General features: G+C 41.7%; 8 protein-coding genes, 1 long non-coding RNA gene and 1 pseudogene across 17 annotated transcripts in view; 4 read left to right on the forward strand and 6 right to left on the reverse strand.

Annotated features, from left to right (window-relative positions):
- Positions 1-87386: 87386 nt before the first annotated feature.
- OC90 (otoconin 90) lies at positions 87387-115184 on the reverse strand. Its single transcript, XM_087959008.1, has 11 exons — positions 115040-115184; positions 111402-111576; positions 110089-110201; positions 105865-105993; positions 103624-103665; positions 100625-100729; positions 95244-95294; positions 93558-93650; positions 92722-92896; positions 91378-91484; positions 87387-88459 (listed from the first exon to the last, which is right to left on the reverse strand). The coding sequence occupies exons 1-11, from the start codon at positions 115182-115184 to the stop codon at positions 88143-88145; spliced, it is 1452 nt and encodes a 483-aa protein (XP_087815134.1). The 3' UTR covers positions 87387-88142.
- A 10690-nt stretch (positions 115185-125874) lies between these two features.
- On the reverse strand, positions 125875-150833 carry HHLA1 (HHLA1 neighbor of OC90). Its single transcript, XM_087959010.1, has 10 exons — positions 150728-150833; positions 149851-149907; positions 147918-148004; positions 145370-145618; positions 143452-143679; positions 141600-141677; positions 139811-139885; positions 129312-129462; positions 127431-127513; positions 125875-126254 (listed from the first exon to the last, which is right to left on the reverse strand). Exons 1-10 carry the CDS (start codon positions 150831-150833, stop codon positions 126211-126213), a joined length of 1158 nt encoding a protein of 385 aa, XP_087815136.1. The 3' UTR covers positions 125875-126210.
- A 1739-nt stretch (positions 150834-152572) lies between these two features.
- On the reverse strand, positions 152573-172862 carry LOC148131554 (uncharacterized). The gene is made up of 6 exons (XR_015748395.1): positions 172677-172862; positions 159653-159753; positions 158773-158832; positions 155478-155558; positions 153032-153115; positions 152573-152656 (listed from the first exon to the last, which is right to left on the reverse strand). It is a non-coding gene; the product is annotated as an uncharacterized LOC148131554 (long non-coding RNA).
- Positions 172863-187778: 14916 nt separating this feature from the next.
- On the reverse strand, positions 187779-361361 carry KCNQ3 (potassium voltage-gated channel subfamily Q member 3). 2 transcript variants are annotated; one of them, XM_087962201.1, is made up of 15 exons: positions 360560-361345; positions 228939-229029; positions 223055-223181; positions 220581-220753; positions 219329-219481; positions 217871-217981; positions 212970-213065; positions 211036-211130; positions 205393-205416; positions 201390-201577; positions 199148-199250; positions 193560-193691; positions 192292-192390; positions 190794-190878; positions 187779-189166 (listed from the first exon to the last, which is right to left on the reverse strand). In XM_087962201.1, exons 1-15 carry the CDS (start codon positions 361162-361164, stop codon positions 188447-188449), a joined length of 2802 nt encoding a protein of 933 aa, XP_087818327.1. In that variant the 5' UTR covers positions 361165-361345; the 3' UTR covers positions 187779-188446. The 2 variants fall into 2 exon arrangements, with proteins under 2 accessions (XP_087818327.1, XP_026534331.2); XM_026678546.2 differs by lacking the exon at positions 205393-205416 and having other exon boundaries at positions 360560-361361.
- LOC148131555 (uncharacterized) lies at positions 272840-273400 on the reverse strand. Its single transcript, XM_087962191.1, has one exon. It carries the CDS (start codon positions 273223-273225, stop codon positions 272851-272853), a length of 375 nt encoding a protein of 124 aa, XP_087818317.1. The 5' UTR covers positions 273226-273400; the 3' UTR covers positions 272840-272850.
- Positions 361362-383491: 22130 nt separating the features above from the next.
- On the reverse strand, positions 383492-419935 carry DNAAF11 (dynein axonemal assembly factor 11). 2 transcript variants are annotated; one of them, XM_026678542.2, is made up of 12 exons: positions 419842-419935; positions 417807-417974; positions 416425-416502; positions 414696-414868; positions 411138-411370; positions 409733-409918; positions 408343-408420; positions 404654-404719; positions 404104-404173; positions 402043-402138; positions 396920-397005; positions 383492-385067 (listed from the first exon to the last, which is right to left on the reverse strand). In XM_026678542.2, the coding sequence occupies exons 1-12, from the start codon at positions 419849-419851 to the stop codon at positions 384887-384889; spliced, it is 1425 nt and encodes a 474-aa protein (XP_026534327.2). In that variant the 5' UTR covers positions 419852-419935; the 3' UTR covers positions 383492-384886. The 2 variants fall into 2 exon arrangements, with proteins under 2 accessions (XP_026534327.2, XP_087818318.1); XM_087962192.1 differs by lacking the exon at positions 383492-385067 and adding an exon at positions 392593-392710 and having other exon boundaries at positions 419842-419925.
- A 3856-nt stretch (positions 419936-423791) lies between these two features.
- Positions 423792-426475, forward strand: LOC113419260 (phospholipid scramblase 1 pseudogene; annotated as a pseudogene).
- An 83-nt stretch (positions 426476-426558) lies between these two features.
- On the forward strand, positions 426559-427272 carry LOC113419259 (phospholipid scramblase 1-like). The gene has a single exon (XM_087960086.1). The coding sequence runs from the start codon at positions 426559-426561 to the stop codon at positions 427270-427272; it is 714 nt and encodes a 237-aa protein (XP_087816212.1).
- Positions 427273-431024: 3752 nt separating this feature from the next.
- PHF20L1 (PHD finger protein 20 like 1) lies at positions 431025-486778 on the forward strand. 7 transcript variants are annotated; one of them, XM_026678534.2, is made up of 20 exons: positions 431025-431190; positions 432889-433003; positions 442478-442646; positions 443336-443420; positions 447022-447110; positions 453181-453243; positions 456910-457117; positions 461230-461355; positions 462307-462389; positions 466090-466342; positions 469839-470045; positions 470770-470826; positions 471466-471564; positions 473007-473171; positions 474826-475007; positions 477395-477494; positions 478615-478810; positions 479618-479984; positions 484209-484374; positions 484727-486778. In XM_026678534.2, exons 2-20 carry the CDS (start codon positions 432921-432923, stop codon positions 484867-484869), a joined length of 2841 nt encoding a protein of 946 aa, XP_026534319.1. In that variant the 5' UTR covers positions 431025-431190; positions 432889-432920; the 3' UTR covers positions 484870-486778. The 7 variants fall into 7 exon arrangements, 6 of the variants coding, with proteins under 6 accessions (XP_026534319.1, XP_087818319.1, XP_026534320.1 ...); XM_087962193.1 differs by lacking the exon at positions 470770-470826; XM_026678535.2 differs by lacking the exon at positions 453181-453243.
- A 3173-nt stretch (positions 486779-489951) lies between these two features.
- Positions 489952-519343, forward strand: part of TG (thyroglobulin) — a 168892-nt gene continuing 139500 nt past the window's right edge. The window contains exons 1-14 of the mRNA XM_087960087.1: positions 489952-490015; positions 490571-490679; positions 491616-491713; positions 495534-495737; positions 499129-499288; positions 499535-499641; positions 500979-501122; positions 502281-502466; positions 503699-504745; positions 507954-508538; positions 512136-512372; positions 514788-514925; positions 515876-515953; positions 518712-518824. Of these exons, the coding sequence (XP_087816213.1) occupies positions 489952-490015; positions 490571-490679; positions 491616-491713; positions 495534-495737; positions 499129-499288; positions 499535-499641; positions 500979-501122; positions 502281-502466; positions 503699-504745; positions 507954-508538; positions 512136-512372; positions 514788-514925; positions 515876-515953; positions 518712-518824 (3270 nt within the window). The remainder of the gene's footprint in view (positions 490016-490570; positions 490680-491615; positions 491714-495533; positions 495738-499128; positions 499289-499534; positions 499642-500978; positions 501123-502280; positions 502467-503698; positions 504746-507953; positions 508539-512135; positions 512373-514787; positions 514926-515875; positions 515954-518711; positions 518825-519343) is intronic.

Genomic DNA, 519343 nt, shown 5'->3' on the forward strand with positions numbered 1-519343 from the left:
AATATTTTATAACATTTTAGGTTACATATTGTTTCTAATTTTCTATGTTTACTTCTAAATACAAGTATAAAAATGCAATCTTATGTACCTTTCTAGAATCCCTTTAACCATAAAGCTTAGCCATTATCTCTAAAAAAAATTTGCTTCTTAACATCTTGCTCCCCACCATTAGGACTTCTCATCCCTTCCTTTCTTTCTTGTTTCTTCTTCTCCTTATCCTCTTTAACCCCTTGTCTCTCCACCTCCCTTTTTTTCTGCTTTCCCCCTTTCTGTTGTTTCTTAACATAATGTCCCCTTTTCACCTTATTCTTCTCTTTTTGGGCTATTTTTCCAGATCTTAAAGACCTTTTCCCCTTTTTCTCTTGCTTTTTCTCTTCTCCAGTCAAAGTAATTTGTTCATCAAAGATGGCTTCTCCTTCTTCTTTATCCCCATCATCCTCATTCTGCTTCACATAAGTATAAACCGCCATTTCCAAGTATTGAAAAATAGTGTCAAGACCATCTTCCCCTCCTTGTTTTTCTCTTTCAAATTTTTGATATATAAGTTCCAATTCATCCATAGATGATGCCATTGTGTAGAGAAAAAGTTTTTCCAAACAACCACCCAGATGATTTAATCAGAAGTAATTTCCAAAGGTTCCAAAATCACCAAACAATCCAAACAGACTGTTTCTTTTAGATACCTTCTTCTTCTTGACTTTCTCTTTCTGGGGTTAAAGTAATCACAAATCCTTTTCAAATATATTTTTTGGAAGTTTTTAAACTCTTTGCAATTCTAGGCAATCTTCTCCTTATTTTCAAATTTTGCTCAGATTTTTTTTTTCACTCTCCCTTCCCACTCACAGCCAAAAAGATTTTTTTTTCCCGCTGTCACTTTAGGAAGGAGAGTCGAACAAAGAAAAAAAAAAACTTTTCCCTTTAAGGTATTCGCAGCTTGTAACTCTCGCAAGGAACAATAGATACTTAACAGCTTTCAAGGTTCCAAATCACTTTCTCCCGTCTTGTCCCAGTTAGAAGCAACTTTCACTTTTCTTTCAGCTTTCTCCCTCCTGCACTTGCTTACCTGGCTGCAGCTTTCTTCGTGGCGGCCATTGCTGACCGCCGTTCCTCCGCCTCGGGAAAAGGGAGTTTAGCCGGCTGGGGAGGGGGTTTGCGGCACCCCCAAACCCCTTGCCGGATCCCCCTATCTTCCGCTGCCTCTACAGGGCAGCTGTATCCCCCAGATCCAAATGGATCGGGGGAACCTTGGCGGTGAACGCAGCAGGGATTGCACAGTGGCAAATCCCTGCCGCCGCCGAAAGCTAGCAAACCGGAAACCCCCATTTACATGCATGATTTATGAAGATGATAATAAAAGCCCTCTAGAATTATTGCTTGTCCTACTCCTATCAGTTTGGATTATCTTGTCACCCATAAAGTAGGCACTTCCATAATTCTGAACAGGGTCCATCTGCCTTGAGGGACATCAACCAATACAAAAATAATCTGATATCACCTTAAATTAGGAAGCACAGCATCATACAAGCACTCCTCAACTTATGACCATAATTGAGCCCATTTTTTTGTTGCAAAGTGAGACACTTGTTAAGTGAATTTTGCTCCATTTAATGACCTGTCCTGATGTAGTTGTTATGCGAATCACTGCAGTTATTAAATTAGTGACACAGTTGTTAAGTGAATCTGGCTTCCCCCTGGACTTTGCTTGTCAGATATTTGTAAAAGCTGGCCACATGACCCCAGGATGCTGCAGCTGTCATAACTATGAGTTGCGAAGCATCTGAATTTTGACCACATGAATGTTGGAAGAAATATCCACCTGGGTTCAGTTCTAAATGGGAAGAAAAGACACTGGAAACATGGAGGCTGATTGGAAAGATGGTTTATTGATGGACAGGATCACATGGGTTTGAGGTCCTGGGCAGCTGACCACATGGAGTGGAGAGTGAGGGTTATTTATACCCTCTCTTGGGCCTTGCCCTTCAACTTCCTGTTTCGGTGCAAGAAATGGTTGTAGTCAGACTCCCATGAGTTTATCTGAGATATGTTTTGTTGAGGTAATTCCCCGTTAGGAGAATGAGCGCATACAGGGAGACGTATAGAGAGTAGTGTTGGAATAATACACACAGAGCACACAGATACACTGTACAGTAAATGTAGGTTTTTACTTCCAGAAAGGTTTAAGCAAAGTCCAAAATAAGCAGTCCAAAAGTCATTCACAGGTAAATCAGTCAGTTTTTCCATCCAGGGATAATCGAAATATCAAATCCCAGTGTCAAAAACAGTTCAGTATCAGACTTACATCAAATCCAGTAATATCAGTCAATTAGGAAAAATGGAGGAACGGCAATACTTTCCAACAGAAGGAAACAGAGATACTCACTCAGACACATTCTCTTCTGAGACTAAGACTAAACAACCCAGGTTTCTGGCTCCATCTTATGGCTGTTTGAGAAACCACACGCAATTGCATGCTCTTGCATTCCCTTAAAGATATAGTACTAAAATGTTTATCCTGGTTTATATATTTCTAACCCAAATACCTGTTAGGTGACTTATATTCCTAACATGTTTGGTTAAAGCTTGGGCTGATATAATGTCCTTAGGAGGTTTTGCAATGCAGTGAGCCCTGCTGCTGGGTGGGTTAATCCTATTATGTCCTGAAGTGTCATGTCTTAATCCCATCACCCTGGAGCTGAAGGCCTTTTGTGCTGTAGATAGGCTGGCCCAGTCTTTCTTAATGGGCACCAAGTATCTGCTGGGGGCAGGGAGCTGAAGGGGTGGGATTCTGCCAGTTCAGATCGATTCAGGCAAACCCCTAGCTGCGAAGATCAGCTGGGAGTGAACTGGTTCACTCCAACAATCATGTGGGCCTGCCCACCTACCCCTGCACTGTACTGGCCTTTATCGTCCCAGCTGATCAGCGTGGGAAAGCAGATTGCTGGTCCTCAGTTGTGTTACTCCCCTGAAGTAACATAGCAGGTGAGGAGTTTTGCATTGTTGTTCACGCGCACGCAGTGTGTGTCAGGCACGTGTGCATGCGATCACCGAACCGGTTGTTATACCAGCAGCATCCCACCCCTGGCTGAAGCTCTGAGTTTCTGCCTCCCTTAAAATTTCTATTTCTCTTTTAGGGAAAATATAATATTCTGCCTTTTTAATATTTCCTAAAATATTTCATTCTTCTAGGAGGGGGTGACTCCCCTCAACATAAACATGAGGATGCTGCGACAGTCATGAGTGTGAAAAATGATCATCCCTTTTCAGCCAGTGTATCTTTGAATAGTCACTAAATATACTGTTGTGAGTCAAGAGCTAACTGTACTAAGAAAAATAGCCTCATGAAACAGAGGTCACTCTTATTTCTGGCTTTCTGAGATACCAAAAATTCCTCTCAAATTTGGTTTTCATCTCTATTTGTCCAGGAACCTAAGATTAGAAAAACAGCTGTGAGTTCTTTAGGAATCATAGTCAGCACCCAGATGCTTAAACCAGGACTCGTCAGCCTTCTTAAACCTCTGGTTGCCACCGGACTGTTTGCTAAGACTTCATCTCTGGTCCTGAAATAATACTCCAGACAGTATTTCTGCTCCTCACTGAACACATTTAAAAATAAACACAAAGACATCATAAAACAATAAGGCATCAAAACAACTGCTATCTGCAGCAGAGGATAAAAATAGAACCATCGCATAGAATCAAAACTGATGAGAATGTTGGAAATGTAAAAGCAAAGGATGGATTTTTTTATCATCTATGATGGATGCGTGATAAAGCAAAGGAATTTTGGAGTAAGATTCATATTTTAATACAGAAAATTCTTAAAGTGAAGATAAACATGAAACCATAAATTTTTCTTCTGGGTTTAATGGAAAAAGATTTTTTTTAAAAAAATGTGGAACTCTGATCTTATATATGTTAACAGCAGCAAGACTACTGTAAACACAAAAATGGAAGGACATTTCAATTCCCACCATGGAAGAAGGGCTACAGAAGCTGGTGGAGTTGGCAGAGATGGATAAATTTACCATTTTGATAAAAAAAAAAAAAAGGAATGTAAGTTTTTTTGTTGCTACGTGGAGACCGCTTGACGTGGAAAAAAAATGAAACTCTGATTTGAGGTTTTACTATTTAATTTGTTGCTATAGAAATGGCTAGTTTATATCCAGTTTATGATTTAAAACCATACTGAAACCAGCAACTTGATGGTACATAATCAATGCTATGCATCTGGGGGGATTTAACATGTGTGTTGTGGTGCGCCAGCAGTTGGTGCACTTGGCAGTGGAATCGGACAGTGGGGAAGAAAGGGGACCAGTCATAGAGTCTGGATAGGACTTGGATGAGAGTCCTGCATCTGATGAAGGGATGGGGCCAGGACCATCTGGGAGTTATGTGCTGACTCCGGAGCCTCTGGAGTCTGGCAGCAGCGAGGCAGAGGACCCAGGGGAGCCTGTTCCCAGTGCGCATGTGTGCAGAGCTGCTAGAAGGCAAGAACAGCTGAGACAAAAGGGGCGACTCAGGAGTAAGGCTTGGAGGTGATTGCCCCTCCCATAAGGGATAAAAGTCAGGCCTAAATGATGAAACCTTTGCAGGAAGCAAAGTAGTTTGATCAGTTCCGAGTCATCCTTGAAGCTCTGTGTACTTTGGTTGGTTTTTTCTTGTACTTCGGTTGTTGTTTTTTATAATTAATTGGATACTTCTCTTTTTGGCAGCATTCCACAGCACTGAAAGGTGTGTGCTTATCTTGGGGGATTATTTAAGATTAGTTGTGGCTGGGAATGAAAATTCCCAGCGTTGCAATAAAATGGGGTTTTATTTTAAAACAAGTTTGTGATTCATTACGCTTAATGAAGCCTTGGTCAGAATAATGTGGGGCATTCCTTCAGATTCTTGAAAACTTTATTGAAAAGAATCAGCACTAGAAGGCAAGACAAGAAATAATGGGTGGAAGCTAGTCAAGGAGAGAAGCAACTTAGAACTAAAGAACTAACTGTTCTGGTCCAAACCTGATTTCAGGGAAGCAAACACGAGACAAAGGTAACAGCACAACCTTTTAATGTTTCTTTTCAAATCCTGTTCCTTCATGGGTAAAAGGCTGCTTCAAACCAATTAGCTCCAATAAGAAAGAGCCTTGCCAAGGTTTTGCAAGGCTGCCAAGAATACCAGATAATGTTACTAAGCAATGATTTCAATACAAAGAGTCTCCAAACACCAACTCAGATATTCCTAATGTCCACCAGGCTCGAGCGTAAAGCCTCTTTGCCTTTTACAAAGAACTGCGGTTTCTCAGCTGGCTTTTATCTCCTCAGGGAGGGCCCATTACCTTGCAGCCTTACTCCCGAGTTGCCTGTGCTGCTGCAGCTGCTCTTTCCGGGCACAGGCTCCTCGGGGACCTCTTCATCATTGCTGCCAGCCTCCACAATCTCCAAAGGCAGCATTCCACTCCCTGATGGTCCTGGCCCCATCCCTGCATCACACGCAGGCCCCTCATCTGAGTCCTCACTCTCCAAGACCTCAGCCATCCGCACCTGCTGCCGGCGAACCACAACACTAATCTAATGGTTAGAACAATTAACCAATGGAATGGCTTGCCTCCAGAAGTTGTTGATGCTCCATTACTGAAGGCTTTCAAAGAGACGGACAATCGTTTATCTGAAATGGTATAAGGTCTTCTGCTCGAGCAAGAAGTTGGTCTAGAAGACCTCCAAGGTCCCTTCCAACTCTGTTTTTCTATTATTCTATGATTTTGGAAAAGTAAAAAGTTGAGGTTCAATGTCAATGCTTTATTCTACGGCAACAGAGTCAGAAGTCAAGCTTTTTCTTTTCTTCCTCCCCTCCTCACTTTTCCTTCCTCTTTTCCTCCCCGCTGTGTCCTATTATTTGCTTTCATATTTTTGTATTTTTATTCTATGATCTAATAAAAATGCTTTTTTTAAAAAAAATGATGAGAATTAAAGACCCTGGGAGAAGAGACGGGATTCTTCTTGATGCCAAAGAAGGTAAGTGAGATGCTACTTTGCAGAAGACCCACTAAGAGTAAAGTCATAGGCAGATGCCTGGACCAAGAGGGGTACTTTTAGAATCTCAGACCGAAAGGTCAATACAGAGCATCCTTGACTTACAACCATTCATTTAGTGATCTTTCGAAGTGACAATGGCACTGAAAAAAGCGACTTACAACTCTTTTTCACATTTACAACCATTGCAGCATATTGATCACAGTTGCAGTGTCCCAACTCATGCAATGATCATTTACGATCTTCCCAACTGGCCTCCAACAAACAAAATCAATGAGAAGCCAGATGGGCTGAACAACTGCATGATTCACTCAACAACTGCCGTATTTCACTGAACAACCATGAGGGAGGGGGTAGTTCATAAAATTGAACATGACTCACCTAATAACCAATTTGCTCAGCCACAAAAATTCTGATCTCTGTTGTGGTCAAGGACTAACTGTACCATTTGCAAAAACAGTTTGTTTAGGAGAATTACGTACACCAGGGATCTAGCAATAGCAATATTACTTAGACTTATATACCACTTCACAGTGCTTATACAGCCCTCTCTAAGCAGTTTACAGAGTTGACATATTGCCCTCAACACTCTGGGTCCCTCATTTTGCCCACCTCGGAAGGATGGAAGGCTGAGTCAACCTTGAGCCTGGTGGGATTTGAACGGCCAAATTGCAGGCAGCCGGCAATCAGTAGAAGTAGCCTGCAGTACTGCACTCTAACCACTGCGCCACTGTGGCCCATTGTCTAAGTAATACATTTGCTCCCTTCTTCTAAACATCTGCATATTGGATCTGAAGCATAGTGGTAAGTTTTGGTTGCTTGGGTTTTAATGGATGGAAGTTAGTCCTCCCTTAAGGACCTGAAGAGATATGATAGCAGTGTTCCATTATTTGAGGGCCTTCCATAAAGATGAGGGGGTGAAAATGTTTTCCAAAAACACAAGAAGGCAAGACAAGAAGCAATGGATGGAAACTAATCCAGGAGAGAAGCAACCTGAAATTAAGGAAACACTTCCTAACAGTTAGAACAATTAATCAGTGGAACAACTCGCCTCCAGAAGTTGTGAACGCTCCAACACTTAAGGAGAGACTGGACAGCCGTTTGTCTGAAATGGTTTCCTGCCTGAGCAGGGGGTTGGATTAGAAGGTCTCTCCCAACTCTGTTTGTCTATGTAGATTCTCAGTCATCCAGGACATGGTTGTCTCAAAGGTGCTTTTTTTCAAGAGGTAACTGGAGTCTCTGGTTTTTCTTTGAAGATGTTTTGCTTCTTATCCAAGAAGCTTCTTCAGCTCTCACTGGAGAGTGAGATCCTTCCATTCCCCACCATTCAGCCAGAGTTGAAGAAGCTTCTTGGATGAGAAGTGAAACAACTTCAAAGAAAAACCAGAAATTCCAATTATTTTATTATTCAGATAACAGATAATCAGAGTTGGAAGGGACCTTGTAGGTCATCTAGTCCAACTCCCTGCCCAAGCAGGAGACCCTACACCATTTCTGAAAGATGGGAGTCCCATCTCTTCTTGAAAGCCTCCAGTGATGAAGTTCCCACAACTTCCGAGGGCAACGTCTGTTCCATTGTTTGATTGTTCTCACTGTCAGAAAATTTCTCCTTATTTCTAGGTTGAATCTCTCCTTGTTCAGTTTCCATCCATTATTCCTTGTTTGGCCTTCGGGTGCTTGAGAAAATACTTTGACCCCTCCCTCTCTGTGGCAGCCCCTCAAATATTGGAACACTGTTAATTCTGTTAATGCTTTTTTTTTTTTTTAATGATGCATTGGGTTTAATTATCTTTTTACAGCTTGGTTATGTGTGCTGGGCTAGGATAGCCATGAATAAAGATGCTAGTGTCAAAATGCTTTTGGATAATGTTCCTCTATATTTTATCAGGCTTGTCTTCTGTGAGGCTTTAGTGATAATATTTTATTGCCCTTAATTGTCTCCTTGTGCCATGAAAGCTATTGTACAATGTTTGTCCTTTTTTTCCCTCTCCATCTGTTTTCTTTGCTTACAGAATGCTATTTCAGAGCCCCTGAGTTTTTTTTCCTGGATCGGTCGTATTGCAATCTTTTCTAAAACACCTGATTTTTTTAAAATGAAAATCTTTGCATCGCTTTGGCTCGTGCCCCACCTCCCATTTATCTTGTGTCAACATGTGGCAGCCAGATCGTCTTAGACACAGCTGCCCATGAGCCATGTGCACAGATGGCTGGATGCAGCTCAACAATCTGCCAATTGGTGAGTCTGTTCCAGCATCCGTCAGCCAGCCAATCGACTTCTGCCTCTCAAGCCTTCTTTTTTGCAGCAATTTTGACTGGGTCTATTTTTAGACGGTGGTGTGATCTTAAATCAGATGTTCTCTGCTTTTAATTCCTGGTTGCTTACTTTGGGGAGAATTGTGATATAAATTTGAAAAAGATACGGCAAAGAGGGAAAGGAGAGAGAGAGGGAGCAAAAGATTTCATTGCAGTAGATGCAAGGATGGGATTCTACCGGTTTGGACCAGTTCGGGTGAACCGGTAGTTCCGTTGATCATTTGGCCCCTCCCACCCATCCCTGCTCTTTTCCTATGCTTTATTTCCTTGTTTTGGAGCACAGCTGATTCGCACGGCAGAGCAGTTTTGTGGCGCCTCAGCTGTTTTACTCACTGGGGCTGCAGCAGAAGTTAAGTATTATAGCTGAAAATGAGCTTTTTAAATTGATGTGCACACGCACAAAGCACTCGATCACCAAACAGACTGAATCGCACCACTTGCTAGACATGAGAAGCGGGTCTTAACAAGGGGCAGTCTCTGATCACCATGGTCTGCATTTCTTAGCAGGGCCAGAATGTGTTAAGTCCTTGGATAGGACACTAGGTATAGGAGATGATCGGGCTGAGACTGAGGGAGGCATCAAACACATCATTAGTTATGCATCCTTTCACATTCACGAGAGATCTAAGTCCAGCCCATCGTGAATTCCTGTGACTCTTATCTACTGAGGTGGCACAGTGGTTAGAATGCAGTACTGCAGGTTACTTCTGCTGGCTGCCAGCTGCCCTGCAATTTGGCAGTTTGAATCTCACCAGGCTCAAGGTTGAATCATCCTTCCATCCTTCAGAGGTCAGTAAAATGAGGGCCCAGATTGTTGGGGGCAAAATGCTGACTCTGTCAACTGCTTAGAGAAGGGTATAAAGCACTGTGAAGTGGTATATAAGTCCAAATGCTATTGCTATTGTTACCGCCAATTTGCTTGGACTGTTAGTAGCTCAGATTCTTGTAGAGAGCTTAAGCTTGCAATAAATCTTTATACTCATTTGAACTGCAATAACAATAATAGTAACAGTAACAACAATAACAACAATAACAATAACAACAGTAACAGTAACAACAACAACAACAATAACAATAACAATAATAACAATAACAACTGGAGCACCACTTGAACACCAAAGGCATTGACAAATTTGACATGAGTCAATTGCAGAAGGCAGTTTTACTTGGAACAGCTTCCATCCTGCGGCAATATCTGTAATACCATCAAACATTCAGGTTTGCCTATACCAGGTCCTTGGTAAGGACTGCCAAAGCCAGTCTGAACATCTGGCTGACTGTGTGATGAATAATAATAATGCAGGCAGTCCTCAACTTAATACTGCAACTGGGCCCCAAATATCTGTTTTTAAGTGAGACATTTGTTAAGTGAGTTTTGTCCCATTTTATGACCTTTCTTGCCATGGTTGTGAAGTGAATTAAGGACTCCTCCTTCCAAGAGCCAGATTTATAGAGGGATACTTTCACATGAAGTGTTAATACTCCTTTATGCTGTACTGGGGTGGACCAGTCTTGGAATAGTGCATCCAGTTCTGGTCCCTTCAATGCAAAAGAGATGTCAAGATTCTAGAAAGACTGCAGAGAAAAGCAAGAAAGAGATGGCGAACCTACGTCACGCGTGCCACAGGTTGCACGCACAGCCATTTGTGCAGGCATGCGAGCCCCAGCCAAACTTACCTGCACTGCGCACGCGCGTGCCTCCAAGCTGATTTTTGGGCCATTTGAGGCCGTTTTCGCCCTCTTGGAGGCTCGGGAGTCTGAATAACGGGACTTCCGGAAATACCAGAAGTGACAAAATGGGTCCGTTTTCAGGCTCCAAAGGCTTCCCTCGAGCCTTCAGGATGGCAAAAACGACCTTCCTCGGGCTCCAGAGGCCCTCCGGAGGCTGAAAGTGGGTACTTCCAGTATTTCTGGAAGGCCTGTTTTTCAGCCTCCCAAGGCTACAGAGGCTTTCCTCGAGCCTCCGGGAGGGCAAAAAGGGCCTCAAATGGCCCAAAAATGCAGTGCATTTAAGGGCACAGTGCAGGTAAGGGGGTGGGGCAGGGCGGGGTATTGCGTGCACATGCGCAGGGGGGCGGGACACATTGCATTGTGAGTGCCGGCGCACACACGTTTTCGGCACACCACAACAAAAAGGTTCGCCATCACTGAACTAAGTAGTCTAACCAAGAGAAGGTTTAGGGGTGATATGACAGCAGTCTTCTAATATTTGAGGGGTTCTCACAGAGAGGAGGTTGACCTGTTCTCTGAAAGCACCTGAGGGCAGGAGAAGAAGTAACAGATGGAAACTTATCAAAGAAAGATCCAACCTAGAAGTAAGGAGAAATTTCCTGACTGTGAAACCAATTAATCGGTGGGATGACTTGCCTCTGAAAGTTGTGGGTGCTCCATCATTGGTGGATTTTAAGTAGAAATTGGACAGCCCATTGTAAGGTCTCCTGATTGACCAGAGAGGTTGGACTAGAAGATCTACAAGGTCCCTTCCAACTCTGTTATTCTGTGTTCTCCACAGAAACTCCTTACTTGTTTGTTTCTTGCAGGCCACTAAGCATATTGCTTATCCACAAAAAGAAGATATGGGTATTTCTCTACTTCCCAATTAAAATTGGTTGATGATAGGAAAAACTTCAGATTGAAAATAGAATCAGCTCCTTAGGGAAAGAGACATCCCCCCCTTTGAAGGATATGCTGGAGAAAAAGATAGGTAGACATATGGGGTGGATGCTTTAATTTCAATTCCAGCTCTAAGCAGGAAATTGGATTCAAGTGCTGGGCTTCCAACACTAAAGACGATGCCAAAAGCACAACCAAAGAGAGCAGTGAAAATGATCTGCATTTACTTTCTTCTATTTTGGGTTGTCATCGTAGCAACATCAAGCTAACGCTTGAATGCTTGTTTCTGATTCAGATGGCAAACCTCTCCATCGAAGCAACTCTGATATATTTGAGAGGCAGGTGTGAGGTTAATGTTTCTACAATCCATTGATCTTGGCAAAGTGAATGGCAGGTTAATAGCTTGGCTTTCAGACCGTCACACGAGCTACTAAGGGGAACACTTAGAACAGTGGTGGCTAACCTTTTTCGGTTCCTGTGCCAAAAATTGTGCACGCACTTGCACGGGTGCGCTCGTGTGCCAGCACCCAGAAGGCAAAGTGCACACACACCCCCAAGCCCCCTGAGCATGCGTGCGCAATCCCCTCCCTGCCGCCCACCCCCTTACCTACACTGCACCCCCCCCCAGCTGATTTTCGGCCTCACAGAGGCTTGAGGGAAGCCTCTGCAGTCTCTGCAGGCCAAAAAAATGGGCCTGTTTCATCACTTTCGGTATTTCCAGAAATACAGGAAGTGACAAAATGGGACTATTTTTCGGCCTGGAAAGGCTAATAGAAGCAGTGATCCCCTAACCTTTTTATGCTGCGGCCCGGTACCGGCATCAGCTGGGCGCCGCCATCTTTGTTTTGATGAAAAAGTGCTTCCGGTGAGCTTTCTACCGGAAAAGCTCACCGGAAGCACTTTCATCGTAAAACAAGAATGGTAACACCAACAAACCAATGACCCGGTAGGATTTGTTCCACGGACCGGTGCCGGTCCAGCGGACGTGGTTGGGGACCCCTGCTGCCTTAGAGGCTTCCCTCAAGCCTCTGTGAGGCCGAAAAAGGCCTGAAAATCAGCTGGGAGGGGTGCGCATGCGCAGTGAGGTAAGTTTGCCTGGGGCTCGCATGCCCGCACAAATGGCTCTGCATGCCACCTGTGGCAGCTATGCCATAGGTTCGCCATTATGGACATAGAACATAGAATCATAGGGGCTGGAAGGGACCTTGGAGATCTTCTAATCCAACCCCCTATTTGAGCAATAGCCTGATACCATTCAGGACAAAAGGTTGTCCAATCTTTTCTTGAAAACTTCCAGTGATGGAATGCCAACAACTCCAGGAGGCAAGCTAGATCATTGATTAATTCTTCTCACTGTCAGGAAATTTCTCCTTAATTCTTGGTTGTATCTCTCCTCCATCCGTTACTTCTGTCCTGTTCTCTGATGCTTTGGAGAATAGGTCAATCCCCTCTTCTCTGTGACAGTCCCTCAAGTACTGAAGTACTACTGTAATGTGACCGCTGTCAGGGTTCCGACAGATGCCCTAATTAATTCATGAGCCTCGAGCCAAGTTTCAAAAGAAATCCAATTATTTATTAGCAGCAACATGTCGGCACTTTTCCCAAATGCAGTCGGCTCTGCCCTACGTAATTTACTTCTCACCTATGACTCTGTTTCCCCCCTCCTCCCAGAGTGTGTCATAAATCAGCAGTTGGCAACTGGTGGGCCATGACCCACTGGTGGGCCACGAAAAAATTTTGGTGGTCCGCAGAGAAATATCACCCACAGAGCACCCCCCCCACAAAGTAATTAATCGAGGCTGTGCAGGAACACACGCTTGTGCCGCCCACATGGCCCGCGGGAACCCTCCCTGCCCACTCACTCCTTACTTGGCAAACTTGCCTGCTAAGTTGCTATTTTTCCTTTTTCCGACCATCAGCTGTTCTGCTGTGCCAGGAGGTTTAGATTAGCTAGAAAGCAGGAAATCATTGGATTTCTTGCTTTCTAGCTAATCTTTAGATCTTCGGCTCTATTTTTAAGCAGAGACAAACCTTCCTTAGGATTGAAGTAGTGCAGACTCAGCTAGCCAATGGCAGAAACACAGATCTCTAAGTGAATCTGTGATTCTGTGAGCAACTCAATCTACCTGCCTGCTTTGCCTGATTTGGGGTAAAAGTTGCACTTTTTAAATAAAAAATTGAATATTTACATACATGGTGTGTTGTGAGTTAATTTTGTGAGTTTGCTTGCAAGCAAATTTTATGTGACAGACTGAAGTAGCCAATGGCAGAAAGATAGATCTCTGAATGAATCTGTGATTCTGTGAGCAACTCAATCTGCCCGTCTGCTCTGCCTCATTTTGGGTAAATGTTGCTCTTTTTTAAATAAAAAACAATCAATATTTATATAAATATTTATAATATTTACATACAAGCCATGCCCAGCCAGTCACATGACCACCAAGCCACACCCACATATTAGGCCACACCCACAGAACTGGTTGTTAAGAAATTTGAATCCCACTCCTGCCTCTGTGTATTTGTGTGTGTGTGTGAGAGAGAGAGAGAGAGAGAGAGAGGGAGAGGGAGGGAGGGAGAGAGAGAGAGAGAGGTTAGATCAAATCTCTCTCTCTCTCTCCCACCAACGTCAGCAAGCCACCATCAGTCAAAATTCATATTAGTGGTCCCCGGGATTTAAAATTATGAGTTTGGTGGTCCCTGAGCTCCAAAAGGTTGGCGACCCTGTCATAAATCACATTCTCCAATGAAGCACTTTCACGGGCTGTGGAAAACACACCTCTCTGGCTGGGCTTGGTAACTTGAGAGACACAAACTGAAGAAAGGTATGCATGGAATGTGCTTCTGCTCATAGCAATGAACTACTCCATCAGAACTCTCCCCTTTTTCTTATGGCAACTCTTGAGCAAGCCAGGAATGCTTTATGAGTTGACAACTGCCATTTTCAGATGAAGCTATCAATACAGCCTTTGCCAGGCTTCATACATTCTTTGGATATCTTCATCTTAATGGTTGCTTATGTTCACAAACCTAAGCCATGCTGATTGGGATTATGGATGCTTGACATATCCAGAAAATACCAGTTCAAGGATGGCTGTATAGAGCCATGATGGCGCAGCGGTTGGAATGAAGTACTGCAGGCTACTTTCGCTGGCTGCTGGCTGCCTGCAGTTCAGCAGTTCGAATCTCACCAGCTCAAGGTTGACTCAGCCTTCGACCCTTTTGAGGTCTATAAAATGAGGACTCAGATTGTTGGGGACAATATGCTGACTCTGTAAACCGCTTAGAGGGAAGTAAAGCACTATGAAGCGGTATATAAGTCTAAGTGCTAGTGTTAATACTACTATTAATATAATTCACTGCCAGGAGTTTGATCCTGACTGGCTCAAGGTGGACTCAGCCTTCTATCCTTCCAAGGTCGGTAAATGAGAACCCAGATTGTTGGGGCAATAGGCTAACTCTGTAAACTGCTGGGAAAGGGCTGTAAAAGCACTGTGAAGCGGTATATAAGTCTAGGTGCTATTGCTGTAGGATATATGATTGCAAAATACAGGTAGTCTTTGACTTACGCCCCACAAGAGTTACCTGGAGGTGAGATGGGCATTCTATAAATTTTTACTTCATATTTATATTTCATCAATAAATAGGAACCAGAATTTCTGTCGTGGGTCCAGCCCGCAGGCCTTGAGTTTGACACCCCTGCATTAAAAGGATGCTAAAACTTCTAAAGCAGTTTTTTGTTCTAAATAACCATTTTCTGCTTCCATCCATTGGGACATTTCATACCACTTATGTGGAGATTCTTTGGTGGTGGGGGAAAAAAACCCTCATGATATATATCTAAACTTGGGAATTATTAGTTCTAATTTGAAGTTGTTTCCTGACATTAATTCTTCCGATTTGAAAAAAAAATCACACCTTGGAGAATATTTCAAGATATTTCCAGCAAAAATGGCAGCATAAACTTTTTTTAAAAAAAAAGTCATGTTAATATCAGTTTGTCAACCTCTTACTAGCGATATGCCCACATGGCATTTTAGATCTCACTTTAGGGAATATCACCACTGATCTAAAATTATGAGTCAAGCTTCATGACTCAGATTTCTGTCAGGGCTGGGTGACTATTCTCTGAAGGTTAGGGCTTAATTGGGGAAAACAAGCAATCATTGTTTCATTTCCTGGGAAATCTCCTTAATCAGAGATTTAAAAGAATGGTTTTAGAACTAATAGAACAAAATGACCGAAAAAAACCACGAAAAACAGAATAGCAGACCTTGAAGGGACTTGGGAGGTCTCCTAATGCAGCCCCTACTCAAGCAGGGCACCCTAGACCAGGGGTGTCAAACTCAATTTCACTGAGGACCAACTCAGAACCAATTCAGTCCAGATATGATGTGTGACAGGAAAAGGGTGAAGCCAGTCCCTTCCTAATAGTCCCTAGAATATATGGTAGATGCAGAGAGTAAAGTGCTGATTCTGGCAAGATTATAAAGAACAAGAAAGAGCTCAGCTTGGAGTGGCCGGTCTGCAGCGCTTCGGGGCAGGCAGGAATCCGCGACTGTGCGCGGTTTCTGCCTGCGCTCGCTGCCGGAGTGCCCTGAGCCACCCAGCTTCAGGGCTAGCCACCTCTGTAGAAGATGGCAAAGATAGGGGGGATCTGGCAGGGTCGAGAGATATCGCACCTCTCTTCTCTAGCCGGCTAAATCCCCTTTTCTGAAGGCAGCTGAGCGGCGGTCAGAAATGGCCGCCACATAGAAGCGCTCAGCCGGAAAAAGAAAGTGCAGGAGGAGTTGAGAAGAAGTGAAAGGGTTTTTTTTGCTGACCGGGACAAAGTAACAATGAAAGTACTCTGGAACTTAAAATGTGCGAAAGACACATCGTTTCCAGAGATTTACAAGCGGCGAATGGAAGTTAAAAGGGAAAGTTTTTCTTTTTTTTCACTCTCCTTCCTAACATGACAGCGAATAGAAATGCAAGAGAAATCGGAAAAACCCGCATTGGCACTAATAGGTAATTAAATGCTAAAGGGATAAGGATTTCTGAATATTTTTTTAAATTTTTTTTGCTGTAAGTGGGAAGGGAGAGGAAAAGAATTGGAGCAAGATTTGGAAGTAAGGAGGAGATTGCCTAGAATCTTAAAGAACTATTAAATACTAACAAGACTTCTAAAAGATATATTTTAACTAGAACTTTGTAACTAAACAGTAACCCCAGAAAGAGAAAGTGAGGAAAGAAGAAAGTGCTAAAAGAAACAGCTTATTTGGATTGTTTGGTGACTTTGGGACTTTTGGGAATTATTTTTGACTAAAAACACTTGGGTGGTTGTCTTGGAAAAACTTTTTCTTTCTACAATGGCATCACTTGTGGATGAATTGAAAATTGAATACAAAAAATACAAAGAAGAAGAACAAGAAGGGAAAGACTCTCTTGGCACTCTTTTTCAATTTTTAGAAATGGCGATTTGCACTTATGAGAAACTGACTGTGCAACAAGATGATTGGGATAAAGAAGAAGCCATCTTTGATGAACAAGTAACTTTATTTGGGGAAGAAAGGGAGAAAGAGGAAAAGAAAAAGGGGACTTTAAGACTTGAAAAAAACAACCAAAAAAGAGAAAAATAAGGTGAAAAGTGGATATAATGTTAGAAAACAACAGAAAGGGGGAAAGCAGAAGAAGAAAAGGGAGGTGGCGAGACAAGGGGGTAAAAAGGGCAGGAAGAAGAACAAGCAAGGGAGGAAGGAAGGGATGAGAAGCCTTAATGGTGGGGAGCAAGATGTAAAGAAACAAGATTCATTTAGAAATAATGGGTAAATTTAATTGAAAAAGGGATTCTGCAAAGGTACATAAGATTGTATTTTTATATTTGTACTTAGAAATAATGTTAGAAAATTGGAAACAACATGTGATCAAAAAATGGGATAAAATATTTAGTGTAACTTAGTGAAATTTTTGTGAATAAAAAGAAGGCAATGAAATAAATGAGAGAATTGAAGTAGGAGGAAATGGGAACATTTCATGAATGTGAATGCGGGTTTCATGAACAGACGAGTACCTAACATGAAGAATGACACCAGACCCACACCCACGAGGGCCACACAAGATGCCACCACCACACTTCCACGTAGAAAGCAGACTCACACCCACACAGAAGATGAGACACGACCATGGACCAGAAGCCACACTGCAGCTGCATCACTACCCACTTCAAACCCCTCCGAGCCATACATGAAGCGAACTGACACCCACCATGAAGATGCGGCACGACCACGAACTCGAAGCCAAACAGCAGGATCACATCTCACCAGCTCAAATCCCCCAGCAACTAAGACTAATCTGAGCACAACCAAGCCCCCACCTGAACAGAACATACCTCCAGCCAATCTGAACATGGCCAACCCCCCAACCAATCAGAACACAGCCAAACCCACAACCAATGAAAACACACCCCCACCCAATCAGAACACAGCTAAGCTCCCACCCAATCAAGTCACACCCCCACTAGCAGTTAAAAGGAAGAAGCAGCTGCAAGCTCACATTACTCTGAGAAGCACAGAGCCGAAGACCCAAGCCTGAAGATGATGAATGAGACTTCATCAAAACGTTGCCTAGATACTTCCAATCTTACGCGGGAGAAAACCCGAATAACCAAAGATACACACACACACACACACACACACACACACACACACACACACACATATATATATATATATATATATATATATATATATATATATATATATATATATATTCTTAAGTTTTCGGGTACTTACATGTATGGGAATCTTGGTCTGTGTTTATTGGTCGTGGAGTTTGCTGTGCCTGGTTGGGGTGTGTTTGAGCTGGAGGTATCAGGGGGGATCTGTTTGTGCCCAGGTGTTTGTCTGGCTAGTGGTGTGGAGATTTTTTTGTTTGTGAGTGCAGGCTTCCAAATGATTGACAGTCTGGTGTGTATGTATGTATGTATGTATGTATGTATGTATGTATGTGTGTGTGTATATATATATATATATATATATATATATATATATATATATGTGTGTGTGTGTGTGTGTGTGTGTGTGTGTGTGTGTGTGTGTGTATAGTGTGTGTGTGTGTATAGATATAGATATAGATATAGATATAGATATAGATATATAAAAGCGAAATACCACTCACGCATCATCACAAAATCTCCAGAACCATAAAGCCTACAAACTTGAAATTTGACACATATGTTTCTCTTGGCTTCTAGATGCTCACTAAGGAAGGATTTTTTGAAATTACCATCAGAGCATTAGTTTTTTGTATATTATTATTAATACGCTCTGATGCTAAGGAGTTCTACTCCCACTCCCCAGCTGAAAAGAAATCTGTTCCAAATGCAAAACACAAGCAGAGGAGAGAAGTTTCAGTTTCAGTTTTAGTTTCACAGCACCAAGCAGCTTTAGTACTTTAGTACAGAACAGTTGAGCTAAGCCATGCCCAGGCTCCTTGCTGTCTCCTTCTTGCTCACACAGCAAATATTGCTTCAGTTTCCAAATAGCCCTCAATTCTCTCACACACTTTCAGGATGCTAGCCAGATGAATACCAATCAATGCTGGCAGGCAGTGGCAGAATTTTTCCCCTTATTTTCCTCCCAAAACACTAAGCCCGACCACATAGTTTCGTAGCAAAGCATAGGTACTGAGGTAGTATTAGAATATGTATAAGAACATATTTTTGTTTTTCAACGGATCACTGAAAAATATTTTAGCATGAGAAATATGGTTTATGGTGAACTTGGCATTTGATAAAGGGAATAGGCTTGAACTGTACTCTAGATAATATATACTGTTTTGCACAAATATGAAGAAAAGATGGAAACTCCTTAATTTTGCAACATTTGGACAGACTTAGCCATAATTTCAACTGGGAAACTAAGAGCACCCTAGACTCAGTCCAGCCCAATCTCGCTAAAGAAGTACAGTGTTTTCCCAAAAATAAGACCCAACTGGAAAATAAGTCCTAGCATGATTTTTCAGGATGCTTATAATATAAGCTCTACCCCCAAAATAAGACCCAGTTAAGCTCATCAGCCAGATGGACACATTTCTGTTTTTACTGTATTTTCCCCAAATTAAGACCTAACTGGAAAATAAGCACTAATGCGTCTTTTGGAGCAAAAATGAATATAAGACCCTGTCTTATCTTTTGGGAAACACGGTACCAGAAGCCTTGGATAAATCAGCCATCAACAGGCACATAGAGATAAACAACATCTACATACCATTTCAAAGAAGCAAATATATATATATATATGTATATGTATATGTATATGTATATGTATATGTATATGTATATGTATATGTATGTATGTATGGCATTCAGCTTCTGTATACAGAAGCCTGATGATGGCAGATGAGATTCTGCCGAAACGTTGCTACAACTTTAAAAGCACAACTACAATGACGTGGGAAAATACCCGAACAAAGCTGAATGCCATACATGTAAGTACCCGCGAAAACTTAAGAAAACAAATATATATATATATATATGAAACAAAAAGATCAAAACACCTCCTTAGCAGCAATCAATACCCAGATAATATGGGGTTACAGATATCGGAAATACAATTTCAACGGCACTGATTATTCAGTCTCTCACAACCTCCCAATCAAAGAAACAGCAAACTCCAGATGGAGAGCTAAGGTTTAGTTTGTGTCCTTACTTTGGATATCACTCTCCCTGTCTGTGAAATTGCTAACCTTGCTGTAACTTCCTGCAGCCACATTTTTGACTATCCGTAGAGCTTACCCTGTACTAGACGTTATCTTTCCCCACCCTGTATTTTTTTTAAAATAAATCTCTTTTCTGAAATAGTTATGAAACCTGCTTCAGTAATTACTTCCACTCTCTCAGGAGCATTCATATGTATGCACCAAGATTAGATGGATTGCTTAAAGCAGTGTGAGGAGTATCTGATGGAAATGAAACATGCATGAGACTAGATGTAGTGCTTACATTAATATTTACTTACAGAGATTACGGATACACATGTAAGAAATGCTCCTTGTGACAAATGTTAAAAGACAGCTATAAAAGGAAACCAATGTCAATGAAAGAAGATTCAGTGTGCCATAATCTGGAGCGAAAGGAACATATCCATCTCTTGTCAAATACCAAACTTCTGAGAACAGGAAAAGCCAGTTAATGGGATTAGAAAAATAGGTTCTGGAAGAATGCAGATGCTAATAGGAGAGAGGGACAGGTAAAGTTCCTTTCATGTAAAATGATTAATTGATTAACTCCATCAAATTAGTGCTGAGTCTTACCAACTCTGGAAAGAGTGCAGAGAAGAGCAACGAAGATGATTAGGGGGCTGGAGGCTGAAACATATGAAGAACGGTAGCAGGAATTGGACATATTTGAGGGGCTGCCACAAAGAAGAGGGGATCAACTTATTTTCTAAAGCACTATAAGGCAAGACAAGAAACAATGGATAGAAATTAATAAAGGAGAGAAGCAATTGGATAAGCTTTTAAGTCCCAAAGTCCCATTTCTTTAAATGAAAATCAAGAGTTCAGTCCAAGAGTCATGCCCTGTGACAATGTTTGTGCCATCCTTAACTTTACAAACTTTAGCATGTGAGATAAAGTCAGGATACCATATTTATCATCTCATATTGTTCTTTTCTCTTCCTCTTAATGTTGACATCCCCATTTCTGACTTTATTGCAAAATCATGTTGCTTATCCCAACCTAGAAATAAGAAGACCAATCTAGAACTATGAAAAACAGTGAGAACAATTAACCAGTGGAACAGCTTGCCTTCGTGAGTTGTGGGTGCTCCATATCTGAAGGCTTTTAAGGAGACACTGGACAGCCACTTGTCTGGAATGGTATAGGGTCTCCTGCTGGAGCAGGGGGTTGGACTAGAAGACCTCCAAGGTCCCTTCCAGCTCTCTTCTGACAGTACAGTATTTTCTGATGCTAAAGTCCCTGTCACTTATGAAGAATTGATGAAAGCCAGTGGGAGGAAGCTAATCGTGCATTCAAAGAGAAGTAAGAGAGAGTGCTTGGCTAGAAATAGAATAGAACTAATCAAAAATAGAACTAATCAAAATTCCAAAAGAAATTTACATAATGTGATAGTAGAAGTACATTGGCTGGAGAAGGAATGCGTGGGTCATCTTTTGTGCAAGTGATGCCCTGTTTCTGGCTGGGGACATAAGTGGATTTGCAGAGAATGTTAGGTAATTAAACAAGGAATATGGATATTAGATGTATGGAAAACCAAGCTGGTTTGTTATGTTTAACAGGAGAAATGGAATGACCAAACATGCAATTGTTATATTAACTAGAGCAAGGAAAGGAAGATGTGTTTCTCTGTAGAAGACTTACTAAAGATTGGGGAGGGAAAAAAATCAATGGAGAATTATAAAACATGCAAATGCTGTTGAAACATAAGTGAGTAAGATAGGATTTGTGGTGAGGAGTTAAAGTTTTTTTGAATGAACTGAAAACGGCTGCATATGAAGAGCTTCTACCCACTTTGATACATTAGAAGTCAGAGCTGAGTAATATCTATGCTGAGTGTAATGGGTTGGAGTGCTTATGAGGGCTCGCCATTAACATAAAGTCAAAACAAATAGTCAGGAATGAATGGATACTGAATGAACATGGATTGAATATAAAAGGGAATAACCCAGTGGTGGTATTCAGCAGGTTCTGACCAGTTCTGGAGAACCAGAAGCAGAAATTTTGAGTAGTTTGGAGAACTGGCAAATACCACCTCTGACTGGAGATTTTACAGTAACCTTCCCCTGCCACAGAACTGGTAGGAAAAAAAAATATGAATCCACCCCTGGAATAACCATTATTAACACATTAAAACAAACAAGTTATTGAGACTTTGAAAAAACTGCAACGAACTTACCTCACTGCGCATGCGCATGCCTCACAGCTGAATTTTTCGGTTGGTTTGAGGCCTTTTTCGGTCTCCCAGAGGCTTGGAAAGAGCCTCTGCAAGGCTTTTCAGGATATGAATTATAGGCCCGTTTCGTCACTTCCTGTAATACCGGAAGTGACAAAACGGGCCTATAATTTGTCCTGAAAAGCCTTGCAGAGACTTTTTCCAAGCCTCTGGGAGGCTGAAAAATCAGCTGTGAGGCACAGTGCAGGTAAGGGGATGGGGGTGGAGATTGCACACACATGCGCAGGGGACGTGGGGAGGACAGACTTGCATTCTGGGTGCTGGCAAGCAAGTGCATGCACTCTGGCGTGCATGCAGTTTTTGGCACAGGAGCCCAAAAAGGTTAGCCACCACTGAACTAGGATGATTAAAGGCCTGGAGACTAAAACATGTGAAGAATGATTGCAGGAATTGGGTATGGCTAGTCTAGAGAAAAGAAGGACTAGGATGACATGACAGCAGTGTTCCAGTATTTGAAGGGCTAGCACAAAGGGGAGGGGGTCAACTTATTTTTCCAAAGCACCTGAGGGCAGGACAAGTGCGGCTTTGCTCCGCATTAGGAAGGCTTCTCACTGGGTGGTCGAATGCATCAAGAAAGACACCAACGCAGGTTCTATCTTGGGTGAGCTGCCCCGATTATGAGCTCGGGAAGCTCTTTTATTAAAAACACATAGTGATACGTCATAAGCGGTGAATTCTATCCAATCATTCTGTTACATGAGCAGAAATATTAGTGGACACATAGTTACATCCAATTACAGTGCATAAGGTCAGTTTAGAGGGTACAAAGTAGCCAATTAGCGTTTGCAGTCCAGTTATTAGCCCATGGTGACGTGTTGTTGATTGATGTTCCTGGTACACGCTTTCAGCCTACGTGAGGCCTTGAGGCCTGGTATGTACCGAAGCTGATTTATTACTGCAGACAAGAAACAATGGATGAAAACCAATCAAGGAGAGAAGCAACCTGGAATTAAGGAGAAACTTCCTCACCATGAGAACAATTAACCAGTGAAACAACTTGCCTTCAGAAGTTGTGGGTGCTCCATCACTGGAGGTTTTTAAGAAGAGACTGGATAGTCACTTGTCTGAAATAGTATAGGGTCTCCTGCTTGAGCAGGGGGCTGGACTAGAAGACCTCCAAAGTCCCTTCCAACTCTATTCTGATTGATTGATTGACTGATTCTAATTCCAATAGCAATAACATTTAGACTTATATACTACCCCATAGCACTTTACATCACTCTCTGGACAGTTTACAATGTAGGAGCATTATTTGCATATGGCCTCCAACAACCTGGGTCCTCATTTTACCAACTTTGGAAGGATGGAAGGCCGAGTCAACCTTGAGGCTTGTCAGGATCAAACTCCAGGCTGTGGGCAAAGTTAACCTGCAATACTGCATTCTAATCATTGCACCAGGGCAGTAGGAGTTCCAAAACACCCAAAGCCCATTCAGTATTACTTGGGTTGAGCCAAAGTTTCTTGTTCCCCATCCAGATTCCCCCAGAGCCTCTAGGCAAAATGTCAGGACATCTATGGCGTTCCTGGAGTGAAGGTCTAAAGCTGGTTATCATCAGCATACCGGTGATACCTCACCTCAAACCTTCAAATGGCCTCCAGCCAGCAGCCTCAAGTAGATGTTGTCTATTCTTCAGATTATATACATGAACCTGATGATGAAGTCTAGACTCTAGCCCAAAGTTTACATGGTAACAGTTTGTGCTTGGTTGCTAAGATTTCACTTTATTATAAACTTGTTTGTGTATGATTTGATTTCTAGACTGTGTATTCTCAAAGTCTCTGTGCAGCATACAAAATTTAAACACACCAAAATAGCGGATCTGACAGTAAAATTACATTATGGAATTGCTATTTCAGACTCAAAAAAAATCATATTAAGGTTTTCACTCAGAATTAGACATACACTAAAGGTAAAGGTTCCCCTCGCACATACGTGCTAGTTGTTTCCGTCTCTAGGGGCCAGTGCTAATCTCTGTTACAAAGTCGATGAGCCAGCACTGTCCGAAGACGTCTTCATGGTCATCATGTGGCCAGCATAACTAAATGCCGAAGGTGCACAGAACGCTGTTACCTTCCCACCAAAGTGGTCCCTATTTTTCTACTTGCATTAGAACAGCTAAGCTGGCAGAAGCTGGGACAAGTAACAGGAGCTCACTCCATTACGCGGCGCTAGGGATTCGAACCGCCGAACTGCCAACCTTTTTGATCGACAAGCTCAGCATCTTAGCCGCTGAGCCACCACGTCCCTTCAAGATGTACGCTAGAGGCCATTTTTTTTTTAAAAAAAAAAAAAGGTGTTTTAAGGACTTCTTATGAATGGGCATGCCCAAATGATAAAGGAGTCTCACATATTGTATGCGGTCCTACTGTCAGTGACAGACCTTCTCACATGAACTAAATTTATTTATTTATTGGATTTCTTTATTCCACCCTTGTTACTTTATGAGTAACTCAGGGTGGTGAAACATACCTAATATGCCTTCCTCCTCCTATTTTCCCCACAACAACAATCCTGCGAGGTGGATTTGTAGAGAGAGAATGAATGGTCCAAAATCACACAAATGGTTTTCCAGCCTATGGAAGGACTAGCATTCACTGTCTCTTGGTGATTGGCCCAGGTCATTCAACCAAAGTTCATGCCTGAGGTGGGAGTAGAATTCAGGATTCAGTTTTAATGTATTATCCTTCGTTCCTCAGTTCACCCCCAGTCACATCTGTCAGAATGACTGAAGCAATTTCACTCCCTTAATCCATTCTCAAATGATCTTGAGACAGATCCAGATCATGTGTCATCTGCCTGTAGCTGAGATGGTACTCCATCCTCAATTACCTTAGGTTGGATTGTACCCAAGTATGAGTGATCTAGAGAAGGTTAGAAGTAGGTACCACTCATGGAACATTATTTGGCAAAGCAGTCAGTAGCAGGGAAAACAATGAGTAGGTGAGTAATCTGCTATCTGGGTGCAACTGCGGCACCCTCTCACCATGCTTACTCCTTTTCTTATGATTTATTGATCGATTCAAATGAAGGATGCCTTCAGACAAAGCAGCGTTTGTCAACCTCAGCAACTATAAGGAATATTGGGTTTCAATGTCTATGCTGGTTGGAGAATTCTTGGAATTATAATCCTCATATTTTAAAACTTCTGACATTGAGAAACACTGAGATAGAGAATGTCCTGTGATAGCCACGTAAATTGTTCTCCTCCTCCTCCTCCTCCTCCTCCTCCTCCTCCTCCTCCTCCTCCTCCTCCTCCTCCTCCTCCTCCTCCTCCTCCTCCTCCTCTTCTTTCAATTCTCCTCCTCTTTTCCTTCTCCTCCTTTTCCTCCTCCTCCTCTTCTTTTTCTCTTCCTCCTTCTTCTTCCTCTCCTCTTCCTCCTTTTTCTTCTCTCTCCTCCTCTTCTTCTCCTTCTCCTTCTTCTTTTATCAATTCTCCTCCTCTTCTGCTTCTGCTTCTTCTATCAATTCTCCTCCTCCTCTTCTTCTCCTTCTTCTTCTTCTTTTATCAATTCTCCTCCTCCTCCTCCTCCTCCTCCTCCTCCTCCTCCTCCTCTTCTATCAATTCTCCTCTTCTTCTGCTTCTGCTTCTTCTATCAATTCTCATCCTCCTCTTCTCCTCCTTCTCCTCCTTCTTCCTCTCCTCTTCCTCCTTTTTCTTCCCTCTCCTCCTCTTCTTCTCCTTCTCCTTCTTCTTCCTCTTCTCTTCCTCCTTTTTCTTCCCTCTCCTCCTCCGTCTTCTATCAATTCTCCTCCTTGCCTCCCCCTCCTCCTCTTCCTGCTGCTGCTTCTGCTATCAATTCTTCTCCTCCTCTTCTTCTGCTTCTGCTTCTATCAATTTTCCTCCTCCTCCTCTCCTTTTCCCACACCTGTGTGGTTGGGCTCTCCTGGTCGTCCTCTCTCTCCATGCCAACAAATGTCTTATTTTGTTATTTTTTGCTCATCTCGAAATCAAACAAGATAAAATGTGCACCTTCCAACATCACCAACTGTGTCGGACCATCTGTTTGGAAATTTAGAAGAGGAATGTTCTGTCTCTCTTAATGGGTTGAAATGACTCTGTTTTGCTTTGGGAATTCACTTTACAGGCATCGTTTTCCTCTCCGCCCTGCCAATGACTCTCACCATTTCTTTTTTTTCTTTTTTTAGTTAGTTTGCAGCACGGCCATTTAAATGCCATTTCAATTGGAGCCTTGTGGAGTACCTTCCACTGGCTGCTCCATCTTCTTTATGACTCTTCAGATACACTGAATATGTTGGTTTGCACTCGGGCTGCTTTTCAATTCAGACACCCTCCCAAATAAAGAGATGTCGGTCTTCCACATTTATTGTTCAGTGCTTTGTGCCAGATGAATGAAGGCAAAGGTTGGGTGGTTTTCACATCGACGCCCAGAGAATTGCAGCATTGGAGGAAGCCTGGCAAACAATGTAATCCAAGGACACAAAAGTTTTTTTTTCAAGGTTGTGCTACACGCCGAATGAAAGGTCAGACTCTGAAAAGCAAGGCACAAATAGGGCCAGGAGTGGGAGAGAGAAAAAGAAATTTGATTTAATGCTCATTCGGTTAAAACCATTCAACTGATGGCTCTGCACTGCTTATTTATTAAATGAGACCTGGGTGGCAGATTTTGTAAGGCAACACTCAAGAGACCTCCAGCTGCTCATCAATGGAGCAGTTCAAATTTTTTGCTCCGTGCAACAGCCTTGAGTCTGACTCTCTTCGAATGATGAGTTGTTTCTGGTAGAGAGACTAACAGAGTTGGAAGGGATCTTGTAGGTCATCTCATCCAACTCCCTGTCCAAGCAAGAGACCCTACATCATTTTTGACAGATGGCAGTCCAGTCTCTTCTTGAAAGCTTCCAGTGATGAAGCGCCCACAACTTCTGAAGGCAAATTCTGTTCCATTGCTTGATTGTTCTCACTGTCAGAAAATTTCTCCTTATTTCTAGATTGAATCTCTCCTTGATCAGCTTCCATCCATTATTCCTTGTCTGGCCTTCAGGTGCTTTGGAAAATAGCCTTGGAACCCACTGGATCAGTCAGTCACACCAGGATTCTGCAATTGTTCATTATATGTTTTAGCCTCCAGTCCCCTAATCATCCTGGTTGCTCTTCTCTGCACTCTTTCTAGAGCCTCAACATCTTTTTTATAGTGTGGTGACCAAATCTGGATGCAGTACTCTAGGTGTGGTCTTACTAAGCCTTTATAGAGTGGTCTTGATTGTATCCCTCTGTTAATGCAATTTAGGATTCCACTGGCTTTTTTGGCTGCTGCTACACACTGTTGGTTCGTATTTAATTCGTTGTCCACTAAGACTCCCAGATCCCTCTCACAGTTACTGCTATACATGAAGCTTTCCAGCAAGGAAAAAGGCTACATTTCTAACAGGTAGTCCTCGACTTACAGCTGCAATTGACCCTGAAATTTATGTTCCTAAGTGAGACATTTGTTATGTGAGTTTTACCCCATTTTACGACCTTTCTTGCCACCGTTGTTTAAGAGAATCACTGCTGTGGTTCAGTTAGTAACACGGTTGTTAATGGAATCTGGCTTCCACATTGACAGATTCACTGGAGAATCTGATTTATGATACACCCAGGGTGGAAGAGGCGAAACAGGGTCACAGGTGACTGTGAATTATGTATGCCATAATTGGCTTCATTTAGGTTAATGCTGGCATGTTGCTCCTAACAAATCTTTTGAATTTTTTTGAAGCTTGGCTTGAGGCTCATGATTTAGTTAGGGCAATCGCCGGAACCCTGACACTTTGCTTGTCAGAAGGTCACAAAAGGGGATCACATGACCCCGGGACATTGCAACTGTCATAAATATGAGCCAGTTGCCAAGCATCCTAATTTTGATCAGGTGACCATGGGGATGCTGCCACAGACATGTGAAAAACAGCCATCCGTTACTTTTCTCAGTGCTGTTGTAAGCTTGTACAGTCACTGTCATGCCCTTGTTAGAGTTGGACTCTGAGGGAGAGGAGGAACAGCCAACAGAGAGTGGAGGTGTGGCTCCAGAGGTTGTAGAGGAGGCTGGGGAAGGGCAGAGGCTGGCTGGGCAGTCAGAGGAAGAACCAGGCGCATCCCCTCTGCATCCTAGGACACGCAGGGAGGAACAGAAAAGGAAACAACTTGGCTTACGAGAGAGTAAGCAGCCATGATCCCCCTCATTAGTTGCAGCTGGAGAGAATAGTATATAAGAGAGACAGTTACAACACAGCATTGCCAGAAGCAAAGCGTGTTTTATTTTGGGCTGAAGTTATCTTGGTTGGCATCCTTCCAACAGACTGTGCCTTGTTATCTCCTTGAAGTTGGTAATTACTTATCTTGGTCCATTGTGGAATTTCCTTCTTTGTAGATTGTTTTGGGTTTTTTTAATTTCACCTCTATCTGCTCATTAAATTCGGACATTAAGTTTGGAGTATTGCTTTCTTTTAAAGACTATTTTTGAGTAAGTTTTATCTCCAACTGAGAATTATTGAGCAGTGGGGCCAAGTTGGAGGCATTAAAGGACATTTATTTACATTTTGGATTTTGTTACATTTGTGTTACACTCCGGGTCATCACGGTCACTAAAAGAACGATTGTAAATCAGAGTTGCTAAATGAACTGTTGTAATTCTGTACTATCAGAAAATTACTTCCATTGTCCAGTTATTCTTAGAGTGAAGAATGTCTGACCATCACCTCTTGCGATGAAATCTTCAGCTAAACTGGAAGGAGGTATTAAGAGAGGGACAAGCTTACAGTCCTTGTACCACAGAAAGCAGCACAGCCCTGAGCTCCCTGAATCCCTTAAAGCTTTATAGGGCCATTCCCAAAGGAATGTTGTCTGTTGTGATTCATGTGACACAGGTAACTGACAACAAAGGTTTTGCTTGAGACTCTTTAGAGAGGGATATTTTGTACCAGAGGTGGTATTCAGCAGGTTCTGACCAGTTCTGGAGAACTGGTAGTGGAAATTTTGAGTAGTTTGGAATATCACCTCTGACTGGCCCCACCCCCATCTCTGAGTCCCAGCTGTTTGGCTGGGTCTTCTTTTGTTGCCCTGCACAGGAGAACAGAGCTGGAAAGCAGGTTAGTGGGGTGGGGAGGGAATAGGGATTTTACAATATCCTTCCCCTGGAGTGGGGTGAGAATGGACATTTTACAGTATCCTTCCCCTGCCATGCCCACCAAGCTGCGCCCACCAAGCTATGCCCACAGAACTGGTAGTAAAAAAAATTGAATCCCACCACTGTTTTGTACTTATTAAGAAAATCTGGGCCAATCTATTCATAAAAAAAACACCTTCAACTCCAGCTGATGGGATTAAAAATTTATATTTCCCCAAAGACAGGACATAATCTTTGGGACATAATAGGATTTATCCACCACCATTAGACACAAAGCTCACTACATTGCAAAAACCCCTGGAGTATTAACCTTATAAAAATCCATCCATTCCTAAGTCAAGGAGTCAGCCAACCCAGTAACATGCTTCTGTCACAGAAGTTTCTGGAAACCAAATAAACAGAGACTTTCTTTCCAACCAGCCAGCCTCCATTTTATTTCCAGCATCTCTCTCCCAGCTTGGAACCAGGCTGGATTTTTCTGCCTACGGTGGCTTATATGGTTAGGATGTTGGATTGACAACTTCCAAGCCTACGTTTGAAGCCTGAGTCTTGCTGTGTGACAGAGTGAGCTCCTGTCATTGGCTCCAGCTCCTGCTTACCTAGCAATTTGAAAGTGTGCAAATGCGAGTAGATAAATAGGTAGCATATTTGGTGTGCTTATTAACAGGGACATGAAAGGACTCCTGTGGACAATGATGATGTCACTGGCTGAATCTTTCACCACAAAGCACTTCAGTGCTTCTGACACTGAAGTATAGTACATAACAGCATTTCAACACTCATTTAATATGATTATTGAGTTCATCCATTTTCCTTGTTGACACAAAGCACTGTAGCATAAGTTTCCCAAAGCCAGATTTGTGTAATAGACAAAGCTGTCAAACGCTAACCAAGTTTTGTATAAATGCAGCTCAGAATCTTTAACTAACCTTGTTAAATCTGCTATGCAAAAAAAGCAAATGATTCCCGCCACTCTGCGCATACTAAAATGCTGATACATATGACTTTTTTTATATTTCTTCCCTTCCACTATGAATTATACATGGTTGACATCAGCAAGGCATAAACTGGAGGTTATGAAACCCGCATTTTTAGTATTGGTTCTAAACCTTGTTAACAAAATTGCTTCATAGCCTTGGATGTAATGTATAACAAGCTCCCAATTTTAAAGGCAAATTAGCTGCTGCAATGCTTTAATAGCATGCCAAAAAGATCCCCATTAAACAACACATTCTTCTGGGTTCACAGTGCACACTGAACTACACTCCAGAATAGGGAAGTAATTTCAAACATAAATCATGAAGAACTGCAGAACAGAGCTGTGAGAAAGGAAGGAGGTTAATTCTTGGGGCTGTGTTTCAACAAGAGAATTGTAGGTCCACCAGAAATATCCTAACATGTAACCTGTCCCCAAACGTATCGGATGGCAGCCAAAAAAGCCAGTACAATCCTAAATTGCATTAACAGGGATACAATCAAGATCAAGTGAGGTACTAATGCCACTTTATAAAGCCTTAATAAGACCACACCTAGAGTACTGCATCCAGTTTTGTTCACCACATTATAAAAAAGATGTTGAGACTCTAGAAAGAGTGCAGAGAAGAGCAACCAGGATGATTAGGGGACTGGAGACTAAAACATATGAAGAACGGTTACAGGAACTGGGCATGTCTAGTCTACTGAAGAGAAGGACCAGAGGAGACATGATAGCAGTCTTCCAATATTTGAGGGGCTGCCATAGAGAGGTGGAAGGGGTCAAGCTATTTCCCAAGGAACCCAAAGGCCAGACAAAGAATAATGGATGGAAACTGAACAAGGAGAGATTCAATATGGAAATAAGGAGAAATTTCCTGACAGTGAGAATAATCAACTAATGGAACAGAAGTTGCTTTCAGAAATTGTGGGAGCTTCATCACTGGAGGCTTTCAAGAAGAGATTGGACTGCCATCTGTCAGAAACGGGGTAGGTTCTCCTGCTTGGATGGGATTTGGACTAATGACCTGCAAAGTCCCTTTCAACTCTGTTCATCTGAATAGGACTGATGCTGATGTTATCCATTCAGTCATGTCAAACTGTTGGCGATTCTATGGGGCAAATCTTTCTACACCTTCCAATCTTGCACTTCTTCTTCTTCTTTTTTTTTTTAATGCTATGGCTGGAGTCACCTTTGATGCTGTCCAGTCACTGTGTTCATTGGCAGCCTGGTTTCCTTTTACCATTAACTCTTCCAAACACAATGCTTTCTCCAGTGAATTCCCCCACATGTCATAGATAAAGTAATTGAGATGCAGTTTTGTGAGTCTTGCTTTTCAGGGACATGTCTGATGTTATGCTCTCCAGCACTTGCCTGTTAATTCCTTTGCTGTCCAAGGAATATACAGAAGCCTTCTCCAGCACCACAGCTCAAACAAATCCCACGTTTTATTTCTGGGTTGCATTCACCACTTGGAACAAACTGTGATCTTAGGAAAATGAATTTTCCCACTCGTTCTACCTCTTCACCATCAATTTCTATTTTGAAGTTTTCATTCCTTGCAGTGATCCTGCAGTGGATTTTTTGACGTTCGGTGTACAGGACTACAAGAGTTTATATTTAGGTACCTAATGAGCTTGTCGATCAGAAAGGTCGGCAATTCAGCAGTTTGAATCCCTAGCACTGTGTAACGGAGTGAGCTCCTGTTACTTGTCCCAGCTTCTGCCAACCTAGCAGTTTGAAAGCATGTAAAAATGCAAGTAAAAAAATAGGGACCACTTTGGTGGGAAGGTAACAGCGTTCCATGCGCCTTCAGCATTTAGTCATGCTGGCCACATGACCATGGAGACGTCTTCGGACAGCACTGGCTTTTCGGCCTTGTAACGGAGATGAGCACTGCCCCCTAGAGTTGGAAACAACTAGCACATATGTGTGGGGGGAACCCTAAAGAGGTGATCTTGCATGATCTAAAAAACTGGGACAGGTTGGTCATGGTTAGTACCTGGATGGGAAGCTGGTAGAAAAATATCATAGGCTGTAGGCTAGATTGAGAACTGAACAAAACATCCCAGAAAAAGCAAATCAGAATTGCATGAATGTCTGGGAAATCCACAGGTTCCAGTGGATCACAAGGCAATTTGATCAGTATAACAGAATAACAATATAATAGAGTTGGAAGGGACCTTGTAGGTCATCTAGTCCAACCCCATCACCCAAGCAGGAGATCCTACACCATTTCTGACAGATGGCAGTCCAGTCTCTTCTTGAAAGCTTCCAGTGATGATGCTCCCATAACTTCTGAAGGCAACTTCTGTTCCATAGGTTGATTGTTATCACTGTCAGAAAATTTCTTCTTATTTCCAGCTTGAATATCTCCTTGATCAGTTTCCATCCATTATTCCTTGTCTGGCCTTCAGGTGCTTTGGAAAATAGCTTGATCCCCTCCTCTTTGTAGCAGCCCCTCAAATATTGAAACACTGTTATCTTTTTCTCCCCTGGTCCTTCTCTTCACTAGACTAGACATGCCCAGTTCCTGTAACCATTCATCGTATGTTTTATCCTCCAGTCCCCTAATCAACTTGATTGTTCTTCTCTGATCTTTTTTATAGAGATATATCAGATACTATAATCCTGTAAAGAAATGTAGAAATGAACCTTAGGGGAGGAATAAATAAACTATTAAGAGAGAAGTATGTCATCCTTGAAAAAAAAATGAATAGCATGAGGAAGCTGCTCAGAATAATTCCACCTTGACTTCATTTGAGATAATATAGAGTAACTGTGACAACCTTTCACTATTCTGAACAATAAAGTAATTCTCCAGGAATTTCCCTGATGTCTATTGCTTGACCTGGTCTGCAGCAATATCAGCCAAAAACATTTGTTTTGAGTTTCTTCTCTGTAATTTCCATTTTTCAGGGCTGACTTTTTTCCTTCTTTAATGGTCTGTTCCTGCCTCCTTCAAGATCATCTCTACATACCTTTATATGTTCCTGACCATCTGAGCGAATTACTAGTTTGGTGGCAAAGTCTCTGCTGTACTCAGAAAAGATTTCAGATTCAGCCCTCAGCTTTTTCAAGTAAGACTGGAGAACATGTTTTGGAAACCTTTGAGAACTGTGCTGATCAATACAACAAAAAAAATGCCTGGCAGATTTCTGGATTGACTTGATTTAAGGAGGCTTCACTTTTGAAATTCCCTTCTACTAAAACAGTATTTTTCAAACTTGGCAAATATAACATTAGCGGACTTCAGCTCCCAGAATTCCTCAGCCAGCAAGTCGACAGTGGAATTCCGGGAGTTGAAGTCCACCTATCTTTTTTTTTTTTTTTAACAAAATTTTATTAATGAACAACAAACAGAAAAATATTCAAAAAACAATGAACGTGGTGCATACATAACAAAAAATACAAATTTACATATGTACATAAATATTAATCATCGTTAATACAATTACTCTTTTCTTTTTTTAAACCAGGGGTAAAACTTTGTAAATTTTGTAATAATCAGATTCAGTCTTATCTTTTAATTCTTGAGTTACTCTATCCATTTCAGCACACGACCAAATTTTTCTAATTATTTCCATCTCTTCTAGCATATCATTTCCTTTCCATCTTTGGGCAAAAGCTAGTATCGCGGCAGTGGTGACATGAACTATTAGGTATATTATCTCTTTATTGTATTTCCCCACATTTATTTGAAGTCCACCTATCTTGAAATTGCGAAGTTTGAAAAAAAAAAGTGTTCTACAATAGTGATGGAATTCAAATATTTTTACTACTGGTTCTGTGGGCATGGCTTGGTGGGTATGGCTTGGCTTGGTGTGTGTGGCTTGGTGGATGTGGCAGGGGATAGATACCGTAAAATCTCCATTCCCGCCCCACTCCAGGGGAAGGATACTGTAAAATCCCCATTCTCTCTCACCCCACTAACCTGCTTTCCAGCTCCATTCTCCTGTGCAGGGCAACAAAAGAAGACCCAGTCAATCAACTGGTACTCGGGAGGCAGAGAATAGTTGGAGGCGGGTCCAGTCAGAAGTTTTTCAGGTCTTGTCCAGGTCTTCTCCAAGATCAGAGATTACTGAACACTATACATACATACATATACATATACATACCTTCTTCTCCATAGAATCATATTTGAATGATCTAACTTTTAAATATTGATCTAATATATTGTTTCTTGTTTATGCACCTGTTAAAAAAATTTCACTGGAGATTTGTAATAATCCAACAAGTTTGTTCAGTTTAAAGTTCAGTAGAGATAATTATCTAAACTTCAAAATTTATTTTCATATGTGTATGTTAGTTCAATACCCGTGCTTCAGAGGTGGCATTCAGCAGGTTCTGACCAGTTCTGGAGTTCTAACAGAAATTTTGAGTTGTTCGGAGAACCGGCAAATACCACCTCTGACTGAAGATTTTGCAGTATCCTTCTCCAGTCATGCCCACCAAGTCCGCCCACAGAACCGGTAATAAAAAAATTTGAATCCCACCACTGCCATGCTTTGCTACAAAACTATGTGGTCAGGCTTAGTTTTTGGGAAGGAAAATAAGAGGGGAGGAATTCTGCTTCTGCCTACCAGCATCCATCGGTATTCATCTGGCTAGCATCCTGTCAGTGTGTGAGAGAGTTGAGGGCTGTTTGGAAACTGAAGCAGTATTTGCTGTGTGAGCAAGAAGGAAACAGCAAGGAGCCTGGGCGTGGCTTAGTACTAAAGGGGCATGTTTTGTACTGAAGCTGCTTGATGATGTGAAACTAAAACTGAATTTCCCCTCCTCTGCTTGTGTTTTGCATTTGGAACAGATTTCTTTTCAAGTGGGGAGGTAGAGTAGAACTCCTTAGCATCAGAGCGTGTTAATAATAATATACGAAATACTAATGTTCTGATGGTCATTTTGAAAAATCCTTTCTTAGCGAGCATCTAGAAGCCAAGAGGAACATATGTGTCAAATTTCAAGTTTGTAGGCTTTATGTTTCTGGAGATTTTGTGATGATACGAGAGTGGTATTTCGCTTTTATATATATAGACACACATACATACACATACATATTTATGTATATATACACACATATATATCCACTTACACACATACACATACAAAAATAAAATTTAAAGTACAGATAATTATTTCTACTGAACTTTAAATGGAACGAGTCTGTTCAATTATTGCAAATCTCTAGTGAAAAATCCCTAACAGGTGTATAAACAGGAAATGATATATTAAATCGGTATTAAAAAAATTAGATCGTTAAAATATGATTCTATGGAGAAGAGAACCCTAATCTCAGTGTGCTACAAACTTGTATATAACATAGTTATAATATAGCATAGTTTCCAAGTAGAATTAACTTAAATTCAGCATCTGATTTATTTTTTATATAAGTAGCAGTTCTTGACGTCAAAGTATAGTCTTACAATTTAATTTAATTAGCTTTTCTTTTGAAAAAATGAATCAAAGATGGAGCATATGCCTTGCGGCCATGAGCATATATAGTATTAGTTCTGTGAATTTTAAAAGAATGTACGGTTTGGTGAAAAGTATAAAAATATCAGTTGTAATATAGTTTCCCGTTTCTTTTTAAGTCAGATAGATAAACAGTAATGTGACTCACTTGGACTTTAGGTAGTAAAAAAGGCCAGAAAACTATTTTCAGGCTCTATAGGCTCCCATTTAGTACAAAGCAGCTCAGAATCTGGGGAAAGTGTTTTGTCCATGTCCACAATATTTTCACCTGAAGAATTTGTTAAAAAGCAACTATGTACAGTACATTTCCGTGTTTAACACTCAAAACAGTCAAAGGCCAGGGATGTTCTACGTTCTCAATTTTCACATTGCAGAAGGCCAGCTGCTGAAGGAAGGCTATTGTTAGATACAGACATAGATTTCTATCTATCTATCTATCTATCTATCTATCTATCTATCTGTCATCTATCTTTCTAAATATCTATCTATTTCTATCTATCTCTATCTATCTCTCATCTATATTTCTAAATATCTGTATCTATCTATCATCTAGCTATCATCTATCTATCATCTGTCCTTCTAAATATCTATCTCTATCTATCTATCTCTATCTATCTATCTCTAGCTATCTATCTATATATATCTATCTGTCTATCTATCTATCTATCTGTCTATCTATCTATCTATCTATCTATCTATATTTCTATCTATATTTCTATCTATCATCTATCTTTCTAAAAATATATATCTCTATTTCTATCATCTATCTATCTATCTATCTATCTATCTATCTATCTATCTATCTATCATCTATCATCTATCTTTCTAAATATCTATCTATTTCTATCTATCTATATCTATCTCTCATCTATATTTCTAAATATCTGTATCTATCTATCATCTAGCTATCATCTATCTCTATCTATCATCTGTCTTTCTAAATATCTATCTATTTATCACTATTTATCATCTATCTTTCTAAATTTCTATCTCTATCTATCTATCTCTATCTATCTATCTGTATCTATCTATCTATCTATCTATCTATCTTTCTATCTATCTATCTATCTTTCTTTCTATCTATATTTCTATCTATCATCTATATTTCTATCTATCATCTATCTTTCTAAAAATATCTATCTATCTATCTATCTATCTATCTATCTATCTATCTATCTATCTATCTATCTATCTATCTATCTAAGCTTCTTGGGTGAGAAGTGAAATGTCTTCAAAGGAAAACCAGAAAGTCCAGTTGCCTCCTGAAAAAAGCACCTTTGGGACAGCCATGACCTGGATGACTGAGAATCTCCATAAACAGTCACAAATCACATTTTTTTTCCATGCCATTGTAATTTCAAAGGGTCTACAGAGAAGTTCCCTGAAGATGGGCTCCAGCATGAATCCGAAAGCTCAGAAGACAAAACCGACCCAGATTGGATCCTGCAATATTATCCGGGGACATATTCATATATTCACCTTCATTCACTAAATGAACTGTTGTAAGAAGAGGACTATCCCTATGTAGGCAGGGTGAGGATTTTGTAACTTGTTTTCATTGGATTTGGAGGGGTCTTTGCGGGAACTTGTTAGGGAAGATTCAAAGCTGCAAACACACCAAGGGGGCTGCAGCTCACCCACGGCTTTCTAATCTAAGCTATATTGTTTTGACAATTCTTAACTTTAATATAAATGTTAACAGGAAGTTAAACATGGGAGAAAATCTTTTTAATGATCCAGCCCTGGCCCTGCCTGACATTTTCCGAGTTGGTGTGGCATTTAAATAAAGCATCAAGTAATCATCAGCCCAAGTGTTATGACAGTTGTTTTTATTAATCATTAAAGTATTCATTTGAGGAGAAGAAATCATCCTTCACGATAAAACTAATCTGGACTAATTTCAGAGAGAGCTTTATTCTGGTTTTGAGCAGCAACTTTTTTTAAAAAAAATGTCACTTAAGGCAATCTCTCTGAGAGGAAACAGTAATACCACAGCATGTTTAAGATATTAAATATAATAATATAGAGCTATCTAATTGCTCGGGGGTGGAGGGTGTGAAATACCAAGCCATTCCAGGCCTACGAATTTAGCCGCAATGCTGCAGTTTGTACAAACCATTATTGTGAAATTGCGCCTGGGGAATAAATGTATTGATTATAAGGTAGTTGGAGATTAAAGGAAAATTTTCGTGTTGATCATAGAGTCTGGAAGGCTCTCACTGACAAGGTAAAATATTAAGCCTACGGTACAACATTCTACATTCAGAATTTAAAGCAGAGGGTGAGAGAGATCTGTGATTCTCTACAGCAGTGTTTTTCAAAGTTGCCAATTTGAAGACCTGCGGACTTCATTTCCCAGAATTCCCGAGCCAGCATGCTGGAAGTTATGAAAAGTTATGAAAAGGAGGACTAAGGGTGACATGATAACAGTGTTCCAATATCTCAGGGGCTACCACAAAGAAGAAGGGGTCAATCTATTCTCCAAAGCACCAGAAGGCAGGACAAGAAGCATGAATGGAAACTACTAATCAAGGAGAGAACCAACTTAGATGTAAGGAAAAAAATCCTGATAGTGAGAATGAATGAATGAATTCTTTATTGGCCAAGTGTGATTAGACACACAAGGACACTCTCAATGTACATAAAAAGAAAAGATACATTCATCAGGAATCATAAGGTACAACACTTAATAATAGTCATAGGGTACAAATAAGCAATCAAATCATACTAGGAAACAGTCAATATAAATTGTAAGGATACAAGTGACAAAGTTACAGTCATACAGTCACAAATGGGAGGGGATGGGTGAAAGGAAGGATTAATAGTAATAGTAATGCAGACTTTGTAAATAGTTGGACAGTGTTGAGGGAATTATTTGTTTAGCAGAGTGATGGCTTTCGGGGAAAAACTGTCCTTGTGTCTAGTTGTTCTGGTGTGTAGTGGCTTTATAGTGTCATTTTGAGGGTAGGAGTTGAAACAGTTTATGTCCGGGATGTGAGGGGTCTGTAAATATTTTCACAGCCCTCTTTTTGACTCATGCAGTATACAGGTCCTCAAAGGAAGGCAGACGGGTAGTAATTATTTTTTCTGCAGTCCTAATTATCCTCTGAAGTCTGTGTCTGTCCCGTTGGGTTGCAGAACCAAACCAGACAGTTATAGAGGTGCAGATGACAGACTCAATAATTCCTCTGTAGAACTGGATCAGCAGCTCCGTGGGCAGTTTTAGCTTTCTTAATTGACGCAGAAAGAACATTTTTTGTTGTACTTTTTTGACGACGTTTTTGATGTTAGGTGTCCGTTTTAGGTCTTGAAATAAGAACAATTAACCAGAGGAATGGCTTGCCTTCAGAAGCTGTGTGGGTGCTCCAACACTGGAAACTTTGAAGAAGAGATTGTGTGAGCCCTTTGTCTGAAATGGTCTAGTGTTTCCTGTTTGAGCAGGGGGTTGGACTAGAAGACCTCCAAGGTCCCTGTTATTTTGTTAAGTTGAAGTCCTGGAGTATGACAATAGGACAGCAGACAGTGAGAGAGATCCATGACTCTCTACAGCAGTGTTTTTCAAATTTTCAAATGAAAAATGTGCCACCTGACGATAATTTCAAAATTGCCACAGTTTTAATTTTCACCATTGACTTGTCTGTGGGTTATTCCTACAGATTATCTATATTCATGGCATTTTGGTTTAAAATGTGAGGGTGAGCTTCTGCTTTCAGCATATAGAGTATTCTTGTGTTTGGGGAAAAAATAATTACCATATATACTTGTGAATAAACTCATCTGTATAGAACAGGATAATAGAGTTGGAAGGACCTTGGGGTTCTAGTACGACCCCCTGCTCAAGCTTGATAAAGGGGTTGGACTAAAACAAGGGTCACTAATCTTTTGGACCTCAAGGACCAGCAAACTCATAATTTTAAATCCCGTGGACCACTAATATGAATTTTGACTGACGATGGCTTGTTGACGTTGGTGGGAAAGTCGGTCCCATATTCCAGAGCTGCAGTAGTCACAGGACTGGCCCTTTGGTTATCCTGGAGCAGCTGCTTCTCCACCTGGGTGCACCGGCCTGCCATGGAGTGGAGGAGCAGCTGCTCCGGGATGACCAAAGGGCCAGTCCTGTGACTACTGCAGCTCTGGAATATGGGACCGACTTTCCCACCCATGTGAGCAAGCCACCCGGGGCGGATTTCCCTCCCCACCAATTCCAGCTCGCATGGCTCTACTCAAGGTAAGGTTTGCGCTCAGCCGAAGGGTGGAGGCCAGTGGATGGGCAGGTCATGTGGGCGGCTCAGTCTTGTGTTCCCATGCAACCTGGATTAATTGCTTTGGGGGGGGGACATTTCTCTGCGGACCACCAAAATGTTCTCGCGGACCATCAGTGGTCCCCGGCCCACTGGCTGGCGACCACTGGACTAGAAGACCTCAATTCATCTTGCATTTAATGGTGTGTCATCTGGGTACAAATATCCTGTGCAATAACAATTAAAATTTCCATCCCTGTTCATTACTTTTGTGTTAATTCTCTATTCTTATCTTATTAATATACATAATATTTCTATTACTATAACACTCCTCTTCTTAGCATGCTTAATCCTATAAACCTATTTTCTATATTTCACTAATCTATTAGCTATTTCTAGCATATTTTTTCCCTAGCCATCGATAAAACAGTTCCCATATCTTACAATATTCAGTTTGCTCCTTCTCTTTAATCGCAAGTGCTAATCTATTCATTTCTGCACATTCTAATATTCTTCTAATCACATTTCCATCCGTAGGAATCTCTTCGCTTTTCCAATTTTGAGCAAATACCATTCTAGCTGCAGTTAACCCATGAACAATCAAATATACTTTCACTTTATTGTAAGTTTCATGGCACCTAAAATTCTTATCTTATTGTTAAATATATGCAGTTCTTGTTAAATGTAGGGGAATTTGTCAGCTTGACACTAGCTTGAACACCTGATAAGAGGTGGTCTGTGAGGTTTGAATGCTTTTAGACGAGGCAAAACTAGGGTCCCCCCCCCCAATGATAAACTGTTATGAATTTTCTTAATAACAGTGCAATTATCCTCTGGGATTTTCTTCAGCTGCCCAGTCTAGCCTACATCTCTGGGCTTTCTTGGTGGTCTCCTCTCCACTAAGATACTAACCAGGCTGGATGCTGCTTTCCTCTTTTGCGCTCTACCAAAGTGAAGCAGTGCTGCCATCTGCTGGGTGTTCGATTGAATTTGGCAGGTCCAAATTCATTAATTCTGTGCCCACACAGAGACATTTGCTAACGATTGTGCCCAAATGAAGCAGTTGCTGTTTGCTGAATGCAGTGGGTGGTTTTGAACTTGACATTTTCTCTATGGGTATAAATATCAGAGGATAAAATAAACAGACTCTCTCTTTCTCTCCATTATGAAGGCAGATATAAATAGTCGCATTTGTTGATGAAGTACGCAGAAGTGAGCGGTTGATATTACGAGCTCTTGGCCCAAGGGATGTGGCCAAGGCCTCTATGTATCCACATGTCCCTCTAGTCCAGAGGTCTCCAAACTTGGCAACTTTAAGACTTGTGGACTTCAAGTCCCAGAATTCCTCAGCCAGCTATGCTGGCTGGAGAATTCTGGGAGTTGAAGCCCACAAGTCTTAAAGTTGCCAAATTTGGGGACCCCCGGCTTAAGCAAAGAGCTGAGGGATGCAACTCAGGTTTTTCAACATCTAAAAATCCAGAGAGGCTGGTGTTTTGAAGGAAAGTCATGGCTGATTCATTCTCCTGCCTCTTTTGGTTTTCTTCCCTCTCAAGGATTAAATTGCCAGAGTGCAGAATTTCAGCAACATATTTGGTATCCATTGCCCCTCAAGTCAGCTTCTTCTTGTCATCATGTTTTCATTGTCTGAGGCTGGAAAACAAGACAGACTCCCAAGAATTTCTCCTCCTCTGCTGGGTGCTTAGATTGCATAAAAACCCATCCTTGAACTAATTTAAATGTTTTGACAGATTGCTTTAAAAACTATATTGTATTTTAAACGTTGAATTTGAATTCAGTGTAGGTTGTAAAAGCTGGTGGGTGACAGCTGTTTAATGCAATCTTTCCCGAGTCCAATAATACATTTTTTGGAGAAGAAATAGAAGAAGGGAGGGAAGAGGGAAAAATCTTTGTATTTCCTTCCCCAAAGCTCATGTCAGTTTTATGTAACTGAGGAAAATATTGAGTCCGGCCTATTGACAATATGTCGGTTGTTGCAGGCAATTGATTTTGGGCTTTTTTTTATGCTGGCCTCTGCTGAAGCCTGTTTATTAACAGATTATGCTGAGGTATGACAAATAGTTGTTGGGCGGGAAAGAATGAAAATGAGAAAATAATTGTCATGGTAATTATTGGCTGGATGGAGACAGGGGATGCACAAGGCAGTAGGATAACCAAAAAAATCATCATACAGTTAGGGCCAAGGCTGAAGATTTGGTACAGTGGGGGTATGCTACTGGTTCGGCCTGGTTAAACCGAACTGGTAGTAAAAAAAATAATCCTCCGAGGATCAGCTGAGAGAGGGAAAAAAGCCTCCAAAGATCAGCTGAGGGGAGAAAGAATAGAAAAGTGCAGGATCCGCTCTCCCTCCCACCCTCTTCCTTATCCTCTCAGGTGATTGGTGCTGCAGGCCTCAGCTGGTGTGTGGAAAGCTGTGCGCACACATTAGGTACGTATGCACACGCATGATCACCAAACCGGTAGTGGAACAGGTAGGATCCCACCGCTGGTTTGGTAGTTTTGGACATCTAATAAGTTTTATCTAGTAAGGCCTATCACCACTCCACAGCATCGCAGGACAACCAGTGACATCTGGATCTCCTTGCCCATGTCTGTTTTTGTAGTCACTTCCTCCTTCTCTGTCCCCTTCAGGTGAGAAGAAAAAGAAAGAGCACAGCAAGAGAAGTGTTAAGTTCGGTCGGTGGGTCCCAAGGATAGGCGAGGCATAGGTAGTGAACAACAGCTCTTTATTTAGTAGATAGAATCTGAGACAAAACTCTTATAGAGCTGGCCGCGGCTTGGCAGCCAATGACAACTCTTTGAGTTTGCCACGCTTGGTTTTAGCCAATCGCGGCAAACCCTGTATGAGCCAATCAGGAACGTTCAAGCCGTCCAATCACGATCCGGCTTGTCTGGACCAATAGGAACACAGGGTTTCAAGCCTGCTAATATGGAACAAGAAGCAAGATCAGCCTTAACATTGGGTGAAATGAAGCTATTTCTTCAAGGGATGGACCACTGACCAACCTGAGATCATATGTTCACCCATAGCACCCTACCTTCTCTTAGAAGGCTATACCACTGGCTTATTTCCTCGAAGCTTCCCTGTGAGTGGGCCCACAAGTGAATTTATTAGGGACTGTCCACCCCTAGGGCCCAAACCCTGAGGGATTTTCTTGGTGGTGGTGGCCCTTTTTCTATAAAACATTATTCCCCCCTGAGGTATGATTAGGTCCCACCTTGTTGCTTTTCCAAAAGGTCGTGAAGATCTAATTTTGGCAGCAGGCCTGGGGACCACAGATAGAAATGGAGCTGATCAAGGGATTCAATCAAGATCATGTGACGTACTAATACCACTCTATAAACCTTTAGCAAGGCCACTCCTAGAATACTGCATCCGGTTTTGGTCAGCACACTGTAAAAAAGATGTTGAGACTCTAGAAAAAGTACATGGAAGAGCAACCTGGATGATTAGGGGACTGGAGACTAAAACATATGAAGAACAGTTACAGGAATTGGGCATGGCTAGTCTAGTGAAGAGAAGGACCAGAGGAGACATGATAGCAGTCTTCCAATATTTGAGGGGCTGCCACAGAGAGGAAGGGGTCAAGCTATTTTCTAAAGTGCCTGTAGGCCAGACAAGGAATAATAGATGGAAACTGAACAAGGAGAGATTTAACCTGGAAATAAGGAGAAATTTTCTGACAGTGAGAACAATCAGCCCATGGAACAGCTTGCCTTTGGAAGTTGTGGGAGCTTCATCACTGGAGGCTTTCAAGAAGAGATTGGACAGCCATCTGTCAGAAATGATATAGGGTCTTCTGCTTGGGAGGGGGTGTGGACTAGATGCTCTACAAGGTCCCTTCCAACTCTGTTATTCTACTTTGTGAGTTAAGTGGTTGATTTGATTGTGTTGTCTCTGCCATCATGGTGAAGTGAGGTTTTACAGGGTTTTATCTTGTGGATTTTTAATGCTGTAAGCTGCCCGGAGTCATCTGTGTGTGTGTGTGTTGGGTGGCCACAAAAATTTCTTTAATAAATAAATAAGTAATAAATGAATTGTTGGGTAACCACTGTAGCTATCAGTCATGGTGGCCACTTTGAATGATTGCTCTAAATATGTGTTCATGGTAGTGTATGTAGTTAGAAGGTAAATGCACGAGGGAAGGAACTCATGGGGAGTGGGAAAGGAGGAAGAATTGTCTCATCTCCGGCCCCGAACCGGACCCCGCCCCGGGGGGGGACAAGGAAAAAAAAAAAAAAAAAAAAAAAAAAAAAAAAAAAAAAAAAAAAAAAAAAAAAAAAAAAAAAAAAAAAAAAAAAAAAAAAAAAAAAAAAAAAAAAAAAAAAAAAAAAAAAAAAAAAAAAAAAAAAAAAAAAAAAAAAAAAAAAAAAAAAAAAAAAAAAAAAAAAAAAAAAAAAAAAAAAAAAAAAAAAAAAAAAAAAAAAAAAAAAAAAAAAGAAGAAAAAGAAAAAAAAAAAAAAAAAAAAAAAAAAAAAAAAAAAAAAAAAAAGGAGGGGAAAAGGAAAAAAAAAAAAAAAAAAAAAAAAAAAAAAAAAAAAAAAAAAAAAAAAAAAAAAAAAAAAAAAAAAAAGAAAAAAAAAAAAAAACCACCCCCAAAAGAAAAAAAAAAAAAAAAAAAAAAAAAAAAAAAAGAAAGGGGAAACAACCCAAAAACCCCCCCAAAAAAACAAAAAAAGGAAAAAACACACACCCAACCCCAAAAAAAAAAAAAAAAAAAACCACCACCCCCCCCCCAACCCCCCCCCCCCCCCCCCCCCCCCCCCCCCCCCCCCCCCCCCCCCCCCCCCCCACCCCCCCCCCCCCCCCCTAAGATAAGAGATACTTAAGCACTGTGTTGAAATTCCAGAAGTTATTGGAAATAGTGCAAAATAGCCATTTTGTTACCACGACTTTGATCAGACTCACAGTCTCATTACTTTTCTCTCTCTCTTTAGATGTCACATTATTCATTTTTTGGCTGTTAATTACAATACCTGTAAAGGTTCTCTTATTTCTAGGAGAAATTATTTTTTATGAGAAATATCTTTTCATAAAAAGGGAGAAAGGCCTCTCAGAAACAGGCTGGCAGGGGATAACGGGGATTGATGAGGAGCCTTTTCACTTGTCTATGAAATCATCAATTTGGGCAGACAAGATTCCATAAGAGACAGTTTCCCGCTGTCCCTAGATTTTTCCAATAATGTCTATCCATGGAAAAATGCCCAGCCCTTAATCCATTTCATAGGTTCATATTGTCATGAGAAGCTTCAAGCCAAGCATTTCTGATTATGTCTGTTAAGGTATAAGATAATAATAATATTAGCTGCCAGCTGCTGTAAGGCTGATGCAATGTAAGGCTGATACAATTGAAGATGAATCAGCATTGGTATTGCCTCTTTAAGACTAAGAAGGGATTCACATAAGTCTTTACCCCTTTAAGAGGTGTGTTTATAGAAGGCTGATATTATAGAGAGCGTGTTCTCTCTCCTTGTGTCTGGTATCCATTGCAGAGTTCTCCGTGTAGAGTTAAGAAGATTGATTGCTTGTCAGGTATTTGCCTACCACGTAGATTTCTGTATATGTCTTGTATATAAACCACTGTTAAATGTCTGAGTCTCTGTGTGCTGTGTTTGGCTCCTGGGTTGACTCATAATAGTAGTCAAACTGCAAACACTCTGACAATGTCTAGAAAGGTTTTCCAGGGAGGGAGGGAGGGAGGGAGGGCAAGAAGAAAGGGAAGGGAAGATAGGAATAAACCATTAATAGTAGATGAACAAGCAACCAAAAAATAGACTACAGACTAGGACTTAGTAGAGCAACCACAAAGACCTTGGAAAAGATGTTCAAATGATGTGTGATGTGTCTTTACCTACAAAAACCAGAATCATACCAGCCATAGAATTCCACCAGCCAGATGTTCTGCAGATCTTCCTTTCTACTCCAACTGGGATCTTATTGGCAGAGTCCTTATTTCTTGCCTGCAACATCCCTGTCAGCATTCCCACCCTACTAACACACCAGTGTAATATTTTTACAGCATTTTGTTTGATATATTTCTCTTATTGTTATTTTGTTCCCCAGAGGCACAATAAAATAACCTATACTCAGATTCCAGATTTTATTTTAACGGAGGGTCTTCCATTTGCACAGCCTGGTTAAATAATGTACAGTTTTTGCAGCTCAGAGTTTTGAAAGGCGAGCATTACGGATTTGATGCACTTCATGGAGAATGTTAAAAATAAGCCTATTACATAAAATATATCTGCATATTTGTAGAGCCTTCAGTGGATGGAAGTATTTTTGATTGATTAAGCACCCACTTCCTGGCAATTAAGTGATTAATTGGCTGTTTGTACATAGCATGAATATTATTACAGTCATAGTGATGGTGCCAGTTTTGAGCTCCTGAAAGCAGTGTAAAACTACAGCAGAAACCATAACATCCAACTCTCTTCTCTTTTTTAAACCTGCCATTAATATTTCATCTCATTTTCAAGTGCAGCCATGCATTGCAAACTTTGGAGACCAAACAATCTTTGAAACAGTGAAATGTTTCCCCATTTCCCTTCAGCCCCGAATACATTTCTTTTTTTAAACAAAATGGTTGCTGCTAGTTTGTTTAATCGTACCATACCATGATTAAATCAATTAAAATTCATGAGCCCAATATTTCATATTTGCATTTGGTTGTGCAGAAGACACACAGGTCTGCCCTGAGTCATTAGCAGTAATTAGCTGGCTATTCGCTTAATAAGATGGTAGATTGAGGAAGAGTGGACCGGGTCTGTCTGTCTGTCTGCCTGCCTGCCTGCCTGCCTGTCTGTCTGTCTGTCTGCCTGCCTGCCTGCCTGCCTGTCTGTCTGTCTGTCTGTCTGTCTCTCTCTCTCTCCAGTGGTGGGATTCAAACATTTTTACTACAGGTTCTGTGGGCGTGGCTTGGTGGGCATGGTGTGGCTTGGTGGGCATGGCTTGGTGGGTGTGGCAGGGGAAGGTTATTGCAAAATCCCATTCCCTCCCCCACTCCACTAATTTGCTTTCCAGCTCTGTTCTCCTGTGCAGGGCAACAAAAGAAGACCCAGCTAATCAGCTGGGACTTGGGAGGCAGAGAATAGATGGGATGGGGCCAGTCAGAGGTGGTATTTTCCAGTTCTCCAAACTACTCAAATTTTGGCTACCAGTTCTCCAGAACTGGTCAGAACCTGCTGAATACCACCTCTGTATCTGTCTGTCTGTCTGTCTGTCTGTCTGTCTGTCTGTCTGTCTGTCTGTCTATCTATCTATCTATCTATCTTATCTATCTATCTATCTATCTATCTATCTATCTATCTATCTATCTATCTAGTGGTGGGATTCAAAATCTTTTACTACTGGTTCTGTGGTCATGGCTTGGTGGGTGTGACAGGGGAAGGACAATGTAAAATCTCCAGTCAGAGGTAGTATTTGCTGGTTCTCTGAGCTACTCAAAATTTCCGCTATCGGTTCTTCAGAACTGGTCAGAACCTGCTGAATACCACATCTGTATCTATCTATCTAACTCTCTCTATCTGGCTTCCTGGCCCAACACTGCATCAGTTTTTAGATACTTCGTTTAAAGAGTAATAATATAAATGAAGATTGTGAGACTATGATGGCTAACTGTTAAGTTTGGAGAGTCATGGAGACCAGACATCTGACAAGTGACTTCAACTCTTTATTAACAGTAAATAGAACAGAACAGAGCAAGGCTATGGGCAACAGCAACCCTTTTATAGGGTTAGCTGCTACCTTATTAACCAATGACATGTGCAACAAGTTCAAACTTATAACCAATGAGAAGTGTCAAAATAGTGGCCAATCAGGGACTAGTTATGGACCAATCCCTAGTTGTTGTATAAGGACCAATCAGGTGTGCAGGTTTCCAAACCCTGATTTGCATTTATGCCAATAACTTTTATTGATTCACAACACCCCTCCCCTTGGGTTCCGTTTGAGGGAGCTGTAATAAAATCTCAAGATAGACAGGCCGCTTGGTCTGTCTGGATGATTTCCGTGGCTCCACCGGTTTTGGTCCAAGGTCCGGTTCTGGTGGAGCGTTTGTACGATCTTTATTAAAGTCTGTTTCACTGCACGGTGATTCTGTGCTGTTTTCACTGTGGTCGCTCCGCTACTCCGTGTTTCTTTGGAGTTTTGCAGTTCGGTTTCCCGTATTAAAGTTCCCTGAAAAAGTCAATTCCCTCCCCACTTCAAGTTCCGGTGTTTCGCTGGGCCGTAGGGTTTCCGTTGGCCTGTTATTTGTCATATCAAAGTCAATTTCCTCGATATTTCCTCCTCTTGAGTTTGTGAACCCGGGAGTTATGGGCGCTGGGTGGTAATCTCGATCGGAGTTGGTCTATGTGGCGTTTCCACACCCTCCCATCGTCTGTTAGCAGGCGGTACGATCTAGGCCCGGTAAGGTGGGTAATGGTTATGGTATCCATAACGGGTTGCCGGAAAAGTTTTTGGCAAGATTAAATCGCCGACCTTAAATTCCCGGCATTTGCTGCTGGAGCCGAAGGGCTTTTCCGGTGCGAATGCGGGTGGAGCCGGTCAAGGTGCGATCGCAGTTTCCGCCCCATAAGAAGTTCAGCGGGTGTTTTGTTGGTCACGCTGTGGGCGTGATGTGCTGCAACAAGAGAATTCGATTGATTTTCTCGTCGATGTTGCCAAATTCCATTTTGTGAAGGGTCTTTTTACAAATTGTACCATGCGTTCTGCACGTCCATTCGCCGCAGGGTGCACGGGCGAGGTTAGCGCATGGCGGATGCCCCGATCAGCAAGATATTGTTCAAAGGGTAATGCAGTAAACTGTGGGCCATTGTCCGAGACCAACACGTCCGAAACCCGTGTGTGGCAAATAGTCTGTTTAATTTATTGATAACTGAGTCCGTTGTAGTTGTGTTCATTCGATGGATCTCGAGCCAATTTGAATAGGCGTCGACAGTAATAAGGAAGGTGTATCCTTTGGTAGGTCCCGCAAAGTCAATATGAATACGGGACCAAGGTCCCCTCGGAGTTTCCCATTCGGTTGGGCTTGCTTTAGGCGGGCGTTGCTGACGCCCTGGCAACGTTGACAAGTAGCGACCCAGGCCTCGATTCTTTTGTCGATTCCCGCCACCAAGTGTAGCTGCGTGCGAGTGCTTTCATCCGCACGATCCCGGATGTCCTTCATGCAATACCGCCAAAACAGTTTGTTGCAATTTGCCAGGATTACGACTGATCGCCCCACAAGATACAGCCTTTTGGGGAAAACAACTCGGTTTGGCGGGCTTTGAAGGCGCCCATTCCGGTGCTATTTGGTCTGTTGGCCACCCCGTTCAACCCAGCGTAGGATGTGTTGCAGAACTGGGTCACGTTTTGTTTCAAAGGCAATGTCTCTAGCCGTCAATGGTGGTACATGTAGGGCTTCGATCTGTAGTGTTGAGATGGTTGGGGCTGGATCTACAACAGAGTCTGGGAGCGGCGTTCTGCTCAATGCATCAGCGTGGAGAATTGATTTCCCGGGCGATGTTGCAAGGTGTAGTTGTAGGCCGCCAAGAATTCAGACCAACGGGTCATTCTGGGGACAATATATACGGGGTTGGTTTATTACCCTAATGATCCCCAGTAGTGGTTTATGATCAGTAATTATCGTAAATGCACGGCCATAAACATATTCATGAAATCTTTTAACTGCGGCCACAATAGCTAAAGCTTCTTTGTCCAGCTGACTATAATTTCTTTCAGCTTTAGCTAAGGTTCGCAAAAAACGCGATGGGGCTTCCGCTCCATTTGGTAATACGTGGGCCAGAATTGCTCCAACCCCAAAGGTGATGCGTCACACGTGATAGTGAGCGGAAGAGTCTCGTTGTACTGCATAAGTACAAAATCAGAAGTTAGCAATTTCTTCACTTGTTGGAAAGCATATTGTTCCCGTTGTCCCCAAACCCACGTTGCTTTTTTGTCTATGGTCTATGCAACGGTTCAGCTACCGTTGCTTTGTGGGGTAAAAAGACATTATAGAAATTGATAAGTCCAAGGAACGCCTGTAGGTCTGCCTTGTTCCTTGGAGTGGGGCCTTTTAATCGCCCTTAATTTGTCTTCGGTGGGATGGATTCCTTGGCTGTCCAGGAGGTATCCCAAAATTTTACTTTTTCGGTACATAACTGGCATTTATCTTTTTAACTCTGAGGCCTGCGCTTTGGAATCTTCGTAAAACCTCTCTGAGTCGCTTTTTCTAGAATGTCTTTGTTAGGGCGGCGATGAGTACATCGTCGAAATATGGTACGACCCTCTTATCCCTTGTAACAACCTTTCCATTAAGCTCTGAAAGATTCCGGGGCAACGCTTACCGAACTGGAGCCGGTTGCATTTAAATGCGCCCTATGCGTTACGATAGTTTGCGCCTCTGCCGTGGTCGGATCTACAGGCAATTGTTGATACGCCTGGGCTAGATCTAGTTTAGCGAAAACTTTCCCGCCACCCAGGGAATGGAGTAAGTGTTGCACTACCGGCACTGGATATGCACTTTGTTGCAGTGCGTGGTTTAAGGTGGCCCGGTAGTCTCCGCGAAATTCTTAGTGACCCATCAGGCTTGATAGGTGTCACTATAGGGGTTTCAGCGGGCGTGGTTGGTGGGCTCCAGCACGCCCTGCGCTATTAGCTTATCGAGTTGTTCGTCGATTTTAGGCTTCAAGGTGAACGGCACCCGACGTGGCTTAAGGCAGATGGGTGCTACCCGGGGTTCAAGTTAAATGAGATCGGGGTCCCCTTGTACTTGCCTAGTCCGCTTGCGAAAACGTCTTGGAATTCTTGTCACGAGTGCCTCCTCCCAATCGCTGCTCTCGGCCCGGTGGACTCAGGCTACAGTGATTCCGAGCGGTCTGAACCATTGAAGGCCTAAAGACTAGGCCTGTCGCGGTCCACGACAGTCAGTGGTAGTGCGACGGTGCGGTCCTTGAAAGAAACCTGAATCTGCGGGACCCGACGACGGGAATTGGTTACCCTGATAGTCTTTGAGTATAACCCTTTGAGGGTTAAGGTCTTGGCGGCGAATCGTTGGAATGAGCTGTTGGAGCGTTTTCCACAACATCATCGAGAGGGATGATCCTGAGTCCACCTCCATCACACAAGGTTTGTTTTCGATGGCGACCTCTACTCGGATTTTTCCGGCATCAAGGGATGTAGCGTGGCCTATGGTGATTGTTTGGTGGGTCTCTTCCCGCCTGGTTTCTTCACGCCTGGTGGAAGTGGTGGACGGTTTGTTTCTGTAGGAGTGGCTTCCCCATTGGTGATTCAGTTTGTCTCGGGGTGTGCCGAAGAATCCTGAAGACTGGTATTCAGCCTGTCGGGTTTGGAGTTTTGTTTACTTCTGCAGACCTTTGTGATGTGACCTCTTTTCCCGCAAATGCGGCAGAGTGCGCCGAGGAATTTGCAGCTGGATCGTGGGTGATTCGCCCCACATCCTGCACACGGTCGGGATGAGGGTGTGTGAACTGGTCTCGTTCCGCTCGAGTCGGTTGACCTCTTCCTCATCGCTTTCTGATGGGGATTCTAGGTCTTTGTGGTGAGTCGATACCGGGTGTCTCTCTGGGCGAGGCGAGGTATCCTTGGCGAGTTGACGTAGTGGTGCGTTGGTGCGGCACATTCGGGCTGCCGACTTCTTTGTCGCCTCCGCAGCCGTGGCTTCTTTAAGGGCATCGGTGAGGCTGATGTCCCCCTTAGCCATAATTTTGCTCTGGATCGTGCCATCTTCTAGGCCCAGAACCAGGCGGTCCTGGAGGGCTTCTTCTAAGTCGGAGAATCCGCAGAGGCCTCCCAGGTTTCGGAGGTCCGCGATGTAATTGGCAAGGCTTTCGCCCTTCCATTGGTCCCTCTGGTAATATTCGTGTCTTCTGACTAAGGTTGGCACGGTGGGCGCGTAGTGAGCCCGTAGTAAAGGCTCGAGGACGTCCCAGTCCATCTCTTTTACTTTGGCTGGCTTGGCAAGTGATTTTGCCATTTTAAACACGGTAGGCCCGCAGTGAGTTAGAAAGATAGCTCTTTTTTGCCGGTTGTTGCATCTTTCAAATTGTTGGTCTCCAGAAACATCTGGAACCTATCCATGTACGATTCCCAGTCTTTGGTTTCTGGGTTGAATGGAGCGGGTGGTACGGCACCGCTGGGCATGTTGCCGTTGATGATGCGTGTTCGACCACGTGCTCTGTGTGTTGCTCTGTAGATCAGTCAGCTCTTCGGTCTCCGGATCCCATCCTCGTCGCCAGTGTTAAGTTTGGATAGTCATGGAGACCAGACATCTGACAAGTGACTTCAACTCTTTATTAACAGTAAATAGAACAGAACAGAGCAAGGCTATGGGCAACAGCAACCCTTTATAGGGTTAGCTGCTACCTTATTAACCAATGACATGTGCAACAAGTTCAAACTTATAACCAATGAGAAGTGTCAAAATAGTGGCCAATCAGGAACTAGTTATGGACCAATCCCTAGTTGTTGTATAAGGACCAATCAGGTGTGCAGGTTTCCAAACCCTGATTTGCATTTATGCCAATAACTTTTATTGATTCACAACACTAACCATCAATCCCAACTGAACAATGATAACTAGAAATATGCTTTTCATCCCTTCTTTAGATCTTTATAGAATTAGATTTTTAATTCCAGTTAGAGAATTGCTCATAGCCTCATCAATCTTACCTACCTTTAAATGAGCTTTTAAACCTTCCTTCCTCCCTCCATCTCTCTCCCTCTCTCTCTCTCTCTCTCTCTCTCTTATTTAGCCTATTGTAGTTCATTGCTCTATATATTTGTTTTACATTATTCCTGGTTACCAAAAGAATCCATTGCTTTTAAAGTTCAAGGTTAAATTAGTAGTGCTTGTAATTTAACCTTCCTCTCTATTTAGGGACTTTTTTCTTTTTTAACTTATGTAAAAAGCAACTTTGCGTTGTTTTCATGACTTCATTAAGAAATGGGTATATTTTGGCATTGAGGCATCTGCAAGGAGAGTTCAAAAGACTCAAGATGGCAGCAGCCACTGTATGCAACCTCAGTTAACAGATTAACAGAGTTGGAAAGAACCTTGTAGGTCATCTAGTCCAACCCCCTGCCAAAACAGGAAACACCATTTCTGACAAATCTCTTCAAAAAGTCCAATCTCTTCTTGAAAGCCTCCAGTGATGAAACTATCACAACTTCCAAAGGCACCTTCTGTTTCATTGGTTGATTGTTCTCACTGCCAGAAAATGTATCCTTATTTCTATGTTGAATCTCTCCTTGATCAATTTCCACCAATTTTTTATTGTCTGGCCTTCTGGTGCTTTGGAAAATAGCTTCACTGCTTCCTCTCTGTGGCAGCCCCTCAAATATTGGAAGACTGCTATCATGTCTCCACTGGTCCTTGTCTTAATTAGACTAGCCATGCCCAGTTGCTGCAACCATTCATTGTGTGTTTTAGCCTCCAGTCCCCTAATCATCCTGGTTGCTCTTCTCTGCATTCTTTCTAGAGTCTCAACATCTTTTTTATAGTGTGCTGATCAAAACTGGATGCAGTACTCTAGGTGTGGTCTTACTAAGGCTTTATAGAGTGGTATTAGTACCTCCCTTGATCTTGATTTTATCCCTCTGTTAATGCAGTGTGAGACACCACATAATAAAAGCAGTAGGCTGCATACAATTCACACAATCACACAGTTGCGGATGCCATCTTGGCTTTTTGACACATACGTTTTGAAGTCAATTGGGAGCCTTTTTTTTTTTTTTCATTTTAAGAAAGGTTGATGTAAACCCAAGGTCAGACATTCCAGGGAAGATTCCATCTTTGGCCTCTGGCAAACTTCAACAGGAGTTCCCACTCTTTTTCAGCTGCAGCTTTCTCTTGTTTCAGAGAAGTGTCAATAGAGAACGGGATGGACATTAGCAAACATGACCTAGATTTTATAGCTCTCTAGAGGAAAGATTGAATTCTTGCTAAATATATATTCCTTAATAAAAATGGATGCATAAGTCGGTATAAGGCCAAGAACATCTGCCATATTCAGAGGTTTTGAAGCGTGAATTCATCTCCAGAAAAATAAACACAGGTGGCTGATGCTTCATTTAACGTCTTTATAAACATCATAAGTAAATTTTACAAACCAGTTGTAGATTTCTCCAACATGGAGCAAACTCAGACAACAGCAAACATGTTATAAATTCAGAGCTTCAGCAGCAGCTTCAGCAGCAACTTCAGCAGCTCAGAAACAGACGTCAGTTTCACTTTAGTTCAGCAAGCAAGCATTACACACAACAAAAGAGAGAAGCAGTTTCATCTTCAATAGACAGACTCAGAGCTCAACATAGCTGCGGAGCTCAGAGGTTAACACAGAGCTACGCCTAGGCTACTTCTAGTTTCAGTTTCCTAGACTACTTCTAGCTTCAGTTTCCAAACAGTCCTCATTCACTGACTTTTATTTATTTATTTATTTTATTTATTTGATTTGCCAATTGTTTACAAGATAATAAGTATAAGTGTATACATAGTTGTGAATACATGAAATGGGTACATATAAGAAAAATAAAAGAAGAATAAAAGAAACAATAGGACAGGGACGGAAGGCACGTTGGTGCGCTTATGCACCCCTTACAGACCTCTTAGGAAAGGGGTGAGGTCAATAGTAGACAGTCTAAGGTTAAAGTTTTTGGGGTTTGGGAAGAAACTACAGAGTCGGGTAGAGTATTCCAGACATTGACCACTCTATTGCTGAAGTCGTATTTCCTGCAATCAAGTTTGGTGCGGTTAACTTTGAGTTTGTATCTATTGTGTGCTCTTGTGTTGTTATGGTTGAAGCTGAAGTATTCATTGACAGGTAGGACATTGCAATGTATGATTTTATATACCATGCTTAAATCAGACCGAAGACGGCGTAATTCAAGGTTTTCTAGTTCTAGAATTTCAAGTCTGGTGGCATAAGGTATTCTTCAACGAGTAGAGGAGTGGAGAACTCTTCTTGTGAAATATTTCTGGACTTTCTCAATTGTGCTAATATCAGATACGTAATGTGGGTTCCAGACTGATGAACTGTATTCGAGTATTGGTCTAGCAAATGTTTTGTATGCTCTGGTTAGTAGTGTGATATTACCAGAGAAAAAGCTACGTAGGATTAGGTTAACAACTCTTAATGCCTTTTTGGCTATGTAGTTGCAGTGGGCTCTAGCACTTAGATCATTAGAGGTGAGTATTCCAAGGTCCTTTACAGAGCTTGGGTCATCAACAAGATCTTGACTATTCAGCTTGTATTTTATTTTCTGATTTTTTTTGCCAATATGTAAGACAGAGCATTTATTTGTTGAGATTTGAAGTTGCCATTTGTTTGACCATTCTGATACATAGTCAAGATCTTTTGTAGGGTAGCAGTATTGTCTGTGGTATATTGAACAGCTTTACATCATCAGCGAAAAGAACGCAATTGCTCTTAATATGATCACAGAGGTCATTTATGTAGAGTATGAAGAGAGTTGGTCCTAGAACACTGCCTTGGGGGACACCACTATTGACAGGTACAGAATTTGATAGGGCAGCTCCCAATTTTGCCCCTGTGTTGTCTGTTTGCCAGGAATGCTTCTATCCAGTTATTCAGTTGTCCAGAGATACCATAGGATTTTATTTTTAGGAGTAGTTTGTCGTGTACCACTGAATCAAAGGCTTTACAGAAGTCTATGTAGATTGCGTCTATTGCTTTGCCCTGGTCGAGTTGTGTCGTCCATATGTTTTTGCAGTGTAAGAATTGCAGATTACAGGATAGTTTTTTTCTGAAACCAAATTGTTTATTGGAGAGTAGGTTGTTTGTCTCTAAGTGGAGGATGATGGATTGGTTAATAATTGATTCCATGACGTTACAGGTGACGCAGCATAAGGAGATTGGTCTGTAATTTTCAACTAGGCTTGGGTCTCCCTTTTTGAGTTGCTTAGTTGCTATGCCTATTCATTGGGTGACCTTGTTACCAAGCTCTATTCCAGTTCATGAATATACTCTGACAAGCCATGCCCCAGGACTGCCCTTATCAAATCATCTGCCATACAGGATGATTTAACACAGGACAATCCCAAAGGTGCTTTTTTTTTTTTTTTTCCAAAAGGCAGCTGGACTTTCTTGTTTTTTTTACTTTGAAAATGTTTCATGCCTCATCCAAGAAGCTTCTACAGTTCTCTGAAGAGGCTCAGATGTTCTCAGAAAATCCAGTTGCCTCTTCGGAAAAAAGAAAAAAAGAAAAAGCACCTTTGGGATAACTACGACCTGGATGACTGAGAATCTCCATAGTCCATAGTCTAAACCAGGAGTGGGCTGCCAAGGGTTTGGGAGAATCCCTAGCTAAGATTCTGTGCAGTTCAGAGAAACTCCAAATCCCACGCCTGTCTGGCCCTGCCCAGGAGAACCCACGTGGCTCGTTTTGGATGCAGGTAAGTGCAGGGCATGCACAGAGGCTCAGGGAGGGTGAAAAATGGGCCTCCCGGAAGGCCAGAAATAGGCCAGAAATAGGCCCGTTTCTAGGGAAGGCCAGAAATAGGCCCGTTTCTGGCTTCCAGAGAGCCTCTGGAGCCTGAGGAGGCCATTTTTGTCCTCCCTGAGGCTCGAGGAAAGCCTCCGGAGCCCGGGGAGGGCAAAAATCCCCCCCCACTGTGGTGCAGGAGGCCGACTAGGCCAGGGGTCCCCAAACCCGGCCCCTTTAAGACTGGCTGGAGAATTCTGGGAGTTGAAGTCCACAAGTCTTAAAGGGGCCGGGTTTGGAGACCTCTGAACTAGGCCACACCCACCCAGCAACCGGGCAGAGAACCCTTTGCTAAAATGTTTGAAGTTTAGTCTTCTAATGTTCTTATAATACAGATGGAGATATTTACATTTATGCTATAGGAGGGAGGGAGGGAAAAGAGAAAAAGGAAGGAGAAGAGGAAATGAGGGAGGGAAGAGAGGGAAGAGAGGGAGGGAGGAAGGAAGGAAGGGAAGGAGGGAGGGAGAGAGAAGGGAGGGAGGAGGAAAAAATAGGGAGGAGGGAAAGTTAGGAGCGGAGGAAGGAAGGAAGGAGGAAAGAAGGGAGGGAGGGAGGGAATGAGGAAGGGAGGAAGGGAGAAAGAAGAAAGGGAGAGAATGAGGAAAGGTTGACTGAGCGCTTTTGAAAGTGGGATTTCCAAATCTAATTCATAAGTTCATCATTATGTCTTACACCTTTAGTTCCTTCTCCTTTAATTCAACATTTTTGGTTATGTGCCCAAGTCGTTTTTGACTACTAACGCTCATGTAGATAGATTTTTCTCCCTAACTTGGTCTTTGAAGCCTTTCAACAGTGCAATGATTGCCACTGCCACTCAGTCCATCCATATTTCTGGTGGTTGCCCTCTTCTTCTCTTACCTTTCATCTTAGAGACTTCTCCAGAGAGCTGGGTCTTCGCATAATGTATTCAAAGTAGGATACGTTGAGCCTGGTCGTTTGAACCTTGAGTGAGAACTTGGGGTTTTTTTTTTGGATCATCCATCATTTGTTTCTTTGCTGTCCAGGGTGTTCTCAGGAATCTTCCCCAATGCTAAAGTTCATCCCAGTGGTCCATCAGTCAATCAGTGTTGAATTGTCCCATGGCAAGTTGGTCATGATGAGTTGACTGGGGCAAGTTGTCCTAGATCCTCTCCAGAGAACAAGGTCTTCACACAATGTATTCAGAATAGGATAAGATGACCCTAGCCATTTGTGTCTCAAGTGAGAACTTTGGGTTGATTTATTAGATGACCCATCATGTGGGGGCACCATGGTGGTGCAGTGGTTAGCAGGCAGTACTGCAGGCTACTTCTGCTGATTGCCAGCTGCCTGCAATTCAGCAATTCAAGTCTCACCAGGCTCAAGGTTGACTCAGCTTTTCATCCTTCCAAGATCAGTAAAATGAGGACCCAGATTGTTGGGGGGGAAATGCTGACTTTGGAAACTGTGTTGAGAGGGCTGTAAAGCACTGTGAAGCGGTATATGTCTAAGTGCGAGTGCTATGTTTTTCTTGCCTGTCCATGGTAGTCAATGTTGATTGGCCAATGGTCCTCTGGGAACTCCACTCTCTGGCTTACCCCCGCCTTGAGGACTTCTAACTTGAGAAGGTTCAAATCTAAGGCAAGACAAGGCCCACTGCAATTCACTTGTCCCTTTCTTGAGTTATCTCACTGCAGTGAGTTGTCCCATGACAAGTTGGCCATGGAGAATTGTCCCACAGAGAGTTGGCCACTGTCAATCAGATAGGGGAGTCAGCCACGGTGAGTTGTACCATTCCATTGTCAATGCTCTTCCTATCCTGCTTCCATCATAAGGCCATCATAATTAGGTATTTTTTAAAGGTCATGATAAGAGCTATGGTGGTGAAGTGGTTAGACTGCAGTACTGCAGGCTACTTCTACTGACTGCTGGCTGCCGGCAATTTGACAGTTCAAATCTCTCTGGCTCAAGGTTGACTCAGCCTTTCATCCTTCCGTGGTGGGTAAAATGAGGACCCAGAGTGTTGGAGGCAATAGGCTGACTCTGTAAACCACTTAGAGAGGTCTGTAAACCACTGTGAAACAGTATATAAGTCTAGGTGCTATTGCTATAATTGCATGTCACATAATTATGGACTTCCTTGTTATTTCTTCCATCCTATACTATCACTTCATGTGGCACAGTATTCACCAGAATATAAAATCTTACACTTCCTTTTTCTTTTGTTTGGACCTAGTCTAGTGCCAGCTGTAGGTCAGGATATTTCTTACTAAGCTGTGGGAAATTGGAATATTTGAAATACTGCATCCAGTTTTGGTCACCACAATGTAAAAAAGATGTTGAGACTCTAGAAAGAGAAGAGCAACAAAGATGATTAGGGGATTGGAGGCTAAAACATAAAGAACGGTTGCAGGAATTGGGTATATCTAAGTTTGATGAAAAGAAGGGCTAGGTGTGATATGATAGCAGCATTTTGATATCTCAGGGGCTGCCACAAAGAAGAGGGAGTCAAGCTATTCTCCAGAGCACCTAAGGGCAGGACAAGAAGCAATGGGTGGAAACAAATCAAGGAGAGAAGCAACCTAGAATTAAGGAGAAATTTCCTGACAGAACAATTAGCCAGTGGAATGAATTGCCTCCAGAAGTTGTAAATGCTCCAATACTGTTTTAAGAAGAGATTGGATAACCATTAGTCTGAAATGCTATAGGGTTTCCTGCCTAAGCAGGGGGTTGGACTAGAAGACCTCCAAGGTCCCTCCCAACTCTGTTATTCTATTTTATTCTAAATATTTTTAAGTGAAGGTTGCACACCTTATAAATATGCATGTATTTTTGGGTGGCCCAGGGAAATGCTGAAATTCTCATTTTGTTTCCTTTGCCTTCCTAATGACTCATTCAGGTTTTCAGAAAATTGCACCTAAAGGTGGTTTTCAGTTGTGATAATATTCCTACATCTTTTTACAATTTAACTTTGCCCTCTGGGAACAGCTTTGTTGTTATGGGGGGTTTTAATTAGAACTTCATTTGACTAGAGTGTTTAATTCTATCAGAAATCTTCAACACAGTATATAGCAATTGTATTTCATTTCTCCATAATAATGTATTTTATAGGAAAAAATACTCATAAAGTATTTATATCCGCCTTTTCTGCAAGCTGATCAAGATGGCATATGGTACGCGTATAGTTTCCTACACTCCTCCTGCCCAAAGAAAGCCCTGTCTGATATCAGCTATATCAAAATAATCTATTGAGTTTCAAAACTTAGAAACCTGAGTAAATTTGAATATTCCTTAACTTGTCTGGAAGTCTAAATCAGAGCAAGACAAAGTTAGCATTTGGGGGGGGGGGGGGGCAAAGAGAAATCCACAAATAAGTGGGATCACGTCACATTGTGACTTGGTTTGGAAATGAATTTTGGTGGGTTCCCTTAATTTTACATCCCTAAGATGTAAATAACTAAAGAAAGAGACAGTTTGGTATAGTGGTTAAGGTGCTGGCTTAGAAATCCGGAGACTGTGAGTTCTAGTCCTGCCTTAAGCAGGAAAGCTGGCTGGGTGTGATTGGCCAATCACCAGGAGATGGTGAGTTCTAGTCCTGCCTTAGGCATGAAGCCAGTTGTGTGACTTTGGTCCAGTCACTCTCTCCCATTCTCATCCCAACCCAACTCACTGAGTTGTTACTGTGGGGAAAGCAGGAGGAGGAAGGAGCATTGTGTGTTGTTCACCAACTTGAGTTATCTGTCATGCCCCTGTCGGAGTCTGAATCTAAGGAGGAAGATGAACAGTTGACAGAGAGTGGGAGTGTGACTCCATTGGCTATGGAGGAAACTGGGGAAGGGCAAAGTCCAGCTGGGCAGAGCAGGGAAGAGGTAGAACAAGGGAGAGGGAGTTCAGAGGAAGATCCAGGCCCACTCCCTCTTCATCCTAGGGCACACAGGGAGGAACGAAGAAGAGAACAACGTGGATCGTGTGGCTTACGGGGGAAGAAAGGGCCCTGATTCCCTTCATTAGTCACACCTGAGAAGAGAGTTTAAAAGAGAGTGCATGCTGAGTGCGGCGTCTTCTGGGAACAAATGTGAGTTTATCTTGTGTTGACTTTGGTTATCTGCATTCCTGGCACCCTCTCAACCATGTTAAATTACTATCGTTCCTTCACATCTGGAATTCCTTCTCTTGCCCTGCCGGACTAATTACCTCATCTTGCCTTGATTGGACTTACAGTTTTTGTTGACTACGTTTTGGACTTATTTCTCTACAGCCAAAAGCTGTTCCTGGGAGAGTTTTTCTCCAGCCCAGAAGGTAACCAGGACATTGGAGGCAAAGTTGGAGCTAATAAAGTGACTCCCATTGATTATCTGACTGTGTTGCCACGCCCTGGGTCATCACATTACCAATAAAGTAATAAATCATACAGAAAGGATAAAAATCTAATAATGTAATGGAGTTGGATGTACTGTTGGAAGACCTGAAGGATCAAATTGAAGGACCTATCAACCTCTGTCTGAGTAGTCTCTAAGAATTAATACCAACTTGATGGCCCATGATCAAAATCCATAGGCCTATTTTAGGCTTCTATCATAAAAAGTTAGGAAGTTATGGCATCATTTTCTTCAATCATAGTGAGCATTCGGAGGGCTATTAAGATAGGAAGGGATTCTAGACTAATTTCTCCCAGCCTGATGCCTCCATGTATATTGAGATTAGAATTCCCATTTTCCATACAAGAAATATTTCTTCTTATGTTATAGGAAACTGTGCTAAACTTCCCCCATAAGCCACACAACCCACATTGCTCTCTTCTCCGTTCCTCCCTGTGTGCCCTAGGATGAACAAATATTCAATTAAAAAAAGAAAGAAAACTCCTATCTTTAGGAGAGAAACTCCACCCCATATTTTTATATTTTTGAATCGTTTCTATAGTTGCCCATCTTTCAACCAATTTTTGCAGTGCACTGAATAAATGGATTTATATACTGAATCAAAATCTTGGCTCACCATGGTCAACATGGCCATTCAGCTACTTTGAGGTAATGGTAGAGATTCAACCAACAAGTTTTTCTCACTCAACCTCGAGAAACTAGAACGGAATCTCTGACTTCTCATATGCAAAGCAGGTGCTCCTTTGTGGTCTCCCCCATATCTTTTGCCAAATGATGGGCATTTTAACTGAGCAATTCATGGGCCACTATGCTGGAGGCTGTGGGGCCCAAAGTTGCAACTTTGGGGGGGGGGTGTATTTAGGAATTGAGAAATAGAGCATAGAACACAAAATCATAGGGATGGAAAAGACCTAGAAGGTCTTAGTGTAGGAGACCTTATGTCATCCAGGTCAAATGGTTGTCCAATCTATTTTTGAAAACCTCCAGTAATGGAGGACCACAACTCTGCAAGGTAAGCTATTCCACTGATTAATTATTCTCACTGTCAGGAAATTTGTTCTTATTCTAGATTGATTCCCTCTTTAACAAACTTCTATCCATTACTTCTTCTTCTGCCTTCAGGTACTTTGAAGAATAAGTCAGTGCCCTCATCTCTGTGACTGCCCTCAAGGACTGGAAGACAGTTATCATGTCCCCTTTAATATTACTTTTTGATAGGCTAGACATAACTAGCTCCCTCAACTGTTCATCTAACCCAGAGGCCTTCAAACTTGGCAAGTTTAAGACTTGTGGACTTCAACTCCCAGAATTCCTCCTCCGGTCATGTTAGCTCAGAAATTCTGGGAGCTGAAGTCCACAAGTCTTAAACTTGCCAAGTTTGAAGAACCTTGATCTAACCATTCATCTTATGGTTCACCTAACCATAAATCTAAGAGGAGATATGGAGTCCATATCACCTCTTACACCTTCCAAGAGCTACTCAGAAGAGTCGGAAGGTAGGATCCAAAAGGCATCCAAAGAAGGTCGGATCAAAAAAAGGTAAGATGGCATCCATGTTTACATGATCAATGCCCTTCTGCCATCTTGAATTTTATGGACCCCAATTCCACACAAACATACACATCACACAACCCTGGAGTCATTTGGAGGGAATGGACTGCCTGAAGCTTCTGGATCTCTTAAGACACTCTAATTGTCCCTACCCCATCCAAGCCAAAGTTGTAATATTTAACCCAAAGACAACTTGTTCACCCGTTGTCAGTTCCTGGCAGGAGACAACAGTACAAACAGTTCCCTGCTATCTCAGGGAAATGACCACAAGAATGTACCATTGAGGTCAAGTACCCTGTGGGTCACCATGGCAAAGGGCCAATTGCTTTCAATTACAGCAGAGGCTTTCAATTCCATTCAATTTAAATGGTCAATTTGAGAAAAGGAGAGCAATAAAATAAACCAAAGACGAAAGCACCAAGAAATCAACCCAAATCGAGTATTATTCACGGTTCATGAGAAATCTTTAGAAATAGTTTGATTGCAGGACACCTTAATACACAACAGAGCATGTTGTGTGTGTGTACGTCTTCTTTCTCTAACAAATTGATCCACAGAGACTTGGGGTCAAACAGAACTTTCTGGAGATCACAGCAAATTCATGATTAAGCCATGTGGAAGTTTTCTTCAAGAAAACTGGCATTTGGAGATGTCTGTAAAACTGCCCTTGAGTTTTCTACTAGCTGAAAGGAATTATGGGTGAACAGATTCCCCCCACCCCCCTCTCTCTTTTCATTCTTGTGCTGTGCCAATGCTTTATTTTGTCATCAGCTCTTTTGGGGACATTCTGTCAGCAAGTGGGTGGATTATTTGCAGCCCATTAAATTTGCATCAAGAGTTGGCAGCCTGTGGCCTGCATGATGCCTCAAGGATCCCACTAGCACTCCTTAGAGCTCACTTCAATTAAGACCAAAGTAGGATAGTGCAAGACCTTTTCCTAGTACAGTTTTGGCCAAGTGTGCTGGAGTAGATGGTGATTAATAGTGAGGTCAGAGTCAGAGAAACTAGGAGAGAGTGGAGAATGGAAAAAGTAGCCAAGACTGGTATAGGCTCAGGGGTGGGATGCTACCAGTTTGGCCTGGTTCTCTAGAACTGGTAGCTCTGAAGAGCAGCAGACACCACACTGGTTCAGTGGGACAACCTTTTTCGTCTGTTTCGCCTGCCTGTCCGCCCGCCCGGGCTCTTGGCTGTGCTTTATTTCCTGCTTTTTCAACCTCAGCTGCTTTGCGTGGCACAGTTGAGGTTGAAAAAGCAGGAAAGAAGAGGATTTTCAAACACTGTGCACCTGCACGCAGCACTTGTCAGCCGTCCGGGTGGCACAACTGTTGTTTTTTTGCAATTGTTTGACATGCGCGTGCAGCAAAATGCACTCTGGCCGAACCGGTAGTAACACTGGTTGAATCTCACCCCTGTATAGGCTGCTACCAGTGTGGCTGTATCTTACAGATCATCAGCTGAAACAGGATCAAGCTTCTAAAAAAGAGGTAACTCATTTATCCAAGTCTTGTGTCAGCTTTCCAATAAACAAACTCCAACCCAATAAGCTCCGAAATGAGCATTTTTTCAGTTACATTTTATTAGAGTTGTCATATTGGCACACCTGGGAAAACCCGAATCTGAGAGTTCTGGGTTTTCCCTTGGTGATTGAACTTTCAAAACCCCCATCCCTCTGCACCCATCAGTCCATCACATGGCCCAATCACCATCTGTCCCACCTGGAGACCTTCCTTGAACCACTCCTCTTCCAGGTGCAGGATGACATGTCCTTGACTGAGAATAAGAAAGTTGTTTTGACTAACTACCTCCACTCTATGAAATCCCCCCTCCCAATTTCCCATACACTGGAATGTGGCAGCGTGGAAGCTTCTGAGGCTAATATGCCTTCCAAAGCTGACATCTTGTGACTACTATGGCTGGAAGTGTCTGCTGGACCTACCACCGTTGGATTTCCAGCAGCCTGCAGATAAGGCTGGACGTGGCCATTTTGTTCCCAGCAGTGGTCTTGGAAGACAGAACAATGAGACTTGGTCTTCTGGCAAGACGTTGCTACTTTTAACTGATGAAAAAGGAGGGAGGGAGGGAAGAAGAAGAAGAGGAGGAGAAGGAGAAAAGGAGGTGATTTAAAGAGTGAACATACAAGACTGAAAGAGCAGAGTTGTTAGGTGCTAGTCGAGAAGAGAGAAGAAGGGTCCATTTTTGATTAGAGTTCTGTAATGAGAAACCAGGAAGTTAGTGGTAGTTAAGAGTCAATGGAATTCAAGGTAGGCTCTCTCTCTCTCTCTCTCTCTCTCTCTCTCTCTCTATCTATCTATCTATCTATCTATCTATCTATCTATCTATCTATCTCTATCTCTATCTCTATCTCATCTAACATCTCTCTCTCTGTGTGTGTGTGTGTGTGTGTATTTATATATGTGTTACCTATCTGTCTATCTATCCATCATCTAACATCATCTATCATCTATCATTTATCTATTCATATCTATCTATTCATATCTATCTATGCATCCATCCATCATCTATCTATCATCATCTATCATCTATTTATTCATATCTATCTGTGCATGCATCCATCTATCATCTATCTATCATCTAACTATTCATATCTATCTATTCATATCCATCCATCCATCTATCATCATCTTTCTATCTTCATCTATCATCTACCTATCATCTATCTATCTATTCATATCTATCTATCTATCTATCTATCTATCTATCTATCTATCTATCTATCTATCTATTATCTATCAATGTTAGTAAGGAGGCAGTAATAGTAGTGTCTCGGAGGGATTGATTTTCCATATGTGTGGCCTCCAGCTTCATCACTGTTGGCTACCCACAATATCTAAAATAGTATTTTTCACTTTCCTGTCTCTTCCAATTTTTTTAACCACTTGATTCTTCAGCAGAGGTACGCCATACTTTAAACGTTAGGAGGATGTCTGTGTATGTATGGCTGAGTCCCATAAACATATTTCCATACATATGTCAGTCCTCAAGCTGGTGTGCTCCAAAGATGCCTTACATTCAATTGTCCAGAATTCCAGCTACCTTCTCCAAAGGCCTTTTGGTAGGGAAGACAATGTTTTAAACCCAGCATCTTCGAAGAGAGTCAGCTCGGTGACCTTGGGCCAGTCAGTCTCACCCAGCCCTCGGAAGGAAGCCATGGCAAAACCCTCCTTGTCAAGAAAACTACAAGGAACTAGGAATTGGATACAATTATACGGAAGGAGGGGGAATCATTAAAAGGACCCCCAATTGAGGAAGTCTCGACTACATTACATTCAAGCTTAGTCCGGCTTTTAATCAATCAACCATTGATGCTTTTAATCAAACATCAATCAATTCCCTTTCAAACTGAGAGAAAATATCTTTGAACCCAGCTGGAAAAAAAACACCTTTGTTCTACAGATTTAATGCAGAAATTCTTCAAAAGGAAATCGTTATTAAACTCATCGTGTGGGACCAGGCAGCCTTGCTGTATTTGTGATCCCAAATTAAAAGAAGTGTATCTGGAATCTTCTAGAAAGTTCTAGAAAGGCAGGTTAGGGATGCTCAGCATTCCTGACTCTTCAGCCATAGCTTCACAGATGGCATAGAAATAGTTACTAATGAAGTTTGGTTTGCTTCTAAACTGTTTCATTCCTAATTGTTCCAATTTATGACCAATTTTCCTCTCTCCTAAAATAAACTCTTGAAGGTCAAACATCTCTGTTTTAAACTCTGGGGTCTGAATCATGAGTCTGCCTCCAGAATTCAGTCAGTGCTAACAATAAAAGCAAAAATATTAACTATCTTCAATTGCTGTGCTGGCTGTTTTTTCTGCGTGAGAAAAAAAACAAATAAGGTAGCATTAAATCTGTATGTTTTATTCTGGAAAGTCTTAACTATGAAGGCACCCTTTTAAATTCTCAGTTCCTAGAGGTACTGGTACTTGTGTGTTTCAACACAATATCACCAGAGTCACAGAATCTGAATTTTGCATCGGGCCATCTCTCTTTCCATTTTGGATGTATTTCAATGAATTATTTTTGTTTTACAAGTTGATTGGTCATAGATAAACCTTTCATTTTTTAGCCCATGAAACAAATACTGCATGATGCACTGATCTGAAATTAAATAGCTGCAAACAAATATTTGATGGGGGGGGAAAAATGTCCAGACTACTTTTATATGCATCTGATTCTAATAATATGTATTCTGGTCTTTAGCACCCTCTAGTGAACAGAAAAACTTGAATAAAACCATACAGAGAATTCAAAAGAATGGCTGCACTGAGCTCATTTCAATCAGAATAGAGCTGGAAAGTACCCTCAAGATCTTCTAGTCCAGCCCCACATGCTCAAGCAGGAAACCCTATACCATTTCAGACAAGTAACTGCTCAGTCTCTTCTTTAAAAATCCTAATGATGAAGCACCCATACCTTCTGAAGGCAAGCTATTCCATTAGTTAATTGTTCTCATATTAGGAAGTTTCTCCTTAATTCCAGGTTGTTTCTCCTCTGGATTATTTTATTTATTTATTTATTCATTTATTCACTTGATTTGCCAATTGTTTACAAGATAATAAGTATAAATGTATACATAGTTGTGAACACATGAAATGGTCACACACAAGAAAAATAAAAGAATAAGAGAAACAATAGGACAGGGACGGCAGGCACGCTGGTGCGCCCATGCACGCCCCTACAGACCTCTTAGGAAAGGGGTGAGGTCAATAGTAGACAGTCTAAGGTTAAAGTTTTTGGGGTTTGGGAAGAAACTACAGAGTCGGGTAGAGTATTCCAGACATTGACCACTCTATTGCTGAAGTCGTATTTCCTGCAATCAAGTTTGGTGTGGTTTACTTTGAGTTTGTATCTATTGTGTGCTCTTGTGTTGTTATGGTTGAAGCTGAAGTATTCATTGACAGGTAGGACATTGCAATGTATGATTTTGTATACCATGCTTAAGTCAGACCGAAGACGGCGTAATTCAAGGTTTTCTAGTTCTAGAATTTCAAGTCTGGTGGCATAAGGTATTCTACAGCGAGTAGAGGAGTGGAGAACTCTTCTTGTGAAATATTTCTGGACTTTCTCAATTGTGCTAATATCAGATACGTAGTGTGGATTCCAGACTGATGAACTGTATTCGAGTATTGGTCTAGCAATGTTTTGTATGCTCTGGTTAGTAGTGTGATATTACCAGAGAAAAAGCTACGTAGGATTAGGTTAACAACTCTTAATGCCTTTTTGGCTATGTAGTTGCAGTGTGCTCTAGCACTTAGATCATTAGAGATGAGTATTCCAAGGTCCTTTACAGAGCTTGGGTCATCAACAAGATCTTGACTATTCAGCTTGTATTTTATTTTCTGATTCTTTTGCCAATATGTAAGACAGAGCATTTATTTGTTGAGATTTGAAGTTGCCATTTGTTTGACCATTCGGATACATAGTCAAGATCTTTTTGTAGGGTAGCAGTATTGTCTGTGGTATTGAACAGCTTTACATCATCAGCGAAGAGAACGCAATTGCTCTTAATATGATCACAGAGGTCGTTTATGTAGAGTATGAAGAGAGTTGGTCCTAGAACACTGCCTTGGGGAACACCACTATTGACAGGTACTGGATTTGATAGGACGCTCCCGATTTTGACCATTTGTTGTCTGTTTGACAGGAATGCTTCTATCCAGTTATTCAGTTGTCCAGAGATACCATAAGATTTTATTTTTAGGAGTAGTTTGTCGTGTACCACTGAATCAAAGGCTTTACAGAAGTCTATGTAGATTGCGTCTATTGTTTTGCCCTGGTCGAGTTGTGTCGTCCATATGTTTTTGCAGTGTAAGAGTTGCAGATTACAGGATAGTTTTTTCCTGAAACCAAATTGTTTATTGGAGAGTAGGTTATTTGTCTCTAAGTGAAGGATGATGGATTGGTTAATAATTGATTCCATGACTTTACAGGTGACGCAGCATAAGGAGATTGGCCTGTAGTTTTCAACTAGGCTTGGGTCTCCCTTTTTGAAGATGGGGATGACTGTGGCTTGTGACCATAGGTTAGGCAAGGAGCTGGTTCTGAAAGATTTTTCAAAGATTATGCTTAGAGGTTTGGCTATGGCAGTGGATAGCTTTCTTAAGAAGTAGGCACATATTCCATCCGGTCCAATAGATAGAGATGGTTTTAGGTTGCGTATTGCTTTTTCAACATTGTCTTCTGTGAAATCGATATGTATTAGGTCATTGTTGTTATCTGTGGTACGGTTAGGAAATACTGGGCAAGATCCATTGCTGTTTACAAATACTGAGCCGAAGAATGTGTTAAAGATGTTGGCTTTAATGGTGTCGTCGTTGCAGTCTTTACCATCAGGTCCTATCAAGGGAGGGATGGACCTTGAGTCTTTTAGTTTGTTGTTTACAAAATTGTAAAAAGCGCGGTGGAATTGGTGCTTAGAAGGTTTTCCTCTTGTTTAATGTGATAATTGGTGCATTCGGTCTTTATCTGGTGGCATAGATTTTTGTATCGGTTTTTGAAATTGGCAACGTGACCAGATTTGTTTTTCCGCCAGAGTGATCTCTTTTGGATTGAAGTTTCCTTATTGATATGGGTAATCTGCTTTTTTGTTTTGTTTTGGGAGTTGTTGTTGGTACATATAGTTTGATGACTCTTTTGACTTCAAGTAAAAATATGTTATAATGGTCTTCAACGGTATTGCATCCAGTGAATAGAGATTGCCAATCAAGGGATGAGAGATCGTTGTCTATAAGATCATAGTTGCCTTTTTTGAAGTTACAATAGGGGATTACATCATTGTGGTGATTTTTGTGTGGATGTATGTTGAGACAAAAGTCGATCATATTGTGGTCACTACTGGAAAAGGGTTCTTTAGATTGTATTCCGTAGATTAGGTTCAATCAATTCCATCCATTCAATCAATTCCATCCATCCATTCAATTCCATCCATTGTTTCTTGTCCTGTTCTCTGGTGCTTTGGAAAATAAGCTGACCCCCTCCACTTTGTGGCATCCCTTCAAATACTGGTATATTGCTATCATGTCCCTCTGAGTCCTTCTTTCCTCTACACTAGCCAAACTCAAATCCTGCAACAGTTCTTCATTTGTATGTATTTATATGATTTTGTCTCAATTCAGTTGTTTCTGTAAACGCTAAACGAGGATATGCAATACAGTATTGGTTAATAAATGTTAGTAAACAATACTGGTTAATAAATTGATATCCTGTACTCATCAGCACGAATAGCAAAATAAAAAGATAAATCTCCATTTTAAAATGGAGTCCAGAAAGATAATAGAGATATTCCTCAACTTACAATTGGCCACGTAGCAAATGTTTGAAGTTATGACGGACACCCCCCCACCCCAAAACAGGTCCAAAGTTCCAATGGATGTCCCTCCCTCCAGTCACCTGATCACATTCTGGGTTTGGCAACCAGCCCGTATTTATGGCTATAACCTCCTACGATCACATGACCACAACTTACGTTTTTGCTGAAAACCAGCATTTACTGATGATTTTTGGCAAAATGCTCCATAGAAAACAATAAGTCCACTTAACAACTGTGGCATTCATTTACCAACCATTGCAGAAAGATCATAAAATTACATTGGTCCCTTTCCAATTGTAACAACTTATGACTATAATGGGCAGGCTCCATTGTGGTGGTAAGTTTACGGACTACCTGTACTTGGAAATGACCCAGGTACGGTCCTCCGCAAATTATTGGGGTGTAAAAAGGAAGTAAAATCATATTGCAGAAGAGATAAAGCACATTCAGGTTTGCAAGATTCTTTTATTATGTCCATCTCAATAGTTCTCGTTTTCTTGTGGACTTGACTTTTCTGGTCAGGTCTACCTATAGGACTAACATTAATCTTGCAAGTCTGATTGTGCTTTATCTCTTTATATCCTTTTCTTCTATCCCAGTGAAATAGGGAACGGTGTTCCAAAACTTGAGGGTTGCCACAAAGAAGAGAGGTTCAACTGATTCTCCAAAGTACCAGAAGACAGGACAAGAAACTATGGCTGGAAACTAATCAAGGAAAGAACTAGCCTAGGACTAAGGAGAAATTTCCTGACAGTGAAAACAATGAATCAGTGGAATGGCTTGCCTCTAGAAGTTGTGGGCGCTCCATCACTGGAGGTTTTTAAGAAGAGTTGGACAGCCATTTGTCTGGAATGGTATAGAACAGGGGTCTTCAGACTTGACAGCTTTAAGACTTGTGGACGTCAACTCCCAGAATCCCTCCTCCAGTCATGCTAGCTCAGGAATTCTGGGAGTTGACATCCACAAGTCTTAAACTTGCCAAGTTTGAAGACCCTTAGTATAGGATCTCTTGCTTGAGCAGTGAGGTTGGACTAGAAGACCTCCAAGGCCCCTTCCAACTGTATTATTCTGTTAGGGAGGAGCCTGCCAGGGTCACTTCTGAGTACTATCTAGGTTCCCAGGACTTAAAAGATGTTTCACTCCTCTTTGCTTCAGCAATTTATGTATTCCTATCGAGATCACCTCTCTTCCTCTCTTGATTGTTTTTGTATTGTTACAATACTTGTTCTTTATTGATATGTTGCGTGTTTATTTTTTTTACATTGTGGAATTTTTTATACCATAGGCAAATTATATGATACATGATAAACTGCTAGGTAAGAATTAGTGAGTAATAACAATAACAATAGCAAAATATGGCGGCTAAAATGAAATTGCTCTGTTAAAAGAAGTCCACATTATTGTAGCTGAGAAGGATCCTACAAAACCAGAAATCTTATGGTTTCATCTAATACAGGGGTCCCCAAACTTGGCAACTTGAAGACTTGTGGACTTCAGCTTCTAGAATTCCTCAAGGAGTTGAAGTCCACAAGTCTTCAAGTTGCCAAGTTTGGAGACTTCCAGTCTAAGATTAAAAAAAAAAAGGTCTTAAAAACTCTGTGACTTCATAAATGCTCTATAGATTTCAAGACTTGAGCAATAGTCATAATGCTAATCCTCCCTTGTGGCTCTTTATATGAAAGGGACCCTTCTCCAAAAGAAATTCAGCTGATGACCTCTCTGCTTTGGTAGGCTCCATAAATTAATTGTAAGTGAGGTGACATGGGCAGGGGTGGAATTCTATCAGTTAGCACCTATTCTCTAGAACTGGTTGTTAACATTCTAAGCAGTTCAGAGAACCAGTTGTTAGAAGAAATCACTGGCCTAATCCTGTAAGGAAGGCAGGAAGGAAACATTCTGGTGTTGCTTACAGAAACTGCCTCTCCGTTAACCCTTATAACATTCTTGGCAGGACTATACTTCCTGTCTCAGGAATTTCTCTGGAGTTTTTTTCCCCTCCTTTGCTGGTACTTTGCTTGTGTGGAGTGACCATTCAAAGTTACAATTGCACTGAAAAAGGTGAGTTATGACCATTTTTTACACTTACGCCTATTGCAGCATCCCCACAGTCATGAGAGGCCAGGCGAGGAGATGCGTGCCTCGACGTGAGTGATATTAAGTTGGCCATGCCCTGCTTATAACATGACCACCAAGCCATGTCCACCCAGTCACATGTCCACCAAGCCACACTCACCACCTAAGCCACACCCACAGAACCGGTTGTTAAAAAAATTGAATCCCACCCCTGGACATGGGTGTCAATTACATAACCCTCCAAATGAAAGAGATTAGAGCTTGTTCTCCTCTTGGATTGCTGGTTTTGGTGATAGAAGTCTCCCAAGATGTAGGAAATTAAATAGTGCAGGTTCTAGTGGCACTCAAGTGGAGCAAAGTATTCATAAATGGCAGCTCAGGCTTTTCTCCTTCATTAAAGTAACGCCAGCTAGAAGTCATCTAAATATTTTTCAGGGAATTTGTGGTTCTCTGATGGTCATTGAACTACAACTCCCAGAAGTCTTTTTTTTTAATTGGTTTAAAGTGCTGGGTGTTATAAGTCAGTAACTTCTGCAACCCAAATTTTCCCCATAGCTCACCTAAATATGAAAAGATGCACACTTCTTGTTTCTTCGGAACTGATATTTTAGTCCCACCACATAAAGCTTCTGGTGAAATGATGATTCTATTTTAAAAAAAAATACAGGCAGCTAATACTTTTTTATCTGAGTACCAGTCCCATTACAATTAAGCATCTGGGAGATACTAGAAATTGCTTTTAAATAAAATTCAGATTGAAAGAGGAGACTGTTTACTCCCAGAGACAAACATTTATACCCTCTGGATACACCAGATGAAGTTGAGCTTGGAGACGTGATTTATGAGCTGTTGATCCGTTGATCTCACAGAGTTCAGGCAATAAGTTTCTCATCTTATTTTCCTTTTGGTTATTGTGACTCTTCTCATATGGACTTAGTGCTGAGGAGTGGGCGGAAGACACATATGGTTCAGACAGATGGCTGCAGCGCGTAGGAGAAAACATTGAAGATAGATAGGAACCCGCCCAACTGAAGCGAGAAGGACACTGTTTCTCTGCCAATAGCAATAAGTTGCTCCATGTCTTCTTAACCACTTACAGTTCTGAGTAGCCTGTTTTGAGTCAATGCCTTAGTCATAATTAGGGCCGTGCAGAGAAATGCCGCAATTGCTTCCTACCACTTCTCCTTCAATTTGTTGAAAAAAAATTGACTTTAGACCTTCTTTCAGAGGCAACGATAATTTCAGCTCATGCTGTTCCTGAATTTATTGCTTTAAAAAGCAGCCAATGGCTGTGCATGAAATCCTTGTCTCACTTTAACAGAAGAACAGAGTTGGCAAGGGACTTTGGAGGTCTTCTAGTCCAACCCCTGCTCAAACAGGAGACCCTTCACCAGTTCAGACAAAAGGCTGTCCAAACTCTTCTTAAAAACCTCCAGTGTCGGAGCACCCACAACTTCTGAAGGCAAGGTGTTCCACTGATTAATGGTTCTCACTGTCAGGAAAATTAAGCTGGCCACACCCACCCAGTCGGCCACGCCTGGCCAGCCCTCAAAGATCAACCACAGCCCTGATGCAGCCCTCAATGAAATTAAGTTTGACGCACCCGGAACTAAAGGCTAAAACCCAGAGATCCTACCAAACTTTTTAAAATCGTGCATGAGCACAAAGTGGTTCATGTGCTCTCTTGTTATATAAAATGGAATCACTTGGACTGCCAAGTGACTGGACTGGAATCAGATGGACTGCCTGCCTAGTTTTTAAATGATGTGACCTTGCGTGGAGACACATAGATTCAAAATTGTAATTTTGGGAAATAGCTAGCTGTTAAAAGCTTCTCTAGGCGCTGGGAAGGCACGACGTTGTCATTTTATTTCATTTCATTTCATTCTTTGACATTTGACATTATAATTATTGTTTGTTCAGAAAAGTCTTAAGACTCAGAAATATGTTAGGCATTCTGACCTCAGTCATGGCAAAATGAAAATGTAAATCAATATTTTTAGAGTATGGGAGAAAGTGAAAAGCAGATGATGTTTTTTATTGTCCCCCATCCTACCTAATTGAATTTGTTTTTGTTGCAGAAGCATGTACTTTCCTTTATTGAACGTATGTGGGCCACACAGTTGCACAACAGCATATTTGTAACTGTAGTGCTGAATAGATTTTCTTGAGAGTAAATCAGACTGGATGGTCACTAAATTCAGTGGGATATATGCAGAATAACAGAGTTGGCAAGGGACTTTGGAGGTCTTCTAGCGCAGGGGTCCCCAACCACCGGTCCGCGGACCGGTACCGGGTCAGCGGAACAAGCCTTACCGGGCCGCTGGTTGCTGGCGCCGCCATCTTTTTGGTAAAAAAAGCAATTTTTCGTCAAAAAGATGGCGGCGCGGCTTCAGCTCCGTGAGCTTTTCCGGGTAGAAAGCCATTTCTACCCAAAAAAGCTCATCGAGCGCTGGCGCCGCCATTTTTTAAAAAAAAATCGCTTCCGTGACGCCACCGGAAGTGATTTTTCGTAAAAAAATGGCGGCGCCCAGCTGACGCCGGAACCGGGCCGCGGCGCCGAAAAGGTTGGGGATCCCTGTTCTAGCGCAACCCCTGAATTGACCCTGTAGCAGTTCAGACCAATGGCTGTCCCATCTCTTCTAAAACCTCCAGTGTTGGAGCATCCACAACTTCTGGAGGCAAGTTGTTCCACTGATTAATTGTTCTCACTTTCAAGAAAATTTTCCTTAGTTCTAGGTTGGATCTCTCCTTGATTAGTGAGTAGTTGATCTTCTATGGAGAGCAGCTTCTCCACCACCCAGAGTCATTGGATACAACAAAGATAGCAAATAAATTTAACAAAACAGGTAAATAAATATTCCCAATGCTTCTATTCAATTCCAAGGGAAGACATCAAGAAAAGTTTTCCCATGGGTCTTCTTCAATCAGGGTGCTAGCATGAATATGGAATCCTGTTCTCAAGAAATCATTGAAGAATTTCTCCTCCCTCTGGACACCTCCAGAGACTTGTCATTTGGTCCTTTGCCCATCAGATTTGGTAGAGAATTTTGAGAACCTCTTGAGTCCAGTTTAGGTTGCTTCTCTCCTTGATTGGTTTCCATCCATTGCTTCTTGTTCTACCTTCAGGTGCTTTGGAGAATAGCTTGACTCCCTCTTCTTTGGGGCAGCCCCTGAGATATTGGAAGACTACTAACATGTTACCCCTAGACAGAGGTGAAATGCTGCCGGTTCGGCCCGGTTCATCCAAACCGGTAGTAAAAAATGCTACCAGTTTGGGTGAACCAATAGTAAAAAAATAGTAATAAAAGAACCGGTACTTCTGACGATTAGTTCGGCAATGATCAGCTGTGCCGCACATTTTTGATTAGCTAGAAACCAGGAAATCATCGGATTTCTTGCTTTCTAGCTAATCTAAATTATACGGCACAGCTGATACCGCCCTGGCTGTTGTACTTACCTCAGAAGGCTTCAAAATGCTTCTTTTTTCAGCACCCAAGAGGCTTCCCTGAGACCAAGTAGGCCAAAAAGGGGTTCCGGGGGTGGGTACTGTGAAAGAAAAAAAGAAAAAAGACTTTCGACCTCCCAGTCACATGACCACATAGCTACGCCCACCCAGTCACATGACCACCTGGGCATGCCCACCTAGCCATACCCAAAGAACTGGTAGTAAAAAAAAATTGAATCCCACCACTGCCCTAGTCCTTCTTTTCATTTAACTAGACAAAGAGGGTTCTCCGCTGTGAAAGCCATCTGGCACAATGGAACAGCTTGCCCCAGAGCAGAGGTCTCCAAACTCAGCCATTTTAAGACTTGTGGACTTCAACTCCAAGAATTCTTCAACCAGCCACAACTCTTAAAGTTGCTGACTTTGGCGATCTCTGCCTCGGAGGTAAGGTAGACCCCCAATCTCCCTGGCCTTCGGGTAGAGCATTAAGCCTGAGAGTCCATGACCCTGATGGTGGTTGGTGGGTTGAAGGTGCTCTCTCTGCCTTTTTAACTTTGTCATTGTCCCTTTTAAAACTGTGTTTTTGTCAGGATTCTGAGTAATATGCCCATAGCAAGCAGAACTCCAAGGCAAGCAGGTTCCTCAAAAAACAGGTTTATTGGGCATATCATATTGGCACGGACTGGTGACACCCGACCCTAAAGGTTATCACGGTTTTCACCTAATTAAAAATAAAAATTATTCTCCCTTTCCCAAACAGTCACATGGTCCAATCAAGGAGCTGGCTGGTTGCTTGGAAACCTCACTCCTCCTCTTTTCAGCCACCTGTGGGAATGTCCTTGGTTGTAAGGGAAGATATTTTGCTTTGGCTAGAAGTCCCCAGCTATTTCTATTCCCCCTCCCTCTCCCTCAGCACCATAGTGGCAACATGGAAGCCTCCAAGATGGACTCAATCGGGCCAGCTTCAGAGTTGACAGTTTTGATCTGGTTTTTTTTTACTTGTTTTCATCTCCAGCTTTTATTTCATTTTACCGCTGTTGTTTTTTTACCTTCCAGAGGCAAGCAGGTATAATGGACAGTATAGAAATCTGATAAATAAATAAAATACAAGCCTCTCCTGTATCAAAATAGATATGTAAATAGTTATTTCTCACTGCTACCATGATTGGTGTGTGTATGTATGTGTGTGTGCACGCACACACGCACACACACATATATACATATACACATACATACATACATACATACATACATACATATCCTCTTCTTGTGTGATGGGCATTTTAGATATGGACAGAAAGGCTATTAAAAAGATTCATAGCGTATTTTAAATTAGAGTAGGCAGGCAATTAAAGGAAATCACAGCCTATTAACTTTTGCAAACTTATTTGAAAGACAGCAAGCACAAACAGTTATTTTTCCAGAAGTGTCATTTAACATCTAACCTGTCTAACTGGTCTTTTCATTTGGCTGGAAATAAATGTTTGAGAATATCCATGGAGGATGCTTTAATTATAGAATAATAGCCTATTTTTACATCAGGGTAAAAAACATTATTTTTATGGGTCAACTGGGTGATATGTTGGGGCTCTTTTAGCCCTTCTTAGATTAGGCCTTAGCTTAATTAATTTCCTCTCACTGCCATTTGTGAAGAAATGTAGAAAAAGGTTGTGCAACCTTTTCTAGTTGACTGGAAAAGCCTCAACTTTTCTGTAAAGATTTAACCCTCCAGCTGCCTCAGCAGATAACAAACTGTTTTGGTCTCGACCACAGCAAAATGCATCATTCCTCAAAAAGAACCACACAAATGTATGTGTTGTGGCCTGTTGGCCCCTCCAGCATCCGAATCAGATGAGGAGAAGGCGTGGGAGTCAGGATCAGCATCAAGGCAACCTGAGGGGGAAGAGGGAATGGAGCTGTCAGAGAGAGAGGGGAGGTGGAGCCTGAGCTGTCCATCAGCCCTAAGATGGAGAGTCAATAGCCCCCAGGTCTGGAGATGGCTGATGAGGAAGAGGAGGAACAGCTGGGTTCAGTGCCTGACATGTGGATATGCAGAAGGCTGAGGAGAGGAGAGCAGTGGAAATCTATGGGCCAGTCCTTGGGACAGAAGAGCCACCACTGCTAAAGAAGCCCCGCCCTAGCTCTGGGGATAAAAGGCAGGGGGTAGAGATGAATAGATGAGGTAGACAACTATTCATCTCCTTGCCAGGCAGACTTGTTAGCCTGAGGTGAGAAAGAAACTTTTTGCCAAGGCTGCTGGCGCTCCTAATAAAGGAATCTTTGAGTTAACTTCAGAGGGTTTGTTTGGGGAGCTGAGTAAGAACAGTATGTTAGATATTTGCGATCAAGCAAATGAATAATTCAGAACTGGTTAGCTTTGGGCTGGGAAAATCAATTTTCAGATCAAGTGATAAAGGAAGTTTACAGCAAACCTCCATGGGTGTGACTTTGTTTAAAACTAAGTCAGCCAGGCAAACTTACAGGGCAAGTAAAGCTTCCTCACAAATGAAGGCAAATATACAAGTCCCAGGATAACGTTGCAGGATCCAATCTGGGTCAGTCACTGGGACCAGAGGTTTAGTCTTCTGACTGCTGGAGTCCATCCTCAGGGAACATCTGTCTAGAGGAATGTGTGCTTTGAACTATTCTATGTGTAGTATTTATGTAGTGCCTGGTTGGGTGTGATTTTTTTTAGTTGTTGATTTGGCTGTTAATGGCCTGCAATTACATTGTTGGGTTGTTACTTTCTTGTGCTGTCAAACCCTCAGTCCTAAATACTTGATAAGCTGATGGTAAATCAGCACTCCTGTTGACTGACAAGAGGCCCATTTTCCAGACTTCAATAATTTCCCTGGCTATTTTTATCCCTGCTCGACCAACAATCTTAGTAGCTGCAAAATTCAATGCATGTCCTTGTTCATTGCAATGTGAGGCTGCTGAATAAGCTTGGATTTCCTCGTCTGACTGTTGGTTCCTTTATATTCAAATGATTGATCTGAATATTGTATTTACTGCTTTTCTAAAGCAGATGCTAGGTCAACAGTATTATAAGCCATGATTCAGATTCTGACTCTAACCTGGAAACTTGGCCACAGTCCAATCTACATTGTTTACTCTTTCCGCTGTTCTTTTTAAGCTCTTTTTAAATTGGTTAGTGAAGAAAATAGTTACAAGAATGTAACCATTTGAAAATGCTGGATGAATTTGTTTTCCATCTCAATTGCCTTGGATGTTAAATAGTTCTTCCAAATCATTCCTGGTTTAATTGCACTTATAATTATATTTTTGTTTTGTACAAAAAGGTTTATGAAAAACATAAAATGGAATATTCCTAGTCCTAACTCCTAATTACATTTGATTTCCTCCAGAAAATTGATTGTCATCGTTAAACGTGGGTGCAATTAAAATGGAAATGGTTTCATAGATGTCTGCATTGTTTAAATATATTTCATAGTGTGCTTTCCAGTCCCAACCCAGGAGGCTGTGGACAAATTTTATTTCTTCTTGCTGTTTCAACCCAGTGACAGCCTGATTTCTCTTTTCATAGAATAATACTTAATGTGTCAAATCTAAAGATAAAACAAGATGAGCTTCCTCCAAAATTGAAACAAGGAAGAAGTAATTAATCGTTCATTTTATTTAAAATAATTTCAGAGTACACTGCAGGATGTTCCATTTATTTCTGGATGCATAAAGCAAAAATGCATTTGATTGCAATAAAATGCATTAATGTTAAAACATACACAGGTAGTCCTTGACTTATGATCATAACTGGGCCCCAAATTTCTGTTGCTGAATGAAATTGTTATGAAATCAGTTTTGCCCCATTTTAGATCTTTCTCGATATGATTGTTAAGTTAGCAACATGGTTGCTGGCATGCATCTGGCTTCCCCACTGACTTTGCTTGCTTTGCAAACAGTAATCACATGACCCTGGGACACTGCAACTGTCATAAATAGATGCCAGTTGCCATGCATCCAAATTTTGATGTTGCAATGTTTGTAATTGTGAAAAATGATCATAAGTCACCATTTTCAGTCGCCGTTGTAATGTCGAATGGCCACTAAAAACACTGAGGGCTACCTGTAGTTTAATATTATTTAGTTTGGAGTAGACTTTTTATTTTTGTGTCGGCAAAATCATTCAAGATTAGTTTCTGACATCTGCAATTTGTCGGTTCTTGAATAACAGTGCTGGTAAAAGATAAAGGTTTCCCTGTCCAGTGATGTCCATCTTTAGGGCTCGGTGCTGATCTTAGTGTCAACTAAAAAATACTTATTTGGTTTTTTTAGTTGTCAGCAGAAAGGTAGTGGGAGAAAGCAGTGCATTCCTTAAATGCTTCAGATAATCACTTTGGCAGCCGAAGCTGTTGGTGTGCAAGATTATTACTGGAGAACATGATTGATGACTCTTGGCTATGGATGTGTCTCATTGGAGAATATACAACCAAGGGGTGGGGGGAAGACCAGGGTCAAGGGTGAGAAGAATGATGTGTCTCAGTATTGGCTGCACCCAGGTTATGCCAACATGTCAACTTTTAATAAATCAATCTTTTTTACTGTGAGAGATGTGGCTAGAGACTTATGATTTGAATGGGGGTGCATGTCAGAGCCTTGACACTTAGCCAAAGAAGCCAGCATTGCCCAAAGATGAAGCTCACGCACATAGAACCTCACATAGAACCAGTACAAAAAAAATTGGAAACCCACCACAGGAAGGAAGGAAGGAAGGAAGGAAGGAAGGAAGGAAGGAAGGAAGGAAGGAAGGAAGGAAGGAAGGAAGGAAGGAAGGAAGGAAGGAAGGAAGGAAGGAAGGAAGGAAGGAAGGATGATTATAATGAGAGGGAGAGAGGAACTGTGGGAAGTGCTACCTTAGCACTTGGCCACCACAGGTGCCCCTGACACAAATGACATCGATCTGGCCACACTCATCCCAGCCATGCCCTTCCACCCTGAGGTCAAACACAACCCTGATGCGGCCCTCAATGAAATTGAGTTTGACACCCCTGATCTACAAGGACCTTCTCTCTGTCAGGATTCCAGTAGTTACCCCCATTTAAATCATGAGTCTCGAGCCAAACTTCCAAAACTTAAAAAGGATTTATTGGGAGTTAAACTGTCTGGCACTGCCTGGGTGTAGCCAACTCTGAAACACATAATTCATTGTCACCCTTGACCCTGGTTTTCCCCCCCACCCCACCCCCTGGGTGTATCGTAATTCATATTCTCCAATGGGACACATCCATAGCCAAGAGTCATGCTCTCCAGTTAGAATTTTGTGTGGCAGAAATTTCAGTCACCTAGTTACTATCTTTGAAAACATTTATGGGATGTAGTTTCAGTTTGCAAGCTGCTGCACTGCTCCCCCTCCCTTTCTGTTGGCAAGTCTTAAAAAAAAACATAGAAATATTTTATGAGTTGACACTCTCCTTCAGCTGGTGATTCCCCAGTGCTTGGGTCTCGAACCTGAGCTGTCAGTCTTTAACAGCTGAGCCATCACACACCCCCTGTGACACTCCAATGGTGCTGGATCCAACTATTAAAACTGAGGCCGTAAAAGAAAACTGCTCCAATTAGTCTTGGTAACAAGGAAAGCAATTATTTATCTTATGACAGGACACTATCCTATGTTTATCATCATCATAATAAAAAAAAACCTCCAGTTATAGCTCCCACAGTGTCTTCTTCTTCTTTCAGAAGCCTTTTCTTCTTTCAGAAGCCTTTTATTTTACCGCTGTTGCCCGTTCTGATTGAATCACTTTCCATTGATCCTGGAGGCCTCATGGAACGAATGAAGGCCTATGTCGTAGGAATGGTTTACAATTACTTTCATCGTTGGAGAATTGAAAAGGCTCCCAGCGGCCCGAGGTTCCGCCTTCGGTACTTTGATTCTCCTTTTCCAAAACCTTTCTTTTCTTTCATCCTTCACCCTTGCCCCTTTTCGCAAGACACCCAGCATTTCAAATGCATGTCCGAACAAACCAAAGTCCAAAGTTTCTCTCAGAACTTTTCATCCTCATTAAAATATTGGTGCTGGGGATACGGATTATTTTCCTGCTCTTTCTGCTTTCCTTTCTTTTCTTTTTTTAATTGCTAGCTGGTACGTAATCCTAAACTTAGCTAAATAGTAATAAGTAACCTGTGTTATCTTGGCTGATTTTAGGAAGCTAAAACAGGATGGGCCAAATTTAGTATTTTGGGAATGGCAGGAAGCAGCCATCTAGAGTCGCCCAGTGGTGGTATTCTACCGGTTTGGCCTGGTTCAGCCAAGCTGGTAGTGCCGATGAGCAGCGGAGACCTAACCGGTTCTCTCTGCGGCTCTGCTGTTGGGTCCACCGCCCCGCCTAGGCTCCCGTACTCACCTTTATTCCCTGCTTTTGAAGCGCAGCTGCTTTCCGCGGCACAGCAATTGCCAGGCGGCAGCTGCTGAAGTGACAGGGGAGAGTGCAGGCTTGCAGGAGGTGAGTCAGCAAGCGCAAAGCCTGTGCAAAGTGCGTGTTTGGTGCGCACGCGGATGCACAAAGTATGTGTGTGTGTGCACGCAAAGCGCACCCATCAAACTACACCCACCGAACCGGTGGTTAAAAAAAAATTAGAAACGCACCACTGGAGTCACCCCTTGACGAGATGAGCAGCACACGGTGTAAATTTAGCCAATAAATTGCAGGTAGTCCTTGACTTATGACCACAACCGAGCCCAACATTTCCATGGCTAAATAAAATGTTAAGTGAGTTTTGCCCCGTTTTAAGACCATTTTAATAAGCAACAAGAAAACACAACCTTTCTTGCCACAGTTATTAAGTGAATCACGGCAGTTGTCAATTTGCTAAGTAAACCTCAGCCCTCATTTTCCCCCCAATTTAGAATAGAATAACAGAGTTGGAAGGGACCTTGGAGGTCTTCTAGTCCAATCCTCTGCTTAGGCAGGAAACCCTACACCACTTCAGACAAATGGTTATCCAACATCTTTTTAAAATCTTCCAGTGTTGGAGCATTCACAACTTCTGGAGGCAAGTTGTTCCATTGATTAATTGTTCTGTCAGAAAATTCTCCTTAGTTCTAAGTTGCTTCTCTCTCACTGATTAGTCTCCACTTACTGCTTCTTATCCTGCCCTCAGTTGCTTTGGAAAATAGTTTGACTCCCCTGTTGTTGTTTATTAACAAGAGACTAGAAAGTCACTTATCTGAAATGGCATAGGTTCTCCTGCTTGAGCAGGGGGCTGGACTAGAAGACCTCCAAGGTCCCTTCCAGCTCATTTTATTCTATGCTATATGGTGCCCACTGTCTGAGCAGATTGCTTACTTTTTGGTGGTAGAGATGGTGGGAATTGTAGTCCAATTCCTCTAGAGCAGTGGCCCCCAACCTTTTTTGTGCCACGGCCCGGTACCGGCATCACAAAATGATCCACGGCCCGGTACCGGCATCAGCACGCATGGCAAGGTGAGCCGAGCAACCGGCCAGCCAGCCGTCCCCCGCTTCTCCCGCCACCTTCAACTCCTCCTTTGTACCTTTGTCAATGGGCTTCAGGATGGCTTGGGACGGTCGCTCGGCTTGCCTTGCCTTGGGTGCTGAAAGAATCCTCGCGCCTTAGTTTTGTTTGAAGCCGCGCCCCCTTCGATGAAACTAAGGCGCGAGGATTCCTTCAGGACAAACGCCCGCTTTCCAACCGGAAAAGCTCACCCGGAAGCACTTTCTCATCAAAACAAGATGGCGGCGCCCAGCAAACCGGCGGCCCAGTAGAAAATGTTCCACAGACGGTACCGGTCCGAGGCCCGTGGTTGGGGACCCCTGCTCTAGAGAGTGCCAATTTGAATAAAACCAATTTGAACATCAACGTGCCTGATGTCTCTGACCTTCAAAAGAGAACCATTGCTTGAACCCCTTTGTTTTCTGAATTTATGCTAGTGGCAATCCGAAAGAAAGATTGGAGGGAGAGTTTTCTTCATAGCACCCAAATTATGAAGTACTTGATATCAATCAGAATAGAGTTGGAAGGGACCTTGGAGGTCTTCTAGTCCAACCCCTAACCCCTCAAGCAAAAGACTCTATACCATTTCAAACATGACTGTCCGGTCTCCTCTTAAAAACCTCTCAGGATAAAGCACCCACAATGTCTGAAGGCAAGCTGTTCCACTGGTTGATTGCCCTCACTGTTAGAAAGCTCCTCCTTAATCCCAGGTTGCTTCTCTCCTTGATTGGTTTCCATCCATTGTTTCTTGTCCTGTGAACAGGTGATTTGGTAAATAAGTTGACCCCCTCCTCTTTGTGGCAGCCTTTCAAATACTGGGATACTACTACAAAGTCCCTATTAGTCCTTCTTTTCTCTTGACTAGCCAAACCCTGCAACCATTCTTGAAATTCTAGACCTAGAAAACCTTGAATTACTCCGTCTTCGGTCTGATCTAAGTATGGTATATAAAATCATACATTGCAATGTCCTACCTGTCAATGAACACTTCAGATTCAACCATAACAACACAAGAGCACACAATAGATACAAACTCAAGGTTAACCGCACCAAACTTGATTTCAGGAAATACGACTTCAGCAACAGAGTGGTCAATGTCTGGAATACTCGACCTGACTCTGTGGTTTCTTCCCCAAACCCCAAAAATTTAGGTTAGACTGTCTACTATTGACCTCACCCCTTTCCTAAGAGGTCTGTAGGGGGCGTGCATAAGCGCACCAACGTGCCTACCATCCCTGTCCTATTGTTTCTTTTATTTTTCTTATATGTACCCATTTCATGTATTCATAACTATGTATATACTTATACCTATTATCTTGTAAGCAATTGACAAATCAAATCAAATCAAATCAATAAATAAATAAAATATGTTTTAGTCACCAGGCCAGACCTTTAATCATCTTAGTTCCTCTTCTTTGCATTTTTTCCAAAGTCTCAACATTTTTTTTTTATAATGTGGTGACCAAAACTGGAGGCAGTATTCTAGCTTACTAAGGCTTTATAAAGTGGTAACAAATACTTCATGTGATTTTGATTCTATGCCTCTGTTTCAGTATTGGAGTTTAAAAATGTTTTACTACCGGTTCTGTAGGCATGGCTTGGTGGGCATGGCTTGGCTTGGTGGGTGTGGCAGGGGAAGGTTACTGCAAAATCCTATTCCCTCCCCACTCCGCTAACCTGCTTTCCAGCTCTGTTCTCCTGTGCAGGGCAACAAAAGAAGACCCAGCCAATCAGCTGGGACCCGGGAGGCAGAGAATAGATGGGAGTGGGGCCAGTCAGAGGCGGTATTTGCCAGTTCTCCAAACTATTCAAAATTTCCGCTACCAGTTCTCCAGAACTGGTCAGAACCTGCTGAATACCACCTCTGCTCTGTTTATACAAACAAGGATTGTATTATCTATTTTGGCTATGTTAAAAACTGTCCATCCTAGGAACTATTCATTCCAGTTTAAACAGCTTAACCGACTCCGCACATTATAAATATGGTTACCCATAAAACTGGAGGAATCAAACTGGAGAACATTTTAGCAGCATGCCTTGTGCTGATACAATCGAAAACAAAACTACAGGCAGGTACTGAAATATGCATTTAACTCAATTCACTTAATAAGGTATAAAAGGAATTGCAATTAAATTACTATTGTTCTTATTGTACAAATGAAAATAAACTGTTCAAGAGGAAGAATATTAGGGTTGACTGGTTAATATTTATCAGACTGCAAACTGAGATAAATGTACTTGACCTCAAATAAAAATGAAGGAAACTTACATTGTTCTTCAGAACTTCCCAACCTTCTTTCCCTGTTCAACTGTTTAATTATATTTTCTGGATATGGCACCATACAGGCATATTTTTGCAATATCTAAGTATTTTTATGACCACGAAGTAACACAGTTCTTAAGTGAATCTGACTTCCTCGTTGACTTTGCTTATCAGAAGGGCACAAATGTGCTTTTTCAAGAGGCAACTGGACTTGGTTTTCTTTTCCTTTGAAAACATTTCCCTTCTCATCCAAGAAGCTTCTTCAGCTCTGACCACTGAATGGTGGGGAAGAGAAAGATTTATACTCCTTGGTCATTTGCATTCTTTTAGAGAGTTGTTGAAGCCACCTGGAGGTTTATCTGTGTCCTCAGGGTCACCTGAGTGGTGCAAATGGACATGGAGCCTACTTGGAGCTGCTGATTATGATCATGATCATAAGGGTGAAAAACAGTCATAAATCATGATCCCAGTCATAAGTGTGAAAAAATGGTCATTTGTAGCTTTGAATAGCCACTAAATAAATGGCTGTATGTTGAGGTCTTGTTGTTGTTGTTAGTTGCGAAGTTGTGCCAACCCATCGCAATCCCATGGACAACGTTCTTCCAGGCCTTCCTGTCCTCCATCTTCTGGAGTCCATTTAAGCTCATGCCGACTGCTTCAATGGCTCCATCCAACCACCTCATTCTCTGCCGTCCCCTTCTTCTTTTGCCCTCAATCTGTTCCCAGTATGAGGCTCTTCTCCAGTGAGTCCTTCCTTCTCATGAGGTGGCGAAAGTATTTGAGTTTCATCTTCAGGATCTGGTCTTCTAAAGAGCAGTCAGGGTTGATCTCCTCCAGGACTGACCGGTTGGATCGCCTTGCAGTCCAAGGGACTCGCAGAAGTCTTCTCCAGAACCATAGTTCAAAGGCCTCCATTCTTTGGTGCTCAGCCTTATGGTTCAACTTTCACAGCCATACATTGCAACTGAGAAAACCATAGCCTTGACTATACACACTTTTGCTAGCAGGGTGATGTCTCTGCTTTTTAGTGTGCTGTCTAGATTTGCCATAGCTTTCCTCCCCAGGAGAAAGCATCTATTTAATTTCTTGGCTGCAGTCCCCATCTGTGGTGATCTTGGAGCCCAGGGAAATAAAATCTGTCACTACCTCAATTTCTTCCCCATCTATTTGCCAGGAATTGACAGGGCTGGATGCCATGATCTTAGTGTTCTTAATGTTGAGTTTCAAGCCAACTTTTGCACTCTCCTTCTTCACCCGCATCAAGAGGCTCTTTAGGTGAGTTGAGGTCTATCTATACATAAAAAGCTTTGAGCGGTTTCTGCTAGAGGACAAGGCCTCGAAAATCGTTAAAATCTCTCTCCCTGCCTGCCTCTTTCAGTCTCTTTCTCAAATTTATTTGAAAGATAGCTCGCTGGGTGATGACACAGCAGTTGAACATCTAGGGCAAGTGGAAAGCAACTGAAGGGATCCCAGGAGCTTGCAGGTGGAACAACGAGAGAGTTTCTGCCAATTGGAAATCATCCACAACTATAAGCTTCCCAGAGCCTTTAGAGTTTCAAAAAGAAGATTTGCATTAATTCTCCTTTGGATCAGTAAATCTGTTCAGGATGAGAACCTGGGAACCCAAAGGTGCAGTATGCATTTTGAAGAAGCACAAAATGGGTAGAAATGTCCTAAAACACAATTCTCAACTAGGATTAGGATCCATGGGGGTCATAGCCATTTTTTTCTACCCATTGTAAATAGCCCCAGAGAAGCAGCCTTTTAATTCTCTCCCCCTAGAAAAACAAAATTAGCCCAGTTCACATCCAGATCTGTGCTATCACAAATTCCATTGAGTATATGAGCACATTAAACAAACTCTTGTATTAACTCTTTTTTGTATTAGCAGGAATTAGCAGAACAACAAAGTTGGAAAGGACCTTGGAGGTCTTCTAGTCCAGCCCACTGCTCATGCAGAAGATTGGTTTGTACTCTTGGCAATTAGATCTCCATTTAAATTTGTTGTAAAGATTCTGAGACAATCCAAACATCTAAAACTACAAACACATGATTGGCAATACAACAAATTAAGTCAAGGAAAATTCATGTGTGATTACTTTGTTATTCCCTTTAAAAATGGGCTTCATTCCATGGGCTCACCCTTCCAGCATTAAAGCAAATCCTGAAGAATCATCTCAGATCTTGCTAACATACTTAACTTGTTTCATAATGTAAATTTGCTCTTAAAAATAAGGACAAAGGAAGAAGTAGTGTCAAGCTTTTAATAGGAACTTTCATTGACGTGGTATGATAAGCCATGATATCAAGTAGGCACTGTCTGTTTGGGTTTAGTGTTGTGCACAGAGTTATTTATTAGGATTAGGTTCGAGAACCGAGTCATGATGGCTTGTTCTGGAAATAGATTTAGAAAACCTTTGGTGGTATTAAAAGCAGCTTAGAACCTTTCATCTCTGCTCCTCCTGATCTTTGTACAACCTTCATCCTACCCATAAGAGATTAAAATTGAAATAGGTATTATGGCTGTAAAATCAGGAGGTGTGTTGAGGTTTCTCACCATAGATAGATAGATAGATAGATAGATAGATAGATAGATAGATAGATAGATAGATAGATAGATAGATAGATAGATTAGATAGATTAGTGATATAGATAGATCGGTAGGTAGGTAGATAGGTAGATAGATATAGATAGATCATCCTATAAATAGAAGATCTCCCACATTTACATCCTGTTGTTCTTCTAAGATAACACAGAGTTGGAAGAGACCTTGGAGGTCTTCTAGTCCAACCCCCTGCTCAAGCAGGAGACCCTATACTAGGCTAGTGGTTGTCCAGTCTCTTCTTAAAAGCCTCCATTGATGGATGATCCACAGTGTTGCTAGGATTAAGGAGAAATTCCCTAACTCTGAGAACAAATTAATCTGTCAGCTTTGGAAATCATATTTTACTTAGAAGCTTCCACACTGCCACATCCAGTGCCTAGGAATTTGGGAGGAGGGATTTCATAAGGGGGTAGAAGATTAGACACAACAACATTCTTTCTCACAGAGTCAAGGACATGTTGCCCTGTACCTGGAGGGGAGTGACTGGAGGGATGTCTCCAGTTGGGATGAAGATTGCTTGGACCATGTGATAGACTGATGGGCGAAGGGGATGGACCTTTGATTTCTCTTTTGGGTGAGAAAGCCCAGAACTCTCAGATTCAGGTTTTCCCAGATGTGCCAATATGACAACTCTAATACAATGGAACTTTACAAAAATGCTTGTCTTGGAGTTTACTGGGTTGGAGTTTGTTACTTGAAACGCTGACATAATCACTTATGTTTTCAGAAGTTGTGGGCGCTTCATCCCTGGAGGCTTTTAAGAAAAGACTGGCCAGCTATATAGGATACACTACTGGCTGCCTCTTGAGCAACGCTGCCAGTAGTAGATCTGTAGCTGGACAGAGAAGTGGAGATTATCTTGTTTGCAATGGGACTATTCTGGACCTTCGTCTGCCATTCCGTATTGCTCTTTTTCCACGTCTCAAGAGGGGCCGAGCTGCATTTGTCTCCTCGCTGCTACTTTCTTCTTCTTCACTTGACGTTCTGGCACCTCTTGGAGGGCTACTTGGAGGCCTCACACGCCCTGCCCAGCGGCAAGCCAGTTTGTCCTCTTGGCAAGCCTGTCTGCTGGACAACCTCCAGCTTTCGTTGAACGGGGCTGCCGCCATGCATTCGGCTGCAGCTTTATCGCAGGAACACAGGAGATTTTCACACAGGGTCCATCCAACACCTAAGAGAAAGGAAGATGGTGGAGAGTAGCTTCTGTATCAAATCTCAACACACCTTCAATAAGGCCCTCACTGTGAGAATTATCAGATTAACAGAGTTGGGAGGGTCCTTGTAAGTCTTCTAGTCTAACCCCGCCCAAGAAGGACACCCTACACCATTTCTGACAAAGGGCACTCCAATTTCTTCTTGAAAGCTTCCAGGGATGAAGCTCCCACAACTTCCGAAGGCAACTTCTGTTCCATTTGGTTGATTGCTCTCACTGTCAGAAAGTATTTGCCATCCTAGCAACATTGTCCATGGGGTAGAGAGCCAATGATGTCAGACAGGAGGTCAAGCAATCAAATAAGAGATCCTGGGTGCTCTCTGAGCTTCACTGTTTTCTTACAGACGTTTCATCATCCAACTAGGTGATGTTATCACTGCTAGCAACACTAACATTATCACTATCTCGTGGGGTAATGGAGCATCTGCAAGGAAACCACCAAGCCCAGAGAGCACCAAGGACCCCTGATTTTCAACCCTGACCCAGGGGTGGGCTTCTGGGGGTTCGCAGGGGTTTGGGGGAGCCCCTAGATAAGATTCTGTCTTTTATTCACAAGGATAAACCAAAAATCAAACGTAATTAGTCTCAACAAACCTGGGTTTAGCCAAGGAATCTGAATTGCTTGCTGTATACTAGAAAACAAATGGATGTCTAGGATAACCAGCCACTCTCAAACCACTCCTATTTATTTTCTTGCCAGAGAGGGGCTACCTATTGTCTGCATCTGCTTCTCCCTGAGAGCCGGCTTATTGCTTTCTTTTGCTCTCCTCTCCTTTTTTCTCTGTGCATATGCACATCTGGGATGGACCCCATCTGTTCCTCCCCTTCACTCAGCTCAGACCCTGAAGAAAGCTGCCCCTCTCCAACTGGGGGAGGATGGAAAGCCCCATCTCTGTCTCTTTCTCTGATGCTGTTTCCTTATCAGAGCCTTCCGAAGCTGGCCTGGGGTTCTTTCTCAACACCCTCCTCACCAGATTCTGCAACCAACGGTACACAACAACCAGCCCAAGTTTAACTCAGCCTTCCATCCAGGGGTGGGATGATGGGCATTCCTCCCCCTCACTCAGCTCAGGCCTCAAAGAGAGCTGCCTGTCCACAGATAACAGATAATCAGAGTTGGAAGGGACCTTATAGGTCATCTAGTCCAACCCCCCCGCCCCAAGCGGGAGACCCTACACCATTTCTGACAAATGGCAGTCCAATCTCTTTTTGAAGTTCTCAAGTGATGGCAAGCTGTTCCATTGGTTGATTGACATACAACTATCTGTATCTGATGGTTCTCATTGTCAGAAAGTTTCTCCTTATTTCCAGGTTAAATCTCTCCTTGTTCAGTTTCCATCCAATATTCCTTGTCTGTCCTACAGGCGCTTTAGAAAATAGCTTGACCCCTTCCTCCTCTCTGTGGCAGCCCCTCAAATATTGGAAGACTGCTATCATGTCTCCCCTGATCCTTCTCTTCACTAGACTAGCCATGCCCAGTTCCTGCAACCGTTCTTCATATGCCTTAGTCTCCAGTCCCCTAATCATCCTGGTTGCTCTTCTCTGCACTTTTTCTAGAGTCTCAACATCTTTTTTATAACGTAGTGACCAAAATTGGATGCAGTACTGTAGGTGTGGTCTTCCTAAGGCTTGATAGAGTGGTATTAGTACCTCCCTTGATCTTGATTGTATCCCTCTGTTAATGCAACTTAGGAGGGAGGATGGAAGGCCCCATCTCTGTCTTTGTCTCCGATGCTGGTTCCTTATCAGAGCATTCCAAAGGCTCTGAAGCTGGCCCAGGTTCTCCCTCAACATCCTCCTCATCAGAGTCTGCTGCTACCTCTGCTGGCAACTGACGGGCCACAACAACCAGCTCAAGTTTAACTCAGCCTTCCATCCAGGGGTGGGCTGCTGGGGGTTCGCAGGGGTTCAGGAGATCCTCTAGCTAAGATTCTGTGCAGTTGGGACAACCCCCCCCCAAATCCCACTCCTGGCTGGCCCCACCCACCCCAACCTGCCCCTCCCAGAAGTCCCCACGCAGCCCGTTTTTGATACAGGTAAGTGCAGGGCACACATGGATGCTCAGGAAAGGTGAAATACAGGCCTCCCAGAAGTTCGAGAAGGCCGGAAATGGGCCCATTTACAGCTTCCAGAGACCCTCCGGAGCCCGGGGAGGCTGTTTTCACCCTTTCGGAGGCTCAAGAAAAGACTCCGAAGCCCAGGGAAGGCAAAAACTCCCCCCCCCACACCATGGTGAAGGAGGCCGACTAGGCCATGCCCATCCAGCAACTGGGCAGAGAACCCTTTGCTAAAAAAAATTGAAGCCCACCCCTGCCCTGACCTACCAATATTGTCTGCTGTTGGCTACTGGCAATCAAAGTCCCACCTCTTCTTAAGGGTATGCAGTGCATGTTATAGAGACAAGAGTTGATTATTCCAAGAGCTGCTAAGAACCAAGGAGTGAAGAAAAGCAGATTCCCACAAACACTAACAAGGCAAGTATAATAAACATCCAGCAATCCCCAACTAACATCTCAGTTCTAGAAAGGAGCACTAGCATGTTACCTAGTTGGGTAATGAATCATCTGCAAGAAAACAACTAAACTCAGAGAGCACCAAGGATTCAAATTGATTATTTGGTCATGTTGATCATTTTGACACATTTGACATACAAACACACACACACACACACACACACACACACCCCAAGTGTATCTTCCTTGGGGATTGGGGAGGTGAATTTCTAAAGATCTGATGAAATTCTAACCCTGTTGAAATCCTTTCCTTGAAGACTTTCCTATATTTACCGGAGACAATTGATGGGGTTTTTTTTTCCTTTTAAAAATGTGTCATTTAAGAAAGAGGTGATTCTTGGACACCGCGATCTCAAAACTTACATGTTGGGGTGTGATCAAAACACACAACTTCAGATCTTGATTTTTTTTCTGGCTGACATCCCAATCTTTTAACTTGTTCCAGGCAGCATTGATGGGAGAAACAACATCTGTTAGATGGAAAGGATAAGAGAACTAAGGCTTCAAAACCATTTTCTACCTACGCGTACTGCAGCGTTCTTTACATTGGTATAAACCTAGCAGGTATCATATTCTGAAAAATATTTTCTCTCTTGCTTTATCATATCATCTGGTTCAGGTCAATGATGGGACATGGGCAGGAAGCAAGCCAGCCACAAGCGGAGGTGAGGAACAAAGAGGATCATCTTGCTCTATGATTTCTGCCCATCCTTTGAGATTTGACAAGAGTGGTATGATATGGGTCCTGTTACTTCAGCAATGCAGCTAGTAGAACCCAGAAAGCAGTATTTATTTATTTAACAGAGGGAGGGAGGGAGGGAGGGAGGGAGGGGGGAGGAGGGAGGGAAGGAAGGAAGGAAGGAAGGAAGGAAGGAAGGAAGGAAGGAAGGAAGGAAGGAAGGAAGAGAAAGGAAGGAGGGAGGAAAGAAGGGAAGAAGGAAGGATAGGAGGGAGGGAGGGGAAAAAGGTAGGAAGGAGAGGAAATGAAGGAAGGAAGGAAGGAAGGAAGGAAGGAAGGAAGGAAGGAAGGAAGGAAGGAAGGAAGGAAGGAAGGAAGGAAGGAAGGTTGACTGAGCACTTTTGAAAGTGGCATTTCCAAATCATTCTATCATGTACCTTTACTTCCTTCTCCTTTAATTAGACATCTTTGGTTATGTGCCCTAGTCATTTTTGACTACTAATGCTTAGGAAGGGAGGGAGGGAGGAAGGAAGGAAGGAAGGAGAGAAAGAAGGGAGGGAGGGAGGAAGGAAGTAGAGAAAGAAGGGAGGGAGGGAGGAGATAGAGGGAAGGGAGGGAGGGAGGGAGGAAGGGAGAAAAAGAGAGAAGGGAGGGAGAAAGGAAGGAAGGAAAGAAGGAAGGACAAAACAGAATAATAATAATAATAATAATAATAATAATAATAATAATAATAATAATAATAATAATAATAATAATAACAACAACAGTGAAAAAGAACACAATGGAAATACATTAATGTAACACATTGAATACATGCTACATATTGATAACTTTGAATGCATCAATGCGGTACATAATATCTAATATCCTGTCCAATACCTCTGGCTGAGTAGAAATGGGGGAAGATTTTTTTTTCTCTGTTTATTTTATTGTTAACTGCAATTATTTATTTATCTAGCTAGTTAACAAAATGCATGCTGCTCTAGGAGCATAGGCAATTCCTTTGTTTTGCTTTTAATCTTAGCTACCTGTCCAGTTCATCGGTGGGATGTCCTCTTCCCTCTTGTCCACAAAAACAGCCATAAAATTCGAACTCCTCTGGACACCGGTTAGTCAAGCAGTAGAGCATCTCACCCAACTGTGGAAACTCTTGTTTGAGTTTTCCATTATCACCCCGTTGTAGAAAGGAGAAACGATCACACGCTGTGGAGAGGAGATACACATTTCACAGTTTTATTCTGTTGAGGACATATTCAGAGGACTACGGAATTCTCTTTTCTGCTGTGTCTCTAATATTCTTCAGGTTTTCTACCCTTTATCTTCCAACCTTCTAGAGAAGATCTGGGCATCAGAAAAATAAGGCTGAATTAGGATAAAGAACCCATTTTTTCTGGAACTGTCTATTCCACTAGCAAATGGCAGTTGTTGATATAACTTCTGTGTGCTATTAAAAAAACAATTAAACCCAAGGTATCTCCTAAATGGTGGCCTAGTAGTAAAGGTGCTCGCCTCCCACTCAGAAAGTTGAGAGTTCAATCCTGGATTGTGGCAGATGTTTCTCTGTTAGGGCACAAGGAGAAAATATCTGCTATGAACTCCACATGGTGTCAGGGAGGGCATCCAGCCAGTAAATGCTCAGCTCCATCCAGTCACTGCAATTCTACCCTGAATTAAGGGATTCCAGAGTCACGAAATGGAGGGGTGTTTTTTTTTAATATCTCCTAAAGAATTAATACACTAGTGAATCACGTTTTTTCTATTTACATTTTTCTTTAATGTACAACACTACTTTCTCAAAGTATCTTATAGGTCTCCTCTCTTTTCTTCCAGTTAAATTATTGGGTTGAGTGAAAGCATTTCATACCTTCTCTGAAAGATTCTTCAGGAGATGGTGACTCTTCTGGAATCGTTGTAGAAAATGTCACAGGTTCCTCCCCAACTATCTTGAAGAGATGTCCTGGATTTGGGGTTAAAAAGATGCCTTTTTAGTGGACATAAGATCTATTAAAGAAGTAACAAAAACAAAGCAGAATCCTGTAGCGTTCTTGATTTAAAAAACAAACAAACTGTGCCATCCTTCCATGAATTTCACTTTAAATAAGTCGTCTTATATATAAAAAGTATTGGTGCGGATGTTTGTGGATGTGGTGGCTTAGTTGCTAAGATGCTGAGCTTGTCGATCAGAAAGGTTGGCAGTTCGGCCATTCGAATCCCTAACGCCATGTAACGGAGTGAGCTCCCGTTACTTGTCCCAGCTTCGGCCAACCTAGCAGTTCGAAAGCACGTAAAAAATGCAAGTAGGAAAATAGGGACCCCTTTGGTGGGAAGGTAACAGTGTTCTGTGCATCTTGGGCATTTAGTCATGCCAGCCACATGACCACGGAGACGTCTTCGGACAGCACTGGTTCTTCGGCTTTGTAATGGAGATGAGCACTGCCCCCTAGAGCCGGAAATGACTAGAGCTGCCCCCTAGAGCCGGAAATGTGCGAGGGGAACCTTTACCTTTTACCTTGTATTGGTGCAGAAGAGCCGTGGATTAATCCTGCCATGGATAGACAAAGACTAGAATGATAATGATGATTAAAAAAGAGTAGAGGTGCACTTTAAACCTACAAGCACAGATGTGCTTGCATTGCCCTTTTTTCCTAACGAATCCTATGGCAACAGGAATTTTCACTTGCCGCTGTTTGCTGGTCTTGGAAATTCTGAAGCTGGCGTGAAGTCTGCTTCTGGTGTGCTAATCCCAGGTGAAGGAGTTGTGGTTCTTATGGTAGCCAAATAGCTCTCTGACAATCCTGAGAAAAGATGCAGGTGTCAGCCTTGGAAACCATTTTTTTTTTACTTGGAAGCTTCCAGGCTGCCACATTTAGTGCCTGGGAATTTGGGAGGGGGGATTTCATAGTAGGGTAGAAGATTAGACGCAACAACATTCTTTCTCAGAGAGTCAAGGACATGTTGCCCTGCACCTGGAAGGGAGTGACTGGGAGGATGTCTCCAGTTGGGACAATGATTTGATTGGGCCATGTGATGGACTGATGGGTGCTGGGGATGGATCTTTGATTTCTCTTTTGGGAAGGGAAAACCTGGAACTCTCAGATTTGGGTTTTCCCAGATGTGCCAATGTGAAAATTCTGTTGAGGAATTGTTTATCTCGGAGTTTATTGGTTTGGAGTTGGTTAGTTGGAACAATGACAGCAGGATTAACTCCTTTACTTCTTAATAGGATTAGACTCTATATTAATTTAAGTCAAGTATAAATATGTTTTCTCCCACCCAATCTCCCAAGTCTTGCTATATTGCCTTAACACACGGGGAAAGATACACTTGGTAGGAAGGAATGTTGGCTGTAAGATGTGTATATACTCTTAGCAAAGTCACTTAAGGCATAAAAGTTTTTGCAAGCCAGGTTACTTTCAGTTGCACCCTTTTTAAAGGCCAGCATAAAAGGAAGACACATGATGTTTCCAATAACTGTAAATTAAGCAAACACTTTTCACAGCAGGATTGAGGATTTGTTTACCCTGGGAACAAACTGCAAGTACCAACTTACCTCTTAGTTCAGAATTATCAAAAGCAATAGTTGCATCCTTCTGGGTTACAGCTATAAAGCAACATACAGAAGAAAAGTTTGTGTTACCATATCAGATAATGTTTGTGGTTTTTGTAATTTCCTTGATCAGGAATATTTTAAAACATGACTCTCTAAGCAATCAAATGCCTTTTCTATTTCAGTGAGCTGCAGTGGTGCAGTGGTTAGAGTGTGGTGCTGCAGGCGACTTCTGCTGACCGCTGGCTGACTGCAGTTTGGCAGTTCAAATCTCACCAGGCTCAAAGTTGACTTTGAGTTACCCACCTCAGAAGGGTAAAATGAGGACCCGGATTGTTGGAGGCAATATGTTGATTCTGTAAACCATTTAGAGAGGGCTGTAAAGCCCTGTAAAGTGGTATATAAGTCTAATTATATTCCTTTTTACAGATGATGAAAACTGAAGTTCGATGCTTAACTGAATGAGCTGAAGTAAACTTCTATCACTTCCAGAAATGACCAAGAAAACTACAGGAGAGAAAGAAAGGGGAAGGAAGGAAGGAAGGAAGGAAGGAAGGAAGGAAGGAAGGAAGGAAGGAAATCCCCAATGAGCTCTTGCTAAATACAAGAATTTATTATATTTGAATTAGATAAGGTTTGAACCACATTTGTCTCTTAGGCAATGCTTGGACCATCTGGATGTTGAAAAAAAAAGTGCTTCCTGAAATGGCTTATGGTTCAGCCCATGTTGAAGTATGTTGAAATACATTTTCTACATGTTTTCATAATGAAACATGAAAACCTATACAGTACCCCCTCCTCTGAAGATTTCAAGGACTCCACTGCTCTCAGCATCTGAAGAAACTGAAAGAAAAACAGATATATCGGGTATAAAAAATGTGCATGGATTTAACCTAGTAACAAGCATCAAATCATCAAATAATTTATAACAAAAATCTGTTCGTTTGAAGGAATCCGTATGAGGAATGAAATCTACCTCAAGATGAAATTTCTTACAGCAGTGATTCTCAACCTTTTCTTTACCATTTACCTTTAAATACCTTGTGTGGCCATGGACCATCAAGGCTTAACTAAAGATTTAAATCAGAACTTTTCTTCAAGCCTTTGTTGACCCCCTGTGATGACGTTGGGGGCTGCCCAGGGGTCTGCAAATCAAAGGTGGATAACCACTGTCTTAGAAAAAAAATTTCTTTCAGAGCAGATGGTGAAAGATTGGCACTTCTGTGTACTGCTAACATAGACCAAAGGCTATCACAAGCCTTTCAGGAATCAAGTGATGAAAAGGTTACTTTGGTATGAATCTCAATCACTGACCAAGGTGCATCAGTTTTTTATTTATTTATTTATTTATTTGATTTGCCAATTGTTTACAAGATAATAAGTATAAGCGTATACATAATTGTGAATACATGAAATGGGTACATATAAGAAAAATAAAAGAAGAATAAGAGAAACGGTAGAGCACGTTGGTGAAATGCGCTTTATGCACGCCCCTACAGACCTCTTAGGAAAGGGGTGAGGTCAATAGTAGACAGTCTAAGGTTAAAGTTTTGGGGTTTGGGGAAGAAACTACAGAGTCGGGTAGAGTATTCCAGACATTGACCACTCTATTGCTGAAGTCATATTTCCTGCAATCAAGTTTGGTGCGGTTAACATTGAGTTTTGTATCTATTGTGTGCTCTTGTGTTGTTATGGTTGAAGCTGAAGTATTCATTGACAGGTAGGACATTGCAATGTATGATTTTATATACCATGCTTAAATCAGACCGAAGACAGCGTAGTTTTAGCTATGGATTAAAAGATCTACCTTGAACGGGATCCTTCACCAGCCTTTCCACTTTGTCTCCTGTGTATTCACATATTTGATCGATATGATATGATATCAGGGCATCAATGATTATAAAAGCAAAGGGCAAGAAGTCACATTTGTACATAGTTAGATGCTCCACTTTTTTTTTTCTATCTGCCCAGTTAGATGTTTCACTTTCCCTTTTTCCTGATAAGCAATGATAACAGAATAAGAGAGTTGGAAGGGACCTTGGAGGTCTTCTAGTCAAACTCCCTGCTTAGGCAGGAAACCCTATAGTATTACAGACAAATAGTTATCCAACCTCTTCTTAAAAACTTCCAGTGTTGGAGCATTCACAACTTCTGGAGGTGTTCTACTGATTTCCTTCATTCTAAGTTGCCTTCTCTCCTTGATTAGTTTCCATCCATTGCTTCTTGTCCTGCCCTCAAGGTGCCTTGGAGAATAGTTTGACTCCCTCTTCTTTGTGGCAACCCCTGATGTTTGTGGTAGCCCCTGAGTTTTCATTTAGTTTCCATCCATGGTTTCTTGTCCTGTCTTCAGATGTTTTGGAGACTAGCTTGACTCCCCCTTCTTTGTGGTAACCCCGGAGATATTAGAACACTGCTATCATGCCATCCCTAGTTCTTCTTTTCATTAAACTAGGCATACACAATTCCTGCAACCATTCCTCATATGTTTTAGCCTCCAGTCCCCTAATCATCATTGTTGCTCTTCTCTGTACTCTTTCTAGAGTCTGATGTAGAATTTATTTATTTATTTATTTAATTTGTCAATCGCTTACAAGATAATAGGTATAATTATAAACATGAGTAAGAATACAGGAAATAGGTATGAATAAATGGGGACAATAGGACAGGGATGGGAAGCTCGATGGTGCACAGGGGTGGGATATGCCAGGATTAACTACCGGTTCGGGATTTACAAGGTTTGGTGATTTATGATGTGCTTCCCTGCACGCTGCGAGTGGGCGCCTGTAAATCGTCACCTGTAAATCGTCATCAGCACGCTGCGTGCAGAGAAGCAGCCTCTGAAACAGCCCTCTTTTCCTGCTTTTTTAACTGCAGCTGTGCCTCGTTCGGCGGCTGAAGTTGAAAAATCAGGAAATAAAGATCAGGTAAGAGTCTGGGTGGGTGGGTGAGCAAAAACATCCGCAGACATAGAACCGGTTCTATGTCTGCTGCTCTTCAGAGCTACCGGTTCTACAGAGGTGGACAGAACTGGTAGAAACCCACCCTTGCTTATGCACGCCCCTTAGAGACCTCTTAGGAATGGGGTGAGGTCCATAGTGGATCATTTGAGGTTAAAGGAGTGGGGGGTTTGAGGATGTAACTGCAGAGTCAGATAGTGCATTCCAGACATTGACCACTCTGTTATTGAAGTTGTACTTTCTGCAATCAAGTTTGAAGCGGTTAACATTGAGTTTGTATCTGTTGTGTACTTGTGTATTGTTGTGGTTGAAGCTGAAGTAGTCATGAATTCTTCATGAATTCTTCATGCTGACTGAAGAATTCTGAGAGTTGAACTCCACAAGTCTTAATGTTGCCAAGTTTGGGAACTCTTGATATAGAAGATACTATTAGTATCTTCTATTAGTATCTACTGCAAAAGGTACGGTCATTGAGATGTCCTGGTCTAATGAGCGAAGGATTAAGTGTGGAAAAATCTACATTCAAATGCTGTTCAGCCATCTGCATCTCACTGTACTAATATAAAAAAGAAAAAGCTAATAAAAAGATTCATTATCCATCATGTCTGGTTATTCTGGAAAACTAAGAATTTCAAGGAATTTCAGTTGCACCAGTCCAGAAGAATGTATTAACTTACATCTTTCATGGTTGTTCAGAGGCAAATCACTGGAATATTGAGGAACATCTGTCAAAGGAAAAAAATTAAAACCAGATTCTGTGACAAATCCTACTTTGTAATTTATTCCAAGAATCATCACAAGTGGGTTTTTTTTAAATAAAGAATTGTCTTACTTAAGTATTCAGAAAAAACACACATATTTTTTCCTCTGTAAATTATGACTTTGGATGACATGAAAAATAGATAGGGGAGATTTGTTGGGTAGGGGGGGGAAATCAATATGGCAATGATAATCAATATTTATTTATTAGATTTTTATTCTGCCTTTACTAGTATTTTGATAACTCAAAGCAGTAAACTACTAATACCCCTTTCTTCTGTTTTTCCTACAACAACAACTTTGTGAAGTGGGCTGGACTGAGAAAAAGTGACTGGTTCAGAGCCAACTAGTCAGCTTTTCATGTCTAAGGCAGGACTAGAACTCACCATCTCCTGGTAATCACCCCAAAGTCACCAAGCTGGCTTTCATGCCCAAGGCAGGACTAGAACTCACTGTTACCTGGTGTTTGGCTCAAAGTCACCTGGATGACTTTCCTGACTAAGATGGGACTAGAACTCAGAGTTTCCTGGCAAATGGCCCAAAGTCAGTCAGCTTTCATGCCTAAATCAGGACTAGAACTCATGGTCTCCTGGATTCTAGGCTAGTATCTTAACCACTATATCAAACTAGCAATGGATGCCCCTGAATTATCATTATACTTTTTTTGGTATTGAAAGTCTTTATTTAAGTTACAGGATATACTGTGTTTCCCCAAAACTAAGACCCTGTCATGTATGTATGTATGTATGTACGTATGTATGTATGTATGTATGTATTGTATTGTGCTTTGTTTGGGTATTTCCCCACGTCATTATAGTTGTGCTTTTAAAGTTGTAGCAACATTTCGGCAGAATCTCATCTGCCATCATCAGGCTTCTGTATTGTGTTTGTCTGTGAGTCAGACTTTCTCAGCCGTTTCTGTTTTAAATTTGGTGCTAGCCTACTGCTGTGCCAGAATATATATCCACCCAAAAAGGCACCAGGTCTTATTTTCAGGGGGAAATCATCCACTGACTAATCTTACTAGCGTGCATCGCCCCCAGCCTCTTTTTGCTGTCAGAGGCCTTCAGAAACTTCTTGTTCTGTGGCCAGCAAGGCTTTCCTGAAGGCCTCTGCAATGGATAACAGAGCTCTGGATCAATCTGGAGCTCTGTTATCAGCTACAGAGGCCTTCAGGAAAGCCTTGCCAGCCTTGCCGGCTGCAGAAGAAATGGGCCAGCAAGATCCGACTACAACTGTCCAAAAGTAAGTAGTAGGGCAGCTCCACTCCCCCATTCCCACCCTAGCTTAATTTTTACCCATCCACTCTGAAGTGAGCGGGATCTTAATTAGGGCTTATTTTGGCCGTAGGGCTTATATTGGGCACAACATGTGTAAAAATCAAGCTAGGGCTTACTTTCTGGTCATATTTTCAGGGAAACAGGGTATTACCAAGTTCATATTTTCATGCAAATGCAATCATCTGAACTTTTACAAATATCAAAAATGTACCTCCTCCTTCCCCTTCTTTTCTTCCTCTCTGGAAATCGGTATTACTGTTGCTTTCCAATTCTGCAGTAACTATTTAGAATAAAAGGCTATCAATACAGGAATGTAGACTTGATCACAAAACAACCCATCATTCTGCTTGTCCCAAATAACGGTTCAAATGAATTGGTTTTATTAAACAAGTTATAAATAAGTCAGATAAAATAATAATAATTGTAGTACTGATGGACTTACGCTCAGCTCCCGGAATCATTACAGGTGCGCCAGTGGTGGGCTGGGGAGTAACTATTAGATAGGTAATAAAACAAAATATCCTTGTGAGATTGTGTGAGCTAAACACACCTTAATGACATTTGAATGAAAATGTCAGCCATGACAATTATAGCTTTTGCCCAGATAGAAGCATCTTACTTTACAGTATAATCAGATTAGCCACCTACAGAAATATTTCAAAACTTTGACCTCACTACTCTTTCTGCCTGAATCCTCACCAACTATAATCCCATTTTAAAAAAAAATTCTCCAGGCAACAAGCTATTTTTGTTCTCATACTAGATGAAAAGCTGTATGGTGTCTGAAAATTTACAGCGTATTTTGACTAAACTCACTCCATCATTTTTAGCAAGGTATCAGAAGCCCAAAAGGAACTGAATAAAATTATTTGAGGGAATAAATGATCTGAATGTTCTGAAACTTCATGTGATGTGTCAGTTCAAAAAAACAATTGTCTTCCTAGTTTGTAACAAGTTGCATCACAATTTGCTGCATGTGATTGTAACATGTTGCATTAACAAATGCTGGCTGTACTTGATCAATCCCTTTCATGCCTTAGATAAGACTAGAACTCACGGTCTCTTGGTGATTGACCCAAAGTTGTCTAGTTGGCTTCCAGGCATAAAAGGAACTAGAACTCACAGCCTCCTGGTGACTGGCCTAAAGTCAGCCACAGCCTCCTGATGACTGACTAAAGTCAACCAGCTGGCAGGCCTAAGGTGGAATTAGAACTCACAGTCTTTTGGTGATTGGCCCAAAGACAACCAGCTGGCTTTCATGCCTAAAATGGGACTAGAATTTACAGTCTCCTGGTTTTTAGGCCAGCACCTTCACCACTTTCCTAAACTGGGTCGCAATATATCCCCCTGTGAATTCATGTCACCTTGTGATCTAAGAATTTTTCACACGTATTATTAATAACCCGCATGCAGTATTCCCCACACTATACCTATGCATTTGACTTCTCTGTATATTTATGTGTTTCTGTAAAATATGCAAAGGAGTTGACAATCAGGTTTGGGGTGGAAAAAAAGCAATAAAACAACTTTAAAACATCTATGTAAATTGTTGCCATTAAGTTGAATAGGGAATGAAAAAGAAATATATTAAAATCTATCTACCATTAATGCATAATTCCTCATTTCTTGGAAAATAAAGAACTTTGTATCAGTCCCTGTTAGGTTTTATTCTGTTCTTTTTGATTAATTTTGAGTCAAAATGTTAAGCTGCAGCGATCATCTGTCCATTCAAAATAGAATTTTATATCTGTTCATAAGGTCTTGGTTGTCTCGCCCACTTGGCAGCCAAAAATTTGTAAACCTGATCTACATTTATTCCACCTCTTCATCCTGAATTTTAGGAGCTTCATTGCTTCTACAAAAGAGGACATCAAGACACCAAGTCTTTTGAAAAAGGAATTTTGGAAGAAATGTCCATCTGGTTTCAGTGGGGAGAAAGACACTGGAAACATGGAGGCTGATTGGAAAGATGGTTTATTGATGGACAGGACCACATGGGTTTTAGGTCCTGGGCAGCTGAACACATGAAGTGGAGAGAGAGGGATATTTATACCCTCTCTTGGGCCTTGCCCTTGAGCTTCCTGTTCCTGTGCAAGAAGTGTATTCTATTGGTTGTCAGACTCCCAGGGGACTATGCAGGGGTCATAGCTGAAGTTGTCTGAGATACATTTGGTTGAATCTTGCTGGGTGTTGTAATGTCCCCAGGTGATTTCGCAATGCAGTGAGCCCTACTACTAGATGGATAGAGGGCTAATCCTATTATGTCCTGAGGGTCATGTCTTAATCCCATCACCCTGGAGCTGAAGTTCTAATTGTCTTGTAGATAAACTGGCCCAGTCTTAATGTGCGGCAAATATCTGCTGGTGGAAGGGAGCTGCAGGTAGCTGCTCTTTGTCTTTAAAAACATGTTTCTCCTTTTCTCATCCAGAGAAATATTCTTCCTTTTTAATATTTCCTAGAATATTTCATTCTTCTAGGAGAGGGGTGGGTGCTCACTTTCTACAGGAACGATATACAATCTACGTGCATTTTCTTAATTGATAGTATTATAGATCCCTTTTGTTTTCCTGACTAAACAATCTCTTCACTTGGAGAAAAAAGCATCCAGAAAGAGAAATATGAAACAAGGAGAGGAGAAGGACAGGCACCAACCATCTGCCAGAATCCTATCTGTTAACTGAGTTTCTTTGGGCCTCAGGTGTTGAAGCTCTGCAGAAAAAAAATTAAAAGAGCAGTATTCTTTAAGTTTGGGGTTTTGTTTGCTTTTTTCTGCAGCCCAGAAATCAATACTGCTCTGCTAAAATAGACTTGGCAAAGAGACACGTTATTCTTTCTTTAAAAAAAAAACAGGCCTTCAAAATTCTTAACCATATCAGCCATTCTCTAAACATCTAAGGCAAGGATCTTCAAACTTGCCAAGATTAAGACTTGTGGACTTATAACTCCCAGAATTCCTGAGCTAACATGACTGGAAGAAGAATTCTGGGAGTTAAAATCCCCAAGTCTTAAAAAGTTGTCAAGTTTGAAGACCCCTAATCTAAGGGATGCAAACCTGTGTATTGACAAGTAAACTAGTTTTCAGGAAAGTTATCAATGCCAATGCCACTTGATGGGATCCAAGAAGAACACATTTTCCATCATGGTGGCCAACTAATCTTTTTAAAAAGACTGAAGACTTCAAGGGCACTAGACCTGCTGAGAGAGGTTTCAAGAGTTTTATGGAGTGATGGTGCACAACTGCCAATTGCTTTGTTTTTGTGGGTTTTACCAGATTTTAAATTTGTCCCAAGATCCCCCAGTTTCATTTTGAATCAAGTGGTCCTATAAATTGGAGGGAAAAATCCAAATAGGTTTATTAAATTAATATTCTGTAGATATGAACCATACCTGAAGCAGGAACTGTGGTGTGGATTTTCACACTAGATGTTTCTGAAAAGAGAGGGAACATGTGTTATATAAATGCATCATATAATTGGGCATATAATATCACAGGAAGTTATTGCATGTATATAAAGCATGTGTAGCATATTGTGATTACAACACATATCATATTCCTTTCCGACATGCTCTATTTCCTGATCCATGCCTTAAAAAGCCTAGCAGGTGCTCCCTTCTTCTGGGCTGGCAAGTTGCAATGAAAAAAAAAAAAAGTGCCTGAGATTTTTAGCTTAGCATTTAATTTATCCAGATCTTTGGCTTGCTAGCTTTTGAGGGATATGCAAACTTTTAGGGCAAGTTGACAAGAAAAAGTTGGTGCCAGTTCAAAAGTCCATCATATCCTACCTCTATTTGATGATAGGTCTTGAATAGCCAATTCTATAGAGGGGGAACAGGGTCAGAAAAGTCCATCTGAAGCAATCATGATGCCAGGAAAGGTGTTGTCAGCTAAAAAGATATTCCTTTGGTCTTTTTAGCTGCCAGAAAAAGGGAGTGTGGGAAAACAAGGCATTCTTGAAATGCCTAGATATCAACTCAGCAGCCCAAAGTTGTCCAAGCATAAGAAGGTTATTGGAGAGCATAATGAATGGATGACTCTTGGAGACTGATGTGTCCTATTGGAGAAGTCACATCCATGGGGTGGGGGAAAGACCAGGGTCAAGGGGGAAATGTATGGTGTGATTTAGTACTGGCTGCACCCAGCCACGCACCAACATGGCAATTTCTATTAAACCAATTTACTTTTTCTGAGATGCGGCTAGAGACTTTTTATCTGGATGAGTGGGATTTGTGGGAGTCCTGATAGGTGTTTCCATATAGAAATGGGGCAGGTCATGTCCACCATCTTGAGAACTCCTCCTCCTCCCTCCCCCAGATGACCTTCATGGCTAGGAATGGTTTCAATTGTTTGAATATTTGCCATTTGCTTCCAAAAATACATATGTAAGCCCTCGACTTACAACTAAACCCAAAATTTCTGTTGCTAAGTGAGACAATTAAGTAGAGTTTTGCTCCCATTTTACCATTTTCCTTGCCATACTTGTTAAGTGAATCACTGCCATTGTTCAGTTAGTAACACAGTTGTTAAGTAAAACTGGCTTCCCCATTGACTTGGCTTGTCAGAAGGTCACAAAAGGGGATCACATGACCCCAGGACATTGCAACCATCATAAATATGAGTCAGTGGCTGAATTTTGTTCACATGACGGTGGGGAATCCCGCAATGGTCATAAGTGTGAAAAACAGACATGCGTCCCTTTCTATTACTTCAAACGGTCACTAAATGAACTGTTGTAACATAAAAGTCAATAAACCGCCATCTCCCTAGTGAGAACAATCAAACCAACCATGGGATGGGCCCTAAATCACTCTGGAATCCCCAGGTCCATTGGCCAAACCATGTTTTCAGGGCCTGTTGAAGTAGTATCGAAGTGGGGTCAATCTTATTTCTGCAGGGATAATTTTCCATGTAATAGATAAATAAAACCAATAAATTATTTACACCTGAAGTGATCAATGTTGGATATTTAAGGAATGGTCCATCAAGGAGCAAAGAGAAATGTCATTATGCCATGGAAGGAAGGGGTGGTATGGGGCCTATGCTGGACATTAATCAGCCAAATTGTTTACTACTTTGGGAACCAAAATTTATTATAACCAAGCACCATGTATTATATAAGGAGTGTCAAAATCTCTCCTTAACAGGGATGGGATTCCAAAATCCCAGCAACCGGTTTGCTGCCCAGTTGCTGGATGGGAGTGGCCATGGTGGTGCGGCCTACCGGAAGAGTAGGCCAGCCGGTCGGTCGGTTCAAATACTGGTTCGGTGAACCAGATGCAAATTTAACATCCGGTTCACCCGAACCGGTCCGAATCGGTAGAATCCCACCCCTGCCCCTTAGGCAAGGGTTTCCCAATCTTGACAAATTTAAGATGTGTGGACTTCAACTCCCAGAATTCTCCAGTCAACGTGGCTGGGGAATTCTGGGAGTTGAAGTCCACACCTCTTGAAGTCGCCAAGATTGGCAGACCCTGCCTTAGGATAACTCTTGCATGAGGTAAAATCAGGCGACCTTAATTCGTTTCAACCCGTGGCACCTTCAAAGGAATAAGATGAATTTACCGAGCAAGGAAATGAAGGACCTCAACGGGAAGGAAGAACTGAGAGATCATTTCCCCCAAGTTTCTCACCTGTCACCAGAGAGGAGCAGAGAGTAGCGTCAAAATTATTCAAGGAAGAGTTAACGGGAGAATGCAAGAAACATTCAATAGCTTCTTTGTCACAGTTGCAGAGCAGATGCTCACAGGAATCCTCAGATCCTGGGAGGGAAAATAAGAAAAAAACAGCATGTAAAAAAAGAAAGAGAGAGAAAAGCCCATTTACAAAGAGATGGTTTTTTTTTTTTTTTTGCTATAATCTGCTGACTCTCTGTAAGGTTTTGACCCAGAGGGAAACATTTTATATCCTGGACCCAGACACAATTCATCACCGCAGGAGGAAAGCAAGATTGAGTTCACCTCACAGCAAGAAGTCATTTGAACACAATAGAAAATTCATCTTTTTGTTAAAATGCTTTTGTTTCCCCCAAGAATTAAACTGTTGGGAAGAATGTTCATTCTAGAATGGCATGAATAAAATTCAGTAGCTTCTCTGAAAATACAATCTGCCATGCTGGTTAAATTATTGGGATGAGCAATAACAGAATAACAGAGTTGGAAGGTACCTTGGAGGTCTTCTAGTCCAACCCCCTGTTCAAGCAGGATACCATTCGAGACAAATTGTTGTCCAATCTCTCCTTATAAAGCTCCAGTGATGGACAACCCACAGCTTCCAAAAGCAAGCTGTTCCTTCTATTAATTGTTCTGTCAGGAAATGACTCCTTAGTTCTAGGTTGGCCTTATTATTTCTAGGTTGGGATAAGCAACATGATTTTGCAATAGAGTCAGAAATGGGGGATGTCAACAGTAAGAGGAAGAGAAAAGAACAATGTGAGATGATAAATTGTATCCTGATTTTATCTCACATGCTAAAGTTTGTAAAGTTAGGGATGGCGCGAACTTTGTCATCAGTGGTGGGGTTCAAAAAAAAATTACTACCAGTTGTGTGGGCGTGGCTTGGTGGGCATGGCAGGAGAAGGATACTGCAAAATCTCCATTCCCTCTCCACTCCTGGGGGAAGGTTAGTGCGAAATCCCATTCCCTCCTCACCCCACTAACCTGCTTTCCAGCTCCATTCTCCTGTGCAGGGCAACCAAAGAAAACCCAGCCGATCAGCTGGGACTCGGGAGGCAGAGAATAGATGGGGATGGGGCCAGTCAGAGGTGGTATTTGCCAGTTCTCTGAACTACTCAAAAATTTCAGTTCTTCAGAACTGGTCAGAACCTGCTGAATACCACCTCTGATTGTCATCCTTTCACAGTGCGTGATTCTTGAACTAAAGTCTTAGTTTTAATTTTAAAAATTGAGACTTTGGGACTTAAAGCTTATCCAATTTCTAAAGTTTCCAAATGTTTGGGATCTGGGCAACATGATAAAGTTGAGATGGCATCAAAGAAATACAGGATATGCATAGGAGGATATGCTGTGAGGCATATAATTGGTTTTCTGCATGAACTGCTGTGTGTTTTCCTGGAGATTAATAAAAAGACTTCTGAAGTCCTTCCTCACAACAAAACTGTCCACTATCCAAAAAAAAAAAAAAAAAAACCCACAAGGATGTAATTGAAGCTCTCGACACACATCAAAAAAAAAAATATTGCTTCAGTCACATCATCATGCGTGCCGATTTTGTTGAGCCCTCCTTTTCAGAACAATAAGTATTTGAATTACAATCAGAGGTGGTATTCAGCAGGTCCTGACCAGTTCTGGAGAACCAGTAGCAGAAATTTTGAGTAGTTTGGAGAACCGGCCGATACCACCTCTGACTGGCCCTGCCCCCATCTATTCTCTGCCTCCCGAGTCCCAGCTGATCGGCTGGGTCTTCTTTGGTTGCCCTGCACAGGAGAACGGAGCTGGAAAGCAGGTTAGTGGGGTAGGGAGGGAATGGGATTTTGCAGTAACCTTCCCCCAGGATTGGGGTGGGAATGGAGATTTTACAGTGTCCTTCCCCTGCCATGCCCACCAAGCCACGCCCACAGAACCAGTAGTAAAAGATTTTGAATCCCACCACTGATTACAATCAGGTGTATCCTCAGCGAGAAGTCAAAATAACTCAAGAGGGCAGCTTCAGCTGCACCATGTAAGCTCGGCCCTTTGCAATCTGCAAGCATAATGTACATTTAAAAGGGGGTGAGGCTTTAATTGGGCAGTGGCCATCTTGACTTCTTTGACCCTGCCCCCTTGTAGATGCCCCTGATTGCAATATTCTTTGTATAGGATTGCGCAACAATATTTTTGCTACAGGTAGTCCTGGACCTATGACAACAATTGAGACCAGCATTTTCATTGCTTTTCATTAAATGAGTTGGGCCCAATCGATCAATCAATCAGAATAGAGCTGGAAGGGACCTTGGAGGTCACCTAGTCCAACCCCTTGCTCAAGCAGGAGACCCTATACCCATTTCAGACAAGTGACTGTCTAGTCTAGGGTGTCAACCGTTGGCCTTTAGCCTGAGACTCAACTCCCAGAATTCCCAGCCAGCTTTGCTGGCTGGGGAATTCTGGGAGTTGGAAGTCCTCCAGGCTTAAAGTTGCCAAGGTTGGACACCCCTGGTCTAGTCTCTTCTTTTAAAAAAAAAAATCCCAGTGATAAAGCACCTACACCTTCTGATGGCAAGCTGTCCCACTGGTTAATTTTACAATCTTTTTTTCTCTGCCATGGTTATTAAGTGAATTACTTCAGTTGTTAAGTGAATCACAACAGCTATTAAGCAAATCCATCTTCCCCTTTTGACTTTCCTTGTTGGAAGCTGGCTGTGGAAGGACACAAAATGGTGATCATGTGACCTTAAGATGCTGCAACCAAACATGTCAAATGACCAGCACCCAAATTTTGATCCTGTGAAGATGGGAGGCTGTGATAGTTATAAGTTCTAGAACCGGTCATAAGTCACTTTTTTTCCAGTGTTGTTGTAACTTGAAATGGTCACTAAATGAATGGTTGTAAATCAAGGGTTACCTGAACTTGTTTTTACAGCACATGACTGTATTAATAATAGAATGTGAGTCTGTGTGTTGACCCAGGGTGGGATACAAAAGGAACAAAGTCACAAAAACAGGTGAAGTCCCTTTAATTCCTTCTTGGCTTCAAAGGTCCAATTATCATTGACTGGAGAGAAAAACTCCCCCACAAACAGTTGCGAAAAGGAAGAACTTCTATTCAAACTCAAAATACATATAAATTATAAATAGGAAAAAAAAATTAATTAATGAGACAAGGCAGGATAAGGGCTTGAAGATGTCTACAGATATCGAAATACACACACTGGGAAGGATGCCAGAACTCAGATAAGAACTGACAGACTAGAAATATTTTCACGCTTTGCTTCCAGCACTGGCCCATGTGCAATTTGTCCTTTAAAACAGTCCTCACAGCTGCAGCCCATGAAGGAGATCAAGGCCCTTTCCTCCCCCATAGACCATGCCATTCATGTTTCTCCCTTATCTGCTCTTCTCTGCATGCCCTAGGATGAAGAGGGGATGAGCTTGGGTCTTCCTCTGAATGCCCAGCCAGCCTGTGCCTGTCCCCAGTTTCCTTCACAACCTCTGAAGCCACACTCCCACTCCCTGTCAGCTGTTCCTCCTCTCCCTCGGAGTCAGATTCTAACAGGGGCATGACAATCTGGGTAATTCCTGAACCACTTTATACATCTATACAGGTTGACTTATGACCACAATCGAGCTCAACCTTTTTGTTGCTAAGCGAGTCAGTTGTTAAGTTAACTTTGCCCCATTTTATGATCTTTGTCACAGTTGTTGAGTGAATTACAGCAGTTGTTACATTAATAACATGTCAGCTTCTCCATTGATTTTGCTTGACAGAAGGACCCAAAAGCTGATCACATGACCCCAGGACTTTGCAACCATCATAAATACATACCAGTTGCCAAGCATCCAAATTTTTTTCATGTGACTATGATGATGCTGCAATGGTCATAAGTGTAAAAAAAACGGTCATAAGACACTTTTTTCAGAACTTTGAACAGTCACTAAATGAACGGTTGTAAGCAGTGGTGGGATTCAAATAATTTAACAACTGGTTCTCTGTACTAATGAGTTCTTCCAACAACCAGTTCATCAAAGTGCTCAGAAAGTTAACAACCAGTTCTCCTGAACTGATGCGAACTGGCTGAATCCCACTACTGGTTGTAAGCCTACTCAGCTACCTCTACAAGTCAGGAGATGACTTCTTTCACTAACAAGAGAAAACAGGAGACTAAAAATTTGTTTTGTACTGCTTTACTACTTCAACCTCACCACAAGTGATGTTTTTGGTTAGACAACTGATGTTCATGGTGATTTTGGTAGGATCCCAGGTGCATTCTTCTTCCGTTGCCTCTTCATAGCATTTCCGATGTTGAAAACAGCAGCTGATTCCAGAAGAGAAAGAGAAAACCAAAATATCACTAGGAGGGACAGTTTGTGAACCTACTGGCGGCTTGAAAGTTCGGCCTTGGCTGACTCAACCGCTTTAAGCATTAATTTAAGCAATTAATTCACCGAGCGTTTCTGAACAACCACAAAACTAAAAAAAATGGAAAGACTTATCAGGAGTCAAACTGGTCTGGTTTCCATCTCACGACTGATTGGCTCAAGGATTAGCTTTGTTTTTTCAAACTTAGCTTCTCCTTGGAATACATAAGGTATCTGTCAGGATTTCCGGCAGTTGCCCTAATTAAATCATGAACCTGAGGCCAAGCTTCAAAAATGTCAAAGTATTTATTAGGAGCGAATATATTGGCATGGCCCGTATGAAGCCAATTTAGAGACACGTAATTCACTATCACCGTTTATCCTGTTTTCCTCCCACCCCTCTGGATGTTTCGTAATTCATATTCTTCAACAAAACATGTTCACAGCTGAGAGTCATCAATCACGTTCTCCAATTAGGGGTTTTCTCAGCAGAAATTCCGGTGGCTTAGTTACAATCTTTGCAAGATAAGAATGGAATGCACTTTTGGTTTTAAACTGCCTCCGGTGCAGGGCAACAAATGAAGACCTAGCCAATTAGCTGGGACTTGTGAGGCAGAGAATAGATGGGGGAGGCAGGGCGAGTTAAAGGTGGTATTTGCCGGTTCTCCAAACTACTCAAAATTTCTGTTACCGGTTCTCCAGAACTGGTCAGAACCTGCTGAATACCACCTCTGCCTCCTCAGTTGAGAGAGGGGTGTTGATTTTGACATAGATGGCCTCTTCACTCCTCTTTTGAAGACAGCAAAGTTCACATTCTGGATAGAGCGGACTGCTGGTTTGAAAGAGGGGTCAAAGAGGCCATCTATGTTAAAATTGAACAACCCTCTTGGAGAACTAATGACAGACCTTCAGAGTGCTAACAACCAGGTGACTGCGAAGAATATAAATCCTTCCATTCCCCATCTGTTAGTAAGAACTTCAAAAAGGTTCTTGGATGAGAAGAGAAACATTTTTCAAAAAAAAAACAACACTAAGAAAATCCAGTTGTCTTTTGGAAAAAGCACATTGGGACAACCCTGACCTTGGTGATTGAGAATCTCTACAGACCCAAGTAGGGTGATAGGAAGAAGTCAACACCTCTAAGGTCCAAAGCTCACCCATCTACTTCATCCACAGGGAAGCCCTCCATCTCAAATCGGCAGGCACAGCCATAGTCTTCAAAGTCTCTTGGGCAAATGCCAGTCACACACTTCATTCTGCTCACAAAGTTGAGCAACGGAGGAAAGCTGGTGAATATGGACTGAAGCCAAGTGAAGTGAGAGCCCAAACAATCTGCAAAGATGGGAAGAAGCGAATCAGTTGATCAATCTGACATCCAAGCAAAGTGAAGGATAAGTTTGATATCTGCGACAGGTGTGCTGGTTGTCACCTTTAAAGCCCTTCATGGCTTGGGACCATGATTTTTTTATTTATTTATTTAATTTTTTCCCATATTTTGTTCTATTGTACTTTATTAATTTATTTGATTCTTTTTGTTAGTTTTTATTGTTTTTTTAATACATGATTTTACATTCTGTAAGCTGCCTCGAGTTGCCATGGGTGAATAGGCGGCAATATAAATTCAATAAATAAATAAATAAAATAAAATTTCAGGTTTGGCTCATCCTCCATCTAAAAAGACAATAAATATCCTTTAAGGGCTGTCTTGCAAATCTCTTAATTTCCAAAAAAGCAAAACAAGGAGGAACTGGTGAGTAGAAGTAGGAAATGCAAGTTTAGGTAAATCTTGTAGGCTTATTGTGAAGGTCTTTGGGCAACATAAGGGCTAGATGGACAATCTCTGCTCACAGTCACCCCTGCCCTAGTTACCTCTGGTTTTGACTACTGCAATATGCTCTACATGAGGTTGCCCTTGAAAAGTATCCAAATGTGTTCAAAATGCCCACAAGTGGTTTTGTATGATTCACCTCTCTTGAGAAAGCTGCATTGATTGTTGATTTGCTTCCGGGTCCAATTCAAGCTGCTAATGGTTACCTTTAAAGTCTTACACTGCCAGGGGTCAAACTATTTGAAGGGCTGTTTTTTTTTCTTCATCTATCCAACCTATCAGAGCAGGAAGGCAGGGGATGTGACAGGACCCCTCTCTTAAAGAGGTCCATCTGGTGGAACCAAGAAGAATGGCCTTCTCTGTAGCAGCTCCCAACCTGTGGAACAGCAACCCTATGGAAGTTTAGCTTCACTTTGACACTCCTTCAAAAGGCCTCAGAGACATGGCTTTGCAGGCAGGCCTAAGGACCTCAGGGTGATATGGCGCCTATCAGTGGTTAGATTATTGTCCAGGGGGGAGGGCAGGGCAGGAGCTATTTGCTTTTGTATTGGGATTTTATTTCTGTAAGCTGCCCAGACCTACTGTGAGTTGGATGGCCATATACATTCTATCTATACTTCCATCTTTATTTATTTATTTATTTATTTATTTATTTATTTATTTGATTTGCCAATTGTTTACAAGATAATAAGTATAAGTGTATACATAGTTGTGAATACATGAAATGGGTACATATAAGAAAAATAAAAAGAAGAATAAGAGAAACAATAGGACAGGGATGGTAGGCACGTTGGTGCGCTTTATGCACGCCCCTACAGACCTCTTAGGAAAGGGGTGAGGTCAATAGTAGACAGTCTAAGGTTAAAGTTTTTGGGGTTTGGGGAAGAAACTACAGAGTCGGGTAGAGTATTCCACACATTGACCACTCTATTGCTGAAGTCGTATTTCCTGCAATCAAGTTTGGTGCGGTTAACTTTGAGTTTGTATCTATTGTGTGCTCTTGTGTTGTTATGGTTGAAGCTGAAGTATTCATTGACAGGTAGGACATTGCAATGTATGATTTTATATACCATGCTTAAATCAGACCGAAGACGGCGTAATTCAAGGTTTTCTAGTTCTAGAATTTCAAGTCTGGTGGCATAAGGTATTCTACAACGAGTAGAGGAGTGGAGAACTCTTCTTGTGAAATATTTCTGGACTTTCTCAATTGTGCTAATATCAGATACGTAATGTGGGTTCCAGACTGATGAACTGTATTCGAGTATTGGTCTAGCAAATGTTTTGTATGCTCTGGTTAGTAGTGTGATATTACCAGAGAAAAAGCTACGTAGGATTAGGTTAACAACTCTTAATGCCTTTTGGCTATGTAGTTGCAGTGGGCTCTAGCACTTAGATCATTAGAGGTGAGTATTCCGAGGTCCTTTACAGAGCTTGGGTCATCAACAAGATCTTGACTATTCAGCTTGTATTTTATTTTCTGATTTTTTTGCCAATATATCTTCATTAATTAGCTCTTAGAACTTTTACAAAAATATGTGTCCTGTATAATTCATAATGCATTTCCTTTTCTTTTGGGATATATTAAATTCCAGAGGAATCCAACTTTTTGTATCATTCACCTATGGCACCTTTTAGTAGCGAGATCAGTGGTCAAAATAATGCGGAAGGGATTTCTTCTTTAACCCTCTCGTTATCTCAAATATGCTTTTGCCTCATTGGCAGATCTAAAGGCATTCACTTTAGCTTCTTTCCTTCCTACTTCCATCCCTCCCTCATTCCATCTCTCCTTCCTTCTCTTTCCTTTCTTCCTCCCTCCCTCCTGCCCTCCCTCCTTTCTTCTCCCTCCTTTCTTCTTTCCTCAACGATAATATACATACATTTCTGATTATTAAACAATCAGAATGTTTAATAAAAATATAACTTATATTTGACTTGTCCTTTTAGGTTTTTTTTACTGCATGGCTTCATTCAATTCATCCCACGATTGTCAATGAGGTGACTCCAATAAATGAATTCAAGATTTTTCACTAGATTTGCTTTAAAAATTTACCTTACTGATAAGCCACTTGTGAGCTATTAAGGTCTATATTAAAGTTTATCTGAACTTTGTTGGAGCTTTGAGTCTAATTCAAAAGGCTGAAACTACACTGTGAATGCCAAATCTGCTGCATCAAAGATATTCATTAATGTTAGTAGCACAGTGTTATTCATCTCCTCTAATGCAAAGCTTCAAAATATCAGCTGGTGGCCACCCCAAAGGTATGGTAATGTGACTTCCTTTTTCCTCTGGTTTCTAAGAAGCTTCACACAACAAATGTAATCCATTTTTTGTATTAATATTCTTAAGCAACACCCTGAAGCATATTAGAAGCAACAAAAGCTAACAAGTAAAATTATCACTAATGAAATCGAGCTGGTTTAAGAAATGCATCTGCCTTATCTTCCTTTAAGCTGGTTAAATGTTTTGGGTGAACGCTGAGATGTTGTAGAAAGCCACTGCTGAAAAATGATGTGGATCTTGTGCAGACAGATGAATGGGCCAATCTATACCTGCTTGGCCATGTGCTCTATCAATTTTACTTTTGTATTTCAAAGCAAAGACCAGAAGAGTTCTGACAAATTGTGCTTTGTCTCACCTTCCATTCACGATATGCAGCCGACTAGCTCTTTGCACCTGTCTGCATTCTGATGCATCCACGTTTCTTCATCGTTCGTGGCAAAAATTAGAACAATTAATCAATGGAACAACATGCCTCTGGAAAATGTGGGTGCTCCAATACTGGAGGCTTTTAAGAAGAGATTGGACAACATTTGTCTGAAATGGTAGGGGGTTTCCTGCTTGAGCAGGGGGTTGGGCTAGAAGACCTCCAAGGTCCCTTCCAACTCTGTTATTCTGTTAAATACCGATACAGACAAAGGGATCCTTTAATCCAATGGAAACCAACAAGCAAATAAAAGCCCACTTACCAAAGAACAAAGCAACACTTTCCACATTTTCAAAGACTCCGTTGAAGAAGGTGATATTATCTGAGGGGAAACATAAACTATTAAAACATAAATAGTTTCTACATATAAAGATACAGCCTTGGTTATTATTAAGATGGAAGTCCATGTGAAGTTTCCCAAATTGTAAGCTGCCCTGGGAATTTGAAAAACCATCCCAGTGGAACAGCAATTCTCTATTGCTATGAAGAGTTGAGCTGAACACAAGGAAATATTTACACCATCATGAACATTTTTCAGATCTTAAGAAAAATGAACGTATGGAGTGGAATCTAAAGTGAGACTGAAATGGGTTTACAATCTCCATTGGTTTAGTAATTCTGAGCCTCATAGTATCTGACTGAGAGCTCTCTTACAATTATCTCAACATGAAAAATCAGAGATCTCCAGATTCTGCATTCTCCTAATGCAGGCAACTTGCTGCTCTGGAGCCACATGTGGCTCTTTCATCCCCCTGCTGTGGCTCTCTGTTACAGTTGGCTCCACGATTGATAGGGCTTTAGGTTAGGACAGGTCCTTTAGAAAAAAGACGCCACACTAGGAGGAGACTCTATGGTGGGGAAAACGGACTTCTGGTCAGCTCTAGAATTGAACAGGGGCTTCTGGTTAGGACCTTTGTGGCTCTTTGAGGGTTTAAGGTTGCCGACCCCTAAATGCAATATTTCTCAGCCTAGCAACCTTACTGACTGGGGAATTCTGGGAGTTGAAGTCCACACAGCTTAAAGTTGCCAGATTTGAGGAACAGTGTCCTGTTGAAGAGAATATTTGTAGCTGGTGTTCTCTGAGCTGGGGTTGTTTTTCTTGCAGAGGTTTCATTAATCAACTAGATAACATCATCAATGCCCTGAAGATATTACATAGTTGGGTAATGAAATGTCTGCTAGAAAACTACCAATCCCTGAGAGCATCAAGAACTGCACCGTCCTGATATATCTGAAGAACATTAAAAATCACAGCAATTATATCACATCTTACACCAACAGGAAGCAAATTTCACCTTTACAAGATAAAAAAATCCAAGTTCCACCATCTGTCTCTTAATCTCTTAGCCTCAAACACAAACTGTTTATTTTTTAAAAAATGAGTATGTTTGTAGAAGCAGAACAGAATGGAGTTCACAATGTGTCCATACAAACATACACAAATATACATTTGGTGTCTCCATTTTTGCTAGTTTTATTTTGGTAGTGCAATTTAGGGTGGGAAACTGTTTTGTTTTTGGTGTTGCTCAAATTATTGAGCTATTTTCCAATGTAGCAAAAGTAAATGCAAGAACTATGGGGAAATTCCTTTATTCCATGGACCAGTTTGGCAAAATTGGGAAGTGCAAAAAATGATTTAATATAAAAGAAAGAAGTCAAACATATGGCAGTTTCCCCTCCATTTAATGTGAATTGGTACAATTCTGCACAATCTTACATTTCTGCTGCTAAGAAATCTTTTAATTGTTTTTTTCCCCTTTTTTCTTCTTTTTTGGTGAAGGTCAACATTAATGCACTTTAAGACTGCTTCAAATCCTGCCTCTGATTTCTTGAAGGGAGTAATTCAATCCTTTTGCTGCCTTCAAGATTATAATTTAATGTTTTCATTATCTATTAAAAGCCTTAAAACCTCTCAGAAACAAGAGGTCATGCTTTGAATACAGAAGGGCTCTGAAATTTCCTTCTTGTTATTTTTAGTTCATAACATCTCAGTAGAGAGCCAACATGGAGAATAGAGTTGTTTATAAGGGTTGTTTTTTTTTTTTTATTTGTCAAATGTCTAGGTGGCTCCACTGCAAAACCAACTCTGGATTTTTTTAAAAAAATAGCAGGAATGTAGTATTAAAAGAAGAGCAATCACTCAGAGGGAGCAAATTCAAAAAAAAGAATGCTAATCCCATTTTATGATTTAAAGAGGCTCAACCCAGTGATGGGATTCAAAAAATTTTACTACTGGTTCTGTGGGTGTGGCTTGGTGGGCATGCTGTGGCTTTATGGGCATGGCTTGGTAGGCGTGGCAGGAAAAGGATACTGCAAAATCTCCATTCCCTGCCCACCCCACTAACCTGCTTTCCAGCTCCGTTCTCCTGTGCAGGGCAACCAAAGAAGACCCAGCCGATCAGGTGGGACTCGGGAGGCAGAGAATAGATGGGGGCAGGGCCAGTCAAAGGTGGTATTTGCCGGTTCTCTGAACTACTCAAAATTTCCTCCTCCAGTTCTCCAGAACTGGTCAGAACCTGCTGAATACCACCTCTGGCCCAACCCAACACAAATCTAAGATCCAAGGGAAGAGCTCAGTTTTAGGTAAAGACAGTAGGGTGAAGATTATACAAAGTTCTGGGGAAATGCTGCCTCCAAAGTTGGACAATGTGGAAACTGCCTAACATACAGCTGAAATCTTCTAGTCTACATTGCTCATTGATTGTAGAAAAGAGATGGGATTATCTTGGAGAAGAACTGCAGAGACTACTAGCAAACCATGAATTCATTCTGGAGAGACAAGTAAAAGAAACTTACAATTGTCCAACAGTGTCACTTTGGTGTAAACTTTGTTGTAAAAGACTTACGTCAGACTTTGGAGGTGGGCCAGGTTGGGAAACAGGACCACCAAAAATGCTAGAAGCCTACTTTACTGGCAGACTCTCAAAACCTATCAGCATTTCCCCATCCTTCCTCTTATACCTAAGTGAGTCATGATGATGCAGTCTTGAGTTTCTTTCTCACACGTTTCTGTTTTTCTAAGCTACATGTTCATGTTTTGCTAATGGTCTCAACAGATCTTCTCCCTGGTTTTCTCTACATCTGCCTTTAATCTGGCCCCATCCAGTTATTAACTGGAAATTAGGAGAAAAGGTAGAGAGTTGAGATGCCAGGGCTTTATAACTCCTTGTTTGTCCCACAAAATTGGCTGTCTGAAAAAGTATATCTTACTTAGATTTCTTTCTGTTGCGTGTGGGAGGTCCAAGGAAATGCCTGTAGCTCCTGTCTCTGATCCTTGAGGAGAGAAAGAAAGAAAGAAAGAAAGAAAGAAAGAAAGAAAGAGAGAGAGAGAGAGAGAGAGAGAGAGAGAGAGAGAGAGAGAGAGAGAGAGAGAGAGAGAGAGATGCATACAAAGGGGAATTCAATTAGCTCTTGAGAATTAACATCCCTAAACCATTCCACACTTTACAAAAGATAAACCTAGATTGAAACCCCGCCCCCTTCCCACAAGAATGATGAGCATAAAGTTGCAAAAAATTATGGAATCAAGTTTTTATACATATAACTGAAACAGGATTATTGTATTCACAAAGATGGGGAAGATTGGCATTATCCACAATAGAAGAATGGTTGATGAAGGTGATGGAACTTTCGAAAATGGCTAAATTGTCTTCTTTGATCAGAAGAAAGGATAAAATCTACTGTATATTTATTACTGGCTTGAAAACCCTTATGGGCTTTTTTCATGAAGCAGAAAAAAATGAATGTATGGTTTTGATGGTTTTTGATGATTAGACAGATCATAGAAAGAAGAGAGTCATGCTGTAACCACAGAGTAAAAGACAATTTATAATTGTGCTTATAACAGTTGTAAAGATCAGAAGCTACCCACTTCCTTGTATTATTTTTCTTTCTTTTCTGTTTTTCTATTATTTTCTTTTTTGCACTTTTAGCTTTCATTTTGATTTCTCTTTCTTAGTTTGTATTCATTTTAAACTTCCCTTTTAACGACCTTCATACAATTATATATACATAGGATATCTAGGAATATCCTCGCTAAGGAGTCATATCTCAGTTTCTAATACTATATTTATTAATTTAGAAATCACCTAAAATCATCAGTCCTTTTTGCCTAAGATTAGTGTTATTAGTTAACACAATTAGTAACAGTAATAGAGTTGGAAGGGACCTGGGAGGCCATCTAGTCCAACACCCTGCTCATGCAGGAAACCTATACTATTTCTGACAAATGGCTGTCCAGTCTCTTCTTAAAGGCCTCCAGTGATGGAGCACCCACAACTTCTGAGGGAAATTTCTGTTCCACTGGTTGATTGTTTACACTGTTAGGAATGTCCTTAGTTCTAGGTTGTGTCTCTCCTTAATACCATTCATTGTTTTTTGTCTTTCCTTCAGGTTCTTTACTAAAAAAGTTGTCCTCCTCTTCCTTTAAGTACTATCAACTATCAACTAGCCCTTCAAGAGTACTATCATGTCACCCATGGTCTTTCTTGTCACTAGACTAGACATACCCAATTCCTGCAATTGTTCTTCATATGTTATAGATTCTAGGCCCCTAATCATCTTTCTTATTTATACAGATTATTAGATAATAATTCTTCAATAACAGGATAATTATTCCTATCCACAGAGAAATCCTAACTTGTCACAATCAAGGCATTCAGTGAGCACCACAAGAAAGTCATTATGTGTAACATTCAAAAATAATTATGCATTTACTGTTAACCTGGTCATGTTATTACTTAATAGTCATACTGAGTAAATACAGGTTATCCAGCCATGGATATCTATATATCTGCAGCCTTTCATTCTAGAAATCTGTTGTAGTAGTAGCAATAGTAGTAGTAGTTGTTGTTATTGAATTGTTATTATTTAAATGTATAAGCCACCTAACTCCCAATTATCATAAAATCAATAACGGACAACTTTATTATCAAATTAAATCAATGGGATTTAATGTGTAGATCTACTTTTACTCTGTTTTACCTAATAATATTAATAGCAATAACAACAACTATTCTGCCTGCAGAAATTCACCCCAAGGAGTTATTTGAGCAAACTGCCTATACCAAATAATATAGAGAAGAGGAAGGAAACAAAACAATGGCATGATTTTTCACTTACCACCATTATGTAATATCATCAATATAGTCATCAATTGAATTATCAGCATTATTTTTCAGGAAGCTTGCCTGGTGGATTAAATACAATGTTTATATACATGTTTTTTATGACAATAAAGTGTGGTTTGCCCATGATATAGCATCAAATTACAATACTTGTGCTTTGCGTATAACCACATGGTAATTACCAAAGCAGATGTCTATGGAGACTCTCAATCATCCAGGTCACGGTTGTCCCAAAAATGCTTTTCCAGAAGGCAACTAGACTTTCTTTTTGCTGTTTTTCTCGAAGACATTTCACTTCTCATCCAAGAAGCTTCTTCCATTCTGTCTCGGAACTGAAGAAGCTTCTTGGATGAGAAGTGAAATGTCTTCAAGAAAGTTCTTTTGCCTTTCAAAAAGCACCTTCAAAAAGAGTACCGAAGCATATGTTATTCTAAAACATCTCCCAGAATCAGATTCCATCCAGATGTGCTAGATTTTATGTCCTATAATCCTAAAGGAGCAAACCTCGTCCTATCAGGTTATGAGAACTGAAGTCTAACATATTTAGGTTGGGTTGAATGTTTGAGCTGCTTATTGCTAGTGCCAGCTCACACCAAGAAGGTCTAAAATATTTGGTGCTTTCCCAACTGAGAAGAGGACAAGATTATTCAAGAGAGAATCTTGGTGGAGTTTTGGAACTAGGCAGCTGTGCAGAGAAAGAGAAAACAGATGGTTCTCCCTTTCTCTGGATAGAATTTCAGATTGTTCAGTGAACTGATGAATAACTTCAGGAAAGGCAAACTGAGAGAGTGCGGCGTGAGAATGTTTTTGCATCATGTAAAATTCATTTGTTGAGTTCTTTGCACAAATTTAGCATTTAGCTTTTAGAAGGAAGGGAAAGAAAAATTGCTCATTTGAGTTGAGATGAGATATCATATATTCGGGTGGTTGCAAAAGTAGAATTGTGTAGTAGAGTTGCAAAAAGTGTCACATGGAGTTCAACACTTAAGGCAAAACATTTGGGGCAATATCCATTTTGAATAGACACATATGTCTGCTATATAAAAAATGTAATCCCCCAGAGTGATTTTTTTTTTTAGTTGCTTATATATAAAATTTCTACACTGTCCATTTTACTTAAATAACTTTGGGCGGTTTACAAACCACATCATAAAATAATATAAAACATGACTAAAAAGCAAAGTTAAAATGATCTAAAAACAAGGTTAAAATTTACAAGTTCAAAGTAAAAAAAAAAAACAAAGGTAAAAAGGTTTTGCCCACAATCTGCCTAAATTCATGCCATATAAAACAAGATCTTGTACAAGTATTGTTGTACAGGTTTCTACACATTTTGGATACTCAGTGGATTTTGCATCCCTCTAACCAAGATGTGGAATGGCTGTTTAAGGTTGGTCAGTACTGCTGCTATGTAGAGATTGCAAGACAGTTCTGAGATTAAATGGGCAAACCTTACCTATGACCAAGTATAGAGAGGAAAAAGTCCCTTGTTTTCTAAACCAGCATCTGACCCACCATACTTGACCAAATCTGAACTTGTCCCCTATACAACCTTGATTTTGTCATCACTCTTAATAATCTGCCCCACTGACACCAAAGGAAGTTCTGCACCCTTTTGTAGATGAGTTGTAACCCAATCCTCTCTCGAGGACCTTGGAGTTCTCATCTCTAATGATCTAAGTGCTAGAGCCCACCATAACTACATAGCCAAAAAGTCATTAAGAGTTGTTAACCTAATCCTATGTAGCTTTTTCTCTGGTAATATCACACTACTAACAAGAGCATACAAAACATTTGCTAGACCAATACTTGAATACAGCTCATCAGTTTGGAACCCGCATTATGTATCTGATATTAGCACAATTGAGAAAGTCCAGAAATATTTCACAAGAAGAGTTCTCCACTCCTCTACTCATTGCAGAATACCTTATGCCACCAGACTTGAAACTCTAGACCTAGAAAACCTAGAACTATGCCACCTTCGGTCTGATTTAAGCATGGTATATAAAATCATACATTGCAATGTCCTACCTGTCAATGAATACTTCAGCTTCAACCATAACAATACAAGAGCATAGATACAAACTCAAGGTAAACTGCACCAAACTTGATTGCAGGAAATACGACTTCAGCAACAGAGTGGTCAATGTCTGGAATACTCTACCTGATTCTGTGGTTTCTTCCCCAAACCCCCAAAACTTTAACCTTAGACTGTCTACTATTGACCTCACCCCTTCCCTAAGAGGTCTGTAGGAGGCATGCATAAGCGCACCAGCGTGCCTACCGTCCCTGTCCTATTGTTTCTTTTTTTATTTTTCTTATATGTATCCGTATCATGTATCCATAGCTATGTTTATACTTATACCTGTTATCTTACAATTGCTTGACAAAATAAATAAATAAATAAATAAATAAATAAATAAATAGATAAATAAATAAATAAATAAATATACTTAAATAGATGATAGATAGACTACTTTTTAGCTATAGTAAGGTACCCATACTTTGTACACACTGCACGGATCTTAGCATTGTATCTTTATTCTGATATGCACTAATTAATTTCTGACTAGATTGTAAATATCTACAGGATGACATGCTTCCAGCTGAGCATGAGGTAGTGCCAGGTAGATGCTTACACTCCTAACTCAACCTCTGAGCTTGCAAACCAATGCTCAATGTGTGTTTACCTGGGAAACAAAACTCTTTGGATAACTGGACTTATTCTGGTATTATAGAATAGTGCCAGATCTGCAAAAATCCAACCCATCACAAGGTGGCAACAAAGCAATTAAAAAATTCTAACTCTTTGCCACCATCTAGTGATTGTGGAGATTTTTTTTGCCAGCCCTGGCCAGTATGCTCGTGGCTATTTCCTTGGGCTTCCATTTGTCCTGAAGTTGACTTCCAGGTTCGCAAGTCTCGGCTCGGAGATCGGCTTAATAATTCATTCACTGTCAATTCGGAAACCCTTCTACCCTAAAACATGGGAAGCATTGCTTACCTTGAAGGCTATTTCTCAGAGGAAGGTAAAAGGAAGAACCTGGCCCTAAGGAGGTTAGGCTTTAGTGATTTATACCTTTTTTGGCTCTGCCCTTCCTTTATCACGTGGCTACTTTCTTCATCAACCCAAACTCAACCTTTCTCAATGGTCCCTTTCATTAAAATTTCGGCAGGTTGCAATTCTTAGAGCAGCAAGAGTGAACATTATAGATCACTTATGTACTTAAGGTTATATTCAGTCGGGGGGTTTTCTCCCCCCCACTACACTCCTGAAAGCTACCCTAATACAGGGCTTGTTGTCATGAAACAATGGTCCCTTTGTTATCCCTTTCCTGCCAAGTCAGATGACAGCAGTGAGCAAGAACTTAATAAACAGCTTCATTCATGGTTGAGGGACAGGTGAAAATTTAGACGATAGGGCAGACCCCCCAAATATCTGAGTGCTAAAAAAGCTTGGGAGGGGGAAAGGACTTAAGCAAACCATCAAAAGGGTCTTCTGTAGAATTATGGAATCACAGACCTGAGGAGTTTTGGAAGGGGCCACAAAGATCATTTAGACTAACTCTTTGCCAAGAAACCAGTGAAACTATTCTCGTGAAGTCACTGTCTAGCTTCTTCTCTCCACAGATGGAGGACCCACAACCTTCATAGGTCAATTATTCCACTGTAGTAGTGGCAGAGGTGGTATTCAGCGGATTCTGACCAGTTCTGGAGAATCGGTAGTGGAAATTTTGAGTAGTTCGGAGAACCGACAAATACCACCTCTGATTGGCCCCGCCCCCATCTATTCTCTGCCTCCCGAGTCCCAGCTGATTGGCTGGGTCTTCTTTGGTTGCCCTGCACAGGAGAACGGAGCTGGAAAGCAGGTTAGTGGGGTGGGGAGGGAATGGGGATTTTGCAGTATCCTTCTCATGCCATGCCCACCAAACCACGCCCACAGAACCGGTAATAAAACCATTTTGAATTGCACCATTGGGTACTGGGTCTTACTTCTACTAAGATTTTTTTTCTTGAAAGGCAGGCAAGAGAAGGACAGGAGCCCACAAGTGGTAGCCAGGTCGTTCTCAGGTTATGACCTTAATGGAACCTGCCCATTTAAGATCGTAAGTCATAATGGTTGTGAAATGGGTCAGTCATGTGACTGACCTGATTTTATGTCATTTTTTTTTTGCGTGGCAGCCATTAAACAATTGCTTAAATGATTGTTTAAGCGAGACTGTTGTTTGCTATGGCATGTTTTGCCAAAATATTGGAAGCAACTCCCTGCTTTTGGAAAAAAAAAAAAAAAGAATTGTAAAACACAGTCACAGGGCCCCAGGATGCTGCGAAGAACCTTAAATGTGGCCGTGTTACCAAGTGACTGAAGTGCTGTCATTAATTTTAGATCGGGATCATATGATAAGTCCCTTTTTCTTATTGCTGAGCGACCAGTCGTAAGTTAAGGACTAGCTGTGGCAGTGGTGGGATTTTTTACTACTGGTTTTGTGGGCTTGGCTTGGTGAGCGTAGGAGGGGAAGGATACTGCAAAATCTCCATTCCCTCCCCACTCCTGGGCAAAGGTTATTGTAAAATCCCCATTCCCTCCCCACCCCACTAGCCTGCTTTCCAGCTCCATTCTCCTGTGTAGGGCAACAAAAGACAACCCAGCTGGTCAGCTGGGACTCAGGAGCAGAGAATAGAGGGGGATGGGACCAGTCTCAAAATGTCCAGTACCGGTTCTCCAGAACCGGTCAGAACCTGCTGAATACCATCTCTGAGCTGTGGATGCATGGAAGTGTACTCAAACGCATATACATGTATACAATATTGAATATATAATATATTGAATATATATATTGAATATTGAATATATAATATTCAATATATAATATTGAACTCCTACAAAGTTTGTGTATAGACCTGAGGATCCCTTAATTTTTGCAGAGCACAAAATATTTTAGAGGAGGGAAAGTTTATAATGTGAGGAAGGATATTCAAAAGACAGCCCACAAGATTTGGGTCTTTTGAAGAAAAAGAACATTTTCTTAGCAAAAAGACCTGGGGAATTCTGAGAGTTCATCCATCCTAAAATTGTCAAGGTTTGTTTCTCAGAACAAGGTAAATTGTTCTGAGGTAAATGCTTCTACAAACTGTTCCATCGAAAAAATAATTCCCTGTGGTTTTTTTTCCCCTTCTAAATTATTTCTAGTAGGCGTAATAGAAAAGAAATTGCTTCCCAAAAACTTTCAAAGAAGACAATGCAAGTGAAAAACAGGTGGTCCTCGACTTACGACCACAATTGAACCCAAAATTTCCATTGCTAAGTGAAACATTTGTTAAATGAATTTTTGCTTCATTTTTCGACCTTTCTTGCCACCGTTGTTAAGTGAATCATCACAATTGTTCAGTTAATGACATGGTTGTTAAGTGCATCTTGACTTTGCTTCTCAGAAGGTCACAAAAGAGGCTCACATGACCCCGGGACACTGCAACCATCATAAATACGAGTCAGTTGCCAAGCCTATGAATATTGATCACTTGACCATGGGGATGTAGCAACGGTCGTAAGTGTGAAAAACGGTCGTAAACTTGCTTTTTTTAGTGCCGTAACTTTGAACAGTCACTAAACAAACTGTTGTAAGATGAGGACTACCTCTGAAACCCTATAAAGTGCAGGATTTCCCTCTCATTTTAGTTATGAAAAGACCAAAAGGTGCATCCAAGCATCCCATCTTTCAGCATGGAATTCTTCTGGCGAGCTCTTACAGTCAACCATTTCAATCTGTGCTGTAAATCTATAAAGATGGAATGTCAAACTGGTTTACTCATCAATAAGGGAGAACCTTAAATTGAGCTTTGACATCCCAAAGTAACACAAAATATCAGTAAAGAAATAAACAGCAGTAATCTTATCACATATTTCTTGTTAAAGTGAAGACAGAACTACGATGTAATTCTTACATTTTTAATTTCAAATTTGTCTCCCTGTTGTTTCAAACAATTAAGGGTCCAGCAATTTACATTCACTAACAAGCTATGGAACATTCTTTAGGAAATATAACAATAATTATTATAACTTTTCATTTCAGGTAAATTTCTTCTTGTGAATGTCACCTTCTATTCATTACTAACTTTGTTTAATCAGTGTGCAAGCAAGAAGATCCTGCCATTCAAGGAAAATCTTCTTTTTCCATTTCTGTTAGGGGTCTCTGTGTGTGTGTGTGTGTGTGTTTGTGTGTGTGTGCGCGCGTTCTCACACTGGATGATGGAATAAAGCTGTGGACTTCTTCCATGTTGCCTTGTTCTCAACAATTCCTCTTGGAGATCAGATGGATTTACAAATATATTTAAGGCACTTCTGTTTCAATGCTGGGGGGGAAAAAAGAAAGGACAGTTCAATGCAGATGAAGAAATTCATACTTAGACAGAAGAGAATATTTATTGTTCAGGGTTAAACCAAGTACCTTGGTGCTGACTGAGCTTGGTTGTTTTCTTGTAGGTGTTTCATTACCCAACTAGGCAACATCATCAGTGTTAGAAGGAAGTGGGGTTTGCTCTGTTTATATAAAGTTTGCCTTATCAACATTGATGGGAGTGTTCTTGGGTAGTGATTAGGATGCAGTTTATTATTGGATGGTTTGTTTATTGAAAACTCCTTAATTTCAGCAGACATGGACAAACCTAATCATAATGTCAAAGGGGAAACTGAGCATTCTAGACCAGCCTAGGTACAAAAATGCTAGAGAATTTCTGGAAGCCTCAGACAAATCAGCGATCAACGGGCATGTAGAGATAAATAACAGCTACATACCATTCAAAAAAGACAATAAAACCATCTAAAAAGGAAACAAAAGACCAAAACACCAGCAGTCAACACCCAGATAAGTAGAGATTAATACCAGGATTAATTCCAGAAAAACAATCAAGCAGTAAACAATACCCCAATCAAGGAAATGTCTATTCAGACAATCAAACAATAAGTAACAATCTAATTAAGGAACCCACCAAAAGCACTCCCACCAACACTGACAGAGCAAGTCACTGGTAGATAAACAGAGAACAAATTCCCTTCCCTTCTAACATTGGTGATATTACCTTGTTGGGTAATGAAATGTCTGCAAGAAAACAAGCTGAAAGAGTGCCAAGAACTCCACAGACTTCATAAACCTTCATACTTCCACAAATGAAGCTTTAATATGAAGCTTCGTTATGAATCCCACCATACCTGGCTCTATGGTGGCTCTCCACCTTCTCCCTCTACAAAATGACTTCAATGACTTGAACATGTCAAAAGTGCAGTCAAGGGGTCAAGTTACTCACAAACAATCATTGGGAAAATTAAGATTTTTCATCTTCCCATTTTCCCATTCTTCTGCCAAAACTTGGTGGTAGAAAGTTGAAAAATTAAAGAAAAGTTTGAGATAGTTTATTAACTGGTAGATTTCTTAAGAGGACATACTTAAGAGGATACACTTAAGAGGACATAGTTGCAATGGGCATTGAGCAAAATCCCACAGAAATAGACCAGATGGGATGTCTACTTACTCTTAGAATAAGTTGATCTCTTGACCTTTTCACAAATAAATGCTGCATTTTTAAAGAACCATGGATAGTTTTGAATGCAGTACCTAAAATGTAAACCAATATCAATAGATGAACAGGATATATTTTGAATCGTGTATTCATGGATTGAAATCCTCAGCTGATGTCTGAAATTAAAGTAGCAAACATACTTGACTTCCAAAAATTGACTTCCAAAACATTGTTTTCAAGACTGAGCAATAAGAAATACAAAATCTTAAGGACTTCTCCAAGTCAATTCTTATTCCAGGGCTACTGAAACTACAGCTTCGACGCTTCCTTTGCTTTTAACTCCCTAATAGATTTTATTGGAACAGAAGTTCATTTTATATTTCCTGTATTCTCTCTGAGGCCTTGTTATTTCTCCTATTCTATTGCTTCTGAGATGAAAACCTATATGGTAATTCCTTGCTAAGGTCACAATAAATTTATTGGGTGATAAATTCAAAAACAAGGAACACTGGGTTTAGAAACTTAGCTGTTTTGCACTCCCCCCCCCAAAAAAAAAAAAAAATTAAAAATCCAAGAAGAAAATAACCAATGAGATTAATCTTACAGATCCCTGCAACAAAATTTAGTTATATTTCTACCAGGCTAAAATTCAGCTGTGTATTCAAATGCGAAATAAGGAGAATAGAGAACAATCATCAACTGTTGCTTCTCCTCTATGAAATTATCTCACACAAGAACCAAGGTGTCTGACTGTTGCACACAGAATATGGCTGACAAAAAACATATTAGGTAGGGAAGAACAAGGTATCTATTATCACATGTTTTTTGAATATATGGGAAGCAGAATTGTTCATTGTTGTGCATTCCCAGATATTCATATCTTGATATCCTATTTACTTCTTTGCAGAGTCATAACATTCTGTTCCTGATAGTATGGGTGGTGGATTGGACTGGGCTATCTTCATATATTTGATGGTTTTATTATTAATTCTTACTGGTTTTACTTGTGCAACATTGTAATCCACACTCTCCGAAGTGGGGTGGTATATTAACATCTGTAAAACTAAGTAAATGGATGAATAAATAGATCCAAGAAATTGTCTGATCCTGAAGTTTGATTTCTACTTATTAAATATGAATCACGTTTGTTCTGTTAATGCCCATTCCTTAAATCTGATGAGATCCCTTTTAAGGAGGCCATTGTATTAAACCCATAAAATTAAATCTAAAGTAGCCAAATTCAACTGATGTCCTGTTCCCTCTCCTCACATTTCTAGACCCAGAAATCAGGTGCAGAAATATCTAATGATTTGTCTAGAATTTTTTTCATGTAAACTCAAGGAAACATTCTTCCCTCATATGTGCTGAGCCTGTTTGAGATAATTGGGGTTCACCAGAAGGATGAATTTTCCTCTGAAGAACCATCTTTGGGGTCATTCGATGACTTCTGGTATCTTCATCTATCACCCACTCGTTATTGAAGTGACATGTCTGCCTCATTGGTCTAGTTTGGAACATCATGGTTGGGGAACTCTAGAAGATGCTAGAAGTTTCCTGATGCTTGAGGGTGAGAACATGCAAGAGAAGGTGTTGTCCAATGGTGATCACCAAAGCTAGCTGCTGGTAAAGGACACGCATTGTGGCAATCTCACCAAAGTTTCATAAGAAAAGATGGGGAAGTAGAGTTTAGGAGAGACTATAAAGATCCAGAAACCAACATGGGGGATTGGCTTTCTTCTGTAAAACATGGACCTCTCTTGCTTCAAGCATCAGCTTGGAAGGAGAGTATCACTCAACTCTTCACCAAAACAAAGCTCCCTTGTGAGAAGCTACACAACTTGTAATATCTAGATTCCTAACTACGAACGTACATGAAACCATTTTTAGATTTACCTCATAGTGTGATCCCTTGAGTAACTCCGGTCTCTGGTACAGAAGCACCGTTGATAAAACTTGCACAACTCCATCACGCAAGGATTCAGCTTTTGAACCGTGAGGGGTGGCACAGTCACAAAATTGCCTTTTTTGATGACCTGTGTGCATTCTAGGGGGAAAAAAGTATGTAATCCCAAAATAATCCATGGGATTGACATTTTACTACTGTGTAATAAGAGATTTGTTGGCACACCTGAGTACTTTTATTTAAAGAAAGAATGTGTTTTTGCACAGAGAAAATCAATGTTCTAGAGTTTTGTTTTAAATTGCCAACACCACACCACACAACCATCCTGGGAAATCAACTTTTTACATAACATCTAAGTGGAGATTTCTGTGACTAAGTTGTGAAATTGCTCTATTATGGCTCCTATGAAATTGCATTAAAGAAATATGATTTCGTCATTAATTCCAAATAATGTTAAATATTTTTTTAAAAAATAGTCATTTAAAATTTTCTATTGCATCCAATAAGGTTTCCTCCTCCCCCCCCCCCCCCCCCCAACCCGTTCATAAACTACGGAAAATGAGAAAGCAGATACCGACGTTCAATAAAAAACGTAAAATAAATCAGTCAGAAAGTTTTGTAACTTGTCCTGTTAGGAACCCTCACCCCCTTTCTTTGTCCACAATGCACACGTGAAACAGGCGGGCACCTAAACAATCCCCTCCTTAGGTTCAACTACATTCCTCTGCCCGCCTAACTTCCATAAATTAATAAGTCCCCTTAAACAACCTGAGGTTTCCTCCCCAATTAACATCTATGGAGATTCTCAGTTCCCATTTGCATTATTCAGGTGTCTCTGAGGGCACAAATAAACCCCCTCAAGTGGCCTCAATGACTCTCAGGAAGAGGGCTAATGATCAGATGATATAAATCCTTCCATTCTCCATCATTCACTCAGAACTGAGGAAGCCTTCTTTGATGAGAAGTAAAACATCTTCAAGAAAAAACATTGAAAGTCCAGTTGCCTTTTGGAAAAGCACCTTTGGAACTCCCAAATTAACGTACCACCGATGACAACCCAAATTCTCATCAGTTTTGTAAGCTAACTGATCTTTCTCCAAGAAATCGTTTCCTGATGATTGATCCCTTTGGTAACCCAAATAATATCCCCTTACACTTAGGAGGAACTGAACCTTCCTCCAATCTCAAACTTTCTCCCTCTCTGCTCTTGGAAGTTGAGCCTTATCAAAAGTCAACTCTTTTTTTTTTTCCTCTTGAGCTGGGAGATTGGATTCCCTCAGGAATCATGCTTAGCATTCTTCATGACTTTGAACCAGTTACATGATCAGAGAGAGGTAGGGAAGTGTTGTCCCCCCAAGTAATGAAGAGCTGACGACATATGCCTGAGCTGTCAGAAGGAGCCATGAAATTAATAGAAAATGGCATCTAATTACAGCAGAAGAGGGAAACCAGATTCAGGATAAAGAATCACATACAATACTCGACAAGCTGTCAGGGGAAGGGGCTAGAAGGGTCTCAGATCTATCGATGGTGTGACCTTGGTTGGGTCGTTACTCCCTGGATGAACTTACCTCAGAGTTTTTTGCAAAATTTAAACGGGAAGCAAACTGAGCTCTGAGGAGTAAATCAGAAACTGAAACTCTTCCTTGTTTTAATTTAAACTGAGCAATGTACCAAAGTGAGCATTGGAAATCATCTTTTTGAATCCAAACTCTACAGGCAGGAAGCTAAAACCAAAATTTAGGTTTTTAGTCACTTCTTGCCTTGAAGCAAACAGATATCTACAACTTCTACTTTCGCCTCTTGCAAATGACCTATTTAAAGCATTCAATAACACCAGCAATTTATTGTTAATTAAAAAAAAACAAAAACAAATACAATTTGCCTTTGCAGGTAGTCCTCAACTTACAACCGTTCGTTTAATGACTGTTCAAAGTTGCAATGGCACTGAAAAAGTGACTTATGACCATTTTTCACACTTATGACCGTTGCAGTATCCTAATGATCGTGGGAACAAAATCCAGGCACTTGGCAACTGGTTCATACTTATGACAGTTTAGTTTACTTTACTTTATTGTCATTGCACCTCGTACAACAAAATTAGATACCATCTTCAGTGTACATTATGATTATGAAAATAAACACAAACACACATCCTTCACATTCTATACCTTGAATTGAAAACCCCTGATATTGCATTCATATTGCACTATACAGTAGAATTCAGTAGAGTTACTGCCCTGGGATAGAAGCTGTTTTTCAGCCTATTTGTCCTTGTTTTTATTATCCTGTACCGTAATAGTTCAAAAAAAGGGGGTGTCCAGGATGAGATGGATCTTTGAGAATGTTTTGAACTTTCTTAAGGCAGCGGGAGCTATAAAGCTCTTCCAAAGAGGGGAGAGGGCAACCAATGATCTTCTGGGCAATGACATTAACCCTCTGGAGTGCTGTCCTATCTGCCACTGTGCAATTGGCAAACCATACAGAGGTGCAGTAAGTTAAGATACTCTCTATGGTGCAGCGGTAGAAGGTCACCAGAGTTTTCCATTCAGTTGTTGTTTTCTGAGAAGACTCAGGTAGTATAATCTGCTGTGCCCTTTTGACCAGTGCTGCAATGTGAGCACCCCAAGTCAGGTCCTCTTTTAGGGTAACACCCAAAAACTTAAAACTGGCCACTTGCTCTCCTCAGTCTCTATTGATAAGCAAGGGCTGGGTGTCTGATCTGTTGCTTGTATCCTTACGATTTATATTGACCGTTTCCTAGTATGATTTGATTGTTGATTGTGCCCTATGACTATCATTAAGTGTTGTATGTTATGATTCTTGATTCTTAACGAATGTACCTTTTCTTTATGTATAGTGAGAGTATTTACACCAAGACAAATTCCTTGTGTGTCCAATCACACTTGGCCAATAAAAAATTCTATTCTATTCTATTCTTCTATAGTCCACTATAAGCTCCTTGGTCTTATTGGTGTTGAGTGTCTTGGGGGTCACATGATCACCTTTTGTGACCCTCTGACAAGTGAAGTCAATGAGAAGCCAGATTCACTTAACGACCGGGTGACTAACTTAAGAACTGCACTGACTGGTTCATTTAAAAGCAAGGTGGCAAGCAAGGTTGCAAAATGGGACAAAACTCACTTAACAGCTGTAACGTTTAGCAACTGAAATTTTGGGCTCAATTGTGGTCGTACATTGAGGACTATCTGTAGTTGTTACCATACATGTGACATACATTCAGAAGAGTCCACGAAGGCCAGTCATTCCTGAAATGATGACAAAAACACAGATTTCCTTGGTTTTAATATGTTGAGTATAATATTATGAATGTAAAGTCCGTTGTGTTGGACTGTTCTCTTTTCAAGATGGGATTTGGATTCAATCACAGTAAAAGAACTGAAGCTTATAAAGTCTTTGGGGGAAAAGGAAGAAATATCTCATGGGACCTTCAACATCTCCAGAAGTTGTGAATGCTCCAACACTAGAAGTTTTTTAAAAGATGTTGGATAACCATTTGTCTGAAGTGGTGTAGGGTTTCCTGCCTCAGCAGGGGGTTGGACTAGAAGACCTCCAAGGTCCCTTCCAACTCTGTTATTCTCTTCTCTTCTCTTCTCTTCTCTTCTCTTCTCTTCTCCTCTACTCTACTCTACTCTACTCTACTCTACTCTACTCTACTCTACTCTACTCTACTCTACTCTACTCTACTCTACTCTATTCCATTCCATTCCTTTCCATTCTATTCCATTCTATTATATCTCTTCAAGAATCTCTCCTGGTGAAAGAAAGAAATAGACAGCTTTATCCTGAAGGTGAGGAGATGCCTGGCTCCCAAAACCACTCCATTTTCTGTCACATTCTTGAACTGAAGCCAGGCAGAAAAAAAATAATAATATATCATTTCCTCATACTTCAGGGGTGAGATGGTCAGGTATGGCTGGGCCACTTCTAGGGACAATGGCCCTATTCTTTTTCCAACTCTCCATCCCTCATCGCCTGCTTAAAATTAAAAAGTCATGTGCCAGCAATGAGCAAGTTATATGCTTCAGTGGAAGAAAGCCAAAACGAACAAGGAAATTGTTGAGAAGAAAATGTATACCTACTACCAAGTCCAAGCACTAAAAAAAGACTTCTCAATTCTTGCTTTCATCTCCAATATTTGATCAATCTTTTGGTCCTGGTGGAAGTCTCAGGGGAACACCTTTAAAAGCCAGAAGTAGAAACTCCCTATGGTTTTCTGTTATTCCCTGACCATCTCCATGGGGTCAACCCACTAAGACCATTTCCTTATAGTTGGCCTTTGGGGTTGAGGCTACTTTTTCTACAGTGCTTTTCATTCCTGCATGTATGTCTTCATTCTTACTTTTAAACAATATAGGTGGAAGAGAACTTGCTGTTATTTTAAGCAGTATCTCCCCTTAATCAGTAGATCTACTTAATTTTCCAAGTCAAGAGCAGGCAACCCGATGCTCTCTATACGGCTAGGACGACAACTCCCACAATTCCTTGCTGACAGCAGCTGACCATTTCAGAGATCAAGACACTACTGCATATCAGATTGAGATTACAGGAAACAGATTTGATAGATGGTTTGAAAAACTTCCTAGCTTTAATGGCAATTCAATAGTGAAGCCAATGAGCCAAAGAGTTGGTGGACACCATTCAGTGGGTGTGTTGACATCAACACATCTATTGAAAGCATCAGAGATGCTTTCATTTGGATCCTTGCACTAAACAAAGAGTTGGATTCAATGACCTCAACGGTGTCTTCAATTCTGGGATTGTAACATTCTGTAAAATTCCAAATTTGGCAGAAGGAGGGCAACCTTCTGTCTCCAATCTCCAATCTTCAGACTTTTATTTTTCTACAGTGATGGGTGTCCTTACTTCTATCAAAGGTTGGACTTCCAGAACAGTGGCCTCAGACCCACAGCAGGCATGGGATGGTCATTAATGAAAGAGGCAGGATTGGCATGGTGGTATTCACCTGAATTTTTGAGGAGCTCCAGAGGTCACAAGAAAGGGGCTGGGGGCAGGTTGAAAGTCAAGGAATACAAGATGTTTATTGAGCTTGAAAGCAAATAGCAAGACAATGTGGCAGAATTCACCTAATGGTTCCAGTTGTTATTTCTGCTCCTATCAAGGCAGGCCATACATTCTACTCCACAAGCTAGTTATCCACAGAAATGATCTATAAATCATGTCATTGACTCTATAAAATCATGCAACAATCCAATCATGGAATAAGAGGTACAGTCCAGTCAAATTAAACCTTGCAATACAGTAGAATCTTCTGTTCGAAAATCCTTGTTCAAGACCCTTAAGCTTGGCAGAGCTAATTTTTAGGGAATTTGAATATTACTGCAACCTTAATAGTACTAATTCACTCTGCCCCGTGTTTTCCATAAACAACCTCCCTATGCCGTAGTGGCAGAAAAGATGAATTTTTACTCCTATCAACCCAAGACTGTTTAAATTTCACATTAGAAATTCAGCTCTGAATGAATTTGAGACCAGTTGGTTGGTCTCAACTGGAATTTGAGATGGTTGGTTGGTTGGTTCCTTATTTTTCTGATCAGCCTGCCAAAATCCAGCCTACCTTTCCCCCTTCCCAACACCATTTACACATTCCAGAGCATCCATGGGAAAATTAACAAAACCATATGGGCAATTTTGCAGGATGTCCATTCAATGCAAAAGAAGTACAGGGTACTTAAAGCAGAACAGACTCGTGCCCCAACCTAAATCTTCATAATCTACCTTCAATACCAATATACCTTACAGATTATTTATTGCATAGATATTATGCAATAGGAGAGTGAATTCAGCCTATCAGCCAGTTCTGCAACACATATCAGTTACAGGTATTACAGGTATTATAACTGTAACGTGTTTGACTTACAACTATATTTGATCCCGGAATTACAGTCGTAACTCAGAGCCATCATTACGCAAGTCAACATGTGACCATGATCAATTTTACAATTTGGTGGTGGCCATGAAACAAACACCATGGTTGTTGTTGGTTTTTTTTTTTTAATGCCATGGTCATTAAGTGAACACCGCAACAAATACACCAGCAAAAATCTTACAGGACTGTAGGCTGCAAACAGCCATAAATGCGAGTCAAATGCCAGAAAGCAATCATGTACCCATAGGCAGAGGAGTGGGTGTGAGAAATTCAAAATCAGTCATAAGTACCTTTGGAGGGAGGTCTCTCTTAATTTTGAATGGTGGCTGAAGTTGCTGGTCATTAAGCGAGAACTATCTATACTCTAAATTAATGGTCTCCACCCTGATATCCTCCAATTGTGTAAATTTGGATTCCTAGAACTCTCCAATTGAGCCACGGCCATTGCCAAGAACTCTGGGAAATAAGATCCACTCATGTGTAGGGAGTCAGCATTTCCAGCAAGCGACTGAGTTTGATCTAGAAGTTAGGACCGTGGTGGCTAACCTTTTGGGGCTCCCATGCTGAAAATTGCGTGCGCAGTCACACGCGTGTACTCAAATTGCAGCACCCAGAAAGCAATGTGCCCGGTCCTCCTGCGCATGCACACGCAACACACGCCCCACTCCCTTACCTGTACTGCACATGCACGCATCTCCCAGCTGATATTTGGCCTCCCTGAGGCTCGAGGGAAGCCTCTGGGGCCTCCGGAGGGCCTCTGGAGCCTGGGGGAGGAGGCTGTTTTCACCCTCCCGGGGGGGCTTGAGGGAAGCCTCTGCAGCCTTTGGAGGCCAAAAAACGGGCCCATTTCAGCACTTCCGGTTTCATCACTTCCGGTTTCATTACTTCTGGTATTTCGAGAAGGCCCATTTTTTGGCCTCCCCGAGGCTGCAGAGGTGGAAAAAGGCCTCAAACAAGCCAAAAATCAGCTGGGAGGTGTGCACATGCACAGTGCAGGTAACTTTGGCTGGGGCTCATGTGCCTGCATAAATGGCTCTGCGTAACACCTGTGGCACACGTGCCATAGGTTCGCCATCACGGGGTTAGGGCATCAGGCTAGAAACCAGGAGACCGTGAGTTCTAGTCTTGCCTTAGGCATGAAAGCTGACTGGATGACTTTGGGCCAATCACCAGGACATTGTGAGTTCTGGTCATACCTTAAGCATGAAAGGCAGCTGGGTGACTTTGGGCCAATCACTAGGAGACCATAAATTCTAGTCCCACCTTGGGCATGAAAGCCTGCTGGGTGACTTTGGGCCAGTCTGTCTCAGCCCAACCCGCCTACCAGGGTTGTAGAGCTGTGGGGAAAATAGGAGGAGAAATGCATATTTAGATATGTCCATTCCCCGAGCTATTTCTAAAAATAATAAAGGTGGGATATTTAAGATATTTAAATTAAGAGAGAAATGATTTTTTTTTTAAAGCTGTTGCCATTGTGCCAGCTTTGTGCCAGGATGGCTGCACCACCTGACTCTCTGTTAAGTAATTGCTGAGGGTAAATTTTGCCCATTCCAAGAAAAGCAAAAAATAAGGAAAGCCGGCAGTCAAAGGCTCAGCTTTCAGATCAATGAGTTGCTTGAAATAGAATCTTCCAGGTTAAGAGTGTAGATTTGCCGGCGAGGCTCGGTGGCTTTGTGATGAAGAGATGGAAGGGAGAAGATGCTACTCAAAGGGACCATTTTCAAAGGCCCAACCTTGCAGAGACAACCTCAAGGGAATATGAGCTAATAGGGTCAGCGGATTGAAGAATGCAATTATGCAAAGAATTTGACACCCGATCTTTTTATCTCCCCTCTTCGGCCCAGAGAATTCAGCCGTTTCCACTAAATTCAACCTAAGCGGCTCTGAAGAACCTTCTTGGATGAGGAGCGAAACGTCTTCAAAGAAAAAGAAGAAAGTTCGGTTGCCTCTTGGAAAAAAAGCACCTTTGGCACAACCATGACCTGGATCAAGGGTCACCAACCTTTTGGATCTCAGGGATCACCAAACACATAATTTTAAATCCTGCGGACCACTAAATGAATTTTGACTGACGGTAGCTTGCTGATATTGGTGAGAAAGTCGGTCCCATATTCCAGAGCTGCAGTAGTCACAGGACTGGCCCTTTGGTCATCCCGGAGCAGCTGCTCCTCCCCTCCATGGCAGGCCAGTGCACCCAGGTGGAGAAGCAGCTGCTCCAGGATGACCAAAGGGCCAGTCCTGTGACTACTGCAGCTCTGGAATATAGGACTGACTTTCCCACCAACGTCAGCAAGCCACCCCAGGGCAAATTTCCTCTCCCCACCATTGGTCTTACCTTCCAGTTCCATCTCGCATGGCCCTACGCAAGGTAAGGTTTGCACTTGGCTGAAGGTTGGGGGCCAGAGGGTAGGCGGGCCATGTAGGCGGTGCAGCCTTGTGTTTCCGAGCACCCTGGATTAATTGCTTTGGGGGTGGGTGGTTTGGGGGAGACATTTCTCTGCAGACAACCAAAATTTTCTCACAGACTAACAGTGATCCCCAGCCCACCGGTTGGCGACTACTGACCTGGATCATAGAGAATCTCCATACACAGATGCAGGGAAGACGTTTGCTTGAAATGTGTGCAGTTTTTCCTGACTGCTTTTTCTAGAGGTGTCCTGCTACAGCAAAGGGTGTCAAACTGGATTTCTTGGAGGGAAAAATCAGCATTGTAGTTGTCCTCCATGGGCTGGCTGGGGGAGATAGACAGCTTCCTGCAGGCCAAAACGGGGCACAAGGGGGCCAAAAATGGACTACACAGGGACCCAAAATGGGCTGCGTGGGGGCCAGCCACATCCATCCATGCCCCATTTTTGCTAGCAGAGGCACTGTGGGCCTCTCCTTTGCTATTCCCAGGCTGGCCCCACAGGCCGGTTCTAAGCAACCCCTGGGCCAGATCCAGCCCCTGGGCCTTGAATTTGACACCCCTGTGCTATAGCAATGCAGATACACACCGCAACAGGAGTGTCTTATATGCTAGTGTGTATTTTTGCCCTGAATCTCTTACAATATTATTAGCATATTATCTTCTTTCGTCGGTTTCCTTCACCAATGGTCCTGCTTCAGAAATATATGGTGGTCTTTGATTCCCAACAATTTGTTTAGTGACCATTCAAAGTTACAATGGCAGAGAAAGACATGCCTTACAACTGCTTTTCACAGAGATGACCATTGTAGCATCCCCGTGGTCACATGATCAAAATTCAGATGCTTGGTCTGATGACCCAAGGCGTGGCACAAAAGCAACAAAGTCACAAAAGTAAGTAAAGTCCCTTTAATACCTCCAACTTGGCCCCCAATGTCCAGTTATCATCAGCTGGATAAAAAAAAAACTCTCCCAAGAACAGTTTTTAAAGGGAAGAAATTCAGTCCGAACCCAAAGTACATATAAATTATAAATAAAAACCAACACAAACCATGCTGCAGCAATTAACGACACAGGGCAGGATAAGGAATTGCAGACTTCAAAAGATAACAAAACACACACAGTTGGTAGGACGCAGGAACCTAGATAAGACTTGACAAGCAAAGATAATTCACACCTTCCTTCCAGCAAGTTGCTGTGCGCAAATGCCCTTTTTAAATCCTGTTTTCCCAGCTGCTGCTAATGAAGGGAATCAGGGCCCTTTTCTCCCCCGTAACCCCCATAACTCACGTTGCTCCCTTCTCCATTCCTCCCTGCATGCCTTAGGATGAAGAGGGGGTGGCCCTGGGTTCCTCGGAATGCCCAGCCGGACTGTGCCCTTCCCCAGTTTCTTCCACAGCCACCGGAGCCACACTCCCACTCCCTGTCGGCTGCTCGACCTCACCCTCAGAATCAGATTCCAACAGGGTCATGACACTTGGCATCTGATGTAGAAGCCAGATTCACTTAACAGCCGTGTTAGTAATGTTACAACTGCTATGATTCACTTAACAACCGTGGCAAGAAAGCTTATAAAATGGGGCAAAATTCACTTAACAAATGTCTCATTTTACAACTCAAATTTTGGGCTCAATAGTGGTCATAAGTCGAGGACTACCTGTAATATGGACCAGGCATGCATTTTTGCCCTTTAAAGGAAGGGATTGTAAACTTTTTAAAACAGGTTTTTCATCTGTTTTCTTCCAATCCTGTTGATCAGGTTAGCCATCAGAACAAGTGGAGATGCCGGGTGGAATTAAAAGCTATTTCCAGGCTCAAATCCACATTAGAACAAAATTTCATTTTTCTTTGGCAGCTGAAAAGCAGTAAAGCAAGGCCGTATCTCAAAAAAAGTTAATATCACGGGTGCAGATCATAAGCTTAAGGATTAGAAGCTTGAAATGTTTTTAGTAGTCCCACTCAGAACAAAAGGAGAAGAGGCAGGAACGAACGAGAAGCTCAGAACAAAAGGAATGAATGTGAAATGTGGAAACTGAGAGGTGAAAATAGCAGGTGGGATGCAATTTTTTTCTGCATCAGGGTGTATTTTTTTCATGTTTGGAGACTGTAAGAACACTGCACAACAATCCTCCAGATGTATGCCACGTTTGGTGGCTCAGAAGAAAAGTACTTACTGGAATTCACCTTTGATAAGTTGTCGCTGTTAGGCCTTGGTGACAATGTCACAGGTAAGGGTGTATTTCTTGTCACTGAAAGGAGAATCAGAAGATAACACATTAGTAAGAACGGATTGTGAATTGCATTGCTTTAGCGGAAGTTCCACTAAAACTACAGTTATGGGTTAGCACCAGAGGTGGTATTCAGCAGGTTCTGTTGCGGACATTTTGAGTAGTTCAGCGAACTGGCAAATCCCACCTCTGACTGGCTTCGCCCCCCCATCTCTTCTCTGCCTCCCGAGTCCCAGCTGATCGGCTGGGTCTTCTTTGGTTGCCCTGCACAGGAGAACGGAGCTGGAAAGCAGGTTAGTGGGGTGGGGAGGGAATGGGGATTTTGCAGTAACCTTTCCCCAGGAGTGGGGAGGGAATGGAGATTTTACAGCACCCTTCCCTTGCCACACCTATCAAGCCACACCCACCAAGTCACACCATGCCCACGAAGCCACGCCCACAGAACCAGTAGTCAAAAATTTTGAACCCCACCACTGGTTAGCACAATATTGTCCTTCATGCACAGGAAGCCGAACCACGTTCTCTATATATGTCTCCATCTTTGGTTCATTTCTGGAACAAATGAACCGGAAGTATGAAGTTACCCATCCCAAAACAAGACAAGCATCCTTATATCATCCCGTTCAAATGATTATGCATTCTATTTTGGAAAACTCCAATGTCTGGGAAGCAAGCTAGTCCATGGATTAATTGCTGTCACTGTCAGAAAATTTCTTCTTACTTCCGGGTTGGATCTCTCTTTCACGAGTATCCACTCGTTACTTCATATCCTACCCTCAGATCAGAGGTGGGGGTGCTGGGGGTTCACAGGGGTTCAGGAAAGCCCCTAGCTAAGATTCTGTGCAGTTTTCAGAGAACCCCCAAATCCCACTCCTGGTTGGCCCCGCCCACCCCACCCCTCCCAGGAGTCCACCATTTTGGATGCAGACAAGTGCAGGGTTCATATGAAGGCTCCGGGAGGGCGAAAAACGGGCCTCCTGGGAGTTTGGGAAAGCCAGAAATAGGCCCATTTCCGGCTTCCAGAGAGCCTCCAGAGCGCAGGGAGGCCATTTTCACCCTCCCGTAGGCTCAAGGAAAGCCTCCGGACCCTGGGGAGGGCAAAAAGCCACCCCCCTGCTGCCACCATGTTGCAGGAGGTCAACTAGGCTATTTCCATCCAGCAACCAGGCAGGCGGGGGAGTTGGTACAAGTAATCCTTTTGATGTAACCTGAAAATATTAAATCTTATATTGAATGATATACAACTGGAGGATTGAAGCCCGGTGTTCAGAAACTTGTCACCTCTTGAAGAGACAGCAAGCGGAGAAGGGACCATAAAAATTCCAGCTCCGGAAGATACTCCCTGGGAACTCTTCAAAAGATAGGTTCTCAGAGAAGGGGAGGGGGGAATTAACATGTTGGTTCTTTGTTTGACTCAATGCACATCTAGATAAGGGGAGGGGTCGTAACTCCCCATGTCTATTACTGCATGCCTGGGAGCATTTAGATTCTGCTTTGAACCGTGCTGGAATCATCTCTTTTCAATAAAGGATTCCTTTTGAAACATCTTGTTTTCAGCAGTTCATTCTTTTCGATTGAAGGGGGAAAGGTTCAGTACCTGACACCTTTGCTAAAAAAATTTGAAGCCCACCCCTGCCTCAGATGCTTTGGGGAATCAGTCAATCCCCTCTTCTCTGTGACATTCCAGAGACCAACAGAATACTACACAGTATGACACATAACAGTTGCAACTTACTAGAAGGAGGATGAGGCTTCAAGGCAAGTGGTTTTTCTTCTGTAGATGGAGAAGCCAATGGAGAAAGAATGCCCATTGCTATTAATATTGAATAATAAAATCATTAGTTTGATCTCAATTAATCAAAATGAAATTTAAATTCTAGAAGACTAGTTACAATAAGGGGGAAACCTGGGTTAAAAAGAACGTGTGGCTCTTGAGCTTCGATACCCTAAAAGGATTTTCCGTTTGCATGAAATGAAGTCTCTCTTAAAAAAAACTTTCTGTGCATATTCTTAAAGGCTTAAAAGCTTTATTAAAAAAAAAATAACATTGGTTGGCTGAATGGAAAGTTTATTTCCATAGTCTAGGATTCATTACTTCATGCTTCACTTACTGTCAAAATAAATACTATCAAGAGATGAATTTGCTCTCCAACTTTTTCAAGGAATGAAATTCCTCCAGTTTTATCTACATAAGTTGGGTCATTTCAATTGAGAGGTGTCATCGAATAACTAAACTTGGTTATCCCTGCAGGTGGCATTGCCCCATTTATTGTGTGTTTCCCTAAGAGCTGAGGATCGCAAATATGAATACTCAGGAAAAAGAAACTGGCAGGGGAAGGAAAGTGAATGAATGACATTAAACCAAATGAAAGAATGGCAGTTTGGTGTAGTGGTTAAGGCATCGGGCTAGAAAGCAGGTGGCTGGGAGTTCTAGTTCCTCTTAGGCACGAAGCTGTTGTGATTCGCTGGCAGACTGTGCAGACAGCAGTGGAATCGGACATTGGGGGAGAACGGGGACCAGTCAGGGAGTCTGGAGAGGACTCGGACGAGGGTCCTGTGTCCAATGCAGAGATGGGGCCAGGACCATCTGGGAGTGGGGTGCTGCCTCCGGACCCCGTTGGCAGCAAGGCAGAGGACCCAGGAAAGCCAGTTCCCAAGTGTGCGTGTGTGCAGAGCTGCTAGAAGGCAAGAGCAGCTGAAACAAAAGGGGTGACTCGGGAGTAAGGCTGGGAGGTGACTGTCCCTCCCATAAGATATAAAGGACAGGCAAAGGTGACGAAACCTTTGCAGGAAGCAAAGTTGTTCGTTCTGTTTGGATTAATCCTTGAAGCTCTGTGTGGACTTTGTACTTTGTTGTTTTTTTATAATTCATTTGGTGCTCTAGCTGTTGGCAGCAATTCAAAGGAGAGAAAGGAGAGAAAGGTGGGATCTTATCCTGAAGGGACTGTTTGGGACTCATTACTGGCTGGGAATGAAAATAATTCCCAGCATTGAAATAAAACAAGGTTTGTTTTAACTAAGTGTGTTCTTCATTACAGTCTCAGGAAGCCTTGGTCAGAACAGAAGCCAGCTGGGTGACTTTGAGCCGATCACCAGGAGACTGTGAGTTCTAGTCTCGCCTTTGGCATGAAAGCCAGTTGGATGACCTTGGGCCGATCACCAGGAGACTGTGAGTTCTAGTCTTGCCTTAGGCATGACAGCTAGCTGGATGACCTTGGGCCAACCACCAGGAGACCGTGAGTTCTAGTCTTGCCTTAGGCATAAAAGCCAGCTGGATCATTTTGGACCAGTCCTTTTCTCTTAACACTAGGAAGCAAGCAATGACAAACCACTTCCAAAAATACTGCTAAGAATATTTCAAGGACTTTTCCAGCCAGTTGCCAGGGGTCAACAATGACTCAAAGATACAAAAAGGAAAGGAAAAAGGAAAGGAAAGGAAAGGAAAGGAAAGGAAAGGAAAGGAAAGGAAAGGAAAGGAAAGGAAAGGAAAGGAAAGGAAAGGAAAGGAATGGAGGAAAAAAGCTTGGTAACTTGGCAATGAACAAGAAAGCTGAAATACTGAATATTTCCAGACTTTGAACGCTCACTTGGTGCTGGCTGGGTCATAGATAGAAAGTCTGATTGGATCAAAGATGGTTGGGTAGGAGCAATGTTAGATCCCACTGAAGCATTTGTCTGCAACCAAGATGAGATCTGGGGAGAAGGATCTGGAAAACTTTTCAGAGTAGCAGAGTTTTGCCATATTGTGAGCCGTTGTGGGATTGTTTCATCCTCTTTCACAACAATGGTCTTAGCTTGTAAAGGTATCCTTTGGGCTGGAGAAAAAAAAAAGAAAGAAAAGAGCATGCATCAACAGAGCTTCTAATGGAACATTTATGATTGACTTAAAGAGGTTTGTAGCTCCTGGAGTAAAATGTGATGTGCTTTTATGTTTGATAACTTTCTTGGGAAGGAAGAGATTTCATTGGTTTGAATGCATGGTCCTATTGCAATCAAACATATAACTTCACTTCCTTGCCAATATTCTTTAACTAAACTCCATAGGATGATATCACCTTGATTCAGATCTATTATATTTAACAGATTAACAGGTTAAAGAGTTGGAAGGAACCTTGTAGGTCATCTAGTCAATATCTCTCCCTTCTTTTCTTTTTTTTAAGTCTCACAGAAAGATAATTCTTCTTTTTCTTTCAGTTCAATACATATTTTTATCATATACTCCTATGACATTCCAAATTGAAATGTTCTGCAAACCATGGGCATCATCAGAGGGGCCCATAGATATTGACCTCTGACATCCATCATGACATTCATTAATTCTCATATTATTTTTGTTATTAAGATAAAGTATAGACTGTTGTTAGTTTGGGCACATTTTGGCCAGTAAGCCACACTTACAACCAACCCACTTTTAACCCCTTCTCTTAGCTGGATCTTAGCTGGAAGTCACAAACTCTAAACTTGAGATGATCTTGCAATCCAGTTTGGAGATACATTTCTTGCCTTCTGTTCAACTGTATCTGATTCTTGGAGACAAGAATCCCTGCAATTTTCTTGGTGAAGTTTTTCAGGAGGGGTTTGCCATTTCCTCCTTCCTTAGGCTAACAGGGCAGGACTAAAACTCAGACGCTTCTGATTTCTAAGCTGATGCTTTCATCAAATTGGCTTTCACATACAATATACTTATATGCCGTTTTGAATGTATTCTAAATAAACGGAAGACTGGAATAAACATTATCTTAAGCAAGTAAAATCCCTTAAAATAAATGTGATAATATTATACCGCATGAAGTCAGGGACGGTTTGAGCAGTCTATGTGTCAGGGCTCGGGCAGTTACCCCCATTTAAAACATGAGTCTCTAGCCAGATTTTCAAAACTTAAAGAAGATTTATTAGGAGTAAACATGCCGGCGCTGCCTGGGTGTAGCCAACCCTGAGACACATCATTCATTGTCAACCTTGATCCCCACCCCCTGGGTGTATCATAATTCATATTCTCCAATGGGACACATTCATAGCCAAGAGTCATCAATCATTCTCTCCAGTTAGAAGTTTTGTGTGGCAGAAACTTCGGTCACCTAGAAACTTCTTTGAAAACATCCATGGAATGCAAGTTGTCCACTGCTCCCCCCTCCCTTTCTGTTGGCAACTCTAAAAAAACCATAGACATATTTCATGAGTTGACACTGTGATCGATTGGTTGAAATTATCAAATTCATACCACAAAACTACATAGCCTATATAAGAATGGTGCAGTTGGCCTAGAGGTGGAGCTATCGCGTCACAATCAGGAGACTGTGAGTTCAATCCTAGGTAGAGGCAGATATTTCTCTCTCTGGGCACAACTGAGAATATATCTGCTGAACAAAACTCCACATTGGTGATAGGAAGGGCATCCGGCCATTAAATACTCTTTTAGCTCCATTCACTTGTGCAGACTCCACCCCGCAAGGGGTTATGGGGTCGTTAAAAAAAGATGAAGTATGTAGCCTATACAGAACTCACTATGAGCTGGCAGAAATCTTGACGAAGTGCTGGAGACTTCTATAGCAGCAGCAGAAGACTTTGCCAAGGTTGTTTTAGCAGATGAAGGACCAGATTCTTTGGAAGCGTTGGTCTTCAGCCACCAGGAAGCTTGTACCAATGGAACTTCTGGCCCTTTTGCTTTTCCAGGCTTCAGCCAATTTGGCTGCTTGGTCAATAACGAGTCTTCCTTCAAGGCACCAGTTTGTGTCCAGGTAGACAACTTTGAAGCTGAAAGATGTTAAACAAATTTATTGTTTGTGGAATACGTTTCAGCTTCACACTCATATATTCCCATTGATTGTATATAAAGGCTGTACATGGATATTAGATCTCTAGGGATACCACTTGACATGCTTAATAGGCTAAATGTTGATAGGATGAACTACAGAAAAGCAGACAATTCTGTCCCCAAACAAAATGTAAGATTGCTAATAAATTGATTAGCCTGTTGTTTCACTAGCTTGTGTCCAGGAGGTGTCTTCCTATTCTTCCACCATCATTAGATCGGCAATCTTGTGAACATTTGTAGCCCATGAATGAGGGATGGAGGGATGATAGATGTATGGATGGAGGCAGGAAGGGATAAAACTTTATGGCTATTACTAAATGGAGTATGGAAAAACAGTGGTTGCATGTGAGGAGTGTTGACATGTTGTAAGTATGAAGGCTACAAACCCTAGTATTTACAGCTGGCCAGTTGAAATCAGCTTACATGCCAGCCAGCTAGTCAATGTGGATATATATTTTCTGAAGAGCAAGAAAATGTCCGTCATGTGTACAACAATCAAATTATTTCAGCTCCTCCTATTGGACCTAAGTTATTTTAAAATATGAGCAGATCTTCCAGAGGAAACCAAGGAACAAAAGCTGACCATCAATTTCAAAAGAGCGTCTGATTAACGTTTAGACTTTCTAGAAATCTGGGAGAAAATAGAAGAACCTGCTGCAGAAAAATCATATTTGTAAAGTTAGGTATGTGTCTAGCCCAGAATATTCATTTTTGGGGTGGCACCAGCTTTTTGTTGTTATTGTTCTTATTCCTTGTCCACATCTTAATTCCATTTTCTTATTTCTCTCTCTAAGCGGAATAATTCAAAATTTGGTGTAAAATTCTGACTTTATTTCACCCAAGTCAAACTGTGAAACTGAAAAAAACCTGAGCTTCTGGACTTTTTCCTCAAATGGGGGGAAAAATGAAAATTTTGATTTTAGGTTTTGATTATTAGAATGGTTTTGCTGTTCTAGAAATGGCTTGAAATGTGGAGAAATATAAAGCTTTAATATAAAACTGAGATTCTTTTTGTAATCTACTGCATTTAAAAAAGTCAGATGTCACCTTTCTTTCTTTCTTTCTTTCCTTCCTTCCTTCCTTCCTTCCTTCCTTCCTTCCTTCCTTCCTTCCTTCCTTCCTTCCTTCCTTCCTTCTTTCTTTCTTTCTTTCTTTCTTTCTTTCTTTCTTTCTTTCTTTCTTTCTTTCTTTCCAGACCCTTGTTTTTCCTTCTCTTAATTTTCTATTGTTTCTTTTTGTGTTTTTATCTTAACATAAACTTTAATATAAGGACTTTTTAAAAATACAGAGATCAATTTATTCAACTTTCGAGAAAGAAAAGGTTCATTTGTATATCCCTGATAGTTAAAAAAGAGAGACCTGTAATAACATTTTATGACATGCAACAACTATTGCATGCTGTTGACTGCTATTTCCCTCTATCAAATGTCAGAACTGGCTCCAATGAACATGCAGCCATGGTCTACTCTAATCCCTGTTTTCATTGCTCAGTAACTCTCTCTTCTGAATTAACATATTCAGGGCATAATGTTAGACCCAAAGAACTAAGAGTGACACATGGAGTTACTTCTGATTAACTGCTTTATAGTTGCAGGATCCAATCTTGGTTGGTCAGTGGGACCAGAGGCTTTGGCTTCTCAGCTTTCAGGCTCATGCTGGAGCCCATCTTCATGCTGGAGCCCATTTTCTAGGCTCGTGCTAGAGCTAGAGAGAGGGGCTTCAACACAAGTCTGAAAGCTCAGAAGACAAAACCTTTGGTCCCAGTGACCCACCCAGATTGGATCCTGCAACATGATCCTGGGACATATATATTCACCTTCATTTGTGCTTTATAGTTGTTTGCTTACAGACAGAATCTTGCCAGACTAAAGCAATAAATCTACAATAACTATAGATATGCTCTGTGAATTGCTAGGGAGGGTCCAATCTTGCTCTCTTCCTGCCCACCAGTCATTCTAAACCAGAGGTCTCATTCTCGCGGCCCGCGGGCCAATTGCGGCCCGCAGTCCGATATCCTGTGGCCCCCAACCGTGATATGAAAGTATAATATTAATGCGTTCTCCATGCGTCGCTAGCTGGCTAAACACTTCTATGTGCGGCCCAGCCTCACCCAGACTCTGCCTCCAGTGGCCCCCAGGTAAATTGTGTTTGAGACCCCTGTTCTAAACTCTGTTGTCCCTTTGCTCTCTAGCCCCTCCCTCCTGTAACTCCAGGCGACCTTCTGTCACATATACTCACCCAAGAAGTCTGATATGTTACCGGAAAAAGTGTAGTTGACTATAGGAGATTTCTCTATTGCTTCCCATAGATTGGTAAGATTTCTGCCTATGGAGAAAAAAAAAAGTGTGGGGAGATGAAAATATCACCATTGCTTTTGGTTCAGTGACAACTATAGCTAGTGATCAGATCACTGCACTGAAGTTGCCTGTAACAGTAACCTGAGCATGACAAGGTTGAAAAACTTTGATTCCCCATAATCCAGAGCAAACAAAATATCCTTACCTTTGCAAAATTTAACACCGTATATCTATATCTACATTTATAATCTATATCTACTGTATATCTATGTTTATATCCAGATGGGGAATAGAGGATAGATGATAAATGATGTGCTGCTCTGTGGGCTCCAAGTGTGTCAGCAGAGGTAGGTCTTCAAGCATTTCAGAGAGACGAGGACAGTGGGGGCCTACCACAGGTGGGATTCAAAAAATGGTTTACTACCGGTTCTGTGGGCGTGGCTTGGTGAGCGTGGCAGGGAAAGGATACTGTAAAATCTCCAGTCAGAGGCGGTATTGGCCGGTTCTCCGAACTACTCAAAATGTCCGCTACCGGTTCTCCAGAGCTGGTCAGAACCTGCTGAATACCACCTCTGCTCAGGACAGGGGCATATGACAAAAGAAGGCTCTCTTCCTGGGCCCCACCAGTTGGAGTTCTTTCATTGATGGAATCCACAGCGTACCTTTCCACTCTGACTAGGTGGGACAGGCTGATGAAATGGGGCAGCCACAGCTCTGCAGGTCACCTGGCCCATGCCAGGTAGGGCTTTAAAGGTCATTGCCAATACCTTGAATAGAACCCGGAAGCAAACTGGCACCTAATGCAGCTTATGCAGCAGAGACAGAGGTGGTATTCAGCAGGTTCTGACCAGTTCTGGAGAACCGGTAGAGGAAATTTTGAGTAGTTTGGAGAACCGGCAAATACCACCTCTGACTGGCCCCGCCCCCATCTATTCTCTATCTTATGAGTCCCAGCTGATTGGCCAGGTCTTCTTTTGTTGCCCTGCACAGGAAAACGGAGCTGGAAAGCAGGTTAGTGGGGTGGAGAGGGAATGGGCATTTTGCAGGATCCTTCCCCTAGCATGCCCCCCAAGCCACGCCCACAGAACCAGTAGTAAAAAAAATTGAATCCCACCACTGAGCAGAAGAGTTCCAGGTACCATCCTTGGAGCACCCAAGATAGTGCATGCAGCTGCATTCTGTATCCCCTGAAGCTTCCGGATATTTTTTTAAAGGGAGTCCCTTTGCAATAGTCCAAATGGGAGGTGATATGTGGGTGAGTGATTGAGCAAACGGCCTCTCAATCCAGGAAGGGATGTAATTGATCCACAACACAAAGTGGAGCAAAATAAGCCTCTCCCTTCAAAAACTCATTTACCTTGAGCTAACAGAATAACAGAGTTGGAAGGAACATTGGAGGTCTTCTAGTCCAACCCCCTGCTTAGGCAGAAACTCTACACCACTTCAGACAAATGGTTATCCAACATCTTCTTAAAAACTTCCAGTGTTGGAACATTCACAGCTTCTGGACGCAAGTTGTTCCACTGATTAATTGTTCTAACTGTCAGGAAATTTCTCCTTAGTTCTAAATTGCTTCTCTCCTTGATTAGTTTCCACCCATTGCTTCTTGTCCTGCTCTTCAGGTGCTTTGGAGAATAGCTTGACTGCCTCTTCTTTGTGGCAGCCCCTGAGATATTGGCACACTGCTATCATGTCACCCCTAGTCCTTCTTTCCATTAAGTAAGACATAACCAATTCCTGAGCTTAGGTAAAATGGTATAATCCATAACTGGGAGGCGGAAGAGAGGTAGATTGAGAAAGAAGAGACATACACACATATATGAGGTTGAACTCTAAACAGTACATTCCTGAACAAAGAAGAATCTCAGGTTTACCTATTCGTCCTGATATGACACAAATGTAGATGCAGTCTGTATCATTGCTCTGGCTCACTGAAAGAAGACAATTGTTTTGTTAACTTATTTAAGGTTCCTTAAACTGGAACTAAAATCCAAACAGAAGCTAATTTTCAATTCGCATAGGGAAGGAAATAGCAAAAAACTAAAAAAACAAAAACAAACCCAAAACCCTTAACTCTCTAAGGTTCTAAAATCAAAATGCTGCTAACGCCAAGGGATAACAAAAAAACAAACAAATAATTATAATGTATACGGTGGCGCAGTGGTTAATTAGAGTGCAGTATCGCAGGCTACTTTTGCTGACTGTCGGCTGCCTGCAATTTGGCAGTTTGAATCTCACCAGGATCAAGGTTGACTCAGCCTTCCATCCTTCCAAGGTGGGTAAAATGACGACCCAGATTGTTGGAGGCCATAGGCTGACTCTGTAAACTGCTTAGGGAGGGCTGTACATAAGTCTAAGTGTTATTGCTATTGCTAAATGCAAAAGGAAATGATTTTGGGGAGGGTTAGGGTCTTTGCCTGAAATTTGGCCTGAAATTGCTTTTTTCAATTGGTTCTACAGTTAAAGGATTGAGGTATGGACTGGAAAGAATGCTGGCTTGATTCTATTGTGCAAAGCTATTCTCCATAAAATTCAAGGAGGCTTATGTTAAAATTACACCAATTAAAATATTATTAAAAATTGTACTAACATTGAAACCAAGAGAGCTAAGAGATGGATGGGATGGGATGAGGTCTTCTTACCCCACCAGCCTAATGTTCTTTCCTAAGTTACATTCCCTTCTTCCTCATTTTCTTCATCTAGTCATGTGGAATAAGGTTGATCAGCCAAAGAGACAGCAACAATTCTTACCTGACACAATGGAAGTCGACTTGAAAATCTCAGTAAGATAACTAGTGGAGTTTCCCACAATGTCCACCAGCAACGCTGTAAAATCTAGGGAAGTAAAGAGAAGCATTTTGACATTCCAAAGTTGTTCTTTCCTCCCATGGAAGACAATATCTGTAGCTCGGGGTTGAACTGTGGAATCATTGAGGATCTCTGAACTTGGATGTTTGCTTGCAGACATTTCATTACCCAACTAGGTAATATCATTAGTGCTGATGTTGTCACCAAGTTAGGTAATGAGACATCTGCAGACAAACAGCAAAGCTCAGAGACCACCAAGAATTCCACTGTTTTCTTTCTACTTTTGAAGCAGAGAAAGCGTGGATTCAAAAACCTAAGAGATAAGTTGCAATAAACAAGTTTGCATAAAACCTGTGGACTAAGCCTGCTGCTTTCACCTTGGAAAATAGACTGTTGTGGGATCACTGAACACAAAGGTTAGTTCACATGGTTCAGATCCTTCTATTTATTTTCAAGACTGCTTAAACATATAGTATTCAGGGTCGTCTTAACAGCATTATGGGCCCTGGGCAAAGCAGTGTACTGGGGCCCCTATGACAACTACTCACGGGAATAAAAATGTAAATGGTCAATAAAATTAAACATATATTTGCATGCTAGTATTGATTTTAAAAAATGCAGTAAAATGTAATAAATGTTGCTGTATTTATATGATACAAGGTGCATTGAAGGGTGAACATACACAGATTAGTATGAGGCCCCTATGCTCGTGGGACCCATGGGTAAAAGCCCATCAGGCCCATGGATTAAGACAGCCCTGGTGATATTCCTTTATTGGAAGTAAATCCCAGCTGTACCGTAATTTTTCTCTTTGTAATTTCTTTGATAGCAGGCTATGAACCGAATCTCCTAAACCCAGGTTAGGACAATCCTGACATAAGATCTTCACATCAATTGTTGCTTAAAGTTTTTTTTTCTCTTCACAAAGGATCATTTGAAAATTTATTTTATATGGAGAAGATATGGTGAGGTGGTATTCAGCAGGTTCTGACCAGTTCGGGAGAACCAGCAGCAGAAATTTGGAATAGTTCGGAGAACTGGCGAATACCAGCTCTGACTGGCCCTGCCCCCATCTATTCTCTGCCTCCCGAGTCCTAGATAATCGGCTGGGTCTCCTTTGGTTGCCCTGCACAGGAGAACAGAGCTGGAAAGCAGGTTAGTGGGGTGGGGAGGGAATGGGGATTTTGCATTAACCTTCCCCCGGGAGTGGGGTGGGAATGGAGTTTTTGTTTAAAAAAAACAAACTTTATTGATTATAAAACTAAAATATCAAACAAACACATACACAACACACAGAAGAAGAAGAAAAAAACAACTAGGAAAAAAAGAAAATGATTAAAAACTAACAATTCTACTATCAACAGTCTATGGTTCCTTGTTTGTTATCAATATTGGTGATATATTTACAAATACATCTTATTGCAAATATATAATTACTGGGAATGGAGATTTTGCAGTATCCTTCCCCTGCCATACCCACCAAGCCATGCCCACAGAACTGGTAGTAAAAAATTTTGAATCTCACCATTGGTGAGGGTGATTGTGGAGTGACTTCAGTTAATCAAATACTAATAAACTTAATTGTCATATCAATAGAAATCTGTTCTGTTCTTAACAAGAAAAAAATGCTAACATCTACTGAAGGTATAAGACAAAAGAAACAATTAGGAAGACTGTTCTTCCTTTTTTTAACTTTTTCACCTCTTTCACCATCAATATATTGTCTGTATGAAACTAAAGACTGAAAAAATTACATCTCTTTTGAACTTCTTCCATTCCATAACTTGCCTGTTAAGTCGTTAGTCCTGTTGTTTAAGCAATAGCAGTGTCGTGTGGAGAACTTGGTAGGGTCTATGTTCCTTAAGCTGGATACTGCAAAGAATGAAATATTATGAAACATAAAATCTTATCCACCAAAAGAATAAGAGTTTGGTCTAGTGGTTAAGGGGCTGGATTAGAAACTAGGATACTGTGAGTTCTAGTCCTACCTTAGGCATAAAAGCCAGTTGGGAAACTTTGGGCCAATCACCAGGTGATGGTGAGTTCTAGTCCCACCTTAGGCATGAAAGCCAGCTGAGTTTGGGCCAATCCAACTCACTTCACAGTATTGTTGTCATAGGGAAAATTGGAGGAGGAAGGAGTTTTACTATAGATATCTTAGCACTTTGAATTACTTATAAAAATAATAAAGCAGGATATAAACAAACGAACAAAAACTCTATTAGGTCCCAACTATCATTAACTTACTGTTGTACAGGACAATGGAAACCTTGTGGAAGGCATACGAACTATAAGATACAATACTCAGCAAAGAGAAGAATTCTTTAGTTCCTGTGGAAATACAATTTACAAACAATCATCCTACTCATAATTAAAAGAGCCTCAAGGAAACTAATTTTCTATCCCTCTTATGTATAGCTGCTAAATTTCCTCGTGAATACTTTGGCACCACGGGAATCCATAGCACATTTCACCCCCTGAGATTCTTATTAAAATTTATTCTTTGCAATCCCTGGTGAGTGGAGAAGAAAGACGCTGGCGTGTCAGCAACTCAGCAAGAGGTGAAGAATTGGCAGGTAAGACTCAGAGCTGGGTAGATCTGGGGGAATCTGGGAGTACAAAGATGCTTGCGAATAAATATTTATGGGGCTTGCAGGTGGAGCAATTGCACTCTTTTTAGATACTTTCATGTTTCTGGTGATGCTGTCAGATTTCTGACTTTGAAACATCAAGACATAATAGAGCTATTTCACATTCATTTGGGGGTTGCTCCACATTATATAGAAGCTGTGGGTGTGCAGCTGTTAGAATGCAGTATTTCAGGCTCACTTTGCCCACTGATAGGAGTTTGATCCTGACCAACCTTCGCAAGTAGTGAAAAGATGTTTACTCTCAAGTAAGGTAACCCCTTTTTATAACAGGGCAGTAACAGTCTTTTATTCACAAGGATAAACCAAAATCAAATGTAATTTGTCCCAACAAACCTGGGTTTAGCCAAGGAATCTGAACTGCTTGCTGTACACTAGAAAACAAATGGTTGTCTGTGACAACTGGCCACTCCCAAACCCTTCATATTTCTTTTCCTGCCAGGGAGGGTGTCATGCCCCTGTCTGAGTCTGATTCCAAGGGGGAGGGTGAGCAGGATGGGGAGTGGGAGTGTGGCTCCGTTGGCTGTGGAAGAAACTGGGGAAGGGCAAAGTCTGGCTGGGCAGAGCAGGGGAGTGGTAGAGCAAGGCAGAGGGAATTCAGAGGAAGATTCAGGGCCACCCCTCTTCTTCCTAGGGCACGCAGGGAGGAACAGAGAAGGGAGCAACGTGAGTTGCATGGCTTACGAGGGAGGAAAGGGCCCTGATTCCCCTCATTAGCTGCAGCTGGGAACACGGTGTTTAAAAAGGGAAGTTGAGCACAGCAAAGTTGTTGGAAGCAAATCGTAAGTTATCTGTTATTGTTGAGGCTTATCTGAGTTCCTGCCATCTTCCCTTCCCTGTCAAGTTAATTGCTGCAGCATGGTTTGTGTGGATTTTTATTTACAGTTTGTATGTACTTTATTTTCGGACTGAATTTCCTTCACTTAAAGACTGTTCTGTTTTTTCTCCAGCTGAAGGTAACCTGGACATTTGGGGCAAAGTTGGTGGTATTAAAGAAACTCTTTTTACTTATTTGACTGTATTGCCTTTGTGCAACACCACGGGTCATCACAGAGGGGCTGGCTATCGTCTGCATCTGCTTCTCCCTGAGAGCTGGCTTATTGCTTTCCTTTGCTCTCCTCTCCTTTCCTCTCTGTGCATATACACATCTGGGATGGGCCCCATCTGTTCCTCCCCTTCACTCAGCTCAGACCCTGAAGAAAGCTGCCCTTCTCCAACTGGGGGAGGATGGAAAGCCCCATCTCTGTCTCTTTCTCTGATGCTGTTTCCTTATCAGAGCCTTCCAAAGGCTCCAAAGCTGGCCTGGGGTTCTTTCTCAACACCCTCCTCACCAGATTCTGCAACCAACGGTACACAACAACCAGCCCAAGTTTAACTCAGCCTTCCATCCAGGGGTGGGCTGATGGGGGTTCGCAGGGGTTCGGGAGAGCCCCTAGCTAAGATTCCGTGCATATCGGAGAACCCCCAAATCCCATTCCTGGCTGGCCCTGCCCACCCCACCCTACCACACCCAGGAGTCCCCACGCAGCCCGTTTCAGATGCAGGTAAGTGCAGGGCATGTGCAGAGTCTCGGGGAGGGTGAAAAACAGGCCTCCTGGAACTTCAGGAAGGCTGGAAATGGGCCTATTTCTGGCTTCCGGAGAGGCCATTTTCTCCCTCCTACACTCCCTTCCCGGTGGTGCAGGAGGCTGACTAGGCCATGCCCACCATGGCCACACGCACCCAGCAACCAGGCAGAGAACCCTTTGCTAAAATTTTTGAAGCACCCCCCTGCTTCCATCCTTCCAAGGATGGCTAAATGAGGACCCAGATTGTTGGGGGCAATATGCTGACTCTGTAAACTACTTAGAGAGGGCTGTAAAGCATTATGAAGTGGTTTATAAGTCTAACAGCTATTGCTATATTTTCTTGATAAGGACAAAAGCTTAGAGCAGGGTTTGGGGCCAGTTGGCTTCCCTTCAAATGCATTTCTCTTTTCCTATTTCTTTGTCTGCTGGTGGAATGTGATTCACCAAAGAGACAACAAAGTCATCACGAGAAACTACCTCTGAGAGCGGTGTTTAGCATGCCGTTCACCATCCCTGTCAGGTTCATCGCTGCCAAATCAACCAATTTTGCAGGGAGCTCTGAAAAAGAAATGTACAAATAGTCCTTGATTTGCAAACATTCATTTAGTGTCCGTTCCAAGTTACAACGGCATTGAAACCAGTGACTTATGACCATTTATCACACGACCATGGCAGCATTCCCCAGGGTCATGTGATCAAATTCAGACACTCAGCAACCCATTCATATTGATGACCTTTGCAGTGTCCCAAGGTCACGAGATCCCCTTTTGTGACCTTCTAACAAGCAAAGTCAATGGGGAAGCCAGATTTACTTAACGACCATATTACCAATTCAGCCATGCTAGCGATTCATTTAACAACGGTGGCAAGAAAAGTAAAATTTTACAGGCCAAAACTCACTTAAACAACTGTCTTCTCAACAACAAAAATGTTGGGCTCCTCAAGGTGATCAAAAAAATAATGGAATGTGCAGAGATGAGTAGATTGACATTGACAATTAGAGAGCAAGAAGAAAAAGAATATTATAAAATATGGCATTTATTTTATCAATGGTTAGATAGGAAAATAGGGAAATGAAATATATTACAATATAAATACAATACAATAGTAAATATAATACAGTGGTAGTGATATGTTATAATTGACTATAATGGAAAGAATTATAATATGAATTAGAACTTGTAAAAAATGAGATTTGCTCGAAAAGGATAATGTGAATTTGTAATTAAAGTCTAATGATGATCTAATAATAATATAACATGACATGGAAAGCTGATTAATACAATATGAATTTTAATTTTAATCTAAGAGGGAAAGACTATTGATATTGTGCACAGGAAATATGTACCAACCGACACACTGTACAACTGAAAGAAGGTTTTATTTGTTGTTTTGTGTTTTTGTTTGTTTGTGTTTGTTGTTAAAAATAAAAATATATATATAATTTAAAAAAAATTGGGTTCCTTTGTGATCACAAGTCAAGGACAATCTTTACACAATGCTGACTTTCAGTCTTAAACACACAATTTATAATATCACCTCCTAAATTGTACCCATGTCCCACCATGCACTGGGCCTATATCCCATCATGCACTGTTCCTGGATGGGAGAAGGGCAAGGAAAAAGACCTCCTTATCAGATTCCTACCTCACTGAACTACACCCCAGAGGCATCATGAATTGAGGGGTTTTGTCAAAAAAATGGCCAGAATTCTCAGTTTCGATTTAAAGTCTCAGCTCAACCAGGCCACCCAAACATAGGATGAATATGGACAGTTGCTGTTTTGGGTTGAGCTCCTGATGAGCATGGGGGAAAAAAAATTCCAGGTGCTTCAGTGAGAGATGGGAAATGTCCTGGTTACTAATACATTTCTGTTGGAAGCACCTACCAAGGCACTTCTGGGTTGAAAGCAGAGGTGGTATTCAGCAGGTCCTGACCAGTTCTAGAGAACCAGTAGCAGAAATTTTGAGTAGTTCAGAGAACCGGCAAATACCACCTTTAACTCGCCCTGCCTCCCCCATCTATTCTCTGTTTCACAAGTCCCAGCTAATTGGCTGGGTCTTCTTTTGTTGCCCTGCACAGGAGAACGGAGCTGGAAAGCAGGTTAGTGGGGTGGGGAGGGATTTTGCAGTAACCTTCCCCCAGGAATGGGGTGAGAATGGAGTTTTTGCAGTATGCCTGCCACGCCCACCAAGCCATGGCCACAGGTAGTAAAAAAATTCAAATCCCACCACTGGTTGAAAGAATTACCCAATAACATCAGCATTGCCCAGAGGGCGTCCAAGGGGCTCCTTTCATGTCCCTGTTATTTTCCCACTGAAAAAAAATAGTACTTATTTATCTACTTGCACTTGCTTGCTTTCAAACTGCTAGGTGGGCAAGAGCTGGGACAAATTGATGAGAGCTTGTTCCGTCATGCAGTTCGCTCACGGGTTTTGAACTGCTGAGCTATTGACCTCTCAATGGTCTTTTGTCTCAGCATCCTAACCACACGAGCCACCGCGGCCCCATATGTGCTGGCTAAAACCCTGGAGACCTGCTAGGACTGTCTCTTGGCAATATTCGGCTATAGGCAGCAATCACTGCATGGTCACTTTTGGACCATTTGGGGCATGCATGCAATGTCAGAATCCACATAGAAAAGAGTTTGCACTATGGCCTTCCTTCTTTCTCCTTTTCTTAACAGAATAACAGAGTTGGAAGGGACCTTTGAGGTCTTCTAGTCTAGTCCAACTCCCTGCTCAGGCAGGAAACCCTATACCATTTCAGACAAAGGAACTCTTCTCTTCTTCTTCTTCTTCTTCTTCTTCTTCTTCTTCTTCTTCTTCTTCTTCTTCTTCTTCTTCTTCTTCTTCTTCTTCTTCTTCTTCTTCTTCCTCTTCCTCTTCCTCTTCCTCTTCCTCTTCCTCTTCCTCTTCCTCTTCCTCTTCCCCTCCTCCTTCTGATCCTCCTCCTCCTCCTCTTCTCCTCCTCCTTCTCCTTCTTCTTCTCATCCTTCTTTTCTTCTTTCTTCTTTTTTTTCTTCTTTCTTGTGTTTCTCGTTCTAGCGACATCACCATCTCTCATGATGAGTATCTCCAGGAAAGGTAGCGTGTTGCTGTTTTCTTCTTCCCTTGTAAATTTTATACCTTTGGACTCTGGAGATGTTGTTGATGGTTTTGTTCGTGTCCTCTAGTTGGTTCTTTTTTAATTACAACAAAGGTATCATTTTATATAATGGATCTTCTCTTGTCATATGTCTCCCTGTCCATCTGTCTTGTCTATTTATTTTTATCTACCTAGTTTGTATACACAAACATACACATACAAACAAATACAAAAGTGCCTAGCTATCAAGTTATTACATACAAAAGTGGCATATGTTTGCATGAATGCTCATGTAGAAGAGCAGAATCAAATGAGACCATTAAAGTAGGTCAGCAAAGGAAAAGTTTATAAATCTGGCTGCATATTTCTTACTGGCTACTTAATCTTACAGTATGTAACTCATAATCAGTTTGGTAGAATAAATTTGATTTCTGCTGGTGGGAAACTCACCCCAATCCCTAAATTGCCTTGAATTTACTACCAGACAAGAATTAAAGAGAGTGATAAGCAGCTGTAGAAAAATATTACAGTCTACTTTCTGTGTCAAAGAGAATCTTAATTTTCTTACAATGCCATTGTTGATTACTGTCTAATTCTGCCACCGTTGCAACAATTCTGCCATTTCTAATTCAGAACACATTTGCAGAAAGACAGGGAGGAAATGAGCTATTCAACAAGAATTTACCTGCAGTTGCCATTACAACAACTTGCTCTTCTTTCTTATTTTCTCTCTTTGTGCTTGCAGCTGCAAAATAATAATAATATCAATTTCAAAAATAGACTCCTGAGAAAATGTGTCCTTTATGTACCTCTCTATTGAAAAAATAATAATGTAATATATAAAATATTTTGTTTGAAAACAGTAGCTTATTAGATGCAGAATCTAAATTATGGCATTAATAGTACAATTTTCTGGGGTGGAAATGAACACTACACTACAGGTGAATTAAAGATTCAGCAACTACATATGTCCAATGTTCAAAATTAATTAATATTAATCTTGGTTAGTATTCTCCCCCCATCCCCCAATGTAGCATGTTAGTTTAGCCCAACCCTTTTGGCTACTTTATTATTCAATATTTTGTGAAGCAAGGGATTGCAGCAGTGGTGGGATTCAAAAAAATTACTACCAGTTCTGTGGGCGTAGGTTGGTGGGCGTGGTATGGCTTGGTGGGCATGGTGTGGCTTGGTGGGCGTGGCAGGGGAAGGATACTATAAAATCTCCATTCCCACCCCACTCCTGGGGGAAGGTTACTGCAAAATCCCATTCCCTCCCCACCCCACTAACCTGCTTTCCAGCTCCTTTCTCCTGTGCAGGGCAACGAAAGAAGACCCAGCCAATCGGCTGGGACCTGGGAGGCAGAGAATAGATGGGGGCGAGGCCACTCAGAGGTGGGATTTGCCGGTTCTCCGAACTACTCAAAATTTCTGCTACCGGTTCTCCAGAACTGGTCAGAACCGGCTGAATATCACCTCTGGATTACAGGGTCATTAAAAGAAAAAAAAATGGTGTGATCCCACAACATAACTCTATTGTGAAAACACAGCTATAGCTTGTTACTTACCCAAGTTTGATACAAAGCAGTATAAAAAGATGATGGATAAATTCACACCACCACGTAGGGAAAACCATGGCATTTTGGAATCTGCTTTTCTGAGAAATTATCTGGAGAAAGGGAAGAGAGACAAAAAGAAACTCAGAGAATCTGACTTAAATGGCTTAAATGGCTGTTGTTTTATTATTCCGTTAACAAAACATACCACTGCAATGAAAAGAGACACTACTACTTATTTTTTTAAAAAAAAAATCTAAAAAAATTAAGATGTCTAGCCAGAAACCCCCAACAAGCAATTCTGGTTTACAATAATGTTAGGAACACTGAAAAGCTTTTACTGACCACAGATGTCTTAAAGTCAAAATTCACTTGAATAAATTACAGTTCTTCAGTTTTGGTGTAACATGTCTAGATGCTGAGAGAGGAGACCTGAAGTTGTGTGTGTGTGTGTGTGTGTGTGTGTGTGTGTGTGTGTGTGTGTGTGTGTGTGTGTGTGTGTGTGTGTGTGTAAACAGTGGAGTTCCTCAAGGCTAAAACTTCACTATAGCAATAACAGTCTTTCTGGAAACAGATAGCATGGGTGGATGGATTGAAACCTGTGACCTATCCTCAATCCTATTGGATTCAAAATAGTTTACAATACAGTTATATGCAATAAGTTATTGTCCCAAAGGTGCTTTTCCAAGAGGCAACTGGACTTTCAGGTTTTTCTTTGAAGATGTTTCGTTTCTCATCTAAGAAGCTTCTTCAGCTCTGAAGAAGCTTCTTGAATGAGAAGCGAAACAACTTCAAAGAAAAAACAGAAAGTCCAGTTGCCTCTTGAAAAAGCACCTTTGGGACAACCATGACCTGGATGACCGAGAATCTCCATAGACAATAAGGTATAGTAGAAGCAGTACAGAAGTATTAATTTAGTCAGCCTTGACTTACAACCAGAATTGTGACCAGAATTTCTGTAGCTAAGCAAGAGGGTTTTTAAGTTGTTAACAATAACAATAGCACTTAGACTTATTTATCACTCTATGTCCGGGGTCCCCAACCCCAGTCCACAGACTGGTACCAGGTTGCGGCATGCCAGAAACTGGGCTGCACAAATGAACAAAGCCCCATCCACAGGATGCAGGCAGCACATGAAACCATGCCTCCTCCTCTCCCCACAGAACCAGTCCCTGGCGCCCAAAAAGTTGGGTGCCTCTGTTCTAAGTGCTTTACAGAATCAGCATATTGTCCCCAATAATCTGGGTCCTCATTTTATCGACCTCAGAAGGATGGAAAGCTGAGTCAACCTTGAGGAGGTCAGGATCGAACTGCTGGCAGTGGGCAGAGTTTGCCTGTGATACTGAAGACCATTGGTTTGAAATAGGGGTAAAAGAGGCAATTTGTGTTAAAATTGAGCAGCCCTCTCTCAACAAAGGAGGAGGGATAAGACCAGAGGTGGTATATTCAGCAGCTTCTGAGCAGTTCTGGAAAGTTGGTAGTAGAAAATTTGGAGTAGTTCGGAGAACCGGCAAATGCCACCTCTGACTGGAGATTTTACAGTATCCTTCCCCTGCCGCACCCACAAAGCCACACCCACAGAACCAGGGGTGGGGTTCTACCGGTTCAGACTGGTTCTATAGAACCGGTTGTTATGATTCTGTGCAGTTTGGAGAACTGGAAAACCATGCCCCTGGCTGGCACCTCCCCTCCCAGTCAGTCCTTGTCGCATATGCGCAACATTTTGCGCATGCCAGACATCGCTGACTGCGTTCTTCCCCATCCAGTAACTCCTTAAGGTATTTCTTTTTTTTTTTTCCCTTCCAGACAATCAGCTGTTCCTATGATCAGTTGTGCTGGGATTCCCCTTGCTTACTTACTGCTTTGCCCAGGAAGCTTCCCTGAGGCCCAGAAGGCCCAAAAAACAGGGGCGGGGGGGTTGCTGCCAAAAAAGGCCACACCCACCCAGTCACATGGCCACACCCACACAGCCATACCCACAGAACTGGTTGTTACAAAATTTGAATCCCACCCCTGCACAGAACCAGTGGTAAAAAAAAATTTGAATCCCACCACTGGATAAGACACCACCTATCTCCTATGTACAACACCGACTTTTCAGCAGTCCCACGGAGATTCCACCCCATTTGCACTCTGATACAGGTGACCCTGAGGGCAGAGATAAACCCCCAAGTGGCCCTAAGAGCTCTCAGAGAGAGTGCTAACGACCAGATGACTGTGCAAAGAAATATGACCTCCCCTCCCCATCTTGCCAGAACTAATCCTTCCATCGCCTCCACCATCCTGCTAGAACCGAAGAAGCTTCTTGGATGAGAAGCAAAAGTTCTTCTTCCCCTCAGTGAAACCAACAGTCCGGTTGCCTTTTGAAAAAGCACCCTTGAGCCATTTCGTTTGCTCCTGGACTCTCATTCTTTGCTTGAATCCACGGTAAGTACACGACAACATCATGTGCAGAAAGGGAGAAAGAGGTTCACTGAAGGAGCATAAGGGAATGTCATTAATTCAAAGCAATTCAAAGGGAATTAACCCCTGCAGCAGGAGAGTTAACTCGAGCTAATGGCCAATTGTGCGTGAGAAAGAAATACCTGCCCCTACCTCGGATTGGAATCTCAGCCTTTTGAGCGGGAGGCAGAAGTCTTGACCATTAGGCTATGATGCTACTCCTATACACACACACACACACACACACACACACACATACACATATACAGGTAGTCCTCGACTTACAACCACAACTGAGTCCAAAATTTCTGTTGCTAAGGAAGAAATTTGTTAAGTGAATTTTGCCCCATTTTATGATTTTTCTTGCCAGATTTGTTAAGTGACTCACTGCAATTGTTAAGTTAGTCACATGGTTGTTAAGCGAATCTGGCTTCCCCACTGATTTTGCTTATGAAAAGGTTGCCAAAAAAAGTGGGGGATCCTATGACCCTGGGACACTGCAATGGTCATAAATAGGTGCCAGTTACCAAGTTTCTGAATTTTGATCCAATGACCACGGGAATTCTGCAACGGCTCATAAGTGTGAAAGGATGGTTATAAGCAGTGATGGAATTCAGCTTGTTCACACCGGTTTGGGCGAACTGGTTGTTAAATTACCCACCCACACACTCCTGCTATCAAAGTGGATCCTGGGTGCTTTAATGGAGAAATGGGCAACGGAGCGGCTGGTGTGAGGAAAGAGAAGGCCACTTTCCATCTTTTTCTCCCTGCTTCTCCTCCTTCCCTCATGCCAGCTCTCAATTTCCCATTTCTCCATTTGCAGTGCCCAGAGATCCACTTTGAGGTTTGTTTTCCTTAACACCCGTTGGGGAATCCAGGCTTAACACAGGGGAGGTAATTTAACAACCGTTTCACCAATGGTCAGGTTGGGGCACACTCTCACAACAGCCACCCTGACCCTGGGTGAATGCCACCACTGGTTATAAGACACTTTTTTTTTCAGTGCCGTTGTAACATTGAATCTTCACCAAGTGAATTGCTGTAAGACAAGGACTATCTGTATAAACAGAAAGAAGTTAATGTTACATTAGTTGGAACATTCCTTCTTTTCCAATCCAGAAATCCCAGAAGTTCTTCTGCTGAAAATATCTTCACCAGTTGCTATCCTGAGCACAGCATTGCACATACCACACCAGAGTGAAGATATCCACTATGGTACTGCTAATTACATTATACACCAAAAATAATCTTTTTACAGCTAAAGACTGTTGAAGGCAGACTGGAAATTGCACATTAAAAATGAAGATAATCATTTTAGGGATATTCTGCATGAGTCAATTTCAGATCTAAAGCAATCTTCTCCATCCCTGGACATTCAAAGGCAGCTAAGATGCTCTTAAGCTATCATCAGGGCAAAATGGATTCACAGATCAAACAGCATGATTAAAATAAAATCCCTGGTCAGTTTGCTCTCCCGCTGCTGTAAAATAGCCCCTCTGTCTGGTGGGACAATTATCCAAGTCTCTGAATTATTGGAGCATTTGGGGGATGAATGAAGGAAAGATAAAGGGCAAGGAAAATGTCTTTGAAGTTCTATCGCCAGGAAAAATGAATCCATCTGTCAGAAGATGTTTCTCGTCTGTTCAAGTCATGTTCTGAGCATTTTGATCTGACTGAACAATTTCCCCAGTTTGAAATATTATGAATTGTTCATGAAAACAGGCTGCAAGGATTTTTAAAAAGAATCTCATTTTCTGGGGAAGTAGAGTTCATCGGCATTTTTTATATTTGCAGGAAAGGAATTAAGACCAGGCCTTTCAACTGCTTTTGTTTTGTTTTGTTTTTAAAAATCCATTATTTTATTTCATTCACTAACTTAAATATCCCATGGGTCAAAAGGTAGCGTATAAATCAAAATGAGAAAATGATAAATATACACAACAGAAAGGAAGGAAGGAAGGAAGGAAGGAAGGAAGGAAGGAAGGAAGGAAGGAAGGAAGGAAGGAAGGAGAGGGAGGGAGAGAGGAAAGGGAAGGAGGGAGGGAGGAGAGAGAGGAAGGAATTGGGAGGGGAAGAAGGAAGGAAGGAAGGAGAGGGAAGAAGGAAGGAATGGGAAGGAGGGAGGAAGGAAGGAAGGAAGGAGAGGGAGGAATGGGAAGGAGGGAGGAGAGAGAGGAAGGAATGGGAAGGAGAGAGGGAAGGAAGAAGGAAGGAATGGGAAGGAGAGAAGGAGGGAGGGAGGGAGGAGAGGGAGGGAGGGAGGAATGGGAAGGGGGAAGGAGGGAGGGAGGGAGGGAGGAAGATGGAGAGAAAAAAAGGCCAAAGAGTAGAAGCACCTGTGAGGAAGGGTCAAAATAATCACACATCAAAAGTGACAGGGCTTTGATTACCCACTCACAGTTGCCTTTTTGGCTTTTTTGACACACCCTGCCTTCCATAGATGCTCCTTTGGTATGAGGACTGAAAATGCTCCAGGACTCTGTGAATCTCTTATGGGAATAAAACAGGAACCTAAGGAGAAGAGACGATAACAAGGGACATTGTGGGGAGGCAAGGGCTAATTGAGTAACATGTTTTGTTTTGTTTTTGTTTTTTGTCAATTTTATTGGTTTTTTAAAAACAAACATAAACAAACAAAACATAAAAACATCAAACTTTCTTCCATAGGTATCAGTGTGCCGGTTGGTTTACAAGTTATTTTGTGCATCCATTTCATAGTCTTCAATTACAGTTACATCACATAATAGCTCATATTATCAATCAAAGATTAAATACCCTAGTATCATTATTAATCAATCATTTGACTAGTTTTATTCATTCATATTTTACAAGATAACCATAATTTACTTAGTTTATTTTATAACAATTCATATTATCCTCCCAAATCTATCCTAAAAACATTTTATAGATATAATAAAAAAGAAATACATCTTTATATATTTATTGTTTCTAAAAGTCTACATATTTCATTACTATATTTTATTATCTAACCATTGATAAAAAAAAGGTCCCAAATTTTATAAAACTGTTTGTCCTCCTGTTCTCTAATTTCAAATGTCAATCTACTCATTTCAGCACATTCCAATATTTTCTTAATGATTTCCTCCTGCGATGGTGTTTTCTCATTTTTCCAATTTTTAGCAAATACAATTCTAGCCGCTGTTAATACATTTACAATCAGGTATTTCAAATATTTGCTATATGTTTCAGGTAAAATTCCCAATAAAAATATCTCTGGTTTCAAGTCTATATGTTTTTTTTTTTGTCATTTTTTCCAACCACATGTAGATTTTAGTCCAGTATTTTTTAGCGTCCGCACAAGTCCACAATTGAGTGACATGTTAAACAAAAGCAATTGACTGTGCAAGATATTGTTGCAAAGCAGAGCTTTAAGGTGAGGGGATCACTTTCTCCATTCCTTTTCTTTCGGCCTCAAATTTCATTTCTCAGACAATTGTCTGGGCTGCAGTTCTTCCTCTGTCTCCCAAGGTCACTTCCATTACAACTAGACTTTGACTGTTTGATGTTATTATGGGCTCCCTGAAAGATACTTATGATCCAGTTCTGACAGCCACCCCAAATCCCCCTCCCATTGTCACATGATCATGCTTAAGGCACTCAACAACTAACTCATATTTACTGTCAGGGTTCCAGCAATTGCTCTAATTAAATCATGAGCCTTGAGCCAAGCTTCAAAAGAATCCAAAATACTTATTAGGAGCAACATGTCAGCACTGACCCATTTGCAGTGCTCTATGTCCCCATGACCGCAATTTATAATATTTTGGTCAAAGACCAGCAATCACCTCAATTTTTTGGCAAAAAAAATGCCCCAAAGCAAACAATGGATTTGTTTAACAATTGCAGTGTTTGTTTTACAACCACTGTGTTTGTTTTACAACCACTTTGTTCATCTTACAACCACTTTGCTTAAGGACGACTCCAAAAAAGATCGCAAAATTGGGTCCAGTCACATGATGACCCCCTTTAAAACATCACAACTTACAACTGAAATGGGAAGGTTCCATTATGGTTGTAAGGCAAGGATTAACTGTACATCAAACCACAAGGAAGACGGATATTTAGAATTTTTAAATTTTTAGAATTCTTTCTCGGCCAAGTGTGATTAGACACATAAGGAAATTGTCTCTGGTCCATAAGCTGTCAGTGTATGTACAACAATAGTGATTGATCATTAACATAGTCATTGTAAAAATACATTCATCATAAAACATTAGATACAACACAATGATAGTCATGGATACTAAATAAGCAATCAACTAAATCATACTAGGATACTAAGTAAACAATATAAATCATAAGATACAAGCAACAAAATTATAGTCAGAAGAAGACTAAACAAATAATATATACAGTAATATTATATATTATATATAAATAACTTTAATAATAAAACGAGACTGCATAGGTCTTTTATTTTCCTTTTTCACATAGAAATATCCCCTATGTTTTTGAGTGGCATGGCAAATCCATACTCCAAAAAAATAAAAAAAAATAGGAATGAATTAGTGCTGAGCTAGCTTTGAATGCAAAGTCCCATTAAGAGCAAAGACATTACCGGACTTCCGGTTTGTCGGCTCAGCAGCGGCAGGGATTCGCGAAGTTGCGCGATCCCTGCTGCGCTAGCCGCTTTTAGTGCTCCGATCCGGACGGGTCCGAGCTAGGCTGTCCTGTAGGGGCAGCTGAAGATAGGGGATCCGAGAGGGGTTTGGGGTGTTGCAGACCCCTCCCGGCCGGCAGAACCCCTTTTCCCAAGACGGTGCAGCGGCGGTCCGCAATGGCCGCCACAAAGAAGCTGGCAGCCGGGTAAGAATGCGCAGGAGGAAGTGGAGAAAGTTTTTGAAAAGAGAAAGTTTTTCTTGGTTCCCAGGACTCTAAGACATATTTAACAAAATTCCTGAAAATTATGACTTTCTGAATGATACCTTCTAGAAGAAAAAAAGCAGCAGTTTGGTGGTGCTGAAAGGAAAGTTACTCTCCTTCCCTACGGAATTAATAAGCTGATATTAAGAAACCTATTTTTTAGGAAAAACTGGATTTAAGTGATGAGTGGGAAGGAGAGGACTAAAAAAAAATATTCGTATGCTAAGACTTTGTTGGAGGAGATGCCTTAAGGATTTGAAGACTGAAATATATTGCAATAAGACTTTAAGAAACAGATTTGGACTTTCTTTTTTTCTGATTGATACTACCCCAGGAGGAGAAAGTGAGAACTCTGCCTTGGTTTGGACTGATTGATAACTTTGGGACTGTTTTATTTTTTTTGGAATATTCTGGTTGTTGTAAGAAGAAAGAAGGGAAAAGAAAAGAAAAGATTTATAATGGCTTTTTCTGTTGAGGAACTGAGAAAAGAATATGAGCAAGCAAAAAAAATGGTAAAGATGGTTTGAAAGAAGCCTTCCTTTTTTTTAGAAATGGCGCTTATTAACTATCAACAAACATTACAACAGATGAAGACAGTAGAAGAAGGAGAGGAAGCCATTTTTAATGAATCTCAGAATTCAACCAAGAAAGAAGGAAGAGGGAAAGGAAGAGAAATAAAGGACTTAAGATTTAAAAAAACACTTAAGAAAGGGAAAAATAAGGTGCAAAATCAATATAATGATAGAAAACAAAAGGGAAAAGGAACACGACAGAGAAGGGAAGCCAGTAAGGCAGAGGCTAGAAGAAGGGGGGGTAGAAAGGTTTGTTGGGAGAAGAAAGGAAGGGAAAAGGTGGAGAAAAGCTACAAAGTTTTGGAATTAGATGGGAAAAAGGAATCTTTTTAGGGATAAAGGGTAAAGTATAATTTCTTCAAAAAGATTTTGCAAGATACATAAGATGATATTGTAGCATTGTATTAGAAATAGAAAACTTAAATGGTTTAAGAGTTGATAAGAGATTAAAATGTTGAAATGTTTAATAATGATTGGTTTTAAAATTTAATAATATGAGGGTAGGCTTAGAATATTGAGTTTTAATTAAAGAGTTTAATAAGATTATGGTATTGATGTTATTATAAAATTTTTATTATAGTATTTGTTTTTTGGAAAAGGCAATGGGGATGTTATAAGATGCAATATTTAGATCTATTGTTTAACTATGTATTTAATTATTTTGGATGTACTATTTAGATAGAACGTACCAAGCAGAATCGGATTGGGTATTGGGTGTTATTTTAAATGTTAATTTGATTAATTTAGGGGAGATAGAAAGGCATCATACTCTGATTAGTGATTTCAGGAGAAACTCTTTTTTTTTAATAAGGAACGAGACAAAGGGACAATAAAGAATGGACAAAAGATACAAATATAATGACTCAAATTAAGATGATTAATTAAGATAGAATTAAGAAGAGTGAAATGTGTGGAGAAGTTAATATAGAAGATTCAGAATGGTAAATAAAATAAGTAATGACATGTAAGATGAGCATGAATATAACTGAAGTCCATGAAGAGAGAGATACCTGGGGCTAAGTTACTTTCCAAAAGATTTTTTTTATGTTTTGTGTGTTGTGTGTATATGTTGTTGTTTTTGGGAGAATTAATAAAACCTTGCAGAAATATAGAATGAGAATAATGGTAACTAGGTCAGAAAGAAATAGATGAAATAATAATAATGAAATTGAATAAGAGTAAAGAGAAGTAAAGAGAAATTGGATAAGAGGTTTTTGTATGTTTATATGGAAATGGTTTAAAACAGAATTATAGTGTATAAAATAAGGTTTTATCTGACTTGTTAAATTTATAATGGAAAAAGGTTTAAGCATGTAATGGTTAATGATGATTTGTGTGTTTTTGAAAAATCAATAAAACTTGTTTTTTTTTTAAAAAAAGAGCAAAGACATTGCCAAAAAATAGATTTTAGTGACAATAACCACAATCTGGCAAGAAGCAAGTCAACATGTTATGCACTCTTATATTTTGCAATGATAACTAGATGAAGACACATCTGTGATATTGCAACTAAATTAGTCAGGCCCTCCAATGCTCCTTCATTAAATCAACGTCCCCTATAACCTCCATTGCATATCAGCAGAGTCCATATTCCTGTTTTCTTTTCTATCCTGAACTGGCATATTATTAAGCTATAAAGACAGATGTGGATATGATACAAACTATAGAGTAATATAGATCCAATTTAGAAATGGGAAATTTCACGACAGAAATTTCACAACAATTAACCAGTTGGCTTGCCTCTAGTAGTTGTTGGTGCTTCATCAATGGAGGTTTTCAAAACAGATTGGACAGCATTTGTCTGGAATGGTATAGGGTCTCTTGCTTGGGCAAAGGGTTGGACTAGATAGAAGACCTCCAAGGTGTCTTCCAACCCTTGTTATTCTGTTCTGTTATTATTTCTTCAAAATTCTCTACCCACATTGGGTAAAATTGGTTTTACTTTGGGTCAAGAGACACATAATCCCATTATCCATCACAAGAAGATCTTAACATTGACTTCAAGATTTCCACATGTATTAAAATATATTTTAGAATCTCCCAAACTGTTCTTAATTAAGACAAAACTTGCAAAAATTACCAAGTGTAATTTATGTCATTCCAATAAATTACCAAGTCTTCTGGACTTTGTGCTTGAGGTGGGAAAAATAAATGAGGCTTTGATTTTGGGTTTTACAAATTAGATAGGTTTGTTGGTATAAAAAAAGGCTAGTTTATACTACTGTGTAAAAGTAAAAATTTGTGGTTTGATCTTATTCTACTGTACCAAATGGTATTGGAAGCCAATGTCTTTTCATTCTTTCCCCGCTTTTTCCTACACTTTTCTCTTCCCTTTTCCCTCCCCTATTTTTCCTACTATTTTCCTTTCCATTTTTGTATTTTATATTATAAACCAATAAAAATGAATCAATAAATCAATAAATAAAAATGACCAAGGACAATTTCTTGAAATGACATAAACAGCATTGGAAAATGTTATTATTTTTAGGATACAGATAGTCCTCGAATTATGACCGTTCAGCAACCATTCAAAGTCAGAAGAGAGGGATTTATGGTCCTCAAAGTTCAGTTTGACTTTCTGATAAGCAGTTTTGGAAAATGAAGGAAAAAGATGGGAAGCCACTGTGATAGAGACTTCTTATGCAGCTGGACTATTTTTCAACCTTGACAACGGACTTCAACTCCTAGAATTCCCCAGCCAGTATTTTTCCCCAGAAATACATTTTAAGTGTCAAGTAAAAACCCCATTTGGTATTTTAATGGGTACTTTTACATCCTCATTGAGTGCAGCATGTTTTGTTCCTCCAGTAAACATAGTTACATTTAAGAGGTGGACATACAAATCATCTCTTTTTATATTATTGTTAAATGAGGAACATTTTAAGCCACCATTCAGTCCATATTTTACTACAGGTAATCTAACAGAAATTGTTTTAAATAAAACAATCCAGTCTTTGTTCAGAAACGAGTACAATTGGTTCTTTAGCAGTCATTTCACACTTCCCAAATTTCTAGATTAAAAAATAGCTATCGTAAATTAGTAAGATTTGGTTTTATGCACTTTAACATTCTTTATATATTTCAGGTTGGTGCTTTTGCAAGACTTCAAAAGTTTTCTATTTTCTGCCCAAAATCTTTCTATAAAAATTACTATCAGTATTTATTTTGAGAAAATTATTTCCAGATACAAAAGGTTTGCTTTTTAATTCTTGTTTGTTGTTTTTTGTTAAATCAACCTTTAACACTGATTTCAAACTATGTGTGATATTTAAAACATTTTCTTACTCACTAATGCTTCTCTCTTTGAATAGCTTAACTCAATAGCTTTCAGTGGAAGCAGAAAGAAAATAAATATATCAAAATATATACTGTTCTTTATACATACAAGTTCCAGCAATTTCCTTTCAAAGTAAGGGTTTTCATTTTTTTTTTTTAATTCAGTTTCAGTAAAATGCTTTGTGTTTTCAAGCCAAAACAGCTCAAGGTGTATTTTAATTGCTATTGATGATTAGAAAACAATATTGATACATATTTTAAAAATGTTTTTCAAATCCAGCCTCCTTATAGGAATAGAATTAATCAACCTATTCAAAACAGAATATTCCAATGTGGTTTGGTTGTTATGCATTTAATTTCAATGGCTATAATTTTATCTTCAAGATGAATATTATTGAGAATAGAAAGCAATAACTAAAAAAGCAGATCTGAAAATACTGGAGGATCTCTACATAACTTTCAATAAATCTTCCAGAGTTTCTAACTCATAGTAGTTGAAGTATACCAAGGGGGAATGGAAAGAAATGTTTGTTTTATTTATTTATTAAGAAAACCAATTGGCAGCTCAACTCACCCATGGTGAATATGAAGTATGAAAAATACTCTACTGAAATTGGCTATGTGCCATTCACTTAGTTCAAAAGTTCTTTGCTTGAAGAGCATGTTTTTTACTTGTCAGAGAATCCTGGATCCACCAGGTCAGAATCAAATTTCCACTTCTGTATGCAACTATAGTTTGTGAGAAGTTACTGCATATATTAGAGCCAGCTCTATCAACTCACTTTCTTCTGTATTCATTGAGTAAACTAGAGATCTAGTTTAAAAAGTAAACTAGATTGCCCTAATCTTGTCTGTTTTTTCCTTCCCTGTTTTGGATAAATCCCAATACTTTTAAGAATCAACAGTTTTACCCATTAACTTCTTCAAGGAATGACTCTGATTTAATCCAGATTAAGATAAATCCCAATAGTTTTAGCATCAATAATTTTGCTCTGAGTCAAGGAAAGAATCCACTTTAAATCAGTTTTAGAAAAACCCCAAGGCTATTTTAAGCATCAACAGTTTTGCCCCTTAGCCTCTTCAAGGAATGAATCTGTTTTAATCCAGTTAGAGAAAAAATTCAATACTGTTAAGCATCAACGGTTTTGCCCGTTGACTTCTTTGAGGAATGAATCTGCTTTAACCTGGTTCTGTTCTCTTTGGCAACCTCTTCAGCTGTTTGAATTAAGATAAAGAGATTAATTTCAATTGGGATTTATAGTGCTCTTTCATTGTTGTGACTCAGCAAACCTGTCAGTTTAACAAACACATGAAGTGTGTTCGTTGGTATCTTTGTGTTAGAAGCGGCAACGGTATCTCTCATAACAAGCCAGGAAATTATAGTAAAATTAGAGGACATAGTGAGAAGGATCTTCTTTGCCAACATTCCTGTTTTATTTTGATCTGTCCTATTTTGATATTAAGCTGGGGGTGGGGGAAGGCCACCAGCCCCTATTTCAGGTCCGTTTCAAAAAAGCCAGCTGGAAAGAAGTATCACCAACTCATTTCTAGAACATGATTCTATTTTTATTTCAGCTCAACAGTTCCTAAAATTTAAGGATGTAGTGTTTAAAATTGACCTCTTTGGATATATTTGTTTAAATTGTACACTACCCAGAACTTCTCTCCAAGGGAGATGGCCAGCTAAGAAGTATGAAATATAAATCAAAATAAATACTTAATAGTCTTCATGGCACATTTTTAGAATCGGGGGAACTTTCAGGGGACAATTATATTTAGTTTGCAATCATGCTTGCTTACAGCTTTTTTTTTCTTCCCCTCTTCTTCTATCCTATCTCCAAATCTTTTCAGTTTCATCTTACCTGGCTTTGCAGTTGTGAGCAGCTGTTAACAAATTCTTGCACACGTTGTCTATCAGCAGGGCAACCAGGGGATGAAAGAGAATCAGGCTGAAAACCAGTGAGTTTGATAATCTTCTAAAAGAAAAAGAAAAAGAGGATGTCTCTGAGCAAAGGATATCACTCAAAAGGATGCAGAAGAAGTTTTGAAAGATATCTGCCAGCGAGCAAAATGCTTGTGGCACCAACTTGAGTGACTCTTTTAATGGGATCTGAAACCAAGTTTTGGCAGCTATTCCCTTCCCTGAAAAATAGAATTGTGTAGCTTCCTTTCTCCACTGGTTAAAGAGACAGTGTCCCTGCGTGTCATCACTTTGGAGAGCCAGATGGTGACCTTGGGGGGGAAAGGGTTTTTGCAATGCCAGGGCTTTATTTGACATCCAAAACATCTTTCATAGTCTTCTACGGTCATGATTCCGAGTAGACTGAATCCAACAATCTACCATCTTCTTTGGCTTCCACAAGAAAGCAAAACCAGTCTGGTGTAGAATAGAATAGAATTCTTTATTGGCCACCACTCCTTTAACCTCAAACGATCCACTATGGACCTCACCCCATTCCTAAGAGGTCTGTAAGGGGCGTGCATAAGTGCATAATCGTGCCTACCGTCCCTGTCCTTTTGTCCCCATTTATTTGTACCTATTTCCTGTATTATTACTCATGTTTATGCTTATACCTATTATCTTGTAAGCGATTGACAAATCAAATCAATAAAATAAATCAATAAAATAAGTGTGATTGGGCACTCGAGGAATTTGTTTTGGTGCAAATGCTCTCAGTGTTCATAAAAAGAAAAGAAAAACATTCATCAAGAATCATAAGTATAACACTTAATAGTAGTCAAGGTACAAATAAGCAATCAAATTATACCAGGAAACATAATAATAAATGATCAAATCAAAGTATACTAGTAAACAGTCAATTTTTTAAAAAATCATAAGGTTATAAGCAACAAAGTTACAGTCATGCAGTCACAAGTGGAAGGGGTGGGTGATATGACTGATGAGAAGATTAATAGTAATATGGAATGCAGACTTAGTAAATAGTTGGACAGTGTTGAGGGAATTATTTGTTTAGCAGAGTGATGGCGTCCGGGGAAAAACTATTCTTGTGTCAAGTTGTTCTGGTGTGCAGTGCTCTATAGCGTCATTTTGAGGGAAGGAGTTGAAACAGTTTATGTCCAGGATATACTGGTTAAGGCAGCAATTATCAGGAAGGAAGGAAGGAAGGAAGGAAGGAAGGAAGGAAGGAAGGAAGGAAGGAAGGAAGGAAGGAAGGAAGGAAGGAAGGAAGGAAGGAAGGAAGAGGAAGGAGGGAGGGAGGGAGGGAGGGAGGGAGGGGTGTAGAAATAAGAAAGGAAGGGGGAAATAAAGAGAGAGGAGGAGGGAGGGAGTAGAAATAAGGAAGGAAGAGAGGAGGGAAGGAGGAAGGAGGAGGGGAGGGAGGGAGGGAGGGAGGGAGGAAGGGAGGAAGGAAGGAAGGAAGGAAGGAAGGAAGGAAGGAAGGAAGGAAGGAAGGAAGGAAGGAAGATGACCAGCAAGGTAAATGGACCCAGTTACGGTGGAGATGTATGCATTGTTGGTAGATGTGAAAGAACAGATTAAGGACAGGTGCTCACGGACAAATTCTTTCTATGTAATTTCCAGGAATTTAAAAATGACTTGAAGACACACCATCAATCTCAGGGAGGTAGTTTGGATCCTCCGTAGGTCATGAGCCTCATCATTTTTGGTCATCTAGTCCAACCACTTGCCCAAACTTTTGAAGACATTTCGCTTCTCATCCGAGGAGCTTCTTCGGCTCTGACAGGATCCTGCGTGAGCGGGTGGGGGGGGGGGTTGGTCTAGAAGATCTCCAAGATCCCTTCCAACTCTTTTATTCTGTTAAATATGAAACCCAGTCTAGGCCATTGTTGCATTTAGTGGCTTGAATAATTTCCCCAGTTGTGTAGTATTCAGAACGGGAGAATAGCATGACAGCCGTCTTCTAATAACAGAAAGCTTTCAAAGAAAAGAGGCGGTCGAGCTATTCTCCAAAGCCCCTGAGGGCAGGACAAGAAGCAATGGATGGAAACTAATCCTAGAGAGAACCAACCTAGAACTAAGGAGAAATTTCCTGACAATTAGAACCATGAATCCGTGGGATAACTTGCCTCCAGAAATTGTGGGTGCTCCAACACTGGAGGTTTTTAAGAAATTATACAGCCATTTGTCCAGAATAGCATAGGGTCTCTTGCTTGAACGTGGGATTGAAATAGAAAACCCCCATGGTCTCTTCCAACTCTGTTATTCTTTACTCTGTATTCCTTACACCATTTGCTCTTGTTGGTGGGGTGGGTGCCATCCCAGACCAAACAATATTCTTTGATCAAGCACTTTTAGCTGTCTAAAATATACCTTGGAAGCCAGATCTGTCAATGTTAAGATACCCCCTTGAAGGTTTCAGTTATCATTGGCGGCCTGTTTGTCATCTCCCAGTGGAACGAAGCAGCATAATTATGAATCCTTATAATTGAGAAATAAAGACAGATTCTTGAGCCCGGCCCTAGCTGTTTGATGTTTCGGTGAGGAGATCATGTGACATTCAGCAGGATCCCCAGCTTTGCCCTGATCGCTTCCCTCTTGCGCTCAACAATACTTTGCTAAATTGCAGTATTGTTTGATTCCATCCAGGGACCACAAAGCCTTATGAGATGAACAGTACACTTTCTATGACAGCCCAGCTCAAATGAATGAGCTCAGAGCACTTTCTCAGGGCTATAATTTTAGCTTGCCTGTTGTTGAATTCAAGAGACAAGGGATGATTCAGTCATATGCTGTAGAGGAAGAATGAAGGAATCAAGAAAGTGATTCCAACTGTTCTTCTATTAAGGAAGGAAACAAAGTTAGAAGGAAAATACTCTGTGAAACAGCAAAGAAAATTTAGCTGACTTTCCTTCTGTACTGCATAGAATTAGGCGTTTGTCGGAAATAAAATAGAAGACTTTTTAATTGGGGAGAAAAATCTTCAGGTTGCATCTGAACCTTTTGTGTTTATAACTCTCTCTCTGTGTATTCTATATGCTGTATTCTAAAGTTTCAACGGTTGAGATATAAGGAAAGTATGTAAACAGATTGGTACAGAGTACAGACTATGGTGGCAGTGCCCAATTATTTAGTGGTTTTGACTGACAGTTTAGAAGGAATCAATAAGATTATCCAACTATTGTTACAATAAATATTGCTTTTGGTTGCTTGTCGATGTTCCTTAATGCTGTTGTGGCCAGCCAGCAGCCAGCGGACCTGGTGGCAGACTCAGACAGTGAGGAGTTGGGGAGGAACATGGGCCAGTCCTGAAAGTCTGGGGAAGGCTCTGATGAATGCTCTGCATCATAGGCAGAGATGGGGCCAGGGTCATCTGACAGCTGTCTTCGGAGTCGGAGATCAGTGGGGTAGAAGAATAGCTGGAGCCTGTTCCCGATGTGCACATGCTCAGAGCTGCCAGGAGAAGGGAATAGTTAAGAAACAAGGGTTGACTCGGGAGTAAAAGCACAGGTAGATGGTGAATGGCCCCTCTCATAGGGAATAAAGAGGAGCAAAAGGGGAGTGGTGTTTGCAGGAGACAATTAGTTCGTTTAAGTAGTGTGAACAGGCTCCTTGCCAAATATTTTCTTGTATAGCATTGCGCTTGGAAGCTATCGTCCTGACAGCTCTCGAAGCCTGATAAGGTCTGTGGTTGTAATTCATCCTTAAAAGAATTTTTGCCAGGACTTTGCTGGATGTGAATGATAGGAATTCACATTAGCCTAAAATAAGGGCTTTTGTCTGGACAAGGAGTCTGCTGCATGATTTTGTGAAGCCTAGATCAGAACAAATGCATATAAATCAATGTAACAAAGGAGTGTGGTCTTACTTCTCGCTGCTAACATTTATTATCACAACACACTGCAAAACCACAACATGCTTTTCATTGAATTAGCAGTTTTCAAATATGGGTTGGGTGGGGAGGATTGCAGAAAGCAGAGAAATGATTGTGAAAGGGATATGATATTTTCATGATATGAAAATATCAAAATGTTGTGTATTATTATTATTATTATTATTATTATTATTATTATTATTATTATTATTATTATTATTATTATTATTATTATTATTATTATTGTGTATTTATTAAAAGTTGTTCCTAAAAGATTTGATTTTTTGTTTAATTAGGTACCATCATATTTATGTCAGTTCTTAACAAACACAAAGATTTTCTCCAGAATAATTTGTCCCCACACTGATTTTTCACCACTTCCTCTCATAGACCACCCATCTTTACTTCTGGTTATCCTTCTTTTTAGGTCAGGGCGAGAACGGAGGTTCTTATGGTTGGTGTTGCTTTTGGCAAGTGAATTTATAGTGTAAATGAATTTACATTTGCTTGATTCATTTTTGAAAATGACCCTGCAGAAGTGTGGGGCCACAGAGCCATCTCTGTTTTTGAGCTCTTGGCCAATGCGGGAAATGTCAAGTATTTTATCAGGGGAGATGGTTTATGCTTGATGATCACTGATGATGTTTCAGACAGTTGTGATGTCATCATTGTCATTGATGTCCTCTAGACCAGGGGTTCCCAACCCCAGGGGGTGCGAGAAAAGTCCAGGTAAATAATAGGATATTGGCTATATGTTGGCATTTTTATTTATTATTTATTTCAGGAGGTGCGAGGTTCGAGTGAAATTTCTTTAGGGGTGCGGGGCGAAAAAAAGGTTGGGAACCACTGCTCTAGACCAAATAAGATGGCATTTGGATGTTTCCGTTCGCACTCAACAGCTTCTCTGATGAGGATTGGGATATCATTATTTGTCTGATTTATGTTTTTTTGTGGATTGGGTTGTGGATTGGGTTGTGTTGTTGGGTAGAGATGTGGTTTGTAGCTATTGGGTGTTCAGATTTTTGCGTTGTGTCTTTTTTTTTCAAGGTCCATCCCACCCCTGAAAGGACCTAATGGTAAAGACTGCAACGATGTCACCATTAAAGCCAACATCTTTAACACATTCTTCGGCTCAGTATTTGTAAAAAGCAATGGATCATGCCCAGTATTTCCTAGCTGAACCACAGAAAACTACAATGATCTAATACATATCGATTTTACAGAAGACAATGTTGAAAAAGCACTACACAATCTAAAACCATCCCTATCTATTGGACTGGACGGAATATGTGCCTACTTCTTAAAAAGGCTATCCACTGCCATAGCTGAACCTCTAAGCATAATCTTTGAAAAATCTTTCAGGACCAGCTCCTTGCCTAACCTATGGTCACAAGCCACAGTCATCCCCATCTTCAAAAAGGGAGACCCCAGCCTAGTTGAAAATTACAGACCAATCTCCTTATGTTGCATCACTTGTAAAGTCATGGAATCAATTATTAACCAATCCATTATCCTCCACTTAGAGACAAACAACCTACACTCTAATAAACAATTTGGTTTCAGAAAAAACTATCCTGTAATCTGCAACTCTTACACTGCAAAAACATATACAACTCGATCAGGGCAAAACAATAGACGCAATCTACATAGACTTCTGTAAAGTCTTTGATTCAGTGGTATACAACAAACTACTCCTAAAACTAAAATCTTATGGTATCTATGGACAACTACATTACTGAACAGAAGCATTCCTGTGAAACAGGCAACAAATGGTCAAAATTGAGAGTGTCTTATCAAATTCTGTACCTGTCAATAGTGGTGTCCCCCAAGGCAGTGTTCTAAGGACCAACTCTCTTCATACTCTACATAAATGACCTCTGTGATCATATTAAGAGCAACTGCGTTCTTTTCGCTGATGATGTAAAGCTGTTCAATACCATAGACAATACTGCTACCCTTCAAAAATATCTTGACTATGTATCAGAATGGTCAAACAAATGGCAACTTCAAATCTCAACAAATAAATGCTCTGTCTTACATATTGGCAAAAATAAATAAATCAGAAAATAAAATACAAGCTGAATAGTGAAGACCTTGTTGATGATCCAAGCTCTGTAAAGGACCTTGGAGTACTCATCTCTAATGATCTAAGTACTAGAGCCCACTGTAACTCCATAGCCAAAAAGGCATTAAGAGTTGTTAACCTAATCCTACGTAGCTTTTTCTCTGGTAATATCACACTACTAACTAGAGCATACAAAACATTTGCTAGACCAATACTCCAATACAGCTCATCAGTCTGGAACCCACATTACGTATCTGATATTAGCACAGTTGAGAAAGTCCAGAAATATTTCACAAGAAGAGTTCTCCACTCCTCTACTCATTGTAGAATACCTTATACCACCAGACTTGAAATTCTAGACCTAGAAAACCTTGAATTACGCCTTCTTCAGTCTGATCTAAGTATGGTATATAAAATCATACATTGCAATGACTTACCTGTCAGTGAATACTTCAGCTTCAACCATAACAACACAAGAGCACACAATAGATACAAACTCAAGGTTAACCGCACCAAACTTGATTTCAGGAAATACGACTACAGCAACAGAGTGATCAATGTCTGGAATACTCTACCTGACTCTGTGGTTTCTTCCCCAAACCCCAAAAACTTTAACCTTAGTCTGTCTACTATTGACCTCACCCCTTTCCTAAGAGGTCTGTAAGGGCGTGCATAAGAGCACCAGCGTGCCTACCGTCCCTGTCCTATTGTTTCTTTTATTTTTCTTATATGTACCCATTTCATGTATTCATAACTATGTATATATTATACCTATTATCTTGTAAGTGATTGACAAATCAAATCAAATCAATCAATCAATCAATAAATTTTGTCTCTTTCTCTCTCACTCACTCACACACACACATACACACGCACATATATACACACAAAAATACACAAAGGCAATATGCATGACTTGAATATTTCCTGGAAAGAAAATGTGGAAGAAAATGTAGATGCCTCTGAAAGTTACTACAGTGTTACCTCCATAATCATTAATTGATTCCAGGAGATGTGATGAGTCCCAAAAACAATGAGTACCAAATTTTTGCCATAAGGAAAGGGAATGTAATGATGCAGCTGAGACCAACAAGTTCTAGCTTCTGCATTGAGAACCAAACAAATGATGAGTACATTTTCATGTCAAAATGCGTTGAGTAACAAATTTGATGAGGTATCACTGCACTGGTTAAGGTTGTTGAAAAGCATTCCAGATGCTCAGGTCTTCACGGTCTCCCTACATGGCTTGAATAAATTTCACAAAATCCCTCTAAATTGCAAGTAACTGAAATGTCCATTGTTTTATTAATCATTGTTACAGGTTTGTTTAAAAGCAGAACATATTTTTTTTTTAAAAAGCAGGTACGAAGTATTATTTGCACAATGTAGCTATCTAAATTGATATGTTGAAACTAACTGATTAAAGTTGTTAAAATGTCGAATGGAGCTGCAATATAAATGAGACACAGCATTTTTAAAAATTTCATGGAATAATATTTGGAAGAGTACTAAAGGCCACTTGTACACAAATTATGTTCGCTTGTCTGAGAAGCGTCTCTGTAGCATGAAGAATTTATTTTATTTTGAGTGAGCAAGGCACAAACATACAAGTTCTAATTGCTCTAAGCAGGAAATTCAGAAATAAAGCTGGCCATTAAAACCCAAGGAACTGCAACTGCAATAGAAAGGAAGAATTTACAGAAGAAATTAGACATTTAGAATTTGAAGATCTTAGTGTTTGAAATAATTTATCATAAAGACCCCTCACATCCTGGACATAAATTGTTTCAATTTCTCCCCTCAGGGCACCACTAATAGGGCATTGCATGCCAAAACAATTTAGACATAGAGACAATTTTTTCCCTCATGCCATCACAATTCCCACAGCACCATCTTATGTCTAAAGATACTTTCCCATGTAGTAGGGCTGTATTACTATTATCCTTCTCATATTTCCTATTATCTTCTCCTTTCTGTGTCTTATATTACTTTGTTGTTTATATGTACACTGAGAGCTTAGACACCAGAGACCAATTCCTTGCGTATCCAATCACACTTGGTCAATAAAGAATATTCTATCCTATAATTATTATTTTTTTAAAAGAAATGTTGCATTTTGGGATTCATACTGGCTGAAAGTTTAGCACTGTGCTTCCTTTTGTCTCCTCAGTGACTTAAAGATCACAATGAAAAAGGATTTGCTTTAGCTTTCATCGTCTGGATATACTTTAAAAATAAACCAAATTATGACATCAACATTCCTCAGCCTTGTTCAAGTATGCAAAAGATCAAAAGAAACTGAAGAAATTTAAGGATGCTTTCTAGGTGGTTAATCTTCATTTGAAGGTAAAAGATCCATTTCTTTGCTGATACATTGCAAGGCTTTTACAATACATTAATCTTTTTGTGTTTGAATACTTTTGAATCCATTCAGAATTAAGTTGTGTAAAATGGGCAGCTCTATACATCTCTCAAATAAATAAATGTATTTTTCAATCATTTATTTTTTTTAAAATCCAATTGCTGTAGTTTTACGCTCTGCAATCTTTCTGCATATGCAGCCTGTCTCTGAAGCAGCCTTCTCTGATATCTATCCCTGAATATGGAATTACCAAAGACCAAATTGGCTGGAAATTTAGGGAACTGAACTCCAAGCCTAGGAAACTTGCAACTGGAAACGCTGCTGTAAAGGAAGGGATAGTGTGTGTGTGTGTGGGAGTCTAGGACAACTCCCCACAGCCAACTCACTGAGATCATCTTGCTACAGACAATTCATCGCAGGACAATTCAGCACTGTATTAATCGCTTCATTCAGTTACTTTTATTATTGGTGACCATGTTTTCATCAAAATTATTGCAACTCTAATATTTTTGACTTTATTTTATTATTATTGACCACGGTTACATTGAAATAATTTTAACTTTTGCATTTGTTGAATTATCCTGTGTTGAGTTGTCTTGTGACAAGTTGGCCATAGCAAATTGGCCATGGCAAGTTGGCCATGGTGAGTTGACTGTGGCAAATTGGTTGTGGTGAGTGGCCCCATTCTGGTGTGTGTGTGAGAGAGAGAGAGAGAGAGACAGAGAGAGACAGAGAGACAGAGAGACAGAGAAAGAGACAGACAGAGAGAGGCAGAGAGACAGACAGAGAGAGAGACAGACAGACAGAGAGAGACAGAGAGAGAGAGAGAGAGAGAGAGAGAGAGAGACAGACAGAGACAGACAGAGAGAGACAGAGAGAGAGACAGACAGAGAGAGAGAGAGAGAGACAGACAGACAGACACAGAGAGAGAGACAGAGACAAGAGAGAGAGAGAGAGAGAGAGACAGAGAGAGAGAGAGAGACAGAGAGACAGAGAGAGAGAGAGAGAGAATGCATTTCATAACATTAGACTATGAAGCCATTTGATGTCTTGGGAGTCCAGTTTGAAAGGATTCAGAGGCAGCTTGATGTTAAAAACAAAGAAGCAGAGTGAAGTGGATGCTGGAAAAAAAAATACCTCCCATTCTTTCTAATATTTTTAAAATCACTGAAACCATGATTTCCTGTGACTCCAATCTCTTTTCACCCTTTCTCCTTTCCTTCCTTCCTTCCTTCCTTCCTTCCTTCCTTCCTTCCTTCCTTCCTTCCTTCCTTCCTTCCTTCCTTCCTTCCTTCCTTCCTTCCTCCTTCCATTCCTTTCTTCCTTCTACCAGTTATCTAGCTGGTTGAATAATAGAGCATCTGTTTTGCATACAGGAAGTCAAAGTTCTGCATGTTCAACTAAATATACTTAGTCCTGTTATTTGCCCAATGATGCCAAGGTGAGTGAGATGTCAATTGGGCCCAAATGCTCATAGTAGCAGGTGATAGATGAATCTATAGAGGGCTAGGTGGAGCTGCCTACATCTCTAGAGATGAAAGTGTAGGAGAAGACTGAGGGAAGGGTCAAGTGCATCATCAGTTTGGAGTTTCTTCATGCCCACTAGAGATCTACGTCCAACCTTGAATTCCACTGATTCTTATCTACTGCCAATTTGCTTTAACCAACAACAGTAGGTCATCAGATTCTTATTTAGAGGAAGCATGGAATAAAAAATAAAAAATGAATGTTTCCTCTGTATATTTGTGTACAACTTTTGGGGATGGTGCACATCTCTGTTTCTTAGCCAAGGAATCCAGTGTTGTCCAAAGAAGCTTCCATGGTCATGTAGCTGGCACGACTATATGCCAAGGTGTGCAGCAGAATGCTATTATCTTCCCACCAAAGTTATACCTATTTATCTACTTGCACTTGCATGCTTTCAAACAGCTACGTTGGCAAATGTTGAGGAAAGTAACACAGTGGTGGGATTCAATTTTTTTTACTATCGGTTCTGTGGGCGTGGCTTGGTGGATGTAGGGGAAGGATAGTGTAAAATCTCCAGTCAGAGTTGGGATTTGCTAGTTCTCTGAACTACTCAAAATTTCCACTACCGGTTCTCCAGAACTGGTCAGAACCTGCTGAATACCACCTCTGAAGTAACAGGAACTCACTCCATTGCACAGTGCTCAGATCTCAAACCTGGGCTGTCAGCTTTCTAGATTAACCACTGAGCCATCATGTCCCCTTCATGGAATACACTTGTGCTTGTTTTGGATCTAACCCAGTCTCCTGATTTCTTGCGGCTGACATAAGGTGCCTCCTGTATGGCACTCATCTGTAATGGCTTCCACATTAAAAAGAGGACTGCAGATGCAGAGAGGGAGACATCCACATACCTCTTTCTGTAGTAAGGCACATAAATCATTTAGAAGAGGCTATGGATGGGATCCAACATGTATAGGAATCCAAACTAAAACATCTCCACTTACAGTAAAGAGAAGTCTGTTATATTTCTGGGACACGTACAGTGAGATGTTCATGATTCTGGTGTCTTGGCTTGTAGGAAGTTTGAGAGAAAAATAATTTTTTGTGTCAGGCAACCCATCAAGTATTTGAAAGTACTATTGTGCATCAATAGCCATGGTGGCCTGGTGGTTAGAATGCAGTATTGCAGGCTAATTCTGCTCACAGCCAGGAGTTCGATCCTGACTGGCTCAAGGTTGATTCAGCCTTCCAAGGTCTGCAAAATGAGGACTCAGATAGTTGTGGGCAATTTGCTGACTCTGCCAACCACTTAGAGCTGGCTGTAAAGCACTATGAAGTGGTATATAAGTCTAAGTGCTATTATTATTGCTATCCCTTCAAATCTACTACTCGCAAGGCTGAACCTACTTCTGTCCTTCAATCTCTCCTGGAGAGAACCACAGCCAATGAAATTTGGTTCTTTCCTTTGCATCAAACCTTTTCTTGGTGCAACCTAAAAACACATTTCTCCTTTTAGCAGCTATGACACACACGGCTGACTCACAGTTTTTATCCATTTGGGCTGTGCGGTACTTCAAATTCATGCTCAGAAAGGCATCTCAGAGCATGTGGGAGTGTGAATGTTGCACCTCCCTGCAAATCCACAAAGAAGATGTACTTTTCCGAGGATATTTAGGGAAGGAATTGCCCAGCAACATTCTGGATCATGGGCATTGACTTCAAACTCTCTCATAGGTAGGAAATGTTGTTCTCATATTCAGTCAAGTGCAACCTTATTTCTTTTTATCCATTCTTGGATGAGGGACACCAAGTTTTGACCTTCTCCAGGAGGTTTTTGTAGCCACCATGTACAAACCTGTGCTCATTGTATTCCATTTTTAGTCCCGGATTAGTCTCCTGGACCTTGTCTGCTCTTCTTCATTTCCTCCCAATCCTTCATAACATGCAGCAAGAATTGGGTAAGTCCTTCAAGTGAGAAGTTGGGTCAAAGAAACCCAACTGTCAACAGCTAGAATTGGAACATATATTTCAGTCAGTTGATGGAGAGGCATTGTCAGGGGGTGAGGAGTGATTATTGTGTTTCTGCAGAAGAAGAAGTGGCAGAAGCTGGGGTTGGAGTTAAAAGAGGGATTAGCCTAGAATCCTCACATAGCCACAAGCAAATTAAGTCCAACTTCCCTTGAATTCCATGGACTCTTATCTATTTTTCAAGCAGGAGCAAACCATTAGTTGAGAAAATTCATGTCCTTATTTAGCAATACATCAGTTTAATCAGAGCTTCACATGTGGACCTGGTTTTTCACACCTGAAAGTGTCTAGGTGGTGCAACATGGGGCAAGTCCATGATTCATATCATTTCTGTAGCAATATTCTGTCACACATGACTTCATCATGGCTTCTTCTCATGCAGCCTAAAACTGCGTTTGCCCATATTTGATGGAAACATCAAGAATTATATGTTTCATATTTAATTTGCAGATGGGTACTTATTGGTGGGCTGCTACCGGTTCGGACCAGTTCTAGCGAACTGATAGCACTGGTGACCAGTTGGCCCCACCCGCCCGCCCTGTCCTATATTTCCCTGGTTTTTAGCTCAGGTGATTCATGAGGGACAGCGGATTGCCGTGCCTCAGCTGTTTTACTCACCAGTGCTGACATAGAAGGTAAGTTTTCAAGCTTAAAATTGGCGCTTTTTGAACGAAGCGCATGCTCACTGAACCGGTTGTTAAACCGGTTGCAGCCCACCACTGCGAGTACTATTTCAAGGGTTTTTTTTTTTGTCACTTCTGCCATTATTGAACAAGCAATTTCCCTCTCCTAAGCCTACACATTGAACATTTGTTCCTCTAATGAATAAGGAAGCCTTTCATATGCAGGTAGTCCTTGACTTATGACCACAATTGAGCCCAAAGATTCTGGTGCTAAGACAGACAGTTGTTAAGTAAGTTTTGCCCCATTTTATGACCTTTCTTGCCACAGTTGTTAAGTGAATTGCTGCAAGTTGTTAAGTTAGTAAAAACAGTTGTTAAGTGAAGCTGGATTCCCCATTGACTTTGCTTGGTCAGAAGGTCACAAAAGGAGATCACGTGATGCCAGGACATTGCCAACAGTCACAAATACATACCAGTTGCCAAGGGTCTGAATTTGGACTACTTGATGCTGCAAAAGTGGTGTGAAAAATGGTCACGTCACTTTTTTTCAGTGCCATTGTTAACTTCAAATGGCCGCTAACAATGGTTGTCAGTCAAGGATTACCGGTATATATCCATACCACATCTTGGGAATTGCATTTCGGCTTCATTTGGTCTCTGAGTCAAGTTTTACACTTTATAACAAGCAAGTACATGAACTCCAGGGAAGAAAAAAATTAAGACTAACCTTGTTTCCTGGCCAGTGATCAACACAATTTGTGTAGGCAACAAATTAGAGAAAGCAACTGCGTTTAGAAGAATTAGTGGTCAAAGGAAACCAGCTTATCCGAGAACATGGTAGCTGCATACCATCAAAGCGGACACCAGCCAGAGCATAGAAAAGCTCAAAAAAATAGTGCAAGATTGGAAGATGTGGAAAGACCTGGCCCATAGAATCACCAAAAGTCAGACATGACTGAATGGTTGACAACATCATTATCATCATCATGTTGACTCAGCCTTCCATCCTTCCGAGGTAGGTAAAATGAGAACCCAGATTGTTGGGAGCAATATACTGATTCTGTAGCCGCTTAGAGAGGGCTATAAAAGCAATGTCAAGTGGTATATAAATCTAAATGCTATTGCTATCATTATCATTATCATCAAATTGTATCCTGAAAGCCTCTAGGGCCATATATCTCAATCTTGGGAACTTAAAGAGTGTGCACTTCAACTCCCAGAATTCCCCAGCCATGATTAAATCTAGTAGTAAATTGTATATGGAAAGCCTCTAAAACATTGTTTCTCAGTCCTGACGACTTCAAGACATGTGTCCCAAAGGTGCTTTTCTTTCAAAAGGCAACTGGAGTTTCTTGTTTGGTTTGAAGATGTTTCATTTCTCATCCAAGAAGCTTCTTCAGTTCTGATTGCATGGTGGAGAATGGAAGGATTTATATGACAACCGTGACCTGAATGACTGAGAATCTGCATAGACATTCAAAAGGTGTGGATCTCAACACTCGGAATTCCCCAAAGTCCACACACCTTGAAGTCGTGGAAGACGGCACCAACCAGGATGATTAGGGAACTAGAGACTAAAATATATGAAGAACGGTTGCAGGAACTGTGCCTGGCTAGTCTAGTGAAGAGAAGGACCAAGGGAGACATGATAGCGGTCTTCCAATATTTGAGGGGCTGCCACAGAGAGGAAGGGGTCAAGCTATTTTCTAAAGCGCCTGTAGGCCAGACAAGGAATAATGGATGGAAACTGAACAAGGAGAGATTTAACCTCCTTAAATAAGGAGAAACTTTCTGACAATGAGAACAATCAACCAATGGAACAGCTTGCCCTCGGAAGTTATGGGAGCGCCATCACTTGAGACTTTCCAGAAGAGACTGGACTGCCATTTGTCAGAAATGGTGTAGGGTCTCCTGCTTGGGCAGAGGATTAGATTAGATGACCTACAAGGTCCCTTCCAATTCTGATTATCTGTTATCTGAGGTTGAGAAACACTGCTTTATGGAATAAAAGAAGGAGCATGTAAGCAGCTGAGAGATAATCATGTCTTAGTGGTATCTCTCCTCATAATTCAGGAAGAAATTAATGTTGTAAGATATGACTACCATCATAAAGGGACAAGCATGACTTGGCCCTTACTATTGGTGACAGAAGTGCTGTGTGAAGGCCAACAAACATCAGTTAAAATGTCTACAGTGATTCTCTGTCATCCAGGTCATGGTTGTCCCAAAGATGCTTTTTCAAGAGGAAACTGGACTTTCTGATTTTCTTTTGAAGACAATTCGCTTCTCATCCAAGAAGCTTCTTCAGATCTGACCCCACCATCCAGTCAGAAGCTGAAGAAGCTTCTAGGATGAGAAGCGAAATGTCTTCAAAAGAAAACCAGAAAGTCCAGTTGCCTCTTGAAAAAGCGCCTTCGGGACAATCGGTTCAAACGTTGACTTCAAAACTTGCCTAACTCAAGGAAACTTAAAGAGACCAGAAATGATGCTTTGCTCATTTGACCCATGGACATCATGGAGATGATGAGTGAAGACAATATTCAGAGCAGATTAAGCGTGCCTGAGCTCCATAGAAATCAACAATATTCGAAGTTGGGCAGAAAAAAACACTTCAATTCTCTGGATACTGGAATCTGTTATATTCTCGGGTTTCTTACATAGGTGCAGGAGCAGAGAGGTCAAATGAACAGAATAAAATCGGCCTACTATGGCGACATGGGAGCAAGCCAAGAGGGAAACAGCTAAAATTGCAAAGAGGAATGATGCGAATGCATGCACACCTCACCAAGGGCATCATTCTAGAAATGAGGGTAAGTGTTGCTCACAAAAATGCAGCCTGTATCTCTTCACATTTGCAGTGGGTTTTTTTTTTTTTTTTAGTTCTGGCATCAATCTGGCCCTCTTGACTTACCGAGCGATAGTATGATTTTTTTTTTTTCATGATTTTAATCATGGAGGAAATTCCCTGTACCCTTTTAGAGCGTAAAGTCATGCAATACAAAAAAAAAGAAAGAAAGAAAACCACCCCCGCTTCGTTTCGGCAGAATAACGAGAAGAACTGCATCGCTCAACTGTGTGAAATGGTGGAGGAAGACGCCCACGAATACCAGCATGCAGAACAGCCGTCGGGGGTTGAAGGGATGGGTGTGGTGGCCTGCTTTTTGTGGGAGGAAGCTTTGGGCAGGTATCATAAGATATACAAAGTTGTAAGTTTACAGGACAAGAAAAAGCCAGTCCAGATCTCCACCCTCCCACATCCCCACCCCTGCGACCCCCCCACCCATAGAGAAGATTAAATTGGCTTGCTTGAAGGAGTCCATATTGACTCGGAAATCCCGTCCCCTGTGGAGGACAGAGCCATAGACCCGCTGGGAGTGAAAGGGTCGGTGTCTGTGTCCGTTTCCCCCTCAGCCAAATAGCGTTTTTCCTTCATCCAACTGGTTCCGCCATTTGGGCCAAACAGGAAATCATCTCTGTCTTGAGAGATGCTAAACCCGCTCGGGGAGCGTTCCAGTTCCTCGTGATCGACCGAGAGCAGGGATAAGGGGGTGTCGCTGTCTCTTTGCCTCTGTCGTGAGGAGAATCTGTCTGAATGAGCGCTCCAGAGCTCTCTCGGTGGGGACTGGAATGAAACCTGAGGGTCCATGAAAGTCACTATTGGCAGGACAGTGGGCCTTTCTGAGTAGGCAGTGGAGAAGGGCATGGCTTGCCATCGGCCTGAGTTCTGGCCACTGAAGGGCAGTGAAAGTGGGTTGTGACCACAGTCCTGGCTTGAGAACCCGAAAGGAGGGACTTTGTTCACGGGAACGTGATGGAAGCTTGGAGACAACTCGTGAATGGAAGGCTTGGAGTATTTGTAAATGATGGATTTCAATTCAGAAAACCGGTTGTCCTCAGCCGGAGACGTGGCTTCTTTCAACGGACACGCGTCGGTGACCTGGACCTGCAGCTGGCCCAGATGCTGCTTGTGCATGTCTACTAAGAAATCCAGCTTCTTCCCCATGTCGTGGACCTAAAAGACAGCAGCCATCAGAACTCAGCTGGAATAAACGATCAGTTATCTCAACTAAGAGCAAGCTATTACCCAACTGAAAACTGACCTCGGTTGAGATCATCACAAGGGGTCAAAAGTCATCATGAACAAATGCAGCAACAGCACAACACTTTAGATCTGTTATGAAGGAGATGCTTAAATATTTGGGAAAAGGGCAGAGAAGAAGTTGAGACTTTGAAAACGAGATGAAATTTGAGACATTTTAGACTTTGGAAAAACTGCAGAGCAACTGGGATGATGAAAGGCCTGGAGACTAAAACATATGAAGAACGGCTTCAGACACACTATTCAATTGAAATGGGGAATTTTGTATATTATAAAATAAAATAAAAACTTATTTTAAAAAAAGAAGCAGTTTCAGGAACCGGGTATGGTTGGTCTGGAGAAAAGGACCAAGGGAGACATGATAGCAGTGTTCCAATATCTCAGGGGCTTCCACAAAGAGGAGGGAATCAAGCTATTCTCCAAAGCACCTGAGGTCAGGAGAAGAAGCAATGGGTGGAAACTAATCAAGGAGAGAAACAACTTAGAACTAAGGAGAAATTTCCTAACGGTGAAGAACATTTACACAAGGGAACGACTTGCCTTCAGAAGTTGTGGGCGCTTCATCACTGTAGGTTTTTAAGAAGAGACTGGACAGCCACTTGTCTGAAATGGTGTAGGGCTGTGATGGCGAACCTATGGCATGCATGCCACATGTATAGGTGGCACGTATAGCCATTTATGCCGGCACATGAGCCCCAGACAAACTGCACTGTGCGTGCGCATGCCTCTCAGCTGGTTTTCGGCCTGTTTGAAGCCATTTTCGCTCTCCTGGAGGCTTGAGGGAAGCCTCTGCAGCCTCAGGAGGCCGAAAAATGGTCCTTCCTGAAATAACGGAAGTGCCAAAATGGGCCTGTTTTTGGGCCTCCCGAGGCTGCAGAGGCTTCCCTCGAGTCTCCGGGAGGGCGAAAAAGGCCTCAAATGGGCCGAAAATGAGCTGGGAGGCATGCGCATCTGCAGTGCAGGTAAGGGGGAAGGGAACATTGCACGCACGCACAGGGGGCAGGGAACATTGCATTGTGGGTGCCGGCCACGCGCGCTTTTGGCATACCACAACAAAAAGATTCGCCATCACTGGTATAGGGTCTCCTGCTTGAGGAAGGGGTTGGGCTAGAACAGGTGTGTCAAACTTGATTTTACTGAGGGCCACATCAGGGTTGTGTTCGACCTCGCAGGGCAGGGTGGGCGTGGCCAGCATGATGTCACTCCTATAGGAGGGGCACCCACGGTGGCCCAAGCACTCTGCCAGCAAAAACGGGCTCCCGAGCTCCGTTTTCAGCTGCGATGGCCTCTTGCAACCCTCTGCCAATGAAAACGGAGCTCGGGAAGACTGCACACAGCCCCTGGCAAGCTCCATTTTCACTGGCAGAGGCATCCTGGGCCATTCGTTCGCTATTTCCTGGGTGGCCTGTGGGTTGGATCCGGGCCCCCGGGCCTTGAGTTTGATACCCTTGGACTAGAAGAACTCCAAGGTCCTTTTCCGTTCTCTTCTGAATTTGAATTTGAGAAAAAAAGTGGACCCAAACTACTGAGTGTTTCATACCTGTCTTTCAACTCTGACAAATTTTCCCATCATGCTTTGGTCTTCAGGATCATCTGCAGATGCTTTACTGATGAATGGCTCATTCCTAAAAGGAAATAAAGTTCCATTTTGCACAGAGGCAAACAAAAAACAAAACCATCCATCCATATTCTTCCTACAAATATTCCTAGCTCACAATGCATTTACACCGCCGTTCGTTTCAAAGGAGGAATTTCTGAAATGCTAGTCAACGTCGTTACTAAAGATCGAACAATGGCCCCTGCATGTGTTGAACGAAGGCTTACTATTATTCTGCAGAACGATTGTGCATTCTTGTCCTGCACAGAAGCCAAAGAAAAGTGAATACACTTTTGCACTCCATAGGATTAAAATAATTACAGGTAAACCTCGGTTTAAATCAGTTCACTTAGTAACCATTCAAACTTATAACGGCAGTGAACAAAGTTACTTATGACTATTTTTCACACTTATGACCATTGCAGCATCCCCATGATCACGTCAGAGATGATATTCAGCAGGTTCTGACCACTTCTGGAGAACTGGCAGTGCAAATTTTGAGTAAGTTGGAGAACCGGCAAATACCACCTCTGACTGGCCCCGCCCCCATCTATTCTCTGCCTCCCAAGTCCCAGATGATCGGCTGGGTCTTTTTTGGCTGCCCTGCACAGGAGAACGGAGCTGGAAAGCAGGTTAGTGGGGTGGGGAGAGAATGGGGATTTTGCAGTATCCTTCCCCTGGAGTGGGCTGGCTTTTATCCCTTAAGGGAGGGGCACCTTGCAGCTTTACTCCCAAGTCACCTGTGCTGCTGCAGCTGCTCTTTCCTTCGAGCAGCCCTGCGCACACGCGCACTGGGCACAGGCTCCTTGGGGACTTCTTCATCGCTGCTGCCAGTCTCCACAAGCTCTGAAGGCAGCACCCCACTCTCTAATAGTCCTGGCATGTGCACAGGGCTGCTCAAAGGAAAGAGCAGCTGCAGCAGCATGGGTGACTCAGAAGTAAGGTTGCAAGGTGATGGCCCCTCCTTTAAGGGATAAAAGCCTGCCCTCAGAGGTGGGATTCTTTGCAGGAAGCAAAGAAGTTCTTTCAACGCCAAGTTCTTGTGGAAGTCCTGTCTATTCTGGTTTGTTTTCGGAGACTTTTGATTTTGGATATTTCCCTGCAACTAATCTTCTGTTCTTGGCAGACAACCTTGAAAGGGCTTGCTCTTATCTGGGACAATTAGTTTTAATGACTCCTTGCTGTGAATGTACGGAATTCACAGAGACGCATTAAAAAAAGTTTGCTTTTGTGTTTTATTTGAACGAGGCTTGGGTCAGAACAATGAGGTATTTTTGATTTTTAGATATAAGAATGTACATGTTTCAGTTTTAACTGCATGAAGTATATCTATGGTCCGCATTATGTGAGTGTTTGACAGAGATGGAAGGGAGAGGGGGTGGAATTATGGCACCAGGGAGAAAAATGATGTAAATGTGGCTTTCACCACATAATATATCACCTTGGAGACTGCTGCAAAGGGTAGGAGAACGTGCTTCCTTTCTGAGATTTCCTGTGTCTGGGAGTAGATGGAGGCCCAGGTGCAAAAACCATATCTATTCTGAAAAGAGATTTAAAAGAGGACATAAGGACTCCTAGATGTAGTTGTATTACATACTGTATAACTCAGAGGTCTCCAAACTTGGCAACATTAAGGCTTGCGGACTTCGACTCCCCAGAATCCCCCAGCCAGCATTAGGACTACCTAGAATGGGCCCGTTGGTTAAAACATAACAGAATAACAAAAGGAAGGAACCTTGGAGGTCTTCTAGTCCAGCCCCCTGCACAAGCAGGAAGCCCTATACTATTCTGGACAAGTGGTTGTCCAGATGTGTCTAAGAGCTAAAGTCCTAGAACATATGGAGGCACCAGTTTAAAGAAAGATGATTTTTTTTACAAGAAGGAAATTGCCCTTAGCAAAAATATTCCTTCCTTCCTTCCTTCCTTCCTTCCTTCCTTCCTTCCTTCCTTCCTTCCTTCCTTCCTTCTACCTGTCTCCCTTCTCTTACCCCTCCCTCCCATCCATCTCCTTCCTTCCTTCTTTTCCTTCCTTCCTTCCTTCCTCCACCTACCTACCTACCATCTACAATCCATCATCTATCTATCTATCTATCTATCTATCTATCTATCTATCTATCTATCTATCTACCTATCATCCATCCATCCATCCATCCATCCATCTATCTATCTATCTATCTATCTATCTATCTATCTATCTATCTATCTATCTATCTTCTCTGCCTTGACTTCACTGGGTGACCTGGGCAATTGAATAGATAGATAATAATGCAACACATAATCTATTTCTATTATTGTCTGAATCACTGTATTTTATAAGGTCCCCTCTTAACTTGGTTCCTGCATTAACCCATGGCTGGATCTGCATAACACACTGATCGATGAACTGAGCAACCTACTTAGAGGTGTATATAAAACACTAAGCTATACACACAAAACATAAAACCCACGTAGGCTAAAACTAAGATTTCTAATTCGTAGGATTGAATATGTCATGTGAACACAAAGTATAACCTAGCCTGAGATTAAAAAAAAAAATCAGACTCTTGATGGAGTCTGTTGTACAGCCATCAATTTCAAACAAGAATGACACCCTTTGAGTAGTGGTGCTTGTCATGACAATACCGTCACCTGAACTAGGCCAAACTCTCAATCTTTCCTTCCCAATATCATCTCCATGACTAGTCTATGAGTGGGACCATGCCCTCTTACCTTGCTTGAAGATATTTGATTCTGGAAAGCATGTCGAGATGTCCAGCTGAATATTGCTCTATCACATCCTTTACGTCATAAGGCCTCAAAGTCTCCTTGAATCTCTTCTTATAGAGGCGGAACTGCAGAATCCTGGCCCAAGAAGAAACAGCAGAAAAAGGGGTTCCAGGAGAGCTACTAAGATACAAACAATCCCAGATGTTCCATCTTGACCTCAGCTGAGCACAGGCCAGAAAACCCATACATGCTAGAACTCCAGGAATGTTGAGATGTGAACTTGGAATGTGAACTGTCATGCCTAAGGCAGGACTAGAACTCACAATCTCCTGGTGATTGGCTCAAAGTCACCCAGTTAGCTTTCATGCCTAAGACACGACTAGAACATACAGTCACCTGGTGATTGGCTCAAAGTCACCCAGCCGGCTTTCATGCCTAAGGCGGGACTAGAATTCACTGTTGCCTGGTGATCGCCTGCATCCATAGGCAATCACTACGTGGCTGTGCCAAGTTGATTTCTTGTGGTTCTGTTTCTCGAAGAAATCTCAGTCCTTAGCTGCATTTATGGGTGGCCCTCAACTTACAACCATTCGTTTAGTGAATGCTAGTGAAGTTACAACAGCACTGAAAAAAATGACTCCTGAAGGGTCCTTACACTTATTATAATATTATACATAATATGCATTATATAATCAAATGGGTAAGATCTGTTTCATTCCTACATATTTTAATCTTGTTTTTTATATTTTAAATGTTATGTCATATAGTATGCCTTATTTTAACTGTGGTGCTTCTGACATGAATAAATAATCAACTATTATTATATTCACTCTGTTAATTTATTTAAAAAAAAATCCAAAGCAGACCATATAATCATAAAAAAACCACGTGAAATAATAAAATCAGCCATTTGTAACAGTAACCACTGATGTGAAATCCTTATCAAGTGTTAAGACTTCTCTCAGAGGAAAAACTAATAATACTAAGAACAGCATCCTTATTAATATTAAATGAAAGTGTAATTTATAATCAATAAATGAGATAATTAAAAAAAACCAAAGATTTCCCATTAACAATTAGCAGATTATAACAAACGATTCAATTAAGCAATAAGACTACAGGAATCTAGCTAAAAGCCTATTACAATTAATTATTACAGATAATAGATAACAGATAATCAGAGTTGGAAGGGACCTTGTAGGTCATCTAATCCAACCCCCTGCCCAAGCGGGAGACCCTACACCATTTCTGACAAATGGCAGTCCAATCTCTTCTTGAAAGTCTCAAGTGATGAAGCTCCCACAACTTCCGAGGGCAACTTCTGTTCCATTGGTTGATTGTTCTCACTGTCAGAAAGTTTCTCCTTATTTCCAGGTTAAATCTCTCCTTGTTCAGTTTCCATCCATTATTCCTTGTCTGGCTTACAAGCACTTTAGAAAATAGATGGACCCCTTTCTCTCTGTGGCAGCCCCTCAAATATTGGAAGACTGCTATCATGTCTCCCCTGGTCCATCTCTTCACTAGACTGGATATGCCCAGTTCCTGTAACCATTCTTCATATGTTTCAGTCTCCAGTCCCCTAATCATCCTGGCTGTTCTTCTCTGTACTTTTTCTAGAGTCTCAACATCTTTTTTATAGTGTGGTGAACAAAACTGGATGCAGTACTCTAGGTGTGGTCTTACTAAGACTTTATAGAGTGGTATTAGTACCTCCCTTGATCTTGATTGTATCCCTCTGATAATACAATTTAGGATTGCATTAGCTTTTTTGGCTGCTGCTGCACACTGCTGGCTCGGATTTAGCTGGTTGTCCACTAAGACTCCAAGATCCCTTTCACAGTTACTGCTATTGAGCCTGGTTTCACCCAGTCTATACGTGTACTCAGTCTATATATGTGCCGTTGCTCATTTGGGTAGATCCAATTGATCAGAAATGTTTTCAACTGTCAAATCGATCTAAAAGCATCTGACCTAATGCATGGAATAGTTTTGATTCAAAGAGGTGGGTTTGATTAAATCCTCTTCAAGTTAAACCTTCAAAACAAACTTAATGTAGCCTTCTTAAGTAGCTTCTTACAAGCCACCAAGAATAAATGGGATTTACTTTAATGGACTATATAACAAATGCATCAAGTCTAGCCCAGGTCTTGATTAGTTCCATTTGTAATGGAATACGGTTAAAAATTCCTCCCTGTACACTTTCCAAATTGGCTCCTCTTAGCAGGAAGCAGGTAAGGAGGACATCAGCAGATCGAGTCACTTTAGCCATTTAAAGTAAAATCTAATTATTTAAAGCAATTAAATTAGTAGTTAATGTTCCAAAAGCGGTGAATGGCATTTTGAACTTAAATTGGTTTAAGCTTAAAATGCCTCTCTAACAGATGTTTCTAGTTTAAACCTTGCTTCCAACCTTGCTGGAAGCATTTAAACTATATTCCAAGCCATTTGAGGTAGTTGTGTTGTGGTTTCAGCATGGTTTGGAGGTTGACATAGACTACTTCAATATCAAATTTATTATTATTATTATTATTCATTGCATAGTCTGGATGTTTGACAGTGTTTCCTGAGCCCTGTAGCCCATTTTTCACCAGATATCCAGGCACTCAGGTTTCCAAGTGATGAAATCCATTTAAAAAGAAAAGAGCAAAGTCCATCTTCCAAAACAATTTCTTTTATTTAGGAAAGCATCAAAATGTCGAAGTCTCTTGTAATTCCGGATCTGACACAACTACATAATATTGGAAGTTAGAAACAGCCCTCAAAAGTCACATTCTCCAAAAGAAGTAATTCAGTGTTATCTGGTGTCATAAATCTCCACCTCAAGGGCCTCAGCAGGGTCACCTCGTGTTCCCACGGGAAGAAGAACCACCTAGCCTAAACAACTCTCTCTATCTCCACTCCTCCCTCCTAGGAATGTGGCAAGTCCGAAACCCTTCCCCCCCATATCCAGCAAAGAGAAAGAAAGAAAAGGAATATATAATAAGGCTGAATAAAATGGCTACGCATGTGTCAATTTCAGGCTTGACACAACGCCTAGTGTGGACCTTGTTAACTCAGCCGACATCTGAGCCAGTATGGCTTTCTGAAATTTACGTCTCACTGTAGAGACACTCTTTGTCTGACTCCTCTGATGAGACTAGTCCAGTATGGTTGAACCTCTGGCATAGCTCTCATCTTCCTCAGCCCGCATAAGTCCCACAACCACGTCAAGGTAGTGCCTCACTGGAGAATGATGATGATGATGATGATCCAAACAAAGCTGCCTTTTGCAACTTACTTGATGTTGATTTTGTCAATAACCAATGGCATTCAAGTACCGTGTTTCTCATATAATAAGGCCGGGTCTTTTTTTTGAGCCCTGAAAAAATGGCTAGGCCGTCTTTTGGGGGGTGACTTAATTCCCCCCCCCCCTTGCATCTTCGGGCAGGCGGGTGGGCAGCGATGGCTTGGATGTTGACTTCGGCGTTGGTGGGGCAGTTCGTATTGGGGTCAACGCAGGCAGCACCATATCAGGGTGTGCAACAAAAGTACTTCCTAACGGCAAGCCCCCCCACCATTCCCCCCCATTTCACATGTTTTAATATAGGCCTTAATTTGGGGGGAGGGGCTTAATTTCATTTCATGCCTATAAAACATGCTGGGACTTCCTATTGGGGGAGGCCATATTGTTGGAGAAACAGGGTAGTACTTGTTTTGGGATTGTAACCCAAAGTATTATCTTTGCTTTCTTTCGTCAATAGTCATCCTACTTCTATTGGGAGATCTTTTTGTATATTTGTGACTTTTTCTCCCCACAGTCCTGCAGCTTTTGGCCCTGCTTGCTCAGCCAACAGTCCTGAGTCCTGTAGGCCATTTATCACTAGAGGTCTGGGAACTGCAGCATCTAGTGTAGTCTTTGTTGACCCAGGCAACAACCGGTCCAATATGGATTTTTTCAATTACCACATTTTTTTTAATGGGAGAGACACTTTTCATCTGGCTCTTTCGATGAGATTTGTGCCATATGGTTGAACTCTGGCATAACTTTCATCTTCCTCAGAGTGCATAAGACACACAACCGTGTCAAGGTTGTGGGGGATTGTTATTAATTAGATTTATAAGCCACCCATCTCGCTGTCCAGTGACTCCAGACTCAGATGCACTTTTGCCCCCTAAAAAGTAAAAAATGTTGAGTCCAATTCTAGAAGATGGTGCTCACCTCTTTTCCTACCAGAGGAAGCGAGTGTTGTCCAAGGACACTTCTGTGATCACGTGGCCAACATGACTACATACCGAAGTGCACGTAACTCTGTTATCTTCCCATCGAAGTGGTACCTATTTATCTACTCGCATTTGCATGCTTTTGAACTGCTGCGTGGGCAGGAGCTGCAGCAAGGGACAGGAGCTCATCCCGTCGCAATGGTAGTTGGGTCTTAAATCGCCAACCTTCCAGTTGTCAAGCCCAACGTCTTTACCACTAGGCCAATGCACCCCCACTTGCTCACTACTTATTCCATAACATTCCCTTGTGTGTCTGACCCTTACTCTAAAGAAGGAATCAAATGTCGCTGGATTTACAATCATGCACTCTATATCCACTTTTGCAAGCTACCACTCTCACCCCAACTATGGGGAAGATGAGAAATTAAGACCCACATATCTGGAGAGCTGCAGATTGGTAAAACTGCCTTGATTGCAACTTCTTGAAGGATGTGGTCAATGCCTGGAACGCACTACCTGACTCTGTTGTTACATCCTCAAGCCCCCACTCCTTTAACCTTAAACTATCCACTATTGACCTCACCCCATTCCTAAGAGGTCTGTAAGGGGCGTGCATAAGTGCACCATCATGCCTCCCGTCCCTGTCCTATTGTCCCCATTTATGTGTATCTATTTCCTGTATTCTTACTCATGTTTATACTTATACCTATTACCTTGTAAGCAATTGACAAATCAGGAAGGAGGAGAACAGGAAAGAGGAAGGAAGGAAGGAAGGAAGGAAGGAAGGAAGGAAGGAAGGAAGGAAGGAAGGAAGGAAGGAAGGAAAGAAGGAGAGAAAAGGGAGGGAGGGGGGGGGAAGGAAGGGAGGGGGAAGGAAAAAGAAAAAGGAAGAGGAAGGAAGGAGAGAAAAACATGGAGGGAGAAAAGAAAAGGGAGGGAGGAAGCGAGAGGAAGGAAAGGAAAGGAAAGGAAAGGAAAAGAAAGGAAAGGAAAGGAAAGGAAAGGAAAGGAAAGGAAAGGAAAGGAAAGGAAAGGAAAAAGGAAAGGAAAGGAAAGGAAAGGAAAGGAAAGGAAAGGAAAGGAAAGGAGAGAATATCCATTCCTAAGAGGTCTGTAAGGGGCGTGCATAAGTGCACCATCATGCCTCCCGTCCCTGTCCTATTGTCCCAATTTATTCGTACCTATTTCCTGTATTCTTACTCACATTTGTTCTGATACCTATTATCTTGTAAGCGATGGACAAATCAAATCAAATCAATAAAATAAACCAATAAAATAAATATGTGATTTACATTGCTGAACTGATTTGTTTGTTTGTTTTTCAAAACAAGGTGGTTTTTAAACACACGCACATATACATGCAGTATATTGGTAAGCCGCTCAACGTTTACCTGACAGCTCGGATGACCATCTTCAGTGTGGGGATCAGGTCTTCCATGAGCAGCTCATTGCTGTATCCCCGGTCTTCTGCCAGGGGGTCCCCTGTTCCAGCATCTAAGATAAGGACCAGATAGATAAAACAGATGCAGAAGAGATTAGAACAATGTGAATAAAACTCATACAATATCCAAACATCTTATTCAGGCTGGAATCATTTAAAATCATGGATCCTGAACATGTTCTGACCCAAACCTTGTTCCAAGGAAACAAACATGAAACAGAGGTAACAGCAAAACCTTTTAATGATTCTTTACGAATTCCATTCCTTCCCGGTTAAAAGGCTGTTTCAAACTAATTGTCCCTGATAAGAATGAGCCTTGCCAAGGTTATGCAAGGCTGCCAAGAACACTAGATAAACTTGCCAAGAAATATTTCAAACACAAGGAGTCTCCAAACACCAACCAAGGTATTCTGAACGTCCACAAGGCTTGAGTGCAAAAACGTCTTTGCTTCCTACAAAGAATTCCAGTTTCTCAGCTGGCTTTTATCTCTTAAGGGAGGGGCCATCACCTTCCAGCCTTACTCCCGAGTCGCCCGTGCTGCTGCAGCTGCTCTTTCCTTCAAGCAGCCCTGTGCGTATGCGCACTGGGCACAGGCTCCTCGGGGACCTCTTCATCACTGCTGCCAGCCTCCACAATCTCCGAAGGCAGCATTCCACTCCCTGGTGGTCCTGGCCCTATCTCTTCATCACATGCAGGCCCCTCATCTGAGTCCTTGCTCTCCGAGACCTCAGCTGTCCACACTTGCTGCTGGCAAACCACAACATAAGATTCAGATGACAGATAACAGATAATCAGAGTTGGAAGGGACCTTGTAGGTCATCTAGTCCAACCCCCTGCCCAAGCAGGAGATCCCACACCATTTCTGACAGATGGCAGTCCAGTCTCTTCTCGAAAGCTTCCAGTGATGAAGCTCCCACAACTTCTGAAGGCAACTTCTGTTCCATTGGTTGATTGTTTTCACTGTCAGAAAATTCCTCCTTATTTCCAGGTTGAATCTCTCCTTGTTCAGTTTCCATCCATTATTCCACCCACAATAGAATGGTCGTGTTATTAATAAGTGCACTGAATATCAAAAGTCAAGAGTCAAAACAATGAGTGCAGATATAGTTCTCTGAAAAATACTCTTCAGGTTTAAACATATTTGTCTTAAAAGTCCCAGGATTAAAAACTGGGAATCAAAATATTTTTCTTGTACAAGTACCCCTTGATTTACAACCATTCATTTAGAGGTCGCTCAAAATTACAATGGCGCTGGAAAAAGTTACTTCCAACCAGTCCTCACACTTATGACCATTGCAGCATCCCCAGGGACACATGATCAAAATTCAAGCGCTTGCAACCAGCATGCACTTTATGATGGCTGCAGCGTTCCCAGGATCGCTGTTTGCAAGCTTCCCAGCCAACAAGCAAAGTCCCTGGGGAGTTCAGTTAAGGACTGATGTGGTTAATTTAACAGCTGCTGTGATTTGCTTAACAACTATGGCAGGAAAGGTCGCAAAATGGACGTGCCTCACTTAAGCAACTGCTTCATTAGCAACGGAAATTCTGGTCACCAATGTGGCTGTAAGTCGAGGAGGATCTGTATTAGGAAAACAGTACAATGTTCCGTTTCAACTCAGCTCAGAAGGAAAAGCCAGCAAAATAAATTAAGCAGGTTTATTAACCATGCAGGGATTCCAGGCTGATCTCTCTTTTGACTCCGCCCCCCAGATTCTACCACTCTCGCTCCTGCAGTAACATTCTAAGAAAGTTTATGTTAGATCGGGTAGATCGGTTCCCACAGAGACGCGAGACCAAAAGTGTACATTCAGCTCTTTATTTCAATGTTAAGACCCGTACAAGATCTTGGAGCCGCAGCAGCCCTTCATATAGGGATTGATTATGCTCGGCGGCCAATGACAGCGCTTTGAATCTCCCGCGATCGGCTCGGCCAATCGCGGTTGATTCTTAGCGCGCCAATCATGGCCGTTCGGTCGACCAATCAGGTCGTGGTCCATGTGGACCAATCAGTATTCAGTATTTGGAGTATGCTGATACAGAAGAGTATGCTTACACAGAGAGAGAGAGAGAGAGAGGGAGGGAGAGAGGGAGGAAGGAAGGAAGGAAGGAAGGAAGGAAGGAAGGAAGGAAGGAAGGAAGGAAGGAAGGAAGGAAGGAAGGAAGGAAGGAAGGAAGGAAGGAAGGAGTTTACCTTCTGAGCTTTGCCAGAATGCATAAGCTTTCATTCGGAAGGCAGTGCGCAATCGATCTCGGTTAATCAGAACGACGTTCTTAGACTCTTTGGAAGGACTTTCTTCAATTGCTTCTACATTCAGGGGAGTAAACAGCTTTCCTTTAGGATTGCTACCACGAACCCGATCCAAGAGACCCAGCTTTTGGCTAAAAGAGAGAAGGAAAAGAGTCATTTTTTTTTAACAATCCCTCATTTTAAATCTAGTTTGTCCATCATAGTATGTACATCAGGTGAGTAACAGCCAGTGTGATACACAGTCGTCTTCTTTGCTCCCTTAAAATGGCCACTGAAATCTGATGGGGGAAAAAAATTGGCTCATTTTGTGTGCGTGTGTGCGTGCACACACACTTGTTTTTCTGTTCCTTTTTCTTAAAAAGTGGGGGATTTTAAGTAGAACCAATCACCAGGGGACCATGAGTTCTAGTCCTGCCTTAGGTGTGAAAATCGGCTGGGTGACTTTCAGCCAGTCGCTAGAAGACTGTGAGTTCTAGTCCTGCCTTTGGCATGAAAGTCATCAGCTTAGGGACCTGGGGTCAGTCACTCTCTGGCAGGCCAACTCACTTCACAGGGTTATGGGAAAAATAGGAGAGGGGATATTAGGTGTGATTGTCACCTTGCATTCTATTGTCTAGGGCAGGGGTGTCCAACCTTGGCAACTTTAAGACTTGTGGACTTCAACTCCCAGAATTCCTCAGCCAGCAAAGCTCCTCATAGATCACTTCTTTGGTTTCCAATTTTTTTTTAAGAGCTGTAACTATCAGAGGAGAACGCTGTAATTCCCCTTAGTCAAGTTTTTGGTGTCCAATTGTTCATGATTAATTTTCCCATGTTCTTCTTTTATTGTACTTGTGTTTTGGTCTGTGACCGCAAATAAAGTATATATAATACATACATACATAATAATAATAATAATAATAATAATATTATTATTATTATTATTATTATTATTATTATTATTATTATTATTATTATTATTATTATTATTATTATTATTATTATTATTACCTTGCATTAATGGAGGCAGCTTTCCCCAGCCAGCTTTCATGCCCAAAGTGGGACTAGAATTCACAGTCTCCTTGTGATAAACCCAAAGTCCCCCAGCCAGCTTTCATGCCCAAAGTGGGACTAGAATTCACAGTCTCCTTGTGATAAACCCAAAGTCCCCCAGCCAGCTTTCATGCCCAAAGTGGGACTAGAATTCACAGTCTCCTTGTGATAAACCCAAAGTCCCCCAGCCAGCTTTCATGCCCAAAGTGGGACTAGAATTCACAGTCTCCTTGTGATAAACTCAAAGTCCCCCAGCCAGCTTTCATGCCCAAAGTGGGACTAGAATTCACAGTCTCCTTGTGATAAACCCAAAGTCCCCCAGCCAGCTTTCATGCCCAAAGTGGGACTAGAATTCACAGTCTCCTTGTGATAAACTCAAAGTCCCCAGCCAGCTTTCATGCCCAAAGTGGGACTAGAATTCACAGTCTCCTTGTGATAAACCCAAAGTCCCCCAGCCAGCTTTCATGCCCAAAGTGGGACTAGAATTCACAGTCTCCTTGTGATAAACTCAAAGTCCCCCAGCCAGCTTTCATGCCTAAGGTGGGACTAGAATTCACAGTCTCCTTGTGATAAACCCAAAGTCCCCAGCCAGCTTTCATGCCTAAGGTGGGACTAGAATTCACAGTCTCCTTGTGATAAACCCAAAGTCCCCCAGCCAGCTTTCATGCCCAAAGTGGGACTAGAATTCACAGTCTCCTTGTGATAAACCCAAAGTCCCCCAGCCAGCTTTCATGCCCAAAGTGGGACTAGAATTCACAGTCTCCTTGTGATAAACCCAAAGTCCCCCAGCCAGCTTTCATGCCCAAAGTGGGACTAGAATTCACAGTCTCCTTGTGATAAACTCAAAGTCCCCCAGCCAGCTTTCATGCCTAAGGTGGGACTAGAATTCACAGTCTCCTTGTGATAAACCCAAAGTCCCCCAGCCAGCTTTCATGCCCAAAGTGGGACTAGAATTCACAGTCTCCTTGTGATAAACCCAAAGTCCCCAGCCAGCTTTCATGCCTAAGGTGGGACTAGAATTCACAGTCTCCTTGTGATAAACCCAAAGTCCCCCAGCCAGCTTTCATGCCCAAAGTGGGACTAGAATTCACAGTCTCCTTGTGATAAACTCAAAGTCCCCAGCCAGCTTTCATGCCCAAAGTGGGACTAGAATTCACAGTCTCCTTGTGATAAACTCAAAGTCCCCCAGCCAGCTTTCATGCCTAAAGTGGGACTAGAACTCTCCATCTCCTGGTAATTGGCTCAAAGTCACCCAACTGGTTTTCAGGCCTAAGGTGGGACTAGAACTCACCATCTCCTGGTCCCTAGGCCAACACTTTAACCACTAGACCAAACTGAGTCTCTTCTCTTTCTTCTGGATTCTAGTTCAGGCATTATCTTTTTCAAAGTAAGAATGTGGCATGTAAAAGGAATGGTCTACTTTTGAGGCACTGGGAGAATCTGCAATTCCAGTATCCAGGTTCACCAGACCTTGGTAATGTAGCCAAGTCTGGTCACTTAAGGAGGACATTTTGGTTTGTGTTATAATTTAGACAGCCTGTCTTCCGCTGATCGCTATTCTGAAACACCTCCTGTTTCTTCTCTCTGTCCCTTCAGCCCAAGGAAGAGACAGGATGTGCAAATTTCTCTCCTTCACACCCATTTCTTCTGACAGCTTCTTGGTGATTTCTCAGATCTTGAAGTGAGAAACTTGGTGGTTCTAATTTGTTAATTCCCCAAGGAAAGGATAAAAATAGGCCGCATCTGAGGCCTGACAGTGGGAGGAAGATGCTCCCTCAGCTGAGAAAATCTCCCGTGTTTTTCTCTTTCTGTCCTCATGGACTCCGTTTCTGCCAGATCCTTCTCTACCTTTCTCTACCTTTTAACCTTCCTTTATCCCGCTTATCTTCCTAGTTCTTCTAAAATCACCAAAGCCCACAGTTAGCCCTCGACTTACGACAACAATTCAGCACAATATTTCTGTTACTAAACAATTGTGTAGTGAATTTTGCCCCAACTTTCTTGCCACATTTCTTAAGTGAATCATTGCCTCTGTTTAGTTGCTAACATGGTTGTTAAGTGAATCTGGTTTCTCCACTGACTTTGCTCAACAGAAGGTCACAAAAGGGAATCACATGACCCCGGGACATTGCAACCGTCATAAATATGAGTCACTTGCCGAGCGTCTGAATTTTGATCACATGACCAAGGAGATGCTACATCATCATCATCATTCATCATTTAACGACCCCATAATCCCTTGCAGGGTAGAGTCAAGGCAACTGAACGGAGCCAGCAGAATGTTTAATGGCCGGATGCCCTTCCTGTTTGCCAATGAGGAGTTTTGTTCAGTAGATATATTCTCAGTGTGTCCAGAGAGAGAAATACCTGCCTCTACCTTAGGATCAAATTCACAGCCTTCCTGATTTTGAAGTGAGAGCTTCACCTCTAGGCTATTGTACCACTCCACCAAGGAGATGTTACAAAGGTTGTACATGTGAAAAGCAGTCATAAGTCACTTTTTTCAGTCCCACCGTAAGTTTGAATGGTCACTAAGCAAGTGGTTGTAAGCAGAGGTGGTATTTAGCAGGTTCTGACCAGTTCTGGAGAACCAGTAGTGGAAATTTTGAGTAGTTCAGAGAACCAGCAAATACCACCTCTGGCTGGAGAATTTACAGTATCCTTCCCCTGCCACACCCACCAAGCCATGCCCATAGAACTGGTAGTAAAAAAAAAAAATTGAATCCCACCATTGGTTGTAAGTCAAGGGCCGACTGTATTGTGTTCTACTGATAAGTCTGCCTTAAAATTTGTGAATACTGTCTTTCAAACGTCACTTTCCCCAACCTCCATAACTCATCTGAAGGAAGCCACTTGAAAAAAAGATGTTCTATTAAAAGAAACACCAACCACACTGGAGATCTGAAGTACATACCTGGTTCCATCCACTTGTTCTTTCCTTTGGGAAGATTGAAACAGAGAGAAAAAAAAGTGAGAGCAAGACAATGGGGGAAAAAGAGAAGTTAAATAGAATATTAAACTTCAAAGAAAATTAGCGTTATTGGTTTTGACACCTAGTGGCTACATTTGCATCTCATATTTAACCCAGTTGCAGGAGTAAAAATGAGATGCGTTTGAATGATATGTTCCAGTTTGTGTTAATCCAATAGTTTCACTCGATGGGCTGAGATACAATAAAGCGAAACCAGGTTAAAACTAACCAAACGTTGTATGATGTACAAATGATGCATGGTTTCATTAAGCTTATTGTGCAAAGTCTGCCAATAAGGATTCTACTCATACATTTTTTTCCTGCTCTATTCTGGGAACTTCTATTCTTATATAGAACTAGCTCTATACCCGTTTGCTTTGCTACAAAACTATGTGATCGGGCTTAGTTTTTGGGGAGGAAAATAAGGGGGGGGGGAATTGTGCCTCTGTCTACCAGCATCCATCAGTATTCATCTGGCTAGTGTCCTGTCAGTGTGTGAGAGAGTTGAGGGCTGTTTGGAAACTGAAATATGCAAAGTGAAACGGTAATTTGCTGTGTGAGCAAGAGGAAGGCAGCAATGACCCTGGGCATGGCTTAGCTCAAGTGTTCTGTTTCACAGCTGCTTGGTGCTGTGAAACTAAAACTGAAACTCCTCTCCCCTGCTTGTGGTTTTGCCCTTGGAACAGATTTATTTTCAGGTGGGGAGGGGTAGTAGAACTCCTTAGCATCAGAGTGTGTTAATAATAATATATGAAATATGAATGCTCTGATGGTCATTTTGAAAAATCCTTTCTTAGTGAGCATCTAGAAGCCAAGAGGAACATATGTGTCAAATTTCAAGTTTGTAGGCTTTACAGTTCTGGAGATGTTGTGATGATGCATGAGTGGTATTTCGCTGATAGATAGATAGATAGATAGATAGATAGATAGATAGATAGATAGATAGATAGATGATAGATAGATAGATAGATAGATAGATAGATAGATAGATAGATAGATAGAGATAGAGATAGAGATAGAGATAGAGATAGAGATAGAGATAGAGATAGAGAAAGAGATAGAGATAGAGATAGAGATAGAGATAGATGTCATGTATATATAGATGTCATGTATATATAGATGTCATGTTGATACCGCTCCCTCCTTCAGGCAATTTATGGCTGTGTGCATGGTCCCTGTGTGACTGTTTGAAATTTGTAATGATTCAATGAAAACATAAATCAATCACTCAATCAATCAAATGTTTTTTGTCAATGCACTACATGTGTACAATGAAATTGAGAAACCATGGGGATAGGAAGGAGTTTCCCCAGTACTGAGGGAATGTCCTCATATTGGTCATCTTGTTGGGGTACACGTTCTACTGACATACTTTTATTGTTGCCCTCTATTTGATGAAAGCTCATCATTTACATGATGAAAACTCCTTTATTTCAGAACAAATGGACACCAAAATGTTGCATCTTCTTTTTAAAAGCATCCGCAACAGAGCCAAAGATGCTTTTCCAATTGGTCTTTGCTTTTGCTTGAAGGCATTTCACTTCTCATTCGAGAAGCTTCTTCAGTTCACTTCCTGGATGAGAAGCAAAGTGTCTTCAAGCAAAAACAAAGAAAGTCCGGTTGCCTTTTGAACAAGCATCTTTGGGACAACCATGACTTGGATGACTGAGGATTTCCATGGACATCCACAAGAGAGTCCTGCAACAAACGCTGCGTTATGGAATCTTTTGGGGAGGCTCCAACCAGCTGAGATGTATTTATTTATTTTATTTTGTCAATCGCTTACAAGATAACAGGTATAAGTATAAACATAGTTATGAATACATAAAATGGATACATATAAGAAAAAAGAAAGAAAGAATAGGACAGGGACGGTAGGCACGTTGGTGCGCTTATGCATGCCCCCTACAGACCTCTTAGGAAAGGGGTGAGGTCAATAGTAGACAGTCTAAGGTTAAAGTTTTTGGGGTTTGGGGAAGAAACCACAGAGTCAGGTAGAGCAGGGGTCCCCAACCACCGGTCCGCGGACCGGCACGTGCACGTCCGTGGAACAAACCTACCGGGCTGGTTTGCTGGCGACGCCATCTTGTTTTGATGAAAAAGTGCTTCCGGTGAGCTTTTCAGGGAAGCTCACCGGAAGCACTTTCATCAAAACAATATGGCGGCGCTGTATGCTTCAGTGAGCTTTTCCGGGTAGAAAGCCATTTCTACCGGAAAAGCTCACTGCTGAGCGCCGCCATCTTGTTTTGATGAAAAAGTGCTTCCAGTGAGCTCACCGGAAGCACTTTTTCATCAAAACAAGATGGCGGCGCCCAGCTGATGCCGGTACCGGGCTGCGGCGCCCAGCTGATGCCGGTACCGGGCCGCGGCATAAAAAAGGTTGGGGACCACTGAGGTAGAGTATTCCAGACATTGACCACTCTGTTGCTGACCACTGATGTATCTGCTGAGGGCTCTTAATATGTTTCCTCCTCCCCCTTATGACCCAAACCCCACCCAGATTTTTGCGGAGGTTTCTCCAATCAGTCAGCATCCCATGGTCGCAAACAGCTAAGACTTACTGATTTCTGTTGCGATTTCTGCTCAGAAGGGTTTGTGCCAAAGCTGTTTTTATGATTCTTCAATCATATAAACCCACAATCCTGCCATCATTGGTGTTTGGGTTACATAACGATCCTCCCCAAAATGCTTTTTTCAAAAGGCAACTGGATGTTCTGGTTTTTCTTGGAAGACACTTCGCTTCACATCCGAGAAGCTTCTGAAGCTCTGACTGGATGGTGAGGAACAGAAGGATTTATATTCCTGACAGACAGCTGGTCATTTGCATCGTTTTCATCAACTTCGTCACTTCATAAACGCGATGGCACAACATAGGAGAACAAACCCATCAGGGCAAGATTCAGCAGTCCATCCGCATTTAAAAAATAAAGGCTATTCTTTTGAAGACAGCCAAGTCCACGTTTTGGACAGAGAGGACCGCTGGTCTGAGAGATGGCTCAAAGAGGCCATCTATGTCAAAACTGAACAGCCGTCACTCAACAGAGGAGGAGGGATATGACATTATCTATCTCCAGTCTACAGCAGAGTCCTTTCAACAGCTACAACAAGGCTCCACACCCATTTGCACTAATCAGGTGACCCAGAGGACAGAGATAAACCTCCAGGTAGCCTCAACTACTCTTTAAAATACCAACTGTCTGCAAGAAGTATAAATCCTTCCATTCCCCACCATTCAGTCAAAGCTGAATTAACAGAGGGATACAATCAAGATCAAGGGAAGTACTAATACCACTCTATAAAGCCTTAGTAAGACCACACCTAGAGTACTGCATCCAGTTTTGGTCACCACACTATAAAAAAGATGTTGAGACTCTAGAAAAAGTACAGAGAAGAGCAACCAGGATGATGAGGGGACTGGAGACTAAAACATATGAAGAACGGTTGCAGGAACTGGGCATGTCTAGTCTAGTGAAGAGAAGGACCAGGGGAGACATGATAGCAGTCTTCCAATATTTGAGGGGCTGCCACAGAGAGGAAGGGGTCAAGCTATTTTCCAAGGCACCTGAAGGCCAGACAAAGAATAATGGATGGAAACTGAACAAGGAAAGATTTAACCTGGAAATAAAGAGAAACTTTCTGACAGTGAGAGCAATCAACCCATGGAACAGCTTGCCCTCGGAAGTTGTGGGAGCTTCATCACTTGAGACTTTCAAGAAGAGATTGGACTGCCATTTGTCAGAAATGGTGTAGGGTCTTCCGCTTGGGTGGGGGTTGGACTAGATCAGCAGTCGCCAATCGGTGGGCCGCAGCCCACCGGTGGGCCATGAGAAAATTTTGGTGGGCCACAGAGAAATCTCACCCCCAGAGCACCCCCCCCCCCAAAGCAATTAATCCAGCTGCGTAGAAACACAAGTGCTGCGCCGCCCACATGGCCCGTGGGAACCCTCCCGGCCTACTCACTCCTTACCCGGTAAACTTGCCTGCTAAATTGCTATTTTTCCTTTTTCCGACCATCATCTGTTCTGCTGTGCTGGGAGATTTAGATTAGCTAGGAAGCAGAAAATGGTTGGATTTCTTGATTTCTAGCTAACCTTTAGATCTTCGGTTCAGCACAGTTGAACCTCCCATAGGACTGAAGGTTTACTTGCAAGCAAATTCAGTGCAGACTCACGGCAAGCAAATTTGAGAGACTGGGCTAGCCGATGGCAGATAGATGGATCACTGAATGATTCTGTGAGCAACTCAATCTGCTTGCTTTGCCTGATTTTGGGCAAAAGTTGCTCTTTTTTTATAAAAAATTCATTATTTACATGCATGGTGTGTTGTGAGTTATTTTTGTGAGTTTGCTTGCAAGCAAATTTTATGTGACAGACTGAGCTAGACAATGGCAAATAGATTTCTGAATGAATCTGTGATTCTGTGAGCAACTCAATCTACCTGCTTTGCCTGATTTTGGGTAAAAATTGCTCTTTTTTATAAAAAATTCAATATTGATATAAATATTTATAAAATTTACATAAAAGCCATGCCCAGCCAGTCACATGACCACCAAGCCACACCCACAAATTAGACCACGCCCACAGAACCGGTTAGTGGTCCTTGGGATCTAAAATTATGAGTTTGGTGGTCCCTGAGGTCCAAAAGGTTGGCGACCCCTGGACTAGATGACCTACAAGTTCCCTTCCAACTCTGATTATCTGTTATCTGTCATCTGTTATCTGTTCTTGGATGAGAAGCAAAATGTCTTCCAAGAAAAACCAGAAAGTCCAGTTACTTCTTGAAAAAGCACCTTTGGGACAACCATGACCTGGATGACTGAGAATCTCCATAGACATATAAACAGGGGTGGGATTCAAATTTTTTAATAACCGGTTCTGTGGGAGTGGCTAAGTTGGTAGGCATGGCTTGGTGGTCATGTGACTGGCTGGGCGTGGCCAATTCAATATCACTCACATCGAGGCATGCATCTCCTCGCCTGGCCTCATGAGGATGCTGCAACAGTCGTAAGTGTGAAAAATGGTCATAAGTCACTTTTTTCAGTGCCATTGTAACTTTGAGTGGTCACTCCACACAAGCAAAGTACCAGCAAATGAGGAATAAAACCTCCAGAGAAGTTCCTGAGACTGGAAGTCCAGTCCTGCCAAGAATGTAATAAGAGTTAATGGAGAGGCAGTTTCTGTAAGCAACACCAGAATGTTTCCTTCCTGCCTTCCTTACAGGATTAGGCCAGTAATTTCTTCTAACAACTGGTTCTCTGAACTGCTTAAAATATTAACAATCTAGTGAATAGATGCAAACCGGTAGAATCCCACCCCTGCATATAAAGAACCTGTTCACTGTTAAAATATAAAATATCTTCCCAATCGAGGTCCTTTAGACATGCTAGACCTGAACTCCCATAACCCTCAGGTAGCAAGAAGCCACTGAAGGAGGGGTCTCCCGGTGTTAACAACACTCTTCCCCTACTTTTCCATTACAAAGCTGGTCCTTTCACATTTCCTCCTTTCCAGTTTGGCTTAGACGATCCTTCAAAGAAATTTAAATTGAGACACTGGACCAAAAAATGTCCCAATATACAGAACTTACCTGAAATATGGGAATGATACCACAGTCTCGTAAAACCTCCACGTGGCAACAAGATCTATCCTATTAGGATTCGTAGCGTAGTACCTCCAGGCAGCCTAGAGAACGCAAGAGAACTATAAGAAATGCGGGTTCTTGTACGTGTATGTCTAATAAACAAATGTTATGTGGAAAATTATCTTATAGGTTATTTAAGTAAAGGTAAAGTTTCCCCTCACACATACGTGCTAGTCATTTCCGGCTCTAGGGGGCAGTGCTCATCTCCATTACAAAGCAAAAGAGCCAGCGTTGTCCAAAGACGTCTCTGTGGTCATGTGGCCAAAGGCACACAGAACGCTGTTACTTTCCCACCAAAGGTGGTCCCTATTTTTCTACTTGCATTTTTACATGCTTTCGAACTGCTAGGTTGGCAGAAGCTGGGACAAGTAACAGGAGCTCACTCCGTTACACGGCACTAGGGATTCGAACCACCGATCTGCCGACCTTTCTGATCGACAAGCTCAGTATTAAGCATTAATCAAATTAAATATATTGAGCAATGCAAGAGACAAAATCTGGTTTGTTACTGATTCTTCATTCCTACACTCGCCCCATGTGCTGGCCTGGCCACCAGGCTGCTTCTTTCTGCTTCTTTCTTCTTCTGCTTTTGGCTGCACGCAAGGAAAGCAGCAGAAGTCTCTCTTTCTCTCCCCCAAACTCTGCCAGAAATGAATCTTTGGGACCCTGCAAGGGATCCTTCTCCAAGAGGCTGCCCCAGCGTGAGAAGTCTCACAAAGACTCATTTCTGGTGGAGTTTGGGGGAGAGAAAGAAAGACTTTTGCTGCTTCTGCTGCTTTCCTTGCATGAAGCCAAAAGTCTATCCACCCCCCTTCGAGAACTGAGCTGGAGATGGTATCCTGCGATCCCAAATAAAGAATGATCAATCTGTAGGAAAACGGGGTGGAGAATTTTCCTGCAGACTTTTTGGGGGATTTTCCCAGGGTCTGTGGTCCACAGGATTTAAAATTATGAGTTTGGTGGTCCCTGAGGTCCAAAAGGTTGGTGACCCCTGGTCTAGAGGACATGGCGTTTTTGCAGAAAGTAGCATGTAAAGGAAGATCTGAAATGCATACAACTGTGATGTCCAAGCCAAGAGAACTGAGATCAGTCAGCCCCTATGTGTAGGAGAAGAGCAGTCAGAGCCTGGATGGGTGGAGTCAAGCAAGTCATCAGACTAGAATCCTTATGTTCCCACTGACCGTCTAGGTCCAAACTCTCTGGAATTCCGTTGATTCTTATCTACTACCAATTTAGGGAGTTTAATGTCAGGCACAAAGAATCAGGACCACACACAGAGTTCCAGTGAAGATCAGTAGTGAAATGCTACTGGTTCGGCCCAGTTCAAGTGAACTGGTGGCGGGTTCAGCCAACTGGTAAAAAAAAAAAAAAGCTCTGATATCCTCTCAGCTGATTGGTGTGGCAGAACCTCAGCTGATGTTTGACAAGCTGCGCACATGTGCGCATGCATGAAGTGCGCTATCACCCAACCGGTAGAAAAACTGGTAGAATCCCACCACTAGTGAAGATGATTTATTGTTCATGCCAAGAATCTAGCCAACTAACAGCACTAAATTGAAGCTAGATAAGAGTCAACAGAATTCAAGTGGGGTTGGACTTATAGTGGGGTTGGACTTCAAGTGGGGTTGGACTTATAGTCAAAGACTTTAGGCTGATGACTTACTTGACTCCATCTCCAGCCACTGCCTGCTCTTCTCCAGAAGTCTCCATATTTGGCGACTTTAAGACTTTAAGCCAGCTGAGGAATTCTGGGAGTTGAAGTCCACTAGTCTTAAAGCTGCCAAGTTTGGAGACCCCCTTATCCTACATTATGGCTTTCAAAGGCCCGGTCGTTATGCACGCTTCCAACCCCGTGTTATGGAAAAGCAGGACGTGCAAACCTGTATGAGTTCAGCGGCCGGTTTCCTTCTTTTTTCAAAGTGCTTTTGGCGATGTTGTTCCTGGACTTTTAGGGCCAGTCCTGAACCCAAAATGCCCTGTAAGTCAAGATGAACAAATCAATGCTTGAAATATTTCTTCGTGAAAAATGTAGGGTGCAATAAAAAAAATTGGTGACCACATAACGAGGAGTTAGAATCTGTTCTTTCTCGTAATTTTTCAGGACAGCAGAAGCTGAATACGATCCAATGAAGCCTGGAGGAAATGAGATATGAGACTAGGAATGCTCATAAAAATTATAGCAAGAAGAATATAAGACACATGGGACACTTTATCACCATCTGCTGTTGTCGGTGCTTCCACAGTCAAGAATGCCAATTTCTTCCCTCTGTTCTGCCTACCATTTCTTGGGACTAACAAGTAACCCTTGGATTCAATATTCCAAGCAGGCCTCCCACTCACCAAGTTTGGATCATATTTAACAGGTCACCCTTGCTTTCCTGTGGTTAGGATTTCTAATTCCTCCTGTCTATTACCCATATCCTGCAGAAGGATATGCAGGTTCCACTTACATTATGACTGTTAATGGCGCTTGCATATTATGCTTGCAAATTATAATGGTGGTAAAACAATTTTGCTGGGTTTTTGCAGCAGTCATTATGCAAACATGATGGTTGTAAGTGCAAACTCCTGGTTCGTTATAGGTAGTGCTTCGACTTACGACCACAACTGAGCCACAAATTTTGGCTGCTAAGCAAGACAGTTGCTAAGTGAGTTTTGATCCATTTGATGGCTTTTCTTAAACAATTGTTTAAGTGAATTACTACACTTGTTAAATTTATTTATGTGTCCTTCAGTGTGATGGGGAGAATTTCCTTTTATTTTTTTTTTTTTTTTGAAAGAGAAGCAAATTTCACTGGCGTTCTCATTAAGGTAGAGGGCATTCTGGAACTTATTTGTAACAGATTAACAGAGTTGGAAGGGACCCTGTAGGCAGCGGTGGGATACTACCGGTTCGGCCTGGTTCAGGAAAACTCGTATCTCTGAGGATCACCTGAGAGCGAACCAGTTCAGTTTGCTCCAACGATCAGCTGTTGGGTCCACCCACCTGCCCGGGCTCTGGACTGTGCTTTATATCCTGTTTTTCAAGTTCGGCTGATTCGCATGGCACAGCAGATTGCTGCTCGTCAGTTGTTTAACACACAGTCATTGCTGGAGAAAGTCAGTAGCAAATACTCTGTGTACGCGCAAAGTGCACACTCATCGAACTGGTTGTTACACCGGTTGAATCGCACCCCTGCTTGTAGGTCATCTAATCCAACCCCCCATCCAAGCAGGAGACCCTACACCATTTCTGACAAATGGCAGTCCAATCTCCCCTTGAAAGTCTCAAATGATAGCGCTCCCACAACTTCCGAGGGCAACTTCTGTTCCATGGGTTGATTGCTCTCACTGTCAGAAAATTTCTCCTTATTTCCAAGTTAAATCTCCCTTTGATCAGTTTCCATCCTTGTCTGGCCTACAGGTGCTTTAGAAAATAGTCTGACCCCTTCCTTTCTGTAGCAGCCCCTCAAATATTGCTCTTCTGTCTCCCCTGGTCCTTCTCTTCACTAGACTAGCCATGCCCAGTTCCTGCAACCGATCATCATATGTTTTAGCCTCCAGTCCCCCTATTTGGCTTCAATGTGACCATAGCATATGGTGTTTGTTTACTGTTTGTTTATTGCACAATTTTATCAGCATTCTGCCATTTCTCTGACTTCCCATTAAATCTCATAGGATGATGTGAGTTAAAACCCTATCTTGACTGAATAGAATAGAGCTGGAAGGGACCTTGGAGGTCTTCTAGTCTAGTCCCCTGCTCAACCAGGAGATCTTATACCATTTCAGACAAGTGGCTGTCCAGTCTCTTCTTAAAATCTTCCAGTTCTGTTATACAGGTAGTCCTCGACTTACAACAGTTCATTTAATAATCGTTCAAAGTTACAACGGCACTGGAAAAAAGTGACTTTTTCAAAGTTACGACTTTAGAAGCCTCCCGTTATCAAAATTCAGGCGCTTGGCAACTGGTTCGTACTTACGACCGTTGCTATGTGTCCCAAGGTCACATGATCCCCTTTTGCAACCTTCCAACAAGCAAAGCCAATGGGGAAGCCAGATTCCTAACATATCCACTGCAGAGATTCATTGAACAGCTGTGGCAAGACAGGCTGTAAAATGGGGCAAAACTCACTTAATAACAGAGATTATTGTTGCTGGTAGAAAAAACAGGATATAAATGAAGCAAAAAATGAATTGATTGTAAATTTGATAATGGCAGCTAGATTGGTGATGGCCTCTATAGAACTGCTGATCCAGTTCTACAGAGGAATTATTGAGTCTGTCATCTGCGTCTCTATAACTGTCTGGTTTGGTCCTGCAACCCAACAAGACAGACACAGATTTCAGACAGTAATTGGAACTGCAGAAAAAACAATTACTACCAACCTGCCTTCCATGGAGGACCTGTACACTGCACAAGTCAAAAAGAGGGCTGTGAAAATATTTACAGAACCCTCACATTCCAGACATAAACTGCTTCAACTCCTACCCTCAAAACGATGCTATAGAGCAGTGATCCCCAACCTTTTTTATGCGCGGCCCGGTATCCCAACCTTTTCATGGCGCCACCACCTTGTTTTGATGAAAAAGTGCTTCCGGTGAGCTTTCTACCCGGAAAAGCTCACCGGAAGCACTTTTTCATTAAAACAAGATGGCGGCGCCCAGCAAACCAGCGGCCCGGTAGGACTTGTTCCACGGACTGGTACCGGTCCGCGGACCGGTGGTTGGGGACCCCTGCTATAGAGCACTGCACACCAGAACAACTGGGCACAAGGACAGTTTTTTCCCGAACGCCATCACTCTGCTAAACAAATACCGTATATGCCGGCGTATAAGACGACCCGGCGTATAAGACGACCCCCAACATTTCCACTCAAAATATAGTTTGTTATATACTCGCTCCCTCTTCCGCACACCTTCCACTTTTGCACTTTTTTTTTTTTTTTTGAGGCACTTTTGTCTACCGTGGAAGCGAATCCGTGAAGCCGAAAGGAGCAGCCAGCCTTCTCCCAGCTCCCAAGGAAACGAGGCTCGCACCGCCGGGCTCCGCTGAGGTATCCGGCTGGGGCTGTCAGGAGTTGTTACAGCTGGCGCGGCTCGCGCGCGGCTCCAGTCCCGCGTTGCCTCGGAAAGGAAAGGCAAAAGGAAGAGCAGCGCGGCGCTTGCAATGGCAGCAGCGGCTCCTGGTTTTGCCTTTCCTTCCTGAGGCAACGCGGGACTGGAGCGCGCGAGCGCGCCAGCAGTAACAACTCCTGACAGCCCCAGCCGGATACCTCAGCGGAGCTCGGGCGGTGCGAGCCTCGCTTCCTTGGGAGCTGGGAGAAGGCTGGCTGCTCCTTTCGGCTTCACGGGATTCGCTTCCACAGTGCGCAAAGTGCCTCAGCCAGCTGGCAGCCGCAGTGCTTCCCAATTACTATTTGCCGGCGTATAAGACAACCCGGCATATAAGACGACCCCCAATTGGAGGCATCTTTTTCAGGGCAAAAAGTCATCTTATACGCCGGCAAATACGGTAATTTCCTCAACACTGTCCAACTATTTACTAAGTCTGCATTACAGTTACTGTTAATCTTCTCATCACTCTTTATCACCCATCCCCTCCCACTTGTAACTGTATGACTGCAACTTTGTCGCTTGTATCCTTATAATTTATATTGACTGTTTCCTAGTATGATTTGATTGCTTATTGTACCCTATGACTATTATTAAGTGTTGTACCTGATGATTCTTGACTCTTGACAAATGGATCTTTTCTTTTATGTATACTGTTTGTATTTGCACCAAGACAAATTCCTTGTGTGTCCAATCACACTTGGCCAATAAAGAATTCTATTCTAAATATTGGGGGCAAAATTGGGATATTCAAAGAAATGAGGGGTATTATGAAATTTGGAGTAAGGCAACAAATGATAAATTAACAACAGAAATTAAATTTAAAAAAGGATGATTAAAGCAAACAATTATAATGTAATATGGGGGGGATTTTATAAAAACAGTGTGGGTGGAAGGCAAAAGGGAAAAAAACATACTCAAGAATATAGATTGGAGGAGATAAGGTCACAATTGGAATATATTGTATATCTTTTAATTGTTATAGAATAAGAATATATAAGTGGGAAAAAGGTCTCAGGGGTGGGGAGTGCACTGTAATATTTGTATTTTTTTTTTTTTTCTTTTTTGTATTTAGATGTATATGTTTGTATTTTTTGTATTCAAAATAAAAATTATTAATAATAAAAAAAGCAACAGAGATTGGGGCTCGATTGTGATCGTAAGTCAAGGACTATCTGCATTGAAAAGTTTGAGCAGCTAGTATGGCACCAGAGCGATAGAGAGATACATCACGGAAGCCAGCAATGCTACCTCCAAAATTAAAAGAAAAAAATCAAGAAGAAATTCTCAAGCATACAGAAACGGATGCCCTTTATATTTCCAGAGGAAGAAACTTTCTGGAATTGCAAGGAAGATTTCAGGGCAGAAGCAGTGGTGGGATTCTACTGGTTCAGCCTGGTTTGAGCGAACCAGTAAAAAAAAAAATGCTACCGGTTTCACCAAACCTGTATTTCTGACGATCAGCTGTGCCACGCGGTTTAGATTAGCTAGAAAGCAGGAAATCATCGGATTTCTTGCTTTCTAGCTAATCCAAATCGCACGGCACAGCCCATAGCCACGCCCACCCAGTCACATGATCACCTGGCCATGCCCACCTGGTCATATGCCCACAGAATCGGTAGTTAAAAAGTTTGAATCCCACCACTGGGCGGCAACCCTTCTCTGTCAGGAAGTCCTTGAGGAAACTTACAGCCGGAAGGGCAAAAAATGAAACTCCGATTAAGGAAAACCCTGCTGCGATCAAGCGCCCTTCCCAGGTTTTGGGTGTCTTGTCCCCGTAGCCGATTGTTGCCAGCGTAATCTGTGGGGAGAAGGTTTGGGACAGTCTGTAAGAAAGACAAAGCAAACGGGCAAGAAGAATGATTCCTTGGCATTTCCAGATGCCCCCTTCCACACCCAGACCTCTGCATCTCACCTGACTGGTAAGGCTGAGGAGCTATGCCCTGGAGGGCCCTGGGCATTTACTACTGTCCGTAAGATTTTTCAGTCTGCTGGAATATGGTGCAGAACGGTCATTCCGCAAGTTTTGTTTTCACACAAGACTGTAAAATGTTTTCTCCTTCCTATCTTCTCCTACTCTCCCTCCATCCCTTCTCCCCTTCCATACCTCCATCCACCTCTACTCCTTCCTTCCTTCCTTCCTTCCTTCCTTCCTTCCCTTCTTTCTCCTTCCCTCCTGCCTTTCCTCCCTCCCTCATCCCCATCCATCCCTTACTCCTTCCTTCCCTTCTTTCTCCTACACTCCTCCATCCCTTCCTCCCTCCTCCCCATCTATCCATCCATTCATCCCCTACTCCTTCCTTCCTTCCCCTACCTGTCTTCCTTCTCTTACCCCTCTCTCCCATCTATCTCCTTCCTTCTTCCCTTCCTTCCCCCACCCATCTCCCTTCCTTCTCTTACCCCCTCCCATCGATCTCCTTCCTTCCTTCTTCCCTTCCTTCCCCCACCCATCTCCCTTCCTTCTCGAACCCCTCCCTCCCATCCTCCCATCTTTCCTTCCTTCTTCCCTTCCTTCCCCACCCATCTCCGTTCCTTCTCTTTCCCCTCCATCCCCTCCTTCTCCTTCCTTCCTTCTTTCCTTCCTTCTTCCCTTCCTTTCCACACCCATCTCCCTTCCCTATTTTACCCCTCCCACCCATCCATCTTCTTTCTTTCTTTCTTTCTTTCTTTTCCTTTCTTTCTTTCTTTCTTTCTTTCTTTCTTTCTTCTTTCCTTCTTTCCTTCCTTCCTTCCTTCCTTCCTTCCTTCCTTCCTTCCCCCACCCATCTCCATTCCTTTTCTAACCTCTCCCTCCCATCCATCTCCTTCCTCCTTTCCTTTCCTTTCCTTTCCTTTCTTTTCCTTTCCTTTCCTTTCCTTCCTCTACCTGTAACCAATACTACCCAACGACTGCGTCTACAGGAATTTCGGTTGCAAAATTCACTCATTACTTGGGTATCCACTCTAAGTCAAATCATAAAACACACAGACCCGCCTGCATCAGCACTAACACTACCCAGGCCTAGCAGACTGTACAACTAGGACTAACTGACCTGGGTCAGCAATGCGGTATGAACACAGCCCATGCAAGTCCCTAAAGTAGAAAAATCCTGCAATGACCAGACCAACGATCTGAAAGAGATCGGCTTGATCAACCGTTGATACTGACCAGTCCCCACCAGAGGGCGTCAGCATAGGTCCCAAACTCTTTGGTCTCCTTTCCATCCTCATCTTTCTTAAGCACGTCCTTCTCCACCAGATAAACCAGGAACGAGGAGAGAATAAGGGTTAAGAATCCAATATACCAGGCAGTGATGAGCTCCTAAGAGAGAACAGATTGCCATAAGCAAAAGGAAAACACTCCACCGAACCATGAGAGTCCTAATTTAGGCAAATTAAATTAAGCTGATGAAGATTCTCAGCCATCCAGGTAGAGTTTTTTGGAAGTAGAGTCATGGCCACTGGTCTTCTTTTCCTTTTTTTGTTTTTGTTTTTGTTTGAAGTGTTATGCTGCTTATCCAAGTAGTTTCTTCAGTCACTCTGAAAAAGCTGCTTGGATAAGCAATGAAACATTCAACCTAATTCAATTAATTTACCCTGACCCCCCTCAAGGTTGTCCCAAGAGGTTGTGTTGCTTTGGGCAAGAGTCTCAAAAAGTCCTCCTCTTTCTTCACGAGTCTATCTTCTCACCCACATCGTTGCTAGCTGTTTCTCATTCTCTTTGGCACGACAAGAGATTATCTTCAGTGATTACCACGGGTAAGAAATAGAAGCAATTAATGTTCCTGCTCAGAACTATCCCTGACGTCTAAACAGACATGAAAGGTTAGCAAACGAGAATGCTGATGTGTAAAGATCAACATGAAGTAGATCCAAAGGTTTATTGTCAGGAGATGCTCTTTTGATGTGTGGATCCATTCTTATACCAGCCCTTTAGCAATGATCCCCAAACTACTATGAACATTCAACCTGGACCAGTACTGGTACTTTTGTGGACAATTTATCCCTCCCGGCTGCATTGCTTTCATTCTATTTTTCTTTCCCCATCTGCCCCATTTCCTTCTAGCACTGATGATGTTGGGTAATGAAATGTCTGCAAGGAAACAAGCAAGTTCACAGAGGACTCCGCAGTTCAGCCCTGAGCTACCAATCACCTTCTTTTATCAATCCCATAATCCCTTGCGGGATGGAGTCTGGGCAACTGAATGGAGCTGTGTAATGGCTGGATGCCCTTCCTGTCACCAATGCAGAGTTTTATTCAGCGGATATATTCTCATTGTGCCCAGAGAAAGAAATATCAGCCTCTACCTAGGATCGAACTCACAGCCTCCTGGTTGTGAGGTGAAAGCCGCACCTCTAGGCCACTGCACCACTCCAACCCTGAGCTACCAATATTCTTCTCCTATCTCTTCCCTTCTTACTTTGCTGTGTGCACAAATAGCTGATCCCAGAAGCTTCCAGGTGCCGCCTCTCCGGTCCATACGCAGCATCCTCAGGATCTGGAGGAAACGGAGACTTCTCAGAGATGTAGCTAGGACATTGCCTTGGTTGCCAACAGCTACCACTGGGACAGAGGCGATCAGTACAAAGATATCTGCGGAGAGAGATAGAGAACAAATCTTGCCCATAGAAAGGGTGAAGATCCGAGGACTCATTTGAAAATCTAGATGGTATCCATAGAGAACAATGGCAGTGGATTTTCTACAGCTCTTTGTTCCGACCTGGCTCTCAAATGTAACAAACCCTCTGTAGTTAACTAAATGTTTCCTTTATTCGGAGCACCAGCAGCTCTGGCAAAAAGTTCCTGTATCACCACAGGGTCACAAGTCTGTCCAGTAGGGAGATGAATAGTTGTCTGCTACAGCTATTCATCTCTGCCCCCTGCCTTTTATCCCCAGAGCTAGGGTGGGCCTTTGCTAGAAGCGGTCCCAAGGACCGGCCCATAGATTTCCACTGCTCTCCTCTCCTCTCCTCTTGTCTTCTGTGCATCCACGCATCAGGCACTGGACCCAGCTGTTCCTTCTCTTCCTAATCAGCCACCTCCAGACCTGGGATCTGCTGACTCTCCATCTGAGGGCTGATGTTCTGGTTCTGCCCAGGTTCTGCCTCTGTTCTGCCCAGGTTCTGCCTCTGTTTTTCTCTCTCTCTCTCTGCCAGCTCCATTCCCACTTCCCCCTTGGAGGTCTTAGGATGCCTTGATGCTGACTCTGACTCCCACGCCTCCTCCTCCTCTGATTCGGCTGGTGGCCAACAGGGGAATTTAAGAAAACATACGTTTCAGGTTCATACAGTTTCCTTGTTTGCAGCTTTATCTGCATAAGTTGTTTTAGGATGATGATAATATCACCTACACCAGTGGCCCCCAAACTTTTGGGCACCATGGATTGGAGAAATTTTTTTCCATGGACGGGAAGGGGCCTGGTTTTGCATGCTGCTTGCAACCGACAGATGGGAGTTCACTTGCTTTCACAGACCAGTTGCTGGCATATCATGGACCAGTGGCGATCCACGGACCAGAGGTTGAGTACCTCTGACCTACATATCTTCGAGACTTTATCAATACAGGTAGTCCTCAATTTATGACAGTTCATTTAAATGTGGGTGCTTGGTTGATAGCTCTGGTTGGATTGGCAGATGGTTTGTCCTGATAATGGGGGAGGGCCGAGAAGGGAGGGGCAGAAACAAACACAAGTGTTTACCATAAGTTTGGGAAGTCTGTCCTTTCACACTACCAAATGGGGTTGTTGTAATCGGGCTAGAGCAGGGGTTGCCAACCGTTTGGACCTCGGGGACCACCAAACTCATAATTTTAAATCCCATGGACCAGAGACTCTGGGAAAATCCCCCCAAAAATCTGCAGGAAAATTCCCCACCCTGTTTTCCTACCAATCGATCATTCTTTATTTGGGATCACAGGATACCATCTCCAGCTCCGTTCTCAGGGAGAGAGAGGGGGGAGAGAGAGACTTTTGGCTTCATGCAAGGAAAGCAGCAGAAGCAGCAAAAGTCTTTCTTTCTCTACCCCAAACTTCACTAGAAATGAGTCTTTGTGAGACTTCTCGTGCTGATGCAGCCTCTTGAAGCAGGATGCCTTGCAGGGTCCCAAAGACTCATTTCTGGCAGAGTTTGGGGGAGAGCAAGAAAGACTTTTGCTGCTTTCCTTGCGTGCAGCCAAAAGCAGAAGAAGAAAGAAGCAGAAAGAAGCTTGCCCCGTTGGGCAAGTATAGGGCAAGTCCCCCCTCTGCCTTTTCCCCTCCCCTCACTATCTTGTGTTGTTCGTAATGTAAGTGACGCAAGCCTTGTGTTCCTGCGGGCCATGTGGGTGGCGCAGCCTTGTGTTCCCACGCAGCCTGGATAATTGCTTTGGGGGATTCTTTGGGAGTGACATTTCTCTGCGGACCACCAACATTTTCTCGCAGACCATCAGTAGTCCCCTGGTTGATGACCCACTGTGCTAGAAAAGCCCTGATGGATTAGAATGCTACATATAGGTCACCTTCAGCTGGAAAAAAGTTAGAATGCAAATCAAAATGAGGAAATAATCACTTCTCTCATCAGACCTGGGCTCTTTTTTTTAAAAAAAGAAAAATAATAATTCATTTATTTTGGGTGGTCCTTGAGTTCCCTCTAGTGGCAACATGGCCATCAAGCATCCAAGCCACAAGTTAACGCTTCTATTTATATAACCGTCTTTAAAATATGCTGTTTTCGCATGGTTTTCCACCTCAATGCACTTTGTGTTAACTTTTCTAGTTAAGAATGATGGATGGCGGAGGTTCATTACCACGGCAGAGTCTATTTTGGTGTCTCTGAGCAAAAAAAGAAACCTGTAACTGATTTATTTTCCACTCCTGCTCGGAAAAGAAGCCGTGATGTTAAAGCCTCACGTGCTTACCCAACATACACAGAGGCTTTCTGGCAAATTTCAGCCTCCCGCGCCATCCCTTGTATCGACAACAGCAGCCAGCTGCCCAGATCCTTAAGGCAAATTCTGCTCCGAATATGAAAATGGCAAACGTTTCCTATCAAAAAGAAGAACAGGGGAGGGTGGAGAAAACTTGCAATAACAAAATTTTGAGAGGATATATATATATATATATATATATATATATATATATATATATATATATATATATATATATATATATATATATATATATATATATATATATATATATAAACCGCTCGATAAAACCATTCTTAGGTGCTCAAAAGAAATTATTTGGATCAGGAGCATCTTGCTGGAAGCAGAATGTTTCACAAATGGGTCAATCCAACCCATGAGCTGGGATTGGTGGGGCCAGTAGCCCAAAAGAAGTATTTGTTTATTTGGTTTTTATCCTGCCTTTATTATTGCTTGAATGTACGTGTTAGAAGGTAACAGACATATCCAGTGGTGGGTTTCCAAAAAAATTTTCCTGCCAGTTCTGACAGCATGCATTTTGCGCATGCTGGGCTCAAAGACCACTCTCTGAATCAACGCTGATGAGCTGTGCTGTTTTTGTTAGCTCAGCTGAAGCGCGGCAATCGGCTCTGCCTTGTGAATCAACTGAGCTATAAAGCAAGGGAGTATAGAAGAGGTAACAGGGGAGACAGGTGGGCGGGGCCAACCAGAGGTGGTATTTGCCGCTTCTCCGAACTACTCAAAATTTCCACAACCAGCACAGTCTGAACCAGCTGAATACCACCTCTGGACATATCTACTATTCCTTCTTCATCTTACTGTCCTCGCAACAACAACCCTGTGAGATTAGTGAGCTGAGAGAAAGCGACTGGCCCAAAGTCATCCAGCTGCCTTTCGTGCCTAAGGCAGGACTAGAACTCACCGTCTTGCTGGTGATTGGACCAAAGTCACCCATCCAGCTTTCATGCTTAAGGTGGAACTAGAACTCACCGTCTCCTGGTGATTAACCCAAAGCCACATAGCTGGCTTTTATGCCTAAGGTGAGACTAGAACTCACCGTCTCCTGGTGATTAACCCAAAGTTGACACTAGTTTCCTGGTTCCTAAGCAGGCACCTTCACTACTAGGCCAAACTGGCTCTAGAACAGCACCCCCTAACTTTTTAGGGACCAGGGACCAGTTCCATAGAGGGCAGCTTTTCTGCAGACTGGGGAAGTGGCATGTTTTCGCCCGTGGCCTGGATCCCACTTCTGCACAGATGGGACTTTGTTCACACGTGCGTCTTGCTTCCTGGTGGGCCTAGACCTGTTGGGTGGAGGACCCTTGCTCCAGAAGTACCCAAATTGGGGGGGAGACCTTTCTAAAGCCCATTCAGCCATGTTGAGGATTCCCAACAATCCCAGAAAACATAAGGCATGGTTGTCCCGTGGTCTCATCCATTATCCATCCCAGACCACTGCTCTATGCTTAGACATCTGTTCCTAGCCATAATTACACCGATGTGAGCAAGACGTGACCCGTGATGACAGGTTGCAAGCTCCACCTTTTTGCATGTGCTCAGGAACATCCCATGCTAGTACTTAAGGCGCACTAATGTGCTTTTGGGTCCCTTGCTCCTTCTTGCCTCCTCCTGCAGGGACCTATGCTAAGGTGACTCGTTTCCAGACTTTGCTGGAGCTCACAAGCCTACCATGAAAATAAAATAAAACCCAGTTTGCTTTGGAAACTGAAGTTATGGGGAAAGTTGAAACATTCTGGCCCTCGTATATTCTATTCCAAAGTCTGAGAAGGTCACTGGAAGAGTCACTGACCTCTGTAGAAATGGTCCCATCTCAAAAAGAGCCCATGTCATGCCTCTGTCAGAGTCTGAATCTGAGGAGGAAGCCAGACAGCTGACAGGGAGTGGGAGGGTGGCTCCTTTGGCTGTGGAGGAGGCTGGGGAAGGGCAGTCCAGCTGGGCAGAGCAGGAGAAGAGATAGAACAAGGGAGAGGGAGTTCAGAGGATGAACCAGGCCCACCCCCTCTTCATCCTAGGGCATGCATGGAGGAACAGAGAAGAGAGCAATGTGGGTTGCGTGGCTTAAGGGGGAGGAAAGGGCCCTGATTCCCTTCATTAGCCACACCTGGGAATGAAAGTTGATAAGAAAGGCAGGCTGCGTGCGGCAGGCTGCTGGGAGCAAACGTGACTTTATCCTGTGTTGTAGTGGCTTATCTGTGTTCCTGGCGTCTTCCCAACTGTGTGAGTTTTGCCGTCCTTCAAGTCTGGAATTCTTGCTCCTGCCCTGCCAACTAATTACTTCAGTTTGGCTTGTTTGGACTTTACGTTACAGTTTGTGTTGCTCATGTTTTGGACTTGATTCTCTGCAGCCCAAAGGCTGTTCCTGGGAGAGTTTTTCTCCAGCCAGAAGGTAACCTGGACATTGGGGGCAAAGTTGGAGATAATAAAGGGACTCTTTATTGCTTATCTGACTGTGTTCCCTTCGTGCCACGCCCCGGGTCATCACAGCCCATTTCAAGCCTAGAACCCTTCTAGAAAAGTTGAGATGGTCCATTCCAACCATGGAATCTTTCCACTAAATTTCCAATCATAGAAGACATCCTGTAAGGTTGAATTGACCGATTCTGACCTCACAGCATTTTCTAGTAAGGTTGGGAAATGCTTGCTCCGATAACGGAGCATTTCCAGCAAGCCAGGAACAAGCCTTCAAGAGTCAGGACATTTTGATTCTGATCTATTTTGTCCACTTCTACTGGAAACCAAGGAAGTCCCTTACATCAAGAAAGACTGCTCAACCCGGGACTGTCTGCTCTAGTGCAACAGCTCTCCAAGGGCAGGAGCAGAGGTGGCCATCTGAGCTTATTAACTGGAGAGGCTAAGGATTGAAGAGTGGACCTTTGGCAATTACAGCATGCCCCTGCCATCTCTTTCCTTCCTAAAATGTCCAATTAACCCCCACATTTCATTGATAGAGGAGACCGTCTATGGGATCCCGGTGACACAGCCGACCTCCGTTAGATGGGGTTGCTTCTTTGGCAAAGCGATATAGCCAACTTTAGAGGCTGCTCGCTCCTGCTAATTTGCCCATTCATGCAAAGATTTTACTCATGGCTTGCTTTCTTTTTTTTATCATCTAGAGCACTCAATACCATCCGGGGCTTGGAAAGTCTTGGGTAAGAACGATCCATTAAGAGAGTACTTAATCAATGCATTCTTGAAGCAGAAATACTTGTGTTCTTTTATCATCCACCCAGCCATTTAGAGTTAGTTGCTCTTCACCACCTATACTAGATTATAAAATCTTCAATTAAACCCTGGCAAGTGGTTTTGAGTTTTCACAGAATTACAGAGTTGGAAGGGACCTTTGAAGGTCTTCTAGTCCAACCCCATGCTCAGGCAGGAAACCCTACACCACTTCAGACAAATGGTTGTCCAATCTCTTCTTAAAAACCTGCAGTGATGGAGCATCCACAACTTCTGGAGGCAAGCTGTTCCACTGATTAATTGTTCTAACTGTCAGGAAATTTCTCCTTAGTTCTAAGTTGCTTCTCTCCTTGATTAGTTTCCACCCATTGCTTCTTGTCCTGCCCTCAGGGGCTTTGGAGAATAGCTTGACTCCCTTTTCTTTGTGGCAGTCCCTGAGATAGAAGTCTGTAGAGATTCTCAGTCATCCAGGTCATGGTTGTCCCAAAGGTGCTTTTTCAGGAGGCAACTGGACTTTCTTTCTTGTTTTTTCTTTTGAAGACATTTCACTTCTCATCCAAGAAGCTTCTTCAGTTCTGACAGGATAGTGGGGGAATGGAAGGATTGATATTCCTTGCAGGCAGCTGGTCATTTGCATCCTTTTAGAGGGTCGTTGAAGCACTTGGAGGTTTATCTGGATTTTCAGGGTCACCTGAGTAGTGCCCCTGGTTGTCCAAGTGCTTCAACGACCCTCTAAAAGGATGCAAATGACCAGCTGTCTGCAAGGAATATAAATCCTTCCATTCCCCCACTATTCTGTCAGAACAGAAGAAGCTTCTTGGATGAGAAGCGAAATGTCTTTAAAAAAAAAACACCCCAAAAAGTCCAGTTGCCTCCTGAAAAAACACCTTTGGAACAACCCCTTAGCTATTTGAACATTGCTATCATGTCACCCACTAGTCCTTCTTTTCATTAAACTAGACATACCCAATTCCAGCAAATGTTCTTTATATGTTTTAGCCTCCAGTCCCCTAATTTTAGGCTCTTCTCTGCATTGTTTCCAGAGTCTCAACATCTTTTTTATACTGTGGAGACCAAAACTGGACACAGTATTCCAACTGTGGTCTTACCAAGGTATTATAAAGCCATCGAGAATTAGAACATTGTTGGTTATGAATGGGGTGACACAACTCCAAACACAGCTGGTGTGCAATCTGGGGGTACCTCTGATCTTTAAAAAGCAGGTGGGAGTGGTAGCCAGGAGGGCCTTTGTGCAACTTGATGTTGTGTGCCAGTTGAACCTGTTTCTGGGACTATGAGGTTCTGTTCTCAGTCACTCATGTCTTGGTCACCTCCTAAATAGACTACTGCAGTAGGCTGTACATGGCACTCTCCTTGAAAGTGTACCCAGAAGCTTCAGTAAATATAAAGTGTGGTGGTATAAGCAGATATATGTGGGTCCTTAGATAGACACATCTTGCTCTCTGCTCTGTGACCTGCCTTGGTTGACAGTTTGCTTCCAAGTCCAATTCAAGCAGAGGTGATATTCAGCAGGTTCTGACCAGTTCTGGAGAACCGGTAGTGGAAATTTTGAGTAGTTCGGAGAACCGGCAAATAACACTTCTGACTGGCCCCGCCTCCATCTATTCTCTGCCTCCTGAGTCCCAGCTGATCGGCTGGGTCTTCTTTGGTTGCCCTGCACAGGAGAAAGGAGCTGGAAAGCAGGTTAGTGGGGTGGGGACAGAATGGGGATTTTGCAGTATCCTTCCCCTGCCACGCCCACCAAGCTACACCATGCCACGCCCTCCATGGCACGCCATGCCCACAGAACCAGTACTAATTTTTTTTTTAATCCCACTACTGAATTCAAGGTGCTGGCTTTGACCTTGAAAACTTGATGTGGCACGTGCTATGTCATCTGAGGGATCTCCTCTTCATGATTCCGTTTATCCCCCTCCAGCACAGGTCTCACCCACAGAAGAGTTCTACCTGATGGGATCTAGGAAGCGAGCCAATTTGGCCACTGCATCCGCCTTCTGGATCGTCATCCCTCCTAAATGAAGTTAGATCACCCCAACAACCTTCTGCAAAGCTCTCAAAATGTGGGAGGTTTTGTGTTTTTTTCTTCCCCAGAAAGCCTCAGGATCAAATAGGTAGCCTGAATTCTAGTTGTACTGCATGTAAATATTTCCCCTGTCATGGTCTTGTTTTATCCAGGTTGATTGTTTTAATGAGATTGCAAAAAGTTTTTAATACTTGGTTTTTATTGCCCCAGTGGTGCTTTTTCAGGAGGCAACTGGGCTTTCTTGTTTTTTTCCTAAATAATATAAATCCTTCCATTCCCCCACTATCCAGTCAGAGCTGAAGAAGCTGAGAAGCGAAATGTCAAGAAAAGAAAAGAAAAGAAAAGAAAAGAAAAGAAAAGAAAAGAAAAGAAAAGAAAAGAAAAGAAAAGAAAAGAAAAGAAAAGAAAAGCAAGTAAGTCCAGTTGCCTCCTGGAGGAGTGAGAAATCTCTACAGATTCGGTTTTGTTCTATGCCACTCAGAGCCACTTTGGGTTGAAATGTGTGGCCACATAAATTGGACAAATAAATTAAAGGTATTAAACTCCATCAAGGGAAGGAACCCTGTCCAAGTTGCCTCGGCAGAACGGGGATATCAACAATAACTTTGCAATAAGCCTGTCTATGCTTACCAAAAGCAACAGCCAATATCCAGAAGCTTTTTCGTATTCTCCAAAAGTAGTCAGCACTGCTAAAATCAGGCATCCCAGCACAATCAGAAATCTGGAGGACGAGAGAAGAGGGGAAATGAAATATTATCAGGTATTCTTTCGACCAGCAGTTCTCTAAAAGAGTTGCGGCAGAAGAGAGAGAGAGAGAGAGAGAAAGTTTCTTGTTAAGCCAAGGATCCAATATTATCCCCCAAAATACAGGTAGTCCTTGACTTATGACTACAGTTGAGCCCAAAGTTTCTGTTGCATAAGGGAGACAGTCATTTAAAAAGTTTCGCCCTATTTTACGACTTCTTTGGTCACAGTTGCTAAGTGGATCACTTTAGTGGTTATGTTAGTAACCCGGATGTTAAATGAATCTTAGCTTCTCCATTGACTTTGCTTATCAGAAGGTCGCAAAAGGGGATCTCGTGACCCCAGGATACTAAAGTTGTCATAAATATGAGTCAATTGCCAAGCATCTGAATTTTGATCACGTGACCCTGGAGATGCTGAGATCATTGTGTGAAAAACAGTCGTCGGTCACTCTTTTCAGTGCCGTTGTAATTTCAAACGGTCACTAAATGAACTGTTGTAAGTCAAGGACTTCCTGTAAGCACAATCCTCAATTTAAGACCATTTGCTTAATGACCATTTGAAGTTACAACTGGGTTTCTCTGAAAATAAGAATGGGTCTTATATTAACTTTTGCTCCAAAAGATGCATTAGGGCTTATTTTCTGCTTAGGTCATATTTTAGAAGAAATATGGTACTAAATGCATCCGTCTGGCTGAGGATCTTAACTGAAACTTATTTTTGAGGTAGGGCTTATATTACGAGCATACTGAAAAATCACGCTAGGGCTTATTTTCCAGTTGGGTTTTATTTTTTTGAGAAAGTGGGATATAATGTTGAAAAATGTGATTTATTTAAGACCCTCATAGCATCTCCCCAGTCACACGACACCTAGGCACTTGGCAACTCTCTTGCTTAACGACCACATCAAAAGAAGGTCATAAAATCACATGCAGTCTTAGGAGGCCTCGCTTAATGATCATGCCAAGTAAGGATGAATTTTCCATCCCTATTACGGTTGTAAATTGAGGACTACTTATAGTTAGTGAGTAGAATAGAGTTGGAAGGAACCTAGAAGGGCAGAGGTGGTATTCAGCAGGTTCTGATCAGTTCTGGAGAACCGGTAGTGGAAATTTTGGGTAGTTTGGAGAACCGGCAAATACTGACTGGCCCCGCCCTTATCTATTTGCTGCCTCCCGAGTCCCAGCTGATTGGTTGGGTCTTCTTTTGTTACCCTGCACAGGAGAACGGAGCTGGAAAGCAGGTTAGTGGGGTGGGGAGGGAATGGGGATTTTGCAGTATTCTTCCCCTGCCATGCCCACCAAGCATGCCACGCCCACCAAGCCACACCCACAGAACCGGTAGTAAAAAAATTTGAATTATACCACTGCCTTGGGGGGTCTTTTAATCTAGCCTCCTGCTTAAGCATTTCAGACCATTTCAGACAAGGGCAGCAGGATTTAATTAATTAAAAAGAACTATTAAGGTTTTCATGGCCATGCACGGAAGAGAGGAACACAATACGAAACCAAAAGACCAAAGCATCTTTATGCTTTATTCATTTCATACAGATTCGTTTCCAAAAATGAACTAATTCACTTTAGCCACTGGGAGGCAGCAAACATCCATGTTCAGAACAGACTCATTAGCTGTTGGGTTCAGTCCAAGGCTTTGGAACGTTATTTATTTTTAATGTGATAAAAGTACCCCTATTTATCATATTTAATTTAATTTAATGGGATGGGAGTATTTATCATGTTTAATTTCACATTTAAATGAAATTAAATTGAGTCTGGTTTCAGCTAAACCAAGTTTTCTAAAAGAAATCACTGTACTGGATAACTTTTGAAGCTGCTTTTGGAGAATAAATAGCAAAGGAGAAAGTTTATATTGTTTTTCTTCTAAAAGGGTGGGGAAGGTGTTTCATACTTTCCCTCCCTCTGGGAATAGTTACAAAACACTGTGAAATCTCTAAGACATAGCAGTAAATATATAAAAATGATCCTAATCATTTTGCTTATGGCCAAGTGAGGAAAAATAGTTTGATAAGCTAAAACGGCATACTGTTAGGAGAAATCCAGCATCTATTAAACGTTTGCTTATGGGTCAGGATTATTTATTTTCTATCTCTTTTTTTCCCCAGTACATCTATATAATGCCTTCCATCTGTTATGGAACCCAAAATGACATACACAGAAAGGAAACTGGCCCTTGGCAAAAAAAATAAAAAATTAATAGACTTTAATAAAGCAGTGACTTGTTACATAAACTTGCAATTTCCGTCTCTTAGGAAACAAAGGTGGATTTCAGACAGAATTCTAATTGTGTTCTCTCTCTTTCTCTCTCTCTCTCTCTCTCTCTCTCTCTCACACACACACACACACACGGAGAGAGAGGGCGGGGGGAGAGAGAGAGTTGTGTTGATGAGTTTTGTGCTGGCATTTGTGGTGGTGGTTCTTCATCCTTAGCTGTTGCTCGGAGGCTGCATTGACACCGTCAATCTGTTTATCCTGCTGCAAAGCTTTCATCCGTTTGTCAGTAAGTTCTGTGGTGCGACATATCTCAAGTGCTGCCTGTAAACTTAAATTATGTCCCCTCAAAAGGCGGTTGGTGTGTGCTTTCACTAATGACACCTAGAACTATTTTATCACGAATAAGTTCATCTCTTAAAAAGCCATACTCACAGCTTTGCAGCTCCCCCTCCCTCTCTCTCTCTCACACACACCAGAGGTGGTATTCAGCAGGTTCTGACCAGTTCTGGAGAACCGGTAGCGGAAATTTTGAGTAGTTTGCAGAACCGGCAAATACCACCTCTGACTGGCCCTGCCCCCATCTATTCTCTGCCTCCCAAGTCCCAGCTGATCGGCTGGGTCTTCTTTTGTTGCCCTGCACAAGAGAACGGAACTGGAAAGCAGGCTAGTGGGGTGGGGAGGGAACGGGGATTTTACAGTATCCTTCCCCTGTCACGCTCACCATGCCAAGCCACACCCACCAAGCCACACCCACAGAACCAGTAGCAAAAAAAATTTGAATCCCACCACTGACACACAGAGAGAGAGAGAGGGGGGGGGAGGGAGGGAGGGAGAGACAGAGAGACAGACCAAGAGAGAGGGGAGGGAGGGAGAGAGAGAGAGAGAGACCAAGAGAGAGAGGGAGGGAGGGAGGGGGAGGGAGAGACAGACCAAGAGAGAGGGAGGAGAGGGGAGAGAGAGAGAGAGAAAGACCAAGAGAGAGGGAGGGAGGAGAGAGAGACAGAGAGACAGACCAAGAGAGGGAGGGAGGGAGGGAGGGAGAGAGAGAGAGACAGACCAGGGAGAGAGAGAGAGACAGACCAAGAGAGGGGGAGGGAGGAGAGGAGGAGAGAGAGAGAGAGAAAGACCAAGAGAGAGGGGGAGGGAGGGAGGGAGAGAGAGAGACCAAGAGAGTGGGAGAGGGAGGGAGGGAGAGAGGGAGGGAGACAGACAGACAGACCAAGAGAGAGGCAGACCAAGAGGGGGGAGGAGGGAGAGAGAGAGAGAGAGAGGCAGACCAAGAGAGAGGGGGAGGGAGGAGGGGAGAGAGGACCAAGAGAGTGGGAGAGGGAGGGAGGGGAGGGAGACAGACAGAGAAGACCAAGAGGGGGAGGAGAGAGAGAGAGAGAGAAAGACCAAAGAAGAGAGTGGGAGAGGGAGACCAAGGAGTGGGGGGAGGGAGAGGGAGGAGACAGACAGACAGACAGACAGACCAGACCAAGAGAGGGGAGGGAGGAAGAGAGAGAGAGACCAAGAGAGGGAGAGGAGGAGGGGAGAGGGAGGAGGAGGACCAAGAGAGAGGCAGACCAAGGGAGGAGGAAGGAGGGAGAAAGAAGAGAGAGAGAGAGAGTTATTGAGGTTTGTCAGCTGTCCCCTGAAATGTACACAAGGAAGGAGACATCCCAAATTATACTCCTCCTTTCCAAACATCAAGGTCACACTTTGTCTCCCAATCATGATAGCAGCCATCAAAATTTGCTTTATGGCTTGGTGAGATTGCTTTGGCTGAGGTAAGGGTCAGGTTTGATTCATGCACTGTTTTCAGAAATGTCTTCGTTATGCGAATGCTAGAACTTTTCAGCTGGTGGACGGAGCTTTGGGTGGCATGCATACCATAAATGAGCAGATAAACTACTGTTGGGAGGGGGTTGTGTGTGTGTTTGTGTGTGTGTGTGTGTGTGTTCTTTTGAGTCAGTTGTGGTGACCGTATGGATAAGTCCCTCTAAGTTTTCTTGCAACAATTTCAAAAGTGCTTTACTCTCGCCTCCTTCTGGCTGAAAGTGAAGGACTGGTCCAAAATCACCCAGCAGGTTTCATGTCTAAAGTGAGACCAGAACTTCAAATCTCTGTATTTCTGTCCAGTGCTTTTAACCACTATTGTTGTCTAGTTCTCACGTAGTGCTATATTTTAGTGGGTAGGTTCACTCTCTGCACTAAATTACAAAATGTTTGGCTTTTTCTTGGCTAAATGCTTGACCATTAACAACTAACCACTACTTAGTTGTGTTTATGTGCTTTCCAACTCTGTTGTTCTGTTCTGTCTGTCTGTCTGTCTGTCAGAGAGAGAGGGAGAGAGATTGAAAGACAAATTCAAAAATATATAAAAGAAAGAGAGAGAAAGGACAAAGAAAAATTGCAGAAAACAATACAATTCAAGAAAGGGGGGAGATAATTAAAGAAGAAACTTCTGCCTTTCTTTACAGTAGTTACAAACTCATTATTCCTCCTCCCTCTTTAACTGTACAACAATCCCTTCATCTTTTTATTTAATCCTTTTTCAATCATCAAATCCAGAAATCACCATTTCACTTCTTTCCATTTTCAGCAAAAAATCTATACAAGGTTTCCAGTCTTTTATTAAAGGTACTTATTATTTTGTTCTTCGCCAAATAGGTCACTTCTGCCATCTCTGCTAATTCAGCCATCTTCACAATCCACTCCCCGGTTGTGGGCATTTCAAAATTTCTCCATCTTTGTGTGTCTTAACAATACTGCTGCAATTATCATAACTAATAGAATCTTCCTACTTAAGGGTTCTACCTAGGCCAGGATATCTTAGCTTACTCAACAGATCATATTCAAATAAAGAAAGAAAAACCTGCATTGCCTCATAAATAGTCTTTGTAAAACTATAATATTTCACTTAATTGTGGTGTTTATCTAACATACTGAAACCAAGGTTAACACAATGTAATTCTTGTGTGCATATACATGACTATGTCCAAGCAAGTAAGTTTTGTGACATTTCTACAAGGTTGCCTGGTTCATAAAGCCTGCTAAAACTATGGCTGAAGTTTCACAACACGATGAACGATGAACTACAGCTAATCCTCGACTTACAACAGTTCATTTAGTGACTGTTCAAAGTTACAATGGCACTGAAAATGTGATTGTTGTAAATTAAGGATTATGTGTAATGTTCATGGGTGGCGCTGTGGCTCAGAGGTTAAGATGGGAAAGCCAGCAGCTCAGGTTCGAGATCCAAGCGCCATTTGATGGGGTGAGTTCTCATCCTCACCTCAGCTCCTGCCAAACTACCGGTTCGAAAAACATGCAAATGTGAGTAGATAATAGGTACCACTTTGGTGGGAAGGTAGTAGCGTTCTGTGATGTCATGCTGGCCACATGGCTGTGGAAATGTCTTCAGAGTGCGTTGGCTCAGTGACCTTGAAATGGAGATGAGCACAGCCTTCAAGAGTCAGCAATGACTAGTTGAGTAAAATCCTCAGGGTCCTTTTATTGTAACTTCACGCATGATTTTTGCTTTTTTTAATGGGAATTATGAGCAGTAGAGGAATAGCAGCTGATTCCTACCTTGAAGAGCCGTGGTGGCACAGTGCTTAGAATGCAATATTGCAGGCTACTTCTGCTGTCTGCCAGCTGCCAGCAGTTCAATTCTTCCTGGCTCAAGGTTGATTCAGCCTTCCAACCTTCCGAGGTCAGTAAAATGAGGACCCAGATTTTTAGGGACAATGTGATGACCCAGGGTGGGATACAAAACAAACACAGTCACAGAAAACAGGTGAAGCCCCTTTTATTCCTTCACTGTGCTTCCAAGCTCCAAATATTCTTGACGGAAGCCAAAAAACTCCCACACAAACAGTTACAAGAAGAGAAAAAGCCACACATAGGCAAGATAAGGGCTGGAGGATGTCCACAGATAACACACACTGGGAAGGACGCCAAACTCAGAGAGGAACCATAAACTAGAGATATTTCCACGCTTTGTTTCCAGCGTTCGACCTTACACAGGTCCGTACTCTTATTCAGTTGTCACAGCTGCAGCCCATGAAGAGGATCAAGGCCCTCTCCTCCCCCATAGACCACATTTCTCCCTTATCCTCTCCTCCCTGTGTGCCCTAGGATGGAGAGGGGATGGGCCTGGGTCCTCCTCTGACTGCCCAGCCGGCCTCTGCCCTTCCCCAGCCTCCTCCACAACCTCCGGAGCCACACTTCCACTTCCTGTTGGCTATTCCTCCTCTCCCTCAGAGTCAGTCTCCACCAGGGGCATGACAGACAATATACTGAATGTGTTAACCATTCAAAGAGGTTATCAAAGCACTACGAAGCAGTATATAAATCTAAGTGCTATTGCTATTGAAGGTGAATTTGCATCAACAATACGTTGGTCTTCATGTTATCAGAACTCTTAAATTGATCCTGACATACTGTAACAATATATTACACTTAGACACAAAAAAAAGTCTTTTATTCTAGTGTTCAGTAAGTGTTTCGATATGCAATCCATCAGCAACCCAGACAGCAGGACAACCATTTGTACAAAAATCAGGTATTTTAAAGAACTGAAGACTTTAGCAAAAGCGATCAACATTCACCAGAAAAAAGCTCTGTGTAGTTTCTCGAAACATTTAGCTGAAGTGAGCAACAATGATTCTCAACGGAATATAGCATTGCTTCCATTCTCTCAGATGATAGGCTAATATTTCAGACTGTTCCTCCTCCTCCTCCTCCTCCTCCTCCTCCTCCTCCTCCTCCTCCTCCTCCTCCTCCTTCCCCCTTGACATTTGTTAATGCAGATAATTTTATCAAACTTCCAGCAGAGAGCATTATTATAACAAGCTGGGCTGCTTTATTTATTATATTGTCCAAATGAGCTATAAAATCATGCTGGCTCTTCTTGATGGAACATGCAGCATGGACAGCTGAAATTAAGATACAAATGGCCTGCCTATAGCCACACCACAATTTTTATGCTGGTGAGCACATCCAGACCTTTTAAGAATATGTTCTAGAACATAGAGTAACAAGGTGGGAAGGGGCCTTGGAGGTCTTCTAGTCTATCTCCTTGCTCAAGCAGGAGTCCTTCCGGACAAATGTCCATCCAATCTGTTCTTTAAAACCTCCAATGATGGAGCACCCACAACTTCTGAAAGATTAATTCCACTGATTAATTGTTCTTCCTGTCAGGAAATTTTTCCCATAGTTTTAGTTCTTGATACGTTTTCATCCATTACTTCTTGTCCTGCTTTCAGGTGCTTTGGAGTATAAAAAGGTAAAGGTTTCCACTATCCAGTCGTGTCCAACTTTAGAGGGTGCTGATCATCTCTATTTCTTACTCGAGGGAGATAGCGTTGTCTGAAGACACTTCCGTGTTTATGTGGCCAGCATGACTACACGCTGAGGTGAATGGAACACTGTTACCTCCCCACCAAAGTGGTACCTATTCATCTACTTGCAGAATAGGTTGGCCTTATTATGAGCCCTCTCATTAAGCAACTGAAAGTGTGTCTTACTATCAATATACTAGATAGTAAGCTGATGGTCTTGCTTTTACAATATCCAAAGATGTTCTGTAATCATCTCTCAGCTGTTCTTCATCTCTGTGCTGTCCAGGCAGTATATAGGTAATGGGAATTGAGTTAGTTTAGTTAAAATTGGGAGCTGTCCCCTTAAGGGAATGCTTCACAGTAAATGTAGTGAATGCATCCTGGGAAATGTAGTTCATGTCTTGTGGTCACATCTGTAATCCTGATTGGTCACTGAATTGACCCTTGGTTGGGTTGGGAGAAGTTCCTTCTCTCTTGCCTGGACCCCAGCAGTGTGCTGGTGCCTCACCCCCTTTCTCCTTCATTATGGGGTGAAAGATCACTATTCTTTTACACTATGAAGTCAGCTATGCAAAGAATTGGACATTAGACGGATCTCAACATAACCATGAGTTATATTTGAGGAGGCCTGGTAACCCAATAAAGAAACTTTGTATGGAAGCCTTTGTAGAGTTGTCAGTCTGTCTTTATGTTCAGCCAGCTGGACAGGTCCAGCAAATAATTCGCAAATTATGACTGATTGCTTAATGATTGTTCAAAGTTACAATAGACACCCCATTCCCCCTACCAAAAAAAACCTAATTACAACCTGCTTTCAAAGTTATGATGGACACAAACACACACACACACACACACGGTCACATGGTCACATTTTAGATCTTTTGCAACTGGTTCATCTTTACAGCCATTTTCAGCATCCTGCAATCACACAATCACTATTTATGATGCTTTTTTGCCTATTTCTGGAATTTACTTCCAGTTTCTGGTCAAAAAACCCTCCACCCACTCTGGAAAACTGATTCACTTAATGACTTCCATGTTCAGTTAAAGACTGCTGTGTCCTTTGAATGGCTGCCACAGTGGTTTAACCACAGCGTGCAAAAAATGTTGAAAAATTGGGTCCAGTCATGTGGCACCTTGGACTTATGACTACAATGACCCGTAATTATGGGCTCAATTAGGGTCCTTAAGTCAAGAAAAAACCTGTAGTCACTTCCTAACCACCAAAATTGCTATTGACCATCACTTTTTAAATATATAGTTTAAAACCGTTTCCTGAGTCTAGAATCGGTCCAATTCTTAGAAACAGAGATTATATTCACATATATTTTACTCTTTATATTGTTTCCATCCTCCCTTAAAATATTAAGAGAATCCACAATGGTCTGAGAGTCAGCGCCTCCAAGTTAATCAAATTAAACAAACTTCCTCAAACCCCAAAATAAGTTACTCAGACCTAATCTACAGATCAAAGGATAATGTCTGCAAACACAGATAGAATTAATTAAGTCTCCTAGCAGAACTGTATGTTCACAAGAATACACTCACACAGGCCCCTTAGCACATAGACACTTTCCACACCCTGTAAAAGTTTGCTACTGTACCCCATTTCCCTGCAGCCTGCCCCTAAAAGCAAATTATTTATTTTAGGAATACATATTTCTCCTTTCTTCACAGTTGTCTGGATCTCGTTTTTATTTATTCTTGTGCAACCCAGACTCGAGTTGGAGCCCCAAATTATTCTTCCGATATACTGAAGGTTGGCATTTTGCTTTGTAGCACACTTGCTTCTCTTTCATTCTCTCTCTCTTTTTTTAATTAAAGGAAGCTAAAGAGTAGTCAGGTGAGCCAAGGAGCCTAGTAACTACTAAAAGAAAGACCTGGCCCACCCATGAAGGTTCAGTTAAACTTATTTATTGCTAAAAGTCTAAGAATCTTCTCAACCAACAGTTAACACCTGCTTGGAGTTAGATAAGGAATGAAAGAGAGACTGGACTTTGTCCGCTTGTGACTATGTAGAAATTCTAAGCTGATCCCTCTTTTAATTCCACCTCCAGGTTCAACCATACCCACTCCTATAATTGGTATAAAATTCCACAGGACACAATAATTAAGGCGTTAAGAACGAAAGCAGCAAAGACAATTTTATCAAGAAAGAGAAGAAATCTGTGAAGGAAAATTTAGCCCAGTACAGAACAAATCCATTCTCTCCAGCCATATATTTTGAAATCACAGTCTGCTGCAGACATGCACACAGAAATGGGTGTAGTTGTAATGGATTATTCCTAGACTAATATGGATTTGGGGAACAGTTACATAAATAACCAACCACAATTCTGCATTGAAAAACCTGTTTGCTAGTTCACAGAAAGGAAATAAATCAGAAGAAGGAAGGGAAGGAAGGAAGGAAGGAAGGAAGGAAGGAAGGGAAGGAAGGAGGAAGGAAGGAAGGAAGGAAGGAAGGAAGGAAGGAAGGAAGGAAGGAAGGAAGGAAGGAAGGAAGAAAGAAAGAAAGAAAGAAAGAAAGAAAGAAAGAAAGAAAGAAAGAAAGAAAGAAAGAAAGAAAGAAAGAAAGGTGACATCTGACTTTTTTAAATGCAGTAGATTACAAAAAGAATCTCAGTTTTATATTAAAGCTTTATATTTCTCCACATTTCAAGCCATTTCTAGAACAGCAAAACCATTCTAATAATCAAAACCTAAAATCAAAATTTTCATTTTTCCCCCATTTGAGGAAAAAGTCCAGAAGCTCAGGTTTTTTCAGTTTCACAGTTTGACTTGGGTGAAATAAAGTCAGAATTTTACACCAAATTTTGAATTATTCCGCTTAGAGAGAGAAATAAGAAAATGGAATTAAGATGTGGACAAGGAATAAGAACAACAACAACAAAAAGCTGGTGCCACCCCAAAAATGAATATTCTGGGCTAGACACATACCTAACTTTACAAATATGATTTTTCTGCAGCAGGTTCTTCTATTTTCTCCCAGATTTCTAGAAAGTCTAAACGTTAATCAGACGCTCTTTGAGACTGATGGTCAGCTTTTGTTCCTTGGTTTCCTCTGGAAGATCTGCTCATATTTTAAAATAACTTAGGTCCAATAGGAGGAGCTGAAAGAATTTGATTGTTGTACACATGACGGACATTTTCTTGCTCTTCAGAAAATATATATCCACATTGACAAGCTGGCTGGCATGTAAGCTGATTTCAACTGGCCAGCTGTAAATACTAGGGTTTGTAGCCTTCATACTTACAACATGTCAACACTCCTCACATGCAACCACTGTTTTTCCATACTCCACTTAGTAATAGCCATAAAGTTTTATCCCTTCCTGCCTCCATCCATACATCTATCATCCCTCCATCCCTCATTCATGGGCTACAAATATTCACAAGATTGGCGATCTAATGATGGTGGAAGAATAGGAAGATACCTCCTGGACACAAGCTAGTGAAACAACAGGCTAATCAATTTATTAGCAATATTACATTTTGTTTTGGGACAGAATTGTCTGCTTTTCTGTATGAATGTTTCAGCATACTTTGGGATATATTGGTCTTAGAGAAAAAAATAGTTGACTTGCCAGAATTCTTGTGACCCCAGCCATTTCTTCTCAATAAATCTTGCTAAAGAGAACTGTGCTTGGAAAATAAACGCTTTCAGCTTTAGGTAGATGCCAAAGTGCTTGCCAATGGTTTTTCATATTCTTAAGACAGGCCACTAGCTGCACCCGTGTCTCTGTGTTTTACGTTCTTTCTCTCCACAGCTTTACACTTTTGAAATATGTCGTTGGAGAAGATGCCTGAAAACACCACTGGACAGCCAACAAATCAAACAAGTGGAACACTGAACAAATCAGTTCTCACGCAAGGGCACAAGAGAGTAGGCTCAAATTTCACGACACGAGAGCAACGTACTGATATTTGAGGGGCTGCCACAAAGAAGAGGAGGACGACCTATTTTCTAAAGTACCAGAATTCGAGACAAGAAACAATGGGTGGAAACTGATCAAGGAGAAAAGCAACCTGAAACCAAGGAGAAATTTCCTAACAGTTAGAACAAATAATCAGTGGAATGGCTTGCCTTCAGAAGTTATGAGTGCTCCATCACTGGAGGTTTTTTAAGAAGAAAGTGGACAGCTGTCTGTCTGAAATGGTATAAGGTCTCCTACTTGAGCAGGAGGTTGGATTAGAAGACCTCTAAGGTCCCTTCCAACTCCTTTATCCTATTTCAGGCACACACGAAGACATAGCTTTCTGGAGAAGACTCCAATTCTGGTAAAGATGAAAGGAAAGAGAAGAAAAGAACAACCAATAGGAAGGTGGATGGATTCAGTCAGAATGCACTGTTAGAAGACTTGAAAGACCAAGGGAGGGACAGATAGTCATGAAGAAAATCTATCTATGTGATCGCTAATTAGTTGACCACGATTGATGGCACATAATGAAATTTCCACAACTACGGGGAGGAAGTTGGAAAGAGTTAGAATAGCTCAACTATCTTAATTTGTCTGCCATGATGTCACACCCATGTGGCATCATAGATTCTTATTCCCATTCATAACCAGAAGAGTAGCAACAGGAAGAGAACAGGAAGTGACTGCTTGCAGCCTCTTTAGAATGGATGGAAGGACTTAAAAATGAACGACTGGTTGGATCATTGAGGGAGATGGAATTGATTATCCAAGGAGGAGATGACTCAGTCTTCATTTTGCTCCTTCTGCATCAGTCAAGGAATATTCTGGGATGCATTTGTCATTCATATGAGTCAAAGATAAGCTCATACAATGTTTCAGAGATAAAAAGAGAGCAACGCTTTAATTCTGTGATATATTAGCCGAAGACTTCACATCAGCCTTAGATATCTCACATCTTCCTCCTAATTAACAGACAAGTGATGGGTAGGAAGGATACATTCTGTTTCTGAGTTGTACTTAGGTTTGAGACAATTCCTCAGGAGATGAAATTAAAGATTTTCTAAGAACTTTAAAAAGAAACCTACAAAAAAGTATTTATTTGGTGGAAAGAATTGTCTAGAAACGAAACATCTCTTCTTGAGTCCTACATAGCAATAGAACCTAGCTTTATGTACCACTTCATACAGTGGTGGGATTAAAAAATTTTTTACTACTGATTCTGTGGGCACAGCTTGGTGGACGTGACAGGGAAAGGATACCATAAAATCTCCAGTCAAAGGTGCTATTTGCTGGTTCTCTGAACTACTCAAAATTTCTACTATTGGTTCTCCAGAACTGGTCAGAACCTTCTGAATACTATCTCCGACTTCATAGTGCTTTATAGCACTCTCTTACAATGGTGGTAGTGGCTTACAATGTCTACATATTGCCCCTCAACAATCTAGGTTTCTCATTTTACTGGCCTTGGAAGGATGGAAGGCTGAGACAGCCTTGAACCAGTGAGGATCGAACTCCTAACTCTGGGCAGAGTTTGCCTGCAATACTGCATTCTAACCACCGCGCCACCACAACTTTCTCTTTGTCTAGGAAGCCATCTTACACCATAGCTGACTATTGGTCTGTCAGCCAAGTAGCCCAGTAGGAAGAATTTCCACCCTGTCCTTTCTAGATGTGGCCAGAGTTTAAACTTGGGACTTTCTGGTCACTGGCCATAAGGATGGGAATTGTCAGTCAGACCCACTTGGTTATTCAAGATTAGTAACATCAGCTCTTTCCCATTCTTGTGAGAGGTCAACGAGCATTCAAACATGTCGGGACTGTTTTAAAAAGTTTAAGTATTGTTGGTTTGGGGCAGTAGGTGGTATGCTATCGGTTTGGCCCGGTTTGGCCGAGCCGGTAGTAAAAATCATTACCGGTTCAACAGAACCCGTAGTAGAAAAAAGCCTCCAATCATCTGAGAGGAGGGGAAAAAGCCTCCGCCAATCAGCTGAGAGGATAAAAGACCGAAAAGCGCATGGGAGGGGAGGAGGGTCACTCCTAGCTTTTCGTTTCTTCATCCTCTGAGCTGATTGGCTTGTTAGGTGTGCGTACATTCACCCACCAAACCGGTAGCAACTAAGGTAGGTTCCCACAACTGGTGTGGGGTTTGTTTGTTTTTTCCAGCATGCATTCCACGTAGCATCTTATCTCCTTGGGGCAAAAAAAAAAAGGTAAAGTTCTAAGTTTAAAATTACTGTACCAAACTGATCAGCCTTTCTATCCTGCCCAGAGATGGCAAAGAGAGAGATGAGAAGAATATCAGGATAATTGTTAGAACAATTAAGCAAATGCTATGGGTTCTCCTGCTTGAGCAAGGTGGGGGGTTAGACTAGAAGACCTCCAAGGTCTAGATGAGACATATCCAATTCCTGCAATCGTTCTATGTGTGTTTTAGCCTCCAGTCCGTTGCTGAGCCATTTCTGGACAGAGTCAAAGGAGGATTCCTGGAGAATGTGAATAATGGACCATTTTAGCTTTACCTGTGAAATTCCATTGCTCCAGACTGCTCTGAAAAATGGATCTTTTTTTCCAGTTGCATTTAGGGGCTTAAAAAAGGGATTTACTGCTTTCCCCACCTTCAATTACCTGTATGTTTTGCCATTTGAGTGTTTTATTCACCTCATTATTTCAGGCTGCATAGGTAACTCACTTCTGGTACATCATTAAGAAATTGGCCTGCAGAACGTGTCCAATTAAGCTCCCCCTGAAATTTTTAGTGGATGAATAAACAAGCCCATAATTTTTTTTTCCTGTGATAGCTTGATTCCTAAAACAATTGCTCTTCTTTCCCCAAATGCACCAGAGCAAAACACCACCACCATATGATTCATGCCAGTTACTCAACCAGTCAGAATACATCCCATGTCAATCATCCTGTGTGCATCCACTGAGGCAAGACAATCCCCTCTGTACTTCATGAGGTTCTGCTCAATTTTTCAGAATTAAGTCCACAAAAGAAATAAATGAGTTTTTGACAGGCACCGGATCTTTTGCTGAATTCCTCCCCTAACGCAAAGGTGGGGAACTATGGTCCTTTGATGACTTGTAGACTTCAATTCCCAGAATTCCTGAGCAAGGCTGGCTCAGGAATTCTGGGAGTTGAAGTCCACAAGTCATTAAGGGAAAGGAATATCAAAGGAGACCACTAAATTTGGCAGTTTTGATCAATTTAGTATCTTCCAGATGAGGGGTCGCCAACCTTTTGGACCTCAGGGACCACCAAACTCATAATTTTAAATCCCACGGACCAGAGACCCTGGGAAAATCCCCCAAAAAGTCTGCAGGAAAATTCCCCACCCCGTTTTCCTACCGATTGATCATTCTTTATTTGGGATCGCAGGATACCGTCTCCAGCTCCATTCTTGGGGGAGACTTTTGGCTTCATGCAAGGAAAGCAGCAGAAGTCTTTCTTTCTCTCCCCCAAACTTTGCCAGAAATGAGCCTTTGTGAGACTTGTCGTGCCAGCACAGCCTCTTGAAGCAGGATGCCTTGCAGGGTCCCAAAGACTCATTTCTGGCAGAGTTTGGGGGAGAGAAAGCAAGACTTTTGCTGTTTTCCTTGCATGCAGCCAAAAGCGGAAGAATAAAGAAGAGGAAAGAAGCAGCACAGTGGCCAGGCGAGGCACGTGGGGTGAGTGGGCAAGTTCCCCCCCTCTGCCCTTCCCCCCCTTCCCTCACTACCTCGTGTTGTTCGCAATGCAAGCGACTCAAGCCTTGTGTTTCCGCGGGCCATGTGGGCGGTGCAGCCTTGCGTTCCCATGCAGCCTGGATTAATTGCTTTGGGGGATGACATTTCTCTGCAGACCACCAAAATTTTCTCACAGACCACCAGTGGTCCTCGGCCCACTGGTTGGTGACCACTGGATTAGAAGACCTTAAAGGTCCCGTCCAACTTCATTGTTCTATTTTCTATGAAAACAAGTAAGTGGAAGCTTCTTAAAGTCTGAAAAAAAGAGGAAGAGAGTAGCCAAACTGTTCCAGTTTCCTGTCACTATTTTAGTTCAGCACGATGCCTTTGTGATTCAAGGCCAAATAAAAATATGATGGATGATCAAATTAAAGTTCTCTTTCAGTTGTTTGGCATTGGGGGCTATTTTCATGGAAGACTTTTTGGAAATGGTATTGCTTCCTTTCCATAGCAGGTGGAAAGATTGAAGAGATTTCCAGATTCACACACACAAAAATTGTAATGCATGCATTTCAGCTTTTTAAAATCTGCATCCACTGAAGCCAAGTTGGACTATACAAAGAAGAGTTCATTTCTCCATCACTTAGCACTCTTAAATGGGTCAGATTTGTTTGGTTCTCAGCCAAGCTGAAATGTATTTTCATGCTTTGAGAAAGATGGGGAAATTTATTGCAAAATGTAGGTTCAGGGCGTAGAATTTTGTTTTTAAAGTGTCTGACTAATGGCTAGATCAACTTAACAGGAAAAAAACATTATTGTGCCCCAATATCCATTAAAATCGAAGAGTTCTTTTTCAGTTTTACAACTGAAATGCAATAAAAGTTAAAGCGTCAATGTATGAATTAATCATAATAGTAGCTGTATATTGAAATACAGGAAGTCAGTTCTTGTTTCCATTTTGCAAACACTTTCTAACTGATCACTATTCCTATATGTTGTTTCATCCTTAAAAACCTAACATCCAGCCCTTTTCAGGGCTTTCAGAAATGTACAGTATTTTTCATGGAAATTGGAACAAGACCAGGGGTAGGATTCTACAAGTTTGCACCTATTTGCTAGAACAGCTGTTGTTAACATTCTAAGCAGTTCAGAGAACCGGTTGTTAGAAGAAATTACTGGCCTAATCCTGTCAGGAAGGCAGGAAGGAAACATTCTGGTGTTGCTTACAGAAACTGCCTCTCCATTAACTCTTATTAAATTCTTGGCAGCACTAGACTTCCTGTCCCAGGAACTTCTCTGGAGTTTTTTCCCCTCCTTTGCTGGTACTTTGCTTGCGTGGAGTGACCATTCAAAGTTACAATGGCACAGAAAAAAGTGACTTATGACCATTTTTCACACTTACGACTGTTGCAGAATCCCCACAGTCATGAGGGGCCGGGCGAGGAGATGCGATGTGAGTGATATTGAGTCGGCCACGCCCAGCCAGTCACATGACCACCAAGCCCTGCCCACCAACTAAGCCATGCCCACAGAACCAGTTCTTAAAAAATTTGAATCCCACCCTGAACAAGACGATCTTATGAAGAAAATGTAATAATGTTCTATGAGCTTGTGAAAACAGGGATCGTGCCACTGGGTTGCAAAACAAATGATTCTTCACCTGAAATGGTTGCTAGACAATGACTCTTTTATTCCAGTGTTTCTGATGTCTGGACTTCAACTCCCAGAATTCTCCAGCTCTGTTCTAAATTAGGACCACCATTGAAAAGGCATCCCTCTTCTTTGTGGCAGCCCCTGAGATATTGGAAGACTGCTATCATGTCTCCCCTGGTCCTTCTTTTCACTAAAACTAGACATACCTAATTCCTGCAGCTGTTTTCATGTTTTAGCCTTTAGTGCCCTAATCACCTTTGTTACTCTTCTCCGCATTATTTGAAAAGTGTTGAAAAAGAGCAATAGAGGCTTTGAAATTGTGGATCTGAAAATGAGACTAAGAATGCCAGGTAAAGCTTCCAATCTTGGATCAAATAAAAAGTGATTGTTCCTCTAAAGCAGGGGTCCCCAAACCTTACAACTTTTAAGATTTCAACTCTCAGAATTGAACTGAAGAATTCTGGGAGCTGAAGTTCACAAATCTTAAAATTGCCAAGTTTGAAAACTCCTGCTTTTAAAGCAATGATCATAACATTCGGGCCTATGAAATAAGATGATGGACTCAAGAACAAAATCATTACAATTGACAAGGTTGAGGGGAAGAGAACTAAATAGGTGAAACAGATGGAGAGGATCAAATACATTATTGAAATCTTTTTGGAACAGCTAGGGTGAAATTAAGTTAGACCAACCTATTCAAACTTATTCAGCTTTAGATGTGAAGAACTGTAATCCCCAGATCGTCAGGTTACCACTGGCCCTAAAGAGGCAGAGTAGAATACATGGGACCAGATTGAATCATTTTGATTCACTTTTCTTAATCATATCCAGGGCTTCAGCATCAATTGGTTTTCATCAGGCTTCGTGGGTTGGTTCCTCTATATGAGAAGCTGTGAAACCTCCCACCCTTCTTCTTCCCATCACCTTCCTTCCTTCCTTCCTTCCTTCCTTCCTTCCTTCCTTCCTTCCTTCCTTCTCCTTCCCATCTCCTTCTTTCTTTCCTTCATTCTCATCACTTTCCTTCCTTCTCCTTCCCATCACTTTCCTTCCTTCCTTCCTTTTCATTCCCACATCCTTCTTACCTTCCTTCTCATTCTCATCAATTTCCTTTCTTCCTTCCTTCTCCTTCCCATCACTTTCCTTTCTTCTGTCCTTCTCCTTCCCATCACTTTCCTATTTTCCTTTCTTCTTTTCTTCCTTCTCCTTCCCATCTCCTTCCTCCTCCTTCTCATCACTTTCCTTTCTTCCTTCTCATTCCCATCACCTTCCTTCCTTCCTTCCTTCCTTCCTTCCTTCCTTCCTTCCTTCCCATCACCTTCTTTTTTCCTTCCTTCCTTTTTGCAAATTGATGATGGAAACACTTTCAAACCTAAAATTGATCCTTGCATTATGGACGAAGTGGAACAAGCTGGCCTGGATCTGCTAGTTCTGCTAGCAAACGAGTTACAATTGCTCAGAGATTTCCTTCAGCCAAGTGTGATTAATGAATCAATTTTACACAGGAAATCAGAACTGCCTGCAGAGCTTCCTATACCCTGAACTAACAGCCTTTCGCCTGCGGTAATTCCCTCTTTTCGTTAGAGGTGAATTGTCTCCCCTGATGTTCGTTTAGCTGTCTTATTTGCCCTTTCCATTAGCACCAAGTCAATCCGCCGTTTGGGAGGCCACAATGTAGAGCTATAATTGGGGCCTTAGGTCCTATCATCTTTATACAACCTTCCTTGGTGGCCACGGCTGCCAGGTCTTGCCAGTGGGACCACTGACCTTAAAACATTTTCTCAGCATTCAGTTGCCAATTGTTCTATTCATACTAATTAATTCTCATGAACCGCAAAGAACTGTGCAAACTCATGATCTTTCCCTCTACAGCTATGGAAAAGATTTAAGGACACAGTTCTAGAAGTTATTTATTTTGGCCAAATGCTGAGCTTCTCCAGGCCCCAGAGGGGGAAGTGATATCTGTTTGGATTTCACGCAGCCTATCAGAAAGCACAGAAGATCATTGATACTTGGTCCTTTGCTTGGTCAAAAATGGTCAGAAGAACTAAGAAACGTCACTCTCTGTGTGTGTGCGATAGCTTACTTTTCAGATTTCCCTACATTCTCCAACCTGGGACTCTGCAGAGGTCTTGCAATTCACTAGAGAAGCAAATTGTAGTCTAACACAACTGAAGAGCTCTTGTTGGCAAGAGCAGGAAGACAAACATCTTGTCCACCAGGCCTGGAACAGCCAAGAATGTAAACAGTTGTTGCTAAAGTCCAAAAGATCTAGCGAGCAGGAAATCTGAAGGGTCATTGCAATAGGCCAATTGAGGCTAAACACATTCTCCATTATTTAAATTCAGCAGATGCTGCTTGGTCTCCTTTGGCTTTAGGGGTTAAATTAGGATAAGAAAACAAACCAGAACTCAGTTCTGCTGAGAATTTCCCCCTGTTGTAAGTATTCAAAGTTGAAGTTGTTACCAGTATTAATTTAGTAAATGAGCCCACCCACCAAAAGAAAGGCTATAAGGCAAGGGTCTTCAAACTTGGCAAGTTTAAGACTTGTGGACTTCAACTCCCAGAATTCCTGAGCTAACATGACTGGAGGAGGAATTCTGGGAGTTGAAGTCCACAGGTCTTAAAGCTGTCAAGTTTGAAGAGCCCTGCTATAAGGAATTATGAGAGTGAGATCCTACAGAATTTCTGGTAATCTAAACCGTAATATCTTCTGCGGAATCACCATGTCCATGTGTTCCATGCAACCAGATTAATCATGATTTACTGAATGAATTAAAAATGGGTTTGGGTTCACGCAGCATGCCAAACTATCAACCGTGGCTTATCAGTGTGCAGTCAAAATCAAACAAGATTATGGATTAGCATGCTATGTGGCTCAAGTCCCTGAACACTAATCACCTTCACGCAAAGATCCACGGACATTCAGTCAAAACTATGGGTGACATCATAGTCATATGCAAATAATGTCTAATGCATGCAATATCTGATTATCATCATTACACCATATCATGATGTACAGGACACCATTCCCCACCCACAGCCCCCATGGATGTCCCTGCAAAATAATTTTGAATGAATTCAGCCTGGGAATGTTGGCTAAAACTTGCAACATGTTCTCCTAATTCCTTCTCTCCATCACTGAGCCACCGGGGCTGCCAAGGATTGAGAGTTTCGTTATATCATATTCCTGGAGATGATCTACAGGTAGTCCTTGACTTACAACAGTTCATTTAGTGACCCTTCAAAGTGACAATGGCATTGAAAAAAATGACTGACAACCGGTTTTACACTTACAGCCATCGTAGTGTCCCTGAGGTCATGTGATCAAAATTTGACACTAAGCCATTTATTTATATTTATGATGATTGCAATGTCTGGGGGTCATATGTTCCCCCTTTTGGGACCTTCTGACAAGCAAGGTCAATAGAGAAGCCAGATTCACTGAACGACCGTGTCACTAACTTAACAATGGCAGTGATTCATTTAACAACGGGAGCAAGAAAGATCATAAAATGGGGCAAAAGTCACTTAACAATGTCTCACTTAGCAATAGCACTTAGACATAGATTGCTTCATGGTGTTTTACAGGCCTCTCTAAATGGTTTACAGAGTCAGCATATCGCCCTCAACGATCTGGGTCCTCATTTTACCCACCTCAGAAGTATGGAAGGCTGAGTCAACCTTGAGCCTGGTGGGATTCGAACTGCCAAATTGCAGGCAGCCGGCAGTCAGCAGAAGTAGCCTGCAGTACTGCGCCCTAACCACTACATTGTCAACTCAAAAATATTTCTCTGGTCTTTTAGAGTTGTCAGCAGAAAGGGAGAGGGGGGAGTAATGCATACCTTAAATGCTTTCATAGATAATTGCTAGGCGGCCGAAGCTTCTGGAGCACAAGATTATTACTGGAGAGCATGAGTGATGACTCTTGACTATGGATGTGTCCCATCGGAGAATATACATCCAGGGGGTGGGGGAAGATCAGGGTCAAGGGTGAAATGAATGATGCATCTCAGTGTCGGCTGCACCCAGGTAATGCAGACATGTTCACTCCTAATAAATGATTTTTTTTAAACTCTGAGAGAGTTAGAGACATTTGAATGGGGGTGGATTGTTGGAGCCCTGACAGACGTCAACTGTGGCACAGAAATTTTCAGCTCAATTGTGGTCATAAGTCAAGGACTACCTGTACCATCTGTGGGCAAGACAGGAGAAAGCAACCACAGCTAGCTACGACTGAATCAATCACAAAATGGATATTCACAAAAGATTCCCTGTCTCTTTTCTTTCCTATCCCTCCTTCCCAAGGGGAATGCGACTTCCATGGGAAACAACATTTTGCCCACATCTGAAACTACCGACTTAAAAAAAAAAAAAAAAACAACTGGTTTCAAAATTTTGAAGCTTAATTTATTATGCAGCTGTTAAGCCACGACTTGAAAGGAAACGCATCTTGCTGACTCGTGTTAAGCATTAAGACTTAACCACAGAAGTGACATGTGTCAGGCAACTGAAATGGTGGTCTGGATAATTGTTGTAATTTCTCTGCAATTTTAGGTTGGTTTTTTTTTAAAAAAAAACAAACACCTAGATTTGACTGGCACATACATTTAAGCGTGGGAGGAGCTGGTTTGGATGGCTCTCTAATACAGCTTTTTTATCTCAATGATGTGATCCTATTTTTATATGAAATCTCACCCTTGTGCATTGCATTTTGCATATTTAGAGAGATGTGGCACATTTGCCTGTTCCTTAATTTCTAAAAATAAATAAATACACATTTTGTTTTCCCAAACTTTCCAAACTAAACATTTTTCTTAGGAGGTAATACTCAGGGAATGCCTCCCTAATTGTCCCCATATGTTGTTGATGTCAGAATTAGCTTCTTACACAAAAGAAACTTGTTTCCAGACTTCACACTTTCAGTCTGCATGAACACAAAGAAACACAAACACACACTCTCCTTGCCAAGGGAATCCCCATGGCAGGACATAAACCACAATTGTGACTGTGTGATTGGACTTGTGGGGTCCTTGATGCTCTCTGAGGTTGGTGGTTTTCTTGCAGACGTTTCATTACCCAACTAGGTAACATCATCAGTGCTAGTGAGTGTGGAGTTGCAATAAAGAATAATATTTCTGACTCAGGGTTAAACTGTGGGGTCCTTGGTGCTCTCTGAGCTTGGTGGTTTTCTTGCAGACGTTTCATTACCAAAGTAGGTAACATCATCAGTGCTGTGCTGATGATCAGAGGGGACGTTTCCACATGAGCGGTGGGAGAGCAATAGTGGGCCCCTGCATTATCCTATTAATGTTCCATGTTCTTCCATGTTTTCCCATGAAAATGACTTTTTCATTGCTGGAGGGAAAGACAAGGAGGGAATGTAAAACTACTGCAAATTATTTGCTTTCTAGTTTCAGAAAAATCAAATATAGGAGTTCTCCCTCTTGAATCAAAGGATTGTGTGAACAGAACAAAGAGACACAGAGCAAACTCCGTGGAACAATCTTAACCCATAATTGTTTTCCTAGTCATGATTTATAAACTTAGGGTTAGCAATATTGGCTTATCAGTTGTACTAAATTCCTTTAATTCCAAAATGTTTCCAGATTCTAAATCAAGATAGCAAACACGTCCAAACAAAATTTTTATCATAATTTCTACACCTCCATCTTTGCAATAAATATCTGGATCATTTATCTCTACAGTCTTTAATTTATCCAAACCAAGCTGAAATCTTCTAAAATACACTGTTTCTCAACCTTAGCAACTTTTAAGATGTGTGGACTTCAATTCCCAGAATTCCTCAGCCAGCATAACTGGATTCTGGGAGTTGAAGTCTACTGGTTTTAAAGGTAGTAAGGTTGAGAAGCACTGTGTCTAACACCAGCCATTCGCAGGTAATATATAAGAGAAATAGAGAGTTTGAAGGAAGAAGAAAAGTGCAGCAATATATCTGCAATGACAAAGGATTTTATTTTCCTTTTAGACAACAGTGAATGGGTTCAAACATTATGCAAATTTTGTTCATTCTGCCACACAATATTATGCTGTACACCATAGTTTACCAGGATAATGGCTGGATTCACATTTCATAGACAATCAAACTGACCAAGAGCAAACTTTTCTGAAATTTTATATAGGAATTTTGGAATTTTTATTTAACCTTGTTCTTGTTGGGATTTCAGATCTGGAATATTCATTTTAAATTTCTCTAATCAATACATCCAAAAATTAGGGGCAATTAAAGATTTGCAACAGCCTGCCCTGTACATAGAATCTCAGAGAATCGGACTATATCACTTCAAACTGAGCATATCTGTAGAGTTATTGAGTGTATTTATTTTTCAATTAAAAAAAAAAAAAAAGAACTGTCAAATATTTTAAAGCAATGCAATTTAGCATCTATGGAGATTCTTAGTCATCCAGTTCATGGTTGTCCCAAAGAGGCTTTTCCAAAAGGCAACTGAACTTATGTTTTTTCTTGAAGACGTTTCACTTCTCACCCAAGAAGCTTCTTCGGTTCAGAACTGAAGAAGCTTCCCGGATGAGAAGCAAACAATCTTCAAGGAAAAACTAAGAAAGACCGGTTGCCTTTTTGAAAAAGCACCTTTGGGGCAATCGTGACTGAGACTCTCCATAGACAGTGAGCTGATAGAAGTAGCAAGACTGAAGCCGTATGAAATACTAAGGATGGAAACTAGACTGGGAACGCAATCAAATATAAGATTAATTGCTTTTGGGGGGAGAAGGTTCCTTAAAATTCGGTACGTGGGCTGCTCAACTAGGTGAGACAATCTAGCCTTTCTTTTGTGTTGCTTTGGCTTTAAAAGGTGGTCTTTTTCAAGTCAAGTTTGAGTACTAAGATTATTATTTATCTAAAACTGCTTACACCACTCCGGTCAATTTACAATTCTGTACAATTTTCTGCAGCAGCTACACCTACACCTAGATAATAGATTCCACCAGAGGTAAGTGGTACCTTCTCTGCTGACCTTTGTAGAAGGCTGTGGAAACATGGTCACTCCAAAGATCATTTGGGATGGTAGAAATGGGGAGCGGTGTGTTAGTATAGAAGGATGCTCACAGGATGAACAGCAAATGCCCTGATGGATAGGATACCGCCCTATTGTGACACCGCCACTTTATCAATTTTGGCTTAAATGTGGTAGATAGTTGAAGATGCTGTCATTTTATTGATCTGGTTTTAAGTGAAAAACATTGTTTGAAGGTATTGCTGTATGTAGCATAAACATATAGAGTTGGCAGGGAAAGGGAGGGGAGGGGGAAGAGGGAAAGAGGAGAAAGGAGGGGAAAGGAGAAAAGCATTAAGAGAAAAGAAAGCGGGAAGGGAGAGGGAGGGAGGGTCAGAGTATATTCAGTAACTGGCAGAGACATGGTTAGCAAAGTAAGCATGGCAATAGACCAGCCAATGGGGAGCTGACAGCCTGGGTGTGGTTTGGCTCTGTGTGCTTTGCTGAGAATTGAAAGTGAAACTAGTCTTGCTTGCTAAGTGAAACTGATATCTGCTCTGAGCTGCTGTTCGTTGTGTTTTTGCTTATGTTATGTTGAAAGAATCTACAAATGGTATTGTAAACTTCACTCATCTTAATATGTTTATAAAGAAGTTAATGATCCTGCTGAATCAGTCATCTGTGTGTTTTCTGGACTTGAATTTCTGCTGCAAATCTAACAGGAAGGGAGGGAGGAAGAAAGCAAGGAAGGAAGGATCCAAATACGAATCAAATAATAAAACCAATCCATTAAACAATCCTATCATCCATTAACGCTCATGTACTCTGTAAAATAAATAGGCCTTACAGCTTTGGGAAAGGTCAAAAGGTTAAGGAGATAGGGAAACTTAGAAAAGAAGGCACTCTAAATATTGGGGTAGTAAAAGAAGGTTTGCAGTTGGATCCCCAACTCCTACAACTTCCACAGGGTGGGACCCTGGATATCCCCTCCCTAGATAGATCAAGACGGCCCAAGAAAAATAATCTTGCAGGTATCTGAAAGGAGTTTTCTTTGAACTGACTTGGAAGTCAACTCAGGAACCAAAACATTGGTGTCACGCTACCAGACCTGCTCTCTCCAGTAAAGGTAAGACCAGGGCACAGTTGTTATTATTATACTATTTAGACCTCATTTACAAATTGCCAATTATTTCTGCATTTTATGAAATGCAGTGTTTCCCAGAGATAAAAACAGATCCGCTGTAGCTTCACTTGCAACACTGAGAACCCGAGAAAACCCATTTTTTTTCTCAGTGCGTCAAAGAACATCTGTTTCTTCTCTTGTGCAAAAACAAAAAATCCCAGCATGCGTAATTAACAGACGATGTGCCACCAGCCAGGCAATCGAGAACTGAAATTGTGTTTATTCTAGAAGAGGTTATACAGGGATTGGAAGCTATGGCCCTTTCCATGGGCTTAACTACAATTCCTAGGAACTGTTGTTCTTCACCATGGCTGATGGCAGAGAAGATGGGAAATGGGATAGATCTGGAGCGGTGGTGGGATTCTAAAAAGTTTGCTATCGGTTCTGTGGGCGTGGCTTGGTGGGCATGGTGTGGCAGGTGTGGTGTGGTTTGATGGGTGTGGCTTGGTGGGCGTGGCAGGGGAAGGATACTATAAAATCCCCATTCCCTCCCCACTCCTGGGAGAAGGTCACTGCAAAATCTCCATTCCCTCCCCACCCCACTAACCTGCTTTCCAGTTCTGTTCTCCTCTGCAGGGCGACAAAAGAAGAACCAGCTGATCAGCTGGGACTCGGGAAGCAGAGAGTAGATGGGGGCAGGGCCAGTCAGAGGTGGTATTTGCCGGTTCTCCAAACTACTCAAAATTTCTGCTACTGGTTCTCCAGAACTGGTCAGAATCTGCTGAATGCCACCTCTGATCTGGAGGTCTATCAGTCTTTTCACCTCTGTTTTATATAACTGAATGGGACTGCAGAGACATCATAGATCAGTGGTGGCTAATCTTTTTAGGCTCCTGTGCCAAAAATTATGTGCGTGCTAGCACTCGCGTACCAGCAACCAGAAGACAATGCGCCCCCCCCACACACACACACATCCCCTGCGTATGCGTGTGCATCTTCCCCCCCCCTCCACTGCTTCCTTACCTGCACTGCACCTCACAGCTGATTTCGGCCTCCCAGAGGTTTGAAAAAAGCCTCTGCGGGTTTTTCAGGCCAAATAATAGGCCTGTTTTGTCACTTCCGATATTACAGGAAGTGACAAAATGGGCCTATTATTCGTCCTGCAAAGCCTGCAGAGGTTTTCTTCAAGCCTCTGGAAGGCCGAAAAAGGCCTCAAACCAGCCAAAAAATCAGCTGTGTGGTGCGCACATGCATGTAAGTTTGCCTGCAGCTCACATGCCAGCACAAATAGCTCTGCGTGCCACCTGTGGCACGCGTGCCATAGGTTCGCCATCATGGTCATAGACTGAAGAGACAACATACTTTATACATGCAGCCCTTCCAACCAAGGAATAATAAAGATTTAATCTCCAGCAGACCTGGTATTTCAATGTTTGTTTATTTACTTGCTTCTTTCTTTCTTTTTCCTATTTGTTTGCTGCCCATCTTGGAAAGGAAGGGAAAGGGAAGGGGAGGGGAGGGAAAAGGAAGGAGGGAGGGGAGGGGAAAGGAAAGGAAGGGAGAGGGAGAGGAAAGGAAAGGGAGGGGAGGGGAAAAGGAAGGAGGGAGAGGGAGGGGAAAGGAAGGAGGAAGACGAGAGGGGAAAAGGAAGGAGGGAGAGGGGAGAGGAAAGGAAAGGGAGGGAGAGGGAGAGGGGAAAAGGAAGGAGGGAGAGGGGAGAGGAAAGGAAAGGGAGGGAGAGGGGAGAGGGAAAAGGAAGGAGGGAGAGGGGAGAGGAAAGGAAAGGAAAGGGAGGGAGAGGAAAGGAAAGGGAGGGGAGGAAAAGGAAGGAGGGAGAGGGGAGAGGAAAGGAAAGGAAGGGAGGGAGAGGGAAAGGAAAGGGAGGGGAGGGGGAAAGGAAGGAGGGAGAGGGAGAGGAAAGGAAAGGAAGGAGGGAGGAGGGGAAAGGAAAGGAGGGGGGAGGGGGGAAAGGAAGGAGGGAGTGGGGAGAGGAAAGGAAGGGAAAGGGAGGGAGAGAGGAAAGGAAAGGGAGGGGAGAGGGAGGGGAAAAGGAAGGAGGGAGAGGGAGAGGAAAGGAAAGGGAGGGAGGGGAGGGGAAAGGAAGGAGGGAGAGGGAGAGGAAAGGAAAGGGAGGGGAGGGGAGGGGAAAAGAAGGAGGGAGAGGGGAGAGGAAAGGGAGGGAAAGGGAGGGAGAGGGAAAGGAAAGGGAGGGGAGGGAAAAGGAGGGAGAGGAAAGGAAAGGAAGGGGAGACAGTAGGGGAGGGAGTGGGAAAGGGGAGAAGGGAAGGGGGAAGATGGGGAAGAAGGGGAAGGGGAGAGAGAAAGGGGAGAGAAAGGGGTGGGGAGGGAGAGAGGGAGGAGTAGGGAGGGGGAAGGGGAGAAAGGAAGGAAAAGAGAAGGGAGGACAGAAAGGAGACAGGAGAAGGGAAAGGGTGAGGAGGGGAGAGAGATGGAAAGGAGAAGGGGAGGGGAGGGGAGGAAGGGGTGATAGCAATAGCACTTAGACTTATATACCGCTTCCTAGTGCCTTACAGTCCTCTCTAAGCAGTTTACGGAGTCAGCATATTGCCCGCAACAATCTGGGTCCTCGTTTAATGTGACACATATCATTATAGTGGTGACTTTTATGTGTTCTCTATTTCATCTGCTTTCCTGCCTTGATGGGCAACAGACCTCCCTGCTCTCCCTTAGAGCTTTGAAATGACATTTGCCTTTTGAGGATGATGCCCTCTGACAACTGTTTCAATAGAGGCCGGCTGTCTGTCAACGGGGGCATTGGGTCTCTCCGCTAAGCAGGCCCTTCAGGGGCTGTTCCGTTCATTTCAATATGCGCCACGGGATGGTGGGGTGGGAAAAAAAGCCATTTCTTTTTGTTCATTTGATGGAACAGCTTTCCTCATTTCCATATCAGAACTGGCGTTATGTCGGGAAATGGACAGAGGGCAATGTTTCCTCAACTAGACAGAAGCGCTAGTCAAGAAATCAAGCTCAATCAAGATAAATTACCAAAACCTTTTTTTTTTTTTGTTTAAATAAAAAAGACAAGTGTTGTGGCCTGTCAGCCACCGGCCCCTCCACCAGCCAAATCAGAGGAGGAGGAGGAGGAGGAGGAGGAGGAGGAGGAGGAGGAGGAGGAGGAGGAGGAGGAGGAGGAGGAGGAGGAGGAGGAGGCGTGGGAGTCAGGATCAGCATCAAGGCAATCTGAGAGCTCCGAGGGAGAAGAGGGAATGGAGCAAGAGACAGAGGTAGAGCCTGGGCCATTCATTAGAGAGTCAACAGCCCCTAGGTCTGGAGGCAGCTGATGAGGAAGAGGAGGAACAGCTGGGTCTAGTGCCTGATGCGTGGATGCACAGAAGACAAGAGGAGAGGAGAGCAGGGGAAATCTATGGGCCGGTCCTTAGGATGGAAGAGCCACCACTGCTAGTGAAGCCCCACCCGAGCTCTGGGGATAAAAGGCGGGGGACAGAGATGAAATAGATGTGGCAGACAACTATTCATCTCCCTTCCGGACAGACTTGTTAGCCTGTGGTGAGAGAGAAACTTTTTGCTGGTGCTCCTAATTAAAGTAATCTTTGAGTTAACTTCAGAGGGTTTGTCGTGTTTGAGGAGCTGGGTTAGAACAAATGGCATGACAGGCCCTTCACTGAAATGAGCAGAAAGCCCACTGGGGTTAGAGTAGTGTTTGTCAACTTTGGCAGCTTGAAAATGCATGGACTTCAATTCCTAGAATTTCCCAGTCAGCTGTGCTGGCAGGGGAACTCTGGGAGTTGAAGTCCATTAAACTTCAAATAACTAAGTTGAGAAATACTTGTGTTAGGGAATCCTTCTAATGCAGATATTCTGAACATTGAAAAGGCCGAGTGATTCTGTAGAATCCAGAGGGACAAATTCAAGACAAACTCAGCCATTATTTCAACTTGGAAACGATGGACATTTTGGATCGAGTCAAATTTTTTAAAAAATGCTAGTTAGTTTCTGGAAGGCTGGCATTATGTTGAATCAACCATCCAAAGGCCCATAGAGATAAACTCCATTAAAAGCAGGGGTGTCCAACATTGGGAACTTTAAGACCTGCGGACTTTAACTCCCAGCATTCCCCAGCCAGCCATTTGCTTGGATTTATTTATTTTTTTGCAGGGGGGTGGAGGGGAAGAGGCAACAGTCCCACTGTGAACCGTAAGTCAATTTAATCACAACAAAAAAGTTTGTAAAATTGGGTTGATCATATGATTGGCCCACTTTATGAGCATTATGGTTATAACTCAAGGACTAGCTGTACTATTTGAAAAGGAGTGTAGGCATGCATTAAGCAATCAATTAATTAATCAGTTAATTAATCTACCACGGTGGTGTAACAAAACTATTTCAATACACTTTAGAACAAGAGAATGGACCAGTCTCATAAAATTAACTAAAATGCAACAAACCAAGGCAGCTGTAGAAAAAATATATATCAATTTTTATTAGCAGGAAGCATGAAGTATACAAATCTAGACCAGCGTCGAGTTTTGAAAGCAGATAGGAATTTAAAAATAAGTATTTTTAAGTGGTTTTAAAGAATAACCAAGCAGGAAATCAATTATGGCACCTTTCCTATAGAATCATTTCTGGTCTGCTATGTTTCAAGCAGTTTTAACAATCCATGCATTCCGTTGACTTCCCACAGCCATTAACCTGTTTTTAGCATAGAAGAACTCCTGTGAATCACTTCCAAATAATTGGTGAAAAGCAGTAACATATACACGAGCAAACAAGCTACTATTCCAGGAAAGGAAATGCAAAACCACACTGTTAATGGTAGTTTCCTAAATATACAACAGACTAGGTTTGCATGATATGCTAAGTCATAACCCGTGATTTACAAACCATGGTGACTGAGGATACGGGACGGGCTGATCCAAAATAAAACAAACCAAATTACCAAATGACTTTGCCGGTTTTGTGAAACCAACCTCTGAAAAATGTTTATCTCCTCTAACTGAATTTGATGAGGCAAAACATGTCAGCAAAGGCTGCATGGCAACAATTAATTATGTGCCATCAAATCATTGTCCATTCTTAGTAACTGCTTAGATCAGGGGTGTCCAACCTTGGCAACTTTAAGACTTGTGGACTTCAACTCCCAGAATTCCTCAGCCAGCTTTGCTTCAACTCTGGGAGTTGAAGTCCACAAGTCTTAAAGTTGCCAAGGTTGGACACCCCTGGCTTAGATAGATGTTCTCTGCGATGATCTGTCCCTTAACCTATTCTTCCAAGACTTGTGGCAATTACATTACATACAGTTGTGCTATTCTACCGGTTCGACCCAGTTCTGGCGGAGCGGTAGCGCTGAAGATTGGCAGAGACCGAACCGGTTCTCTCTGAGGAGCTGCTGTTGGGCGCACCCAACCGCCTGGGCTCCCATACTGACCTTTATTCCCTGCTTTTGGAGTGCAGCTGCTTGGCACGGCACAGCAGAGTACCACGCATCAGCTGCTGAAGCGACAGGGACAGTGCAGGATTGCAGGAGGGGAGTCGGAAAACCTGCGCAAAGTGTGTGTGTGCACGCACACACCAAGCCACGCCCACCGAACCGGTGGTAAACTATTTTGAAACCCACCACTGATTACATTGTATGTATAAAATCAACCAGTTCTTACTGATAAAAGAGAATATTGGTAGAGAATATTGGTAGAGTTGAACTGTGAGGTCCTTGCTCTCTGAGCTTGGGTGTTTCCTTGCAGACATTTCATTACCCAAGTAGGTAACATCATCAGTGCTAGAAGAGACTGTATTTTGAAGCTTGATAAAGAAATACCTGCAAGAAAACAAACGAAGCTCAGACGGCATCAGGGACCCCATGCCTGTTCTTCTCTCCTCAGACAACTTCATAGCTACCAAGGAACCCACATGTTACATTAAGTAGGAATAGAAGACACATTTTAATGGTCCATTTTTTTCTATTATCTTAATAGAGTAGAGTGGAGTAGAATAGAGAAGAATAGGACAGGACAGGACAGAACAGAACAGAACAGAATAGGAGTAGAGTAGAGTAGAGTAGAATAGGAGTAGAGGAGAGTAGAGGAGAGTAGAATAGAGTAGAAAAGAATAGGATAGGATAAGATAAGATAGGATAGGATAGGAGTAGAGTAGAATAGAATAGAATAGAATAGAATAGAATAGAATAGAATAGAATAGAATAGAATAGAATAGTAGAGTAGAGTAGAAAAGGATAGGATAGGTTAGGATAGGATAGGATAGGATAGGAATAGGAATAGGAATAGGAATAGGAATAGGAATAGGAATGGAATGGAATGGAATGGAATGGAATGGAATAGAATAGAATAGAATAGAATAGAATAGAATAGAATAGAATAGAATAGAATAGAATAGAATTCTTTATTGGCTGAGGGTGATTGGACACATAAGGAATTTGTCTTCAGTGCATATGCTCTCAGTATACATTAAAAATACATTCATCAAGAATCATAAGATACAACACTTAGAGATAGTCATAGAATACTAAATAAGCAATCAAGTCATACTGGGAAACTAAATTAGACAATATACTGTAAATCATAAAGATACAAGCAAGAAGATTATAGTTATAAGTGGGAAGAGATAGGTAATTGGGGGGATGAGAAAAATAATAGTGATATAGTCTTAGTAAATAGTTTGACAATGTTGTGGGAATTAGTTGTTTAGCAGAGTGATAGCGTTTGGGGGGAAAAATGACCTTGTGTACAATGTTGTTCTAGTGTACAATGCTCTAGACTATAAACTCCCATTTTGAGGATAGAAGTTGAAACAATTTATGTCCAGGAAGTGAAGGGTCTGTAGATATTTTCAGATTTTCACAGTACATGTTTTCATTATCTTATTTATTCATTACTTAAGATTTATATTCTGCCTCTTATCCAAAAGCTTAGAAAGATCTGTTGCTCTTCTTCCACGATTCAAACCAAAGGTAAAACAAGCAAAAAAAAAAAGTTGTGAGTTTATTTTGAGCTTCAGTCTCCTTAGTCCTTGTCTATCGTCTTAGGGACAACACTGCCTTGTCTCTCAATTAATTTGTACCTTTCGTGCTTTATCTCCAAACTGGAAAACATCTGAGCATCAAAAACTTAACTAGAATTCATTTGAGCAGAAAAATATATATATTTTTTTGCTTCACTTGAGCATCAAATTATTTGTCCACAAACAGGAACTCATTTAAGTTTATCAAAAACTCAGAATGTTGCACCACAGCTTGCCATTTTTAAAAGCCGCAACAATATATACACGCTATCAAATACACATAAATTCACATGTATTATTTTAGGAGAGATAGCAAGGTCAAAAAGAAAGTGTATTCTGCTTGCAGATAAGCAAAGAGCATCCTGGCATAACAGAGATATTGTTCACAGATCATTCCAAGATGTGAGGATTCAAGTGTGTACCTGATTTCATGAGATTACATTTCCCCGGAGAGTTCGGGTGTGCAATTGGTGAATGCTCCAAAACTCATCACACTTGTCAAAGACCTCTGCAACTAGTACACAGATAAGAGTATAGTTCTTGCTTATCAAACATCTGAAGTTACAAGTGTGTTGAAAAAACTAACTCTATAGCCCAAAATTTATCAAATTTTGCAACGTTCCTCAGTCTCAGGATCATCATTACAGTCAGCACATATTGTTCTGTGCCCGACTGGTGGTTGTTTTTTTTTAAGTTTTGCACAGCAGTTTGACTGGAGAGAAAGGGATTTCAGGAGAACAAGCTGTTTGCTTTTGTATGCAATAAAAACAATATAGTTGTGCTGGCAACCCAATCAATCAGCTTGGTCTGTCAAGGAATATACCGTATTTGCCGGCGTATAAGACGACTGGGCGTAAGACGACCCCCAACATTTCCACTCAAAATATAGAGTTTGTTATATACTCGCCGTATAAGACTACCCCCTCTTCCGCACACCTTCCACTTTTGCACTTTTTTTTTTTTGACGCACTTTTCTGCTTTGGACAATTTTGAAATGAGCTAATCCAATTTTGAACCAAGAATATGCAAATAGCTATGGAGTTTAGAAATGAGTTTAAAAATATTTTCATTGCTTACCATTAAGCGTAAAATATGTTGTAAATAAAATGAGAATACAGGAAACGTTCTCTTCTCAATACAGCTGATCTCTCTCTCTCTCTCTCTCTCTACACACACACACACACACACACACCAAAAACCCGGACACTGAAAAGGCTGCCAAGGAACAGTATATTCAATGCCTTCTCTTTAATCAAGAAACAAGGAATTCCTTAGAATCTTTTTTTTTTCCCCAAGTGGCCCTCTTTAGAAAAAAAAATGGAGGTAACACTTTCATTCAAAAAGTCTTCCAGTATCTGGAGTCGCTCAGACATATTGAAGTGAGGCAGGAGAGTAAGTGAAATTTGAAATGATCCAGCTACCGTTTTCTTCCTCCGCCCGAAGGCCATTATCTCCACGTCAAAACGAACGAGGGAGGCAAAGAAGCCAAACACGCTAAAAAGGATCTCTTTATTTTCCTACACAAGGTCACACCTACTTTTCCGCATTCAAAGGACAACCTCTCCTCACCACCACCACACACACACACACACCCCAATACCCGCAAACAATGTTCTGGGCATTAATCACCATTGCTACATTAACCTGGTAAATTTATACCCTGCCTCCCCAGTGTTGCTTTGACGGCAGGATTTCACACAGCGGGGTGCTCGCTCGCTCTCTTCTCCGCTCTCCCACCGTTCGCACATGTTGGAAGCACCGTAAAACCTGATAACCCACCCGGGGCTCCCCATCCTTAACCTACAGCCGCCCGCATGCAAAACCTGCGTGCAAAAAGAAAAAGAAAAGTACGCCGCACGTGAGGATCTTCGAATCCTCTCCTCCCCACACCGCTAAGGAAGGAAGAGGGGAAAGGTTGCGCAGCGCGTGGCGAGTGACACACACACACACACACACACACACACACACACCGCTCCCCCAGCCTCCCTCCCGGCTGCAACTCAAGCTCAAGTGGGAGTCGGAGTCCTCCCGGCGTATAAGACGACCCCCCACTTGGAGGCATGTTTTTCAGGGCAAAAAAGTCGTCTTATACGCCGGCAAATACGGTAATTAACAGTATTCTCCTGAAATCTCTTTCTCTTCAACCTCTCTGCTCTGCAAGGATGGGAAGAATAAAAGCAAAACTCTCCTTTACCTGATCCTTTGCCTCAGTTGTAGAGCGGAGAGATTGCAGAGAAAGGGTTTTCAAGGGAGTAATCTGTTTGTATAGTGTGTCCCCAATTCCCAGCCCCCGATTGTTTTTTGCTATGTACAAGACACTAGGCAGATGAAGGTCTGAAACAGTCTTCTCTTCTCCAGCCAGAAAAATACAATCACGGTTACATGATTTCCCACTTAGCAATTGCTTTGCTTAGTGGCAGAATTACCGGTCTCAATTAAGGTCATGAAGTGACCCAATGCCTATTTTAATTGGCCTTCCAATTATGCCCTTTCTTGGACAGTTTCAGCTCAAGTAGTATTGTTCGTTCAGTTGTCACCTCAGGCCCAGTCTTCCCTTCTGTGCCATTTTATTTGCACTGATTGTGCCACCCCATAAACATAACACAACATGACAGCCATGTACACCTCATGCCTCCAAACACTGCAAGCTTCCACATAGCTACTGAGCTTCCTTTGGAGTTTTTCTCTTGACCTAGAAGGCCACAAACCATTTTGGATCAGCATCATTCACAGAATGCCTGTGCCACGCTAGGCCAGGTTAACTTCTGCTCTGTTGGCCAAGAACCAACTTAGTCATTGGATGAATAATGGCCCCTGGTGATTACTTGCGGGAAGCTCCTCTTTCTAGAATGCACCCCCACTTTGAAATGTAGGTTGTCCATGACTTACCACTGGTTGCTTATGATCATTCAAAGTTATGGTGGATCTCCCTTGGGGTTACTTATCCCCCAGATTCAAAGTTCTGAAGGTTTCCCCACCACAATCCCATGACCAAACTTTAGACATTCGGCAACACAGACGCATCTATGGCCGTTTGCAGGGTCCCGTAATCACATGGCCATGTTTTACGATGGCTTTGCTGACAATTGACGCTTCTAGTTTCCGGCAAAACCCCCTTCCATAGAGAGCCACCGGTTCATTTAACAACCATGGAATTTGTTTAATGACCATGGATTCACTTAATGACCACTGCAAAAAAGCATCATAAAACCATGGTGACCAAGCTCTTTTACTCATTCTACTAAGCCATTGTGACACGATGAGCGTGATGAGCAGGCTCTGTTATGGTCGTAAGTCAAGCACTACCTACAATCCCTTACACTTGTCACTTTTAAGGCCCTTCCTATATGGTTGTGAATGGTTCTCTTTTGGATTATGATCTCCTTTCCTTTCACTACCTACCTTTAGAAACACCAGGGCAGGGCAGTTGTGTGTATGTATATAGTCTTTATTATTGTATTTCAACACAGAGCCATGGTGGTGCAGTGGTCAGAGTGCAGTACTGCAGGCTATTTCTGCGGCCTGCCGGCTGCCTGCAATTTGGCATTTCGAATCCCACCAGGCTCAAGGTTGACTCAGCCTTCCGTCCTTCCGAGGTGGGTAAAATGAGGACCCAGATTGTTGGGGGACAATAGGCTGACTCTGTAAACCGCTTAGAGAAGGCTGGAAAGCACTGCGAAGTGGTATATAAGTCTAAGTGCTATTGCTTTTCATTGCCAATCACTTTAACTTGCACCTGTATGGACAGGAATATGAAGATACCTAAGCAAACAAGCAAGCAAGTGAGTTTGGAGGCGGAAAAACTAATGGGTTTTAGAAAAATAAAATAAAAGACAAGACTAGAAAAACAAGACTAAGGAACTAATTAAGGCTAAACTCTGGGGGCCATTTCCAGATTTCTCTCAGTACAAGGTCTCTAATGAAGGTGAGCTTTGCAAAACTAATAATTTATTACCATTCTTTATTGCTAAGGGCTGATTCACCAATTTACATGCCACACTACTTAATTTGCTTGATGACTGGCACCCGAAGTGTGAAATGAATCGAGTCTGCGGGAAAGCGAAGTGCAGAATAATACTGTGGTTCTTTCCAGGACATTATATCCATGAAAGCCCATTCATAAATATAACTTATAACCAGTGTGGCTTGCTGGTAAGGCTAGACTGCAGGGCAATGTTCCAGAATCCCATAGCTCAGAGAGCCAGAAAATGCAGCATTACCTATTGAAACGGATGCTTAGCAAAAAAAATTCTCTTCGTTTCTTTCTCCTCCTAGGCCTTTCAGGGGAACGAAGATGCTGACCTGAACAGTGATGGGATTCAAAATTTTTTTACTACTGGGTCTGTGGGCGTGGCTTGGTGGGCATGGCAGGGGAAGGATATTGCAAAATCCCCATTCTCTCCCCACCCCACTAACCTGCTTTCCAGCTCCGTTCTCTTGTGCAGGGCAACCAAAGAAGACCCAGCCGATCAGCTGGGACTCAGGAGGCAGAGAATAGATGGAGGTGGGGCCAGCCAGAGGTGGTATTTGCCGGTTCTCTGAACTACTCAAAATTTCCGCTACCGGTTCTCCAGAACTGGTCAGAACCTGCTGAATACCACCTCTGAACCTGAACTACATCCTTCGTCAGACTTAAAATTGAAGGAAAGGAAAGATGCCACTTGATGCTGTTGTTTGTCTATTCCCTATCCAAAACCAGAGGTTGCTGTGGGCTAGTTTTGCTCCTCTGCAAGAAGAGATATAAGAAGACATACAGGAAGTCCTCAACTTTTGACTGTCAAGCCCAGAATTACAATCATAATTCAAGCAAGTCACCATAGGATCCAGCCCAATGTTATGACTCTTTTTGCAGGGGTTATACATGTGGTCCTCAACTTACGACCACAGTTGAGCCCAAGATTCTGTTGTGGTCCGCCGGCAGCCTGCGGAGCTGGCAGCAGAGTTGGACAGTGGGGAGGAACATGGGCCAGTCCTGGAGTCTGGGGAGGGCTCGGATGAGGGATCTGCGTTCGACACACAGCGCCATCTGAGAGTTATGTGCTGACTCTGAAGCCTCTAGAATCTGACATCAGCGAGATAGAGGAACAGGGGGAGCCTGCTCCCAGTGTGCGCTTGCGCAGAGCTGCCAGAAGGCAAGAACAATTAAGACAAAAGGGGTGACTCGGGAGTAAGGCTTGGAAATGATTGGCCCTCCCATAAGGTATAAAGGAGTAGCAAAGGGACATGAGCCTTTGCAGGAAGCAACTTTGTTCGTTCTGGTTGGTTTAACTCTGAAGCTCTGTGTTGACTTTGTGCTCCATTTGGCCTTGTACAACTAATTGGCAATTTAGTCATTGGCAGCATTTCAAGGGAGATAAAGGTGGGTGCTTATCAGTCTTATCCCAAAGGAATGTGGCCGACTTCTATTGGACTATTCATAAACTGTTTGGGACTCATTATGGGATCTGAATGCATATAATTCACAGCTGTTGAAATAAAAACAAGTTTTTTGGGAACAGCGTGTGATTGTTACTGTCTCAGGAAGCCTTGGTCAGAACAGATTTATGTTGCTAAGTGAGACATACAGGAAGTTCTCAACTTTTGACTGTCGAGCCCAGAATTACAATCATAATTCAAGCAAGTCACCATGTGATCCAGCCCAATGTTATGACTCTTTTTGCAGTGGTTATACATGTGGTCCTCAACTTACGACCACGACTGAGCCCAAGATTTATGTTGCTAAGTGAGACATTTGTTTAATTGGGTTTTGCCCCATTTTACGACTTGTTCTTGCCACAGTGGTTAAGTGAATCACTGCAGTTGTCAAATTGGTAACACTGTTGTTAAGTGACTCTGGTCACCCCATTCACTTTGCTTGTCAGAAGGTCGCAAAAGGGGATTGCATGGCCCCGGGGAACACTGCAACCGTCGTAAACGTGAGTCTGTTGTCAATCATATGAATGCAAATCAGCTGACCACTGGGATGCTGCAATGGCCATAAGTGTGAAAAAGGATCATAAGTAAATTTTTCAGTGCTGTTGTAAACTCACCTAAAATACGTGTTGGAAGTTAGCACCCACCTCTCTCCTAGGAAAATGAAATATTTTAGGTTATATTAAAAAGGCAGAATATTTCCTCTAAAAGAGATGTAGAAACTCAGAGAGGCAGAAACTCAGCCCCCAAAACCTTTGTTAATGGGCCATTAAGGCCTGGGCTGGTCTATTCTACATAACAAAGATCTACCTCCTTCAGGCAGAGCCATAATCGGAATTGCCCAAAGCCCTTTCATTACATCATCACCCAGCAAGACTCAACCAAGCCTGGGACTCAGAACAACCTACAAAGTTGCTCCTGCATGGCCCCATGGGAGTCTGACAACCAATCAGAATACAAGCTCAAATTCAAATCCCAACAGAAGGCATAATAAAACCCAGTGATTCTCAGCATCTCTCAACCCAAGAGCTCCAAGGCATGTGGTCCTGTCCACCATTAAACCGTCTTTCCAAACAGCCTCCATGTTTCCATGGAGAAAAAGGGGGGGAAAGATAGAAAGGGAAAGAACTCAAAAACAGGAAATAAAGAAAAAGGGGAAACGTACTAGGATTAAAGGTATTTGCTCAGCTAGAAACGTGAAAGATGTACAAGGTTCATACCAGTATTAGAATTATTTTGAATAACTATTTTGTTTACTAATGTTTATATATATATATATATATATATATATATATATATATATATATATATCTGAATGATAAGATCTACATGATATAAAATAGATATTAGAAATTTGAATGTTATAATTTTAGAATGCACAAATTCAATGTTTAATGAGATTTCATATGATAATAACAATAAGATTTAAAGGTGTTGCACTTCGATTGGCAATCATAGGGGGAATTTTGCTTCTTAAGAATGTTGGAAGAGAACATATGAAATTGTAAACAAGACAGACGAAAGTATAAGTACAATGAATAAAAAGATATAGAAATTTAGGTAAAAGAAATACAATTGAATAAGAAGAAAATGAGATAACCATAAGAGAAAATTAAGAGAAGTAAAGGGAGAAACAGTGAGAAGTTTAAAAAAAGAGTAATAAGATATGAAGTTGAATACATAAAGTTGAAGTTGAAGATGAATATGCATATGAAATTGTGTCTGTATGGAAATGTGATAACTCGGAACCATGCTGTACTCAAATAAGATGTTTTAATTGTTTTGTTAAAACTCAATAAAACTTTATTAAAAAAAAAGAAAAGAAATTTTGGGCTCCGTCGTGGTCGTAAGGACTACCTGCACAAATTCCCCATCGGATTGTTTTCTTAGATTTAGCAGCTGGAGAGAACAGCAGGAATGAGAAACTAATGAGCAGAATCATAAGGGACCGTATAGGTGCCAATTTGACTTTCATTTCTCGTGTGCTGCTATTCCTTCTTATTCTCTTTAATTAAGGGAGCATCTTTCTGTAGGAGGCGTCCATTAACTCCCTGCTGATATCTTCCAAAGCGATGTAAGATAAAGATCTGAATGCAGATACGAAAATGGGAAGGCAGAGGTAAAATATTCATTTCTTGATCAAGCTGAGGGCGAGATGGTGTTCCCAGTAAACCCACTTCTTGGAGGCTTCTGCAAAACTGCATCCATACTACTCCTGCGAGTATTTCATTCAATTTATACTTTGCAACTTACAAACTTCCATCCTTCTACGGAGGAAGCTGAGCAAGCCAAATTTCTAGAAAGTCAGCAGTCTCTTAAATGCTCAGTTAATGTCTCGTATTGCAAATCCTAGCAGATTCGACTCTGTTCTGTTAGTTGCCACTTAATTTACAGCTTTGCTCCTGGTGTCCCATGTCACACGCACACAAAAATAATCTTGGGCCCCTTTATATGAAGCAGAAATAGTTAGGGCTCTTTGATCTGGGCTGCAAAATTCCAGATAAACAGTAGATGGCAGCTAAGAACTAGCACTGTTGTTATCTCTTTGCTGCCAACTAGTGGTTCTTCAGATGTTTGCAATCCAGAACATGAGTTGCTTAGTTATAAATCAGGATTTTTCACATTGAAATGGCTGGCTTTCACTCCATCTGTGAAGCCAAAATCAAACACAACACTCTCTGGGTTACCAAGATGTGACAGGCTCTGAACTTGGTGTGAATCCAACCAGCTGTGTGGTCTATACAATGGATCATCATTAAGCAAATTATGGCTTAGTTCAATGGTGACTCAGGTCTCAGTTGGCTTAGAGAAGAATAGGTTGCTTCGTGCTATGAAGTGCTACTTCAAAGGACTGCCTTATTTGCTGGTTCTTCAAAGAATCTTCTAAAAGGCAATTCACATTTATCACTTTTTACACTTTGAAACCAGTACAAATTTTAGGTGACTGTGAAAACACTGAAGAAACTACTAAAAATAACTGCAACATCCAGAAAGGAAGACAAAGGCTGTACTGGCTGTCTACTGCAATGTTTTTCAGATTGTTCTTGTTAGTTGCAAAGTCGTGTCTGACCCATCACGATCTCATGGACAATGTTCCTCCAGGCCTTCCTGTCCTCTATCATTTCTGGAGTCCATCTAAGCTCACGCCAACTGCTTCAGTGACTCCATCCAGCCACCTCATTCTCTGCCATCTCCTTCTTCTTCTTTTGCACTCAATTGTTCCCAGCATTAGGCTCTTCTCCAGGGAGTCCTTCCTTCCCATGAGGTGGCCAAAGTATTTGAGTTTCATCTTCAGGATCTGGCCTTCTAAAGAGCAGTCAGGGTTGATCTCCTCTAAGACTACCTTTTTTACAAAGTATTTGCAAAAGTATTTTGCAAACAGCTGAGGAAAGAAGGGAAGTGAAAGGCAAGGGAGAAAGAGAAAGATACACCCAATTGAATGCAGAATTCCAGAGAATAGCTAGAAGAGATAAGAATGCCTTCTTAAATGAACAATGCAAACAAATAGAAGAAAACAATAGAATGGGGAGGACCAGAGATCTCTTCAGGAAAACTGGAGATATGAAGGGAACATTTAATGCAAAGATTGACATGATAAAGGACCAAAATGGCAGGGACCTAACAGAAGCAGAAGAGATTAAGAAGAGGTTTTTCAGGTAGCAAATCATAATTTTGGAAAACTGAAGCTAATTACAAACTTTGCTAGTCAATTTTCGGGAATAATGTCCCGGGCACAATAAAATTATATTGACCTCCATCACTTATTTCTGCAAAGCTGTGGGGAACAAGGAAGCAATTTAAATTCTAGACTTGTAACTTTATACATCTTGATATTATTTCTGGACCCAAATCTGTCATTTTTATTAGCTGTACATTGGAAAATGCTCAGTTTCAAGCTCCTATAAGAAGTAATCACTTACCTCCCCCACCCCTGTCCTAGAGAATGAAATCTTTTGGGGAATATTAAAAGAGACAGAATATTATGGTATATTTCCCCAAAGGAAAAATAGAGAAACATTTCTTAAAGGCAGAAAACAGTCTCAGTCTTTTTAATAGCCTCCAGCCGATGCCAGATGGATGGATATTTTATGCCCATTTAAGAAAGACTGGGCCAGCCTATTCACAAATATAACACCTTCACCTCCAACAATTGAATTAAAATTTACACACACACACACACACACACACACACACACACACCCTCCACCCAAATTCTAAGAACAGGACATGACATTTAGGATATACCGTATATACTCGAGTATAAGTCGACCCGAATATAAGCTTGAGGCACCTAATTTTACACAAAAAACTGGGAAAACTTATTGACTCGAGTATAAGCCGAGGGTGGGAAATGCAGCAGCTACTGGTAAATTTCAAAAATAAAAATAATTAATTTGGGAAACGATCTCACTATCATGAAAGGTTTAATTGATTCACTAACCCAAAAGAAGAAGATGATGATGACAGCGGGAGGCAGGAGTCACTCTCTTCCCCTCCCTCGGAGGCCCCCTGAGTCAGGAGTCACTACGCCGGCGCGGCCCCAGTCCGCCGCCTTGGGAAGGAAAGGCAAAGCGCTTTTTGCCTTTCCCTTCCCGGCTGGGGCTGTTGGGAGTCGCTGCCGCCGGGAGCCCCAGTCCCGCCGCCCTCGGGAAGGGAAAGGCAAAACGCTTTGCCTTCCCTTCCTGGCTGGGCTGTTGGGAGTCGCTGCCGCCGGAGGCGCGCCACACACACACACACACACACACACACACACCCTCCACCCAAATTCTAAGAACAGGACATGACATTTAGGATATAACAGGATTAACCCACCACCATCAGAGTAGCAAAAGACACCAGGGTCACTACATTGCATAACCCCCTGCAGCATTTCAGAAACTGTATAAAAATCCTTGCATTTATCAAGCTAGTTCATCAGCTGTCCCAGAACTGTCTGCTATGTTGGTTGTGCTCATCAATAAACAGAGTCTTTCTTTTCAATCGGCCTCTGTTCTATTTCCAGTGCCTTTTTTTCCCCAGCTTGGAACCAGGCAGGATTTTTCTTCCAACACTCCCATATTGATGGAGTGCTTTCTGAATTATTTAAATAAAGCAAAATGCTTTGGGTCTATCAAAATAAGAGACAACTGCTGTGAAACCTGACATATAATTATTAGGGGTTTCTTGAAACAGCACCTTGAAAATAAAGGAGTCGGCCACATAAAATATTATGCAAATCTGTGAATACTCTACAATTCAAAGCTTCCAGATTTCTAATTAACAAGAGAATAATTACAAACAGTACAATTTAAATATCCTGATGTTGGATCATCTTAAAACATGATTTTTTTGTCTTGTTTTTGAAACAGTGGTGTTTATACAGAACCAATAAACCAGTACCAGTCAATATTACTCAGGATAAAGGATATTTGACTTGTGCCTTGCGTGCAATCACAAAACATATGGAGCACTGTTCTATCGCCAGGACAAAGCAGACTCGAATACCGGAGTTGAAATCAGCTCTTTATTAGCAACCAGTAACTTCAACTGAAGTCGAGCTGCGGCAGCCCTTTTTATAGCGGCTGCTCACGGCTCGCAACCAATGGCATGTATTTAAACTTCCCACCGCTTATTGCGGCCAATCGGAACCCGTCGTACTTAACCAATTGTTAAGCTATGTTGACTAACCAATAGGAATGTAGTATTAGAAATCTATACATGAATACACTACAAGCACCACTTCAATGCCATCGACATTGACAAAATCGCTATCAGTCAATTGCAAAGGGCTGCTTTACTTGGGACAGCTTACATATTATGACAATACCTTTAACACTATCAAAGAACATTTGCCTATCCCAGATCTTTGGGAAGGATTCAGGACAATGGAGGGATTAAAATTTTTTTTACTACCGGTTCTGTGGGTGTGGCTTGGTAGGCGTGGCTTGGTGGGCATGGCTTGGTGGGTGTGGCAGGGGAAGGTTACCGCAAAATCCCACACAGTCAAAATGTGATCACATTGTACATGATTAGTTTACCTAATTCCTCCCCACTCTCATGCTGTAGATGTCCAAAAGGGAGTGCTTGATGCTGTAGAAAGTCAGTACCCACCCCTCTCCGAGGAAAATGAAATACTTAGGATATATTTTAAAAAGCAGAATATTTCCTCTAAAAAGAGTAGAAACTCAGAAGCAGAAACTCACCCCCACCTTTGTTAATTGGTGGGTCATTAAGGCCTGGGCCAGAGTATTCTTTTTTTTCCCCCAATTGTTTATTACTTATTGTTTTCTTTATTTGAATTATACAATTTTTTCCTCTTCAAACACACATTCAAGGCTGCTGATTATATATTTGTCGGCTTAACTGGTTTCCATTTGACTGATTATATCTTTGTCTACTTGACTGGTTTCAGTTTGGGAAAATATAGAGACCTATGCATAACATCGAAGATCCCGCCTGATCAGCTAGAGAGAATATATAGGCCAAGAAAAAGGGGACAACTTCTTGGGTGGAAGGAAGAACTTTAGAAGAGAAGCTTCATGAGGAGGAGCCCAAGGACTGCTGGGAAGAAGGATGCAAAGGAAGGAGGGGCTTTGCTGCAGATAACTGGTTTAATGATCGTTCCAGCTGGAACAGTGGGTGTTTGCTGAGTGGTAGCCTTTCCTTTCATATCTTCAAATACCTTGCAAGCGTCTTTTGTACTGCAACTTTTGATAGCGTTTGTCATTTTCTGGGTTCCGTGTTCAGTCGTCAACGTCATGCAGACGGCATTGTCAATATTGCACTCTTGCTTTGAACCAGTACAATCTGAACTTTGTGAGGAGCATACTTCACAAGTCAAGGCACTGCCTTCAGTCAGGAGGACGGAGAAGAAGAAAACTCCCAGCAGAAGCTGCATGGCGATGAGTTAGGCACAGAGATCCTCCCCCCCAAAAAAACCACCTCGCCTTAAAGGAAAACCAGCTGCCGTGAAAGAAATCCAGGGAGAAGAGGGCGAAGAACCTGATGTTGTTTGAGATCCAAGCTTATGAACAGTCGAGCAACCTCTGCCTGTATCTGGCCAAGAATTTCAGAGGGGAAAACATCTTTATAAAGGGAGGAGCCCTGGGCCATCTCACCACCTGGGCCTGGGAAGATTGCATCAGCCGGCATTCAGGTGAAGCCATGGGGTCCAGACAAAGCCTACAGGTTATCTAAGACCCCTGTCCCTGGGAGTCTGACAGCCAATGGGATACATTTCTTACACAGGAACAGGAAACACTAAGATGGGGGCCCAATGGAAGGTATAAAACTAAGGGTCTCTCAGCATCTTGCCCCTTTCTTCTTTTCCTTCACCCAACATCTTGAAGCATGTGATCGTCCTTTTCACTTTGGAGCTCCAAGCCATGTGATCCTGTCTACCATTAAACCATCTTTCCAAACAGCCTTCATGTTTCCAGTGTCTTTTTCCCCACTTGGAACTGAACCCAGAAGGATATTTCTTCCAACACCATATTTTATTATTCTACTCTAGTCCTACTCGCAAGAACCAAAATATAGGTAGAAAGTGGTTTTAAGCGTGACAATCACAACAATTTTGCATGTTTCAGGGTCCCCTACATTTATTATCAAACCAAAGAACAAGTTGCGGCTGCCAGAAATAGCTTTAAGATAACGTGTAGTCTGACCCCCTACTGCCCCTTGTACATACAAACACCTAGAGAGCATGGTGCTTAAGATGAACCAGGTAATCAAATATCGTTTTTGATCTGGGATGAAAACAAAAAGAAAACCCCAGATATTCTGGATGTAAACTTGTCGTGCTTGTTGCAAGTGGCTCACACACACACAAGAACCTTGAGGCAAAATTAACAGCTGGAGATTGCAGGCTTTGTGAGATGGAGAGGTCATACCTCCAACATTAGATATGGTTAAAAAAAAAAATTAAGTTAGACTGTCTTCCAGAAGGAAGGAAAAGCAGAACGCATCAAGTACTACAGGCAGGTGGTAATTAAGAGCCATTCATTATTACTGAAATACTGATGCGGTTCATGAATGATGTCATTCCTGTTTTTATGATCTTCCATGAAGTTGTGAACCTGGCGTGTCCTACAAACTACTACTAGCAGATGGAAGGACAATTCACTGCCCTTATTTGTTGTTTTCCGCAGCATGAAAGCAATGCCACAAAAAATGAGTAGAGCTCAAATAAAAGAAGGACTTTTTTAAATAAAAAAAACCCAGGAATGTCTTGAAGTAAAGCTCAAATTCTGAGGGCTGTATCATTGCACTTTTTTAGAAGCCTTAACAGAAATGAAGGCTACAGGAGCTGGGCTGAAAATATTTGAATAGCCACTAAAAGATCAACCAGACTTAAGGTGCCTGGGTGAGGTGGAATGTTGTATCGGATTGCTTCCATCCTGTGGCCATTTGGAGTTTTGCAGCCAGATCTTCCATGGTCTTAATGGAAAACGTGCACCTGTCAGGGATAAAAGACCAGGTCCACACCTGAAGGTCGAAATACAATGATTTGTTGCTACTGGTGTCTATGCACAGGAATCTCAACTAATGGTTAATACCTGTTTGAAGTTAGATAAAGGTAAACAGAATTCAAGGGAGAAAGAATGGAATGGAATTAGAATGGAATTGGAATGGAATGGAATGGAATGGAATGGAATGGAATGGAATGGAATGGAATGGAATGGAATAGAATAGAATAGAATAGAATAGAATAGAATAGAATAGAATAGAATAGAATAATCCTTGGAGATCTTCTTGTCCAACCCCCTGCTTAGGCAGGAAATCCTATAACATTTCAGACAAATGGTTATCCAATCTCTTCTCAAAATCTTCTAGTGTTGGGGTATTTACAATTTCTGGAGGCAAGCCATTCCACTGATTAATTGTTCTAACTGTCAGGAAATTTATCCTTGTTTCTAAGTTGCTTCTCTCCTTGATTAGTTTCCACCCATTGCTTCTTGTCCTGCCCTCAGGTGCTTTGGAGAATAGCTTGACTCCCTCTTCTTTGTGGCAGCCCCTCAAATATTGGAACACCACTATCATGTCATCCCTAGTCCTTCTTTTCGTCAAACTAGACAAACCCAATTCCAGCAAACGTTATTCATATGTTTTACCCTCCAGATCTCTTCGTTGCTCTTCTCTGCACTCTTTCTAGGGTCTCAAAAATTTTTTTACATCGTGGTGACCAAAACCGGATGCAGTATTCCAAGTGTGGCCTTACCAAGGCATTATAAAGTGGTATTAACCCTTCACGTGATCTTGATTCTATCCCTCTGAGGTTGGACTTAGTTTACTTGTGGCTATGTAGGGATTCTAGGCTAATCCCTCTTTTAACTCCACCCCCAGCTTCTGCCAGTCCTTCTTCTACAGCACCTCTTGTTTTCTTCTCGGTGGGTTCAGGGTCCACTTTAGCAATATGCAAAGCTGACAGGGTGATGTAATTGATAGGCTCTACTTCTTTTTAGATACAGGCAGATTCTGGTCCAAGAGCTAGTCTAGGATAATCATATGGTTGTAAGGAACTTTGTAAGTTTTTTAATCCAACTCCTGCCCAGAACAGGTATTCCCACACCATTCCAACTTTCAACAATTGATCCCCCAGTACTCCCAATGCAAGCTGTTGGGCTACTTAACATTTCTTAGGAAATTCTAAGTCTGGATCTCCCTCTGTAAAAATGTCTGCCTGTTGGCTCTTCCCTTAGTTTTAGGTATTACAGAGAATAAACCCACACTCTTTTCCCTGTCAGAAGCAAGCAACCAAAGCCACTCATGAATAACGAAATTCAGTAACTTTATTATCTACCACCTGTGTTACAAAAATCCCACCAGACTGCTCATCTTCCCCTTGGAATAACCACATAACTTCATGGATCTTGGGGGGAGGTAAGCTTATGCTGCTTGTGATTGCAAAAGGATTCCAAGCTAGGTCCTCATTTGACCCCTACCTCCAGCCTGGCTGCCAGTTTCCCAATAGTAACATCCCTTCAGGTGTTGGAAGATTTCTAGTAAGTCTCCTCTTAGGCTTCTCTTCTTTAGGATAAGCGTACCCAGTTCTTTTGTTGCTCTTCTCTACTTTTGTTGCACACTGAAGATTACTAATTATCCATTATGTGCCTATAAAACGGTCTTCAACAGTATATTAAACAGAGTCACCCAGTGAAATACTGTATAGAGTTGATGAGAATATTCAAGCTTCAATCCAAGCCCAGCACTCTAACTGATATGAAATTATTACATTGACATAGGAACTTCTTCCCATTATTCCCTTGGCTGGGCTCATACATTTGGCTAACCCCAAAGCAAACCAACCACGTTTCAGTTGAGCCCGATAAATGAATCCACCTGTTCATCTGGGAGCTATAAAAACTCCAGTGACAGCACAAACACCAGCCTGCAGTAAATTCATCTGTCAAATCCCCAGGAGAAGATTAGATAACTGGTCTCATTAATGTTTCATTACCTGCAAATTTCTAGTGTTCCCTCTTGCCTGTGTTGAAACTTGTGGAGAAGCACAATTCGGAGTTGTTGCTATTATTCCTAAAGTAAAATTCATTTGCATTTTCACAAAGGTGCAAGTTTTGAGTCTGCCAGAAAGCATTTTAAAAACCCTTTTGGAACAGAAGAGACCTTAATTGTCCATGACAAGTAGTCCTCAAACTTACAACAGTTCATTTCATGATCATTTGAAGTTACAACAGCACTGAAAAAAGGGACTTATGACCATTTTTCACACTTATGACCATTGCAGCATCCCCATGATCCCATTTGGACGCTTGACAACTGACTCGTATTTATGATGGTTGCAGTGTCTCAGAGTCATTTTTGCGACCTCCTCCCAAGCCAAGTCAATGGGGAAATCAGATTCACTTAACAACTGGCTTACTAATTTAATAACTGCAGTGATTCACTTAACAAACATGGCAAGAAAATAGAATTCTTTATTGCCCAAGCGTGATTGGACACACAAGGAATTTGTCTCGGTGCAAATGCTCTCAGTGTACATAAAAGAAAAGATACTTTCATCAAGAGTCAAGAATCATCAGGTACAACACTTCATAATAGTCATAGGGTTCAATAAGCAATCAAATCATTCTAGTAAACAGTCAATATAAATTGTAAGGATACAAACGACAAAGTTACAGTCATACAGTCACAAGTGGGAGCGGATGGGCGATAAGGAGTGATGAGAAGGTTAATAGTAATAGTAGTGCAAACTTTGTAAGTAGTTGGACAGTGTTGAGGGAATTAATTGTTTAGGAGAGTGATGGCATTTGGGAAAAACTGTCTTTGTGTCTAGTTGTTCTGGTGTGCAGGGCTCTATAGCATCGTTTTGAGGGTAGGAGTTGAAACAGTTTATGCCACAAAAAGTCATAAAATGGAGAAAAACTCACTTAACAATGTAAATTTGGGGTTCCATTATGGTTATAAGTTGAGGACTACCTGTATTGCTGGACATTCAAGAGCCACATTGGACTCCATTGTCAACCACGGAAGCCTACTGGGTTGGACTCTTGACCAATCCACCCTTCTCAGCCCTCACCAGGCTAGGAGCTACTCAATGCCTAACGTGGACCAGAAGCCAAAGGAAGCTTTGCATCTTCAGTTTTACAATTTTACAAGCACTTAGCAGTAGCTCTGGCTTACCAGTTAACATATAATTCAGGGGAATCGTCAATCTCTGACAAGTAATAGAGCTTTCAGAGAAATGCTGCTGATGCTTAAGTCCATAAATCAGTTTGAGCTGCCATTTCTCTCTTGGATCAAAACTATTTTTATCTGAGAAATGGATATTAAGCAACCATGAAAATGGAATGGTGTTTTTTTTTTTTTTGTTTTTTTGCTGTATTGGCTCCTATCAAGTAGTTTCTATTGGCAAAGATGAGGTGTCTTCTTTATCCGTAGGGAGTTTGCCACACATATTCCTTCTGTTTTTCCTTCATGCTTGTCCTATTGGTAGTGTCCCTATTTCCAATTTTGTATCTGTTTCTCAGTCCAACCTCCCTTCTTATTCTCTACTGTGTACTATAGGTAGTCCTCGGCTTACAACTGACCCTTTTCCGACTGCTTGAAGTTTTGCCGAACCTGAAAAAGGAGACTTACGATCTGGATCTGAAGTTCCAATGGTTGCCTCCCCCATATTTATGTGACTGAACTTGGGGCGTTCATCTACCCAGCTACCTTTATTGGGAACCTTCCCACAATTGAGAAAATGTGACCATCCGAGACCAGGCCAAGTCCAAAAATGCCAGGGAATTTCTAGAAGCCTGGCACTCTGGCAAATCAGCCATCAATAGACACATAGACATTAACAAGATTTATAGATTGCGCCAAAAAAAAAAAAAGGCAATCAACCAGCCCAAAAGAGAACAAAAAGACTCCAGCACCTCTCCACCAACAATCAGCACCCAGATCAGCACAGATTAACTCCAAGGATAACATCAGACCAACAACTGAGTAAGCAATACCCCAGTCAAGAAACTGCCAAAGATCCATTACTAGTAGCCCAACTAAAGAATCTCTAAGGTCACCCACACAGACAGGCAAGTCACCAGAATATAAACTGACAGCAAACAACACCCCTTTATAGTATAAGAAGTAATCACGCGCACACACACTCCTAGAGAATGAAAAATTTGGGGGGGAATATTAAAAGAGGAAGAATATTATATTTCCCCAAAGGAGAAATGTAGAAACATGTTCTTAAAGGCAGAAAGCAGCCCTAATCTTCCTGCCGAGCAAAATAACCTCCAGCGTATGCCTGAAGTCTTTCGAGATGGATACTTTTGTGCCCATTAAGAAATCCAGGCCAATCTATTCATCAAGAAAACATCTTCAGCTCCAGGTGATGGTATTAAAGAAGACAGAACAGGACCTTTAGGACATAGTAGGATTAACCCACCACTGGTAGAATAGCAAAAGACACTGAGCTCACTACATTGCACAACCCCAGCCGCATTTCAGAAACTGTATAAAAATAACTCAAGATAATTTGTCTGCTGTCCCAAAACCGCATGCGGTTGTGCTTCTGCTCATCAATAAACGAAATCCTTCTTTCCAACCAGCCTCCATTTTATTTCCAGTGCCTTTCTCCCAGCTTGGAATTGAACCAGATGGATTTTTCTTCCAAACACTAGCACTGATAATGTTACCTAGTTAGTGTAATGAAACGTCAGCAAGACAGCAAGCAAGCTCAGAGAGCACCAAGGACCCTTCAGCTACCTTGATGGCATCTTGCAGCATCCAATGGCCAATATTCTGACCTTGCCAATAATCTGCAAGCTTGACTGATGAAAGTTAAGGGCCACTGAGAAAAGCAGGACTAAGATTAAACATAACTGGTACAGCAGTCAGCCTTAGAGCTGAAGTGGAAAATAGTTCTGCCCTTTTAAGACTGACTGTCAACAGTTAAGGAACCATCAGGAGATATGGCACAGATAAGCACTTGGCAGGATGGCAATGAAGGCTTTCGAAAGATGCCACAATGCGCTCACACCTACAAAAAAAAAAAAAAAAGGAATTGTACAGGCAATGAGCACCCTATGGAAGCAAAGATTGGACTCTGAAGATCAGGTGGTTAAAATGATTGTGGGAGGTTTATACCTTCAGATTTGAAAGGTTCAGTTAAGGTACTAAAGAAGTAGAACTAGCTTATGTAGTCATATTTCCTATATGGTTTACCTGGGAGATCTGACAGTATACTAGAGATGGGTGGGTCAACCAAGCTGTCACAAAACATTGAACCCTGACAACTTTAAGACTTGCGGGCTTCAACTCCCAGCATAGCTGGCTGGGGAATTCTGAGATGAAGTCCACAAGTCTTAAAAGTTGCTAAGGTTGGACACCTCCTGCATTAAATTCTCAGGTGAGGTGCTATTTCTATTCTCCCTCACAATTTATCTATGCTAATGTCTTCTAAAAGTAATTAATTGAGTACTTTTCTTATGGCCCTGTTTGTAGGAATTTCTTCAATTAAAGAACTGGTAAAATGGTGAGTCGATGGACAAATGTCACACCCCTGTCTTAAAATACTGAGAAACATTAATCAAGAAGTGATATACGAGTAAGGAAGTCCTGAGCAAACTTACATGGGGATAAATTATCTCTAAATAGATAATAGAACCTACTTTTGAATAATTGTGCTTTGGGGTTTGTTTGCTGGCTGATTGTTTGATAGTGTTTATAATTTCCTGGGTAAAAACTAGAACATAAGGAATGAAGAAAAAAAGACTTCAGCTATTAACTATGTTGGCCTAATCAACTGGTCTGTTGATTAGTCTTTCCCAAACAATCAGACCCACACTTGGAAAGTTCAATTAGCTGTTTTATTTTTCAAACCTATACATAGGTATCTTATCACACTGGTGATTTGCAGCTGGGTAAAACTAGGTAAGGTACAACAGCGTTCAAGGGGGATTAGACTCCTTCCTTTTGTACCCATATGGGTGTAGGAAGTCAGCACCTTCTCTCCCAGAGAATGAAATATTTTGGGGAATATTAAAAGAGGCAGGATAGAATATTTCCCCTAAGGGAGAAATGGGGAAAAAAATCTTAAAAGCAGGAAGCAGCCCCTGCCTCGAGCAAAATTTACATGAAGAGGCCATTCTTTAGGACATGGGTATCCTTGTGGCATCATGCTACCATCATGTGATGTATCGCAACTTTTTTCCCCTTTGTGGAACTGGGGTGGGTGTGGCCTGTGTGTGACGCATCCAGCCCATGGGCTGCCAGTTTCACATCCTTGCTTAAAGAGATTTTGTATCCATTCAGAAAGACTGGACCACTCTATTCCTAAGCAAAGAGCAAACAGAGACTCCAGATAAACAACACAATTAGGCAAGCCAAAAGCTGACAAGATTAGCTCAGACAAACCCCTAGGGATTTGCATTTCCCCGTCTGCCTATAGAGCCAGCCATGATCCCATAGGAATCTGACAACAACCAATAGAATATTAAAGGGCATGTTCTTGCACAGGAACAGGAATCTCAAATACAAAGGCCAAAGAAGGTATAAATGCCCACCTACTCTCAACTCCATTTTGTCAGCTGCCCAGAATCACGTGTGTTTCTGCTTCATTGATAAACAGAATCCTTCATTCCAATCAGCCTCCGTTTTATTTTCAGCGCCTTTCTCCCAGCTTGGAACTGGATCTGGATTTTTCTTCCAACATAGGGATTCTAGACCGGGGTCTCGAACCTTGGCAATTTTAAGACTTGTGGATTTCAACACCCAGGATTTGCTGGCTAAGGAATTCTGGGTGTTGAAGTCCACAAGTCTTAAAGTTGCCAAGGTTGGAGACCCCTGTTCTAGACTAAGTCTCTGTTTGACACCTCCCCCTGGCTCAGCCTATATGGCCTGGTTTTTTTTAAAAAAAAAATGTATAGGAAAAGACAGTCAAGCTGGGCAAAAAACTGACTTTGAATGCCTTTTGGAAAACCATTTATTATGGAGAATGAAAGTCACACAAGCAGTTCTGCTTTCACAAGCACAGCAAAATATATCATTGCAGACAAAGCTGATTTATTTCAACCAATAATCCATTAATGTACAAGAGAAACCACAGTGAGAGTACGGCTCTTTATCAGATTTGGTTATGCATCTTCCCTCGTTTGCCTCACCCTGAGTTGCTGCTGTGGGAATATTAAATTCCTTGGGAAGTCAAACAAATCCAGCCAAAAGAAAGTAGTTACAAGAAGTTATGACAACTAAAAAGGTCATTAGTCTTTTGATACAATGCAGCTGGAAATGAGAATGAACTTTGGTGGGTCCTGTAAAGGACAGGAGAACACACAACTGTGGAGAATTTCAAAGGATTTTCCCCTGGGAGAGAGATTAATTGACTTCCTCTGTTGACTTCCTTGGTCTTAGCTGGAAGGGGGAATCCCAACAATCTAAATTAGATGGACAATGAATTGGGGTGAATTGTCAGAGAACAATTTCATTTGCTGTTAAGCCCAGAGACAGCCCAGTGAAAATCCAACCAGGATCAATCCTTTATTTACTTATACCTAATGGACAGAATCTTGCCAAACTAAAGCTATAACCTTCTAACCTACTAGATATATTCTGAGATGGATGGAGATGATTGTTTATCTGGTGCTCTTTCCTGTTTATCTAGATGGTGGCGATAAGGGAGGAGATATTATGGACCTATTGCTTTCTTTCCTTGATCATGTCTACTTGCCATATAAAAGTCAAGAAACACAACCAAACTCAGAAAACATTAAGAATGCAACAGACACTTGATTTAGATAGTTATTATCAGAGCAATCTAAATCACAAGAATTAGACTAATATAAAGATGCTAACATATTAATTGATATCCAAAACGCCGGGCTTACCTGCATCTTTATCTATCATTATCTCAATTAGGAATGCTTTGTTTTCATTGGTTGATTAACTAAGCTAAACTGGCCGGGTTCACACATGACATTAAGTATAAAGTGTGATTTCCAAACTGCAACACACTAAACCAAAATCAAATAAATCATTTTGTGGGAACCCACCCACCCATTCCTAGAAGAATGAAATATTTTGAGGAATGTTAAAAAAGGCAGAATATTATTTTTCCCTAAATGAGAAATAAAGAAACATGTTTTTAGAGGCAGGAAGCAGCTCCCAAGTCTTTCTTAATAGCCCCAAAGCAGAAACTGAGGAGGCCAGCTCTTAGAAATGCAGATTTGGTAATCCATTCAAGACAGGTTTATTTTGAAACTCCGTGCAACAAAGCTAACAAAGACAGAGTGATAGGATTAGAAGCAGCCCCTCACCCAAGATCCAACACAGGACAAAAGCCATTAAGCCAGAGGTTGACCAGATTAGCTCAGACAAGCACCTAGGATTTGCACTTCCTCTTTTGCCTATAGAGCCAGCTATACCCCTACCTAACCCCTATCATGACCCCATAGGAATCTAACAACAGCCAATAGAATATTAAAGGACATGTTCTTGCACAGGAACAGGAAGTTCAAATACAAAGGCCAAAGAAGGTATAAAAACCCACCCACTCTCAACTCTATTTTGTCAGCTGCTCAGAATCACATGTGGTTCTGCTTCATCAATAAACCATCTTTCCAATCAGCCTCCATGTTTCCAGTGTCTTTTTCCCAGTTTGGAACTGAACCAGGTGGATACTTCTTCCGATAACTTCATGATTTACCTTGATGTAAATCACTTTACCTTCCACCGTTCACAACTGTTTTGCTGTCCAGTACTGGATTGTTTCCTAAGATGGGATGGACAAGTGTTTGACCTAGAATGACATCCATCTTCTCTCTCTACTTGCTTCCATATTCTGATCTGCCTAATTATGCAGCCATACTTCTCCTTTTTGTGGGGACAAGACAGCATGCAAATATTGTATTCCAGAGGATTGGGATGAAGCCATTCCATCAGCCTTGCCAAAAAGAAAGTTAACCCTAATTTTCAAGAAGCAGGAGTATAAAATAGGTCATTTTAAAAGAATAATAAAGGTGGAAGGGACCTTGGAGGTCTTCTAACCCAACCCTTTGCTCAAACAAACACTATACCATTTCAGACAAATAGTTGTTCACTTTCATCTTAAAAACCTCCAGCATTGCAACTTCTGGAGGCAAGTTGTTCCACTGATTAATTGTTCTGTCAGGAAATTCCTCCTTAGTTCTAGGTAGCTTCTCTCCTTGATTAGTTTCCATCCATTGCTTCTTGTCCTGACTTCAGGTGCTTTGGAGAATAGGTTAATCTCATTTTCTTTATGGCAGTCCCTTACATATTGGAAGATTGGAAGACTGCTATCATATAATCCTTCTTTTCATTAAACTAGACATACACAATTCCTGCAACAATTCTTCGCATGCTTTAGCCTCCAGCCCCCTAATCATTTTTGTTTCTGTTCTCTGCATTCTTTCTAGAATCTCAACATCTTTTTCCTATTGTGGCAACAAAACTGAATGCAATATTGCAAGTTTGGTCTTACCAAGTGGTATTAACATTTCAGATGATCTTGATTCTATCCCTTTGTTAATTGAAGCCTAGGATTACACTAGGTTTCTTTGATTGACAACTTCAAGAATGGTTTGGGAATTTCTTCCCTGCACAAAGTGTAGTCCTTTTAGAAAGTTCCTGCTCCATCAGTGAAGATCCGCAGTTTAGATTATCTTTTAAATAAAGAGATCGACTCATGGAAAAGAGCTCTGCCAACAGCTATTTAGCCAAAAATAGCTAATTGGAAACTTCAAGTTCTAGGAAAGTGTAATTCCTAATAGCAGATGGAGGACAACAAAGAACCAGAAATTATTGGTAGACATTCCAAAGGCAGATTTCCGGCCATATCAAGAAGTAAGACAATCACGTTAGCACAAAATTGGAAGAGTGATAAAATACCACCAGATGAAGTTTTGATTCAAAAAATAATGGACTGTGCTGAACTAGATAAATTCACTGTGGAACTGAAAGGCAAAGAGGATCGAGAATACTATGTGACATGGGAGAGGTGTTAGGAATGGGCGAAGGATAAGGATAACAATAAGGTATAGTCACAAAATAAGAAACATGTATATACAGTGACACAATAACTGTTAATGGAAATGATATTTTTGTATTTTTTGTTTTTAAAGAATAATTAAAAAAAGAAGAAGAAGTAAGACAGATTGTGAAAAAGGACTGTAGTTCAAGAATAGATCTGTCTATGGAGATTCTCAATCATCCAGGTCATGGTTGTCCCAAAATGCTTTTCCAAACGGCAACTGGACTTCCTTGGTTTTTTTTTTTTTTCCCCTTTGAAAATGATTTACATCTCATTCAGAACTGAAGAAGCTTCTTAGATAAAAAGCAAAATATTTTCAAGGCCGGGGGGGAGATCTAAGGAAGTCCAGTTGCCTTTTGGAAAAGATCTCCCGCTTCTAATGAGAAAAATTCCCATGAAGACTCAACATGGTAACTGAAAAAGATTTCTGCCTGAAAACATTGAGAAAATGTTCTCGGTTGGTGGCAAGTGAACACCTCCAGATGTCCGTGAATTGCAACCCATCCTCTCATTAGCTTGGACTGATAAGACATTGCAAGTAGCAAATATGGAGAATCATCTACAAACCAATCTAGATACAATAATGGACAAAAAAAAACCTATTTCTAAGTTCCTATATTTATTGGCAAAAGCTCATTTTTCCATGCTGCGGCTCGTATTTTCTTTTGTTTCGGTTCCTAACAGCTGGGAGAAAGCCCTTCTGAATATCCACAAAAACTGGAACCAGATTTGCAGGCTACAGTCCATTAAATGGATTAATGATCTGGTTTGAAAAAAAATTGAGTTTCCTACAGATTACAATAATTGTTTCTGCAACGTTAAAAAGAAGCTGAGAAAATGATGTCGGTTTGCAGCTGTAGCTTTTCCCAACTGAATATCCCCCTGATGTGATGGACAACATTTTTCATTTCCCCCCAGCAGCATGGCCATCATAGCCCAACCATCCACCAAAAGGTGGAGGAGGCTGGTGAAGAAATTATAGGACAGACTTTTTTCAATGCATTTTTGAAATGTATCCCTGGGGAATGAGGTGTGAACCATGAAGATACCTTACCCATCATGACATACACATGATATCAATTGTGTAATGTGCATTATTTGTGTGATGACATTGTGGTGCTTTATGGTGCTCCTGACTTTCTCTCCACACAGATTCCCAGGGAGACTGTGAGTTTTAGTCCCACCTTAGGCACGAAAGCCAGCTGGTGACTTTGGGCCAATCATCAGATTTGAGTTCTAGTCTCACCTTAGACATGACAGCTGGCTGGGTGACTTTAAGCCAATCATCAGGAGACCGTGAATCCTAGTCCCGCCTTAGATATGAATGCCAGCTGGGTGATTTTGGGCCAATCACCAGGGCTGGATCTAGTCCTTGATATGAATGCCAGCTGGTGACTTTGGGGAGACTGTGAATTCTAGTCCCACCTTAGGCATGACTGCCAGCTGGGTGACTTTGAGACAATAACTCTCTGTCAGTCCAACTCACCTCACAGGGTTGGCATTATGAGAAAATAGGAGAAAGGAGGAGTGTTAGGTATGTTCGCCACCTTGAATTATTTGTCTCCATTAATATATCCAATGCATCATTTTTAAAAAAGAGGTCAACCTTTTGATATAATCAGGAATACCTATATTTCAGAAAAGGATAAAGGAAAACTTATTTTCAGTTCTTCTATTTTACGGTGTGGAGCCATCTTACATTTTAAAAGTTTATGGGGTTTTCTTTTACCAAAAAATATTTTGGGGTATTAAAATTTCTAGTCAGTTTAGCAGAGTTTTTTAAAAAAAAAATCGGAGGACTTCTTTAATAAAAATGCTAAGCATACAATCGCCTAATCATAAAGCAAGCCAGAGTGTTGAATCTACAGATAATTAATTGACAGCAGTCCTCCAATTTGTCTAATGGCAGCTCATCAAACAGGAATGCTCCTGGCATGCAAATGAACTGGAAGAGCAGGTTGTTGGACCAGCTCTAATGTCACAGCAATTACGCAGGAGGACAAGGTGATGCTTGGAGGTATTTTCATCTTCTCGCAGCCTGGAATTATTCATTTGAAATCCTTATTCAAGATGTAAGATTTTACCAATGAGATATAAATCACAGCATGATACGGACCTTGTTGTAAATATACATGCATGTTTACAACAATACACGTTATTGCCCGTTCCTAGTTAAAAGTAAAAGCAGTTAAACCAATTTGGTTTAGTGGTTAAGACAGGGGTGTCAAACTCGATTTCATTGAGGGCCGCATCAGGGTTGTGTTTGACCTTGGAGAGCCAGGGGCATGGCCATGGTGGGGCTGGGGTGGGTGAAACATGGGACTCATTTCTATGGTGGCCAAGTGCTAAGGCAGGACTTCTCTGAGACCCTTCCTAACTCTCATTATAATCTCCTTCCTTCCTTCCTTCCTTCCTTCCTTCCTTCCTTCCTTCCTTCCTTCCTTCCTTCCTTCCTTCCTTCCTTCCTTCCTTCTTTCCTTCCTTCCTTCCTTCCCTCTTCATTCTCCTTTCTGCTTCCTTCCCCTCTTTCCTTATTTTTCCTTCCTTGCTCTCTTCCCACCTTCCCTTCTTTTTCTTTGTCTTTCCTCTTTTCCTTTCTCCTTTCCCATCCCTTCTTGCATACTCAAATGCAAAGGGGAAACATTTCTCTTTTTTATTTGTTTTTAGTTTGTTTTGATAGCCCTCTGCCAGCGAAAACGGAGTCCGTTTTGAGGGTCTGCACCCCATTTTCAGCCGCAATGGCCTCTTGCATCCCCCTGCCAGTGCAAACAGAGCCAGGGGGCACATGTGGCCCCCTTGATCTCCTTTTTTGCTGGCAGAGGCACCTGTCCTTTGCTGTTTCCAGGCCAGCCCTGCCTGCCGATCTAAGCAGATCTGGGTTAGGGTCTGGGCCACTTAACAACTGGCCAGATGTGAGTTAAGGCATCAGGCTAAAAACCAGGAGATTATGAGTTCTAGTCCCACCTAATGCACAAAGCCAACTGGGTAATTTGGGGCCAATCACCAGGAGAGTGTGAGTTCTAATCCCACCTTAGCCATGAAAGCCAGGTTAGTGACTTAGGACCAATCACCAGGAGACTGTGAGTTCAAGTCCTGCCTTATGCACAAAAGCTAACTGGGTGATTTGGGGCCAATCACCAGGAGACTGTGAGTTCAAGTCCCGCCTTATGCACAAAATCCAGCAGGGGGACTTTGGGCGAGTCACTTTCTCTCAACCCAATTCCCCTCACAGGGTTGTCACTGTGAGGAAAATAGGAGGAAGAAGGAATATTAGGTATGCTTACCATCTTGAGTCATTTATAACAAATAACAAAGGCACAATATAGATAAAATAACCAACAAAAGCAACAAACCCATTACATATTTGAAACTTTTTCCTTTCCTGAAACAGAAAAAAAAAAAAAACAATGTTCCCAGGTGGGCACCTGTGATTTCACCTGCCCCAAACCACAAAAACTATTATTTAAATGAAGAGTGTATTTTGCAGATGAAAACTTGGTTGCACTGCTAATATCCTATAAGACAGAAACAAGGTTCAAAATAAACTTGATAATGAAGAGCCGCGAAGATCTCTAACATCCCTTCCAACTCTGTTATTCTGTTATTTGGATTTCTGCACAGGTCAGAAACAGAAGAGAGAGTCAGTGTCCTTCCACCTCTCGAAACTTTTTGTCATTCTGTGATACATTCATCTTGTTTACAGACTCTGCCCAGCTTAATCAGTCGCCTTGTTAATACCCTAATCTGCTGTTTCCTCAGCGCTGATTATGTTGATACTCAGCTATGGAGAGAGAAAAAAATACACAGTAGGTATCTGTGTGTTTGTGTGTGAGAGAAAAATATTATAAGTTACTCTTCTATAAGAGGATTTTATGTAGTTTAAATATGGTTGTGCTTTACTCTTTCTGTTACATATAAACCCCACCCACCCACCCTAAAACCCCAAATGTGTTCAGTTACAAGTACATGACGCATTGTTACAATCTTCTTGGAAAACAGGGAGATCTGCCTGGGGCTAGGCAACAAGTAAATAAGATAAAGGACATTGTCATGCCCCTGTTGGAGTCTGACTCTGAGGGAAAGGAGGGACAGCCGACAGGGAATGGAGGTGTGGCTCCAGAGGTTGTGGAGGAAGCACAGGCCAGCTGGGCAGTCAGAGGAAGACCCAGGCCCATCCCCTCTTCATCCTAGGGCACACAGGGACAAGCAAATAAGGGAGAAATGTGAATGGTATGGTCTATGGGGCAGGAAGGGGCCCTGATCCCCTTCATGGGCTGCAGCTGTGAGGACTGTTTAAAAGGACAAACTGCGCAGGGCCCAGTGCTGGAAGCAAAGCGTGAAATAACTCTAGTCTTTCAGTTATTATCTGAGTTCTGGCATCCTTCCCAGTGTGTGTGTATTTCAATAACCGTGGACGTCTTCAAGCCCTTATCCTGCCTTGTCTTCAGTGTGGTTTGTGTTGTTATTTCTATTTATAATTTATATGTATTTTGAGTTTGAACGGCATTTCTTTCTCTTCGCAACTGTTTGTGGGGGAGTTTTTTCTCCAGTCAATGATAATTGGAACTTTGAAGCCAAGTTGAAGGAATTAAAGGGACCTGTTTTTGTGACTTTGTTGTTTTTGTAGCCCACCCTGGGTCATCACAGACATCCTCTCAAGGTAAAGCCCAGCAGTGAAACAAGGTAAGACACCGAAAACAATGTCATGTTCATCCTTAAGCCTATAGTTAGCTCATCTTATAATAACGGGGTGTGGGGAGGGCCTCTCAGGAATAGCATGTTCTGTGCAGGGGTATAAACATATTGTTTGAATATGGAATTTTGCTCTTCTTCTACCTAATCCACTTTGGAAGGGACTTGAAGGCCCATTTGCAAACGCTTATCTTTAATAAACCTTTGAATTGTGAACCAGACCTGTTTCTGTATTGTGAGTATTAAATAATTCGGGTCTTACATCTTACATGTGTGTGTGTATGTGTGGTAAAAATGCAAATAGCAGCAGCAGCCATTTCATTTGACCATCCAATTTGAGACCTCACAACAATAATTGTTCTTGTTCAGAGTGTGCGCAGGAGAGGAAGCTCCCATCCCATTGAATGCTATATCCCACTTTCCCAGTGGTGGTATTCTACTGGTTGGTGACCACTGGACCAGAAGACCTCCAAGGTCCCTTCCTGTCCTATTCTGATTGTGATATAGATGGCCCTGGCTCTGTTTACTTTTCAAAAAGCTTGAATGACCTGTCAGTTCCCCCAGGAGTTTTGGGCAGGAGGTTGAGCAAGCCCCTGTCGATCAATTTGCTTAATTCATGTTCTTGGATTAGAAGTGGAATGTTTTTTTAGATATTGCCCATACGTTGTGTAATTTGTTTCTGGGGGGATATTTTTACACTACTTGAGTTGCTGTTTCGGGTGTGAGCACTCGGCTTGTTGCTTGGAGTCACTGATGTGGGATGAGTGACTCTATTAATTATTCTAATTAATTAATTGAGAGGAAATTTTGTGTAATGGTGAAGGCACCAGGCTAGAGCTGGGAGAGTTCTACTCCCACACCCTAGGCATGAAAGCAGCTGGGAGACCTTGGGCCAAAAAAAATCTCTTTCAGTCCTTGGAGGATGGAAATGGCAAACTACTTCTGAAATCATGCCAAGAAAACTGCAGGGGCTAGTCCATCAGATAAATAGATAAACAGAAAGAGAAGACATAAGGGAGGGAGGAAGAGAAGGAGAGGGGGAGGTAGAGGGGGAGGAGAATTGGAGAGGAGATGGGAGAAGAGAAAATGGGGAGGAGAGAGGAGAGGACAAGGGGAGGAGAGTGAGAAGAGAGAGGGTAAGGTAGGAAATGGGAGTGGAGGGGAGACAGGGGAGGAGAGGACGAAGAGAAGGGGAGGGGTGGAGTTTTTGATTTTTGTCTCTCTCCTTGCCATTTCATTTCATTACCGATAGTTCCGTTTCTGATATAGAATCCCCAAATACAGTACATTTCATTTGCACCATGCAAATCTGTGGCTCCATATTCACCACAAAGCCACATGGCTCTTCATCCAATAATTCTCTCCTGCTGAAAGTCATTCTCACATTTTTAGCAATGCACATCAACACACCTGATGAAACTGTCCCTGGTCTGTAAAATCTGATGCTCCAGTGCCTTAAAGATGCAACAGGGACCTACTTGGTACATTTCTTGTTCCTCATTAGCATATTAACCCTGGAGAAATTTCCCCCAAAGGGTTTTGTAAGTACACTTACATCACAGAGAGGTGCGAGAAATGTACCCTCAGCTCAAAGGCAAATACAAAGTTCGGCACACAATTTGTAGAGTACATTCCCCAAATGGTGAGGGACGGTCATGTAGAGGACAGTGTGAAATAGGTGCCTTAATGTTTAAAGTGCAAAAACACACAGGCAGGCAACATTTCGGCTGGGGAATTCTAGGAATTGAAGTCTGCACATCTTAAAACTTTCAAGGTTGAAAAGGTTGCTGGTGTCAAGGAATGTCTTTTCAGGTCAGATTGAAGACCATCCACTCCAGAATTTTATTGAAGAATGTAAGAAGCTGATGTATATCAAATTTGGAGGATCTGGGTTGTTTTTGTTTTTGTTTTTTTGGAATGAGCCGCTAGTGGTGCAGTGGTTAGAGCGCAGTACTGCAGGCTACTTCTGCTGACTGCTAACTGCTCTGCAATTTGGCAGTTCGAATCTCACCAGGCTCAAGGTTGACTCAATCTTCCATCTTTCCGAGTTTGGTAAAATGAGATCCCAGATTCTTGGGGGCAATAGACTGACTCTGTAAACTGCTTAGAGAAGGCTGTGAAGCATTGTGAAGTGGTATATAAGTCTTAAGTACTATTGCTATTTGGATGCTGTGCCCTGATGATGGAATGAAATATCTGCAAGCAAACAACCAAACTCAGAGAGCACCAGAGAGCACCAGAGCTGGGTGTTCAGTAGGTTCTGACCAGTTCTGGAGAACCGGAAATTTTGAGTAGTTTAGAGAACTGGCAAATACCACCTCTGACTGGCTCCGCCCCCATCTATCATCTGCCTCCCATTGGGTCCCAGTTGATTGGCTGGGTCTTCTTTTGTTGCCGTGCACAGGAGAACGGAGCTGGAAAGCAGGTTAGTGGGGTGGGGAGGGAATGGGGATTTTATAGTATTCTTCCCCTGCCACGCCCACCAAGCCATGCCCACCAAGCCACGCCACGCCCACCAAGCCACACCCACAGAACCGGTAGTAAAAAAAAATTGAATCCCACCACTGGAGTACTTCAGGCATGGATTCTGCATCTTCCTCAGATCTCTTATTGTAGAGCAAAAAGAAAGAAAGAACAATTAGTGGTTTTCATCAAATAAAGCCAGAAATGGGATAATTTGAATCTCAAGGCCCAGTTTTTATGACGCTAATGCAGGGATCCCCAACCTTTTCGACGCCGCGGCCCGGTTCCGACATCAGCTGGGCGCCGCGGCCCGGTACCAGCGTCAACTGGGCGCCGCCATCTTTTATGACGAAACAGCGCTTCGGTGGCGTCACGAGCGCTGTTCGTCATAAAAGATGGCGGCATAGCGCTTCTGGTGAGCTTTTCGGGTAGAAATGGCTTTCTACCCGGAAAAGCTCACCAGCGCTGGCGCCACTCATCTTTTTATGACGAAACAGCGCTTCGGTGAGCTTTCCAAAAAAAGATGGCGGCGCCCAGCAACCAGCGGCCCGGTAAGGCTTGTTCCGCTGCCCGGTACCGGTCCGCGGACCGGCGGTTGGGGACCCCTGCGCTAATGTATTCCAAAGTACTATAGCCCGCTTTTGGTATCTGTGAGGCTGACTGATGAATAGGATCCAGAAAATGTTTGTCCCAGCTAATCACCCCAATGACAACCTCCAAGAACCACACAAATCCTTCACACTACAAGCTGCATCTCGGATTCAACTGGTTTCCGGAAGAAGAATGTGGCTTGTAAATTCCCGCTCTCTGCTTTTTAGACTAAACTCACCCTTAACCTTACTGGAAAATAGTCCAATTATGTCTAAGCTTTGTGACATTACTGATGCATTTCCATTTATCTCCTGCTCAAAACACAGAAATGGGTTTTTACATTCAACTAAACCAAAGATGATAATCCCTTACAAAATAACAGGCAGGCTAATTGAATTAGGTAGTGCTTTCTCCCTGCCCTGAGCTGAGACTAATGTGGCATCTGTTGATATAATTAAATATTGACTTTAGTTTTTCTCATAATTTGTAAAAGCCGAAATACCTTGCAAGATCTCCTGGAAATGAACAGAAACCAAGTACAGAAAATATTTAAGATGCTCCTCTTCTTAGCCAAAGGAGCCAATGTTGTCATTTTCCATGTCCATGTGGCCAGCATGACTAATATGCCAAAGTGCACGGAATGCTGTTATCTTCCAACCACAGTGGTACCTATTTATCGACCACATAAACAGATGGGTTTCTACCATTGAATCTTCCCATTCAATTGGATCAGCCAAGTTGCTATTGCAGTCATATGCGCCAGGAAGATGGAGGGGAGAGGATAAAACAATGTTTATCTTTTTAGTATTTCCTACCTTTAAAATGAGGCTGTCTTTGTGACACCTGTCAACCCTGAGGTGATTCATGGCTGATCTTAGAGCCGTCATGGTGAACTATGGCATGCATGCCACAGGTGGCACACAGAGCCATTTATGTGGGTACGCGAGCCCTAGCCAAACTTACCTGCACTGTGCATGCGTGCCTCCCAGCCGATTTTCAGCCTGTTTGAGGCCCTTTTTGCCCTCCCAGGGGCTCGAGGGAAGCCTCTGCAGCCTTTGGAGGCTGAAAAACAGGCCTTCTGGAAATATTAGAAGGGCTGAAACCGAGAGTGCCAAAATGGGCCTGTTTTTTGGCCTCCGAAGGCTGCAGAGGCTTCCCTCGAGCCCCTGGAAGGGCGAAAGCAGCCTCAAACGGGCCGAAAATCAGTTGGGAGACGCGTGCATGCGTAGTGCAGGTAAGGGAGTGAGAGGGTTGTGTGTGCATGTGCAGCGGGGTGGGGCATATTGCATTGTGGGTGCTGGCACACGTGCACACTTTTGGGATACCACAACAAAAGGGTTCACCATCACTGTCTTAGAGGCTTCAGGGCTGCCACACAACAGAGGGAGGGGGGAAATAGTTAGATAAGTTTCGTAGCCAAAACAATAAAACTTTCCTGTGGGAACCCAAGGACATTCTCACAGGTGGCTGGCCAGAGGAAGGGTGAAGTAACCAAGAAACTGGCCAGCTCCTGGATTGGACAGCATGACTGGTGACTTGAGGGAGGAGGGGAAACTTTTACTTTTATTATTATTTTAAATTTATTTATTTAACATTTCAACATTTTAAAAAAAGACAATTTCTACTTTTTACATCAATTCCGTAACGGTGTTCACATTAATTAATAGAGTCTAAAATTATATCAATTACTCCTCCATTCTTATTCACATATATTCTTATTTCTCGATCTAACTTATAAAGCTATTAACATATATGGACATGTATGTATATATATACATCATTAATTAATACTTTCTCATTTTTGTTGTCGATTGACGCCTTTGCACCTTCTTTCTAACCACTCATGCCAAACATTCCATATCTTATAGTACTCTTTCTCTTCTTTCTCTTTAATATCATCATTAGCCTATCCATTTCAGCACATTCAAGGATCTTCTTTATTATTACTGTCTCAGAGGGGATAGTGTCCTGTTTCCAATTTTGAGCGATTTTACTTTTAATCAGGTGAAAGCCACAGAAACTTTTAGAGTCGGCCTTCACCAGCTGTGCCAATATTATCTACCCGATAAAACTGTTCTTGAGGAATCTGCCTGCCTCAGAGTTCTAATTTCTATGGGTGAATTATTTGGAACACTGACACCACCACCACTAGAGTAACAAACTAATGTTAAGAAACTAGTGGTAGAATATCTACCACTACTTTCTTATCACCATCTCAGTTCGGTTTATAGAAACAAAGCTTCTTTCTTACTATCCAAGGGACAAGAGCGCATCTTAAACCCAGCAGTTGATAGTCCATTTACAGAGCTCTGTGCCTTCTGAGGTGGTAACCAGATTGCAACACGCACGCCGACACCAAATGTAAATGTTTAAAATGTTATTTATGAGTTTACCATACAACACAGCAAAGGAAAATGCTGCTGGGTGTTAGGCTTAAAGGGAAAAAAATAGACACAAAAGACACAAGGTCTTCCACAAAAGAGGAAGGATTAGCCAAGATTCAAAGGAATTAAGAAGGCAATTAGGCCTCCAAGAAAGAGTAGCTTTGAAAGAAACTGGACTAGGTGCCAGTTTATCTAATTATTGTCCTTAGAAGTCTGGTTGGGTAAGACATCTTCTTGCACTCTAGAAGATTTGACCTCACAATCTACAAGGAGATTTTGATATGGAGAGAAGTAGCTCAGGGTTGAACAGTGGGGTCTGAGCTTGATGGTTTTGCACTGATGATGTTACCTAGTAATGGAACCAGGAGTGGGATTCTACCAGTTCGCACCTATTCGCTAGAACCGGTTGTTAATATTCTAAGCAGTTCGGAGAACCGGTTGTTAGAAGAAATTACTGGCCTAATCCTGTAAGGAAGGCAGGAAGGAAACATCCTGGTGTTGCTTACAGAAACTGCCTCTCCGTTATTCTTTATTACATTCTTGGCAGGACTAGACTTCCTGTCTCAGGAACGTCTCTGGGGTTTTTTCCTCCTTTGCTGGTAGTTTGCTTGTGTGGAGTGACCATTCAAAGTTCCAATGGCACTGAAAAAAGTGACTTATGACCATTCTTTACACTTACGACTGTTGCTGCATCCCCACAGTTATGAGAGGGCAGGCGAGGAGATGCGTGGCTCGATGTGAGTGATATTGAGTTGGCCGCGCCCAGCCAATAACTTGACCACCAAGCCACGCCCACCAACTAAGCCATGCCCACAGAATCAGCTGTTAAAAAATTTGAATCCCACCCCTGAATGAAACATCTGCAAACAAATAAACAGGAAAGGACCAATGACCCCATAGGTTTAGATACCTTTCCTTCTTCGCTTTAGTTTGATTGCTGCTTAGGAACGATCTTTTGATGAGATAATTTACTTCCATAAAACTCTCCCACTGCTATTTAGCTGCAGAAGCATGGTGGCTCTCACTCTGGGTTGACTATCAGCAAGCCTGTGTTCGAGACCTGAGTGCTGCTGTGTGATGGGGTGAGCTCCCGTCATTCACTTTAGCTCTTGTCCATCCAGCAGTTTGAAAATGTGCAAATATGAGTAGATAAATAGGTACCACTTTGGTGGGCTCATTAATGGGAACATGAAAGGAATCCCCAACTGAGGGTCCCCTGGGCAATGGTGCTATCACTGGCTAATCTTTTCACCCCGGAAGCACTTCAGTGCTTCTGACGCAAATGCATGAATGCATTTAACCACAAGGGGAGAGAGCAACTCTTGTTGAGGGATTTGGCCAGTTGACCTCCATGGACTGACCTTTCTAAATATAGAAGGGGTTATTCATCAATGGTGAATCATGGATGCATTCACACAATATATATTTTTGGAAGCTTGCATTGTTAGAAGATACAAGTGACCAACCAGATTGTCACGGTCAAATCTCCAGTCCATTGTGCCCAGATACATATGTGGTAGCCTGTCAGCCGGCGCCCCCTCCAGTGGCTGAATCAGAGGAGGAGGCATGGGAATCAGGGTCAGCATCAGGGCAACCTGGGAGCTCCGAGGGAGGAGAGAGAGTGAGAGAGAGGGAGGGAGGGAGGGAGGGAGAGAGAGAGATGGAAATTCCATCAGCTCTCAGATGGAAAGTCAATAGCCCCCAGGTCTGAAGGTGGCTGATGAAGAAGAGGAGGAACATCTGGGTCCAGTGCCTATGGATGCATAGAAGGCAGAGGAGAGGAGAGCAGTGGAAATCTATGGGCCGATCCTTGGGAAGGAAGAACCACCACTGCTAGGTAGCCCCACCCTAGCTCTGCGGATAAAAGGCAGGGGGCTGAAATGAATAGGAATGGCAGACAGCTATTCATCTTCCGGCCAGATGGACTTGTTAGCCTGCGAGAGTTAACTTTTTGCCGGGACTGCTGGCATTCCTAATAAAATCATTGAGTTCACATCAGAGGGTTGGTCACGTTTGGGGAGCTGAGTCAGAACAGCATGTTTCTATTTAGTTCCATGAAGGCCTATGGGTGGCCAGTCATCTAGGATTTTAAAGATTTCTCTCAGCAGAATTCAGTTCTGTTGTTAGTCCCAGGCTAACAGCAGGCTGCTGCCTCCACTCAATAGTATCTCACTCTCTGTTTTACTTTACTGATTATTGATTTATTTATAGTAGGCAATTTGCAGGTTTGTGGAGATGCATTCGTCAGCATTCCTACTGAGTAGAGCCAGAGGAGAAGCGTAGCCCAGTAAGGCCAATTGAGAACAATACTTTTTTAATCACCAAGAGAACACAGCAAACATTCTTTTTTTTTAATTGGAAAGGGGGAGGGAAGGACCTAGTTCTATTCACCAAAGGACAGAAGAGATACCCTAAGGACGTTCTATCTTCTCATCAAAGAATTCTTCAGAAAATTCCCTGAACACCCTTTACAAATTCTCCTGCCAATGATCAGATTCAGCAATTGTAATCTCAGCCAATGAAGCATTGGACATAACTGGCTTTTCCTGGCTAAGATAAATTCTTTGTAAAACAACCATATTTCAGTGATAATACGTTTTCTTATCCAGGGGCATGGGGGACTAATCTGATTTTGCATCTTATTGCTGTCTGTTCTCTTTCATGGCTTGCCACCCTTATCAAGAACAGGCAGGTCAGAAGCCTAGTTGTGCATTTCATTTGGGTATAAAGCTTCCAGCTATCATGGCTCCAATTATTTAGAGAAAGCTGTCTGGAAATTATTCCCCAGGGCCTCCTAGCCCAGTCCTGATTTAGAGCAGTCCCAGGGAGATGTAATTACTGCAAGAAATGACTTCTTCTCCACTTTTCAAGAGCTTCATTCGGCTGTCCTTATTTCTGGGGCAACTTCGCCCTGCAACTTACATGGCAGAACTTGGTAACTTAAGATCCCGCCCCTTGGAATCCTGTGGAAAATGGGAACTTTTGGACCTAGTCACTATGGCCAGGCTTGCAAAGTTTAGAACTGTTTTATCCATGGACCTCTTTCTGTCAGGTTGCAAGTCTTGGTGCTCCTTGTAAGCACGAAAAGGTAGATATTCATGATGAAGTCTCACAATGTGACTAAGGGTCTGGATTTTGACCACGTGACAGTGGGGATGCTGCAATGAGCGTTAGGTGTGAAAAACAGTCGTAAGCCACTTGTTTTTCAATGCTGTCATGACTTGGAACAGTCACTGAATGACTGGTTGTAAATCAGGGATGACCTGTATAATTTGGGATTTGGGAAATCTCACCCTCTCTTCTTTTTGGATATGCAATTAAAATATTTTTTCAAACTATCCTGGGAATTCCAGTTAAGAAAAAGCTCTTAGGCTGATGCATAGCTGCTTAATCTTGTCCAACTGAAGTGACATGTGTGCTGTCTTCACAATCAAACCGGAAGTATCTCCTGCACTGAATTCCATCATGACAATTGAAGCATCCATTTCTGAGGATGATCTGATCTTTTTGCTAATCAATGGAGGAAGTAACTACAACCATAAGGCAATACAAGAGAATTTGGCACAATAAATGTTTATAAACATTATGGCTAAACAAAATATTGATGGGAATGGAGAAGGCAATACCGTATGCCTTCTTTATAGATGCTCTTAGTACATTCTGTATTGACCACCATTGCAAAATCAGTGGTTTATTTTATTTAAATTTCACCTTTCTTCCAGGGATGCAAGGATACAAGGATATCTCCATTTTATACCCACATAATATAACAGAATAACAAGTTGGAAGGGACATTGGAGGTCTTCTAGTCCAACCCTCTACCCAAGCAGGATACCATTCCTGACAAGTGGCTATCCAGTCTCTTCTTAAAAACCTCCAGCAATGGAGCATCCACAACCTCTAAAGACCATTTCATTCCTGTTCTCATTGTTATGAAATTTGCCCTTAATTCTAGGTTGCTTTTCTCCTTCCATCCATTGTTTGTCTTGCCCTCAGGTGCTTTGGAAAATAGTTTGACCCCTTTCTCTTTGTAGAAGCCCCTCAAATATTGCAACACTGCTAGCATGTCACTCTTGGCCCTTCTTTTTTCTAGACTAATACCCAATTCCTGCAACTGTTCTCTATGTCTTAGCCACCACCCCCTTAATCATCCTTGTTGCTCTTTTATGCACTCTTTCTACTGCCACCCTGTAGGTTAATATTGAGAAGAAAAAATAACTACCCCCAAAGACACTAATCGTCAGGTTTCCAAGTGATGAAATCCATTTTAAAAGAAAAGAACAAAGTCCATTTTCCATAATAATTTCTTTTATTCAGGATAGCATCAAATTGGCAAAGTCCATTGTAATTCCGGATCTGACACAACCCGGAATTACCCCACAATATTAGAAGTTAGAAACAACCCCCAAAAGTCACATTCTCCAATAGAAGTAATTCAATGTTTCCTGATGTCATAAATCTCCCCCTCAAGGGACCTCAGCATGGTCAGCTTGTGTTCCCACAGGAAGAAACACCACCTAGCCTAAACAACTCTCTCTATTTCCACTCCTCCCTCCTTAGGAATGTGGCAAGTCCGAAACCCTTCCCCCATAACCACCAAAGGGAAAGTAAGAAAAAAAATAACTAACTAGCCTAACTAAAATGGCTACACATATGTCAATTTTGCGTTTGACAGGCTGCCCTCCCTCATTTGAAAAGAAACTTCTGAAATGACCGAATACACAAAGATTGAAATTAAGTTAAACACAATCATACAATGCACATTTTAACCTCCTCTGTCACCCACAGAATTCACCTTGGGCTTGTGTGGATATTTTTCATGGAATTTTCTCACCAATCTATCAGCATTAATTTTCCAGCTATTTACCCAAGTCTATTGTGAAATTGGATAGCCTTTCCAATAAATTAAATATTGTAACTCCCCCCTGAAAATCATAGAATTATGAGTTATTTGACTGACTATGGACTTGAACTTGAGGCTCTACAATCCTAGTCCTACATCTGCATCCTTACTTCACACTGCCTAAATAATTTTTGAAAAATGCAGACAATTCTCAGTGGTTAACAGGAGTAGCATCAGTCAACCAGCTAAGTCCTCTACATTTTATTATAGCAACTGTAGGTTTGTGCAATAGGGGCTGCTCCAACATGAACAGTTAGCTGTATTCAACTTAATGAGGGATTGTCTGTGGAGATTTTCAATTATCCAGTTAATGGTTTTTCCAGAGGTGCTTTTGAAAAGACAGCTGGACTTTCTTGGGTTATTTTTTTTCTCTTGAAAAAAGTCAGAACTGAAGAAGCTTCTTGGATGAGAAGTGAAATGTTTTCAAGGAAAAAACCCAAGAAAGTCCAGTTGCCTCTTCAAAAGCACCTTTGGGTCAATGAGTGATTTCATTTTGGGAATCTTTCAAGATGGATTTGGACACCTAAACTACAAATGTTGACATATAGAAAGCAAAGACACTTTTTCCTGAATGGAACCAAATTGCTGCCACGTGATTTAATCTGGTGGTTTGACATGAAAACCGGGTTCAGAAACCTTATTGAGAAATGTGCACATATGTTTGTAAATGTAAATGGACTCAGACAATACACTGTTGATGAAGCACTTATGCATATTAAAGAAAAATGTATAAATAAAAGTTTTTTTTTATAAAAAGAAATTTGCTCAAATCATCTTCAAGTCATCAAAGGAAACATGCTCCCTACACCATACAACATGCTCTGTCCAGGGTCCTGAATCTTTCAGCCTTAATATGACTATTCCCTTCCAAGGTGTCTTTATCACCATTAACTTCCCCTGTAAACTGTGAGGAGACATGGCAACCATATGATCTACAGCAGTGATCCCCAACCTTTTATGCCGCGGCCCGGTACCGGCATTAGCTGGCGCCGCGGTGCATCGCCATCATTTGGCGCCACCATTTTTTGATGAAAAAGTGCTTCCAGTGACCTCACCAGAAGCACTTTTCATAAAAAGATGGCGGCGCGCTTCGTGAGCTTTCCGGGTAGAAATGGCTTTCTACCGGAAAAGCTCACGGAAGGCTGATGCCGCCATTTGATGAAAAGTGCTTCCGTGAGCTTTCACCCGGAAAAGCTCACCGGAAGCACTTTTTCATCAAAAAGATGGCGGCGCCCAGCAACCAGCGGCCCAGTAGGACTTGTTCTGCGGACCGGTACCGGTCCGCGGACTGTGGTTGGGGACCCTGATCTACAGCAGTGGCCCCCAACCTTTTGAGCACCAGGGACTGGTCCCATGGAGAGAGGTTTTGCCATGGACTGGAGAGGGATGTGGTTTTGCGTGCTGCCTGCATCCCTCGGATGGGACTTCACTTGTTTGCGCGACCTGGTTTATGGCATGCCATGGCCCAGTGCCAGTCCATGGCCCGGGGGTTGAGGGACTCCTGATCTACAGGATAAATCAACACTGTCCCCAAACCTGCTTGCCACTTTACCTGCAACATATGCAAATTAACGAGTCTCAGTGGCACAGTGGTTAAGAGTGCAGTACTGCAGGCTACTTCTGCTGATTGCCGACTGCCTGCAATGTGGCAGTTCAAATCCCACCCGGCTCAAATTGACTCAGCCTTCCATCCTTCCAAGGTGGGTAAAAGGAGGACCCAGATTGTTGGGGGCAATAAACCGACTCTGTAAATCGCTTAGAGAGGGCTGTAAAGCACTGTGAAGCGGAATATAAGTCTAAGTGCTATTGCTATTAATGCTTAAAGAAGGTCCAAACTACATTATCAAAATCACCTGTGAAACCTGTCAGTTCAGCAAACTGCTTGGTTTTGTTCTAAAGATTTCTTTTTTTCTTTTTCCCTTAATTTGATTCACTTACAGTACGGTTATGCAATTAAACATGACTCATCAGCAGTGAGACTCAGCACATGGGGAGGTATCTGCAACATTCTCGCCTTCCGTACGGATTATTTCAGAAGAAATCTGAATCCGTTTCCTTCATAAGAAAGGGAGATTTTTTTTCCCCTTCAAAATATATAGCAGAAAAAAAAATTTTTTTACACAGGGAATACTTCTAGATGGATGTTGACATATCTAATCCTGATTTTCAGTAGGCGCAAAAATTTCTCCACTGGAAAACAAGCTCACAAGACAAGAAGACACCTGCAATAAAACACCAGCTGCTCCTGTTATGGAAAACAGGGGGAGGGGGGGTATTTTGAAGTACAGGGAGAGAGATTGTTTTGGAAAAACATAATTTAGAAATAATGAATGCTATCCCAAATCTCTCAATGGGCGGTAGTCCTCAACCTGTCAGCTTTGGAAGCCATATTCCACGCTGCCACATAGTTTGGGGAAATGGGGAGAGGGTGATTTCAATTGAGAGTAGTTCTAAGTAGACAAAATAAAATTCTTTTTGTTACTTCAAGGTTATTAAGTGTGGCGCGGCAGAGAAAAAAGGATCTTACACTGGGACAGATCGCGATTGGTCCATGTGATGTGACGGTGAGAAAAAAGAGGATAGATTGTAGTTTGGGACATTGTAGGAAGTCCAGGAAACTTTTAGTTTCGAGATTCCACAGATGTGCCAGGTGCTATTCTAATAAAGGTACTTTTGAGATTATGCTTGTCTCGGAGTTACTGATTGGAATGGAGGTTTGCTGGAACACTGACACAACCATTCATTTGGTGACAGTTTATAGAGTTTCTAAGTTATGACTGTCTTTCACACATATGATTGTTGCAGCATCCCCATGGTCATGTGTTCCAAGTTCAGGTCCTTGACAACTGTCATGTATTTATGACAGTTGTGGTGTCCCGGGATCATCTGATCACTTTTTACAACCTTCTGACAAGCAAAGTCAATGAGAAGGCCAGATTCACTCAGCAACTGTGTTGCTAACTTAACAACTGCAGTGATTCACTTAATTAAGTGTGGCAAGAAAGGTTGTGAAATGGGATAAAATACACTTCCACTGTCTTGCTTAGCAACGTTCAGCTCCATTGTGGTTGTAAGTCAAGGATTATCTACATAGCTTTTAAGAGAATAATATAATGCTTCCAAATTCAGTCTTTTGTGTGTGTGTGTGTGTGTGTGTGTGTGTGTGTGTGTGTACACAAATACACACCCCCACACACACACATATATTGGATTTGAAGCTTTAAATATTGAACAGTAGAACTCCTAGGATGCAGTAGTGGGCAATTGTGATTCTAGCCATGATAAAAAAAAATATTATTTTATTTTATTTTATACAAACAATCCATCTTCCATTTAAACAGTGCGTCGTCTGGGTACAAATATCTTATGCAATAACAGTTACAGTTTATACACATTCATTACTTTAGTATTGATACTCTATTCTTACTTAGTACTGATATACATAATATATCTACATGATAAAATATTGAAGGCAGATCTGTAGGGTCTTTCCATGGGGATAAAAAGAGATTGGGTTTAGCTGTGTTGTGGGAATCCAACCATTAGCATGCTGACAATGCTAAATCAGCATATGATTTGGGTACGGCCTATGATGTAAATTCAATTGTGCTTTCTTAACCACCTTGGTTAAGGTATAGCACGTCATCTGTTTCTTTTCAAAGAATCCCTATCAGCTTGGTGAGGAGGAGGAGGAGGAGGAGGAGGAGGAGGAGATAATCTGTTCTAGTCTCTCATTAGCATAATGCATTTTTTAATTAAACCTGTGTATGCACAGACAGTGTGTGTATATTTGAATAAGGTTGTAATGGTAAAATGAAGAGTTGGAAAAGGGAGGGTGCATCTTTTGGATAATCTTGTTAAATATTTGTGATTCATACATTTTGTGCATGTGTAAAATAAACATAATAGGCATGCGTAAATGGCAAATGAGATTTTATGCCTGCATAGAAGCATAGAGAGTACAATATGGATAGATTTTGTGTATGTGAACCCCCCCCCCCTCTCTTCCTGGACTTCCTACAATCTCTCTCTCTCCCTCCCTCCCTCCCTTCTTCCCTCCCTCTTTGCAAAGGTATGTGACTTGCTTAATTTATGCTAGATGACTGCTACAAGGTTTGGCAGACAGAATGAGGGAAAAGAAACTTTCCATACCTTGAAATCAATATGTCCACTGGGTTACAGTTCCGTGTCAGCAGAACTTGACTCAACATTAAAGTCCTAGGCAAATTATCATAAAACCACGCTCCCGTTGAATGCAGTCGGAGCTGGCATGTCCCTGCATAGATCAGGAACATTATCAAATTTCAGAAAAAGCTTCACATATTTCTTACCTTCGGTTATAACCACCTCAAAAGGCATGGTCTCCCGAGCTTTGGCATCGAGTAGGGATATTAAAATTAGAATATAAATAGCTGCTAGCATCATCGCTCTCTCCCTCAAACCTTCTGCTGCCTATTTGTAAAATCAGACTGGTTGAGGTGATGATGAGCTTTTCCTCATAATGTTACCTGTTGTCCACATTCACACAACACACTCTGACAGGCAGCTAACGTCCCTTGAGATCTGCCTGTCCAGCATGCTGAGTTTGTTTAACGGGAATAGCAGATTTTGGGGGTATATGTGTGGCTTAATATATCACTCAAGCCCAGCCTGTGGGGTTGCTTTGTGGCCTAGCACAGGAGTCCCCAAACTGTTGGCCGTGGCCTACTGCTGATCCACAACCTATTCGCAAACGGGCTATGTAAAGGGTCGCCTGGTGCGCACACATGTTTTGTGGGCACAACCCTACTTGCGCGAGCGTCATGGGGGTTCCTGGCCCCACTTGTGCAAGCGCTCTGGCCCCACTCATGTAAGTGTCACAGGTGCTCTCGGCTCGACTTGCTTGACCAACAGGTACGCTCAGGGATGGGATTCAAATTTTTTAACAACCGGTTCTGTGGGTGTGGCTTAGTTGGTGGGTGTGGCTTGGTAGTCATGTGACTGGGTGGACGTGGCTTGGTGGTCATGTTATTGGCTGGGCATGGTCAACTCAATATCACTCACATCGAGGCACGCATCTCCTCGCCTGCCCTCTCATGACTGTGGGGATGCTGCAACAGTCGTAAGCGTGAAGAATGGTCATAAGTCACTTTTTTCAGTGCCATTGTAACTTTGAATGGTCACTCCACACAACCAAAGTACCAGCAAAGGAAGGAAAAAAAACTCCAGAGAAGTTCCTGAGACAGGAAGTCTAGTCCTGCCAAGAATGTAATAAATGTTAACGGAGAGGCACGTTCTGTAAGCAACACCAGAATGTTTCCTTCCTGCCTTCCTTACAGGATTAGGCCAGCAATTTCTTCTAACAACCGGTTCTCCGAACTGCTTAGAATATTAACAACCGGTTCTAGCGAATAGGTGCAAACTGGTAGAATCCCATCCCTGGGTGCGCTCACACACATGCATGTCCATCCCACAAAACCATGCCCTCTTTCCCTCTTCCCGCCAACCCAGAAAAGTTGGGGAACTCTGGCCTAGAAAATTGGCTAATTCAAATAACTAGGTTACCACGAATACAACTCCTGAATCCGTATGTTGAAAACAACTCAATGATTATAGGTTCCGAATAGAGGTACACATTAAAGTGACTCCTTATTTCCTTATTCCCAATGTAGAAACATAGCAGTTCTGCTCAGAAGGTTCCACTGGGACAGTAAGAGATTGCTTCAACCTCAGAATCAATTCCCAAAGGAGACACTGGAAGTATTCAAATGACCATGGAGAGATAACTAATTGAGATGCCTTAATTAGGTGCCAGCCCTAAGCAGAATGAATTCAACAACTTCTGTAGCTCCTTCCAATTCTGCAGTGTTAGCTTATTTAATATTTGAGGTAATGAAATGCATTAAGTACAGATAGTCCCTGACTTAAAACCATTCATTTACTGACCATTCATAGTTAACAATAGCCTTGGAAAATGTGCCGTATGACTGGTTCTTGCACTTGTGATCGTCACAACATCCCCATGGTTACACGATCAAAATTCAGGTGATTGGCAACTGGAGATTTATAAGGAATGCAGTGTCCATGTGATCACCGTTTGTGACCTTCTCAGATGACTTCCATCAAGCAAACTCAAGGAGAAAGCGGGATTTGTTTACTGTGTGCAACTGTGTGATGCACTAAAAAAATTGCAGTGATTCGTTTAACAAAACAAATCACAAAATCAGTTGTTTTCATTTGTATTTTGTATCATGATAATCTTAATAAAATTCTGGGGGAAAAAATAAAAATAAAAGACAGACACGCAGCAACCATGACATTATTTCTCAAGCTGAGTGGTTTAGCTGATATTTTTCCCCCTTTTAATATATTTCTGCTTTCTTCTCATCCAGCTGTATGTTGTTCCAGGGAGGCAGTTGTAAAAACATTCTTCCATGACTACAACAGCTCTCACAATACCATTTCCTCCATAGGTTATGCAACAGAGATTGGGGTTGTGTTTTGCAGCCCAATGTAACACGCTTCGTTTTGTTCTAGAATTTTGCAGGGTTTGTTTAGGAGACAAGTGCAAGAAGACCATGGATGAGTCAGAGGTAAAACCTGGGCATGAGTCAATAGCAAAACAAAACACACAAACACACATACACAGTGGAGGAAAACAAACACACTTAAACCGCACAAAAGGAAGCCGGTGATAGGGGTGTAGGCGGAAAGTTGTATTTTGATAGCAGTGAGCAATCATTCCAAAAAATAAGACTCACATCAGGGTGAGCAACTTCCAAGCTAGATTGAGATGAGACATCTTTTAGCTATTTTATGGGGAAGTATTTCCCCCGCCCAAAACAAGCTACCGCTTTTTGAGAAGGGAAGAGGAAGAATCCAACCTAAAATTAGAGAGAAATTTCCTGACCGTAAGAACAGTTAATCACTGGAATGGTTTGACTCCAGAAGTTGTGGATGCTCCATCACTGGAGGTTTTTAAGAAGAGACTGGACAGCCATTTTGTCAAAAATGGTATAGGGTCTCCTGCCATGGGCAGGGGGTTAGACTAGAAGACCTCCAAGGTTCCTTCCAACCTTGTAATTATTCTGTGTACAAACTGCGTTGGGGACAGTTTGTGCAAAACATAAGAAACTTTAACCACATTTAGGAAGTGCACCTAGAATCTCGTTACATTAAACTAGTGTTTTTCAAATTTGACCACTTTAAGATGTGGGGGGAAAACCCAGAATTCCTCGGCCATGCTTAAAGTTTGAAAACCACCGCATTAAATTGTCAACAGATCTACGTGGGCCTTTATGCACAGATTAAACCCCCCACCCCCGAGTACAAAAGGGCATATGTAGTTCAGTCAAAGAATCCTTGCTCTGTGCACAAAAGGATATCGGGTCAATTCCCAGTAATTCCCATAAAAGGATAAAATAACTTGCAGCAGAAATGATAGAGACACATTGACGCCTCTATCATTTCTGCCCCAAGTTTTTCTCTCTCCTTTTATTGGAATCACTGGGAATTGATTGAGCTACATATTCTCTATTCTACTCTGGGGAGGCCTGGATATGTGCATAAAGATAGAAAGTATTCGACTGGTTAGGCCTCATGTCTGGCTTATAATCTGATTCAAAAATAAACCACATTTAAAAAAAACAAAACCTGTGGTTTGTTGTACAAGCCATGTATCAAAGAAGCCTTTTTTTCCCCTTAGTGAGATGTGAGAAGTTAGGCAGTACACAGTGGCTTTGTACGTTATATAATTCTTGATTCATCCTTTTCTACGTGCATCTTGAGTAGAAACTCCCCTTATTTTGAGGTCTTTCCATTCCATAAATATAATATCTGGATCGTGAATCATGCTGTTGCAAAGATAAACAAGGTATTTTAATCCCAACACACACACACACACACACACACACACACACACACCAATTTAAATAAGACTATACTGTTATGGCCCAAATCTAGGTTTTTAATAAAGGAGAATAATTGCAGCTCAGGGTTGAAATGAGCGTTTTTGGTGTTCTCTGAGCTTAGTTGTTTTCTTGCAGACATTTCATTTGCCAAACCAGGTAACATCATCAGTAACTGATGATGTCACCCAGTTTGGGTAATGAAACGTCTGCAAGAAAACAACCAAGTTCAAAGAACACCAAGGGCCCCTCATCTAGGTTTTGGTTTTTCGTGGTTTTTATAATGCACAGAGGCCCCAATTGACACAAACACCCACCCTTCTTGCACAGACTAGAGATAGAGATACGCAGGGGTGGGCTACTAAGGGTTTGCCCGGGTTCGGCTAATGTTATGGCTGGTTCAGCGAACCACCAAATCCCACCCCTGGCTGGCCCTGCCCCTCCCGCCCTGCCCCTCCCTGCAGTCTCCACATGGCCCATTTTGGATGCGAGGTAAGTGCAGGGTGTGCGCGGAGGATTGGGGAGGGGCCTCCCAGAACAGAGGTGGTATTCAGCGGTATTCTGGAGAACCGGTAGTGGAGATTTTGAGTAAATACCACTTCTGACTGGAGATTTTACAGTATTCTTCCCCTGCCATGCCCACCAAGCCACGCCAACAGAACTGGTAGTAAAAAAAAATTTGAATCCTACTACTGTCCCGGAAGTTCCGGAAGGCCGTAAATAGGCCCATTTCCCGCCTCCGGAGGGCCTCCAGAGCCCGGGGGAGGCCGTTTTCGCCCTCCCAGAGGCTCAAGGAAAGCCTCCGGAGCCCGGGGAAGGCAAAATCTCCCTTAACAAATATCTCACTTAGCAACAGAAAATTTGGGCTCAAATGTGGAGAAGAGTATAAATAATAATCTTTTTTTTTGATTAGCTGAATGCAGGAAGCTCTCAAGTTTATAAGCAAAGATAGTTCTCATCCGAATTCAGATCTAGCCATGGCTCTTTACTGGTGCCAGGAGAAAACCTGTACAATCAGTATGTACTTTGGAGATGCAGCTCTAATTAATCACAAAGTAAGATTAAGAATACCCTTTTGTTTTTGCATAGACAAATCTTCCGGCGTCTGCTGAGCCCATCTTTTTTCAATCTTGTCATATCCTCTGTGAATATAATTAAATTCAGACAGAATGTTCACCAAGACATTCCTTGAGTTCCACCTCATATATCTTGATCCCAGGAGGTAAAAAAAACAAAAACAAAAAACAACCACACCTCAAAAAAGTGTGGAAGACAAAATGTCATGCATGCTGCATGGATGAATGAGAACATTTGGGGCAGAAGGATTAGAAAATGAGAAAAGAAATGTTTAGCTTTTCTTCCCCAGACAGCCTCCAAGATATGATTATATATGACTTTTTTTTTTTTTTTAAAGGAGGCGGGTTGGGGAAGATTTGAATATGTCAAATGAACCGAGAAATGTCCATCTGGAAGCAACTTTCAATCCATGTGTTCAAAAAATGGTTGTCTAACACTCAGCAAGACATTACAAGATACTTTGCAAAGCCAGAATATTTATCAGAAGCTTCGAAAAAAATCTGGGGGAATGAAAATCCTGCTCCCTTCAGGGAAACACACTTAGACTATTGCATCTAGTTTTGGTTGCTCCACTATACAAAAGATAGAATAGAATAGAATAGAATAGAATAGAATAGAATAGAATAGAATAGAATAGGAATAGGAATAGGAATAGGAATAGGAATAGGAATGGAATGGAATGGAATGGAATAGAATAGAATAGAATAGAATAGAATAGAATAGAATAGAATAGAATAGAATAGAATAGGAATAGGAATAGGAATAGGAATAGAATAGGAATGGAATGGAATGGAATGGAATGGAATGGAATGGAATGGAATGGAATGGAATAGAATAGAATAGAATAGAATAGAATAGAATAGAATAGAATAGAATAGAATGTAGTAAAATAGAATGGAATGGAATGGAATAGGAATAGGAATAGGAATAGGAATAGACTAGACTAGACTAGACTAGACTAGACTAGACTAGAATAGAATAGAATAGAATAGAATAGAATAGAATAGGAATTCTTTATTGGCTGTCATGGAGACTGACTCTGAGCAGAGTCAGAGGAGGACCCAGGCCCATCCCCTACCCATCCTAGGGCATGCAGGGAGAGGATCAGGGTAAAACGTGGTCTACTCAGGAGGAGAGGGCCACGATCCTCTTCATGGGTTGCAGGTGTGAGATCTGCGTAAGAGTTTGGACCTGCATGCTAACAGACGCTGGAGACAATTTAGTGTTTTATTCCTAAAGAAGGTTTATCTTGGTTGGCGTTCTTCCAAAGGACTGTACCTGGTTATCTTCCTGAAGTTGGCAATTATCTATCCTAGTCTGCCGTGGGACTTTATTCAGTGCAGTTTGGTTTTGGTTTTGCCTTCGTTATCAGCTCTTTGAATTTGAACTGTGTTTCTTTCCTTTGAAATGTTATTTTGAAAATAGCTTAGTCCTTCACTGTGAACCATTAAACAGTGAAGCCAAGTTGAAGGCATTAAAGGACTTTTATTTATGTTTTGGTTTTTGTTATAGTTCTGATATACTCTGGGTCATCACATTGGCCAAGTGTGATCGGACACACAAGGAATTTGTCTTGGTGCAAATGCTCTCAGTATACATAAAAGAAAAGATACATTCGTCAAAGTGGAGGAGACTCTAGAAAAAGTTCAGAGGAGAGCAACCAAGAGGATTAGGGGACTGGAGGCTAAAACCTATGAAGAACGGTTACTGGAATTAGGTATGTCTATTTTAATGAAAAGAAAGACCAGGGCAGATAGCATCCTAATATCTCAGGGTTTTGCCACAGAGAGGAAGGAGTCAAGCAATTTTCCAAAGCACCTGAAGGCCAGACAAGGAAAAATGGATGGAAACTGATCAAAGAGAGATTCAGCCTGGAAAATAAGGATAAATTTTCTGACAGTGAGAACAATCAATCAATGGAACAGCTTTTCCTCGGAAGTTGTGGGAGCTTCATCACTGGAAGCTTTCAAGAAGAGACTGGACTGCTATCTGTCAGAAATGGTGTGGGGTCTCCTGCTTAGGCAGGGGTTGGACTAGATGACCTACAAGGTCCCTTCCAACTCTGTTAATCTGTATCTGTATCTGTAAATGCACACAGATGAAGTAATTTTGCTTACAACTGTGTTTTCATTTCAGCTTCAAATTGTGTTTTCAGTTCAAAGCTTTGCCAGCCCCTGATTTTAAAATAAAGCAAGCGACATACAAACAGCATCACTATTGACGGGGCTGTGACTCATGTGACCGTGGGAGAGGCAAACTGGATGCAAAGCTACCCTTTTGGGCGATGGCAGAATATCTTTTATACCATCCAGCTATGTCCAGAATAATAAGCAACTTCTGAAATCACTGTCTTCAACCTGGGGATGAGAGCAAAGTTAGCCATCGACTTACAAGAGCTTGTTTAGTGACTGAAGTTACAATGGCACAGAAAAAGTGACGTATGACCTTGGTGCAGATGTTTCATTCGCCAAACTAGGTGACATCCTCCGTTCTAGTAGGCAGTAGGGTTTGCTCTCATTTTATATACTGGTAATGAAATGTTTGCATAAAAATAACCAAGCTCACAGAGCACCAAGGGCCCCACAATATCTTCCAGTGGTATAATTCTGGGATTCCAGGGTTAAAGCTAGCTTGCTTCCATTAGACACAGTGGGTGATTCAGTCATGAAGCAGTTGCGGCAATAAATTTGGAAGAGAAAGCCCCTGCGTGGTATTGAAGTCTGTCTTTTATTTTTATTTTTTTCCCCAGAATTTTATTAAGATTATCATGATACAAAATACAAATGAAAACAATGAGTGTAAGGAAGTAGGGAAAGGAAAGAGAAGGAGAGGAGAGGCATAGGGTAAAGGGGAAAAAAAAACACTGATTTCCAATATTTTTCACTGCAGTAGAATATAAAATTACAGCTTCAATTTTTTATTTTACCAATTTAACAAGTACTAGCCATTTCCATAACAACAAACTGCATTAAAACCCAAAGTCAATAATTCTTTTTTTTTTTTGTCTTGAGCACAAAGCCAGGAAGGAGGTTCCAAGCAGAAACAAAATTGGGTATATTCCGAAGGTGTTTTCTCCAAAAGTCAACTTGACTGTCTTGTTTTTTGTTTCTTTGAAAATGTTTCCTCATCCATTCTCAAAGGGAAAAAAAATAAAGTCCAGTTTCCTTTTAGAAAAAGCACCTCTGGGACAATCGTGACCTGGATAATTGAGATTCTCCATAGACAAAATTGGATATATTATTTTCCCTAACAGTCAATTTGGCCATCTCTACGGGCTCCACTGCTCTTTCCATCCATTCTTCCATTGTGAGGATTGACGTATCTTTCCATCTCTGTGTATTTAGAATTTTCACTGCAGGCAGCCAAGTCAATAACCAAGTTCCAAACCTTTTTTTTTACAACTCCTTATCCAGTAATTGTAAAAGAAAAAACTTCAGGTTTCAATTTTATATTAATGTAGTCTCTATTCTCTTTCTTAGTGTAGCCTTCAACTAACAGTCTGCTCCAGCGGTGGATATTCAGCCGGTTCTGACCAGTTCTGGAGAACCGGTAGTGGAAATTTTGAATAGTTCGAAGAACCGGGAAATACCAGCTCTGACTGGCCCCGCCCCCATCTATTCTCTGCCTCCCGAATCCCAGCTGATCGGCTGGATCTTCTTTTGTTGCCCTCCACAGGAGAACTGAGCTGGAAAGCAGGTTAGTGGGGTGGGGAGGGAATGGAGATTTTGCAGTATCCTTCGCCTGCCACACACACAACCCCAAGCCATGCCCACAAAACTGGTAGTTAAGGTTTTTTTTGAATCCCACCACTGGTCTATTCAGCTTTCTGTTCAAAGAATGAGAGAAGCTGCCATCTAGAATGTGATCCAACTCTTGAAAAAGAGTGCAGAGAAGACCAAGAAAGATAATTAAGGGACTGGGGGCCAAAATGTATGAAAAACAATTGCAGGAACTGAATATATCTAGTCCAGCAAAGAGAAGGACTAGGGGAGACATGATAGCAGTGTTCCAATATCTCGGGGGCTGCCACAAAGGAGAGGGAGTCAAGCTATTCTCCAAAGCACCTGAGGGCAGGACAAGAAGCAATGGATGGAAACTAATCAAGGAGAGAAGCAACCTAGAACTAAGAAGAAATTTCCTGACAGTTGAGAACAATTAACCAGTGGAACAGCTTGCTTTCAGAAGTTGTGGGTGCTCCAACACTGGAGGTTTTTAACAAGAGACTGGGCAGCCATTTGTCTGAAATGGTGTAGGGCAGGGGTGTCAAACTCAAGGCCCTAGGGCCAGATCAGGCCTGCAAGGTGTTTAGATCTAGCCTGCGGGACCACCCTGGAAACAGCAAAGGACTGGTCCGCAGTGCCTCTGCCAGTGAAAACGGAGCTCGCAAGGGCCACACATGGCCCTCCCGAGCTCCGTTTTCACTGGCAGAGGGTTGCAGGAGGCTGTCCTAGCCAAAAACGGAGCTCGGGAGCCCATTTTCACTGCAAGAGAACTTGGGCCACCACAGGCACCCCCGACACAAGTGACTCCCATCCCAGCCACGCCCCCCCAAAAACAACCCTGATGTGGCCCTCAGTGAAAGTGAGTTTGACATGCCTGGTATAGGGTCACCCACTCGAGGATGGACTAGAAGACCTCTAAGGTCCCTTCCAACTCTTGTTATTCTGGTTCTTTGTTTCAAGCCACACATCAGCTGGGCCCTCCCCTTTTTGATAAAAACAAAGGTCTCATTATGCACGTTTTGAAATCAGACGATGCCAATTTATCCTACTTTCCGTTCCTGGAGGCGGAGTGGCATTAGGTCCATTCAGATATATTTAGATGCCTCGGCTCAAACGTATAGGTTGATACCCGTAGAGAAAATGCCATGGATTTTCTTGATGGGCCCCACAGGGGGGAAAAAGGGTCAGCTGCCACATCACTCTTTAAATCGGTGTTTACTTGAACCGTTGCTAATCATGCATGGCATTAATTGAGTTTCTCCATGCTTCCAGCGGGAAATGTCCCCGCTCTCATTCTTCAGAAGCCGCAGGTGGCTGTAATTTTCACTTTGTGTTTGCAACTGGGGCAAAAATAAGATTTGTGGGGTGGGGAAAGACACGCCACCAATGTCTACTGGAGGGACAGACCGTTCCTATAATGGAAAGCGAAGGCTTGAGAAGTGGACACTCCATCAAAGAGGAGGGGGCCGTCCGTGGAAAGGTCACTGGCTGATGGCCGCTGTTAAAAGGGGGCCTCGGATTTCAAACAGGAACCATGCAGGATCCTGATTTAGGCCAGTGACAGAAATGACAGCTCAATTATAGCCTGCATTCCCACAAGATGGATGTTTAGCGCTCGTTGCAGGAAAAGGGCAGAATAAAAAGCCGGTGTTATTTTGGAACCCGCAGAGCCAGATAATACGACGAGGTTCAGCCTTAGCTCAGGATAACTGTTCCAGTGCAGGAAGTCCTCGACTTAATTACCCCAATTGAGCCCCAAATGTCTGTCATTAAAGGGAGACATTGGTTAGGTTCCCCTGCCACGCCCACCAAGGGATGCCCACCAAGCCACGCCCACAGAACTGGGGTAAAAATCCCACCACTGGTTCTTGAAGCACTTGGAGGTTTATTTGTGTCTTCAGGGTCACCTGAGTGATGCTATATAAATCCTTCCATTCCCCCACTATCCTGTCAGAACTGAAGAAGCTTCTTGGATGAGAAGCGAAACGTCTTCAAAAGAAAAGAAAAAACCAAGGAAGTCCAGTTGCCTCCTGAAAAAGCACCTTTGGGACAACCATGACCTGGATGACTGAGAATCTGTACAGATTTCAAAAATATTTGGGAGAACCCTCAGTAAGCAACATGACATTTTTTTGATGACATCAGTGGTGGGTTTCAAAGTGATTTAACCACCAGTTCAGTGGGCGTGGCTGGGTGGGAGCGCTTTGCGTGCGCGTACACACTTTGCACATGCGCAGGGGCTTTCCTACTCACCTCTTGCAAACCTACACACTCCCTGTGTCTTCAAGAGCTGACACGCGGCAATCTTTGAAGTGCTGTGCAAAGTAGCTGGGCTTCAAAAGCAGGAAATAAAGGTCAACAGGGGAGTCCAGGCAGGCGGGTTGGCCCAACAGCAGATTGTCTGAGAGAACCAGTTCAGTCTCAGCTGATCTTCGGTGCTACTGACTCAGCAGAACTGGGCCGAACCGTTTAGCATCCCACCTCAGGGTGACAGGCCTGAAGAACTACAGGACTTCCCACGGCTTGCATGGATATACCCAGCCTGGGAGAAATTTTGGCCAATGCAACAGGAGAAGACTCCTCTTAGTCTTCTTCTCTAGGGCCAGCACCATGGGAAAAGGCTTCCAAAGCAGACAAAACATCATTAATCTTCCTTTTGGTCTTAGAAGCAAGAAGGTCATGTGTCTTGACTGAAGTTCTTTTGAAAAACTGCTTTGTTTAAGTGAACTAATTTCCCTAACATCCTAAAAACCGAATTTCCTTTATGCCTATTATGGTTCGTTTAGCTGGCCAACTCAAGAAGAGAGGCCTGCACAGATTTTGAAGGGCATCTTTAATCCTAGTCAGGGGTAAAAACATAATCCTAGAGAAACTTCAAAACTGTAGAAGTTCCCAGGACGGCTTCTCACAAGCCAATTAAGGCTGAACCTCTCCAACACTTCCTCCCATGGCCCCCACCTTAAACTAAGCTCTCCCTTCTTATGCCCACTGAATTCTGCCTCTTCCGCTCCTCCCTGGTTCTTCCCAGCGTCTCATTATCATGCACTGTAATTTTTGTTCACTGGAGAGAAAATGCTCCGTGTGTAATCTTTTCTACTCAGAAATCAGCGCATTCTCCAAATGTAATGATATGGAAGGCCTGGTGAAGCATTTGATATGCCCTTCAGGGCCTACGTTTTTATACCGCAATAGTCTACTACAGCTTCTAAAGCACACTTCCTGCTAAAAAGGCAGACGCGGCAGGAAAGGGTACGTGCTTTCTCCCTGCTGGTCTCTCTCAACTGTTGGCCAACTGGAGATCCAATGGAAAGTCAGTGCTATTGAGGTTGGGTTTTTTTCCCCCATGCCACCGACCCACTTAATGCAATGGCACTTAAATACTACTTCATGGGGCTTTACAAGACTCTCTGGGTGGGTTTATGATATCAGCATAGTTGGGTCCTCATCTTACCAACCTCAGAAGGATGGAAGACTGAATCAACTTTGAGCCCCGTCAGGATCGAACTCCTGGCTGCGGGCCTGCAATATTGCATTCTAACCACTGCACCATTTCTTATCACTCAGAAGTGATGGGAAGAAAGCAAGACACAGGAATGAAGAACATAGAATAACAGAGTTAGAAGGGACTTTGGAGGTCTTCTAAGTCCAACTGCCTGCAGAAGAACTTCTACCATACTGAACAAATAGCTGTCTTCTTGATAACCTCCAGTAACAGAGCACCCACATTTGTGTTCTATTTATTAATTGTCTCATAGACAGGCAATTTCTCCTTAATTCTAGGTTGAATCTCTCTTTAATGACCTTCCACCTGTTTCTTCTTGTCCTGCCCTCATGTGCTTTGGAGAATAGCTTGACCCTTCTTGTCTCTGATAGCCTAGTTCTCATCTTTGCTAAACGAAACATGCCTAGTTCTCTCAATTGTAGATAGATAGAAGATAGAATTCTTTATTGACCACGTGTGATTGGACACACAAGGAATTTGTCTTGTTCATCATATGGTTTAGGCTCCAGTCCCCTAATCATGTTTGTTGCTCTTTGCATTCTTTCTAGGGCCTCAACATCTTTCGTGTGTTGTGGTGACCAAAACTGGACACAATATTCCATGTGAGGACTCACTAGTGCAGTATAGAAAGTGGCATACATGTTTTCACATACCTGGTGTTGTGACTCGGAGGTTTGAGCCTGCTCTGTTAGAGGACACAGACTTGGATAATGAGGAAGAGGAGGATTTGGCTCTGAGGTTTGAGCCTGCTTTGCTAGAGGACACAGACTTGGACAATGAGGAAGAGGAGGATTTGGCTCTGAGGTTTGAACCTGCTTTGTTAGAGGATTTGGAATTGCCTTCCTCCCCAGGACTTTCCTCTTCGGCAAGACCTTCCTCCCTGGTTGTGCCTCAGGTGTCGGCAGATAACCAGGAGGATGTATCAGAGCCTCTGGCTGAGGAATGTTGGTTTGATGCGAGGCAAAGACGCAGGCAAAAGCGTGAGATGCAACGCAGAAAGAAAGGACAAATCAGAGACTGAGATGAGAGACTGACACGCCCCACAGGGAATAAAAGTGGTTGTGTTAGCTCTGGGTTCTTGTTCGGGACAACATGTTAATTTGTGAGAGAAGCTTTGAAGGATTCTGTGTGTGGCGATAGCCTGTGATTTATGTTCTTGCTTTGTTATCGGACTTGGCAGACAGCTTGTGTGAGACTGCCAAGGACTTGCCTGGCTAAAGGAATTTAACCCTGTCATTACTGGTCTTGTCTGCTTGTTTATATTCCTTTGGAAACTTGGACTTCTCACCTCGTTGGCACAGGTGAGACATAACACCTGGCTTTTGTGAGCCTCTTATCAGCTTGGAAATGGTCAGGAGCCAACAGAGAGAAGGGAGATTTTCCAAATCAGACTGCCTTTCTCAGTCAGGTGACTCAACGCAACTTGAGAAGGAGCTGCCCAGCCTAGGAGGTTGTTCAGGGAGCATGAAAGATCCTTTGGTGCACCAACTATAACATTACCCCCAATCCAAATTGTAGGAGCTCATTTGGGGGACCCCTTGATGAGACCCAATGTGAAGTCTTTGTGATGGAGTGCCGGAAGAGCTGTAGGACTCCCCATGGTTTGCATGGAGATCTACCTACCCTGGGAGAATCCTTGGCCAAGACAATAGGAGAAGGCTTCTCTCGGTCTTCTTCCATAGAGCAAGCTCATTAGGAAAAGGCTGAGACAGTATCTAAAGAAGAGTGGGATAAAACATCATGGATCTTTGTTTCATTCTTAGAAGCAGCGCGTCAAGCTATTCTCCAAAGGACCAGAAGGCAAGACAAGGAGCAATGGATGGAAGCTAATCAAGGAGAGAAGCAACTTAGAACTAAGGAGGAATTTCCTGACATTTAGGACAATTAATCAATGGAATAACTTGCCTCCAGAAGCTGTGAATGTTCCAACATGGGAAGTTTTTAAAAAGATATTGGATAAACATTTGTCTGAAGTGCTGTAGGGTTTCCTGCCTAGGTAGGGGGTTGGACTAGAAGACCTCCAAGGTCCCTTCCAATGCTGTTATTTTGCTAAGCAAGATAGTCAACTCCAGCATCTCAGAGAGGTTTGCTGTTTCTCCTCATTCCTGCTTATTGCCAGTATAGCTCACTACACTTCTGTTAAGCAAGCGCAGGATGAAACTGCATATTATGTCATATAAAACACATCTCTACAAATTGGATTAATTTGCAGCAAATGCAGTTAGCTGCATCATTAGAGTGAGGGTATATAATAAGTCAAGAAGAAATTGGATCTTCTTTATGTCAGAGCTTGGGTTTCTGATGTCAGAGAAGGAGGTGGACAAGTAGAAACATAGGATATCTATATTCATTTAAAAATTAATCAGGAAAGAAATGAGTTGACGGATCCTGATAAGGGGGTTAAGAGAGAAACTGACTAACTGGATTAGCAAAGGACTGAGGTAGAGATGGGAAAATAACAGCAGGTGGGAGAACAGATGTGTTTGTAAAAGCATTTTTGGATTTGGGAATAACAAGTCATGGGCATAAAAACAGAACAGATTCTGCCAAAGGCATCTATCAAGTTTATGATACTGACAAATAAAAGAAAATAAACTCTTGTTTGAAACCAGCTCAGCTTCAGACATCAGGACTGTTGCCATCACCTTATTCAAAGACAGTTTCAAGTTCCAAATCTTGACTAAGACCTCAAGTTTCCTGATGGTCTACCCTCAAGTTTCCTGATGGTCTACCTTTCGAGGGTAGAGGTGATCCTGTTTTCAAGATAAGTCAAGGTCAACTAGGAATTCTCTCATGGGGTTGAGCAGCCCACGAACAGAATTTTAACGAACCCCCTCCCCTCAAAAAAGCAATGAACCATAGTCTTCTTCCATTATATTTGATTGCATTCCCAGTCTAGTTTCCACCCTTAGTATTTCTTGTGCCTTCAATCTTGGTTTCTACCAAGAAGATTGGAGAGTGGAGACTGGAGATTTTCAGTCACGATTGTGCCAAAAGTGCTTTTTCAAGAAGCTACTAGACTTCCTTTGTTTTTCCTTGAAGACGTTTTGCTTCTCATCCAAGAAGCTTCTTCTGTACTGACCAGTTCAGTTAAAACTGAAGAAGCTTCTTGGATGAGAAGTGAAACATCTTCAAGGAAAAACAAGAAAGTCGAATTGCCTTTTGAAAAAAGCACCTTTGAGACAACTGTGACCAGGATGAAGAGAATCTCTGTAGACACACAGGATGAAGCTTAATAGTAGCCTCCACTTTGCAAGTAATACTTTCATATTTATGACTTGATTTATCCAGGAAGGATTGAGAAGGTTTCCCATTGTGAAACCCTGGAGAGCTCATAAGTCAATCTTGCCCAGTATTTCCCAACTTTGGATATTTCCAGAAATACAGACTCTTAATTCCCAGAATTCTCATTAATAGTCATGCTGGAATTCTGGGAGTTGAAGTCCACACTTCTGGAAATTCCCAAGGTTGGGATACCCCAGTCTAACCAGTTTATAACATCCAGTTAGAAACGTTTAAGATCAAGGTATCTGCAGGGTTTAAGTTGGGAAAAAATATTGAATTAAGGAACTGATGCAAACCATATGGTCCATCAGCAATTATTTCAGGGTTTCCAGAATTGTTATCCACTCCAGTTTTCTATTTTGGGGTTGGCAGTGGACTGGAAGGTAACATGAATGTCTTAAGCCCTGCAGGAGCATTCTATCCCCTTAAATCCCTTCTCCTGTCTACACACATTTTTGAAGTGGAGCACTCAACATGCTTTGGAAAATCTGATGTGACCCAGAAGCCAGTGAAAGCTATGAACTTTGGTGAAGTGGATTAATGTGACTGGATTATCACATTGTCTCACGATGGTTTTCATCACTGCTTGTTAGTGAAGCCAGGATTGGCTTTGTTCATATGACGCATTATAGCATAATCCAATATTTACAAGCTCACGTCATTATAGCTTAGCATGGTGTATGAATTCAAATGGGATAAGGGAGCTTCTCTCCATTCCTCTTAATTATGTCTGTGGACAATAGAACTGACCAAAATCATTTTTTCCACCAATAAGCACATAGCCAAATGCCACAAGGCACATTACTGAAAAGGAAAGAATGGTAATTGCAAGACTTATCCCCTATACATGGCAGAGCAAACACTGGCCTCATTTGTTTGCCCAGACTTCCTTTACATTAGTAATAGTCTCAATAAGGCTCTCAAAACTTTCAACGGCAATGATATTAAAGCGCTAACAACCGCTTTAAGCTCAATGCAAATGGTTCTAAACTTGACTTGTAAAAAATATGATTTCTGTCATAGAGTTGTCAAAATCTACAATGTTCTACCTGACTCAGTTGTTTCAGCTACAAATTTTCACAGTTTTAGTCACAAATTTACTCCCATGCTTAATTTACTCTCATACTTAAGTAGATAGTAGAGGGGTGTGTGCATAAGTGCACCAATGTGCCTATCGTCCCTGTCATTGTATTTTTATTCTTTTATTCTCATTCTCATTTGTGCGGCCCACCTGGGCTCCATTTTCAGCCATGAAGGCCTCCTGCAGCCCTCTGACAGCAAAAACGGAGCTTGGAGGAGGGGGCACATGTGTTTTCTCTGGCAGAGGGCTGCAGGAGGCCATCGCAACCAAAAATGGAGCCCGGGAGGGCTGCTGTGATGACCCGGGGCATGGCACAAAAATAACGAAGTCACCAAAGTAGATAAATTCCCATTGGCCCCCAATGTCCAGTTATCCTCGGTTGGAGATCAAACTCTTCCCAAAAACAGTCTACAAAGGAAAGAAATGCTGTCGGAACGCAAAGTAAAGATAATTAGAAATTTAAAAAAAAACAAACACAAACCATGCTGAAGTAATTAACATGATAGGCCAGGATGATAAATTGCAGACTTCCAAAAGATAACGCAGCACCCACAGTTGAGAGGACGCCAAAACCCAGATAAGCCTCGACAAAGATAATGCACGCTTTGCTTCCAGCAACTTTGCCATGTGCAGTTTGCCCTTTTAAACAGTCTTCCCAGCTGCAGCCCATGATGGGGATCAGGGCCCTTTCCTCTCCCATAAGCCATGTTGCTCCCTTCTCTGTTCCTCCCTGCATGCCCTAGGATGAATAGGAGATGGCCCTGGGTGGCATTCCTCTGAATGCCCACCCGGACTGTGCTCTTCCCCCATTTCTTTCACAGCCACCAGAGCCACACTCCCACTCCCTGTCAGTTGCTCAATCTCCCACTCAGAATCAGACTCCAACAAGGGCATGACAGTCACATATGGCCTCCCCGAGCTCCATTTTCACTAGCAGAGGCTCCATGGGCCAGTCCTTCGCTGTTTCCAGGGCAGCCCCATGGGCAAGATCTAAGCACCCTGTGGGCCTGATTTGGCCCATGGACCTTGAGTTTGACAGCCCTGATCCAAGTCTTCATTGCCTCTTCAAAATAGCCCCAACCAACCACTGCTCCATCGTGGACATCCTTAGACCTGCCTTCCTGCCAATTTTGCTGCGTGTGTCTTTGTGAAGATAGGCACACACAATGCTCCCCTTAATACATAAAGGAGAATAACAAGCCTAAATTAAGAATTGAAAAAGCAGATGGACAGTGGAACTTGAGTTTTTGACGCAACATATTTTCCATGCAACACACCAAATTTCCATTATGATTCATATCGTTTGTACAATGACATCAGCATGCAAATGGATTGAATCATCACGACGACATGATTAATAGGTGTGTGTGACCAATGAGCATTTTAGCTCACTTCAGTCTATTGAAGTCAGATGTCACAAAAATTGGGATGTGGTATCATAGCGGAGCTGCGTCAGGCATCTCACTGGCACAAATGTCCAGATGCCTGACTCAGCCCAGATTCAGTTGGTAAACTAAGCTTCCTGACATATTTAGCAGATATGGCTAGATGAGAATCTTTTATTGCACGGAGGCATGAAGTCATAGTTGATTGCCTTCTGTCTGCACCGAAGTGCAAATTCCCTTTCACAACTCCAGCAGCTGCCTTTTCTTCATGTCAAGGATCTTCGCTATGTGCTTCAGGGCCTCCAGCGATTGCCGATACCTACACAATGGACCACTCAGCCCACTAAGCTGGTAGCTTAGGCTTAATTCACACAAGATGTGTCATTCTAGATCGAGGTCACCAATCTTTTGGACCTCAGGGACCACCAAACTCATAATTTTAGATCCCAGGGACCACTAACTGGTACTGTGGGTGTGGCCTAATTTGTGGGTGTGGCTTGGTGGTCATGTGACTGGCTGGGCATGGCTTGTATGTAAATATTATAAATATTTATATAAATATTGAATTTTTTATAAAAAAGAGCAACTTTTACCTAAAATCAGGCAAAGCAGGCAGATTGAGTTGCTCACAGAATCATTCAGTGATCTATCTATCTGCCATCGGCGAGCTCACTCTCTCAAATTTGCTTGCCGTGAGTCTGCACTGAATTTGTTTGCAAGCAAACCTTCAGTCCTAAGGGAGTTTCGCCTGTACTTAAAAGCAGAGCCAAAGATAAAAAAAACTAGCTAGAAAGCAAGAAATCCAACCATTTCCTGCTTTCTAACTAATCTAAATCTCCTGGCACAGCAGAACAGATGATGGCCGGAAAAAGAAAAAATAGAAATTTAGCAGGCAAGTTTACCAGGTTAGGAGTGAGTGGGCGGGGAGGGTTCCCACGGGCCATGTGGGTGGTGCAGCCTTGTGTTCTGCGCAGTCTGGATTAATTGCTTTGTGGGGGTGCTCTGGGGGTGAGATTTCTCTGAGGCCCATCAAAACTTTCTCGTGGCCCACCGGTGGGACGCGGCCCACCAGTTGGCGACTGCTGTTCTAGATGATGTCACACTCCCACTCCATGAAAAGCTGGCGTATCTTAGCTTCAATCTTCATCTGTGATGTGCGGGGGAGGAAGGGAGGGATTGTAGACACCCTATGCTCATAATCTCATTCTTAATTTTGACCATCTTATCATTATAGTTATACCACGATAATATACAGGAAGTTATTAGAGCCCTTGGAAATGCTATGCTAACATTGCAACACTCTGCAAGCAAACCTCATCCCAACTTCACAGTGTTATGAAAAGAAAAAATTGGAAGGAAGGAGAAAGAGCAACACAGAAAACTTCAGAAGAAGCTCCCTTGCCAAGGAGCAGTTCAGAAGCCTGGAAGGAAGTGGAAGAGAAAAGAAAAAGAGGGACTTTCTGTTAGGAATATGAGTCACCTAACAGGTATTTGGGTTAGGAATATATAAACCAGGATAGACATTTTAATACTGTCTCTTTAAGAAAATGGAAAACTGTAATTAGGTGTGGTTTCTCAAACGGCCATAAGATGGAGCCAGAAACCTGGGTTGTTTTAGTCTTAGTCTCAGAAGAGTGTGTGTCTGAGTGAGTCTCTCTGTTTCCTTCTGTTGGAAAGTATTGCCATTCCTCCATTTTTCCTAATTGACTGATATTTCTGGGTTTAATGTAAGTCTGATACTGAACTGTGTTTGACACTGGAATTTGTTATTGAATTATCCCTGGATTGAAAACTGACTGATTTACCTGTGAATGACTTTGGACTGCCTATTTTGGACTTTGGTTAAACCTTTCTGGAAGTAAAAACCTACATTTACTGTACAGTGTATCTGTGTGCTCTGGGTGTATTATTCCAACACTACTCTCTATACGTCTCCCTGTATGCGCTCATTCTCCTAACGGGGAATTACCTCAACACTTGCGGGACAGTGGTGAAGCTGGTGGACTAAGATTGAAGAGGCAGAGCACAGAATAACAAAACTGGAAGGGACCTTGGAGATCATTGTTTGGTTTGGTGGCAGCAGTGCCTCAGATAGAAAGTCCATACAGAGAGTGCTGAGGGCAGCGGAGAAGATTATAGGGAGCTTGCTTTCTGTTATTCGGGATACTGCTTATAAGTGCTAGGTGTGCTTAGAGCTCGAAGCATTGTTAGAGACCCCGCACACCCACTTCACTATCTGTTTCTGTTGCTCCCCTCTGGGAGGAGATTTCAAAGTATTTCTAGCAGATTCTGTAATCGCTTTGTTCCCTATGCCATCCATCTGGTAAACTCACAAAAGATTCATTTTTCTTGCTACGTACATGTATACATCCGAACTAGACTAAGTTGTTTCTCTGCATCATATAATATATGCATACTGTAAATTATTTATTATTTGTTTGTTTGTCATGTTCTTGTAGTGTATTTTGGAGGTGGTGACCCTTTTGAGAGCTCTACCCGATGAAATTTCATTTTAATGTATGCCAATTATTGTAAATTTAAAGTGACAATAAAGTTATTCTAAGTCTATCTCGTCCAACCTCTTGCTCAAGCAGGAAATCCTCTATCATTTCAGACAAATGGCTATCCAATCTCTTCTTAAAAACCTCCAGTGCGGGGCACCCACACTGGGTTTGAAAAATCCTTGGAGGTCTTCTAGTCCAGGGGTGTCAAACTCAATTTCATTGAGGGCTGTATCAGGGTTGTGTTTGACCTCAGGTGGCTGGGGTGGGCCTGGCCAGGGTGGACATGGCCAGCATGATGTCACTTGTGTTAGGTGCCTGTGGTGGCCTGAGTGCTCTGCAGGTCAAAATGGGCTCCAGAGCTCTGTTTTTGGCTGCTACAGTCCCCTGCAACCCGCTGCCAGTGAAAACGGAGCTCGGGGGTGGCATGCGCGGCCTTCACAAGCTCTGTTTTTGGCTGAGATGGCCCCCTGCAACCTTCTGCCAACAAAAATGGAGCTCGCATGTGGCTCTCACAAGCTTAATTTTCACTGGCAGAGGCACCGTGGACTGATCATCCGCTATTTCCAGGACAGCCCCATGGGCCGGATCTAAGTACCCTGCAGGCCGGATCCAGGCCTTGAGTTTGGCATCCCTGTTCTAGTCCAACTCCTTGCCTTCAGATTCAAGTTAAACCTTCAGCTACAGAAATTCTTTGGATAACCATGGATTATTTGCTCTCCATCGAGTTGTTATGGGGATAAAATATAGGGGGAAGCTTATGGAAGCCTACTTGAGCTCCTGGAAGAGGGAAAAAAGAGATTTAAATCTCTATCTAAATCAGGAGTGGGGGAACCATGAATCTTTTATGACTTCAATACCCAGAATTCCTGAACCAGCCATGTTGGCTCAGGAATTCTGGGAGTTGGAAGTCCACAAGTCATAAAAGGCTCACGGTTCCCCATCCCTGGCCTAAAAGTTGGTTGCATTCTGGCTCTACTCACCTGGCCTGACCAGCAGCAGCACGTGACTTCCCAACTTATTTATCATTTCTCCAGGAGAAAAAATGAGTTTCCCTATTATTTGCTCCGTGCCAAGCTACAGCGTTTATTTTTATTTTTTTGTCGGGTATGTATTAGGTAACAGGTATAAGTTTAAACATGATTACTAATACATGAAATGGATATGAATAAAAGAGGACATTAGCACAGGGACGGTAGGCACATTGGTGCGCTTATACACGCCCCCTACAGACCTCTTAGGAATGGGGTGAGGTCAATAGAAGAAAGTCTAAGGTTAAAGTTTTTGGGGTTTGGGGAAGAAACCACAGAGTCAGGTAGAGTATTCCAGGCATTGACCACTCTGTTGCTGAAGTCGTATTTCCCGCAATCAAGTTTGGTTTGATTAACCTTGAGTTTGTATCTATTGTGTGCTCTTGTATTGTTGTGGTTGAAGCTGAAGTAGTCATTGATGGGTACGACATTGTAATGGATAATTTTATGTACTACGCTTAGGTCAGACTGAAGGGGGCGTAGTTGTAGGTTGTCTAGGTCTAGAATTTCAAGTCTGGTGGCATAAGGTATTCTGTTGCAAGTAGAGGAGTGGAGGACTATTCTCGTGAAATATCTCTGGACTCTCTCAATTGTGTTGATGTCCGATAAGCAGTGCAGGTTCCAGACAGATGAGCTGTATTCGAGAATTGTTCTAGCAAATGTTTTGTATGCTCTAGTTCCATAGTAGCGAATCTATGGCATGTGTGCCGGAAATGGCACGCAGAGCCATTACTGCCAGCACGCGAGCACTCACCCAGAAAAGGTCTATTGCACATGCGCGTGTCCTGCCCGCCCGCCAGTTGATTGTCAGGTATCTGGTGAGCATGCGCAGGGGCGCAGCAGTGCGCAGGATACACTCGCGAATGCACAGAAGCACGCGGCAACATGGAGGGTTGCTCATGCATGCGCAGAAGTGCAAGTCACATGGGTTGCGCATGCATGCGCAGGAGGCCTGGGGAGGCGCGCGCATTGCCTTCTGGGTGATGACACTCAAGTACGAGCAGGCAAGTATGCATGCAATTATCAGCACGGGAGCCCAAACAGATTAGCCACCACTGCTCTCGTTAGTAGCATAATATTACCGGAGAAAAAGCTATGCAGGATTAGGTTAACAACTCTTAATGCCTTTTTGGTTATGTTGTTACAGTGGGCTCTAGCACTTAGAACATAGAGCCTAGGCTGCTACTGCTCCATCTTTGAAGAGCCAACTAGAAATGACATTTTGGCAACATCCGGGACGGGGTGGGGAGAATGTGCCGATTTGTGTGAATGTGTTGTGGCAGCTTTGACTACAGAGGATTTTATTGTCTTTCTCCTGTGCTACAATGTCTCTTTAAGGCAGCACTAAATAAGGCAACTCACTGGGATCTAGTCACGAAGAGTTCCCCCCCTACACACACACACACACACACACAGAGGGGTGAAACTGAAGTCTTGACCTTGAAAACCGCAACAGCAGGAAACAACATCAACAGAGAAGCAACCCACTCAAAAGTTAGCAAGTATCAGGACAAAGCAAAGGCAGTTGCCTAATGCAATGTGACAGCGTAATATAGTTGGAGAACGGGAGAGATTCAGTAAAGCCAAACTGTTGTGTCACATGTCAAGGCATTGGATGAATGCAGCACTGCCTCTCTGCCCAGATGTTTCCATTGGATGGCCCAACCAAGTTAAGAGCAGTTTGGAGGGGGGGGGAAGCTTTAAGGAAAATAAATCAATATGGTCCTGTTCTTTGACTGATCTACTGTCTTCTTGCCAGGACTATGAACCTATATTCCTCTTGTCATGATTGTAGATGATCTAGAAACAAAGAGGAGAAGGGGAACATTTTGGCAAAGAAAGATGCATAGTTTTTTTTTGAAACCAGAGAAAGAACTGAAATTAGATTATGAAGCAATGAAGGGACTTTCTCAATCATAAGAAAGCTGTACGATGATAATTCCTTCCTTCCTTCTTTCCACCTTTCCTTTCTCCTCTTCTTCCTTCTTTCCTTTCTCCTTTTTCTTTCCTTCCTTCAACTAACACCCCCGTACATCTGATGTCTTGCAAATATTCAGATTCCATACTCTTTTGTTTAATAAACTGGTTAAACAGGCTGCATCAGAGTAACTTCACTTGCAATTTCAGGTGGATTCAGAGTTGACTGCAGAAAAGTTCAGTGGTTCTTCATCAAACCTGTGAGAGGTTCTGTTCTGGTCAGAATGATGAACAAAAGGCATTCTTATCAAATTTGCAAATAGGATAATACTTGCAAGTACCATTGCCACGATGAGAGAAAAAACACGAAAATCTAGCCTGAAGCTACCAAAATGAAAAACGAAGTGGTAAACATTGATAAGACATTGCTGTCTCTTGAGCAACATTACATTAGAAATACATTAGAAGCAGATATTCTCTAAAATTCCTAAAACACACACCCTTCTACCATAGAAACTGGACATGCATATCCTGATAATGAAATTGCAGGAGATACATATGTATTGAGCCTTCACATAAAACTTAAAGCTATTCATATTTCAATTTTCCCTTTTCATTATTTTTACACATTAGAAGTGAACTGTAGGCATGATATGTAGCAGACTGTTAGAATCATTTATAGAACAATGGCAGGAAGAATCATTACTCTTTGAAGGACCGTATCAGAAATTATTTTCTATCCAATAGAAGAGAGTATCTGTAGGTCAGTGTGTCAACTCATAAAATATTTCTATGGTCTTTTTAGAGTTGCCAACAGAAAGGGAGTGGGTGGCAGTGGGAAGCTTGCATTCCATAAATGTTTTCAAAGATAGTTTCTAGGAGACTGAAGTTTCTGCCGTGCAAAATTGTAATTGGAGAGTATGATAGATGAATCTTGGCTATGGATGTGTCCCATTGGAGAATATGAATTATGATACACCCAGGGGGTGGGGTGGGGTGGAAACCAGGGTCGGGGGTGACAATGAATGATGTGTCTCAGAATCAGCTACACCCAGGCAGTGCTGGACATTTTAACTCCCAATAAATCTTTTTTAAGTTTTGGAAGTTCAGCTCGAGACTCATGATTTAAATGGGGTAACTGTCGGACCCCTGACACGGGGTTGAACTCTGGAGTCCTTGGTGCTCTCTGACCTTATTTGTTTTCATGCAGACATGTCATTACCAAACTAGGTAATATTATCAGTGTTGCAAGGAAGTTGTATTTGCTCTTTGTTTATATACACGTGGCTTGCTCTATTAGTGTTGGTGGGATTGTTGTTTTAAGCTCAAAGAATACCAAGGACTCCACAGTTCAACCTGAGCTACAAATATTCTCCTCCAGTGGTATTTCATAACTTGGTTGTTGAACCAACCTCAGGGAGCACAAAGAACTCCAGTCTTTTCTATGTTCAAGTATTATTAGGTCAGGTGCCCACAAGTAAGGATGCCCACTATTCTGAACAACACTTTTTTTGCCTATCCTGTCCCACTCCTGGCATTTATCAATCAACCAGAAGATAAATGGCCCTGTGAAACAAAGTTCAAAGTCTCATGAACTGCCATCTCAAACTGATATCTTAGTCAAAAAAGAATTTTGCTTCTTTATTTACAATATCCCCAAAGTTTCTAGCTGAGCATGAAACCTCATTATCCATCCTTTCATCAAAGCCATGTTCTTCGGAGGTTCAGTCAAAAATGGCTCATTTTGACTTTGGCACTTGGGCTTTATTCTGCATACATAGGGTTATAACAATTTAAATGACCACTAGATGTCAGCAAAGTGCTTTCACTATCCCATAGTCGCCATCTAGTAACCATTTGAAGTTTTGCAGCCCAAATACGATAGGGCTAATGATACACTCTTGAATACATTCATGAATTTCTAATCCACTTCATTAGAGAATTTGCAATCTTATGAAACACTTTCTGATCCTTGACTTAATTTATGTCTACCTACTAAACTTTTTTTTATTTATTAAGCATCCTACTTTTAAAAAGTAAACAAAGCAGGAAGCAAAGAACATTAAGACAATAAAAAGAACATGAGAGACCATTAATTAAAATATAAATGGAAGGCAAAGAGACAGTAAATTAAATTAACATTATAAACCACTTTGGGTCCAAGACAATTCTTGTTGATATATAGAAAGATGCTGGATATTATTTTAATGCAGTTGGGTTTAAAGTGTTTACTCAGACTCTTCAAATTGCTGGAATAAAACACTGTTACTTATGTATATACTTTATTTATTTATTTATTTGTTTAGAGATTTCTTCCAAGACATGCATCACTCTAAGGAGCTTACCGTATTTCAGAGCAGAACAAAATGTTCCATGCTCACAAGACAGTGCCGGAACACTTGCAAAGAACTTATAAATATAATTATGAAACAATTATAAAAATGCCTAATACAAATTATAAATCAGGAAGGCTGCAAACTTGCATCTTCTAAATCTTACATGGTCTGTAAGCACAATGCTTTTTGAATATGGAAAGAAAGAAAAAGAAAAGAAAGAAGAGAAGAAGAAAGAAGGGAAGAAAGGGAGAGAGACAGAAAGAGAAAAATAGAGAGAGTGAGAAAGAAAGAAAATAAAAAGGGAGAAAGAAAGGAAGGAAGGAAGGAGGGAGGGAAGAAGGAAAGAAGGAGAGTGAAAGAAAGAAAGAAAGAAAGAAAGAAAGAAAGAAAGAAAGAAAGAAAGAAAGAAAGAAAGAAAGAAAGAAAGAAAGAAAGAAAGAAAAGGATTCTTCACACTGCATTCTGAACTAGTTGTATTTTCTGAAGATTTAGCAAAAGCAGCTTGAGTAGATTGCATTGCAACCGGTCCTTTGAAACTGAGATTTGTTGCACATAATCAGGTAACAAAGATGCAGTAAACAGTAAACCAACTTAATGTAGGTTGAACCATTCCTGGCTGCAACTTCCATATGATTGTCCAGGTGAAGGACGGAATCCAGCAGCATTTCAGACTGGACACTTGATTCTCCAAAAGGGGTACTGTCTGAATCCTGTTTCTGAATTACCTTGCTTCTCTTATTATATCAACGTACTAATTTTCAACATCCGTAGAAAAGTAATCTATACATCAGGCATGAATTGAGGATGATACACCCCAAATCTCCTGTTGTTGGATAATACGTTTCAGACACATAATGGAAAGACTCAGCAATGTGATAAGGCTCATGTAGTGTGGTGGCCTAGAGGTGGAACATCTCACCTCACAATCAGAAGGCTTGTGAGTTCGATCCTAGGTAGAGGCAGATATTTCTCTCAATGAGAATATATCCGCTGAACAAAACTCCTCATTGGCGACAGGAAGGGCATCCGGCCAGTAAACACTCTGCTCCATTCCTTTGCCCAGACTCCACCCTGCAAGGGATTATGGGGTCATAAAAAGGAGATAATGGATTTGATAAGGCTCTAATGCTGGGAAAGGTGAAAGGGAAAAGGGGAAGAGGATGACCAGCCACAAGGGAGAGGAAGGGGTGGACTCAGTTGAGTACATAAGTTGGGAGACCTGAAAGACAAGTTAGGGATAGATCGTGTGATTGTCAGGAGTTGAAAACAATTTGATAGAACTCAATCAATCAAATATAACACTGGATATTGATCTGTGGGTCAGTGGACATGGTATCACCATGTTTGTTCTCAGAACCTCACTCTGTATGCAAGAATTAGAACCTGCATAAAAATCGTCCTCCGTCCCTAGGCAGGTAATTCCAAAACTCACCACTCATAGTATCAAAATGTGACAGAGAGGCACAGCAACGTCTTATTAAGAATGATGACTCCCTTAAGTTCTCACTGGAGATCATCTACCAGGATGACCAAAGTTTGGTCCCTAATCTAGGACTGGTCTGAAATGAGATTAGATTCCCCAAGCCCTGACGTTGAGCTGTACCACCTCCTTAAATATTTAACCTAAAATATAGCAAAAAAAAAAAGAGAGATTGGTTGAAAACTGTGTGATAGAGAGGACCTAAAAAGGGTTTCTCACCCAAAAATTTCATAAAAGCCACTATAAAGTTGGATGTTTTAACAGATTAGCAGAGTTGGAAAGGACCTTGTAGGTCATCTAGTCCAACCCCACCCCACCCCAAGCAGGAGACCCTACACCATTTGTGACAGGTGGCAGTCCAGTCTCTTCTTGAAAGCTTCCAGTGATGAAGCTCCCACAACTTCTGTAGGTAAGTTGTTCTGTTGATTGACTGCTATCACTGTCAGAAAATTTATCCTTATTTCCAGGTTGGATAATACCCTTCCTCCTTCCAGAAACATCTTGACCAATTGTTTGCTATTTTTGTGAGGTAGGCAGCCATATAAATGGTTTAAATAAAGAAGTAACTTATCATCCTTTATTCTCAACCAAAGAATGTTAAGGGAATGTTTGGTTTACTTTGTATAACCCAAATGTTGTATTCATATCTTCAGACTTATAATAAGTGAAGCTTATCCATAACACAGAGACTAAGCCAGCTCCCATAAATCGTTAGGGTGTGCTTAATTAAGATCCCAAGATGAAACCAATGGGATCTTGGGAAACAAATCTGCAAAGCAAGCTTACAATTTTGTCTAAGTCAAGATACTGACTTAGAGATATTAAGCAACAAAGAAAATTAGTAGGCTGTAGGCTAAAGTTTATGAAGGATGGTTGTTAGAATTGGGTATGTCTAGTCTAGTGAAAACAAGGATTATGGGTGACATGATAGCAGTGTTCCAATATCTTGGAGGCTGCCACAAAGAAGAGGGAGTCAATCTATTCTCTAAAGCAGGGTCCCCAATGCCCGCGGACCGGTACCGGGCCGCTGAACAAGCCTTACCGGTCAGTTGAGTTGGCGCCGCCATCTTTTTGGTAAAAGTGCTTCCAGTGAGCTTTTCCGGTAGAAAGCTCACCGGAAGCACTTTTTCATCAAAAAGATGGCGGCGCTAGCGCTCGGTGAGCTTTTTCGGGTAGAAATGGCTTTCTACCCAAAAGCTCACCGAGCGCTATGCCGCCATCTTTTTTGACGAAAAAGTGCTTCCGGTGACATCACCGGAAGCACTTTTCGTCAAAAAGATGGCGGCGCCCAGTTGACACCTGACTGGCGCGCGCCCAGCTGATGCCGGAACCGGGTCGCGGCGTCGAAAAGGTTGGGGATCACTGCTCTAAAGTCCCTGAAGGCAGGACAAGAAACGATGGATGAAAACTAATCTGAAATGGTATAGGGGGGTCTCTGTCGGGCTCCAATCCCTTGCTCAAGCTTCTCTCCTTGATTAGTTTCCATCCATTGTTTCTTGTCCTGCCTTCTGGAGCTCTGGAACATAAGTTGACCCTCTCCTCTTTGTGGCAGCCCCCCTCAGATCCTGGAATACTGCTATGTATGTAAATAATGTATGCATTTCCAACTTTGAAGGATCTCCTTCTATGAAAAAGAGTGAAGAGCTTTTTCTTAAGTGCGAGGGGTGCTAAGAACTGGAAGTCCCTGTGATATCAGGATTAGAGCCAGATGTAGCTTTAAATTCTCACTTATGCAGAAAGCTCTCTAAGAGTTTGGGAAGCAAATCACAATTTCTTAATCTAACCGATCTTGCCCAGTTGTTTTGAAGTTAAATGCAGCTAAGAGCCAAGTATGTAATTAATTCTAGACATAGACAGTTCTAGCCATAGCACTTAGACTTATATACTGCTTCACGGTGCTTTACAGCTCTAAGAGTTTTACAGAGTCAGCCTGTTGCCCCCAACAATCTGGGTCCTCATTTGATCCACCTCGGAAGGATGGATGGCTGAGTCAACCTTGAGCTGGTCAGGATCGAACTGCAGGCTGTGGAATGCAGAGTTAACCTGCAATACTGCATTCTAACCACTGTGTCACCATGGCTCTTCAATCCAGTTCTGTAAGGATCCATCCTACTTAATTATCACAGATCTTCCATATCCCACCATTAGAGATTTAAGGGCCAGCCAAAAGCCAATTTGGAGTAAAATTTGGAGTGAAAAAGCTGCAGGACTTGTCCTGGTGGTTTCCAAGATGGAAATGAATGGAAGAAAAAAAAAGATGGTGAGAGAACCAGTCAAATGATTATCTTAGTAATGGTGACTGAGTCCAGATATTGAGTAAACCAGGAAAAAAAGCACTTCATTCTGCCTTTAATTTTAAACCACTATAATCTAAACTGGGAAATTCCTATTAAAGCTGCCAAGATTATGTCCCAAATGGATATTAAAGAAGCCAGCAATCCCTGTTGTTCATATTTCACTGGCCTTGCCAGTTCTGTGGATTATGACAACCAACTAACAGTGGTCAACCTGGTCCAATGATTTAAACTACATTGTCACATGCAGTCTTTTGGTTTGTAAGTTTGCAGGTAGATTTCAAGAGGTTAAAAAGAAGTAGATTGTAACATCTGGTGGAAGTCTTCACGGTGGCCATGCAAAATCCAGGCAGATGTCAGCCTCTCAGCATCGTCATTGTATTCAAAATGCTACATAGGCTGGAGAACGTGGATGGGAGACCACCAGGAGATCCCAGGGCCAGAGACTAGCCAGGGAATTTTTAAAAAGTAAACCAATTCTTTGTTTTTTCCTACATGATATGTCCAAGACACATTTAATCTGCAAATACAGCAGCATTACTCATTTCCAACCATTTGAGGTTACCACGGTAATATCTTACTAATGCACTGTTAATGGGATTACACAATGAAGAGTATGACACTTTCTGTTGCCAAACAGGGAAGACAACCATAGCAATAGAGGCTCTAATGCATGAAGGAAAAGCACTTCCTTGTAGCAAAGAGTTCAGCTCCTGCAGGATTTATGTTTTCAGAATTTAATAAACCAAAGGCAACAACAATGCATTAACAATCCATATAATTTCTAACAACCTTGCTTGCTGGCTTTGTACCACTGTAAGTTATGGGAAGAACAGTTTCAGCTTGAAACTAAACACATTATAAATTCTTCCAGTTTACTTCTATAGTAGCAAATCAGAAGGAAAGCCAAGAAACTATTGCTCGGTCCTTCAAGCCACAAGATCTGATCATCTGAAGATGTCTAGGGCCAATCCTGACTGAGACATACATTAAGACAATGAGGACGAGCTAGTAGGTTTCCTTCTCTGAAGTTGTAAGTACAAATGTGTTGTGATAACCCGGCACACAGCACAGAGGTAACACAGTCAGCGGACAGTTCAAATCACCCCTTTATTGCTCCAAATTTCCCCAAACGCCCCCACATTTCTGGCAAGTCCCAGAGCAAAGTAATCACACACACACACACACACACATACCCCTCCAGCAGCCTCTGACTGCAAGTAGTCCAGCCCAACGCTGTGAGCACAATGGCTGCAAAGCAAGAAATCCAGCAGGGCAATTCAATGAGTCCAAGAAGCAAAGGAACAAGGCAATTAATCCAGGAAGCCAGAAAGAAAGCAAGAAATCCAAGAAACTTCAAATGTTGGGAACAGCACTCAACACTCCATGAATTCAGTGTTTGTTTCCAACAAATGTCCCTCCCCACAGTATCTCTTTAAGTCTCAGTCCCCAGGTGTGCCTTAGGAAGAGGGGCGGGGCACTCTCCTCCCAAGTCATCGGGTCAGTCTGCACTGTTCTCAGCTTCTCTCCACTCTCCATGCTCAAGGATCAGGAGGGGCTGGTTCTTGCTCATCACCTGAGCTCTGTCTCTCATGTTCATTGCTTAGCCTCTCTTGGTCATCCTGCCCCCCTTCCTCCCTGCTTACAAGACATCCCATTCCTGAAGGGCCCTGGCCAGACTTGGCTTGTTCCTCCCCACATTCCTCCAAAGCCAACAAAACTGCCCCCCTTTATCTCTGTCTGCTCCAGTTCCGTCTTGTCTTCCTTCAGAGATTCAGGCTGGACGTGGACATGATACATGTCCAAAAGCTTCCTAGGTCTACCTATCTAATAAGGTACCTGTCAGGTGTAAATAATCAAGAGCATTCATTGAGTTCAAAGCACAGAAGAATTTATTGTTGCTATCTATACACAAGAATCTAGTCAACTAACAGTCAAGGCTAAGTTGCTGTTAGATAAGTATCCATGCAATTCACAGCACTTGGATCTTTTGTGGCAACGCAACGATTCCAAACTAATGACATATTTAGCTCCACCTTTCAAGTCAGCCTATTCTTCTCCTACACCTCCCAGCTGAACTTCAATCCACTCTCATGAAGAAAAGAAGTTCAAGCAATTGTACTGTTTTGAAATTATCAACTCCAGCATGAAAACAGGGCATTCCCCCTGCCCCCCAAAAAATGAACAAACCACCAGAGTCCACTGTCCTAGACCAGATCACAGGAAGGTGATGGAAATTGGCTGCATGATTGGGCTGTCAATAAGTCAGCAGAGCAGCGGAGCAGTCATCACAAAGAACTGTAGCTTTTCTCTGCTAAGACCTGCTGCCTACATGGGAAGACTCAATGGGAAAAAGAAAAGATGAGATTTGGTCAAAACCTATTAAATGCTTGAATTATTTCCATCAAACAGGGCCGACCAACTTCAAAGGCCCTCCATACCTCAAGCATTTGGACATCACATCTCCTAAATTTCATAGCAAAGCAGTTGATTTGGGGTAGTAAGATTTGAAGGACATTCCCTCCCCTCCTCAAATAAAATAAACAAACAAACAAGGTTGGAGAAATCTCTTAAACTAGTCCGTCCACTTCAGAAACGGATACTGCATCACTGAAATTCAGCCATGCTGCCACTTGGATTAGAGGCCACAGTGATAATTTGGGGTGAGATTTTAAAATATTTTAAGAATTCCCCTTTCAAAATAAAAAAAAATCCCAAAATACTTGATCCAACTCCATCCAATGGAATCACTGTATAACCAGAAGCCTTTAGCATTCTTCAGGATAGGTCTGGAGGTTGTCCATTCTTCAATTAGACAATATAGTTAGGTTGACTTTATTACCATGGACCTTTTCTTGTTATATATTATGATGTCATTATTGTAATTTGCAGGCGACACTAAGCTGACGAGAATAGCCAACACCCCAGAAGACAAGCTCAGAATCCAAAAAGATTTTGACAGACCTGAACAATAGGGCCTATCCAACAAAATGGAATTTAACGTGGAGAAAAGCAAGGTTTTTTACACTTAGGCAGGAAAAAGCAAAGGCACAAACAGAGCAGGCGAAACCTGGCTCAAAAATAGCAACTGTGAGAGAGACTTTGGAGTCCTAGTGGACGATCCCTTAAACATAAGCCAGCAGTGTGTGGCAGCCACCAAAAAAGCGAATACAATCCTTGGTTGTATAAACAGAGGCACGGAATCAAAATCATGTGAAGTATTAGCACTGCTTTATAAAGCCTTTGTAAGGCCACACCTGGAATACTGCATCCAGTTTTGGTCACCACATTACAAAAAAGATGTTGAGACTTTGGGAAAAAGTGCAAAGAGGAGCAACTAAGATGATTAAAGGCCTAGAGACTAAAACATATGAAGAACAGTTGCAGAATTTGGGTTTGGCTAGTCTAGAGAAAAGAAGAATTGGAGAGGACATGATAACAGCTTTCCGGTATTTGAGAGGCTGTCACAAAGAGGAGGGGATCAGCTTATTTTCCAAAGCAGTTGAAGGCAAGACGAGAAACAATGGATGGAAACTAATCAAGGAGAGAAGCAACCTGGAATTGCAAAAAAACAACCAAGCTCAGAGAACACCAAGGACCCTACAAATTCAACCCTGAGCTACAATATTCTTTTCCATTAGTCTACATTTCCTTGTCCTAGCATCTTCTAGTTAGTTTGCCATCATTCTTGACCAGCAGATGCTGCTGCCCAAACATTGTCAGCTAAGCCTACTGGGGAGTTACCAGGTTAAAGAACTTTTGACAGGATATAATCAGAGTAGCTTTTTAAAAACAAAAACAAAAACAAAATATTCACTGCATCTCTGGAACAGAAAGGAAGAAAGCAGACTGAGAAAGTCACAGAATTATCTTTCCTTGCAACTGGATCTAAACAGCCAATGAAGGGGAAAGAAATATAAATAGCAAGCTTGCTAAGCAGGCTTTTTTTGGGGGTGGATGAACAGATATGCTGCTACTGACACTTGGTGCTTCCTTAATTCCAGCATTTGCAGTCATCCATAGATTGCTTCAGGGAATTGAAGCTGGACAGTTCGCTAAACTGATAATAACAACCGGTTTAAGATAGAAATGTTCCTCTGGAGATTGCAGATAATACCAAGGCCAGCACAACATGGATTTTAAGCCTGTCCCTTTCCCCAATCCTCACGATAGCTAGAGTAAAAGGCCAACTACCTCGAGAGCTGGGAAAGCTTCATGCGATGCTATTAGTACTAAGAAGCTTATGCATCGTTCCTTCTCACACCAGCGAACAGTTCTTTTAGCCCAAAGCATTATATCAGCTAAATACAGGCAGGTGCAGAATAAGGTATGCTTGGTCAGTGCCAGACACAGAGAAGAAAAAGTTATTTGGAATTATGGGATTAGCTCAGACCAGGAGGGGGGAAAAAATCTGAAGTCTGTGCAACACAAATCACCACCAGATAGATTTGCAACTGACTGACAAACCGTGTAGCCCTCAATGTGTAGCCCTCAATGGAACTACCTTTACATGGAAGGAAACATGTAGTGGGATACCCCAATGTTCTGTTTTAGGCCCGGTACTGTTCAATATTTTCATAAATGATTTAGATGAGGGAATAAAAGGGGAATTCATCAAGTTTGCAGACAACACTAAACTGGCACAAATAGCCAACACCACAAAATATAGGCTCAAAATCCAGATGGATCTTGGCAGACTTGAACAGTCTAACAAAATGAAATTCAATGTAAGGTTTTACACTTAGGCAAGAAAAACCAAATGTATGGGTACAGATTAGGTGAAACCTGGCTCAATAACAGTAACTCTAGAGAGAGATTTTGGAGTCCTAGTAGACAATCACTTAAATATGAGCATGTGCTACAACAGCTACCAAAACAACCTCCATCACTGGAGGTTTTTAAGAAGAGACTGAACAACTACTGAGCAGCAGGTTGGATTAGAAGATTTCCAAGGTCCCTTCCAAAGATCCCTGTTATTCAAATAGCACGGATCCAGCACCTTCAAAATTCTTCTAGACAAATAGTTAAAAGTTGACAGCTTGGGTCAATCCATAATGTGTTCGGAATTGGTTTTAGTATGATTGTCAAACCTTCACAGCAGCTCAGGACCAAAAGAGCCAGATTCCCCAAACCTCCTCAGTTAGATTTGTTGCAAGGAAAAATGAAACTGGGTGACATAATCTCAAAACTTGATCTGTGCATTTGATTTATCAGTAAGTATGTTGAGGTGGGAATTCTATGGTGCTGTTGATTCCTCTTTCTGTCTCTTGAGACAAGGGAAGGTGGCTCTCTATTTAGAAGATACAAAAAGAGGGCCCATCAGTTCTTCATCTGAAATATTTTGTCCATTCCTATTCCCAAGTTCAAGAATTTCAAGATAACAATATACAAAGAGGCAGAGGCCATGCTCATCTTCTCTGCATCATTCCAGTCTTAGTATATGTGCTGCCATAGCATTATACCTAGCAAACTTCAGGTGAGCATGTCTCATAAGAACCCAGATACTACACCTCCCTTTTGTTCTGACCCAGCTCCCCAAACATGACAATTAAATCAATGATTCCTTTATTAGGAGCATCACAGGCTAACAAGTCTGTCTGGCAAGGAGACAAATAGTTGTCTGCCACATCTATTCATCTCTACCCCCTGCCTTTTATCCCCAGAGCTCGGGTGGGGCTTCGCTAGCAGCGGTGGCTCTTCCGTCCCAAGGACCGGCCCATAGATTTCCCCTGCTCTCCTCTCCTCTGCCTTCTGCACATCCACGCATCAGGCACCGGACCCAGCTGTTCCTCGTCTTCCTCATCAGCCACCTCCAGACCTGGGGGCTATTGACTCTCCATCTGAGGGCTGATGGATGGTCCAGGCTCTGCCTCTGTCTCTCTCTCTCTCTCTCTGACAGCTCCATTCCCTCTTCCCCCTTGGAGCTCTCAGGTTGCCTTGACCCTGACTCCCACACCTCCTCCACCTCCGATTCTGCTGCTGGAGGGCCCGGGGGGGCCAACAAACTACAGCACCTTTAAAGGTATAATTTATCCAAGAAAAACAGGCCAAATATTATACCCTCCCATGCATGAGTTTGAAGGATTGGAGAGGAGAAACATATCCAGGTTCTCAGTGATCTGGAGACCTAGAAAAAAAAGCATCATAATGGCATAAATGTTGGTCTTTAGGGAGCTGTCATGGAAGGGTTTAAAAAAGGGATCGAAACAAAAGGCAAACTCTCAAAGGCAAACCATTTCACTCTCTCACTTTAACAACAGACCAAATCTGAAAATTAGTTAAATTTTTGCTGCTTTGACAGCACAACCTAGGGCTGTGGGGACACAAAGGAGTTGTTGAAGGTCACATATGCATCGCCCTTGTTTTCATTTTGTTCCTTGGCCAGGTTTCTTGGACAGACAAGTAACAAGGAAGGGAGGGAGGGAGGGAGGGAGGAAGGAAGGAAGGAAGGAAGGAAGGAAGGAAGGAAGGAAGGAAGGAAGGAAGGAAGGAAGGAAGGAAGGAAGGAAGGAAATTGTCTATCCATAGCATGATTGCTTTTGATGGACAATGTTATGCCCTGTGAAGAAGAGCATCATGAAAGTAGACATTGAAGTCAGAAATTGTGTTGGTTAAAACAATGTCTTCCAAGGAAAATATCAGGAAGTTCATCCAAATAGATGTCACCTCGGGATTATATTGTCCATGAAGGCATTTGAGAAATGAGGGATAGATTATCCTCTTCTCAACAAACTCCTACTTTTCTTTTTCTGGAGAAAATAATTTCAATTCAAATGACAAGCAGGAGGGAGGGAGGGAGGGAGGAAGGAGGAGGAGGAGGAGGAAGAGGAGGAGGAGGAGGAGAAGAGGAAGAAGAGGGAGAAGAAGAGGGAGAGGAAATAATAATAATAATAATAATAATAATAATAATAATAATAATAATAATAATAATAATAATAATAATAATAATAATAATAATAATAATAATAATAATAATAATAGTAATAGTAATAATAATAATATTTTTATTCATTAAACATGAAACTCAATCAACTGAACATTTAAAAATGTATCACAAATATCATTGACTGGTGCTGATGGTTGATACAGGTTGCTGCCAGCATCCTAGGTATCAACCAACTATCTTCTTAAAGTGTATGATGTTCCAGGTAGTGATGTCTTTTTCCCCCCAATAATAAGGTTATTATATACTTTATTCATTAAACATGAAATTCAGTCAACTGAACATTCAAAAATGCATCACATATACCACTGATGGTATTAGATGATGATGATGATGATGATGATGATGATGATGGATGGGGACAGAACTAAACAAACAAGGAAAGCTGTGGGAGGAAGAAACCCCTGCCTTCTCCCTTTCTCAAGCTCTTCAAGGCTCCAGAATCCATCCCAACTGCCATGAGAAGCCTTCTGCAGACCTGACCTGGCATCCAGCAATGACACTCCCTGCTCTGGGTAGATATGCATGCGCGCATACACACACACACACACACACACAATCATGCAGAAAAGTTTTCCTAACACGAAGGCCTCGGTGTGGCCTTCAGTTGCTGAGAGTTCATTACTTTTACAAAGCCCGTTGCCAAATATTTATTCAGGCTGCTTGAAGTACCATCATCAATAATAAAAAACCAGCTACAGGAATGCAGCGCAAAGGTCTTTTTTGCTAATGCATCTTTATGGTACAGGGTGAGGCCAATGCACTGCCAGAATGCCAGGTGCCTAACTAAACCCCATTAGTTTGCAGGTCAAGCCATTCCATTGCTCATCCCTAACAAAATCTTTCTCTGCTGCTTCTCCAGAGGCCCCCATTGCTGTGGGCAAATACCATTACATAAGAATCCCCCCCATTACGCATTTTTATGCACCCAGTCACAGCCTGCAGGATTTACATGACTCTCTGAGATTCCCAAGGCCATGTAGTTCTTGACCATTTGGCTCATGATTTCTCAAAGGCTTTCACTCAGAAAGTCCCAAAAGGTACTTTTTTCAAGAGGCAACTGGACTTTCTGGTTTTTTGTTTTTTTTCTTTGAAGACATTTCGCTTCTCACCCAAGAAGCTTCTTCAGCTCTGTATGGTAGGGAATGGAAGGCTTTATACTCCTTGCAGACAGCTGGTCATTTGCATTATTTTAGTGGGTTGTTGAGGCCACCTGGAGGTTTATCTGTGTCCTTGGGGTCACTGGTGTGATGTAAATGGGTGTGGAGCCTTCTTGGAATTGTTGAAAGCACTGTACTGCAGACTGGAAATAGATGATGCAGTATTCCTCCCCCTCTGTTAAGAGAGGGCTGTTTAATTTTGATATATATGGCTTCTTTAACCCCTTTCACACCAGTTTGAAAGAGGTTTGAAAAGAAGGGTTTGAAAGAAGGGTTAAAGAGGCCAGCAGTGAGCTGCAGCTGCCAAAAAAACCCAACACAATCCTAGGCTGCATTAAAAGAGAGATAGAATCAAGATCACATGAAGTGTTAGTATCACTTTATAATGCCTTTGTAAGACCACATTTGGAATTCTGCATCCAGTTGTTCACTACATTACAAAAAGACGTTGAGACTCTGGAAAGAGTACAGAAAACAGCAGCAAAGATGATTAGTGGGCTGGGGGCTGAAACATACAAAGAATGGTTGCAGGAATTGGGTATGTCTAGTCTAGTGAAAAGAAGGACTGGGGTGATATGATAACAGTCTTCCAATATTTGAGGGGCTGCCACAAAGAAGAGAGGGTGCTTGACACCTACTTTCTAAAGCACCAGAAGGCAAGACAAGAAGTAATGGATGGAAAGCAACCAAGAACTAAGGAGAAATTTCCTAACTGTGAGAACAATTAACAAGTGGAACAGCTTTTCTTCAGGAGTTGTGGGTGCTCCATCACTGGAGGTTTTTAAAAGATTGGACAGCCTTTTGTCCAGAATGGTATAGGCCAGGGTCTCCTTCATGAGGAGGGGGTTGGACTAGAAGATCTCCAAGGTCCCTTCTAACTCTGTTATTTCATTATTCTGATGTCACAGTACAAAATTTTACGTTTCTCCTAGCATGCAGACATCAGACACAAGTATATAAATCACAGGGCTTCCATCATGACATTATTTTCCCCATAAGCACTTACGTTTCTGTGTTCAATTAAGAAAGCCAAGAAACAGACAGAAGAATAAACCCATAAGAATCCTGTTCAGTCCAGTCCCCAGTTTCCTAGGTTCCACCAAACATTTGATACTTATAAGTATATTTAGAAACAAATATAGATAAATGCATAAATAATAAGCGATAATCAATTAAGAAAGGAATTAGGAGACAGACGGTGTTCCAGACAGTACCGTGTTTCTCACAAAATAAGGTCGGGCCTTATTTTTTTTGACCCCAGAAAAACCAGCTAGGCCGTCTTTTGGGGGTTGACTTAATTCCCCCCCCCTTGCAACCTCGGGTGGGTGGGGCAGCGACAGCTTGGATGTTGACCTCGGCGTTGGTGGGGCACTTCGATCGGGAGACCTTCCACCACCGTGGCTTTCCCTTCTCCCTTGCTGCGCGATGTTTAGAGCAATGCGTGGCTTGGCGCAGCCACGTGCAGCCAGCCAGGATTCCTCCCTGCAACTGGAGCCCGGCGGAGACACTCGGCTTCAGGTGCTCCTGTCGCCGCCTTCCCTTTGCCTTCAAAGGTAAAGCCAATTATTTTAAAAACGACGCCCTACTACAACAAAGCCTCCCCTGCCCAAGAGGGCAGCCCAACCCAGCCCGAGGCAGTGATAGTGCCCACCCGTCCATGGACAGGGAGGCGAGGTGATGGCAGCGCTGCTTCCCTGGCCGGCGGAGAGAGCCCGAAGCCGCCTGTCCTTTCCACCCCTCACCCAGCCCAGCCCCGTGCATCTCCAAATGCACCGGCAGCTCCAAACACGGCAGTGGAACAGGCATCAGGCAGAGGCGCTGACTCGACGGGGCTCAGCTCGGAGGAGGACGCGGCACAGGCCGTCGCCTTGCCTCCCTGTCCATGGATGGGTGGGCGCTATCACTGCCTCGGGCGGCCTCTCCCGGTGGCCCCTTCGGGTTCACGCTGGAGGGACTTGGGAAGGAAGCCAAGCTCGGGTCAGCCTTTTGCTTGGCAGGTGGGCGCGCACCCGTGGCTTGCTTTCCCAGCTCTGCTCAGCCTGCACGGCTCTGGCGTGGCCCTGGCGGGATGAGCGGAGGGTCCAGCGGGGAGGTGCTCGCTGCCTTGGCAAGAGCTCTGCCGCCGGGCAGGAGGGCCAGCCTGTCAGCTGCGCTGGGCGCCCCAGGCGAAGCTCTTCGCGCTCTGCCCGGTGCCAGGCAGGGATGGCAGCTGGGTGCTTCTCCCAGGGTGGGCCGATCCTGTGCTGCGGCCCCGGGAGATTCGCCTCCCCACGTGGGGTTGGGCTGCCCTCTCGGGCAGGGGAGGCTTTTTCATACCGGTAGTAGGGCGTCATTTTTAAAAGAATTGGCTTTGCCTTTGAAGGCGAAGGGAAGGTGGCGACAGGAGCGCCTGAAGCCGAGTGTCTCCGCCGGGCTCCGGTTGCAGGGAGGAGTCCTGGCTGGCTGCGCGTGGCTGGGCCAAACGCTGCAGCGTTGCTCTAAATGCTGCGGCAGCAAGGGAGAAGGGAAAGCAATGGTGGTGGAAGGTCTCCCGATATGAAGTGCCCCACCACCGCCAAAGTCAACGCAGGCAGCACCATATCCGGGTATGCAACAAAACTACTTCCTAACGGCATTCCCCCCCATTTCGCATGTTTAATATAGGCCTTAATTTGGGGGGAAGGGCTTAATTTGATTTTATGCCGATAAAACATGCTGGGCCTTCCTATTTCTGGAGGCCGTATTGTTGGAGAAACACGGTAGAAAAATTCCATCCCCATCTTCTCCGATCAATGGTGCTCTTAGACACTGGCTTATATCAATATCTAGAGGGCCCAGAGGTTATCTAGTCCTTTTCTGAGACAAGTCAGTACATCTTCGTCATTTCCATCATCATCAAACTTGGGGTGGAAGTTTCCCTCATGGCGTACAATGATGAGATTACAAAACTTGTGAAGGGGTCGAGCCTTGCATCTTCAAAAAGTATTACCGTGTTTCCCCAAAAATAAGAAAGCAAAAAATATTAATTTTTACTCCAAAAGACGCATTACGGCTTATTTTCCAGTTAGGTCTTCTTTCCGGGGAAATACGTCCATCTGGCTGACAATCTTAACTAGGGCTTATTTTTGGGTAGAGCTTATATTAGAAGCATCCTGATAAATCATGCTAGGGTTTATTTTCTGGTTGGGTGTTATTTTGGGGAAAACAAGGTAGTCCTGCCAGCACACCAAGCAACATGTAACCAATCATATCCTTTAACCATAATGCTGTACAAATGAGTCACTTTTGCCATTGAAAATCTCTCAACCAGAGGTCTCTCAGCCGATGTCAGATCCCTTCACCTTGAACCGCAGATAATTCGCTCCTGATTGGCTCTTTATTGCCTCCATCCTCCTTGCTTTCTGGAAGGTCCTTTTGACCTGGTTTCTCCACCAGAGGGTGGGTCAGAAAAGGAAGTTACCCTGGCATTTATGCTACGGCATTTGGCACAGGTAGTCCTCATCTTACAAAAGTTCATTTAGTGACCATTTGAAGTTACAACGGCACTGAAAAAAATGACTTGTGACCGTTTTTCACACTTACAACCATTGTAGCATTCCCCATGGTCCCATGACCAAAATCCAGATGCTTGGAAACTGACTCATATTTATGACGGTTGCAGCATCCTGGGGTCACGTGATCAGTTTTTGCAACCTTCTGACAAGCAAAGTCAATGGGGAAGCCAAATTTGCTTAACAACCGTGTTACTAACTTGAACAAATGCAATGATTCACTTAACAACTGTGGCAAAAAAAGGTCATAAAATGAGGCAAAACTCACAGGGTTGTTGTGAGGAAAATAGAAAGAGGAAAGACGTATTGTATAAGTTCACCATCTTGAGTCATTTGTAAAAAATAATAATAGAGGCGGGATACAAATGAAGTGAATAAAACAATAAATAAAAAAAATCAACAAATAGATTGTAGAACAAGTCAACTCAGAGGGTGTTTTTTTTTTCTTGAAGCACAAATTAGCAGACTCAAATCTTCTTGCTGTCAGCATTCCAACTAACCAACTCCATACCAATAAACTCCGAGACAATCAGTTCCTCAAAGTTCCATTTTATTACAGTGGACATATTGGCACATCTGGGAAAACCCAAATCTGAGAGTTCCAGGTTTTCCCTTCCTAAAAGAGAAATCAAAGATCCATCCCCTGCACCCACCAGTCCATCTCATGGTCTTATCCAATCTTCATCCCAACTGGAGACATCCCTCCAGTCACTCCCCTCCAGGTGCAGGGCAACATGTCCTTGACTCTCAGAGAAAGAATGTTGTCGTGTCTAGTCTTCTACCCCACTATGAAATCCCGCCCTCCCAAATTCCCAGGCACTGAATGTGTCAGCCTCAAAGCTTCCAAGTTAAAAAAAAAAGAATGGCTTCCACTTGCTTTGAACACATTATGTGAAGATCTAATTCTCTGGAGGAAGTCTACATTGCTGGGACAGAAAGAAAAAAGAAGAAGAGGTTGATCAGAAGCAAAGTGAATGGCTGTAATTACAGCATTGGATGACCTGAAGGTTAGAGACAGACCATCTGGAGAAGATCTATCGATGTGGTTACTGAGAGCTGACACCAACTTGTCACTGTCAATCAATCAAGGAACCCATTTCATCCAGATATTTCTGCAGGGCTGAAACATTCACGGAAGGCAGATAACTCGGAATGTTTTTGACTCACGAGACTACAGGAAGACCTCAAGTTGCCAACCGTTTATTTGGGATCCAAAGTTACAATGGCACTGAAAAAATTGACTTATGACTGGTTTTCACACTTACGACTAATGCAGTGATCAAAATTTGGACAACTGGCAACTGGCCTGCAGTGTCCCGGGGTCACATGATACCCTTTTGTGACCTTCTGATGAGCCAAGTCAGTGGGGAAACCAGATTCACCTACCAACCTGGTTACTAACATAACAACTGCAGTGATTCACGTAATAATTGTAGCAAGAAAGGTCATAAAATGGAGATAAACTCGCTTCACAACAACCTTAGCAAGGTTGTGGGAGCGCCATCACTTGAGACTTTCAAGAAGAGATTGGACTGCCATTTGTCAGAAATGGTGTAGGGTCTCCCGCTTGGGTGGCGGGTTGGACTAGATGACCTGCAAGGTCCCTTCCAACTCTGATTATCTGTTATCTAAGACAAATTTTAAGCTCAACCGTGGCTGCAAGTTGAAAATTAAAGAAAGCACACAAAAAATAAACTTTGTATCGTAGTTATACACACTGCCCCATCCCATATCTATCACAACTAGAAGGGGTGCCCCTATTTTCCCCCTTTGGACAGATGCCACCATCTACCAAAGCTAAGCAACTCTTCATTTTGTCATTTTGGGAATATTTACCTCTTAACTCTCTGTTGCAATCCACCACCCCAGTTTATAAAAAAGCTAAAAATACTTCTGCAGAGAATTAATTTATTATCCAGTCAACAGACCTCTATATATACATTTTTGCAAAACAGTAAATATTATACAGTATTTATAGACACAGCCAACAGCAACGATCACAATTCCATCAGAGGTACATAATAATGACTTGGCAAAGGAGCTCTGCAATTCATAATTCCTAAGTATTTCGGCAGGAAGCGAGATCAATTTAGGTGGCTTAAGGCAATGTGCCTTGAAGCAAAGGACAGCTAATAGCCAATAACCCTCCAGTTTCCATGAAAGCTAGGCTGTCCCAGGAAAGCATAAACGATTTGCAGAAATGACTCCCAGAATGACAGAGCAAGAAGAAGTGGTCCAGGCTAGGGAGCCTAACTTCTGTCTCACTATGACAACCAAATGAAAGCATCTCAGAAGATGGATATCTGGTCTCTACCGATGCATCAACGGCTCTGTTGGGCACAGGCAAGAGACAGGTTGTGCCAAGAATTTGTCAGAATTGGAAGAAAATTCCTAGAGCATTAGAGATTTTGCAAAGCCTCTAATGGGTAAAAGAAAACTCTTGAGGGACTTAAGAAAGAGCTACTCTGATGGCCAAGACCTGGCTTGATCCAAATATTCTTGCTTCTCATAATCACCAATCACAAGCAGGAGATGGAGGCATAACTTCTCTCATCACCTGCAAGTAGCATTTGAAGCACAAGCTAGTTCACCCTAGTGGTGTTAACAAGTTCTCAAGCTCTTTCAAGTTTCAAGACTTCCTTAGGGTGAAAGGTTAGAAATCCCAAACCTCCTTTTATGGAATCTTTCCGGGTCTATTCATCCTAGCTACACCTCCTGCCTTAGTGTTCATTTTAGAGAAGGGTAGGGTAGGGTAGGGTAAGGTAGGGTAGGGTAGGGTAGGGTAGGGTCGGGTAGGGTAGAATAGAATAGAATAGAATAGAATAGAATAGAATAGAATAGAATAGAATAGAATAGAATAGAATAGAATAGAATAGAATAGAATTCTATTGACCAAGTGTGATTGGACACACAAAGAATTTGTCTCTGGTACATAAGCTCTCAATGTACATACAAACTAAGTGATAAGTCACAGATCATATTCTTAAGATACAATCATAAATCATAAGATACAGCAATTGATAAATCATAATATACTAATAGGAGAAAGTAGTGGGAAAGATGAGAGGTGAGAAAGATTAAGAAGATAAGAAGGATAATAATGATAGAGCCCTACTACATGGGTAAATATCTTTAGGCAGAAGACTGCTGTAGGAGTTAGGTGTTTAGCAGAGTGATGGCATGAGGGAAGAAACTCTTTGTGTCTCGTTGTTTTGCCATGCAATGCCCTATAGTGGCAACTTGAGGGGAGAAGTTGAAACAGTTTATATCCAGGATGTGAGGGGTCTGTAGATATTTTCTCAGACCTCTTTCTGGTTCATGCAATATACAGATCCTCAACGGAAAGCAGGCTGGTTGCAGTTATTTTTTCTGCAATCCTAACTATCCACACCTGTCCTGTTTGGTTGCTGTGCCAAACCAGACAGTTATAGGGGTACAAATGACCGGCTCAATAATTCCTCTGTAGAACTCAATAATTATCTGTAGAACTCAATAATTCCTCTGTAGATTTTTTGTTATGTTGTCTGTCTTCAATGGAGCACATAATTTGGTGTCCTCTCCACCAGACCCAGTGTAGAAGAAAGACAAGATTGCTCCTTTCTGGCAAACTAAAAGGGGTAAACAAGTGAAAGAAAAAAAAAAGATTCTGTAATACCATCCTTGACCCTGTAGCATTGAGACATATGGCTAGGGGGCTCAGCTCCCTCTTCTCCTCCCCCCTCCTCTATTTTGGGAAACGGAACAATCTCATAGGAAGTAAGTAAAATAAAATTTTATTTTAGAGAGAGTGAGTGAGTGTTAAAATCCCTAGATTGGTATAAGTAGTCACAAGCAAAACATCAATAGCCAGGTCAATAAAATCTATAGTTCTCCACGTCACAGGACTTTAAAGGATCTCCCAAAGAAGATATAAAAGGAAAATATAAGGCTCAGGATGAATAAAAATTGATGCTAGTCTGTGCTTAATTTAGAAGGACCTCTGCTATAAAAAGGTTCTCAGCTGAATCAAACGCAATTCTGAGATTGCACAGAAAGCATACCTATATAAAAGATAAATTATTAGGCTTAAACACCTAGAGAGAAAATAGAAATGAATCTTATGCATTATTTCTACTTGGACCTTTTTAAACCCATCCTTTCGAAGTTGTTTTACAGGAATACGTTTTCCTGTTTCAACTATATCTGGATTTTTTTTTTCCCTCTAAGAAGCCTTGGAATATCAGTCAGTTCACTCTGTGGCTGTAGCAGAGACGGAATTATTCTCAACTCTCTTCCCAGCCTAAGTTTCCAACTCCGTTTTTATTTTTCAACAGAGCAAAACTTTTTCTACATCTAAACAAGATCTCCAAACTTGGCAACTTTAAGACTTGAGGACTTCAACTCCCAGAATTCTCCAGCCAGCTGGAGAATTCTGGGAGTTGAAGTCCACAAGTCTTAAAGTTGCCAAGTTTGGAGACCCCTGATCTAAACAATAGTTCCCAATTTTCCCAGCTTACCGGCCTGGCTTGGTGCGGGATGTGTGTATGTGTGAGTGGCAGGGGCATGCATGCACACTTCAGTTGTCTGAGTGGTGTGTGCGTTCTTCCCTCCACTTGCAAAAATGGAGCTTTGCACACAAGCAAAAGGTGTTTGCATTTGCATGGGAAGCTCCACTCGTACGAGCAGAGGGGGCTCGAGCAGAGAGCAGTTGTGCTTCATGCACAAGCATAAGTGCCCTCCGCTCACACGAGTGGAGCTGTACACACATGCACACTTGCCACCATTTCTCCTGCGGCCCGCTTTCTAACAAGCTGCAGCCCAAGGGTGGGGGATGCCTGATTTAAAAGGTGAGTGGTTGAGGGAAGATGGGAAGGTGTGGATCCAGACAAGTGCGATCCTGGGAGGCAAGAAAGGTTGCTCCGTCTCTGTGAAAGCAGGATGACTATTCAAAATATCCTTGAGGGACCCCTTCTCCATAAATTCACCCAACCTTCTTTATGTCATCTGAGCTAGAACAATCATCACACGTGCAGTAATGAATTCCACAGGTCAATTATGCCCAGCTAATGATGAAAGTATGCAAATAAACCTCAAAGGGAAGAAATACAATCAGTGGACTCAGTCCAGGAGAACATCTTTGGGCAACCTTGAGCTAATTCATGAAAAGTGAGGTTCATATACTGTATGTATGTGTACTGTATATGTAAATGTATAACTACCTGGATACACTGAATTAAGAAATTTAGAGCTTATTATACAGCTCATAAGAGGAGTGAGGGGCTGGTGGGACCATCAGAGGTTAAAATCCAGGAAAAGCTTCCTTAGGTCGATGGAAGACTTTGGAGAATTTGAAAGCAGAGTGGACCTATGGAAAGCTACAAAGAACCAACACTGGATGGGACCAAGGGAGAAGCTGGCACCTGAGTCTGATGAAAGCTGGGAACCATGGAAATCATTGAATAGTGATAACGATAGCAATAGCTATCGACTATTAGACTTCTATACCGCTTCACAGTGCTTTACAGCCTTCTCTAAGAAATTTACAGAGTCAGCCAGTGGTGGGATTCAAATTTTATTACTACTGGTTCTGTGGGTGTGTCTTGGTGGGTGTGGTGTGGCTTGGTGGGCGTGGCAGGGGAAGGATACTGCAAAATCCCATTCCCTCCCCACCTCACTAACCTGCTTTCCAGCTCCGTTCTCCTGTGCAGTGCAACAAAAGAAGACCCAGCCAATCAGCTGGGACTCGGGAGGCAGAGAATAGATGGGGTTGGCGGGGCCAGTCAGAGGTGGGATTTGCCGGTTCTCTGGACTACTCAAAATTTCCACTACCGGTTCTGCAGAACTGGTTAGAACCTGCTGCAGAATCTCTGGAATCAGCATATTGCCCCCAACAATCTGAGTCCTCATTTTATTAATCTCCCAAGGATGGGAGGCCAAGTCAACCTTTAACCGGTGAGAATCAAGCTGCTGGCAGTCGGCAGAATTAGCCTGCAATACTGCTTTCTAACTACTGCGCCACCGCAGCTCTATATACTATTGAATAGACTGCACAGAGTACAACAAGATCCAGAGAGACTCTGAACCAATGGAGCTATCTGGTTGCTTCTGCTCTTTGTGACTGTGGTGACATGCGACAACAACACCTATGTATTCCTGGCCTTTGTTCTCAGATCAGTGTATCCTTGAAGACCTCATGGCATTGTTTTATTTATTTATTTATTTATTTATTTATTTATTTTTAATTTGATTTGCCAATTGTTTACAAGATAATAAGTATAAGTGTATACATAGTTGTGAATACATGAAATGGGTACATATAAGAAAAATAAAAGAATAAGAGAAACAATAGGACAGGGACGGTAGGCACGATGGTGCGCTTTATGCACGCCCCTACAGACCTCTTAGGAAAGGGGTGAGGTCAATAGTAGACAGTCTAAGGTTAAAGTTTTTGGGGTTTGGGGAAGAGACTATAGAGTCGGGTAGAGTATTCCAGACATTGACCACTCTATTGCTGAAGTCGTATTTCCTGCAATCAAGTTTGGTGCGGTTTACTTTGAGTTTGTATCTATTGTGTGCTCTTGTGTTGTTATGGTTGAAGCTGAAGTATTCATTGACAGGTAGGACATTGCAATGTATGATTTTATATACCATGCTTAAGTCAGACCGAAGACGGCGTAATTCAAGGTTTTCTAGTTTTAGAATTTCAAGTCTGGTGGCATAAGGTATTCTACATAACTGCAGTAGAAGAGTGGAGAACTCTTCTTGTGAAATATTTCTGGACTTTCTCAATTGTGCTAATATCAGATACGTAATGAGGGTTCCAGACTGATGAACTGTATTCGAGTATTGGTCTAGCAAATGTTTTGTATGCTCTGGTTAGTAGTGTGATATTACCAGAGAAAAAACTTCGTGGGATTAGGTTAACAACTCTTAAAGCCTTTTGGCTATGTAGTTGCAGTGGGCTCTAGCACTTAGATCATTAGAGGTGAGTATTCCAAGGTCCTTTACAGAGCTTGGGTCATCAACAAGATCTTGACTATTCAGTCAAGATTGTGACAGAATGTAATTAACGTTGCTAGTTTCTGGGCAAGATCTGTTTAATTTGTACCTATTTAAATCTTGTATGTTATATTTTAAACGTTATTGTCCTCTTGTATACCATATTTTAATCGTGATGCTTCTGACACTAATAAATAAATAAACTCGGGTGTCTGATGTTCCTCTCCTATGTGTGATGTAATTGGTATCTGCTGTCTGGAGCATTCTCTCATTCTTCTCCTTGGATTACAAAACACACATGACCTCATCCTCTGGCTGTGATTTGTAGAGTTTAATCCCCAAGGTAGCGTCTTCAACACATAAAGACTTTTTTTTCTCTAGTGACAATATAGTACCGGGGATTGCAGAAAACAGAGAACAAGAAGTTACAGTGCCAGCGAGAACATGTTGATACAAATAAATCATGCAGAGGAAGAATACTAATTTGTTTTTTGTTTGTTTGTTTGTTTTAGATGGAAGAGGCAAAAAAGATGTAAGATAGGATGCTAGCGGAAGCAAGAAATTTAATGTGAATAAATTAGCGGTCTGTTCTGGGGGAAACAAATTGGATTTCTGTTTCATTTGGGGATTTCTGAAATCCGACAGCAGAAATTCCAATTTTTAACACAGTAGTAGTGATGTGATACAGGGAGTCCTGTAGTTCATTTAGTGGCTGTTCAAAGTAACGATGGTACTGAAAAAAGTGACTTATGCCCGTTTTACACACTTTCGTCCTATCACGGCATCTCCATGATCATGTGATCAAATTCTGAGGCTTAACAACTGACCCGTATTTATGACGGTTGCAATGCCTGGGGGTCATGTGATCCCCTTTTGCAACCTTCTGACAAGCAAAGTCAATGGGGAAGCTAGATTCACTTAACAACCATGTTACTAATTTAACAACTGCAGTGATTCACTGAACAACTGTGAGGGAAGATTGTAAAAATGGAGCAAAATTCACTTAACAAATGTTTCACCTAGTAACAACTGTTCAGGGTTCAATTGTGGTAATAAGTTGTAGGAAATTAGCACCCCTCTCCTAGAAAAATGAAATATCCTAAGAAATATTAAAAAGGCAGAATATTTCCCCTAAAAGTAGAAACTCAGAGAGGCAGAAGCTCACCCCCACACACACCTTTGTTAATGTGCAGGCCATTAGGCCTGGGCCAGAGTATTCTACATAACAAAGGCCTCTACCCATCTCACCACATGGCCTGGGAAGATTGCATCAGCCAACACTCAAGTGAAGCCATGGGGTCCAGGCAAAGCTTACAAAGTTAGTTAAGACCCCGCCCTTGGGAGTCTGACAGCCAATGGGATACATTTCTTACACAGGAACAGGAAACAGTAAGGTGGGGCCCAACAGAGGGTATATAACTAAGGGTCTCTCAGCATCTCTGCCCTTCTTTTCCCTCACCCAACATCTTGAAGCATGTGATCGTTCCTTTCACTTTGGAGCTCCAAGCCACGTGGTCCTGCCCACCATTAAACCATCTTTCCAAACAGCCTCCATGTTTCCAGTGTCTTTTTCCCCACTTGGAACTGAACCCAGAAGGATAATTCTTCCAATAAAGTCAAGGATTATCTGTATTTTTTTTTTTTCAGGAAATTAAATCTCTTAGAGGACACAACTGCAACATCGTTTCTAACCTATGGGTTTAATAAGAAGTGTGGAATTTTGACTTAAAACATTGGGTTGATCTGTAGAGATGAGCAAACCCCTACATTCCCAAATTTTTTATCCAGATTTCTTTGAGCTTGGTGATATAGGTTCCGCGGGACTGCACGTCCGCATGTGGACCGGTGGTTGGGGACCCCTGTCTTAGAGGACACAACTGCAACATCGCTTTCTAGTTTTCATATGGGTTTAATAAGAAGTGTGGAATTTTGACTTAAAACATTGGGTTGATCAGAGATGAGCAAACCCCTACATTCCCAAATTTTTTATCCAGATTTCTTTGAGCTTGGTGATATAGTATCCACCCTCCCCAGACAGGAAACCATAGCCAAATGAGTGAATTCTACTTTATTGTCAGATTATATTTAAAGTATCCTACAAGTCTGAGACTACAAATATCTCAGGGTTCTTTTATCTGATTTATCTGTTCAGCATCTCTTCCCTTCATCCCTCAAGGTCATTTCCACATGCCATTTACATCTGATTCAGAATAACAGATTTGGAAGGGACCTTGGAGGTCTTCTAGCCCAACTCCCTGCTCCAGCAGGATACCCTATTCTATTCTTGACAAATGATTGCCTGGTCTCTTGAAAACTTCCAGTGATAGAGCACCCACAACTTGCAGTGGCAAGCTGTTCCACCGATTAATTGTTCTGTCCAGTGGTGGGATTCAAAAACTTTTACTACCGGTTCTGTGGGCGTGGCTTGGTGGGCATGGCAGGGGAAGGATATACTGCAAAATCCCCATTCCCTCCCCACCCCACTAACCTGCTTTCCTGCTCCGTTCTCCTGTTCAGGGCAACAAAAGGAGACCCAGCCGATCAGCTGGGACTTGGGAGGCAGAGAATAATGGGGTTGGCAGGGCCAGTCAGAGGTGGTATTTCCCGGTTCTCCGAACTACTCAAAATTTCTGCTACCGGTTCTCCAGAACTGGTCAGAACCCGTTGAATACCACCTCTGGTTCTGTCTGGAAGTTTCTCCTTCATTCTAGATTGTATTGCTTTTTAATAATCTTCCACCCTCCTTTGATATAGCAGAGACATATATTGAAACTGTAGCATAAGGGGAAAGAGGAACCAAGCAGATTTACCCTATTTTTGAGTACACATTTATACAATTACATAATCGTTTATTTAACAAACTTAATTACTTTCATAGCAAAAGTGCTGCTAATCAGCAGGTGGTTAAAAAAAATGGAAGAGCATAGATTTTTCTCCCATAAAGATGCTAATTCTCTGGTTAAAAGCTCAATCATAAAACAAAGATTTCCAAAACAACCCATTAAGACTGTTTCACAGTTAAGTTCGCTTGTAGCACAACCTTTAGTTACCTTTAGCTTCTTATTAGAAATGCAAACCATCTTGCAAAGATGTCTTCTCACTTAAATTGCTAGTGTGAATAAAGCTGTGGAAAGAAAAGTGGATAAAATGTATCTAGTCTTGCCTTGTTTGTGAGCATTGCTGTTTGAATATGGTTCACTGCCATAAAAGGTAAAATCTTCTCCAAGTTGAGGTAGACTTCTGGTGGCTTCGTAGACACATTATTTTATTTTATTTTATTTTATTTTATTTTATTTATTTATTTGTCAAGCATGAATGAGATAACAGATATAATTAGGAACATGATTATGATTACATGAAGTGGGTATGATTAAAAGGGGACATTAGGACAGGGACGGTAGGCATGTTGGTGCGCTTATGCACGCCCCTTACAGACCTCTTAGGAATGGGGTGAGGTCAACAACAGACAGTCTAAGGTTAAAAGTTTTGGGGTTTGGGGAAGAAACCACAGAGTCAGGTAGTGCATTCCAGACATTGACCACTCTGTTACTGAAGTCGTATTTTCTGCAATCGAGTTTGGAGCGGTTTACCTTAAGTTTGTATCTATTGTGTGCTCGTGTATTGTTGTGGCTGAAGCTGAAGTAGTCATTGACGGATCGGACATTGTAGCAGATAACTTTATATACTACGATTAGGTCAGACCAAAAGCGGCGTAGTTCTAAGTTGTCTAAGCCCAAAATTTCAAGTCTGGTGGTATAAGGTATTCTGTGGCGAGTAGAGGAGTGGAGGACTCTTCTCGTGAAATACCTCTGGACTCTCTCAGTTGTATTAATGTCCGATATCCAGTGTGGATTCCAGACAGATAAGCTGTATTCGAGAACATCCATGTAAGTATCCTTGGCATGAAAGTGATCTTCCAGGAAATTCTTTCAAGCTCCAGCCAGCCCCACCACACTGCTCATACTTTATAGGTTACTCATCCTAAATACTAACCCAGGTCGATCCTACTTAGCTTCTGGTCCAGAGAAGATCCATCTGTTGTCATAAATACCAGCAACATCCTAACATCTTCTGATCACATGCCCCTACTTGGTGCCCTCCATGTGTATCACACAAGCTAGGATTCTAAGCCAACATGACCATACTAGGGCTGTGAGGGTACACGAGGTCAGAGAAGGCTTAACAAAGAAGACCAAGAAGGATCTGTCTTCTGGATTGCCTTTACGTATTATTGAGCTTTGGGACATTTTAAGGAACAATATTTCTGGTATGGATGCTTTCATGAGAAGTTCTGGTTAGGATGTAGTATTATCATACATTTACTGGATGGATATAGCCAATGTTCTTTTAAAGTAAAGCCATTTAGCCATTGTGTTCCAGGGTTCTCAACGGCTTGGCCTGAAACTCTCTAAAACAGAGGTCTTCCAACATGACAGCTTTAAGACTTGTGGACTTCAAATCCCAGAATTCCTAGCCATCCTGGCCATGAGCATTTGTCCAACAATTTCCAAATGGTACAGGTAGTCCTCAATTTACAACAGTTCGTTTAGTGACCATTCAAAGTTACAACATCACTGAAAAAGTGACTTATGACCATTTTTCACACTTACGACCGTTGCAGCATTCCCCATGGTCATGGGATCTAAATTCAGATGCTTGGCAGTTGGGTTCCTATTTATGATGGTTGCAGTGTCCCGGGGTCATGTGATCCCCTTTTACGACCTTCTGCTAAGTAACGTCAATGGGAAAGTCCAATTCACTTAACAACGGTGTTACTAATTTAATAATTTCAATGATTCACTTAACAAACATGGCAAGGAAAGTCACAAAATGGGGCCAAAGTCACTTAATAAATTTCTCACTTAACAACAGAAATTTTGGGCTCAATTGGGGTCATAGGTTGAGGACTACCTGTACTGGTTGAGGATGTCTGCAGCATTGAGTTGAACCAGGAAAATTGGATCGAAAAAGGACCACACAAAAATTGCTACAATTTGTGTAAAGTATGTCATTTAAGCATAATAAATCATGACTATTTATTTATAGTCATGATCAAACAATCATTCTTTTCAATAGGACAAACACAGCAGAGCTTTTTTTTAAACTATTTTTTACTACGGTATTTAAAAAAACAAAACTTGAGATAACCAACAGTATTCTTGGTCTTTCTGCTTCTCTTGATTATCTGTTTTACAGAACTCCGGTGTTACTACAGAGGTTATTCAGTGGCACACTTCTCAATTAAAACAAGTCTTGCCTTAGCGCAATGCCTGAGCTCACCCAATCTCCAAAAACTATGTTCTCTGGTAATGTTGGACTCACAAACAAAAAAATCTCCACACCACAAGCCAGGCAAACACCTGGGCACAAACAGATCCCCCCCTGATACCTCCAGCTCAAACACACCCCAACCAGGCACCCAGATGAAACCTAGCTTCCTAATAAAGGATAGCATTTACTCCATTTACTCGGAGCCAAGCCGCACTAAAAGCCTCCAATATAGGAACACAATGTTGCCAGCCAATCAAGACAAAAAAAGCCACAAAACAGACAGAAGATATTAGAAACACCAATCAAGCAGAACACAGCAAACCAAGACCAATAAACACAGGCCAAGACCCCCAACCAATCAGGATGAAGAAAAAACCATTCTGGCACAGCAGTAGGCTAGCCCCAAATTTAAAACTGAAACGGCTGTGAAAGCCTGACTCACAGACTAATACAATACAGAAGCCTGATGATGGCAGATGAGATTCTGCCAAAACGTTGCTACAACTTTAAAAGCACAACTATAATGATGTGGGAAAATACCTGAACAAAGCTGAATACCATACATGTAAGTACCATAAAACTTAAGAAAATATATATAATATATATATATAAATATATATATATATATATATATGTGTGTGTGTGTGTGTGTGTGTGTGTGTGTGTTTTCTGAAAACCAAAGATATACACACACACACACACATATATATATATATATATATATATATATATATATATATATATATATATATATATATATATATATATATATATATATATATTTCCCCAAACTGGACCTCAACTTAAATAAATAATTTCTAATTAGCCATGTGATATTACGGCCTCCATATGCAATAGCAACACACCTAGACAAGATAAAATTGCCAACAGGACAGCTTCTCTGAGCTGTTCGCAAACTTCAGACCTCAAGTAAAATCTCATGTTTTTCCTGTACATTTATATGTAGATTTTGTAGATTTCCATGGATGGCAATTCTTTTAATGGGTACCTTTTTCAGTTATCTTTTGGAACAAGATAAATTTGTCTCTGGAACCTGACAAATTAACATTCGCACCAATTTGTACCTTCACAGTTAGGTACTAAGGAAAAAAAGAACAGACTGTTTTGGATTTAAATGATGGAAAGCCATTGTAATTATTATTATTATTCATTCATAGCAGTATGGGCTGGCTCCTTAGGAAATTCCCAGTGTACTTCTTTTTGTTGTTGTTGTTGACAAGTTGCCCAGGGGCTCAAACAGAGTGATAAAGCAACACTGGCTCAGTTTCTATGGCAAATCCCTCCCATTACCTTAAGCACTTCAGACTTTCATGAAAACATGCTCATTGCCATGCGATCACAATAACAGGGCATTACCATAACTTTTGAATCTCACATCTGCACATTTCTCCAGCATTCCGCTTTTGAGAAGCAAATAAAAACCATATGCTCCCATGGCCAAAGGAAGCGATCTATTATTTGGATGGGAAGGGGAGAAGCCATTTCTTAGACATCTTGAACTTGCATTTAATCCACTGGGATACAACATAATGATTTGCAATCTGTATACATACACTTTCTAATACAGGTAGGGGTTTTGCAGGGGTTCCAAATAGGTGGGAATGCTTATTCCAAGTTTAGATTCCAGGAATCTTTGCCAGAATCCAGTGAACAGTGTCGTTCTGCCATATGCGCTTGAGAGCATGCAATCTTCACCCTACCCAGATTCTGTTCCGAAAACACCCCAAACGCTCAAAATGGACATCATGGTTTCCTGAACTAACCGAATGCCTAAATATCGAACCATTAATTAAGGAAACTAGTAGCTTTCACAAGACATACAGAGTCCATAGCGTGTTCAACCGTTATAGCCTAGAGGGGTGTAAACATAGCCTTACTCAGAGGAGACAGGTGGGGAGGAAAGAGAAAAAGAGAAAGGAGAAAGGAGAGAGGAGGAGGGGAGAGGGAGGGAAAGAGGGAGGGAAAGAGAGGGTGAGAGAGAGAGAATGCACTTGTCAGCCCAAAGCATGTCTGAATGCAGATATGCACCAGGGTTTGTGATGGGGCCTTTCTTGAAGGATTGTAGTCTTCAGAAGACAAATGGAGTCCTTAGCTACCACTTTTTAACCTAGAGTGATATATACACAGCCTTAATGAGAAAGACAGAAGGGGGAAAGAGAGAAAGGAGAGAGAGAGAGAGAGAGAGACAGAGAGAGAATCCACTTGTAAGTCAGCGATATGTCTGAATGCAGATGTGCACCAGGATATGTGATGGGGCTTTTCCTGAAGAATAATTGTAGCCTTTAGAAGACACATAGAGTCCATGACATAGTCAACCACGTTTTAATCTAGAGGGGTGTAAACACAGCCTTACTCAGAGGAGACAGGTTGGGGGGGGGAGAGAGAATGCACTTGTCAATCAGAAGCATGTCTGAATACAGCTGTGATGGGGCTTTTCTTGAAGAACGATTGCAGTCCTCAGAAGACAAATGGACTCCATAGCTACCACGTTTTAATCCAGAGCGGTGTAAACTCAGAAAGATGGAGGCAGGGGGGGGGGGGGTGGAGAGAAAGAAAGAGAGAAAGAAGAGGGCAGAAGGGAGAGAGAATACACTTGTCAATCAATGCAGGATGTGCATCAGGGTATGTGAGGGATGATTGTAGTCACCAAAAGACAAGTGGACTCCCTAGCTACCACGTTTTAACCTGAAGGGGTGACAACACAGCCTGACTCAGAAGAGACAGGAAAGGGGGGGGGAGAGAGAGAGAGAGAAAGAAAGAGCGAAAGAAGACAGACAGAGAGAAAGGAAAGAGGGAGAAAGAGAGAATGCACTTGTCAATCAGAAGCATGTCTGAATGCAGATGTGCATCAGGGTATGTGAGGGATTATTGTAGTCACCAAAAGACAAGTGGACTCCCTGGCTACCACGCTTTAACCTAAAGGGGTGACAACACAGCCTTACTCCGAGGAGACAGGAAAGGGGGAGAGAGAGAGAAAGAGAGAGAGAGAGAGAGAGAGAGAGAATGCACTTGTCAATCAGAAGCATGTCTGAATGCAGATGTGCATCAGGGTATGTGATGGGGGCTTTTCTTGAAGGATGGTTATAACAACCATACAAGAACCAGGATACAGCTCTCAGCTCGGCGGCTAACTCGGGTTTCTTTCACCCCCCCCCCCCACCCCCGAACGTGCGAACGGCCCCGTGCACCAGAGCCAAGGCTGCCCAGGCCGCCCTCCGCTCTCCGTCCCCACTTCTCGGGTTCAGCTCCGGACCTCGGCAGGCGGATGCCGACACCCCGCGGGCTACCCCGGCAACTCACACGAAGGCATGGTAGAGCAGCGCCCAGCCCCGCGGCCGCTCCAACGCGTCGTAGATCAAGGTTTGGATCCGCCGGTACTTGACGTTGTTCCTCTTGACCGGCCGGCTCAGCGGGGTCTTGGCCAGCAAGCCGATGGCGGGCGCCGAGCGCCTCCCGCCGCCTTCCCTGCCCGTCCCTTCCAGCAGTAGGGCCCCGTCCCGGTCCGCCCCGGAGGCGCCCAGAGCCAACGTGCCTTGCTCCAAGTCGCCGGCCGAAGCCAGCTCCCCACCGGTCGCTTTGCTATCCAGCACCCCGCCCGGAACCGCCGGGGTTTCCGCCGCGGCCGGAGTTGCCTTGCGGGACTTCACGCCCATCTTGCCCCTCGCCGGCTCGGCCCGCTTCTGCCCGGTTCCTTCGGGGTGAGCGAGAGCGAGGTGGAGAGGAGGAAGAGGAGGAGGAGGAGGAGAAGCGGCCGCGGGGGGGGAGCCCCAGGCCATGGTCCGAGCCTTCCTCCTCCCTCCTCCGCCGGGGCGGCGGGGGGTCCCCGGCGGCAGGGCGGGGCCGCGGGGGAGAGGGAAGCCGCGCTCCCCCTGCCTCAGGGCTCCCGCCTCGCCTGAGGGGAGCATCAGCTCCGGCGGGAGGGGGGCGGCGGCGGCGCCGGCAGCATCACCACCACTCTCAGCGGCCACACCTGGACGAGCGGCCTGGCCCTGAGGGAGGAAGAGGAAGAGGAAGGAGGAGGAGGCGAGGAAGGCGGGAGCATCGCGGGGCTTCTGGACCAGCCGGCGTCCTTCCCCCCGCGGGCCGCCCTCCTCCCCACCGCTTCACCGCCGCCGCCTCCAACGAGGACGACGTCCCCCCTCAGCTCCGCCTCACCGTCGGGCGTGGCCGTTCTCTGAACCGCATGGGGGTTCTTTTGGCGCGCGGACGCCCCCCTCCTTCGCCGCTTGCCTCGGCTTCCTCAGGGTCGGGGCGGGGAGGGCGAGTGTGGGCGCTGAGGGGGCGCGAAGGGTTTCCCCACCGCCACACAGACACGCGCGCGCGCGCGCGCACCGCCACCCCGTCCCCCTTCTTGTTTGACAAGGGAGCGTCCCTCAGGCTGGCCGGGGAAGCCCCCTTCCCACTCCCACGGCGCTTTGGCGGGCCCGGGGATTCCTTGTGTCAGCTTTTTGCCGACCATCAGGCTGTGGGGAAGCCTGGGGGATGGGGTGGGTGGGAGGGGGACAGAGAAGGGATCGTCCTCCCGGCCGGCCTGGCTCCGCCAGCGGACGGAAGCACCGGAGAAAACGTGTGTGTGTGTGTGTGTGTGTGGTGGTGTGAGGGGAGAGCAGGTCGTGTGAACGGAGGCTGTCGGGAGGAGACGGGGGAAAGAAACCCCGTTTGCCGATGGAGGGAAGGGGAAAACGGCAGCGAGGTGGTGTTTTTTTTTTCGGCGCTCGGGGCTTTCCCACCCAGAAATGACGGGGTGGGCGTTGGTCCCGCGGACTCTTCTCACGGCTGCTGGGGTGGTGTTAAGTGTTGTGACGTGAGTGTGTAATCTGGAGAAAATGCTGCCCAAGTGGCACGTTTTCCAGGGGTGCAAACAGAGAGGCCCTTGGAAACGCGGGGACGAGGTAGCCATTCGAGTTACGGCCACCCTCGAGCCCCCAAAATTGACGTTGCTAAGGGAAAACGTGCGATCCATTGTGCGGCTTTTCTTGCCACAGTCGTTGAGGTCATCGCTGCCTTTGTCACAGTTTGCACAATGGTTATAAGGGAAGCCGGATTCCCCCATTGATTTCGGCTTGTCAGAAGGTGGCAAAAGCTGATCACGTGACTCCCACAGGACACCTCAACCGTCATAACTAGGAACCACTTTGCCAAGCCTCTGAATTTTGATCACGTGAACATGCTGCCACAGTAGAGTGAAAAACAGTGGTAAGTCGCTCCGTTGAAACTTTGAACCTCACTTAATGAACTGTTGTTAAAGTCAAGGACTACACGCATGTGGTCATGTGCGCCCTGTCACCCCAGCTCAGCTCCACCGTGCATTCGCGCACGCCTCCTGCTGGCTATCTGGTCTTCGGGCCTCCGCCACGCATGCGTGGGGGAGGTGCATGCACCCCACCAAGGGTGCCTGCACGGAGGATGCATGCATGGGAGGCACATGCATGCAGGGCGCTCATGCCTGTGGGATGTATGCGCATGCACCGGACGCGTGTGTGTGTTGCATTTTGGGTATGCGCACACATGTACGTGTGCTTTCAGCACTCGATGCCAAAAAGCCATCACTGATCTACTGGAACTGGTTGTACTTTTTTGTCCTTTCTGGGATCAAAGATGGCTTCGCTTAATGGACTGAATGATTCATCTAAGAGCTGCAGCCATTTGCTTTAACACCTGCTGCCAAAAAAAAGTCACAAAATGGGACCAAACTCATTGAACTGCCTTGCTTAGCCATGATAAATGTTTGGGTCAGTTTGCGTTCGTAAGTCGAGGACTACCTGTAGTTGGTTTTTTCACCTCCCAATCTTAATGTGCAGCTCTGAGATTTTCTGGCGTTCTCTTGTTCAAGTGCAAGCTATGCTCATCTCACCTTAGCTTTCCAAATCGGCAATGCGGTGCCTTCTCTTGTGAAGAAGGGAGGTTGAAAATGCCTTTGAGTGGATCTTGGCTGCTGAAGCCTGTATAAATATGTTGTTTGGTTTTCTTTGGCAAAGTAGTAAGGTGATGTCTATGGAGATTCTCAAGTCATCCAGGTCATGGTTGTCCCAAAAGTGCTTTTTCAATTGGACTTTCTGGGTTTTTTTTCTTTGAAGATGTTTTGCTTCTCATCCAAGAAGCTTCTTCAGCTCTGAAGAAGAGCTGAAGAAGCTTCCTGGATGAGAAGCAAAATGTCTTCAAAAGGGGGCGGGAAACAGAGTCCAGTTGCCTCTTGAAAAAGCACTTTTGGGATAGTATGATGATGGTTTGCCATTCACCTTAGGAGTTTGTTTTTTTTAAATTCCACGTGTATCTTATCTGCCTGTGATTTCCTCTTGGTCTCTCATTCAAACAACAACCTGCTTTGTTTAAGGAGTAACTTCCTAACAGTGAGGACAATTAATCAGTGGAACTGCTTCGCCTTCAGAAATCATGGCCGCTCCATCACTGGAGGTTTTTAAGAAGAGAGTAGACAGTCAGTTATCTGAAGTAGAATAGGTTCTCCTGCTTGAGCAGGGGGCTGGACTAGAAGACCTCCAAGGTCCCATCCAGTTATTTTCTATTCCAATTCCAGAAGGGGGCCAAGGTTAACTAGCTGTTGCCCCCTAGTGGTGGAGATACATAGGTACACACCTAATCTCCAGCAAACATTTGCAAAAACAAACTGAGGACATTAAGCCAAATAGAAAAGACGTCTAGTAAACTCCAAATGGATGGATTCTCTCCTGTCTGTAAAAAAAACATACCAGGAACCTGGAAGAAGAAAAATGCTTAACCCATTCCAGCCACAGTTGCTGTTAAATAAAATGAATCATAGGTGGGTATTCAAGTTTAAGCATCATCCTTTCTCCTCTCTTCAGCTCCGTTGCTTTTCTTTGAACAGATGTTTTATAACCGGCAATCTTCCCATTTCAGATGCATAGTGTCAAAACAGGCAGCATTTATTCCTTTGGGGGGCACAGCTGGAGCACCTGGTGATCTTCCTAGCTTCCTTGGTTGAGGGAGCACCATCACTTGAGACTTTCAAAAAGAGATTGGACCGCCATTTGTCAGAAATGGTGTAGGGTCTCCCGCTTGGGCGGGGGGTTGGACTAGATGACCTACAAGGTCCCTTCCAACTCTGATTATCTGTTATCTGATAGATGGACTTGGGAAGCATGCTTGAGAGGAAACACAAAGACAAGAATGTGCTTTGTCACCCATTAAGTCTGAACACCAAGTACACAATATTCTTTCTTGCCCAGTCATCCAAGAGGCCACAGAGGAAACCCATTTGGAGCTCAGTGAATGAGAGAAACTGGCCTGCACGCTGCATTAAAATACAGTTTGATGAACTATGGCTTACTGGATAAACCAGCATTGGCTGGAGATGCACCAGCACATTATTCCAGCGATGGACAACATCCCATCCAGGCCTCTTATGGTTCTCAGGTCCTTGTGTGCAGCTTCCTGAGATCTTCAAACATTACTGCCAAATTGTAATTTATCGTGAGATAAAGGTGGATCAGAAAGAGGTACTGTTTCCTGGATTTTTAAAAAAAATTTCCAGTCCAGCCTACAATTATGATGATCTTCCTTCAAAGACTAAGTAGGTCCAACTCATAGCTTTTTGAGGCCTGGCAGGATTACCAGGTACTGCCATCTAACTCACCTATCTGTGAAAGAAGAAATGCATTAAATATATAGTTCGATACTAATCATATCATCCATCTTTCATCTGTTTTCCTGACCCAATTACTATTTTGAATGCACTTCTAGCAGACTACTCCAAAGCCTAGGTAGAACAAAGTCCAGAACAAATTGCACGTCCATCTATTAAGCCATATTTTGCAAATCACTATGTGTCAAGGCTCAGTGGCAGGAAAATTACAGCATAGTTTGATTAGGGCTATTCAGATGGGCTGCAGAAATAAATATTTTGAGTATCTTTGCTGTCACCTAATGCTCATCCTGATTTGTAGATACGGTAACCTAAACCTTCGTGGGTTTATCTGAACAGAAGAAGAGAACCATCCAAGAAACTCTACAAGGGTTACAGAGTTTGCTCTTTGAAAATATCACAGCAAGGAAGCAGGCAGGAAATGTGACCAGGTACAAATCCTGAATGACTCCTCAGAACCTGTTAGCTGTCTCTGCACAATGACCATGTTCTAGATTATTGCATGGATATAAAGTCTCATCCTATTTGACATGGTGGCCCAGTGGTTAGAATGCAGTGCTGCAGGCTAACTCTGCCCACAGCAGCAGTTCAATCCTGACCGGATCATGAGTGACTCAGCCATCCATCCTTTGGAGGTCAGTAAAACGAGGACCCAGATTGTTGGGGGACAACAGGCTGACTCTGTAAACCATTCAGAGAGTGCTGTAAAGCATTGTGAAGTGGTATATAAGTCTTAAGTGCTATTGCTATTGTCCTTGGCTCAATGGGTGTCGAAAGTTCAGAGAAGGTGAAACATCAAAAACCTAGGTATGTTTAGTATGGATAGTGATTCAAAAACCTAGATAGATTAAGCTTGCAGAAAAAGAAACTAGAGAGGAGACCTAATAACTGTCTTCCAAGTACCTGAAGAGCTGTCATGTCGTGTTGCAATGGGATTGGACTTGTTCCAGAGGGCAAGACTAAAGTTAATGGGGTAAGGGATATAGGTATAGATTAGGAAGAACGTTTTGAAGAGTGGTCAAGTGAGTTGAAGAGCTTAGTGCATAGAGGGGCTATTTCATCTTCACTGGAGGACTTCAAGCAGAAGTTGGATAGTAATCTACTAGGGATCGTGTTGTGAATCTCGCAGTGTGCAGGGGTTTGGACTTGTTGACCTCATAGATATCCTCCAATTCTATGATAAACCTGGATTTGTGTTAAGCCATAATCCACATTATGGTTCAGCCAAGTGTGTGAACTTGGTCGCTGAGCTGGATCATTGGCTCACCTCTGCAGTGTTGCAATGAATCCTAAGTATCTCAGGCCTTTTCTACTTGATGTCTCTAACAAGGGCTTGGGACTGAAATCAAGACCTCCTATGATCCAGTAGTTCTTTCCCCTGAAATATTTAATTCTGTGTAAGCTAGATATGCATTATGCAAGCTGGATACGTTTCTTGGACAGTCAGGAAATCACGCAGTTCCTTGGCCCACAAGCTTCTCTGCTTGTGTCAAAGTGGGCTATCGGATAGCTCACAGGATGAGCCAGAGACGAGAAAAGAGAAGCGATCAAGAACTGTTGCTCTCCTCAAGATCAATAGATGGTCTCCTGCCAACTTCTCATGGCTGCCAGATGGAGCATGATGTAGGCTTTCCCCATGCTCTCAGCCAAGTCTTAATTGACTTTCATCTTTTTTGGTTTTTCCTGCTTCAAAATAACAGATGGTCATCCCACGCCAAAAGAATGAACTTAGGTTTGGTTGGGGGAGATGGAAGGGTGCAAGGTGGATTTCTTTCAAGGGGATTAAGACTTTGCCACTACTAAATTCCCCTCCTCACCCCATTCCCCTCCCCCCTTTTTTAATACTTAACCTGAGAATTGTGCAGGATAGAGAGAAATGAATAGCAAAGCTATCCAAAGAAGGACCAGATTGGTACCTGGCTCAATCCATACAATTAAAGATCACAAGGGAATACAAGCTGGTAGAGATGCTTCCCCCATTGGCTTTGCTTGTCAGAAGGTCAAAAAAGGGGATCACATGATCCCTGGGAGACTGCAACTGTCATAAACATGAATCAGTGGCCAAGCATCTGAATTTTGATCACATGACTGCAAGGATGCTGCAACAGTCCTAAGCGTGAAAAAATGGTTATAACTCACCTTTTTTCAGTGCCGTTGTAACTTTGAACCATCACTAAATGAGCTGTTGTAAGTCAAGGACTACCTGTAGTTTTGTCTCCTTCCAAAGTGAGTGTGTCATGCCCCTGTCAGAGTCTGGATCCGAGGAAGAAGATGAACAGCTGATAGGGAGTGGGAGTGTGGCTCCGTTGGCCGTGGAGGAAGCTGGGGAAGGGCAAAGGCCAGCTGGGCAGAGCAGGGGAGAGGTAGAACAAGGGAGAGGGAGTTCAGAGGAAGACCCAGGCCCACCCCCTCTTCATCCAGGGCATGCAGGGAGGAATGGAGAAGAGAGTAATGAGGGTTGTGTGGCTTATGGGGGAGGAAAGGGCCCTGATTCCCTTCATTAGCTGCAACTGAGAAGAGAGTTTAAAAGAAATGCATGCTGAGTGCAGCAGCTGCTGGGAGCAAACGTGAGTTTATCTTGTGTTGACTTTGGTTACCTGCATTCCTGGCATCCTCCCAACCGTGTTGAATTGCTATCATGCCTTCACGTTTGGAATTCCTTCTCTTGCCCTGCTGGACTAATTACCTCATTTTGCCTCGATTGGACTTATAGTTACAGTTTTTGTTGACCACGTTTTGGACTTGATTCTCTGAAGCCCAAAGGCTGTTCCTGGGAGAAATTTTTCTCCAGCCAGAAGGTAACCTGGACACTGGGGGCAAAGTTGGAGCTAATAAACAGACTCCTACTGATTATCTGACTGTGTTGCCTTTGTGCCACGCCCCAGGTCATCACAGAAACAGGTATTGAAATGAAATGACAGCTCTGTTTGGGAGATTGAATGAAAGGTGGATCCAGACAATAGGTCAGGTCATTCTCAAGGGTGACATAACGTTCTGTGAAGCCAACTATTAAGTTGGTTAAAAGCCATGTTTTATGGCATGATTGGCCTTAACGTGGATGAGGATGGAGACGTATTGCCATCGGAAACGCTTCAAAAAGCAGCTGCATTTTATTTTCCCAGGCCTTCGAAAGAAAGAAGAGCAAGTCCAATTGCAGTGCAAGAGGTTATTGTCCTAGACTCCTGAGCCCCCCCTCCCTGATTGATTAAGAATCTGTTCTCAACAATTTACAGCTACTGTGGGTATTGATCTTTGGCAGCTGTTTCACCGGATCGGCCAATTTATTGGTTTCATTTCTTTGTGTAAGCTCAGAGGCCTGAGACTGGCTACCTCGTTTCTATTGCTCTCTTGATGGATTTGTGTTTTTTCTGGTTTCACGGCTGCTACTAAGATAAGAACAATTCTCCATAGCAGAACAAGGGTGGGGATATTTATGTTTAAATTCAGGGACAGCTTTCCCCCCCTATCTCCTGTTCCAGAAGGCTATTGCCTTCCTAGGCGGCTGTGAAATTCACAAACAAAACAAAACAAAACCCTACAGCTTTATTGATTTATTTATTAAACAAATGCCTACTGCTGCCCATCAACCCAGGAGGAACACAGGGTCGCAAACAAAATAAAACCCGTTGAAAATAATGAACTGGGTTTGAGAGGCCACAATAAAACTCACATCCATCTTCCAGCCAGCCATATCGCTTCTATCAACATTCTGTGTTCAGTGCCGAAGGGGGAATAGCATTAGCTGGCTTTGTATATCATCTTACCAAAATAAGAACAAACCACACAGTATAGCATAGCAGCGTGATACAGAGAAGCGCAGACGTGACCTTGGAGCAGGAATGCAGAGGCAGCAGAAAGACATTTTAACGGTGACTCCACTTTGATTATAAAGAAGAAGGGAGGGAAGAGAAATATCATCAGGCTCTTAGGGATTTTGAAACTACAAGTCATCCTTGACTTACGACCACAATAGAAACCAACATTTCTGTCAACTGAGACACTTGTTAAGTTAGTTTTGTGCCCCATTTCACAGTTGGAAAAGTGAATCACTGCAGTTGTTCAGTTAGTAACAAGGTTGTTGAATTCCCGATTCAAAGGGTTGCAAAAGGGGACTGTCAGCTTTGGAAGGCATATTAAAATCCGATGCTGCCACAATTGAGCCTGGGAAAGTGTGAGGGAGGAATTCATTGGAGTATCCCCAGGGGTGGGATTCAACCGGTGTTACTACCGGTTGGGTGACTATGTTTTGCGCCACGCAAAGAGCTGAGTTTGAAAAAGCAGGAAATAACGGACAGGTAAGAGCCTGGGCGGGCCAAACAGCAGGCAACACAGAACCAGTTTAGTGTCTGCTGCTCTTCAGAGCTACCAGTTCTATAGAACCGGGAAGAACCGGTAGCATCCCACCCCTGAGTATACCTAGTTAGACAAAATAAAATTATTTTGCTGGTTCAAGATCACGGAATGTGGCGCATAATGAAATGGGAACCTTACTTTAGGACGGATGGTGATTGGACCATGTGATGTGGTGATGGCTAAGTGGGGGGGATGGATTTGTAGTTTTGACTTTTGCAAGGAAGCCTGGAATTTTCAGATTCGGGATTCCACAGATGTGCCAGTTACTATCCAAATAAAGGAAGCTTTGAGAGATGTCTGTCTTGGAGTTATTGGTTGGAATGGAGGTTTGCTGTAATGCTGACGGGGATCACATGACCCCAGGATGCTGAGACCGTTGTAAGTATGAACCACTTGCTTAGATAACGCTTAGACATAAGAGATTACTGCTTCTAGAAGGCCATGATCTCCAATTAGGGTGGCATGCTTTTTTATGGTGTAACAAAAGCAAAACTCATAGATACTTTCAAAAACATTACATAAGAAATGTTCTACGTTCAGTATAGTAGGTGAAACCAAAAAAATCTACATTAAAATTCCAGTTTGGCTCGAAAACTGGACGGAAATTCATATGGACGAAAATTCATATGCTGCAACTAGCCTATAAACCTGCAATCTCACTGTGGAGGGTTCTGTTAGCAAAAGGATCAAGACTGTGCTCTGCCTTCAGGGGAAGTCATGTACCAGTATCAAAGAAAGCCCATATCACTATGTAGTGTTCTTCTTCTTCTTCTTTTTAGACTAGAGAACAAAAGCTCCTGAATCAAGTAGAGCATTTCTGTGATCACGATAGGATTAAGAATCGCATCCTCTTAGGGTTTATATGCAGCAGTCCTCTTGGGAATTAAGAATGCAATTCCAAATAGAATTGTACAACTTGAAACCTGGAGAAATCACAATTAAGGCATGATTTATAGCTGCAGGAGTCCTCTGAATAGGACAGAAGTGACTGTGGGCACATCGGAGGATGAAGGAAAGGTTTTAACGAAGCTTCTCTTGCTAATGTACAGTGCATAGACAGACCTCAGCTTATCATCACAACTGAGTCCAACATTTCCACGGCTGAGCAAGACAGTTGTTAAGTAAGTTTGGTCCCATTCTATGACCTTTTCTTGTCACAGTTGTTAAGTGAATCACTGCAGTTGTTACATCAGTAACACGGTTGTTAAGTGAATCTGGTTTCCTCTTTGACTTTGCTTGTCAGAAGGTCACAAAAGGGGACCACATGGCCCTGGGACACTGCAACAGGCATAAGTACATGCCAGTTGCCAAGCCTGCGAATTTCGATCACGTGACCATGGGGATGCTGCAACAGTCCTGTGAAAAACAAGCCACTTTTTAGCGCCATTGTAATTTTGAATGGTCACTAAACAAATGGTTATACATTGAGGACTACCTGTAGTGAATGAAAACTCCCTGGAGTAGGGCTTGACATTTGGGGATTACACTGAATATCTCTGTTGCCTTTCTGAGAACAATGCAGCAATGTGGTTTTGTTTTTTCTTTTTTTTTTTTTTTTAATCTTTCTTCTGTCCTGCAAACAGTCCTTGATTTATGACCCTATACAGAGCCCAGAATTACAGCCTAAATCATTGCGCGGCCATTAAGTCATCACATGACCCCAATTTTACAATCAGATTTTGCAGCAGTTGTTAAGTTAATGCAACAATCTTGAAGTCAATCGCATGCAGTGCGTGTTTTTTGACAGGAACCCGGGAAGTCAGCAAAAGATGTCAAAAATCACAGTCAATGATCGCGGGACGCTGTTGATGGCCAATAAGGCGATCCTAAGCATTCAAAATAGGATCATGTGACTATGGGGGTTGGGGACTGTGCAGCTGTCAGAACTTCAAAATCAGGTTATAAGAGGGGTTTTTTGGGGGGGGGCGGTTCTGTCATAATTTCAAATAGTTGCTAAGCAACCACTTGTAAGTCAATGACTTACTGGTATTTGTTCACTTGCCAGCTTAAGTTATTGGGAATTTTCTGGTGTCTCCCAACCAAGTTTAATCCAGAGCTGATCTTGTTTAGCTTCTCAAGAGCAGCCTGTTGGACATTGATCTGATCTGACATTTGGCATATGAATAGTAATCTTCTTTAGTATATGGGCACATTCAAGGAATTTTCCAGAAAACAGAAAGGATTACCCCTAAGGCTTCTTCTGGGATTTTTTTTTCCTTCCAATTTCTCCTGGTTGAAATTTCCCAGTCTCCCTTCCAAATATTTGCCAGGCCACCTCCTGCTTAGCACGTTACCTAGAATTAAAGAGGAATTTCCTGACAGCTAGAACAATTTATCAGTGGGAAAAGCTTGCCTCCAGAAGTTGTGGGTGCTCCAACACTGGAGGCTTTTAAGAAGAGTTTGGACAGACATTGTGTCTGAAATGGTATAGGGCTTCCTGCTTGAGCAGGGGGTTGGACTAGAAGACCTCCAAGGTCCCTTCCAACTCTTTTATTCTGTTACAACCTGCTAGTGAAAGGAGAAGGGAAACATCTTTAATGCCTGCACAATACTTTTAGTTTTTTTTTCCTTTTTTCTTTTTGTGCCATGCCTTTTTTTAGAACAGCCGCCCAAATTCAGGAACTGTGCTGTGTTTCGTAGCTCTCCAAGCTGTTCAGGAAGCACTGCCATCCAAAACACCAGAATGCAAAATGCTTTATATAAATGAGGAATATATTTTCTGGGGGCAGATTCTGCCTATTAAAAACACGAGGGACACCCTGTTGCATTTTATACGAAGAGGCCTTTCGTCTGGCTTGCTTTTGGCCAATTTAGTGTCTCCAACAGGCTAGGGGGAAAGTTTATGGCTCTTTCCTATTGTTCTTCAGCAGCTGTTTTTTTTTTTGGGGCGGGGGGGCACTGCCTCTGTCCCCTGGTATCAGGAACATAAGCTCAAACTGCCCAAGGAGCTGCTGATCCAGTTCTACAGAGGAATTATTGAGTCTATCATCAGCACCTCTATAACCGTCGGGTTTGGTTCTGCAACCCAACAGGACAGACACAGACTTCACAGGATAATTAGGACTGCAGAAAAAACAATTACTACCCACCTGCCTTCAATTGAGGACCTGTATACTGCACGAGTCAAAAAGAGGGCTGTGAAAATATTTACAGACCCCTCACATCCCGGACATAAGCTGTTTCAACTCCTACCCTCAAAACGATGCTATAGAGCACTGCACACCAGAATAACTAGACACAAGGACAGTTTTTCCCCAAACGCCATCACTCTGCTAAACAAATAATTCCCTCAACACTATCCAACTATTACAAAGTCTGCACTACTATTACTATTAACCTTCTCATCACTCCCCACTTGTGACTGTATGACTGTAACTTTGTCGCTTGTATCCTTACGATTTATATTGACAGTTTCCTAGTATGATTTGATTGCTTATTGTACCCTATGACTATAATTAAATGTGTACTTATGACTCTTGACAAATGTATCTTCTCTTTTATGTACACTGAGAGCATTTGCACCAAGACAAATACCTTGTATGTCCAATCACACTTGGCCAATAAAGAATTCTATTCTACTCTTCTATTCTACTCTATAATGTAAGCCCATCAAGTGAAGAGGTCAGCAGATCTATCTTCTCTGAAAGAAGAACAGGCAGGTCATTTGAAAATGTAGGTCTTGTTTAATAAGATGACAGCAATGATAGCTGCCATAACGTTTAAGGGTTTAAAAACAACCAAGAATGGAGTGGAATACATTAAGGCTATTAAATAGAATACTCCGAAGTAATGACACTTGTGAACAGGCAGAACAATTAGATTAGCATGTGCGAACAGCACAAGGGGGCGCTTTCATCAGCCCAATTCTACATCCAAGCCTAGACAGATGGAAAAGTTACAGGGTTGCCCACTTTAGAAGAACAAGGGGGCATCAATGGGCTTCCTCTAATTGCGGAGATCTTGTCTACCATGATAGCAAGAGGTGTTCTCTTTCAGTTGACGTGGACCAAATTAAGGAAAGGCTGGGTCCGTTGCCTTGGCTTTGGCTCTCCTCTAACCAAAGGTCAAAATATACAGCCATAGTTCAGTTTCCTGTAACGAAATTTGCAGAACCCGCGAAAGAGGATTCACAAAAGGTTGCCTGTGTAGGACACCTGCCCATTCATCCTTTTCAGGAAAAAGGATAGTTATCTGCATGCATGTATGTATGTATGTATGTATGTATGTATGTATGTATGTATGTATGTATCTATCTATCTATCTATCTATCTATCTATCTATCCCTATCCATCCATCCATCCATCCATCCAGGAGTGGGCTGCTGGGGGCTCGCAGGGGCTCAGGAGAGCCCCTAACTAAGACTCTGCAGGGCTCAGAGAGCCCCCAATAACCTCAGAAAGAGAAGCAGCAAGGGAAAGCTCTTAATAGGCTTAATGGAACTTCTGGGCATTCAGCCAAGAGCATTTCACACCTTGTAAAAGTGTTGCAAGCTAGATAAACAATCCACTCAGTGCTTGGGAGGGAGAGCCACTGAGAAAATCAAATAATATAGCCACTAGAAACTCCCTGCCCTGCCTCCGAGGGGATTAATTCTCAAATAATAAGAATCACGTAACTCACCAGAAACTCCACTAAGACTCCAGTCTGGTTTCACCCAGTCTTTTATTTATTAAATGCACGAAATAATAAACAACTTTTTGGTATATATCTTTTTTTTAGGTAATTAGGGCAAAGAAGCGGCCTCGAGTAGGCCACACCTACTGAGTCACATGACCACCTAGCTACACCCACCTGATCATATGACCACCTAGCTATGCCTACCCAGCCAGCCATTAGGGCAGAGAGCCCCTTGCTAAAAAAATTGAAGCCCACCCCTGCATCCATCCATCCACCTACCTACCTACCTACCTACCTATGCTTAGGGCTGTAAAGCATTGTGAGGTGGTACATAAATCTAAGTGCTATTGCTATATATCTATCTGTTAGATGTCTGTCTATCTCCTTGCCTGCAACTCTTGGTGGTAAACCCAAAGTTTAAAAACAACAAAAGAAGAACAATGACACAACAATAAAGTACTTTTCTTCTTTCATGGTTTCACTTCTGATGGTTTTTCCAATACTGGTGTCTGTGGGTAGCCTAATCCAATCTAAATGGTGACCTCAGTGAGATTTTCTTCATTGTATATAAGATTGCACTGCCAATATTTGTTTTGAATTACAAATATAATTCAATTTAGAATTTTAATAAGGAAGACAAAAAAAACCCCAATGAAAATAAAATGTATCCTCCACATTTTTTTTCCAAAATAAGCTAGCCCTATTGTACCATAATATTATGAAAACCCTAACTACTTTTTTTTTTTTTTTTTTGCTAATATCTTCATTTTATATCTTAGCTTCATTTTGGTTTTTTTTTTTTTTAAAGAATGCATTCTAAGTGTAGTTTGGAAGTGTTTAATTAGAAAAATCACACATAGCAAAAGAGTGGGGATTGGAATAGAGTTCCTCAAATTAGCCTTATGATTTTGCAACAGTATAATGCTCTTTCACTGAAGCATCATTTTTGCAGAAAATGTAGTTTTTGAAGTACTGTTGGAGGGGGAAAAAAGAGTGCTAATTACAAGACTGATTTCAACATGGTTCAGAGTTAGGAAATGATTCTCAGATGCTTCTACAAAGGGGCTTTCATTCTGCAAGTACCACACTTTCCTTGGAGGGAATCCTGATGAGAGGCTAGCCCTGTCTACAGGAATTTCGAAGTATCCTGAAAATGTGTGTGTGTGGGGGGGAGGAATGAATTGTTCCTTCTAAGTTGACAAAAGATTCATTGGCAAATTGGAGGTGCTGTATTCATCTGACCGTATCTGAGAAAACACATTTTTCCCCCTACCTGAGTGCTAGAAAGCTCACATACAATCTCTTAAATTGAACCTCTAGGATAGAAGTAGTTATAACATTGATGAAATAAGTTGCTTGTTTTTGAAATCTCTACACACATTTAACCTGTAGAATATCTCACTTCCCTACTCCAATCCCTGCCCTGTGCCCAGTCACCAAGGTTCATCTGAGCCATGGGGGCTCAATGGTTAGAATGCTGACTCCACCCACAGTCAGAAGTTTGATCCTAACTGGCTCAAGGTTGACTCAGCCTTCCATCTTTCCAAGGTTGGTAAAATGAGGACCCACATTGTTGACGGCAATGTGCTGACTCTGTAAACCGCTAAGGGCTGTAAAGCACTGTGAAGTGGTATATAAGTGCTATTGCTATCTGCAATAAACCTATATAGACCACTTAAATGTTTAGAATTGTGCATCAGTTCAATAAAAGTTGCTGGTTATTACCATTAAGGGCAGCACGATGGCTCAGCGATTAAAATGACAGCCTGGGTTTGAGACCCGAGCGTCGTGCAATGGAGTGAGCTCCCGTTCCTTGCTCTAGCTCCTGCCCACCTAGCAGTTCGAAAGCATGGAAATGTGAGTATATAATCAGGTACCACTTCGACGAGGAAGAAAAAGCGCTCTGCAACATCATGCTGGTCACATGATATTTTTGGATAACCCTGGTCCAATGGACCTGGAGATGAGTGCCGCCCCCCTACAGTTGGAGTAAAATCCGCAGGGATTCCTTTATCACCATTAAAGCCTTACATGTCTTAGGGCCAATTTATTTGAAGAACCATCACTCCCTATTACATCCACCTAGCCCACCAGGAAGTCAGGGCATGTTATCGGTCCCATCGATTATGGATGTACATCTGGTGGGACCACGAAAAAGGGCCTTCCTGGTGGTGGACCCTTCTCTATGGAACATCACTGTCAGGGTTCCAGAAATTGTCTGTTTCAATCAGTAACTCCGAGACAAGCATATTCTCGAAGTGCTTTATTTAAAAAACAGAAACTTGGCACGTCTGTGGAATTACGGAACTAAGGTTCCCCCCAGACTTCCCACAATATCAATCAACGCCCACCTCTTTTCTCCCACATCATCATCACATGGACCAATCACCTTTCAACTATAATTCTTGCTGCGCCATAGAAAATGACCTTGACAGTCTTACGTATCTATTAGGTCTACTGAAAATTACTCAAATAACAACACCCCCTTCTTCCATCCTTCATAGCTAGGTGGCAGCTTTTAATAAGGATTCCAAAGCTGTCAATCATCTCCAAGGTATGGTTGGCCCCCACTGTGTTGCTTTTCTAAAAAATTGGGGACAGCAAATAGAGATAGAAACAATAAGTGGTTGATTTGATTTGTTGTTAACTGTAATGGGAGGGGGGATTTTTTTTTAATGTGATAGATTTTTAACTGCTGTAAACCACACAGAATCACCTATGTGTGAGCTGGATGGCCATTTTAGTTTTTGGTTTGTATTCCTTGCTGCTTTTAAATCATTCCTTTTTTTTTTTTGGGGGGGTTGGCCTTTAATTGGGCTGTCTTTAATTATTGATGTTTGTGGGTTTCTTATTGTGTTTTTCGGTTTTATGCTGCTATTTGTCCATTTTTAATGTACTGCCTGCGATTTTCTCATTAGGTGAAAACCCAATCCAAGATAAGGCTTAGCAACGCCCACCTCTCTCCCGCAAACCAGTTTGTCAGCTAATTTGTCCTTAGTTTTGTTAATCAAATCCTGCCACTCGATGGACTATTTTTAGACAATGAAGTCATCCAAGGATTGCAATATCCTTTAACATAAAAAAACAAAATCACGTTTAGGTTTCCTTGAGTTAAGTGCCCTTTTCAAAATGACCTGCCAACTTTCCCAACTACCCCTTCAAGGACAAATTGAGAAGGTCTGAGTCACCTCACAGACTGGCAGTAATAAATCCAGTGTTGGGGGAATACAGATCCATCCAAGAGCTCCTTGTAGAGGGCACTACCAAGAAAACACTATAAATCATTCCTCATTGACCTTTATTCATGCTTGCCACAGAAAACACATCAGGCTGAAAAATAGGCCCAAGGTGATGAAAATCTATAAGACCCTTTATTTAATGGGGATATCATTTCTCTATAAAGATATGGAATTTCAGAGCAAATATAAGGTATATTATGAAATCTGCTTTTTTAAGGGCAGTGACAGGGTTCCAGTGATATTCTATATAAGGTCTTACATCTTATAAAACAAGGGTCTTCAAACTTGGCAAGTTTAAGACTTGTGGACTTCAGCTCCCAGAATTCCCGAGCTAACATGACTGGAGGAGGAATTCTTGGAGTTGAAGTCCACAAGTCTTAAAGCTGTCAAGTTTGAAGACCCTTGTATAGAACGTAGAATAACGAAGAGTTGGATGGGACCTGGGAGGTCTTCTAATCCAACCTCTTGCTCGAGCAGTAGACCCTATACCATTTCAGATGAATGGATGTCCAATCTCTACTTGAAAGCCTTCAGTGATGGAGCACCCATAACTTGAAGGCAAGTCGTTCCAATGGTTGATTGTTCTCAGTTAGGAAATTCCTCCTTAGCTCTAGATTGCTTCTCTGCTTGATTAGTTTCCATCCACTGCTTCTTATCTTGCTTTCTGGTGTTTGGAGAATAGGTTGACTCCCCTCTTTTTTGTGGCAGCCCCTAAAATCATTGGAACGCTGCTATCATTTCACCCCAATCCTTCTTTTCGCTAGACTATCCATACCGTATTCATATAGCCGTTCCTCCTGTGTTTTAGCCTCCAGCCCCTGAATCATTCTTGTTGCTCTTCTCTGCACTCTTTCCAGAGTCTCTGGAAACATTTTTTTTTTATATTGTGCTGATGCAGTATTCCAAGTGTGGTCTTAAATGCGGCCTTGTATTTTAGAGGATCTTCCATCTTACATTTTCATGTGGCAAAGTGAACCCTGAAATCATATTCAAACTGTCTACTGTGGACCTCACCCCATTCCTAAGAGGTCCTTAAAGGAGGCGTGCATAAGCGCACCAGCCTGTCTTACTGTTCCCATTTATCTGTATTTAGTTCCTTTGTTCATGTTTATGTTCATACCTATACTTCAGAGGTGGCATTCAGCAGGTTCTGACCAGTTCTGGAGAACCGGTAGCAGAAATTTTGAGTAGTTCGGAGAACCGGCAAATACCACCACCTATCACTGGCCCCGCCCCCATCTATTCTCTGCCTCCCGAGTCCCAGCTGTTCGGCTGGGTCTCCTTTGGTTGCCCTGCACAGGAGAACAGAGCTGGAAAGCAGGTTAGTGGGGTGGGGAGGGAATGGAGATTTTGCAGTATCCTTCCCCTGCCACACCCACCAAGCCACGCCCACAGAACCAGTAGTAAAAAAAAATGAATCCCACCACTGCTATACTTGGTACCTTGTACATGTTTGACAAACAAATGAAATAAAAAATAAAACAAAATAAAATAAAAACTTCTCAGACTCGTCCCATCAAGACACGAGATAGATAGAAGCAAGCATCTTGGGAAAGATCCGTGTCAAATCAGACCAAGGGTTCATGTCGTTCAGCATTATGGGTAACATAGAAGCCAATCAAATGCATTTGGGAATTTCACAAACAAAGAACACGCCCACTTTCACCAATCCCTACTTCATTAGAATTAAACCTTCCCACAGTTTTTTCTTCAGATGATGTACACCCTTCAAAGCCAGCAGCCATTCTTTGAACCATGAATCTATCTAGTTTCCCATTAAAATTATCTCAACGGGAGGTCATTTACAGCAGCCATTTCTATAGATGGGGTAATGAAACTTAACAATCTGGACAAGATGCTGCCCACTTTTAATTCCATATATAGAAGTCTTCTAGAATGCATCTTGGACCAGATGGAACAGATACATTTAAGAGCTTCAGAATGGATTGTGGAGCATACACAATTTTTTTTTTCATGCAAAGGAGGAAACCACTAAGGTTCCAGCATGGCTGGCTGAGGAATTCTGGGAGTTGAAATCCACATATCTTAACGTTGTCTAGGTTGGTCATCCCTGCACTAGGTGATTGAAGAGGAATAGCAAAGACCCTCTACTACCTCTTCTTCTCAACATGCTGCCTTAAGGCTATTGGTTCGTCCAGTCTTCTAGTAAGAGTGGTCCTGGAGGCCACCAAAATCTATTGTTGGTTTCTAGAATTACAAAGCTTGGTCCACTTCTGTGGATCTTGTCACTTAATCATCATTAGGTAGGGAAGAGGGCATCTAAGCTAAAGAATAATCATTGCTAAGAGATATATTCCACATTTCTCAGGAATAGAATAGGAATAGGAATAGGAATAGAATAGAATAGAATAGAATAGAATAGAATAGAATAGAATAGAACAGGGTAGGGTAGGGTAGAATAGAATAGAATAGAATAGAATAGAATAGAATAGAATAGAATAGAATAGAACAGAAAGAAAATAGGGTAGGGGTAGGGTAGAATAGAATAGAATAGAATAGAACAGGAATAGGGTAGGGTAGGGAGGGTAGGGTAGGGTAGGGTAGGGAATAGAATAGAATAGAATAGAATAGAATAGAATAGAATAGAATAGAATAGAATAGAACAGAATAGGAATAGAATAGAATAGAGTAGGAATAGGAATAGGAATAGAATAGAATACGAATAGAATAGAATAGAATAGAATAGAATAGAATAGAATAGAATAGAATAGAATAGAATAGAATTCTTTATTGGCCAAGTGTGATTAGACACACAAGGAATTTGTCTTGGTGCAAATGCTCTCAGTGTACATAAAAGAAAAGATACATTCGTCAAGCATCATAAGGTACTACACTTAAGAATAGTCATAAGGTAAAATAAGCAATCAAACCAAATCAAAAGCAATGTAGAGTGCTGTTTATTTTTCCACCCAACAACTGAGAAATGGGGGGAAGGAGAGGGAGGGAGAGAGAGAAAGAGACAGAGATGGACCTACTGACCCAAAGTCAACTGATGACTTACATCAGGGGTGTCAAACTCGATTTCACTGAGGGTTGCATCAGGGTTGTCTTTGACCTCAGAAGGGCCAAGGGGTGTGGCCAGGGGGGCCACGACTTGTGTCAGGGGCACCTGTGGTGGCCAAGTGCTAAGGCAGGACTTCCCTCAGACCCTCACTTTCATTATAATCTTCCTTCCTTCCTTCCTTCCTTCCTTCCTTCCTTCCTTCCTTCCTTCCCTCCCTCCCTTCCTCCCTCCCTCCCTCTCTTTTCTTATTCCTTCCTCTTTCCTTCTTTTCCCTTCCTTGCTCTCTTCCCATCTTCCCTTCTTTTTCTTTGCCTTTCCTCCTTCCCTTTCTCCTTTCCTGTCCCTTCTTGCATGCTCAAATGCACTTCTCCTTTTCTTTTTAGTTTGTTTTGCTATCCTTCTGCCAGCAAAAATGGAGCTTGGGAGGGCCATGTGTCCCTCCCCTGGCCTCGTTTTTGGTCACGATAGCTTCCTGCAGCCCTCTGCTAGCAAAAACGGAGTCAGGGAGAATCAAACATGGCCCTCCTGAACTCCCCTGGCAGAGGTACTCCGGGCCGGTCCTTTGCTGTTCCCAGGGCAGCCCCACAGGCCAGATCTAAGCACCCCATGGGCCAAACCCGGCCTTGAGTTTGATACCCGACTTACATGGTCAAAGATGGATTTTAACCCGAGTCTTCCCAGATTCTAGCTGGCTCTGTCAATACGGTTCTAAATGTTGCAGAACAGTTCAGCCATGCTGGCTGTGCCCATCTACATAACTTGTGTGACATGTTGTGTGGGGGCCATGAAAATTGGCTAAAGCATTGAGTTTTCTTTCAGGGAAGGCAGCAGTACGAATCTTAAAAGCCAGCAAGAACTGGAAACCACAGATCCCAGGGAGGCTGTTAACTATGTTTGTGAATTCTGCGTTGATTAAATTACTAGTTTTCTCTTGGGAAACTGAGATGCTTGCCAATGTTTCTCTGGCTACCAAGTCCCCTAACCGTATCTTTGCGCAGTCTAACCTAAAATTTTAGTAGAGAACAGCCACAATTAGAAGCATTTTTTTTTCTATGTATCTCTCTCCCACGAACATGGTTTCCAGAGATCTTTTTTCATCCTTCAAAGCTAATTTATAGATCTCAGGACCTAGCCTATTATGAATTTGGCCCAGTGGATCATTTGTACTCTCTGAGAATCATTTTTTTTGTTCTGGACCCCTTTTATTCTTCCCAACACTTGAAAAGAAATTATCTAGAGAGCCTCAGGGTTCTATTCATCATTAGGGCAAGTCTCTGAAAAATGAATGAACAGGGCCAAATTTGGCATGGAGAGAGACGTTGGCAAAGAAAAATTAAGTTTAAAAAAAATGAGTCAATTCAGTCCAGGCTGCAGAGAGAAAGATTCTCTCTTCTATGGGAAAAAACAGCTGCTCAGAATATTGGTGATTGTTCCGTGTTCAGAGGCCTCCCCCTTGGTCCTAGGACCTATAGCAAAGCTGTCGTTAAGGAGTTGGAAAGAAGCCCAGAGTTCAAAACAAAACAAACAAGAACAGCAGCATTCAAACAGTGACAAACTCCCATCCCCAGCTGTTGTATTATTTAAAGCAGCGGTCGCCAACTGGTGGGCCACAGCCCACTGGTGGGCCGTGAGAAAATTTTGGTGGGCTGCAGAGAAATCTCACCCCCAGAGCACCCTCCCCCAAAGCAATTAATCCAGGCTGCACAGAAACACAAGGCTGCGCCGTCCACATGGCCCGTGGGAACCCTCCCCGCCCACTCACTCCTTACCCGGCAAACTTGCCTGCTAAATTGCTATTTTTCCAACCATCAGCTGTTCTGCTGTGCCAGGAGATTTAGATTAGCTAGGAAGCAGGAAATGGTTGCATTTCTTGCTTTCTAGCTAGTCTTTAGATCTTCGGCTCTGCTTTTAAGCACAGACGAACCTCCTTTAGGACTGAAGGTTCTATTATTCAGTGCAGACTCACGGCAAGCAAATTTGAGAGACTGAGCTAGCTGATGGCAGATAGATAGATCTCTGAATGAACGTATGATTCTGTGAGCAACTCAATCTGCTTGCCTGCTTTGCCTGATTTTGGGTAAAAGTTGCTCTTTTTTAATAAAAAAAATCAATATTTATATAAATATTTATATTTACATACAAGCCATGCCCAGCCAGTCACATGACCGCCAAGCCACACCCACAAATTAGGCCATGCCCACAGAACCGGTTAGTGGTCCCTGGGATTTAAAATTAAGAGTTTGGTGGTCACTGAGGTCCAAAAGGTTGATGACCCCTGATTTAAAGCACCTAAATGCTGAAAACTGAAGGGGTCTGCAAAATATGCAGAGGTCACATCAGCAAGACCCCATGCCTCTTCTCAATATATTCACAAACACACATATACATACACACACACAACACACTCTCTCTCTCAGACATTACCTTAACAGCTCTTAGGTTCTTGGTTAGGACCTGAACTGTGAAGTTTTATACACACCACACACACACACACACACACACACTCAGACATTACCTTAAGAGCTCTTAGGTTAGGACCTGAAATGTTAAGGTTTTACCCGTCCTAAACTGTGAGTCAAATTGAAGCTTAAATAACAACAATAACATCACTCCAGGCTTAACAATTGTCAACAAGAAAGGCAAAAAAGTCTGGATAGTGGATGTGGCAGTACCTGGAGACAGCAGAAGAGAAGAATTGGAGAAGATAACGAAATACAAAGACCTGGAAATAGAAATAGAACGACTGAGGCAAAAGCAAACAAAGGTATATAACAGGCGCCCCAGGTGCATTCCCCAAACAACTGGACCACCTCTTGAACACCATTGGCAATGACAAATCCAAAGTCAATTGCAAAAGGCTGCTTTTTTTTAGCTTCCATCCTGCGGTGAGATCTGTAACACCATCAAACATCCACATCTGCCTATCTCAGGTCTTTGGGAAGGACTTGACAGGCAGACAAAAAGATGCCAAATCCAGTCTGAACATCTGGCTGGTTGTGTGATGAACCATAATAATGCTACAATACTATGATAATTTAACGTGTATGTGTGTTGTGTGTGTGTGTGCACAGAGGCAGAACCAGCAGTGAGGTAGAAAGATAAGCCAACATTTCCAACTGAGGTAAATAGCTTGTTATCTAAGCTCCGCACAGCTACAGCCCCTTCATTGGAAACTGGATTCACAATTTTGTGCAGAACTGCAGCTGAGCAGAAAAAAACGACAGACTCAGCTGCTGAACATTGATGATATGATGGGCCCTGAAGAGAATTCAGAAGTGCTGTAATCACCCTTGTGTGAAAGTGATAAAAGGGCATCTTGGAAACCCTCCCCCCAAATCCCCAAGAACACGCAAATGTCAAAAGAACAACGATGCTGCAACATCTCAAAATTATCTTTATTCCTGGCTCTACTATACCGGATACCTAGATTTTTCACCTCTATTATAGAAAAATGCTTTCCTGTGGAAAAGGTATGCTGCAATCACCTGCTTGGTATATGAATACTTTACACAAAGTATTTGTGTTTTGGTTTTCTGCTTTTTACTGAAGTGTTAACATCAGTCTTTCAAATAAGCCGTTTCAAACTTCAAGGTGGAAGGCCTGTGTATTTGTATGCAGTTCTATGCCAACTCTTCCTTCTACGTGGATACCTGCAAATACCAGGTTACAAACCTTCTCTGTGTAACTCGCAAGAACATTTGATCACATGAACCATACCTGTAGTTTTAAAGTGGGGATGACTCCGGGCGTACAATTTTAGTGAAAATGAGATGCAATATTTCAAACGAAAAAGGTAAATCGGTAAAGACGGCATTGGAAGGGGTGGGGAGGGAAATGCTGTCAGTATTTCTTACAAGGGCTTATCTTACTAAGCTATTAAGAATTGACTTGGATAGGAGGTAGGACTCAAAAGAAGGGAGAAATTATGAATGTTGTTGGTGGATCAATTAACAAGTGTCCCTGACAGAAAGGAGCAGGGCACTTCCTTCATCATTTAGTATAGTTGGCAGGCCTAAAATTAAAAAGAAAGTTCGCTGTGTATGTAGAAATTGTTTAAAATTGAGACGAGGACAAATGGGAGAAGCGAGAAAACAAACTTAAAGGGTTTGAACCAACAAGGAAGAAAAGCATGCCGTTCACCTGCCAAATATCTTTGCATTTCCTTCCTTTCTGTAGGTTTCTTTAACGTTTTGTTGGAATCGTAGTCTAGGAAATCTTCAGGAATGCTCATTACTGTTTATTACGATGCCCTTTGACTACAAAGAGCAATGATATGATTCTTAATTTCACCCTGGGCTTCCTGAGCATCTGGCAAGAAAAATAATCATTACTGCCTCACGTTCCCAAAACATTCAAGGAAACAACCGCTGCCTTCACAGTGGAGGGTGCAGCTGGTCAATCATCAAAGCCTCCACTCCTTTTTAATGTACATTGTACATTCTTGCACTTTTACACTTGAATGGAAAAGGAGCAGGGCTTTAATCACAGGTTGTTTGCCATGTTGAAGTCAGGAACTATTAGGATAGATGCCCTCGTCCCAACATCAATTCATACCAAGCTGGAAGAAAGAGCTTGTGAAACAGGATGCAACTAATCCTGACCTGATATAACTTTTAACAGAATTTGGATACAGATTTGGGCAAGAATTTCGATTTCCACCAGAGAGAAGAATAGTAAATAAGTATGTGTGTGTACACAGAAGAATGTTAGACAGAAATTATGCACCTTAATGATGTTCTAACGCTGAAAGAAGCTGTCTCTGCATTAGTTCTTTAAATTAAAGGTGGAACTTCTGGGTTGTCTTCAAAGCTCAAGTTCTCGGCATCCACAGCTTTGGGCTGCTGAAGCCTTAAAGGTCCTTGCCCCACTTGATCCTTTTTATGGACGATATTTGTCACGTCAGGGAAGGAATATTTGGTAGGATCTATTTCCAACTTCTCCAGACCCTCGTGTCTGCAATAGTAAGCAAATAAACAAATAAAAGAAGGGAAAGTTAATCTACCTTAATATAAAGCAGAGCGGGTTCAGTTGAAAAAAGCCTTCCAAGTACGTATTGCTATCCAGCAGGACATGAGACATCTCTCAAGAGCTCCTTCAGAAAACCAAGCACAATTTGAGATGTTTTATAGTCTTGATGTTCTCTACTCTTCTCCCCAGAGCTTTAGAAATATACTCTGATGATTAAGTGGCTTCTTGTCAACTCCTTGATAACATTCATCTCTAATTATAACTTTGCTCATTTCAGGTTTACAAGATCTGTAGGAAGAAGGATATGGTTTCCTTAAAGGCTACTCTTCTAAGGAGCAAAACACTGCTACTCTTTTCCTCCGCAGTCCTTGATTTTATTTTCATGTTCTTAAGAACTAGCACTAAGAAGATTGGTTGGCTATGATTTCCTAGTAAGGCCGTTCTTCACAAGTCAAACTGGAAGCTCCTTCTTAGTCCAGGTAAACAAATATAGCAAGAAAGCTTAAGACAGGATGAGAATTCTACAAATATTCACTCCAAAATCTATGGAGATTCTTGGTCATCCTGGTCATGGTTGTCCCAAAGGTGCTTTTTTGTTTTCCAAGTAGGCAACTTCAAACCCAAGAATACACTAAGGTAAGAAGCTCATCCACCCCAATGATAAAACACCCAGACAGAAACTCAGCAATATGGTATATGCAGAACAATGTGGTGAGCCATGTGCAGATCTGTACATTGGGGAAACAATACAACCACTTCATAATCAGATAGCACAACATAGGAAAACAAACCCATCGGGACTAAATTCAACAGTCTACCTGCATTTAAAAGGCAAAGGCCACTCTTTTGAATACAGCAAAATCCACATTTTGGACAGAGAGGACCGCTGGCTTGAAAGAGGCGTCGAAGAGGCCATCGATGTCAAAACTGAACAGCCCTCTCTCAACAGAAGGGGGAGGGATACGACATCATCTGTCTCCAATCTACAACCCAGTCCTTTCAGCAGTTCCAAGAAGGGTTCACACCCATTTACACCACTCTGATGACCCTGATGACATAGATAAACCTCCAGGTGACCTTACTGACCGGCTAAAAGGATGCAAATGACCAGCTGTCTGCAAGAAGTATAAATCCTTCCATTCCCCACCATCCAGTCAGACCTGAAGAAGCTTCTTGGATGAGAAGCTGAAAATCTTCAAAGAAAAACCAGAAAGTCCAGTTGTCTCTTGAGGCGGGGGGAGTACCATGCACTCCCAAAAATATTAGAGATTGTCAGATATAATTAGCTAAACAGGATTCTACAACCAATACTGTTGCTTCCTATCAAAACAGAAAAGGTATCTAATTCCTGCATCTACTAATGCTGCTTAAAATGAGTTTTCAACAGTGTGTAAGCTATGCTTGATGAAACTGGAGAGATGAGTAAGCAGAGACTGAAAGCTGGAAAGTTATAACTTTACAGTATAATGCAGGTTACCCACTCCTTGGCTTGCTTAAGATGTCACCATGGCAGATGGTGTTATGTGAAATTACATTACGCTTGTTAAACTTATATTTCTATCTTGCCGTTATGAAAGCATACCTTGGTCCAAGATTTTTTAGCCTTGATAGTATGAGAGTTTGCTGGCAAACAAAAGACAAACAAAATCCTACTGAAACCACATTCCTATGTATTGCATTTATTTTTGAAACTTGTCTTCATGGGCATTTGGTAGAGGATGGAGTTACAAAATGTTGCCTCGTGTTTAAAAAACCTGCAACTTATATAATTTGATATTGCATCAGAAGTTGGGACACCAAGAACATGAGGATAGGATTTGTGTCACAATGGCCTCTGTGTGTGGGGGGGGGGTGTATGTCCTTGATTTACAACCACGTGTGTGCTGTCACTGTTCTGACTAAGGCTTCCTGAGACACCAACAAACACACGTTAAATCCAAAACCCTTTTTCTTTAGTTCAACGGCTGTGAATTATCGTCATTCACAGCCTGTAACGAGTCTCAACCAGTTATAAATAGTCCCATGGAAGTCTGCCAAAGTCCTTTGGGAGAAGTCTGATAAGAACGCACCTTTATCTTTCTTGAAGTGCTGCCAACAACTAAAATACCAATTAGTCTTTCAAAACCAAGTGGAGCACAAATTCACTACGGAGCTTTAAGGTTCCAAACCAAACAGAGCGAACAACGTTGCTTCCTGCAAAGGTTCCTGTCCCTTTGTAACTTCCTTTATATCTTATGGGAGGGGCAATCACCTCCAAGCCTCACTCCCGGGTCGCCCCTTTTGTCTTAGCTGCTTTTGCCTTCTGGCAGCTCTGCGCAATGTGCACTGGGAACAGGCTCCCCTTGTTCCTCTGCCTCGCTGCTGCCATATTCTGGAGGCTCTGGAGTCAGCACATAACTCCCAGAAGGCCCTGGCCCCATCTCTGTATCAGATGCAGGACCCTCGTCTGAGTCCTCCCCAGACTCCTGGACTTGCCCATATTTTTCCCCACTGTCTGATTCTGCTGCCGTCTCCGCAGGCCGCCAGCAGACCACAACAGTCTTCATAATCTAGGTTAGCTGTGGGTGCCTTGTCCCTGACATGCTGCTGTTCAGTCAGTGCTACCAAGACAGACTTGAATACAGGTAGTCCTTGACTTACAACCACAATTGAGCCCCAAATCTACATTCCTAAGCGAGACAGTTGTAAAGTGAGTTTTGCCCCCTTTTTATGACCTCTCTTGCCACACTTGTTGAGTGAATCACCGCGGCTATTAAAAGCAATAATGCAACTGTTAGGTGAGCCTGGCTTCTGGGACACTGTAACCGTCATAAATATAAGCCAGGTGCCAAGCATCTGAATGTTGATCACGGGACCATAGAGATGCTGCAACGGTTGTGTGAAAAAGAGTCATAGGTCACTTTTTTTCAATGTTGTAACTTTGAAGGCTTACTAAAGAAATGGTTGTCACTCGAGACTATTTGTACGCCATAAAATATGAAACAATAACAAAGGGAAGGGGATGCAGATGGAAGAGAAAGGAACAATGTGTTTTTCAACCCTTTTTCTCTCCTTGCTTTGTTCACACCAGACTTTATCCATTTCCCCAAAAGTGTTTCTCCCACTGAAAGCAGAAAAGCCTGGCGGTGAGCTCCATGAGAAAGAAAATCCCATTAGAGCAGGGGTGTCCAACCTTGGCAACTTTAAGACTTGTGGACTTCAACTCCCAGAATTCCTCAGCCAGCAAAGCTGGGAGTTGAAGTCCACAAGTCTTAAAGTTGCCAAGGTTGGACACCCCTGCATTAGAGGGTCATTGAAGCACTTTGAGGTTTATCTGTGTCCTCAGGGTCACCTGGGTAGTGCTCCTGGTTCCTGCAGCCTGCAATTTTTTCCTCTGGAAATCCATTGCTACTCCCACCATTCGAAGGATGTTCATCCCAAATTGCATAGCTAAAAGTCCGCAGAGATTCTCAGTCATTAAGGTCATGGTGGTCCCAAAGGTGCTTTTGAAAAAGGCAACTGGACTTTCTTGTTTTGTTTTTTTTCATTTTAAGATGTTTCACTTCTCACCCAAGAAGCTTCTTCAGCTGTCAGGATGGTGGGGAATGGAAGGATTTATATTCTTTGCGGACAGCTGGTCATTTGCATCCTTTTAGAGGGTTGTTGAGGGCACTTGGGGTTTTTATCTGTGTCCTTGGGGGTCACCTGAGTGGTGTTCCTGGTTCCTGTAGTCTGCAATTTTTTCCTCTGGAAATCCATTCCTTTTCCCCACGCACCATTCCAAGGGTGTTCATCCCAAATCGTATAGCTAAAAGTCTGTGAAGATTCTCAGTCATCCAGATCATGGTTGTCCCAAAGGTGCTTTTTTTGGAGACAACTGGACTTCTTGGAAGAAATCCAGCTGCCACCAGAAAAAGCACTTTTGGAACAACCATGACTTGGATGACTTGAGTCTACAGACTCAAAGAAGGGAAGCCTGAATTACCGTCAGAACTGAACTTTTTCAGTGCCATTGTAACTTTGAATGGTCATTAAATGAACAAATGGTAGTAAGTCAAGAAATACCCATACTTACTTTGAAAATGAAACTTAAAACTCCAGTGATAAAACTCCAGTGGAAGTTTCTATTGAAATGCAAGTAGTATCATTTTGAAAGACATTTTAATTTTGGGGATGGGAGAAGGGAGAAATGGCCAGGGGAAGAAGAAAAGCATCCCTTTTATTTTATTTTTATCCCCACCCACCTAGTCAGGGGGTTGCACAGGCTTTCCCAGAGTTGCTATTAACATAATGCTCGCTGAATTCATGCAATTAACATAACAACCAGTTTGGCTTTTAGCGAGAGGTTACAAGCTCAAAAAGTTTTGAGAGGTATTCATTTTTAAAGCTCCACAGCTAGATTTCGCATGCTATTAAAACTCTTTTAAAAACGTGGTTTTTGAAATGACAGAAAAGTATAGACGGCCATTTTGGAAAGGCAAATCATTGCTGCCTTCCCAACTCTTTGCAAAAAGTGTATCATGACTTCGACTTAGAGCAGGGATGCCAAATTCGAATTCATTGAGGGGCACATCAGGGTTGTGTTTGACTCAGAGAGCCGGTGTTTGTGTGTGGCGGGGGTGTGTGTGTCTTCTAGTCCAACCCACTGTTTAGGCAGGAAACCTTATACCATTTCAGACAAATGGTTGTCCAATCTCTTCTTAAAAGATTCCAGTGTTCGAACATTCACAACTTCTGGAGGCAAGTTGTTCCACTGATCAATTGTTCTCACTGTCAAGGAAATTTCTCCTTAGTTCTAAGTTGCTGATTAGTTTCCACCCATTGCAATTTAATTTAATTCAATTTAATAATTTAATTTAATTCAATTCAATTCAATTTAGGACCACATGTTTTCTGAATAGTTTTTTATCCCAGAGCTATAAATTGCACTTAACAATGAACTTAAGGACCACCATCAGTGAGCTATTGGACAGGATTACTTGGTCTGTTGTCTGAATGCTTGTGTGTTTTTAGGAGGCGGGGAGTTTTGGCGGGTGGCGGGGTGTTTGGAGATTGTCATGTGTGTGTGCATGTTGAGTCTGGTCTTGGAGTTATGTGAATTTCGTTGTGTGTATACTGTGTATATACTACGTACAATGACAATAAAGAATCCAATTCAATTCTCCTGCCCTCAGGTGCTTTGGGGAATAGCTTGACTCCTTCTTCTTTGTGGCAGCCCCTAAGATATCGGAACACTACTATCATGTTTTTTTTTCACAGTTACGACCTTTTCAGCATCTCCATGATTATGTGATTGGAATTCAGAGGCTTGGCAACCGACTCATATTTATGACCGTTGCTGGGTCCCAAGATCACGTGATCACCTTCTGCAACCTTCTGACAAGCAAAGCCAATGGGGAAGCCCGATTATCTTTAACAACCGTGTCACTAACTTATCCACTGCAGCGATTCACTTAACAACTGAGGGAAGAGCGGTTGTAAAATGGGTCAAAACTCACTTAGTAAATGCCTTGCTTAGCAACAGAACTGTGGGGCTCAATCATAAGTCGAGGACTGCCTGTATAATGTTCATGTTCCAACATTTTTGCTTGCTCACCTCAAGGTGACCTGCCTGCCTGCTTCGATGAGGTTCTGCTATGGTTCATTGTGGTCAGAACATGATGGTTACGCTCTTCCGCAGATGACATAAGAGTGCTGGCTAAGCTTCCACCACCGGGGAAATGAAAAATACTGATTAAGTCTGCAAAGAACTAAGAACGGAACAAATAATACTACAGCTGCCTAACAAAAATTGTGAGGCAAGAAAGAGATGCAAACAGAAAAAAAAAATGAGCCCAGAACACCCATGTCCTTGAACCCAAAGCTATCACCGTATTACACTATTGCTGAGTTACACTGCATTACAGAGCCAGGGTGGCGCAGTGGTTGAAATGCAGTATTGCAGGCAAATTCTGCCGACTGCCAGCAGTTCGATTCTGACCAGGCTCAAGGTTGACTCAACCTTCCATCCTTCCGAGGTGGGTAAAATGAGGTCCCAGGTTGTTGGGGGTGATAGGCTGACTCTGTAAACTGCTTGAGGGGGCTGTAGTACCTAGTATGCACACATACCCAGATATTGTAAGTAGGAAACCGCACTAAATAAAAATAAGCACCAAATAAACCACCAAATAAAAATCAGCATGAAATAAACTAAATTAAAAAAAAATATCACCATATAAGCAATCAGGAAGGAACAATACCACAATCCAGGAATTTTTGATTGGGGGCCAATTCTGGTTAGTTAGAAGAAGGGCAGCTATATAAATATCTTACGTAAATAAACACACACCACCAAGAAAAAAGTGCACCCCAACTAAGACTAGCAGGGCAAGCTACTGAAGTGGTCTAGATCAGGGGTGTCAAACTCAATTTCATTGAGAGCCACATCAGGGTTCCGGTTGACCTCGGAGGGCTGGGGTGGGTATGGCCAGCTCGACGCTTGTGTCGGAGCACCTATGGTGGCCCGAGCACTCTGCCAGTGAAAACGGGCTCCCAAGGTCCATTCTCAGCTGCCACAACCTCCTGCAACCCTCTGCCAGCGAAAATGGAGCTATGTTTTCACTGGCAGAAGCATCGTGGGACGGTCCTTTGCTGTTTCCAACCCCCCTCCCCGCAGGCCAGATCTAAGTACCCCGGGCCTTGAATTTGACACCCCTAATCTAGATGCTGTGCGATTGCAAAATGCCCACAAGACACAACTCTCTGCTAAGAGAGGATGGTCACAAACCAGGCCACGGTGCTTGCTGCAAAACTGAAAACAAACTGGGATCCTTTCTCCACTTCTCATTCAAGCTTGAATTTTCTGCTTCATTGAGTTTTGAACTGTCTAGTCCTCTTACATCAGCAAGCAGTTCTAAAATGTGAGATACACACATATACATACACTTTATACACTTACTCACACATACACACAACACACAAATCTCAAGCCCTTGGAACTTCTGCAAATGACTTTTCTCTTTGTGCTTAGCAAGAGGGGGAGGTGAGAGTGTGTAGCATTGAAAGAGACTGGAGAATCAAACATTCAGAGTCCAGATTTACAAAGTAAGCCAGTTCTTACTCTGCTTCAACAAAACAAAATTGAAACTCCTTAATTTTTCCCCCCTTGTTCTTATGCACGCTTAGCCTCTTTGAAAAAAAGATTCAGTCAATAACTAATTCTATTTATTTTGCAACACCCCTGCAAATACTTTTTCCTAGTATGTGGATCCCCTCCAAACTGTGAGAAATATAATCATCTTTTGGTAGATAATAGATTGTGGTCACTTCTACCCTGTAGGAAATCGACTGAAAATCTTTCTATGACTAATTGTGTCAGCATATTTGAGGCTTAAGAGAATCCATTTGTTACCTGCTGTTACCTGCAGGAAATGCAGGTGTTAGATTCCCTCTTTTTCTCCCCCCCTCCCCCCTGCTCCTCAAAAGTGAGAATTGTTAGAAGTATGTTCTCCATTTAATGCTGAGACTTGGAAGGAAAAGTAATTAGAAAGAAAGTTGAAATATCTTCCCACCATTTGAATTGTATCTCTGCAGTATCTTCTCTTTAATCCTTTCCATCTCTTTTTTTGTCCCTCTCTCTGCTCCGGTTTGACTCACTGTTCCAAGAGAAGCTACTTATATAATAAAATAAAGAAGATAAATAAAAATTGCCGAATTCGCGCAATTAAAGTAATATCTAGCTTGGCTTTTTAGTGAGTCAGGGAGAAGATTATTCTTTTTTTTATCTCTGTAGCTAGGTCTTGGTCTGCTATTAAGCTGTTTGATAAAGTGAATTTAATATTACAAAAAACACCGTACAAATTATCATCCCTGTAAAGTAATTAACTGCTGTCTCCCTGACACATTTGCAAAAACTGTATTATGACTCTGAATTAGCTTGTTAATAACTCTTCCCTTTAGTGATTCCCAGCTCGTCCTTTGTTTGTTTGTTACTCTGGAGCCCAGCAGATAATAATGTTATGCTGTACTATGGAGATGAGGGCAGTTTATTGCCTATGTAACAAAAAACCACTTAGGGACCAATATTCAAAATTAGGAATACCAAGAAAGTTGCATGGTGGCAACTCTCTACTAGCTGAAGATGCAAATAATTAAACTTGTGAGCAACCTACTGTTGAAAGGTGTCAAAATGCCTTTCTTTCGAGGATTCGATTTTCCCGCTGGGAGAGCTCCGGTGCAAGGATATGGACAACTGCTTGAAAGCTGGATCTTTTTATTTTTCAGGAAGGCGGAGAACAGCAAGAAGTCTGTGTTCCTGGGCTAGCTAGCTTCTTATGGTAAGTCCCTGTTTTTTTATACCCTTTTCTCTCTTTGTAAGTTGATTTTGTGTGAGTGTTTGTATTTGTCCCTAATGTTTCAAATCCTGTTTGAGTTTGTCTTTATTTCCGCCAGAGGGCAAACTCCGCAGGGTAGCCAGATTGTATTATTGGTTTTCTGTAATCTCTTTTAGCTTTAAGATAGTTTTTCATATTTGTTCTGTGGCAATCTCCTGTCTGTCCCTTTTGTAACTTATATTTTGTGTCTTTTGTCTGTTTGTTTTGCTTATTTGGTATGTCCTGTGTTTAAAAGGGTTTTCTAAATTATCTTTTGTTTCCTTTTCCTATTTGTCTAGTTTTCTTAATTACTTGGGCTTTTGTCTATAGGGATTCTTTAATACTTTTTATTTGATTCCTTTTCCTATGTAAGTTTGTTTTCTGGCTGACCTGATGTTCCCCTTGGGCTTTTCCTGTTTTTGTTTTTTTTGTGACACTACTGCCTTCGTGAAATTCCCTTTCCACACTACATGAAAAGGGGACCCTGAAGATCATCCCTAACGTTAGAGCTGACCAATATCATGTCTAGAGCGTTTGTTTAATAGGCCCCTATGGGGTCATCCTTTGCAGATTATGGGATTCTGGGGAATTCCACACAATCTCCTATCAAAACTACAGTTGGATATTTATATTATGCCTTTAATTAAGACTGGGCTCTTTGGCATTCACCCATTCAACATTCCTAACATCTAAAAGTACATTATAACCTCTCCAATTCATTGTTGATCAAACAAAAATTGCTTCCATGAAATTAGATTCTCCAAAGGACTTGGAAGAGTTAAAAATTAGTGCAAAGAGAAGTCTGCTTGTGCATGCAGACCACATCCCTGTATAGAGTCTTTAATAACCCTAACCAATCCATTATCCTCCACTTAGATACAAACAACCTATTCTCTAACAAACAATTTGGTTTCAGAAAAAAACTATCCTGTAATCTGCAACTCTTACACTGCAAAAACATATGGACTACACAACTCGATCAGGGCAAAACAATAGACGCAGTCTACATAGACTTCTGTAAAGCCTTTGATTCAGTGGTACACGACAAACTACTCCTAAAACTAAAATCTTATGGTATCTCTGACGCCTACATAACTGGATAGAAGCATTCCTGTCAAACAGGCAAAAATGGTCAAAATAGGGAGTGCCCCATCAAATCCTGTACCTGTCAACAGTGGTGTCCCCCAACGCAGCGTTCTAGGACCAACTCTCTTGATACTCTACATAAATGACCTCTGTGATCATATTAAGAGCAACTGCGTTCTTTTAGCTGATGATGTAAAGCTATTCAACACCACTAACAATACCCTTCAAAATGACCTTGACTACGTGTCAGAATGATCAAACAAATGGCAACTTCAAATCTCAACAAACAAATGCTCTGTCTTACATATCGGCAAAAAAAATCAGAAAATAAAATACAAGCTGAATAGTCAAGACCTTGTTGGTGACCCCAACTATGTCAAGGACTTTGGAATACTCATCTCTAATGATCTAAGTGCTAGAGCCCACTGTAACTACATAGCCAAAAAGGCATTAAGAGTTGTTAACCTAATCCTACGTAGCTTTTTCTCTGGTAATATCACACTACTAACTAGAGCATACAAAACATTTGCTAGACCAATATTGAATACAGCTCATCAGTCTGGAATCAGCATTACATATCGGATATTAATACAGTTGAGAAAGTCCAGAAATATTTCATGAGAAGAGTTCTCCAGTCCTCTACTCGTAGCAGAATACCTTATGCTTGAAATTTTAGACCTAGACAACCTAGAACTATGCTGATCTTAGTATAGTATATAAAATTATCTACTGCAATGTCCTACCTGTCAATGAATACTTCAGCTTCAACCACAACAATACAAGAGCACACAATAGATACAAACTCAAGGTAAACCGCACCAAACTTGGAAATATGGAAATACGACTTCAGCAACAGAGTGGTTTCTTCCCCAAACCTCAAAAACTTTAACCTTAGACTGTCTACTATTGACCTCACCCCTTTCCTAAGAGGTCTGTAGGGGGCATGCATAAGTGCACCAACGTGCCTACTGTCCCTGTCTTATTGTTCCTTTTTTTATTAGTATCCATTTCATGTATTCATAACCATGCTTATACTTATACCTGTTATTTAATACTTGCTTGACAAATAAATAAATAAAAATATTTTTTTTAGGCTGCCTTTCCTTTTCACAAGTTTGCAACAACAGCTGGGAGGAAGGAAAGCACTCAAAAGATTGAATGTAAGAATATTAAAATACCTCTGAAATAAGACTGCAACAATTACTCCATCTTACAGCAAGTACTTTAGATGGCAAGGGTCAGCCAAGCAGCTCCCACAAGTGATGTGACATATGTGGTGCCCCTGACTATCTCCCACTCATTCCTATAAATAGTGGAATATTACAAATGACCCAAATTATACAAGATAGCTAAAACTAGAAGAATTATTACTTGCATGAGGTTTTGTGAGATTCTACCTACGGTACTTTGCATAATTTAAAAAATGTTGTCACAGTCTTGCATTCAGTGCATGACTGATTCTTGCATGGAATCAGTGAGAGTCTCACTTGGAAAAGAGCCAACAACAGGCACATAGAAATAAGCAACATCTCCACACCATTCAAAAGGGACAATTGAAAAGCCAAAAAAAAAAAAAAAGAACAAAAAGACTCAAACCAGCAAACTAGATAAGCAGAGATTCATGCCAAGATTTATAATAGACCAACAATGTAGAACTAAACAATATTCCCAATCAAGGAATTACCAACTCAGACAAACAAGCTTATAGTAAACTACAGCCTAATCAAGGAACCACCAAGAACAGCCCCAACACTGACAAAACAAGCAACTTGTGCATAAACAGAGAGAAAACCCCACTCCCTTCTAGCATTGATGATGCTACCTGGTATGGTGATAAAATGTCTGCAAGAAAACAACCAAGCTCAGGGAGCACCAAGGAACCCATACTTGGGGAAAAATGCAAAAGTTGTGTTGTGTGGCCTTTGCTTAAAAAAAAAAAATTCAACTGTTACCTTTTTTTTGTGTGCTTTGTTTCATGCAGAGGACTATTGGTTAAATGGTGATGGAAGTCTTGCCCCCCCAGTCCAACAACTGCCAGGGGTAATGTGTTACCCACCCTAATCTAGCATGTTGGAAAACAGTCCTTTCCAGAAAGTTTAACATTGGCTAGAAGAGGAGGGGGGAATGGGATTTGTATAATCAATAACAAGGTGAAGAAATAGTAAAAATAATATAGTTCTCCTAGAGTTGTAAGAACTTTCTTAACTCAGCCACTGAAACAGAGAAGTTTGCACGGGTTTCCTATGGACAAACTGTTGGTCAGCCCTCTTCAGGTAAAACTTGGTTTCACAATAATCAATATTACAACTATTGCTCCTACTCACTATTACATTATATTGATCATATTTGCCAATAAATCATTATTTTCAGCTTTCAGTGTAACACTGAGGTGCCAAAGGAGTGGGGGGAAATCACAATTACCTTCTTAGATTTCTTTGCAGTTTCCTGGGATCAAATGTTTTCTCAGAAATGGATGCTTTTTGGCTAGTTACTACCACATCTTTAGCCTGGGGGAGAATAACAAATTGGTTTGCTTATTGTGTTGCAGCTTTCAGCAAAATGGAGAAAAAATGGAAACATAAATATTTTATGTAATATTACAGTTCATCATATTTTAATAAAATATTGTTAAGGCTTGGAAAACAAACACCCAAAAGAACATTTGGATGAACTAAGTACAGGAAACAATTATCCATCTCCACCTGCAGGGACACTTGAATTTATTACATCTAACACATAATGATTTCAAAAGAATTATTTCTGAGTTGTTTGTATATTAAAGTATATAAAATGCTATCTAGCCAGAGTTAAACCCATCCGAGAGGCACCTATTTCAGTCAGACCTTCATAAAAATCCTCAATTCTTTCCTGTTTCAAATCTTCATAGAGATCTGAATTCCTCTAATTGGTTGAAAAATCTTTATGAGGACTTTAATAAAAATTATCTCAGTCTGAATTGATACCTCTAATACAAAAATCTCCAGATCTAGACTATTAACTTAATAATCATTTCCAGAAGTACTAAAGAGTTAAAATGAATATTCATGAAATTATTAAATATCTGTGTCAGGGAGGGAGGGAGGAAGGAAATAAAGAAGGAAGGAAGGAGAAGGAAGGAAGGAAGGAAGGAAGGAAGGAAGGAAGGAAGGAAGGAAGGAAGGAAGGAAGGAAGGAAGGAAGGAAGGAAGGAAGGAAAATTTTATTATGTGGTGTGGGCATTTTCCCAAAATGACAGTGTACAAATTTGGTCTAGGTTTAATTTCTCACTTGGTTAAGCTTTACTGTGTGAATTATATTTTTTCTATTGATGTCAACAGGAAGTTCCAGTGAATTGGCAATCACCACATTCATCCAATCAACAGTTCAACAGGTCCCAATTACAACTCAGCATACCCTTAATTTTTTAAAAAAGGGATTCAACTAAAAAAAAATCATTGTTTTAATCTTATTTAGCAACCCATGCATATGTAATCAATTGAGTTAATAAAACAATATAAGAATCTATTCCAGCACTGCTTTCCAGGTAGTCAAACAAATGCTTACAAGAATGCCACAAATATTAGATTTGCTTTATAAGTATATCCCCCTGCATAAATTTTAAAATCTTGGGGTTTTGTTTTTTTGGTTTGCTGAATGATGAAAAGTGTCTAGTTCTATTCATCTACAACCCTTTTCTGCCCTTTTTCACTTCCTCTGAGACAAGAAAGAATATTAATTTTCAGGCTTAACAGAAGTCTGTCTGGAAACATAAAGAGCTTTCATTTAACTGATGTAATTTATTCTCTCTATAATCTCTGGTACCGCAAAGTCACCAGAAAGGCAAAAAATATAGTTTTAAACTCAAAGAAACAAGAAATGGAAACTGAAAATAGGAAAAATACAGATTTTGTACAATGGAAAATGGGATCTTGTGATGAAATCAAAGAACTCTCAGAGAGAAGATGCCAAATAAATATGACAGATTAAACAGCAGAAATCCTATAAATATAGCAGATACCATCTTAGAGAAGATTATGTATTTTTTTAAAAAAAAGCAAATATGTGGGACAGTGTTTCCAGGATTAATTTTTAAGAATCTGGATCAATAACTTACTCAAAATGTCCAACATTCTTTATTTGGATACCTATATACCCAGATGCTTATTTTCAACTTGTCTTCTTGGCTATCCATTGTATTCTCACAAATCTTCTTAAGCACAAGGGTTCAAAAAAGTCAGTCTACCTACTGCATCAAAGCCCAACTTGGTTTTCATTCCCCACATCAATAAAGCGAAACAATCGCAAAGTGAAACTGACTGTACTCTTGATCTGCTTTCCTTTCCTTTAAGTAAAGGTCATAAATATGAGGCTTAGTCACAAAATTCCTTTTTCATCCCCATTAACAACCACTGTAACTATGAATGGTTGTTAACGCTATATATTAATCTATATATGTTTGTTTGTCAAACAAAAGTTACAAATTCAAACCAGCAAAATTAAAAAAATAATAATTAAATGTATTTTAATTTAAATGTGTTAAATGCACATGCCCCAGCAGGGACGTCTTAAATATGAGTGAGATCCACAGAAGTTAAGTTAGAATTAAAAGTGTGAAACTTAATGGCTGAGACAACTAAATTTGGGTTAAGATGTTCCAGACATCTTTATTTATTTATTTATTTTTATTTATTTGATTTGCCAATTGTTTACAAGATAATAAGTATAAGTGTATACATAGTTGTGAATACATGAAATGGGTACATATAAGAAAAATAAAAGAAGAATAAGAGAAACAATAGGACAGGGACGGTAGGCACGTTGGTGCGCTTATGCACGCCCCTACAGACCTCTTAGGAAAGGGGTGAGGTCGACAACTCTGTTTAAAAAAACACTATCCAAACCAAGAATTTCAAGCCATAGGGTATTCTATTACAGCAGTCGTGAAACAAGGACTACTTCTATCATCATTACAGGGCAAGTGTATTGATGCTTCTCCCTTCCGTTTTAAAGCCATGTTCATCCTCTTCCAATCTAACTTCCCGCACAATATGTATTCAGCATGTAGGTTGCATAAATAAGAGGAGAGAGCCTGACAACACTTTTGTCAACATGGAACAAGAGTATTCTGTCATGTTGCCGCCCTGTGCATAAATTTTCCGTAAGGATGAAAAGTTATTCTGGGATTCCCATTTTCCTAAGGGACATGGCTGACACAATCCAGGGCCTTTCTATAATCCCTGAATCCTTATAGTCATGATTTATTTTTGGGTATTCTTTGATCTTCTGATGCATCTGTACTAACTCTCTTGTTCCTTGGCTTCTTCTGTAGAAAAGGCTGGGCTAGAAATCGTAATTTAGAATTGTAAGCCGCCCAGATTCCCTTGGCTGAGTGGGGAAAGGGAAGGGGAAGGGGAAGGGAAGAGGGGAGGGAAAGTCAAGTCAAGTCAAGTCCAGATTCAAAATCTCATACCTGTTAAAAAAATCAACTGAATTTGCAATGCAGCCTCTCTGCCTATGTTTCTCCATTTTAGCATTCTCCCTTTTGAACACAGCAGTTTGGTCTAATGATTCAGGTACTGGCCTAGAAACCAAGAGACGATGAGTTCTAATCCCACCTTAGGTGTGAAAGCCGATTGGATGACCTTGGGCCAGGAACGGCTTGCCTCTAGAAGCTGTGGGTGCTCCAACCAGTGTTTTTAAAAAGAGATTGGACAGCCGTTTGTCTGAAATGGTATAGGCTTTTCTGCTTGACCAAGGGGTTGGACTAGAAGACCTCCAAGGTCCCTTCCAACTCTGTTATTCTGGTATTCTTAGGAATGAAAGCCGGCTGGGTAACTTTGGGCCAGTCGTTCCCTCTCAGCCCAACTCACTTCACGGGGTTGTTGTTGTGGGGAAAATAAGAGGAGGAAGGAGTAATTAGGTATGTTCTCCGCCTTCAATTACTTGTAATAAACATGGGACCAAAATCTAATAAATAAATAAACGAAATAATACTCAACTGTAAACTTCAACAGGCTTCTAGTACAGAGGTCCCCAAACTTGGCAACTTTAAGACTTGTGGACTTCAACTCCCAGAATTCCTCAGCCAGGAAACCCTAGCATGCTAAAGGAGAATTTCTAATGGCCTTTAAAAAGCTCTTTGAAATGAATAAACGGGGGGAAAAACCCCTGTACTGACAATTTCCTCACTGTAATTCAGTGGTTGGGCTGCTGCTGGTTCAGACCAGTTCTAGAGAACCGGTAGTTCCGATCATCAGCTGATCCTGCCCACCCACTCCTGCCCTATCCTGCCCTGTATTTCCACCTTTCTCAGCTCAGCTGGTTCACACGGCACTGTGGATTTCCACGCCTCAGCTGCTCTACTTACCGCGGCTGCCCTAGAAGGTAAGCTGCTTAGGTTCAAGTTGGTGGTTTTTTTGAACGCCGCGCACGCTCACAGAGCCGCTTGTTAAACCACTTTGCAGCCCACCACCGCTGTAATTCACCTATGATTTCCCAAAGGTAGAACTTCTGATGGTATAAATGCTAACGAAAAAGCCTCATGAGACTTGCTTCATCACAATGTGTTCCCTTTGGGGTTTAGGGCATATTTTTTTCTGGGTGGAAAATAATACATGTACCCCGTGATGATGCAGAAAAATGGAATAAGCCTCCTTCTAAACATGAAAAGCCAGAATATAAATCAACGGGGATTTTAATATTCAATCATCAGGAAAAAAAAACAACTCCAAAAACTCTGCAAAGGATTTTAAGAGTTCGCAACCGATGTATCGAAGTGGGTCTTCTGAAACTAATAAGAGATGGATTTTAAATGAAATTTGTTTTGGTGGAGCGGGATGTTGCTCCAAAGAATAAAATTCAGGCAGGGTTCCAGCCATTGATGAGGCTGCAAACCTGTCACTGCAGAGGCACGGCCTGAATTAATGAGCAAGACAAGACAGATGGCGAAAACTTGAAGGAAGTTGGCTACCTGCCTCTTGGATTAGGAATCACATTTCAGAAGAAATTCAGAAAAAGGGAGGAGGGTGGGTGGATGGAAAGGAAGATGAAAAGGGAAGTAAGGGGGGGGAAGGAATGAAGGAAGGAAGGAAGGAAGGAAGGAAGGAAGGAAGGAAGGAAGGAAGGAAGGAAGAAGAAAGAAGGGAGGGAGGAAGAGAGGAAGGAAGGAAGGAAAAAGGGAGGGAAGGAAAGAAGTAAGATAAGAAGGGGAAGGAAGGGAGGGAGGAGGAGGGTGGGAAGGAAGGAAGGAAAGAAAGAAGGAGGAAGGGAGAGAGGGAGGGAGAGAAGGAAGGAAGGAAGATAAGAAGGGAAATGAAGGAAGGGCAGCAAAGGAGAAGGATATTTGTGCAAACAGGTCAAAGTTGAAACAGCACTTCATAAATATATACAAGTTAAATATGTATGATATTACTGTATTTTGTGCACGAAGAAATATGTACTCAACTGACACTGTGGAACAGAAAGAAGGTTTTATGTTTGTTTTTGTTGTGATAAAAATAAAAAACTTTTATTTTTTAAAAAAAAAGAAACTGCACTTTAATATCGCTGTTAAATGTTTGTCCCACCTTTGGCATGTTGATGACCAAATGTCCAGTAGTCTGAGATCTTTTAGCAATGCTGCTATCTGGCTTTACTTCTTCAGGTAGCACAAGTTGAAATGCCTTTAAAAAAAAAACACCCAACAAATCTTTGAGGTAGCTCAGACCAAAGAGCACTAACTCTATTACCTGCCATTATTTTCTTTTATTTTTTTACTCTCCTGAAAATCAGAGAGGATCCCTTCATTTTTTCAGTTTTATACTGCTTTTGTTCTGTCTGTTTATTAATCATTTTTTCTCTATCTATCTATCTATCTATCTATCTATCTATCTCGATCTATTATATAGCATCTACATCTATCATATCTATCAATCTATCGATCCATCCATATCTCTCTCATTTATCCTATCCATCTCTCTCTATTCTATTCTATCTATCTATCTATCTATCTATCTATCTATCTATCTATCTATCTATCTATCTATCTATCTATCTATCTATCAAATTTAAATAGTTGCCCATATCCAAAGGTGACTCTAGATGGTGCATAATGAATAAAATCCCATATAAAACCACACACACACTTATATGCAGAAATTACATTAACAGTAAATATTGTAACACAGAGATACAAACCTTAGGCAAAGGGTGAAAAATAATAGACAGCTCAGCAATGGAGCTTGTCTCCGGTTCCATCTCCAGGGCCATTAACCTATCAAGGTCTTGAGGGCCTTCCAGCATACCTAAAGGGATGGAGCTAGCCTCATTTTGGAGGGAAGAATGCTCCCTAAAGTGGGTGCCGGAGCACAGAAGGCACATCTCCTGGGACCTACTAAATGTAGGTCTCTAGCTGATGGTACCGGCAGCATGCCTTCTCTAGCAGATCTAATGGATAGAGAGGGAGGGGGAGAGAGAGGGGGATAGAGGGAAGGTAGCTCAGCCTCATGCCATGAAAGGCTTCCTAGGTTAAAAAAAAGCACCTTGAATTGGACCTGGAAACAAACTGGCAACCAATGCAGCTTGTGGAACAGATGTGTCACATGTGCTACTCTAGGAATTCAAGTAACTGCTCAGGCTGCTGCATTCTGTACTAGCTAAAACTTTGGATATTTTTCAAGGGCAGTCCTAGGTAGAGTGCACTGCAGGAGTCCAATATGGAAGTGACTAGGTCATGTGTCAACGGTTGATGGTACTGAAGACCTCCGAGGTCTTGCAACCTTTGCAAATTTCCTTCCCTGTTTAAGCTGCAAGCTGCTCCCTATTTGAATGCAGCTTTGATTCCTCTATCCATCAGTTCTGAAGGTCTCACACAATGCTGATTAGGAGGAGTCAGAAACTGGCAGAAGGCCCTAGGAAGGGAAAGGCTATTGTATATGATAACAGAATAACAGAGTTGGGAGGGACCTTGGAGGTCTTCTAGTCCAACCCCCTGCTCAGGCAGAAAGCCCTATATCATTTCAGACAAATGGTTGTCCAATCTCTTCTTAAAAGCTTCCAGTGTTTTATTTAAGTGTTTCCAGTGTTTTATTTAAGTCACAACTTCTGGAGGCAAGTTGTTCCACTGATTCATTGTTCTCAGGACATTTCTCCTTAGTTCTACGTTGCTTCTCTCCTTAATTAGTTTCTGTCTATTGCTTCTTGTTCTGCCTTCAGGTGCTTTGGAGAATAGATTGACAAGTGGCTTTCCAGTCCCTTCTTAAAAGCCTCCAGTGAAGGAGGCTTTTATTCATAAGTTTTAGCCTTCAGTCCCCTAATCATTGTTATTGCTCTTCTCTGCACTCTTTCCAGAGTCTCAACATCTTTTTTTTTATATCGTGGCGACCAAAACTGGATGCAGTATTCCAAGTGTGGTCTTACTAAGGCTTTATAAAGCAGTACTCATATGTCACATGATCTTGATTGCTAATGCAGCCTAGGATTGCAGTGACACGATTGTCTCTCTGCCTCTTCAATGTCTTTCTTACAACCATACAGAATCAGAATGGCAGAGCTGGCCTCCTTATAGGAAGCCCACATCATAAAGTGAAAACAAATCCAAATGAAATAGGCTTTGAAAAAGAAAAAAAATAATGACAAATAATGCAAACCTTTTCTTTGACCATTACCCGGACATAAGTGGGCTGCACATCAACATTAAGGAAGGAGATGTCCAAATGTCTGGAAGAGAAAGGGAGGAGATAATTTAGCTTAGCACTTCTCTGTTCCCTGAACCCCAAAGATGCCTTTTTCAAGAAACTAATGGACATTCTGGGTTTTCTTTGAAGACGCTTCTCTTCTCATCCAAGAAGTTTCTTCAGCTCTTCCCTATCACCCAGTCGGAGCTGAAGAAGCTTCTTGGATGAGAAGCGAAACGTCCTCAAAGAAAAACCAGAAAGTCCAGTTGCCTCATGAAAAAGCACCTTTGAGACAACCATGACCTGGATGACTGATATCTCCATAGACATCTGTTTCCCGAGGTCCCATCAAAAGCAGAGTGATGTACAGGTACATAGTTCAAGAGATTGGGTGCAATCTTTTATTTAATGCAAAATTATATTTCTTCTTCTTCTCTCCGGCTGTGAACGAAAAGCCGAATCAAAATTCACAGCCTGCCTAAACAGTCTCAGAAAAAGAGCCAATAAAACAAATCCTTCTGACCTGTAAACACCAAGATCCAAGATGAACCGGTTGTTTTCTTCGTCATCTTCCAAGGAGAAAGGAAGCCTAGAAATAATAGAAGCAAGATCTGGGCATGACAGACTGGACTGGATGAAGGGCAGGGTCAAAACTTCAATTAGTTGTGGTTTTGTATTCAAGATGGGAGGATCTACAGCAGTTAGCAAGATACACATCCTTCCCCAAATAGATTTGCAAAATCTAAAAAACCGGCTAATGTCATAAAACCCAGGGCTGTGTTTCATTTGAAACATGATGCGATGCGTAGCATAAGTTCCACATGATTCAAAGCTACACATTTGTGCAGAAAGAGAGACATCTACTGGCAAAAAAACTTAATTAACTAATCTTTGTATTATCATCCATGCATGTTATCATTCTCCTTTCCTCCCTCCCTCTCTCCCTCAGTGTGTGTGTGTGTATGTGGGTGGGTGTGGGTGGGTGTCTAGAGTTATGTAAATAATACATAATTAATGTTTTAGAGATTATTATTATTTAAATTATCTAACCTTGCACTAAATCTGAGCTGTTCCAGTTTCTAGACAACCCTATTGTCATACATCAGCAACTACTAAGTATGTTCCTCTTGGCTTCTAGGTGCTCACTAAGAAAGGATTTTTCGAAATGACCATCAGAGCGTTAGCATTTCCTATATTATTATTAACACGCTCTGATGCTAAGGAGTTCTACTCCTCTTCCCCACCTGAAAAGAAATCTGTTCCAAATGCAAAACCCAAGGAGAGGAGAGGAGTTTCAGTTTCAGAGCAGCAAGCAGCTTTAGTACACAACAGTTGAGCTAAGCAATGCCCAGGCTCCTTGCTGTCTCCTCCTTGCTCACACAGCAAATACTCTTTCAGTTTCTGAAACAGTGTGTGTGTGTGTGTGTGTGTGTGTGTGTGTGTGTGTGCATTATATGATATAATATGATATATTACATGACATGACATGACATGACATGACTGTTAGGGATAACATTGTTTACCCTAACTGGTTTGGGTAAAAATAATAAATAAGGTATCATGGTTTGTTAGTTAAAGTGTGTGTAACTTTAACAGCAAGAATGTAATTAAGGGTGTGGTTGTAAAAGCACTATATAAGAAGCAAGGCAATTGCAGCTCGCTCTCTCTAGCTTGAAGATCCCTAATTACTGGATGGATTGATGACTGCGTTATTGCTGAAACGGGGAGAGAAGGAGTGTTGATTTTTCTCAACGGAGAGAAGATAAAGATTGGACTGATTTATTGTAAGTGAACTGACATTGGCTATTCAACACGGACTTTGCAAATAGAGTATCCCCGACAAGACTTGACTGAAATTGATATATGACTAATGGACCGTTTATTTGACTATGCTATAATTCTTAAATGGAATAAACTATATTTTTGATAGCACAAGCGTATCTGTATTTTTACTGCGTGTTAACTAGAAAACTTATCTCACACATTTACCTGTCTTCCTATCTGACTTCGCTGCACATTCTGTTTAGTTTGTTTTCCTTAACACACGTTGGGGAATCCAGGCTTAACAATGACATTATATTATATTATATTATATTATATTATATTATATTATATTATATTATATTATATTAATTATATTATATTATATTATATTATATTATATTATATTTATTATATTATATTATATTATATTATATTATTATATTATATTATTATATTATATTATATTATATTATATTATATTATATTATATTATATTATATTATATTATATTATATTATATTATATTATTATATTATATTATTAATTATATTATATTATATTATATTATATTATATTATTATATTATATTATATTATATTATATTATATTATATTATATTATATTATATTATATTATATTATTATATTATTATATTATTATATTATAATATTATATTATATTATATTATATTATATTATATGGAGGGTTTCCTCTTGTTGCTCTGATGTTTTAAAATTTATTTACTGTATCTCTTTATTTGTAAGTTGGGAGAAGCAATTGTTTCAAATTCAGGATAGTCTTGCAGCTCCCGTTTCCCTTCTTACAGCCTGGGAAACAGCAAAATGAAATCAGGGCTTGGTGCTTCACACCACAGTCTGTCCTCGGTACAAATCCGTTCACAGTTTCTACCCATTAAAACTGTCAGTCTCACGCTGCTAGTACCATTTTCACAAGTATCACTTTGAGCCTCTGGAGGTACAGGGGGCTGAACTGAGGCCTCTGACCTCCCAAAAGGTGCTCATACCTGTATTAACAAAAGATAGCCCTACTGACAACTCAAATTATTGGAGCTCCGCAGAGTTTTCTCGGCTGTGTTTTCAGTTCTCACAACTGTAATTCTCATCTGTCAACATCAAGTTTTGAGCCATTACATTACAGCTCTATTTTGTGCAACTGTCACTGTATTATTTTTTCCTCCAGCACAGTGATAAAATGCTCAGTTCCCCGAGACATCCTGAAGATAGATAGCAATGTCTCTTCCTTGTTGCTCTCCTTTGTTCCCACGTTGAGAAGTTGTCATCCTTTCCTTTGCGAGACAGAAGTGGCAGTAAAGTTAAGTGTTATATTTTAATGCCGGGCAACAACTTGGATTCGAAAGGTGACGTGTGATTCCAAGGGCACATGGATGTACACATGACACTTGCTGGAAACACCTTACCTTTTCCCTTCCTTTGCAATAGCTTCCCTTTGCTGTCACACAACTACAGGAAAAAAGTCCCAAAGTTGCTTTTTCAGGAGGCAACTGGACTTTCTTGTTTCTTCTTTGAAGACGTTTCACCTCTCATCCAAGAAGCTTCTTCAGCTCCGACAGCACAGTGGGGACAGAAGGATCCATATTCCTTGTAGACAGCTGGGTATGGCTTAGGTTCACTGATCTGTATATGTATGAGTGCCTCTGTATTATCTTGCTTCTGTGTTATATATTGCTTCTGTAAATATTGCTTCTATTGCTTCTATTGCTTCTGGCATGGGTATCATGTACATGCATCTGCTTTATATTATTGTATATAAAGAAGTTTCTTATTTAAATGAATCTTGCTGAATTATTTACTTGTGTGCTGGTTGGATTGCTGCAAACTCTGACAGAAATATCTATGGTTTTATACTATTTTAAGCCGTACAGAGTCACTCGAGACAGTGAGACAGTTGGCAAATAAATTTCATAAGTAAGTAAATAAATACATCTTCCTGTTACGGGGATCACCTTTTGCCCTTTGAATCCAGATTACTACACAGTCCTTTTATTTTTAATAATTAATTTGGGCTACATGGAGAATAGAATGGAGGAGAACAACATATATCTGATTTGTACTTTTTAGAGGACAGAGAAGCATATGTGTGGAGTTCAGTAGCATCCAACGCTGAGGAACAGTCAAGGGAGTGGTCAAGAGTGTATCATCAAAGTTGTCAAGGTTAAGTCCTCAAGGTCCTGCCTCTTGAACATGTGTCCAAAGTTCTCACACATGTACAAAAGCGTTGATCAGATATAATATAGTTTGGACTTCTGTTCTCACGGGGCAGACTCTGAAACAAAGGTCCAGTAACTAAACTTGGGAAGGGAATTGAAAAAGCATTATATTTTGTTCCTCATTTAGCCTATGAAAGGAAATGGGTTGCCCACCCTTTAGTGCTCAAAATGGTTCATGAATTGTATCTTTTTTTACATACTTGGTTTCATTTACATTCAAAACTCTTCCTTCTGGCGTGATCAAAGTCCGCAGAGATTTCTCTTTGTTTCCTTGTTCTCTATTAAAAGAAAAGGCCAAAAAATGTTTTTTTTAAATATATATATATATATATATATATATATATATATATATATATATATATATATATATATATACAAAATAAGAAAATATATATATATTCAGAAAATATATATATATATATATATATATATATATATATATATATATATATATATATATATATATATATATATATATATATATATATATATATATTATTGTGTGTTTTTATCCCTTCTGCAACTTAGCAAAGACAGCAGCAGAAGATGATAAAGCTTTCATTTAACTCTTGATTAAAACACACACACAAAGAACATCCCATTTGCTTTAATGTGTTGAGAGAACGCTGATGCGATGCCTTATTTTAAGGAAGCAAATCAAGTATAATCAAGACAATGATGATGGCTCCTTCAGCTTGTTTGATCCTTGGGTACCAAATTCCAATCCAAAAAGAGAAGTTTTCTCATCTCTTGCAACACCTCTTTAATGTTTTTTGCTCTAAAGGTGTAGTTTTAATTTACTTCTAAAATAATCAGCCTGTTTGTGATCTTGTTTTTACAATATTCAGGTTATTATGATACACATAATAACATATAAACATAATCAACAAAACTTGCTCTATGGATGCTATTGTTATGAAGGCCTCCTGGTTGATTCTAATGTTACTGGACAATTGGGAGAAAAAAATGATTTCCACAAATTTCTGCGATGTGGGATCCATTTCAATCTTAAATAAAATCAGATATTGATGCAACTGGTCTGGTCCATAACAGAATTGAAGCTAAAATAAGGCTTAGTAAGTTATGTGAATCCAGACAATTGCAATTTATGCATTAAACCATAACTGAACAACTTAGCACAACCTATAGATGCAGTCATTAACATCTTGGAGGAAAATGGCAGTCATTTCAGAAAAGATTTTAAAGATAAGGCTTTGGGTGATGTGACTTTGCAGCAATTCACAATTGCCCTGCCTCTCATGAAATAAACATTAAAATAAGACCTTGGATTATATCTATCATCTGTCTGTCTGTCTGTCTGTCTGTCTGTCTATCTAGATCTATCTATCCATCTGTTCATCTATCCAACCACTCATCTACCTCCATCCATCATCCATCTGTCTGTCTGTCTGTCTGTCTGTCTGTCTGTCTGTCTGTCTGTACCTAGATCTGTCTGTCTATCCATCTATCCACCCACATCCATCCATCCATCCATTTATCTATCATCTATCTAGATCTGTCTATCCATCTATCCACCCATCCACCTACATCCATCCATCCATCTATCTCGTATATAAAAATTACACATACCTATTTTCCTTTTCTTTCCTTTTCTCTTCAAGATACTGGTGAATCTCTAACCTGGCCTCTGGAGTATGAGGCACCGGTTCATCCCAAAACTCTCTGTCTTCATCATCATCCTCAAGTATTAATTTACGAAATTCTCCATCTCCTTCACAATTGTGGTGGTTCTCTGCTCCTTCTACCGAGTAATAGCTGGAATGTAAAGTGCAAAAGAAAATCTTGGGGCACTTGATTTATTTATCCACTTCAAAGCCTGCTCTCCAGCCACATCTCTAGACCAGTTGCAGAGCAGGACTACCAGTTCCATGTGAACAAATGAGGAATTAAGACAGTTGTAAAGCAAAACATTGATTCCCAGCATCAGTTTTATTTGCAAGAATGACTCTGGACTCTACAAGGAATGTTCTTATAAAATAAAACAAAACATCTTGGTGCTTTGTTTGGAAGTGTGCCTCCTTGCCCAGAAACTGTGGAGAAGGGAGACAAAGTTGAGCTATAGTTGAATGATAACAAAAGAGAGCATTCTCTTCCATTCAACCTGTGGCGTATTACCCTTTTTCCCCCTGATGGCTCATATATCTGCATATCAGCTATCCTGAGAGAGGGCTTGCAACCTGCTTCCAAAATTCCAAATTATCTCCCAAGTGCAAAAAATAACAATAGACACCCATAGATTAGGTAGCAATAAAATTGTAACAAAGTTCCAAATGATAAAATTTGTTGGGATTATCCCTTCTTTCTGTCCAGCGAATCTCAGGGCTATCTACAGGAAATAGTTTCTTATAATGTTCAAAATTAAATTAAAATAAACCTAGTCTTACAGACACAATCTAGAAGCTCTGGAATCTTCCTCTTATATTCCATCACATTCAGATCAAGTTTCTAGCTGAATTCATGGGACTTCAGGAAAAATAGAGGATAAGCCAGCATTTATGCATCAATCTCTTTTGAATTCCTGCCCTATCTGTTCAGGATAGCGGTAGGTGTTCAGGATCTGATGGTGCCTCCCAACCTGCATTCCTTAGTTGATGTTCCATCAGCTAAGGAATGCAGGTTGGGAGGCACCTAGCAGACGCGGCTGTTCTACCACAGCGTCCACTATTCTCCCTCTCATTAGCAAGATGGTTCTAGCCCTGCTGACTTTTTCTAAGCCCTTCAATATCAAGATTCTGTGTCCAGATTTGGCACTCCAAGCATGTGCAGGGATTTATTTCATGGATAATTTAGTATTTGTGGTGGGACAATTTATTTTCCGCTGCCAAGTATTTACATTTTTCTATTTATTTGTCATTTTGTTCACCGTATAGTCACTTGGTGAGATGACTGGCTATACAAATCAAATAACTGAAAATTGAATAAATACATATATATTCAGCTTTCCCTGCCCCAAACAAACTATAGAGGCACCTACATGGGTGTCTTAATATCTGTCTGTGATCGTTGCTCAAACCCCACATGCTGTCCTCTCTTCTTCTCCTTCCTTTCCTTCTGCTTTTCTAGCATCCGTCTTTCTGCCTCTTTTTTTTCTTCTTCTCTTTTCAGGCGATAGGTTTGCTCCTGCTGGTAGATTTTTCTTTCCAGCTCAGGGTAGTGCTGTAAAGCCTGAATCCTTTCTGACCGGGTTACCTCTTTGCAATCCAAAAACTTTAAATAGAAGCGGGAGGAGAGGAGAAAATGACATTTCCACACACCAAGCAAGAAATCTATCCCTCTGTGTTTTCATTAAATTATTCTTTTTATTAAATTTAAATGACTCAGTTGATTAAATTCCAAATTCCTCTGGCTCCAATTATCATAAAATCACATGTATTGCAAGGACGGACAACTTCTAAAAAGAAATATTATGGGATAAAAGGGCCATGGTGGGGAGGACGATGGTCGTGGAGGGCTTGCAAATGAGGGTGAACAATATTTTCACACAATTTTAGGAATAAAATAAAGCTGGCAACTGACGGGCAAATGTACCTTCCATGATTTTTTCCTTATTTCATGTTTTTAAACAGTTGTAAGAAAAATAAAACCTGAGACATGTTATTCTCAGTGGACTCTGAAAACTTCTTTTTAGTGGAATTCTTTAGGGAGGGTCCACCAAAATTTAATAGTGAATCATCAAATCTTGAGGCAAATCTTGAGTTCCCATTTCTAGACAAGACAAGATTCCTAAAAGTGTGAAAATATTGTTCCTACCTACTTGCATGACATAACTGAATACAAATAGCCATTGACTTACAACCTTTTGTTTAGTGACCACTCACTAAAGTTCCAATTGAACCAAAAAAAGTGACATGCGACCATTTTTCACATTTACGACCTGTTGCAGCACCCTCGTGGTCACACGAATAACATTGGGACGCTTGGCAACCGGAATGTATTTATGACGGTTGCAATCGGGGTGGGATTCAAAATTTTTAACAACCAGTTCTGTGGGCATGGCTTAGGTGGTGGGTGTGGCTTGGTGGTCCTGTGACTGGATGGACATGGCTTGGTGGTCCTGTTATTGGCAGGGTGTGGCCAACTCAATATCACTCACATCGAGGCACGCATCTCCTCGCCTGGCCTCTCATGACTGTGGGGATGCTGCAACAGTTGTGAGTGTGAAAAAGGGTCATAAGTCACTTTTTTCAGTGCCATTGTAACTTTGAATGGTCACTCCATACAAGCAAAGTACCAGCAAAGGAAGGGAAAAAAACTCCAGAGAAGTTCCTGAGACAGGAAGTCTAGTCCTGCCAAGAATGTAATAAGGGTTAACGGAGAGGCAGTTTCTGTAAGCAACACCAGAATGTTTCCTTCCTGCCTTCCTTACAGGATTAGGCCAGTAATTTCTTCTAACAACCGGTTCTCCAAACTGCTTAGAATGTTAACAACCGGTTCTAGAGAATAGGTGCGAACTGGTAGAATCCCACCCCTTGGTTGCAATTGTCCCGGTGGTCATGTGATACCTTTTGCAACTTTACTACAAGCAAAGTCAATGGAGAAGCCAGATTCACTTAACGACCGGGTGACTAACTTCACAACTGCACCGATTCACTTAATAACTGTGGCAAGAAAGGTCGTAAAATGGGATGAAACTCACTTAACAACTGTCACGCTTAGCAATGCAAATGTGAGGCTCAACTGCGGTTGTTAAGTCAAGGACTACCTGTATAACTCTACTGACACTTAATCTTTTAATTCCAAACTTGTCCAACCTGCATGAGCTTCTGCATCATTAGGAACGTTTCTGGTTGATAAGATCTACAGGAGGAGAGCAATGGTTTGGTAGGCATGACAAGGTATCTTGCCTTGTTCTGCCTTGGCAACTTTTAAGACTTGTGGACTTCAACTCCCAGAATTCCCCAGACAGTGTAATCCTGTATGTATCACTACAGCTGTCAAGGCTTTGTTGGAGTCTGACTCTGAGGGGGAGATTGAGTAGCTGACAGGGAATGGGAGTGTGGCTCCAGTGGCTGTGGAGGAAGCGGGGGAAGGGCACAGTCCAGCTGGGCATTCAGAGGAAGACCCAGGGCCACCTCCTCTTCATCCTAGGGCACACATGGAGGAACGGAGGAGACAGCAACGTGGTTTATGGGAGAGAAAAAGGCCCTGATCCCTTTCATTAGTTGCAGCTGGGAGAACAGGACATAAGAAGGACGTTTGCACACAGCACCTTGCTGGAAGCAAAGCGTGCATTATCTTTGTCAAGGCTTATCTGGGTTTTGGCGTTCTCCCAACTGTGTGTGTGTTTCGTTATCTTTTGGAAGTCTGCAATTTATTATCCTGGCCTGTCATGTTAACTACTTCGGCATGGTTTGTGTTGTTTTTTTTTTATTTCTAATTTAGCTGTACTTTGGGTTCGGACTGTATTTCTTCCCTTTGTAGACTGTTTTTGGAAGAGTTTGATCTCCAGCTGAGGATAACTGGACACTGGGGGCCAGGTTGGAGGTATTAAATGGACTTTACCTATTTTTGTGACTTTGTTGCTTTTGTGCCATGCCCCAGGTCACAACAGCCATAAATCCCTTTAAGTAAAAGTAAAATGAATTCCCTAACAAAAGACCATAGCCCAGTACGTTTTTCTTAATTGACGTTACCTTCTCCCTACAGGAATTGTCTCATCTCAATAAAGAATTCCTTTGTGATACGTTTGGATACGTTTTCAGAAGTTCATTCTAGTTGAGTGAATGGGAAAAGTTCTGTAGCCTGACACCTTCCTGATTTTACTACTTTTTCTAAATATCTATATTTTTACATAAGTGTGTTAACCCAAAGGTGCTCTTTCAAGAGGCGACTGGACTTTCTGTTTTTTCTTTGAAGATGTTTCGCTTCTCATCCAAGAAGCTTCTTTAGCTCATGATACAACATAGGAGAACAAACCCACCAGGACTAGATTCACCTGCATTTAAAAGACACAGGCCTCTCATTTGAAGGCAGCAAAAGTCCACGTTTTGGACAGAGAGACCACTGGTTTCCATTAAACAAAAGAGAAAAAAAGAAACTCGAAACCATCGTAAGTAGATTGGAAGAGGCGTTGAAGAGGCCATTCTATGTCAAAATTGAACAGCCTTCAACGGGCGGGGTGGTGGTGGTTTAGACATCACCTATCTCCCATCTACAATTCAGTCCTTTCAACAGTTCCAAGAAGGCTCCATGCCCATTTGCACCACTCAGGCGACCCCAATGACACCGATAAACCTCCAGATGACTCTCTAAAAGGATGCAAATGACCAGCTGTCTGCAAGGAGTACAAATCCTTCCATTCTCCACCATCCACCAGTCAGAGCTGAAGAAGCTTCTTGGATGAGAAGTGAAATGTCTTCCAAGAAAAATTAGAAAGTCCAGTTGCCTCTTGAAAAAGCACCTTTGGGACAACCATGATCTGGATGACTGAGAATCTCCATAGACATGTGTGTTAAATTAGAGATTTCTCCCTTTGGCCCAAAGGCGGCTATTGTTATTTAAATTAAAATGTATTTTAATCAAATAGACATACTCTAAGTTGTTGTAGGGTAGCAACCACAAACTGCCTATAGCCTTCAAAATCAGTGCATGGATTTCCTATGAGGAACAGCTCTTCGAGGTGTATATTATTTTTCAATATTTTCAGACTAGACAATTCTCCAATGAAATTTGCTGTCAGGTCCAGCTTCTGCAGATCTTCACAACCTGTTTGAAAATGAAAAAGGACTTGAAAACAGAATGATCAACTCTGCATTAAATTAACAAACACTCCTATCTCAAAATCATCATACTGACCCCCTTCCTCTTCCATCCTTTTTATGAAAGTAAATATCATATGCTAAAAGGATAAGCAACATTATTTTAAAATGATTAAGATTTGTCTCTCAAGTCATAAAACATTTTCTCATAAAGTCGGATATGTAAATGTTTAAACATTTATAAGTGCAAAATAGGAAAGTGATTTATAACTTTCAGATTTCACGACAGTAACCATCAATCATATTTGTATTAGTTTTGCCCTGCAGTGTATTATATTTTATCATATAATTTTACATATCACTTTATCATCTTACTTTTATACTTCGTGACCTGCCTAGAATCCCTTGGGATTTGGATAGTCAATGCAATTCATAAATTAATAATATGCGACCAGAAACAGCAGCTTCTTACCATCCTGGTTTTTTTTTTATGCCCATGAAATAAAAAATATTTGTTCCTGATTTTAAACCATAATCATCCAGGATGCACACAGAGTATGATGGTTAACTAGAAGTGCACAGAATCACTGGGAGTCAAGCAACATATAAATTAAATATATTACCATTGATTGCATAGTCAGCCAGATATTTAAAGTGGATTTAGCATTTTTATCCAGCTATCGAGTTCTTCCCAAGGACTTCGGATATTATTATTACTGCTCTAGGACTGCAAGTGCCCTCTTAAAACTTTTGGTTCGCTCTCCAGGTCATCTAAAACTGTATACAGGGGTACCTCAGTATTATTCATCATTAATTAGTTCCGGGAGGTACGATGAGTACCAAAAAGGATGAAGAGTAAACAAACTTTTCCCATAAATATCATATGCTGTAGGGCAGGGGTGTCAAACATGATTTCATTGAGGGCCACATCAGGGTTGTGTTTGAGCACCGGGGGGGGGGGGAGCAGGTTGGTGTGTCCGGCATGGGCGTGGCCATGGTGGGCGTAGCCAGCTCGACATCACTTGTGACAGGGGCACTTGTGGCGGCCTGGGCGGGGCTGGGGGGATCCACTTTTGCTAGTAGTTTGTTTTGCTCTAGCGGTTTGTGAAAATGGACTTGGGGGGGGGGGCTGCGTGCCCCACTGGGCTCCATTTTTGGCTTGACAGTCTCCTGCAGCCCTCTGCCAGCAAAAAGGGCCATCGTGCACGGCCCTCCTAAGCTCTGTTTTCACTAGCAGAGGCACCCCATGGGCTGGATTCGGCCTATGGGCCTTGAGTTTGACACCCCAATGTAGGGAGTCAAAGGCAGCTGACATCAACAACTTCTAGATTCTAGTGTCGAGTATCAAGCAAACAAGCACCGGGTCAAAAATTTTGTGCACTGAGTCCCAAATTCAATGTGTTTCAAGGCAGCTGAGTATGAAAGTATCACTGTATGAGGATGTGACAGACTGAAAAATAAAGACTCTACAGTTGAAATGTGCCTGCCTTTTTGCAGAAATAGATGCAGATACATTAACAAGCATTCCCCACAGAAACATTCTTTGAAAGACACGTATCTTACCTTCCAAATTTTCAAATTTTTCAATGTTGTTTAAAGCCAGATTTAAATATACAAGCTTCTTCAGTCGGCTCACATTTTCTGAAACATAATTATTACATGTGTCAGTTTTGCTAGGATACACTTAGCATTCCCAATAGTTCAGCAGTTAATTCTTAAAAAAGAGCATCCAAACATAAATTGAAACAGGAAAAAAAGACATCTTAAAATACCAAAAAGATTACTTGAGCAAAATGATGAATTAATTGTGAATTTAATACACAGAATGTTTATGTCAGAAAAAGAAAAGCCTGGCATGAATTAAGGATCTTCTTATTCAAATGACATCCTTCTCCACTGCAAGGATTTGGAGGATTAACTTAAACTGCCCAGTTTTTACTTTTAAAAAAATCCAAAGGATTGCTGATTGGATTAATTTGAATAAAACACACCGATTATATCAGTATTGATTCTAAGGTCCCTTCCCACCCTATGATTCCATGTTCTATGTCTGTATTAAGGAGACATTTCCAGTAAAAGTTAGGTCTACTTTCCCCATTTTAAATGAGTTTTCTTCCTTAAGTTATCATATATCCTTTTCTGAATGAAAAGTGAAGAGGAACTAAAAAGCCTCTTGATGCGGGTAAAGAAGGAGTACTAAAGTTGGCTTGAAACTCACCATTAAGAAAACTAAGATCATGGCATCGGCCCTCTCAATTCCTGGCAAATAGATGGGGAAGAAATAGAGGAAGTGGCAGATTTTATTTTCCTGGGCTCCAAGAACACTGCAGATGGGGACTGCAGCCAAGAAATTAAAAGACGCTTGCTCCTGGGGAGGAAAGCTATGGCAAATCTAGGCAGAACACTAAAAAGCAGATATATCACCCTGCCAACAAAAGTGCGTATAGTCAAGGCTATGGTTTTCCCAGTTGCAATGTATGGCTGTGACAGCTGGACCACAAAGAAGGCTGAGCGCCGAAAAATGGAGGCCTTTGAACTATGGTGCTGGAGAAGACTCCTGTGAGTCCCTTGGACTGCAAGGCGATCAAACCGGTCAGTCCTGGAGATCAACCCTGGCTGCTCTTTAGAAGACCAGATCCTGAAGATGAAACTCAAATACTTTGGCCACCTCATGAGAAGGAAGGACTCCCTGGAGAAGAGCCTGGGAACGATTGAGAGCAAAAGAAGAAGAAGGGGACAACAGAGAATGAGGAGGCTGGATGGGTCACTGAAGCAGTTGGCGTGAGCTTAAATGGACTCTGGGGGATGGTAGAGGACAGGAAGGTCTGGAGGAACATTGTCGATGGGGATACGATGGGTTGGACACGACTTTGCAACTAACAACAATCCTTTTCTTGCTAAGAAAGATCACTACGTACATCAATTCACTTCACCAATATACCAACCAATTTTGGAGATCAAGTTATTTTGGAGATAGAGAATTTTTAAATTTCGGCACCATTTGTCCAGATGTTCAATTTTCTCTATGTTCTGTTGATGCAGGGAAACTTCTTCCAAAGAGAACAGTTCACAATTGTTATGTTCCGCCCGTTGTCTCACCAATTCTTCTGTGACTGAAAGACATATCACAGAACAGAAAAATAGTTTCTTCCATAGAACAGAAAGGATGCAAGAGCGTTCCTTGGAAATAAACTAAATTCATTCATTCTTCATTTATTTATATACAGAAACTTCTTAAAAGCAAACAGAATTGTAACAAATCAGAACTATAAGAATGGCAAATATAACAAATGGCTCAAACAAATTAATTGTGTGTTTTGATTGGCATTGTCTATTGTGTTCCATCAAATGCATGCAGTTGAGAAACGAATCTTATCAAAGATTTTCCTTGGCAAATGAAGAATAAATGACCCAGAGGAATAATCTCACTCACGTTTAAAGAGGCATTAATAGATCTTCAATACTTCATTATTTTGCAATGAATGTTTTTTATTCAGAGAAAAGCTCAACCTTATATTCATCAATAAAAGAAAATGGCAGAAGGCGTTTAGAGCAACAGTCTCCAAGCTTTTTGGCATCAGGGACCATTTCATGAAAGACAATTTTTCTTTGGGGCAGGAGATGGCTTTGGGGGGGGGGAATGGTTTTTTGGTGGGGGGGAATCGTTCGGTTTTGCTCAGTTGTCGATCACTCATCTCCAACTGTGCTTCCCAGGCCATGATAGCAGTCCAGGGGTTAGGAACCCCTCGTTTAGAGCGAAAGTCTCCCCCACCTAAAATAAATAGCATTATTCCATCCCAATATAGCCATATGGGAATTTTAAGTGATTCAAAATGTGAAGTTTCAACCCAATTGCTCTATTGTCCATCTTTCTTTGAAAGATTATCCCTCCCCAAAATCAGTAAGACACATTTTAGAAAACCTGTATTTCAAATGTGAAACATATACTAGTATCCAATAATCAGTATGTGGAATGAATCCTTCCTGATGGTGATATCAGAAAGAAAAAAGAATTTACAGGCAAGAACCTTGGAGAGGAGATTCACCCCACAGAGATACTGACCAACCCCCCAGGAGAGGGGTCAGCTCCTCTCACCCCATCCAGCCCACCTCGCAGGGTTGTGGTTGTTGCAGGGGGAAGCCATGGGGCAAGAGGGAAAACAGAAAGGAATTGAAGGGAGTGAGAGACTTAAAAAATATGCACAGTATTATTTATCTAATTAAACTTTACCTTGATTTATATTATTACATTGATGATATTTGAAATTTAACTTATACATTTAATTTACATTTAATAGAAAGTAATAGTTAATGTTTAAGTGAATTATTTTGTATGTTTTATTTTGATTTTTATCTAATTACTTTAGAACCTGATTTCTATTAAATTTATAGCATTTGATATTTAACCTATAGATTTAATTTATATTACATTTAAAAGGAAATATTTAATTAATATTTAAGTGAATTATTTTGTACATTTTATGTATATTTATATTATAAACACTATATATTATACATACATATTTATAAATGCATGTATATTTATGTCACACACACACACACACATATATATATATATATTCACATATATACACTAAATTATATTATTTATATAAAATTAATTTGAGAATTAAAATTATATGCAAATATACACACACACACACATTTCTATTTACTAATAACAAGTGAGGGAATGGGACTGATGGGAGTTGTAGTCCAACCCCTACACCCTGCAGGTGCCCGGTTGGAGGGAGCCTAGTTCGAAAGACAGCCGGGCTTCGGGGTGGAAGCGGCTTCGCCTTTCTTGACTCCGGGGGCGCGGGGGGACGACAAAGCCCATCAGGCCGTGGCCGATGGGAGTTGTCGTCCGCCCTTTCTGGATGAGGCCGGCTCGCAGGAGACCTCCGAAAGGCCCGCGTAGCAAACTCGGAGCTTCCACCACCCCCCGCACGCCACCGCGGCTGAGGAGCGGCTACTTACTCCGCACCATTCCCGCCGCCTCCCTCGGCCGCTTCTGCAGGCCGCTTGCAGGGGACGCCGCTTTGCGGTCGCCTCGGCAACCAGACCGGGCGGGGAGCACGCACCTCGCTAGCCCCGCCCACCCAAGCCGGAGAAAGCAATTCAAGAGATGGGAAAACGGAGCCAATCTACCCACAGTTCCGGTGCTTGCAGCGAGCTCCGCGTTCTCCGAGTGGCCGTCCCGACGCGGTGTCCTCTAGCCGGGAAGGACTCCCAACTTCCATTATCCCCCCCTCTCCGACGCTTGTGGAACGAGTAATGCAGTCAATAAATTTCATAAATAGAAATAAACATGTTTGGGAGGCAGCCGTTTGGAAAAGCCAAATCCTTTGCAGATAAGGTGAAGAATTTTTCTCTCCCCCTCCGACCTTCTTTTTTGGATTTGCGTGGAAAATAACGTAAAGAGAGGTCGCTCGGATACCGGAATTGTTGAACTATCTGGGCGGGAAGTGTTTTCTATTGAGATAGGGACAAATTCCATTTAGCATTTGACACAGAGAGATTTTAACTGATGGGAACATTCATACACTATTGTTGTTGTTGTTGTTGTTGTTGATAGTCCTTGACTTATTACCACAATTGAGCCAAAAATTTTCCATGGCTAAAGCGAGACAGTGTTTAAGTGAGTTCTTGCTCCGTTTTATGACCTTTCTTGCCACCGCCGTTAAGCGAATCACTGCACTTGTTAAGTTAGTAACATGGTTGTTAAGTGGTTTCCTCATTGACTTTGTCAGAAAGTCTCAAAAGGGGATGATGTGACCCCAGCACACACCCATCGTCATAAATATGAATCATTTGCCATGCTCCTGAAAGTTGATCACATGATATAAGGGTCATAAATGTGAAAAATGACATAATTCATTTTTTTTCCATATATGATGTAACTTTGAATGGTCACTAAATTAATGTAAGTTAAGGGCTACCCATATTTATTAAACTTGTCCTCAATAAGTTTGTTTGATTGATTTGATTGCTGTTTGAAAGTTATAACTTTAGGAAGAATTAGAGGCAAATATAAAAAAGACATTGAATATCTTATAATAAACGTTCTGACAGCAGCAAGATTAGCCTATGCTTAAAATTGGAAATTGGAGGATAATTCCATGGATACTATGTTGATTAAAAAAATTATGGATTGTGCGGAAATGAATATGCTTATGATGGAGTTACAAGAGAAAGGAAAAAAAGACTTGTATGGTCTGGGAGAAATTGTATGTTTGGATAGACAACAGGAATTAACAGATAAAGTATAAGATAAATATAAATAATGAATATATGTAGATATGAATAAGGGAAGCTGGGGAAAACCAATGCTATAACAAATTGCAAAAATTATAAACATGATTTGCATTTTTTTTTAATTTTGTAAAACTTTAATAACAATTATTTTTAAAAAAAGTTATAACTTTTAAAAATAAAGCAATTTTGTGACCCAAATTATTCTAAGTTCAAATTAACTAATGGGCTGATTGTAAAAGAATGAGTATCCTGCTGCTTTGTATTCTGTCTTTTTGACTTGGCTCAGCTCCATTCTTAAAATCTCTATATACAGGAAATCCTTGAGTTACAACCGCAATTGAGCTCAAAAAATTTCTGTTGCTAAGTGAGACATTTGTAAAGTGAGCTTTGTCCCATTTTACAACCGTTCTTGCTTCAGTGATTAGGTCAGTGGTGGCTAACCTTTTTGGGCTCCTATGCCAAAAATATTGTACACGCTTGTGCTTGCGCACTCATGTGCCGGCACCCAGAAGGCAATGTGCACCCCTGCCCCCTGCGCATGTGCACACATTCCCCCCACGCCCCCTTACCTGCACTGCGCCTCACAGCTGATTTTCTGCCAGCTTGAGGCCTTTTTCGGCCTCCCAGAGGCTTGAAAAATCCCTTTGCAGGCCAAATAATAGGCCCGTTTTGTCACTTCTAGTATTACAGGAAGTGACAAAACGGGCCTATTATTCATCCTGCAAAGCCTGCAGAGGGTTTTTTCAAGCCTCTGGGAGGCCAAAAAAGCCTCAAATCAGCTGAAAAACCAGCTGTGAAACGCATGCACGTGCAGTGGGGTAAGTTTGTCTGTGGCTTGCGTGCCAGCACAAATGACCCTGCGTGCTACCTGTGGAACGCGTGCCATAGGTTCACCATCACGGGGTTAGGTGAATCACAGCAGTTGTTAAACTAGTAACATGGTTGTGAAGTGACTCAGAACTTCCTGGATGAGTTTGTCAGAAGGTCGCAAAAAAGGACCACAGACCTTGGGACACTGCAACCGTCATAAATATGAGTCAGTTACCAACAGCTGAATTTTGAGCACATGGCTGTGGCAATAGTTATAAGTGTGAAAAATAGTCATATCACTTTTTTCAGTACTGTTGTGACTTTGAATGGTCACGAAACTAACTCAAGGAATAGCTTTATTCATTTTTTATAAACTTGGGTTGATTATTAGCTCTATATTCTTCAGCAGAGCAGCTTCCAGCAGGAATTGCCTTTTGCTATAGGAAAATTAAATCTAGCTTAATGGTCACGAGGGCAAATAAACAGTGCCTTTCTACTCTTGAAATACACTGCACTTGTTATTTCTGTAATGGCTGTTAATGGCTTTTGGCTGCTCTGAGTTTTCCTTTCAGCTGGTGCTTTTGTATTTCTTAAACAGGGAAGGGCTGTTTGCATTTTTTTAAGGGGGAAGCTTTTTGGTACTGCTTTAGTGGTTCCTGACGCTGTCCTTTTGGGATGTACATCCCACAGGTACTGGCAGAGAAACCATGAGATGATGAATACTAGTCCTGCTTTAAGCACAAAAGCTGGCTGGATGTCTTTGGGCCAATCACAAGGTGGATGTGAGTTCTTGTCCCAATTTAAGGATGAAAGCCAATTTGGTGACTTTGGGTGAATCACCAGGAGACAGTGAGTTCAAGACACGAAACCTGCTTGGGTTTTGGCTCAGAATCCACACAGATTAGATCAACTATTACCTATAAAAGAAGATTTATATAACTCTTTTTAAAAATCTCACTGAGAAGGGGAGGAATTTGTACTCTGTTCTTTTTCATATTCTAGACCCGTGATGGCGAACCTATGTATGGCACGTATGCTGGAAGTGGCACGCACAGCCATCTCTGCCGGCACGCAAGCCGTTGCCCAGATCAGGTCCACTGGGCATGTGCGCATGCCTCCCAACAGCCAACTGATTGTTGGGTATCTGCCGTGCATGATCGGGGGTGGGACACGCGCAGGAAGGTCACAAGCGCATGTGCAGTCACGTGGTGTGCGGGAGAGTCACGTGCATATGCGCAGGGGGCGGGGGGGTTGCATGTACATTGCATTATGGGTGCAGGCACGTGCACACTTTCGGCAAGTGATGACGAAAAGGTTAGCCACCACTGTTCAAGACAGACTGTTGAGTAGGACTTGGTGGGCTACCAAAAAAGATTTCTGAGGTCCACCAAGAAAATGAGACACTGTCCCTAAATAAGATCCTTTAAGACAGCGCCGATCCAGGAAGGTTGCCTGCTGTTGATCCTAGGTAATTTTCTCTACTGGAAGTTAAAACAGCCATACAGGAGGATCCTGCTCCCATTTGACCTGCCCATGTTGCTATTTTAGGTCTAGCTGGGTTTTCTTGACAGGGGACAAAGCTGAGGTACAAAAATTGTGACAAAACAATAGGCCCAACAGGTAAGTTGCACCTGTTTAGCCTTTGCAAAGGGCTGGGCTGTGTAGTTTCAGATACAGACAGAGGCTGATGGGTCCAAATGGTCCTTTACAGGATACAGTCTCTTTTCCAATGCAGAAGAACAAGCTAAGCCAGTAACTAGAAAGATCTACCAGGTGAGCATGGAAGAATTTCTGGACCAAAACTGTACAGACTTGCAAAAATGAACCAAGCTCCTAGAACAACCAACCAGAACGATACATGGATGCCGTTACCACCTTCGTTTGACATCTGTCCTCCTGGGCTGGAGTATTTAACCCAAATCGATTGGTTATTAATCCACCAGAAATATGAAATTCTGGAGCTGATCACGTCTTTCGAAACCGCCAACAAGTACGAAGTGAGAAACAGGCTGGGGGAAATGGTGTATTTCGCCACGGAAGAGAACAACTTCTGTGTGAGGAATTGCCTCGGGTCCCTGCGGCCGTTTACCATGGTGATCTCCAACCAAGTGGGACAGCAGGTCATCCATCTTGTGCGGCCTTTCCGTTGTGACGGCTGCTGTTGCCCCTGCTGCCTACAAGAATTGGAAATCCAGGCCCCGCCAGGCTTACCCATTGGCTACATCCAGCAGCTCTGGGACCCCTGCCTGCCCAAATTTGTAATCCAAAACGAAGCCCACAAAGATGTCCTAAAAATCTTTGGACCTTGCATAACATCCGCCTGCTGTGGCAATGTGGAATTTGATGTGACAGCGCTAGACGAAAAGACCAGTGTTGGAAAGATTTCTAAGCAATGGGGAGGTGTTCTCCAGGAGTTCTTCACCGATGTTGATTTCCTCGGAATTTTGTTCCCTCTGGATCTTGATGTTAAAATGAAAGCAGTGATGCTTGGGGCTGGCTTCCTCCTTGATTTCATTTTCTTTGAAGAAGGGGGATTAGGTGGAGGAAGATGTAGTGTTTGGTGTTAAAAGCTAACCGTCCCTGCATTATAAAACCTTTAGAGAAAGAATTTGTGTTTATCTATTCTTCCTTGGCTAAAATGGGGGCTCAGGTTTGCTTACTAAAGATCGTCTTGGGATAACAAATATTAAAGCTTATTTTTGATAATATTTGGTCCCATAAACCTTTCCTGCCCTTGTAGTAGAAGAACTATTTCAGGACACAGTCTGTATTTTGGGCAGACTTTCAAACCGAAAGAAAAGAAGATATATGTCATACTGTAGTAGCATTGCACAAAAATTTACTCCTTACGGTGCAACGCAAATATGAAAGGACAACGTATTCACTGTGGTGTCATAATGCAGTTGTGCTTCTTTGTCATCGTGATGGCCAGGTGTGAATGCAACTGTTTTTAGGATTTCTGTCATGACTGTGTAAAACGGGATATTTCTGTTTTGAATAAGGATTGAATAAAAAGTACTTCCTCCTCCCTTCCAATTCCATTCTAGTTTAAATTCGGGTGTTTTAGCCGTTGAAAAGAAAAACAATCCTTGAGGGAGCATCGCTTTGTAACCTGTTATTTCATTCTCTACCTGATCACTATCTTTCGCTACGCATTTCTGTTGACAGTGGATATGCTACTTAAAGTCATTGTCACACTTTCACCACACTCTTCATTAGGAAAATTAAATAGTCACAGTGATGGCAGACAAACAATGACTTTTCCTCTTCAACTGCCCTGCCCTGCAAAATGACTGAAGTAAGAATATATACTGAGTTTCTTGACTGATAACTCCACCAACAAGCCAGAAAGATATCAGTAGGACAACCGGTTTGTATAGAGGTTAAGGTGCTGGCCTGGAAACCAGGAGATGATGAATTCTAGGCCTGCTTTAAGCAGGAAAGCTGGCTGGGTGACTCTGGGCCAGTCACAAGGTGGGATGTGAGTTCTAGTCCTGCTTTAGACACGAAAGCTGATCTGGTGATTTTGAGTCAGGAGACAGTGAGTTCTAGACATGAAAGCTGCTTGGGGGAGTGGGCCAGTCAATCTCTCCACACCAATGGTGGGATTCAAAAAATTTTTTACTACCAGTTCTGTGGGTGTGGCTTGGTGGGCAGGGGAAGGATACTGCAAAATCCCCATTCCCTCCCCGCCTCACTAACCTGCTTTCCAGCTCTGTTCTCCTGTGTAGGGCAACCAAAGAAGACCCAGCCAATCAGCTGGGACTCGGGAGGCAGAGAATAGATGGGGGCGGGTCCAGTCAAAGGTGGTATTTGCCGCTTCTCCAAACTACTCAAAATTGCTGCTACTGGTTCTCCACAACTGGTCAGAACCGGTTGAATACCACCTCTGCGTCCACACAGATTATTTAGATCAACTATTATGTACAAAGGAACAACTCTTTAAAAGAATCTCACGTAGAAGGAGAGCAATTTTTGGCTATGTTCCTTTTGGATGTTCTAGACAGACTATTAAGTAGGACTTGATACCAAAAAGATTTCTGAGGTCCACCGATAGACCATCACCACAAAGTGAGGCACACTTTGTACCCAAATAGGACTTCAAAGCAGCTGAAACAGCTCTCACAATAGAGACTTCAAAGCAGCTGAAACAGCTCTCACAATATCTGACCTGATCCAGGAGGGTTGCCTGCTGTTGCTCGCCCTCGCATCTGCTCGCGTGAAGCATTGGTAATTTTCTCTACTGGAAGTCAAGACAGCCATATGGGAGGATTCTACTTTCCTTTTATCTGTCTGGGTTGCTTTTTTAGGTCCAGCTGGCTTTTCAGGAAAGTTCAGGGGAGGAAAGCTGAGGTACAAAAATTGTGACACAACAATAGGCTCAACAGGTAAGTAGCACTTTACAAAGGGTTGGGCTGTGTGGTTTCAGATGTAGACAGAGGCTGATGGGACCCCATTGTCATTTACAGGATACAGTCGTTTCTCCAATGCAGATGAACAAGCCAAGGAAGTTACTACAAAGATCTACCAGGTGAGCATGGAATAATTTCTGGACCAAAACTGTATGGAACTGCAAAAATGAATCAAGCGCCTACAGCAATAACGGCATATGGCTACAACCCCAATGCCATGTGGATGCCGTTACCACCTTCGTTTGCCATCTGTCCTCCTGGGCTGGAGTATTTATCCCAAATTGATTGGTTATTAATCCACCAGAAATACGAAATTCTGGAGCTGATCACGTCTTTTGAAACCGCCAACAAGTACGAAGTGAGAAACAGGCTGGGGGAAATGGTGTATTTCGCCACGGAAGAGAACAACTTCTGTGTGAGGAATTGCCTCGGGTCCTTGCGGCCGTTTACCATGGTGATCTCCAACCACGTGGGACAGCAGGTCATCCATCTTGTGCGGCCTTTCCGCTGTGCTGGTTGCTGTTGCCCATGTTGCCTGCAAGAATTGGAAATCCAGGCCCCGCCAGGATTACCCATTGGCTACATCAAGCAGCTGTGGCACCCCTATCTGCCCAAATTTGTAATCCAAAACGAAGCCCACAGAGATGTCCTGAAAATCATTGGACCTTGCATAACGTCCGCCTGCTGTAGCGATGTGGTATTTGAGGTGATGGCACTAGATGAACAGACCAGTGTTGGAAAGATAGCTAAGCAGTGGGGAGGTGTTCTCCAGGAGTTCTTCACCGATGTGGATTTCCTCGGAATTTCGTTCCCTCTAGATCTTGATGTTAAAATGAAAGCAGTGATGCTTGGGGCTGGTTTCCTCCTTGATTTCATTTTCTTTGAATCAGGGGCAGGAGCAGGTAACGAACGATTTACTGTTTGGTCTTAAAATCTGACCATCCCTGCATTATAAAGCCTTTAGAGAAAAGTCCTTGTGTTGGATCTATTCCTTGCTAAAATCAGGTTTGCTTCCTCAAGATTATTTTGGGATAACACCTATCCCAAAATAGGGACAAAGCTGAGCCAAGTTAAAAAGAGAGCAGGACACTCTGCCATGCCCCTGGTGGAGACTGACTCTGAGGAAGAGGAGGAACAGCCAACAGGGAGTGGGAGTGTGGCTCCAGAGGTGGTGGAGGAGGCTGGGGAAGGGCAGAGGCCGGCTGAGCAGTCAGAGGAGGATCCAGGCCCATCCCCTATCCATCCTAGGTCACTCAGGGAGGAGAGGATCAAGGAAAAGCGAGGTCTACTCAAGTGGAGATTACCATGATCCTCCTCGTGGCTTGCAGGTGGGAGCTATGTATATACATTTGCAACTGCGCAGTTAGAATTTGCAGGAGTCAATTTAGTGTCCACCTTGAAAGAGGTTTATCTTTGCTGGCGTTCTTCCCATGGACTTTTCTCGGTTATTTTCCTGGAGTTTATGATTAGTTATCTTGGCTTGCTTCGGAACTCTCATCAATGCGGTTTGTTTTGGTTTTCTGTTTGCCTCATTATTTACTTTTGTGACTTTAAACTGTGCCTAATAAAACAGTGAAGTTAAGTTGAAGGCCTTTTTCCGGACTTTAATATATGTTTTGGGTTATTTTGAGAGACTACGGGTCATCACACACTCATTCTTTTGCAAATAAACTCCACAGTTAATTTGGATTTTGATTGGTCGGGATCACACAGGTACTGCTGAGCAGGGGGCTGGATTAGAAGACCTCTACGACACCCCCCCCAACCCTGTTATTCTATTAAAAACCATAGCTTTTAAACCAGAATCGCTGGACTTACATAAGGCAGTATGCCAAAACCAAATGGACAAATCATCAGGTTGACTACAAGTTTAATAAATACTAGTAGTCCTCAACTTATAATTGTTCATTTAGTGGCCAAAGTTACGACAACAATTGAAAATATGAATTATGACCACCTTTCACACTTCTGACCTTTGCAGCATCCCCTTGGTCACGTGATAAATATTCAGATGCTTGGCTATTAACTCCTATTTCTGACGGTTACAGTGTCCCTGGGAGTTGAAGTCCACCCAACTTAGAGTGGTCAAAGTTGAAAAACACTTCTATCTGGATCTGGTGGAAAAGTGTGGTGAAAGTGTGGCAATAGCTTTAACTAGCACATCCATTGTCCATAGAAATGCGTAGCAAAAGATAGTGATCAGGTAGAGAATGAAATACAGGTTACAAAACGGTGGTACCTCAAGGATTATTTTTTTCTGTTTTCAACGGCCGAATTTAAACTAGAATGGAATGGAGGAGGAAGTATTACTTTTCATTCAATCCTTATTCGAAACAGAAATCTCCTGTTTTTCACCCTCATGACAGAAACCCTAAACTCAGTTGCATTCACACCTGGCCAGCACGATGACAAATAAGCACAACTGCATTATGACACCACAGTGAATGCGTTATTCTTTCATGTTTGTGTTGCACCTTGTGGAACTCTGTAAGGAGTAAATGTTTGTGCAATGCTAAGACATACATCTGCCTCCTTTGCACACCAGGTAGATGTGCCCTCTATGGCTTAATAAGGGTTTTAATTCTCTCTATATGGGTAGTCCCTGATATAAGACCACAATTGGGCTACAACTTCCATTGCTGAGAAATGCAGTCATTAAGTGTGTTGCATTTGATTTTACGAGCTTTTTTTTCCTGCTGTCACTAAGTGGATCATCATGTTTTTTTAAGGAAATTTGTTTTCTGCATAATTCGCCTGAAGCCATCTGGGAAAGTTGCAAACGGTGATCACAAAACCCTGGGACCTTGCATTTGTTGTAAGTATATTCCAGTTGACAATCACCTGAATTTGGATCATATGACCCCAAGGGAGGTTACAATGTGTGTAAGTGCCAGGATTGGTTCTAACTCACTTTTTCCAACACTGTATAATTCTGAAAAGTCACCAAACAAACGGTCATAAATTGAGGACTATTTCTATGTATTAAACATACCAAAGATTTATCCATCACTAAATCAACATAGATGTTGATCACCTTTGCACCTGCTCACCTGAAGTTCTGATAATTTTCTCTGCAGAAAGTCAAGACAGCCATATAGGAGGATCCTGCTCTCTTTTTTACCTGCTTATGTTGCTATTTTAGGTCCAGCTGGCTTTTCATGAAAGTTCAGGGGAGAAAGCTGAGGTACAAAAATTGTGACACAACAATAGGCCCAACAGGTAAGTAGCACCCTGTTTAGCCTTTACAAAGGGTTGGGCTGTGTAGTTTCAGATGTAGACAGAGGTTGATGGGATCCAATTGTCCTTTACAGGATACAGTCCTCCAATGCAGAAGAACAAGCTAATTCCATGACTACAAAGATCTACCAGGTGTGCATGGAAGAATTTCTGGACCAAACCTGTACGGACCTGCAAAAATGAACCAAGCTCCTACAAAAACATCCCTAATGGAGCTCTGTTGAAACATGCCAAGCAAAGGAAATGGCGCCATCTCCCAACACAGTCCGTTCCCTGACTGAGCACCACAGAATAGAACAGAACAGAATAGAACAGAACAGAACAGGAATAGAATTCTTTATTGGTCAAGTGTGATTGGACACACAAGGTGCATATGCTCTCAGTGTACATAAAGAAAAAATAAAATAGATTTATCAAGAATCATAAGATACAACACTTAGTGATAGTCATAGGTTGCTAATAAGCAATCAAATCATACTAGGAAAGAAAGAAAATATAAATTTAAAGATACAAGCAACACGGTTATACTCATAAGTGGGAAGAGACAGGTAATAGGAAGGATGAGAAGAATAATAGTAATGCAGCCTTACTAAATAGTTTGACAGTGTTGTGTGGGAAATTTGTGGACCAACTGTGTGTAGACTTAGAATAACTTTATTATCACTTTGAACGTACACTAATTGGCGTACATTAAAATGAAAATTTGTTGCATTCACCTCTAAAAAGAATTACCATTATGCATATACCCACCTACCCACACATATATGACACAGAGAAACATCAGTCTAGTTCAGATGTATACATGTACATGGCCTCAACAAAACTAAAATCTGTTTACCAGATGGACGGCCAAGAGAACAAAGCTGTTATGCAATCTCGTAGTCCTGCTAGAAATACTTCAAAACCTCTTCCCAGCGGAGAGCAACAAGAAACAGAAACATGGGAGCAAAATTCAGATGCTTAGCAAGTGGTTTGTACTTATGTCCGTGGGGGTGCCTTGCATGACACGCAATCCCCTTTTTGCGGAAGCCAGATTCACTTAATGACCGGGTGACTAACTTATCAACTGCAGTGCTTCACTTCTCAACCTAGGCAAGAAAGATGGCAAAATGGGGCAAAACTCACAAAACTTAACAACAGATTTGGGTGGGTGTGTGTGTGTGGGGGGGAAATTTGTTGCGGTCGTAAGTCGAGGACGTCATGCAACAGCGGGAGCATTCTGCTTGGATCCGCTCCATTGTCTCCCTCCTTCCCCCCCCCCCACCCCGGCCCTTGGAAGCGCGCATGCGTCCATGCTGCTCGCCGGCTTTTCTTTCCTTGCAGCAGCCGGATGTTGTTTCCCCACCCCGTCCCTCCTGCATCACGTGACGGGAGGGAACGGCATGGCGGCGCCAAGTTCTGCCTCGCTCGTGCGTCGCAGCCTGGTGACGTCAGGTCCGGGCGCTTGGGAGCGAGAGGCGGGGCCGCGGGGGTCGACGGCGATGGGGCTCGCTGAGGAGGAAGAAGCGGGCGGACGGCGGCGGCTTCGCGGCTGCTGACCCTCCGCGGGGAGCGAGCGAGCGAGCGGGGGCGGGGAGGCCTGCGGTCCCGACAGGGCTGGGAGCAGCGGCGGGTAAGGGCGGGCCGTGGCGGTGACAGGCCTGTTTGCCGAGTGGGTCCCGGGCAAGGCCCGGCTGTGGGGGAGACGGGACGGGGAAGAGACCCTCAGCGGCCTACTCCGCCGACCATCTGCCTAGGCGGGCCTGGAAAAGGCCCGAGTCAAGGATACCCCCTTTGTCCCGTCTCGAAAATCCCCCGAGGCGGGCCCTGGAAGGCCTCGAGGTCGAAAGTGGGGCCCAGAAGAGCTGAGGGCGCCTGGGGGGCAGAACGGAACCCCCTTTAAAAACAAACGAATGATAGTGATTTCCTCAGGGAGGGGCAAACATGTGAGGGACCTCGATCTCCGCTGAGGTGGCCCGTTGAAGGGTCTAAAAACGGACCTCAGGGCCTGAATGGGGACGAGCTCAGTAGGGTGGGGGCTTGGGATGGGAGACCATGGAGAGATCCCAGGGAGATAGATGGAGAGTTCTGGCTGTCCCCAGGGTCAAGAAAGCTGCTGGAATGATTCCTTATGTTCCCCCAAAATCGAGGTCTAAGGATGGGGTTTTTTTGGGGGGGGGGAATACCGGCATCCCTTAGATGGGAGGGTGGATTTTGTGAGAGTTTTTCTTCTTCTTCTAAATAAAACCTAAGGCTTTAAAATAGGAGGAAAAATATTTCTGGAAGAAATCGTCAACCTCCTTCCCTTTTCACAGTGTACGGACTGTAGTTTCATACGAGAGTGACTTCCAATTTTAAAATCCTGTCCGATCAGCGAGTTTCCCCTTCCTTAGCCCCATCTCCTTCTGTTGAATTTTAACAGTATGGAATAGACCAGTCTACAGGCAGTCCTCGAGGTATGACCACAATTGAGCCCCAAGTTTCTGCTGCTAAGCGAGGCAAGGGTTGTGTGTTTTGCCCCATTTTGCAATTTTTCTCGCCATAGCTGTTGAGTGAATCACCGCAGACACGGGTTGTTATGTGAATCTGGCTTCCCCCTTGACTTTGCTTACCCAGAAAGTTGATCGCGTGACTTCAGGGCACTGCAACCGTCATAAATATGAGTCAATTGCCGAACCTCTGCATTGTGATCATGTAAGTCAAGGACAACCTGTAGTCAGCCCATAGGGAAATCTCTTTGTCCTGGAGCATGTTGATGCTCTGTTAAATTACAGCAGCATGATATATGCTTCAATTTGATTATTGGCTTGCTAAGAAAATTATATTTGATATAGGCATAATGACCTGTAGGCTGGGGTCTGTTTGGAAATTCATAATTGAAATGAACACAACAGAATTACTCCATAGATGAAAATCAACACAGGAGAATGAATCAATAGCCTAATTTTTACATTGGATTTTACAATCTGAGATTTCTCTGTACTGTATGTGTTATATCTGGGATAAATCCTGTTTGAATTCATAAGTCTTTTTCAGAAATAGGCAGTCCTCCTCCCAATATCTCGGCTAATGTTTTTTTCTTTAATCAACAGATAAACATACAAATATGGCACTATGGCTGTACATGAATAATCATAAAGTTAACAAGAAGTAATAGTTGAGCATCTTTACATGTTTTGGATACCTATATTTCATCATAATACAATTTTTGCTTTAATGTTAAGATGCCGTGAAAATGCGGTTATTGGATTTGTGATATTTAGTGTATGTATGGACACATTTGAAAGTTTTCTTTAATTCCAGGATTTTATTTTTCTCTTTCTTTGTGTAGCAAACAAGAAGGATAAATTGAAGATTATCAAGATGAGCAGAAAGCCTCCACATCGTCCCGGGATCACATTTGAAATTGGTGCTCGCTTGGAAGCCCTGGATTATCTACAAAAATGGTATGGAAACTAATTATAGCTGATCCTCTATTTATGACCACAGTTGAGCTCAAAATTTATGTTGCTAAGTTAAAGAGACATCTGTTAAGTGAGTTTTGCCCCATTTTATGACTTTTCTTGCCACAGTTATTAAGTGAATCACTGCAGGTGTTAAGTTTGTCACACAGTTGTTAACTGAATCTGTTGTCCCCATTGACTTTGCTTGTGAGAAGTTTGCAGAAGGTGATCAGTTGACCCCAGGACACTGCAGCTGACATAAATACATGCCAGTTGCCAAGCCTCTGAATTTTGATCATGTGACCATAGGGAGGCTGCAACGGTTATAAGTGTGGAATACTATCATAAGTCACTTTTTTCAGTGCTGTTGTAACTTTGAACGGTTACTAAATGAACTGTTGTAAATCGAGGACATCTTCATACGATGCCTAATACATACTTATATTTAAAAAATGTCTAAAACAACTTAAAATGCTTAGCAGTTAAAAGACCTTGTTCAAGAAATAACTTTTTAAAATTAAGAAATATTACTTTGATGCACAAAAAAGAGAGAAAAGAAAAGAAAAAAAGAGCAAAGAGTAGAAAAATACAAGAAACAGTAATATATTCCAAGTAAAGAATGTAGTGATAAAGGCATGAGGCTAGAAACCAGGCAACAGTGATTTCTAGTCCTGTCTTAAGTCTGAAAGCCATCAGGGTAACTTTGGGCCATTGACTCTCTCAGTCAAATTCATCTCTCAATTTTTGTTGTGGGAAATTAGGAAGAGGAAGGTATATTAAATATGTTTACAACCTTGAGTTATTTATAAAAATAATAAAGGTGGGATAAAAATAAAGAATGTAATTAAGCTGAATTTTTAAACACATTATGAAACCTTGACTGTGTAATAATGCAGCCTTTACTTCAAGAGATGAGTCAGTTCATAAACAGAATATGAGCTTACAAGATTATAAATCTTTCTAACATTGAAAAATGTCATTACGTCTTTCAATGATATCAGTGTTTGTAATACTATCTGAACAAATTTACAAAATTTAAATCAAAATATGGCAATAGACAGAGTAGCCTATATCAATGAGTAATTTATTCCCTTCCCCATTGTATGCTTCAAACACAGTGAGCTGATATCTTCACTTTTTAAGTATTCTCTAGGGCACCCAGTTAATATTAAAATGTTGAATATGTCATCTTATAATCATAAGACACTTAATATTTTTTTAGGATTCTTAATCTTTAGTTTGTTAATACATGATAATCCAATTCTTTGCTCTAGGGTTCTGGCAAATAACTAACATGGCTTCTGTCAGTCTTTTTGAAACAACATTTAACCAGGTAACTTGTGGATGGCTTTCAGGGTCATCAAACTCAATATCATTGAAAATCAGCTGCCTAAGCCTCACTGAAAAGGATTTGAAACATTTTATTTAAAAAGGCATTGTAGTAGATCTCCAGCAGTACAGGTAAAACCCTCAATTTATAAATGGTTGAAGTTACAGCAGACCACATAAAAAAATTATAAGCTGGATTCAGCGTTCCAATGGCCAAGCCTCTTCCGATCACTTGATAGTATTTTGGTTGCAGTCGTGTCTTGATTTAAACCTTTTTTTTTTTTTGCTGGAAGCTGGCATTTATTTCTTGTTTCCGGCAAAAAACAAAAACCCCACCCTTTGGGGACAATGGATTCCCTTAATGATTGCTGTGTTTGCTTTGCAACCACCCGCTTAATGACTGGCATGACTTATCCTAATTCCAAGCTCAATTACAGTCATAAATTGAGGACTGCCTGTATTGAAGTGAAGAATTCAGAGTACATCATAAACCACTTTCAACATAACCAATTAAGTCTGGAAGCTTTTCCTGTTTCTGTATGTAGACATCGACAGACAGGCAGACACACACAAACACACATTCTGTAGCTACAGATGATTTTGTATTACATAATCAAGAATGAAATTTCAAAACATTGGTAACTTAAATGAGTCAGAACCATACACGTTATGGTGGATAGCCTTAACAAAATACACAATATTCTCTGAATGGATTTCCTGCCGAATATAGGACCAGCCCCAATGCTTTTTTGCTTTTCAAAAAAATAGTTTAAAAACTGCCTTTTTGTTCTAGGTGCTTGGGTAGTGTCAGAGGTTGGGGAAAGGCCTCTTGTGACTATTTTAATTATCCCCTGTTTTGTTTCTATTTTAAGGACTGAGTATTACTTTAATGAAGTATGGCATGTGTTCTTAATGTTTATTTGTGTTGTACACTGCCTAGGGTCACATTCCTTGTGTTGGGCTTATAAAGGCTTGAAATAAATAGTTGCAAGTGTTTCACTTGAAAGACTCATAATATACAGCACCAGGTGTTTCATCTTGCTCCCATTATCTGTGTTTTGTATGATTCAGTTGATTGTTTTGCTTCAGGTGCACAGTGGGAATAAATTCCTTTTTAAAAAGTTCTTATACTGTAATAGCTTTATATAATTTTGATGCAGATGGTCTTGTGTTTGTGCTTAAAAGCTCTAATTTTTTTCCTCAGTTTTTCTTCCTTTTTTAAAAAAAATCATGAACTTTTGCACACTAAGACGGTCATCTATGATTCCTAGACATCCACTAATTCACAGAATATAAGAAAAAAAGTCATCTGTTTTGTAAACAATGGATCCTTTCATAATGCCACTTTTAAGTGCAAGTTAGAGAAAATGGGTGATTCTTGTAATACCTTTATTCAGGCATGATCAAAGAGAGACCAGTGAGTAGGCAGCATGCAAATAGCTATCATAAATACACACATTAACATGAAATGGTACCAATTTCACACTAATTGGTTCAATTAAGGATCGTAATATGAGAACGTAAATTGGTTGACATCAAATCAACCAATTGCTTTTGGATCAAGAAAAATATGGTCTCTTGTAAAGTATATAAAAGTCACCAATGGACACCCAAATTAAGATTCTTCTCCTGTGAAAATACACAATTTTCTTTTATTTTTTAAAAAGAAGATTCAGAATTTAAATTGATTAACTTGGTAAGTATATCTTTCCACTTGAAAGAATGCTTTTATATTTCCCATCAGTACAAGTGCGCAAGAAACTTTTTTTCTGTTCACTAATTAATAGAAAAAAAGATAATAATGTTGTTTAGCTTGGGAGTTATCCGAAGTTGTAATTCAGGATATTGCTGTAACAAAATGGAAGTCACCAGCTCTTAACACCTAATCAGCTATAGATGTACCTGTCTGATTACCTTTGAGCAAATTCAGGTTTTAGTGCAATGCATATGCTCCACCCGCCATGGATATTCCATTAATACAGGAAATACCTGTTTTACCCATTGTGGAGAAAATAAATTTTAAATATGGGACAGGATATTTGATAGGCTTGCTAGCATTGAATTCCCCGCTAGGTATTTTCATGGCAAATTGTTACCCTGCCAAGGAACTCTTGTTGCAGATTTGTGGATTGCAGGAGTACCCTGGAATTAAAAAATAAAAGTATTCTTTGCAATTTTTCCTTGCAAAATTTCTCCCATTAGGGATTTATCAGGTAACGTAGAAACATCAAGGCCTCTGTGTTTGTTTATGGGGTTGTTACATTTTGGAAACAAAAGTATGTAAAACTGCTTCATCCTTCCAGAGGCTTTTTAAAAAAGATGCCGACTAAACTGTTAGAGATTGTAAACTTTTGTCAGTTCTCATACCAGCCACATATGAGACATCTATTAACCATGCAGTACAGGATGTCCTTGACTTAATAACCACAATTAGAACTAAACTTTTCATTGCTATGCAAAGCAGTTGTTAAGTAATCCAATTTTACGAACGTTTTAACCACAATTTTGCCAATTCACTTGTTATATGAATCACTGCCGTTATTAAGTGAATCACATGTTCATCATGTTTGCTTCCCCCACCCTCCACCCCCAAATTGACCCTGCTTGTCAGAAGCGAGCTGGGGCGTTTGCAAATGGAAATCAAGTAACCGTGGACTCAATATATGCTGGTTGCCCAGCATCTGGATTTTGATTACATGATCCTTGGCATGCTGCGATGCTCATAATAGCAATGGCACTTAGACTTATGTACCATTTCACAGTGCTTTTACACTGTGTAAAAGGTTGAGTCAGCCTTGAGCCCATGAGAATCGAACTGCTGGCAGTTAGTAGAATTAGCCTGCCATACTGCATTCTAAGCACTGTGGACCAGGACTCATATGGGAATTGACATGTTTTCCTTGTTTGTTTTGGTGACCTGTTGCCTGAAGCACTTATCATCCCCTTCCTGATTCCAGTTCACTTATTCTACCAATGTAAACGGGGTAGCATAATGAACCCCAAATGTACATACTGATATCAGTCTTGGATTCAGTTTCTGAAGATGATTAGGTTATGTGAATGGTCTTCATGTAGCAATGGCAATAGCACTTATATACTCCTTCGTAGTGCTTTACAGCCTCCTCTAAGCGGCATACAGAGTCAGCATATGTCCCTCAATAGTCTGAGTCCTAATTTTACTGACTTCGGAAGGATGGAAGGCTGAATTAACCATAGAATAGAATAGAATAGAATAGAATATAGAATATAGAATAGAAAAAGAATAGAATAACAGAATTGGAAGGGACCTTGGAGGTCTTCCAGTCCAATCCCGTATACCACTTCAGGCAGGAGACCCTACACCACTTCAGACAAATGGTCATCCAACATCTTTTTAAAAACTTCCAATGTTGGAGCATTTACAACTTCTGGCGGCAAGTTGTTCCACTGATTAATTGTTCTAACTGTCAGGAAATTTCTCCTTCGTTGAGGGTTGCTTCTCTCCTTGATTAGTTTCCACCCTTTACTTCTTGTCCTGTGCTCAGGAGCTTTGGAGAATAGCTTGGCTTCCTCTTCTTTGTGGCAGCCCCTGAGATATTGGAACACTGCTGTCATGTCACCCTAGTCCTTCTTTTCATAAGGCTAGACATATCCAGTTCCAGCAACCATTCTTTATATGTTTTAGCCTCCAGTCCCCTAATCATCTTTGTTACTCTTCCCTGCACTCTTTCTAGAGTCTCAACATCTTTTTTTTACATTGTGCGACCTAAATTGGATGCAATATTCCAAGTGTGGCCTTAACAAGGCATTATAAGGTGGTATTAACACTTTATGTGATCTTGATCCTATCCCTCTATTTATGCAGCCTAGAACTGTGTTGGCTTTTCTGGCTGCTGCAGCACAGTGCTAGCTCATATTTAAGTGATTGTCCACTAGGACTCCAAGATCTCTCTCACAGTTACTACTATTCAGCCAGATATCACTTATACAACACCTGTGCATTTGTTTTTCTTGCCTAAATGTAGAACCTTACTTTATTCACCATTGAATTTCATTTTGTTAGATAACCTTGAGCCAGTCAGGATCGAACTCCTGGCAGTTGGCAGAATTAGCTAGCAATACTACATCCTGACCAATCCACCACCATGGTTCTAAGGGCAAGGGCCAGTTGTAAGTCACTTTTTTCAGTGCCATTGTAACTGCACAGTTGCTAAACGAATGGTTCTCACTAAAGGAATACCTCTATGATCAATACTACGGTACAAAGAAGAAGTATGAGTCAGGCTCATCAAGCTGACTTAAGAGTTCTGCCAATCCTTTTCCTCTTCTTTGGAAAGGTACTTCTCTGAAGGGTGTTTTACTACAGTTTAAACATGTTTTCTAGGACTGGAGTATGGATAACACCAGGAATGGCAAAGAATTGTTGATCATCTTTACTGTAAAGTTAAAATGTGCAGCTGTAGAAAGGCTGGGTGGGGGAAAGCTACGAAGGGGTTATTTTGCCGAATAGCTCGGTTTGTTTAGACAACCTGTTGAATGTGAACAATTTGGGTAGCACTAGCTCATTTTGTTAAAACTTACCTTGAATATGTTCTGTTAAAATAACTGACAAGTACATTTTTAAAGAGTATCTTCAATAGCTCCAGATAAAGCATCTTATGGAATTAATATCCTTTCTCTATTGCTGTACCGATTTCACTGTTCCTCTTTAACGTTTTAGCCTTAAACAGGCAACAGTGCTTAGATTGGATTCCGGCCTAATGCTTTCTTTGGCATGTTGGTGGCTCCAAATAGAAGTGGCTTTTATGGTCTTTGCCTTCCACAGTTTAGAAGTAAAATTTCATTTTAGAAAAATTAAAAGCAGTGTAATGGTGAAGCAGATGGAATACCTAGGCCGGAGAGTAGCTGCCGCTGGAATTTTTCTGATACTTTTATTATCTTCAAGTTGTAAGGTTAATCATAAAAATTCTTTTTGAGAGTAGAATGAAAGTTCATTGCAATGGATGATCTGAAAAGGCGACTTAAAGCTGTCTAATAAGAGCCGGTTTATAAATCCTCATGCTCTGATTTTCTTCCTTGATAAAAATACCTCTGGTCCAGCAATGCAAGGCTATTTTCTTATTTTTAGCACAGCTGTGTAACATGTATCCATCCCTTTCACGCTAACATATCTTTACTATCTCAAAAGTAATTTGCAGAAATGTTGCAATGAACGAAAAAGATGGGAAACAAACCATTAAGCCAAACTTAATCCTGTTTCATCTTCTCAGAGTCCAGGTGTATATGTGAGAGAGAGGGAGAGGGGGAGAGGGAGAGGGAGGCTGTGCACTCGCCTTTAAGTTAGCCTTAGTAGTAGTTTTCAGAAGTGGTTTTCCATTTCCTTCTCTTGAGTGCTAAAAGAGAGTGAAGGACTCGAGGTCACCCAACTGGATTGGTGCCTAAGGCGGGACTAGAATTTACAGTCTCCTGATTTTTAGCTTGGTGCCTTAATCACAAGAATGAACTAGTTTTATCCAGCATTCTGATTCTAGATAAGACAAACAGTATAGTAGTGCCCCTGGATGTATAGCTAAAAGCTATGTTAAATTGACTTTTTCAGATTTAATAAATAGAATCTCTGCCCGTATCTTGCTCTTTAAAAAATAAAACAGGAGAACGTTGGATTGGCTCTGCCATGATGATAATCCTAATAAGAAATTGGACTCATTGACAAGCCATGTACTGATAGGGAAGATAAAATGCAGTGCTTATGGAAAAATGTGGATGAGAAAAATTTTTATTTTTTATTTTTTTGGAAAGAAAACAGCAAATCTCCATATTGAATCAGCTAACAAGTAAAATCAGAAAGTATTTTCGAAATATGTATATATACATGACTCAAATCAAGCAAACTGGAGCAGAGAATAATAAGCAACTATAAGGTGGTATGATAGCAGCATTGGATGCTGAAGTGGTTTGCACGTGTTTAACATCAAATATTAAATATATTGGTTGTTGAAATGAGAGTACTATACTATATTACACTAACCACTACACTATGCAAGTCTCTTTGACATTAAGTTGGGCTTCTAAATAACTGTTCATATGACTGTTTATCATTGGTAAGATTAACAATATAAAATATTTACACTGGGCACTTTTCCCCCTTAATTTATTAACTTAAGCATACAGTAGTTTAGGAAAATGACTATGGTACCTTTGTTATGAATTAATACCTGTGGATCAATCCTAGCACAAAACCCACAACTTTTCCCCCTTGCATTCTTATCAGTGACTTCCACAGAGGATTCATAAAAACACCTCATGTTAGGTGCTATGTCAATAAGATTTAGAGGTTGAGTATTTTTATCTTTGGTGTCCACGATACTAGCCAAGGAACTGTTGTTCGGTTTTGAAAACAATTAATTGCAGGGGTGTTCGGAATACGAATGAAAATTGGCAATCCGTATCTTCTCAGTTGATAGAAGAAACTGCTAAGTGGGAGAATCTTAATTTGAAGCAGCAACTAATAACCTGTCTTACATACTGATGCATTTCCCAACTTTCTGTTTTCTGGTTGGATTTGGATTGACTTGAATTCCCCAGCCAGCAAAGCTATTATAGGAGTTTCCATCCTTAAAGACAAGCTGTTGGGAATAGCTAATATTCTGTGTTTTATTTGTTATTACACTATGATCTTGTGTGTGTGTGAGAGAGAGATCCCAACTTTGTGCTTTGTTTTTGGTTCCAGTTAGTTTATTTAAACTGCAGATATTTTTAACTGCTCATGGATTTTGGATATATTAGAAAGTGTTTTGAGGGAAGTCTAATGGAAATGTCACAAATCAATAAAGGCTAGGAATTACATATAATGAATATGCACAAATATAATACAGGTAGTCCTCAACTTAGACTTTGCTTAGAAACTATTCAAAGTTACAACGGCACTGGAAAAAAATGACTTACAACTTGCTTTTGCACTTCCACCATTGCAATATCCCTGAGATCATATGATCAAATTTAGGCTCCTGGCAACTGGCATGTGTTTATAACAGTTGCAGCATCACAGAGTCATATAATTGCCATTTGCAACCAGGGTGGATTTGATCTAAACCAACTCGATTTAAATCACAATTTAAATCATGATTTAAATCACTAGTAAAAAGGCCCGATTTAAATCAACTTGATTTAAATCGTAACTTTTAAAGAGCCACTGTCATCTTTGTCCCACAGCGTCTCTGACCCACTGTTGACTCACTGAAAGCCCCATTCACTTTAATGGGACAGCTGATGATGCGGCAATGACGCAACAAGATGAGGGACATGGCGGGCAGCAGGTGAGTGGATGCCCGCTAACAGGCACTGCCATGATGGGTCTGAAATGACAGGTGCTCTTTAAATGCAAGGACTCGTTCTTGCTGGCAGCTAGACTCTTTAATTTTATTATTTGCAAACAAAACGAAGGTTTCCTATTTAGCTTGCAGAGCTTGGATTCATTGAATGAGTTTATCGAAAGTGTAAATATTGCAGAATATACAGCCTTATGCTACATAACTAAACTCCATTTCATGCTGAATAAACTAAAATATTAATGTATCTTAAATAAACAAATATTTTTAGGTAGATTTTTACTCCAAAAGCATTTTTTAAATAAATTTGATTAAAAAAAAAATTAAAATCCAATTTAAATTTTAAAAAATAAAAAAAATTGCTTTTTTTTTTAAATCAATTTATATCCACCCCGTTGGCAACTTTTCCAACTGCATTTCGACAAACCAAGTCAACGGGGAAGCTGGATTCACTTAATAACAATGGGGAAAAAAAGGTCATGATACTGGGGACGACTTCACAGCTGCTTTGCTTAGCGACAGAAATTATGGTACCCAGTTGTGATCGTAAGTTGAGGACTACCTGTATGATCATACGACGGTGCAGGAATTCAGCCTATTTCTGAGCTACTGGAAGCCATCCCTTCCTCCTAGCCTTTTAATTTGCAATACTTCAGGATTAGTAATTCACAAAAAGGCTCTGGGTGATTGGAGAACCATTTGTCTGAAATGGTATAGGATTTCCTGCTTAAGCAGGGCGGGTTGGACTAGAAGACCTCCAGGGTCCCTTCCAACTCTGTTATTCTCTTCTATTGTAGAGAGGAAGCCGCTGAACTATCGTTTTTCTGTTTGTCTTCTAAAGGTATCCTTCACGCATTGAGAAGATAGACTATGAGGAAGGAAAGATGCTTGTCCATTTTGAACGCTGGAGTCATCGTTACGATGAATGGATTTACTGGGATAGCAATCGATTGCGCCCGCTCGAGCGGCCTTCGCTGAGGAAAGAGGGCCTAAAAGATGACGAATTTATCGTAAGCATTTCTCCAGTCCTTACGAATAATGGCTTTAAGTGGAAGTCACAGGCCATGATCGCAAGCACAAACGGTAGCCGAGAGCATAGAAAAACGAAACCCTTTAATCCCACCTACAAATCGGGATCGGGATCTCTGTCGCTAAGTAAGGAGGTTGTTAAGTCAGGTGCACCATGCCTCGACAATCTTTTTTTGTCACAGTTGTTAAGCAAAATCACTGCAGTTAATCACATAGTGTGGCTTAATGCAGGGCTCTCCAACCTTGGTAACTTTAAGGCTGGTGGACATTTAACTCCCAGAATTCCCCAGCCAACTGGCTGGGGAATTCTGGGAGTTAAAAGTCCACCAGCCTTAAAGTTGCCAAGGTTGAAGACCTCTGGCTGAATGAATCCAGCTTCCCTCGTTGACTGGTGATCACATGACCCTGGGGATGCTGCAACCATTGTAAATACACGCCAGTTGCCAAGCACCTGAATTTTGACCACGTGACCACAGGGATGCTTTGATGGTTGTAAGTGCAAGGACCAGTTGTAAGTCACTTTTTTCCCCCCATGCCACTGTAACTTCAAACAATCGCTCAACAAATGGTTGTAAGTTTGGGACTACCAGTAATGTTTGAATAGTGGAAATTTTTCTTTTTCAAAACTAGGCTTGAAGTTACATTCCCTCACTTTGTTCTTTTAAAACAGGATTTTAAACCGGGAGAAGAGGTTCTGGCTCGTTGGACAGATTGCCGATATTACCCTGCAAAAATTGAAGCAATTAACAAAGAAGGTTTGTATCAAGTAACAGATGCAGATTAAGGGATCTTGTAGGTCATCTAGTCCAACACCCTGCGCAAGCAGGAAACCATACACCATTTCTGACAGATGGCAGTCCATTCTCCAGATGAGCTGTTCAGAGGTGCTTCTGTCTCTCATCCAATAGGCTGGGTTGATTTCTACGGACATTCCTCCTTGAGGCTCTTCCTTAGTGTCCCCAGTTTTTTGCTCAGCCTTTGTTCGAGAAAGGCATAATTTTCCCTTGCTTGGGTGGTGAAAAACGACAGGGAAAATTCAAATATATCATTGCAGGCCAGATAGCTTTTAGCTGCCTACAGTCATCACCCCCGCCCAAGCAGGAGACCGTACACCATTTCTGACAGATGGCAGTCCAGTTTCTTCTTGAAAGTTTCCAGTGATGAAGCTCCCACAACTTCTGAAGGCAACTTCTGTTCCATTGGTTGATTGTTCTCACTGTCAGAAAGTTTCTCCTTATTTCCAGGTTAAATCTCTCCTTGATCAGCTTCCATCCATTATTACTTGTCTGGCCTTCGGGTGCTTTAGAAAATAGCTTGACCCCTTCCTCCTCTCTGTGGCAGCCCCTCAAAAATTGGAAGGCCGCTATCAGGTCTCCCCTGCTCCTTCTCTTCACTAGACTAACCATGCTGAGTACTTGCAACTGTTCATCATACGTTTTAGCCTCCAGCCCCCTAATCATCTTGGTTGCTCTTCTCTGCACTCTTTCTAGATTCCCAACATGTTTTTATAGTCAAGGAGACGAGCCCTTTCCTGCTGGAACACCAGGAATCCATTCAGTCTAGTGGCTTTTTGTAACAGCAGTTAAGATAGACTCCTCAGAAAAGCAGATGAGCTGGATACAAAGACAGCAGCTTTCCTTTACACTTCCTTAGAAGGATATAATAATGACGTTGCACTTAACTTTTTGTGGCTTAATAATAGATAGACCTATTCCAGATGTTTTTTGGCAACTGTCATATTCACTCAACATTTCAAGGTTTCTCATTGCACAAATGGAGCAGCGTTAAGCTGGCTTAGTGATTAAGGTGCTGGACTAGGGAGAGAGTGTCCCAAATACTAGTCCATCTCCATTTGTGGATGACTTTGGGCAGGTCATTTTTCCCAGTCCAGGACTGCTGTTGTAGGAATACATTGGAGAAGAGACCACTACAAAAGCTGGAATATAAATCTAATAAATAAAATGTCAGTATCAGGAGCTCATTTTGTACAAAATTACAAAAGTACAAAATTAAGTACAGAAAACAAAATTTGGTACTTACGGGGTGACATGATCGCTTTTTTCCAATACTTGAAGGGCTGTCACAGGAAAAAGAGAGTCAATTTGTTTTCCAAAGCACCTGATGGCAGGAGAAGAAGAAATGGGTGGAAGCTCCTCAGAGCCTGATTCAACTTGGAAATAAGGAGGAATTTCTCGTCAGCAAGAATGATTAATTGGGGGGACCCGCTTGCCTCCTGGAATTGTGGGTGCTCCATTGCTTGGGGTTTTGAAGGAAAGATTGGACATCCAATTTTCTGGGATGATATAAGGACCCTGCCTTGGGAAGGAGTAGAAGACCTCCAAGGTCCTTTCCATCCCTATGATTTGGCATACAGTTGAAGTCCTTCTATTTTGGAAGTGAAGGGTCAGATATCCATACTTGTATTCCAGTGTGTTGGAGAGCGGAAAACATTTCTAGCTAATACTTTTAGGAAACCAACTGTGCTTCCCAAATAGTTGTAGCAGTGAAATATGTACTGTATAAGAGCCAAATCCAGTTGTTAAATCAATTTGAAGTGTGCCCTTGAAATGTTTTCATATGAATTAAACTGCAAGTAATTTGTAGAACTCCAATGTGCAGTTCATTTTAAAAAGGTTTTAAAGCTATATCCTAGAAATATTTAAAGTCAAATGCTGAATTTAACTCTCAAAAATATACACAAGGCTCTGCTTTCAAAGCCTAAGGGACAGCATAATTTAGTCAGGATGAGACTTTGAAGCCAGAAGTCATCAATTCGAACTTTATATGTATAAACTCAGTTAGTCAAACAACAGTTTACTTAGGTTAACCTCTTTGCAGATGGAACACAATAAAATATGTATTAAACAGCTTATTTTTTTTTTAAAAAAAGGCAATATTGCCATCATTTTATTTCTGTGTTCTGATTTGTATTAGGTTATCCTTAAAACGCCTTGAAGTTGCCATTTGTGCAAAACCATGCTATAGCTTAAGATCTGATTGGGTTGCCGGCTGCTTTCCAGGCACCATTTAAGGCATTGGTATTAATTTGCAAAACCTTAAATGGTTTATGATCTGAGCCTCTCCCAGCATGAGTGTCTCCATCTGATCAGATTTTTATGAAAAGCCCAATATACTCCCAAAGAAGAATTTTGGCTCACAGTCTTAAAACCTCTTTAATATGCATTTTTAATGACAGGTTTATCATTGTAGGTATTAGTATCACCTTCCATTTATATTTATAGGTTCTGTTTCTAATATATTTTATGTGTTAAGTATCTTAAGTAGTCCCTAAGGCAAAAGATATGAGTGTAAATCAAATTACATGTTCAAAGCTTTAACTTAAGTGCCTTACTTGAGCATTTAGGTAGCTTGAAACAACCAAACATTTTTCAATGCACTGATTGAGCTTTTGGATTATTTCCTTAAAAATGAATTCTTTTTTATGTTAAACTGTGCAATATTAATTTGAAAAAATGCACTGCTTTAAAAATGGATATTTTATTTAGATTTAGATCCTCCCCCCCCCCCCCCCCCCCCCCCCCGCCCCCCCCCCCCCCCCCCCCCCCCCCCCCCCCCCTTCTTATCCCCCCCCCCCCCCCCCGCCCCCCCCCCCCCCCCCCCCCCCCCCCCCCCCCCCCCCCCCGGCGGCCGCCCGGGAGTGTTGGCCCGGGCCCCAGAAAGATGAGAAATAGCCCCCCCCCCCCCCCCCCCCCCCCCCCCCCCAACCAAAAAAAAAAATCCTGCCTTTATTATTTTTTATGAATAATTCAAGGTGCGGTGAGCATACCTAATACTTCCTCCTCCTCCCATTTTGCCTACAACAATCATCCTGTGCGGTGAGTTGGGTTGAGAGAAAGTAACTGACCCAAAATCACCCAGCCAGCCTTTCATACCTAAAGCGGGACTAAGATTAAATGTCACCTGGTGATTAGCCCAAAGTCAACCAGTCAGCTTTTATACCTAAGGCGGGATTAGAACTCAAAAGTTTCCTAGTTTCTAGCCTGGTGGCTTAACCACTAGTCCAAACTAGCTCTCAATATATATTCCCTATATCTCTCAAAATGTTGCATGAATTTGGAAGAAATTTGAGGATTAAGGATGACATGAAATACCTGAGCTGATGTGTAGGAGTTTATGCCATTTATAGCACTAAAGCAGAGGTCTCCAAACTTGGCAAATTTAAGATTTGTGGACTTCAACTCCCAGAATTCTCCAGCCAGCACAGGATAGCTGGCTGGAGAATTCTGAGAGTTGAAGTCCACAAGTCTTAAAGTTGCCAAGTTTGGGGGCCCTGGACTAAAGCATCACTTAAATAAATATGTAAATAACTTTTTCCTTTTGCTGTTGGTGTCCTAGGAACCTTCACTGTACAGTTTTATGATGGAGTGATTCGGTGTCTCAAAAGAATACATATCAAATCCATGCCAGAGGATGCCAAAGGGCAGGTAAGTAAAGTTCCAGTTAGTTTCCATGTTAGATATCATATCTTAATTCCTCATTCATTTAATTCATCTGCATTCCAATTTGTGTTATGTAGTTCACATCCACAGACTCCATTAAGACTGAGGGATCAATCAGATACACTTTAATAAGTATACACAGTAGTCAACACCACTGCTTTCTCCTTTTGTTTGTTTCCCTGAAGAAAAAAATATAGAAAATTCAAAACCAAAGTGTTATGCTAATGGAATAGCAGATGGAGGAGGGAGATTCATTATCCAATCTCTTTGGCCTTTTCTATGACTTCCATGTTAGATCTAGGCTCTTAAATTTTAATTATTGTTAAAAGACTCTGTATAAGCTAGGCGTGGTGAAGTTTTGTCATTATTTAAAGGAAATGACTGTTGGGCAACTCTGAATTATAACTCTGCAGACAGACCACTCTTTTAATGCAGTTTTAGTCCAGGAGTCAGCTTTTTGGTGGCTGGGATGGGCGCAGGAGGTCTGCATTTACAGCTTATTTAAGACAGTTGTGGTGTGATACTGCTGAGTCATGTTGGTGGGCTTGGCAAAGTATTTATTGAATGTCTTTGCTTTCCAGCTGGATATTAGGCAAAAAATAATAATACTGAGAGAGTACTTTTACAGTGGAAAATATTATTAGGGGAGCTCCTTAATAGTCAAGGTTTTCAAGTTTATGTTGGACATCTACCTGGCACTGATACTTTACTTCAGGTTTCTGCACATGTAACGACTCCTTCCAGTTCTGTGGTTTTGGAAATTATTTTGAGTCTTTTTTGGCCTTACAGTATACTTTGGGATGTTTGATTTCAGGTTGACAGGAAAGTATGCAGCTATTTTTCAGCAATTTTGGTTTGGGAAGAGGCCTTTGAGGCCCCAGAAAAGGAGTTTCAGAATTACATTTGGCTCTGTAGGAGACAAGTAGGCAGAGCTAAGGATGGAGTTAAACATGTCATCAGCTTAGAGTCCTTACGTTGCCACAAACGATCCAAGTTGAGCCCTCCCTTGAATTCTTTTGACTCATTGAATTTTGCACTGCTTATTATTTTTACAGAAAAAGGCAGTGAACATACCCAACACACCTTTCTCCTATTTTCCCCACAACAACAACCCTGTCAGTTGAGTTGGGTTGAGAGAGAGTGAGTGGCCAAAGATCACCCAGCCAGCTTTCATGGCTAAAGTAGGACTAGAACTCACAGTTTCCTTCTTTTCTAGCTTTAACTTCTAGACCAAACTGGCTCTCTAGTTGACCAGATTCTTGGGTATGAATCTTCCATGTTGCAATCTAATGGATGGTCCTGATTCTTTGTGCCTAACAGGCCCAGATTCTCAGGCTGTTCCCATTGAATGAAAAGATTGTTTAAAGTCAGGCTAGGGAAGAGCTGCCCTTAGAAGCTCTCTTGCCGGTCCAGTAATCCAGTAAGCCACATGATAACAATACTGTAGCATTTAGACTTATATACCGTTTCACAGAGCTTTACAACTCTCTCTTAAGTAGTTTACAGTCTCAGCATATTGCCACTAATAATCTGGGCCTCATTTTACCGACTTCAGAAGGATGGAAGGCTGAGTCCAACTTGAGCTGGTGAGGATCAAACTCCTGGCAGTTAGTTCAGTTAGCAGTAGCAATAGCCCTTAGATTTATATACTGCTTCATAGTGCTCTACAGCCCTCTCTTAAGTAGTTTACAGAGCCTGCCGATTGCCCCCAACAGTCTGGGTCCTCATTTTACCAACCTCGGAAGGACGGAATGCTGAGTCAACCTTGAGCCGGTGAGATTCGAACTGCTGGCAGTCGGTAGAGTCAGCCTGCAGTACTGCTCTCTTAATCACTGCACCATCATGACTCTTATGAATAGTCTGATGCTCTCCAGTAATCTCCAGTGGAGCACTTGGGGGAAAGGAACCTGTTATTCTAAACTATGGATATTTAAATAGTAAAATTTAAATTATTTACTTATTGGCTCACTCAGTAAGATGCTGGGCCTGCGCACCGCTGAGGTTGGCACTTGATGGCTTGATTCCTGTGAGCTAATAAAGCATGTAGGGACAAGAAAGGAGCCTCCCCTGATTGCCTACTGGCATTCAGGGGTCCCGCGGGTAAAGATAACCACTGCCTGAAAAAAATTCCTTTCCTAGAGGCAGCCAGCTGCCTCGGTGATCCCTGACTAGCATGTGCCATATGCTAAATAAATAAATAAATCCTCATGGCAATTTTTATCCTTTGTTTAATGGTCATTATGCAAACGATGTACACTACCACAGATATCATCACATTAAGGACACTTTTTACTGCTTTGTCCAGACGATTTCGGATGCGCTGGTTTCTCCAGTGTTCCCTAAGATGTTCAGATGTGAATTTCCATCTGATGTCCATTACATTAAGTCCATGAAAAGAAGGACTAGGGGAGACATGATAGCAATGTTCCAATATCTCAGGGATTGTCACAAAGAAGAGGCAGTCAAGCTATTCGCCAAAGCACCCGAAGGCAGGACAAGAAGCAACGGGTGGAATCTCATCAGGGAGAGAAACAACCTGGAAATAAGGAGAAATTTCCTGACATTTAGAAGAATTAGTCAGTGGAACAACTTGCCTCCAGAAGTTGTGAATGCTCCAACACTGGAAGTTTTAAAAAAGACGTTGGATGACCTTTTGTCTGAAGTGGTGTAGGGTTTCCTGCCTAGGCAGGGGGTTGGACTAGAAGACCTCCAAGATCCCTGCCAACTCTGTTATTCTAAATCAGGGTTTTGCAGTACTCTCATGTTCAGATTTTGAGACTCCGTTCTAAATGGACTCAAAAAACGAATAATAGCCAGTGTGCGCTCATTAGGGTTGGTGCTGAGCTTCAATGTGGCTTACGTGGTTTTTGCTGAACATGATTTGTGAATCTAGGTGACAAGCAGGAAAACAAACTAGAGTTTAACGCAATGTGCAATCCAGCCCATTGTAGAAACTTGGCTTCCAAGGTAGACTTTTCACTTGTTAAATTGTACAAGGTGTACTACAAGGCAGTCCAACTTATGACCACAATTGAGCCCAACATTTCTGTTGGCTAAGCGAAATATCTGTTAAGTGAATTGGCTCCATTTTACGACCTTTCTTGCCACAGTTGTTAAGCGAATCACTGCAGTTAAATTAGTCAAATTGTTGTTACGTGAATCTGGCCTCCCCATTGACTTTGCTTGCCAGCAAGTCCAAAAGGGGAATCACATGACCCCGGCAGTCGTCATAAATTTGAGTCAATTGGCAAGCGCCTGGATTTGATCACATGACCATGGGGAAGCTGCAACGGTCGTAAGTGTGAAAATTCCTTGTAAGTCGCTTTCTTCAGTGCCCTTGTCACTTTCAGCAGTCACTGAACAAACTGTTATAAGTCAAGGACTGCCTGCAGTGTAGCTGAGCTGATGTTAGCAAATAGTAGTTGCTTATTTTCCAGTACAAGAGGATGGGAAAGCTTAAGGTTTTAATGCAGGTAGTTCTTACCACTGATCGCTTAGCAGCCTGTTGAAGTTATGATGGTCCTCCCTGGGGTGACCCCTCCTCCTGCAATCACATGACTTCATGACAGGCATTTGGCGAATGTCATGACAGTTTTGCTGAAAAAACAGCATCTACGTTTGGTTTCCAGCAAAACTGATTCATAGCAAACTATTGGTTAACCACTCCTGTGTTTACTTTAGAACCGCTATAAAAAAGGCCATAAAATCGAGTCAGCCGCGTGGGCGACCCACTTTGCTACCATCACAGCTTTACAACCAAGGTGGCCAAGCTTCATTAAAGTCATAAACTGAGGTTAACACTTTTAAATGGAAACCTTGCTGTTGTTAATTTACGTGGTGTGTGATGCTAAGTAACTATGAAGTACCCGTACATTTTCTTAGAAAAGTTTCTGAGAAACTTTTTTTGTAGGTTTCTATAAGCTCCTGATTTTGCAAATATATTCATGTCTCCTATAAAAAAAACAAAGATAAATGTCGTCCTGCTATATGCATGTAGCAGAGAAGAAATTACCAGGAGTCTTTCAGATTTGGTAGGTTTTAGCACATGCTTTTTAAAGGAAAACACCTGGAGGCTTTGTAATTTCAGCTGTATTTCTTTGCAGAGTTTACTGCATTCTTAAGATTTATGGCATGGTGTCATATGAGTGCTGCAATGAACTCTGGTTTCCACAAGATTATTTTAAACTCTGCAGGAGATAAGGTATAGCTATTTACCCTGAAAAATATTAGTAAGGTTGGGTAGGGTAAAGTAGAATAGGAATAGGAATATTCTTTATTAGCTTGTTGGACACACAAGGGATTTGTCTATGGTGCATAATAGAATTTTTCTTTGTTCTTACAATATTCTCACAATATCATTCAAATGCTCCTGTTTGAGAAGCCACCTCCAAATCTTAAAATTTATTTTTTTAGCAATAGCAACAGCACTTAGTCTTATGTACTGCTTCACAGTGCTTTAAGCGATTTACAGAGTCAGCATCTTGCCCCCAGCAATCTGGGTCCTCATTTTACTGACCTCGGAAGGATAGAAAACCTAGTCAAGCTTGAACCTGGTGAGATTCAAACTACCGAACAGCCGGTGATGGGCAGTCAGCAGAAGTAGCCTGCAGTACTGCATTCTAACCACTGAGCCAACATGGTTCCTTTTTTTTTTTTTAAGCAAGATATTATAATTTTCAGAATATTGTAAGGTTTATTTAGATTCTTTGGATGAATTCCTGGGATACAAGTCATGAACTGAAGAGTTCTATCAGTGCACGGTTCCTTCTTAAATCCATGCCCAGCAGATGATAATAAATGCTAAGGGATCAGCTTGTCTTGGATTCACGGGAACAAGTTCTAAGGAAGTCTAAAGTGGTGGTCACCAATTGCGGTTCCAAAAGAACCAAGGCTGCCTGCTAAGGAAAGATGCAGAAGGAGCGAACCTTTAGGGCTGCTGCCACTGGCGTAGCATTGACGAGGCCGGGCCAGAGAAGCAGCGTCCCAGGCTTATGACTTCATTGCTGAAACCTTGCTGAGGACTTCTAAAAATCTGTTGCTGGTGTGGAGTTGACAGGAGAGTATTTGGTGGACTTCACTGATACTCTGTCCAGGTGGAAATACAGTAGCCCTCAACTGCCAACCACCATTGAGCCAAACATTTCTATTGCAAAGTGCCTGTGGAGATTTTCAGTCATCCAGGTCATGGTTGTCTCAAAGGTGCTTTTTCAAGAGGCAACTGGACTGTCTTGTGGGGGCAAGTCACAAGAAGAACTCTAAAATAATGGAATATTTAATCTTTTTAAAAGAAAAATTATAGAAATAAGACTACAAAGTTGGTCTTCTAGCAACTGTTATGTTATGCTGTAAAGAATTTAGCCTGCCCTTTGAAAATAATGTTTAGTGAGAGTTTTCAGAAGAAATGCAATTTTTCCCCACTTAGATGGAATATGCTAATTAGCTATCAAATATACTTTTACCACTACTAGATACAATTGTATCCTGCCCAATATGGTGAGTGGTATAGGAACGTATTTTTGAAATAAACTTAGTGTACACGTGTGCCTGTGCACATGGGATTGTTTAGTCTTTACAACACATGCTTATTTAATGCAGGGCTTTTTTTAAAAAAAATGTGTAGATATTCTTATTTGAGCTCCTGAGAGATCAAGCACTTTAGTGTTCTGTAATGAATGCAGATTACGCACAAATCAGCATAAAGAATAAGATGCTAACACCTCCTTTATCTTAGATATTATAGCAGGTTCCATAATTTGTAGTGACGAACAGTTGTTTTATATATGTGTCTGCTTTCTAGCCTTGAGGTAGCCTTTCTTTGTTAAACTTGGCTGACTATAAATCTTGACTGTTAAGCAGAGACAAGGCAATAGATCGGTACCAATGTGATCTTGGTCGCAGTTTTGCAGATCTCCGGTTGGTTGTTCCCTAAAATGATCGCGTTTGGGAGGGCAAGAAATTGCGGAAGGCTGGTGAGTGGAGTCATCCAACTGAGAGGCATGTCGTGATAACTTGTCTTTTTGTTTCCATCTTTGTGTTTTATCTTCGATATGATTAGGCGCGCGAGAGGCCACAGATAGCACCGGAGCTGAGATTAGTGACGGATAACGAGCCACGTGAAGTGAGTTTTGTGGGATTGTGGAAGGAGAGGGGAGGGTTCTTGGCACACAGGAAGCAGAAGCTGAGGAGAGGAAAAAAAACCACGAAAACCTGATGTGGCCAAGACCAGCAGAAGAGGTGTGACAATAGGTGGAAGAGCTCTGAGAGAGAGGGGCAGAACTGTGGTAGAGCCTTGGCAGGTGAGAGCGCCAGTCCATCGGAGTGAGTAACGCTTCAGGTGGACTGTCTGTAGGGTTGGACAAAGGTTCTCATCTGAAAACGAGCAGTTTATACAGGTAGTCCTTTACTTACGACCACCATTGAACCCAACATTTGCTGTTGCTTAGCGATACAGTGGTGAAGTGAGTTTTTCTCCATTTTTTACAACATTTATTGCCGCGCTTGTTAAGTGAATCACCGCAGTCGTTAAGTGAGTAACACAGTTTGCTAAGTGAATCTGGCTTCCCGAACGCTGACTTTCCTTGTCAGAAGGTCACATAAATTGGTCACATGACCCCCTGGGACATGGCAACCATCCTAAACGCGAATCAGTTGCCAAAACCTCTGAATTTTGCTCACACGCTGCAGTAGTCACAACTGTGAAAAAAAAATGGTCATAAGTCACTTTTTTCAGTGCTGTTGTAACTTTGAACAGCCACTAAACAGGCAGTTGTAAGTCGAGAAGTACCTGTAGTTGCTGCTAAAGAAGTCATTGGTGCAGCTAGAGGTGGTGGAATGATACTTTTGTTTCGTTTACTCATGTTTAAAGCTGTAAAATTATGAGGTCCGGCTCTAATAAATTCTATCCAGTGAAAACAAAAGTTGCAGATCTGTTGTATGTTGCTCATACAGTTCTGAGATAACTGTTTGGATTGTTTGAAGTCTGAGACAGCAGTTCTCCAAAGTGAAAAATAACTTAGAATATTTAACATTAACAATAGAGAATTAACCTATAATACATGTAGTTTGTTGGATGTAAATCTCCAGTTTTATATACACATAGAAGATGCTGTCCTACTGATACGATTAAAATAGATGGGATAATAGTGATGAAATTCAGTAGACCAATCATCCAAGTTTGATAAATATTTCTTCTAGGAAGGTACAACTTTGCATATTAATTTAGAAGAAATTAAAAAGTTTCCTTCTTTCTGAACCTTTGTGTAAGATTGATTTTACCACAGAAGATAAAATGCGTTTTCTTCATTCATTCACGCATACAGATTTGCACTCAGACTCTGAGTGCAAATATAGGCCTGCATCTTTACCCATGTGTGGGCTTTAATGTACATATGATAGGACTGTATAGTTGGAAATTTTCAATTAAGCCAGTGAGCCCAATTACTTGCTCAGCATGGGAATTCTGAATAAAGCATCCATGACAGATGTCTCCCCGCCTGAATTTGAAAACACCCAATGAAAGAAAAGTCATTCCCCTCTTTATAACTGATTCTGCTATTAAGTCATCTCCCTCCTGGTAATTGATGCCACTGTCACATTACAGAAAGTTTTCCTAACATCCAAGTAGAACCTAATTTCGTTTTGTCCAATACCATAGTTCTGTGCCCTATATTCTGGAATGATAGAGAACAGGTTTTGGTCTTCTGTTCCCTTGTCTGGTTCTGCTGCCATATTTGCTTCTCTCATCTTTGATCAAGTCTGATAATGCTTAATTTTCTGAGTCTTTCCTTGTAAGCTTTCAGCCCTGGCATCATTCTTCTAGTTTCCCTAAATCCTTTTTGTTAAATGTCCAGAATTGGACCAAATATTTGAATATGGTGGTGATTGCGTTACATGATTTGGAAACGGTAATATATTACTGCAGCCTAGCTTTGCTTTTGAATTTTTGGCAGCCAGATCATAGGGACTCCTATTCATCTAATGATTAATTACATTTTCAAAATGTAAGCCTGGCGTCTTCCACCTTCTAATTGTGCATTTGATTCGTTTCCCTCCCTCTATGTAGAGTTCTTCATTTGTCCTTTATTACATTTCATTACATTCCAACCCCTTTTTCTAGCCCATCAAGATCATCGTAAAGTTTGTTTTTGCCTTCTTAGTGGTCCCACTCAATTTCATGTCATCTGCAAATGTGGCGTTTCTCTTCATTTACCATTTCATCCCACTCTAATGAATTGTTCAAGAGTCCTGCTTTTTAAGTGCTTTGTAAAATATGCATTCTTAAGAAAATCTGGCCAAACATTCATCTGACAAATCCACAATGTTGATCTCTTCCTATTTCCGTGGTCCCTAAGTATTATTGTTCATTTTGTGACTTGTTCTAGAATGTACCAATATATGTCAGAGAAACAGCTATGTGTTGTATGTACATCTGTGCAGATGTTATCCATGTAGCATTTCAGAGTCAACATCCTAAAAGATACATTAGAAATCACAGGTAAAAAACATAGCTTGTCTTCATCACCTTAAGGTGTATCTTTGTCAGAATGGTGACCCAATTCAATTTATTACAGTCATAGACCAGAGACCAGAACAAATAAAAACACTCAGTAAATGTACAGTTAAAAAATTCTAGTATAAAATAATAAACAGCTAACATCTATGATAAAATCCAGTCTGTCAATTATACATGGTCTAACCATACTAAAATTACAACCCATAAACTCTGTGGCCCATAGTCAGTTTAATACTAAAAGGGAAAGAAATAAGCAGTGCAAAGGGTTTGCCCCATTTGTATAAAACAGCTATGGTGGATTAGACACACATTTCTGATGAATCCCCAGTACTGCTGCGAAGAATCTAGCCACCTGCACTGTAGTTAGGGACTGTTCGTCCTTAAGCAGCTATTGGTGTAGAAACAGCATAATCTGAGACACAGCCTAGCCTGGTGCATATTAGGGTAGTTCTGACTTGATTTTTAATTACAATAGATACTCATATTTCTGTAGCTATTGTAAAGCAGTTAAGACAATTTAAAGTCTTCGGGTATAAAAGTTTACAAAATGGAGAACAGCTAACTTCATGTTCTAGACATTTACCTTCAAAAGGCATCCAAAGAATCTGGGCTAAATTAGTAATGGATATACTAGTGCTGTATGGATGATACAGTTGCCTTAGTAGGGTTTTATTTTTTCCTGGCATGAAGATTAACCTTGGCAAGCAAAATATTTGTTAATATTTGGAATCAAAGAGTTGGCACAATTTCAAAGAATGGGAAAGATTTCTGCCCTATACAGTACAGGAATAGATAATTTTATTTATTTATTTAACCTAGATGCTGCCTGATTCAAAATCAGGCCATTGAGATTGATACATAGATAGTGAAATCTGACATGGAGGTTTCTCAGACAGTTTTATACAGTACCTTCTAGGCACCTGATGCTATTGCTAACATTTTCTATAAGTCAATTTGCCAAATCTAAAGAGGTCAGCAAGAGCTGCTTAGTCTAGAACATAACAATTTAGCGTAGCCCAAATGAGATACAGAACATTGTAGACTTTTTAACAACATTTCATTCCTAGAATGGAAGCTTGGGCACCCAGGATTAACTAACCTGTCATCAAAATCCTTGTTTCTTTTTTTTTAATTTATAAGAAACAGTAGAAATATATATTCTTCAGCATGAACAATTTTCCCTTTAGGATACCTTTCTTGTTAACAGTTTTCTTCATAGCTGGGTTTTAATTTGAGGTGATTGCTTTCTTTTGTTTTCTCCCCTTTTCAAAGGATTGGATAGCTTTGGTCAAAGCCGCAGCCGTGGCTGCCGCAAAAAACAAAGCGGGAATTAAGCCACGGACAAGCGCGAACAGTAATAAAGACAAAGAGGAGAGAAAGTGGTTTAAAGTACCTTCAAAGAAGGAAGAGACCTCAACCTCAGCAATTGTCCAGAAAGTCCAGAAGAAAGAAGAGCAGCCCACATCCAGCGAGACATTTGGTATATATATAACTACATTTTATTGTATACATGGTTTTCCCTTTAAAATACTTATTGATTCGTTTGTTTGTTGATTAAATTCACATGCTGCTGTGCTGCCCCACTCACTCACGCACACACGTCAGTGTGGTTTAGAGAGCTTATTAATGTTCCCCAGCAAATCCCTTCACCCAGCCTCAGAACTGTCCCAAATCAATCCAGCCACGAGCAGGCCAAGGTGAATCTACAAGGCAATGGCCCAATGATCCGTAAAACAATGGAAAGTTGTTCCAGTGAATAAGTCCACCAAACAAACTTAATCCACCAGGTCAAACTGAAATACACCCACAAGAACTCACTTGGCAAGAGAAGTTCAGAATCTCAAAAGTCCAGCAGGAAGCATGTGGAACAAACACACACAGCCAGAAACCAAACCCGTTGTTCCAGCCATGCCTCCCTCTGCGTGCTGTGATAAATACCTTTCTGGTGCAGGTCCTCAAGGTGGACGGGGCCTTCTCCTGAGTAATCTGTCAGATCTCCATTGCTTTTGTCTTTTCTCTGCCCTGTGTGCTCTCGGAATCCATCACGGAAGGCAACTCCTCCTCTTCACTGACCGTTCGCCCCTGTAAATTGTCCCCAGACGAAGCCCCCTGTAAATCTCTTTCTGGTGGCTGTTCAGAGTCATTAATTAACCCAGTTCCTGACGTGCCAGGAATTAGCTCATTCTCCCTCTGAGGAAGAATCTGAGGAGTCGTCCAGGGGAGACATCACAGCTGCCCATCTCACTGTGGAAGCAACTCTGGGCGGCATATAAATTACAGGTGGTCCTTGACTTACTACCAGAATTGAGCCCCAAATTTCTGTTGCTCAGCAAGGCAGTTAAATTGAGTTTTGCCCTATTTTACATCCTTTCTTGCCTCGCTAATTGAATCATTCAGTCGGTAAGAAAATCTGACTTCACCCATTGACTTTGCTTGCCAGAAGCCAGCTGGGAAGGTTACAAATGGTGATCACATCACACACACACACATACACACCGGACTGGGCAACTCTTACCAATATATGCCAGTTGCCAAGCGTCCGGATTTGAATCACGTGGCCATGGGGCTGATGCAATGGTCATAAGGGTGAAAACTGGTCATAAATCATTTTTTTTTCAGTGCTGTTGTAACTTCGAACAGTCTAAACGAGTTGTTGCAAGTCGAGGACTACCTGTTTTAATAAATAACACATTGACATTGGCCTGTGATCCTATAATGGCGGTTGCTTACATACTTGTCGCAGTTGTTTAACAGCAGGTTGCAAGCACAAAAAACGTACGTCTTGCCCGACACCACCGCATGGTAATAGGGCTTTTGAGAAATGCCTGGATGAATCTATATGAAGTTCCAGGCATAATGTGATAAGAAGATTTTATTTTTGTCTTTGTGAAATATTATTATGCTCCCTTTAAAACATAAGAAGGCACAAAGACAGGCATTTGGGTGAGCTTGTTGTATTCATATTTTTATCTCCTACTTGTCTTAGGACAAAGCAGAGCGGGGAGCATTAATTAATGGCAAGGATAACAAAGGAAATGTTGCATTTGTGCCAGTAGCTATTTGTTTGAGATACATTATATCAGTGATAGAAACATCCCGCGCACATGCTTGTTAGGGCCACGCTCTGGAAAAGCCGAACTTCCAGGTAGGTTCTAACGTGCATGCGTGCCCGATAATCAACTGGCCAGCACGCATGCGAAGGCCAGTTTTCGGCACTGCCGTGCACGAGAAGGATGATCGTCATATGCGCATGTGCACTAGTAACCCGGAAAACCCAACAGGCAAGGCTGCATGTGCCAGGTGACATGTCTTCGCGTGCCACAGGTTCGCCCTCACGGCACTTATACTATTGCCATTGCTGCTCTTGTGATTGTTCTAAGGCTTTTATATAATTCATTTATCAAATTTTTAAAACTGCCCATCTTACCTCATAGAAGGATTCTGGGTGGTATACAATAAAAGAGAAAAATAAAAACAGTATAAATAGTTAACATTTCAAAAAAGGTAATTTTGATTTAAAAATAGTGTTAAAAATTATTTGAAAGGCGAAGGGAGGGCCAACCATCCCCAGGGCTGCCTATTCCTTTGTGCTCTCTAAGAAAGAGCCATGTTTTCACACCTTTCTGCAGGGAAGTGAGGGTCCCGCTCATCTCTAGGAGGGGTGAGAATGTTCCACAGGATGGGGGCAACAAAAGACAAGACTGGCAGTAGGATGGCAGAGTGCAGTATTAGCTGATAATGCCACGTCTTTCCTTTGTCAATGTTTAAATAACCTATCTTTGCTGGTTATTTCATCCAGAATAAACACATGTGTAAAATCTAACCAAAATTGTTACTGGTACAATAAAAAGCTATTGCATTAATGTAAAAATAGCCAGATACAAGGAAAAATAAATCACCTCTCTTACTCATCCAGAAGAACCAGCTTTTCCTAATCCAGGTTCTTGAAGCTAACTGTGATGATACCAGGACGGCTAGCTGGGTGCTGGGAGGTATGGGTGTTTCTATATGCCAGTTCTCCAGGTCTTTCTTCCAGTTGCCAACTGTCTTGGCAAAAAAAGGCCCTTCAGATCTTAAAATCAGTGATAATTCATATGAAGAAGGATTTGCTTCCCCCCCCCCCAAGCCTCTGCTTTTTTTTAACTGCTACCTGCTTGACCATTATTTTAGTCTCATGTGACACTGTGTGGGGATTTGGAGAAATACCACAGCCTGAGTACGACAGTGCAGATTGTGGGAAAACTCAGTGGGGCTAAAAGGTATACGGGCAAGGACTGTCACTCCCTCAAGGTAGACCAAGTCAGAAAACAGATTTCACAAGAAAACCTGGAACCTTAATTGATCCAGGTTATAATATCAGAATCTGGAAATCCTTATTCTAAAGAAAGTCAAGGCTGGGCAGTCTTGAGTTTCTTTCTTACACGTTCAGGATTTCTCTGGGTAAGCTCACGCTTTATTAAGCATTTCCACATGTTTTCTTCAAGGCCAACTCTCTATTCCTAGGAGTCCTTGGTGGCAGAGTGATTAGAATGCAGTATTGCAGCAAACTCTGCCCACAGCCTGGAGTTCGATCTTAGCAGCCTCAAGGTTTATTCAGCCTTCCGTTCTTCTGAGGACGGTAAAATGAGGACCCAGATTGTTGAAGGCAATATGCTGACTCTGTCAACTGCTCAGAGAGTGCTATGAAACACCATGGAGCAGTATATAAGTCTTAAGTGCTATTGCTAGTAAGGGACTGAACTGGTCCATGTAAAAGACCTGACAGAAGTAACAAAGGACCTTCTTTGGACCTATCTACTATTAAGTGGCTGTGCTGCATACTTGTGTGTCAGAGAGTATGTGTTGTGTACTTTAAGAGATCATCTCCCTGCCCAAGCCTCTTATTAAACTATGTACCTTTTCAGAAGACTTAGATGAAGATAGAGGCTCTGCAGAGCCTATGACTGATATGAATGATTTTGGGGGGTCCCCAGTGCTTTACTCCTGGGAAATTTGTTGTTCTCGCTGAGGTCATTCTAATAGGTGCAGATCAGGATTTCATGGCTTCCACTGTTTTAGAACGTCCCTACGTCATGTCCTCGATTTGGGAGAAGTACAGTTTTTGTATAGGGTTGCACCCATGTTAAAGGAATAAGTTGGCCACTTGGAAGTTCTGTGAGTCCCCATGTTGACATTGAACAGTCACAAAACATCTGGCTCAAGTGGAACTTTCTGTCAGCTTTGGCTGTCAAATCAGGTGCTTCCTTACTAAGAGCCCTGGCTTTTCCATGCGCTGGAAAGTTGGATTATTGTGGCGCACTGTTCATGTTCTTCAGTCTTCATGCATTCCGAGACAACCATCCAAAAATTGCAGATAGTCTTTGGAAAACCTGAATGAGAATGCTCAGGGGAGAACAACAGAACTCTCTAGAATTTACGGTCCCAGAACAGTATCTTTTGCACAACCCTAATAAAAAATTATCTCCAGAGATTTAATTATGACTTCTAATGTTATCTCATAATAGTGTATGGAGGTAACTACATTGTAAATATTTATCTAGAGGAGCTTTTAAAACAGGGGGCTTATATATGATTTCTTCTTCTTTTATGCAGCATTTCCTCTGGTGGATGTCCCAAAGATTGCCTTTGTACAGGCAGAGAATGCATTAGCACACAAGAGGAAAAACAGTCTAGGCAACTCGTTTCAAGCAAAGAGGGCTCGTCTTAACAAGATCACTGGTAAGTTGTCATTTCAGATCAGCTACCATGCTTGTTTAAATGATTGATTGCTCTGATCTGAACAGTTGCAGGAACTAAAAATGTCTAATCTAGTCTTCTCCAAAGCACCTGAAGGCAAGATAAGTAGCAGGGGACGGAAACTGATCAAGGAGAGAAGCAATCTATAAGGAGAAACTTTTTGACAGAACCATTAATCCGTGGAACAAGTTGCCTTCAGAAGTTGTGGATGCTCCAACTTTGGAAGTGTTTAAAAAAAGATTGGACAGCCATTTGTCTGGAATGGTATAGGGTTTCCTGCCTATGCAGGGGGTTGGATTAGAAGACCTCCAAGGTCCCTTCCAACTCTGTTATTCTGTTATTCTGCTCTGTTAAATCTCTACTTAAGAAGAAATGCAAACAATATTAACTATTTGCATTATAAAACCAACTAGAAAGCCAGTTTGGTTTAGTGGTTAAATCTCTGACCTAGAAACCAGGGGAGCATGAGTTCTAGTCTCACCTTAGGCAGGAAAAACCAACTGAATGACTCTGAGCCATTCATTCTCAGCCCAACTCAACTGACAGATTTGTTGTTGTGGTTGTTATTCTAACTTACATGGTTGCCCACCTGTCCTAGAAACGCTCAGCAGCAAACAGAGTAAAAACATGGCATTCCGTTCAACCAAAATTCAAAACCATCATAAGTACATGCCAGTTGCCAAGCGTCTGACTTTTGATCACGTGACGGGGGATGCTGCAACAACCATAAGTGTGAAAAAAGCTCATAAGTCACCCCGTCACCCCCAGGTGTAGTCATATTGAACAGTCACTCAACAAATGGTTGTAAGTGGGGAACCGCCTGTACTGAGAATAAGCACTGGGATCTACCCGTAGGATCATCCTTGACCAAATGCCATGGTGGTTATTTCAAAAAAGAGTCCTATTTCTGTGCTGTTTTTTTCCCTTGTACAGGATTGTTGGCATCCAAAGCTGTCTGGGCTGATGGTGCTGAAAAGAAAGAAGACCGCAAAGAAGCAGCTCCAGTCTTGGAGCAGGTATGAAATTGTAGAGTTGATTCTTTTCCGAGGGCCATTCTGGAACATACTATGGGAAATAACCAGATCTGTGATGTGAATATTGTCTTGCTAGGCAGAATCCGAGAGGCCACTAAAGAACGATGTGTATGTATATATATATATAAATATATATACCTCTGCGTAAATGAAGGTCATGAAAGTAAATCTGTCGCTCTTAAGAATGCCTAACCCAGAAGCCAGTTCGAGATTCTGTCTGGACTGGACTTGTGCTGTTTGCCTTTTAGGTCAGAGAGTTGGATGTCTTAATTTATGGTTACCTTTCTTTTTATCGTCTATGGCAGGAGTGTCAAACTCATGGCGTCACAGCAGCGCCACATGACGTATCGGGACTGTCTCCCCCCGCCCCCTTCGCTAAACTGGGCATGGCCAGCATGAGGTGCATGGGCCAGGAGTTTGACAGCCCTGATCTATGGAGATTGTCAGTCATCCAGGTCATGGTTGTCCCAGTGTTGCTTTTTTTTTTTCAAAAGGCAACTGGACTGTCTTGGGTTTTTTTTCTTTCTCTTTTTCTTCGCTTCTCATCCAAGAAGCATCTTCAGTTCATGAAGCTCAGAAGATGCTTCTTGGATGAGAGAAGCGAAATGTTTTCAAGAGGGAAAAAAAACCAAAGAGAGTCCAGTTGCCTTTTGAAAAAAAGCACCATTGGGATTTTATTTTTAATTTTCATTAGCAAAACATTCCGAGAATCAAAAACAACAAACAAACCTGGATGTCTTTTCCCAAATACTGTTACACTTTGCTGAAATAGTGCCAACAAGTGACTTAAAAGGCCCTTGACGCAAATTGAACACAGGGGTTTTAACATCTACCAGAACTTCTTCCAAGAGAAGTTTCCTTTCTGTTGTAAGAATTGGTGGTTGTGAACGTATATGTGTTTATGGAACTGTTCAATGAGCCATATTACTAACCCTCCTCCTCCACCTTATCCTCCTTGGGTTAAGCTCTAGATTTTTAAATAAATATTAAGAAAGAAAACACATTAAAAACCTCTTGGGGATTTGGTTTTAGTTCACATCTAAAGCAGGGATGCCTGCATTCTCTTTTCATTTTTCTGCTCCGTTGGATTTTTTTTCCTGTCTTGCATTTAATGCATAACTATGACTTCTAAGAACCGAGCAAGATGAGTTCATACTAAGAGGATAGTTTGCTACTCTCTGTACATTGGAGTGGTTCCCAGGAAGTCACACCAATGTTGAAATGTCAGTTTTGCAGATCTTGTTCTGTAAGCCACATAATGTTAAAAAAAAATAATTAAAAAAAAAATTAAATGTGGCTGGTCATCTTGGACTCTTAACTTGTAGACTGATATTAACACTAGATATTTAACGGCCTATAAAATATGAATTTGAAAACCCTTGATAGAAAACATATAACCAAAGATAGAGAAAATTGGTGAAGAAAAATTGGAATGTGAAATGGAAATTTGTTGCCTGAATGAAAAAAATAATAATTCATTAATGAGAAGTCAAAAAAATACAACATTTTTTTTTAGCTTTTAGCCAACCGTGGCATGGTTCCATCCAAGTATCAGTTATAGGTCTTTTAAGTTATACATGTGTAGACAAAACCCTGGCTCCACTTTTAAACTTGAAGTTGTAACCATAATCTAAGTGGGTTTTCAAATGAAGAAAATAAAGAAAATACATTTGGTTAATATCAGTGTGCTCAAATCATGTTTTATTCTGGGAGGATCCAAAACTGGGCTGCAGATTTGAAATTTGTTTTCTAAGGCATACATAATTTTTTAGGAATCAGTGGCTTCATAATGCCAAGCTGCCTGCAGCTAAACATTGATGGTTAAAAAGACATAATGAAAAGATATTCAGATTGTCTCCTCTGGTTGTTAATTTCTCTTCCCGCCTTCTGGTTTACAATATCTTAAACCTAAACCCTCAGGTTACATGTCACAGGTACAGTAGTCATTTAATTGTGTTATTAGGATCTGGCCTTGTGTTTACTTTTGAACAATATCTGCTTAGATTAACTAATTTTCATTAAGGTTCTTTCTCATGTTTAATTTTGTCCTTGTTAAAGAGGTTTAAGCACCTTATTAGAACAAGTTTTCAAAACCTTGTTTTAAATAATTTTGTAACTTTGAAAATAATGGTTTCTGTAGTGATGTCTTTCACACGTGAAGATGAACAATAAAATCATTTATTTACAAGCTATGGCTCTAATTAATTTCTGGCAATTTTCTTACCAAGCTTTAGCTATGGTCTAGAGTCTTCCAGTTGTTTCACATGAACAAATGACGCTCAATGGACATGCATAACCGGTCCAGGGATAGCATGGGTGACAATTGAATGGAATGTTTGCTCCACCAGTCTTTACATCATATTTCCATTACATTGAATGTAGCAAGGACATTGAACAAGAACCACATTCTGTCTTTATCAAGCACAACACTAATCCTATTGTGATTTTGGGGCAGTTTCTTTGCATAATCCATGCACATGGTTAGGGCTGCTTTACCTCGTTTATCTAGTCACCCGTGCCTAACATCCATCTTTCGATGCAAAAGTTCCAGCCTGGAGAACACATCGTGAATTTGATTCTTATTATGAAAGTTTGCTTGTTTTGTTTTTAATGAAAGGGCAAATGCTTCCTGAATTTTCCCCAACGCTTTAATTGAAATGCTTACTGGCCCAATATTTATATCTGCTAGATAAATTGTGTTTTGAATTGTCTGTGGGGGATAGCTCTCTAGACATATATGTCAAATGCTGGTATTTGTAAATTGGGGTTATGTTGATATGGCGATTCATTATGTGTGCTGCACAAAACAGATGTGGAGGCATTACATTTTGAAAATGCATGCTTTGCTTTTCCAACTTGATAAGATGACACATATTTTGTTATTGCTTTTAATTGACAAAATTTTGTGATGCTTTTTACAGCTCATGTGTAGGTGGTATCCAGATTATGTGCTAAAATACAGAATATAGTCTATGGTTTAAAAAAAAAAACCTAAAGGGACCCTGCCAGCCTCTTCATGTCTTGTGTACAGACTGGCCTACATAAGTGGAATTTGTGGATTTTAATAATCACTCATTTAATGCTAAGATTTTGAATCTGGCAATCAGGAAGTTTTATAACACATCAGAGATTTATAATCGCGAACGCTTGATTGCGCTTTTTAAGAAATATTGTAGAAATTCCTGACATGGAAATATGGCAAAATTTGGTCAAGTCAAACAGATAATTAGTATGTTTGGAAGAATTAAGATGCTCAGTCAGTAAGAATGAAGAGAGGTGTACGGCTTCACATCCTGATCCAGAGATCAACATAAATTGCAAGTGGAAGGGTTTTCTTCAGACATGGAAGAAATCCCCTTTCTTTTCCACCTGCTGATGTACAAGAATGCTTGTATGGAACATTATTTCCCTGTGAAATGAAAAGATGTTCACCGAAGAGGCCTGCAGAAGCATGTCACATCTCTCCAGCTTGGAGCAGATCACTGGATTGGGATGATGGTCTTTGGCCGAGTCCCTTTTTAAATACTAAAATGCTTAATTTAAATTTTTCTTTCCTTCTGAAAAATGTTTAAATGCTAAAGTTGCTTTTTTTTAAAAAACAAACAAAAAAAACAAAAATAGAATGCAAGAGCTACAATGAAGAAAATGCAATAAAAGTATCAATTTCTTATTATTTATTCAGGAGATATCACCTAAGCCTCAAAGTCAGAAAAAAAATGAAGCTGATATTAGCAGTTCTGCCAACATTCAGAAATCGGCACTGCTGCCCTCCAACTTGTCTTCAGGAAAGTCTCGCAGCAAGAAATGCAAACAAGAATCTGGAGATTCTGCAGGGTGTCTAAAGCCCCTTAAAACACCATTTTCCCCAGAGTTAATACAAGTGGAGGATTTGACCCTGGTCTCCCAGCTTCCTTCTTCTGGGATAAATAAAACTAGTGAGCACAGACATTTTAAAACATAACCGTAATTGAGAAGTCATCATTGGTGGGTGGTGGTGGTTTTGTTTTGAATATGGCTTGTTGATCCTAAGTAGATTTTTGAAAAAAAAAAAAAAAAGCAAGAAAGAAAGAAACAGGACTTCAAGGAAGGTATGTCATGGAGTCTAACAGTAATGTAATTCAATTCACCTGAAAAAATATATACAAGAAATGTTTTCTTGTATCTTTAACATCTGAGGAACAGAAGAAAATTTAAAGCAACCAACTGCTCTTCCGATGTGCAAAGTTTTCCTTGTCCTGTTGCCTGGAATCTCCTCCCCTCCCCTGTCTCCCCTCCACTTCCTCTCCTCTCCTACTCTGTCTCCCCTCTCCTACCCTGTCTCTCCTATCCTATCCTACCCTACCCTGTCTCTACTCCACTCCTCTCCACTCTACTTCACTCTCCTCTTTCTCCTCTCTTCCCCCTCAGTTTTTCCCAAATTATACCAGGTGACTGATTCAAGACTGATTTTTGGTTTTATTCCTCTTGAGCACACACCATGCCTCAAACTGCACAGAACAGCAAAGCTTTTGTGATCTTGCTGATTAAAGAAGAAGGAGAGCTTTCCCTGTGTTTTTGTAGCCCGTCTTATCTTCTTCTAGCATGACGAGCCAACTCTTATTTTCTCCATTACTGGTTAACAGGCAGCAGTATTCCACTTTTGAGATAAAGATCCAAAAGTTGCTTTCTGAGACGAGACCCAGGAATGTATCCCTTGAAATCTCTACCATTTTAGAAGATGCCCAAGCATGTTCAGCCATCAACAAAAAAGAGGATTATTTTTTTTTGGTTCTCTTCCTCGTGTCCAACTGCAGCTCGCCTTCCCTTGTCCAAAGGTTTAATCCTTTCTCATCTATAGATTATAGGATGTTGGGAGGTGTTTTTATTTTTGTCAAATAGCAGCCTAAACCTTTTACTTTGCGCCCCCAAAATGGTAAAAATGAAGAATCAGAAGAGCTGTTTCCTCGGGCTGCCTTCTAATTGGCACGCACTGAACGAAAACTCAGGATGCGATCCAAAAAGAAGTATGTACAAATCCATTCGATTTGGAGAGAATATTTTCACTTAACAGGGCAGGGAATAAGAAATGGATAACCTGAACTAAAGTTATCCTGAAAAAATATGATAAAACATACTCAATGACCATTACTTCCCCAGTAGATGCAACATCGCATAAGTCTATAAGTAATCTTTCCTGAGGGTGATTTGAGTCTATTTTAAATAGGGAAAGGGAGCAATTAAAAAAAACAAAACTCCATTTAATAATTAAAACTGTTGCTTTGCTTTGAATGTTTTCCACTGCTTCCTCCCTTTCTTTGATTTTTTTTTTTTAAAATCAAGATCATTTTTAAATAGTTTCCTGTGTGAAATTTTGTGCACCATATTTCACTTGGGGGAAAAAATACTTTCATTTGGAGCACTGTGCAAGCGTGCTCCAAACAATTTGAAATGGGATGTTCTGCGTGCCCTTTTAAATAATAAAAACATCTTAGCTTCAGTAATTAGGGATTGTAAGGTACAGCTCTGAAGTGATTTTCATGACTGCACATGCATGAGAATTAACTGCTTTGCTTTGAGTCTCTCATAAGGCTTGAGGTCCAAATATATTTAGCAGAAGGAGCAAACCCTTTCCCACTGAAATTAATGTGATTTTGTAATATTTAATTTTGTCTGGATGAAACTGTTAACCACCATCATAATTTCTTTCTCCCCATAGGCAAATTCTAGAAGTGTGCTGAAAGAGGACAACTTACTGTCTCTATGGGGAAAGAACTTATGAATAATGGCATAAATAATAAATGTTACTTATAAATACAGATAGTCTTCGACTTAGGATCACAATTGAGCCCAAAATCTCTGTTGTTAAGTGAATTTTGACCCATTTTACGACCTTCCTTGCCACCGTTGTTAAGTGACACAGTAAAGTTGATGGTAACTTGGTTGTTTAGTGACTCTGGATTTCCCATTGACTCTGCTTGTCAAAAGGTTGCAAAAGGTTGACCTTGAGACGTAGCAATGGTCATAAGTCTGAACCAGTTGCCAAACATCTAAATTTTGATCATGTGACTATTGGGATGCTGAAAAGGTTGTAACTGAAAACGGTCATGAGTCACTTATCAGTGCCGCTGTAACTTTGAACGGCCACTAAATGAACTATTATAAGTCGAGGACTACCTGTACAAGATTACAAGATCATATATAAAAAAATAAGTAGGTATTAAACATTGCAGCAGCTCACAGCTATGCTACAAAAGACCAAATACTAAAAAACATCATAGCCAGCAATCCAGTAGTTGATTCTGCTGATATAGTTTACTCATTGCAAAAAATGACAGCTGCTTAAAACCTGAAGGTAATCACGACCAGGTTACAGCTAATAACTTGATTTGTTAAATATAGCTAAATACTGAACCAGATTGGAGGCAATTCATCAAAATTAACACTGAATGCATCAGAGCAGTAATTGAAAAGCAACAATTAAATCATCCAATATCCATAAATACAGATTTAAGTAATATAACAGTAATATCCTTATTGACAGCTAACAACGTAGACTGTCTACAGTCTGTCAGCAAAATGATTGATTAACACACACACATACACACTCTGCTTCTAGAAGCCCAGTATTCACCATACATAGTATTTTTTAAGTGTTCAAAAAAAATTTGGGTCATTTAGTCCTTGATTTGGTATTCTGGTAAAAAGGGTATGCATTGTTTTTACAACATCCTTCAGTTTTATTCAAGAGTTAAAAAGAGAGACATTATATAAGCCAACTAGATTAGATGTCTTAATACTACTCGTGGCCTTTTGTGTCAGCCCAGCTCCAGGTAATCTTATTTTCCTGTGATGATTTTCACAAGTAATTTTTTTAGTGACTGCTCCTGTGCTGTTACTCTCAAAAAACTTCCTAGTCAGTTTTATCCTTCCCACCACTTTGGTCGTTGTTTCTAAAGATGTAAATTAGAAATATTTCAAACAACAGCCTGATGATAACCCTTAAAAAGATGATAGCTAGATGAGACGTCTAGTTGTGTCTGCTTCAAAACTACATTCCAAGGTCTCTTTTTAGGTGGATCACAGCCAGTGAAGATCCTTAGATCCTTCAAAAATACCCACGGGAGACGAAGATTACTACACTTAGGGGCAAATGTCATTGCTTCATGATTCTCTAGAAAAAGCCCCCCCCCCCCTTCTCTCCAGTCATTCATGGTAAAGGGTTCTCAATTCATGCCCCAAATGAACCCAGACTCATTACTGGAGGGTAACGTATTTCCCTGTTAATACAGCACCAGAGAGGAACCGAGTACTTAACGCTTTCACAAGAAGTTACCTGTCTTAACAAGAGCTGCTGGCTAGTAAGCCAGGCCTTTGTCACACTTAGGGGTATTACTTAACAACGCCTAGAACACAATGTTCATCTGTTAATACTGCATTCTTTCTTTTGTGTAGTTCCCAATGTTGCTCATGTATCCCTTGAGAAGCATGGACTAAGTCTTCCTCTTGACTTAAGCAGTGACTTGGATGTTTCAGCCCTGTTCCCTGGGGAGCCTACCCTATATAGCAAACATCCCAGACAGGAGAAGGAAGAGAACCAGATTATTAGATGCCATCTTTCCAAAACAGGAACGGATGGCAGAATAGCTCCCGTGGTTCCAGGTAAAATGTCCGTCAACCTTTTTCAAGTGTATTAAACATGAATGTGTGTTTTGAGGGAGCTACACGTCCCTGTATATCTGTATATGCTTTGATGTGTATCTAAAAAATGCAATCTATATGCATGTTTGCAAACTTGTGCATATGTCCAGTTCATTCCCCAGACAGCAATTGGTTTGAGAGGTTATTGGTGCCAAATCCTTGTATTTTGCTCTGTAAGAAAAGGATAATTATTTTAATTTGTAATTATAATTGAGACTGGACAACTCTGTTGTAGCTAGCCTTCATCCTGCTACTGTATTCAGTTCTATGTGGAAGTGACAGTCTTTAGACTGTTTTTAATCTTTTTAGTCCTTGATTTTATGTAAATTTTCCCAGACTTAATGCACATTGGCGGTCTTTCAGGTCCAAGATGTATAGAAACATATAGATTAGGTTCACACGTAAAGGTTGATTTGGGTTTAAGATGGAGTATGATTTCACACAACTTGGTTTATATACTATATTTTATGTTTTGGCGTATTTAAACTCAAATCATGAAAGTATGCTTAATCTGTCAACCTCTTACTATGAGATAGCAAGGAATCATTGCCAATCTTTCCAGAAAGAATAATCATTGAACAGAAACTACATTTTATTTTTGGAAATAATATGGCTAAAATTTAAATTTTAGGCTAAAATATGGCTAAAATTTAAATTTGCATCTGTACCATCTTTGACTCTATAGGAACACTGAAAATTGAGAGGAAATCAAAATTGGAAGAAAGATCCACATCTTTACTTGGTATGAACATAAAATTAAGAACTTTCATGGTAATCTTTTTTATCTTTTTTGAAAAATTATCTGTATCACTTATAAATGACCTGCTTTTAATTATTGGTGGCATGATTTGATAGTTTTGTTTTTTCAAGTTATTTTTGAGGTACTAAGTCATATTTACTAAAGTGAAAAATATAAGGACTGACATTATTTTGTAATTCCAAAATTGGATCAGTTGCTAAACAGATATAATTACTACTAGTTAACAGACTTGTATTTTTTTGATGTCAAAATGCCACTGAAGTTATGTCTTTCGTATTTTCATTCACCCTGACATTCTTAAAAAGTGCCAGTTTTGTGTACTCATATATATGCTAAAAGAAAAAATGAAGAAACCACATTAGAGTTTAGTGCTATATATATTGGGGTATTTTCATACTTGATTATATTTTACTGCACTATAAATCTTAGTTCCTAGTTTAAAATTGGTCCTTTCACATTTCACTTCTTTTCCCAGTGTCTCCACTGCTTAAATCCACTTTTATCCAGTTGATCAATTTGTTTTCTTTTTTTTCCCCAGGCAGGATATTGATACTAGATGACAATTATTTTAAGTGAGCTGGGTTCTTTTAAATTAAAACCAATATTTCATTTGCAACGCAGGTAAAAAGAAGGAGAAGGAGAGAACAGAGAAGAAGGAAAAAGAGCTGAAGTCAAAACAGAAGAAGAAGAAAAAGAAAAAAAAGAAATCGAAACAGCATGGTATACCCAACATATAAACAAATGAACAAAAAGTGCTCCCGTGGTTTCTCATTTGGTGATGCGTTAGATTTTAAAGCAGGTGCTCATAAAATCCCCCAAACGTTGCTTTAAAATGTTTGTTGGCTCTCCTCCAGTTTCAACCTGCTAACTAGTTTTACCTGTCTTCTAGTGTGCACCTTGTGCTTTTTCTTTGACATTTCTTCTCTGAACAGCAATGGGTGCTCCAGTTCATCCCTGCTAAGTCTTCCATGTATTTGATGGTTATCGGAAAGGCTTGAGACCATTTTCTGGGCACTCATAAAAGTGAAAGAATGTATGATTTACTTGACTGGTTTTGCAGTATGTCAAGGGTCTCTTGTGCTTCTCTCCTGAAATCCGGATATTTATTATATCCCAACGTTCTCTTGACATCTACTCTGATTCTAAGAAGCTTATAACATATAAACTTGGAAGAGCAAGATGGCCGTTGGCATATCCCAGAGGTCTGTTGTTATTTGAAAAGCTTGAACAGGGAAGTGAGAACTGATTCAAACTTCCACCCTTCATTAGTTCTTTGAATATAATCACAAGACAGGCTAAACTATGATTTGATGAGACCTGGTATGTCTTTAGTACGTGAGCCATAGTTTAAAAGGTGCTTCGGCCAGAACTTCAGTTGTTACCCATGGTTTGTAGAATATTTTCATATTTAGAAAATGAAGAACTGAAGAAAGATTCTCTTGCAGTTGTGTACAGTCAGGAAATTAGAACACCCAAAGAAGAGGAAACCCAAACTCTCCATGAATGGTGGTCCTGATTGTGGACCACTACAGATTTTGACACTATTTTTCAGTACAATTTTGGAGAGGGAGGGAAGGAAGGAAAGAAAGGAAAGAGAGAGAGAGAAGGAAAGAAAGAAAGGTCACCTATTGCCAAGATGGCAGGATATTGGCCACCAGGAAGGAAGAAGAAGCTATGGCTGATAGGATCCAATCTGGGTCTGTCACCGGGACCAGAAGTTTTATCTTCCAAGCTTTCAGATTAGTGCTGGAGCCCATCTTTAGGGAACTCCTCTCTAACCTAGATGAGATGGGGTTCAGCATGAATCCGAAAGCTCAGAAGACTAAACCTCTTCTCCCGGTGACCGGCCCAGATTAGATCCTGCAATATTATCCTGAGACATGTATATTCGTCTTCATTCTATGGCTGATAATTGTTTACTGTTCAAATATAAGGCCAAGATTCGGGCCACGTTTGATTTAGCCTATCATGATCTGGGTTTGCCAGTCAGTGGGAAGTTAGCTGACTTCCTGCCCTATATTTTTCTCGATAAATCACTTCATAAGCCAACCGATGCAATATCTCAGGCGTTTGAACGTTCAGGATTAAAACATTTAAAGTTGCATTTTTGTTCCGTTCCCTATATCCTCCTACAGCTGCACCCCTGTGATTTTCTTTTTCAGATTACTCCGACTTCGAGGATAGCTCCCTTGACTACTTCGATGGGTGCTCCTCCCCCTTCACTAGGTCTTCTGGCAGCTCGCTGACTCTCCGCAGCACCACAACGGAGAAGAGCACATCCTATCAGTACCCAAGGGCTATTTTGTCTGTCGATCTCAGCGGGGAAAGTAGGTCTGCGTTGCTCTGCGATACTCTTTCCCGTTTTTCCTGTTAATGTAATGATTCCACTTGCACAGAATTGTTTCCAAGGTACATCGCCCTTCATGCAGACTTTGTTCCTCCAAACGAATAACACATCGTTACTTCCTTTCCCCCTCCAAATTTTATTGATTTTTTAATTAATTACATTTCTTAGTGATTAAAAAACATCATGTTGTCTGGGTATTTAAGTTGCTTAACAATTCTGATTACATTCTTAATCTTTACCCCGTTTTTCCCCCACCCCTGATAAAATAGATCCCATATTTGATAGTATTCTGTGTCTTCTTTCTGCTTAATTTTCAATGTCAATCTTTCCATTTCTACACAATTTAGTATCTTCTTAATTAACTCTTCATCTTGCGGTGTTTCTTCATGTTTACAATATTGTGCGAATATAATCCTTGCTGCTGTTACAACATGTAAGACTAAATACACACTTTTCTTACCTAATTTTTCTGATATTATGCCTAATAAAAACAGTTCAGGTTTAAGATCTACATGTATCATCTTTTCTAGCCACCTGTGTATCTTTGCCCCATTTTTTTTGTTTTAACACAAGTCCACCACATGATAAAATGTGCCTGTCTTTTGATGACACATTTCCAACATTTGCTAGACATATTTTTAAACATTTTAGCTAACAGCAAGTGGTAAATGCCATCTATAAAGCATTTTATATAGATTTTCTTTATAAGAAGTTGCTATTGTTAATCTATAGTTCCTTTGCCAGAAATTTTGCCATTTCTCTAGTTCTATATTACAACCAAAGTTTTTTTTCCCAAAGTACCATTATGTCTTTTATTTGTTCATCCTACATTGTTAAATTTAACAAAAAGTTATATACCTACTTAATTAATTTTTCATCAGAATTCAACAGTACCTTATCAAAAGACGTTTGTCCCTTATAAAAACCATACTTTATGGTTTTATGGCATCATTACTTTCTGAAAGGTTTCCATGTTCCTAGTTACTGTGAATAGATTTCCCCTTCTTTAATATTTGTTTTAACAGATTTTTATTTATTTATTTATGTGGTTGCTAAAATTCAACAGTGGCTTGATGGCACTTAATCAAAATACGCTTGTTTAGAAGTTTTGGTTTTAACATGTGCCATCAAGTAGACATTTTTCCATTGTTCGGCGCTAAGTTGCAGAAGCTCATCGAATGAATCCAGTGTCATACTGATCACATGGTTTTTGAACACCATCTGTAATGCAGGTAGTCCTTCTTTAGGCATCACAATTAGGGCAAATGGCTGTCCAGTCTCTTCTTGAAAGCTTCCAGTGATGGAGCACCCACAACTTCTGGAGGCGAGTCATTCTAATGATTCTGGAAGCAAGTTGTTCCACTAATGAATTGTTCTAATGGTCAGGAAATTTCTCCTTAGTTCCAGATTGCTTCTCTCCTTAGTTAGTTCCATCCATTGCTTCTTGTCCTGCCTACTTTGGAGAACAGGTTGTCCCTTTCTTCCTCATGAGACCCTCTCAAATATTGGAAGACTGCTCTCATGTCACCCCCTAATCTTTCTTTTATGTTATATATATTTTTTTTTTTGGTAAAGACCTTATTTATATTTTTTTAATACCTGTTCATCCAAATCCCCTCCAAATCATCTCGCAGACCTTTCTGATATGGAGTTTTTGGATGACTCTTCCACCGAAAGCTTGCTGTTGAGTGGTGATGAATATAATCAGGATTTTGATTCGACCAATTTTGAAGAGTCCCAAGACGAAGAGGACGCTCTGAACGAAATAGTCAGGTGCATCTGCGAAATGGATGAGGAAAAAGGCTTCATGATTCAGGTAAGAACTGTTTGCTATCAAATTTTCATTGTAAACCCAGGTTCTCCGTTGTCACTAGGCCAGAGTAATTTATAGCATTCTGTCCTTGTTGGTAGGATGAATTCCAGACTGGATCGATCCAGCGGATTTCCAGTCTGCTCACAGATCTTATTGCTAAAACACTCGTGGTTCAGACCATGACTGCAAAATGAATTTGTTTGCTTGTTACTGTGAGGTTAGGGAAGCCAAATCTTTTCATTCGTGCATATAATTAATGTTATAAAATATGAGATAGTTGATCAGGAAGATCAGAATTGCAAGGTTTAATTTATGTTAAGATAGCCTTACAAAATAATCTGGGCAGGTAGCACAACCAGCCGGATTAATTCTACCTTGTTCTAAAGTTGCATTAACATAAACTTGCAAGTTTAAGAAAGTGTTTTTCTTCCCTGTCACCTTTACATTGTGAGGCTTCTGATCTGAATAAATAAACAAACCTTTACATTCCAAGAACTTTGAAATGGTGGCTTCTGAGACATTTGCCACATCCCCCTAACATCTCGGGATCTTATTTGACTCTTTCCTTCGCTGTGGCTCTTCTACCAATCTTCTATGCTCATCACCATTATATTGCCTGACAATCATTGAGATAAGGCCAATGTCAACTCATAAACATTTCTATGCCAGTTTTATAGTTGCCAACAGAAAGCGGGGAGGGGGAAAGGAGTTTGAAAAAGCAGTGCAGCAGTTTGGAATCGAAAGTGCATTCCATTCATAACTTGCAGAGATTGTAACTAGGCGACCTGAGTTTCTGTAAGGGCAAACCTCTAATTGGAGAACATGATTGATGACTCCTTTTGTTGGAGAATATGAGCTATGATGCACTCAAAGGGGTGGAGGGAAAACCAGGGTCAAGGGTGACAGTGAATTACGTGTCTCAGAATCGGCTTCAACCAGGTCCTGCCGATATGTTCGCTCCTAATAAATTCATTATAGGTTTTGAAGTTTGGCTCGAGGCTCATGATTTAATTCGGGCAACTGCCTGAATCCTGACAGCAAGCCGATTCTTGCTTCTTATACTGGTTGTCTGGGAATTAATCGCCCCATTTTGAAGTTCCGACAGCTGTTCCCTCCCCATGGACATGTGAACGCATTTTGAATGCTTGACAACCAAACCGCATTCACGACCGTTTGCAGAGTCCTATATTCACATGACTCCGATTTATATATATTTTTTTCTCAAGAAACTGGCATTAATTTGCGCTTTCTGGCAAAAAAAAGTCCATGCAGTACAATGGATTCACATAATGACATGGCGGTTACACAGTGATCATAACAAAAGTAATTAAATCAGGCAGACCACTATGACTTATGACTGTAATTCTGGGATCAATTATGGTTGTTAGCCAAGGACTACCTGTCATGGTAAGAAACTGAGAAGTTTCCCAGATATTTTTTTAAAGAAAATATTAGATTATTTCCCATTTGTTGATTCTACCTAATGATTCTTGCAGGCTTTGCCACATTTATTGCTTACCAAATTATCTGCAAATATCAGGTGAGACAAGTTACTCAACTGAGTTGTTTTTACTGTTAAACAACTACCTAGTCAAAAGGTGGACTTAAATTTTAAGAAAGCAAAAAAGATGCAATGCAGCCCTGTAGTAGTGGATCTTAAAAGTAATTATGTTGTTTTATTTGAAGCTACAGGAAGAAACTTAATTCGATTTTGGCCTCTGTATTAGATAGAATCACTCAATGTACAGAAAGTCCTCAACTTACGGATTGGGACCAGAATTTCAGTTGTAAGATAATAGGATCATAAGCAGAGTCACTATGTCACTGTACTTAAATTTTTTTGATTACTTTTATGGCAGTCATGAAATAAGCTACTATGGCTGTTAAGTGAATTATGTGGTCAGATACAGCTTCCCCAATAGATGCTCTTTTTTTTTTTTTGCCAGAAACCGGCAAAAAATGTTTCAAACCACATTTTCATAACCCAGGGGTCCCCAAACTTGGCAACTTTAAGACTTGTGGACTTCAACTCCCAGAATTCTGGGAGCTGAAGTCCATTAGTCTTAAAGTTGCCAAGTTTGGAGACCTCTGACATAACCGCAGGACTATGCAGCTGGTCAGCCACCCAACTTGCATACAGGTGACCATAAAGGATGTGCAGCAGTCATAAGTTTGAATACAGGCCATAAAGTGCTTTTTCCAAGACCGTCATAGCTTTGAACCGTGGTTCAATAAATGGCCATAAGCTGTAGAGTATCTGCACTAAAAGAGCACTTGCCAGTAAGAGCTACAATTTGAATGTGCACGATGACGTTACATCTTAATTGATGCTTGATTATATCTTCCATCTCCTGCATTTACTTTTCTGCTTGTTTTTATTACTCCCACAGTGTGAAGAGTGCTTGTGTTGGCAACACAGTGCGTGTATGGGATTGTTGGAAGACAGCATTCCCGAGCAATATACCTGCTACATTTGCAGGGATCCACCTGGTAAGAATACATTTTCAAGATCTTTTCAAACTCATTTCCAAGCTCTGCATTTCATGTTAATATTAGTGTTAAGATCACTGTCTACTTCTGTAATGCACTTAGGGAATGCTTAGACAATCAAGCCTACTTTTTATTATTGTTTTTCCGGTGCACTTGCAAAATAGGTTGGCAACTCATGTACAACCTTTCCCTACTCTTACTAGCCTAATATGCCTCTAATGACTGTATCCTGCCACCAGGTGCCAATAAGATCGTGTTTGTATTCTTGGGGTGTTTATAATTCACAATGTAATTTGGAGATTAGTCAAAGTTTTAAAACATAACTATGCCACTGAAATGGAATAAATGTGCAGCAGTAATAACTTTGATTTCCCATACCCTCTGGAATCCTAGGTGGAAAATATTTGACTTTTTAAAATGTGGAGGCACCATCTGAAGTCATCAGAAGCAGTGGTCCCTATATACAATTTTGTTAAAAGGGTGCCACTGATAATAAATACATGCTGGTTGCCAAGCACCCATACATTGATCGTGTGATTGTGGGGGTGCTGCAATGGTCATAAGTGTGAGAACTGGTCATAAGTCACTTTTCACTGCCATTGTAACTTTGGATGGTCATTAAATCAATGGTTGCAAGTTGAAGACTACCCTGTATCTGTTTTTGAAAGAACAGACTTCTTAAACATCAGTACATGTTTTGTGTACTCTGTGTGTTTGTGTGTGTGTGTGTGTGTGTATGTTCTACATTGTATGTGTATATATTCTTTATAGTGAACCCTTTTGTCCAAAATTTATGGTTATAATGCTTTGAATATTATTCTGGTGCTATTCTGTTGTGACGTCCACTCCTGTCTTTCTATATAGGGAACTCATCTGGATTTAAAACATTGAATCAATGTATTATGAATGTGTGAGTGGACTTCTGGGTGTTTTAAATCCTGATAAACAGAGAACATTCCATTGTTTTAACAGCTTTTGACAGTTTGTTAAATAAATGCTTACTTCCCACTTGTATATTTTTCCTACTGAAATTTGATCACTTTTGATTATAATTGGTCAAGAATAACTTTCTGGGAATTTTGGTAATATAATAAAAGTCACACTTTCATGTTTTCTCCAGGTCAGAGATGGAGCGCCAAATATCTCTGTGACAAAGACTGGTTGAATAATGGCCACATGTGTGGCTTGTCATTCTTAAAAGAGAATTATTCTCATTTAAATGCCAAAAAGATTGTGTCAACGCATCGCCTTCTGGCGGACGTCTATGGTGTTACAGAAATATTACATGGACTACAGCTGAAGATTGGAATACTAAAGTAAGCGTATCCTGTGGTTCTGTAATTTCTATGTAATTTTGAGGATTACTTATACATTGATATTGCAGAGGATTTCCCTCTCAATCAATTATTTCTATTAATGATATGAAGTATCCAATCTGATACTTTAGATCAGTGTTTTTCAATCTTAGTAGCTTTGACACGTGTGGACTTCAACTCTCAGAATTCTCCAGCCAGCATGGGGAATTAAAATTGCCAAGGTTGAAAAACACTGCTTCAGATGTTTCCTCAGGGAAACCCCTCATTGTAATCAACATTTCATTTTTTTTAAATGAAATCTTAAACCATTTTTTTTTTTTTTTGGCTTCCTTTCTAGTAAGACACTGTCAGGATTCCGGCAGTTACTCCAATTAAATCATGAGCCTCGAGCCACACTCCCAAAACTAAAAAGGTTTTATTAGAAGTTAACATTCCGGCATTAGCCTGGGCGTAGCCGACTCAGATACGTAATTCACTGTCACCCTTGATCCTGCTTCCCCACCCCACCCCTCTGGTTGTATCATCCAACAAAACACGTCCATAGCCAAGAGTCATCAATCATGCTGTCCAATTAGATTTTTGCGATTCAGAAGCTTCAGTCATCTAATCAGTCTCTGAAGAAAATATGAATGGAATGTGCTTTCGATTCCACACTGCTGCCTGCTCTTTGAAAACCTTCCCCTTTTTTCTGTTGACAACTATAAAATGTGTATGCAAAATGTTTTATGAGTTGACACACTGCTTACGTGACTTGATCCTTTTATTAGTTTCACCCGCATTAACCTTCTTCTTCTTTTTTTACCTCAGAAACAAGTATCACCCTGATCTTCATCTCTGGGCTTGCACCGGTGTGCGGAAGGATCACGACCAAATCACTGTTGGAATAGAAAGAAGGGTTGTAACTGTGCCTGAAGCCGTTAACCCTTCGGGAAGGACGTGTCATAGTCAAAATCATAAAGAGCCCCCTCGCTTAGCTCCAAAGATGGAAGAAACCTACATCAGAAGTGAACACAGTTACCAGAAACCAGGTTTTGGTCAGGATTGCAAACCGGTGGTTGATCCCACCAGCTCGGAGGATGACGATGCCAGTAGTTTTGAACAGAACCAGGAGCGTCTCTTAGAAGAGAAAAACTGTTTACAACATTCATCTACAGAAGATGGTTTGGGCCATCAGGTAAATCAACCTGTTCATCTGTGGCACCTTTTAGGATTACGAAGACAAAAAAAAACCAAGAGTCTTCTAACCCAGGAGAACATTCTGTGTGCCATGGCATTATCAGGCAAATGAAGCATATTATGGGATTTGCGTCATTTATGTGATAATGCTGTGACAAAACGACATCGCTCTCCATGTTCCCCTTGCCTTCGATCACTTAAATGTCAACAAACACGTTCATGCATCTGATAAACGGAACTTGAGTCTATGTAGGTTTATAAAATTATATATTAATATTTTTGAGAGGTCCTTAGTGCTCTCTTGAATTTGGTTGTTTTCTTGCAGACGTTTCATAACCCAAATTAAGTAATATCACTGCTATTTTTTGTTGTTGTTTTTACTGTAACACACTAGTTGCATGAAATACGCTGATAGGCAAAAAGACCTTGGAAAGAAGAAGTGAAATGATAACAAGATAAATTAGAAATTGTGTTGGGCAGAGAAATGTGCTCAATGTAGCTAGATGTGAGAAAATCCCTTCATTTTGGAAGCATTTATGAACAAGATTAGAAATTCCTCGTCTTGAAAGGTTGGAGGAAGAGTTTAAGGGTGCTTCTGGTTTGTCCTCTGGGGAAGAACTATGCAAGAAAAGAGATTGTGTCACTCCTGGGCAAAAGGAAAAGGCCAAATAGGGCAACTTAGCCTGTAAGGTAGTCCTTGACTTACAACCATTCTTTCAAGTGACCATTTGATGTTACAACGGCACTGAAAAAAGTGATTTATGATCGTTTTCACTCTTATTATTGCAGCATACCCACAGTCATATCATCAAAATTCAGATGTTTGGCAACTGCCAGGTGTTTGTGGCAGTGTCCTGAGGTCATGTGATCATCTTTTGCGACCTTCCAACAAACAAAGTCAATGGGGAAGCCAGATTCACTCAACAACCGTGTTACTAACTTAACAAGTGCAGTGATTCACTTAACAATTGTAGCAAGAAAGGTCATAGAATGGAGCATATTTCTCTTAAGGTTAGGGTCTTGTCTTGGTTAGCAACATAAATGTTGGGTTCAGTTGTGTTCATAAGTCGAGGACTATGCATATTCTTGTGCTTTGTTTCTGTGTTGACCATCAGAGGCAAAAGTGCCTCTAGACTCCAGTTATGGCTACTCCAAAGTAAGTAAGTAGAAATAGACTTATCCAAAGAATCCTTTCCTGCTAGAGATCTGAACTGAAAAATGATCAAACTTTGGGATAACTTATTTTTTAACATTTTTATGGTAGAAGCAGAAGCCTATTAGAGGTTTGGCTCTGTCCCATAATAAAGTTCATCAGTATTTCTAGGTCAGTTACCCATAAATCTTTTCTAAGAGTTCCTTCCTTCAAGGAGGAATCAGAAAAAGAGGAATGCATTTCAGAGGTCTTCTAGCTGGACCATTCCTTTTATCTCCATGGTTTTCAAATTTTCATGCACGTATCCTTCTTCGTTTATTCCAATGTCACGGTGGTCATCATGCCAGGATAAAGGAGATGGAGAGTTTGTTTGTTTTGCTTTACTGCAGACTTTCATCAATTCACGGCAGTATTCTGACATAGCTACCTTTTACTTTTCTACCTGATTCACTTTGTGCCCCATGTATTTTCGTTGTTCCTCTTGCTTTCATTCTGCTCTACAAAGTCCTCTTTGCGTGTTCTTTTTGATCATAAAGGATACACATTTGTAGTCATATCTGTGTGTCCAGTGTAAACGTACATCCTAAGTGTTTTTCTTCCCTCTCAATCCATCCAGACAACTGGTGGGAGCAAGTTATGTTGTGGAATTGGTACAAACAAGCCTTCTTCTATTCACGAATCTGGCCTTTGGATGGAAGGAGAGAGAGAGAGAGACAAAGAGTCAAAGAATGATTGATGCTCTTTCTACATTTGATTGGGCATTACAGAATTTAGTGCAATGCTTGAGCATTGCTATGCATTTTGAGCCATCAATTTTTATATAACTTAGAAGGTTGAGAGGGACCACTTCATGAACCTTGACAATCAAGCTGCTCCCATTGTGTTGTTTCCACATGATTGGATATCTGAATTGGCAAAACCTTGGCTGGATTTCTTATTTCTGCTACTGGGTCACTGATATGTGAAGAGCCACTACAGTCAGCAAGAAATTCCTGTGGCTAATATTTCTGAATAACAGGAACTGTGCAAAAACCATTTTCTTCTGCCGTTTTATCGGCATAAAGGTAGCGGCTTTAAAAAAGGGCAAAAAAATTCTCCATACATGTAGTAAACTTTAAATAGCCAGTTGGTTTTCAGTTAAGCATCTGCATGTCTTCGGGAAATATTATAATTGGTGGTGGATTCATTTTTCCTAGAATATATTTTGGTTGTCAACCCCATTTGCTGAGAAATCCCCAGGGTCTTGAATCTTATGATTTCTATCAAGTACTATAGGTAGTGTTGTGGTTCGCTGGCAGCAGGTGTGGACAGCAGAGGTCTCTGATAGTGAAGACTCGGACGAGGGGCCTGCGAGTGATGCAGGGATGGGGCCAGGACTATCGGAGAGTGGGGTGATGGCCTCCCATAAGGGATAAAAACCAGCCCTCGGGGATGTGTTCTTTGCAGGAAGCAAAGAAGTTCTTTAGACTCAGAGTCCCTGTTGAAGCCCTCCTTACCTCGGTTTGTTTTTGAAGCTTCTGTCAGTGGATATTTAATCAGTAATTAATCTTCTGTTCTTGGCAGCCTTTTGCAACCTTGAAAGGGCTTGCTTTTGATATTGATATTAGATTTTGACTTTGATACTAGATTTAAATGTCTCTTGGCTGGGAATGCACTGAATTCCCAGCGCCACATTAAAAAAGGTTTGCTTTTATACACAGTTTGTGTTTGTTTAATTTGAACAAGCCTTGGGTCAGAACAGGTAGTCTTCAACTTATGACCACAATTGAATCCAAAATTTCCATTGCTAACCAAAGGCAGTTGTTAAAGTGATTTTTTACCCCATTGTATGACCTTTCTTGCCCCAGTTGTTAAGCGAACCACAGCAGTTGTTAAGTTAGTAACATAGTCGTTAAATGAATCTGGCTTCCCAATTGACTTTGCTTGTCAAAAGGTGGGGAAAATGTTCCGAGGGTGTGTCCCCCCTCCCCCCCCCAAAAAAAAGACAACTGGATTTTCTTGTGTTTTTTCCCTTGAAAATGTTTCACTTCTCAACCAAGGAGATTTTTTCATTCTTTAGTTCTAACTGAAGCTTCTAGTGTCTTCTAGGTGAAGAAGCTGCTTAGATGAAAAGCGACACGTTTTGAAAGGGGGAGCGGGGAGACACTAAAATAGTCCAGCTGCCTTTTGGAAAAAGCACCTATGGGAGAACCATGACCTGGATGACTGAGAATCTCCATTGATAGTCACAAAAGAGTGACCGGGACATTGAAACCGTCATAAATACATGCCAGTTGCCATGTGCCTGAATTTTGATCACATGACTATGGGGCTGCTGCAAAAGTTATAAGTGTGAAAAACAATCATAATGTATCACTATTGTATGTACACTGAGAGCTTCCGAACAGAAGACATTCCTTGTGTTGTCTAATCATACTTGGCCAATAAAGAATTCTATTCCTATTCTACTCTACCATTTTCTACTCTATTCTCTTCTCTACTCTATTCTACTCATTTTCTACTCTGTTCTTTATTTTACTTCTATTCTGTTCTATTCTATTCATTTTCTATTCTACTCTTCTCTACTGTTCTATTTTACTCTACTTCTATTCTCTTCTATTCATTTTCTACTCTACTCTTCTCTACTTTGCTTCTGCTCTGTTTTACTCTACTTCTATTCTATTCTATTTTTCTACTCTACTTCTGTTCTCTTCTATTCATTTTCTACTCTATTTCTGCTCTATTTTACTCTACTTCTATTCATTTTCTACTCTATTCTTCCCTACTCTACTTCTGTTCTATTCTGTTCTGTTCTATTCACTTTTTGCAAGTCCGTTGTAACTTCAAACGTTCTCTAAACCAATGGTTGTAAGCTGAAGACTTCCTGTACCATGTTTTATCATTTTCATTATGAAAACCGTTAACTGATTCTCTTTGCAATGGAGGAATTGCCTTAGTTGACCCCACCGTTTCTGCTGAGTCATTGAGAAGCAGCCAATCTATTTCATCCCGCTGCAAAGGCCACTTGAGGGTCACCGATGTTGTGGAACTGTTTTGATAACCTGGTTTTCTCTTGCGGTCACTGCACAGAGGCATTCAGCTGAAGGGAACACTGTGTTTGTATTCAACGAAAAAAGAGGAGCTGAGGAACACGTGGACGCTCGTCTTCAGTGGCAGCTAAACCTCCTTTCCCACATAGAAAATGTGCAGAACGAAGTCACTACTAGAATGGACGTGATTGAGAAGGAAGTCGATGGTAACTATTTAAAGGCTGAGCTAGAGCCAAAAAACTACTAGCACATATATGCGAGGGGAACCTTTACCTTTACCTATGTATTGTTAAGCAAACTAAATACCTAGGCAACCCAATGTTCATTAAGCATTAATAAATGTAATTAGTAATAATAATAAAAAAGAAAATGGACAGGACTCACTTAACTACCTTGCTTAACGAAAGAAATGCTGGCTTCAGTTGCTGTCATAAGTCAAGGACTATACTCTGTCTCAATGATTCTAAGTCCTGGAGTAGATCAAGAGATCACCATGCGTAATAGGCTTTTCATAACATCTCTCTCTCTCTCTCTCTCTCTCTTTTTTTTTAAATACAGTTTTAGAAAGCTGGCTTGATTTCACCGGAGAATTGGAGCCCCCCGACCCCCTTGCCCGTCTGCCTCAGCTCAAGCGCCGCATCAAACAACTCATCTCCGACATGAGCAAAGTCCAACAAATTGCCACCCTCTGCTCTGTATGACAAAAGGAAAGACGAAGGAATGCACACAGGCAGCTCGGGCTCCGACGATGGGTTTCTTCTGATTGACAAAAAGACTCACAAAAGGGGTACTTTTTTTTTTTTTTTACAAAACACATAACACAAAAAACCAGAACGCTGTTCCTTACTCTCTGCCCTCAATTCTCTCAATAGGTTGAAAACGGCGGATGGTATGATAGGGTTAAGGGGGGAAAAAATCTTCCGCCATAAAGGAAAGATTCGTTACTGGTTTGGTCTGAAAAGCAGGGAAATAAAAGAAAGTTGTGTCTTTCTTTCCACCTATGAGGGTTCAGGAAACCTCAAAACCCAGGCATGTTTTCCTACCTTTTCACGTGTAATATCTCCCGGAAGAAGCCCACAAAATTGTTAAAAACATTATTGCAAAAGTAAGCCACCGGCCAAAGCAATCTGCATTTGGAAGATGGAACAAGTTTTTACGCAACTTGAGTCTGGACAGTGGAAGAAGGAGATTGGGTCCCAGTTGGTCATTTGAAGATTGAACAAAGGCCTGTTTTCCGTAGTAATATAGAGATCCAGGAAAATGAAAACAAAAAAAAAAATTTAAATTCTAGCTTTTCTTTTCAGGAGAAACTGTTGTTTTTTTAATGGTAGCCTCTCTATGAATATTTTTTTAAGCCGAGCCTTCCTTGCATATTGAATCTAATGCTCCGTTTTTAGAAACCAAACTGGGAAAGTCATGGTCAAAAGTGCCAAAAAAAAAAAAGTTTTAAAAAACAACATTGAAACTGGAGTGTCATTTGAAGGGGGGCTTCCCTTCCCCATCTCCCCCCCAACTTCTCATATCGAGTCCTCCATATTGCCAGCATCAACCAGGATTTCTTCAAATCCATATTTGGGCAAGCTACAATTAAAAGTATTGAGGGATATTGTGTCTATAACGGCTGGGTCTGGTCTGCAATACCCACTTTCCTCAGCTGGCTTGAGGAATCCAGAGAACCTCCAAAACACTGGTGACTGGCTATGAAATGGGTCCATTCCCAACCTTTTTACTCTCTGTAACATGAAATGAAAGGAAGTATGAAATGTGAAAGTTGATGCTGTTTTATTCCAGGGAGATAAACCTATGCACGCCAAAAATCTTGGAATAGTTGAGCAATTTGTAAAACATGGCATGGTCTGTATAGTTTCAATCCCAAATATAAGTTAGGAGCTCCCCTTCTCAAAGGGGTATGGTGCAAATACATTGCCTGTTAAAGGCATTCACTTATGATTTGGCAAATTGTTAACGAAACCAAAGCCTGCCTAGTTAGCTGGGTTTTTTAAATAAAATTCTGGGCCAAGTCCAGTTACTTTTAGTTTTATCTGCATTATCGCTGCAGCCAGTGCTATAGTACACCTCTCGAGGTATGCACATATGTCCTTGTGTGCGTGCATATGTGTGTATACATATACACGCATATATTGTGTATGGGCGTGCTCATACACAGGTTGCATTCTAGAGACATATTTATAAGTCTAGTTTTCTTACGATAAAAAGAACCTTGGTGACAAAATAATTAAAATGTTACCTTTTAATGAGCTGTTTCTTAAAAAGGGGAGATGGAGAGAGAGAGATGATTAAAAATAACAATATGTACAGAAATTTGTAAAAATAAAATACTATTTTAAAAGAAATACTAATTCTTCAAGAGAGGCTGCATTATTGAGGGTAGCAAGGGAATATCGAGCCTAAGGCCTCCCAGACTGTTTCAGTGCTGGCAATATGTATAAAAGTGTGAGAACTGCATACATGAAGGACAATAAACTTGAACCTCCACAGGATAAGAGTACAAGCCACTGTACATTAAAATGTATTTAAATTTGCAAATACACTGTCTATATGTAAGGTACTGTATGTAAAGCTGTTTATTAAACTATTCTGCATACCGCACCCTCTTTCTGTCTCGTCAATTTGCTTTTTGGAGTGTTGAATAAATCCTGAGCATTTCAACAGGGGCTTTGGGCAGACGTGCTGCCAATGAGGGCATTGAAGACCACCGTGTGGGGTTTTGGTGGGAAGCAAGAATACACCACAGCAATTAGGCACTTGGATTAAAGTCCTCAGCATGTGACTGTAATGTAAGTTTGCCCATTACCGCAGTGGTGGGATTCAAATTTTTTTACTACCAGTTCGGTGGGCGTGGCAGGGAAGTCTCCAGTCAGAGGTGGTATTTGCTGGTTCTCCGAACTACTCAAAATTTCCGTTACCGGTTCTCCAGAACTGGTCAGAACCTGCTGAATACTATCTCTGCATTCCCGTCCCAAAATGGTCCTTTGTCCAACCCGATTTTACAGCATTTTTTTCAGTTTAATATTTTATTGAGTTATAAAATATTGCAAAAAATAAATACAAAAGTAAATGGAAAAGCAGTGGGGAGGAAGAGGGGGAAGAGAAGTGAGGAAGAACAAGAAAAAAGAAAGGAAAAGAAACATTGACTTCCGACTTTTCTCTGTTGCAGTAAAATAAGGCATCAACATCAAATCACAACTTTTTGCTTTTTTTTTTCCATTATAATCTTGAGCAAGCCATTTCTGTAAAGATCTATCAATCTACTCGGTAAAACCCAAAATCAAAGTTGCATTCTTTTCCACTTCAAGCACAAAGTTCAGAAGCGGTTTCCAAGTGGAAACAAAAGTATTTATATTCTTTTTTTTAAATCAAGAGTAGTCCATTTTGCCATTTTAGGCAACTCCCGTCAACTTCCGATGTTACAGCATTTGTTGTGGTGGTCAAGGCAGCCACTGTGGCGGCTTACAATGGGTAGGTCGTAATTCGAGGTAACCCACACCTAGAACTCGTAATCGCTGCGGCTGGTTGGCATCCACATCCCTGAGCAAATCTGCTCACACCAAAAATAATTCCATTTCTCTGCGTGCGTTGCATGAAGCAGCTGCCCCAAAACAAATGTAATCGAGAGAAACTCAACTTACTACTTTTACTTGCTCCTTCAGTGTGGTGGTTGGATTTTAGAAGATCAAAACTAGTATTCTTTAAAGAAAGCATCATCCTCTCATTCAGATGTTCATAGATTCTGTAGTTTAAAGCGGGGTTCACATGGTAGCGTACGCTAGTTTTTTTTCAAATACTGAGTAAAATTTCACTGAGGGTTATGATCTACTTTTATCATTGAACTGTCCAGTCTCCTCACGTATACAGAAGGCCTTGCTCACCATTACACATGCCTTGGTCATCTCCCGTCTAGATTATTGCAATGCAGTCTACGTGGGGCTGTCCTTGAAGACCTGGAAACTTCAACTGATCCAGAACGTGCCAGTGTGCACAGTAATGGGGAACTCTTTAAGTTTGTCCACGTAATACGTTTTGCGTGAGCTTCCAGTTTCTTTCCAGGTGCAATTCAAGGGGCTGGTCATCGCCTTTACGACCAGGGCTAGTCATAAAAACACAGATTACCTACAGGACTGTTTCAACATCAACCTGTCCTACCAGGTCAGATAGGGCCTGGCAGCAAAGATCAGGTCCACACATGAAGATCTCATTAAACCAGAGGTGTCAAAACTCGAGGCCCGTGGGGGTGCTTAGATCTGGCCTACGGGGTTGCCCTGGAAACAGTAAAGGACCAGCCTGCAGTGACTACCAGCGAAAACTGAGTTCATGAGGGCCTCCTGCGGCCTTCCTAGGCTCCGTTTTTGGCTGCAACGGCCTCCTGCAGCCCTCTGCCATTGAAAACGGTGGGCTCCATTTTTACTGGCAGAGGGCTGCTGCAGAAGGTCCCTCACCCACCCCCCACCGAGGTCAAACAGAACCCTGATGTGGCCTTCAATGAAATGGAGTTGGACGCCCCTGAATTAAACTTATTTATTGCCAATTATGCCTATGGAGAGGAATCTCCTCAACTAACGGTCAGCACCTGGTCCATGAAATTCATGTAAGGGTCCATGAAATTCAAGGGAGGTTGGACTTCACTTGTGACTATGTAGGGATTCTAGACTAATTCAGTGTTGGGATTCAAAAAAAAAAAATTATGTGGTTTTGTGGGTGTGGCATGGTGTGGCTTGGGCGTGGCAAGGGGAGAATACTGTAAAATCTCCATTCCCACCCCACTCCAGGGGAAGGATATTGCAAAATCCCCATTCCCTCCCCACCCCACTAACCTGCTTTCCAGCTCCGTTCTCCTGTGCAGGGCAACAAAAGAAGACCCAGCCAATCAGCTGGGACTCAATAGGAGGCAGATGATAGATGGGGGCAGAGCCAGTCAGAGGTGGGATTTGCAAGTTCTCCGAACTACTCAAAATTTCCTCTACCGGTTTTTCAGAACTGGTCAGAACCTGCTGAATACCACCTCTGGACTAACTCGTCCCTCAGGTTTTGTCCCTCTTTCGATATTCCGGTAGGTAAATATGTATTTATTGGTCTTAAATGTACACGTAGTCCTTCAACTGACACCATTTAGTGACTGTTCAAAGTTACAATAACACTGGGGGGGAAAGTGACTTAGGACCGTTTTTCACACTTAGCAACCATGACAGCATCATGGTCACTTGATCAAAATTCAGATCCCGGCAACTGTTGTGTATTTAGGATGGTTACAGTGTCCCACAGTCATTTGATCCCGTTTTGTAACCTTGAGACGGTCAATGGGGAAGACAGATTCACTTAACAACCGCGTTACTAATTCAACAGCTGCAGCAATTCGCTTAAGAACTGTGGCAAACGCAAGGTCGTGAAATGGGGCGAAACCCGCTTCACAACGGTCTCGCTTAGCCGTGGAAATTTTTGGATCCCGTTGCGGTTGTAAGTCAAGGACTTCCTTTATACCGTATGCTTTTTTTTTTAAAAAAAAAAATCCTACCTCACCTTTCATTGTGTAAAGTCTTTAGAAGGGCAACGGAGAAAGAAAAATCAAAGCGGGCTGATTGCGTGACCCAACTCGATGGCTCTTGAAATGGCCTGCGTCACTAATCTCCTCGAGAGCCCAGTCTTCCATTTCATAAGTGAAGGTTGATTTGAGGGGCAGCAGCTATAAAATACCGGCTGAGACCTTCTCCAGAGTGCAGGTTGGAGGCCTTTCCCTCGCGAGGGAGACCGTCCTCCGACATTCCAAAATGAAGTCCTTGCTGTTCATCACCCTTCTTTGTTTTAACAAGAGAGTGCTGGCCAGCATCTTTGGTAAGTAAATAGCATCGCTTTCTTTGCAGGTACCTTACTTTAAGGTGGCTCAGTGGCTAAGACGCTGAGGCTGTCGATCAGAAAGGTCGGCAATTCGACGGTTCGAATCCCTAGCGCTGCGTCACGGAGTGAGCTCCCGTTACTTGTCCCTGTTTCTGCCAACCGAGCAGTTGGAAAGCATGTAAAAATGCAAGAAGAAAAATAAGGACCCCGTTAGTAGGAAGGAAACAGGGTTCCGTTCAACTTCGGCATTTAGTCATACTGGCCACATAACCACGGAGACGTCTTCAGACAGTGCTGGCTCTTCGGCTTTGTAACGGAGATGAGCACCGCCCCCTAGAGCCGGAAACCACTAGCACGTATGTGTGAGGGGAACTTTAACGGTTCAGAATACAGAAACCAGGGTGTTAGAGCACAACAGTTCTCCTGAAAACACATTTTCATTTGTGTGTCTTTTCCCAGTCTTTGGGATCAAACCGTGAAAAAGAGCAAAAAGAGAGGTTAGGATAAGAGGAAGGGATTTGGTGCCATAACTTTGCCTTCTTCTGAATGTAGAGTATGAGGCTGAAACGCAGCCCCTTCGTCCATGTGAACTTCGGCGGGAGAAGGCCTTTCGTGATGGAGAAGACTACATCCCTCAATGCTCAGAAGATGGACAGTTTAGGTAATGTTGGCACAATTTCCAATTTCTGAAGTGTCATAGTTTGCCTATCGCCATGGCCTCCTAAGCAGAGGTGGTATTCAGCAGGTTCTGACCAGTTCTGGAGAACCGGTAGTGGAAATTTTGAGTAGTTCGGAGAACTGGAAAATCCCACCTCTGACTGGCCCCGCTCCCATCTATTCTCTGCCTCCCGAGTCCCAGCTGATCGGCTGGGGCTTCTTTTGTTGCCCTGCAGAAGAGAACGGAGCTGGAAAGCAGGTTACTAGGGTGGGGAGGGAATGGGATTTTGCAGTAACCTTCATCCAGGAATGAGGCGGGAATGGAGATTTTACAGTATCCTCCCCCTGCCACACCCATCAAGCCACACCATACCCACCAAGCCATGGCCACAGAACTGGTAGTAAAAAAATTTGAATCCCACCATTGCTCCTAAGAGGTACCAGATACTGTATAACCAGGGCTAGCTTATGTGATATTGATCCATTAAACCGGGGGTCTCCAGTCTTGGCAACTTTAAAACTTCTGGACTTCAACTTCCAGAATTCCTCAGCCAGCCATACCGGCTGGAGAATTCTGCAAGTTGAAGTTCCTAAGTCTTAAAGTAGCCAAATTTGGAGCCCCTTGCATTAAACTGCGACCTGAGATACTTTTGATCTGGAAATGCCCATAAACAAACCAGTCGGGAATTCTGGGAGTTGAAGTCCACACATTTCAAAGCTGTCGAGATTGAGAAACACTGATTTAATTTTTAGGGAAGCTATCAGCTCAAAAAGGCATTGGCTCACTTCCTTCCTTCCATCGCCCCCTAAGATCAAAGCAACAGCGAACGAGCTAACATTTGGAAAATAAGTGGTGCTTCTTACAAAGGTTTGTCAATCTTAATACTGTACATGTATAAAAAGTGTAATAATGTTGGAAATCACTTTTTTTGTCCACCAGGAACATACAGTGCAATAAAAATGGGGTTTCCTGCTGGTGTGTAGATGAAAAGGGCATTGAGGTCCCAGGGACTAAACAGTCTGGATCGTCTCTGACTTGTAAGTTCCTCCTTGTTGTGAACTTGTGTTTCAAAACACAAAAAATTGTGGTCTGCATCTGTGTTTGTGTATGAGAGAGAGAGAGACTCACCTCTTGTTTCCTGCATTTAAGATATATTTTGGGACATACAGTGGGATGTTAGAAAAGAAAATAGTTGATGTATGCACAAACATCAGGAGTGGTATTCAGCCGGTTTGGACTGGTTCTTGCATCCAGGTAGGGAAAATTTTGACTGGTTCGGAGAACCGGTAGGGAAAATTTTGACTATCCCTGCCCACCCACCCTTGGTCTTATTTCTTTCCTTTCCTATATTCTGTTTTTTCTTAGCTCAGCTGATTCCCGTGGCAGAGCAGATTGCTACGCCTCAGCTGAGGTAACCCACAACCACCAGCAACCACCACTGAATAATATCAGACAGAAAGTTTATTGTTAGTCACCTATATTACAAGAATCTTACTCAATGGGGTACATTTCCTTGGGAATGGCCAGGGATTCTGAAGGAGATCAGGTCATAAAATCAGGCACAACTTACTTAACAACCACCTTGTCCCAATTGCGGTCGCAAGTCAAGATCTCCCTTTAAATGCTTCTTCTAACTCCAAGGGACTTAGCATTTACTATGGTCTTTAAGAAAATATCTTCCTCAGAAAGTGAAATGCTTTTCAAATGTTTAGAGAACATCTTGCTCTGACTTTGCGTCTTTTTTTTTTTTTTAACGAGGAGTTGTATTTACTGAACTTTGGAGATTATCAGCATCATTTGGCCATGACATAGCAAAGCTGAAAATAGGAACTTGTAGGATCTACTACCACTTAAATAGACATGATCCTTGGCTCCATTTGTTGAGAACGGTATAATTTTATGAGAAGTCAAATTATTGCAAATAGTGCATAGCTAGAACTGAAAATTGTGCGCCAAATCCCAAAATTCAACTTTTCCCTCCCTAATTCCCTCCCATCACTGACCACCCCATGACCAATCAGGTTCAAGCAAGAGGTTTTCAGAATTGTCACTTCAAGCATAAGTTAGTATGCAGCTGCCTTTGTGATGACCCGGGGCGTGGCACAAAAGCAACAAAGTCACAAAAATAGGTAAAGTCCCTTTAATTCCTCCAACTTGGCCTCCAATGTCCAGTTATCATTGGCTGGAGAAAAAACTTTCCCAAAAACAATTTTCAAAGGGAAGAAATTCCGTCCAAACTCAAAGTACATATAAATTATAAATAAAAACCAACACAAACCGCACTGCAGCAATTAACGAGACAGGGCAGGATAAGGGATTGAAGACATCAAAAGATAACGAAATACACACACTTGGGAGGATGCCAGAACTCAGATAAGACTTGACAAAGCAGAATAATTCATGCTTTGCTTCCAGCAACTTTGCCATGTGCAGTTTGCCCTTTTATTTATTTATTTATTTATTTTTAAACAAACTTTATTGATTATAAAACCAAAATATCAAACAAACACATACACAACACACAGAAGAAGAAGAAAAAGGAAAAGGAAAAAAGAAAATGATTAAAAACTAACAATTCTACTATCGACAGTCTATGGTTCCTTGTTTGTTATCAATATTGGTGATATATTTACAAATACATCTTATTGCGAATATATAATTACTACCTCTTTTACATTTTACATTGTTTACTAATATATTTTCTATTTTTGTTCTATCCAGTCATACCAGCATTCCCAGCTTCTATAATATTCTGATGTTTCTTTTTCCTTAAGTGCTAAGGTTAACTTATCCATCTCTGCACAGACTGTTATCTTCTGAATAACCATTTCCTCTGTTGGAATATCTGCTTGTTTCCAACACTGCGCAAAGGTTATTCTGGCTGCAGTAAGAATGTGCAGTATTATATATTTGACATTTTTAGAAATTTGTCTATTCAATATCCCCAATAGAAAGGATTCTGGTTTTAATTCAGTTTGCTCCGCTGTTATTTCCTCTAACCATTTTTTTTATTCTATGCCAGTATCTTTGGGCTTCAGTGCAGTTTGCCCTTTTAAACAGTCTTCCCAGCTGCAGCCAATGAAGGGGATCAGGGCCCTTTCCTCCCCCCGTAAACCACGCAACTCACGTTGCTCCCTTATCCGTTCCTCCCTGCGTGCCCTAGGATGAAGAGGAGGTGGCCCTGGGTCTTCCTCTGAATGCCCAGCCGGCCTGTGCCCTTCCCCAGTTTCCTCCAAAGCCACTGGAGCCACACTCCCACTCCCTGTCAGCTGTTCCACCTCTCCCTTGGAATCAGATTCCAACAGGGGCATGACAGCCTTCTTGTCCCAGCCAAGTGTCCTTGAAGCAGCATCTCGGGGAGATAGAGCACTTACTTTTGCTTTTCCCCTCCCCTCCTCCCTCCCCAGAGTCTACGGCAGATTATTACCATGAAGCACAAGCAAGTGTGAGGTGATAGCCGACATTTATTTTATTTTATTTTACTTTACGATACAAGTGATTTTTGGTTGCTTTAATCAAAATCAAATCCAAGCAGGTCACAGAAAGGATTTCCAATCATATACGCAACATAGAGAATGTTTTAATAAGCAATATTCTTAGCAGCATCTTCTAGAACAACTGCTTTAATAACTAAATTTTGATTGATCATCTAAACCAACCGAATCAACTAAATCTTATGAACCGACTTATAAAACTAATTGAGGAGAGAAGCAACCTAGAACTAAGGAGAAATTTCCTAACAATGGGAACAATTAACCAGTGGAACATCTTGCCTCCAGAAGTTGTGGATGCTCCATCATTGGATGATTTAAGAAGAGACTAGACAACCACTTGTCTGGAATAGTATAGGGATGCATGCATGAGCAAAGGCTTGGATTAGAACAATGGTCACCAACCAGTGGGCCGGGGACCACTGGTGGTCCATGAGAAAATGTTGGTGGTCCACAGAGAAATGTCACCCCCAAAGCACCCCCCAAAGCAATTAATCCAGGCTGCGCGGGAACACAAGGCTTCCATCATTTGCATTGCGAACAACATGAGGTAATGTGGGGAGGGGGGAAAGGGCGGAGGAGGGGGAAACTTTCCCCACTTGCCCCATGCGTCTGGCCTGGCCACCGGGCTGCTTCTTTCCGCTTCTTTCTTCTTCTGCTTTTGGCTGCACGCAAGGAAAGCAGCAAAAGTCTTTCTTTCTCTCCCCCAAACTCTGCCAGAAATGAGTCTTTGGGACCCTGCAAGGCATTCTGCTCCAAGAGGTTGCACCGGCGTGACAAGTCTCACAAAGACTCAGTTCTGGCGGAGTTTGGGGGAGAGAAAGAAAGATTTCTGCTGCTTCTGCTGCTTTCCTTGCATGAAGCTAAAAGTCTCTCTCCCTCTCTGTCCCCCTGAGAATGGAGCTGGAGACGGTATCCCGCAATCCCAAATGAAGAATGATCAATCGGTAGGGAAATGGGGTGGGGAATTTTCCTGCAGACTTTTTTTGGTGATTTTCCCAGGGTCTCTGATCCGCAGGATTTAAAATTATAAGTTTGATGGTCCCTGAGGCCCAAAAGGTTGGCGACCTCTGCATAGAAGGATCTCCAAAGTCCCTTTCTATCTCTGTTATTCTGTTATTGTAGGGAGCACTGCCAGAGCATACTTGCTTCAAGATACCCTCCCACCATTTCCCCCTTATTGTTGGAATTCTTAATTGAAGCAGAATCTTAGGGAGATGCAGAAGTTATACTTTCGTTTCCCCCCAAATATCCTCCTCTCATCCACCCTCCCCAGAGTTCATGGCAGACTCTCTTTGTATGGTAGCGAAACACAAGCAAGAGCGAGGTGGCAGCTAAACGTACTTCATGTTTCTTCCTGCTGTAGGTTTGTCCTTCTGCCAGCTTCAAAAGCAGCAGATTCTGGTCAGCCGTTACATCAATAGCAGTGAAACTGCCTACATACCACAGTGTCTGGATTCGGGTGACTTTGACCCCATACAGTGTGACTTGGCTGTGGAACAATGCTGGTGCGTGGACGGCGAAGGGATGGAGATTTATGGGACCAGGCAGAAAGGAAAACCAAGGCAATGTAAGTCGTTAGTCAAAACATAATTTGGGCATTTAAACTAGATGTAGTCACGAGAGTTCCTTTCCTACCCAAACTCATCTCCCTAAGGCAGGGGTCCCCAAACTTGGCAACTTTAAGACTTGTGGTGGACTTCAACTCCCAGGATTCTCCATCCAGCAAAGCTTGTGGACTTCAACTCCCAGGATTCTTCAGCCAGCTGAATCCTGGGAGTTGAAGTCCATAAGTCTTAAAGTTGCCAAGTTTGGGGACCCCTGCCCTAAGGGGAACATTCCTCCAACTTCAGCTCAAAGATGCCTTGCCAACTGTTAAGTTTTGAAAACAGCCTGGTTCTACCCTGAAACATTTTGCACATCCATTTCCAAAAAATGCTTTCACAAAAAGGAAAGGAGAGAGAGTCGAACTGTTCTCCAAAGTACCTGAGGGCAGGGCAGGAAGCAACGGGTGGAAACTAATCAAGGAGAGAGAGCAACTTAGAATGAAGGAGAACCGGTTTGCAAGGCTTCGGCTGTGGCAGGAATCCGCGATCGTGCGCGGTTTCTGCTGCGCTCGCCGCTGGAGTGCCCCCGATCCAGCCAGATTTGGGGGCTAATAGTTACCCCGTAGAGGTAACTGAAGACAGGGGAAATCTGGCAGGGGTCCGGGGGAATCGCAACCTCCCTCCTCAGCTGGCTTAACTCCCTTTTCCGAAAGCGGTGGAGCGGCAGTCAGCAATGGCCGCCACAAAGAAGCTTTCATCCGGATAAGAATGTGCAGGAGGAAGCTGAGAAACACTGGAAGTTTTAAAGAAGAGACTGGATACCCATCTGTCTGAAATGGTATAGGGCTGTGATGGCGAACCTAGGGCATGCGTGCCGGAAGTGGCATGCAGAGCCATCTTCACGGGCACGTGAGCCGTTACCCCAGCTCACTTCTACTGCACATGCGTTCACACCTCCCACCAGCCAGCTGATTTTCTGGTATCTGCCATGCATGCGTGGGAGGCGGGGTGCATGTGGGAGATGTGTGCGCATGCAACAACAAAAAGGTTAGCCATCACTGGGTTTCCTGTCTGAGCAGGGGGTTGGACTAGAAGACCTCCAAGGTCCCTCCCAACTCTGTCGTTCTACGTTCTAATTGAGACTGGTTTACCTTTAATACCCAAAATAGATAAAATATATTCCTGCCTAAGGAGGGGTTTGGACTAGAACAGGGGTCTCCAACTTTGGCAACTTTAAGACTTGTGGACTTCAACTCCCAGAGTTCCTCAGCCAGTTTAGCTTAAAGTCTTAAAGTTGCCAAGGTTGGAGACCCCTGGACTAGAAGACCTCCAAGGTCCCTTCCAACTCTGTTTTTTTCTATTCTTTTCTATTCTAAAATAATGGGGAGATAATGTGTTAGATATTTTAAGAAAATGATCTCACGGTTGTGGCTCCAGGCCTCAGAGAGGTGGCCTTTTGGCACAATGGACGAAACAGAGAGAAATATTTCTTTCTCTCTTTCACGGGGGAATGAAAGAATTGAAGACTTCTCTAAGCGAGTTCTGTAATCGACTGATCAAGAATGCGGGTTTCTTTCCTCCAACAAAGCCTGAGAGGCACATTTGAAAGGGGTGATATTATTCAGAGGCTGTCTGTTTTCACAACATGCTAAAACCAAGGCATTTTAAATACCAAGATTGCATTGGCAGAATAATCATCAACCTAATTAGTTGTAACCAGGCTTCCTTTTTCTGGCTTAGTACAATCTTCAGACCAAGTCGTTTCAAGGAATTTATTTATTTATTTATTTATTTATTTATTTATTTGATTTGCCAATTGTTTACAAGATAATAAGTATAAATGTATACATAGTTGTGAATACATGAAATGGGTACATATAAGAAAAATAAAAGAATAAGAGAAACAATAGGACAGGGACGGTAGGCACGTTGGTGCGCTTATGCACGCCCCACAGGCCTCTTAGGAAAGGGGTGAGGTCAATAGTAGACAGTCTAAGGTTAAAGTTTTTGGGGTTTGGGGAAGAAACTACAGAGTCGGGTAGAGTATTCCAGACATTGACCACTCTATTGCTGAAGTCGTATTTCCTGCAATCAAGTTTGGTGCGGTTAACTTTGAGTTTGTATCTATTGTGTGCTCTTGTGTTGTTATGGTTGAAGCTGAAGTATTCATTGACAGGTAGGACATTGCAATGTATGATTTTATATACCATGCTTAAATCAGACCGAAGACGGCGTAATTCAAGGTTTTCTAGTTCTAGAATTTCAAGTCTGGTGGCATAAGGTATTCTATAACGAGTAGAGGAGTGGAGAACTCTTCTTGTGAAATATTTCTGGACTTTCTTCTTACTTTGAAGTACTGTAAAATGCAGAAAATAGGTTAAGTGTTCTGCAAAAGTAGTTGAAGAGCCGAAGAGCAAAATTCAAAATAGAGTTTTATTATTTCAACTCCCAGTGTCTGTTTTTCCTTCCTTCCTTCCTTCCTTCCTTCCTTCCTTCCTTCCTTCCTTCCTTCCTTCCTTCCTTCCTTCCTCCCTCCCTCCCTCCCTCCCTCCCTCCCTTCTTCTTTCTTTCCTTCCTTCATCAATCCTTCCTTCCTTTCTCTTTCTCTCCCTCTCTCCTTTCCTTTCCTTCCTTCCTTCTTCCCTCCCTCCCTTCTTTTCCTTCCTTTCTTCCTTTCCTTTCCTTCCTTCATCCATCCCTCCCTTCTTTCCTTCCTTCATCCGTCCCTCCCTCCTTCCCTTCTTTTTTCCTCCCTCCCATTCTTCTTTTCCTTCCTTTCTTCCTTCCTTCCTTCCTTCCTCCCTCCCTCCCTTCCTCCTTCTTTCCCTTGCCTTCCCTTCCTTCATCCCTCCCTCCCCCTTCTTCCTTCCTTCCTTCCTTCCTCTGTCTCTCCCTCCTTCCTTCCTTCCTCTCTTTCCCTCCCCTTTCCTTCCTTTCCTTTCCTTCCTTCTTTCCTCCCCTCCCTCCCTTCTTTTCCTCCCTTCCTTCCTTTCCTTGTCTTTCCTTTCCTTCCTTCATCTGTCCCTCCCTTCTTCTTTCCTTCCTTCATCCGTCTCTCCCTCCTTCCCTTCCCTTCTTTCTTTCCTCCCTCCCATCCTTCTTTTCCTTCCTTCCTTCCTTCCTTCCTTCCTTCCTTCCTTCCTTCCTTCCTTCCTTCCTTCCTTCCTTCCTTCCTTCCTTCCTTCCTTCCCATCATTATCTTTTCAACCCATCAGTCATCCTTTCTCTCCTCAAAGTTAGAGAAGCAGAGTGAGAAATAGATGGAAAAAAATTGACCTTCTTGGTAAAGAGATGAGAATGAGCAATGTATATGGGATGGGCGGAAAATCTCTTCTGAAAGTGCTTTGAAAAGTTCTGACAACTGCTTTTCTTAAACAAAGAAGCTGGAATAAAAGCAATATTTTTGCTTGTCAGGTCCAGGCCAGTGTGAGATTCGAGACCGCCGCATTCTGCATGGCATTGGAGAAAAGAGCCCCCCACAATGCTCAACTGATGGAGAATTCCTGCCTGTCCAATGCAAATTTGTCAACACAACCAATAGGATGGTCTTCGATCTCATCCATCATTTTAACAGGTAAGAAGAACTTTTTGCAATGCTTAGTGCTTAGTCCTGCCATTGAGGAAGATAGGAAGACATTCTAGCTCGGGTAAAAGCCCCATAAGTGGAGGTAATCTGGACTATCAATGATGATACTTTGGACCAGGGATGGAATTCAGCTGGTATGGACCGGTTTGGGTGAACTGGTTGTTACACCGGTTGAATCCCACCACTGGAAAATCTCATATACTGAATTTTCTAATAGCTGGATTTCTCTTTCAGGATCCCCAAAGCGTTCTTAACATTTAGTTCCTTCAGAAATTTGTTCCCTGAAATCAATGGATACTGTTACTGTGCAGACAGCCTTGGGAGAGAACTAGAAGATACAGGTGAGTCTACCTGCGGGAGTCTCCTAAAAGTGAAAACTTGACACTTTTTGCCTAGCAAAAAGTAAATCTGTTTTGGAAGAAGAAGAGATCCAAGATGTCTATCATGCAAGCCATGATCCTCTTCCAGGTTGGGATGAAGCAACACAAGCAAAACTTAAATCCAGACAAAATGTAGGTGCTTTCCATCAGTAGTAAAATGGACTTGAGGTTAGACAACTGTTTGGGTTGGATTGAACACCATCTTGACGTCATTGAATTCTAGATGTTGATTGTGCCAAGGAAAGCATTTTTGTGAGCCAATACATTAATAGCAATAGCACTTAGACTTATATACTGCTTCATAGTGCTTTACAGCACTCTCGAATTGTTTACAGAGTCAGCCTGTTGCCCACAACAATCTGGGTCCTCATTTTACTGACCTTGGAAGAACGGAAGGCTGAGTCAACCTTAAGCCGGTGATTCTATGGACCAGATGTTTCCAAATCTTCCAACCTTGCACTATCCCAAAGGCGCTTTTTCAAGAGACAACTGGACTTACTGGTTTTTCTTTGAAGACATTTCGCTTCTCATCCAAGAAACTTCTTCAGCAGAGCTGAAATGAAACATCTTCAAAGAAAAACCAAGAAAGTTCAGTTGCCTCTTGAAAAAACATCTCTGGGACAACCATGACCTGGATGACTGAGAATCTCCATAGACAATCTTGCTGTACTTCTTTGAGTTGTTCCATGCTCTGGCTGGTGTCAGCTTTGATGGTGTCCAGCCACCACGTTTTTGGCAGCTTGGCTCCCTTTTTCCACTAACTCTTCCAAGCATAATCGCTTTCTCTGTAGGATTCCTCCACATGTCATGGGCAAAACAAGTGAGACCCAGTTTTGTGGCTTTTGCCTTCCAGTGACATGACTGGTGTGATTTCTTCCAGTACTTGCTTGTTAAACCCCTTTGCTGTCTGAAGACATAAATTTATAGAAATGCATTTAATATAAGCACGGTCACATTTATTTTTTAAAAAGTTTAGATCTTCTATCCAGTTGACCAGGTTTATCTTTTAAGCTTGTGAGGATTTAAAATGGAATCTTCCCAACAAAATTGCTCCCTCCACTCACCCACCCACCCACCCCGCATGATATGGCCAAAGTAAATGAGATGCAGTTTTGTGATTTTTGCCTTCTAGTGTCCTATCTGCTGTTATGTCCTCTAGTACTTGCTGGTTGGTCACCTTTGCTGTCCAAAGGACCATTTGATATAACTTAATTAAATGAAGAAAAAAGATTTGGATAGCTGAAGAAGAGCAATCTTCTGTTGAAGATGCTCTTCTAAAATGTTCTCTTCTTTCCCAGGTCTGGAAATGTTGCTTGAAAATGTGTACGACACAGTTTTTGCATCGCTGGAACCAGTTCCTACCTTTGCTGAAAGTAGCATGTATAGGATCCTACAGAGACGTTTCCTGGGAGTACAACTTGCAACAACTGGAAGATTCAGATGTATGTGTCAAGGTTCTGACTGACAAACTTCTCAAGCAAAGCTTTATTGAGTGCATCATTTCGGCACATATGAAAGCAAAACTAGATCTAGCTATTTCCTCCGCAAACCCATATAGTTAAAGTATAGATTCTCCCTCCCCTATTAGGCCAGTTCACACTGTCCAATTCTGTTTCTTAATCTTCTTATGAGAAAGTCTTTTTGGCTCTGGCAAACACATGTCCTTGGTTCCCATGACTGTTGTCTCATTGCCGAGAAAGTACATTCCATTCTTCTTCTCCCTCCCCCCTTGGGTTGTTGTCAAGTTGAGTATTGAAAATGGCTGAAACAGCAAAAGCAAATTTTGAAGCTTGACATTATGTAGCATACAGTTCTGCGGGTTTAGAGAACACAAATCCAAAGAAGGCAGGTCAACATCTACAGCTAATCGACTTACATTAATTTGTTTACTGACCTTTAGTAGTTTCAACGGCACCGAAAAAATGATTTATGACTATTTTTTACACTTACAACCATTGCAGCATCCCCACAATCACATGATCAAAATTCGGATGCTTGGCAACTGACTCACATTTATGACGGTTGCGGTGTCCCAGGTCCATGTGAACCCCTTTTGTGACCTTCTGACAATTGAAGTCAATGGGGAAGCCAGAATCAGTTTATAACCGTGTCACTATCTTGAACAACTGCCACTTAACAACTGTGGCAATAAAGGTGGCGAAATGGGGCAAAAGTCATTTAACTAATGTCATGTTTAGCAATGAGAATTTTGGGCTCAATTGTGGTTGTAAGTCAAGGACTATCTGCATTGTTGCTTGTGAAATGAGATGGTTCTTCTCCCAACTTCTATTCTACCCATAGTAGTTGAACAGAGGATCATTCTTATTTTTATTGATTTATTGTTACATTTATATCATTTTATGTATATATATATCTATAATATCTACCTACCTACCTATCTGATCAACAGTAAAAATGCAGAATACAGAGCACAGGCAAATCAATACCGGTGTAATTAAAATCCTTCAGGAGCCCACTGGTTCGAGTCTTTTTCTTCTGGAATTTTTTTCCATTAGACCGATTTTTCAGGATATTTGCCAGGCACTGGAACAAATGTACATGTGAATGAAAACTGGTTCTGTTCTACTTTTCTTTTGAAGGCCCTTCCAAGTGTGAAATAGAGTATTTCACTGCCACTCGTTTTGAGGAGGATTATAAACCATTGTGTGAAGATAATGGTGCCTACAAGCCAACGCAATGTCAACTTAATGGAGAATGTTGGTGTGTCGACAACAGAGGACAGGAGATCCCTGGAACAAGAAGGAGAGGAAAGCAACCAATCTGTGGTAGGTAAAGCCAGAAACATGCTCATCAAGGATTTTCATTCCTAGCTTAATATCAAATATCAATTGCAATGCAATAGCAGTGAATTTCTCATTTCTGAATTCCCCCAAAACATCTAACCCAGGGGTGTCAAACTCAATTCCATTGTGGGCCACATTAGGGTTATGTTTGACCTCAGGGGGCGGCAGGGCAGGGCGCATGGCCAGGGTGGATATGGCCAACTTGACGTCACTTATGTGATGGGTTCCTGTGGTGGCCCAAAAGCTCTTCCAGAGAAAACAGGCTCCCGAGCTCTGTTTTTGGCTGCGATGGCCTCCGGCAACCCTGGTGCCATGAAAATGGAGCTCAGGAGGGCTGCATGCTCTGTTTTTGCTGGCAAAGGCACCGCGGACTGGTCCGATGTTTCCAGGGTGGCCCCCTGGAACAGATCTAAGCACTCCACAGGCCAAATTGGCCTGCAAGCCTTCAGTTTGACACTCCTGATCTAACCAATTGCAATGATCAAAGATGCTGGACCTTGGACTGATCCAACAGAGTTATTCTTACGTTCTTAAAATATAGAGAGATAAAGGTTTTTCCCCCCCTCTTCTTCTCATTAGGTTGATGAGAGTATTGAGACAAAATTCCAAGAAAGCCAAGCTGTTCTATGTAATACAATGCAGATTTTTATTTATGGAATTTTGGGCCATCTTTTGGGGACGACCTCCGGTTTATATGGTTTTTGAAGAGAACAAAATATATTCAAGGAGGATAGGTTATTAATGGCTGCTAATCTTAAGGTCTCATTGCCTCCTTGATCACAAGCAATTTACTTTAAATATCAGGTGCTGGGCAGCATCAATGGAAAGAAGTTTCATTGTAGGAGAAGAGCAGACAGACAGGGGGCGGAGTTAAACGTGTTGTCAGTCTAGAATCATTACAGTCCCACAAATGGTCTAAGTCCAACCCCCTCTTGGATTCTATTGGTTCTTATCTGATGTCAGTTTAACATTAGGCCTTAGTTGACTAGATTTTTGTGTATAGGCTCAAATACATCTTCTATGCTGGAACTTAAGTGATGGTCCTGATTTTTTGGCACCTGACATTGATGCTAGTGAACTTTTTTGAGAAATCTTCTTGGCCACTATGTGACACCAAATGCTGGTCTCGATGAGCCCTTGGCATGAACCAGTCTCAGGCCTCTTCTTGCATTCTTCATAATAATTAATCTTCTGTTATCTTTTCCTTTCTCTAGACAAGGCGCCCACCTGTGTCTCTGAGAGACTAGTATCTCTGTCCAGGCTTTTCTATGGCCCCGTTGGACATTTCAGTCGTAACAATTTGTTTTCTGCTACTCAAGAGCCGGGGAAAATAGTTGGCTCCTCAAGATTTTGTCCCTTTTTATTCAGATACTTTTTTGAGGGTTCCACGGAGCTGCCTTCCATCTCCGAGGGAAACAGCGCCACTCAGCTCTTCACATTTGCAAGCCTCCTTGGTGAAGCGGTTGATGGGATGTTTCCTTCACGAGAACTTGCTCAGGTTGCTCTACGATTTACCAACAACCCCAAGCGATTCCAAGAAAACCTTTTCGGTGGGATGTTCTTGAAGAATCTGGTCCAGTTTAACTTTACGGGAGCCCTTGGCCCAAACAGCAAATTTAATTTGGACAAGTATTTCCAGCAGGTTGGGATAAGAAGCGGATTCAGTAAACTGGCTGGTCAACTTTTGCAGGGAAGCTCCCAGGAGAAGTTTAATCTGAGCCAATCTCTCATCGACGGTTTTGGTCGAACGGTCAATTTAGAGGACAATCGGAATGCCGTCAAATTCCTTGCTTCTCTTCTTGAAGCCCCAGAGTTTTTCACTTTTCTGCAGCATGTGATTTCTGTCCCAGAAAGTGTCACCAAAGATTTAGGCAATGTGGTGACGATTCTGTTGAAAGCAAGAGACTGCACAGAAGAAGACAATGATGTCTTTGTGCCAGACTGTACTGAAGATGGGAACTACAAGGAGATTCAGTGTAAGAGAGGGGAGTGTTGGTGCGTAGATTTAAGGGGGAAAGAAATCCCCGGATCCAGGGTACGAGGGACAAACCCACGGTGCCCCACATTGTGTGAAAAGCAAAGGGCCAGTTTGCAACTCTTAATTAGAGACCAGCCTGCAGGATCTCAGATGTTTGTTCCTTCGTGCACCACAGAAGGCCAATTCCTGCCAGTCCAGTGCCATGGGAAAAACTGTTTCTGTGTCAATTCAGAAGGCACACCTGTTCCAGGAATAAATACCAATTCTGGAGACCCCATACAATGTAAGTTTCACATGTTCACATGCATTATTGTTTTGGTTGTTGTTTTTTGTGTGAGATGTTCCTAATGTTGAGGGATGATGAAAATATGAATACATAGAGCTTAGAATGCAAAGCTAGTCATGGAAGAACTTCGTAGAAGTCTGCTAGGTCTAGAAAATATTTATGCTCTCTCTCTCTCTGAGAAACCCACTCAAATCCCCAAATTTTGGTTTCTTTAAAAGTGGAAACATTGGTGCTGATTTTTGTAGAACCTGCCTACCAGATGGCAACTTAATGAGAATAGCAGCATATGATCTCCCAGTTAAGAAAATAGAACATTGCTACTTGCATGAGGTCCCGTACTCATCTTCAAATAACTCTCACTTTTCAGTTTTTAGTGTCCCCAACATATAGCAAACAGCATTTAGACTTATATACTACCCCATAATGCTTTATGTCAGAGTCTGAATCTGAGGAGGAAGCCGGACAGCTGACAGAGAATGGGAGTGTGGCTCCATTGGCTGTGGACGAGGCTGGGGAAGGGCAAAGTCCGGCTGGGCAGAGCAGGGGAGAGATACAATGAGGGAGAGGGAGTTCAGAGGAAGACCCAAGCCCACCCTCTCTTCATCCTAGGACACGCAGGGAGGAACGGAGAAGAGAGCAACGTGGGTTGCGAGGCTTACAGGGGAGAAAAGGGCCCTGATTCCCTTCATTAGCCACAGCTGGGAAGACAGTTGATAAGAAAGGCAGGCTGAGTATGGCAGCTGCTGGGAGCAAACGTGACTTTATCCTATGTTGTTGTGGCTTATCTATGTTCCTGGTGTCTTCCCAACCATGTGAGTTTTGCTGTGCCTTCAAGTCTGAAATTTTTGCTCCTGCCCCTGCCAAACTAATTACTTCAGTTTGGCTTGTTTGGACTTTAAGTTACAGTTTGTGTTGCTCATGTTTTGGACTTAATTTTCTGTAGTCAGCTATTCCTGGGAGAGTTTGTCTTCAGCCAGAAGGTAACCTGGACATTGAGGGCAAAGTTGGAGATAATAAAGGGACTGTTATTGCTTATCTGACTGTGTTGCCTTTGTGCCACACCCTGGGTCATCACAGCTTTACAGATCTCTCTGGATGGTTTACAATATCAGCCTATTGCCCCCAACAATCTGGGTCCTCATTTTACCAACTTCAGAAGGATGGAAGGCTGAGTCAACCTTGAGCCCATCAGGATTAAACTCCAAGCTGTGGGCAGAATTAGGCTGCAATACTGTGTTTTAACCACTGTGCCATCGGGGCTCTTTTATATTAAGTTGATAAAATGGTTGTTAAGTGAATCTGGCTTCATCATTGGCTTTGTGTGTCAGAAGGTCATAAAAGGTGATTCCATAATCCCAGGACACTGCAACTGTCATAAATATGAATTATTTTCATCCAGCTTTGAGAAAAAGGAAATGCTTCTACAATTATGCCTTGCATAATTGTATAATGTCATGCCTTGTATCTCATAACTACTTCTTGAAGTTGTTCCATGCTCTGGCTGTTGTCAGCTTTGATGGTGTCCAGCCACCGTGTTCTTTGGAGGCCTGGTTCCCTTTTTCCATTAACTCTTCCAAGCATAATCGCTTTCTCCATAGAATTCCTCCGCATGTCATGGCCAAAATAAGTGAGATCCAGTTTTGTGGCTTTTGCCTTCCAGTGACATGACTGATGTGATTTCTTCCAGTACTTGCCTGTTAATCCCCTTTGCTGTCCGAAGACATAAATTTATATAAATGCATTTAATATAAGCACGGTCACATTTATTTTTTAAAAAAAGTTTAGATCTTCAATTGAGTTTACCAGGTCTATCTTTTAAGCCTACGAGGATTTAAAATGGAATCTTAAATTTAGCTGAACAATTAATGAAATAATTAAAACTCCTTCAATGCTCTTTCTATAGATATTTAAAAAAAAAAAACCATATCGTCCTAATAATCTATAGGTATACTGGCCATTTTGATACTGTTTATCTCCAATGGCTACTGAATAGAAGAGAATAGAATAGAATTCTTATTCTGAATAGAATAGAATAGGGAATAGAATAGAACAGGGAATAGAATAGAACAGAACAGAACAGAATAGAATAGAATTCCTTATTGGCCAAGTGTGATTGAACACACAAGGAATTTGTCTTGGTGCAAATGCTCTCAGTGTACATAAAAGATAAATCATGATCATAGTCATCATAAATACATTCATAAGATACAACATTTAGTGGTAGTTGTAGGATACTAAATAAGCAATCAACATAAATCATGCTAGGAAACTAAATAAAACAATATAAATTGTAAAGATACAAGCAACAAAGTTATAATCATAAATAGAAAAGGAAATAGGCAATAGGAGGGATGAGAAGAATAATAGTAATACAGTCTTAGTAAATAGTTTGACAGTGTGGTGGGAATTAGTTGTTTAGCAGAGTGATGGCATGGGGGGAGAAAAACTGCCCTTGTGTCTAGTTGTTCTGGTGTGCGGTGCCCTATAAAATGCCCATTTTGAGGATAGAAGTTAAAACAATTTATGTCCTGGATGTGAGGGGTCTCTAGATATTTTCACAGCCCTCCTTTAAGGACAAATAGATGGTGATTACCAAGCAGATGGCTAGATTCTGCACAGCAGCACTAGGGATTCATCGGAAACAGGTGATTAATCCACCCTAATTATTTTACACAACTACTGTAGCAAACTCTTTTGCATTACTACGTTGTTTTGCATTTTAGTATTTAATGACTACGAGCATCACAGTTTATGGATTGCTATTATAGCATAGTTAGGCATATGCATTGGGTGTTTTTATTTATTCTGGTCTCAGGTCTTTGACTATAATGAAGCTGATTTGATTTGATTAATTAAAATGAATTAAACTCGGCCATTTCAGTTTATTCTTAAGAGCCTTGGCAGTGCTGAGGTTAGAGTGTACTACTGCAGGCTACTTCTGCTGCCTGCCAGCTGCCTGCAATTTGCCAGTTCAAATCCCACTAGGCTTAAGGTTGACTCAGCCTTCCATCCTTCCAAGGTCAGTAAAATGAGAACCCAGATTGTTGGGGGCAATAGGCTGACTTTGTAAACCGCTTAGAGAGGTCTGGAAAGCATTGGAAAGCAGTATATAAGTCTAAGTGCTATTGCTATTCCTGTGCTAGAGCAACTATTATAAAACACCTGTTCTACTGACTTTGTATTTATCAAGTTGGTTCTTTCTTAGGTCCAACTGACTGCCATCTTGCAGCTGGTAAAGCTTTTCTAAGATCTGCCAAGCAGTTTCTATTGAATCCCGCTTCTCTGACTCAACTGTCCAGCATTTATGTACCTCAGTGTAGTCTGGATGGTCAGTGGAGGCCAGTCCAATGCAATGGTCCACCTGAACAGGCATTTGAATGGTACCAAAGATGGGATGCTCAGAACAACAACAACAATGTGCTTACCATCACTGACTTGGCTAACGTACTCCTAGACTACAAGGCAAGGTCTCAGCGAAACTTTGAAGATTTCATCAACATACTCTATGCTGCGGGACGCCAGAATATGTTCCCAGTATTTTCCAAATACTCATCTTTGGAAGCTGTTCCTAGAGAGCTGCTGGAGGGCAAAACATTAGAATCCTCTGAGAATGTTTTACTGGACCCATTCACCTTTTGGCAGCTTCTTCAAGGTCGGCTTAACTATTATCCAGGATCTTACAGTGATTTTAGCATCCCCTTGGGACATTTTGATCTTCGCAACTGTTGGTGTGTGGACGAAAAGGGACGCATGCAAGGAAGCCAAGCCAGTGTAAACCAAGTTCCAACTTGTAAGTAACTTGAGCCAGTCACCAGATCTTCCTGTGACAAAACATCAGAACAAATAAAATAATAGGGTTGAAAGGGACTTAGAGCAAGGGGTGGGATTCTTCCAGTTCGGACCGGTTTGGGTGAATGGGCCTTTTTCCAGCTTCCAGTGGGCTTCCAGAGCCTGTGGGAGGCCATTTTCACCCTCCCAGAGGCCTGTCTGAGGCCTCCGGACCCTCGGGAAGGCAAAAAATGGCCCTCCCGGAAGTTGTGGTAGGCCACACCCACCATGGCCATTTTTGAATCCCACCCCTGCCTTAGAGGTCTCCGAGTCCCATGGCAGGAGATCCTAATACCATTCCAGAATTTCTTGAGGCTTGATGGAATCATAGAAAGAATAACAAAACAGAATAAATGAGTTGGAAGGGACCCTGGAGGTCTTCTAGTCCACCTCCCCTTCCACCAAGCAGGAGACCCTATACCAGAGGTCTCCAAACTTGGCAACTTTAAGACTTGTGGACTTCAACTCCCAGAATTCCTGAGCTAACATGACTGGAGGAGGAATTCTGGGAGTTGAAGTCCACAAGTCTTAAAGTTGCCAAGTTTGGGGACCCCTGCCCTATACCATTTCAGAGAAATGGCTGCCCAAACCTTTCTTTAAAAAAAATATCTCCACTGGTTAATTGTTCCAAATGTCAGGAAATTTCTCCTTAGTTCTAGGTTGCTTCTCTACTTGATTAGTTTCCACCCATTGCTTCTTGTCCAGCTTTCAGTTGCTTTGGAGAATAGGTTGATCCCGTCTTGACGGGATTGAACAAAATCTCAGCCTAGTGAAGCATTTATGATGTGATTAACATTGCGCTAAGCCATGCATTCATTTTGTTTTAGTTTTCCATTATGTATAGCCCTAGGCTTAGTTTGTAGTCCATGGATGATGGTTTAGCATTCTGTGTGAGCCTGGCCATTGTTATTCAGTGAACAAATCTGGGTTAAACTAAACCAAGATTTCTTTTTAAATTAAAGATTAACGACCATTAATAGAGTCTTCCCTAGAGGAATGGGTTTTTGTGGAAAATCTTTTCCCATTATAAAACATCAGCCGTTATCACTGGTGGATAGCGGGCCTTTTCTAAAATCCACCTTCTTTTTTCCCTTTTAGCTTTTATTCATTTAGTTCTCCAAATGCAAGGTTTCTAAGTTGCTTTGACTAGTTAACATTTCCTTTTATATAAGGCTAATGAAGTCCTTTGAGACATTTATACAATCTGAGAAATTGCCTATAAATATTTTAAATAAATACAAGAGGAATTGGGCATAATTATTTGCAAGTGGCAATGGTAAGCCAGTTTTAAGCTTAGGTATTTAACATTCCTACTTGAAAGAACAGCCCACTGGGATCTGAATCTCAGATTGCATTATTTCTTCCTGGCTCCAATTTATATATTGTGAGCAGAACTGCTAAGTTTATATTGTGTTTCCCCGAAAATATGACCCTGATGATGGATTCTGTGGGGATTTTTTTGGGTGCTATGGCATAATTGAATCCTTTGGTTAGGACATCTGTTTCTGTTTTGGTGAGTTCTCTGTTGGAAACGTTATATACTAATTGTTTCAGGTGTTGTTGTGAGTTGTTGGGGGCTTTCTTGTCATGTTCTAATTTCTTTAGTTTCTTCAAGAGTTTATCATTTTTGTAAGTGGTTTCAGATTCAGCTCTCCAAGTTGTAAGTTGTTTTATCTTGTCCCAAAGTAGAGGGTGGATTTTGCTGCTCAATTCCAGGTGTAGTGCTAGCAAATCTTTGTTTAACTGATCCAATTGGAATCTCTTTCTGTGGAGCTCGTTCCTGAGTAGAGCCATTTCAGTTCTTTTTAGGATACGTTTAGTAGCTGCTGTGCTGTGATGAAATGTTAATTTGAAGCAGGTTGGTGTTGCATTGTTGTCTCTGCTATGAGGTCACATAGTATTCCTGCTCTTTTAATTTCCAGCTTCTCATAGGTTTTGATCTGGCTGTTTATTTCCTCCCTGTAGAGGTTTGATATTTGTTTTCTTAAGTTTTCGCGGGCACTTACATGTATGGTATTCAGCTTTGTTCGGGTATTTTCCCACGTCATTGTACAATTCTTTACTCTGAGAAGCACAGAGCCGAAGACACAAGCCTGAAGATGATGAATGAGACTTCATCGAAACGTTGCCTAGATACTTCCAATTTTACACAGGAGAAAACCCGAATAACCAAAGATCCACATACAAATACCCGCAAGAACCTCAGAAAACACACACACACACACACACATATATCTTTGCCACCATAAAAAGTATCAGGTCTAATTTTCGGGGGATGTCATCTACTGTCTAATCTCACTTGCGTGCGTCACCCCCGGCATCCTTTTCTCTGTCAGAGTTTTCAATAACTTTTTCTGCAGCTGGCAAGGTTTTCCTGAAGGCCTGTGCAGCCGATAACAGAGCTCTGGATCAATCCAGAGCTTTTTTTTTATCAGCGACGGAGCTCTTCAGGAAAGTCTTGCCAGCCTTGAGGGCTGCAGAAGAAATGGGCCAGCGAGGTAGATGTCAGGGTGTGCAAGGCCTGGCTACAACTGTCCAAAGGTAAGTAGTAGGGCAGCTGCAACCCCCCGTTACCACCCTAGCTTAATTTTTACCCGTCCACTCTGGAATGGACGGGATCTTAATTAGGGCTTATTTTGGGGGTAGGGCTTATATTGGGCACACATGTAAAAAAAATCAAGCTAGGACTTACTTTCAGGGTAGATCATATTTTCAGGGAAACAGAGTAGTTAAGGCAGTTCAGCTTTGAACCTGTATACTGAATAAAGTGGGGCCTCGCGTAAAGGTAAAATATTTATTCGAAGGCTGATTCTTTATATTTACCATGTATGTATTATATTACTATATTTCCTTATCTGTTTTAGCCTGGAATTAGACCCTGTACTTCACTACTATTATTTTTGTTTGATGGGATTATAACACTAATCAATGAATAAACTGGTACTCTTTATTTGGGAGCCAGATAATCACACTGAACTTGAACTGAAATTAGTGAGGGACTCTTATTCCTTGCTTGCTGCAACACCAGGCTAAATGAATGAACAAACAAACAAATAAATAAATGGAACTCAGACTTGAATGGGAGATAATAATTATGTCTCTGTTGCCCATTAATTAATATGCAGGCAAAGTAAAAATCATCTTCATCTTCTTTTATTTGAATCCTTCCCCTTCCCTTTCCTCTTCTTCCTCCTCCTCCTTCTTCCTACTCTTCCCTTTCCCTTTCTCCCTTGCCTTTTCCTCCTCCTCCCATCTCTCTTGCTACATTCTCCTCCTCCTCCTCCTCCCTTCCCTTTACCCTTCTTCCTTACCTTCTCCTTCTTTTCCTCCCTCCTCTCCCCTCCCCCTCTCCCTCTTCCCTTTCCCATTCATTCTTTCCTTCTTTTCATCCTTCCCTTTCCCTGTCCCCCCCCTCCCTCTTCCCTTTCCCATTCTTTCTTTCCTTCTCCTTCTTTTCCTCCTTCCTCTTCCCTGTCCCCCCTCCTCCTCTTCCTCCCCTCCTCTTCCTCCCCTCCTCCAGATTTGCCACACTCTGAGCAAACTTTTTGTCTTCTTGCAGGTCTTGGAACATGTGAATCTGCAAAACGAGAAGCTGTGGAATTTGTTAACAAGGTGGAACAACTTATTCAGGAGTCAAACAGCTCTCATTTTCCTTTCGGACAAAGCTTTTTAATGAGCCAAGTGTCCATGTTAAGAGGCCAAGACCTTTGGAGTAATTTTTCTCAACTGGAAAGCACTTTTGCAGAAATACTGTTGGCAGGGAATGATTATGCCATCCAGCTGGCTGCACAATCCAGTATGTTAAATTTTTTTTTAAAAAATATTATTTTTAAAATAATTTAAATAATAGAAAAATGATTTTTCTAGAGGAACGTCAAATGGTGGTGGTCCAGTAAATATTGAGTTACTGAAGGAAGAATTAGCATTGTAGGGTTTGCTCGAGTGTCTACAGGAAGAGGATCAACAAGTCAAGATGATGATCACAACTATATGATTGAAGACCTGACTATTGATCACATGGTTGTGGCCACCATCTTAAGTTTTTTTGACTGCTCTGTGGATACCTCTGAAAACTTTGTTTATTCTCTTAATAGATACTAAGGGAGGAGAACCAAGTTAGTGTTTGACATTGTTTTTCAACCTTAGCAACTTTAAGATGTGTAGACTGAATGATGGCTGGGTGATACCGGAAATTGAAGTCCACACATCTTAAATATAAAGATAAAGGTTCCCCTCACACATATGTGCCAGTCATTTCTGGCTGTAGGGGGCAGTGTTTATCTCTGTTACAAAGCCGAAGAGCCAGCGCTGTCTGAAGACGTCTCCGTGGTCATGTGGCCAGCATGACTAAACGCCGAAGGCGCATGGAACGCTGTTACCTTTCCACCAAAGTGGTCCCTATTTTTCTACTTGCATTTTTATGTGCTTTCGAACTGCTAGGTTGGCAGAAGCTGGGACAAGTAATGGGAGCTCACTCCATTACACGGTGCTTGGGATTCAAATGGCCAAACTGCCGACCTTTTTGACCGACAAGCTCAGCGTCTTAGCCACTGAGCCACTGTGTCCCATTTCCACATACCTTAAGAGCTGTCAAATTTGAAAAGCATTCATCTCCAGTAAGCAGAGATAGAATAGAATGAATGAGCTGGAAGGGACCTTGGGGATCTTCTAGCCCAGCCCCCTCCTCAAGCAGGAGAACCTATACCATTTCAGATAGGTGACCATCTAGACCAAGGGTCTTCAAACTTGGCAACTTTAAGACTTGTGGACTTCAACTCCCAGAATTCCTGAGCTAACATGACTCGAGGAGAAATTCTGGGAGTTGAAGTCCACAAGTCTTAAAGCTGTCAAGTTCGAAGACCCCCCTGGTCTAGACTCTTCTTAAAAACATCCAGTGATGGAGCAACCAGATCAGATAGAGTCTGGTAGCATCTTTCCGACAACAGCTTAAGTCTCATATTAAAATTTGTTAGTTAAAATTTTTTTGGTCACTTTGGTTTCTGCAGCGTTTGTTATCCCAAAAGAAAAAATAATAATGAATAAAAATCAGCTCTTGGCATTTCCGTGTGTGGTTGTCCAGCCTTCCAAGGTGAACTTCTAAAGCAGGAGTGTCCAACCTTGGCAACTTCAAGACTTGTGGACTTCAATTCCCAGAAGCGGGGAGCCCCATTCATGACTGGCTGGGGAATTCTGGGAGTTGCAATCTACAAGTCTTGAAGTTGCCACGGTTGGATACTCCTGCTCTACAGGAACCTTTCTCAGCAGGGACGGATAAAAGAAGGTTGTAACAGTGGAAATGTTCTAAGAAGATATTTGTGTTCATCTGCTGTAGCAAAAACAAATGCCTAGTATGTTTGTGGCACTATAGAAGCTAATAGGTTTATTTTCAACCCAATCCTCTTCAGCAATTGTACAGAGTGGAGGTTCAAATATGGCACTTTTTTCATATTCTCTCCTTGGGGGAAAAGATGAAATAGAATAGAATAGAATAGAATAGAATAGAATAGAATAGAATAGAATAGAATAGAATAGAATAGAATAGAATAGAATAGAATAGAATAACAGAGTTGGAAGGGACCTTGGAGATCTTCTAGTCCAACCCTCTGCCTAGGCAGAAAACCCTAGATCACTTCAGACAAATGGTTATCCAACATCTTTTTAAAAACTTCCAGTGTTGGAGCATTCACAACTTCTGGAGGCAAGTTGTTCCACTGATTAATTGTTCTGTCAGGAAATTCCTCCTTAGTTTTAAGTTGCTTCTCTCCTTGATTAGTTTCCATCCGTTGCTCCTTCTCTTGCCTTCAGGTGCTTTGGACAATAGCTTGACTCCCTTTTCTTTGTGGCAGCCCCGCAGATATTGGAAGACTGCTATCATGTCTCCCCTAGTCTTTCTTTTCATTAAGCTAGACAAACCCAGTTCCTGAAACTGGTACGTTCCGGCAATAGGTAGGGAGAGAATCAAGGGAGGTCAAGGGAGAAAGCTGGATTGTAGAAATTGTAGAAATGGAGAGGTATGGAGGCTTGGAGAGGTTAGTAATGATGAGCAGGAAGAAGAAGAAGCATCTTTTGCATCTATTTTATATCAGATTTTGCTTTTGAATGATCTACATAATAGCTACTGATGAGTCGGTAGCGGAAAAGTTCCATGTTTTCTATTGTCTACATCTCTGTGGCTGCCTTCATTGCTTAAGCCATGTTTGCTTTGTTGTAGCTTTGCAATTTTATCGGAAGAGTCTATTTGCACCCCCAAACTCCCCTGGCAAGGTTCAACGCTTGGCATTTCAGCCTTATATCCCCCAGTGTGATGGAAAAGGGGACTGGGAGCCCATCCAGTGCTATGAGAGCACAGGTGAGAAATATCTAGGAAGGCATTTGCCTGAGTAAACATTGATGGTCTTTCATGGCTGTAGATATTAGCAATTACATATAGTAATCCTCCTCTCCTTCTCCTTCCTTCTCCTCCTCTTCCTTCTCTTCCTCTCCTCCTTCTTCCTCTTCTACTCTTCTTCCTCTTCCTCTCCTCCTTCTTCCTCTCCTCATTTCCTCTTCTTCCTCTCCTTCTTCTTCCACTTCCTCCTCATCTTCGTCTACCTCATCCTACCCCATTTTCTTCTTCCTCCTCCTCCTTCCTCTCCTTCTCCTTTCTCCTTCTCTTTCTCTTTCTCCTCCTCCTCCACTCCTCCTCCTTCTTCCTCCTCCACCTCCTCCTTCCCCTTCCTTCCTAGGTTACATAGCAAAAATGAATCTAATTACTTGCATTATTCAATTCCTTGCATGCATTTGTATATAAATAATAAATACTATATTCTCCCTTTATTATAAACAATTCAAAATGGCCCAAACTCACCCAGTCAGCTTTCACGCCCAAGGAAAGCCTGGAAGTCACAGTTTCACAGTTTCTAGTTCAGAACCTTATCCATTACCCCAAACTAACTCTCCGTTTTCAAAAAGATGAATAAACTTCATTCAGAGCACAGGGACTTCATTAAATACATCCTTAGATCATTCTTCCAATTGAAGAGGAGGAAAGCACCACTATCACCATGAAACTTGAGTCTTTGGGAAAGCCACGTAGCCTTCATAGGACTTGCTTTCTTCAGTGAAATGTATAATAGAGATTTATGTCTGCTCTGATTTTTTTTTTCTGTGGAGGCCAGTTCAGACAAACTAAATTGCCAGGGCACATTCAATACAATGATTTCTTCTTTACTGAACTATTGACTAATTCTACTCATGTACTGCAAGGAACATCTCTTTGTGAAGTGGTTCCAAAATACATATTTTTGTCCTTTATCACAGGTCACTGCTGGTGTGTAGATGAGACGGGACGTTATGTTTCGGATTCCTTGGTGACACGCTCAACACAACTGCCCGAGTGTAAGTCTTATTCTTTAAAGCTGGGCTGTTGCCCCTTAACAAGCAATACAGATAGGGAAGAGAATAGGATAATTTTATAAAATTGTAGGAGTGTCAACAGGGTGAAATGTTCAACTTCTTAATAAAAATATCACAGTAATCATTTTAGGGCATCAATAATCAGCTTTGCTTGAAATGGAGGTATGATGTTGCTTCAGTCAGTTGGAATGATATGGCTATTACAGAAATATTGAAAACCAACCTTATTTATTTAAATAATCTAATGCAACATCTGTAACACCATCCTGTCAGAGCTGAAGAAGTTTCTGGGATGAGAAGCAAAACGTCTTCAAAAGAAAAAAAACAAGAAACTTCAGTTGCCTCTTGAAAAAACACCTTTGGGACAACAATAGTGATAGGCTATCATATTAGCACTTCTTAGAATTACCAAGTGTTCATGCATGATCGCTTGGTCAGTCTAGGAAGCATAAGAAAAGGGAAATAGTCTCTGCAAAGATTCCTACACTTCTGCAAACGCATGTGACCTGTTTTCCACTAAAATAAATAAAAGCAAGCTGTCATGCCCTTGTTGGAGTCTGATTCTGAGGGGGAGATTGAGCAGCTGACAGGGAGTGGGAGTGTGGATTTGGTGGCTGTGGAAGAAACGGGGGACGGGCATAGTCTGCCTGGGCATTCAGAGGAAGACCCAGGGCCATCCCCTCTTCATCCTAGGGCACGTAGGGAGGAACGGAGAAGAGAGTAACGTGGCTTACGGGAGAGGAAAAGGCCCTGATCCATTTCATTAGTTGCAGCTGGGAGAACAGGACATAAGAAGGGTGTTTGCACACAGCACCTTGCTGGAAGCAAAGCGTGCATTATCTTTGTCGAAGCTTATCTGAGTTTTGGAGTCCTCCCAACTGTGTGTGCTCCGTTATCTTTTGGAAGTCTGCTATTTATTATCTTGGCCTGTCGTGTTAATTACTTCAGCATGGTTTGTGTTGTTTTTTTTTATTTCTAATTTAGATGTACTTTGGTTTTGGACTGCATTTCTTCCCTTTGTAAACTGTTTTTGGAAGAGTTTGATATCCAGCCGAGGATAATTGGACATTGAGGCCCAAGTTGGAGGCATTAAAGGGAATTTATTCTACTTTTGTGACTTTGTTATTTTTGTGTCATGCCCCGGATCACAACACAAGCAGGACCTCTGCCCATCTTAAACATTTTAAACCAGCTTTCTTTTTCTGGGGAAGAATCAACTGATCAGGGTTAATTTCTGCTAGCACTCAACTCTTCATGGAACTGCTATGAGTAAAAACACTTTCTTCACTGGATCCAAGATGAAGTTCTTTTATGCCACTCATGGGGATGTCTATATTAGAGATGACATATGGTATTAAGCTAACATTTGTTTTGGTTGAGTTACATTTCTTAGCCCATGTGTAGATTAATCCTACCTGGGACACCATAAATAATTTCTTATTCAGGAAAATACATTTCCAGGAAAAAAAATTGGACATATTGATAACCTGCCTCTATCCTAATGGGCTCTGGATTTGAGTACCATAAAGTCAGGTACTGTCATGCCCCTGGTGGAGACTGACTCTGAGGGAGAGGAGGAACAGCCGATAGGGAGTGGAAGTGTGGCTCCGAATGTTGTGGAGAAGGCTGGGGAAGGGCAGAGGTTGGCTGAGCAGTCAGAGGAGGACCCAGGCCCATCCCCTATCCATCCTAGGGCACGCAGGGAGGAGAGGATAAGGGAGAGATGTGGTCTACTCAGGAGGAGAGGGATTTGATCCTCTTCATGGGCTGCAGCTGTTATAACTGAATAAGAGTTTGGACCTGCGTACTGGCAAACGCTGGAAACAAAGTGTGTAGATATCTCTAGTTTATGGTTCCTCTCTGAGTTTGGTGTCCTTCCCAATGTGTGTTATCTGTGGACATCCTCCAGCCCTCATCGTGCCTGGTTTGTTTTGCTTTTTTCTTTCTTTGTGTAACTTTTTGTGTGGAAGTTTTTTTTGTCTTCCGTCAAAGATATTCGGAGCTTGGAAGCAAAGTGAAGGAATAAAAGGGGCTTCACCTGTTTTCTGTGACTGTGTTTGTTTTGTATCCCACCCTGGGTCATCACAGGTACCAAAGTTAAAGTTCAGTGTAAATAGTTGTAATTGGGGACTACTGTATTTAACAGAATAGGAAGGGACCTTGGAGGTCTTCTAGCCTAGTCTAGCAGGAGACGCTATCCCATTTAAGACCAGTGGTTGTCCAATCTCTTCCTAAAAACCACCAGTGATGAAGCACCCACAACTTCTAGAGGCAGGTCATTCCACTGATTAATTGTTCTCATTATTAAGAAATTTCTCCTTAGTTTTAGATTGCTTCTCTCCTTGATGAGTTTCCATCCATTGCTTCTTGTCCTGCCTTCAGGTGTTTTTGTAAATAGGTTGACCCCATTCTTCTTTATGGCAGCTCCATAGACCTTGAAATATTTGTGTTTTGTTTCTCAGTCTGCTTTGAGAAATTTTATAGGTGTCCTTGGAGATTTGATTGGATTGAACTTTGTCCTTGGTTCACTTATTTGGATTGATGAAGTGATTCTGGGGATGAATTTCTTCCACTGTGTCTTGACTACTGATGTCTTTGGCTGGAGTGAACACTTAGTTTCAAAAATCCTCAGTTTCTGCAACTGTTCTTTAATTAATCGGGGTGAAGAAATAAGTGGGTCTGCAGACTTGTTTGCTAGCTGGAATACATATTACTCTGTAAAAAAATGATCTGAATGCAGGTCAGACATCGTGTCAACGTTCCCAAGTAAATGCCCAGATTGCCAGTTGGAGAATGAATGGAGAGACACGGAGTGCCACTTCAGCAGCTCTGTTTACTCCATCCTGTCTGGAGGCAAGTTGTATAAAGCTGAAAATTGTATTTTGATTATTACATTATTACATTTTTTTCCTTTTTGATGGTTGGGATATTTGTATTTTTTTTTTTTTTTGTGGGGGAGAAAGAGGGCATGGTGGCCTAGTGCAGGGTCCCCAACCACGGTCCACGGACCGATACCGGTCCGCGGAACAACTCTTACCGGGCCGCTGGTTGCTGGGCGCCGCCATCTTTTTGGTAAAAGTGCTTCCGGTGAGCTTTTTGGCAGAAAGCTCACCGGAAGCACTTTTTCATCAAAAGATGGCGGCGCCAGTTTCCGTGAGCTTTTCTGGGTAGAAAGCCATTTCTACCGAAAAGCTCACCGGAAGCGCTGCGCCGCCATCTTTTGACGAAAAGTGCTTCCGGTGAGGTCACCGGAAGCACTTTTTCGTCAAAAATATGGTGGCGCCCAGTTGATGCCAGTACCGGGCGCGGCGCCCAGCTGATGCCGGTACCGGGCCGCGGCGTCCAAAAGGTTGGGGATCCCTGGCCTAGTGG

Source organism: Notechis scutatus, chromosome 3 (genome assembly GCF_049901735.1).
Source record: "Notechis scutatus isolate UNSWTSFEM ecotype Mainland chromosome 3, rNotScu1.2, whole genome shotgun sequence".
In the NCBI taxonomy this organism is placed as follows: Eukaryota; Metazoa; Chordata; class Lepidosauria; order Squamata; family Elapidae; genus Notechis; species Notechis scutatus.

What these genes read in the sequence shown, in the direction of transcription:
- OC90 (XM_087959008.1), bottom strand. Translation starts at nt 115,184, where the DNA reads ATGGACTTCCATCTTAATAATAACCAAGGCTGTATCTTTATATGTAGA. An exon ending in CCTGTGGATGAAGTAGATGG is followed by an intron (nt 110,202 to 111,401) that starts GTGAGCTTTGGA and finishes TTCTGGAATCAG; the next exon opens with CTGCTGTTTTCAACATCGGA. An exon ending in ATCTGACTTATTTATAACTT is followed by an intron (nt 95,295 to 100,624) that starts GTTTAATAAAAC and finishes GTTGCTTTATAG; the next exon opens with CTGTAACCCAGAAGGATGCA.
- HHLA1 (XM_087959010.1), bottom strand. Translation starts at nt 150,833, where the DNA reads ATGCTTCTCTTTACTTCCCTAGATTTTACAGCGTTGCTGGTGGACATT. An exon ending in TAACATATCAGACTTCTTGG is followed by an intron (nt 145,619 to 147,917) that starts GTGAGTATATGT and finishes AACATCTTTCAG; the next exon opens with CTTCAAAGTTGTCTACCTGG. An exon ending in AAGATTTCTGCCAGCTCATA is followed by an intron (nt 143,680 to 145,369) that starts GTGAGTTCTGTA and finishes TTTTTTCTCCAG; the next exon opens with CCCAAAGGATACCTTTACAA.
- LOC148131555 (XM_087962191.1), bottom strand. Translation starts at nt 273,225, where the DNA reads ATGCAGCTTCTGCTGGGAGTTTTCTTCTTCTCCGTCCTCCTGACTGAA.
- KCNQ3 (XM_087962201.1), bottom strand. Translation starts at nt 361,164, where the DNA reads ATGCTCCCCTCAGGCGAGGCGGGAGCCCTGAGGCAGGGGGAGCGCGGC. An exon ending in CTATTTGTGCACACAGCAAA is followed by an intron (nt 219,482 to 220,580) that starts GTAAGAAGGGAA and finishes GTTCTCTCTTAG; the next exon opens with GAGCTCATCACTGCCTGGTA. An exon ending in ATGGTCATCCGAGCTGTCAG is followed by an intron (nt 193,692 to 199,147) that starts GTAAACGTTGAG and finishes TTCTTGGGCCAG; the next exon opens with GATTCTGCAGTTCCGCCTCT.
- DNAAF11 (XM_026678542.2), bottom strand. An exon ending in AGGAAAGAAAAGGAAAATAG is followed by an intron (nt 408,421 to 409,732) that starts GTATGTGTAATT and finishes TTCTTTTAATAG; the next exon opens with AGAACAAGGAAACAAAGAGA. An exon ending in TTGAATGTAAATGAAACCAA is followed by an intron (nt 404,720 to 408,342) that starts GTATGTAAAAAA and finishes TATTATTTCTAG; the next exon opens with GCTTCCTTTCTCCTTGGAAG.
- LOC113419259 (XM_087960086.1), top strand. Translation starts at nt 426,559, where the DNA reads ATGTGGATGCCGTTACCACCTTCGTTTGCCATCTGTCCTCCTGGGCTG.
- PHF20L1 (XM_026678534.2), top strand. Translation starts at nt 432,921, where the DNA reads ATGAGCAGAAAGCCTCCACATCGTCCCGGGATCACATTTGAAATTGGT. An exon ending in TGAAGCAATTAACAAAGAAG is followed by an intron (nt 443,421 to 447,021) that starts GTTTGTATCAAG and finishes TTGGTGTCCTAG; the next exon opens with GAACCTTCACTGTACAGTTT. An exon ending in AAGATCCACATCTTTACTTG is followed by an intron (nt 470,827 to 471,465) that starts GTATGAACATAA and finishes TTTGCAACGCAG; the next exon opens with GTAAAAAGAAGGAGAAGGAG.